At 36.9% G+C, this 492,170-nt stretch overlaps 1 protein-coding gene across 2 annotated transcripts; it reads left to right on the forward strand.

Annotated features, from left to right (window-relative positions):
• Positions 1-28,438: 28,438 nt before the first annotated feature.
• Positions 28,439-425,771, forward strand: LOC150095072 (intraflagellar transport protein 81 homolog). 2 transcript variants are annotated; one of them, XM_090411322.1, is made up of 15 exons: positions 28,439-28,641; positions 58,927-59,086; positions 95,296-95,396; positions 140,604-140,784; positions 162,153-162,308; positions 191,038-191,148; positions 208,940-209,024; positions 240,364-240,527; positions 282,975-283,070; positions 304,716-304,862; positions 319,726-319,875; positions 335,748-335,966; positions 355,337-355,423; positions 391,515-391,672; positions 424,708-425,771. In XM_090411322.1, the coding sequence occupies exons 2-15, from the start codon at positions 58,943-58,945 to the stop codon at positions 424,931-424,933; spliced, it is 2,025 nt and encodes a 674-aa protein (XP_090267448.1). In that variant the 5' UTR covers positions 28,439-28,641; positions 58,927-58,942; the 3' UTR covers positions 424,934-425,771. The 2 variants fall into 2 exon arrangements, with proteins under 2 accessions (XP_090267448.1, XP_090267447.1); XM_090411321.1 differs by lacking the exon at positions 28,439-28,641 and adding an exon at positions 28,677-28,814.
• Positions 425,772-492,170: the final 66,399 nt, after the last annotated feature.

A 492,170-nucleotide genomic window follows, 5' to 3' on the forward strand; every position in this document is an offset into this window, starting at 1 on the left:
GACTGTCTGAGGCGACTTGGCAGTGAAAATCAAACAATGAACGTGATGAGTGGGTTTGTCCCCAGTGTAGAGAAAACACTGGGGACATTTTGCCTTCAACTGCCTTTAAACAACCAGTGCTGAAAACAACCGCAGCTGGTAAACAGATAACTCAGCAACGAACAGCAGATAGAACGAAAAACAAAGAAAACAACAACGGAAACCCAGGCGAGCCAACTTTGAATGCATTACTTGAAAATAGATTACAAAATCTAAAAGACTGTTAAATCGATTTTGTGGGAGAACTATTTGAAAAACATACCATACAGATTACCGAAAAATTCAGCATATATGAGTAATTTTTTAAATTTAATAATAATTCGGTAGAAGGTGTATTACAGACCGTCAGAGAAATTAAAAACTGCATTAAAGAGCTAACAGAAAGACAGCATAATCTAATTAAAGAGACAACGGAACTACGACATGAACTAAACTCTTTAAAGCAACAGTAGGAACTCTTAACCAACAGCAGTATAAAATTGATCTCCTAATAGATGGTCTCCCGGAAATTGCGACGGAACATCAAAGACATTGTAATACAACTAAGCCAAAAAATTGGCGCTCCCATTGAATCAAAAGATATTCAGTCAGTACATCGGTTACCACAAAAAAAAAGAAAAGAGAAAATAATTCCTGACTTCCTCCCGTCATGGTGCGACTCACCAACAGCCCAATAAAAATTACACTTATAAAAGTTAGCAGGAATAAAAACCGGTAGTCAAGGATCTGAAATCAGCCCGCGACAATACCCCAATATACTTGTCTGAACACCTTACGCCTTATTAACAGAAACTATTCTACCAAACAAGTAAAGTAAAAACAGAAAAAAATTACCAGTTTATATGGATAAGAGACAGCAAAATATTCTTTAAAAAGACACATGACACAAAACCAATCCAAATAAAATCCGTAGAAGACCTCAACAGACTGCCATATTAAAAGATATTGACGACTCGTAAAGAAGGGAACAGCACACCAACCTACATGATTGAAGACCATCAAGCAGATGTAATCACCCCGGAACATGATAATTGCCACATTCTGAAATCAATAACAGAATGGAAACAAATGACTATCCCCAAAAAAAGGATTATCTATTCTCCAAGTCAGCATCAGAAGCATTCAAAAATACTGGCTGACCCTGCTAGCTTATCTGAAGGAAGATGTAGACAACATAGACATTTTAATACTGATTGAAGTATCTACGACAAACGAAGAAGCAACCATCAACCAAATGCCACATTTACAACAATACAAACGCTGCAGACAAACTAAACAAGGAAGTTGTATAATAATATTTACAAAACATAAACTAGAAGTAACAGAATAGAATACGCAGAAAACATATGCATCGAAATTAAAAACATCAAACAAGAAAACTCCTTGATATTAAAATCAATATACAAACCACCCAACTTAAGCACCACAAATTTCCTAGATGAACTAGACAGATGGCTCTCAGCTACGAAAGAAGGAGCCTCGGAATACTTGATAATAATAGGAGACATGAATATAAACATTAGGAACAAAAATAACAACACAGAACAATAGCTAGACCTCTTATCAGCATATAACATAATCCCATCCATTGTATTCCAGACTATCTCTTCTGACTTTGTTGTTGTATTTCAGACTATCTAGTCTGAAATACAACAACCTCATCCTGTATTGACCATATAAATATACGGGCCCCTCCAAACAGCCACATAGCAAACGTCATAGCATGCAAACTGGCAGACCACTATTTCACAGCATTACAGTTACACACTGAACCAGAACTCATATAACTCACTGAGACTATAAAACAGTATTATAGCATTCTAAACGAAATAATAGTAAACACAACGAAATTAGAAAACAGACTGGATGCAGATAGCATCTTCAGACTCTGCCTAACCTGTGTATAATAATCTTAAACTTGCATTTAAATTTTTTAACAAAGCATTAACAAAAATAAAAATACGCTCCCAAACAAAACAGAATCCATGGATAACAGACAACATATTAACAGGCATAAAAAGAAAATATTACCTATGGAAACAACTTAAGAAGTCGCCAAACATCATTGCATTACAAGCTGAATACAAAAGAAAACGGAATCTCCTAACAACACAGATTAGAACAGCAAAAAGAAACTACTACAGCAACAAATTCACAACAGCTCAGAACTACATAAAGGAAACCTGGCACCTGATTAATGAAATGCTGGACAATACACAGAACCACTGCCTCAGAAACAATAAAACACCACTTTTCTTGTGACCCAAATCCCCCAAACAGTTGGCAAACAACTTTAATCAGCTTCGTGAACTCTGTCCAAAAACTACAAGAAACAACCTTTCCTCACACAAACGAATATTCTCCACTAGGTCCACGAGCAACCCAGTCGATGTGGTTCCTCACAGTAACAAAAGAAGAACTATCACTCGCAATTCAACAAATTAACCCTAACAAGGACCTGAGATAGATGGAATCAGACCAAAAGACATCAAGAAACACTCAACCAACCTATGTCCAGTAATGCAAAAACTTTTAAATAAAATCTTCGAAACGGAACACATACCTGAAACACTAAACACTGCATCAATCACACTCATACACAAACATGGAAAAAGAAACAATAATTACAGACCCATCGCCACGTTGTCTGTAATCAACCAAATCATGGAGTGCATCGTGCACTGCAAACTCTCCACATATGTTAAAAAATTTCAAATCATACCCAAAATATGGCTTTCACAAAAATAAACGAACAGCAACACTCCTGGAAGATTTCGCAGACCTAATAAACGCTGCATTGGATAAAAACAGAATAATATTAGTCTTATTCTTTTAACTAACAAAAGCATTTGACACACTAACACACAAAACCTTATTAAAGAAACTAACGCATATCGAACCAAAGGTCATCTACTCTCCAGTTGTTTAAAGCATACATGAAAAACAGGAAGCACATCACACGTATAGGATCAGCGTACAGCAAAGAGTTACCAGTAACCTGTGGAGCACTGCAAGGAGCTGTACTATCTCCCAATCTATTTAACATATACACACACGACATAAGCCATCTTCCCTTAAAAAGTAAAATCTTCCAGTATGCAGACGACACGGCTATAGTATCCATTCACAACAATGCAAATATCGCTTACACAGATATGCAACACGACATCAATCAAATCATTAACTGGTTAACCGAAAATGGCATATATATAAACCCCGGAAAATCAAAGTTAATGATATTCAAAAACCCCAAAGTCTGCTCATAGAAACAAAATATCTCACTATCCGACATTCACCCACCTATACACAAAGCGCTGAACCTAAAACCACATCCATCACACAGGTGAAAAAAACACAGGCTATCTCGGATTTCACTTCGATGCTAATCAAAGTTGGAACAGCCATATAAACTACCTACACACCAAGCTTAGGATAATAGCAAGCAAATTATACCTATTAAAAGACAGCCCCTACACACATAAAAATACTAATGTATAAAGGATTATGTGAAAACATTTTAATCACATCATATGCATTCTGCGCAGACTACAGACTTAAGAGGTTACAACAGTTGCAAGATAAAATCGTAAAACTGATATTCTGGGAACAACCGACTCTTATTCAGGCAGCACGGACAGAACACAAAATATTTAAGGTGAAACACTTATGCCACTACACAGTCATGTTAAAACATTCCTACAGCCCAACCTATAGACTAACCAGAACAACATATCAGATAAAAAGATCAGAGTCAACTAACTACATAACATATAAGTACTAGTACAACAATCATCATGGCAAAGCTACCCAAAACTTCTCTGTACCTGACATGATAAACAAACTGCCATTCGACGACAGAAACCTAGGGACATACAAAAAGCTGAAACAGGAGTTATATAAATATTATAGCGAGAATTAAAATTAGAGAAATTCCTGTTTCTCTCTCTCTCTCCCCCCCCCACACACATATACACACAAAACCAATGGCAAACCCCTTTTAAAAAAAACACCACTACAAGGACACAAACAAACACACCATGTCCAAATCCAACCCTACTGCAATAAAAAAAGTTAAACCGTGTAATAGCAGTTGAAGCCTTCTAAGCACGTACCAACAAATAGTAAACTCAACATATGGCTTGCGACCAGTACAGAAACATAACCACGAAATCACCACCATCTATTATCTTCCTCAAATAACCTCTGCAAAGCTTCGAGGAAGAAATCAGAAATGCCTCCCAAACTATTATTATTATATTAGTTATTCACTCAAAAAAAATGTATAATCATCACTGTTAATATTAGAACATGTATTGTAAATGCACAATACAGAGGCAAAGAAGAAAAAAAAATCAGCTAACGCCTTTTTATTCCCGTATGCGGGAGTAGGCGATGCCATTTAGCCCTATCTAACTTTTGGAGACTGAGTGGGCAGTTCAATCTCCACTGGTATCAATCAGAGATAGATGGCCAAAGGCTATCACTAATTAAGCAGTACACAGTGAAGAGAGACGGCTCAAATGTGCCGCCTTCTCGTGGTCCCTAGCCCTAACACAATATATTTAATGTCTGAAAATAATGTGGGTTCTACGGTCGATTTTCTTGAGTTTACGGGACGAAAAACCCGAGTTTCCGGGAGGAAAAACGCTTGCCCGTGCCAAAGATCTAACTCGGGAACCAGTCGAAAAAAGGCTTACAAAAATTTCCTGTAGTTGCCGACTAGACTCGAAACCAAGTCTTCCTTCGTGCGGTCAAGCGCCGTGGTATGCAAACGCCACATCCATTGAGCTACACAGGCTTCCAGAGGCAAAGAGTGTAATTAAAATTCTTAACTGAAATCGAATGTAGAAAAATTTTGTAAAATTATACTCAAGATAACTATTGTGTATATATATATAAAAACAGAATCAGCTAACGCCATTTTATTCCCATATAGAGAGTAGGTGAGGCCGTTTTTTAACCCTATCTAACTTTTGGAGACTGAGTGGGCAGTTCAATCTCCACTGGTAGCCAATCAGAGATAGCTGGTCCAAGGCTATCACTAATTAATCGGTATGCAGTAAAGAAGGCGGCTAGTAAGTGCCGCCATCAGGTGGCCCCTAACCCTAACGCATTATTACAAGGTTTAATTGAAAAGAACTTACATACCTTCAAAAAATTTTTTTAATGTCTAAAAATAGTATGGGTTCGACTGCGGATTTTCTTGAGTTCACGGGACGAAAAACCCGAGTTTCAGGGGAAAAAACCCGCTAGCCCGTGCCAGAGATCGACTAAATTTGGAACCGGTCGACAAAAGGCTTAGGGAAAGTTTTCTAATTGGCGACTAGATTCGAACGCCTTTCGTCGTGCGGTCAACTGCTGTAGAGTGCAAACGCCACATCTACTGAGATATATATATTTTATTAACAACAAAACATCTATGTACAATCTGAATAGGAATAAATATATATACATCTGTTTACAATTATATACATTTTGTACATAGTATGCTCATTTTAATTGGCATTTTCTTTGACATTTCTTTATAGTTTCTTTTGTACATTGTGTCTATTATCTGTGTTCATACAATCTTTTTTTACATGATAATCTGGTCAGTGCCTTGCTTTTCCTAAAGTTCTTATACTTCATCTGAACATTTTGTTTTTTCATCAATGTGCCATGCATTGATATCATTCTATCTTAATTTAATCACTTATATTAACATTTAAATTACTATTTCATACATCCTATTTTTCATCTATTTACAATTATATACATGCTGTACATAATATGCTCATTCTAATTGGCATATTTCTTTGGCATTTCTTTATGGTTTCACATTGTGTATATTATCTGTGTTTATACAGTCTTTTTTTTTTTTTTTGATGATAATCTGCTCAGTGCTTTCTGTTTCCTGAAGTCCTTATACTTCATCCGAGCATTTTTTTTTTCAATGTGCAATGCATTGATATCATTCTATCTTAATCACTTATATTAACATTCAAAATACTATTTCATACATCCTCAACACTAAATTACGAGCTTTTTGACGACCCAGCTTTATATCCAAACTTGTCCAATTCAATAGTTGATATATTAGTAAAACGTATTTTAGTAAAGTATGAATAAAGCATAGCTTGAAGTTTTGCACCCCTTCATGGCTTTCCCCCTAGGCGTTTGCCTAGTTTGCCTAAATGGTAGCATCGGCAGTGTGTATCAAATGTATGTAATGTATGTATCATATGTAATCAAATGTATGTAATGTATGTATCATATGTAATCAAATGCATGTATGTACACAATGTATGTATCATATTGTAATCAAATGTATGTACACAATGTATGTATCATATTGTAATCAAATGTATGTATCACATGTAATTTAAATATGTAATCATAAACTTTAATTAAAAATGATTATTATTATTATTATTATTATTATTATTATTATTATTATTATTATTATTATTATTATTATTATTATTATTATTCCTCAGATAAGCTTAATAAAAAAAGCTTCGAGGATGCAAGCTGAGAAATTACATCTCAACCGAGACCAACCAAAAAAAAGGGGGGGAGGATCCATATATTACATGTAAGTGCTGTAGATGCAGCGATTAAATACATTAAAACAAAAATTGTAAATATAGAAAACTTATTGTTATTGTATATATGGTGTAAAAATGCAATGCATTTAACTGCAAGTATAAATTACAAACTATAGTAACTATTATTAACACATTATACAGAAAAAATTGTGCAGAATTTTTATGATGATTTCTATGCAACTATGTGCCAAGTTTCAGAACCTATCATTCCAAAACCAAGCAATATACCAGATGTACTTCCAGAAGAAATAGAACATACCCTTAAGAAAATGAGTAAAGGTAAACCACTCAGGACTTGATCATGTTAAGGCTGAAGAAATCCAACAAGGCGGACCAATTATTTTCAAAGCGTTGGCTGCCAGATTCACGTGGTACTTCAAAGAAAGAAAGAAAGATTCCAGAGGAATGGAAGCCCTCGAAAACCATACTTCTATTCAAAAAAGGGAACAAGGAAGACATAAAAAACTATCGTCCAATCTGTCTACTCTCTCACATATATAAAATCATGAACAGAGTAATACTGAACAAAATCCAAAACACTCTCGAAGACAACTCCAGTAGAGAGCAAGCAGGATTCAGAAGAGGCTTCTCCACAACAGATCATATCCAGGTCATTTCACATCTAACAGAAAAATGCAGAGAATACCAAATCCCTCTATGTTTCCTCTTTATTGATTTTAGAAAAGCATTTGATACTTACTGAAAATAAATGTGGATCCTACATACACCCACATGATAAAAGAAATTAACAAAAATCAGACCACACAAATAACACTATTTGATCAACCTATAAATATAGATATAAAGAGAGGGGGTCCGTCAAGGCGATGTGATCTCCCCAAATCTATTTACCAGCACTTTAGAATATATTCTGAAAAAAAAATAGACCTAAACAGAGGAATAACCATAGATGGTAAAAAAAACTACAAATCCTTGTGTTTGCCGATGATCTGGTACTGATATCCCGCAACCCAAAAGACCTAGATGAAATGGGTGAAAAAATATACATAAATAGCAGTAAGAAAGGCTTAGAAATGAATCTAGAAAAAACAAAATGGATCAAAAACATCTACAGAAGTGACAGTCACCTATGTATTGATAACATCCCTATAGAACAAGTTGACTCCTACAATTACTTAGGACAAACAATACAAATGAAAAATGATTTATCTGAAGAACTAGCAAAAAGAAAGAAAACTGCATGACTATCGTTCAACAGAATAAAAGAAACACTTACTGATCCAAATCTTTACATCTCCGCGAAGGCAAAACCATTTAATAGTAACATACTTTCATCACTCACATACGGATCAGAAACATGGAACATGACAAGAAAAGAAGCAGAAACTCTCAGAATAACTCAGCGTGCAATAGAACGCAGGATTTGTAACATCAGCAAAATGGAACATGTTAGAAACACGGAACTAAGAAAGCGATCAGGCATAAAAGATGTGGTAACTGCAGTATATGAAAGCAAGATGAGATGGGAAGGTCACATAGCCAGACTCAGGGATAACAGATGGACATATAGAATACTCAACTGGAAACCAAGAATAAAGAGAAAAGCAGGATGACCACCTACAAGATGGGGAGACCCACTAGTGAAATCTATGGGTATAACATGGAAGAGAGAGGCTCAAGATCGAGATCATTGTAGGCATCTTTGTGACCTGCACTCATGGGGAAATCCTGAGTGAAACATAGGTCCATCAAGGTAATCAAGGTAATACATAAAAAAAAGAGAAAATTTGTATGATTTCGTTGTTATAAAAAAAATAATTAAAAAAAAAACAGAACTATATGTGTTGTAAACTCATAATATATAATCATAATTTTAATAATAAAAAAGAACTGAATTTTTTTTTCCTATAGAAATCTAATGTGAAAAAATGAACCATAAACTGTAGCCCCTAGTTGCTGTACTTTGTATATTATGTCGCAAAATGAAAATCTGATCCTGACAGCCTCTATTTATCCTGAATCCAGCTTGTTCTTCACCAAACTTCTCTTCCACAATCCTTCTCAACCGTTTCTCAAGTATACTTGAATATATCTTACCAGGAACACTGTATTCCTCATAAGATGAAATGTCACTTAAGACGATTATTGTATATATACGGGGTGGCCATAAAATAACTTCCCCTCTTTGGACGCATCGGTAGATAAAACCAATAAACGAAATGAGACCAAATTTTATATTGAGACTTTTGAAGGCATAGGGAGATGATTTCCGCGAAAAAAAGATTTAGTATCGAAACTCGCCGATAGCGGAAATTTTGGCGCTGACGGAGCCGAAAACAAGCGGATAATTACATTAAAGGCAGATAAAATGGAATAATAAGCGACAGCCGCGTCACTCATTCCAGCTGGATATGTGGCGCGTTACAATGATAATAATAATAATAATTAAACTAAAACAAAAACTTGTGAGAGACACAGAAATTAATGTAGTGATTGAACTCACAGGAAATAATGTTTTATTCACCAGAACCAGGGTCCCCTGGACCACATACACGATTTTCAATGTGCTGACCTTTCTTGTGTACAACAAATTGCATCCGGCGTGCGACATGTTCTACAGCTGAGCGTAAGGAGTTGGATTGGATGTTCATAACAGATCGTTTTATGTTCTCTTTCAAGACATGCAAGTTGGGAATGCCACCAACATACACAACGGATTTCAAATACCCCCACAGCCAAAAGTCACATGGAGTGATGTCCGTGGATGCATAAACCTTTTTACCTGCGTTTACTGCAAATATTTGACTGTTTTCGATAACGCCGGAGCCGAAATTTCTCCTATCGGTGTCTTTTGGTACTAAATCATTTTTTTCGCGGAAATCATCTCCCTATGCCTTCAAAAGTCTCAATATAAAATTTGGTCTCATTCCGTTTATTGGTTTTAGCTACAGTCGCCTCCAAATAGGGAAAGTTATTTTATGGCCACCCTGTATTGAAATATTTTTGAGATCAATAAAAATATTATTATTATTATTATTATTATTATTATTATTATTATTATTATTATTATTATTATTATTATTCGCGAATATGAGGTTGGATAGTGAGATGTTTAATTTCTATGCGTAGGGCTGGGAGTGTTTTTGAATATCATTAGATTTGTTTTTTCAGGGTTTATATACATTTTTTGTATGCCGTTTTCAGTTAGCCAGTTAGTGATCAGATTGATGTCGTGTTTCACATTTGTGTAAGCCATATTTGCGATGTTGTGAATGGATACTATTGCAGTATGGTTTGCTTATTGGAAGATATTACTTTTTTAGAGAAAGATGGCTAATATCATGTGTATACATGATAAACAGAATGGGCGATAGAACATCTCCTTTTGGTACTCAGCAGGCAACTTACCGGCAACTCTTTGCTGTGCGCTTATCCTATACGTGTGATGTGCTTTCTGTATGCTTGAACCGTTGTGTGTGGTAGACGACTTTCGATTCTGATATGTGTTAGTTTATTAAACAAGGTTTTGTGTGTTAGTGTGTCAAACGCTTTTGGTAGGTCAATAAAAACGACTAAACGCAGCTTTTATTAGGTCTATGAAATCTTCCAGGAGCGTTGCTGGTCCTTTATTTTTTTGAAAGCCATATTGTGTTTTTTCGAATGATTTGAAATTTTTCAATGTGTGAGTGGAGAATTTGCGATACACAATATGCTCTATGATTTGATTGATTACAGACAATGCGGAGATGGGTGTGAATTATTTATAAGTTTCTTTTTCCATGTTTATGTATGGGAGCGATTAATGCAGTCTTCAGTGTTTCTGATATGTGTCCCCATTTCGAAGATTTTATTTAACAGTTTTAGAAAAGCATATGCTAGCTGAGCGGTTATTTTTTAATGTGTTTTGGTCTGATTTCTTCTATTCCTGGACTGTTGACTGTGTGTTAAGGTTAATTTGATGAATTGCAAGTGACAGTTCTTCTGTTGTTACTGTGGGGAACTGCAGTAATTGGGTTGGTGTGAGAATATTTCTTTGTGTGAGGAGAGTATGTTTCCCACAGTTTTTGGACAGAGTTCGCGAAGTGCTGATTAAAGTTGTTTGTCAACTGTTTGAAGGATTTGCGCTCGTAAGCAAAGATGTGTTTTATTGTTTCTGAGGGAGTGATTTTATGTGTATTGTCAGCATTTCATTGATCTGTTGCCAGGTTTCCTTTATGTCGTTTTGAGCTGTTGTTAATTTGTTTCTATAATAGTTTCTTTTTATCGTTCTAATCTCTGTTGTTAAGAGATTCCATTTCTTTTGTATTCTGTTTGTAAAACTGTATTATTGACCTCTTAAGTTATTTCCATAGGGTGTCTTTACTTTCTATGTATATTAATACGTTGTCTGGATAACAGATTCCGTCTGGCTCATGATTTGTCATATATTTTATTAAATGTAAGTTTCAGATTGGTATATACATCATCAGCGGAGTCTGGAAATGCCATCTGCATCCAGTCTGTTTTTCTGATTTCGTCTTTTACTATAGTTTCGTTTACGGTGCTATTATACTGTGTTTGTAGTCTCAGTGAGTTTTATGGTTTCTGATCAGTATGCAACTGTAATGGAGTGACATAATGGTCTGCCAATTCACACGTTGCGACGGCTGCTGTAGAGCTGGTTGGAGGGGGCCCGTATATTTATGAGTAATATAGGATGAGTCGATTATATTTTCGACTATCTCGTCTCATGTATACGACTGTATGGATGGTGTTATGTTATATGCTGATAATAGGTCTAGGTATTGTGTTGTGTTGTGTTGTGTTGTATTGTTATTTATGTTTATATTTATGTCATCTATTATTATGAGGTATCCAGAGGTGTCTGATGCATTATACGTAATAATACATGTTGTAGTTCACTTTTTTCTTCAGATTTTGAGATTGTGTGATTATATACAGAATTTACATTTACAATTAAAATATTATTTTTCCTTATATTTCGTGCAACCATACAGTACAAAGTAAATTCATTATTTACAAACATTTTAGTAATATTAATGTTTTATTATATTGTATTTTCATATATTACATAGTAATATCATTACATCATGCATTGTAATATTGATGTATTATATAATAAGATTATTACATTATTTCAGTATATATAGTAATAGTCATATTTTATCTAATAATATTATTATATTACATTTCCTAATTTTTAGTATTAGTATTAATTTAATTATTTTTTATGTAATATATATTCGTTTTTTGGTAATAATAATAATACTAGTAATGAAATAGTAATAATAATATACGCCGATCTTCTGATACTCACTTTCTAAAGCCTTCGTGCAAAGTCTCTTACTACGTACTATGGCTTTCAAAAAATTTTCCACTCTTCTTTGGTAATGAGTACATTTCTCAGATACTACTTCACACCAAATATTTCAAGGTTAACTCCTTGAACAAAGAGACTTTGGGTGACCTCAGAACTCATGATGTGATGTGCTATTCCTCTGTTAAGCATACACTAATAAACAAACTAATTATATCTATGTTAAATAAAATATAGAAAAAAAAAATCAGCTAACGCCTTTTATTCCCTAATTGACAATTGACATTTATGTCTTTAGGGGTGAAGCAAGATGCTTTTCATATTCCCCACTATCTGTTGTGGTTACAGTGAGAGTAACATTTATGAGAAATTTGCTCGCCCTGAATGGGCATGGAGTTTATGCATCGCTATGGGATGCTAATATAGGTTTTTGTCTTCTATATTTGAATATGTCCGTTGCCTCGTATACTGCAGCTCGCTTATGTTTGGAAATTACGTCAGCCAGTTTCCAAGTAGAAGGAAAATAGTGAAATCTTAAAATTGCATTTATTATACTGGTCAGGTGCACTACTGCTTTTCGGGGACAGAAGTTTGATCAACCGATTAGTAATGCCCAGAAGCTTTTTTGTTCTTTAATTTTTTAATAATGTCATATATCTTAGCAGGTGATGTTGGCGCAATATGATCAGTGCTGGTGATAGGAAGTTTGAGTGAGTGTCTGACCTTGCTGTGAATCTCATATATGTGATCAAAGTCAAGGTTTCCATATGAAGGTCTGCATTGCTTCTCTAAATTGTATGCTATAACTTCTGCTTTGTCTGCATCTGTGTGAGCAAGGCCCTGGTCAGAGAATATTGGGGAAAGGGATCTGTCTTTGTTTTTGATATTTTTCAGTAATCCCCAGATGGAGTGATCAGTAGGTTAAATGCAGGATAACTTTTCAACCCATATTTGGTCTCTATGAGCTTTGAGTGCATCTCTTCCTGCCCTATTTAATCTGTTTAGATTTGTTTTATCTTGTGGTGCACACGTGTTATGGAATCTTTTCCTAGCTCTGTTTTTGTCTCTGATCAAGTCCATGATGTCATTAGGCAAACGATTTGGCTTGCAGGCAGATTTGTAGGAGGAAGCTACCTTTTACCATTAGCTAAGTAATTGGAAAGGATGAAACCATTCTTGTTGGTGGTTGAGCAATTCCATGAAGGGTGCTTGGAGTTCAGATCCCTGGCTATAATGGTCGGCTCTCTGACGTATAATATGGCATTCAGATCAGAGTGTAGTAGAGATTTTTTGGGGAGGGTTGTAAGCTGAGTAGATTTTCAGTTTGCCAGTGGAGCTGGTGACTACTTCCACGCCAGTGATCTCAAGGTTAGTTGTTGAAGGGTTGCTTACAGAGTGGTGCTTAATGTAGTTTTTAATGAAGATGGCAGTGCCGCCTCCTGTGTAGAGTAATCTGTCATTTCTGTATAGGCAATAACCCCTTATTTTAGGATTGACTGAGGGTCTTAAATGAGTTTCACTGATTAATATAACATCTGGTTGATATCTATGTGTGAAATCTCGGAGTTCCAGAATTTTGTTTTTGAGGCGATTTGCATTCCAAGCAACTATTTGAAGAGATGCTGGAATGAGTTTGTTTCTATTCATTTATGAGAGCTGTGAGGATGACCTGTGTTTCACGAAGAAATCTTTTAGTGGAGGTTTCAGTAGGGTTTGATAAGCTGAAATTTTGTAGCATGTTTGCTAGTGAGGCCATAATAGCAGCTGTTATGTTTTTAGGTGCTGCTGTTGGTTGATTTTGTTCTGGAATTGGTCTAATTGTACGGGTCACATTGGCATAACTTCTTGTTTGCTTTTGGGTGTCTCTATTATTGGAGGTCTCCGACTGTGGCCGCTGAATCTCCGGTTTTGATGCCTGTGCCTCTGGTGTTCTTGTACTGTAGGAGGAGGGCTGATTGACTGCCTCCATCTGTCTGTTCTTTGGATGCTGAGAACGTCCTTTGTAGTTTGCAGGATGAGGGCCACTGTAGTTGGCACATTTGGTCGAGGTGGTCCTCTGCTTTGTGCAGGTATTGGTTGGGTGGTTGTCTCCACACTTTAAACATCTATATTCCGCTCTGCATAGATTCTGGGCATGGCCAAACTTCTGGCACCTGTGACACTGCCGAGAAGATGATCTTTTCCGGAGTGGTTCTGGTGTGACGATGAGACCACAGACTGTTTTTAAGTTGTAGATATCCTTGTATATTTTATGAATCTCAACAAGGACTAATGGCATGGGAGTCTTGTCTGCTTTGTACATTCTGCTGACTTTGACTCGAGGCAGATCCTGAGAATTTAGGTCAGCAGCTATTTCTGCTGTGTCAATGTCTTCACAGACACCACGAAGGACCATTTTTAAGTTTAATTCGGAGCTGAGCGCAAAGGTATGATACTGGATGCCTCTGTCGTCCAGTTCTTTGGTCAACCTTCTATAGTCTGTCACCGTTGCTGGCTGGATCTTTATGCCTTCATCCATGTTTTTGGCCTTAATGAAGCCAATATGCAGATTGGACATTGTGGATCTGAAAGCTGTCCAGTTCTGCCTTTCTCTAAGGATGCTCGGAGGCACCTTTTCTTTGGGAGAAACAGCGGCGTCCGAACCCTGAGAAGCTCGTTCCATTTCAGTATTGTCATTGTACAGTTCTTCTGTTGTTCTTCCCTTTTTGCGTGCGCGCACTTCTACAAAGTCTAAAGGAGTAGAAAGCACTGAATCTAAATGATCTTCAGTGACAACGTCTGAGACACATTCGGGGGGAAACGTGTCATACAATTTCACTTTTCCCGGCCAATTATCACTCAGCAGCTTTCCTAGTCTGAGGAATTCCATGTATACTTCCTTGAATTTGGTCTCATTCAGAAGTTTTGCCATTACAATAATTTAAAATGTGTTAAGACACAGATGGAGAAAGAGTAGAGATTTCTCAGGTGTTCCGAGCAGGTAAAGATAATCCTGTGTACTTTTGAGGGTCCACTAGCAAATCCCGTAGACACTCTTAGGTGTCTACCAGCAGTAAAATGTCACTGTAAAATGAAACAATAGCGATACTAGCGGCAGTAGGCCTAGAGTATCGCCCTTGTAATTACAAATGACTTACTTGGATAAAGCACTATGGAAAATAAAGTGACTGTTTATGGTGGCAAGTAATTAACTACTATTACTAATGAATAAGCATAAATAAATCGCTAAAAACATATCAATCAAATTCACAATTCATCATCAGTAATACATGACACGAAACAATAACACACGAGCCGCCATCTTTTCCATCCCTCCTAATTAACAACACAATGACTACCTTATTCCCTTATAGGTAGTAGGCGAGGCCTTTATACCCTATCTAGCTTTTGGAGACTGAATGGGTACTTCAATCTCCACCAGTAGCCAACCAGAGATAGCTTGCCCATGTCTATCACTAATTATAGCAGCCACCGATGAAGAGGCTGGCAAACAAATGCTGTCATCATTTGGTACCTAACCCTAACAAGATATGTTACTGTCTGAAATAATGTGAGTGCTACGGGCGATTTTATTGAGTTTACGGGACGAAAAACACGAGTTTTCGGGAGGAAAAACCCGCTTGCCTGTGCCAGAGATCGACTAACTGGTACAGGCAAGAAAGATTTTCCTCCTGGAAACTCGGGTTTTTTGTCCCATAAACTCAAGAAAATACAATGGAATTTATATCGAACTAAATTTAATACATATTAAAAACAGTATTTTTTGAGAATTCTGTTATCTTACTAGGGCTCCTATCTATCGCCTCTTATTGGCAACCCCTTAATGACTGTAATGAAGGTAATTCTTCTCGGGCATTAGCGAATATTTTATCTTGTTTTGATTGCCCTCGTATCAGAGTATTTGACATTACAGCGTACTTGAAATATCAGTTCTGTTAATTTGATTACATAGCTTCTGGTTACTTCCATGATGCTAAATTGCGGAAGAAAGATTTTTGTGTTCGATGCTAGTCGACGACTCGAGAATATTCGATTACAATTGTCAGAGATAAGATTTTTTTTTCCTTTCTCGAAAACTCGGATTTTTTCTTTCTAGAACTTAATAAAAGTGAACGCATCAAATACTTACACACACACACACACACACACACACACACACACACACACACACACACACACACACACACACACACACACACACACACACACACACACACACACACACATATACATATACATATAACTATAATAGACAAAATCCAAGAAAGAAGACTGCGATTGTTTGGCCATGTGACCAGAATGGGAACAGAAAGACTACCATGTAAAGCCCTGAACAACGATGTAAGGTAAAAGATCCAAAGAACAGCCCAGAATTAAATGGATAGCAAAATAAAAGAGAACCTGAACCGACACCAAACTGGACAGAATTGTTCGGAATCTCCAGGGATAGACAGAAGTGGAAAGAGTTCATTCGGCATCATGATCATCCACATAGATGATGAAAGAGAGAAGGAGATATATATATATATATATATATATATACATACAAAGTTCAAATAAATACTAGTCAGGATTAGGAACATCGTCTGATATTTAGCACGTTACGAGAATTACATAGAGTGCAGTGCCTTCCTCCGATGAGTATAGGGACTACTTGGAGGTGTCATGTAATAATAATAATAATAATAATAATAATAATAATAATAATAATAATAATAATAATAATAATAATAATAATAAAAATGCAGATTATGCGATCAGAAAGATGAGACTGTAGAACATCTAATCGGTGCCTGCAGCGAGATATCTCAAAATGATTAAAAATACCACTATGATCAAGTGGCTAAAATAACTATTGGCATGCATGCAAAAATTATAGTTTTCCTACTTCTGATAACTGGTGACAAAATAAAATAGAGACAGTACTGGAAAATGAAACAGCAAAAATTTTTTGGGACTTCAGAATACAAACTGATCGGCATTTGGAACACAATAGACCTGACATCACAATTATCGAACATCGACAGGTTTGGATAATTGGTATCGCAGTACCCAGTGATAACAACGTCAGCAACAAAGAACTGGAAAATATGACTAAATATCAAGATCTGGTCATCGAAGTTGGTCGTCTGTGTCCTATACACACCAAAGTCATCCCAATAGTATAGGTGCAATTTCAAAGAAGCTATCCAACTATCCACAACAACTGGAGTAGGTCTGTCTATCAACGAAGTGAACCTATATGATCTACAAAAAGCAGCATTACTTAGAACAGTCCAAATTTTACGACGCTACCTGACAGATAATTCTTAGACTCTTGGGTAGAATCTGAACTACTCTAACACCAGTCAGATTGTTGGTTATATTAAATTTAGTAAAATCCTTTATCCAAGTGCAAGCAAACAAAGTTTGCGCATGAAGTATTCTTCAGGACTGAGGCAACTAGTGGTAAAAGTGAACCTAGCTCTCATCACTCCTTGTCATAGTTTCTCCCATAATACAAAGCACATCTCCTTGCAAACATAATGCTATGCATTAAGGGAAGGGCCACTACCCAGACCCGTTTCGACTTTTTTGAGGTCTCGTCAGTAGGAGCCAGACCCAGAGGTGGTGATACCAAGATGGGAGCAATGGCGAAGTCATATTTACCTATACGAGTTGCCAAAAGGTATCTCACCTTATTATTAAATTACTCTGGATTTAGAGAAAGATGTTGGAAGTTTTTTTAACTTGGTTAGATTATCATAAATGTAGTTTAATCCTCAGTCGTGAAGATACTTTATTTCACACAAAAGTTCTTTGCTTACACTTGGATAAAGGATTAAGCTAAATTCATAATAGTCTAACCAGATGGGAAAAAACTTCCAACATCTTTCTACAATCCAGAGTAATTTAATAATAAGGTGAGATACCTTTTGGCAACTCGTATAGGTAAATATAACTTCTCCATTGCTCCCACCTTGGTATCACCACCTCTGAGTCTGGCTCCCACTGACGAGACCTCGATTACGGTCTAAACCGGTCAGGACAGTGGCCCTTCCCTAAATGCATAGTATTATACACGTCTGCAAGGAGATAATAAGACAAGGAGTGATGAGAGCTTGGTCCTGCTTTACCACGAGTTGCCTCAGTACTGAAGATATTTCAGATGCAAACTTTGTTTGCTTACACTTGAATGAAGGATTAAACTAAATTTATTATTTTCTGACCAAGTGGAAAAAAATTTTCCAAGATTGTTGATTGAAAGATATCTTGTTTTGATTGTGTATCAATTATGTGAATAATAATAATAATAATAATAATAATAATTTTTTTAAACATTTTATTTGTCATAAATTACATACAGTATATGCATATAATAATAATAATAATAATAATAATAATAATAATAATAATAATTTTTTTTTTTTACATTGCATACATTTGTTACAGTTATTATATACATTACATACATTTGTTTACATATGATACATTACTTATATTTGTTTTCATGTGATATTTACATTACGTACATTGGTTTACATATAACACATAGATTACATACATTGGTTTTCATGTGATACATACATTACATGCATTTGGTTACATATGATACATCTTGGATGAGAACTAATTTCTTTGCTTTCATCTTCGAAGCTTATATGTAAGCTTATCTGAGGATGACACCAGTTAGTTATTATGTATTGGTTTTTTTTTTTTTTTTGCTGTGTTGGGAAGCTACGAAATCTATGACTGAGAAATTCGCGCGCGCGCACAACACACACACACACACACACACACACACACACACACACACACACACACACACACACACACACACACACACACACACACACACACACACACACACACACACACACACACACACACACACACACACACACACACACACACACACACACACACACACACACACACACACACACACACACACACACACACACACACACACACACACACACACACACACACACACACACACACACACACACACACACACACACACACACACACACACACACACACACACACACACACACACACACACACACACACACACACACACACACACACACACACACACACACACACACACACACACACACACACACACACACACACACACACACACACACACACACACACACACACACACACACACACACACACAATAACTTGGAATGTATTGATGCATCACTGAACTGGAAGCCCGAGAGAATATATTGCGTTTCATTAAGTTTGTATGGTATTTTTCTTGTTCGTAGCATGTCCTTAGAGCTCTTTTCAGGGTATTGTAGTTTGTAAGGTTTCTGTATTCAAAAGGTAATTTGTTTATCATGTCTGGGATGTAGAAGTTTCACGTGGCCTTTCCGTAGTGATTATTGTATTTATATGTGATATAATTAGTAGTCTGAGGTCTTGTTATACGGTATGTATTTCTAACTGTCCTGTAGTTGGTATCGAAATAATGTTTTAGCAAGGCTGCATAGTGACATAAATGTTTTGCTGTCAGTATTTTGTGTTCTGACATTGCAATGTTTATAAGGTCGTGATTTTCTCTTTGTTCCCAAATGATCAGTTTTGTCATTTTGTACTGTAGCGACATTAACCTATTTAATTTGTAGGGTGCGCAGAAAGCATACGTTGTTATAGCGTATCTTAGTATATTTTGGCATAGTGCTTTGTATATTAGTGTTTTTAGGCGTATGTTGACCTATGTTTTTTAACCTGTAGAGTTTGCCACTTATTGTTCGGAGTTTGTTGTGTAGATGGTTTTTATGGCTATTCCAGTTCATATCTGCATCGAAATAAATTCCAAGGTATCGTATTGTTTCAACCTGAGTGACTGTAGTGGTTTTGCTGTTCTGTGTGCTTTTTATGTTGGAAACTAGATGTTGGATGGTTATATATTTGTTATCAACTGGTCGAGTCAGTGGATTTCTGAATATCATTAATTTTGTCTTTTCTGAGTTTAGGTCTATGGAGTTTTTCGTGAGCCAGTCTATGATAAGATTTATATCATGTTGCATATTTGTTTCGGCTATGCTTGCGTTATTATGGATGGATATTACTGCTGTATCGTCTGCGTATTGGAATATCTCACCTTTGAGTGGTAACTGATTAATATCGTGCGTGTAAATGTTGAATAGAGTTGGGGAGAGTACAGCTCCATGTGGCACTCCACAGGTTATTGGTAACTCTCTGCCTCGGTTTGATCCCATACGTGTGATATGCTTTCTATTTTGGAGGTAGTTTGTAAACCACCTGTGAAGAGGCCCGTCTATTCCAACATGCCTCAGCTTTTCTAACAGGGTTTGATGTGTAAGTGTATCGAATGCTTTAGTTAGATCAATAAAGACTACCATGGCAGTTTTGTTTTTGTCTAAGGCGGTATTAATTACGTCTGTAAAGTCTTCCAAGAGAGATGTTGTTCCCTTATTTTTCTGAAAACCATATTGTGTTTTGGGGAAAATATGAAAGATCACAGTGTATGCTGTAAGTTTCTTCAGTATGATCCGCTCCATAATTTGATTGATAATTGGTAATGTTGCTATGGGTCTGTAATTGCTGATTAAATTTCTTTTTCCTTGTTTGTATATGGGTGTGATAATGGCGGTCTTTAGCATACGTGGTATCTGTCCTGTTTTAAATATTTTATTTATTAGTTTTAGTGGGATAGGACTTAAACTAGTTGCATGTTGCTTTATATCTTTAGGTCTGATACCATCTATCCTGGGCCTTTGTTTGGTTTGATTTGATGTATTGCTGAGAGAAGTTCTGCTTCTTTTATGGTTGGGAACCATAATGTCTGTTTTGATTGCGGTCCAAGTGGAGGGTCTCTTTTGTGATTGGGGGAATATTTCTGTGCAGTTGTTGAATGGAGTCTGCAAAATATTGGTTAAAGTCATTTGCTAGTTGTTGGTTGTTGGATGGTTTGTTTCATGTTAGTTTGTAGCTTCTTTTTGCATTTCTGATTTGTGTTGTAAGGCGATTCCTTGTTATCTTATATTCAGTTTTTAAAGCTGTGTTATTTGTATATCGCTTTAATTCTTTCCATAATGCGTACTTTCTGTGTATTTCTAGGATTAAGTTTTGTGTTATCCAAGGATTTTGTGTTGTTTTTGATCGAATTCGGACTTTCTTTGTAGCTTTCTTATATATTTCCTCCAGTGTGAGTTTAATGTTATTGTATAAGATATCTGCTCAATCTGATGCCAGGTGTTCCCAGTCTGTTTTTCTTATTTCGTGGTTGACTATTTCTTCGTCTATTATTGTTTTCTGTCGCTTTTATTCTGTGGGACATTGCATGGGTATTGTCTTGGTGTGCAGGCTTAGAGCGGTGAAGTAATGGTCTGCTACTTTGCACTTTATGACTGATGCAGTGTAACTATTTGGTGGTGCTCGGACGTTTTTATGATCTAGACAGGAGGCAGTGATGATATTTCCGAATATTTTTTCTCTAGTACATGATGTTATTGTTGGTATTAGAATATACATGGATAGTGTGTCTAGGTATTGTACAGTGTTGTTCTGGTTTTCATTTGCAATATTTATGTTTATGTCACCAATTATCATTAGGTTGAGCATATTTCTTGGCTTGAAAGCCAGCAATTGTGTTCGTGTAAGAATTTTATCATGTTTAGGTTTGGTTGCCTGTAAATAGCATTTAGTATTATGGGATGCTGTGTATTCGTGGTATTAATGATTTCGAGGCAGAGGGTTTCAGCATGCTCAAACTTATAGGCCGTTTCTTTTGCTATTAATTTTTGTTTGATAAATATTAATATTCCACCCCCTCTATTTGTTTGGCGGCATGATCTATGTTGTTGGAAGCCTGGGATTTGGAAAGCAGTCGCTTCGTCATTAGTTATGGATATTTCTGTAAGAATCATATATATCAATAATATCAGTGTAATTCCTCAGATAAGCCTGTAATAATAACCAATGTTTTCGGATGCGTCTGATGTTAATATGCAAGATTGAGAGACCTCTTGCTTGTACTGTGTTTTGTTTCCATGCATGAAGAGATTCGAAAGTACAATTACTTATGTATTCGTATTCTGGTGTAATTACATCTATCTGATGGTTCGCATTCATTTTTGTTGTGTTGAAATCTTCCTATTGAACTAAGTTGGAGTATTTTGTTTCACTCTGGCAACCTGTCTATATCTTCCGAGCTTTTTATTTGTATAGACTTTGAAGTTTGTGACTTTCTCAGGAATATTTTGCCGTCTTTGATCCATAAAAATTGATACTTTATTCTGTTTTTTTCTTTTCTTGCTTGGTACAAAAGTTTCTGATAGAAAGGTGTTATATACTCAGATAGAAAGATTGGAGTATTGTCTTGCGATGCATTTAAATGCTTGACTACTGGTTTTATCAGTCTGCTGGCTTTCATGAGATTGTCTCTTGTAGCCTTGCTTGTCAGACGAACTATGACTGGTGCGGGTCGTGGCGAGTCTTGTTTTCTGTTCTTCCTGGGAAAACGATTTATGGTCTGATTATCATTATGCTGTTCAGTAATAATAATAATAATAATAATAATAATAATAATAATAAACTAGGGAATCTGACCCGGGCCAGCTCTACCGTGTAAAAGATGCGCATTTGCCAGTGGCGTGGCTAGATGGGGCGGGGGACGAAAACTCAGTTCCAAATATTGTAACTGCTACAAATTTTCTTCACGATTGCTGTAAGTGTTGCTATTTGTGAGAAGAGTTTTTCTAAATAAAACTGACTAGGAATTACCTACGTTACTATGAAATAGATTTCGCCAATGTCATTGATGATTTTGCTAACAGAAAAGCAAGAAATATAACATTTTAGAATGTTGAAATTAAAGTTATACTTCAAAAATCGATTCAACAGAAGACCCTGTGTAGCTCAGTGGACATGACGTTTGTACACCACGGCGCTTGACCGCATGAAGGAAGACTTGGTTTCGGGTCTAGTCGCGACAAAAGGAAATTTTTCTAAGCAATTTTTTCGACCGGTTCCCGAGTTAGTCGATCTCTGACACGGGCAAGCGGGTTTTTTCTCTCGTAGACTCAAGAAAATGGACCGTAGAACCCACACTATTTCAGACATTAAATATATTGTGTTAGGGTTAGGGACCACGAGATGGCAGCACTTGTTGAGCCGCCTCTCTTCACTGCGTGCCACTTAGTGATAACTTTGGGCCAGCTAATTCTGATTCGGCACTAGTGGAGATTGAACTGCCCACTCAGTCTCCAAAAGTTAGATAGGGCTAACTCGCCTGCTGCCTATACGGGAATAAAAAGGCGTTAAGTGATTTCTTTTACTTCAAAAATAAACATAGCTTTTTAATTTATTTTCATATACGTCGTTTTGACTTTTTTGTAGTAAAGCCAGAATGTGAGTGAAAATAGTGGCTTGATAGGGAATTGCGATGTTGTACAAGATGGCAATGACAGCGGTGATCAAAGAGAGAGTGAAAGCAATTATATATAGAGAGAAAATGGTTTAAATGATGAAAAAAAAATGAGGAATTGTTTGTAATCAGTGAGATCGCACGATTACTCGGAGTAATACATAGTGCGCAGCGGCAGTTGGAGTACCTGCAAAACTCTTTCCAGAGTGCATCGGCTAACGGAAATAAGCAAGTGCTTGAAAGGAAAAATAAGCTTAAGTGTAGGAGAGTTACAGAAATGAAGGAAAGAGTGTTGTATGGTGAATCGTTATTAAGAGGTGTGATAGATGAGACTATAACTAAATCGTACTTACCGGGTGCGAAATTTAAGGATGTAAGCGAGAGTATTAGAGCGCAAAAACAGAGGGTGAAAGAATTGATATTTGTGGCGGGTACGAATGAATTGAAAGGAGATAAATTTTTTATGAGAGAGGACTTGAGAGTATTGTTAAAGGTAGCGAAAGAAAAGAGTGACTGAGTTAGGATGGTGAGTCTCTTGCCGCTGTACGACAGAGAGGAGTTTAAAAGGAAGACCATAATCGCAAATGACGTTATACTCAGGAAATGCAGACGGTGGTGTGGAATTTGTGGACGTCTGGAATGAGTTTGATGGGCGAAAGGATTTATACAAGATGGATGGCCTGCATTTGAATCGGTTTGGTGTGTAAAGACTGGAAAGAGTGTTGTTGAATGAAGTGAAAATTGATCTGCAGAATCAGGGAAACTAGAACAACCAAGGAGGGGGGAAGTTTATATGCGGACATCAGTGAGACAGTTGAGTGTAAGAATGTATGTAATGTACCCGAGCTAGTACTAAAGACAAATAATCGGAATGGGATAGTTAGAATAATGCATCAAGATAGGGGTGGGAAAAAAGGGACCTCTGCATTTCATGTATGCTAATTAAAGGAGTATTAGGAACAAGAAGGAAGAATTTTGGGTCTTAGTTGGCTCTTCCTGTCCAAAGATTATTGGCATTAGTGAAACGGCTAACGGAAGAGGATATATTTAGTAGGATAGAATGTGCAGGTTATAGTGTGTTTAGGAGAGACAGAATGGAGAATAAAATGGGGGAGGAGTGTTATTGATGATAGCTGATGAACTGCAGCAAAGGAGAATTGATGTTGTATTGCAGGATAGTGAAAAGTGCTCATTTGAGACTTTTGGTGTGAGATTGTCACTAGCAGAACAAAAGATACAGTTGGATGCTGCTGTAGACCAGGTGATGGAATAGAATGTAGAGATAATATGCATAAACAAATTAATGAAATGAGCGGAAGGAGGGTAATTATTATGGGGGATTTCAACTATGGTAACATTGATTGGAAGGAGGAGAGGACACATGTGAGGAACGAACTGGATTTTATTCAATTATTAAGGGATAACTATCTGAGACAGCATGTAATACAAAACACTAGGGGTTTGAGAGTGCTTGACCTGGTAATAGCTTCGGAGAATTTGACTGTAATGAATATGACCATGTTGCCACCTACACACCTACATTCCACACCTATAGCCACCTTCCTTGACCTGGAATGTGGCTATAGGTGTGGAATTTTCGATTAAGATAGGGTATATGTTTAATTACCGTGCTGGCAAGTATGACAAGCTTAGGAGATTGCTTGATTCAGTGCCATGCATGTATAACTGCAAGGGCTGGATGTCAATAGACCATGGGAAGTGGTCAAGGAGCATTTACAGGAGGTTGTGGCTGATTGTATACCTAGGATTCGAATAGTAAAACAAGTAGGGATTAAATGGATGAATAACACCATTAAGCTTGAGTTGCAAAAAAAAAGAAACAACTGTGGAGGGAATTTAAAGAAAGGGATGACCTGCAGGCACACGAACGGAATAAAGCACGGACCAGAAGGGTAACGAGTGTAGTAAGAAAAGCAAAAGCGTATTATGAAAGGAAACTAGCTATGCAAGCTAAAGAGAATCCCGAACAGTTCTTTCAATATGCTGTAGCAAAAACAAAAAAAAAACTGTACACGGAAGAATGAATTTAAGGAATGCCAATGGTAAGGAGGTCACTGAATCAGTCGATATAGTGGAATTACTGAGTGAGCACTTTGCAAGAGTAAATCATCCAGGTGGTGACATTGAAAAAATGAAAGAACCATTAGTTTATACGGGAATTGTAATGAATGAAGTGAAGGTGAATAGCCTATTATAGACCCTTAATATGAATACATCTGTGGGATTGGATGGTATACCGGCACAGGTCTTACGTGAAGCGGCTAAAGAATTATCAGTGCCTTTGACAATGTTGTTTAATCTGATTGTTGGGTCTGATTTAGTCTCGAAGGTGTGGAAAGAGGGGAAAATAGTTTCACTGCATAAAGGAGGATCCAAGACTATGGTTGCAAATTACCGACCGATCAGCATATCAGGAGTCGTTGTCAAGGTCTTGGAGAAAGTAGTCAAGGGAAAAATACAGAAATGGATTGATGAAAATGATAGCATGGCTTTGTGAAGGGTAGATCATGCCTCAGTAACTTGCTCAAGTTTTATAACACAGTGACGGATTAAGTGAATAAGGTAATTGGTTTACAGTGATACAGCTAGACCATGCTAATGCCTTTGACAGGATACAACATGGAATTTTAATCCATAAACTGCAACATATGGGGGTGGATATGGGGTTGCTGAGATGGATGGGTGGGCGGTTGATGGAAAGATATCAGAGAGTAGTTTATTCAGGAGTAGAAACCATAAGATGGCCTACGGCTAGTGGTGTGCGCAGGGTTCTGTTATTGGACCACTGCTGTTTAATTTGTTCATCAACGATATAGGGAAGGATCTAAGAGGAACGGTTCATATTTGTTCGCTGATGATGTAAAGTTGGGTGGTGTAGTAGTGAATGCAGAAGATGTCAAAATCTTGCAGGGTGATTTGGATACATTGGAGTTCTGTGACAAAATGTAAGGTTATGCATTTTGGGGTGAAACGATTAGCAGCATTATACCACACTGGTGGAACTGTACTCCAGGAGATTGATTAGGCCAGGGACTTGGGAGTGCTGGTGGATAGGGAGATGAAGTTTAGGGGCGACACATTGCAAAAGTGGCTAAATCAGCTCATCAAACCACTTGGTTACTGAAAAATACCTTGACGAGCAGAGACAAGCAAGTTATTGTTCCTCTGTACCGAGCCTTGATAAGACCTCATCTCAACTACTGTGCCCAGATTTGGTCACCTAGGTTTCTTTTGAATGGGGAGGAGGTGGAGAGGATCCAGAGGTGGGTTACCGAGATGATAGCAGGTCTATGGAATGAACCTCATGAGAACAGGTTGAAGAATTGTTGGTTGCAGAAATTGGTTGATAGGCGGAAAAGGGGAGATATGATTGAGACATTCAAAATGCTGAAGGGTTTCTATAGAATTAATTCAAATGATATTTTTGAGATCAGGACTGGTGGTGGTGGGAGAACTATCGGACATCTATGGAAACTGGGCAAGAGTGTGGTTAGCAATGGTGTTAGAGCTGGGTTCTTTACTTTTAGAGTGATAAACGAGTGGATTAAGCTGCCAGAGTCTGTTGTGGGTGCTATGACAGTGAATGAGTTTAAGGCAAGGTATGATAAATACTGTAAGAATATCGAGTAGTTGTGTGGATATGATGTTTAGGGTCTCTTTGATGAGTCTGACTCCCTGGAGTCGCCCTTAATAATATTTTTTTAACACTTTATTATGTCTTGCATACATATAATAATTACATTATAAAATTATAGCAATTAAGAAAAATATAAAAATTAATTTTTTTTTTCAGATAAATTACATACAAATTATATGAACACAATTATGCATAACAAATATTTTCTCGTACATAAAGTTTTTTTAAATAATAATAAAAATAACTGTTTATAACGTATATTATTATAATATTCATAATGATGATTATTACAGATGTTTTTAATTATTAATTAACATTTTTTAAAAAAAAAATTTTAACATTTTATTATTTCTCATTTGTAATCATAACAATTAAAAATAGTAATAATTACAATTATTATTTCTCATTAATTTTTATTTGTATATATTTTTTATTTTTTATTTTTAAAGTTTGAGAAAGGGTGATTATTCATACGAATTTCTGCATCTGCTTATAAGGATTACTTGTAGATGAGTGAGGCAAGTTAATCCCACCTACTTCGAAGCTTGGGTTAGCTTTTATGAAAAGAGTGGGATTTAGCCTTCACCATTTGTGTTGTTGCTACTGTTTATGTATGGGGTGTAGGCATTGGATGCTAGTGATTTATAATGTGTATATTAGTGTTAATGGTTTCTTAACTTTGTTGGTATATTTTCCAGAGTTCGATTTTTAATGTTCTGTAGTTATCTACGTGTTTTAACTTTCTTGGTAGGTTGTTGAGTTGTATGGGTATCTGATGTGATCTCACAAAAGAACCGTATGAGTTGTTGAAGGGTGTGGGGATGTAGAGAGTTGTTGTACGTCGTGTTATACGATATGTGTCTCTGTTGTTTCGGTAGGTGATGTTGAAATAATTCCTTGTTAATGTCATGTAGTGTTTCAGGTTTTTAATGCTCAGAATTTTGTGTATCGCCATGTGCTTGTCGGATATTGGTTGTTGCATGTAAGGTGTCCAGATCACTGTTGACACGATTTTCCTGTGTAGTGTTTCTAATTTTGTTAGGTGGCTGTTTGATGTATTTGCAATAATAATAATAATAATAATAATAATAATAATAATAATAATAATAATAATAATAGTATTTTTGGTGTGTATTGAGAGGGGCGGCAAAAGCTCTAGCTACACCACTAATATTTGCACAGGACGACAAAGTTTTTTTGCCGCTGCAAAATAGGAATGAACTATACGAAAAATAAGGGGGGATGGGGCGGCAAAATATTCTACTTCATGGGGCAGCTCTGAGTCCGACTGCTCATCTATTAAAAAAAAAAAAGGCTTCAAGAGTGATGACGACAAGGAAAATATATTATTATTATTATTATTATTATTATTATTATTATTATTATTATTATTATTATTATTATTATTATTATTCCTGTTACCTCCAAGGAGTCTGAAGACTCATCGCTGGAGGACACCTACAACTGTATATTATATTAACGAATTCATTTATTTTAGTTGGAATATTTTTGTTATCCGTAGAGTATTTTTAGAAGAGTTTTTCGAAGCAAGTTTTTCAAATTTATGTTCATTTATTATTTAACACACGTTATGTTCATTTAGCTCACATCAAATTGTAATTGGCTGATATCGTAAATATTCGAAGAAAATCGTTGTTACCCTGGCGGATGACTTTAATGTTCAGCGGTAGGAATGCTGTTGATCAATTCTTAAACGCACGTTAGAAGTGTTCTCATTTAGTTATTGTTTTGCATTTGATGAGATAAGGAAATGATTCAGATTAATTCCATAGTCTATGCATAATAAAGAATACAGAATGTCGTATTTGTAACTTACTAGGATATTGCATAAATTAAATGGTAAGCATTAATGGCATCATTTATATGCATATTGCCGCAAAGATATGCATATATTTGCACAACCCGCGATTCACTGAAGATAGTTTGCACCCAACACTTGCTCTTTCTCATTAGATATTGCAGGCATCATAACTACATAAATATATATTATACTGATAATTTCACGACGTGTTTCTTGTTAATTATTTTTGAATTCAAAGACAAACATTAAATTTAATATGCCAAGAAATTATATTATTGTTTTAATCCTTTATCCAAGTGTAAGCAAACAGTTTGCACCTGAAGTATTTTCAGGACAGGAGATCTTGTATATAGAAGCTAGTGACTTCACATCACTTGCCTTAGTATCCCATAATGCAAAGCACATATCCTTACGGAAATATATAATGCTATGCATTATGGGAAGGGTTACTACCCAGACCGGTTTCGTGGGAGCCAGACCCAGAGGTGATACCAAAGTTGAAGTAATGCAGAAGTCATATCTCCATGTACGAGTAGCCAAAAGGTGTCACACTTTATTATATTCTGGATTAGAAATAGTAGTTGGCAGTTTTTCCGCTTGGTTATACTATAAATTAAAGATGCCATGAAATTATATCCAGAGTATTTCAATGATAAGGTGTGACACCTTTTGGCTACTTGTATATGGAAATGTGACTTCTGCATTACTTCATCCTTGGTATCACCTCTGGGTCTGGCTTCCACTGATGAGACCTCAATAAAGGTCGAAACCAGTCTGGATAATGACCCTTCCCATAATGCATAGCATTATACATGTCCATAAGGATATGTGCTTTGCATTATGGGATACTAAGGCAAGTGATGTGAAGTGACTAGCTTTTATATTTTATATGTATATATATATATACACAGGAGTTGCCCTGTCCTGAAAATGGTTCAGATGCAAACTTTGTTTGCTTACACTTAGATAAAGGATTAAACCAAGAATATAATTTCTTGGCATCTTTAATTTATAGTATAACCAAGTGGAAAAATTTTCAATGAGACAAACATTAAGTTGCAGCCCACATTGAATTTTTTAAATTGGTAATTTCATGGAGATATTGGTGAGACCAGCAGAAATAATTTATTTTATTTTTATATCTCCCAGACGATAGATCTGTCTATCTCAATGGCTTTAACAGGCCTTTAAGGCCCACAAACCTCCAAGCATGCTTGGATTTCATAACCGAAATACGAGGATAGAATGGTCACCCCTATGCCTCGAAGTATTCCTGGCTGTATCCCTGTGTGTGTTCACGGGGCCGGTTTGCCTGCTTGCAGAATGAAAAACGCCAGATAAACTGGCAGAAAAAACCCTGCTGTATACGCCGAAGACTGGCTAACTTGGCTATGGCTAAGGAAAATCCTTCAGCTTCTCATGTCGTCGACGAGAATCGAACCTAGGACGCTCCTTCCCCAGTCATATGGTTGCAAAGCGCAAAGCCACTAGGCTAACTGTGCAGACCCAGACAATAGATACATCAACATATTGCACATGAGTGCCCGTGCAAGGTGCTGAGAAAGAAGAAACCTATGGCATTCTTCTTAAAAAGCTGTAGGTTGACATTGTTGGGAAATATATCACGTGGAAGGCTGTTCCAGAAGATAGAGTTAGATGGAATAAATGAAGAGGAGAAGCAGGCTTGTTGAGTTTGTAGTTGTACTGTAAGGGAGTTGGACAGCTGCTGCTCTTGTTTTAAGAGGCCTGACTGCAAGTAGGAATGAGGCTTGCCAATTAACTGAAGCAGAGACCATTGAAGTACCTGCAGAAAAGAATATTGCTGAAAAAAGGTGAAATATTGCATCTGTGAGATGCAATGTTTCATTCAATGTTGAAGTGAGCCTGTGAGGGAAGGGTCGTCTACGAGTCGATTGCTCTCTGAACAGCATCAAGAATTTTTTAGGAGGTTTTAGGTGAACCACTCCAAATGTATAAACAGTATTCTAAGGATGGTTGGATTTGGGATTTATATAGGGTTAGTAGCTGGGTAGGTGTAAAATAGCTTCTTGAGCATAAAAGAATGCCTAGTTTTTTAGAAGCTGAGGAATCTATTGATATGATGTGCAGTAGAGGTTGGAGGTAAATGTCAGTCATCGTGTTTGGTGGTGGTTGTATTACTGAGGATGAGGGAAGATAAGATCCCTTTTGCAAGAGAAGAGGCAGGACTGCATTTTGGCAGCTTGAAGGTGATTAGGTTATCCTTACCTAACTGAAGGATGGTATGGAGATCAGTGTTTAAGGCATTGGTTGCAGATGATTAGAGTGTTTGGGAACTACATGTTTGTCAAAGGATTAGGATGAATGGAGAGTGCTATGGTCTGTAAAAGCATAGGATTGGTAGTGATTCGGAGCAGGTAATTTATGTATAAGGAAAAGAGGGTAGGTGAGATTGTTGGAAGTTTTTTCCCACTTGGCTATACTATAAATTAAATATACCAAGAAATTATATACTTGGTTTAATCCTTTATCCAAGTGTAGGCAAACAAGTTTGCACCTGAACTATTTTTAGGATTGGGACAACTTGTATATGGAAGCTCATAACAATACATCACTTTCCTTAGTATCCCATTGGCAACTCGTATATGAAAATACGACTTCTGCATTACTTCAACCTTGGTATCATCTCTGGGTCCGGCTCCCACTGACGAGACCTCAATAAAGGTTGAAACTGCTCTGGGTAGTGACCCTTTCCATAATGCATAGTGTTATACGTACCTATAAGGATATGTGCTTTGCATTATGGGATACTAAGGCAAGTGATGTGAAGTTATAAGCTTCCATATATGAGTTACCCTAGTCCTGAAAACAGTTTCAGGTGCAAACTTGTTTGCCTACACTTGGATAAAGGATTAAACCGAGTATATAATTTCTTGGTATCTTTAATTTAGGGTAAGTGAGAAATGGAGCCCTGAGGCACTCCTGCATTGATGGCAAAGCACGAAGAGAGGGTGCTTTCCATTATGACACAGTATATGACCAGAGAGAAAGCTTGCTATTTAGTTGTAGAGAGCGGCAGATAGACTGAAGGAAGGAGTTGACAAAGCAGGCATCAATGCCAAACATAATTGAATGCATTGGAAATGTCAAGAGAACAACGGAACACATTTCTCTGAATCTTTCCATGTCAAGTGGCCAGTGGTGAATGATGTAGGCTAAGATATCAGCCATGGATCTGGATTGATGGAATCGATGCTGGTGTTCACTGATTAACTGGTGAGCTTCTAGGTAGTGAGTTGACCATTGATAATTTTCTCCATAATTTTGGCATGGATTGAGTGATGATAATTGGTCAGTAGTTAGACAGTAGGATTTTTGACCCCTTTTTGGAATGTGTTGGATATATGTTACTTTCAATGCAATGGGATTAGTGTCAGCTGACTATAGAAGATTGAAGAGACAATAGAGAACAGGTGTTAGCCCTGGAGTACAGTGTTTGAGTATAATAGTAGGGATGCCTTCGGGACCAGATGACAGTTTGTCTAAATATTCTTGTGTTTTTCTGCTTATTAAGTTAAAGATGCCAAGAAATTATATTCTTGGTTTAATCCTTTATCCAAGTGTAAGCAAACAAAGTTTGCACATGAAATCACACAACTAGGCTAATTGTATATGAAAGCAGATGACTTCATATCAAGTTGTGAAGTGACTCCACATGAAGTCACTTCACAACTTTATCCAAGTGTAATCAAACTTTGCTTGCTTACACTTGGATAAAGTATTAAACCAAGAATATAATTTCTTGGTATCTTTACTTTATAGTATAACCAAGTGAAAAAGCTTTCAACATCTATCTCTAATCCAGAGTATTTTAGCAAGAAGGTGTGAAACCTTTTGGCTACTTGTATATGGAAATATGATTTCTCCATTTCAACCTTGGTATCATTTCTGGGTCCGACTCCTGATGATGAGACCTCAGTAAAAGTCAAAACTGGTCTTGGTAGTGGCCCTTCCTATAATGCATAGTATTATACATGTCCATAAAGATGTGTGCATTGCATTATGGGATACTAAGGCAATTGATGTGAAGTCATTGCCTCCATATATAAGCAGTCCAGTCGTGAAGTGACTTCATGTGCAAACTTTGTTTGCTTACACTTGGATGAAGGATTAAACAAAATATAATTTCTTGGTATCTTTAATTTATAGTATAACCAAGTGAAAAAACTTGCAACATTTTTCACTGGTCTTCTAATAACCTACTGATAAGGAAGAGCAGAGAGGAGGAGTAGGAATACATGCTGCTAGTCATATCAGTGGATGTAACAGTGTTTCACATATCAGCGAGTTTGAAGCTATCCAGTGTAAGGTAGTATCTAACAAGATGGAATACATGGTGGGGTGTTGTTAACTTAGCTGCTCACTTACTGGCAAAGATAAAATGCACTGCCTTAATTAGCCTGATGGGTATCAGAAGAGTAAATTTTAAGTTTAATTAAAATTAAGTACTCATTTAAGAATGATTTTAATTATTATTATTATTATGGGCAACTTTCAGGAGTCCTTAGACTCATCGAGGGAGGCCCTAAACATCATGTCAAGAGCAACTATTCAACATCCACACAGTATCTATCATACTTTGCCTTGAATTGTGCAATGTGCCCAGTTTCCATGGATGGCCCCTAGTCCTCCCACCACCAGTCCTGTTCTGAAAAATATCCTCTGAATTAATCTTATAGAAACCCTTCAGTAATTTGAATGTCTCAATCAAATCACCCCTTTTCCTCGTATTGACCAATTTCTGCAACACAAAAATCTTCAACCTGTTCTCATAAGGTTCATTCCATAGACCTGCTATCATCTTGGTCACTCGGCTCTGGATCCACTCCATCTCCTCCCCATCAAGAAGAAACCCTGGCACCTAGATCTGGGCACAGTAGTCACGATGGGGTCTTATCAAGGCTCAATACAGAGGAACAATAACTTGCTTGTCTCTGCTCATCAAAGTATTCTTCAGTAACCAAGTGATTTGATGAGCTGATTTAGCCACTTTTGCAATGTGTCGCCCCTAAACTTCATCTCCCTATCCACCAGCACTCCCAAGTCCCTGGCCTAATCAATCTCCTGGAGTACATTTCCACCAATGTGGTATACTGCTGGTAATCTTTTCACCCCAAAATGCATAACCTTACACTTTGCCACATTAAATTGACATCCATTCTCCTTAGCCCAGAACTCCAATCTATCCAAATCATCCTGCAAGATTTTGACATCTTCTGCATTCACTATTGCCCTACCCAACTTTGCATCATCAGCGAACAAATGAACCGTTCCTCTTAGATCCTTCCTTATATCGTTAATGAACAAATTAAACAGCAGTGGTCCAAGAACAGAACCCTGCGGCACTCCACTAGTCACAGGTCGTCTTTAGGACTCTACACCTGAATAAACTACTCTCTGATATCTCTCCATCAACCACCCACCTATCCATTTCACCAACCTTATATCCATCCCCATATGCTGCAGTTTACTGATTGGAATTCCATGTGGTGTCCTGTCAAAGGCCTTAGCAAGGTCCAGCAGTATCACTGTATAACCATTACCTTTATCCAGTTCTGCCATCACCCATTTCCATCTATCCATTCCTGTATTTTTCTCTTGACTACTTTCTCCAAAACCTTGACAACAACTCCTAATATGCTGATCGGTCGGCAGTTTGCAACAGCAGTCTTGGAACCTCCTTTATGCAGTGGAACTATTTTTGCCTCTTTCCCCCCCTCAGGACTAATCGAGATCCGAGACCCAAATTAAACAAAATGGTCAAGGGTACTGACAATTCTTTAGCCGCTTCATGTAAGACCCGAACTGGTATACCATCCAATCCCAAAGATGTATTCACATTAAGGTTTTGTAATATACTATTCACTTCTATTTCATTCACCTCAATTCCCATATAAGATATTGGTTCTTTCATTCCTGCAATATCACCACCTGGATGATATACTCTTGCAACGTGCTCGCTCAGTAATTCCACTATATCAACTGATTCAGTTACCTCCCTACCATCGACATTCCTTAAAATCATTTTGCCGTATACATTTTTTCTTTTACTTGCAGCATATCGAAAAAACTGTTTGGGATTCTCTTTAGCCTTGCGTGGCTAATTTCCTTTCATAATCCGCTTTTGCTTTTCTTACCACGCTCTTTACCCTTCTGGCCTGTGCTTTATACTGTTCATGGGCCTGCACCTTTCTCATTTCTCCTTAAATTCCCTCCACAATTGTTTCTTTTTTTGCAGCTCAAGCTTAATGGTGTTATTCATCCATTTAACCCCTATTTGATTTACTATCCGGACTAGGTATACAGTCAGACGCTTCTTTACTGCTTCCCATGCACTATCAACCTCCAGCCCTTGCAGTTTTCATGCCATGGCACTTAAACAAGCAATCTCCTAAGCTTGTCATAATTACCAGCCCAGTAATTCCACATGTACTTCTTAATTGAAAATTCCACACATTTAGCCAACTCCCAGGTCAAGACCTTATGATCACCCTCACCAATTGGTGACAACATAGTCATATTCATTACAGTCAAATTCTCAGATGGAATTACTAGGTTGAGCACTCTCGAATCCCTAGTATATTCTTACATGCTGTCTCAGGTAGTTATCTCTTAATAACTGCATAAAATCCAATTCCTTCCTCCCATGTGTCCTCTGCTCCTTCCAATCAGTGTTGACATAGTTGAAATCCCCCATAATAATTACCCTCCTTTCACTCATTGCATCTATTTGTCTATGCATACTATCTCCACTATCTATTCCATCACCTGGTCTATTGCAGCACCCAACTGTATATTTTGTTCCAGTAGTCTCAATCTCACACCAAATAGCCTCAAATGTGCTCTCTTCACTATCCTGCAGTTCATTATCCTGCATTATCATGAACATTGATTGGGTAATAGCAAGATATCACAAGAAAACGGTCACATTTATTGAACTATTAAGAGAGAACTTCCTCAAGTAGCGAGCAAGAGGGGAACTTGAGGTTAGAGAGTGTTGGACCCCATTTTAGTGTCAGAAAGTTTCGGTTAAAAACATCACAGTACAGCATGAATAGTGATCATGCTGTACTGACCTGAAAAGTGGCTAAGTATATAGATTCTTGCTCAGAAAAGATTACATGCTGAATTATGTAATTATTAAATCAGAAAATTATGACTAAGCGAAGACAAATACTAGACTTGGTCACATGGTATCTGTTGGATGGAAATGGGTAGCATTCAAAAAAAAAAAAAAATTAAATGAGTGCACTATTGGAATGAATTCCTTGGGTTTGAGGAATAATTAGGATTGGTATGAAATGAATGTGCATTCTTATTAAGCAAGAGATTCTCAAGATAAAGGCTGGCCTGGTTGGCCAAGTGGCTAGCATACCTGTTCTCTCCAACCAACAGGTCGTAGGCTCGAATCCTGCTGCGGGCATGGATGTTTGTGATTGTCTTACCTTGTATACTGCTATAACCTTTGATATGGTGCAGTATGACTTTTGTTGTCATTGCACCATTAAAACTGTAAATCATCATCATCTTGTCCATGCAGTTAGCCTAATGGCTTTGCGCTTCGAAACCATATGCCTGGGGAAGGAATGTCCTAGGTTCGATTCCCGTCAATGACGTGAGGAGTTCAAGGATCTTCCTCAGCCATAGCCAAGTTAGCCGGTCTTGGGTGTGGACAGCAGGGTTTTTTCTGCCAGTTTATCTGGTGTTTTTCATCCCGCAAGCAGGCAAACCGGTCCGAGGACATACACACACACGGATTACAGTCCGGAATACTGATCCAGTCATAGGTCTGATTCGTCAGCCTATGCCGGTTCTGGAGCCCGGATAAAATTTGGGGGGACTAGATGGTACCGTGAACTCCCTTAAAAAGGGGGAACACTGTATCATCACACGGAATTTATTTATCATCATCTCAAGGTAAAGATAATGTGAGAGGAACTTGTGTGTGTATAAGGATGACATCAGTTATGAAAATTACAGTGCTCAGGCTAGAAAAGTACTGTATATGGAAAGCTAAGTATGAATTCAAAAAGAAACTCGCTTTGCATGCTACAGATGTGTCCCAAAAGAATTCTATCTTATACTGCAAATAAAATCAAGAATGTGCAAAGTTAACCCTACTGAATATGCAGGTGCTAGACGTAGAAGAGATTGTTCAGTTAATGAGTGTCCCCTTTGCTAAGCACAATCAACTTGGAGTATGGGATATTATTATTATCATTGCACCTTCCATGGTGTTGGCAGGCTCGTCGTGGGAGGTTCATTCAATTGCCAACATATCGTACCAAATCTTAAAATCCTTAATGCTCCTTGCATTAACAACACATTCTGTTAATGCGTTCCATTCACTGACAGTTCTCCATGTAAAAAATCTACTCCTCACACCCCTCTTCACCACACTCTTACATAACTTCCAGGGATGCCCTCATGTTTTTCCCCTCTCACCTTGTACTCTTTTTATAATCCCATCTGGATTAATCTGATAAAATCCTATTATTATTATTATTATTCAGGCCTCCATAGAGTCAAAAGACTCATCGTGGGAGGTCCTTTCTAAAAAACACAAGTCTATCAAGACTCATCGTGGGAGGTCCCCCTCCTAGGAAACACACAGTCTATCATTCCACTCCTTAAACACATTGACCGTTCTCGCTCTCACCACTCTATCAGGCAATGCATTCCATGGCTCAACCACCCTCCATGCAAAGAAACCACTCCTCACCCTCTTTCTCACAGTTTCCTTTCATAACTTCCATGGATGGCCCCTTGTCATGACTCCTTCCTGCTGTACAACCAAGCGAAAGAACTCCCCAGTGTCAACCCTGTAACCACCTCTCAACAGTTTAAAAGTCTCAATCATATCACCCCTCCTTCTTCTATCCACCAAACTCTGCAGTCCACACTATTGCTAATTAAATATGGAGCTCAGTGCCACATCTGCACTAAATTATGTGACTTGAGTGTATGAAGAGGAGGAAGGCCAGCGTGGTTAGCATACCTGCTCTCCAAAACAGCTCGCAGGTTCAAATTCTACTGTGGGCATGGATTTTGGTGATTGTTTTACTTTGTGTACTGCTATAACCTTTAATATGGCACAGTATGACCTTTGCTGTCTTTGATAAGATGATGTGGAAGGAATCTGTGTAAAAGGATGACATCAGTTATGAAAATTGCAAAGCTTAGTCCAGAAAAGTTACAAATATTGTATATGGAAAGCTAGGTCTGAACATAAAAAGAAACTGGCTTCGCATGCCACAGGTAAAAGAAAATGTGAAAGTATAACCCTACTGAATGCAGTATGCAGGTGCTAGATGCAAAAGCGATTGTTTAGTTAATGAGTGTCCACTTTGCTAAGCACAATCAACTTGGAGTAAGTGATATGGACCTCAGTGCACATCTACACTAAATGATGTGACTTGAGTGTATGAAGAGCAGATAATAGAGCTGTTATGTAAACAAAATAATTCAGCTATAGGAGCATTTTACTACTTATGTTATAAATAAATAAATTATTCAGACCTCCATGGAGTCAAAAGACCCATCACTGGAGGTCCTTCCTAGGAAACACAGTCTATCATACCACTCCTTAAACTCATTGACTGTTCTCGCTCTCACCACTCTATCAGGCAATGTATTCCATGGCTCAACCACCCTCCATGCAAAAGAAACCACTCCTCACCCTCTTGCTCACAGTTTCCTTTCGTAACTTCCAGGGATGGCCCTTGTCATAGCAAAAGAACTCCCCAGTGTCAACCCTGTAACCACCTCTCAACAGCTTAAAAGTCTCAATCATATCACCTCTCCTCCTTCTATTCACCAAACTCTGCAGTCCACATTCCCTCAACCGATCCTCATAGCTAACATTGTACAGTCCTGAAACCATCTTTGTTATCCGCCTTTGTACCCTTCCCACAGTTCATTTATCCCCTTCAAATCCTGAGGACCAAATTTGTGAACAATAGTCTAAGTGTGGTCTGATCAGCATCTTATACAATGGAATGATAACTCTTTTATCTCTGCTGGTTAGTGTCCTTCTCATTATTGCAGCAATCCTCTGTGTTTTACCTTCACCACCTTTGTAATATGTCCCCTAAATTTCAGGTTTCTATCAATCATCAACCCCAGATCTCTTGTCTCCCCTACTTCCTCCAGTATAGCTCCTCCAATAGAGTATACAGCATCCCATCGATGTGTCCCAAACCTCAAGACCTTACATTTTGCTGCATTAAACCAACACTCCTATTCATTTTCCATCTGCCTTGCTTATTCAAATCCTCTTGCAGGGCTACCACATCTGTACTATTACTAATAACCCTTCCCAAATTCACCTCATCCACAAACAACTGATTATCCCTTGCAATCCACTGGCAATATCATTGATATAAAGGTTAAACAGTATAGGTCCCAGTACTGAGCCCTGTGGGACCCCACTTGTAACCCTCTGCCTCCTTGAAACTGCCCCACCATACGCAACTCTCTGATACCTATCGGACAGCCAATTCTGAATCCAGTTGACCAACCTGACATTCAGACCCATGTGCTGCAACTTAAATATCAGCTTATTATGTGGCACCATGTCAAATGCCTTCGCTAAATCCAAGAAAATGGTATGCCTTTCCCTCATTTACTGCTCTTGTAACTTTATTATAAAAGGCTAGCATATTACTAAAACAAGAGCTCCCCTTCACAAATCCATGTTGACTCTCACAGATAACATTACCCCTCATCTGCCCAACGTTGTATACGGTCGCTCACTAATTTCTCCAAGATCTTAACAACTACTGATGACACACAAACTGGCCTATAATTAAACATTTCCAGTCTGCTACCACCCTTATGCAATGGCACTATCTTACTTTCCTTCCATTCTATGGGCACCTTTCCCATAGCCAGACTTTCATTGAAAAGCCAGGTCAAAGGAGCTGTCAGTTCTTTAGCACATTCTCTCAAAATTCGTGGTGAAATACCATCCAGTCCCACAGCTTTATTGACATCCAGAGTACTCAGCATCTGGAACACACTTTCCTCGTGCACTTCTAAACCACAAACCTACCCTATCCCCTCTAGTATTAAAATTTCATTCTCCAGGATGAAATACTCCAATAAAGTGTTCATTGAACAATTCCACTATGTCCTCTGCATCAGTCACTCTATTCCTGTTTTTATCCTACAATGTCATTTCTCCTCCTACTGGCCACATAGCTAAAAAATTCCCTAGGATTTTCTTGGTATCTTAGGGCCAATCTCTTCTCATATTCCAGTTTTGCCTTCCTTACCATACTAGTTACTCTCCTGGCTTGTGTCTTATATTCTTCATGCATCTTCTCTTCACCTGTCTCCTTATATCTCTTCCATTGCCTCTTTTTCGCATGCAATTCCTGTTTAATATTGTTTGTCATCCACTTTACTCCAAATTGTGTCCTCTTTCACTCGTGGAATACAGCTTACTATTGCTGCTAACAAATATTCCTTCACAATTTCCCAAGCACTAACGATATCCCATTCCTCCCTCCATGAAACTTCCCTAAGTTGACGTCTAAGACTATTATAATGACCTGCCTTATAATTCCACATACGTTCCCATCTGTTTAATACTCCTGCATGTCTATTCATCTTCCAAGTCAAAACCACATAGTCACTCTCTCCAATGAGAGTGTTCCGCAGAATGGGCTCTGACTTTGACAGCGCTGCATAACCAGTCTCAGCACAGGGATGATTTCATAGGAGTAGAAAGAATCTGTGCTAAAAAGCCTACACAAAAAAAGTTTCTTCCTGACCTCCTGACATCACAAAAACACTCAAACTCTTCAATTGCCATTCCCCAGGAGATATACACTGATGTTCAAAAGCTAAGGACAAAGTACGATTTTTCCTGTATATAAAAAATTTTCATTACTACAGCCAAATATGGACATAAGTTTATTGCCAGCATACTAATAAATTATACTACACAAAAAGTGTCATAAATTTCATACACATTAAATTACAATACGTTTTTGGCAAAAGACAAAATTTCCTAAGGATGTAGTTAAGGAATTAATGTACAGCGCTTATGGAAAACTATGTGGAGAGACATTTCAGTATGGAATATGTCTGCCTCGAACTGTGATGCAGCTCTCATAATGTCTTACCATGCTTAACACCAAGTGATTCAGGAGTTCTTGATGCAAACTGGCCCACTCCTCCTTCAGAGTAAGGGTTAGGCCTTGTTTGTTTGCTGGAGGAGAATTTCAAGCAGCAATGCATCTCCCTATTGCATCCCAAACGTGTTCTGTGAGATGTGGAGAGCATGCTGGCCACTCAATTCAGTTAATATCGTCGGTCTCCACTGCTCGTGTATGATGTGGTGTGGCATTGTCATCCATAAACATGAATTCTTCGTCTACAGCACCACAGAACAATTGAATGTGACATTGAAGGACTTCATTGCAATATCATTCACCAGTCATCATAGTCCCTTTTTCCAGCACTTGTAGCTTGGTTTGTTCATTAAAGCATAATGCCTAAGCAGTACCATTTTCACACCAGATCACATGTCATCTAGAATTGGAGGAAAGACTAAAATGACTCTCATCTCTAAAGAGTACATTAGCCCATTGGTGTCTTGCCCAATTTTTATGGATAGAACACTACTGAAAACGTGCTCTACAATGCACTGTGGATAAAGGGATGCAGACTGCAGACCTTTGGGCTATGGGCCTTCTTGTTGCAGACATCTTGCCACGTACCTGTGCTTGAATGGAGCCAACTTGCAAGCTGACAGGCTGTGGTGTGTTGATTATGTTTTGCTGTTATAACCAAAAATCTGTCTTCGTGCTCTGTGGTAAAGCAAGGGTGACCTCTTAGCAGATATCTGGAACATATTCCATTGTTTGAAATGCTGCCCAAAGCCTGGATACAATGTCATGTGAGATTCCAAATTCTCTGGCAATATCAGTAATTCTGTGGCCTTCTACAAGCTTTCCAATAATTCTTCCCAATGTGAAATCATCTAGATGATGTAGTGGAGACATTACAAGACATCCAAGTTTGTAATTTTATTCTTTCACGGAAAGAGCTTCCTTCAAACACAATTCACTTAGCATGGCTTTTTGCCTTTTATCCTGTTGAGCTATCACATGACCTCTTTGTGTGTGATTTGAAAATTTGAATCTACTTTCTACTCAAAATCATTAGTTATGCAAATTGCCACAAGCTGATTTGTCTGAATATGCAGTTTTAAATAATTCAGAAATAGTGTTCTTCCTTTGGTTTTGGACAATTCCCACCTAAGACCCAAAGTAGATACTACTGATTCTCCCTGCTATAAATTATCCAAACAGTTAGTGAAATCTCTTCCCCCTTTCCCTACTGGTCATACCACATCATACATAAAAAATTCTTTCCATTTTAAAAGCTCCATTGAAAATATAATTGAAAATATAATCTCACCAATTGGTGAGAGTGACCAATGAGGTGATTATCTGGGTGGTTGCCAGCAGTGTGAGGACCCCTGTGAGAAAAGGGTATATGTGGAACTACAAGGGGGGGGGGATTATGAAGAGCTCAGGAGACAGCTTGCGGGTGTAGCGTGGAATGAGGAGTTAGCTGGAAAAGAGATCGATGCAGCTTGGGAGATTTTCAAAAACTATCTAGTAGATGCAATGTCTAAATGTATTCCAAGGGTTAGAAGGTTAAATAAGGTAGGTGTAAGATGAATGAATAAAGAGATTAAGCATGCGATACAGAGAAAGAGGGCAGCATAAGAGAAGTGGAAATAACCAATTTCATGAGGTCTACAAAGACCAGGCAAGGAGGGTGACTTGGTTGGTGAGGGTAGTTAAAGAGAGGTATGAACAGCAGTTAGCTAATGAAGCCAAAAATAATCCTAGGGAGTTCTTTCGATATGTAGCCAGCAAAAGAAAGAATGCTTATGGAAGGATGACATTGATTGGAGAAAATGGTCTAAAGACAGCTGTTGCAGAATGTGTGGTGGAGATACTTAATGAGCAATTCATAAAGATCTTTCAATCTTGTGAATGTGACTTCATGGAGAGATTGAGAGCAGCTGATGATGGTGAGGAGAGACTGACTGTAAGTGAGCAAGAGGTGTTTGGGGAGTTGAGTAAACTAGATGTAAATAAGGCTGTAGGACTTGATAATATATCACCATGTATTCTGAATGAATGTGCCAGGGAGATGACACCTGCCTTGACATATTTTTTTAATACGAGTCTTGCACTTGGTCAAGTTCCTAAGGAGTGGAAGGAGGGCAAGAATGTGCCACTTCATAAAGGAGGTAATTGAACTCAAGCATCAAACTATAGGCCTATCTGTGTGTCAGGTGTTGTGGTTAAGTTGTTGGAGAAGCTTGTGAGAACAAGGATCCAGAATTGGGTTGACAACAATGGTATTATCTTTGATGGACAGCATGGATTTGCTAAAGGGAGGTCATGTTTTAATAATCTACTTACTTATTAAAATAAAGTGACTGCTTCCTTGGACAGAGGAGAAGGATACACAGTAATATGCTTGGATTTCGCAAAGGCTTTTGATAGAGTACCTCATGATAAGTTGACAGTCAAAATAGAGCAGATGGGGTTGGATATTAGATTAGTGCATTGGATTGGAGACTGGCTATCTGATAGGTATCAACAAGTTGTGTATGAGGGTGTGATATCCAGGCAAAGGAAAGTCACTAGTGGAGTGCCTCAGGGGTCTGTTTTAGGGCCATTACTATTTAACTTGTATATTAATGATATTGGCAAAGATTTGGATGGAGATATTCAGTTGTTTGCAGATGATGCAAAGTTGGGACGAACCATAGAGAGTAGTGAAGATGTTGTGGCCTTACAAGAAGACGTGAATAAATTGAGTGATTGGGCAAAGAAATGGGAATGTGAGTTGAATGTTGCAAAATGTAAGGTTTTAAAATTTGGAAAACAAAGATGGGATGCAGAATTTATGCTTGGTGAGAATATATTGTTGGAGGTAGAGGAAATAAGAGATCTGGGGGTGATAGTGGATAAGGATCTAAAATTTAGGGAACACATTGCCAGAATTGTGAAGACAACACAAAGGCTTCTGGGAATGATGCAGAGGACACTGACGTGTAGAAGTAATCTCCCTGTTCTGTTGCATAAGGCTTTGATTAGGCCACACATGGACTATTGTGCCCAGATTTGGTCACCGGGTTTTCAGAAGGATGAAGAGATGTTGGAAAGAGTCCAAAGGCGACTGACTAAGGTAGTTTCTGACCTCTGGAATGTCAATTATGAGGAAAGATTCAGAAGACATAATTTGCAGAGTCTGGTGGACAGGAGGAAGAGGAAAGATATGATAGAGACCTACAAGTTGGTAAGGGGTTCTTATAGGATCAATGGGGGAGAAGTTCTACAGAGAATAGTGGGAGATCAGGGGAGAACCAGAGGTCATCCCTGGAAACTGTATAAAGAGGGTGTGAGTAGGGGAGTGAGAGGCAGGTTTTTTTCATGCAGAGTTGTGAATGATTGGAATGCCTTGCCTGAGAGTGTGGTGTATGCAAGGAGTTTAAGTGTGTTTAAGACATGGTATGATGAGATGTGTGTGATAAAGGGACCTCCCAGATGAGTCTTTGACTCCATGAGGTGTTGGGGTAATAATAATAATAATAATGATACTTGATATCCTGGTGAGCTTTGACATCACCTCATTGTTCACTAACATTCCCTTAAATGACACCCTATTGCTTTTAAAAAAGAAGTTTTTCCCTTGATATCATTGACCTCTTTTCCTTTGGTATCCATTCCATTTATTTCTCTTGGAAGAACAAAATTTATAAACAGATAGAGGGTACATCTGTGGGATCTCTTTTACCCCCCCCCCCCTTGCCAATTTTTTATGGAAGATTTTGAAAAACATGCTCGTGACCCAGCAGCTTCTCTCTGGTTAAGATATGTACTATGTAGATGATGTCTTTTCTATTTGGTCTCATGGCCCACACATTTCACACTTTCCTGTCACATGAATAGTCTTCAACCTAGAATCCAATTTACAGTGGAAAGGAAACTAATAATAGTCTGGCCTTTCTAGACACCTGTCCTGTACTTTTTTTTCACTATATAGGACATTTCAAAAAGTAGTGTAAGTGGGGTATGAGTGCTGTACTATATTTTAGGTGATCAGTTGTATACTCAGCGATTAGCCCTTGGTCCATTGTTATTCAGTCTGTACATGTAATGACATTGAGAGGAATTTGATGGGTGACATACAAGTGTTTGCTGATGATGCAACAATAGGCAAGGTAATTAGGGATGTGGGTGATGTGTGTGTTGTACTTGCAGAATGATTTGAATATAACCCTGAGGACAATAGCAATGCTAATGTGAATATTGACTTGTATGTATAAGGAAGTCATTTTGCCCTTTATAAGGCCTAGATTATGACTTAATAGAGTAATCTGTAAATCTGATCTCCTGGTGTTTGAAGTTTACAAGGATAGATTGAGAATGTGTGGACCATTGATACCAGTAAACAAGAGGAAGTGCAAGATGTGATAGAGACACACAAACTTCTGAATGGATATATAATATACAGAGTACTGTAGATGGAATTTTTTTATTTTATAGAAGTTGAGGAGCAGATGAGAAGGCATCCTTGAAAGTTGAGAATGGATGAAGTCGAGAATGGGATGAGAGTTAGATTTTTCTCTTATAGAGCAGTGCATGATTGAAATGGCTTACCTTTCGAGGTGGTAAGTGCAAATAATGTGAATGAATTCAAGAAAAAGTATGCTTGTGTGGGCAATGTATATTCTTTCTCTATCAGTTCCCTGTCTATTTAGACTCTATTAATAATAATAGTTAAGGTTGGTCGATTGGTAGAGCCACTGCTACTAATGGCTCACACAAAAAGTTAAGCAAGTTTGAGCGTGATTAGTAGTTGGAAGGGAACACACTCTTCCTTGATGAGTCTTTGGACTTCCTGGAGGTGTCACATAATAATAATAATAATAATAATAATAGTAATAAACTATAGTAGCATTTTTTTTTCTATCATTAATTTTTAATGCTACAAAAACTATCCTGTCTTATTTCTCACAAAAATGACCCTTTTCTTTCCCCTGACTTTTGGCAATGCTCATATCTCTTGACCAATGGAATACCTCTTTGGATAATTATAAACTGGCATAAGTGTATTATAAATATTACCTCTTCATAATCCCCCCCCCTGCTGCCCCATTTTTTATCTTTTGCTTGAGGTGTTACTTTACCTCTGAAAAGGTCTTAACAAAGAAAATTCACAGATTCATTCAGCCAGTGAATCTGCTCACATTTCTCTCAGTGCAGGAGAGAACAGTTAGGTTGTTTAATAACGATCTGTCATTAAATATGGCCTATTACATTTTCCTCTTCATTTGACAAACATTGCACTAAACAAATCAGCAAAACCCAGACTATCTACTTCTATAATTATTCTGATCCCCAATAATTAATTCAATTGCTACCAAAAAACTTGATTCTTTGTTACTTCTCACAAAAATAACCATTTTCTTTCAGTTTCATACTTTGGATAAATCTAAGTATGTAGACAAAATGAGATTACTTTTTGACAACTGTGACACCTAATCTCTCTCTCAACACGAACATAAATGTCTCTTTATATAAATCACAAATATTACCTCCTTAGCCTTCAAGAAATTGGGACTTATTTTTCTTTTGTTCCTCTAGGCAACAATTTATCTCTGAACAACTGTTAATGCTGTAGAAATCACAATCCATCTCACCAGTGCATTATATTCTCATATTTGGGAGTAGTACCTCTAGGAGATCCCTAATGATTCTTGACTTAGTGCAGAAGTACAATTAGATTGGACCCATCTTTCATCAGTTTACTCTGCTCTACATAGCAAAAAGTGCATGCAGTTTCTGCTGCACACCCTCCCTCCCCTCCCTTAAATCCTTCACATTTACATGTAAATGGAAGAATCAGACATCGTGGGATAATAATTAACTGAATTTTCTTAAATTAACTATTATTCCACGATGTCTGATTTTGGATCAACTAAGCATACCCACATGTATTAGTATATTTGTGGCAAATATGCATGAAGGGTCCATTTGATGCTCTTGTGCACAGTAAGAAGGTCTTGATTGTTTGACTGACATTCTCGTAATAATATATGCTTTCAGATTTTTGGTAGTTTGGAGCAGCCATATTGATGCAGAGGAGGCAGCATTCTCCCCAGCCTAAATAAAGGAAGGTATGTCATCTGCAGTATACTTGGAAGGAGAACAAAGGGTACTGGGACAGTGAGAGTTAGCCAGCAGTCTTGTTGGTATGGGTGATTTGATAATTTTCCTTCTATTTATGCTGTCATCCTTTATGTGTTTCCTAAAGACTACTGTCTTTAGTTCTTCAAATCTCATTTTAAAGTTTCTTCTTTATTTTGAGCGTCCCATCTATAGGACTAATGTGTTGGTTGAAATTTTTTTTGCATATGAAATTATCATGGATTGTTATAAATAGTGAAGGATAAGTCATTCCCAAATACAATGATGATAATACATCTTGTATCTGTTGCCAAAGAATTCCAAATTTATATAATCCTTTTTGATCCCTTCTGGTCCAAACATACCATCTCATTCTGTTCCTTCCTTGCCACCTTTATATCACTGGCTTTCTTCCTCCAATTGTACTCAGCGAGGCTAGAAGAAATGCCAGGCATATTTGGTAATAGTAATAGTCAAACACATTATCTGCCTACCAGAGCACCAGATAATCTTCATTATCTTCCTACTTTGGTCTTTTCTAAATCAGATCTTCCAGATGTACCACAGATATCAACTGATCTCTTCCATTTCCTTTTTCTGTAGACAATCCTTCACAAATCCATCATTCCCAGTTTCATGTGTTTGGCATTACAACAGTGTCAAAGGGGATGACCTACATGATTCTTCTCCTTCTTTCTATGGTGCATTTTCTACTCTTTGTATTAAAATTCTATCAAAGAATTAGGTATCTGTTTTTGATAATTCTTTGATAAGCATATCACAAATACTTAGCCTTCACAGAACATAATATTCTTGGTCTGTTGAATATGGGTTGTGCAATTTGGCGATAAATATACGGTAAAAATATTTTTCTTTCACAGCACTTTAGCTCTTTTGTGAACTGAACAGCTGCCAGAATAAAAAAAAATTGCAGTCTTCTAGTAGGTCAAAATAGGAGCTTGGACTTCAAGCACAAAAAAAGTTTCCAAACCATTCTAACATAACTTTGGTGGTAATCAAACCATTTCTATTATATAATAGATACTAGGGCATTTCATGTCACCTGCAGCTTATGTGTACCCCCAGCATTTGAGCAGTTACCATACAGCCAAGTGTCATCACCTGTGTCCTCTCCAGAATAATGAGATCTTGCTACCCTTTCCCTTATTAATACACAAATCACCAAGATCAGATCTCATTGCTTGGACTAGTGTTTATCTACACTCTTTCCTCAAAAGTCATCAACAGCCAAGTCATCCACTACTTAGAGGCCCACTAATCAATCAGTGACCATTCAAGATCCACAGCTGACCTCGTAACTTGTGTCACCCATCACTGGACACATACCATGGAAAGATTCGGAAAAACTCTTATGCTGTCATCCTTAACATTTCCAAAGCTTTAAACCATATGTGGCATTGAGGTCTACTAAACCCTTGTTCTTCAACCTCTGGCAGTCCGCCAAAAATTTCTTCATCTCTCAGAAACAACGCTCTAGTCATGTATATCAAATTTTCTAACCTCTAAGCAGCAGCAGATGTCACACTAGCTAAAAATCGTAATTTTATAATTGGATTTAATAAATAAAAATACTATCTATATTGGTTTATGTTTCTGTCTTAGTCGTCAGCCGGTCCGTGAAATATTTCTCCTGTTTTCCCCGGTCCGCAGGTAAAAAAAGGTTGAAGAACGCTGTACTAAACAAATTGTCATCCTTTGGTCTCCCTACTATCCACTGTAATTAGGTAGCCAGCTTTCTGGTTGTTCTCTGCGAGTCATGGTAGATGGCTTCCTATTTTTGAGCGTCATCATCAATGCTGGAGTGCCTAAAGGCTCTGTCCAATCACCTACTCTCTTTCTCTGGCATATAAATGACCTACTCACAATGCCATTAATCTTATCCACAGCTTTGCAGATGATAATACTCTCCACCCATTCTCATTTGACAAACCATGCAGTACTCGGACATCCCAGGTTACAAGATCATCTACAACTAGTGCTCTTTAAACATAGATTTACATACTATCCTTGAATGGGGTGAGGATAATCGTATTATGTTCTGTGTCAACAAAACGTAGTCTTGCCTCTTCTCTCGGAAAAAAAAAAAAAAAAACCAGCTCACCTACTCTTACCCTTAGTAATACACAAATTACCAGACAAGATCAGATCTCATACTTGGACTAACATTTACCTCCAGTCTTTTCTGGCATAAACACATCAATAGCCTGCTCAGTATCCTGGAAATTTGGCATTCTCTTTTGTTCAAGAGACTATTTTACACCCAACCAACTTCTAACTATATAGAAATCCCAAATCCACTCATGCCTAGAATACTCAAATGTTTGGGTGGTACACCTAAAACTCCCCTTAAAACCCTTGATACTCCAGAGGTGAGCAGTTAATCTCATTGATGATCTCTCTCTCTTACAGATTCACTTTAACCTCTATCTCACAGATGCAGTGTTTCAGCACTATGTCTATTCTAAAGGTACTTCCATGATCACTGCTTCCGCGAATTGGCAACTCTCATTCCTTCACTTTCAGTTGTGTTTGTTAATACAAGAGCAGCAGCTATCCAGCATCCCTTCACTGTGCAATGCCAAACACATCGAAGCTGCTTCTCCTCTTCTTCTTTTATTCCATCCACCTCTGAACTCTGAAACAGCCTTCCTCATGAAGTATTCTCAAACAGTTACAACTTGCAGCTATTAAAAAAAAAAAGAAAAGTCAATAAACTTCTATCTCAGTCCTGATTTGCACCCTACCCATGGCACTGATATGCTCATAGGTCTCTCGACCTCTTGTATATGGGATCAGTATAAAAAAATATAAGCAAATGATTTGTGTTTGAATGGATTCAGAATTATGTTTCTTGAAAAAAGTAGTGTTCAGTGAGAGTTCAGAAGTGTAAAGTTAAGGAAACTAGAATATGTAGGGTGGAGATGCAAGTGAGTGTGAGTCTATCACATAACCCTGAATGTAGTTTCAAACGTCTTAGTGGAATAATTAGCCCAAGGTGTAAGGGAGGTATTGAGATATATTGAGAGAGATATATATTGCAGTTTATGTATTCTAATGCCAGAAGTATTTTGAATAAGAGAGAGAGGAGTTTTTGTCATTGGTTAGCTCAGCTTGACCAAAATTTATAGGCATTAGTGAGATTTATCACCATTGGGATAGAATGCAAAGGGTATAGTAATTTCAGAGAGACAACAGAATGGAAGGAGGGGTTTTGATAATGATAGGAATAATCATAATCGAGATACACAGGGTGTCCACATTGAACTTCCCTAGTTTCAGTGTGTAACCACAACTTAAGTGTATGGACCATGGTGTCAAAATTGTACAAATGAGGAGAAATACTCACCAAGTTTTTGTAAAAAAAATCAATACACTTCCATATGTGCCCCTTTAGTAGTACACACAATGCCAAGTCAGTAGTCTATGTCTGACCACGTTCTCTGGCATGTGAAGGGGGTGATGGAGCACACGGCAGCAGAATTGCAATGTTTCGGGTTCTATAGGCTGTCCACTTTTGCGTAGATTGCATCCTTCACATGTCCTCACAAGAAAAAATTAAGTGGGGTAAGATCCAGCGATTGTGGTGGCCAGGGAATCAGTCCTCCATGTCTGATCCACTGCTGAGGGAAGACCCTGTTAAGAGTTGCACAGACCTCCAAATGCCAGTGTGGTGGGGCACCATCCTGTTGAAAGAGGATGTGTGGTTGCAAGTCTCCAAGTTGTGGAAGGATGAAATTTTCCAACATGTCGAGGTAAATCATTCTGTTGATATTGCTTTCCACAAAAAAAATGGGCAAGTGATAGCATTTCACATTAAACCACGCCAGATATTTACCTTGGGATTGTCACACGTGCTGCATGGCACAGTGAGGATTTTCACTCCCCTTATTCTGACATTGTGACTGTTCACTTTTCTGCTAACATGAAAAAGGGGCTGTGTCCTAAAAGAAAATATGGATTCTCGTCGACATGTTCCAGAATTTCAGCTACAAGCAACTGAAATTACCTTTTGTGGCATATCATGACAAAATTACGATAGCTCTGTCCAGCAGTGCTACCGCATCCCAACACAGAAAAAAATTCTGGATGAAACTTGTAGTCTCTGGAATGTTTGAACAACCCAAACCTTACATATTTTTGCATTTCAATATTTATTGTTCTTGAAACAAGGAGATCCAATGTGGACCCTGTATAGTTGGTTGTTGCTATTGGTCACACGGTATTATTAGGAAGAATGTAGATAGCTAAGGGGGAATGGTCACAGGGAGGGAAGGAAATGGAATTTATACAGCAGCTAAGAGATAAGTACCTGATAGTACGTAATAGACAGGACATGAGCTTTGAGAGTGCTGGATCTGGTCATGGCATCAGAGAACTTAATGGTAAATCTAGTCATGGCATCAGAGAACTTAACGGTAAATCTAGTCATGGCATCAGAGAACTTAACAGTAAATCTAGTCATGGCATCAGAGAACTTAGCAGTAAATCTAGTCATACTTCCTCACTTTGAGAAAGCAATCAGGTGGTCTTAACTTGAGAGATTGCCAGATATACAGGCATTTCTGTTAAAAAAAAAAAGAGTATATATGAAATTATAAACCAGGTGATTTTGACATCCTTCAGTCAGCTTGCACAGTACCATAACATACAAAGTTGCAGGACAAAGATGTTGACAGTGCATGCAAGATGGTAAAAGGGTGTTTGAAAAAAGCATAATCAGACTGTATACCCAGATTCGGGAGTTAAGAGCTATGTGGATGAATAGTATCATTAAGCAGGAGCTGCCATAATAAGAAAACATTACAGATGGAATATTGTAAAAAAAAAATGATCATCGTGCTTATGTTTAGTACAAGACTGGCAAGAAGATGATCTGTATGGTAAAGACAAGACCAAAGCTTATTATCAGGGGAAACTAGCTGATGAGGCAAAGAAAGATCCTATTGTTACCTACCAAATTTCAGAACCTTACACTCTGCAGCATTGAACTGACTGTTCCATACTGTTACCCACTCATTCAATCTATTGAAATTGTCCTGTAAGGCTACAACATCTGCTTGGTTCCTTATCACTCTCTTCAGTTTTGCATCATCTGCAAGCAGTTGCATATCACCAATTAAACCTATCCCAATATCATTAATTGTCCTAGAACAGACCCTTGTGGCACACCACTAGTGACTTTCCTCTTTCGAGATAGTGTTTTCCCCCATATACAACTTGCTGATACCTATCTGATAGCCTGTTACCTATCCAACTCACTAGTCTGGTATCCAATCCTCTGCTTCAGTTTAGTGATCAACTTGTGGTGTGTGTGTGTGTGTGGTAATCTATCAAAAGCCTTCGCAAAATCTAAGTATACTACTGTATGTACATCTCCCTTGTCTAATACATTCATTACCTTGTTATAGCACATAAGTAGAACAAGCCCTTTAACAAACCCATACTGACAAGCACAAAGAATACCATTGTTATCAACCCACTTTTGTATTCTGTCCATCACCAATCTCTCTGATAACTTAACTACAACTCCAGATATACAGATCGGCCTATACAGGGGGTGAGGTGGGGAGGCTGAAAAGTTCTGATAAACATCTAGAACAAAAATGATATTAAAGAAACTGATATAACCACATGAAAAAAAATCTTAAAACCCTTGTAACGTCTCTGTATTTTTTTATGTTTCCTTATTAGAGTACATATTTAAGTATGATCTACATTGATCCAGTCTTCTCTATATCCTTCTACCTAAATTTTATATCTTTCTCCTTAATATATAACCCGGTTTGACCCCTAGGGATATTTCCTCTTCAGAAACTGGCAAATTTATATTTTAACTGCACCAGCCAGCTTCCTATAACAAGAATATAATTCAGACCCAGGGAAATATTCCTAGGTTTTAGGCATATACGTTAATCTAAATTCACACGCGAGTATATAGATCTCGGTTCCTTGAAGTCATAACCTAAGATCTAATCTCTATTATATAATTTTCTAAACTCTTTCCCGCTATTTGGTTTGAATTTTATAAGTGGGAGGTTGACACCTCGAATTCAGGCAAGACTCAGTTTCAAGTAACAAAACATGTTTATTAATGCTACATGACAGGTACATTAAATGTTATATCAAGTTATCAAACCTTCTGAATTTCTAGCTAAGTTAATGTCTTATGCTTATCTATACAAACTGTTCAATACTAATCTGACTTTCTCACATAAACTGATATGCAAAATCATGTAATACAAATGGATAAATTAAACAATGTTACACTCGAGTCAAGTTCCTTCATTCACATTTACTTTAGATAGACACGTCTCAACTCATTTCTCTCTTAGTTAAGTTTACTCAGTTAACAAAGGGTTTTCACTATTTCAATCATATACACGTTAGAGATTTATGATATACAATTCTTTGTCTAATAGAATTGGCTGTATTAATTATTCTATCCTATCAAAGTTCTCTAAAATGTCCTCAGTCTTGCTTTATCATGACACAAATTCTACCTTCAAACAATCTCAAGATATAAAACAAAAGAATCTTTACTTTATCAAGTCCCTCCAAAGGTCTATTAGCTGCGACGTGTTGTTCGGGTCATCCTTCGTCTTGTGGCTGAGTTGTTCTATTCTCTGCTACCGGACACAAATCAAGAAATGGCTATTGCTACGAGCTTTCTCCGCTTGCTCGGGTGGGTCGTTCAGCATTTGGCACCATTCTGCATGAGCTGTTGATTCTCGTACGGATCTCCGTGGAATACCTCTCAGTGCAGGTCATGAATACGGCAGGCTGTTGTTGACATAGCACCCTCGGCTTGTCCTATCTCCGATCACTCATCGAGAGTCCTCGATCTCCAAAATCTCCGAAGAAAACAGGAAAAAAGCCTCGAGCTTGTCGCATATTGCCTTAAATACTTTTTCTCAGGCACCTTCTTTTCTGTATTGTTTTTTGCACAATCCATTGCTTACATCGCCCTTAGGTTGATCCCCTTTGCTTTCCCTCCTTGCTATTAGGTGTTGTTTTTGGGGGGAAAGCGCTTATGTCAGCCTTCCCCGTAAGCTACAGCCTTCGGCGTTACGACAGGTACTTGCGGCTTAGCCGTGACCGTTGATCCTATTAGTCATTTCTTACTTAGCAACTTATGATTTTATGATAGTTTGATAATACATAAATTAAGCCATTATTCCTTTACATGAAATGCTAATCTGACATTATTCTTGATTTTTAGCTTTCCGTTTTACAATAAATAAATCCCAATATATTACTCATACTGATACATTCATATACAACAACTTAAGTGTTTCTCACCTTCTGCTGGTAAGCAGGTATTATGCAAATTTCATTCATTCAAGATCTAACATGTAAGCTTTAGATCTTGAATGAATAACTTGTCAATAAGTTCTCCATTCAATATCTAACACCCTTTAGCCTCCATGTTTCATCAAATTGTAATAATTTGTTATTTTTCTTTTAGGATATATAAGAACGTATATCAGCGGTTTTGAAAAATTTCGAAAACAGAAGTGTGGGCTATCATCAGGTTTTTTGTGATGTGCATGAGACTTTAGGGGACTGTGCTCCAGCATATCCAATTGTTGCTAGATGGGTGGCCAAATTTAAAACTGAGCGTCCTGAGGCAACAGATGTCCCCAGGTCAGGAAGACCTTCCACAACAATCACACCTGAAATGATAGATGCAGTGCACCCCATGATCCTTGATGATAGATGAATACCAGCCAAAAACATTGCAAAGACTCTGGCGATATCCAGGAAATGAGTTGGGGTCATTATCCACCGACATCTGGACTTGCAGAATCCCTTAGCAAAGTCGATCCCCAAATGTTTGAATGCTAAACAAAGAGTGAATGTGTGCTGTCATCCCAAGTTATTTTGGGTCATTTTGAGAAATCAGGTGCAAATTTTTTGGCTGATATGGTGACTGTTAATGAAACATGTCTTTATCATTATGACCCAGAGACCAAACAACACTCATTGGAATGGAGTACTGAACCCAAAAGTCAACAGGGAAGGTTATTGCCATTGTCTTTTGGGATGTGGATGGTATAATTTCCCAGCAACAGTTTATTCAACAGTTCTGAAGGAAAAACGCCATTGGAAACTGAGTGGAGGCGTGTTGCTTTTGCAGGACAATGCACCTGCTCACACTGCTCATGAAACCCAACAGGCAATACACAATTGGGCTTTCAATGTCTGCCTCACCCACCCTATTCGCCAGACCTCACCCCCATCTGACTATTTCCTATTCCCAGATTTAAAGAAATACTTAAAAGGAACAAAATTACCACAGATGATGAAGTCATATCTGCAGCTCAGGACTGATTTGATCTGACCCCCCCCCCCCCTCAGGGGATTGCAAATGATGCACAGTGTTGTAACAAGTGTATAACACTTCATGGGGAATATGTAGAATAATGTGTAAGTTACGTGGCTCTACCTCAATTCCTTCATGGTAATTATCACAACTTTTCAGCATACCCTTTTTTACTTTCCTTCATTCTTTGGAACTTGTGCTGTTGAGTTATTTTGTATCTGGGAATCTCAATAACTCTACCATCATCATGTGAGTATTTGGCCTCCTAGATGTATCAGGACACACAATCTTACTTGTTACCATATAACGATTTACCCCACATTCAGCTTCATAGAATATTCACACATTTTACATTATTGCTATTCTCTCCTGTCTAGCTATCACCAGGTCAGTTATTGATTTCAGACCTCTAGTTGGTTTGGTTGGGTCTCTGTAAACTTATATATCTTCATGTTGATAATATCCATTTAGCATCTGACACTTTTCATTATCACACACCTTAATCAACTTGTATCCATTGTCATTAACATGATCTTCTCCATAATGTTCCATCACACAATGATTATCACTTTGTCGAACTCAGCTATTAAAGTCTCCTAACACTAATAATTTGTTGTGTTCGCTTTCTGATTTAATAATTTTTCTGAGATCTTCAAAATACTCATCATTTTCATCAAGTGAGAGAGAGAGTGTTAATAAGTATTCAACAGTTTCCTCATTTGGTATTCCATTCTTTGTATATGGTATAAGTTCCAGTAATTAAAAAAAATTCCAATCCATGTACTTCAAAATTACTTTTATAAACCTTTTATAAATTACTTCTTCCCAACTTTTTACTTCTTTCTTCCATCTGCATTTTAATTTTATGAGGGTAGATAATCTGGATTTAGCCCTTCTACTTTTATCTGCTCCACACTCTATATGTAAGTATTTACCCCATATTTCAAAATCCTTATATTTCTTCTTTTTCTGTTAGGACCATAATATCTTTTTTTTAAAATGCTTTCTGAATTACCTCATGATATGTAGTATTTAAACCCTAAATTCCGTGTCCCAAAAATTGTTGTCTGTTTCTTGCAAAGTTGTTGTTTTTTATTATTATTATTATTCAGGCCTCCATGGAGTCAAAAGACTCATCGTGGGAGGTCCTTCCTAAGAAATACAAAGTCTATCAAGACTGATCGAGGGGAGGTCGCCCCCCCCCTAAGAAACACAAAGTCTATCATACCACTCCTTGAACTCATTGACCGTTCTCGCTCTCACCACTCCATCAGGCAATGCATTCCATGGTTCAACCACCCTCCATGCAAAGAAACCACTCCTCACCCTCTTGCTCACAGTTTACTTTCGTAACTTCCAGGGATGGCCTCTTGTCATCACTCCTTCCCGTTGTTCAACCAAGCGAAAGAACTCCCCAGTGTCAACCCTGTAACCACCTTTATTTTATTTTATTTATTATTATTATTATCATTATTATTTTTCTTTTTTGAGATTCAGAGCAATATTATTTTTATCCAGACAACCTGTTGAACCAGATTTGATTTCATAGTTACCTTCACTTAAATATATTGCCAACCAAAACTAAAGAGTCACACTTACAATATCTAAGAATTAAGGCAGAAAAGAAAGACCTCCAGAAAAGAAATACCTTAAGCACATCACAGTTGGAAGAAAACAGGAGTTGATCAAGAGAGAGAAAAAATAGAACAGCTAAAAGAATAGAGTCTGACTCAAGGTAAGCAGAAGAAGAGACCAGACCCAGCCAGAGGATGATGAAGAGCCACTTCCTGTGCTATTTGGTCGATAGCCCTGAATGTCGCTGTTGGTCCATGTGTCCTTATTTAATATATTTGGACAACCTCACCATATGTGTTAGAATCACCACCATTTGGAGAATGTACCCTCGAGCGAGTTTAATTGGAATAAGAATATAAAAATACAGTTACTTGTTTAGTATCCCTCAGGATTTATCTTTAAATGATAATACCTTATGAGGGATAGAGAGCTTCGGAAAGTGCAACACTGTGACTAGGCTGTGAATTTGAATTCTACTGTGGCACAGATGTTTGTGAATGTCTTTCAGTGATAGAGGAGGTAAATGATTTTTATTGTCCAGTTCAAGAAAAGCAGTCCATTTTTTAGAGACTTTGAAGTGGCTTGAAAAAAAAAGTATCTTGTTTGGGTCTCTAGAGCAGGGTTTATAGTTTATCTAATCCTTAACCTTCCCTTGAATGTACCTTCCCTTGAATGTACCTTCTATGCCACAGTGGAATTCAAATTAATTATTTATAAGATTTTCTCTCATAAAAAAAATGAGTTAATGAAGAAATTTTTATATGATGGATACAGGAAACGTTTTTCAATGCATAAAATGCCTGAATAATAATAATAATATCCTTTCTTTTAGTGTTGCACGATGATCAGCATTCATTTTAGAAATTATGGACTTTACAACCATGTTATAAATAACTCTTTTAATTTCCCGACGTTTCTATCTTCATATTAAGATCATCATCTCGAGTATATACAAATATACAAAGACAAACTGAGTTACATTACACACAGTAAGCTAAAGAAACAATGATTTGATCACTGGTAATTCTACTGGCATGACCTCTAGTGAAAAAAAAAATACAAATTAATTATTTAGAAACTACATCAAAGCTAAATTCTATTTAAGATAACGTGGGAAAAATAACATGAGAAAATATTTTTTGATGCTATAATGAATTGAAAAGAAGAATTGTACAATCTAAAGAAATCGTCCTCAATCAAGTACATCTCAACACTAACCTCAGCTATAATCTCTCAGATTGTCATTGTGCCGCCATCCAACTTTGGTGTTCATGAGATGTTGAATGCATGTGCACACCCAACTATGAAGAGATATAGAGCAACTTCAAATGTTAATTTGATTATGTGTGTGTGTGTGTGTGTGTGTGTGTGTGTGTGTGTGTGTGTGTGTGTGTGTGTGTGTGTGTGTGTGTGTGTGTGTGTGTTATTTCCACAAAATACACTCATTGCAGGAGGCACACAAAATACTTATCATATCTCTCTCCTTAAACTCCACTGAGAAAGCATTCATGACTGCCTCTGGAAACCCATTCCTTGTAATCTTGGAGCCCTTGTGTTATGCAACTTCAGGGCTGAGCCCGTGTTTTCTCTCCCTCTCTCTCTCTCGCTTTCTCTTTGTCTTTTTTCTTGTCATTTGTTAAAAATTTCTTTTGCACCAATCTTATAAAACCTCTGTGGTAACTTATATGTTTCTGTTGTATCTTCTATTTTCTGCTTATCAACCAGATGTACAAATCTTCAATCTGTCCTCATAAGGAATATTCTACAGAGCTTTCACCATCTTGGTCACTCACCTCCAGATCTCCATCACTTTCTCAATTTCAATAATAAGTGATTATATAACGTATAATTATTGTATTAAGTATGTATACTCTATGTAATGTTTATTTTTGTAGTTAAATTTACTTTTAATTTAATTATTAACAGGAAATTTTACTGTATAAATTATATATATTTATTTAGTTATTTCCAGATAACAATGGGTGAGCAGATAAAATTTATTGTACGGGAGCTTAATAAAGAACCATTCAACAGGAAATTTAATCTTATCAGTTTTGATTCCCTAAGGAGTGAACAGCTTCTTCAACTTTTGAATGATGTTTTTGCTGAAATTGATCCAAAGGTAAGTTTCAGAAAGCATTAAAAATGTATATAAATGCCTGTAAACTTTAAATTAATTCAAATGCATTGTTATAACATTATTAATAATACAAGATCATCATGGAGAAAAAACTTATCATGGAAGGTGCCTGTTGTCACATACCAAGTTCATCAAACTGTGCCGTAAACTCGTTCATTGTTTCCACACTCACCACACTCTCAGGTAATATATTCCATTACCAACCACTCTTTATGCAAGGAAATCTGCTCTTAATTTCAGGGATGACAACTTGTTCTACTTGTCTCCTTCCTAATAACGACCCTCTAGTAATTTCTCAGCTTTTATATCTCAGTCGCATCCTCTTATTTACAAGGTTCTGCAGGTGGCATTCTCATTCTGCACGTTCCACAGACCAGAAATTACTTTAGTCTCTTTCCATTTTAACCTCATTTCATGAAAACAGATGACTAAATCTGTTTTCATGTCACAGCAATCCATATGAGGCCAGATTAAGACTTTGCACAATGGAACCATGACCTTATCTTTGCATGTCAAGGTTCTCTTCATGACTACAATAATCTGGTGTGATGATTTCACAATTTGAGTAATATGACTCCTAAACTTCATGTTCCACTTCTACTTCACTTCCTTCAAATTTTCTCCAGTTTTATACTTTGCATTCCATCTTTAAATACCAAATTTCAAAACCTTTCTCTTTGCAGGATACAAAGTAGAGATGCGATAGGGAAATAGTGCCAGTGGTTTTGAGGCAGTATGGTATGAGATAGACGTGAATGGAATCAAATACATGGTTGGATGTTGCTATAGACCAGGTAATGTGGATGGTGGTGATAATGAAATGTATAATCAAATTAGCCAAGCAAATAAGAAAAGGGTGATCATTATGGGCAATTTTAATTATGGCAATATAAACTGGAATGATGAGATAGCAATTGGAAGTAAAGAAAATGAGTTTTTTGAGTTTTTGAGGGATAACTACCTCAGACAGTATGTAACAGAGGGCACACGAGGATTAAGGGTCTTGGATTTGGTCATCTCATTGGAGGATGTAATTATAAATGAGGTGTCAAATCTTCCACCAATTGGTGAAAGTGACCATGAGGTGATTACCTGGGTGGTTGCCAGCAGTGCAAGGACCCCTGTGAAAAAAGGGTATATGTGGAACTACAAGGGAGGGGGGTGATTATGAAGAGCTCAGGAGACAGCTTGCAGGTGTAGCATGGAATGAGGAGTTAACTGGAAAAGAGATCAATGCAGCTTGGGGAATTTTAAAAAACTATCTAGTAGATGCAATGTCTAAGTGTATTCCAAGGGTGAGAAGGTTAAATAAGGTAGGTGTGAGATGGATGAATAAAGAGATTAAGCATGCGATACAGAGAAAGAGGGCAGCATAAGAGAAGTGGAAATAACCAATTTCATGAGGTCTACAAAGACCAGGCAAGGAGGGTGACTTGGTTGGTGAGGGTAGTTAAAGAGAGGTATGAACAGCAGTTAGCTAATGAAGCCAAAAATAATCCTAAGGAGTTCTTTCGATATGTAGCCAGCAAACGAAAGAATGATTATGGAAGGATGACATTGATAGGAGAAAATGGTCTAAAGACAGCTGTTGCAGAATGTGTGGTGGAGATACTTAATGAGCAATTCATAAAGATCTTTCAATCTTGTGAATGCGACTTCATGGAGAGATTGAGAGCAGTTGATGAGGGGGAGGAGAGACTGACTGTAAGTGAGCAAGAGGCGTATGGGGGAGTTCAGTAAACTAGATGTTAATATGGCTGTGGGACTTGATAATATATCACCATGTATTCTGAAGGAATATGCCAAGGAGATGACATATTCCTTCTCCAAGGAGGACCTGTCTTGACATGTTTTTTTAATACGAGTTGCACTCGGTCAAGTCCCTAAAGAGTGAAAGGAGGGTAAGATTGTGCCACTTCATAAAAGAGTAGATCGAACTCGCGCATCAAACTATAGGCCTATCTGTGTGTCAGGTGTTGTGGATAAGTTGTTGGAGAAGCTTGTGAGAACAAGGTTCCAGAGTTGGGTTGACAACAATGGTATTATCTTTGATGGTCAGCATGGATTTGCTAAAGGGTGGTCATATTTTATTAATCTACTTACTTATTACAATAAAGTGACTGCTTCCTTGGACAGAGGAGAAGGATACACAGTAATATACTTAGATTTCGCAAAGGCTTTTGATAGGGTACCTCATGATAAATTGATAGTCAAACTAGAGCAGATGGGATTGGATATTAGATTAGTGCATTGGATTGGAGACTGGCTATCTGATAGGTATCAACAGGTTGTGTATGAGGGTGTGATATCCAGGCAAAGGAAAGTCACTAGTGGAGTGCCTCAGGGGTCTGTTTTAGGGCCATTACTATTTAACTTGTATATTAATGATATTGGCAAAGATTTGGATGGAGATATTCAGTTGTTTGCAGATGATGCAAAGTTGGGACGAACCATAGAGAGTAGTGAAGATGTTGTGGCCTTACAAGAAGACGTGAATAAATTGAGTGATTGGGCAAAGAAATGGGAATGTGAGTTGAATGTTGCAAAATGTAAGGTTTTAAAATTTGGAAAACAAAGATGGGGATGTAGAATTTATGCTTGGTGAGGATATATTGTTGGAGTTGGAAGAAATAAGAGTTCTGGGGGGTGATAGTGGATAAGGATCTGAAATTTAGGAGACACATAGCCAGAATTGTGAAGACAACACAAAGGCTTCTGGGAATGATGCAGAGGACACTGACATGAAGAAGTAGGGAGATTCTTGTTCTGTAGTATAAGGCTTTGATTAGGTCACACATGAACTATTGTACCCAGGTTTGTTCACCTGGTTTTCAGAAGGATGAAGAAATGTTGGAAAGGGTCCAAAGGCTGTTGACTAAGGTAGTTTCTGACCTCTGGAATGTCGAGTATGAGGAAAGATTGAGAAGATGTAATTTGCAGAGTCTGGTGGACAGGAGGAAGAGGAGAGATATGATAGAGACCTACAAATTGATTAAGGGTTGTTATAGGATCAATGGTGGAGAGGTTCTACAGAGAATAGTGGAAGATCAGGGGAGAACCAGGACCCCCCCAGATTGTCTTTGACTCCATGAAGTCTTGGGGTAATAATAATAATAATATTGAAAAGAATAACATGTAAGAAAGTTTTAAAGCGAATAAAAGTTGAGCAGCTCTCAGATGTGAACTGTAGACTAAAATACACAAAGATTATTGAAGAAAAAAATGAAAAAGTTTCAGAACAGGAACCAAACCTTGGAGATTGAGTGGCAAGCCTTGAAGAGAACCCTGATTGATTCAGCTAGCGAGGCATCTGATGAAATTGTCTGCAAGGATAGAAAAAATTAGAACTCCATGGTGGACATAGGAAGTTAAAGAGGCAGTGAAGGAAAAGAAGAAAGCATATAAAAAGTTCCTGGCAAATTAGTCAGCTTGTGCCCTTAGAGAATATAGAGAGAAATGTAAGAAAGCTAAACACTGTGTAAAACTAGCTAAACAAAAGTCATGGGAGGACCTTGGCAAGAACATAGAAAAGAAATATCAAGACGGTGGCAAAATATTATGGAGGTTGTTAGGAATGGAGGAAAGAGTGCTGTAAAAGGAGTTAGAAATAATAAAGTTGGCATGAAAACGGGAGAAAAAGATATCCTTGAAGTATGGAGTAATTACTTCGAAAAATTGCTAAATGAAACAAGCAGTATTAGCCCAGTGATAAAAAAACACTCAACAGGCTTGAAATGTGGAAAGGCAGCAAGAGTAGATGATATTAATCAGAAATGCTGAAGTATGGTGGTATAAAAGTCTTACAGTGGCTGTACTGCATAGTTCAGAATGCCTGGACACAGGGCAAATTCCCGATGATTGGAGTAGAACTGTCATAGTACCCATATATAAAAAGGGAAATAAAACTGAATGTGAGAATTACAGAGGTATTTCCCTACTGAGTGTTCCTGGCAAGATTTATACAAGTATACTTGAGAAACTGTTGAGAAGAATTGTGGAAGAAAAGCTTGACGAAGAACAAGCTGAATTCAGGCCAAAACGAGGCTGTCACAATCAGGTCTTCACTTTATGACAAATAATGGAAAAATCATGGGAATATAACAAACATCTGTATGCAAGTTTTGTCGATTTGGAAAAGGCATATGACAAGGTGCCAAGAGAGAAGCTATTCAATACGCTACAGTTATATGGTGTCAATGGGGCATTATATCAAGCAATACTTAGTCCTTATTTGAGTTGTAAGTCAGTAATTAGAATTGAAAGAAGTACAGGAAGATGGTTTAATGTTAAATCTGGTGTGAGACAAGGATGTACATTATCCCGTCTGTCATTATCTATATGGATCACATAATGAAGGAAAGTGGTATTAAACATGATATCAAAATTGGAGATGTTAATGTCAGCTCTTTGCTTTATGCGGACGATGTTATACTTCTAAATAAATCCGCTACAAGTCTGCAAGATTCCCTGACTAAATCGAATAACTGTTGTAATAGATATGGTATGAAGGTCAGCAATAAAAAGAGAAAGACAATGAAAATAGGCAGAATCGTTGAAAATGTCAACTGCGTTGTGAACGGAGAACCTGTGGAACAAGTAAAACATTTCAACTACTTAGGCATGATTTTTAGTGAAGATGCTAAATTAAATGTGGAAATAGACAACAGAATCAACTAGCTGGTATGGTAGGAAGTCAATTGAATAAATTCATATGGAATAAGAGAGAAATTAGTCGGAACACTAAAGTAGCTGTATATAAGACAGTGTTCAAACCAGTTTTAACTTATGGATCTGAGAGCTGGGTCAGAAATAAAACACTTGACCGAAGAGTAGAGACTGCAGATATGAGAGTCCTGAGAAAGATTAGAGGCATGAACAGATGGCATCAATAGCAATATCATATTAAAAATGAGGATATTAGGAAAGAACTTGACATTGTCAGCATCTAGGAATGCATTAGCAGAACTAATCTCAGGTGGTATGGTCCCTTAAACAGAATGAGCGAAGAGAGATTAGCAAAACAAGTGTTCTCTGCCAGGTTGGCAGGGAAATGGCCCATAGGAAGACGAAAATATAGGTGGATTGATATGGTACAAAGTGCCTTAGACGATAAAAATATAAGATCTGATAATGTTGGAGTCTTGATAAGTAACAGACTGTTGAAAGTTTGTTTTTCACTTGGTTAGACTATAATAAATTTGGTTTAATCCTTTATCCAAAGTGTGCTGTTAGTATACTATAAAGGGCACACAGTTATCAGTTATGTTTTGCATTATGGGAGATACTGGGATAGGAGTGTTGTTAGCTTGGTCCACCATTGCTACGAGTTGCCCGGTGTTGTACTCCCTTACCCCTGTAAGGGAGTACAACACCATATTCAGTCCTGAAGATATTTTCAGGCGCAAACTTTGTTTGCTCATACTTGGATAAAGGATTAAACTAAATTTATTATAAGTAACAGACTGATTTGGAGGAAAATTGTAGATAAGAAGTTAGTAATGATGTAAAATTTTCATGTAGTACTATCATATCCTGTACACCCCTTGAGGGTACATGGCAGGAATTTGATGATGATGATGATTCTCTTTGCCTCAAACTAGATATGCCATTCATTTGCCTACTCACATAATCTATTTAGATCCTCTTGTAGGACCACGACATCTGCTTAACTCTTCATTGTTCTCTCACTTTTGCATCATACATAAACAGCTTCATATCTCCATTTAAACCTGTCCCAATATCACTAATATGCAAGTTGAACAATAATGGTCCCAATACAAAACCATTCAACACACCACTACTGGCTTTCCTCTTTAAGGATATGAACTCACTAATCTAATAAATAATTCACTCTATTCCAGTTTAGTTACCAACTTGTTGTGTGGCAGCTCAGAGGTCTCTCTCTTGTCCAATGCATTCATCTCCTTGTGTAAACTGATCCATATATGACTTCCCTCTAACAAACCCATACTGTCTATTACAAAGAACACTGTCAATATCTCATTCCTATTCTGTATCCTAGCTATGACAAACTTCTCCAATACCTTAACCACAACTCAAGATACAGCATTTGGTCTATAATTTATAGCCTTCTTATTATAACTCTTTGCAAAGTGGAATGGTTTTATCCTTTTTCCACTTACTGACATCTACTTAATTCCTCATATCGTCTTGCTCACTCACTATCATTTGATCCTTTCCTATTTCATCTATACTCATGCTTCTCACGATGTCACACTTATGAGGATGATATATGAATTGCTAACTACCTCAACTAGCAGGGATTCAAAGTCCACTACCTCCCCATGGTGCACCCTGGGGTGTTGGGAATCCTAGCCGTTATTGGATCTGAACCCAGTACCACTAACACAGCTCTGGTGAACACTTCAGAATCCTAGTCAGGAGAGGTGTATATCCACATACAGAAAGATGCCACCACTGCAACAACAGAAACAGCCCCAAGTCCTGCACGGTCCACACTCACCTTTCTACGGTAGCAGTAAGGCACTTAGTGGGGCCAGGAGTACTAAGAATCTCGCAGATGAAGGCAAGTCACCTATTAGATCTTTGAAAATGGCAGTCGGTATCCTCAATACCCGCACTTTAGCAAGAGACTAAAGAATAGATTTATTAATCACAGAACTAACCAATATCAACTTAGATATCCTCCTAGTGAATGAAACAAAAAGATTCAAAGAACTGACAGCAAGATGGAATGATGGCTCACAGATATTCCTGGGAGCATTGTCAGACAGTGGCAAATAAGGTAGAGTGGGCTTTATTGTTAAATCTAAGCTCACCAAGTTGATCCTTTCTTGTAACATAATATCTGAAAGAATAGGTGTACTCCTAATTGGAATAGAGAACAATATAACAATAAAATTAATATCCTGCTATCTCTAACATCCATAGCTGATAATCAAGAAATAGAAAATTTTTACATGAATCTTGAACAGTTATTTAATTGCAAGTCAGCATACACATTCATTGGTGGAGACTTTAATGCCAAAATAGGATGCAGAAAACAAAACAAAACGTTTATAGGTCCAAATGGTCTGGGAGATAGAAATAGAAGAGTAGAGAGAGAGAGAGATTAGTCAAATTTGCTACAGTTATCTAGGGTGTTTAGATATCTAGGGTGCTTAACAAACACCAATTATGCACAGTATTTAAACCTTATAAAAAATTAGCAACTCTCATCCATTCACCTAAGGACAAATGCACTCCTTTATCACATCCTGGTGTCTATGAAGTGCCCTGTTCTTGCCATCAAGCTTACTACGGACAGACAGGAAGAAATGTGGACATCCGCCTCAGTGAACACAAAAAATATATCCGACACTTTCGCTATGGTAAGTCGGGTCTGGCAGACCATGCTTTGGATACCCCTACACACAGGATCAATTGGAAAGAAACAAAAGTAATGCACAGAAGCTTCTACAAGTCAGAGAGGTTGTTCTTGGAATCAACAGAAGCCTTGAAACATACCCCAAACCTTAACAAGTATGGCTGTATAAATCTACCAAAGATCTGGGAGACAGTCATCCTAAGACCAAATTAATATTTATTACTTTTATTTTTTATCATTTAGACTACCATTTCAAAACTTTGATTTTTTTTTTTTTTTTAACCTAGATGGTGCCATATTAGGACTTTAGTCTTGTGTTGCACGCTGCAATCACTTATACTGTCCCCACTGTTACACCGGATTGTGGTTGTCTTGCCTTTGTAACAAATTTTGTGTTGTGTGCTCTGAAGATGCTAGATATATTACCAGCGAAATATTAGCTTTTAAGTTAATAAATAGTTATTTGCTTAACCATCTGTGTTCTTTTTATACCGTGAAACCTATCATAACATGTCTGACGAACACATAAGCCTATCCACGCGTATAAATATTCTTCACGGAGATAACATCGTACGTAAGACACGACAATACGGTAAGTGGAAAGTAAAATTGGCGCGACAACTGAACAGGTTAGCCTTCTTAAAAAGGTGCCGAGATACCAAATTGATACCAAACCGTATAAAAATTAGGGACAAGTTTCACTCGGCCAAAGCCCAACGTATTTATAAAAGAGCGAGTTTAGCACTATTACGGGAACAGGTATACGCTACTCGCCGAGAACTTTCAAAAATAAATTCCTCGATCAGTGTACTTCGTGACACATTATCTGACATTTTGAACCCGCAGCTATGGGAGATTTTGGATAGAATCTCCGACTCTACAGCCAATAAAGAATTTGCTAAAGTTAAAAACCGACACCAGAAAAAATTTGAAATCCTCCAGCAACGCAATGTTACACAGCGGCCGCATTTTCATCAAGATGGCGTCGTTGTGAACCTATCATCGACAACCTTATCTAAAGAGGCCACCAGTGCATTAAGTCTTGGACACAATTTTGCCGTTACTCCAAAAGATGTGCCTAAAACTAAAAAAATGGCTTCCGTTGAACGTGGGATTCACGACTTGCCACCAGCCATAGCCAATAATATCAGGTTAGACGTAGCCAATATCCTTATCCATTCTAAGCCTCCCAAAAATAATATCCTTCATAAAGAAATAATAGCCCTAAAAGAACTACGCAATAATAACCACATTACAATAACCAAATCAGACAAAGGAAACGCCATTGTAGTTATGGATACAACAGAATATGAAAGCAAAATGCATACACTGCTCCAAGACCGGTCTACATATCAAATCATAGATCGAGATCCCACCAACTCACAAAAGAATAAGGTGTGCAAGTTACTGAACAAAATCACTTCCTGGCCTAAAGAAATTGTCAAAAAACTTAAACCCATACACATTAAAGCACCCAGAATATATGGTGCTCCAAAAATACACAAACAAGGTACACCTTTACGTCCTATTGTAGATAGTATAAACAGTCCTACATATAAACTAGCCAAACATTTAGCAAAATCACTAACCACTTACACAAACAATTCTCCCTCCTTTGTTAAAAATTCTACCCACCTAAAAAGTATTTTAGAAAACCACACCTTAAATAGTTCAGACCTAATGGTGAGTTTTGATATCACCTCATTATTCACTAATGTACCACTGATTGAAACACTTAACTTACTAAATTCACAATTTCCCCCAGATATATACCAGCTATTTAAATTCACAGTACAGGCAGGTTATTTTACATGGAAAGGGAAAATATACAAACAGTTAGATGGGACAGCTATGGGTTCACCCCTTTCCCCCCCTTAGCCAACTTCTACATAGAACATCTGGAAAAATTAGCTATCAACACAGCCACTCTCAAACCTAGCCTCTGGCTACGCTATGTTGACGATGTGTTTGCCATTTGGCCACATGTCCCAGACACATTGAATACATTTTTAGCGCATCTAAATAGCCAGCATCCTAAAATCCACTTTACAATGGAACTAGAAGCCAATGACTGCCTGCCTTTCTTGGACACACTGATCACACGTCTTCCAGAAGGTTCCTTATCATTTTCTGTTTACAGAAAACCCACACATACAGGGAGATACTTACACAAACAATCACACCACCACCCTTCTCAACAATATGGTATCTTAAAAACACTAACCCATAGAGCTAGAGCAATCTGTTCCAATGACATTGCTCTCACTGCTGAACTTTCTCACCTACGTCAAACCTTCTTAAACAATGGTTATAATCCCCGTAAAATAGATAACATACTAAATGCTACCCATAAATCCCCTCTATCTACCACAGAAGACTACAACAAAACAATCACCATCCCATACATTAAAGGCACATCTGAAAAGATATCTAGGGTGCTTAACAAACATCAATTACGCACAGTATTTAAACCTTATAAAAAATTAGCAACTCTCATCCGTTCACCTAAGGACAAATGCACTCCTTTATCACATCCTGGTGTCTATGAAGTGCCCTGTTCTTGCCATCAAGCCTACTACGGACAGACAGGAAGAAATGTGGACATCCGCCTCAGTGAACACAAAAAATATATCTGACACTTTCACTATGGTAAATCGGGTCTGGCAGACCATGCTTTGGATACCCCTACACACAGGATCAATTGGAAAGAAACAAAAGTAATGCACAGAAGCTTCTAAAAGTCAGAGAGGTTGTTCCTGGAATCAACTGAAGCCTTGAAACATACCCCAAACCTTAACAAGTATGGCTGTATAAATCTACCAAAGATCTGGGAGACAGTCATCCTAAGACCAAATTAATATTTATTACTTTTATTTTTTATCATTTAGACTACCATTTCAAAACTTTGATTTTTTTTTTTTTTTTTAACCTAGATGGCGCCATATTAGGACTTTAGTCTTGTGTTGCACGCTGCAATCACTTATACTGTCCCCACTGTTACACCGGATTGTGGTTATCTTGCCTTTGTAACAAACTTTGTGTTGTGTGCTCTGAAGATGCTGGATATATTACCAGCGAAATATTAGCTTTTAAGTTAATAAATAGTTATTTGCTTAACCATCTGTGTTCTTTTTATACCGTGAAACCTATCATAACATGTCTGACGAACACATAAGCCTATCCACGCGTATTGCTACAGTTGAACAACTTTATGATGAACATTTTTTTCAACAAATGCCCAGGAAGAAGATGGACTTGGCAATCACTGAATGGAGACATAAAAAATGAAATTGACTACATTTTTACAGACTGTAAAAGACTGTTACAAAATGTTGGTACAAAAAGCGAAACATATTTCATTATAGGAATAAGCATAAGAAGAGCATATCAAGGCAACATCAAATCACAAAAGACAGCCCAAACAAATAGACTATCACAAGTTCAGGAAGTACATACAAGAGACTGAATGGACTCTTAAGAACGGCTACATAAATGATGACTATACTGAATTTATTAAAAAATTCAATGAATGCAAGAAAAAAATCAGAAATTCCTGTGAAACAAAATAAAAGAGAATGACTCTCATCTCAAACTATAGAACTACTGAAAAAGAGAAAAAAACTAAAGAAATCTCAAGGAAATTTCTAGAATACAAAAATATTTGTAAGTTACTTAGCAAAACATTTCCAGAAGACTACAAAGTTTTCAGGGTACAAAAACTAAGAAGCAGTACAGGCAAAAACCAATCTTAAAAAAATAGAGAAAGATTAAATTTTAAGCATTCAATTCCCTCTGCTCTATATGATAAAAATGGAGAAAAACATACTAACAGAAAAAAGAGAGAAGAAATTGTGCAGAATTTCTTTAATGCCCTTTATGGAACTAAATGCCAGGTCTCAGAACCTATTATTTCAAAACCAAGCAATATACAGAAGTACTTCCAGAAGAAAATAGAACAAATAACCCTATTTGATCAATATATAAATACAGATATTAGAGAGGGGTCTGCCAAGGCGATGTGATCTCTCCAAATCTATTTATCAGCACTTTAGAATATATTCTGAGAAAAATAGACCTAAACAGAGGAATAAGTATAGATGGTGAAAAATTACAAATTCTTATGTTTGCCAAAGAAAGTGAATAAAAGTAAAGCCTCAGGACTTGATCATGTTAAGGATGAAGAAAATCAACAAAGTGGACCAACTATATTCAAAGCCTTGGCTACGAAATTCATGTCATACTTCAAAGAAGGAAAGGTTCCAAAGGAATGGAAGATCTCAAAAACCATACTTGTATTCAAAAAAGGGAACAAGGAAGACAAAAAATATTATTGCCCAATCTGTTTACACTCTCTCACATGTATAAAATCATGAACAGAGTAATACTGAACAGAATTATTATTATTATTATTATCTGAGAACTCCAGGGAGTCAAGGACTGATCGAGGGAGGCTCTATATCACCCAAACCAGCTATCATACTTTCTTAAATTCATTCACACTAGATGCACTCACTACCCCTAAGGGCAAATTATTCCACTGTTCTCTGAGAGAAAAACCTATTTCTTACCCCTTTCTTGACTGCAAATAAATTTAACTTCCATGGATGCCCTCCTGTGTTCTCTCCCCACCTTCCACATAATGAAAAATTTCATCCGTTGATATCCTATAACACCCATTCAGAAGTTTATAGACCTCTATCATATCACCTCTCTTTCTCCTGTTAACCTGAGTCTGCAATCCACATACTTGCAATCTGTCCTCGTAATTTAAATCCCATAATCCAGATATAATCTTTGTAACTCTTCTTTGCACCCTTTCCACAGCTTCTTTATCCCCTTTTAACCCGGGAGACCAAATCTGTGCACAATAATCCAGGTGTGGTCTTATCAAAGCTTTATAAAGAGGCAAAATGACTTCCTTATCCTTACATGTCAAGGTTCGCTTCAATATCACAATTATTCTCTGAGTTGTATTTGCAACTTTTGCTATGTGACCTTTGAACTTTAAATTCCTATCCACGAATATGCCAAGATCCCTTGCCTCTTCAGTTTCTTGTAGCATAATCCTGCTAATATACTATGCCGCTGGAACTCTATACATGCCAAAGTGCATAACTTTACACTTACTAACATTAAACTGACATCCAAATTTCCACTCTATTCAAATCATTTTGTAATTGCTGAATATCAGTAGCATCCCTGATTGCCCTGCCTATCTTCGTATCATCAGCAAACAATTGCACATCTGATGTCAGATCCTTCCCAATGTCATTAATGTATAGAATAAACAATAATGGCCCAAGGACGAACCCTGAGGTACACCACTGGTCACCTTAAATCTGGCAGATTCACACCCACTGTATACCACTTTTTAATATCTGTCTGTCAACCATCACCTGATCCAAGTCAAGAGTTTATATTCCAATCGCATATTCTCCAGTTTATGCAACAGCCCTTTACGTGGTATCCTATCAAATGCCTTAGAAACATCCTACATTATCATAGTGTATCCATTCCCTTTATCCAACTCGGCTGTAACATTGTAATAAAATATAAGCAAATTGCTAAAACATGATCTTCCTTGAGTAAACATATGTTGTTCCTTGCAGAATATAGCATGCTTGTCTACCCATTTCTGCATGTGAGTTCTTACCAACCTCTCTAAAATCTTCACTACCACACCAGAGATATTGATATGTCAGTAGTTAGACACATCAGTTTTTGCACCACCCTTGTAAAATGGAACTATCATTCATTCTTTCCATTCCTGTGGTATCATTCCTGAACTGAGACTCAAGTTATACAAACATGTAAACGGCATAGTCACCTTGGCTGAACATTCCATTAGCAATCATCATAAAATTCCTGATATATACCCTCAAGGATATGATAGTACAGGATATAATAGTACTACATGAGCAATTACATCATTACTAACTTCCTATCTATAATTTTTCTCCAAATCAGTCTGTTACCTGTCAAAACTCCAATATTATCAGATGTTATATTTCTATCTTCTAAGACACTTTTTACTGTATCAATTCACCTATATCTTGTTCTTCCTCTTGGTCTTTTTCTTGCCAACCTGATAGAGAACACTTATTTTGCTAATCTTTCTTCTCCCATTCTGTTTAATTGACCATACCACCTGAGATTAGCTCTGCTGACACATTCCTGAATGCTGACAATGTCAAGTTCTTTCTTAATATCCTCATTTTTAATATGATATTGCGATGCCATCTGTTCATGTCTCCTAATCTTTCTCAGGACTCTCATATCTGCAGTCTCTAGTCTTTGGTCAAGTGTTTTACTTTTGAGCTCTCAGATCCATAAGTTAAAATTGGCTTGAATACTTACTGTCTTGTATACCGCTAATTTAGTGTTTTGGTTAATTTCTCTCTTATTCAATATAAATTTATTCAGTTGACTCCTACCAAAGGGTAGGAGTCAACTGAATAAATGTCATGTTGCTTTGTTGATTCTGCTGTCTATTTCGATATTTAATTTACCATCTTCACTAAAAATCATGCCTAAGTAGTTGAAATGTTTTACTTGTTCTATAGCTTCTGCATTCACAACACAGTTGATATTTTCAATGTTTCTGCCTATTTTCATTGTTTTTTAATGCTGACCTTCATACAACAGTTATTCACTTTAGTGAGGGAATCCAGCGGATTTATGAGTATACTCATAAATCTGCTCATAAAAATATATAGCAGAATTTTAAATAGCAAACTAATGAAATATTTCAAAAACTTTATTTTAGAAGTACAGAATGGATTTAGGAAAGGACGATCGTGTATAGACCCAGCCTTTTGCCTAAAATTAATAATAGAGAAAAGAAGAGAATACAATTTAGAAACACGTATTGCTTTTATTGACTTAAAGCATTTGTCAAAGTTAAAAGAAGCATTTTATTTAACATATTAAAAGAAAGACAAATACCAAATAATATCCTAAAAGTTATCATAAGTATATATGAAAATAATCAAATGCAAATAAGATTAAATCAAGAGCTATCATATACGAGAGAGATAAACCAAGGGGTCTTGACAGGGATGTCCTCTCTCAGCAACTCTTTTTAATATTTACCTAAATGAAATAATAATAAAATGGAATAAAAATTTCCATCAAGGTATTAAACTTTTTCCTACTGTGAACTTAAACACTCTACTTTTTGCCGATGACCAAATAATAATTACAAATTCTGAAGATAACCTGCAGAAAGCTATTTTAGATCTAAATGAGATATCCAAAGATTATGGTATGATAATATCAACAGAAAAAATCAAAAACTATGGCCTTTATAAAGGACAAGATCCAGCAAGAACTAGGATAGTAATAGATAACAAGATCTTAAAACAGGTGAATTCATTTAACTACCTAGGATGTATGATCACATATGAAAATGAAAAAGATATAAACGTAACAATTTCAAAATATTTAAAAATAACAGGTGTAATTAACTCTATATTTAAACCAAAAACAAACCAGACTAAAAGTATACAATACATCAGCCCTACCAATCTTATTGTATGGAAGTGAAATCTGGACAATAAAACGAAAAGACAAACAGAGATTAATAACAGCAGAAATTAAGTTTATGAGAAAAACTGCAAGGTATACTTTATTTGATCACAAAAGAAATGAAGAAATTATGAAAGAATTAAACGAAGTATAACATCATCTGCATAAAGCAAAGAGCTGAGAATAACATCTCCCATTTCGATATCAGGTTTAATACCACTTTCCTTCATAATGTGATCCATATAGATAATGAATAACAGAGGGGATAATATACATCGTTGTCTGAATCCAGATTTAGCATTAAACCACCTTCCTGTATTTCCTTCAATTTTAACTACTGACTTACAACTCAAATAAAGACTAAGTATTGCTTGATATAATGCCCCATTGACACCATATAACTGTAGTGTTTCGAATACCTTCTCTCAAAACTTAAATACAGATCTTTGTTATATTCCCATGATTTCTCAACTAATTGTCGTAAAGTGAAAATCTGATCCTGACATCCTCTATTTGGCCTCAATCCAGCTTGTTCTTCACCAAGTTTCTCTTCCACAATCCTTAACTGTTTCTCAAGTATACTTGCATATATCTTTCCAGGAATACTCAGCAGAGAAATACCTCTGTAATTCTCGCATTCAGTTTTTTTCCCTTTTTATATGTGGGTACTGTGAGAGCTCTATCATCTGAAATTTGTCCTTCTGTCCACGCCTTCTGAACTATGCAGTGCAGCTACTGTATGACTTTTATATCTCCATACTTGAGCATTTCTGGTCGAATATCATCTACTCCTGCTGCCTTTCCACATCTCAATCCTTTGATGGATTTTTCTACTTTAAGCATGGATATGTATTCTTGACTGTATGCCTGTTAAGTGTTTTTTATCACTGTGCTATCACTGCTTGTTTCATTTAGCAATTTTACGAAGTAATTACTCCATACTTCAAGGATATCTTTTTCTCAAAGATATGTTTGCATATCACCTTTATCATCTCTAATTCCTTTTACGGCACTCTTTCCTTCATTTCTGAGCTTCTTCAACGACCTCCAGAATATCTTGCCACCTTCTTGATATTTCTTTTCTATGTTCTTATCAAAGTCCTCCCATGACTTTTGCTTAGCTAGTTTTACACAGTGTTTAGCTTTCTTACATTTGTCTCTGTATTCTCTAAGAGCACAAGCTGACTTATTTTCCAGGAACTTTTGATATACTTTCTTCTTTTCCTTCACTGCATCTTTAACTTCCTGTGTCTACCATGGTTCTGATTTTTCTATCCTTGCAGACAACCTCACCACATGCCTCTCTGGATGAATCAATCAGGGTTTTCTTCAGGGCTTGCCATTGGATCTCCAAGGTTTGGTTCCTGTTCTCAAACTCTCTCATTTTTTCTTGAATAATATTTGTGTATTTTAGTCTGCAATTCACATCTGAGAGCTGCTCAACTTTTATTCGCTTTAAAACTTTCTTACATGTTCTTCTTTTCAATATGAAATTCAATTTTATCCTGCTCAAGACTAAATGGTGATCACTTCCAATTTCAAATCCTCTGTACACTCTGGTGTCCTGCACCAGGGATTGAACATCACTATCAACAATAACATAGTCAATGAGAGTTTTATTATTCTTTGCCTCTTCTCTCCATGTGAATTTGTGCATATTTTTATGTTTGAACATTGTGTTAGTAATAACCAGTCCATGTCCTGAGCAGAAACCCAACAGGTATTTGCTATTATTGTTAGCTTTGCTCTTTTCTCCAAATTTTCCCAATATATTTTTGTATGTCTGAAAATCTTTTCCTACTCTGCTATTTAGATCCCCAACAGGACTAACTTTTCCTTTTTCATTGTGTTAGTTGCTTTCTCTAAATCCTCAAAAACTTGGGACCATGGGTCTTTCTTTGGGACCATAGGCACAAATAAATCTCATTGTCCAGTTCCCCATTCTGATATTTGCCCACATCACTCTACTCTAGATTGCCTCCCATTCAAGAAGATTAGGCTCGTATTTAGTGTTGAATACTACGGCTACTCTTTCTTTTCCTTGATTGTCATTGTCTGAATATAACATTTTGAATTTATTGCTCAGAAAGATCTCACCAGTGTTTGCCTTTTTTGTTTTGGTCACCCCCATTTGATCTTGTACTTATCCACTTCCTCAGCTAGCTCCATTTCTTTGCCATTCAGGCTTCTTATGTTGATAGTACCGATCTTGAACTCTGGTGATGTTGATTTGGGATGGGTTTTAGGATTTGTTCCAGTAGCTGAGTTTTTGCTGTTTGGACTCCGTTGCTTTCGCTAGGGAACCAGGGCAAAAGCAACGGGAGCTTTGTTTAACCGGGCGACGCCTTAGCCAGAAATTCTGTCTTGTTGTACCATCATTCTGTATTTTGGTTTAAGCCAATAAGGGTGCAATTTGTTTGGGGAAATCCCAAATTGTGAGCCCATCCTTGTTCATTTAGTATCCAGGTAGATACCTAAAGAGTGCACCACGAAAAGGTGAGTATTGGACATTAGGTCAGAAGCCCTGGTCAGTTCTCCACATTCCTTTAAAGGCTATGTGGAGGTCTCCTCTCAGATATATAGCTTTGACCCTTATGCACCACTTTCATTAGCAAATGGGCTGATATTCCATCTGTCCCTATGGACAAATTCATATCCAGGTTATGTAACAGCTCTTCAACCTCATTTTCATGAACCTCTAACTTTTCATCCAATGTAGCAGTAGCACTGTGCACTATGTTACATACACCTGGTTGATAACACTTAGCAAAGTGAGCGCTCATTAACTGAACACTCTCATTCTTTATTTTAGCTTCTGACACTCAAGTACCATCTGTATTCAATAAAGTTATTCTTCCACATTCATTCTTTCTTTCTTTTACTTGCGGCATAATGATAAGATTCTTTCGGATTGTCTCTAGCTTGCATGACCAATTTCTTTTCATACTCCGATTTAGCTTTCCTCACAGTGCTTGTTACTTTTCTGACCTGTGCTTTATATATTTCATAACTCCTCTCACTGTTATTCTCACAATATTCTTTCCATGTCACCTTCTTCTTGTGGATTCCTTGCTTAATAAGGTTGGACATCCATTTCACTTCCAACCTATTTATTCTTCGACATTCAGATAATGCCTCATTTAAGCACTTTTTCAAAGATTTCCATGCATTACTGACATTTTTCCTATTCAGCAACTGATACCATGGGACCAAATATAGTATTCTCCTAAGTTGATCACAATTTCCAGCTTTGTAGTTCAGCACGTAACCCGTTTTAATCGGAGCATGAATACAGTTAGATACTTCCCAAGAAAGTATAGCATGATCACTGTCATCAATTAGTGGTAAAATAGCCATATTCTTGACAGAGACTGCTTCTGATGCTATGAGCAAATCCAACACTCTTTGACCTTGAGTTCCTTCTTTCACATGCTGCTTGAGAAAGTTGTCTTGCAACAATTCAATAAATTCCTTCTTTTTCTTATCATGAGATTTCTCTTCTACCCAATCAATGTTTGGAAAATTTAAGTCACCCATAATGATCATTCATTTGATACCCATAAGGCTAAATTGGCAATGCATTTCTTCATCCCCTTTAACTGAGCTGCCAGGTCTGTAGCAACACCCCACAACATATTCCATTCTGTTAACCTCCACTTTACACCAGATAGACTCAAACTCATTGCTATATGGAACATTATTGCCATCATTGTTTTCTTGTGTTTCTACCCTAACTGGACTTAAGTCATCGGATATCATTAGTAGCACTCCTCCTCCCCTCCTATCTCTTCTGTCATTCCTAAAAATAATATACTCATTACACTCGATCCCACTTACTATCTGATTCTGATAGCCAGGTTTCACTAATGCCAACAATCTTCAGCCACATCGTATTCAATAAAGCAATGAACTCAATACCTTTGTTTCTAATGCTCCTGGCATTTTTGTATAGACATAAAAAATTACCACCCAGCTTATTCTTATAATTAGATATGCAATCTATTTGGTCTTGTTCTTGAATTTTCTCTTTTCTCTCCGCAGTCATACTTAAAATGTCCGAACCTAAAGCATATTTTTCCATCCCTTTGCCACATATATAACCATGTTCAAAGATATTCTTTACCACGTTTGCATTTCATAGCTGAACTTGATGATCTAGTTTCCCCAACTCTGCATTAAGTCTCATAACAAGAAGTAATTTCTCCAGGTTTCTGATGCTAAATAAATTCGAGTGCAGGCCATCCTTCTTATACAAGTCTTTTCTGCTATCAAACACACCCCATTCACCTAAAAACTTGCATCCATATCTTCTACACAGCCTGCACTTGAAATTATTTGCTATCGTTGCCCTCTTTCTTAACTCAGTACTGTCATATCTGGGTAGTAATCCAACAATTTTTACTCTCTCACATTTCTTTCTCGCTTCTAACAGACCTTTCATATCTTCTCTCATACTGTATTTGTCACTTCCTAAATTATTTGTACCTACCAGAAATGCCATCTCTTTTTATCATCGTTTGTCTTATTTTTAATTTTTGCTCCTGGGAAAACAGAAGTGGTGACTCCTTTGGCAAGTGCAAATTTTAAAATTTAGTCACCATACCGTGTGACCTCTTTTTTCTTAAATTTTAACTGACTTACCTTATTGTTATTAATATTTTGACTACCAAGTTCAGTACTTTTCTGGCTGTTCTTGTTTTGATCCTTTTTCTTATCCTGCTTAAATTTAGTCAAACATTTTCCACCTTTTCCAATTCCCTGGTAGATTTTCTAATAATTTCTTTTAATTGAGATATTCCTAATGTCAACTTATTCTCAGATAAATTATCATCATCACTGCAGCAGTACTTTTGTTCATCAGAACAAATGCTCTCCTCAGTAGCAACAACTTGAACTTTAGACACTTCCTTGTTACAACGAGTTTTTGGTACCATTTTTAAGAGTAATAAAAACTAATAATATTTCTGCAATTATATTATAAAATGCTATAGTACAATAATTGCACTAAAAAACTACAGTAATATACTAAAATACACAATTAAATCTAAGAAAACACTTAATAAATCAACAAAATTCACAAATCTTTCAGGAACTTTCTATCAGCTTGTCTTTTCACCTGATATCCTCGACAGCAGAATCTGAAACACTCTCGAAGACATCTTCAGTAGAGAGCAGGCAGGATTCAGAAGAAGCTTCTCCACATTAAATTATATCCAGGTCATTTCACAATTAATAGAAAAATGCAGAGAATACCAAATCCCTCTATGCTTCCTCTTTATTGATTTTAAAAAAACATTTGATACCATAGAACACAATGCAGTCATCCATGCCTTGCTGGAAATAAATGTGGATCCTACTTACATCCACATGATAAAAGAAATTAAAAAATATCAGACCACACAAATAACCCTATTTGATCAGTCTATAAATATAGATATAAGAGAGGGGGTCTGCCAAGGCAATGTGATCTCTCCAAATCTATTTACCAGCACTTTAGATATATTCTGAGAAAAATAGCCTTAAACAGAGGAATAAGCATAGTTCGTGAAAAACTACAAATCCTTATGTTTGCCGATGATCTAGTACTAATATCTCAAAATCGAAAAGATAAAGAAGAATTGGATGAAAAAATATACACAAATTGCAGTGAGATAGTCTTAGAAATGAATCTAGAAAAAACAAAATGGATTAAAAACATCTACACAAGTGGCAGTCACCTATGTATTATTAACATCCCTATTGAACAAGTTGACTTTTACAATTACTTAGGACAAACAATAAAAATGAATAATGATTTATCTGAAGAACTAAAAGACACACTTACTGATCCAAATCTTGACATCTCTGCAAAGGCAAACTATTTAATAGTGACATTCTTCCATCAGTCACATACAGATCAGAAACAAGGAACACAACAAGACAAGAAGAAGAGCTCTCAGGATAACTCAGCATGCAATAGAATGTAGGATTTGTAACATGAGTAAAATGGAACATGTTAGAAATACAGAACTATAACTGCAGTATACGAAAGCAAGATTAGATTGGGGCACATTGCCAGAACTCAGGGATAACAGATGGACATAGAGAATACTTAATTGGCAACCAAGAATAAAGAGAAAACCAGGAAGACTACCTAGAAGATGGGAAGATCCATTAGTGAAATCTGTGAGTATAGATTTCACTAATGGGTCTCATAGAAGAGAGATGCTCAAGATCGAGATTGTTGGAGGCATCTTTGTGATCTGCACTCATGGAGAAATCCTGAATGAAGCACAGTCCATCAAGGTTAAAAACTATCTCAACTACATCTTCTGCAGCAGTTACCAATCTGCCATTTTCATCCATTAACATTATCTTTCGTAATATTTCTTTCTTCTACTTGCCACATATCAAAAAGAACTCTAGGATTTTTCTTCGCCTGGCTAATATCTGTTCTGCTGCACTTTTGCTGTCCTTATCCAACTGAATCAGTTTTTTATGTGCTTTTTTGTACTCTTGATGCCACTGATTATTACTAGTATTTAATGTGCTGCTTCTACAGTGTCTTCTTTTTCCAGAGTGCATGCTTAATATCTTCATTCATCTGTTTTACACCCACTTTATTTGGCCATTTCACCTCTGGAATGCATTTGCACCTTGAACCTGTTGAATAGCTCTTAATCAATGTCCAGGCAGCATTTATCTCCTTAATTATTCTTACTTGTTGATCATTATCTTTTTGATTATGACAGAAATTTCCTCATAGCCTTTACAACTTTTTTGTGTGCTTTCGGAACTTCAACTCCCTATCTACCAACACCCTGAGATCTGTCACCTCCTCTACCTCTTTCAGCAAAGTTACACCAATACAGTACATCTCATTCTATCTCCTCTAAGAAAAGGTGCATGTCTTCACACTTGATAGCACTGAACTAACATTGCCATTAACCTGGACATTTCCCCACCTATTTATTATTATAATTATTATGATGAATGAACCTCCAAGTAGTGTCTGAGGACTCATCCAAGGAAGGTTCCAGTTAGACATTCAAATATTTACATCTTCCAGATATTTACTCATCCAGGGAAGGTTCCAGTTAGACATTCACATATTTACATCTTTCCTTGAATATTTTCATCAAAGATGCACTCACATCTACTGATAACCCATTCTAAAAACCTGACCTCACATGCTTCCTAACTACATCCTAGCCAGCATCCAGTGATGATGATGAGCTCAACTTTCACTAGCCATAAGTTGCAAAATCTCACTGTAGAATCTCTTTGCTTACTTGTATCTGTCTGTCATATATTATTGTTATTATTGTGTGACACCTCAAAGAAGTCAAGAGTCATCGAGGGAGGGCACTACTCTACAATCTCTGTCTCCACCACTTAATCCACCAAATACAGTGAACTGCCGCCACCATCATCTACACCAATGCCATCTACTGACCACCACCACCACCAGTATTTTTTGATTGTAAATTGTGTGTATACTCAAGGCTGATTTATCTGTTTGTGGGATGAAAAACCTGAGATTCCTGGAGAAGAAACCCTGCTACCTCCATGAGATCAGCTAACTCACCTTCAATTGAAAAAAACCCATATAAAGATTCTTCTCGTCACTATGAGAATCGAAGGGTGCAACGTACAGTCATTCTTTCAATTGCACTACGGAGGTGCTTATGATGCTTATATCTCCCTTATTTCTCTCTCTCTCTTTCTCATCTTTGAACCTTGAAGACTACATTCCCTCAATTTGTCTTCATATGCACAATTCCATAAGTGAGTTGTCATCTTGGTTGCTTGCTCTTGAAATATGGTTACCTGGGTTCTATCTCATTGGAACCCAAGTGACCATTATCTAAGAACAATATTTCAAATGTGGTTTATAAAAACCTTGTAATGTGGGAAATTCCTTTTTCTATGTTCTATTTTACAGAACAGTTATCCATTGCAATTAACTCATCATCATCAAATTCCTGCCATGTACACTAAAGGGGTGTACAGGATATGATAATACTACATGAAAAATTTACATCATCAGTAACTTCCTATCTACAATTTTCCTCCAAATCGGTCTGTTAATTGTCAAGATTCCAACATTATCAGATCTTATATTTCTATCATCTAAGGCACTTTGTACAGTATCTATCCATATATATCTTGGTCTTCCTCTGGGTCGTTTTCCTGCCAACCTGGCAGAGAACACTTGTTTTGCTAATCTTTCCTCGCCCATTCTATTTAGTGACCATACCACCTGAGATTAGCCCTGCTAACACATTCCTGGATGGTGACAATGTCAAGTTCTTTCCTAATATCCTCGTTTTTAACATGATATTGCCATTGATGCCATCAGTTTACGCCTCTAATCTTTCTCAGGACTCTCATATGAGTTCTCTAGTCTTTGGTCAAGTGTTTTACTTCTGACCCAGCTCTCAGATCCATAAGTTTAAAACTGGTTTGAACACTGTCTTATATACAGCTACTTTAGTGTTCCGACTAATTTCTCTCTTATTCCATATGAATTTATTCAATTGACTTCCTACCATACCGGCTAGTTGATTCTGTTGTCTATTTCCATATTTAACTTACCATCTTCACTAAAAATAATGCCTAAGTAGTTGAAATGTTTTACTTGTTCCACAGGTTCTCCGTTCACAACACAGTTGACATTTTCAATGATTCTGCCTATTTTCATTGTCTTTTTATTGCTATCCTTCATACCATATCTATTACAACAATTATTCAATTTAGTCAGTGAATCTTGCAGACTTGCAGTGGATTTATTTAGAAGTATAACATCGTCAGCATAAAGCAAAGAGCTGACATTAACATCTCCAATTTTGATATCATGTTTAATACCACTTTACTTCATAATGTGATCCATATAGATAATGAATAACCGAGAGGGATAATGTACATCCTTGTTTCACAACAGATTTAACATTAAACCAACTTCCTGTGCTTCCTTCAGTTCTAACTGCAAACTTACAACTCAAATAAAGACTAAGGCAGAGAACACTTGTTCTCTGCCTTAGTCTTAGGAAAACGACCCAGAAGAAGTCCAAGATATAGGTGGATTGATACTGTACAAAGTGCCTTAGATGATAGAAATATAAGATCTGATAATTAGAGTGGTAAATGAGTGGAATAAGCTGCCAGAGTCTGCTGTGGGTGCTATGACGGAGAGGGAATTCAAAGCAAGGTATGATAAATACTGTGAGAATGTTGTATAGTTGTGTGGACATGATGTTTAGGGCCTCCCTCAATGAGTCTAAGGACTCCCTGGAGTCACCCATAATAATAATAATAATAATAATAATAATAATAATAAAAGTATTGCTTGATATAATGCCCCATTGACACCATATAAGTGTAGCGTATTAAATAGCTTCTCTTTTGGCAGTTTGTCATATGCCTTTTCCAGATCGACAAAACTTAAATATAGATCTTTGTTATATTCCCATGCTTTCTCAACTATTTGTCATAAAGTGAAGATCTGATCCTGACAGCCTCTATTTGGCCTGAATCCAGCTTGTTCTTCGCCAAGCTTTTCTTCCACAATTCTTTTCAACGGTTTCTCAAGTATACTTGTATAAATCTTGCCAGGAACACTCGGTAGGCAAATACCTCTGTAATTCACACATTCAGTTTTATTTTTCTTTTTATATATGGGTACTATGAGAGCTCTACTCCAATCATCGGGAATTCGTCCCTCTGTCCAGGCTTTCTGAACTATGCAGTGCATCCACTGTAAGACTTTTATACCACCATACTTCAGCATTTCTGGTCGAATTTCATCTACTCCTGCTGCCTTTCCACATTTCAAGCCTTTGATGGCATTTTCTACTTCAATTATGGATATGTATTCCTGACTGCATGCCTGGTCAGTGTTTTTTTATCACTGTGATGTCATCACTGCTTGTTTCATTTAGCAATTTTTCGTTCTCATTATTCCATACTTCAAGGATATCTTTTTCCCCTGTTTTCATGTTACCTTTATCATCTCTAACTCCTTTTCTAAGCTTCTTCAACAACCTCCAAAATATCTTACCACCTTCTTGATATTTATTTTCTATGTTGCTGCCAAAGTCCTCCCATGACTTTTGTTTAGCTAGTTTTACACAGTGTTTAGCTTTCTTACATTTGTCTCTGTATTCTCTAAGAGCAAAAGCTGACTTATTTGCCAGGAACTTTTGATATGCTTTCTTCTTTTCCTTCACTGCCTTTTTGACTTTCTGTGTCCACCATGGCATTCTGATTTTTCTATCCTTGCAGACGACATCACCACATGCCTCTCTGGTTAAATCAATCAGGGTTTTCTTCAAGGCTTGCCACTGAATCTCCAAGGTTTGGTTGCTGTTCTCAAACTCTTTCATTTTTTCTTCAATAATCTTTGTGTATTTTAGTCTACAGTTCACATCTGAGAGCTGCTCAACTTTTGTTCTCTTTAAAACTTTCTTACATGTTATTCTTTTCAATATGAAATTCAATTTTATCCTGCTCAAGACTAAATAGTGGTCACTTCCAATTTCAAATCCTCTGACACTCTGATGTCCTGCACCAGGGAGAAAACATCACTATCCACAATAACATAGTCAATGAAACTTTTCTTATTCCTTGCCTCTTCTCTCCATGTGAATTTGTACACATTTTTATGTTGGAACATGGTGTTAGTGATAACCAGTCCATGTCCTTAAGCAGCAATCCAACAGGTATTTGCCATTATTGTTAGCTTTGCTCTTTTCTCCAAATTTTCCCAATATATTTTTGTATGTCTGACAGTCATTTCCTACTTTGCTATTTACATCCCCAACAAGAACCAACTTTTCCTTTTTCATTGTGTCAGTTGCTTTCTCTAAAGCCTGAAAAAATTCCTCCACTTCTGCCTTAGTAGAACCTTATGTGGGACCATAGGCACAAATAAGTCTCGTTGTCTAGTTCCCCATTCTCATATTTGCCCACATGACTCTACTTGAGAATGCCTCCCATTCAAGAAGATTAACCTCGTATTTAGTGTTGAATACTATGGCTATTTCCTTCTTTTCCTTGATTGTTATTATCTGAATATAACATTTTGTATTTATTGTATTTATTGCTCAGAAAGATCTCACCAGTTTTTGTCTTTTTTGTTTCAGTCACCCGAAATATGTTGATCTGGTACTTATCTAATTCCTCAGCTAGCCTCATTTCTTTGCCATTCAGGCTTCTTATGTTGATAGTACTGATCTTTAATTCTGGTGATGTTGAACGGAAAGAGTGCTGTAAAAGGAGTTATAGATGATAAAGGTGACAGGAAAACGGGGGGAAAAGATATCCTTGAAGTACGAAGTAATTAATTTGAAAAACTGCTAAATGAAACAAGCAGTGATGACAGCACAGTGGTAAAAAACACTGACCAGGCATGCAGTCAAGAATACATATCCATACTTGAAGTAGAATAAGCCATCAAAGGCTTGAAATGTGGAAATGCAGCAGGAGTAGATGATATTCGACCAGAAATGCTGAAGTATGCTGGTATAAAAGTGTTATAGTGGCTGTACTGCATAGTTCAGAATGCCTGGAAACGGGCAAATTCCCGATGATTGGAGTGGAACTGTCATAGTACCCATATATAAAAACGGAAATAAAACTGAATGTGAAAATTACAGAGGTATTTCCCTACTGAGTGTTCCTGGCAAGATTTATTGGGCAAGCAAATGGGGATGTGAGTTCAATGTTGCAAAATGTAAGGTTTTAAAATTTGGAGAACAAAGATGGGATGCAGAATTTATGCTTGGTGAGAATATATTGTTGGAAGTAGACGAAATAAGAGATCTGGGAGTGATAGTGGATAAGGATCTAAAATTTAGGGGACACATCACCAAAATTGTGAAGACAACACAAAGACTTCTGGGAATGATGAGGAGGACACTGACGTGTAGAAGTAGGGAGATTCTTGTTCCATTGTATAAGGCTTTGATTAGGCCACACATGGACTATTGTGCCCAAATTTGGTCACCTGGTTTTCAGAACGATGAAGAGATGTTGGAAAGGGTCCAAAGGCGACTGACTAAGATAGTTTCTGACCTCTGGAATGTCGAGTATGAGGAAAGATTGAAAAGATGTCATTTGCAGAGTCTAGTGGAGAGAAGGAAGAGGGGAGATATGATAGAGACCTACAAGTTGGTAAGGGGTTGTTATAGGATCAATGGTGGAGAAGTTCTACAGAGAATAGTGGGAGATCAGGGGAGAACCAGAGGTCATGCCTGGAAACTGTATAAAGAGGGTGTGAGTAGGGGAGTGAGAGGCAGGTTTTTTTCGTGCAGAGTTGTGAATGATTGGAATGCCTTGCCTGAGAGTGTGGTGTCTGCAAGGAGTTTGAATGTGTTTAAGACCCGGTATGATGAGATGTGTGTGAGATAAAAGGACCTCCTAGATGAGTCTTTGACTCCATGAGGTCTTGTTTAATAATAATAATAATAATAATAATAATATGCAAGTATACTTGAGAAACGGTTGAGAAGAATTGTGGAAGAAAAGCTTGGTGAAGAACAAGCTGGATTCTGGTCAAATAGAGGCTGTCAGGATCAGATCTTCACTTTACAATGATTGGTGAAGAAATCATGAGAATATAACAAAGATCTGTGTTTAAGTTTTGTAGATTTGGAAAAAGCATATGACAAGGTGCCAAGAGAGAAGCTATTCAATATGCTACAGTTATATGGTGTCAATGGGGCATTATATATCAAGCAATACTTAGTCTATATTTGAGTTGTAAGTCAGCAGTTAGAATTGAAGGAAGTACAGGAAGTTGGTTTAATGTTAAATCTGGTGTGAGACAACGATGTACATTATCCCCTCTGTTATTCATTATCTATATGAATCACATTATGAAGGAAAATGGTATTAAACATGATATCAAAATTGGAGGTTAATATCAGCTCTTTGCTTTATGTGGACAATGTTATACTTCTAAATAAATCTGCTACAAGTCTGCAAGATTCAGTGACTAAATTGAATAACTGTTGTAATAGATATGGTATGAAGGTCAGCAATAAAAAGACCAAGACAATGAAAATAGGTAGATTCATTGAAAATGTCAACTGTGTTGTGAATGGAGAACCTGTGGAACAAGTTAAACATATCAGCTACTTAGGCACGATTTTTAGTGAAGATGGTTAATTAAATATAGAAATAGACAACAGAATCAACAAAGCTGGTATGGTACTAAGTCAATTGAATAAATTCATATGAAATAAGAGAGAAATTAGTCGGAACACTAAAGTAGCTGTATACAAGGCAGTGTTCAAACCAGTTTTAACTTATGGATCTGAGAGCTGGTCAGAAGTAAAATACTTCACCAAAGACTAGAGAACTCATATGAGAGTCTTGAGAAAGATTAGAAGTGTGAACAGATGGTATCAATGGCAATATCATATTAAAAATGAGGATATTAGGAAAGAACTTGCCATTGTCAGCATCCAGGAATGCGTTAGCAGAGCTAATCTGATGTGGTATGGTCACTTAAACAGAATAGATGAGGAAAGATTAGCAAAACAAGTATTCTCTGCCTGGTTGGCAGGAAAACGACCCAGAGGAAGACCAAGATATTGGTAAGGTACAAAGTGCCTTAGACGATAGAAATATAAGATCTGATAATGGTGGAGTCTTGACAAGTAACAGACTGATTTGGAGGAAAATTGTAGATAGGAAGTTAGTAATGATGTAGATTTTCATGTAGCACTGTCATATTCTGTACACCTCTTGAGGGTACATGGCAGGAATTTGATGATGACCCATATTCTCCAATTTCTGCAACAGTCTACCATACACTATTTTCTCAAAAGCCTTAGCAAAATCCAAAAGAGTCATGGTTTATCCATTACTCTTGTCTAGTTCTATGGTAACATTATTATAGAATGTGAGCAAGTTGCTAAAACATAACCTTCCCTTAGTAAGCCCATGCTGTTTGTTACAAAAGTAGAGATTCTTTGTCAACTGATTTCTGAATGGAGCCCTAACCAGTTTTTCTAAAATCTTCACCACCACCACCACCACTCCTGAGATGCTTATAGGTCGATAGTTGGATACATCAATCTTTGCACCACCCTTGTGCAATAGGATTATCATACATTCTTTCCACTTCTGCAGAATCTTTCCTGGTCTGAGTCTCAAATTATATAGTTTGGTTAAAGGAATAGCCAGTTCAGCTGAACACTCTTTTAGTATGTTGATATCTCATCAGTACCTATTGCTGAATTCTTATACAGTTTTTGACAGCTCTAATACCTCATCCTCATACATCTGAGTTTCTTCATCCACTGAAGAGGTAGCTGTGTGCTCAGTGTTGCATATACTAAGTTGATAGCTTTTAACAAAATGGGCACTCATTAGTTGAACATCCTCTTCTGCATCTGTCATGCTCACACCATCTGCGATCAATAGAATTCTTGTGTTTTATTGCAGAGCCAGTTTCTTTTCATACTTAGACTTAGCTTTCCGTACCTCAGTTGTGACTCTTCTAGCCTGCTGCTTATAATTTTCATACTAGACACCATCCTTATACACATTGTACTCCTTCCACATCATCCTTTTCTAACATATCTCTTGCTTGATAAGATTACACATTCATTTGACTCCTACGTGATTTATTATTTGAACTTCATATACCCCATCCTTCTCTTTTACCCTTTGTCTTCTTGATGAATATACCGTCTTGTGTCATTCATTCTTACTGATACCATTTTGTCCAAAGCCTTTACAAAATTCTTTATTTACCCCAGCTCTGTACAATAATAGAAAAAGTAAAAACTTTGGATGCACTAATGGTATGTACAGAGCATTTTATTATGTTTTCCCAAGGTCTTCTCTTTTTGACCAGTCCTTTACAGCATAATGGCATGTTATTTGTTTAATTATCTTCTAAACAACAGAAATAGCAATATATGCAATAGTAATCTGCTTTGTATTTGATTGCTTTCAACATGAAGGATCTGGTCTCATCACATGAACAAAATGGTTGGTCGATTGTTAGAGCCTCTGCCACTAATGGCTCGCAAAAAGTTAATCAAGTTTGAGCACAGTTAGTAGTTGGAAGGAGCTTAATCATTCGATGCTGTTGGCACACTCTCCCTCGATGAGTCTTTGGACTCCATAATAATAATAATAATAAAATGAGCCATAAGAACTTAATGCTTTTGTTCCTTTGTACAGCAAAACCTTTCTAACCAGATTTAGAGAAATCAGTAAATATCCTGCATTTTTCAGGTGTTTAAATTCTCTTTTATTAGTCATTTATGTCTTCTTATCTTAGACATAAATGACTAAGATAATTTTATATCTGTATTGATCAAATTAAGTTGAATATATGAATATTTTTGCACCTTTATCTAGCAAATGATATTTTTGTAGGCTGGATCCCAAAACATCTTGTTTTGATCATTTAGATCATATATTAGATCATGAAGCTGATTTTGACAAATCAGGAATTTTTCTTGGCTACCCTGCAAAATAATTTGAACCAAAATCTGATTCTTCTACTTAGTGCTGGTGTTTTTAGTTCATTATCATTAGTTTAAACCATCCATGGTATAAAAACATTGCCAGAATCAGACTATATAAGATTTTGTCTAAACTAATTTTATTATATGAAATGAAATGTGAACCATAAAAAAAAAAAAGAATGAAAAATGGATTCAAACAGCAGAAATGAAATTTTTGAGAAAAGCAGCTGATATACCAAGTGGGACCATAAAACAAATGAAGAAAGTTTACAATCCCTGAACATAAAACCAGTGGACTACTATAGTAGTCAAAATAAATATAAACAAAAATGGTTAGAACTTCTAAATCAAATGGATAGTAGCAGACTGCTAAAAATACTATATAGATATAAAATAATTGAAAAAAGAAGAATCAGAAGACCAAGAAAGCAATAGCACGGGACTGGAACAGGCGACTTGGCCTAAAATCCATGTCAGGAAGAAGAAGAAGATCCTCAGCAATAGTATCCCCCCCCCCCTTATTCTCCCCAGTTAAATGGCAGAGGAGGATATTTATTCTTTGGAGAGTAAGAATAAATTTAATTTGTGAATTAGGCTGCTAATTGATACATAGAAATATACTGGGCATAATATTTTCTTTTCCATCTTTTTGTTATTTTTTTGCTATTTCTTGAAATGGCATCAACTTTTGTAAGATAGAAATAGCAGTCTTCAGGGTGACTGGTTGATTCATGTTAGATAATGTTTTTTTTTTTGTTTTTGTTATTTGTTTTTTTTTCATTCATTTTGCATAGCACATTATATAGCATGTATTCAGCACCTGAATACATGCTGTAACTTAACTATAAGTAAATAAAATATGGAATTCACTTTCATTGTAATTTAATATTTATTATGAGCATAAGCCTGCCAGGCAGTGTCGGTGAATAAGCTACTTCAAATTTGTGCTCTCTTTACCGTTATTCCGAGTGTTTTTCCATTGAAATTAACCATCAAACGGAAACCCAACAGCGGTTACTAAACAGCGGAATACTTCAGTACAAACTGTAAGTACCTATAGTGTATTAATCCAACTATTCTTCCAATTCTAAATCAGCCACGTGTAAGTGCACACGATGCCTACCATACGCAGCAAAGATGGCGGCATCAAAAGCCAACGGAGAACGAGCACCACGTGCCTTGCCAGCTCAGTACTTTCGACCACCACTGACATACCTACTACGTGCCGCAGCTGCAAAACTGGTGTCACAGACAGAAAAAAGGGCATATTCTGCGAGTTCTGTTGCCACTGGTTGCACGCTTCCTGCACGAAAATTGACGAAGCTGTGCAAAAGCTACTTATCGAACTTAACCAGCCATTCTTCTGTTCGCTGTGCCTCCCTTCGGTAAAACAACTACTGAACATGGGTAAATGTGTCGAAAACCTCGAACAGCACATCAATGCTTTAAATGAAACTTTTACCTCCAAAATACGGGCAGTTGAAACTAAGCTAGAACAAATTGAAAACCAGTGCAACGCAAGCTCCACTCTGCCAGCGAAAGAACTTCGCGATCTGATCGCAGCAATGGTAAACTACTTGATGGAGGCTAAACAAAAAAAACTCAACGCCATCATTTTGAATTTCTCGACGGAACACGGAAAATCATTACAAGAGGACATCAACAAACTCGCTGAAGAATACGACATTGATCCTAAGAATATCGTCAGGTGCTACTGTTTCGGGCCTATAAATAAAAGGAAGAATGATATGAACCTCTCGCGCCTAGTAAAAGTGACTTGCGACATGCTGACAACCTCATCAAAAATAATATCAGCGATCAACAACAAGTTCAAAGACACCTGCCCCCAATCGTGCATATGTGCACAACCAGACCTATCATTTGCACCAAGGGAACAAAGACGCCAGCTTCGAAGACAACTTGAAGAAAAACATCAAAACGGTGACAACAACTGGACTATCAACTACAGACAAGATAAACTGGTGAAAAAACCAAGTGATGCCACTAGTAGCCACCAAGGGGAGCAGCATACACCAAGGGGAGCAGCATAGGAAATATGCAAGACCCATGCGGTCCAACATATATGACACACAAAACCCTACACATCCACTTCACCAACATCCGTGGCCTAAACTCCAACCTGAATAGTGTCTACTACCACCTGCAGTCTACCCCCCCCCACCTACTCTTCCTGGCAGAAACACAAATCTCACCTCCCCACAACGGCACGTATCTCAACCTTCCAAACTACTAGCTCTTCAACAACTTTTGTCCCAAGGATGGTGTCGGCGCATACATCCGCTCTGACATACCTTGCCAGAGATCACCCAACTTTGACCTCCTTTGGTTGAAAATATCCCTTCCTCACTCAGTCCAATTCACCTGCTGTTTCTATCGCTCCCCCAACACAGCCAACCACCCTGAGCTCTTTAATTTTCTCTCCTTAAAAATCGACTTTCTCCAATCCCACTTTCCCAACAGCAAAATCATCCTCATAGGAGATTTTAACGTCCACAACACTATCTGGCTTTTCTCCTCCAGCTGTACAGATCTTGCAGGCAGAGATGCCAAAACATTTGCCATCACTAACGACCTTACACAACTTGTCCAGATGCCAACCAGAATACCAGATAACCCAAATACCCTAGATCTCTTCCTCACCAATGACCCCCTCCAAATATACAGTGAAAATAGTGAGCCCCTTGGGCAATTCTGACCACAACCTAGTGCTCATCTCCTCCCCCATGCAACAATGTTTACACAGACATTCCCACACAAGAGTAGTTTGGCACTATAACAGTGCTAAGCGGGACAGCCTCTGCAACTTTTATGCCACATTCCCATGTTTGGACTATTGCTTCCGAGCTTCCAACACAAACATATGCACCGAGCTTATTACCAAAGTAATCCTCACCGGCATGAATACATACATTCGATACAGCACCCTGAACTGCCATTCCCTAATGAAACCCTGGTTCTTGAAAAGATGTGCCAAGGCTGTAGAGATGAAACACCAGACATACCACAACGCTGAAATCAAGAACCCCATCCTCCTTCAAAGCTTACACCGAAGCCCGTAATAAATGTAAAAAAACAATCAACACTTCCAAAACAGAGTTCAAAAGGCAAAAAGCAGGAAACTAGCAGCCTGTCCGAACAGCAGCTGAGCCTTTTGGTCCCTCACCAAAGCAGTTGGCCGTAATTTCTGCCCAACAATATTCCCACCCCTATCTTCTTGCCTCATACTTTGCTTCAAATGCATGCATAACTGACAATGGCAAATGTCCCCCAACCATTCCAGACACCCAGCATACAATGTCCCCCATATCCTTTTGCCAGGATGAGATCAGAAAAATACTGTCCAAATTAGACACAAAAAAGTCTCCTGGCCCCGATGGCATTCCCCCCAATTGTTCTGAAAGTTTGCACTCCAGAAATGACCCCTATCCTATGTCACCTATATATACTCTCTTACTCCACTGGAATCTATCCCAAACTGGAAATTGGCCTATATTCAACCCATCCCCAAGAAGGGTGACAAGTCACTGCCATCCAATTACCATCCTATCTCGCTTACCTCAGTTCTGTCGAAGGTAATGGAAAAAATCATCAATTCCCAACTCCTACACTATCTTGAAGACACTCACCAAATAAATGACCACCAGTATGGATTCCACCACTGCTGATCAACAGGAGATCTACTCACATACGTCACCCATCTCTAGATGAAGGCTATGGAGAGGTTTGGCGAATATCAAGTGGTTGCACTAGATATCTCCAAAGCCTTTGACTGGGTCTGGCACAAAGGCCTACTAGGCAAACTACCATCATTCGGTCTGACTCAGGGCTTCTGTAGGTGGATCGCCAGTTTTCTGTCTGGACGCATGCTCTGTGTGATGGTGGACTTCTCCCTACCTCTCATCACTCAATTAATGCTGTGGTCCCATCTCACCAACCCTCTTTTTGCTATATATCAATGACCTACTGCAGTTGACCACCTCCAACCCAATACGCAGTTTTGCAGATGACAGCACACTACACTCTTCGCTTGCATTTGATAAGCCTTACCCTACACAACTCACTTCAACCTACAGAACATCAACCACCATGACCCTCAACTCCGATCTCCAAGCCATCCTCCAATGGGGTTCAGATAACCTCATAAATTTCAATGCCAATAAAACCCACTTCTGTACTATTTCCCATAAAAAAGAACCATTTTTTCCCAATATCCTTTTTAATGATACCCAAATCTCCAGACAGTTTGAGATCTCACTCCTTGGAATCACCCTCACATCAAACCTCTCCTGGCATAAACATATCTCAAACATTGCATCCTCAGCCTCAAAAAAACTAGGATTTCTCTTTCGCTCAAGACGTTACTTCACCTCCAAACAGCTATTAACATTATACAAGTCATAAATCCTCCCAACTATTGAATACTGCTCTTACATATGGGGTGAGGCCCCAAAAAGCTCTCTCAAAATGCTCGACTCAATACAGAGGAGAGCAATTAGACTTATCTAATGATCCATCCCTTACCAACTCCCTCTCCCCTCTTTCACACTGACATATACTACACAGACGTATAGTACAAATATTTCCATGGGAAATGCTCATCAATAATTCCTCCGCTCAGTACTAAACTCATTGGAACACGTACAGCTGCTACACAACATCCCTTCACAGTTCACCTAGAAACAAACAGAACAAGTTTCTTTTCCTCTTCCTTCATCCCTGCGACTTCTGCGCTATGGAACAGTCTCCCACCTGTTGTGTTTTCCTCCTTTCCCAACCCACCACCCATATACGATACTAATGTACTATAGGTTGACCAACCAACCTCCTGTGTATAGGCTCAACATTAAAAAAAAAAAAAAATGAGCAGAATTTTTGGTCTTCTTTCAAGACAGTTTTCAGTGTGCACATTGAAAGAGACAAAATAAAATAGAGTAACAGTTCAAAATTATAATGCATGTTATAATACATATAAAATACAAATTAAGTGGATATTGAATCCAACATTATTTCAAAGCCGAATAGAGAAGCTACAAGAGTTTCAGAGAAACTGCAAGAGTTTCATGCCAAATATAGATAGAAACTATAAAAGTTTCAGGCGTAAGCAAACCTTTCATGACGGGCAACTCGTAGTAAAGATGGGTTAAGCTCTGATTACTATCCTTAGTATTTTCCCATAATGTAAAACACATCTCCTAGGAGATGTATGATGTTATACATTATGAGGGGGGGGGGAGGTCACTACCTAGACCGGTTTCAACCTTTGTTGAGGCCCATTTCCACAAAAGGTGGTTCTGGCACATGCAGTGAGCATTCTTGGTGCACAAGGATATCTTCCTAGTTGGAGGACTTGCTAACTAGACCACTAAGTGGTAGAACTTCATTGCCTGGTGAAATACCACCACCTTGTTTATTGGGAATCTGAAGACTATGCTTGGCCTCAAGAACAGTGTTTCTGTTCCTGCTCTGGGGGGACAGCATATAAAATGCATTATATGTTATAACTTCAAAAATAGTCGTGAAAAATTTTCCAAAAAAAAGTTTTTACCCTATGTAGTTTTTTCCACAATAATATGATGAATACCTGTGTCTATTCCATTGAACTACCAATAAAATCTAAAAAAATTTATATGTGTAATATTGATGTAAGTTTATATTAAATCACTTACCTGGTTGTATTTGATGCAGTACCACAATGATTGTTAGAAGTTTTCAGTGATGTACATGAATTCACAAAAAGAATACTACTTAATTTTGTTTTAGTAATTGAAAAACTAAATAAGCCAGTATATTTTCATTTCTCTATATATAATGTATATCACTTTCAGATGAAAACTGATGTTCGGGCAGAGGATCCTGAACAGTTAGCAGTTCGAATTTTAGGATTTCTTCGAGTTCTAAAATATAAACCTCCTGCTGATGTTGATTTGTAAGTGCAGTAATTAAATCACTTTACTTTGTTTCTATCCCATTTTGAAAAAAAAAAAAAAAAAATCTAAAATATTCTTCCTGAAATCCTGGAGTTTTTCATTGATATTTGGCTGAATTCATTCTCTAAAATATAATTCAGCTGTACTGTTGACTCACTACAGCAGACTGCTAGGGATGACAGAAATATATATATTTTTTTGATAGTTTGATGTGAATTGTGTATGGAATTGATCAAAGCTTCGTAAGTGCATTGCAATTACAAAGCTTTGGTCCACTAATGGGCAGTGATGTCCAATATATACAGCCTCTCCCTGTCAAGTCAACCTGCACCTTCCAGTGGTGTGTGGCCTATTTCCACAAAAGGTGGCTTTGGCACATGCAGTGAGCATTTTTGGTGCAAAAGGATATCTTCCTAGTTGGAGGACTTGCCAACTAGACCACTAAGTAGTAGAAGACCTTCATCGCCTGGTGAAATACCGCCACAAGGTGGCGGTATTTCACCAGGCGATGAAGGTCTTCTGGTTTGACGTTTGGTTTGACGAATTGGTTGTCAAGAGAGATTTAATTTTATCATGGTGTTTCCAACATTGTTCGTCTGTTTCAATTTTGGGTTATTGTCAGATGAAAGGAAAGAATGAGCACATAATGTGGGAGGATGGGAGGAGATAGACTCGTGAACACGACAGCCATACAGGTGCCTCCCACATACCACTACTCAGACTACCTCACCAGAGAGAGATGCAGACTCTCCTCATTTTGAGGTTACATTGGTTAAAACTTGTAAATAAGGTAACATTCATTGTAGCCATTCATGTCAGTAGCCAGATAGTATATGGGTCAACTGGCACATGATCCTGCTGCCACATACTCTGCCAGGTAGTACCTGGTGAGGAAGTCTGAGTAGTGGTATGTGGGAGGCACCTGTATGGCTGTCATGTTCACGAGTCTATCTCCTCCCATCCTCCCACATTATGTGCTCATTCTTTCCTTTCATCTGACAATAACCCAAAATTGAAACAGACAAACAATGTTGGAAACACCATGATAAAATTAAATCTCTCTTGACAACCAATTTGTCAAACCAAACACAATATGTTCAACATACCATGATCCCTCCCCTACAAAAAAAAAAAAAAAAAAAAAAAAAAAAAAAAAAAAAAACATATTTGCTTTACAAACAATCATGGCATAAATTCTAACAACCTCCAAACTGCCTTTTCTTAACAGAAATCCAAATTGCAGCTATATCAACCATAATTTGCCTTCAATGCCCCAATTATACTTTTTATAGTTTATTTCATTGCACTGCTAGAGAATGCTAGATTTAGAATTTCCTGCTTTTGACCTCCTCATGCTGATGGTTTCCTTATCCCACTTAGTAACATTCATCTGCTGCATTTACTTGTCTCCTAAACTCCTCTGAAAATCACAAAGACCTGTTCACCTTCCTCTCCATGAAGCTCGACCATCTTCAATCCAGTTATTGAAACAGTGAAGTCATCTTCCTGGATGACCTGAATGTTCTCAACTCCAACTGGCTCCACTTCTTCAGAACTACAATCAAGCTGGATGCGATGCGTAAGTTTTTGCTATAAGCTTTTTCCAATGCAAATTGGATACCTACCTACATGAATTCTTAATAATCCCCTCCACTTTTGCATTACCCTTGATCTTTTTTTTAAACTAGTTCTTCTAGATGTACAGTAGAGTTATCTCTCCTCTCAGCAACTTGAACCACAAACTTGTTCAAGTTCCAGTCTCACAGAATGACCCTCTTGCAACTACACTCAGTTTTGTCTTGAGATGACCTCTGGAACTAACTACTCTTCCTTTCCATGGCATGACTATTGCTTCTGCTCTTCTGACAGTCATAGAAATCATCCACGCTGGCATGAGGTCTTTCATCTCACTCAAAACTCCCATCCCCCTTTCCAATCCCTGGTTCAATAGATGTATGAAAGTAGTTCAAGGAAAAAAACCTCAGTTTACTGTAGGTGATTTTCATCAAGAACTCCAGCTTAATACTCAGCCTATGCTGAAACATGCATTAAATGTAAAATAACTATCAGCAAATCCAACTTCATAAAGACCAATAGTCCAAATGGAGCCATCCCTCACAAAAGCCAATGGATGCAGCTTACCTGCACTTCAACCTCTCTCTCTCTATCTTTTTCTCTCTCTCATTGAGATAGCACTACTGTTACAACACCCAAAGATAAAGCTGACCTCTTGGCATCACTCCTTTCCTTTAACTTCTGCATAGATGACAAAGGCAAATCAACTCCTTCCATGCCAGCAACTGAGTACTGTATGCCTTCTGTGGTCTTTCTGCAATAAGACATAAGAAGAATATTAGACAACCTGAACACTACAAAGCTGTCTAGTCTCAACTGTATTTCTTCTGTTGTACTCAAACGTTGTGCTCCAGAGCAAAACATTTGAATACAATAGGGAGAACACCTGCCCTCTATTTGTCTCTTCAATTTTCTATACTCAGCTGGTTCTTATCCCATTCCATGTTCCTAAATTCATAAATATGTATTCCATTCCATGGAAGCAAACATAATAATATCCAACCCATTCCAAAAAAAAGGGAGACAAAAATGAACTGACATTCGACTATCAACCAGTTGCCATCACCTCAGTCCTCTTTAAAATAATGGAGAAAGTTATAAATAGTCAATTACTTCTTCACTACCTAGAAGTGCACCAGTTAATCAGCAACCACTAATATGGCCAATCACGATTCAAGACTGATCTCTTATCCTACATTACCCACAACTGGACACGTGCTATGAAAAAGGTTCAGATACTGGTGCTCTTGGAAATGTCAAGATGCAAGTCTTGGCATCAAGCTTGTTTTGCAAATTGCCTTTCTTCTTTCTACCTGCCATCCTCTGTGACTGGATAGCCAGCTTTCTCTCTGGTTGTTAACTGCATGTCATGGAAGATGACATCCTCTCTTTGAGCTTTTCCACCAATGCAGAAGTGCCTCAGGTCTCTATTCTATCATGTATTTTCTTTCTCTTATACATAAATGACCTATTCTTAATCACTACAAATCCTATCCCTGGCTTTGCTGATGATAGCACTCTCCATTCATCCTATTCCTTTGACAAACCAAGTTCCCAGACATTCCTTACTTCAAGATCTCTTCATTTCATTTGATATTCAATATTATTCACTTCTTTCCTTGTGTTATTGTGTGAATTGAAGAAAGCTTACAGCACAAATATCTCTTAAAGAACGGTTACACCAACATCATTTGCAACCAGTACCTTAAACACCAATCTTCATACCATCCTTCAGTGGAGCATGGATGGCCTCTTCACCTTCAATGCCACCAAAACACAGTCCTGCCTTTTCTCTCACAAAAGGAATCTCAGCTCACTTTCTCTTATCTTCAGTAATAAACACATCACCAGACAGGATGAACTATTTCTCCTTGGACTGATATTTACCAACAGCCTCTTTTGGCATAAACACATCAGTAGCGTTCTCAACCTCTAAAAAACTAGGCATTCTTTTCCACTCAAGAAGCTATGTTACACCCACCCAACTACTAACCTTATACAGGGTGTCCCAAAATTCACGCAGGAAGTAATTTTGATAGAAAACACAGGTTTTTAATTAAAAATTGTAATTTCTTATTGATTCATAAAGTATACAGTATAGGGTTATGCATGGAATAGCATATCGGGTAAATGGCCTCCACGGCTTTGCTGGCACATACGCACTCTTTTGTCGAAATTTTCCATGACCGTTTTGCATAAATGTAGTTGAATTTCGTTGATACAGCATTCAATTTCCTCCTTCAAGGTGTGGGTGGTTGTGGGCTTGTTGGCATAAACCTTAGACTTCAAAAAACCCCAAAGAAAAAAGTCCAGCGGCGTTAAGTCACATGATCTGGGCAGCCAATTCTGATCACCAAAACGGGAAATTACATGACCAGGAAATGACTCATGCAGTAATTGAATTGTTTCTCGGGCTGTATGGCATGTGGCACTGTCTTGTTGAAACCACGTCTTCCACATCCATATCTTGCAATTTTGGCACAAAAAACTGAATTATCATGTCGCGATAGTGAGCACCATTAACTGTTATTGCCTTACCAGCTGCATTTTCAAAGAAGAATGGACCGATGATGCCTCCAGCCCAAAATCCGCACCAAACAGTGACACGTTGTGGATGCATTTGTTTCTCAACAATCACTCGTGGATTTTCTGAACCCCAAATGCGACAATTTTGTCGATTAACGAAGCCATCAAGATGAAAATGAGCCTCATCGCTGAAGATGATTTTGTTCGAAAAATAAGCATCCACTTGTTGTTGTTGTTCCATAATCCATTCAACGAACTCTCTTCGCTGTGTGTGGTCAGTAGGCTTCAGTTCTTGAGTCAATTGAACTTTGTAAGCATAAAGATGCAAATCTTTCGTGAGAATACGCTTACGAGCTTCTCGAAATGCCCAATTCAAGACCACGGTGCCGAATTGATGTTCCTCGACTCTCAGCAATACTCTCACGAACTGCTTCGATGTTTTCTGTTGAACGACTTGTTGAAGGACGGCCAGAGTGTATAAGATCACTAATTGATCCAGTTTCTGTGAATTTTTTAATTAATATTTTCACAGTTGATGAAGTTAAATCACTATTCCCACCATATTTTGTACAAAAATTGCGAACTGTAGCTGCCAAACCTTCATTATTTTTAAAATATTGCTCAACAATGAAAATGCGTTGTTCTTTCGTGTAGCGCTCCATTTTTAATAACCCTGAACTGTCAGCTGTCACGCTGTCTTTTTTTCTCATTGGCAACACTTTATCGCACAAATGGCGCTAAATTTAAATCTTGTGTGAATTTTGGGACACCTTATATAAATCCCCAAATCAGCCATACTTAGAATACTGTTCATACATTTGCAGTGGTTCACCTAAAACCTCCTTAACAATTCTTGATGTTGTCCAGAGGAGAGCAGTTCAGCCCATAGCTAACCCTTCCGTAACAGGCTCAGTTCAACCTATATATCTCACAGACTGAACTGGCAAATGTCATTCTTTCACCTTCTGTTGAGACTGTTAAAGCAACGCAGCAGCTGTCCAACATTCCTTTACATACAGTATAACTGCAAAACGTTGAACCTGCTTCTCTACTTCCTTATTTATTCACCTACCCTTGTTCTCTGGAACAGCCTCCCTCATAAAATGTTTCCCAGCAACTTCAGTTTCCAGCTCTTTAAGAAAAATGTCAATAAATTTCTTCTTTCTCAGTACTTATCTGCTCCTTACACACATCACTGCTGTGTGATAGGTTCTTGTACATCTTGTGTAGGATAAATATAAAAAAAATCAGGAATATAATTTGAAGAAATTATATTCTTGTTTGCATGTTATTTTAACTAAGCATATGCTATCAAATGTTTGCATGTGAAGTATCTTCACAGCTTGGCTATTTGTACAAAGAGTAGTCGAGCAGGTTGCTCTGTATTTCATATTGTACATATGCTTACGTTATAGTGACAGTCACTATTAAGACCAGTTTCATCCTTTATTAAGATGGAAAATTTATTCAAAAAACCTGCTACTATTAGGATTTAGTACAACTCAAATAGTCTTTTTGGTTTTAAAAATCTAAGTTAATTTTAATTTTAAAATCTAAAGTTATTCAGATATCTCATTACTATATTTGAAGTGCATTTTTCTTTCTATATTATGTCATTAGATAAATCTTGTCCTTCAAGCTGTATTTTCTCTTCTAAGTGATCAATATTTACATATGTATTGAAGGCAAAATGTTTATTAAATTCTTCTACAGCTGCATTTGGATCATTCAAAAGTGTTCTAGGTGAACTGGTTATACTTAATTTGTTTATTATTATTATTAAGAGACACCTCCAGAGGTTCAGGGACTCATCGAGAGAGACCACATACTACATGTACCGGCCACTTATTCTTGAATTCATTCACACAGCTTGCACACACAACATCTAATAGCAGCCCATTCCAATCACACATCACTCTATGAGAGAAAAATCTAGCCCTCACCCCTTCTTAGCTGCACTCATTCTCAGCTTCCAAGGATGCCCTCTTGTCCTTTCCACTACCCTCCATAAAAGCAAAAATTCTATCAATTGAAATCCTGTATGACTCTTTCAGAAGTTTTTAAGTCTCAATCATATCACTCCTCTTTCTCTTCTTTGCTAGTCTATATGCAGTCTACAAATTCTCAATCTGTCTTCATATCAGTATTCCACAATCCTGATATCGTTTTTAACATTTTCCTTTACACTCTCTCCACTGTATCAGAATCAGAATGAAAACCAGGAGACTAGATTCATGCACAATAGTCCAAGTGAGGTCTTATCAAGGCCTTGTAAAGAGGCAAAATGACATCCTTATCTTTACATGTTAAAGTTTGTTTTAGCATTGCAATTATCATTTGAGTTGTATTTGTAATCTTTGCTACATCGCCCCCGAACTTCAACCTCCTATTTACTAACACTCCAAGATCCCTAGTCTGACCAATTTCTTCTAGCATAATCCCACAATATAGTACTACATTGGATATCTAATCACATTTACTGACATTCAACTGACATCCATTTTCCCATGTCCACAATTCCAGCCTATTCAAATCATTCTGCAAGTACTGCAAATCAACTGCATTTCTGATTGCCCTACCTATCTTTGCATCATCAGCAAATAGCTGTATGTTTCCCGTCAAATCCTTCCCAATGTCATTAATGTACAGATTGAATAACAGTGGACCATGGACTGGTCCTTGTTGTATACCACTGGTTACCTTAAATTTTGCAGACTCGCATCCCCCATATGTCACTTTTTGATATCTGTCTGTCAGCCATCCTATTTACAAACACTCGAAGATCTCTAGCCTGATAAGTTTCTTTTAGACGAGGAAATAATCCCACCAATATAATATGCCATTAGATATCTAATCACTCCAAAGTGCATGACTTTACTGACTTTGAACTGACACCCATTTTCCCATGCCAGCCGATTCAAATCATTCTGCATATCAGCAGCATTCTTAATTACCCTACCTATCTCATCATTGGCAAATTGTTGTATATCATATGTCAAAACCTTCCCAACATCATTAATGTACAGATCGAATAACAGTGAATCAAGCACTAATCCTTATGGTACACAACTGGTTACCTTCAATTTTGTAGACTCGCATCTCCCGTATACCACTTTTTGATATTTGTCAGTCAGCCATCATCTTATCTGTGCTAATATTTTATAATCCAAACCCATATTCTCCAATTTATGCAACAGTGTACCATGGCATATTCTGTCAAAAGCCTTAGCAAAATCCAAAAGTATCATGATATATCCGTCTATTTCAATGGTAACATTATTATAGAATGTAATCAAGTTGCTAAAACATGACCTTACCTTAGCAAACCCATGCTGTTCATTGCAAAGTAGGAATCACTGTCAACTGATTTCTGAATGCAAGCCCTAACCAGTTTTTCCAAAATCTTCACCACCACTCCTGAGATACTAAATGGTCAATAGTCGGAAACATCAGTCTTTGCACCACACTTGTGGAATGGAATTGCCATATATTCCTTCCATTCCTGTGGAATCTACCCTGTGCTGAGACTCATATTGCATAGCCTGATAAAAGGAATTGCCAGTTCAGTTGAACACTCTTTTAGCATCCTTGTTGATATCCCATTTGTCCTCATACACTAGAGTTTCTTCAACCAGTGATGAGGTAGCAGTGGGCTCAGTGTTGCATATACCAGGTTGATAGCTTTCAACAAAATGGACACTCATTAATCGAACAGCCTCTTCTGTATATGTCACCCTCACACAATCTGCATTTAGAAGTTATTTTTTCATATTCATTCTTTGGGTTATCTTTAGCTTGCAGAACCAGTTTCTTTTCATACTCAGACTTAGCTTTCCGTACAACAGTTGTGACTCTTCTAGCTTATAATTTTCATATTGGACATCATTCTTATGCACGTGGTATTCCTTCCACAGCATCCTCTTTTTATGAATTTCTTGTTTAATAAGATTACACATCCATTTGACTCCTACCCTATTTATTCTACAAATTCTCAAGACACATTCTGATATTGCATCATTTAAGTATTTTTTAAATGCTTCCCATGCACTGTTGATATTCTTCTCATCCAGAAATCGATCCCATTCCACTGAATTCGGTGTATTCATTAGTTGGTCATACTTTCCTGCTTTGCAGTTCAGCACATACTACTTGAGGCAGAATAGTTTTATCTTTAACTAAAACTCCCTCTGACACTATAATCAAATCTAACACTCTTTGACCTTGAGTTCTTTCTGTCACATGCTGCTTGAGATAATTAAAGTTCAGATAATTAGTCACCCATTGTGATTACTCTTTTTACACTATCGTATTTAATTGTTGATGCATTTCTTTATCACTAGCAACCGATCCACCAGGTCTGTAACAACATCCCACTATGTAATTGATCTTGTTAGATTCCACCTCACACACCAGATAGCTTCAAACTCACAGCCACATGAAATATTGTTATTAGTACTACATCATAGGACTCAACTCTAACTGGATTCAAGTCATCTGATATCATGAGCAGCATGCCTCCTCCTCTCCTATCCTGTCTGTCCTTTCTAAAAATACTGTACCCTTTACACTCGATACCAATTAGTATGTCTGATTCTGATATCCAGGTCTCACTAATGCCTACAACCTGAGGTCCCAACATATTGACCAAGGCAACCAACTGTACCCGTTTGTTTCTGATACTCCTAGCATTCGTGTATGGATATAATAATCTACCTGCATGTTCTTTTGTATACTCTTGCCTGCAGTCTGCATGACACAGTTGGAAAACTTGCAGATCTCTATTTTTCTCTAGTGCCTTTTGATGTGTCCAAACCGGACAAACTCAAAGTCGAAATCTTTCTGTTCTCATAATACACATTCCCATCATTAGCACAATTATATAACATTGTTGCTCTTACACTCATATTCTCACCATTCCTCCCATTATAATTTAATTTGCCTGACTCTCTATGTTAGGTCTCATACCAGTTAATTTTTCAAGACTCCTGATACCAAATTGCATTCAAGTGTAGGCTGTCCCTCTTATACAAATCCAATATTCCTTCAAACTCACTCCACACATCCAAAACTTACATCCATTCCTTCTACACAGCTTATGCATTGCATCGTTTGCCATCATAGCCCCTCTTCTTAATTCCTTCTTAATTCATGTCCTCTCTCATACTGAACTTATTGCTTTTTAAGTCATTAGTACCTACTACAGTTACATTATCATTTACTTTTCTTTTCTGTCTTTGAATTGTTTATGTTATATTTTTGCATTGGGAAAACTTGAAGTTATAACCTGATCAACAGCATGTTTTATGACTAAATAAAATCCTTCTTTTTACAAACAATATTACTTACTGACCAATCTGATTTGTTGTTTCTTATTTTGCTGCTTTATTTTCTTTTTCTCCTGATGTTAATTTAAACGCCCTTAACTTTCTGTAATTCCTGCATTGCCTCTCTGATAATTCGCTTAACTTCGCAATTTTGGAAGTTAATTCATTTTCAACATCCTCCTCGATAATTTCAATAATCTCCTTAGTGTGGCAAGCTTTCTTGTTCTTGACTTCGTTTTTGGCAGCATTTTAAACTATACTTATTGAAATATCTTAACAAAAATATGTTATAAAACACTAAAATCTACACTAATATACTATAAAACACTAATTTTCTAAGGGAAAAGCACAATAAAACAGACAAAAATCACCAATTTTACTTGTGTGCTAAATTCACCTACCAATCACAATGTAGCCTTGAACCCAAAAATAGTGGTTCTTCCATTAAATGATGTCTCCCTGTTAATACTGTTTAATTTTTTTTACATACTATTAAAGTTAGATTTCTTTAGATTAAACCCTTGATGCTTTCTAATTATCATTTATCCCCCTTTGTCTTATCTTTTCAAGGTCAGATGATTACTGTTACAAAGGGATTCCAATAATTACTAATTCCCTTGTATGTTAGGCTCAAGTAACTTGGCTTGTTTGAAACCTGATTAATGCTTTGATAGCATGGTTAATCCTATCTTCATGTGTATTGTGTGTATCCTTCTGTCCAGTTTGCCTGTTTTGCAGGATGAAAACTGAGTTTCTGAGCAGAAAAATCTTGTTATCTCTTTATGAGACCAGCTAACTGACCTCCAGTTGAAAATCCCTGGTCAAGGTTCTTCATGTTTTATACTGACTGAGCTATAGTGGTGACCCCTCAGCACCAGATTAACACGTTCGCTGCCACGCTCCTCTGGCATAGTTTTTTACCGCACCCCAAGCAATTTCACTTCTTCAAGGTGAGTATGAATAATCTCGTTGCCGGCAGTAAGCGTCATACGAGTATATTCGTATTTGGCTTGTGAGGCTCATATACCAACTACGAGTATACACACTTTTGCTGCTACGCTCCGCACGCCAAGCACTTTCACTTCTTCAAGATCAGTACGAGTAATCTCATTGCCGGCGGTAAGCGTCATACGAGTATACTCGTAGTTGGCAGCGAACATGTTAATGTGGAAGAGGTTTTTCATAGAATGTTGGGAGGAGATAGTATTTGCATGGAGCTGTGGCTGGTTGGAATACATTGCCAAAAAGGATGGTGTATACAGAGACAGTGAATGCATTTAAGTAATGGTGTGATAAACTAAGTGTAACAATGGGAGGTCCCACTTTCAAACACACAGCCAATCAAATTGATGAGGCTTTGAGTCCATGGAGGTCTGATTATAATATTATTATTAATAATAATAATAATTGCCACCATTTCCAATTTTTAACAGTCTCATCTCACAAATTAGAGTGTGTAGGTGCAGTGATCTGGGTTATGCATTGCACATGATTATGCAGTGCATAACTCAGTTCATTGGATTTTAAGTGAGTTATGCACTGCACATGGATTCTTTGTTATCAAATCTAGGCTAAAATAATTACCTTTTTAACTCCCAACTTAGCACTTAATATAAGTAAAAAAAATTCTCCTGCAGTCTTTATAAGTAAGTGACCTAGTTTTAGATCATCTGTTCCCACTAACATGGTATCTCAAAATTTTTTCATTTCCTTATAACTTTATTTAAATCACTTACCCCAAGTTTATATTAAAAAATATAAACATAAATGGATGGAACACGTTCAAAGAATGAAAACAGAAAGATTACCAAAACAAGCCTTAAAGTACAAGCCATTAGGAAAAAGAAAACCAGGACGTCTTCTTAAACGATTCAACGATGACTTCTAAGGCTGGAACAGGCCATGCTAGGCCTAAATCCTTGATATGCATGATGATGATGACTTACCCAAGCAAACATACTGAAGTGATATTTTTGTGATATAGCTTCTCTTTCTATGTTACAGGAAGAAATATAAAAATGCAAACTTTTTGTTTATAATGTTATAAAAAATGGATACTTAGGCTTTTTAAGATATTTCTTTAATATTGGTAGTTTCACAAATTGATTATTTTATGGACATATCCAAAGTCAGAAAATGCATCATTGAAAGTCCACACTAACCATTATTCACTCAATAACTATTATACTGTTCCTTAAACTTATTTGTGGTCAGAGCACTTGTGACCACTTTTGCTAATTCATTTCACTCATTCTACACTTTCTAAAAAAAACAAAAAAACATTGATATTGCAATCTTTAACTGATCCCAAATCAAGTTCTGTGCATTACTAATTTCTCTCCCCTTCAACTGATCGTTTCAGATTTGTGTACTAATCTGTTTCTTTAGTTTGTCTAGTCCTCATGCCTTTGCTAACTACACTTTACACAGCTTCCAGAATTGAGATCTTGTTCTTCCTTTTCTTGTTAGGCATTGAAATACCTTCAATGAAAAATTTCATCTTATAAAAATCAGTCCTGACAGTTTTCATCGATCCTATAAAATCTCTTTAGTAACTGGATACCAAAATAATCTGCAGGTGCTTAAGACTTTTTTCTTATAAAAAAATAATAAATGAAATAAAATAAATAAATCCTCAATGTCTTTTATTCTCAACAGGAGTATATGGGTAACTAGAGCTAACTTTTTGCACATTGGTGAGCAGCTGATCCTTCAACCATACTGATAGTGAGCTCAAGGCTATCAATGAATCAAAGCTTTCTGAAGAGAGAGAGAGAGAGAGAGATTGCAGGTGCCTGTGATGCCAGCAGACTTGTTTACCAGAGAACAAGTAAAGAACAGCAGACTTGTTTTATGTCATATTTTATGTCTGGTATCCTGCAGCTTGGAAATTAGTCCAAATTCAGCCTGAAATAGGGCAGACAACAAATCTTGATTATCAGATTGCTGTTGAATTTCTTACACTTTAGTTTTCTAAAATAATGGAAGAAAACGTTAATACTAAATTGGCAACTATCTTAATGCTCTCAACAAATCAATTATATAGATTCCATCACTGATATTGCAATCTTTAACTGATCCCAAATCAAGTTCTGTGCATTACTAATTCTTCCCTTCAACTGATCGTTTCAGATTTGTGTACTAATCTGTTTCTTTAGTTTGTTAGGCTTTTCTGCTCTGTTAATTCCTGCATTACCTTTGTTCAGCGAAGCTCAGACCTGCATAGTCACAAATTCAAAATCAAATGATTGCTCTTGTCAGCTATGGCATCAAGGTGACTTTGATGATCACCTTATCAATGAGACTTCTTCCTATCATGGATTTTAGGCCATGTGGCCGGTTCCGGTCTCATGCCATTGCTTTCTTGGTTTTCCAATTCTTCTTTTTCCATTTATTTATATCTGTATGGTACTTTTGGCAGTCTGCTATTCTCCATTTGATTTAGATGTTCTAACTGTTTTTGTTTATATTTACTTATATAGTAGTTAATTGGTTTTACATTTAGGGATTGTAAGATTTCTTCATTTGTTTTTTGGTTCCACTTAGTATATCCTTCTGTTTGAATCAGTTTTTCATTCTTCTTTTTTATGGTCGTGTTTCACTTTCTAATAATGAAGTTGATTTAAATAGGACATTGTATAGTCTGTTCTGGTGTGTTTTGTACCAGGGATGGCTTAAATATGTTATTTATTATTGTTGTTGAAAGTTTTTCTACTTGGTTATACTATAAATTAAAGATACCAAGAAATTATATACTTGGTTTAATCCTTTATCCAAGTGTAAACAAACAAAGTTTGTGCCTGAAGTATTTTCAGGACTGGGGCAACTCATAGCAAAGGTGGTATGATTTACCATCACTTAACTTAGTATCCCATAATCCAAAGCACATCTCCTTATGGACATGTATAATGCTATGCATTATGGGAAGGGTCGCTACCTAGACCTGAAAATACTTCAGGTGCAAACTTTGTTTGCTTACACTTGGATAAAGGTTTAAACCAAGTATATAATTTCTTGGTATCTTTAATTTATTATTATTATTATGGGTATCTCCATGGAGTCAGTAGACTCATCACAAGAGACCCAAACTATCAAAACAATATCTATCATATCTCTTCTCGAATTCATTTACAGACGAAGAACTCACAAATGAGTCAGGCAATCCATTCCACTCATTCACCACCCTCCAGGCGAAAAACCTTGTTCTCACACCCTTATTAACTACACTTTTCCTTAATTTCCATGGATGACCTCTAGTTCTTCCATTACTATCAGACAGCTGAAATATTTCCCCTGAATCAATCTTATAAAAACCTTTTAGTCATTTAAATGTTTTTATCATATCCCCTCTTCTCCGCCTATCAACCAACCTCTGCAATCCACAAGCTCTCAATCTATCAATCTTGGGAACATTTTTTACATCACTCACCAACTTAGTCACTCTCCTCTGAACCCTCTCCACAATCTCCTCATCTCCAAGGAATCCAGGTGACCAGACTTGAGCACAGTAATCCAAATGAGGAAGTATCAACACCTTATAAAAGGGAATAATAACCTCTTTATCTCTGTATGTTAGTGTGTTCTTCAATCACCAAGTAATCCTATGTGCAATCTTGGACACCTTAGCAATGTGTCCTCTGAACTTCATCTCCTTATCCACCAACACCCCCAAGTCCCTAGCCTCATCAATCTCTTGGAGTACCGTTCCATCAATGTAGTACACAGCTGGTAATCTTTTAATCCCAAAATGCATAACTTTACACTTTTCCACATGAATTGACATCCATTACCTTTTGCCCATTTTGCTAGCTTATTTAAATTATCCTGCAAAACTGTCAACATCAGCTTGATTTTTTATTGCACTTCCCAACTTTGCATCATCAGCAAACAATTGCATATCTCCCTTTAAGCCATTTCCTATATCATTTATGTACAAATTAAACAACAATGGCCCAAGCAAAGCACTGAGGCACACCACTGGTCACCTGCCTCATCCTGGACTCTGCTCCTCCATACACCACCTTCTGGTATCTCTCCCTGAGCCATTCTCCTATCAATATCACCAGTCTAGTATCCATCCCCATCTGCTCCAATTTTTGCAACAGTATTCCACAGGGTATCCTGTCAAAAGCCTTAGCAAAATCCAGAAGTACCACTGTGTAGCCATTTCCTTTGTCCAACTCAGATATCATTCTATTATAAAAAGTTGATAAATTGCTAAGGAAGGATCGACTGTTAACAAAAGAATGTTGGCCCCTATAGAGTATCATATTCTGATCCACCCATTCTTGAATTCTGTCTTTAACCAACTTTTCCAATACTTTTACCACCACTCCCAAAATGGTGATTGGTCTGTAATTAACTACCGCAGTTTTAGAGCCACCCTTATGCAAAGGAATTACTTTGCCTTCCTCCCACTCCCTGGGGACCATCCTGAGTTCAAACTTAGTTAAGTAACCAAGTAAGAGGTGTCGACAATTCCTTTGCACATTCATGCAACACCAGAGCTGACATTCCATCCAAACCTACAGCAGTGTTTGCATTTAAATTCTGCAATATACTAAGTACCTCTGATTTATTAACTTCAATTCTCACATTAGTTATTGCTACAGGTACAAAGATATCCTCACTTGGGTGATAGACTTTTGAAAAGTGATCACTCAGTAACTCTACTATTATATCGGAATTGGTCACCTCAATACCATCAACACCCACTAAAGTTATCCTTCCGAAGTCATTCTTTCTTTTACTTGCCACATAGCGGAAGAACACTTTTTGCGATTATCCTTGATCTCCTTGGCTAAGGTCTTCTCATAATCTGATTTAGCTTTTCTTACTATGCTGGTAACCTTCCTAGCTTGAGCCTTGTACTGCTCATGGGTGTACTGATCACCTTTCTCCTTGTAAATTCTCTATAACATTTTCTTTTTTTGCAGATCAAGCTTAATACTACTACTAATCCATCTAACGCCTACCTTGTTTGTGTTCCTGACCATGGGGATACATTCTGATATTACCTTTCTCAGATACCTACTGATTTTATCCCATGCACTGCTAACATCTTTCCCCTGTAATATGTTCTGCCATGGGACTGCTGTGAGCTCACTCTGAAGCTTGTTATAATTACCTAACTTGTAGTTCTGTATATACCCTTTGTTAAGAGAGAAATCCACAAATTTTGCAACCTCCCAAGTCAATACCACATGATCGCTCTTACCAATTGGAGGTAACGAGGACAACTTACTTGTGTATATGTCCTCTGAACGAATGACCCGGTCCAACACTCACACCACGAGTCCCTTCAGTTATGTGCTGTTTCAAGTAATTATCTCTAGAAGGTGTATGAATTCCATTTCCTTTTTGCCACATGATATTTTCTCCTTCCAAATGATATTACCATAATTAAAAAGCCCCATAATAATCACTAATCCTGCACTTATTGCACTAATTTGCTGATGCATGAATTCACTATCATCCCCTGTACTCCCTGGCCTATAGTAGCAACCAACTGTATATTTGGTTTCGTTGGTCACTATTTCACACCAGACCATCTTGAATGAACTATCATTCACAACATGTCTATCCTCTTGATATACTACTTTATTTGGCTGTAACTCATCAGCTATCATCAGCAGTACTCCCCCCGTTCTATCTTCTCTATCTGTCCTGAAAATACTGTACCTATCACATTCAATTCCAGTAACCACATCTTCTGCTGACAACCAAGTTTCACTAATGCCTACAACTTTTGGTGAGATTGCACTGACTAATGCCAAAAATTCTTCCCTCTTATTTCGAATGCTTCTTGCATTAGTATACAAAAATTGCAGATTCTCTCTAGTTCTTATACCAGCTTTAGAACTGATATATATGTCACTAATTTCAGTAGTCCCATGCTGATTTTTATCCACTCTATTCTGCAATTTATTCTGCGAATAAGGATCAACAAATATACAATCACTGAATAAGTTTCTCCCTCTTACACTCAACCTTTTCAATTTTAGTTTTCCTGCCCAATTACTTAAACTTGTTCAGAAAACAGTAATCTTCAATCGCTTATGACCTTCCATGTTCAGATGCAACCCATCTCTCACGTACAGCTGTCTTTTGCCTTCAAACACACTCCGGACATCAACAAATTTCAGACCTCTTTTTTGCACATTCATGCAATCATATCATTCATTATCATTGCTCGTCTACTTAACTCATAATTGTCAAAATGATTGTCATATTTGTCATAATTGTCAAATTTATGGTATAACCAAGTGGAAAAACTTTCAGCAACTACCTATCTCTAATCCAGAGTATTATAATAATAAGGTGTGACACTTTTTGGCAACTCGTATATAAGAATATGACTTCTGCATTACTTCAACTTTGGTATCATTTCTGGGTCTGGCTCCTACTGATGATACCTCAATGAAGGCCGAAACCGGTTGGTGACTTAATTCCAGGTGAGCAGAGTTTTTGCTCCTTTAAGTTTTTGCCTTAGAGAGCTTTTGAGTATCCAGGAATTTGGATCCATTGGGGTGGCCTGTATTAGGGCTTCCTTGGCTGATGCTTTTCCTGGAATATGACCAGTTCTACTTGGTGGTAGGGGAGCCTGTCAGTGAGCAGGGCCACTGACAGGCTCCCTGAGTTAAATGATTTAATTTAAAGCTGAGTTAAATGATCACTCAGGTCGCTCCTTGTTGGGTGATCTGAGCGATCGCACGAGTTTTTGGAGAGTTAATCCCACATTTAAACAGGGAAACCGGTCTGGGTAGTGATCCTTCCCATAATGCATAGCATTATACATGTCCACAAGGAGATGTGCTTTGCATTATGGGATACTAAGGCAAGTGATGTGAAGTCATACCACCCTTGCCACGAGTTGCCCAGTCCTGAAAATACTTCAGGTGCAAACTTGTTTGCTTACACTTGGATAAAGGATTAAACCAAGTATATAATTTCTTGGTATCTTTAATTTATATTATTTATTATGTTGTTCTCTTTAACAATATTTGATATTTTAATGTCTTTATCTTTTTCATCTTCATATGATAAGTTCACATCCCAGGTATTTGAAAGTATTTACTTACTCTCTTAATTTATTATCTGTCACTATTTTACTTTTTATTAGATTTTCTCCTTTGAAAGCCATTATTAACCAGTGATGTGCCCCCAGGGTTCTGTTCTGTCCACTTGATATAATCTTCAGTTATATGCTGATGCAAATTATGCAAAGTTGGGAAGAATTATAAGTAGCACTGCTGATGTTAATAACCTTCAGGAAGATTCGAACAGGCTTTTTATTTGGACAAAAGAATGGGGTTGTAGTTTTAATATCAATAAGTGCAAAGTGTTGCATTTTGGATTATAGAAATATAAAGCTGTGTACTATAGCTATGGTGGCATACTGCAGGAAGTGGACAAGATTAGAGATTTAGGAGTGATGATTGACAGTAGACTATAGTTAAGAGAAAGTTGCCAAGTGTTTTTTGCTAGTGTTGCAAAGGCTGCTCATTGTAGTGCTGCTATGATAAGTAGTACTCTAATATGTAAGGATAAGGAAGTGGTCGTACCACTGTATAAGGCACTGGTCAGACCACACTTGGACTTTTGTTGGAAGTTTTTTCCCACTTGGTTAGACTATAATAAATTTAGTTTAATTCTTTATCCAAGTGTAAGCAAACAAAGTTTGCACCTGAAGTATCCAGGACTGAGGCAACTCGTGGTAAAGTCTCCTGAGTCCTGAAGATACTTCAGGTGCAAACTTTGTTTGCTTACACTTGGATAAAGGATTAAACTAAATTTATTATAGTCTAACCAAGTGGGAAAAAAAACTTCCAACATCTTTCTCTAAATCCAGAGCAATTTAATAATAAAGTGAGACACCTTTTGGCAACTCGTATAGGTAAATATGACTTCTCCATTGCTTCCACCTTGGTATCACCACCTCTGAGTCTGGCTCCCACTGACGAGACCTCAGTAAAGGTCGAAACCGGTCTGGGTAGTGGCCCTTCCCTTAATGCATAGCATTATACATGTCTGCAAGGAGATGTGCTTTGCATTATGGGAGATACTAAGACAAGGATTGATGAGAGCTTGGTCCAACTTTACCACGAGTTGCCTCAGTCCTGAAGATACTTCAAGCAAACTTTGTTTGCTTACACTTGGATAAAGGATTAAACTAAATTTATTATACATACTTGGACTATTGTGCTCAGATCTTGTCACCTGGTTTTCACTGTGATGTGGAGACTTTGTAGTGGGTTCAGAAGCGAGTGACTAAGACCACGCTTCCCAAACTGTGCGCTGGTCTTAGTCACTTTTGTTGAGGGGGCCGTGAAATAATGAAAACAAATTTAAAATCTTTTAAGACTAAGTAGATTTTTTTTTTTTATCTTTAAAGAAATGTATTTAATTTTTATTATTTATTTTTTATTTTTTATATTTTAATAGAAAAAAAATCACACATTGGTGCTGGTTCGCAAATTTGCTTCCTGCATATTTTGGCACTTAATGAATATTAGTAAATATATGGTTATCCATATAAGTTTCATTTCAAATCAGAAATCTAAGAATTTCAGTTTCAAATATTTCACCTGATATTGTCTTTTTGTGTAGCAGTATTGAAACACATCCATCACATTAAATTGTTATTAAACTTCTTTTATGTTTTTAATTCTTTCTTTATTGCTAATCGTTTTATGTTCCATGTGCTTGTACTGCAAATGTACAATAACAATATATCTATCTATATAAAAATATGAGATAATGTGCCATGAAAGATGCTAAAAATGTAATATTTGCATTTGACTTTTGCAATATTTGCTATGTATATTTTGTATTGAATATAAATACAATAAATATTATAATAATATATGTCTATGTTACAATTTTTTTTCGAGGGGGGGGGCATGAAATATTTTAGTTTTTCCAAAGGGGGCCCTGACATCCAGATGTTTGGGAAGCACTGACTAAGACAATGTCAGGACTTTGGAATGCTGGCTATGGAAAGAGAGGGAGAGGTTGAAGAAATGTGGATTGCAGAGTTTATTATTTATATAGAGACATTTAAGTTAGTGAGAGAATTTTATCAGATTAATCCAGAGGGGATTATAAAAAGAGTAAAAAGTGAGAGGAGAGAGGAAGAACCAAAGGTCATTCCTGGAAGTTATGTAAAAGTGTGGTGAAGGAGGGTGTGATGAGTAGATTTTTTACATGGAGAATTGTCATTGAATGGAAAGCATTACGAGAATGTGTTGTTTATGCAAGGACTGTTAAGGACTTTAAGATTCTATATGATAAATATGTTGTCAGTTGAATGAATCTCCTACAATGAATCTGTTGACTCCCTGCATGGAGTATAGATAATAATAATACTTTTTTCTCTTTACTTTTTAATATTCTCATATTGCATTGTTCTGACATTTTTTTAATGATTTTTCTGATCTCTGTAGATCATCTTCTGATGTAGCTAATACAATTTAATCATCTGCAAATAATAGTGTATCTAACTTTATTTGTGGGCTTATTTTTATACCAACTGGGTTATGCAGTTTCCAGATTGTTATATATATATATATATATATATATATATATATATATATATATTAAAAAGTAAAGATGATAAGGCACATTCTTACTGAACTCCTCCTGATATGTCTTTTCATTCTGATATTTGTTCAAATTTGACTGCTATTTTATTTTCTGTATATATTTCTTGAATTAGTTTGGTATATTTCAATCATTTAATATTTTAAATAATTTTTGTTTATTAACAGATGATTAACAATTCTTGGGGTAATAATAAAAATAATAATTTATCAAAGGTTTTTCATAATCAATGAAGGCCATATGTATTTCTTCTTGAAATTCTCTTTTCTTTTTGATTATGATATTGATACTGCTATAACATGTGGTTAGACTATTTAAGGCAAGTGATAGAGTAATTTTAAGTCAATTGAAACTACTTTATCACTTGCCTTAAATAGTCTAACCACATGTTATAGCAGTAATCAATTAAAACCAAACCCCCTTGAAAACTCACACTGGCCTCTTCTACCTTAACTTTTCCACCTTTTCTACCATAAATAAGGAAGCCAATAAGAAGCTAAGCTACAGATTTCTTGGGGAGGTTCTAATATAGAACACTCATGGAATCCAGTACCTCTCGATCATACTCTTTCATATAAAACACACAGAAAAAACAAAGGCAAAAAAGTTAATACAAGAAACAATATACTAAAAAAGATTACTTCCTCCAAATGGGATGCAGACCTTAGCACACTGAGATCTTCCTTGGTCTTTTGCAGTTCTTCTGCTGAATATGCCTGCCCTGTATGGGCCAGATATGCTGAAAAATTTGAAAAATTTTAAAAGTTGCTACTTAATTACAGGATGTCTGACACTAACACCATTAAGAGACCTATATGCTTTGGCTGGTTTTGCACCCCCCCCTTCCCCTTCAGTTTGAAGATCTACATTCTCGGTTGACGAAAGAAGCAGACAAATGAATGATGAGTGCCACCCACTATTTTGCCAGATTACAGTGCCCCAAAGACTAAGATCCCGACATAGCTTTATAGCAACCAGTGAACCACATAAAAACCTCCAGAGACAAGATTTCAACAATGGTTTGTACTATACCCTGAGAATAATACTGGTGTTCCAACAGCTGAACATGGTGTTGAAATACTTCGAAAAGCCTCAACAGACTACGAATGATAGGACACTGCAAACAAAACCTTATCAAATGGGGCTACCTAACTGGACCAGATAATTGTGAGTGTGGGACAACCCAGTCCATGGAACACCTTCTTTCTTGTCCCCTTCTTCAATTACCTTGCATAAAAGAGAACCTTATATCCTTCACAGAAAGGCAGTTGATTGCACAAGATACTGGAGGAACATCTGACCATATTTATTGTATGTAACTTATGTATAGTTTCTTTTTCCTTTACAATTTTACTTATTATTTACTGTATCATTTACCTATTAAATTTAAGCTGTTCTCATTTGTAATGTATCCTAATTTGTTTTAAATAATGTTCTACCAATTACTACTATACTACTTGTGTTTATACAGAATATATAAGTAGTTTGTTCTCTATAATACTGTTTATTTTGTCTTTCAGTATTCCTGTTTATGTTTTGTATAAAGATTTCAACATGGTTTGCACTTAGTAGACTCTGCATTTAGTAGACTAATTCCCCTATAGTTATTGTGGTCATTTTTATTTCCTTTTTCATAAATTGGAATAACCACTGCTTTTTTGCAAGGGTTTAGTTTTTCTAGAAATCCAGACCATGTTAAAGAATTCCAGAAGTCTTTTGTTAAATTTTTCACTGGCATTTTTGTACAGTTCCATCTTTATCTAGTCTTCTCCTGGTGTTTTCCTATTTTTCATCTTATTTATTGTATTTTTTTAGTTCCGATGTAATATTTTCTGTTAATTCATTCTATGTTATATAAAATTTCACTTCTTTATTATCATCAGTCCAGAATTTTTTTCCAGAAATGACAATAGTAATTAAAAAACTTTAATCAATACCTTCCAATATTTCGGCAATGTTACATTGCCATCTTCTGGGAACATAAAACTATGCTATGAGCATGCAGGCACTAACAACGAGCAAATGAGACTGAAGACAACTGAAGTTGGTCCCAGAGTCCTAAAGGTGCCCCTTAGGGGGGCTAAATTGGATTTTCTTGGCTATTGGGCTGATGTTCTTAGGATACAAGGTTCCCAAATTTGAGGCAGTCTCATGCACCCAAATTTGTTGAGGTTTGGGAAGTTTTTTAGAGCTGAGGCTGATCGCAGGAATAATCTTTCATTCAAATTAAGTGGATATTACATCCATCATTATTTCTTAGCTGAATAAGATCCATCCACTTTCATACTTACATTTGCTGCAGTGTAATAAAGTGGCTTTCTTTACTACCACCCAATTTCTTATATGGTTTGTAATAGGTAGTCAGGTCATATTTTTTTAGGATTTTTGTTAGCATTTCAGACATGCCCCAGATATAAGGAATGGTGATAGATTTAGTGTAATTTCTGCTATGAAAGAGGGGGGGGGGGTTGTGGTTAACTGGTTTTAATATTTTCTGGATTTTTCAGTGGTTGTAGCCATCGGCTAAGAAGGTGTTAATGATATGGTTTAGTTCAGTAGTTAGGGCATTGTTATCTGAACAGATTAATTTAGCTGTGTTATATAGGTTTTTATAATCCCATATTATTGTGAGGGGGAGGTGATTGCTGGTGAATGTATCTACCTGTATGGGTTGGTTTTTTCTGTAAATAGAGAAAGCCAGGGATCCATCAGACTGGTATATAATCAGAGTGTCTAGGAAAGGGAGGTTGTTGTTTTCCTTTTCCAAGGTGAACTGGATTCTGGGGTGTTGATTGTTTAAGTGTGTTAAAAAGTTGTGGAGTGTATCTAAGCCATGTGACCAAACAGCGAACACATCATCCACGTAGCATAGCCAAACAGTGGATTTTTGTTGGTCTGAATTTAAGGCTTTTTTTCTTCAAAGGTCTCCATAAAGAAGTTGACCAGGGGTGGAGAGAGTGGAGAACCCATGGCTGTCCCCGCTGTCTGTTTGTATAATTTTCTTTGCCAAACGAAATAGCCTGAGTTCATGGTGAACTGAAATAGGACTGAAATATCAGGAGGAAATTTGGCTGAGATGAATCTAAGGTGTCTTTGAGTGGGACATCTGAGAATAAGAAGGAGACATCAAAACTGACCATTATGTCAGTGTATTGGAGTGAGAGGTTTTCTATACTGGCTTTAAAGTGGGCTAAGTTTTTTATGTGTGAAGGTGTGTTGTTAGTATAATGTGTGGCACTTTGGCTAAATCTTTGGCTAATTTGTATGTGGGGGAATCAGTGCCATCCACAATGGGACATAATGGCACATTCTGCTCGTGGATTTTTGGTAGTCCACGTATTCTGGGGAGGGGGGTTGAAAGTTGAAAGGTTTTAGTCTGCTAGTCACTTCCACAGGTCAAGAAGTAACCTTCTCAAGGAGCCTTTGGAGTGTTCTGATTTGGGAGCTTGTGGGATTCATATTCAATAGGAAGCTAGGTAGACTGATCTAACAGTAAAGAGGTAAGCGTATATGTGTAGTCAGTTTGGTTGAAAATCACAGTGGCATTTCCCATCTGCTTTGGTGATTATTATTTTGCTGTTGTTCTTCATTTCTTGTAGAGCTTTTAATTCTTCTTTCCTAGACACTTCGATTACATGCCAGCCTGATGGATCCCTGGCTTTCTCTGTTTACAGAAAACCAATCCATACCGGTAGATACATTCACCAGCAATCATTCCCCCCCCCCCACACACAATAATATGGGATTATAAAAACCTATATAACACGGCTAAATTAATCTGTTCAGATAACAATGCCCTAACTACTGAACTTAACCATATCCTTAAAACCTTCTTAGCCAATAGCTAAGAAGATTTTAAGGATATGGTCAGTAGTTAGGGACCCTTTCATAACACAGATTATACTAAATCTATCACTATTCCTTATATCTGGGGCATGTCTGAAAAGCTAACAAAAATCCTAAAAAAATATGACCTGACTACCTGCTACAAACCATATAAGAAATTGGCATCCCTTATCTGCTCCACCAAAGGCCAGCCACTTCCCCTAGACCTACCTGGAGTATACCAGGTCTTTTGCAGTTGTAAACTGTCCTACTATGGCCAAACAGGCAGGACAGCTAATATCAGGATATTTGAAACACAAAAACTACATCTGATTTCACCAATACAGCCACTCAGGACTTGCTGACCATGCACTAGATACCCACCATAGAATACATTGGAAGAAAGCCACTTTACTACACCCCCTCAAATATAAGTATGAAAGATTATTTCTGCAATCAGCTTCAGCTCTAAAAAAACCAACCCTTAACAAATTTGGGTGTATAATACTGCCCCAAATTTTGGAAGCTTGCATCCTAAGAACATCAGCCCAACAGCCAAGACAACCCAATTTAGCCGCTAGGACTCTAGGACCAACTTCAGTTGCCTTCTTCAGCCTCATTTGCTCGTTGTTAGTACCTGCATGCACATAGTTTTATGTTCTCGGAAGATTATTATTATTATTATCAACACCTGACCTCCATGGAGTCAGAGACTCATCGTGGGAGGTACTCACTATTGCATACAATGCTCATCCAACTTCTTAAACTGATTCAATATGTCCACATCCACAACACACTCAGGCAATGCATTCAACTCACCAACAACCCTCCATGCAAAGAACCTGCTTCTCACTCCTTTGCTCACGCCCTCCTTATACAGAGTCCAGCAATGGCCTCTTGTTCTACTTCCCTCTCCAGTTCTACGAAAAATCTCTTCCATGTCTACCTGATAACAACCCCTGACCAGATGGCAATGTAACATTGCCGAAATATTGGAAGGTATTGATTAAAGTTTTTTAATTAATATTTTAGTGTACATTACATATCCTGAAAAATTTAAAGTTGTGTAACCAACATATAAGTGTATCTACAAGAATTACCATCCATCCAAAGATTTTGAAAATGTTACCCATTTTCCGGCCGGGTTGGCCAAGTGGTTAGCGTATCTGCTATCCAGCCAAAAAGCTGCAGGTTCGAATCTCGCCATGGGCATGGATGTTTGTGATTGTCTGTGAAAATAATAGTGATGGTGGTGGACAGTAGATGGCATTGGTGTAGATGATGAGGTTGAGTGATGTAGATGGAGAGTTGTAGAGTAGGTGCCCTCCCTCGATGAGTCTTCGGACTCCCTGGAGTTGTCCAATAATAGTAATAGTAATTTTTCTAAATATATTGTTTGTATTTTTACCTTTTCTTTTATTTTTCAGTTCATGTATTTTATTATTTTATAGGTTTTTAGTTGTGGCTTAGATATATCCTTTTCTAGTTTACAAAATTGTAACATCTCTCTCTCTCTCTGTTTTTTTTTTCCTTCTTGTTTTGCAATTGCTATTTCTTTTGTTCTATATTTTTGCTTCTACTATCTTAGAATTTAACCATTTCTGATAATTCTCTTTTTTTTGTTTTTATGTGGCCAGTAGGAGGAGAAATGATTGTGGAAGAATGACATTGTGGGATAAAAATGAGAATAGAGTGACTGGTGCAGAGGACATAGTGGAGTTGTTCAATGAGCATTTTATTGGAGTATTTCATCCTGGAGAAGAAGGTTTTAATACTAGAGGGGTAGGGCAACTTTGAAGTAGTATTTGTTTCAAATACTGAGTACTCTGGATGTCAGTAAAGCAGTGGGAGTATATGGTATTTCACAACGGGTTTTGAGAGAATCTGCTGAAGAACTGACAGCTCCTTTGACCTGACTATGGGAAAGATAACCAAGGAATGGAAGGAAGGTAAGATAGTGCCATTTCATAAGAGTGGTAGCAGACTGGAAATGTCTAATTATAGACCAGTTTTTGTGTCATCAGTAGTTGTTAAGGTCTTGGAGAAATTAGTGAGGGATTATATACAGCGTTGGGCAGATGAGGGTAATGTTATCTGTGAGAATCAACATGGATTTGTTATGGGGCGCTCTTGCTTAATTAATATGATTGCATTTTATAATAAAGTGACAAGAGCAGTTGATGAGGGAAAGACATACACTGCGATTTTTTTTTTATTTTATTTATTTATTTATTTTTTTTTTTGATTTTGCAAAGGCATTTAACAGGTTGCCACATGAAGTCGATATGCAGACCTTAGGGAGGCAGTTGAGTGTATGAATGAGTATAATATACCCAAGCCGATAAGAAGGACAACAAATCAGAATGGGATGGTTAGTATAAGGCATCAAGGTAGGGATGGGGCTAATGGGGGTCTGCAGTTCATGTATACTAATGCTAGGAGTGTTAGGAACAAGAATGAAGAATTTTTGACCTTGGTTGGCACTTCCAGATCACAGGTTTTTGGCATTAGTGAAACATGGCTGAAAGAAGATGACACAACTAGTGGGATTGAATGTGAGGGGTATAATGTGTTCAGGAGTGACAGGGAGAATAAAATGGGAGGAGGAGTATTATTGATGATAGCTGATGAGCTGCAACCAAGGAGAATAAAAGTTGAATTGCAGGATAGAGAAAAGAGCACATTTGAGGCCATTTGGTGTGAGATTGAGGCTACCAGAACAAAATATCCAATTGGGTGCTGCTATAGACCAGGTGATGGAATAGATGGTGGAGATAGTATGCATAAGCAAATATAAGAAATGAGTGGAAGGAGGGTAATTATTATGGGAGATTTCAACTATGGTAACATTGATTGGAAGGAGGAGAGGACTCATGGGAGGAAGGAATTGGATTTTATGTGGTTATTAAGGGATAACTATCTTGTAATTGAAAATACTAGGGATCAGAGAGTGCTTGACCTAGTAATTGCATCTGAGGATTTGACTGTAATCAGTATGACACATTGCCACCAATTGGTGAGAGTGATCATAGGGTCTTGATTTGGGAGATGGCTAAAGGTGTGGAATTTACAATTAAGACAGGGTACATGTGGAATTATCGGGCTGGTAAGTATGACAAGCTTAGGAGTTTGATTGGTTCAGTGCCATGGCATGTAAAACTGCAAGGGCTGGATGTTGATAGTGCATGGGAGGCAGTTAAGAAGTGTTTGCAGGAGGCAATGGCTAACTGTATACCTAGAGTCCGAATAATAAATCAAGTAGGGATTAAATGGATGAATAACACCATTAAGCTTGAGCTGCAAAAAAAAAGAAACAACTGTGGAGAGAATTTAAGGAGAAAGGTGACCTGCAGGCAGATGAATGGTATAAAGCCCAGGCCAGAAGGATAACAAGTGTGCTAAGAAAAGCAAAAGTGGATTATGAAAGAACATTAACCATGCAGGCTAAAGAGAATCCCAAATAGTTTTTTCGATATGTTGCAAATAAAAGAAAAAATGTATATGGTAGAATGATTTTAAAGAATGCCGATGATAGGGAGGTAACCGAATCAGTTGATATAGTAGAATTACTGAGTGAGCACTTTGTAAGAGTATATCATCCAGGTGGTGACATTGCAGAAATGGAAAGACCAACAGCTTATACAGGAATTGTGGTGAATGAAGTGGAGGTGAATAGTCTATTACAAAACCTCAGTGTCAATTCATCTGCCTGATTGGATGGTATACCAGCTCATGCCATACTACGAGAAGCGGCTAAAGAATTATCAGTGCCTTTGACCATTTTGTTTAATTCGAGTCTCAGGTCTGGGTTAGTCCCAAGGGGGTGGAAAGAGGGGAAAATAGTTCCACTGCATAAAGGAGGTTCCAAGACTGCTGTTGAAAATTACCGGCCGATCAGTATATCAGGTATTGTTGTCAAGGTCTTGGAGAAAATAGTCAAGAGGAAAATACAACATTGGATAGATGAAAATGGGATACTGTATGGGGGACAGCGCCTCAGTAACTTGCTCACGTTCTATAACACATTGACGGCTGAACTGGATAAGGGTAACGGGTTTACAGTGATTCTACTGGACCTTGCTAAAGCCTTTGATAGGATACCACATGGAATTCTAATCAGTAAACTACAGCGTATGAGAATGGATATAGAGCTGGTGAGATGGATAGGAGGATGGTTGATGGAGAGATATCAGAGAGTGGTTTATTCAGGAGTAGAGTCCAAAAGACAGACTGTGACTAATGGTATGCTGCAGGGTTCTATTCTTGGACCACTACTGTTTGATTTGTTCATTATCTATATAGGAAAAGATCTGAGAGGAACTCTGCATCTGTTTGTGGATGATGCAAAGTTGGGTAGAGCAATAGTGAATACTCAGGATGTCAAAATTTTGCAGGATGATTTGAATAGTTTGGAGGACTGGGCTAAGGAGAATGGATGTCAATTTATTGTGGTAAAATATAAGGTTTTGCATTTTGGGGCGAAAAGATTAGCAGCAGTATATCACATTGGTGGAACTGTACTCCAGGAGATTTACGAGGCTAGGGATTTGGGAGTGTTGGTGGATTGGGAGTTGAAGTTTAGGGGACACATCGCAAATCAGCTCATCAAATCACTTGGTTGCTGAAAAACACTTTAACGAGCAAAGACAAACAGGTTATTGTTCCTCTGTATCGAGTCTTGATAAGACCCCATCTAGACTACTGTGCCCAGATATAGGTGCCAGGGTTTCTTCTCGATGGGGAGGAGGTGGAGAGGATCCAGAGACGAGTGACCAAGATAATAGCAGGACTACAGAATGAACCTTATGAGAACAGGTTGAAGATTTGTGGGCTGCAGAAATTGGTTGATAGGCAGAGAAGGGGTGATATAATTGAGACATTCAAATTACTGAAGGGTTTCTATAAGATTAATTCAGAAAATATTTTTGAGAATAGGACTGGTAGTGGGAGGACTTGGGGGCCATACATAGAAGCAATGATTTGATCAATCGTTATTCTACTGGCCTGACCTCTAGTGGGAAAAAATCCTACATCAAAGCTATATTCTATTTATAACATCATCAGAGAACAAATTCATAATAATAATAAGCTAATGCCTTTATTCCCCTTATAGGGAGTAGGCGAGGCCTTTTAACTCTATCTAACTTTTGGAGACTGAGTAGGCAGTTCAATCCCCACCAGTTGCCAGTCAGAGATAACTGACCCATAACCATCACTCATTATAGGCAGCAACCAATGAAGAGACCGGCAAACAAATGCTGCCATCTCTTAGTACCTAATCCTAACAGAATATATTACTGTCTGAAATAATGTAGGTTTTACAGTTGATTTTATTCAGTTTACGGGATGAAAAACCCAAGTTTCTGGGAGAAAAAACCGACTTGCCCATGCCAGAAATTGACTATCTTGGGAACTGTTTGAAGAAAGGCTTAAAAAAACTTCCTCCAGTAGGCAACTAGACTTGAGTATATTTACATATGCTTTAACCTCCTTAAGGATATTACTATTTGTTACTAGTAATTCATTTTGTGAATTTACTTCGCTTAGTCATTAACAGTGAATAGTTACATGACACTAATTACATTATTAGTTACATCAGATTTTAACTCTTAATACCTTTGTTCCACTGAGCTACACAGGCCTTTTAACAAATTCATATAGATAGTTTTATTGTAGCACAAGTGGTGTCCTAATTTAACATGAGAGTTCTTATATTAGAGTTAAGATCCTCTATTACTTACAGTCCTATTTATAAGTAACTCTTAGACAAAAAGGTTATTTGGGTAGAATATGTGCCTTCCATATTCTTGGGATTTTTAGACCATCATTATTGTTGAGATTAGGGTGGTTGATAAGAATTTCAAATGCTTCCTTAAATTTACATTTATACCATGTTTTGGTGTGATGTGAACAACAGGTGCCTTTCCAGTCAATTCTATGTAGCATATTCAGGGCATGATCAGTAAGGCCAGATTTACCATAGTTATTAAACTTAATGTGCCGTTCATGTTCTTTTTTTTGGATAGGAATTGTTACAGGTGCACTGAATACAGTATACTCCAGGGTGGGCCAGCAGAGAAAGTGGAACCTTTAGATGAGTTGAATAAGTTCTTTAATTTTGCAGGAGGCTTAAAGATAGCATTAAGATTGTATTTCTGTGGTATTCTGCTTATTTTATCTGATACACCTTTAATGTGTGGAATGGTTACAGTTTTATTGTAATCTAGTTTATTTTTGTTTTTAAGTGGGATCTTGTGAAGAATTTTGTTGATAGTATTTTGGCTGTAGCCATTTTTCAGGAAGGTATTGCTGATAACTTTTAATTCATCTTTAAGTGCTTGTTCACTGGAGCAAATCTTCAAAGCCATGTTTATTACAGCTAGTTTTTTTGTTTGGTGGTGGCAAGAGTTGATGTGTATATATTGGCCAGTATGTGTAGGCTTCCAGTAAACAGTGAAGGAAAGACTGTTGGAAGAAAGAGGCATGACGAGTGTATCTAGAAAAGGAAGTGTGTTCTGACTTTCATTCTTAATTGTGAATTGTATGCATTGTAGTCGCCATAATTTCTCTGAAATGAATTCCATTCCAGTAGTTATAATATACAATATTTTTCTTCATAGATTTATGTATCATCATCATCATCATCATTATACCTGCCTTTGCTGTTATTTCTTTTTGTTTTTCACTCTGCTATAGATTTGGATAATTTTTTTTGGTAATTTTTGTACCAAAAAAAAAAAAAAATTTCTTGCATACTTTTTTGGCATTTTCTTTGTTTCTGTTACTATACATATCTTTGCATTGGCTTGGTTTAGTTGTTCATCAAGTTCCTCTTCTTTGTTCACTCCACTTCCAAAAATCCGCTCCTTAATAAGCCACCCAAAACCTTGTCATCATCATCTTAAATATTCTGGTGTGTACAAAATATGGTGCGATTGTGATATTCCTTATTTTGGCCAGATGGACAAATCTATTGAATTATGTATGGAGGAACACATGAGGGACGTTGCTTACAAGAGACAGTGAGCCAGTGCCTTATCAAGCCATATCTTTTTCTCGGCTGATCCTAATGATGAAAACCCAAGTCATACAGTCTGCTGGGACAGATCTACTAACATCTTTCATTGCCATGATGAACTGGAGAAAAAAATCGTAAAATCTAGGGAAATCATCCTCAACACTGAACATCTAAATAATAACTTGAGCTACAACCTCCCAGATAGTCATTCAGCTGTAATCATGTACTGGCATTCACGTGATGCTGCAAGCATGCACTCTCCCAACAACGCAACAAACGAAAGAACAACTTTAAATACAACTACAACGTTTTCATGCTAATTATGTATAGAGACTCTCTATGTTGTTCATAAATTTTTTAACTTCAGTATTTAGTGTTTTGTCACCTGATGAAGGCTGTTATAAGCCGAAACTAGTCATTTTACTATTAAACCCTCCTTTTTTTTTTTACCTAACTCTCGGTTTAAGTCATTCAACTCTATTTTACAATATGTATTTCAACTGAGTCAATGAATCGTCATACATACATACATACATACATACATATATACACACACACACACACACACTAGGGGGGATCCCCCCCCCCCGAGTTCCAGGTTGGTAAGTCAGTTCTCCCTCAATTCTGATGACTTGAGACAACAATGTGTTTGTCTCATGAAGGCAAACACATTGTTGGACGTTTCAAAACAATGAAGAGACAAAAAACGTGACATAAAAATGTTTCGAATTTTGGCTTATCTTTTTATATATATAGAATATATATATATATATGTTATGTTCTTCTTCTTCCAGTTTCATTTACCTTTTCCTGAATCATGGTCATTTTCATGATAGTACATCCAGCTTTTTTATTATTATTATTATTATTATTATTATTATTATTATTATTCATGCCTCAATGGAGTCGAAAGACTCATCGCGGCAGGTCCTTCCTAGGAAACATGAAGTCTATCAAGACTCATTGCAGGAGGTCCCCCCTAGGAAACTCAAAGTCTATCATACCACTCCTTAAACTCATTGACCGTTCCTGCTCTCACCACTCTATCAGGCAATGCATTCCATGGTTCAACCACCCTCCATGCAAAGAAACCACTCCTCATCCTCTTGCTCACAGTTTCCTTTCGTAACTTCCAGGGATGGCCTGTTGCCATCACTCCTTCCCACTGTTCAACCAAGCGAAAGAACTCCCCAGTGTCAACCCTATTAAAAGTCTCAATCATATTACCTCTCCTTCTATTCACCAAACTCTGCAGTCCACATTTCCTCAGCCGATCCTCATAATTAACATTGTACAGTCCTGAAACCATCTTTGTTATCCGCCTTTGTACCTTTCCCACAGTTAATTTATCCCCTTCAAATCCTGGGCACCAAACCTGTGAACAATAGTCTAAGTGTGGTCTGATCAGAGTCTTATACAACGGAATGATAACTCTTTTATCTCTGCTGGTCAGTGTCCTTCTCATTATTGCAGCAATCCTCTGTGTTTTACCTTCACCACCTTTGCAATATGTCCCCTAAATTTCAGGTTTCTATCAATCGTCAACCCCAGATCTCTTGTCTCCCCTACTTCCTCCAGTACAGCTCCTCCAATCGAGTATGCGGCCTCCCATCGATGTATCCCAAACTTCAAGACTTTACATTTTATGCATTAAACATATAATCCCATTCATTTGCCCATCTGTTTAGCTTATTCAAATCCTTTTGCAGCGCTATCACATCTGCACTACTACTAATAACTCTTCCCAGCTTCACATCGTCCACAAACAACTGAATATCCCCATGCAATCCACTGACAATGTCATTGATATAAATGTTAAACAATATAGGTCAGCACTGAGCCCTGTGGGACCACATTGTAACCCTCTGCTTCCTTGAAACTGTCCCACCATACACAACTCTGATACCTATCAGACAGCCAATCCTGAAACCAGTTGACCAATCTGACATCCAGACCCATGTGCTGCAACTTAAATATCAGCTTATCATGTGGCATGCTGTCAAATGCCTTCACTAAGTCCAAGAAAATGGCAGTATATGCCTTTCCCTCATCTACTGCTCTTATAACTTTATTATAAAAGGCTAGCATATTACTAAAACAAGAGTGCACCTTCACAAATCCATGTTGATTCTCACAGATAACATTACTCTCATCTACCCAGTGCTGTATATGGTACCTCACTAATTGCTCCAAGATCTTAACAACTACTGATGACACACAAACTGGCTATAATTAGACAGGCTATAAAAGGCTAGCATATTACTAAAATAAGAGCGCCCATTCACAGATCCATGTTGATTCTCACAGATAACATTACCCTCATCTGCCCAGTGCTGTATATGGTCCCTCACTAATTTCTCCAAGATCTTAACAACTACTGATGACACACAAACTGGCCTATAATTCGACACTTCCAGTCCGCTCCCACCCTTATGCAACGGCACTATCTTACCTTCCTTCCATTCCCTGGGCACCTTTCCCGTAGTCAGACTTTCATTGAAAAGCTAGGTCAAAGGAGCTGTCAGTTCTACGGATCATTGAGTCCCTATACATTACACCTCTTACCAACCTGTTTCTCGATTGCTCACATGCATCCCTCACTCTCCTCTAACACTTTCTCTGTATGTTCCCTTACTTACCTGCCTTCCTGATATCATTCTATCCCTGGTTCCAGTGCTTTCTCGTATTCCTCTCATTCCCTCTCTCCTACTGTTTCCATTCTCTGTTCTTCTATCATTCCCATAACTCTCTCTCATTCCCTCTCTTCCACTTATCCTATTCTCTCCTCTTCTATCATTCCCGTAACTCTCTCTCTCACTCCTACTCTGATTCACATTGCATTCGTCTCTTCCATTCGCCTAATCTCATACTTTCCCGTAGTCAGACTTTCATTGAAAAGCCAGGTCAAAGGAGCTGTCAGTTCTACGGATCATTGAGTCCCCATACATTACACCTCTTACCACCCTGTTCCTCGATTTCTCACATGCATCCCTCACACTCTCTCTCCTCTAACACTTTCTCTCTGTGTTCCCCTACTTACCTGCCTTCCTGACATCACTCTATCCTTGGTTCCAGTGCTCCCTCACATTCCTCTCATTCCCTCTCTCCTACTGTTTCCATTCTCTGTTCTTCTATCATTCCCATAACTCTCTCTCATTCCCTCTCTTCCACTTATCCTATTCTTTCCTCTTCTATCATTCCCATAACTCTCTCTCACTCCTACTCTGATTTGCCTTGCATTTGTCTCTTCCATTCACCTAATCTCATATTTCACACTTCTCATCTCATTCCCTAGACATTCCACCTGCTCTTTCAGCTCATCTCTCTCTCTCTCTCTCTCTCTCTCTCTCTCTCTCTCTCTATCTCTCTGCAAGTCAGCCATTCTTATTTGCCATTCATCTTCCCAGTTGAGACCATCTCCGAAAACCTCACAATCATTCAACCTTTCCATACTCCCCACTCTCATTATTTTATTCATATTTCTCTCACCCTCTATCATACCACTCATCTCTCTACATGGAGAATCTCCCTTCTCTGACTCAATGAGATCAGTTATAGTCTCAACGAGGTCAGTTATAGTCATTTTCTTTGGCTGAGACTTGAAAGCATAATATCAAAATTTTCCCAGCACAGGTTACTACAAGTTTGCTGGGTAAGTCCAATGGTAGGGGTGCTATCTAACACCCTTTAAAAGGCATTTGCTCTGTTAGAGTTATATCATCCATATCTGGTTGCCATTACCACATTTGTACTTTTAGAACAGGGAGGACCACAAAATAGGCGAGGTTGGCATTTGAGTTGAAGAAGCTATATATTGTGCTTCCCCACTTGTTCACGCTCCATTATAAGACATTATTATTAAATCCAACTGGTATCATATTGGCTGTTCCACGTGTTGCATAATAGTTATCATCAAGAAGCTCAAGGAGTTAATTTTTCATACTCATGCTTGTTATCTTATCAGTCTCAACTACCATAGTATTTCAGATTCACTTTCCTTTATAGTTCCTGGCTTATTGCAACACCCCAATAAATATATAAAATTTCTTCTCACACCCAGCAGTCCTGAAGCCATTATTACTATTTGCTGTTTTGGAGATGTACCTGAAAGGAACACACAGATCTACTGAGATCATCAGTAGTACACTTCCCATTCTCACTGTTTATCTTTTGTATGGTTTCAAAAAATGCCATATTTTATTCCCATCAATATACCATCCTCTGTCAAGTGTGAATGGTTATAACTATTTTTTTAAGGCAATTACTAAATTTAATTAATATCACAATATTTTGGCAAGATCTAGTTGCCAAATCATCAGGGAACAAAATATAATGAGATGTGTGCATGCAGGCACTACACTAAGTAATGAAGATGAAACATGTCAACTGAGAGTAGGCCTAAAGGCCTAAATAATACCCCCAAGTTGGCTAAATTGGGCATCCTTTGCTTGGATAACAGTGGAGATTCCATACACTGTTATCCTGGTGTTTATGTTTTGATATTTATGTTCCTCTTAACCAAGAGGAACATAAATCAGTAACATAAAACATAATATCAAATTAAATAATGAGAGAATCCATAAGGTCTGCTATGCAGGATAATTCAGGTGTTGAACATGAGGAGGAAATGAGTAAGAAACCTAGTAGTAGTTTTGGGAACAAATGTCAGGAATATCAGGAAGTTTAGAATGAAATGAAAAATGAAAAGAGTGAAAGAAAACAGTGTCTTTGGAAAGATTGTCAGTATGTTGCCAAGGTATGACAGTGATGAATTGAAACGGAGAGCTAGAATCATAGTATGCTAGTGGAGCTGTGTGGAGAAGGGAGTACAGTTTGTGGATGTATGGCATGTGTTTGAGAGAAGAATGGAATTATACAGGCATGATGGGTTGTATTTAAATGGCTTTGGAGTGAATGTACTGGGGAAAGTGTTGCTAGATGGAAGTACAGTGTGTGCTGCATGCAAGAGATCAAAAGTAAGAGATGAAGTGAAAGATCAGGAGAGTGGCATTGAAAGAGACAGAAGTGCTTGGCAGTGGAAACAATGGTATTGTGAGAGAAGAAGAGAGAATGGGGAGAATGGATGTTGAAAGTAGTAGTAGTGAATGGAGATGGAGTATATTGCGATATGGGTGGGTAAGTTGAGACTAAGCAGATATGTGTGGTAAGTGGTGATAAAGATGATTGGGCAAGGGGAAATTGTGGTGGGGAAATCACAACCAACCAGTGGCTTGGATAGAACTGGTTGTAGACGTAAAAATGAATTGCTGCCTTTGTTTATACATGTCAGAAGTATCAGAAATAAGGTGGATGAAATGGTTTCGGTGATTGAGTTTATTCGCCCCAAAATCATTGAAATACGTGAAACATATTTTACTAATACTAATATTTTACTTCACACTGAAAGAAGATGATATTATAATGGGAATTGAAATGAAAGGATACAGTATTTTTTGTGAAGATAGAAAGGGCAAGAAGGAAGGGTAAAGTGCTGCTGGTGATAACAGGGGAATCAAGTACACATAAGGTAGATATGAAAGAGGGAAATAGTGGCACTGGTTATGAGGCAGTGTGGTGTAATGTGGAAGTTGAAAGAAAGATATATTTAGTTGGATGTTGCTATAGGCTAGGGAATGTGAAGAGTGGCGATGAAGAAATGTATAAACAATTTGAATTAGTGAACAGAGGAAGGGTAATTATTATGGATGATTTTAGTTATGGCAGTATAGATTGGAATGAAGAAATAGCATTTGAGAATAAGGAAAATGAATTTCTTGAGTTCTTGAGAGATAACTGTCTCAGGCAGCATGTAAAGGAGGACATGCAAGGATCGTGAGTTTTAGATCTGATCATATCATCAGAGAAATTAATTGTGAGTGTTGTTTCACACTTTCCTCCAGTTGGTGAGAGTGATCATGAAGTGATCACTCTCACACACTGGAGACTAGCCATATGCAGACTTCTGTGAGGAAAGGATATATGTGCAATTAAAAGCTGTGATTATGACAAGCTTAGATGACAGCTTGGAGCTATAGCATGGAATGAGGAGTTCAGTGGTAATGTTGGATCGTACATACTGGCTTTGAATCCGCCATCTTGTTGGAACGTTATTCTTATTTAAATTATCCGTTTTTATTTGTTAGATGCTGAATGATACTGATCTGAATATAGAGAAATTTATATTATCCTGTGCCACCCTATATTCAGACTAGCCTATATAATATAGAGGAATCGATCATCAATTAACTTTTTCAATCTCACTTTATACAGGCCGAGGTTAATATTATCGTTTAAGGCTTCCGCAAAGTCCGTTATTTTTTTATGAGCAGTGCACTGAAGGAGAATCAGGCAAACACCAAATTAGAATCAATAAAACAAAACATTTAATGCAGGGTTATATAACATGTACATTAAGTATAACTTTGAAAACAAGATAATGCAAATCAACTTAGTTCAGGGATTCATAACAAACATAAAACATTAGGCATCAGACATCCAGCTGTCAATTCTATATTCTTCTGAATAATTAAAATGGTTCACACAGTTCAATGTTACAGAATCTTACAGTAAATACTCTTATAGTAGAACTCTCTAATTCTCTCTTAGTCATCAAACACTTAATTCAATTATGAGGCAATTATCACTTCAAGGGGGGGAAACACTTTGAAGCTCCATACTTCGGCTAATTTTAGTAGAATGCCAGAGTTAATGCTAAGATATATCAGGTGGAGCTAACTCTTATTTCTTCACGCTGAAATATAAAAAAAAATGGACTGCTCTTACCGGGTTACATCCTTTGCACATCGGATTCACTATAGTCACACTTAAAACTGAAGTTAACTATCACTTTGAAGTAACACTATTCAAAGGGAATCTTCACTATATAACTGAAATATTAAATATAGAGCTTCACAAGTCTTGATGCACTCGTTTTAGGTAATCTACTTATTCCTTGTTTTCTTCTGTGCATTAAATTCAGCCTTACACTATTCTTCCTCAAAACAATTGGAATTCGTTGAAATTTTAGAATTCCGTATACATATTCCTAATTGCCTGTTAATTTCTCAGTTCCTTCTTAATTTATTTATGGCATATCCAAATCCCTTTGCTGCCACCTGTTACTTTACTCCTTGCTGTCCTGAATGCTTCTCCACTGTTTACTTTCGTTTTCCAATAAAATACCTTCATTCTTCCTGCTAAAATCCGGTTCTAGCCAGTTCAGCTCATATCAACTCCTTCTCCCTTCGAATACCATAGCTCACGTTCCACGCATGCGCTATCTAAAATTAACTCCGTTTCCTTGACAACAGCTAATCATATGCATTCAGAAGAATTACATAAAATTACTTTCTCTTTCAGTAATGTTAATTAAAAAAAATATATCACAGTTCATATAATATACATTTAAATTTACTTACACACAGTTTCTTACAACATTTACACAGGAATTAATAAAATAAACTGAATGATATTTTAATACAGAGTCCTATCAATATCAATACATATTTTAGATTAATTAATTAAACAGTAATAAACAGACTCCAAGTAATTATATGAATAATAATTTACAAGCAAGAGACTAATAACAAATAATATTTACAAGTCTTGCTTATAACATGTTGGATTATGTTAAATGTGAATGAAGTATTAAAACATACAAAATATCTTCATTCACAGTTTAACAGTAAGGAAATAAATGCTGCTTGGGAACATACAAAGAAATACATAACAGCATCAATGTGTGAATGTATTCTGAAGGCCAAATGCTGAATAAGGTAGGTATAAAATGTATGAATGAGGGACTTGAGCATGAAATCTGGAAGAAGACAGTATTTTGGAGGCAGTACAAGATGAATAATTGTAATAATCAATTTCATGACGAGTATAAAGAACAAGTAAGGAGAGCGACACAGTTAGAAAGGAAAACCAAAGTGCAATATGAGCAAAAATTGGCAAATCAGGCGAAGAAAAAGCCTAAAGAGTTTTTAGGCATGTGGTAAGTAGTAGGATGAATGATCATGGTAAGATGGTATTAATGATGAAAATGGTCGATTGGTAACTGTTGCAAAAGACATTGTTGAGGTATTCAGTAATCAATTTATAAGGGTTTTCATTCTGATCAGGGTGGAATCATGAGGAACTTAAGTGTAGAGGACATAGGAAAGGATGGCTTAATTGTTCCTTTCTTTTAGTGTTCATTTTAGAAATTATGGACTTTACAATCATGTTATAAATAACTCTTTTAATTTCCTGATGTTTCTATCTTCATATTAAGATCATCATCTGGAGTATATACAAATATACAAAGACAAGCTGAGTTACATTACACACAGTAAGCTAAAGAAACAATGATTTGATCACCGGTTAATCTACTGGCATGATCTCTAGTAAAAAAAAAAAAAAAAAATATTAATTATTTAGAAACTACATGAAAACTAAATTCTATTTAAGGTAACATAGGAAAAATTCTTGCTTATTTTGCTTAGTCTTCTTTCAGTAATAATGATGTCCTATTTTTAGCATTACAATTGTTATTTTAGATTTAGGATTCTGGATTATCTACAGTCCTGTTTATAGTTAACTCTTAGAGAGAAAGGTTCTGTGGGTAGAACCTTTCTCTCTAAGAGAAAGGTTCTACCAAGCATATGTTCCTTCCATATGCTTGGGATTTTTTGGCCATCATTATTGTTCAGATTGGGCTGGTTGATAAGAATCTCACAGGCTTCCTTAAATTTGCATTCATACCATGTTTTGGTGTGATGTAAACAACTGGTGCTTTTCCAGTTGTCAATTCTATGTAAACTGTTCAGGGCATAGTCAGAAAGGCTAGCTTCACCATAGTTATTATATTTAATGTGTCATTTATGTTCCTTTTGTCTGATAGGAATTGTACGTCCTGTTTCCCCTATATATGGCATATTACAGGTGCAATAAATACGGTATACTCCAGGGTGGCCCAGCAGAGGGAGTGGGCCTTTGGATGAGTTGAGTAAGCTTTTTAGTTTTGCAGGAGGTTTAAAGGTGGCTTTGAGGTTGTATTTTTGTAGTATTCTGTTTATTTTATCTGATGTCCCTTTAATATAAGGAATGGTTATAGTTTTATTGTAGTCTGGTTCATCTTTGTTTTTTATTGAGGTCTTGTAGAGAATTTTCGACATGGCTTGAAGATATAAGATCATGGACAGTATCACATGGCTATGCAGAAACAAAAAAAGCCACCAACAGAGAGAACTGAAAGGACATGGTGCTGCACCCTCTCACTGAGGAAGCTACATGAAGAAGAAGAAGAGAATTTTGTTAATGGTGTTATGGCTGTAACCATTTTTTAGAAAAGTATTGCTGATAACTTTAAATTCATCTTTTCGAAAATGAATGGCTTAATTGTGAGTGAGCAGGAGACATTTGAGGAAATAAATAACTTTGATGTCAATACGCAATAGGATTTGATGCCATATCACCACACTTCTTAAGGGAATGTTCCAGGGAATTGGCAGTAGCATTGGCATGCTTGTTTAATAAGAGTCTTACAGCGCAAGTTCAGAGGGAGTGGAAAGAAGGTAAAATTGTTCCACTGCATAAAGGTGGTGATAAGGCTGTGACTTCAATTTATAGGGCAATCTGTATATCTGGAGTTGTTGTGAAGGTACTAGAGTGATTAGTGAGAAGTAGGATACAGAACTTATTTGAAAGCAGCAGTATTCAGCATGTGTTTGTTTGTAAGGAGAGATCATGTTTTACCTACTTACTTCTGTACTATAACAAGGTGACAAATACCTTTGAACAGAGGAAATGCATATGCAGTGGTGTACTTGGATTTTGCCAAAGCTTTTGATAAGTTCCCACACAACAAACTTTTAAATAAACTGAAACATATGGGATTGGATAACAGACTTCTGAGTTGGATCAGTGACTGGCTGTCAAATAGGTATCAGAAAGTTGCATATGGGGATGCAGTATCCCATAAGAGGAAGGTCACTAGTGGTATGCTGCAGGAGTTAGGACCACTGTTGTTCACTTTGTATATTAATGATATTGGGATGCAGCTGTTTGCAGATGATTCAAAATTGGGGAGAGCAATGTAGAGTCAGGAAGATGTTATGGCCTTCCAGGAGGACTTGAATAGATTGCAAGAATGGGGGTAAGTGGAACTGTCAGTTCAATGTTGCAAAGTGTAAGGTTTTGAAATTTGGTAAGCAATGATGAGATGCAAAGTATACACTTGATGGGGAAACTTTAAAGGAGGTAGAAGAAATGATAGATCTGGCAGTGGTGGTGGACAAGGACCTGAAATTGAGCGGCCACATTGCACAAGTTGTGAAGACATCACATCGGATAATGGCATTGATGCGGAGGCCCGTGACATGCAGAAATAAAGAAGTTATGTGCACAATAATCCATATGAGGTCTTGATCAGACCTCATATGAATTATTGTGCACAGATCTGGTCACCAGGTTTTCATGGTGATGAGGATATGTTGGAAGGGTCCAAAGAAGATTCACGAAGGTTGTCAGTGATCTTTGGAATGTGAAGTATGAGGACAGATTCAGAGAATGTAAATTGCAAAGCCTCGTGAATAGCAGGAAGAGGGAGGAAGGGAATATGATTGAGACATATAAGCTAGTCAGAGGTTGTTATGAGGTTGACATGTAAGAGATTTTTCATAGAATCAGAGAGGGGTAGAACATGATGCTTTCACTGGAAACTGTATAAAAATGATGTGAGCAGAGGAGTGAGGAGAAGGTTCTTTGCATGGAGAATGGTTGGTGAGTGGAATATATTGCCTGAGTGTGTTGTGAATGTAGACACATTGAATCATCTTAAGGCACATTTGGATGAGCTTTGTGTGCAATAGTGTGTACCTCCCATGATGAGTCTCTGACTCCATGGAGGTCAGATGTTAATAATAATAATAATAAAAGACTTTTCCTTGAATATGCTTCTGCCTTAAAACCACCCTAATCCCAACAAATTTGGTTGCATGAAACTGCCCCAAATTTTGGAAGTTCTCATCTTCCATGCTTCAGCCTAACAGCCAATGACACCCAATTTAGCCTAAATAAATTGGGACTTTATTTATAAAGTCCTAAATAATGTTTAGGACTTTAGATCTACTTTCAGTTGATATTGTGATTGTCTGTGGAAAATAATAGTGGTGGTGGCAGGTGATAGATGCCATTAGTGTAGTTATGGTTAGTTGTAGTTGGTGGATTGAGTGGTGGAGACAGAGAGATGTAGAGTAGGTGTCCTTCTCGATGAGTCTCTGGACTCCCTGGAGGTGTCACATAATAATAATAATAATAATAATATGCTTCAGCTTCTTTGCTTCAGTGTAGTGCCTGCATGTGTCCTATTATATGTTGTTCCCTGATGATGGCTATTGGACTTTGTCGAAATATTGGAATATTAATTAAATTTATTTTAGTTAATCTTGGCCTGCGTTCTAATTTCCTTAAAAATCCAGTTATGAATAGCCAACATACCAGCCTTACCACCAGACTTGTGAATGGTTATGTTTCACAGGCACCAACGATTTGCAGACCAACTAATTTTATCAGCCAATAAACTTCTTTATGAGGGTGGTCTGAAAAATTTCAAAATTATAATTTTGAAATTTATAATTTCAAAATTATTTTTATTTTTCAACATAATCTCCCTTAAGACTAGTTTAAGGGAGATTTATTCCAGCAATGCTCCAGTGCCATTATCCAGTCCCTGTAGTGGTTCTCAGTAAGATCTGCAAAATACCCCTCTACAGCTGCAATCACCTCTTAATAAAAGAAAAATGCTGACCAGCAAGGAAGAGTTTTAGTTTTGGGAAGAGATAGAAGTCAGAGGAGGCCAAATCTGGGGAATAGGGTGGATGTTCCAACAATTCATAGTGCAGATCCCTTAATTTTCCCATTGTCAAAACACCTTTGTGGGCAGGTGCATTGTCCTGATGAAAGATAATTTTTTTCTTCTGCAAACCTGGTCTTTTCTCATGAATTTTTTTGAGAAAGTCTGGTTAAAAGATCAGAATAATATTCCCCAGTTATTGTTTTACCCTTTTCAAGATAATTAATAAACAAAATGCCTTTAGCAGCCCAAAACTCCGATGCCATGACATTTCCTCTGATGGAACTGACTTTGTCTTCTTTAGCGCTGAACAACCGGCTTCTGTCCACTTTTGACTGCTGTTTGGATTCTGGTGTGTAATGGTGAATCCAAGTCTCATCCATAGTAATAAATTGATGCACAAAATCAGTTTTATTCTTGTTAACCTCCAAGCACTGTTCAGAGATTTTCATACGAGTGTGTTTTTGATGTGCTGTGAGCAATTGCAGCACCCATCTTGTGCAAACCTTTTTCATTTGCTTCATGTAAAATATAACCTGGACGTTCTTTTGAAATGCATGTAGTCTCAGCAATTTCACGCACTTTGACTCGCCGGTCATCCCATTCGATATCGTGCATATCAATGATTTCTGGTGGTGTTACACTATTTGCACATCCCTCACGTGGATTATCTTCAAGGCTGGTACAGCCACGTTTAAACTTGGCAGCCCATTTCTTAATTGTTGAAAACGAAGGAGAACAGTGCTCATTAACTTTTATGAACTTCGAATGAATTTCTTTTGGCATTAAACCTGCTTTTACAAAGAATTTTATAACTGCACAATACTCAGTTTTATCCATTTCAAGGGATACAGACAACACTTTTGCTTCAGACAGCTGTATAAAACAAACTACTAGATAGAATGATTTGCAATTTCACATGGATGCTTATGACAGATGTACCAGCTTAGAAAAAAAAATCTTGCCGATAGTGTTGCCATCTATGGTTAAGGTCGAGAACATTTCAGACCACCCTTGTATTTCTAGTACTGTTTGCATTGGTGTATATATAAACACAATCACTTGTCCCTTGTTCCCATTTCCTTTCTAGAATTTCTCACTCTTTCATTACACAAGACAGTTGATTTCACTGCTTCCATTGAGCCATCATCACTGTCTATAGACACTCCTCTGAGTTGCAAGCTACTTGCTTCAAATTGTTGCTCTTACTCAAATGTAGACCATCTCAACCAGATAGCTTGTTTCTACCTTCAAATTTATCTTATCTTCCTAGACATTCTCTTCTTCCAAGTTCTCTGCTATGTACCTCAGCAACATGCTCTCTGCTCTCCCTCTCAAATTCTTCCATTTCACTATCTCTGATGGGGCCATCGGATTCTCCCCTCAAATCATTCTCATTATCACGAATGTACAAATTGAGCATCAGCAACTCAACAGAGCTTATGGTACACCATTGATTACTTGCCTACTCCTTGATTCAAGTTCACCACAGACTCTGTACTTGATATTTGGAATAATATTGGGAATGATCCGAGGGAAAGTATTCATTTGTTTTTTGATGATACTAATCTTGGGAGTAATGTAGTAAATAAAGAGATGTGAGCTCATGTTTGTTGGGTAAAGGATAATGGTTGCCAGTTTAATGTGTCAAAGAGTAAGGTTATACACTTTGGGCTGAAAAGATTGAGCTGTGTGTTACATTAATGGGACTGTTACTGCAGGAAATTGATGAGACTAGAGATGGTAGCAGATAAGGAGTTAATGTTCAGGGGACATATTGCAGAATTTGGCAAGAATCAGTCATTAGAACGTTGATAAACATATTGATGAGAAGGAATGATGAAGTTTTATCTCTCTTTATAAGGTTTTGTAGACATATGGATTATTATCCATAAATTGGTCACCTCTGTTTTTTTTTTATATGAAGAATTAGTGAAGAAGATTCAGTGACAGACGACATTGTCTACTCATGATGAGAAATAGATTGAAGGTTTGTGGGTTGCAAAATTTATGAAATTTCATTTCACAATGCTATGTGAAATGAAATTCAATACCAATCTATCCACTATAACAAACTGATCCTGTGGTCCTACAAATTTGCTATAATGAAAGTCGATTATATCAGTTAATCAGGTTAAAAAGAGGTAATGTACAAATCATGGTTAGTGTGAGCTTTCAATGATCAGATTTTAGACCCATGAATATGTGTAGATAATAATAATCTCAGAAACTTCTTGTAATAGTTGAATGATGGTCACATAAAATGCATTGGTCATGTATTAGCTTAGCATTGTTCAGGTAATGTTTCTGTAAAGGTTTATGAAAACAAATTTTATTTATTTATTTATTTTTTCTCAATAAAAAAAAAAACTTCTACTGAATTTTGAGAGAATCAGAATTACTCAGGTTAACTGAGTAATTGCTTTTATATACTTTAATCATACTGTTTAAATTTTTTATTTATTTTGTTTAAAATCTGTATTTTTGAATTATTTTGAAGGAGCACTTTTCGTCAAGGCATTGTATCTGGAGAAAAGAGCGTGATCCATCATATCTTAGAATGGTTATTGCATCGGATTCCTGAACTTAAAAAACGAGCTTATTTGGCCCAATTCTTAGTGAAAGTAGAATTGTCACCTGATATTGAAGGAGATTCTGATATAATGGATCTGTATGAAAATGTGAGTGTCGTTAACTGAGTTACAAGAAAAATATGTATAGAATTGCAAAAATGAGATAAAATAAACAAGACAAGATAAAATAATTCCAATAATTCTGTACTTCCATTATAGTTTTTTAATAATGCAAGCCATTAAAGCTTTGATAATGACTTTTGTTTGCCATAGAAAGGACTTAATATCCTTTGCTGATAACTGAATGAACTTTTCTTTACTTTTTTTTTTTATCTGCCAGATGGAGAGGTTATATTGTTACGAGATAGCAGTAAAAAAAAAAAAAAATGTTTCATTATTATTTATTAGAGTGTTTACTTTAAATTATACAGAATTAAGCCAGATGCAATGTATAATCTGTGGGTAATTTTCACTTGGGGATTTTGTACAAACATAATATTTCAGTATAGTTGGTAGTGTTTTTTGTGCAGTGTTTAAGTAATGGTTGCAGCCACATCTCAGTTTGCCAATGGCTTATTACCATCTATGGGATTTTGTAGTATGCAGTGCTTGTAGCATGTGTGCATCCCAGTAGTTAGGAATGTGGCAGATGAGAGATTGGAGAGCATATATGCAGAAAATGGAAAGAACTTTGTGATTTAGAAAATAGCATAATGGACCTCAGCAGCGTTACATCAGAAACATCAGAATACTGACCAAGAGAGATGAGTAGCGTGATTGCAAGTGAGTAACACAAGTTCAATATGAATGAAAAAATAAAAGTAGAGAGCATAATAGGTTTGAAATATCGTGAAGTTTTCGAAGATGGTGTTAATTGGAAGGATGAACGTCTGCATGCTACCTACAAGTAAGAGTAGGTAGCTTGCAGAGAGAGAGAGAGATGGATGTACTGAAAGAAGAAGTGGAATGTATCAGAAACAAGTTCAGAAGCATGAAAGATAAGATTAGACAACTGGAAACAATGAATGCAAAACGAATCAGAGTAGGGGTGAGAAAGAGTTATGGGAATGATAGAAGGAGAGAGAATAGGAGAATCAGTAAAAGAGAGAGAATGAGAGAAAGGTGAGACAGTGCTGCAACCAGGAATGGAGAAATTACAAGACAACAGGTAAGTGGGAGGAACAAATAAAGAAAAGAATGAAAGAAAGAAAAGAGTGGTAAGAGGTGTGATGTATGGAGACTCGATGGGCCATGGTGCATAAGATAGAATGCTAGAGGAGCGTTTGCCTGGAGGAATGATAGAGTGTGACTATGGCAATTAAGCAAGGTGAAAGGGTGGATGAGATGATGCTGATGGTGGACACGAATGACAGGAAGAAGTGTGAATCGAGAGTAGCAAGAGATCTAAGGTTCATGCTTCAAGTTGTATGGAAGAAGACTGAGAGAGGGAAGATAGTGAGTGTGTTGCCCAGGTATGATAATGCAGAGCTGTGGAGAAGAGCATCAATAATGAATAATATAATGGCCAGAATATGTCGAAGGGAGGCTTGGATTATGTGGATGCTTGGAGGCCATTTGAAGAGAGAAAGGAACTGTATGTAACAGATGGCTTACATTTGAAAGAGGAAGAATGTGGGCATCTGGTGAGAATGTTATTCTCTGAACCAGTCAGCGTATCAATGCAGGGAAACGAAACTAGAATTGTCAGGGTGAATGGTAGCAAGGATGGCCTTTTGTGAAATAGGTGTTGGGAGAAAGGGGAATACTGAATGCTGTATTCAATAATGCTGAATTCAGTGGAGTCTGGAGGGGATAATGATAGGTATAGAAACAGTGACAATGCCTTGATTCTTTATAATAATGCCAGGAGTATCCAGAATAAAGGAAATGAATTGGTGCCACTGATAGCATCTGCTGTCCAAAAATTATTGTAATCTCTGACACATGGTTTGTGGAAGATGATATACTGACAAGAATAGAAGTAGCAAGGTATAGCATTTTTTGACAATCTAGGATGGACAAATGCAGTGGTGGAGTACTGCTTATGGTAAGTGATGACTTATGTACTCAGGATTTAGAGAGTAATTACACTAATGATTTTGAAACATGTGGTGTGAGGAAGAGTTCAGCAGGACAGGATATTTAGGAGGAGCATTGCTAAAAGCCAGGGAAAAAAAGAGAGTGAAGAGCAAGATGTGAATGATTTGAGGCCATTTGAAGACAAAAAGGAACTGTGTGTAAGAGATGTTTAGGTAGTTGAGCTTGATGAGTGCAAAAAATAATGATTGTTATGGGTGATTTTAACTACAGCACTATAAATTAGGAAGAGGAAACTGCATGTAGCAGTGGAATGGAATTTTTGGTCTGCTGAGGGACAAACATCTTAGGCATCAGTAGAAGGAACACATGGTTCCTTCTACATGTCATCTCAGTTATAATTAGATCTTCTGATGCTATGACCAAATCCAAAACTCAGATGACATCTCTGCCCATAGTTGGAGAGAGGGAATGACCATGTGGTTTTGACTTGGAAGATGAATAGACATGCAGGAGTATCAAAGAAAAATGAATGTATGCAAAATTATAAGACAGGTGATTATAATAGTCTTAGATACCAACTTGGGGAAGTTCCATGGAGGGAGGAATTGGAAGGGTGGGATATCATCAGTGATTGGGAACTTGTGAAGGAATATTTATTAGCAGCAATAACAATAGCAAGTTGCATACTGCGAGTGAAGAAGAGGGCAAAATTTGATGTAAAGTGAATGGCAAACAATATCAAATGAGAACTGCAGGTAAAAAATGGGTTATGGAAGAGATACGTGGAGAGCATATGCATGATGAATATAAGAACTCAGGCCAGGAAAGTGACTGGTATGGTAAAGAAAACAAAACTGGAATATGAGAAGAGATTGGCCTTGAGATCCAATGAAAATCCTAAGAAATTATTTTGTTATATGACCAGTAGGAGGAGAAATGATTGTGGAAGAATGACATTGTTGGATAAAAATGGCACATAGAGTGACTGATGCAAAGGACATAGTTGAGGTGTTCAATAAACACTTTATTGGGGAATTTCATCCTGGAGAAGTAGGTTTTAATACTAGATGGATAGGGCAGGTTCGAGGTTTAGAAGTGTACGAAGAGAGTGTGTTTCAAATACTGAGTACTCTGAATGTCAATAAAGCAATGGTACATGGGATTTTGCCATGGATTTTGAGAGAATGCGCTAAAGAACTGACAGCTCTGTTGATTGGCTTTTCACTGAAAGTCTGGCCATGGGAAAGGTTCCAAGAAGTGGAAAGAGGGTAAAATAGTGCCATTGCATAAGAATGGTAACAGATTGGAAGTGTCAAACTATAGATCAGCTTGTATTTCATCAGTAGTTGTTAAGATTTTGGAGAAGTTAATGAGGGATCATTTACAGGACTGGGTTCTTTGAATTTAACCTTTAAGGGATCATTTACAGGACTGGGCAGATGAGGGTATTGTTATCTGTGAGAGTCAGCATGTATTTGTTAAGGGGCACTTTCGTTTTAGTAATATGATTGCCTTTTATAATAAAGTGACAAGAGTGGTTGATGAGGGAAAGGCATATTCTACCTCTTTTTGGATTTTACAAAGACATTTGACAGGGCACCACATGATAAGCTGATGTTTAAGTTGCAGCACATAGGTTTAAGATGTCAGGTTAGTGAACTGGATTTCGAATTGGTTATTTGAAATGCATTGCTTGATGAGGGAAAGGCATATTCTGCCTTTTTTTTTTTTTTTTTTTTTTTTTTTTTTACAAAGGCATTTGACAGGGTACCACATAGAGTGACTGATGCAAAGGACATAGTTGAGGTGTTCAATAAACACTTTATTGGGGAATTTCATCCTGGAGAAGTAGGTTTTAATACTAGATGGATAGGGCAGGTTCGAGGTTTAGAAGTGTACGAAGAGAGTGTGTTTCAAATACTGAGTACTCTGAATGTCAATAAAGCCTTTGTAAAAAAAAAAAAAAAAGGCAGAATATGCCTTTCCCTCATCAAGCAATGCATTTCAAATAACCAATTCGAAATCCAGTTCACTAACCTGACATCTTAAACCTATGTGCTGCAACTTAAGCATTGCTTGATGAGGGAAAGGCATATTCTGCCTTTTTTTTTTTTTTTTTTTTTTTTTTTTTTTTTTACAAAGGCATTTGACAGGGTACCACATAATAAACTGATATTTAAGTTGCAGCACATACGTTTAGATGTCAGTTTAGTGAACTGGATTTGGGATTGGCTATCTGATAGGTATCAAGGAAGCAGAAGGTTACAAGTGGGTCCCACAGGGCTCAGTACTAGGACCTGTATTGTTTAACCTTTATATCAGTGACATTATCAATGGATTGCAGGATATTCAATTGTTTGCAGAGATGAGGTGAAGCTGGGAAGGGTTATTAGTAATAGTGCAGATGTGGTAGCCCTGCAAGAGGATTTGTGTAAAGTAGGTAGATGTGCAAATCAATGGGGATATCAGTTTGATTCAGCTAAACGTAAAGTCTTGAAGTTTTGGATACATCGACAGGAGGCATACTTTGTTGGAGGAACTGTACTGGAGGAAGTGGGCGAGGCAAGGGATCTGGTGATGATTGATGGAAACCTGAAATTCAGGGAACATATTGCAAAGGTGGTGGAGGTAACCCAGAGAATTGCTGCAATACTGAGAAGGATGCTGACCTGCATAGATAAAAGAGTTGTCATTCCATTATATAAATCCCTGATCAGACCACACCTGGACTATTATGCTTGGTCCCCCATGATTTGAAGTGGATAAATTAACTGTGAAAAAGTGCAGAAACAGATAACAAAGATGATATCAAGACTATACAATGTTAGTTATGAGGATCGGCTGACGAAATGTGGACTACAGAGTTTGGTAGATAGAAGAAGGAGAGGTGATATGAATGAGACTTTTAAACTATGGAGAGGTAGTTACAGGATTTGCACTGGTGAGTTCTCTTGTTTGGTGGAACAGGGTAAGGAGCAGGGACAAGTAGCCATCCCTGGAAGTTATAAAAGAAAGTTGTGAGCAAGAGAGTAAGCAGTGGTTTCTTTGCATTGAGGGTGGTTGAACTGTGGAATGCATTGCCTGATAGAATGGTGAGAGCACGAATGGTCAATGGATTCAAGGAGTGGTATGACAGACTTTGTGTTTTCTAAGGTGGGCTTTCCATGGTGAATCTTGTGACTCCATGGAGGCCTGAATCATAATCATAATAATAGTAATAATAATTATTATTATTATGATAATAATATAAATTATATTTATCTATAAATAAATTATAATTTTTCTAAGTTATTTGGTCTCAGGGAAGTCAGTAGGGTTTGTTTCACCCTACAAAATAGTTAAATGCTCTTCAAATGACATGCATTATTTGGTCACAATCATAACTTTAGTTGCTTTTTCACTGCTCTGATATATGAGGAGTACAAAAGATTTGAGATCCCAAATATCTTAATATATAGATGAGCAAGGGAGGATGCATTTGCTTGTCAGTCAATGAATATATCCACATGCCATGGAAAGATAAGTTTTTTTTGATTTTATTTCAAAGTTTGCTTATTTTTGGTTTCTGTCTAGTCTGATTGTGAGAAATTAAATATGAGAGTATGTATATATTTTGGTGTATCTGTAAATAAATCTCATACAGCTGAATGTAAAATATAACAGTGTAATGTCAGTCTAGTCATCGGTGTTCAATAAGTTTAAAATAAGCAGCTTTTGTTAGATATAGTATATGTGTCATGGGTTCAAAATTATGAAAGGTCATGCCAAAAATGCTTCAATAGCAAGATAATCTAATTGTGAATAACAGAGCCCAAAAATATGTATTGGAGAGCATAAAAGTAGGAATAGAATCTGCAGAGTGATGCAGCATCTTGAGAAGTTAAAAAAAAAAAAAGGGAATAACTATGCAAGACGGAAAAAAAAGGACGATATGAAAGAGCTTAAAATATACAGAAAGGAGATAAACATACCAAGAAATTATATACTTGGTTTTAATCCTTTACCCAAGGAAGCAAAACAATGTTTTGCACATGAAATATATATTCATGTCTGAGCTACTTCTATTTAAAGGCTAATTATTTCACATTACTTGCCTTCTCTCATCCAGAAATTTTTATTAATAAGATATAGCACCTTTTGACTACTTGTATATGAGTTATATGTCACTTCTGCATTACTTCAACCTTGGTATCTCTCTCATATTTGGCTCCCACTGATGTGACCTCAATAAAGGTCGAAACCAGTCTGGGCAGTGACCCATTCCATTACCCATAGCATTTTACGTCTGAAAGAGTGTGTGTGTGCACGCTTTGCATTGTGGGATACATACCATGGCAAGTTATGTGAAGTAATTAGCATCTATGTACAAGTAGCTCAGATGTGAATATATTTCACATGCAAAACATTGTTTTGCTTCCTTGGGTAAGGATTAAAACCAAGTATATAATTTCTTGGTATCTTTAATGCATAGGAGATAGTGTTGTATGGCAAGTTCATGATTATAATAAAATTAGTTTAATCCTTTATCCAAGTGTGAGCAAACAAAGTTTGCGCCTGAAAGTATCTTCAGGACTGGGGTAAGGTGGTACAACACCAGGGCAACTCGTTGCAAAGGTGGAGCAAGTTACCAACACTCCTAACTCAGTATCTCCTATAATGCAAAACACATCTCCTTGCGGATATGTCTGATGTTATGCATTAAGGGAAGGGCCACTACCCAGACTAGTTTCGACCTTTATTGAGGTAGAATGGGAGTTCATGTCTCTCATCATTGGCCTTTGGAGAATAAAGCATGCTGAGGATCAGCAGACAGTGAGAGAGGACGATAATTATTATTATTATTATTATTATTATTATTATTATTATTATTATTACCACGGGCTACTCCAGGAGTCCTTAGACTCATCGAGGGAGGCCCTAAACATCATGTTCACGCAGCTGTTCAACATTCTCACAGTATCTATCATACCTTGCCTTGAACTCGCTCACTGTCATAGCACCCGCAACAGACTCTGGCAGCTTATTCCACTCATTTACCACTCTAAAAGTAAAGAACCCAGCTCTAACACCCCTGCTAACCACGCTCTTGCCTAGCTTCCATGGGTGTCCCCTAGTTCTCCCACCACCAGTCCTGATCTCAAAAATATCATCTGAATTAATCCTATAGAATCCTTTTAGCAATTTGAATGTCTCAATCATGTCTCCCCTTTTCCGCCTATCAACTAGTTTCTGCAACCCACAAATCTTCAACCTGTTCTCATATGGTTCATTCCATAGACCTGCTATCATCTTAGTCACTCGCCTCTGGATCCTCTCAACCTCCTCCCCATCAAGAAGGAACCGAGGTGACCAAATCTGGGCACAGTAGTCGAGATGAGGTCTTATCAGGGCTCGGTACAGAGGTACAATAACTTGTTTTTCTCTGCTCGTCAAGGTATTTTTCAACAACCAAGTGAGTTGATGAGCTGATTTAGCTACTTTCGCAATGTGCCCCCTAAACTTCATCTCCCTATCCACCAACACTCCCAAGTCCCTGGCCTCATCAATCTCTTGGAGTACAGTTCCTCCAATATGGTATACTGCTGCTAATCTTTTCACTCCGAAATGCATAACCTTACATTTTGTCACATTAAATTGCCATCCATTCTCCTTAGTCCAGAACTCCAATCTATCTAAGTCATCTTGCAAGACTTTGACATCTTCTGCATTCACTATCGCCCTACCCAACTTTGCATCATCAGCGAACAAATGAACTGTCCCACTTAGACCCTTCCCTATATCGTTAACGAACAGATTAAACAGCAGTGGTCCAAGAACAGAACCCTGTGGCACACCACTAGTCACAGGCCGTTTTTTGGACTCTACTCCTGAATAAACTACTCTTTGATATCTCTCCATCAACCACCCAGCTATCCATCTCACCAACCCTATATCCATTCCCATATGTTGTAGTTTACGGATTAGAATTCCATGTGGTATCCTGTCAAACACCTTTGCCAGGTCCAGCAGTATCACAGTAAACCCATTTCCCTTATCCAGTTCAGCCGTCACCTTGTTATAAAACTTGAGCAAGTTACTGAGGCATGATCTACCCTTCACAAAGCCATGCTGTTCTCTGTACAGTATCTCATTTTCATCAATCCATTCCTGTATTTTTCCCTTGACTACTTTCTCCAAGACCTTGACAACGACTCCTGATATGCTGATCGGTCGGTAATTTGCAACCATAGTCTTGGATCCTCCTTTATGCAGTGAAACTATTTTCCCCTCTTTCCACGCCTTCGGGACTAAGCCAGACCTGAGACTCAGATTAAACAACATGGTCAAGGGCACTGATAATTCATTAGCCGCTTCATGCAAGACCCGTGCCGGTATACCATCCAATCCCACAGATGTATTCACATTAAGGTTCTGTAATAGACTATTCACCTCCACTTCATTCATCACAATTCCCATATAAACTAATGGTTCCTTCATTTTTTCAACGTCACCACCTGGATGATATACTTTTGCAAAGTGCGCGCTCAGTAACTCCACTATATCGACTGGTTCAGTGAACTCTTTACCATCGTCATTCCTTAAAATCATTTTGCCATGTACAGTTTTTTCTTGCTTGCAGCATATTGAAAGAACTATTTGGGATTCTCTTTTGCTTGCATAGCTAGTTTCCTTTCATAATCGGCTTTTGCTGTTTTTACCACACTCGTTACCCTTCTGGCCTGTACTTTATACCGTTCGTGTGCCTGCAGGTCACCCCTTTCTTTAAATTCCCTCCATAGTTGTTTCTTTTTTTGCAGCTCAAGCTTAATGGTGTTATTCATCCATTTAACCCCTCCTTGTTTCACTATTCGGACCTTAGGTATACAATCAGCCATAACCTCCTGTAAATGCTCTTTGATCACTTCCCATGCTCTATCAACGTCCAGCCCTTGCAGTTGTACATGCCATGGTACTGATCCAAGCAATCTCCTAAGCTTGTCATACTTGCCAGCACGGTAATTCCACATACACCCTGTCTTAATCACAAATTTCACACCTTTAGCCACCTCCCAGGTCAAGACCTTATGATCACTCTCACCAATAGGTGGCAACATGGTCATATTCATTACAGTCAAATTCTCAGATACTATTACCAGGTCAAGCACTCTCACACCCCTAGTATTTTCAATTACATGCTGTTTCAGATAGTTATCCCTTAATAATTGAATAAAATCCATTTCCTTCCTCACATGTGTCCTCTCCTCCTTCCAATCAATGTTACCATAGTTGAAATCCCCCATAATAATTACCCTCCTTCCACTCATTTCATCAATTTGTTTATGCATACCATCTCCACCATCTATTCCATCACCTGGTCTATAGCAGCACCCAACTGTATATTTTATTCTGCCAGTATCAATCTCACACCAAATAGCCTCAAATGAGCTCCTTTCACTATCCTGCAATACTTCAATTCTCCTTGGCTGCAGTTCATCAGCTATCATCAATAACACCCCTACCCCAATTTTATTCTCTCTGTCCCTCCTAAACATACTATAACCTACACATTCTATCCCACTAACTATATCATCTTCCGTCAGCCATGTTTCACTAATGCCAATAACCTGTGGCCAGGAAGAGCCAATCAAGGCCAAAAATTCTTCCTTCTTGTTCCTAATACTCCTGGCATTAGTATACATGAATTGCAGTGTTCCCTTTGTCCCACCCCTATCTTGATGCGTTATTCTAAATATCCCATTCCCATTTTTTGTCCTTATTGCTGTCTCAGGTACATTATATACATTTTTACACTCAACTGTCTCACTGATGTCTGGATATCCACTTCCCCCCCTCCTTGGTAGTTCTAGTTTCCCTGGTTCTGCACATCCATTTTCACTTCATTCACAACACTTTTTCCAGTCTCCGCACACCAAGTCCATTCAAATGCAGGCCATCCATCTTGTATAAGTCCTTTCGCCCATCAAACTCATTCCACACGTCCACAAATTCCACACCACACCGTCCACATAACCTGCGCATAATATCATTTGCGATTATGGCCCTCCTTCTAAACTCCTCTCTGTCATACTGCGGTAACAGACTCACCATTCTAACTCTGTCACTCTTTTCTTTCGCTACCTTTAACAATACTTTCAAGTCCTCTCTCATAAAAAATTTATCACCTTTCATTTCATTCGTACTAGCCACAATTGTTATTTCTTTCACCCTCTGTTTTTGCACGCCTCAGTCAACCTGTTTAGCCATTTTAGGCTAATTTCTCTGTAACACAATCTCAATTTATCTGTTCAAAAAAGGTTAACTTAACCATAAAATTTTGTCTAAAGTTCGCATATAAATTTATCCAATTTAATGATTTAATCAGGTGTCTATGGAGGATATCCGTTGAGGGCTCTTCAGTGGGAGCCAGGCCCAAGTGGAGATACCAGGCAGAAGCATTAGCAGGTCATCTCCACCTATAGGAGTTGCCAAATGGTGTGCCACCCTTTTTTAATAAATTACTCTGGATTTAGAGAAAGATGTTGAAAGTTTATTTTTCACTTGGTTAGAGTATAATAAAATTAGTTTAATTAGTTTATGGAAAATACCTAAGAGTAGCAATCGGAACTTCCCCCACCTTTGCAACGAGTCGTCCGGTATTGTACTACGTACTAGGATCACTTGCATTTGCTAACGCTAGTGTCGCCGATACTTTATAGTTTACTATATTCGGCAAGAAACTCTCTGATTCCAATCTTTGAGTTTCTTATTCGGTTTTAAAACTATGTGGGATTTAATATCCCCATAATTTAAGTAATGTTTTCATTGCCGAAATGAAGCTTATTAGCTCTTTATAGTTAAGTAACTTAATGGTTGCACCTGTCTGGAAAACTCGTTCGCAGAGTATATAAGTTCTTTTCGCTATACACTTCGGTATTAGGTCTAACTACTCACTGATGAAGCCTCAAAAAAGGCTGAAACCGGTCTGGGTAGTGACCTCCCTCCATAATGTAATAACAGCATACATTTCCTAGGAAATGTGTTTTTACATTATGGAAAATACCTAAGAGTAGCGATCTGAACTTCCCCCACCTTTGCAACGAGTCGTCCGGTATTGTACTACATACTAGGATCACTTGCATTTGCTAACGCTAGTGTCGCCGATACTTTATAGTTTACTATATTCGGCAAGAAACTCTCTGATTCCAATCTTTGAGTTTCTTATTTGGTTTTAAAACTATGTGGGATTTAATATCCCCTTAATTTAAGTAATGTTTTCATTGCCGAAATGAAGCTTATTAGCTCTTTATACTTAAGTTAGTTTAATCCTTTTTCCAAGTGTGAGCAAACAAACTCCTATAATGCAAAACACATCTCCTTGCAGATATGTGGTACAACACCAGGGCAACTCGTTGCAAGGTGTTGTACCACCTTACCCCAGTCCTGAAGATACTTTCAGGCGCAAACTTTGTTTGCTCACACTTGGAAAAAGGATTAAACTAATTTTATTATACTCTAACCAAGTGAAAAATAAACTTTCAACATCTTTCTCTAAATCCAGAGTAATTTATTAAAAAAGGGTGGCACACCATTTGGCAACTCCTATAGGTGGAGATGACCTGCTAATGCTTCTGCCTGGTATCTCCACTTGGGCCTGGCTCCCACTGAAGAGACCTCAATAAAGGTCGAAACTAGTCTGGGTAGTGGCCCTTCCCTTAATGCATAACATCAGACATATCCACAAGGAGATGTGTTTTGCATTATAGGAGATACTGAGTTAGGAGTGTTGGTATCTTGCTCCACCTTTGCAACGAGTTGCCCTGGTGTTGTACCACCTTACCCCAGTCCTGAAGATACTTTCAGGCGCAAACTTTGTTTGCTCACACTTGGATAAAGGATTAAACTAATTTTATTATACTCTAACCAAGTGAAAAATAAACTTTCAAAAAAAAAAAAAGTTCATGATTAGAAGTGTATTTGATACAGATATAATGATATCAAGTTTTCTGTGAGGAAGATTCAAAGTGTAAATGATGTTAGAATGTAAAGAGAGAAAGTGAAAGAGTCAATTAAAGATAGGTAATGATGACAAGACACATTCATTAATTGACAGAGGTGCTCATATTTATTTATTTTTTTTTTTTTTATTCCTGTATTCTTATAGAAATAGAAAGTAAAGATTTTTTTTGTTTCTCCCACCCATGAAAGGTTATTTGCAAACCTATAGTACATTTGGTACTGGGCAAAGAATTTTTTTTTTCTATTTTTTTTATCAATTTTATATATTTTCCTCCCATGTCCAGTAAAAAAACTTACTCAACTCTAATTCATAGTATTGTAATAATATAGTGATATACCAATTTACCTATGGAGATACTGAAAGCCTTTCAATATGAGGCCTTGATCAGGCCTCATATGGATTATTGTACACAGATTTGGTCGCCGGGTTTTCATGGTGATGAGGATATGTTGGAAAGGATCTGGAGAAGATTCACAAAGATAGTCGGTGGTCTTTGGAATGTGGAGTACAAGGACAGATTGACAGAAAGTATAAGTTCCAAAGTTTCATGAATAGGAGGATGAAGGGGGTGGGAACATGATTGAGACATATAGGCTTCTTTTCTTCTTCTTTTCAACCATTTTCTGTTCACTGGTGGACGAAGGCCACCTCCAGTTCTTTCAACCTTTCTCTGTGGCAGTGGTTGACCAATTTTTCCCAACAAATTTTGACAGTTCATCACTCCACCTTCTTTTAGGACGTCCTCGGCCTCGTTTCCCTTCTTTTGGAATCCAGTTCATTACTATAGTGGTCCATCGCACATCTTCTTTCCTGGTTAGATGTCTGGCCCATTTCCATTTTAGCTGCTTATGATGAAGAATGATGTCAGTGATGTGAGTCCGGCTTCTTATCCAGGTGTTATGCTTCTTGTCTTTTAATGTGATGCTAGGCATCACATTAAAAGACAAGAAGCTTTAAAAGACATCAACCTCTCCATTTTTCTTTGAGTTGTTGTTAGTTTATTTACCAGTGCTTTTGTTAGCGACCAAGTTTCACAACCATATGTGATGACTGGAAGTACACACTGGTTAAATGTCTTCCTTTTTAAACAGAGTGGGACATCATTGTTTTGAAAAATGCTTTTCAATTTTCTGAATTCACCCCAGGCAAGTTGAACTGTCCTATTTATTTCTTTTTGGAGTCCACAGTTTAGATCAATGAGATGACCTAAGTATGTATATGAAGAGACTCTTTCCAAGAAATTGTTTTCTATTATTATGTTTTTTGGTGTTACAAAATGATTAAACATGATTTTAGTTTTTTCTCTGTTTATTTTTAGACCAACTTTTCTGCTTTCATGATATAGGTCTTCTATTATTCTATTAAAGTCTTCCGGAATGTTTGTAAAAATTATGATATCATCTGCATATCTTAGGTGTGTTAAGTTTCTGTTATTAATTTTTATACCAAGGTTTGTCCAGTTTATATTATCAAATATTTCTTGAAGAATTGCTGCAAAGATTTTGGGTGATAGAGAGTCTCCTTGTCAGACACCTTTTTCAATTGATATTTTATTGCTACTTGTGTGACGTTGGATTGTTGCTGTTGCAGTGTGGTATATTTCCTGGAGGAGGAGGTCCATATATTCTCCAGAAATTCCTGATTCTGGAGTGCTTTGATTATTGCATTAGTTTTGATGGAATCGAATGCTTTTTCATAATCAATAAAGGCTAAATAGAGAAGCAATTGGTTTTCCTTCAGCTTTTTCTATTATTTGTTTTACTGCATGAATATGTTAAATTGTGTTAAAGCCTTTACGGAACCCTGCTTGTTCTACTGGTTGATTTGAGTCTAGACACAGGGGACAAAGAAGAAGTAAAGAACTATACACCAATTAGTATTCTCTCCAGTATGTACAAAATTCTCACAAAAGTAATAACAAACAGGTTCTAGACATATAATATAATCAGGAGTTATTATCAGGTTGACATGGAAGAGATTTTTCATAGAATGGAAGAGGGAGATAGAGCAAGAGGCCATTGCTGGAAACTGTATAAGGAGGGTGTGAGCAGAGGAATGAAGAGTGGTTGGTGAGTGAAATACATTGCCTGAGTGTGTTGTGAATGTAGTTACATTGAATCAGTTTAAGGCATGGTTGGATGAGCAGTGTGTGTGTGTGTGTGTGCAATAGTGTTTACCTCCCACAATAAGTCTCTGACTCCATGGAGGTCAGATGATAATAGTAATGATAATAATAAAATAATCTGGGCAGATTGATAGAGCAAGATATGTCTTAGAAGACCAGAATATAAGATCCAATAATATCAAGGTCAACAGATTAATTTTGAGGGTAGAGTCCATAATTTGTGTAAAATGAATGGAAACCAATGATGTTACCTTTCATGTATTATTGTCATAATATCCTGTATACCTGAGAGTACATATCAGTAATTTGATTATGATAATGTCATTACTTTCATTTTCTTTAGCCTAATCTCAGGTTAGAACTTTCTTTAACCCAAGGATGAATTTCATTCCTCATTTTCCATTCACGAAGTAGTGGCATTATCTGAGTTTCTTAGATAGTTGATATGCTAACCGCCCAATGGCAGGAAGCACTGGCAAGCAAATGACATGAATTAAGCCTGAAATTTAGCATTGGCAGTCTATTCAAGGTAGAAACAGAAGAGATGAAGGTGTTCTAGGTTCAGCATTGGCCACAGTCATCTTAAACATTCTTATTTACTGAGAACTGATGATCTACCTGTGTGTGAAAAATGCAACACACATCTTACCATTTGTTACATTCTGGTGGAGTGCTAACACTTCACATGAGAGAGGAATGAAATTTTTACCTATGTAGCCAAGCCATATACAGGGTGATTATAAAGTTCACATTTCGAAAGGCTTTAACTGGTTAAATACTCAGAGGAACGATTTAATATTTAACATGATGATGTGTGCGCCAATGAAATTTTATTTTGTGCAAAAATCAATGTTAGTGCTAAACGTTGCCGCTAGGGTGATACATGGCGCTGCAATACCGTAATGGGTAATTCAAAATGTCATAACTGTAGGGTACACATGGCATTTTGTGTAGTTACACAGCAACTTGTTTGATATGCTGTCCTCTGTTATCGGCATTCTGCTGAAATTGTAAAATCGCATGCTTAACCACATAATGTAGAGTTTCACTTCACATGTGGATATGGCATGTAAGGCTGGTCTTGGGATCCACTAAGTTGGCCATGTGTCCATGATAGACAACCTCTTTGAGAAATCTCTGCAGCAAAAAGTCTCAGGGGTTGAGATCTGGGGATCATGCTAGCCACATTGTATGAAAATGGTGGCCGATTATTCTATCCTCATTAAAATGTGTCTGAAGCACCTGCTTGACAGGGATGGTGATGTAAGGAGAGGCACCATCCTGCATAAAAACTGTTGAATCCAGGCACTGATGATGAAGTGTTGGAATCATCTGTTTGGCTATGAGAGATGCACATCACTGGAATGAAGCAGAATCTGTCACATGCCATGTGGATTTGCAGTTGTGCATATTCACAGCACTGTCCAGATGGCAGTGAGCTTTGACAGTCCAGAAAATGTTCCATGGCCAGTTGTTCTCCAGTTCAGTCCAAGCAAGAAACTGCAGGGCAAATGTTTCTCATGTACTTCAATCAGGATTAAGCAATTGTTGAATGTGGGAAATCTTGTAAGGATAACAATGCAGAATTTGCCTTACGACTTTGTGAACCATGTTATGGATTTTGTTTAAAGACTGTGTAATACGGCAATAATGGTTAGGTAACCTTTCCAAGATTGTGGAGGACCCATTTGCAACCTTGATAGCAACCAGAACAAGCCAAAGAAAATCCCACTTTTCTTTGGCTTGTTATGGTTGCTATGATGATGCTAAAGACTAGGGTCTCTGAGTCTCTGCTATTTTTCTGTTCTTAGAATTCAAGGCTTTTTTTTTTTTCAAGTCCTGGGAATTTCTGGGATTATATGATTTTGCTCATGAAAATTATTTTTAAGTATATATGTTATTTATTATTTATTATATTTTTATAAAATGCTCCACTTTCACCATACTTATTTAATATATATATCAGTAATGTCGTTAGAGAAGCTCTAGAAGAATTTACTGGCTTCTCAGTAAATGGAACCAACAGCATCCATATCAGATACGCAGATGATATAGTCCTTACTAACAGCGAAGAAGATCTGAAATCCATGATCAGCAAAATAAACCAAATTAGCAATAAATATAATATGAATATAAATTTTACTTAAACTAAAATAATAACAATAGGGAAAGAAAATAAACTAGTTAACATTGATATTGATAATAAATATATTGAACAAGTAACTCAATTTAACTATTTGGGATCACTTATCACTGAAGATCTAAATTACATGAAAATTTAATAATGGTATTACCTGTGGTCCTCTACAGATCTGAAAGTTGGATAACAAAGAGAAAAGAAGAAATAAAATTGCAAGCATTTGAATTCAAATACTTACAAAAAATAAACCAAACTAAATGGACTGAGAAAAAGACTGATCACATAGTGAGGGATGAACTAAATTACAAAGAACTAATATTACACAAACAAAATGAAAAGAGATTAAAATGGTATGGACATGTAAACAGAATGAATCAACAGAGATTACCTTACATCGCCCTACAAGGACGGAAAACCATCAAATGGACAGGGGGCAGACCAAGGATAAGCTGGATCACTAATATTAAGAAAGCTGCTAAGATCAACAGCCTTCAAGATCTTTCAAGAAAGACTTCATTAAGAGAAGTGTAGAGAAGATGGACTCGTGAAGTATTCAAACCCTTCTTGGTGGAAGAGAATCAATTAATCAAAATGCATCGGTAACCGCTAAATGAATGGCATGATTAAGGCAGAGTAAATTATAAACTGAGCTTTCATATCCGAATTTTTTTTTTCTAAAATTGATTCCAAATTGCATTTGTGAGTCCTCAAACATTTCCAATATATACAAACTAATCCTAAGTTAAAATTTTTACATAATCTGAATGAGCAGTAATAATAAAATATCTAATACTGGTCCACTCATCCAAAGCAAGATCAGAATGGGGATCCGTTTCTGTTAATTCTTTAATTTTGATATTTTCTCTGCTTTTTTTATGTTCATAGAAATCAAAAAGTACTGGTGATACATAATTCGTTTTTGATTTGTGTATAAAAGAACTATTGGCAGTTGTTCGATTTGAGATTTCATCTTTGGTAGCCAATCTAGGTACAATCTCACTTAACTTTCTTGTTTTACAAAAGCTTAAAATTGATTTATCAGTCTTACTTGAAGGTTGAAGGTTCAATATTTTCCTCAGCACCTCTTTTAAAATATGATTCTCACATACATGTTAAATGGCTCATCACTCCACTAGTGTTCAATCCCTTAGATGAAATTTGCCTTGGACAATAATTGCACCAAGTTTCTTCTCCTTTTTACATTTCTAAGTGTTTCTGAACTTTGGATTGATTTATTTTTATTTTGAAACTCAATTGGAAATATTAAATTTATAAAATTAATAAAAATTTAAATTATAAATATTTTTTTAATTATTAGGTTATGAAATGTGATCCAAATTTAAAAGTGAAAATGAAATATAACTTCAGCAAGGGTATGAAAGTCCATTAGCTAATGGACAGTCCATTTTACTAAAATTTAAAATTATAATAAATACTACATTTTTCTGATTTGAATTTGTAAATTTAAATTTATGAAATGCCTCAAGTCTTAAGCTGCTTTTCCTGGGATTTGAGACAGGATTAAAAAATTTTCTGAGAATTTCTTCTCGGGAATTTCCAGGACAGAAACTATACAAAAAATTCTTAATGTAATAGTTGACAAGTTGATGTTCAGAAGACACATGTTATGAAAATTTTAAAAGATCACAGCAATATTAAGGAGGATAATCCTGAAAAGAGTAGGTGCTACTATTTTTCTTTATTAGACCTTGATATGAGCACATCTGTACTACTCTGTTTAGATTTGGCCTTTTTTATTTTATTTTATTTTATTTATTATTATTATTATTATTTTATATACCAAGGGGCCATCCCTTGAAGTTACGAAAGGAAGCTGATAGCAAGAGGATGAGGAGTGGTTTCTTTGCGTGGAGGGTGGTTGAACCATGGAATGCATTGCCTGAAAGAGTGGTGAGAGCAAGAACGGTCAGTGAATTCAAGGAGTGGTATGATAGACTTTGTGTTTCCTAAGGAGGACCTCCCATGATGAGTCTCTTGACTCCATGGAGGCCTGAATAATAATAATAATAATATTTTTGAAAAGGGAGATGGGAAATTATGAAGAGAATATAGGCTGCAAAGTTTAGTCGGCAGGCAGAAAAGACATGATGGAGACAGGTTAATAAAGATTTTATAACATACATGGAGTAGAGATATTTCAATATGTGTCAGGACAGGAGAATGCAAAGGGTCATTTTTGAAGTAGAGCAAGTGTGGTTAATTAGCTTGTCTCTATAAATCTGTTTTATTCATGATTAGTGAATGAAATGGATTTCCATAGACTGTGGCAAGAACATTATTGGTAATTTAAGATGAGGTAATAATAAACATTATGTGGATTGAAGTTGTTACCCGATTAGGTGTCATAGAACTCCATGAAGACACCCAAATAATAATAATAATAAATGTGCATTCCCACACCTTTTTTTTACAATACATCACTAATTATATTGATATACAGATAATGGACAAAAAAATGGAAACACTGAGCTATTGGGTTGGGTTTTATTGGTATTGCAATTCAGCGTGTATGATGCACCAAACACGGATGCAGTCGATATGCAGATATATACTCCCAACCTTCCTAGAGATATGTGTATAATGGCAAATGGAGGCCTGCCGCTGTTTATTGCATGTTAAAAATCACTGAGGTCCTAATTAGACTTTGAAAGGGGTTTGATTGTTGGAGCCAGACTGGCAGGTGCATCTGTGACCAGAACAGCTGAAATTACACATTAGTTGAGGAACAGTCTTTAAGGTGCTAGCATTGCAGTCGACAGGACAAACATCATCAGTGAAATGCAATAGTGGATGAGAGAGCACTTACTGCAGAAAGAGCGACTTTCGAGCATTAGTGCACTGTACTACCACGGAAAATAGACGAGCTACTCATAGTGAAGAATTTATGGGACACAACACACGTGTTAGAATAATTACTTTACTTAACATTACGCAAGTAACAATCGACATTTCGATTTCTGTATTGAGGTCATCATCAGGAAAACACATATGTGCAGGATACAAACTATATAACACTGCACTATACAAAAGTAAGATGAATCTAAATGTTTGTAAATCATTTATCCTAGCCTGATCTCTGGAGAGAAAATAAAAATTAAAAAAAAAAAAAAAACGAACTACATTAAACAATTTCTAAAGTTCTCTCATATTGAGATTTTCTTCTGTTTGGGGTTGTTCTGGTTGCTATATGGGTTGAAGATTGGAATAATTAATCCATCATTTTTGTTCAGATTTGGATGATGTTTCAGCATTTCCCAAGCTTCTTACATAGGGATGCACCATCCTAATCAGAAAAGACGAGCACAAGCATCACATTAAATATCTCCACTATGGTAAAACAGGCCTATCAGACCATGCACTCCAAACATGCCACAGAATTGACTGGAAAGGCACCAAGTCCCTAGCACCAAAACCTGGTTTGAAAGAAAATTCAAAGAAGCTTGTGAAATGCTGAAATATCATCCAAATCTGAACAAAAATGATGGATTAATTATTCCAATCTTCAACCCATATAGAACAACCCTAAACAGAAGAAAATCTCAATATGAGAGAACTTTAGAAATTGTTTAATGTAGTTCCGTTTTTTATTTATTATTATTATTTTTTTTAATTTTCTCACCAGAGGTCAGGCTAGGATAAATGATTAACAAACATTTAGATTCATCTTACTTTTGTATAGTGCAACGTCATGTAACTTGTATCCTGTACATACGCATGTTTTGCTGATGATGACCTCAATACATAGGTTGAAATGTCAATTGTTACTTGCGTAATCTTAAGTAAAGTAATTATTCTAACAGGTGTGTTGTTTCTCCGTAAATTCTTCGCTATGAATGCTGACCACCATGTAACCTTAAAAGAAAGAATATTATTATTATTATTTGACACCTCTAGGGAGTCTAAGACTCATCGAGGGAGGGCACCTACTCTACAACTGTCCGTTTCCATCATTCAACCTCATCATCTACACCAACGGCATCTACTGTCCACCACCACTAGTATTGTCACAGATAATCACAAACATCCATGCCCACGGTGGGATTCGAACTCGCGGCCTTTTGACTGGAGAGTGTATACGCTAACCACTCGGCCAACCAGGCCAGCAGTAGTATGAACAAATGTATGAAAAATTCAACATCGGTCATGAGAAACCCATTTCAACAAAAACTCTGTGCTGGGAACTACTCAGAGTTGGATATCATGTCAGGTTACCTTACACAAGCCTTTGATCACTCCCATCACTGCACACCTTTGCATCCAATGGTGCAAAGATCACAGGGAGTGAACTACCACAACAATGGAAGGATATGAAATAGCCCGACGAATCCACATTTACACTTTTTGCTGCAAACAGGCAAATACATGTGTGGTGTCAGCTGAAAGAAGCTTTCCAGCTGGAATGCGTGTTTCCAACTGTGAAAACTTTTGGTGGTTTTGTAATGGTCTGGGGCACATTCTCATGGCATAATTGGGGTCCAGTTGTTGCATTGGAAGGCAAAGTGGATGCTGCACATTATCTTTCAATCATCAGTGATCATCTTCATTCCATGTTGACACACTTTTCTCCTATTCTGCTAGTCACGTTTCAACAGGATAATGTTCCCATTCATTGAACAAATGTGGTCACCCAGTGGTTTGCAGAACGTGATGGTGAAGTATCCTGTCTGCTGTGGCAATCCCAATTGCCAGACTTAAATCCTACAGAACATTTATGAGACATTTTGGAGTGAGCTGTCAAGCAATGTTTCCCATCTGCAAAGAACAAAGGCAAATTGATTGAGTTTCTGTCAGATGAATGGTATAAAATTATTCCTGTTCAGTTCCAAGCACTGACAGAGGCTCTCTCTCTCGAATACAAGCTGTACTAGATGCCCACAACATACCAATGCCATATTAATAGAAATGTGTCACTGGTTCCATTTTTTTTTTTTTGTCCATTACCTATATGTAATTTTTAAAATATTGAAGTATTGTGATTTCCTTATAACTTAAGTTGCATTCGTAAGATGCAACTTATCTATTATCAATAGATAAGTTGCATCTTATCTATTGATAATATGTTTGAATGTATAGGAGTGCAATATTTAATAATCATAATGTGTTGTATAAAAGTGTGTTGTATTTATGTGCATATTTTTATATATGTATTTTAGTATGAGCAGCATATTGAAGAATTTAAAGAGGTTCACAAGCAATATGAGGCACTTAAAAATAGTGGTTTTTCTACTGTTGAGATTCGTAAGGATTTGGAGCATATGGAAGAGGAGCGAGATCAGTTATCTAAAAAGATAGATAGATTAAAAATGAAGGTAAACATATATTTCATGTTCAATTAATATAATTTTCATTTCTTTTACTCTTCCTCCTATCTTTGCATGCATGCACTTGATCATGGTAATTGCTTTAGCATTATTTTAGAGAGCAAGTTTGTATGCAAAATTTACTTAATTAAATCAAGCCATTCAGTGAATAATGTTTAATAGTCTTTTTTTATAAAAAAAAAAAAAAAAAAAAAAAAACTTGGATGTTAAATGAGCTTTTCCAACATGTGTATTTATTATATAAATCAAGTGGATATTAAATCCAGCATTATTTCATAGCCGAATACAGAAACTATAAAAGTTTCGTCCGAGATTTAAGGCAAGTGTATTCCCAGAGAGCTTACGGGAATACACTCGCCAGCATTTACGAGTTGCCCTAGCGCGGACCTTATAGGAAACATGATCGCTGCCCAAACATCCATATATTTGCTCCTATTGATCCATTTTGATTTCACTGGCCTGACAGCTGTTTCAAACTGATTGGTTCTCCTCAGAGACCAGGCAGAAACCTTAAGAGAGCAAAAACTCTCGTTCAGTGCTAAGGAACTCGAAGTGTCGGAGAGATGTATTTTCCATAAGTGAACTCTGGGTAGATGCGTAAAGTATTTATTATGTTGTAATGATATATATAATATGTGCATTTATAACTTCTATTTATAAGTCTTTCTTTATAATATGATTCCTTGATTATAATATGAAACTTTCAAATATTTTTAATTTTGCAGTGCATAATTAATCTTAATAAGAGTATAAAATTAAGTGTTGCATAATAATCAAAGTTAGATAATTGGGAGGAGTCCTACATATAGCTTAGAAGAAATTGTGCAGAACTGACTGGAACACATGGTCTGATATCTGATCATTACATTCTTGTAGTGTGTTCACTTGGTAGGCTGGCAATTTGGAACTTACTATCTAAACTGTGTTCTATAGTAAATTAAACTACAGTGTTTTTCAAGCTATAGGTCAGAAGTTTCAGAGTTTGTTTTAAAAAATCCATCTTTTTGGAAGTAGTTTTCAATAGTCTTCTCTGACACTTGCTTCATGACATTATTACCAAATGCAATGTATTGAGAAGGGAAATCTTTTTTGTAATTGCACGTGCATCAGATTGGTCTCTATATAATCAAGTTCAGCTATAATTCTCACAAACTTTCCTGTGATAATAATCTTTAAAAGCTTGTATGATGCATTGGTCACATGGTTGAATTAACAATGTACTGTTCGAAGGCAAGAAGATTACTTTGATGTTCTTTAATAATAAATTGTTTGTGTGTGCAGTGCAGTTGTCTACTAACAAGACAATTGTTTGCTTTAATTTTAAGATCCCACTTAATTAACCAATTGTTGAAAATGGCATTAGTCATCCAAGCATTTGCACTAGAACAGTAGTCAACAGGCAAACTTTTGACAACTTTAAAACACCAAGGATTTTTACTTTTTCCAATCACTAGGTGTTCTTGTTTTTCATCTTTCATATTAGTGCAGCAAAGAACTGTCACTTGCTCTTTTGAAGATTTAAATCATTCAGTACTTTTATTGTTAAACAAATAAATATACTCAGGCTTTGCACAAAAATAGAGTCCTTTTCCTGTTTTATCTGCATTGTAAATATCCTCAGGAGAATATTCAGTAATAATTTTTGGCCACTCAAACTTAATCCACACATCAGCTGATAAAAAATCAGCACTTTTTTCTTCACCATGAATATGCTTGTACACAATATTCTTTCGCTTTTTTTCACCTGTTAAACCATCCATCGCATTCGGTGAAATATTCTTTGCCCATCAAGTTCTGCTTTTTGATGCATCAAAGGCCCATTAGTTGAAGCATTCTTTTCATGAACATTACTAAACCAAATTTTTAATGCTGATTCAACTTGAGTATCCTTACCAGATGGGGTTCTCTTCTGATCCATGTTCTCATTAGTAAGAACTGAAGTTTCAATGTTTGATCTGTTTTTTAAATCTTACACAAGAGTGGTTGTGAAGTTTTTAAATGCAGCACTATGCTGACTCATTTTGGGCAACTTACCATAGCACTCAAAATTCTTTGCTTTTCTTGAAAAGATAAATCTTTACATTTTTTACTTGCTTCTTCCATAATGCTAAGGGCTGTTTTAATGAGCACTTAAATTCAAATTCACTTACTGAAAGAGAGTGCAAAAATAAACTCGAAAAATCATACTTCGACGGTTTATATCCACCTGCATTTGCATGGAGGATTTAAGATTTATGGAAGAATAAGATTAAAAGAAGATTAATACAAAAGTCAGATTTCGACAAATGTTCTTTGTCAAATTTTTTCCTGATTAACCCTTAAAGTTCTCAATTCTGAAATGCAAAAGGCTAAACATTCAAGGATTTTGATAACAATAACCAGAACTTTGATTATAATAGATGGAATTATTTTCATCTATTATAATCAAATAATATACGAAAATTAAATTCATTTTAAATGGTATATTTTGGGACTGACTGATTTTGATAACAATAGTCGATAATATTATCCACGATCACAATAAGTGGATTCTACTGTATAAACATTCATGTTTATATATAGATCTGTGTAACAGCTTAGCATTATTCCATTACATCCTGTGGTTAGCGTTTTAAATTCCATGTTGTGCATGGCCAGATTTATGAGGTTTGATGTGGTCTAAATGTTCAGAGATACGTTTAGTTATAGATCTTCCTTACAAAATGGATAACGGAAAACTCGCGTACAAAGATTATTTAATAGTATAATTTTGGCTTGTGTATCACAGGCATCTTCAGTACATTTTAAGCTCAAATTAAATGACTGACAATTCCAAAAAGCACCACCTAAGTAGCTGGTGTAAGATAACTAAAAAGGTCAATAAATATCCTAACAAAAAAAAAAAAAATTATACAATAAAAAGTTAGGAAAGATTAGCTGCTTTATAAAGTAATAAAGGGGATAGACGTAAGCCTTCGGATCTGTTTAAGTTAGGAGAATGAAGTAAAGTTTCACATGTTTCTTTATAAAGGTGTTCCATGAGGAACCGACTTTTGTGAAGGACTCTTGTCTTTCTCCAATGAACTCTATGTCTAGTGAAGATGGCATGTTCTACAAGCATTGAATTACTGCAACAGGAATTTCCTTCAGACATTGTAAAATTATTTGATTTTGTAATACATTCTGGTTATTTTTCCTTTAAAAATAAGTTGCATCAACAAATTGAAGGAACAGCAATGGGCAATCCTGCTATCTCCAATTTCTTTATGGAACATTTTGAACAACGTATCTTTGACAACATTTCTCCCAGACCTACTCATTGGTTCAGATATGTCGATGACATTTTTGCTGTATGGAATAGCTCTTCTGATGAACTTCAACAGTTTCTCACTAGGTTAAACGCACTTCATCCTAGGATCCAGTTTACCCTAGAAGTAGAATCAAATAAGCAGTTAGCCTTTTTAGATCTTCTAATTCAAATTTCTCAGTCTATAGAAAGAAGACTCATACAGGCCATTATATCCATGCTGAATCTCGTCACCATCTCAGTCAAAAGGCAGGAACTATTAAAACACTGGTTCATCGCGCCCACTCCTTTTGTTCTTCAGACGATCTTTTACAGAAAGAACTGCAATATATATCTTCTTCCTTTCTATCTAATGGTTATAAGAATTGCTTCATTAAAAGAGCTTTGAGTAGTTTTAATACGTCTTAATTAGTATTCTTAATTAGTATTTCTTCTGTTTCTTCAAATACAGAAGAAATAACGCGCATTCCTATCCTTTATGTACAAGGCATTAGTGAACATATAGCAAAAGTTTTAAAATCACTGAATATTTTTGTTGTCTTTCGGCTATTTAGAAAAATCTCCACCTTTCTCACTTCTCCTAAGGACAGGCTTCCACACCTTAATTATCCAGGTGTCTACCAGATTCCGTGCTCTTGTGGATTATCTTATTTCAGACAAACAGGAAGATCTGCCTCTATTCGGCTAGAAGAACACCAATCTTATATTGAATACTTTAAACCTGAAAAGTCTGGACTTGCAGAACATACCATCTTCACTAGACATAGAGTTCATTGGGGAAAGACAAGAGTCCTTCACAAAAGTCGGTTCCTCATGGAATGCCTTTATAAAGAAACATGTGAAACTTTACTTCATTCTCCTAACTTAAACAGATCCGACGGCTTATGTCTATCCCCTTTATGGGAGATAGTACTTTATAAATCAGCTAATCTTTCCTAACTTTTTATTGTATACATTTTTTTTTTTTTTTTTTTTTTTTTTTTGTTAGGAAATTTATTGACCTTTTCAGTTATCTTACACCAGCAACTTAGGTGGCGCTTTTTGGAATTGTCAGTTATTGTTTAATTTGAGCTTAAAATGTACTGGAGATGCCTTTGACACACAGGTGAAAATTATACTATTAAATAATCTTTGTACGTGAGTTTTCCGTTATTAATTTTGTATCGATATGTCTACTCACGGTATATCTCTTTTAAAACTTATAGATCTTCCTGTTTATCCATAGTAAGACAATTTACACGAACATGGCACTTCGTATATGCCAGGTAGCATCATTGGTGAGAGTTTGTCTTTTGGAGAAGGTAGCAAGTTGTGAATTTGGTTGATGGGTTTATAGGTATCAGTAAGTTGATATTTTTTCATAATTTTTGTCACATGTTCAGACATGCTTTTAATAAATGGTATAGGAGTCCTGTGGGCTTCTAGTCTGGGTCAATTTATAGGAAAGTGGTTGATTATTTTTTGGGTTATTATTGGATTATATCCATTTAGTAAGGCTGCTTCTTTGACAGTTTTCAATTCCTGTTTTAGATATTCTTCCGAAGAACAAATCTTATGTGCTCTGGATACTAAAGATTTCATGATGACATATTTTTGAGATGGATGGTGAGCTGATGTATTGTGGACATAGTGACCTGAAAAAGTTGGTTTTTGGTAGACAGAAGTGGAAATGGATCCATCTTACTTACATAATAAATTTAGTTTAATCCTTTATCCAAGTGTGAGCAAACAAAGTTTGTGCCTGAAAGCATCTTCAGGACTGGGGTAAGGTGGTACAACACCAGGGCACTCCTTGCAAAGGTGGAGCAAGCTACCAACACTCCTATCTCAGTATCTCCCATAATGCAAAACACATCTCATTGTGGATATGTCTAATGTTATGCATTAAGGGAAGGGCCACAACCCAGACTAGTTTCGACCTTTATTGAGGTCTCTTCAGTGGGAGCCAGGCCCAAGTGGAGACCAGGCAGAAGCATTAGCAGGTCATCTCTACCTATAGGAGTTGCCAAATGGTGTGCCACCCTTTTTTAATAAATTACTCTGGATTTAGAGAAAGATGTTGAAAGTTTATTTTTCACTTGGTTAGAGTATAATAAATTTAGTTTAATCTTTTATCCAAGTGTGAGCAAACAAAGTTTGCGCCTGAAAGTATCTTCAGGATTGGGGTAAGAATAGGTAGAGATGACCTGCTAATGCTTCTGCCTGGTATCTCCACTTGGGCCTGGCTCCCACTGAAGAGACCTCAATAAAGGTCGAAACTAGTCTGGGTTGTGGCCCTTCCCTTAATGCATAACATTAGACATATCCGCAAGGAGATGTGTTTTGCATTATGGGAGATACTGAGATAGGAGTGTTGGTAGCTTGCTCCACCTTTGCAAGGAGTGCCTGGTGTTGTACCACCTTACCCCAATCCTGAAGATACTTTCAGGCGCAAACTTTGTTTGCTCACACTTGGATAAAGGATAAAACTAAATTTATTATACTCTAACCAAGCGAAAAATAAACTTTCAACATCTTACTTACATTGGATGAGTACATCAAAAAAGGAAATATTATTTGATGATTCTTTTCCTAGTGTGAAGTTGATATGAGGATATAAGGTGTTGATTTTTTGTAGAAATGCATAGAGTTCTGGTTCTGTGTGGCTCCAAACTGCAAGCAACTGTATGTTGATGACATTTTTGGAGCCACACATATATTATAGAGATGATGCAAGACAGATATTATCTCTAGAGCAAATGCCTGAGAACAACTGGAGAGATGCCATAGCATCAGATGACTTTTTAGTGTCCAAGTTATTTAGTGTTCTCTGATGACTTGTTGTCGAAAACTATAGGAGGCATATGGTGTTTAGAGTTAGGTATGGTAGAAGGTGATTTCCCTTGGTCATCTGTGCAGGAATTTGAGGAAAAGAGTGATGCCAGAGTCAGCTTTATGCTTGGGTGAAGTAACAGTGTGCTATCAGGATGAGAGAGAGTGGGGTGGAAGTGCAGGACAGCAGAAGTTGCATCCAATGGCCTTAGCAAGCAACCAGAAGGCACTGCTTCCATTTGGACAGGAGGTGAGTTTTCTGCCAGTGGCCTTTATGAAATTGGATCTCCTGATAACTGACTTGCATATGTTGCATGCTTCATACTCTGGTGTAGGCAGAGTATGAAGCTGGAGTTCTTGATGCAAGCCACATGTGGCAAGCTGATTTTTTTTTATTTTTTATTTGACTGTTTTAAACACATTTTTGGTTGAACCAGGGCTTGGGCTTGGAAAGCAGATGGGTTGAATGGGGGATTAAGGCTTACATACCAGTAAGAACAATTTCTGCAACTCATTCACAGCAGGTGTTAGGGTCAGGCGAGTGGAAGCAACAGTCAAACCATGATAAGGAAATTATCCCATTGGTTCATTCGTAGTGCCAGAGGATGTGAGATTGGGAGTGGTTGGAGGAGGGGCATTCTGTGAGTGAAGAGTGTTAGAGGAGGGGCATTCTGTGAGTGCAAGAATGTTGTCTGATTTGCCGAGAGGAGCTGTGATTTCTACGATGTATCTGGAAGAATTGCTTATAAAGAGATCCAGAATATTAACTAGTGTGGCACTTTCACTTGACTAAGAACTTTATTTTTTACAAATGTAACAACAGTAGTGCAAGGCATATTATTATAATTATTGTTATTATTAGATGGGTATCTCCATGGAGTATGAAGACTCATCATGGGAGACCCAATCTATCCTAACAATGTATCATACCTATCCTTGAACTCATTAACAAACAAGGTACTCACAACTGACTCAGGCAACCCATTCCATTCGTTCACAACTCTCCATGCAAAAAATCTAGTCCTCAGACCCCTACCGACCACACCCGTTATTCAGCTTCCAGAGATGACTCCTTGTTCTGGTCCCTCTAGCCAAGTGCTGAAACACCTCCTTGCATCTCTCCTGTAAAACCCCTTAAGCAACTTAAATGTTTCTATCATATCCCCTCTTTTTTTTTGTCAGCCAACTTCTGCAATCCACACATCTTCAATCTACCCTCATAGGGAACATTTCACAGGTCACTCACTATCTTGGTACTCACCTCTGAATCCTGTCCACAGCTTCCTCATTCCCACGAAACCCAGGGGACCAGACTTGATGACACAAATCCAGATGTGGGCATATCAAGGCCTTATAAAGAGGAATAAGTAATACTTACAGTAAGCACCTTATATGTTGCTTACTGTAAGTATTACTTACAGTAAGTAATCTTGGGGTCAATAAATGCTTTTTTCATTGTTAAATCAGTGAAGCTTTTTTCTTACACCAGTTTGATAAGGAAAAGAAAAAAGAAGTAGTAAATATCATTTTTAGCATAATGTCTTTCTCACAAGCACACAAAGGAAGTTTGCCATTAGAAGATTCCTGAAGCAGGAAGAAATATTTATCACAACTGTTTATAACTCTCTATTCTTTTCAGTTTTAGAATCTCCATCTATAATTGAAAATATGATAGTTTTAAACAGCTAAGGAAAACGTCTTTCCATTAGAAACAGACTAAATGCAGTAAGTGAAACTACCGTTTTTGTTTACAGTTTGTTGTGCTAAATATTTCTTCCTGCTTCGGGAATTTTCTAATGCCTAACTTCTTTCATTTGCTTGTGAGAAAGACATTATGCTAAACATGATATTTACTACTTTTTCTTTTTCAAACTGGTGTAACAAAAAAGCTTCCGTGATTTAACAATGCAAAAAGCATTTATTGTCTCCAAGACTAGTACTTCCAAGAAGCGTTCCGTCAAGTTGTTATTATTATTATTACAGTAAGCACTATATAAGGAAGTTGTTATTCCTCTTTATAAGGCCTTGATATGCCCACATCTGGATTACTGTGATCAAATCTGGTCCCCAGGGTTTCTTGGGAATGAGGAAGCAGTGGAGAGGATTCAGAGGTGTGACCAAGATGGTGAGTGGCCTGTGGAATGTACCCTATGAGGATAGATTGAAGGTGTGTGTATTGCAGAAGTTGGTTGATAGGAAAAAAAGAGGGGATATGATAGAAACATTTAAGTTGCTTAAGGGGTTTTACAGGAGAGATGCAAGGAGGTGTTTCAGCACTTGGCTAGAGGGACCAGAACAAGAAGTCATCCCTTTAAGTTGAATAAGGTTGTCGTCAGTAGAGGTGTGAGGACTAGATTTTTTGCACGGAGAGTTGTGAATGAGTGGATTGGGTTGCTAGAGATTCTAACTCCCCTCCCATCAAAAAAAAAAAAAAAAAATTAACATTTATTGGCATCAAGACTAGTACTTCCAAGAAGCGTTCCTTCAAGTTGTTATCATCATCATCAAAATCCTAATATATACCCTCAAGGGGTGTACAGGATATGATAGTCCTACTACATGAAAAATTTACATCATTACTAACTTCCTATCTACAATTTTCCTCCAAATCAGTCTGTTACCTGTCAAGACTCCAATATTATCAGATCTTATATTTCTGTCTTCTAATGCTCTTTTCACTGTATCAATCCACCTATACTTGGTATTCCTCTGGGTCTTTTCCCTGCCAACCTGGCAGAGAACACTTGTTTTGCTAATCTTTCCTCTCCCATTCTGTTTAAGTGACCATACCACCTGAGATTAGCTCTACTAATGCATTCTTGGATGCTGACAATGTCAAGTTCTTTCCTAATATCCTCATTTTTAATATGATATTGCCATTGATGCCATCTGTTCATGCCCCTAATCTTTCTTAGGACTCTAATTTCTGCAATCTCTAGTCTTTGGTTAAGTGTTTAACTTCTGACCCAGCTATCTGATCCATAAGTTAAAATTGGATCACTGTCTTGTATACAGCTAATTTAGTGTTTTGGTTATTTTCTCTCTTATTCCATATAAATTTATTCAGTGGACTTCCTACCATACCAGCTTTGTTGATTCTGTTGTCTGTATCCATATTTTATTTACCATCTTCACTAAAAATTGTGCCTAAGTAGCTGAAATGTTTTACTCGTTCTATAGGTTCTCCATTCACAATACAGTTGATATTATTTTATTATTAGACGCTTCCAGGGAGTTCAAAGACTCATCGACGGAGGGCACCTGCTCTACAACTCTGTCTCTGCCACTCAATCCACCAATTGACCTGCAACGACACCAATGCCATCCACTGCCACCCACCACCACCAGTATTTCCAAGGGCAATCACAAACATCCATGCCCACAGCGGGATTCGAACCCGTAGCCTTTTGGCTGGAGAGCAGATACGCTAACCACTTGGCCAGCCAGGCTGGCATATATTTTCAATGTTTCTGCCTATTTTCATTGTCTTTGTCTTTTTGATGCGGGCCTTCATACCATATCTATTACAACAGTAATTCAATTTAATCAGGGAATCTTGCAGACTTGTAGTGGATTTATTTAGAAGTATAACATAATATTTAGAAGTATCTTCATAAAGCAAAGAACTGAGATTAACATCTCCAATTTTCATATCAGGTTTAATACCACTTTCCTTCATAATGTGAAACATATTCATATATATATATATGAATATATATATATTCATAACTACAACTACAACTAATAATAATAAAAACAATATATAATTAAAACCAATATATAATTAAAAATAATATATAATTAAAAAAAAAATGGCGGCGGTATTGTCATTCCATGATTTTAATTTGGATTTCAGTTGTTTTGTTAAGTGTGAGGTCTGTTATATGTATTCCTTCGATTACATAAATGATTTGTGGATGCTTAGCGCGGATGGAAGAAGGGTGTGTGCGAAGTGTGACCTGAATGAGGAACTGATGAATGCAAATATGAAATTGATGACAGAAAGTGTTAGTAACGATTGTGTCGCGAGTGCACGTTTGAAAGAGAAAGATGGTGAGAAAGAGAGGCGAAAAAATGTTAAAAAATCAGGGAAAAAAAAAGAAAAAGAGTGATTTGAAAACCGTAACGGATGTTAAAAGGGACCAAAGTGAGGCGAGAGTGGCGGAAAGAAACGAAATGGAGAGAACAAATGAAAGTAGAAATGGCGTGACACAGAAATCGCAAGTGAAAAAAATCGAAAGAATAAATGATAGCGAAAAAAGAATGAATGATGGCGAAAGTTGGACGCATGTTGGACTGAAAGTACTGAAACAAAGAAAGATGAATAAGAGTAAAAGTGAGAAGAATGATAGCAAAAGTTGGACGCATGTTAGTCCAAAAGTATGGAAACAAAGAAAGATAAATGAGAGTGAAAGTGAGAAGAATGATAGTGAAAGTTGGACATATGTTGGACCGAAAGTACGGAAACAAAGAAGGATGAATGAGAGGGAAAGTGAGAAGAGGGGGGGTCGAGAGTTAGATTGTTAGAAAGATTTAATGATAGAGAGAATGTGTCGCAAGATTCGGAAAGTGAATTGGATTGGATGAGGCAAGAAATAAAATGGATGTGGAATGAAATTAAGAGAATTCAGGTCAAAACTATTAAAATAAATCATGATGGCATGAAAGAGTTAACGAAAGATGAGCGAGTGGTGTTGTATGGCGACTCCTTTATTAAAGGTGTGCTAGAGAATAAAATGCACAAGGTAGGTTTTCCAGGTGGTAAAATGAGTAGAGTGATTGAAGCATTGGATATGAGGCAGGAGCGAGCAAAAGAGTTAATTGTATTAATTGGTACAAATGATTTGAGAGAGAACAAAGAGCATGTCAGAATGAATGTCAGGAGGCTGCTTGGAAAGATAAAAGAGAATAGTGTGACAGGAAGGGTAGTCAGTGTGTTGCCTAGGTATCATTGTGGTGAAATGAGGCGGAGAGCAAGGATTATGAATGATATTCTGGCTGAAATGTGTGAGGAGATGGGAGTACAGTTTGTTAATGTGTGGAATGAGTTTGAGGGACGAAGTGAGCTGTATGGGAGCGATGGACTGCATTTGAGTGGTTATGGTGTGAGTCGCTTGGAGAGACTGCTGCTGGAAGGTAGAGAAGTGAATAGAGAGAATGAATCAGATCGAGAGGGGGAGTGATGTGGAAGAGCAGGAGAGTAAGACAGGAGAGATTGAAGAAGTGGAAATGAATGGGGAAGTGAGTGGTATGAGTATAGAAAATGTGAGAATGGGTGTGCAAGAGGAGCAGGGAAACGGGAAGGCTCAGGGTGGACAGGGGTACACAGCATGAGAAAGGTGGATGCTCCAAGAGGAGGTGAGAGCATGTGTAGGCAGGAAAGGATTGGGATGACCAGGGATCAAGAGGAAACAGATGAAATTGAAAAGGGTTCTAAAATGAAGAAGCAGAAAGGGAAATGGCCCCAGTCCAGCATGGAGAGATCACATCGAGTGAGTGGTATCAGTGGAACTAGCTGTAGATACAGAAATGAGCTGTCGTGTTTGTATACCAATGCTAGAAGTATAAGAAACAAGGCGGATGAAATGGTTGCACTAATTGCGTCTGTTCACCCAAAGATTGTCGGAATAAGTGAGACATAGTCAGATGAGGACGACATCCTGACAGGAATAGAGATGGAAGGGTATGATATGTTTCGTGAGGATAGAAAGGGTAAAAAGGGAGTGGGGGGGAGTGCTATTGATGATAGAGAAAGAGTTATGTCCTTACAAGGTAGAGATGCAAGAGGGAAATAGGGCCAGTGGTTTTGAGGCAGTATGGTGTGAGATAGAGGTGAATAGAATCAAATACTTGGTTTGATGTTGTTATAGACCTGGTAATGTGGATGGTGATGATAGTGAAATGTATAGTCAAATAAGCCAAGCAAATAAGAAAAGGGTGATTATTATGGGTGATTTTAATTATGGCAATATAGACTGGAATGAAGATATAGCAACTGGAAGTAAAGAAAATGAGTTTCTTGAGTTTTTGAGGGATAACTACCTCAGACAGTAACAGAGGGCACACGAGGATTAAGGGTCTTGGATTTGGTCATCTCATCAGAGGATGTAATTATAAATGAGGTGTCGAATCATCCACAAATTGGTGAAAGTGACCATGAGGTGATTACCTGGGTGGTCAGCAGTGCAAGAACCTCTGTGAAAAAAGGGTATATGTGGAACTACAAGGGGGGGGGGTGATTATGAAGAGCTCAGGAGACAGCTTGTGGGTGTAGCATGGAATGAGGAGTTAGCTGGAAAAAGAGATCAATGCAGCTTGGGGGATTTTCAAAAACTATTTAGTAGATGCAATGTCTAAATGTATTCCAAGGGTGAGAAGGTTAAATAAAGTAGGTGTGAGATGAATGAATAAAGAGATTAAGCATGCGATACAGAGAAAAAGGACATTGTGGAGGCAGCATAAGAGAAGTGGAAATAACCAATTTCATGAGGTCTACAAAGACCAGGCAAGGAGAGTGACTTGGTTGGTGAGGGTAGCTAAAGAGAGGTATGAACAGCAGTTAGCTAATGAAGCCAAAAATAATCCTAGGGAGTTCTTTCGATATGTAGTCAGCAAAAGAAAGAATGATTATGGAAGGATGACATTGATTGGAGGAAATGGTATAAAACCAGCTGTTGCAGAATGTGTGGTGGAGATACTTAATGAGCAGTTCATAAAGATCTTACAATCTTGTGAATGTGACTTCATGGAGAGATTGAGAGCAATTGATGATGGGGAGGAGAGACTGACTGTAAGTGAGCAACATGTGTTTGGGGAGTTGAGTAAACTAGATGTAAATAAGGGTGTGGGACTTGATAATATATCACCGTATATTCTGAAGGAATGTGCCAGAGAGTTGACACCTGCCTTGACATATTTTTTTAATACGAGTCTTGCACTTGGTCAAGTTCCTAAAGAGTGGAAGGAGGGCAAGATTGTGCAACTTCATAAAGGAGGTGATCGAACTCAAGCATCAAACTATAGGCCTATCTCTGTGTCAGGTGTTGTGGTTAAGTTGTTGGAGAAGCTTGTGAAAATTAGGATCCAGAGTTGGGTTGACAACAATGGTATTATCTTTGATGGACAGCATGGATTTGCTAAAGGGAGGTCATGTTTTAGTAATCTACTTACTTATTACAATAAAGTGACTGCTTCCTTGATCAGAGGAGAAGGATACACAGTAATATACTTGGAATTCACAAAGGCTTTTGATAGAGTACCTCATGATAAGTTGACAGTCAAACTACAGCAGATGGGGGTTGGATATTAGACTAGTGCATTGGATTGGAGACTGGCTATCTGATAGGTATCAACAAGTTGTGTATGGGGGTGCGATATCCAGGAAAAGGAAAGTCACTAGTGGAGTGCCTCAGAGGTCTGTTTTAGGGCCATTACTATTTAACTTGTATATTAATGATATTGGCAAAGATTTGGATGGAGATATTCTGTTGTTTGCAGGTGATGCAAAGTTGGGCCGAACCATAAAGAGTAGTGAAGATGTTGTGGCCTTGCAAGAAGACTTGAATAAATTGAGTGATTGGGCACAGAAATGGGGATGTGAGTTCAATGTTGCAAAATGTAAGGTTTTAAAATTTGGAAAACAAAGATGGGATGCAGAATTTATGCTTGGTGAGAATAAATTGTTGGAGGTAGAGGAAATAAGAGATCTGGGGATGATAGTGGATAAGGATCTAAAATTTAGGGGACACATCACCAAAATTGTGAAGACAACACAAAGACTTCTGAGAATGATGCGGAGGACACTGACGTTTAGAAGTAGGGAGATTCTTGTTTCATTGTAGAAGGCTTTGATTAGGCCATGCATGGCCTATTGTGCCCAGATTTGGTCACCTGGTTTTCAGAAGGATGAAGAGATGTTGGAAAGGGTCCAAAGGCGACTGACTAAGGTAGTTTCTGACCTCTAGCATGAGGAAAGATTGAGAAGATGTAATTTGCAGAGTCTGGTGGAGAGAAGGAAGAGGCGAGATATGATAGAGACCTACAAGTTGGTAAGGGGTTGTTATAAGATCAGTGGTGGAGAAGTTCTACAGAGAATAGTGGGAGATCAGGGGAGAACCAGAGGTCATCCCTGGAAACTGTATAAAGAGGATGTGAGTAGGGGAGTGAGAGGCAGGTTTTTTTCGTGCAGAGTTGTGAATGATTGGAATGCCTTGCCTGAGAGTGTGGTGTCTGCAAGGAGTTTGAGTGTGTTTAAGACACGGTATGATGAGATGTGTGTGTGTGTAAAAGGACCTCCCAAAATGAGTCTTTGACTCCATGAAGTCTTTGGAAATAATAATAATAATAATAATAATATAAATACAACTACAACGTTTTCATGCTAATTATGTATAGAGACTGTCTATATTTTTCATAGTCTTTTAACCTTCAATGTTTAGTGTTTTTTCTTTCTTTTATAATGTCACCTGAAGAAGGCTGTTAGGCTGAAACTAGTAGTGTTTTTATATTAAACCTTTTTACTTAAATCTCGGTTCTAGTAATTCAATTCTTCATAAAACTGTGTATGTTAACCGAGTTAATGATGATTTTGTCATATATGAATATATATATATATTCCCTCTGTTATTCATGTATATATATATATATATATATATATACATATATATACACATACATACATACATACATATGAATAACAGAAGGAATAATGTACATCCTTGTCTGACACCAGATTTAACATTAAGCCACCTTCCTGTACATCCTTCAATTTTAACTGCTGACCTACAACTGATATAAAGACTAGGTATTGCTTGATATAATGCCCCACTGACACCATATAACTGTAGCGTTTTGAGTAGCTTCTCTCTTAACACCTTGTCATATACCTTTTCCTGATCTACAAAACTTAAATACAGATCTTTGTTATATTATTATTAGTATTATTATTTGTCACCTTCAGGGAGTCCCACTCTACAACTCTGCTTACACTACTCACAATCCACCAACGTCATCTATCGCCGATCACCACCACTAGTATTTCCGCAGACAATCACAAACATCCATGTCCACGGCGAGATATTCCCATGATTTCTCAACTATCTGTCGTAAATTGAAAACCTGATCCAGACAATCTCTATTTGGCTTGAATCCAGCTTGTTCTTCACCAAGCTTCTCTTCCACAATTCTTCTTAACCGTTTCTCAAGTATACTTTCACATATCTACCAGGAACAGCCAGTAATGAAATACCTCGGTAATTCTCACATTCAGTTTTATTTCCCTTTTTATGTAGGGGGTACTAAGAGCGCTACTCCAATCATCTGGAATTTGTCCCTCTGTGCAGGCCTTCTGAACTATGCAGTGCAGCCACGGTACGACTTTCATACTTCCATACTTGAGCATTTCTGGTCGAATATCATCTACTCCTGCTGCCTTTCCACATTTCAGGCTTTTGATGGATTTTTCAACTTCAAATATGGGTATGTATTCCTGACTGCATGCCTGGTCAGTGTTTTTTTACCACTGTGCTGTCATCACTGCTTGTTTCGTTTAGCAATTTTTCGAAGTAATTACTCCATACTCCAAAGATATCTTTTTCTCCAGTTTTCATGTCACCTTTATTATCTTTAATTCCTTTTACAGCACTTTTTCCTCCATTTCTGAGCTTCTTCAATGACCTCCAGAATATCTTGCCATCTTCTTGATATTTATTTTCTATGTTTTTACTGAAGTCCTCCCATAACTTTTGTTTAACTAGTTTTACACAGTGTTTATCTTTCTTACATTTGTCTCTGTATTCTGTAAGAGCACAAGCTGACTTATTTGCCAGGAACTTTTGATACACTTTCTTCTTTTCCTTCATTGCCTCTTTAACTTCCTGTGAGTTCTGATTTTTCTATCCTTGCAGACAACCTCACCACATGCCTCTCTGGCTGAATCAGTCGGTGTTTTCTTCAGTGCTTGCTACTGAATATCCAAGGTTTGGTTCCAGTTCTCAAACTCTTTCATTTTTTCTTGAATAATATTTGTTTATTTTAGTCTACAGTTCACATCACTCCCAATTTCAAATCCTCTGTACACTCTGGTGTCCTGCACCAGGGAGAAAACATCATTATCAACAATAACATAGTCAATGAGACTTTTTTTATTCCTTGACTCTTCTCTCCATGTGAATTTGTGCACATTTTTATGTTGGAACATTGTGTTAGTAATAACCTGTCCATGTCCTGAGCAGAAATCCAACATGTATTTGTCATTATTATTAGCTTTTCCCTTTTCTCCAAATTTTTCCAAAATATTTTTGTATTTCTGATAATCCTTTCCTACTCTGCTATTTAGATCCCCAAGAAGGACCATCTTTTCCTTTTTCAATGTGTCAGTTGCTTTCTCTAAAGCCTCAAAAAATTCCTTCATATTTGTGTCTATGGTCCCACAAATGGTTTTTGATGGCCCATAGGCACAAATAAGTCTCATTGTCCAGTTTCCCCATTCTCATATTTGCCCACATCACTCTACTTGAGACTGCCTGCCATTCAAGAAGATTAGCCTCGTATTTAGTGTTGAATACTATGGCTACTCCTTCTTTTCCTTGATTGTCATTGCCTGAATATAACATTTTGTATTCATTGCTCAGAAAGATCTCACCAGTTTTTGCCTTTTTTGTTTCAGTCGCCCCTATTATGTCGATCTGGTAGTTATCTAATTCCTCAGCTAACTCCAGTTCTTTGCCATTCAGGCTTCTTATGTTGATAGTACTGATCTTGAGCTCTGGTGATGTTGAGTTGTGTGGGTTTTAGGATTTGTTCTGGTAGTTGACGTTTCGCTGTTTGCTCTGGTTGCCCTGGCAAAAACAACGGGTCCTTGTTTAACCGGGCGACTTCCCAGCCGGCATGAAATTCTGTCATGTTGTACCATCATTTTTTATTTTGGTTTAAGCCAATAAGAATACAATTTGGTTGGCTAAATCCCAAATTGCTATCCCATCCTCGTTCTTTCAGTGTCCAGATAGATACTGAACGAATTACCCTGTTAGGTGGATACCTAACTGGGTGCACCACGAGAAGGTGAGGATTGGACATTAGGCCAGAAGCTCTGGTCAGTTCTCCTCATTCCTTTAAAGGCTATGTGGATGTCTTCTCTCAGTTATATAGCTTTGACACTTAAGCACACCTCAAGTTGTTATTATTATTACAGTAAGCACCATATAAGGAAGTCATTATTCCTCTTTATAAGGCCGAATTTCTTATGCACTATTTCAGAAAAAAAAAACATGAAATAAATTTTTTTTAAAAAAATTCATTCCAAATTTTAAAATACAGTACAATTTAAAATGCCAATAATTTAAAAAAAAAAAAAAATGCTAAGCAGATATTGGTATCCACTTTGATATGAAAATTTCCCTAAACTCATCTGTCAGCTTCTCAATTGGAGAAAAAAATAATAAGATTACTGATAATTTTAAAAATAACTAAAATGATGAATTATTGTCAGTGAATTGCAGAAGTTTCTGTAAAGTGTGACATGACAGCTACCTGACTTCTTGTTCACTTTATTTCTGTGAAGTTTTTTGTTATCACATCAAGATAGCAAAAATAACCCTCCCCAAGATTATTATTATTATTATTATGAATATTATTATATGGGCATTCCATGTTTTTAGAGAAACGTGTGCCATAGTTCTATATAATATATTATCTATATATACGAAAACACAAGGTAAGAGTATTATTTATTAAACATACTGCCATATATTTCAGTCTGAAATTAACAAACCCTCGTCAGTGGCTCAAAGTACAGTTGTTGCAAGGTAGAATGCAAACAGTTGCTTTCTTCGAAATAGAATGAGCCGCTTGATGTTAAATCGGTAATAGTGTTATGCTTTAACTGAAGAAAAGGCTAATTATGACAGTGTAAATATAAATTGCATATGTGTGTGTGTGTACATATATATAATGTTAAAGATACCAAGAAATTTTATACTTGGTTTTAATCCTTTTCCCAAGTAAGCAAAACAAAGTTTTGTGCTTGAAATATATTCACGTTTGAGCTACTTGTATATAGAGGCTAATGACTACATACTAAGGCCAGTGGTATGAAGTCATTGAAACTGCTCTTTGTAGTGACCCTTTCCATAATTCAAAGCATACCCTCTTTTGGGTGTGTATAATACAATGCATAATGGCAAGGGTCACTACCAGACCAGTTTCGTCCTTTATTGAGGTTTCATCAGTGGTAGCCAGACCCAGGAAAGATACCAAAGTTGAAGTAATGCAGAAGTCATATATCTCATATACAAGTAGACAAAAGGTGATTGATCTTATTAAAATCTCTGGATGAGAGAAAGATGTAGAAAATTTTTTACCTTGGTTTCTACATCATAGAAAGTTTTTTACCTTGGTATCTACATCTTTCTCTCTCTCTCTCTCTCTCTCTCTCTCTCTCTCTCTCTCTCTCTCTCACACACACACACACACACACACACACACACACACACACACACACACACACACACACACACACACACACACACACACACACACACACACACAAATTAAATTAGGAAAGATTAGATGATTTAAAAAGTACCATCTCCCACAAAGGGGATAGACATAGCCTTTCAGATCTGTTTAAGTTAGGAGAGTGAAGTAAAGTTTCATGTTTCTTTATAAAGCTGTTCAGTGAGGAACCAACTTTTGTGAAGGACTCTTGTTTTGTTCCATTGAACTCTATGTCTAGTGTTGATAGCATGCTCTGCAAGTCCAGACTGTTCAGGCTCAAGGTATTGAATATAAGACTTAAATGATGATTTTATACTCATGCATAGATCCACACTTCATCATGTAGGCATTTGAAACCAAAATCCTACAGAATAGGTTGGTTAATCCTTATTCCAGACTTATAAGTCTTAATTTTATTCTTAATAAGAATAAAAGCAGATATTTGTGTTTCTCTGAAATAAGATAACCCACAAGAGCAAGGCATCTTGTCAACACCTGAATAATTGAGTTGTGGAAGCTTGTCCTTTGAAGAAGTGAGAAAGGCAGAATTCTTGTGTAAAGGCTTAAGTGCTGTGAGGACATTATGTTGGTGGTTTAATGGATTTTTAAACAACACTCAAAAAGAATTAAAATAAAATTTAATACTTCCTATATTTCGTCCTAGTCACTAGGACATCTACGGGGATTACAAAAACAATTAATGTGACATGCACACAAAAACTTACGATACTAATCCCAACCACGTGGGTGACACTAAAGTCCTATCTAGGTGGAGCGCCCTCTAAGGGCGGTCGTAGGTGGCCTGGAATGTAAGGTGGGACCTCTGGTGATGAGTGTTTCCCAAATCTTCGGAAGCTTAATGCAACCGTATTTATTTAGATTTGGTTGGTTTCTGAGAGCTGCTGCTGCTTCTAAGAAAAGTCTCTCTTTCTTGAATTTGCTGTGGTGGAGCATGGTGGTTTTCTTCCATGATACTCTGTGGGTGGTGTCCAACACATGGTCAGCCAAGCCTGAATGGAAATAGTTGTGTTTAACGATGTACGACTTGTGTTCCTCCAGGCGGATGGATGCTGATCTGCCTGTCTGTCCAAAGTACGCAAGCTTACAGGAACAGGGTACTTTGTAAACTCCAGGCAGAGAGAGAGAGAGGAGGGAGCTGATCTTTCGTAGAACGGATAAGGGTAGCAAGTTTGCGGTAGGGCTTATATGCTGTGTGTAGGTTATACTTTTTTAGTATCTTGGCTATTTTTTCCGAAGTGCCACGGATGTAGGGTATGGTGATGGCATTTTTAAATTCTTGTTGACGAGAGGGATGTGGAATGGGGGAGGAATTGATTATTTTTTTGATACTGTGTTCGCTGTAGCCATTGGAGAAGAAAGTTCTGTGTATGTGGTTAAGCTCAGTAGTGAGAGCGGTTCCACTGGAACAAAGATTGTGGGCTCTCTTGGTAAGAGTTTTAATGATGCCATATTGTTGTGGGGGGTGGTGGTGGGAGAGTTTGTGAATGTATCTGCCTGTGTGTGTGGGTTTTCTGTATACAGTGAAGGCAAGTGTATCATTAGGCAGGCGTGTGACTAAGGTGTCTAGGAAGGGTAAACAATTGTTCTTTTCCTTTTCCATAGTAAACTAGATTCTTGGATGTAGGCTATTGAGATGACTGAGGAAGGAGTCTAACGTGTCTGGGCCATGAGGCCAAATAGAGAACACATCATCTACATATCTTAGCCAGATAGACGGTTTGAGTGGGGCTGAGTCTAAGGCTTGTTTTTCGAAATCTTCCATATAGAAATTGGCAAGGGGGGTGAGAGGGGGGGGAACCCATGGCAGTTCCCTCTATCTGCTTGTAGATTTTTTTTCTTCCAAGAGAAATACCCAGAGTTGATGGCAAAGGAAAAGAGATCTAAGATGTCAGAGGGAAAAACGTTTTCTAAGAGAGATAAAGTGTCAGTTAAGGGAATATTGGTAAACAATGAGGAGATATCAAAGCTTACTAATATGTCTGTATTATTCAAGGTTAAATTTTCTGTGAGGGCTTTAAAGTGGGTCGAATTTTTTATATAGGATGCGGAATTTCCGGTGAGGGGGGACAGAGAGTTGGCCAGCTGTTTAGACAGTCTGTAACAAGGTGCATTGGTGGCATCTACTATAGGCCTGAGTGGGGAATTGGGTTTGTGGATTTTTGGTAAACTGTATATTCGGGGGGGGGACGGAAGCGGAAAGGTTTACGTTTTTTCGTGACATCAGGGGGCCAGGAGGTTACTTTTTTAAGTAAGATTTTTAATTTCTTAACTTGTGTTTTTGTGGGGTCGTGTTCTAGCGGGATGTAGGTAGCGCGATCGCGGAGGATAATGTTCAGTTTACGATTGTATTTGCTGGTATTAAGAACGACTGTGGCATTACCCTTATCCGCTCTAGTGATGACGATACTTTTTTTCTTTGCGTAGTTTCAGGAGAGCCATGCGTTGGGCATACGATAAGTTACTTTTTGGAGGCAAAGAGTGTGCGAGGATGTTGGCTACGTCGAGTCTGATGTTGTTGGCTACCTCCGACATCTCTCTGACATTTCGGAAACTTCCGCACAAAGAGAATTTCAAAAAATAAAAAACAAACACGTCAAGAAATACAGCAACCTGGTTAAAGACAAACCACAACCACAAATTCAACCGCTCCAGACAGTAATAAACCTGTCTTCCAAAAGGCTCAACGATGATGCCGTCAGCGCCCTTTGCCTCGACCGTAATTTTGCCGTCGCCCCGAAAGAAGTGCCGGTGCTCGATGTGATGGTTAACGTCGAACGGGGGATCGGTCGCTTACCGTCGGAGGTAGCCATCAACATCAGACTCGACGTAGCCAACATCCTCGCTCACTCACTGATGTTGTTGGCTACCTTCTCATGGAACACCTTTATAAAGAAACACGTGAAACTCCACTTCATTCTCCTAACTTAAACAGATCCAACGGCTTACATCTATCTCCTTTATGGGAGATAGTACTTTACAAATCAGCTAATCTTTCCTAACTTTTTTTTTATTTTTTTTATTTTTTTTTTTAGGAAAGTTATTGACCTTTTTAGTTATCTTACACCAGCTACTTAGGTGGCGCTTTTTGGAATTGTCAGTTAGTGTTTAATTTTGAGCTTAATGTACTGAAGATGCCTGTGACACACAGGCGAAAATTATACTAATAAATAATCTTTCTACGTGAGTTTTTCCCGTTATTTATTGTGTACCAAGTATATCCTACACACAGCATATAAGTCCTACCGCAAACTTGCTACCCTTATCCAGTCTACGAAAGATCAGCTCCCTCCTCTCTCTCTGCCTGGAGTTTACAAAGTACCCTGTTCCTGTAAGCTTGCGTACTTTGGACAGACAGGCAGATCAGCATCCATCCGCCTGGAGGAACACAAGTCGTACATCGTTAAACACAACTATTTCCATTCAGGCTTGGCTGACCATGTGTTGGACACCACCCACAGAGTATCATGGAAGAAAACCACCATGCTCCACCACAGCAAATTCAAGAAAGAGAGGCTTTTCTTAGAAGCAGCAGCAGCTCTCAGAAACCAACCAAATCTAAATAAATACGGTTGCATTAAGCTTCCGAAGAATTCGGAAACACTCATCACCAGAGGTCCCACCTTACATTCCAGGCCATCTACGACCGCCCTTAGAGGGCGCTCCACCTAGATAGGACTTTAGTGTCACCCACGTGGTTGGGATTAGTATCGTAAGTTTTTGTGTGCATGTTACATTAATTGTTTTTGTAATCCCCGTAGATGTCCTAGTGACTAGGACGAAATATAGGAAGTATTAAATTTTATTTTAATTCTTTTTGAGTGTTGTAAAAAATCCATTAAACCTCCAACATAATGAGAAAGGCAGAGATTTTTCTGATGGAGCAAAAGCAACAAAAATATTTAGTGGTTTTAAAACTTTTTGGCTATGCATTCATTAGCACCTTCGTAAAGAATTCTTATAACCATTAGATAAAAAAGTGGAAATAATATGTTGTAATTCTTTCTGTAATAGTTCATCTGAAGAACATAAGGAGGGCCCAATGAACTTTTTTATCTAATGGTTATAAGAATTCTTTCATCAGAAGAGCTTTGAACAGTTTGGTATCTCTGCTTCTTCAAATACAGAATAAATAACTCCTATTCTTATCCCTTATGTTCAAGGCATTAGTGAATGCATAGTGAAAGCTTTAAAACCACTAAATATTTTTGTTGCCTTTCGCCCCATAAGAAAAATCTCCAGCTTTCTCGCTTCTCCAAAGGACAAGCTCCCACATCTCAGTTATACAGGTGTTCACCAGATTCCTTGCTCTTGTGGGTTATCTTATTTCAAACAAACAGGAAGATCTGCTTTTATTTGGCTAGAAGAACACAAGTCTTATATTTAGTACCTTTAGCCTGAACAGTCTAAACTTGCAGAGTATGCTATCAACACTAGGCATAGAGTTCAATTGAACAAGACAAGAGTCCTTCACAAAAGTCGGTTCCTCATGGGACAGCTTTATAAAGAAACGTGTGAAACTTTACTTCACTCTCCAGCTTAAATAGATCCAATGGTCTACATCTATTCCCTTTGTGGGAGATAGTACTTTTTAAATCTGGTAATTTTTCTTAACTTTATTTTATTTAATTGTGTGTGTGTGTGTGTGTGTGTGTGTGTGTGTGTGTGTGTGTGTGTGTGTGTGTGTGTGTGTGTGTGTGTGTGTGTGTGTGTGTGTGCGCGTGCGTGCGTGCGTGCAGTAAACCCTCGATTAATGCACCTAATGCGTTCTTTAAAATGGGCATATTAATCGAAAACGCACTAATCAAATATAATAATCTATGGGAAAAAGTATAATTCATTCCTCGAATTTCTTTTTTCATTGTTAATTTTTTTATAAAAGAATTAGGGTATGTTTCGGTGCCTAGTTAAAAGAAAACCATGAAGCTGAAAGACAATAAAACATATTCAAGCTATAAATTTATTATTCTACTTCTTAACAAAGAATTGAGCTAACGTAGTTTGGCGGGCATTCTGTTTCTTTTTTTCGTACAACTGATGGTATGGCCCTGTTGCCTTTTCTACTCTTCTGCAAATTTTACTGCTTCTCTCTTCATCAGAGTCAGCCTCTTAGCATTGCTGCTTAAAAACTATGATTGTGTGAAAAATATTTTCAAATTGTTTCTGTGAAATCTCTTTTGGCTGACTGTCAGTGGTTAAATTTTCTTCATATTCTTCAGGATCTTCCCGATGTGCATCTAAATTTAGCAGGTCGGAATCACTAAATTCCTAAGAATGAGATTTAATTAATTCTTGGACATTATCATTGTCAATCCTATCAAAACCCAGTTCATGTCTGATGTTGACAATTTCCTCAACAAGATTATCCATTTCATTTGAAAAGCCTCAAAAATCATTTGCACAATGTGGAAGAATGTGCTTCCAAACAGCTTGCATATTACTAGCAGTAATTTCATTCCAAGATTGATGAATATTTTCAAAAGCAGATTTAACATTGAATTTCTTCTAGAATTCTACTAATGTCATACAAGTCTCTCCAGATATTGCTTCTATTGCCTGTTTAGATGTTCTTTTCAGGTAGTATGGCTTAAATGTTGCAATAATCCCCTGGTCCATAAGTTATATGACATAAGTGGTATTTGGTGGTAAAAATATCACTTTAATGTTCTCACACAATGAATCAAGAGAGGTAGGATGACCAGGTGGATTGTCTAAAATAAGCAGAGCTTTAAAATCAAGATTATTTCATTTATTCACAAAATTCTCAACTGTTGGATGAAAATAACTTATGAACCATCTTTCGAATAAATCTTTAGTAATTCATGCTTTCTTGTTAGACTTTGAAATAACTGGGAGGGAAGCTTGATTAATGTCTTTGAGGACCCTAGGATTTTGTACCCTATAAACTATCATGGATTTTAACTTTAGATCACCTTCAGTATTGCCACCTAATAGAAGAGTCATTCTATTCTTTGCAACTTTATAACAAGGCTGAGATTTCTCTGATTTGGCCAAAACAATCTTGGAAGGTTTGCTTCCAAAAAAAAAGGCCAGTTTCAACATCGATATTAAATATTTGTTGATCATAATAGCCCCCACCCCCTTCTTCCACAGTTTTCTTCGAAATCTCTGGATAATTTGCGGCCACCTCCTTATCTGCACTTGCAGCTTCACCCGTGATTCAAACATTATGTAGGCTATTTCTCTTTTTGAAACACTCAAACCACCCAGCACTACCTTGGAATTCTTTTCCATCATTGATAGCCCTTTCTTTCAGGTTGCAAAGAGATGATGCTTTTGATTTAATAAGGTCAGTGATCCATTTTTGGTTACAATTTTCGATCCATTACTTAAACTCTCTAATTTAGTCATTATAATACTTTGATTTCGAGTGGTCTGTGTGCATGATGAACTTGAAGCAGCCTTACCTTTCTCTTTTTATTCAGCAGATTTGCTTAAAATTGCTCTAATAGTTGATTCATCCATTTTGTGTTCTTGTCCTATCTTTGCTTTGGACTGACTCGCCTTGTTCATTTTTCTTTATTATTTCAAGTTTTTCTTCAATGAGATTACTTTTCGAATTTTGTTCACACTACCACTTTTTTCTCACTAATTCTTTTAGTCATGATTAAGGGTTGGGAAAATACTTTAAAATAAAAAGTCATCATCATCAAATTCCTGACATGTATCCTCAAGGGGTGTACATGATATGATAGTACTATATGAAAAATTTACATCATTACTAACTTCCTATCTACAATTTTCCTCCAAATCAGTCTTTACTTGTCAAGACTCCAATATTATCATTATCAGATCTTATATTTCTATCGTCTAATAATTGGATTGATATGGTACAAGGTGCCTTAGGACACCTTGCACCATATCAATCCACCTATATCTTGGTCTTCCTCTGGGTCGTTTTCCTGCCACCCTGGCAGAGAACACTTATTTTGCTAATCTTTCCTCGCCCATTCTGTTTAAGTGACCATACCACCTGAGATTAGCTCTGCTAACGCATTCCTGGATGCCGACAATGTCAAGTTCTTTCCTAATATCCTCGTTTTTAATATGATATTGCCATTGATGCCATCTGTTCATGCCTCTAATCTTTCTCAGGATTCTCATATCTGCGGTCTCTAGTCTTTGGTCAAGTGTTTTACTTCTTACCCAGCTCTCAGATCCATAAGTTAAAACTGGTTTGAACACTGTCTTGTATACAGCTAATTTAGTGTTCCGACTAATTTCTCTCTTATTCCATATGAATTTATTCAGTTGACTTCCCAGCTTTGCTAATTCTGTTGTCTATTTCTATATTTAATTTACCATCTTCAGTAAAAATTGTACCTAAGTAGCTGAAATGTTTTACTTGTTCCACAGGTTCCCCGTTCACAACACAGATGACATTTTCAACAATTCTACCTATTTTGATTGTCTTTGTCTTTTTAATGCTGACCTTCATACCATATCTATTACAACAGTTATTCAATTTAGTCAGGGAATCTTGCAAACTTGTAGTGGATTTATTTAGAAGTATAACATCGTCCGCATAAAGCAAAGAGCTGACATTAACATCTCCATTTCTGATATCATGTTTAATATCACTTTCCTTCATAATGTGATCCATATAGATAATGAATAAGAGACGGGATAATGTACATCTGTCTGACACCAGATTTAACATTAAATCATCTTCCGGTACTTCCTTCAATTCTAACTGCCGACTTACAACTCAAATACAGACTAAGTATTGCTTGATATAATGCCCCATTGACACCACATACCTGTATGGTATTGAATAGTTTCTCTCTTGGCACCTTCTCATATTCCTTTTCCAGATCGACAAAACTTAAATACAGATCTTTGATATATATTCCCATGCTTTCTCAACTATCTGTCGTAAAGTGAAAATCTGATCCCGACAGCCTCTATTTGGCCTGAATCCAGCTTGTTCTTCACCATGCTTTTCTTCCACAATTCTTCTCAACCGTTTCTCAAATATACTTGCATAGATCTTGCCAGGAACACTCAGTAGGAAAATACCTCTGTAATTCTCTCATTCAGTTTTATTTCCCTTTTTATATATGGGTATTATTAGAGCTCTACTCCAATCATCTGGAATTCGTCCCTCTGTCCAGGCTTTCTGAACTATGCAGTGCAGCCGCTGTAAGACTTTTATACCACCATACTTCAGCATTTCTGGTCGAATATCATCTACTCCTACTGCCTTTCCACATTTCAAGCTTCGATGGCTTCAAGCATGGATATGTATTCCTGACTGTATGCCTGTTGAGTGTTTTTTACCACTGTACTATTACTGCTTGTTTCATTTAGCAATTTTTTGAAGTAATTACTCCATACTTCAAGGATATCTTTTTCTCCTATTTTCATGTCACCTTTATCATCTCTAACTCCTTTTACAGCACTCTTTCCTCCATTTCTAAGCTTCTTCAACAACCTCCAGAATATCTTACCACCTTCTTGATATTTATTTTCTATGTTCTTGCCAAAATCCTCCCATGACTTTTGTTTAGCTAGTTTTACACAGTCTTTAGCTTTCTTACATTTGTCTCTGTATTCTCGAAGAGCACAAGCTGACTTATTTGACAGGAACTTTTGATATGCTTTCTTCTTTTCCTTCACTGCCTCTTTAACTTGCTGTGTCCACCATGGGGTTCTGATTTTTCTATCCTTGCAGACAACCTCACCACATGCCTCTCTGGCTGAATCAATCAGGATTTTCTTCAAGGCTTGCCACTGAATCTCCAAGGTTTGGTTCCTGTTCTCAAACTCTTTCATTTTTTCTTCAATAATCTTTGTGTATTTTAGTCTACAGTTCAAATCTGAGAGCTGCTCAACTTTTATTTGCTTTAAAACTTTCTTACATGTTATTCTTTTCAATATGAAATTCAATTTTATCCTGCTCAATACTAAATAGTGATCACTTCCAATTTCAAATCCTCTGTACACCCTGGTGTTCTGCACCAGGGAGAAAACATCACTATCAACAATAACATAGTCAATGAGACTTTTCTTATTTCTTGCCTCTTCTCTCCATGTGAATTTGTGCACATTTTATGTTGGAACATGGTGTTAGTAATAACTAGTCCATGTCCTGAGGAAAAATCCCACAGGTATTTGCCATTATTATTGGCTTTGCTCTTTTCTCCAAATTTTCCCAAAATATTTTTGTATGTCTGACAATCATTTCCTATTCTGCTATTTAGATCCCCAACAAGGACCAACTTTCCCTTTTTCATTGTGTTAGTTGCTTTTTCTAAAGCATCAAAAAATTCCTCCACTTCTACCTTAGTAGAAAACCTTCTGTGGGACCATAGGCACAAATAAGTCTCATTGTCCAGTTTCCCCATTCTGATATTTGCCCACATCACTCTACTTGAGACTGCCTGCCATTCAATGAGATTAGCCTCGTATTTTGTGTTGAATACTATGGCTACTCCTTCTTTTCCTTGATTGTTATTTCCTGAATATAACATTTTGTATTTATTGTTCAGAAAGATGTCACCAGTTTTTGTCTTTTTTGTTTCAGTCACTCCTATTATGTCGATCTGGTACTTATCAAATTCCTCAGCTAGCTCCATTTCTTTGCCTTTCGGGCTTCTTATGTTGATAGTATCGATCTTTAACTCTGCTGATGTTGAGTTGGGGTGTGCTTTCAGATTTGTTCCAGTAGCTGACTTTTCGCTGTTCACCCTAGTTCGCTGGCGAAAACAACGGGGGCCTTGTTTAACCGGACGATTCCCCAGCCGGCATGAAATTTTGTCATGTTGTACCATCATTTTCTATATTGGTTTAATCCGATAAGAATACAATTTGATTGGCTAAATTGCCAAATTGCCAGCCCATCTTCGTTCGTTCAGTATCCTATATTTCAATAAATAACATTTATTGAAATATAGGATTTTTTTTTCATTCCTTGCAAAATTACAGTAAGCCTTTCATCATGCTTATATAGGTCATTTATATAGATCATTAAAAAAAAGTCCTAGAACTGAGCCTTATGTCATGTAATAGTAATAATATCAATGTAGTTTTATTTTCAATTTATCTTGTTCATCATTAAATTGCTTATGTATTTGTAATTTTCAGGTTGAGTCACATCCAACCAAAGATGCGATGCTGAATGTTGCACGAAATCTGCGAGAGGAACAAGATCGAGCGGATAACCTTTCCAGACAAAAAATAGAGCAAAAGAATGCTGTAATTTAATTTTAGCATTTATTAATTATGTTACATTAAAGTTGGCTTGATTACTAATTCATTAAAATGATATAATAGCAATAACAGAATGCAGTGATTATCAATTATGGTTTGTCTCCTATAATGAGGCTTAATACTTAATGGATGACTAATAATAATGACAATTCTTTAGATAAATTTTTAACATATTTGATGCTTATAAGAAATCCTGTATATTTGTAGATGGGATTTCTTACAATCTAAAGCAGTTTTATAATTTCCTATTAAAGATAAAGCCTCATGCTCGAATAAATAGCATAGTACAGTTGGTTCTCACTATAGCAAACACTGTTATAACAAACTGATTCACTCACTATAACAGACTATTGAAAAGTCCCAACTTTAGTGAATTTCTTGCTAAAAGAAATTCCCTGAAACAAACTATCCACTATAATAAACTATTTCTGTAGTTCCAATGAGCTTGCTATAGTGAGAGTTAACTGTATATGATCTCTCTCTCTCTCTCTCTCTCTATATATATATATATGTGTGTGTGTGTGTGTGTGTGTGTGTGCGTGTGAGTGCATGTCCAGCATTTTATTTTAAATGCAAAAGTGTTATGCAAAATCTTGAATATTCAACTGTGTACTCAAAAATATTGAACTGTCTACTCATCACATTGCTTGCAAATCTCAGCATATACATTTACAACACATGAATAACCAACACCTAAACCTGTCATTACAGTTTTTCTCATACATAGTCATAACACTGAATTAATAGAAGATTACTAGTGTCATATTATCATAATTATTATTATTAACACCAGATCTCCTTGGAGTCAAAAGACTGATCATGGAAGGCCTACTGTTACAAACAAACAAAGCTTATCAAACCATGCTTTAAGCTTATTCAATGTGTCTTCATTCACAACACTGTCAGGCACTGCATTCCACTCACCATGCAAAGAACCTGTCATGCCTGCTCCTTATTCTCCTGCTCACACCCTCCTTATACAGCTTCCAGAGATGCCCCCCCTTGTTCTACTCCCATTCTGTGAAAAATTTCTTACATGATAACCTGCTAACATCCCTTTCCCAAATTAAATGACTTGATCATATTCCCTCTGGTCTTTCTATTCACAAGGCTTTGCAAACTTCATTCCCTCAGTGTCTTTGTACCCCACATCCCAAAGAACAGTTGCCATTTAAGTAGGTCTTCTGTGGACTCTTTCTAATATATCTTTATCACCATGAAATCCAGCTGACCAAATCTGAGCAATCAAGACCTTAAAATGGAGCCATAACCTCTTTATTTCTGCACAGTAAAGTCCTCCACATCATTGCCATAATCTGATGTGATGACTTCATAACTTGTGCCATATGATTCCTGAACTTAAGGTCCTTGTACACAACTATTCCAGATCTTTTGTTTCCTCAACCTTCCCGCTAAGTGTATACTTTTCATTCCATTGTTATCTACCAAATTTCAGAACCTTACACTTAGCAACATTGAACTAACAGTTCCACTTGCCCACTCATAAAATATATTCAAGTCCTCCTGTAAAGCTGCAACATCTACTGGACTCCTCATTGTTCTTCCCAATCTGGGATCACCTTCAAAACAGTTGCATATTTCCAATTAAACCCATCCCAATATCATTAATATAAAGTTAAACAACAATCCCCAAAACAGACCCTTTGCAGTAATCCACTCAAGGGCCTTTACAAAATATAAGTATACCACTGTATATGCATCTCCCTTGTCAAATACATTCATCACTTTGTTATAGTACATAAGCAAATTTGTAAAACATGACCTTCCTTTAACAAACTCATGCTGACAATCACAGAGAATACTGCTGTTATCAATCCACTTCTGTATCCTAGCCCTCACCAATCTTGACCACAACTTCAGATATAGAAATTGGCTTATAATTTGTAGCCTTATCAACATTTTTGTGAAGAGAAATATCTTGTAACAGCTCAACTCCCAAAATATTTGGGAGTTGTGCTGTTGCAAGACTGTTATTAAACAGGCCAAAGATGATTGTAACTCCCTAGAATATTTCCTTAAGACAAGTGGTGATAGGTCATCAAGTCCTATTGCATTATTAATATCAAGCTTACCTGTCTCCTCATATACCTCTTGCTTGCTCACCAGTAAGTCTTCTGTTGAAAGTTTTTTTTTTTTTTTTTTCACTTGGTTAGAATATAATAAATTTTGTTTAATCCTTTATCCAAGTGTAAGCAAACAAAGTTTGCGCCTGAACGTATCTTCAGGACTGGGGTAAGCTGGTGCAACACCAGGGTGACTCCTTGCAAAGGTGGAGCAAGCTACTGGCATGCCTATCTCAGTATCTCCCATAATGCAAAACACATCTCCTTGCGGATATGTCTAATGTTATGCATTAAGGGAAGGGCCACTACCCAGACTAGTTTCGACCTTTATTGAGGTCTCTTCAGTGGGAGCCAGGCCCAAGTGGAGATACCAGCCAGAAGCATTAGCAAGGTCATCTCTACCTATAGGAGTTGCCAAATGGTGTGCCACCTTTTTAATAAATTACTCTTAGGCATGCCAGTATCTTGCTCCACCTTTGCAAGGAGTCGCCCTGGTGTTGCACCAGCTTACCCCAGTCCTGAAGATACGTTCAGGTGCAAACTTTGTTTGCTCACACTTGGATAAAGGATTAAACTAAATTTATTATATTCTAACCAAGTGAAAAAAAAAAACAAAAAAAAAAAACTTTCAACATCTTTCTCTAAATCCAGAGTAATTTATTAAAAAGGTGGCACACCATTTGGCAACTCCTATAGGTAGAGATGACCTTGCTAATGCTTCTGGCTGGTATCTCCACTTGGGCATGGCTCCCACTGAAGAGACCTCAATAAAGGTCGAAACTAGTCTGGGTAGTGGCCCTTCCCTTAATGCATAACATTAGACATATCCGCAAGGAGATGTGTTTTGCATTATGGGAGATACTGAGATAGGCATGCCAGTAGCTTGCTCCACCTTTGCAAGGAGTCGCCCTGGTGTTGCACCAGCTTACCCCAGTCCTGAAGATACGTTCAGGCGCAAACTTTGTTTGCTCACACTTTGATAAAGGATTAAACTAAATTTATTACAGTAAGTCTTCTCCCATTTCCTCTACACTTCAGCTTCTCATGATTTCACACTGAGGATCAAACACTTTGATGAATTGCTCACTGAATATCTTGACTGTGTTCTCTGCAGCAGAGAACATAGTTACTGGTTACTAATCTATCATTATCATCCATTAACATCATCTTACTATAATCATTCTTCTTTCTGCTTGTCATATGTTGAAAAAACTCACTAGGATTTTTTTTTTTTTTGCTTTATTTGCTTGTTTCTGTTCATACTACACTTGAGTAAAAATTTCTGTAGAATTCAGCAAAAAAACCTACAAGAGCTCCACGATCACACCGTTATGCTAAGCTAGCAGAAATAACCAAGATTCTTCTAAAATTCTATTGAGATTCTTTTATGTTTGGATATGGATATTGTTAGAGAAATAATAAACAAACCTGAACTCACAAAAGATTGTAATGTAAACCTATGGTATATTAGTACCCTGGGTAGGCCTTTTTAATTGTAATTTTTTTATGTAATCTGGAAACTGCTCTAGGGATAAAATGTTGAACTTGTTTTCAAGCCACTTCAGGCTTCCAGTAAGCAGTGTGGTACAGTGGTCCCACATATATTCATCTCCTACTAAAGACTGCCACAAGTATCCATATCCACAGTGGGATTTTAACCACTCAGCCAACCAGTCCAGTAAAATAAACTTGATTTCATTTTAAAACTTTCAGCTTCCATATCAAGGTATCAATGTTACATCAGAAACATTAATATACACTAACTACATGCCCGCCCACCCACCATTGAAGTCTAATTTTAGAAATCAGACTTTGATTCAGAATATCTTTTATTATTTTATTATATTTAAGGGAAAGTAAGATAAAAACTACCTCAAGGGCTGACTTTAGTGAGTAGGGGAACAATGAATCTAAAGTACCTGATGCTGGACCATGCCTTACTTCATGGTACTATAGATTCATTGTTCCCCTACTCACTAAAGTCAGCCCTTTAAACTCTTCTTTCTCTCTTTTCTTTTCTTCTTGCTCCTTCCTTCTGATTCTGTTCGGTATTCGAGGACTAGAGGTGAATCATTCTTGATTTACTTTTTTTTTTGTCTCCTAGTGGAAGTCTGCCTTCTCTTCCAAGTATTTGTTTACCTAGTAGGCTGATGCTGCGACAGGCCCAACAACTTGGCAGTGGATTTATTTCAGCTAAAAGAAATAAAGGAATCAAAGCTTGGACAGGTATAAATGGTAAATTGACTTGGACTGGAAATGAAATGAGAATAGGAATAGTGAACATATTTACGCTTAGTGGATGTTATGATGGGAGGAAATTAGATGTTTTGGATTTGAGCTAGACAAAATTAAAAAAAAAAAAAAAAAACAGGAAAGAAGAATTTAAGAGAAAACTATGTTTTGCTTTGGAAAAAAGCAGATAACCAATCAAAAGTTGGTGCCAGGTTTTATCATTAGTAAAGAAGTAAATGACAAACTCATGAAGTATGATGGAATTAGTGATAGGATAATGAGACTTGGATTTGAATCCAATGGAAAACAAATTGCACTCATCCAGATATATGCACCACATTTAGATTTTGAGAAAAAGGCATATTTGAGGAACATTTGGAAGGTATTATTCAAAATACAAGTGTAATCATCTTAGGAAATTTTTTGGGCCCATTTGGTTTTGGTCTAAGAAATGAGGAAGGGCAAAGGTTATTAGATTTTTGCATCAGAAATGATCTCAAAATTGGAGAGAATTGGTTTCAAAAAAGACAAAGCCACAGAATTTCAGGGTGTAATTGAGATGGTGAGCAAAAATCACTAATAGTTTATTTTATCCTGATAAAGAATAGAGTAAGATAGTCACAGACAACATAGGCTTCTTATAGCCACCTTTAAGGTTGTGTGTGTGTGTGTGTGTGCGCGCGTGCATGCATGCATGTGGCAAATAAATGCAGCAAGAAGAAAAAGATAAAAATCTGAAGCTATGAACTTTGAAATGCACTGAAGTAAAGCAAGAATTTGAGTCTCAAATCAGATCCAATGCCCACGAGTTAACTACAGATAATGTAGACAAAGCATAGGGAAAAATTTTGAGATATAATTAATGGTGTGCCAAAGAGATGTATGGAAGAATAAGTGAAAGCAGAAAAGGGCAAGAAACATACTGGTAGGATGAGAGAGAAAGTTAAAGAAGAAGCAGTCAAATTAAAAAATAAAGCTTTTTGGAAGTTGATGGAGACTGGATCAAAGATGATAGAATTGTTTATGATTAGAGAAAGAGCCATGCATAAAAAAATAAAATAATAATAATAATTAAAGAGGAAAATATACAAAGTTGGATGAATTTGCACATAAGTTGGAAGAATAAGATATTAATTGGGACAAAAAAATGTTATGTGAACTAATGAAGAAGAGAAGAAGCAGGTTACCAGTTTTAATAAATGGAAATCTTGTGACTGCTGAAAGAGATAATGATAGAGATGAAAGCCATAATGAAATAAATAATGAATACCGTGATGGGAGAGCAATAACAAGGAAATAAGTCTGGCTTGAAAAAGCATTAAGGAAGATGAAGAATGGAAAATCCCCTGAGACATGATAAGCCAGTTGAACTGATCAGAACTTCTGGTAGCATAGGATTGAAATGATTATGTGATATTTTTAGACTGATTTATAGAAATAAGATATATTATGATTGCACCAAGGGGATTATTTTTCAATATGCGTAATTCCTAAGCCTCATATAAAAGAGGCTTAGGATGGTAGTGTAGTAACTATAGAGTAATAACATTATTGTTCCACTATGCAAGGATTTATGAAAAGATAATAGTAACAAGAATAAGAGATAAAATTGAATGAAATCTATGAGATGGGTAATTTGGTTTTAGAAAGGGTGATCAACTGCTGATCACCCTTTTCTAAAGCCTGTTTTCATTTTGATTTTGATGTAAGAGAAATGATGGAAAGAAACCCTAGGAATTTGGAAAAATCCTATTTATAGCATTTCATGATTATGGAGAAAGTATCTGAGTTCAGCAAGAAAAAGTCTGGGAAAGTTAGGAAAAGATGAGCATAGAAAATGAAGAAATAGTCATGATAAAGAATATGTATATTAAGTCTAAGAGCTCTGTGAAGACTAAATTTGGTAATTCAGAGTGCTTTGCCCTTAATAATGGACTGCAATAAGAAAATGTATTTTCTCCATTGCTGTTTGTGATGCATAGTGTCCTATATGTGGTTATTGACAGAAGGGAGAAATGGCTGTTGTGATTTGGATATATTCAGAAGAAGAGATACAAAAGGTACTGAACAAATGGAACAGTGTGAAACAGAACTATTACCTCTAAGGTTGCCTCTAAGGTTCCAAGTATATTTAGATTGGAAGAATCAATACTGGTGGTGACCAATTAACTGTTGATGACTTTTCTATTATTTTGGAGAGGATTGAGGTGATGGTAATGAATGCAAGCAGGTATCCATAGGTTGGATACCTGCTTGCTTCCATCCGTTGAGATAAGAGTCAGCAAAGTATAGAAGATTGTAGAGATGACAAAGGACAGGAGTGTTAGCTCTGGAGCACTATGTTTGAGTACAGTTGGAGAGATGTTCAGTTTCTGTTATGTTAAGAGGCAATTTGTCTTGGTCATCTGTGCAGGATTTTGAGGGAAAGAGTGATGCCAGGAGATCAGCTTTATCTTTATGTGCAGTAACATGATACCATCTGGATGAGAGAGAGAGAGAGAGAGAGAGAGGTTGAAGCTCACGTGAGCAAAAGTTGTGCTTCGGCATAGGCCTGAGATGAATCTAGGGTACTTGTACGCGTGGATAGGCTTATGTGTTCGTCAGACATGTTATGATAGGTTTCACGGTATAAAAAGAACACAGATGGTTAAGCAAATAACTATTTATTAACTTAACAGCTAATATTTCGCTGGTAATATATCCAGCATCTTCAGAGCAGACAACACAAAGTTTGTTACAAAGGCAAGACAACCACAATCCTGTGTAACAGTGGGGACAGTATAAGTGATTGCAGCGTGCAACACAAGACTAAAGTCCTAATATGGTGCTATCTAGGTTAAACAAAAAAAAAAAAAATCAAAATTTTGAAATGGTAGTCTAAATGATAAAAAATAAAAGTAATAAATATTAATTTGGTCTTAGGATGACTGTCTCCCAGATCTTTGGTAGATTTATACAACCATACTTGTTAAGGTTTGGGGTATGTTTCAAGGCTTCTGTTGATTCCAGGAACAACCTCTCTGACTTGTAGAAGCTTCTGTGCATTACTTTTGTTTCTTTCCAATTGATCCTGTGTGTAGGGGAATCCAAAGCATGGTCTGCCAGACCCGACTTACCATAGCGAAAGTGTCGGATATATTTTTTGTGTTCACTGAGGCGGATGTCCACATTTCTTCCTGTCTGTCCGTAGTAGGCTTGATGGCAAGAACAGGGCACTTCATAGACACCAGGATGTGATAAAGGAGTGCATTTGTCCTTAGGTGAACGGATGAGCGTTGCTAATTTTTTATAAGGTGCGTAATTGGTGTTTGTTAAGCACCCTAGATATCTTTTCAGATGTGCCTTTAATGTATGGGATGGTGATCGTTTTGTTGTAGTCTTCTGTGGTAGATAGAGGGGATTTATGGGTAGCATTTAGTATGTTATCTATTTTACGGGGATTATAACCATTGTTTAAGAAGGTTTGACGTAGGTGAGAAAGTTCAGCAGTGAGAGCAATGTGATTGGAACAGATTGCTCTAGCTCTATGGGTTAGTGTTTTTAAGATACCATATTGTTGAGAAGGGTGGTGATGTGATTGTTTGTGTAAATATCTCCCTGTATGTGTGGGTGTTCTGTAAACAGAAAATGATAAGGAACCTACTGGAAGACGTGTGATCAGTGTGTCCAAGAAAGGCAGGCAGTCATTGGCTTCTAGTTCCATTGTAAAGTGGATTTTAGGATGCTGGCTATTTAGATGCGCTAAAAATGTATTCAATGTGTCTGGGCCATGTGGCCAAATGGCAAACACATCGTTAACATAGCGTAGCCAGATGCTAGGTTTGAGAGTGGCTGTGTTGATAGCTAATTTTTCCAGATGTTCTATGTAGAAGTTGGCTAAGGGGGGGGGGGAATTGTTAAAAATTCTACCCACCTAAAAAGTATTTTAGAAAACCACACCTTAAATAGTTCAGACCTAATGGTGAGTTTTGATATCACCTCATTATTCACTAATGTACCACTGATTGAAACACTTAACTTACTAAATTCACAATTTCCCCCAGATATATACCAGCTATTTAAATTCACAGTACAGGCAGGTTATTTTACATGGAAAGGGAAAATATACAAACAGTTAGATGGGACACCTATGGGTTTACCCCTTTCCCCCCCTTTAGCCAACTTATACATAGAACATCTGGAAAAATTTGCTATCAACACAGCCACTCTCAAACCTAGCATCTGGCTACGCTATGTTAACGATGTGTTTGCCATTTGGCCACATGGCCCAGACACATTGAATACATTTTTAGCGCATCTAAATAGCCAGCATCCTAAAATCCACTTTACAATGGAACTAGAAGCCAGTGACTGCCTGCCTTTCTTGGACACACTGATCACACGTCTTCCAGTAGGTTCCTTATCATTTTCTGTTTACAGAACACCCACACATACAGGGAGATATTTACACAAACAATCACATCACCACCCTTCTCAACAATATGGTATCTTAAAAACACTAACCCATAGAGCTAGAGCAATCTGTTCCAATCACATTGCTCTCACTGCTGAACTTTCTCACCTACGTCAAACCTTCTTAAACAATGGTTATAATCCCCGTAAAATAGATAACATACTAAATGCTACCCATAAATCCCCTCTATCTACCACAGAAGACTACAACAAAACAATCACCATCCCATACATTAAAGGCACATCTGAAAAGATATCTAGGGTGCTTAACAAACACCAATTACGCACCTTATAAAAAATTAGCAACGCTCATCCGTTCACCTAAGGACAAATGCACTCCTTTATCACATCCTGGTGTCTATGAAGTGCCCTGTTCTTGCCATCAAGCCTACTACGGACAGACAGGAAGAAATGTGGACATCCGCCTCAGTGAACACAAAAAATATATCCGACACTTTCGCTATGGTAAGTCGGGTCTGGCAGACCATGCTTTGGATTCCCCTACACACAGGATCAATTGGAAAGAAACAAAAGTAATGCACAGAAGCTTCTACAAGTCAGAGAGGTTGTTCCTGGAATCAACAGAAGCCTTGAAACATACCCCAAACCTTAACAAGTATGGTTGTATAAATCTACCAAAGATCTGGGAGACAGTCATCCTAAGACCAAATTAATATTTATTACTTTTATTTTTTATCATTTAGACTACCATTTCAAAACTTTGATTTTTTTTTTTTTTTTTTTTTAACCTAGATAGCGCCATATTAGGACTTTAGTCTTGTGTTGCACGCTGCAATCACTTATACTGTCCCCACTGTTACACCGGATTGTGGTTGTCTTGCCTTTGTAACAAACTTTGTGTTGTGTGCTCTGAAGATGCTGGATATATTACCAGCGAAATATTAGCTTTTAAGTTAATAAATAGTTATTTGCTTAACCATCTGTGTTCTTTTTATACCGTGAAACCTATCATAACTAGGGTACTTGTTACAAGCCTCCTGCAGTTAGCTGATTTTTTTTATTCAACTACTTTGGTACCATCATCTGTCAAACCAGGGATTGTATGAATGAAAATGTTGAATAGATTGAAGGCCTTCCTTCATGCTTGTGAGATAATTTCTGTGACTCACTCAGAGCAGGTGTTTGGGTGAAAATTTTGAATGGAAGCAATATGCTTCCCATGGAAAGGAAGAGTAGAAATTTTAGAGGTCATCTCTCTTGGTACTGTTGTAGTGCCAAACGACACAAGTTTGAGTGGAGAGGGTTATCAGGGATTGGGGTAGATAAGTGTACAATTTTTATACATCATACAAGTACAACTTCTGCATCACATCCTACTTGGTTAGTGGTGTTTTAAAAGGGGACCCAGTTGGAGTTGAGAATATAAAGTCACCTGGGAAGATGAGTTCACTATAATGGTATCTGGAATTTAAAAGGTCAAGATTCATTCATGGGTAGTAAGGTGAACCAGTCAGAGTGATTTTCAGAATTTAGAGTGTTAAATAGTGCAGATGAATTGTTATTGAATTGGGCAAGGAAACCTTGAGCCAGAGGGGGTCAAAAGCAGGCAGTGTCAGATTTTACAAAGGCACAGTTGCCACCCTTAATGCAAAAGGAATCAAGAGTGTGTGTAATTTGGATATTTACGATGGAATGTGGTTGATGTTATTATTGTTTATTATTATTACGGGCAACTCCAGGGTGTCCTTAGACTCATCGAGGGAGGCCCCAAATCATATTCATCACAACTATTCAACATTCATACAGTATCTATCATACCTCGCCTTAAACTCATTCACTGTCACAGCATCCACCACAGACTCTGGCAGCCCATTCCACTCATTCACCACTCTAAAAGTAAAGAAACCATCTCTAACACCCTTACTAACCACACTTTTGCCCAGTTTCCATGGATGTCCCCTAGTCCTCCCACAACCAGCCCTGTTCTCAAAAATTTCTTCTGAATTAATTTTATAGAAACCCTTTAGTAATTTGAATGTCTCAATCATATCTCCCCTCCTCTGCCTATCAACCAATTTTTGCAACCCACAAATCCTCAACCTGTTCTCATAAGGTTCATTCCACAGACCTGCTATCATCTTGGTCACTCGCCTTTGGATCCTCTCAACCTCCTCCCCATCAAGAAGAAACCTAGGTGACCAAATCTGGGCACAGTAGTCGAGATGGGGTCTTATCAAGGTCTTATCAGGTTATTGTTCCTACAGAGGAACAATAACCTGCTTGTCTCTGCTTGTCAACGTATTCTTCAGCAACCAAGTAATTTGATGAGCTGATTTGGCCACTTTTGCAATGTGCCCCCCTAAACTTCAACTCCTTATCCACCAACACTCCTAAATCTCGTGCCTCATCAATTTCCTGGAGTACAGTTCCACCAATGTAGTAAACTGCTGCTAATCTTTTCACCCCAAAATGCATAACTTTACATTTTGCCACATTAAATTGACATCCATTCTCCTTAGCCCAGACCTCCAATCTATCCAAATCATCTTACAAAATTTTGACATCATCTGCATTCACTATTGCCCTACCCAACTTTGCATCATCTGCAAACAAATGAACTGTTCCTCTCAGATCCTTTCCTATATCATTAACGAACAAATTAAACAGCAGTGGTCCAAGAACAGATCCTTGTGGCGCACCTCTAGTCACAGGCCGTCTTGTGGACTCTACTCCTGAATAAACCACTCTCTGATATCTCTCCGTCAACCACCCTCCTATCCATCTCACCAACCCTATATCCATCCCCATATGCTGCAATTTACTGATTTGAATTCCATGTGGTATCCTGTCAAAGGCCTTAGCAAGGTCCAGTAGAATCACTGTAAACCCATTACCCTTATCTAGTTCAGCCGTCACTGTGTTATAATACGTGAGCAAGTTACTGAGGCATGACCTACCTTTCACAAAACCATGCTGTCCCGATACAGTATCCCATTTTCATCTATCCAATCTTGTATTTTCCTCTTGACTATTTTCTCCAAGACCTTGATAATGATTCCTGTTATGCTGATTGGCCGGTAATTTTCAACAGCAGCCTTGGAACCACTTTTATGCAGCGGAACTATTTTCCCCTCTTTCCACCCCTTGGGACTGACCCAGAACCGAGGCTCAAATTAAACAAAATGGTCAAGGGCACTGACAATTCTTTAGCCGCTTCACATACGACACGAGCTGGTATACCATCCAATCCCACATATGTATTGACATTGAGGTTCTGTAATAGACTAGTTACCTCTACTTCATTCATCACAATTCCAGTATAAGCTGTTGGTTCTTCCATTCCTGCAATGTCACCACCTGGATGATATACTCTTGCAAAGTGCTCGCTCAGTAATTCCATTATATCGACTGATTCGGTTACCTCCCTACTCTCAGCATTTTTTAAAATCATTCTGCCATGAGCATTTTTCCTTTTACTTGCAACATATTGAAAAAACTGTTTGGGATTCTCTTTAGCCTGCATGGCCAATTTTCTTTTGTAATCCGCTTTTGCTTTTCTTACCACCCTTGTTACCATCCTGGCCTGAGCTTTATACTGTTCCTGCGCCTTCTGGTCACCTTTCTCCTTAAATTCCCTCCACAATTGTTTCTTTTTTTGCAGCTCAAGCTTAATAGTGTTATTCATCCATTTAACCCCTACTTGATTTATTATTCAGACTCTTGGTATACAGTCAACCATTACCTCCTGCAAACACTTCTTAACCACCTCCCATGCACTATCAACATCCAGCCCTTGCGGTTTTACATGCCATAGCACTGAGCCAAGCACACTCCTAAGCTTGTCATACTTACCAGCCCAGTAATTCCACATGTACCCTGTCTTAATTGTAAATCCCACTCCTTTAGCCATCTCCCAAGTCATGACCTTATGGTCACTCTCACCAATCGGTGGCAACATGGTCATGTACGTTACAGCCACATTCTCAGTTGCAATTACTAGGTCATGCACTCTCTGCCCCCTGGTATTTTCCACTACATGCTGTCGCAGATAGTTGTCCCTTAATAACCGCATAAAATCCAATTCCTTGCTCCCATGTGCCCTCTCCTCTTTCCAATCAATGTTACCATAATTGAAATCACCCATAATAATTACCCTCCTTCCACTCATTTCTTCTATTTGCCTATGCATACTATCCCCACCATCTATTCCATCAGCTGGTCTATAGCAGCACCCAATTGTATATTTTGTTCTGCTAGATTCTATCTCACACCAAACAGCCTCAAATGTGCTCTTTTCTCTATCCTGCAGTTCAGCTTCTATACTCCTTGGCTGCAACTCATCAGCTATCATCAATAACACTCCTCCCCCTTTTTTATTCTTCCTGTCACTCCTGAACACGCTATTCCCGTCGCATTCAATCCCACTAGCCTTATCATCTTCTGTCAGTATAGTTTAGGTTTCTTTTAAGTATAGTTTAGGTTTCTTTTAAGAGCAAGAGATCTGGTCTGCATGTCTGTAAGTGATGATGTATCCATTTATATTGGCCTTTTGGCATGGTTTGTATATTGTCCTTGCTTTGGCTTATTTGTTGAAATTAGTTTTTGAGGGAGATTTATTTTGATCATAGTGTCACTGTCATTGTTTGTACATTTCATTCACTTCAACATTCTTACTTTCACGAACTTTCACTTCTACATTCTTGCTTTCGCTATCTTTCTCTTCTACATTCTTGCATTCTTTCACTCCCTCAGTTTCACTAGTTTTTGGTTCATTTCCTTTTCTTTCATTTATGCTATCTTTCTTTTATCTTTTCAGTCTGTTTTGCATTCTTTGCCTCGTGGTCTAATAATATAATAATTGCACTTCCTACAAATCCATATGTTCCCTCGTTCCCTGTCCATTCTCTCCACAAACACATCCCTTACGCTCTGCCATGCATACATATTACACTCATGACATCGAATCAATTTCATAAAGTCAATTTCATTAATGCCACTTGATTTTTGTGGTGCTTGCCTAGTTGGACCGGTCGATGCTTGTATAGTTGACCTCGTGAGTACTGCCATTGTGTTCTGTTTAATAAATAATAAATCTAACAATTTAATAAATCACACCAAAAATCACTCATACACACTTCATTTTCAAAAATAAATAGTACAAAACTAAAATTGAAGAAATATTGCCGATTATTACTCACAATACACTTATCTTTTTTGGAGCTACTAACCAACACTTCACATCATATGCCCCTCTAGTTACCAAATTCACTTGTGTGAATTGTGAATGAATAATGGCTAGTATGTGAGTAATGGGTTTCCTGTGATGAGTCTTCTCACTCCCTGGAGATACCTGTATAATAATAATATTTTTTTTTATACATAATAGGTTTAACCTATTATTATCTTACAGAGTATTTACATATGTACAGGTAAAACTTTATGATTACATTTACTGTTGGTACAAGATACTGAGAACATTCGTTTTTGATAAATATCCATGATTGTTTTCTCACTACTGCATTGCACTTTTCCTTCCTGTTTGTTCTACTAAATTTCTGCTATCTTCCTTGGAGCTTGTGCTAAGCTTATTAGAGGAAGATATTAGATTGTGGTAGTTTCATGGTTTTGATTCAGTATCAGTTTAACTGTTTATGTGTGTGTGTGTGTGTGTGTGTAAGCAAGTGTATTTTTTTTTATGTAGAAATTAGTGCACACATACACAGACACACACTTGCATGTGTGCAGTTAACTGTTTTCAAGGACGGATGCTAGACAGGGTGTGTTTGTGTATTTGTATTGCTACTTGAAAGAACTTCATTATGGTTTGTTTTTTTTTGAGTAATTTTGCTATAATATTTATAGAGCACCCATTTCAGTTCTCTGTAGGTTCCTAGATTTCTCTTATTGAATGTCAGTTTTTGATCATGTCATGTATGTAGTAGCTCTGAAATACAGTAATATTTCAGAGCTACTACATACATCCACATCCAGATATACTACATCCACATACAATAATATGATCCATAGTGATCATATTACTGTATGTGGTTTGTTGACTGTTGTCTTGTTATCTGATGTGTTGTTCTGGTTATTCTGTAGTTTGGAAAATACCGACTTGTCATATCAGTCCTCAGTCTTTCTTCTATTGGTTAAATACCTACACATTGGTATACCTTTGTATAGTTTTCATCTTATTAGAATTTGTAGTCAATAAATTAATTCCTGTCATCTGGGCGAGTCTGTAACTCATTTGCAACCTTGGTGTCGTTTACTTGGAAAGACTAGGCTTCATTCCCATTGAGAATGGAAAGAATCTTTATAAACACTTTTTCACTGGAGATGAATTAATCTCATGCAAAGTTGACAGCTCGCCCTCCTGGAAGTGTGGGTTTTCATTCTGCATAACAGGTAGACAGGTAAAAACATAACATATTAGCCTTATAGCCTTAGTTGCTTCAGCTGTAATTCACCTGAAGAATCTGGTTAGATTCCTCAGGTGAATTATTATAGCATTATAGCAGGCCCACTAGAAAGAATCAGCAAGCAGTTTTATTATTTTTGAATGAGGGGACAAAATGCTGCACACTTTTGAATATTTGAATAGCTTTGAATTAACTATCAATTTCATTTGAATTTTGGAATTGTGACCAAGAGCCTGGAATAGATATAGGATACGAACATGCCTTGCCTTTTTTTCCTGAATTTTTTATTATTATTTATAATAAAAAATTCTGTAGCAATATCTGTGACATGAAAAATAGTATTATTTTTCATGCCACAGATATTATCATTATTAAGAGAGACCTCCAGGGAGTCAGGAACTCATCGAGGGGGACCACCTACTACATGCACCAGCTATCATTCTTATTCTTGAATTCATTCACTGCTTGCACACACAGCATCTGAACAGCAATCCATTCCAATCATGCACCACTCTATGAGAGAAAAACCTACCCCCCCCCCTTCTTAGCAGCATTCATTCTCAGCTTCCAAGGATGCTCTCTTGTCCTTTCCCCACCCTCCGTAAAATGAAAACTTCCAACTAAAATTCTGTATGATCCTTCCAGAAGTTTGTAAGTCTTGATCATATCACCCTCTTTTTCTCCTGTTTGCTAGTGTCTGCAGTCTACAAATTCTCAGTCTGTCTTCATAATCAGTATTCCACAATCCTGATGTCATTTTTAGCATTCTACTTTGCACTCTCTCCACTGTATCAGAATCATAACAGAAACTAGGAGACAAAACCTGCACACAATAGTCAAAATGAGGTCTTATTTAGGCCTTGTAAAGAGGCAAAACCTTCATTTGCTAAATGGCCATGAACTTCAACTTTCTATCTACTAACACTCAAAGATCCCTAGCCTGGTCAGTTTCTTCTAGCATAATCCAACCAATATAATACAACATTGTATATCTAATCATGCCGAAGTGCTTGACTTGACATTTATTGACATTGAACTGACATCCATTTTCCAATGCCCACAATTCAAGCCTATTCAAATCATTCTGCAAGTACTGCATATCAGGTGCATTCCTGGTTATCCTACCTATCTTTGCATCATCAGCAAATAGCTATATGTTGTCTGTCAAATCCTTCCCAATGTCACTAATGTAGAGATTGAATAACAGTAGACCAAGAACTGATCCTTCTGGTACACTGCTGGTTACCTTAAATTTTGCACACTCACCATATCCCCCCCCCCATATACTACATTTTGATATCTGTCAACCAGCCATCCTCTTATCCATGCTAATATTTTATAGTCCAAACCCATATTCTTCAATTTATGCAACAGTCCATTCCCCTTGTCTAGTTCAATGGTAACATTATTATAGAATGTGAGAGCAAGTTGCTAAAACATGACCTTTCCTTAGTAAATCCATGCTGTTCATTGCAAAGTAGAGATTCTCTGTCAACCTATTTCTGAATGCAAGCCCTAACCAACTTTTTCAAAATCTTCACCACCACTCCTGAGATACTGATTGGTCGATAGATGGATACATCGGTCTTGTACAGTGGGATTACCATACATTCTTTCTGCTCCTGTGGAATCTTTCCTGTTCCTAAGACGCAAATTATATAGCCTTGTTAAAAGAATAGCCAATTCACCTGAACACTTGTTTAGTATCTATGCTGATATCCCATCAGCTCCTATTGCTGAATTCTTATTCAGTTTGTGCAACATCTCTAATCATCCTCATACACCTGAGTTTCTTCATCTAGTGAAGAGGTTGCAGTGAGCTCAATGTTGCATACACCAGGTTGATAGCTTTTAGCAAAATGGACACATTAGTTGAACAACCCCTTCTGCATCTGTCAACCTCATACCATCTGCATTTAGTAGAATTATTGTTTCATATTCATTCTTTCTTTTACTTTCAGCATATCGAATAGAATTCTTTGAGGTTACTTTTTGCTTGCAGAGCCAGTTTCTTTTCATACTCAGACTTAGCTTTCTGTACAACAGTTGTGACTCTTCTGACCTTCTACTTATAATTTTCATAACAGACATCATCCTTCCACGTCATCCTTTTCTTACTAATCTCTTGCTTGATAAGACTACACATCCATTTGACTCCTACCCTATTTATTTTTTGAACTCTTGGAACACATTCTGATATTTCATCATTTAAGTATTTTTTAAATGCTTCCATGCAATGTTGATGTTCTTCCCATTCAGCAACCAATATTACTGAAATAAATTTGGATGGCTGGAGGGTGGGGGGGACAGAGAGAGAGAGAGAGAGATTTGATATTCATATATTATTCATATATAAGCTGTTCATCGATTCATTAAGATAAAAATTGAGAGAGTTATGAAGTGAAATTTTTATTTCTACCATACACATGGATTACTATACCCAACTCTTCAATAAACCATGGCCTCAAAATTGACCTCCCATTGTTTTATAGTCATTCAAGATTTATTTATGTATGTTTTTGCAAGCCATGTCTCTTGTTTTCTTTTCTTTTATGTTATTTGCATGTTCTGGTTTAGCATTATAATGTTTATTGTAATAATGTTGTATTTTCAAAACAATTTTAGTTGACACATGCAGACCAGAAAATTCAAAGATTAAGTCAGCAGTTGAAGGAAATGAGACATTCAAGTCTTGGGGCAACTCCAGAAGGTAAAGAATAATTATCAATATGTTAAATTATGGTGTGAGATTAGTAGTTTTTTTTTAATGCACTGTGTTAAACTAAATGTATGTCAATTTATTTTGTGGAGAGTTTGAATTTTTTAACTTTCATAACTATAGATTATGTTTCTTCTTCTTAAGCTTGATGAACCTCTAAGGTTCTTTCCCCTCAAGTACCAACTTCCACTCTTTTCTGCCTTGAGTTCTTCCACTCCAGTCCAGTCCAGAATTCATATGTGCTAAATCATTTTGGATGTTATCCTCTTAGTGTTGCTGTCGTCTTATTCTAGACTGATTTCCATTAGGCTTTGTCTCGGACACTTGTTTAGCAATTCTTTCCATATGTCCCAGCCACTCAGTTTACAAACTTTGATTTCATCATACAGAGCTGAAGACCTGTACAGTTCATATAATTCTTGATTATGTCTTCTTTTCCATTCACTTGTTATCTTTTACAGGTCCAGATTTTTTCTGATGATTTTATCTTTGAAGATCTGCATAACTTTTGCATCTTGGTCTATTATGTCCAAGGTTTCTGCTTCATATAAAACAATAGGTCTAATGATTGTCTTGTATATTTCTGTTTTAACTCTGCTTGATAGAATTTTGGAAGATAATAAATGATGTAGTGAATGATAAGATATACCAGAGGCATGTATTACAGCACTCTGAAACATCAACTCCATGTCTGCTATCCTCTTCCCCTCCCACCATCCCTGATCTCATTAATTTCCTAGTCCAATTCGAGATGGTTTGAGGTTATTATTATTATTATTACATAGCACCTCCAGGGAGTCCAAAGACTCATCGAGGGAGGGTACCTACTCTACAGCTCTCTGTCTCCACCACTCCACCAACCTCAACTACCTTCATCATCTATACCAACGGCATCTACCGCCGACCACCACCACTAGTATTTTCACAGACAATCACAAACATCCATGCCCACAGCAGAATTCGAACCCACAGCCTTTTGGCTGGAGAGCGGATATGCTAACCACTCAGCCAACCAGGCCGACAGTTTTGGAAGATAATGTCGCATTATCTTCCAAATTATATTATTATATTATATTATATTGTCGCATAATTTAGCACTTGTGTGAAATTAGCGATTTTTATCTGTTTTGTTGTTTTTTCATCAGAAAATTAAAGTATTATAGTGTATTAGTGTAGATTTTCGTGTTTTTAGAGTATTAGTATAGTTATAACATTTTTATTGTGATATTTTCAGCATGGCACCAATGAACAATGGCAGCAAAGACCATGTTGTGTGGCAACTTGAATTTGCAGGATATTATTCAGTGCAGTGTATGCGAAATGTATGCGTCGAGAAAATTAAAGAATATGTGGAAGGAAATTGAAACTGGAGAGAGAATATGTATTAAGTATTTTAAAAGTAAGTGTCTGTTAGGTGACAAAACCCAACAAATGCTGATGATAAGATGGAAAATGATGTTAATAATATCAAACATGCGGCCATGGAAATAAATGAGAACGAAATGGATATCAATAAAGAAATAGCATGCTTAAATGTTATCTTTCATAGGACAAAGTACAAAATAGAAAAACTGCACCAGCAAGAGTTAAGCAGGGCTGAAAAAAGAAAGAATGTTGGGTGACAAAACCCAACAAATGCTGATGATAAGATGGAAAATGATGTTAATAATATCAAACGTGCGGCCATGGAAATAGATGAGAATGAAATGGATATCAATAAAGAAATAGCATGCTTAAATGTTATCCTTCATAGGACAAAGTACAAAATAGAAAAACTGCACCAGCAAGAGTTAAGCAGGGCTGAAAAAAGAAAGAAGCAGGTAATACGAAAGAATAATAAAGACCGACTGAACAAACAAGAAAAACAAGTAAAGGAGAAAATTATATATGGAGACTCAATAATCAGGGGGAGTACTCAACGAAAGTATGACAAAATCGTGTTTCCAGGGTGTAAAAATTCATGATATTAGTCATGCCATCTGGATGCAAAAAGGTAAGTCGAAGCAAATGATTGTCTTGATTGGTACCAATGATTTGAGAGGTGAGAAGTATTCTATAAGAGAGAATGTAAAGGAGTTGTTAGAAGAGGAAAAACTGAAGAGTGAGAAAGTGAAGATTGTGAGTAAACACGCTATGATAGAAGCGAACTGAGGAGGAGGGCATTGATAGCCAATGAGTCTATAAGTAGATTGTGCAAAAGAAATGATGTAGAATTTGTGGATCTGTGGTCCCTGTTTGACGGAAAGAAGGATTTGTACAATGCAGATGGACTACATCTAAATGGTTTTGGTGTTAGATGTCTGGAGAGAGCTTTGTTCACCGAGCATGCTGACATCCAAATTCCTATGATCTTCTGGTCATAGGATCAGAAGAGCTATCCATAACCAAGTTGACAACATTGCCTCCAATTGGTGAAAGTGACCATGTGGTCTTGACTTGGGAAATTATGAAACATGAGGAATATTCTTTCAAGAAGGGGTATTTGTGGAACTACAAGGCAGTTGATTATGACATGCTTAGGAAGAAGCTTAAATCTGTACCATGGCATAAAACACTGCAGGGTAAGGATGTTAGTAGTGCATGGGATATAGTTAAGTGTCATCTAGACGAAGCAATAGTAAATTGTATACCTCAGGTAAATAGGTTTAATAGGGTAGGAGTTAGATGGATGAGTAATATCATTAAGCATAAGCTGCAGAAGAAGAAAATGCTGTGGAAGGTATATAAAGAAAAAGACGACCAGCAAACTCATGAACAGTATATCAGCTTTACCTGGTCCAATTCCACTTTAACATTTCTCATGTGTTTCTTAACAGCAAGTGTTCTAGAGAGATTAATTATATAGTTTGCTATTTGGTTCAGGTATATTCAGCTTTTCTTGATGGGTTGAAGGATCTTCAGGGTTGAAGCATCTTCTAGGTTTTGTAGGTCCAGGCTTAATGACTGGAGTGTCTAAAATCCATGTCCTGTACTGTTGGTTGCCATCTTTCTCTTCTTGCTGCATTCAAGCTCTCATGGAGCTCTCCAGTCATGTCTTGTGAGTGATTCATTTAGAATTCTTCGTCTTTCGTATATCCATATTAGAATTGCACATAACAATAGTAACAAGTGGGAAACATAAATGCAAAATGGTTAATTCAAAAGTCATCATGCATAATTTAATGTCTATGTCATTTCACTAAGTAAATTTCATAATAATCTCAAGTCAGCTAGTAGATATGGTAGATATAAGTGACATGATAGTTAATAAATCAACATGTAATTCAACATGTAGCCTGATTTAATCAGATCTTCAATACGAGTCGATACTTCCCAAGAAAGAACAGCATGATCACTGTCACCAATTGGTGGTAAAATAGCCATATTCTTGACAAAGATCCGTTCTGACGCTATGAGCAAATCCAACACTCTTTGACCTCGAGTTCCTTCTTTCACATGCTGCTTGAGAAAGTTATCTCACAACAAGTCAATAAATTCCTGTTCTTTCTGATCATGAGATTTCTCTTCTACCCAATCAATATTGGGAAAATGTGGACACCCATAATGATCATTCGCTTGGTACCCATAAGGCTAAATTGGCGATGCATTTCTTCGTCCCCTACAACTGAGCTGCCAGGTCTGTAGCAACACCCACCATATATTTCATTCTGTTAATCTCCACTTCACACCAAATTATTATTAGAATTTAATCTCTGCTAAGAGAAGATCTCTGTTCGACTGCACCATTTGTTTAGATAAGATAATATTATTAATTTTTATCCTCAGTTTTATGAGATTTTCCCTATAATGATTATTTCTATTTCCAAGTGTATTTATATATGCACAAGAGTTCACTCCGATTGGTGCAATGACCTTTTTACTGTTTCTTTCAGAATCCAAAAATATCACTGACTCAAGACCAAATACAAAAATTAGACATTTAATAAAACAAAAACAATATATAAACTCCAAACAAAATTACATAACTAACTACAAAATTAATTGGATCCAAGGCCTTTTAAAATAAACTTACACTTATGAGATCACCAATTTTCTAACTCATTCTATTACTGATTTGTTTAACATATACTTCATCACTTCCACTCTAAATACTTTGTTTACACAATAATAAAATATTCATAGTCGATTTCTTTGTTAAGGCCCTTTTCCAAAGATATAAGACTCTCTTCTTCTTTTTCTTAGGATCCTTCCTCATCACCCTCATGTAGCACACATTAATTCTTCTTGACTCTGAAGTGTAGACATTCTGAATTCACTGAAGTATAATTACTCTCACTTCATGCAATTCAATTTTGCTAATTCTTGTACCAGCAAAAGGTTTCTTCTACTGCTTTATCTAAGTTGCTAAATTCTGTCTCCTTCTCCAGTAGAAATAACAGTTAGCTCTGGTGTCCTTAAGACATGAAATTTTCAATCGTTTCCTCGAACAGATATTGCGATTGACATTTCTATAGAACATCAATCGCAATAACTTCTTTTATTTACCAGTACTTATTGACAGCCTCCCACTTTAAAAACTCACAGTTCTACGATTCCTTTTTTGGAATGTACTATTAATTTTCCTCAGACTGTCATATAAAAAAAACTTAATTTCCTCAGAACCCAAATATCTACTGGCCTGCATTCTCTTTTTTTCCAAACACTCTCTTGTTGCTCCCTGTTACCTCGATACTGAATGCCCTCTCTGTCAGCTGTCAATCACCCATCAAACTCCTCGACGAGCATGCGCACTCTGTGAAAGTGGCAAGCAAGAAGTTAGGCATAATGGCTGAATCGTTGTCTCCGTTAACGACAAGAGAATGTCTTCATAAAACACAACACAATATTTTAAACTACAATAAAATTTTCGAAAGTAACACAGCTATCCAAATCCAGTAAGTACAACAATTTTTTAGATACTTTACATTTCATTTTGACAAAATAACATCAATAACAGGCACATCGCAAGTAATGACAATGTGTGTTATGAAACCAAAACTAATAAACGTACTAATATAAACAATTTGTAAAAATATTCAGAATTTTAAATTATGATTATTTTTACATCAGGTTCATCTTTCTCTGAAAATTTAAAAAAAAAAAATTTTAAATATTTAACCTATATCTAACAAAACTTTTAATGCTTATTCCTAGATCTTAAATAATAATGTGATTCTTGCTTATCATTATTTACAATCTCTGAATCAGTAATTTCAGAATCATCTGATGCTAAAGATAATTCGGAATTTACATCTTCCAATTTATTATACTTACCAATTTCATTTCTATACTTCTCAAATATTTCATTTAAACTACTTGAACTATGTTCTAAATCTACAGAATCATCACTATCAGAATCAAATTCTACAGGTTTCTGAGATTCTTTATCCTTATTAACTAAATTAGAAGTATTTTCACATTCCTCTAGTTTAACTCTAAGCTAACTAACTTATGATATTCTGCTATTATTTCATCCATGTTAGAGTCTTTTTGATTATCATCACTCTTACATTGTACATTATCTGAATTATGTACTCTGAGATTTCTGGAATTTCTTGTATTAGGTTTTGTTTTACCCAAATTTAATTTTCTCCATTGCTGTGTATTTGAATTATGAGCTTTAAAACTATTCCCTTTCCTACTATTTAATTGTGAATGAGATGCACAATTAGTATCAGGAAAACAACCCTCATCTTTCAGTATTTTATTCATATTTCTCCTAATGTAATTAAATTTCTAATCCCTAAAAAAGTACCTTTTTTAACCTATCAGAGTGTACATTTATAATTTTACTAGGATTTTCGACATCTTGAATCCTAAAATTCACAGGAGAAAATTGGGCTAGAATTCTGTATGGACCTAAAGCTTTCCTTCCTAATTTTCCAACCCTTTTCATACTAGATTTATCATCTAACAATACTAAATCTCCTAATGCAAATGACTTTACTTTCTAAAACAATTTATATACTGTCTAGTTTTCTGCAAACTTAATTTACTTATTTCTTTTAATTTAAGGTTACACGGTGATCAGCACTCATATTTGTAAATTTAGGGACACAAAAACACACGTGATTAACAAATTATTTTATTAATTACTAATAAAATAAAACTTGATGTTTCGACCCCTGTATTGAGGTCATCATCGGAAGAATACAAATGTATAAGGAACCAAGCTACATGCTCATGCCCTGTATACCAGTAAACTAAATCTACGTAGTTAATTAATCCTTTTCCCTAGCCTGACCTCTAGTGATAAAAAAAAAAAAAAATAATAAATAAATAAATAAAAAATTAATAAATAAATAAATACAACTACAAAAAACTGCTAAAGTCCTCATGTATTAATATTCTTCTGGATAGTTCTGATTGTTATAATATGATTTCCTTCAGTTGCTGTTGAATGTTACAAACACTTCACCAGGTTGTCTTCTTGTAGTGGGATTTTTCTATGGCTAGTTTAGGTTGTTATACAGGTTGTAGATGGGTCCTCCACTTTCTTGAAATGGTTAGGCCATCATTTTTGTTGAGATTTGGGTTGTGTTTGAGCATTTCACATGACTCTTTAAATTTTCTCTCAAACCAGGTTTTGGTGCAGTGTAGGGACTTGGTATTTTTTCAATCAATCCTGTAGTATGTTTGGAGTGCGTGGTCAGAAAGGCCAGTTTTTCCAAAATGGAGATATTTAATGTGTCGTTTGTGTTCGTCTTGTCTGATTGGGATAGTTCGCCCTGTTTCCCCTATGTATGGTATGTTACATGTGCATTGTATTTTGTGTACCCCTGGGTGGGCTAGGTGTGGAAGAGGATCTTTAGAAGAACTGAGTAGGTGTCTTAACTTATTTGTGGGTTTAAAGGTGGTTTTAATGTTGTATTTGCATAGTGTTCCGTCTATTTTTTCAGAAATGCCTCTAACATAAGGAATGGCAATAGCATTCCTGAAATCTTTTTTGTTCTTACTGGTATCTTTATGGAGGATCTTATGAATAGTTTTTTTACTGTATCCATTTTTTATAAATGTTTGGTTGATGATCTTGTATTCCTGGTTTAGAACCTGTTCATTAGAACAAATAGTTAGAGCTCTGTGTTTAAGGGTGCTTATGACACTTAGTTTTTGTATTGGGTGGTGGTAAGAATTTTTGTGTATGTAGGTTTGCAGTAAACTGAGAAGGAGAGACAACCAGAGGGAAGACGTGTGACAAGTGTGTCTAGGAAAGGAAGAGAGTTGTTTTTTTCGATTTCAATGGTGAATTGGATACGTTTATGTTGTTTCTTTAGGTGGCTAAGGAATGTATTTAGAGCTTCGTGGCCGTGGGGCCAAACGGCGAAAATATCGTCGACGTATATGAGCCAAATTTTGGGCTTTAGACATGCTGTCTCTAGAGCACATTGCTCAAAGTCTTCCATATAAAAGTTAGCTATTGGGGGGGGGGAGAGGTGAGCCCATGGCTGTACCTTCTTTTTGAAGGTAAAAATTGTTTTGCCACACAAAATATCCAGAGCGGAGTACGTGGGCAAAGAGGGCCGTGATGTCGTGTGGAAATATGTTCTGTAGGAGCAAGATAGTGTCATTGATTGGGACATTAGTGAAAAGGGAAGTTATGTCAAAGCTGACTAATAAATCTTGGTCGTTGAGTGTAATGTTTTTAATTTTATTAATGAAATGTTGTGTATTTTTTATGTAGGAAGGGGACTGACCTACCAATTCCTTGAGTGTAGCTGCTAATTTTTTGGCTAAGTGATAATTTGGGCTGTCAATTCCTTCAACCATCGGACGTAGAGGTGTGCCTGGTTTGTGTATTTTTGGCAGGCCATAAATTCTGGGGCCACGGGCATAATGAGGTATTAATTTTTTTGTTGTTTCTTCGGACCATGTGTGGACGGATTTGATTAATTCAGTTGTTTTCTTTTTGTTACCTTTTGTGGGGTTGTAGTTTACCATTTGGTAGGTGTTGTGGTCCAATATTAAATGGTTCATTTTTCAATGTATGTTGTACGGTCTAAAAGGACAGTGGCATTGCCTTTATCTGCTTTCGTGATTATAATGTCTTGGTTATTTTTTAAGGATTTAAGGGCTAGGTTTTCGGTTTTGTTTAAGTTGTTGCTTAGTTTTTTGTTTGAATTTAGTATACACTATGTTTCCATTCGTATTTTATCAGCCAAAATGGTGGGGAGGGATCTTAAATCTCTCTGATATGATACACGATATCAAGTTTGTTCACTGACCTCGGAGCAGTGGTGTAGTTCAAACCTTTCTTTAGCAGCGAGAGTTCACCTTGGGTAAGATTGTGGTTTGATTGGTTGATAACCAAGCAGTGGTCCGATGGTGGTTGGTTGCTCCTAACTTTGTTTGTGGGCGATTGGTGCTAAATAGTTAGATCTGGCGTCCTTAAGACAGATGGAATTTTCAATCAGCGTTGTCACGAACATTTCTATAGAACGTCAATCGCAATATCTTCTTTTATTTACCAGTACTTATTGACAGTCTCCCACTTTAAAAACTCACAGTTCTATGATTCCTTTTTCGGAATGTACTACTAATTTTCCTCAGACTGTCACATAAAAAAAACTTAATTTCCTCAGAACCCAAATATCTGCTGGCCTATGTTCTCTTTTCTTTCCGTATCTTTCTTGTTACTTTCCATTACCTCGATACTGAATGCTCTCTCTGTCACCTGCCAATCACCCATCAAACTCCTTGACGAGCATGCGCACTCTGTGAAAGTGGCAAGCAAGAAGTTAGGCATAATGGCTGAATCATTGTCTCTGTTAACGACAAGAGAATGTCTTCATAAAACACAACACTTAATATTTTAAACTACAATAAAATTTCTGAAAGTAACACAGCTATCCAAATCCAGTAAGTACAACAATTTTTTAAATGCTTTACATTTCATTTTGACAAAATAACATCAATAACGGGCACATCGCACTGACAATGCAACCAAAACTAATAAAACAATTTGTAAAAATATTCAGAATTTTAAATTATGATTATTTTTACACTATCCTACAATTTTTACTCTTTCACATTTCTTTCTATCTTCTTCCAACAGTTCCTACCTGCTTCATAGTTTTTGTCATTTTATTGCTAATTTTTGTGCCAAATTTGTTAAAGCTGTTATTCAATTAAATTAGAGAATCCTGGAAACTTCTAAACACTGGATGTGTTTTAGGAGTACATCATCTGCATAAAAAAAAAAAAGTTTGATATTTCTGATTCTAATATTAGGTTTAATGCCAGTTTTTTTCATAATGATATCCATATATATGATGAATAAGAATGGAGATAGTGTGCATTCCTGTCTTGCACCTGATTTTACATCAAACCATCTTCTTGTATTCCTTCAATTCTAACTGTAATAATAACTAACTTACAATTTAAATATAGACTATGTTTTGCTCGTTATAATCTTCCATTTACTCCATATAAATGTACCTTTTTGAAAAGCATTTATCTGGGTACCTTATTGTCTCCCTTTTCCAGATTTACAAAACTTTGGTACAGATCCTTGTTATATTCCTGATTTCTCAACTATTTGTCATAAAGTGAAATCTTGATCTCGACAAGAGAAAGAGGGATGCCAGTATAAGGGAAATGATTGAGGCTGTGAGGATTGCAATGTGTGATGATTCAGGGTGTCCAGAATGAGAAAAAGACTATGGCACTGAAGAGAGAAACTGAGGCCAAAATGGGGATGATAATGATAGTTGATTCAAATGACCTGAGAGGCAGTGTGGCATTGTTAACAAAAGATTTGACAGCAGTGTTAAGAGATTTTGCAACGAAAAAAAAGTGTGCAATAGTAAGTATATACTATTATTATTACCCCAAGACCCCATGGAGTCAAAGACTCATCTAGGAGGTCCTTTTATCATACACACAGCTCATCTTACTGCACCTTAAACACACTCAAATTCTCTGCAGACACTACACTCTCAGGCAAGGCATTAAAATCATTCACAACTCTGCATGCAAAATGCCTTCTTCTCACTCCTCTGCTCACACCTTCCTTATACAACTTTCAGGGATGACCCCTGGTTCTAACTGATCTCCCACTGTTTTCTGTAGAACCTCTCCAACGTTGATCCTCTAACAACTCCTTACTAACTTGTAGGTGTCTATCATATCTTCCCTCTTCCTCCTATATACTATACTCTGTAAATTGCATCTTCTCAACCTTTCCTCATATTCGACATTCCAGAGGTAAGAAACTACCTTAGTCAGTCACCTCTGGACCCTTTCCAACATCTCTTTGTCCTTTTGAAATCCAGGTGATCATATTCGTGCACAGTAGTCCATGTGTGTGGCCTAATCAAATCCTTATACAAGTTGAAGTAGGAATTGTGTTGTCCTCACAATTTTGGCAGTGTGTCCCTTAAATTTCAGATCCTTATCCACTATCACCCCAAGATCTCTTATTTTCTCCATCTCCAAAAATATACCCACCAAGCATAAATTCTACATCCATCTTTGTTTCCCAAATTTTAAAACCTTACATTTTGCAGCATTGAACTCGCATTCCTGTGCCCATTCACTCAATTTATTCAAGTCTTCTTGTAAGGCCACAACATCTTCTCTACTCATCATAGTTCGTCCTTTGAATCATCTGCAAACAACTGAATGTGTCCATCCAAATCTTCGCCAATATCATTAACATACAAGTTAAACAGTAATGGCCCTAAAACAGCTCCCTGAGGTACACCACTTGTGACTCTCCTCTTCCGGGATATTGCTCCCCCCCCCCATACACAACTTTGTGATGCCTATCAGATAGCCAGTCTCCAATCCAATGCACTAATCTAGTATCCAATCCCATCCACTCTAGTTTGACTATCAACTTATCATACGGTAATCTATCAAAAGCCTTTGTGAAATCTAAGTATATTACTGTGTATCCCTCTCCTCTGTCCAAGGAAGCTGTCACCTTATTGTAATAAGTAAGTAGATTACTAAAAACATGATTTTCCTTTACAAATCCTTGCTGTCCATCAAAGATTATACCATTGTTGTCAACCCAATTCTGGATCCTAGTTGATACCAGCTTATCCAACAAATTAACCACAAAACCTGACACACAGATAGGCCTATAATTTGATGCTTAAGTTCTATCACCTCCCTTATGAAGTGGCATAATCTTGCCCTCCTTCCACTCGTTTGGAACTTGATCCACTGCAAGATTCATATTAAAAAAATATGACAAGGCAGATGTCAACTCCTTGGCAAATTCCTTCAGAATATGTGATGATATATTTTCAAGTCCCACAGCCTTATTAACATCAAGTTTGCTCAACTCCCCCATACACCTTTTGCTCACTTATAATCAGTCTGTCTTTCCCATCATCAACTGCTCTGAATCTCTCCATGAAGTCACATTCACAAGAATGAAAGACCTATATGAACTGCTCATTAAGTATCTCAACTATATCTTCCGCAACAGTTGTCCTTATACCATTTTCTCCAATCATTGTCATCCTTCCATAATTATTCTTTTTTTTGCTGGCTGTGTATCGAAAGAAAGGATTCTTTTTGGCTTCATTAGCTAACTGCTGCTCATGCCTCACTTTTGCTACTCTTACCACCCAAGTCACCTGCCTTGCCTGGTCTTTGTAATCCTCATGGAATTGGTTATTACCACTTCTCTTATACTGCCACCATAATGCTCTTTTTCTCTGTATCACATGCTTAATCTCTTCATTCATCCATTTCACACCTGCCTTATTTAACCTTCTAATCCTTGGAATACATTTAGACATTGCTTCTGCTAGTTAGTTCTTGAATGTCCCCTGAGCTGCATTGTTCTCTTTTCCAGCTAACTCCTCATTCCATGCTACACCTACAAGCTGTCTCGCAATCTCTTCATAAACACCACCCTTGTAGTTCCACATATACCCTTTTCTCACAGAGGTCCTCGCACTGCTGGCAACCACCCAGGTAATCACTTCATGGTCACTCTCACCAATTGGTGGATGATTTGACACCTCATTTATAATTACATCCTCTGATGAGATGACCAAATCCAAGACCCTCAATCCTCACGTGCCCTCTGTTACATACTGTCTGAGGTAGTTATCCCTCAAAAACTCAAGAGACTCATTTTCTTTACTTCCAGTTGCTATCTCATCATTCTAGTCTATATTGCCATAATTAAAATCGCCCATAATGATCACCCTTTTCTTATTTGCATGGCTAATTTGATTATACATTTCATTATCACCACCATCCACATTACCTGTCTATAGCAACATCCAACCTAGTATTTGATTCTATTCACCTCTATCTCACACCATACTGCCTCAAAACCACTGGCCCTATTTCCCTCTTGCATCTCTACCTTGTATGGACATAACACTTCCTCTGTCATCAATGGCACCCCCCCTCCATTTTTACCCTTTCTATCTTCACAAAACACATCATACCCTTCCATCTCTATTCCTGTCAGGTTGTCATCCTCATCCAACAATGTCTCACTTATTCCAAGAATATTTGGGCAAATAGACTCAATTAGTGCAATCATTTCATTTGCCTTGTGGTCTTACACTTGTAGCATTTGTATACAAACATAGCAGCTCATTCATGGATCTATAGGTAGTTCCACTTATACCACTCATTCGATGTGATTTCTCCATGCTCAACTCAAGCCATTTCCTTTTTTCCATATTCATCTTAGAACCCTCTTCAAATCCAGTTGTTTCCTCTTGATCCCAGGTTATATCCTTCCTTTCCTGCCATATTGCTTCGGTGCAATGCTGCACAGATGAATGGCATGATAGTAGGAATAGATGTTGATGATTGGGACATTTGATGACAGAAAATAGCTGATTTCATCTAAACAGGGAAGGTACAGGCATTTGGTTAGGTTGCTGTTTTCTGAGCAGGTGTCACCAACCATTCTGAACTTTTTGATTTCCTTCCTTTAAATGTTGATTTTTCTCCAGTCTAACAGTCTCTAACTTTCCTACTTGTGAAGTTATCTTCCTTGGAGATTTTAATTAAAATATTTATAACTCAACTGCCTTTATTTTTCCAACTATACTTAGCCAGCAGATAAAGATGCCAAGGCAATTGCTGTTAGTATTGATTTTACACAAATTGTTCACAACACTTGTCAGAATACCAGATAAGCCTAACCACTCTCCAACACTTCCTCTCTTTTTCACTAATAATTCTTTCAAGTAACCTGTGGATGTTCTCTAGGCAGTTCAGACCACAGTCTAGTGTTGATTTCTTCTCCTATGGAGTAACACTAACATAGCCATTCTCATCCATGTGTTGCCTGGCATTACAGAATGCCATTTGGGACAATAATGTTTTGTTTATTTTAATGGTTTTAATTCACAATGCAGGAATAATAAGAAAATCATTAATATGTATTTAACTTACTTGCTGATAAGTCACTGATGTTATATCCATCTTCCGAGCACAAAGAACAGTTTGTCACAGTGTATGTACAGCAATTAGTTAACAGCGGGACCAGTATAAAATTGTAATGGAAACACAGGGAACTAAAATCCTAATTGGCACCGTCTATTGATTAATAAGGAGAGAGTCAACAAGTATTAGTTTGATCTTAAAATGACTGTTTCCCAGATTTTTGGTAAATTGATACAGCCATACTTGTCGAGGTTTGGGGTATGTTTTAAAGCAGCTGATGATCCCAAAAACAGTCTTCTCACTTGTTTATTGGGAAATTGTGAAGGAATATTTGTTAGCAGCAATAGTAAGCTGTATTCCACAAGTGAAGAAGAGGACACAATTTGGTGTAAAGTGGATGACAAACAATATTAAAAAGGAACTGTAATAAGGAGACAGGTGAAGAGCAGGTGCATGAAGAATATAAGACACAGGCCAGGAGAGTGACTAGTATGGTAAGGAAGGCGAAACTGGAATATGAGAAGAGATTGACCCTAAGATCCAAAGAAAATCCTAGGGAATTTTTTAGCTATGTGGCCAGTAGGAGGAGAAATGATTGGAAGAATGACATCGTTGGATAAAAATGGGAATAAAGTGACTGATGCAGAGAGTTCTTTTGCTTGGTTGAACAGTGGGAAGGAGTGATGACAAGGGGCCATCCCTGGAAGTTACGAAAAGAAACTGTGAGCAAGAGGGTGAGGAGTGATTTCTTTGCATGGAGGGTGCTTGAACTGTGGAATGCATTGCCTGATAGAGTGGTGAGAGCGAGAACGGTCAATGAGTTTGAGTGGTATGATAGGCTTTGTGTTTCCTAGGAGGGACCTCCCACGATGAGTCTTGATAGACTTTGTGTTTCCTAGGAAGGACCTCCCGCGACGAGTCTTTTGACTCCATGGAGGTTTAAATAATAATAATAATAATTGTTTATAATGTCGTGTAGCACTTTTTTTTTTTTTCATTTGATCCCATGTGAAGGGGTATCCAAGGCATGGTATGCTAATCCTGACTTGCCATAATGATGGTGCCAAATGTATTTTTTATGTTCTCTGAGGCAATGTCAACTGTTGGTCCATAGTATGCCCAGTCACAAGTATGAATTTTGAAAATATATATATATTTTCAAAATTCATTTTTACTCGGTTGGAATATTATAAAAAAAAAGGTTTAATGACTATTACCACGAGAAAAGATGACAAGATATATTTAACAAGATACTACTAGTTTACTCTTTTTTATATATATATATATATATATATATATATCAGGGTTACCAATTAATTTTATAAGCTTGGTTATTTAACTCCTAATCCCAAGTATGCAAACAATTAAGTTTGTCATCATCATCATCATCATCAAATTCCTGCCATGTACCCTCAAGGGGTGTACAGGATATGACAGTACTACATGAAAAAATTACATCATTACTAACTTCCTATCCACAATTTTCCTCCAAATCAGTCTGTTACTTGTCAAGACTCCAACATTATCAGATCTTATATTTCTATCGTCTAAGGCACTTTGTACCGTATCAATCCACCTATATCTTGGTCTTCCTCTGGGTCGTTTTCCTGCCAACCTGGCAGAGAACACTTGTTTTGCTAATCTTTCCTCTCCCATTCTATTTAAGTGACCATACCATCTGAGATTAGCTCTGCTAACGCATTCCTGGATGCTGACAATGTCAAGTTCTTTCCTAATATCCTCATTTTTAATATGATATTGCCATTGATGCCATCTGTTCACGCCTCTAATCTTTCTCAGGACTCTCATATCTGCGGTCTCTAGTCTTTGGTCAAGTGTTTTACTTCTGACCCAGCTTTCAGATCCATAAGTTAAAATTGGTTTGAACACAGTCTTGTATACAGCTAATTTAGTGTTCCGACTAATTTCTTTCTTATTCCATATGAATTTATTCAATTGACTTCCCACCATACCAGCTTTGCTGATTCTGTTGTCTATTTCTATATTTAGTTTACCATCTTCAGTAAAAATTGTGCCTAAGTAGCTGAAATGTTTTACTTGTTCCACCGGTTCTCCATTCACAACACAGTTGACATTTTCAATGATTCTGCCTATTTTCATTGTCTTTGTCTTTTTATTGCTGACCTTCATACCATATCTATTACAACAGCTATTCAATTTAGTCAGAGAATCTTGCAGACTTGTAGCGGATTTATTTAGAAGTATAACATCATCCGCATAAAGCAAAGAGCTGACATTAACATCTCCAATTTTGATATCAGGTTTAATGCCACATTCCTTCATAATGTGATCCATATATATAATGAATAACAGAGGGGATAACGTACATCCTTGTCTCACACCAGATTTAACATTAAACCATCTTCCTGTACTTCCTTCAATTCTAACTGCTGACTCACAACTCAAATAAAGACCAAGTATTGCTTGATATAATGCCCCATTGACACCATATAACTGCAGTGTATTGAATAGCTTCTCTCTTGGCACCTTGTCATATGCCTTTTCCAAATCGACAAAACTTAAATACAGATCTTTGTTATATTCCCATGCTTTCTCGACTATTTGTCGTAAAGTGAAGATCTGATCCTGACAGCCTCTATTTGGCCTGAATCCAGCTTGTTCTTCACCAAGCTTTTCTTCCACAATTCCTCTCAACCGTTTCTCAAGTATACTTGCATAGATCTTGCCAGGAACACTCAGTAGGGAAATGCCTCTGTAATTCTCACATTCAGTTTTATTTCCCTTTTTATATATGGGTACTATGAGAGCTCTACTCCAATCATCGGGAATTCGTCCCTCTGTCCAGGCTTTCTGAACTATGCAGTGCAGCCACTGTAAGACTCTTATACCACCATACTTCAGCATTTCTGGTCGAATATCATCTACTCCTGCTGCCTTTCCACATTTCAAACCTTTGATGGCTTTTTCTACTTCAAGTATGGATATGTATTCCTGACTGCATGCCTGGTCAGTGTTTTTTATTTTGGTTTGTGCCTGAAACATAGTTCAAGTCTAAAGATGGTACAACACTAGGGCAACTCATTGTAAAGGTGGGTAAAGCTCTGATCACTATTCTTAGTATTTTCCCATAATGTAAAGCACATCTCACTAAAAGATCTATACTGCAATACATTATGGGTGGGGTCACTACCCAGACCGGTTTCAACCTTTTTTGAGGTCTCCTCAGTGAGTAGCTATATCTATATCTCCTCCAACATTATATATACAGGGTGTTCGGGATAAATTTGACATATTTATAATTAATTATATTTTTCCGTAAGTTACATGTATTAACACACACTTCTCTTCATTTAAAAGTTTGGACCCTTCTTCATTCATATACAAGATGTCAGAAAGGATGGATAGCTGGAACCCACCTGAATCATGGAAGAGAATAACTTGTATCATGATGATTCGTGCCCGCCATCAAAATAAGGATATTACGACTGCTGCCCAATGCTCCCTGAATACAGTAAAAACAATCAGGCATGAACTAGAGACTTGCAATGGTGACTACGAGGATGTAGCAAGAAGAAAGATCCCTAGCAGACGATCTGATTGCGTTCGTACAGCAGAATTCCTCGCAAATCTGCAGGAACAGGTGTTGAAGAACCCTGGCATTGGAATTCGGGCTTTGTTCGTGGAGTTGCTAACTGTAGTCAAGCCCTGGATAACAAGGGTAGCCAATGGTAGGCCGTATGTATGGCAGCAGGATTCGGCCCCTTGCCACACCTCTGGGAAAAGTCAAAAATGGTTGTCTGAAAATTTCTACGACTTCACCAGTCCAAATGTTTGGCCTCCAAACTCCCCAGACCTTAACCCCATGGATTATTTTGTATGGGGCGCAGTTGAAAAAGACACCAATCGCACTTCCAGTAATACAAAAGCCCAGTTAATGGATAAAATTAAAACAGTTTTTGCGGCCCTTCCCAGGGAGACTGTAGCATCAGCTTGTTCGAGGTTCCGAAGCAGAATTGAAGCTGTGATCGATGCTAATGGTGGTTATTTTGAGTAAATCTTGTTGATAGTATTGTAATTAACTCTGCCTGTAATGTTTTTTTGTCAATTCATTAAATTTAATAGATACAAAGAAGATTTTCTTTTTCCTTACGAAACTGTCAAATTTATCCCGAACACCCTGTATATATATATATGACAGAATGATCATTGACTCGGTTAACATACATAGTTTTATGAAAAAAATTGAATGACTAGAACCGAGATTTAATTAAAAAGGTGTTAATATAAACACACTACTAGTTTTGGCCTGTAACAGCCTTCTTCAGGTGACATTATAAAAGAAAAAACACTAAACATTGAGGGTTAAAAGACTATGAACAACATAGACAGTCTTTATACATAATTAGCATGAAAACGTTGTAGTTGTATTTGAAGCTGTTCTTTCATTTGTTGCATTGTTGGGAGAGTGCGTGCTTGCTGCATCACGTGAACGCCAGTACATGATTACAGCTGAATGACTATCTGGGAGGTTGTAGCTTAAGTTGTTATTTAGATGAATAGGATGGAAGATGATTTCTCTCGATTCCACAATTTTTCTCTCTATTTCGTCACTGCAACGGAAGATGTTTCTAGATTTTTCCCAGCAGACTTTGTGACTTTGGTTATCATCATTAGGATTAGCCGAGAAAAGGATATGACTTGATAATGCACTTGCTCGCTGTCTCTTGTAAGTAATGTCTCTCATGTGTTCTTCCATACGCATTTCGACAGATTTGTCTGTCTGCCCGAAATAAGGAATATCGCAGTCACATAATATCTTGTATACGCCAGGGTATTTGAGTTGATGATGACAAGGTTTTGGGTGGCTAATTAAGGAACGGATCTTTGGAAGTGGAGTGAACAAGGTTCTGATATTGTATTTTTTTAGAACTTTTGCTAATTTTTGTGAAACAGTACTTATGTAAGGAATAGATATATTGCTTTTGAATCTATTTGTTTCTTCTGAGTGATGTCTAGGAGGATTAAGAAGGAATTTGTTAATGATTTTCTTGGAATATCCATTAACTTCGAAAGAAGTTTTCAGATGGTTTATATCTTTATCTAGTTTATCCAAAATGCTGGGATGTTCTTCTTATGTAGTAAGTTTTGAAAGTAGCAATCACACACTGGTCTAGTGGTTGTATTAAGGATGTTGTATTAGGTGGAAGAAAACAAAATTCCACATTCGGGTGTTCTAAAACAGGATGGATAGGCACATTTTCTATAATCAATAAAACTTTATAAAGTCCAGATTTTTTTTCATCAAATAGCTTTTAACTTCTGGAACAAAACATTGATTAAACCATTCATTAAAAATTTCTTTTGTAACCTGATCTTTCATTTGCCTTCCAGTGCACTGGTAATGTGTTAAAATCCACACCTTTCATTGCCCATGATCTTAGGGATTGATTAATGAGTAATGGTTTAATATACGATTTCCTGAAGCATTGCTGCAAAATAATAGTCACACAATCCTTAGTTGCTTTAAAACCACCAACACTTTTTTGTGATTTTGCTATATAAGTTCTTCTTGGCATTTGTCTATATTCTGTAGTAATCCCTGATAGTTAAAACATTAAGGGGCTTCCCCAAAATTCAAGTACCGTACTAGGAAATGATAATTATAATGGAAATACTCTTTTTAATAGAACTGAATTCAAACAGAAATTTTAAAAATAAGTGCCATTTGAACCATGTAATCAAAATATCCAGTATAAAAATAGAATTGCTTTTGTTTTCTAAACCGTGTCATTTTGAAATCGTGTAAAAAAAGCCATGTAAAAAGAGAATTAGCTGTATATATGTGTGTGTGTGTGGAAAAATGATCACAAACCCATGATCATTTTACAACACCAGTTGTAAGTATGAAGCCCATGCCAAAGTGGGTTTCATACTTACAACTGGTGTGGCACTGGTAATCAAAGATATAGAAAGTATTACACAATTAAACTATTATATAATGACTGAGATTATTATATTAACACAAGTTCAACTCAGTGCTAGACTGCAGAGTATAATGTAGTGAGTCACTTAAGGTTGTTGAGGTTTGGAATTATCATGACGTATTGCTGAGACACCAAATTATTCAAATTTTCATCTCTGCTATTTCTGTATAAAGAGAAAATGGTTTCATCACTTTCACTTATTATAGAGTAAAATCTGTAGCTTACATATGGAATGGAAGGAAAAAAAATTCATTTTTACAACGTACTAGGATATACATTAAAATAAATTTTAATATATTTCTATATTTTGGCAACGTCACGTTGCCATTTTCAAGAACTTAAGTACAAGATACGTGCACGCAGGCACAACAAAACAGTAAGTGAGGAAGAAGTAGGAAGCTATTATTTCTCCTAAAGTCCTGATTGTGCCCTCTAGTGGGCAATGTTGGTATTCTTGGGCGATTGGGCTGAAGGTCTTCTGATGTAGGTTTCCCAAATTTGAGGAAGTCTCATGCAGCCAAATTTGTTGAGGTTTGGATCGTTTCTTAGGGCTGAAGCTGATTCCATGAAAAGCCTTTCATATCTGTATTTGCTACGGTGTATTATCCTGGCTTTCTTCCTTAAATTTCCTTAAATTAAATTATATAGTGAAAATTTTTTATATTAATTCTGCACACAAAAGGTGCATGGATTAATACAAAAACTTGCAGTACCTCCAAATTTCTGAGAGTGATCGTGCAGATTTTGCTTTGCAGGTGTGTGAACCATGTGAATCATCTGAGAATTTTCATTTACAGTATGTGGAAATATAAGGCAGGTGATTATAATAAACTGAGAAGTCAACTTGAAATGATGGCTCTTGTATGAGATACTGCATGACCAAAGAATCAGAAACACAGAGAAAGTGATCAAAAAGTAACTGATAGAAGCCATATCTGACTGCATAAACCTCCATAAATTACATGGAAGTTGAATGGCTGAGTGAAACTTTAAGGGAAGAGTTGTATAAAAAGAAAATGTTGTAAGTCTAATATAGAAGAGGGGTAGCAGTCATTCTCAGGAGCAATATAAACAACAGAATAAGATAGTTACAGTCATGGGGGGGGGTAAAATCGGACTATGAAAACAAGTTAGATGAACAGACCAAGGAAAATCCAAGTAAATTAGTGAATGCAGACTATAGTAAAATGTCAGATGTACTAAAAATACTTGAGTAATTATGTAATTACTTTTGCAAGGTATTCATCCCAGGCATATCCATTAGCTCTGTGGATGCTGAGGAAAAACTGGAAGACAGAGTAGAGGCAAATAACTTAGAGATATTGCAGAGAGTGATTCAAACATAATGGAATATCAGAATGGGAACTAGAAATGTCTCTGACTTGATTGTTAAATTGAAGGTCCTTTTTTTCACACACACACACACACACACACAGCTCATCTTACCGTGTTTTAAACACATTCAAACTCTTTGCAGACACCACATTCTCAGGCAAGGCATTCCAATCATTCACAACTCTGCACAAAAAAAAGCCTGCCTCTCACTCCCCTACTCACAAACTCTTTATACAGTTAACAGGGATGACCTCTGGTTCTCCCCTGATCTCCCACTATTCTCTGTAAAACTTCTCCAGCACTTCCCCTTACCAACTTGTAGGTCTCTATCATATCTTCCTTCTCTCCACCAGACTCTGCAAATTACATCTTCTCAATCTTTCCTCATACTTGACATTCCAGAGGTCAGAAACTACCTTAGTCAGTCTCCTTTGGACCCTTTCCAACATCTCTTCATCCTTTTGAAAACCCGGTGACCAAATTTGGGCACAATAGTCCATGTGTGGCCTAATCAAAGCCTTATACAACGGAACAAGAATCTCCCTACTTCTACACGTCAGTGTCATCTGCATCATTCCCAGAAGCCTTTGTGTTGTCTTCACAATTTTGGCAATGTGTCCCTAAATTTTAGATCCTTATCCACTATCACCTCCAGATCTCTTATTTCCTCTACCTCCAACAATATATTCTCACCAAGCATAAATTCTGCATCCCATCTATGTTTTCCAAATTTTAAAACCTTACATTTTGCAACATTGAATTCACATCCCCATTCCATGCCCAATCACTCAATCTATTCAAGTCTTCCTGTAAGGCCACAACATCTTCACTACACTTTATGGTTCATCCCAACTTTGCATCATCTGCAAACTACTGAATATCTCCATCCAAATCTTCACCTATATCATTAATATACAAGTTAAACAATAATGGACCTAAAACAGACCCCTGAGGCACTGCACTAGTGACTCTCCTTTTCCTAGACATCGCTCCCCCATACACAACTTGTTGATACCTATCAGATAGCCAGTCTCCAATCCAATGCACCAATCTAATATCCAACCTCATCTGCTCTAGTTTGACTGTCAACCTATCATGAGGTACTCTATCAAAAGCCTTTGCGAAATCCAAGTATATTACTATGTATCCTTTTCCTCTGTCCAAGGAAGCAGTCACTTTATTGTAATAATTAAGTAGATTACTAAAACATGACCTCCCTTTAGCAAATCCATCAAAGATGATACCATTATTATCAACCCAACTCTGGATCCTAGTTCTCACAAGCTTCTCCAACAACTTAACCACAACACCTGACACACAGATAGGTCTATAGTTTGATGCTTGAGTTCGATCACCTCCTTTATATTTTGTGTAATATAATTTATTAGTATGCTGACAATAAATTTATGTCTGCATTTGTAATGAAAATTTTTTCATATACAAGTAAAAATGTAGTTTGTCTTTAGCTTTCGAATGTACCTCTGCAAACAGGGTAAAACAAACGACAAACAAAACTTTAGAGGCATTGTCAATTTACCTTATCTCAAAAATTCCAGAAAAACTAATATGCACCATATTAGAAAACTTTTTATATCTGTTGAAAGTTTTTCCATTTGGTTATACTATAAATTAAAGATACCGAGAAATTATATTCTTAGTTTAATCCTTTATCCAAGTGTAAGCAAACAAAGTTTGCGCATGAAGTAACTTCACAACTGGGCAACTCATATATAGGCTAAAGATTTCACAACACTTGCCTTAGTAGGCAAGTGATGTGAAATCCCATAATGCAAAGCACAAATCCTGACAGACATGTATAATGCTATGCATTATGGGAAGGGTCACTACCCAGACCAGTTTCGACCTTTAATTAGATCTCATCAGTGTGAGCCAGACCCATAAGTGATACCAAGGTTGAAAGAATGCCGAAGTCATATTTCTATATACGAGTAGCCAAAAGGTATCACAACTTATTTCTAAAATACTCTTGATTAGAAATAGATGTTGAAAGCTTTGTCACTTGGTTATACTATAAATTAAAGATGCCAAGAAATTATATTCTTAGTTTAATCCTTTATCCAACTGTAAGCAAACAATGTTTGCGCATGAAGTAACTTCATCTGGCATGACAGCTCTTGGCTACTTATATATTGAAATATGACTTTGGCATTACTTTAACCTTGGTATCACCTCTAGGTCTGGCTCTTGCTGATGAGACCTCAGTAAAGGTCGAAACCAGTCTGGGTAGTGACCCTTTCCATAATTCATAGCATACATGTCCATAAGGATATGTGCTTTGCATTATGGGATACTTAAGCAAGTGATATGAAGTCCTTAGCCTCTGTATACGAGTTTCCCACTTGTGAAGTTACTTCACGTGCAAACTTTGTTTGCTTACACTTGGATAAAGGATTAAACCAAGAGTATAATTTCTTGGCATCTTTAATTTATTTAAATTTTTTTATATCATCTACACACACAAAAATCCCAGTCTGACACGACAGCACCATGTGTGGGCAAGTGCTTACAAAGAATAAAGGCATTAGTTGATGTGCTTCAGAAAGTTGTGAGGTTGTAATAATTTGGAAAAACAGTGATTGTTTTCCTGAGATCAGAGGTGTAGGGAATGAAGAAGACAGGATGAGAAGTTGGTTCAATAAGTTTGGAACTGAATTATATACAGATATGGATCAGTAAGTGCTCACATTTGTATGTGGTTTAAAAAAAAAAAAAAAACTAGAAGAAAGATAATGTCCAAGTCATTTAAAGTTGAATGGATAATGTGGATAATGAATGTTTCCATATCACTACTAGGAATTGTTTCTGTGATATGTTCAGTAGAAATGTTTGGATGAGAAGACTAAACTGATAATCTAGCCAAGGAAAGAAGGCAGAATCACAAAGATTGTTCCATATGGGTAGAAAGGATTTTGGCAGTTCAGGTTTTGTTTATTTTAATGGTTTTAATTCACAACATTAGAATAATAAGAAAATACTTAATATTTATTTAGCTTTCAGGCAGTACATTCCACTCACCAACCATCACTCTTTCCATGCAAAGAACCTATTCCTCACTCCCTTACTTACACGCTTCTTATATACAGCCTCAGATGGCCTTTTCTACTCTTGTTTCCCTCTGCTGTATGAAAATTCTCCTCCACATTAATCTGGTAACAACCTCTCTCCAACTGATACATCTCAATAATGTTCCCTCTCCTTTTCACAAAGCTCCTCTGCATGTTGCATTCCCTCAATCTGTCTTCATATTCCATTCCACAGATGGCACTTACATAGTGAACCTTTTTATTATTATTATTATTAATAATAATAAATAGTCAGTGAAATAGTGAACCTTCTCTGGACCCTTCCTATTACATCCTCATTCCTTCAACTAAGTGACAAAATCTGCACATAGTAGTCCATATGTGGCCTGATCAAACCTTATACACAACCACAACCTCTGCTTATGCATGTTAAGGTCCTCACTCCCTTCATCATTGACATAATCCATTATGATATTCATACAAATTTAGCAATATGATCCCTAAACTTCAAATCTCTGTACGTTACTTCTAGATATCTCACTCTTCTTCAGTTTCCCCATTAAATTGTACGTTCTGCATCCCCAATCTTGCTTAAAAATTTTTAAAACTTACACTTCGCAACATTAAACTGATAGTTTCACTCAATTGCACACTCACATAGTTTATTGAGATCCTCTTGGAAGTCTGTATCTACTCTGCTCCTCATAGTTCTTCTCAACTTTACATCATTGGCAAACAGCAGCATATGTCTAGTAAAGCCTCTCCTAATATCATTAATATACAAGTTAAGCAATAATGGCCCCAAAACAGACCTCTGTGACACTCCACTAGTGACCTTATTTTTTGGGATACTACTTTTCCATACACAACCCACCGATACTAGTCTGACAGCCAATTACCTATCCAACTTGCTAGTCTCTTATCCAATCCCATCTGTTTCAATTTAGTTCCAACTTGTCATGTGGCAGTCAATCAAAGTCCTTTTAAAAATCTGAGTTTATCATTGTATATGCATCATCCTTATCCTGTGAATTTGTCACCTTGTACATAACTAGATTGCCAAAACATAACTTATCCTTAACAAATCCATGCTGATCATCATAGAGAATACTGATATTATCAAACCAATTCTGAATCCTAGTCCTTACCAGCCTCTCTGACACATTAATAAAAATTCCAGACTGCCAGATTGGCCTATAATTTATAGTCTCAATCTTTCCCCTCTTGTAGTTCCACATATATCTCTTCTTCACAGAAATTCTCATATGACTGTCTACAACTCACATGATCACCTCATGGTCACTCTCACCATCTGGGAGAAGATTAGACACTCCATCTACAATCACATCCTCTGATGATACAATCAGATCTAAGACTCAATCCTTATATGCTCTCCATTACATATTGTCCTTTAAGAACTCAAGAAATTCATTCTCCTTATTCTCTTGTGCTGTCTTTTCATTCCAATGAATATTGCCATAATTGAAATCACCCATAATGATCACCTTTCTCTTGCTCACTAAGCCAAGTGGCTGAAATATATTTCTTTATTTTCATCCTCCACATTTCCTGGCCTATAGCAACACCCAACTAAATCTCTCATCTTATCAATCTCACCTTATAATGCTTCAAAACCACTGCCAATATTTCCCCATCATATTTCAACCTTTTGCAGACATAATTCCTGAGTTGTTATCAACAGCACTCCCCTTCTCTCTTGCCCTTCCTATCATTACAAAAATATCATATTCTGCCATTTCTATTCCCATCAGGATATCATTCTCATCCAACCACTTCACACGTTCCAACTATTTTCAGGTCTTTAAATTCAACCAGCAACATTTAATCACTCATTTCTGATACTCCTGGCATTCATAAATAAGCATAGCAATTCATTTCTTGGTCTATAACCAGTTTTAGCCATGCCACTCCCTCATCTATGAATTCTTCATACCTGCTCCTGTTTGCTTAACTTTATCCTTTGTCCCACATATCTCTCCAAACACAACTACTCTGTGCAATCCAGGTAATTCCATTCCTGTACTGACCATTCCCATTCATGCATTCATTATTGCTTCTAAAATCTCCTCCCCTTATTCTGTATCTTCTTGGTTTCCTCTCTATTTTTGTCCAGTTGGCATTCTTGTTCTCACATTCTCATCTCTCACACTATCATATCCATTCATAATTACTTTGGTCTCACTTGGGCTGCTCTCTCTCTCGCTCTCATTTATATCACCTCTTACTTCTGCTGATACCTTGTTCACATCATTCATTACACTTTTTTCTAGCAGCAGTCTTTTTCAGTTGATTCACACCAAATCTATTTAAATGTAATCCATCTGTTTTATGCAGTTCCATTCATCAACAAACTAAACCTCTCTTTCTCACACATCTCTGCTAGCATACCATTCATGATTTTTGCTTGCTTCCTCAGCTCATCATTGTCATACCTGGGCAACACTCCAACTACTCTTCCTCCCACGCTACTGTCTGTTACTCTCTTCGGTAATCTTCTGATGTCTATCCTCACATTCTTCCTATGCCTATCCAAATCATTCATCCTGTACCACCACCAACTCCCTTGCATTCTTATATCTAGAGCAATAATCACTCGTTCAGCCTCCCTCCTGGAAAACAGATCTTGTACACACTCTCTTCTACTGTACATATTTTATCTTGAGCTAGGTTTCTGTATTATTTAATCCTTAACTCACTTGCTCATGCTGATGCACTGTAGACCCTACCATTCATTTGTCACAAACTCTATAAATGAGGACAAAAGTAAAATGATAAACCTTCTTTAGAAATTTTAGTGTAGTTTACCATTATACTACAGTAGCACATTAATTGCACTATAGAAGCATAAACAAATTGGAATAAAGGCATAAGTTCGATTCTCATCATGATGGGAGGAATTTTTATGTTTTTTTTTTTTTTTTTCAATTGAAGGTGAGTTAGCTGATCTCATATGGAGATAGCAGGGCTTTTTCTCCCAGAAATCGGGTTTTTCATTCCACATACAGACAAATCAGCCTTCAGAACACATAATTTACAGACAAAAAATACTAGTGGTGGTAGGCATTAGATGCCATTGGTGTAGATCATGTTGGTAGTAGTGGTTGGTGAATACAGAGATTTCTAGAGTATGTGCCATCCCTCAGTGAGTCTTTGTACTCCTTGGAGGTGTCATGAAATAATAATGATAATATCTTGGTGCTCAATTTTTTTTATGCAACTTCCATGCACAAAAGGTTGTAAACCTATAGTACTGCAGATGATCAAGTATTGTTTTATTTTATTTATTTATTTATTATTATTTCTACAGTCATTTTTATGATTTTGAAAAATCAGGTTTATAATTAGCTCAAAATGCATAAAAATATATTACTAAAGGTTTTAACCAGTTTTGATGGTAGTTTGTAATTCCCCCTCCCTCCACACATACATGCACAGGTTTTAAAAATTAAACTACAGACATAGTTGAATTCTGCTTTAGAAAATAAAAGAAAGTTTATGTAGGAAACCTGTTTTTTTTCTTCCTATTAGTGACTTTAAAAATAATGTTTGTTGTTTAACTAATAAATAACATAAAACAGATTACTTACATATATATTTTTATTAGTATAAAATTTTTGCTGTAGTATCAAGGACATCATCAGTATGACTTCTAAATTAAGCAACAAGAACAAAAACCAGTATATTCAACAATGACGTGTGTACTGCACATACATGATGTAGAGCATCATGGTTTAATTATATGAACGTTCTAGTAAAAATAACTTTAACAAGATTTAATAACAAAAAAATATAATTAAATATTAAAATTTTAAAAAGTAACAAATCATTAAATTTAAGTTATTCTGGAATTTGTAAAGAACTATTTCCCATAAGAGATATATAAGAGCAAGATATCATCAGTGCTTGGGAAATTGTTAAGGAATATTTATTAGAAGCAATAGTAAGCTGTATACCATGAGTGAAGAAGAGGACACAATTTGGTGTAAAGATGGGAACAATATCAAACAGGAACTGCAGGTTAAAAAGAGGTTATGGAAGAGATATAAGGAGAGGGGTGGAGGGCAGATGCATGAAGAATATAAGACTCAGGCCAGGAGAGTGACTAGTATGGTAAGGAAGGCAAAACTGGAATATGAGAAGAGATTGGTCCTAAAATCCAAAGAAAATCCTAGGGAATTTTTTAGCTATGTGGCCAGTAGGAGGAGAAATGATTGTGGAAGAATGACATCGTTGGATAAAAATGCGAATAGAGTGACTGATGCAGAGGACATAGTGGAGTTGTTCAATAACACTTTATTGGAGTATTTCATCCTGGAGCAGTAGGTTTTAAACGATAGAGCAGGTTTGAGGTTTAGAGGTGAGTGTGTTTCAAATACTGAGTACCCTGGATGTCAATAAAGCTATGGGACTGGATGAAATTTCACCACAGGTTTTTGAGAGAATATGCTAAATAACTAACAACACTGACCTGGATTTTCAATGAAAGTCTTGCTATAGGAAAGGTATTCAAGGAATGGAAGGAAGATAAGATAGTGCCATTGCATAAGAATGGCAGCTGAATGGATGTGTCTAACTATAGGCCAGTTTGAGTTTCATCAATAGTTATTAAGATCTTGGAGAAATTAGTGAGGGACCACATACAGCATTGGGCAGATGAGGGTAATGTTAACTGTGAGAGTCAACATGGATTTGTTAAGGGGCACTCTTTCTTTAGTAATATGATTGCCTTTTATAATAAAGTGACAAGAGCGGTTGAGGGAAAGGCATATACTGCCATTTTTTTTTTTATTTTGCAAAGGCATTTGACAGGGTGCCACATGATAAGCTGATATTTAAGTCAGCACATGGGGTTTAGATGTCGGGATAGTCAAATAGATTCAGGATTGGCTATCTGATAGGTATCAGAGAGTTCTGCATGGTGGTGCAATATCAAGGTTACAAGTGAGGTCCCACAGGGCTCAGGTGGAACCTGTATTGTTTAACCTTTATATCAATAACATTGTCAGTGGATTGTAGGGGGATATTCAGTTGTTTGCAGATGATGTGAAGCTTGGAAGGGTTATTAATAATAGTGCAGATGTGGCAGTCCTAAAAGAGGATTTGAATAAACTGGACAGATGGACAAATGAATAGGGATGTCAGTTTAATGCAGCAAAATGTAAAGTCTTGATGTTTGGGATACATCGATGAGCAGCAGCATACTCTGTTGGAGGAGCTGTACTGGAGGAAGTAGGGAGAGAAGAGATCTGGGGGTGATGATTGATAAAAACGTGAAATTCAGGGAACATGTTGCAAAGGTAGTGAAGGTAACCCAAAGGATTGCTGCAATACTGAGAAGAACACTGACCTGCAGAGATAAAAGAGTTGTCATTCCATTTTATAAAGCCCTGTTCAGACCACACTTGGACTATTGTTCTCAAATTTGGTCTCCAGGATTTGACGGGAATAAATTAACTGTGGAAAGGATACTGAGGCAAATAACAAAGATAGTTTCAGGACTATACAATGTTGATTATGAGGATCGGTTGAGGGAATGTAGACAGCAGAGTTTGGTAGATAGAAGAAGGAGAGGTAATATGATTGAGACTTTTAAACTGTTGAGAGATAGTTACAGTGTTAACACTAGGGAGTTATTTCACTTGGTGGAACAGGGAGAAGGAGCAAGGACAAGGGGCCATCCCTGTAAGTTACAAAAGGAAGCTGTGAGCAAGAGGATGAGGAGTTGTTTCTTTGCACGGAAGGTGGTTTAATCGTTTAATGCATTGCCTGATAGAGTGGTGAGAGCATGATTGCTCAATGAGTTCAAGGAGTAGTATGATAGACTTTGTGGTTTCTGGGAAGCACCTCTCATGATGAGTGTTTTGATTCCATGGAGGTCTGAATCATCATCATAATAATAATAATTAAGTGCATCATTTCTATTTAGATTTGGTTGATGTAACAATGTCTCTCAACTCTCTTTGCATAAAGATCTCAGGGCATTATTACTTTTATGGAAAACCTTAATTTTCTTCCAAAGAATGTGATGTCTGGTGGTAATAATGGCTCTGCAAGTACCAATTCCTCTGGCTTGTGGAACTTAATATAATCTAAATGTTCAGCATGACACACAGCTGCTCATCTACCCATTTGGCCAAAATACAATAATCTACATCAGCAAGGAATTTGATACACTCCAGGGTGGACTAAAGGCAAAAGTTTATCTTAAGTTGAGCCTAGTAAAATAGAGATCTTGTTGATAGGATGAAGGGACATTTGTAGGCCAACAGATCTAAGTAGTTTTGTTATACCTTCTGAGATGCCTATAACATAGAGAATGGTGACGTGAAGGACCATGTCTGTATTACTATTGTGATTAGAGGGCAGTTGACAAGGGAACTCTGTAATTATTAGTTATCTTGTTGACATATAATTCAGTAAAGTAATTAGTACAGAAGGTGGACTTGATGTGATTTATTTTTTGGGAGAGCAGTAATTCAGCAGCAAAGAGGGAGTGCTCACTGTACTAAATTCTTAATCATGCTAGATTTTTGATAATTATGATAGTGTGAAAGAGGATGAATGTAAAGTCCAGTATGTGTTTTCTTTCTGAATACGGAGAAGTGAAGGCTACCAGCTGGTTGACAAAGTAATAGGAGATCTAAAAAGGCAATCCATTTGTTCTCTGTTAACTCAAGTGAACTGGATACAATGACGAAAAGTGTTGATCTTATTGATGAACTGTTGCAGCTTTGTATGGGACCAAAATTGCAAAAACATCATCAGCATATCTTTACCATAAGAACAGCTTATGAAGGATGCTATTCAGTATATATTGTTCAAACCTTTCCATGAAATAGTTAGTTAGTGTGGAAAAAAGAGGACTACTCATTGATGTGCTTTCAGTTTTTTGTTAAAGGTAAAATTGGTTCAGCTATTGATAAACTGCTGCCCTTATTTAATACACTCCAGCCCACCCTGGAGTGTATCAAATTCCTTGCTAGTATGGATTATTGTATTTTGGTCAAAGAGGTTAGTAGCATTGTGCTGAACACTTACAATACATTAAATTCCATGAGCCAGAGCAATCAGGACATGTGGAGTATGCTGTTACCACCAGACAACACGTTCTTTGGAAGAAAATTATGATTATAATTAAGATTATAATCATGAAAGTAATAATGTCCTGGAATGTCTAAGAGAATGTGAGACCATTGGCTGAATTAAATAGAAACAATGGTCTTAAATTCTCTCTCTGATGGGAAGTAGTTCTTGTTTACAAATTCCAGAATTAACTTAAATTTAATTATTTGTTATTTTTTTATAATTTTAATATTTAATTATATTTTTTTATTTGTTATTAAATCTTGTTAAAGTTATTTTTACTAGAAAACCTTAACATAATTAGACCATGGCGCTCTACATCATGTACGCGCTGAATATACCAGTTTCTGTTTGTATAGCTGAATTTAGAAGTCATACTTAAGATGCCCTTGATATTATGCTAATAAAAATATATACATAAGTACTCCATTTTATGTTATTTTTTAATTATCACATTTTAAGTTACTATATATGTCAAGTTACTGTTGTTTAATGTTTTCCTTTCTGTTTATTTGTTTTTAACAATATCAGGACTGCTTCAGAAACTTGAGGAAGAAGTAAAGGTTAACACATATCTAGTCAAAGAAAAATTGCCAAAAGAGCTATGTTCACGCCAGAATTATGTAAAAGATCTTCAAAGAGTGGTTTCTGAACCTGCTATGGGACAGTCTGATTTAGATCAGTTAAACTCAAAAGTAAGATTCAAAAAATTACTAATTATTATAATATGATGAAACAAACATCACATTTTTTTATTAGATCCATTAATTCCTGACAAACTTTTATGAATTAGCTGTAGTTTACTTGTCACACGCTACCAAATTGTTTAATTTCAAAAGATGTGGCAGGAGGAGGGGGGGTACATAAGGAATTTTTCAAGTTACAAGAAACATAATGGTAATTTAAAAATCATCATGTCAACCTTGGTAGATTCCTATTATGTACATATGTGTGTACCGTTATTTCCCCCCCCTTAATATGTTAGTTTCAGTGGCAGTCACTGCAGTATAACAGATCTTCATATTTATCTTATTACTTCTGATACTTTTCATGTTAGCATTCAAGAATGTATGAGCTGAACTATAATCACATAAACACAATGTGACAGGAAAGGCTTGAAAAATAGGATAACAGGAAAAAGTTGCAGAAGATCGAGATCTAGGTAGCTTGATTCAGTTAGTAGGGCCTTAGAAGACAGAAATGCCAAATCCGACATTTCTGTCTTTGACAGAAATGTCAGCTTTGACAACATAAGAGTCTTGACAAATAGATTAATTTGAAAGAAAATTGTTGACATATGAGAAGCTATAATAATAGCTTCATTATATGGTTTCTTCAACTTTAATCATGTATTGCTATCGTAGTATTTTGTATACTCATTGGGTACATATTAATTTCAAAAGATGTGGCAGGAGGAGGGGGGGTACATAAGGAATTTTTCAAGTTACAAGAAACATAATGGTAATTTAAAAATCATCATGTCAACCTTGGTAGATTCCTATTATGTACATATGTGTGTACCGTTATTTCCCCCCCTTAATATGTTAGTTTCAAATGGATGGCAATAATGATGATGATGATAATGTTCTAATAGTCAACTCTGTCTGTTAATTGTACATATTCTTTGGCTGATTTGCCTGTTTTGTGCAAAGAAAAAAGAAAAGTCTGTATTCTGGAGGACAAATCTTACCTGTTAATTTTTATTTATGCACATATGCACAAGAATCTGTATTTATGTTATGTACATCTGAAAAAAGACATATGGTAAGGTGCCAAGAGAAAAGCCATTCAAAAAAGATACAATTACATGGGATGAAAGGGGGAATTAAACAGAACAGTACATTCCATATTTAAGTTCTAAGCCAGCAGTTAGAATGGAAGTAGATATGGGAAGATGGATTGATGTAAAAATTAGGTAAGAAGAATGCATACTATCTCCACTCTAGTTCATCATTTATATGGATTACATTATGAACGAAATGGAATTAAACCTAATATCAAAACTGAAAATATTCGACTTAGCTCTTTATATTATGGAGATGATTTTCTACTCCTAAAAAAACTCCTCCATAGTGCAATTGGATGAACAATGGTATGTTGCACTCTTCAATTGGAAAAGGCCTAAGTTTGATTCCTATCATGACAAGAAGAATCTTTATATGTTTTTTTTTTTTTCAATTGAAGGCGAGTTAGCCAATCTCATATGAAGGTAGCAGGGTTTTTTCTCCCAGAAACTCAGGTTTTTCACCCCACATAAAGACAAATCAGCCTTGAGAACACTACACTTGCAATTTACTGACAAAATCTACTAGTGGTGGTGGTGGTGGGCAGTAGATGATGATGGTAGTAGTGGTTCACTCTAGTTGATAGATTAAGTGGTGGAGATGGAGAGTTGTAGAGTAGGTGTCCTCCCTCGATGAGTCTTTGGACTCCTTTGACAAGTCACCTAATAAATAAATCCAGTACATGTCTTTGAGATGAGATGAATTGAATAACTGCTGTAACAAATTTTATTGGGGAAAAAAAAAAGGAAGGGAAGGAGTAATAAGACTAACAAGAAGGAAGGACTATAGAAAACGTTAACTGGATTATTAATGGACTAACTTCAGAACAAGTAAAATATTTCAGCTATTTAGGTACAGTTTTTAGTGAAGATGGCAAAATTAAATATGGAAAACACAACTGAATGAGCAGAGCTGGAATGGTGGCGAGCCAGTTGAATAAATTATAAATTTTTCCATGTAAATTCATAAATTTATATGGAATAAGAGAGAAAGGAGGGGCTCATTCTATGATCTAATATGCTTATCAGATGATTTGTGTGGAAATGTGGCAGGAATACATGTAGGTTAGGTTGATGGAGGAGCAAATCATCTTGTACAATTTATTGTTCCTGTTATGCGTATTTCTTTTTTTTTATATATTTCACTTTATTTCTGATAATTCTTTTGTTTACTGATGATCAGTCTTTTTTTTACATAGTATAATATATATCCCCCGAGTCCTGCTATGCTGCCTCACCATGGCAGGGGGGGGTGCCTCTGGGCAGGATGGGTGAAGCACGTCGGGAATATCATTACTTTGGTAGGGCCTCCCAGGCGTGAAGGCCATCCCAGTATGCCCAACTAAATGCTAGTAGGCGAAGACAGAAGAGGAGATTGGCACCATCTGTCTTAATTTACTGCCCATTAGACAGCACACCATGCCGGCTCGGACGTCATCAAGTTCAACAAGGTCCACGTTGCCATTTGGTAGCAGCTCCAGGGGTGGCAATGAGAAGTTAGCGACTGGTGCTACAGTCACCACTATTACTGACAAAAAAAAATAATGGGAAAACTAGATTCAGACTCTGCAACCATTTAATGACCGGAACTTGGAATATTAGGACTCTACTACAATCAGGCCAACTCAGATTACTACGGCACGAATTAAAAAGATATGAATGGACTGTTATGGGAATTTTTGAAATTTGATGGCCCAAAACAGGAGAGCTAACAATAGATGAAGGACATTTGCTTCTTTACTCTGGATGTGATTGCAGCAGGTAAAGAAGGTGTCGGGTTTTTGATACACAAATCATCACGAAATTCTGTCATGGAATTCAATCCTGTTAATAGCAGATTTGCTCTAATTCGCATAAGAGGAAAACCACTCGATATCACCATCATACAGGTCTATGCCCCAACCACAGGCCACGAGGACTCCGAAGTAGAAGAGTTTTATGGTCAACTTAATGCAACAATCACCAGAGTGAATAGAAAAGACCTTTTGACTGTACAGGGCGATTGGAATGCCAAAATTGGAACAGACATCAGCAAGGATTATCTCCCATTTGTCGGACCGTATGGGGAGACAAACTAAAGAGGTTTTGAATTAATCAATTTTGCCTCACAAAATGAACTTACGATTACTAACACTCTATTTCCCCATAAACCTTCCAGAAGATAGACATGGACTTCCCCTGATGGTAAAACACACAACCAAATTGACTTTATCCTTGTAAGCACAAGATTTAAAAACTCCATCAACCTCACAAGAACCAGATCATTTCCTGGGGCCGACATTGGCAGCGACTACAACATGGTCATCACAACTGTAAATATGAAAATGAGAGAAATATTACCTACAAAATCAACTCGTAAAAGATATAATATAGAAAAATTAAAAGATCCCCAAATAAATATACTATATAAATACAAATTAAAACAAATTTTTGACACAAGCTTCAAGAAATATAATAATATCGAATCTAAAACCAAATACTTCTCACAAAAGATAACTGAGACAGCAGAAGAAATCCTTGGATACAAAAGGAAAATAAATAAACCATGGATAACCAAAAATATTTTGGACCTATGCGATGAAAGAAGATATTTGAAATCTCATATTAATAGCGGTAATAATAGAGAACAGTATAAAAATATTACTAAGATTGTTAAAAAAGAAATCAAACATGCTAGAAACTTATGGATATTAGATGAATGCAAAAATATAGAAGAGGACTTAAATAAAAATAATTCTAAAAGTGCTTTTCAAATTATTAATAAGTTAACCAAACCTTTTACTGCAATTAATTGGAGCAAAGAAGATGAAGATGGAACTTCTATCACGGACAACCAGAAAATAGTTGATAGATGGAAATGTTACACAACCAAGCTTTTTCAAAAGGACCCTCAGACCCTCAACTGACTGACGATATTTTGGATGAAATTTTGCCAGGAGGTTTGGAGGAAGGAGATTACCTGATATTAAAAGAAGAAGTCATTAAAGCAGTTAGTGCCTCAAAAGGAGATTACCTGATATTAAAAGAAGTTATTGCAGCAGTTAGCACCTCAAAAATAGGAAAATCACCGGGAATTGGTGGTGTTACAATTTAACTGATACACGAAGGCGGTGACATCATCATAGACACCTTGCTAAATTTATTCCAGGACGTATGGAACACAGAGACTTTGCCTTCTGATTGGCAGACTTCTGTCCTTGGACCTATTCCTAAAAAGGGAAACAACAATAAATGTAGCAACTACAGAACAATAAGCCATATTAGTCATCCAAGCGAAATCCTGTTAAAAATACTATTGTCAAGAATTGAAAAGAAAATAGAAAGCAGACTATCAGATGAACAAGCAGGTTTTCGGAAGTCCAGAAGTACAATCGACCATATTTTTACAATACACATACTAGGGGAAAAATACATAGAACATAACAAAATAATCTGTCACAACTTTTTAGACCTTCAAAAAGCTCTTGACTCAATATGGCATGAGGCATTATGGAAAATTTTAGAACATTATGTTATTGACAACAAAATCATTAGGATTATTAAATCTCTTTATTCCTCATCTGATATGAGAATTGAAATTAAAAATTACAGCAGTGAACCGTTCCAGGCAGAATGGGGGGGGGGTGATGCATCTTGTCCCCTCTTCTTTTTAATTGTTTTCTGGAATATGTCATAGATGAAGCTCTCATGAATATGACACTGGAATAGTAGTTGGTGGACTAAGAATAAATAACTTACGTTTTGCAGACGATATCGATCTTCTGGCAGAAAGTGAAGAAGAATTACAAGAGATAACCAGCCACGTTTTTGGAACATTCAAAAAATATGGATTATACATAAACCTACAAAAAACAAAACAATGATAACCTCAAAATCAGACATTGAATTCTTAAAGATACAAATTGAGAATGTAAACAAATTCACTTATCTAGGAAGCACGTTGAGTCAAGATGGTCGTTCAAAAACCGACATTAAATACCGAATTGCTAAGGCAACTGTGGCCCTGCAGAAGTTAAAGCCATTGTGGGGAGATAACAGAATAGCAATATTCTGTTATCTCCCAGACTAAGACTAATTGACACCTTGGTGAAGTCTATCCTCTTGTATGGTTGTGAGGCCTGGACTTTATTGAGGGAAGATGAGAGGAGACCCCTGTCTTTTGAAATGAAAACTTACAGAAGACTTTTGAGAATTCCCTATACTGCTCACGAAACCAATGAAAATGTCTGAAAACTGACTGATTCAATAGACGGGAGAAGAAGGGAAAATATTCTGACAGTTATCAGAAGAAGACAGATGAAATGGTTTGGACATGTGGAGAGGGCTAATGGCATTCCAAAGCAAACACTAGAAGGAATTGTTCCGGGACCAAGGGTTAGGAGCCGACCTCGATTAAAATGGACAGATTCCTCCCTTTCTCAACTGACATCAAGAACAAGAGACTGAGATGATTGGAGGAGGCTAACAAAGAATATCATCACCTACCAGCCATGAATGACCCAACGGTCCATTTAGGACTACGGGAGAGAAGAAGTATAATATATATACATAAATAATTTTGTTCCTTATACAGTTCCTTATTTATTTTATCACTGAATAAGGTACAGAGACATTTGCAGTCTGTGTAATATATTTGTCAACAAATAGTGCAAGTAGAGACAACTGGGATAAAAACAGCACTACCTAATGAAACACATGTCCTCTCCCACAGAAACTATGCTGCATAGACTCAAGCGCAACTGCTTGTTGTACCACCAAACACAATATCTAACTAAAATCAATTGCCCTAACATTTGTCCAAATTTTCGATTACATAAAATAATTATTTGTCCGATTGTATTTGAAATTTTCAATGTCATTAAGACAGATCACAAATGCTAACTTCAAATAAAATTCTACCGAAAGAGTTGCAACTAACATGGAGCATAAACTTTGTATCAGTGAGCCTGCCTAGCATAGACTAATACAAGTTTATTGTGCCCTACTCCATGGGCACAATAAACTTGAAGAACACTTCCCAACGTGAACGTGTTAAAGAATAATGTCCCTAGTACAGAGCCCTGAGGCACTCCACTAGTCACCCTCATTCACATTGGTTCCTCTCCACCACATACTACTCTCTGGTGTCTGTCTGTCTGTTAGTTCTCCCATCTATGCCACTAACTTCAAATCCATTCCCATTTGTTCCAACTTATGCAATAGTTTTGCATGCAATATTTCATCAGTTGCCTTTGCCAAGTTCAGCAGTATCATTGTTTAACCATTTCCTTTATCCATTTCCACTGTCATTTTATTATAAAATGTGGATAAATTACCAAGGCAGGACCATCTTTTACAAAGCTGTGCTGTCTACTATAGAGTATCATATTCATATTCACCCATTCTTGAATTTTATCTTTAACCAACTGTTCCAATACTTTTACCACCACTCCTGAGATATTAATTTGCTACTTCTGTCTTGGGCTACCTTTATGTAATGGAACTAACTTACCCTCTTTACACTCCTTTGGAACTTTTTTTGCCAGAGCTAAGACTCAGATTAAATAATTTCATCAGAGACACTGCTATTTCTCTTTCACATTATAGCACATGTGCCAACATGCCGTCTAGTCCCACTGTTGTATTCAATATTGATATTTTTCAATATACTGAGCACCTCGAATTCATCTACCATAGTTCTCACATCAGTAACTGCAAAGTCTCCACCTGGATGATATATTTTTGCAAAGTGATTGCTTAGTAGTTCAACTATTTCATTCTGTTTCTGTTACTTTCCTACTCTTGGCACTGAGTAATAATATTATCCTTCCATAATCATTAATCTCATTAATCATTAATCATTAAAAAACAAAAAAAACTGTTTTTGATTAACTTTGGTCTTCTAATTGTCTCATATAATCCGATTTAGACTTCCTCACCATTCTAGTTACTCTTCTTGCTTGCACTTTGTATTGTTCATGAGCATGCTGATCATCTTTTTGCTTATATTCCCTCCACAATGTTTTCTTTTTTTGCAGTTCCTGCTTTCATCTCTAATAATCCATTTTAACTCCTACTCAGTTTATCATCCTGTTCCTAGGTATGCAGTAATATTGCCTCTCTAAAACAATCCCTGACCACTTCCATGCATTACTGACATTACTTCCTTGTATCTTCTCAAGCAATGACATTGCTCCAATTTGCCCCCTAAACCTGTCATAAATACCATCTTTATAGTTCAACATGAACCCTTTCTTGACAGAGAATTCCACATGTGCCAGCCTCATTGGCCAAGTGGTTAGCATATCCGCTCTCCAGCCAAAAGGCTGCAGGTTCGAATCCCACCATGGGAATGATGTTTGTGATTGTTTGTGAAAATACTAGTGGTAGTGCTGGGCAGTAGATGCTGTTGGTGTAGATGATGCAGTTTACTGTCATTGGCAGATTGAGTGGTGGAGACAGAGAGTAGATAGAGTAGGTGACCTCCTTCAATGAGTCTTTGGACTTCTTGGAGGTGTCACATAATAATAATAATAATAATAATGTTTAGCTCCTTCCAGAATAAGACTACCTGGTCACTTTCCCCTGTTAAAGGCAGAGTGTGTCTACCTTAGTTATAGATACATGATGATATTAAGAAAACACTTGACATTGTCTCTGATGAGCAAATCTGATCTAAGGTCGTATAGTTACTTAAACAAATGAGAGAGGAAAGGTGTTTAATACTAGGCTGTAAGACCCAGATCTAGGTGCATTGATGTAGTTTGAATATCAAAATATAAGATCTGACAATATTGGAGTCCTGTCAAATAACAGACTGATTTGGAGAAAAATTATTGATAGTTAGCTAGTAATAATGTAAACTTAATCATGTAATACTGTCATTGTATTCTGTTCCCCTGCCCCAAAAGTACATGCCAGGAATTTGATGATGATGATGTATTCATAAATATATGTGTGTGTGTGTTTGTGTGTTGTCATTGTTTTATCTTCCCCTTAAAGCATTAGTCTGAATGGTCTGTCACTATTAAGTAACTTGGTTCCTTATTAACCTAATTAGTGATATGGCAGGGCAGTTAATTTCATCTTATAGAGATTGCTCTGTTTGCTAATTGAATTTGTTCTCTGGTTATTTGGCCAGTGTCAAATCTCAAATGAGTTAGAAGCTGATTTGCCAGCCTGAAACTCATTTGACAAATTTAACCTTTGCATGTTGGAAAATCTCAGTTTTGGAATGTAAACCCCACCACTTTCTTATGTAATGGGCTTACTCACTTTCAGATGGAAGAGTGAAAGTTCCTTGCATCCTAGACAAAATTCATCTCCAGGTCTTTCTAGCTAGAGGATATGTGCTACTGGCTAAGTTATGGAGAATAATTTGAGAATTTTTATTTCTTTATTTTTTATGCAGTTTGAAAACCAATGTTGTGTTTGAAAAACAATTTTGAATGCTAATATTCTTGGCCTTGGAAAAATATTGATGAATAAGTGCAATACTGTGTGATTACTCACTAACTGGGTGCAAGGATGAGTAATGACAGGGTCTTACATCTACTCCTCTGACTCTACAACCAAATCCCAAACTCTTGATCCACCATGCCATGCAACCTGAGATCAGTCTCAGAAGAATTCCAGAAATTCAGTTTCCATACCACCACATGTTTCTCTCATAATTATCACCTACTTTGTGATAATTCTACTGTCAACCACTTAGTGTATTGACAGTAGAATTGAGAACTGGTAAAAGATAAATTTATTATTTTTTCATGAGTACTTTGTTTGTGATAGTATTATTTTGTGTTTAGGGTTGGGTGTAATTCCTATGTATTTACTGAAGTTTGACCTGTATCTTGGTAACATTTCTTTATCGTTTGTACATAAAAAAAGGAAATAACTGAGTTTAAGATGGTAACTGTTAATTGTTCATTTTTTGTAGTTGTTGTGAGACATTTCATTGGATTGCAGAATGCATATTGGAATCTTATAAAGAGCATCTATAAGTGAACATTGATTTTTGAGATGAGAGAACAAATGTCAGAAAGTGGCTTTGAGTACAACATTATGGAAGAGTGAGACTGAACAAGAATGTAAGTACTGAGAAAGGACAACAAAATGGTGAACTTGGCAGTACAAATTTTGAAAAGGAGAACAATAATCAAGAAAATGTCAGTGGAAGTGAGAGGAGAGTGAACAAAAGTCAGAGGAGAGAGGATGAGGAAGTTTTTTGAATATCAATCCCACACATTCTCAGTTGCAAAACCTATAGAATATTAGTACTGAGTGTGGGAAAGGGTTAAGGGAGGAGAAACCTTGATACTTTTCTTAAGTGCTAAAAATTACAGTTGCTTGAGAACACTTTGTGAGGAAGGCTGTTTCAGAGGATGGAGGTAGATGGAATGAAAGATGAAGAAAAGAAGCAGATTCAGTGGATTTGCAGTTGGACTGTAAAAAGAATGTTACCTGCTGCTGCTTGTGTTTTAACAGGATTAGCAGCAAGTGGAAAAATGATGTGTGCTGTTCTACTGAACGGCACCCATGGAAGTAACTGTAGAATAGATATAAAGCTGAAACAGACATCTGTGAAATTGAGGTTGAAGTGAGTCTCTCTTTGAGGGAAGAATTATCTATCAGTCAGCCAAACTGCCCTCTTCTGGAAAGAATCAAGAATTTTAATTTTTAGGGAGAAGTTTGTCATGTGGATTTGGGATCTGCATGGTAGATTGAATAGGTGAAAAGTTATTGATGTGGTGTGTTTGCTAGGGGTGTTGGATGAATAGATGCCAGCAAATCAAATAGTTTTCACCCTCCGTGCTCAGTCAATTGCTATTATACATCCTTCTGCATCTCTTTGCACATTAGAGAACGTGCTGACGATTAGGGGATGAATTAAAATCTCAGTGCCTCTTGCTCTGATTTCACAAATGTCCAAGGAAGTTACTGGAAATTTTACTGAAAACTTAGAGAAGGTATTTCATCTTGATAATTAAATTCATCCCAACAGAATTTAATACTTGAATCTAAGTCAATTAAAGCTTTCTGTGCACAGTCTCAACTCAAAAAAAAAAAAAAATCTTTCAAACATGAAAGATTTTTTGAGTTGAGATTGAAAGCATGAAAACTGTTCCATCCAAGTCTTTGAATCTAATTGTAAGCCAGTCTTTGCCAATCTCTTCTACACTATATTATTATTTTTTATCATCACCAGTCTTCCATGGAGTCAAAAAACTCATCTCGGGGGGGGGGGACTGACTATTACAAAGTTTATCAAAATGTGCTTTAAACTCATTCAGTGTATCCCAATTCTCCACACTATCAGTCAATGCATTCCCCCCCCCCCAGCCAATCTCTGTGCTAACAATCTGTTAGCACAGAGATTGGCTGGGGGGGTATATCCTCCTTATACAGTTTACAGAGATGGACCCTTGTTCTACCTCCCTTTATTCTATGACAAATTTCTTCCACATTAATCTGATAACAACTCCTTATCAAGTTGAATATCTCAGTCATATTCCTTCTCCTATTCATGAGGCTTTGTGAATTGCATTCTCTCAATCTGTCTTCATAACCCACATTCTAAAGACTCACCACAATCTTCTCAGGACCACCCTTTCTAATATATCCTCATCATGAGAACCAGGATATCAAATCTGTGGACAATAATCCATATGAGGCCTGATCAAGGCTTTATACAGTGAAACAACTGTAATCTCTTTATTTCTGCATGTTAAGGTACTTTGCATCATTGCCATAATTTGATTGTGATGACTTCACAACATGTGCATTGTGGCCCCCTTAACGTCCTTGTCCAACACCACTCTCATATCTCTTGGCTTCTCAACCTCCTTCAAAATATCCCCACCAGTTGTATTCTTATCATACCATTGTTGCCTACTAAATTGTAGAACCTTACACTTTGTAACACTGATGATAGATTCTCTCACTTGTCCACTCATACAATCTATTCTTAAGTCCAGCTGTAATGTTACAATATCTGCTTGATTCCTCATCGTTTTCTCCCCAGTTTTGCATCATCTGCAAACATTTGTGTATCTGCAATTAATCCATTCCAATATCATTAATATGCAAATTAAAAACTATGGTCCCAAAACAGACCCCCCCCCTTTAGCACACCACTAATGACTTTCCTCTTTCAGGTACTGCACCCTCAACCCTCATACAGAACTTGCTGATACCTGTCACACACCTAGTCACCTATCCAACTCACTAATCTATTATCCAATCCCATTTCCTCCAATTTAATTCCTTAATTCCTCCAATTAAGGGTCAAAGCTGTATAACTGAGAGGAGACCTCCACATAGCCTTTAAAGGAATGCGGAGAACCGACCAGGGCTTCTGACCTAATGTCCAATCCTCACCTTCTCGTGGTGCACCCTGTTGGGTATCTACTTTGATACTGAACAAACGAGGATGGGCTGGCAATTTGGGATTTAGCCGACCAAATTGCATTCTTATTGGTTAAACCAAAATAAAAAATGATGGTACAACATGACAAAATTTCATGCCGGCTGGGGCGTCGCCCGGTTAAACAAGGCCCCCGTTGTTTTCGCCAGGGAACCAGGGCGAACAGCGAAAAGTCAGCTACTGGAACAAATCTGAAAACAAACCCCAACTCAACATCACCAGAGTTAAAGATTGGTACTATCAACGTAAGAAGCCTGAATGGCAAAGAAATGGAGCTAGCTGAGGAATTAGATAAGTACCAGATCGACATAATAGGGGTGCTGAAACAAAAAAGACCAAAACTGGTGAGATCTTTCTGAGCAATAAATACAAAATGTTATATTCAGGCAATAACAATCAAGGAAAAGAAGGAGTAGCCATAGTATTCAACACAAAATACGAGGCTAATCTTCTTGAATGGCAGTCAGTCTCAAGTAGAGTAATGTGGGCAAATATGAGAATGGGGAACTGGACAATGAGACTTATTTGTGCCTATGGTCCCACAGAAGGTTCTACTAAGGTAGAAGTGGAGGAATTTTTTGAGGCTTTAGAAAAAGCAACTGACACAATGAAAAAGGAAAAGTTGGTCCTTGTTGGGGATCTAAATAGTAGAGTAGGAAATGATTGTGAGACATACAAAAATATTTTGGGAAAATTTGGAGAAAAGAGCAAAGCTAATAATAATGGCAAATATCTGTTGGATTTCTGCTCAGGACATGGACTGGTTATTACTAATACCATGTTCCAACATAAAAATGTGCACAAATTCACATGGAGAGAAGAGGCTAGGAATAAGAAAAGTCTCATTGACTATGTTATTGTTGATAGTGATGTTTTCTCCCTGGTGCAGGACACCAGAGTGTACAGAGGATTTGAAATTGGAAGTGATCACTATTTAGTCTTGAGCAGGATAAAATTGAATTTCATATTGAAAAGAATAACATGTAAGAAAGTTTTAAAGCGAATAAAAGTTGAGCAGCTCTCAGATGTAAACTGTAGACTAAAATACAGAAATATTATTGAAAAGAAAATGAAAGAGTTTGAGAACAGGAATCAAACCTTGGAGATTCAGTGGCAAACTCTGAAGGAAACATTGATTGATTCTGCCAGAGAGGCATGTGGTGAGGTTGTGTGCAAAGATAAAAAAATCAGAACTCCCTGGTGGACACAGGAAGTTAAAGAGGCAGTGAAGGAAAAGAAGAAAGCATATCAAAAGTTCCTGACAAATAAGTCAGCTTTTACTCTTACAGAATACAGAGACAAATGTAAGAAAGCTAAACAGTGTGTAAAACTAGCTAAACAAAAGTCATGGGAGGACTTTGGCAAGAATATAGAAAATAAATATCAAGAAGGTGGCAAAATATTCTGTAGGTTGTTGAAGAAGCTTAGGAATGGAGGAAAGAGTGCTGTAAAAGGAATTAGAGATGATAAAGGTGAAATGAAAACAGGAGAAAAAGATATCCTTGAAGTATGGAGTAATTACTTTGAAAAACTGCTAAATGAAACAAACAGTGATGACAGCACAGTGATAAAAAAACACTGACCAGGCATGCAGTCAGGAATACATATCCATACTTGAAGTAGAAAAAGCCATCAAAGGCTTGAAATGTGGAAAGGCAGCAGGAGTAGATGATATTCGACCAGAAATGCTGAATTATGGTGGTATAAGAGTCTTACAGTGGCTGCACTGCATAGTTCAGAAAGCCTGGACAGAGGGACAAATTCCAGACAATTGGAGTAGAGCTCTCATAGTACCCATATATAAAAAGGGAAATAAAACTGAATGTGAGAATTACAGAGGTATTTCCCTACTGAGTGTTCCTGGCAAGATCTATGCAAGTATACTTGAGAAACGGTTGAGAAGAATTGTGGAAGAAAAGCTTGGTGAAGAACAAGCTGGATTCAGGCCAAATAGAGGCTGTCAGGATCAGATCTTCACTTTACGACAAATAGTCGAGAAAGCATGGGAATATAACAAAGATCTGTATTTAAGTTTTGTCGATTTGGAAAAGGCATATGACAAGGTGCAAAGAGAGAAGCTATTCAATACGCTGCAGTTATATGGTGTCAATGGGGCATTATATCAAGCAATACTTAGTCTTTATTTGAGTTGTGAGTCAGCAGTTAGAATTGAAGGAAGTACAGGAAGATGGTTTAATGTTAAATCTGGTGTGAGACAAGGATGTACATTATCCCCTCTGTTATTCATTATCTATATGGATCACATTATGAAGGAATGTGGTATTAAACCTGATATCAAAATTGGAGATGTTAATGTCAGCTCTTTGCTTTATGCGGATGATGTTATACTTCTAAATAAATCCGCTACAAGTCTGCAAGATTCTCTGACTAAATTGAATAGCTGTTGTAATAGATATGGTATGAAGGTCAGCAATAAAAAGACAAAGGCAATGAAAATAGGCAGAATCATTGAAAATGTCAACTGTGTTGTGAATGGAGAACCTGTGGAACAAGTAAAACATTTCAGCTACTTTGGCACAATTTTTACTGAAGATGGTAAACTAAATATAGAAATAGACAACAGAATCAGCAAAGCTGGTATCGTGGGAAGTCAATTGAATAAATTCATATGGAATAAGAAAGAAATTAGTCGGAACACTAAATTAGCTGTATACAAGACTGTGTTCAAACCAGTTTTAACTTATGGATCTGAGAGCTGGGTCAGAAGTAAAACACTTGACCAAAGACTAGAGACCGCAGATATGAGAGTCCTGAGAAAGATTAGAGGCGTGAACAGATGGCATCAATGGCAATATCATATTAAAAACGAGGATGTTAGGAAAGAACTTGACATTGTCAGCATCCAGGAATGCGTTAGCAGAGCTAATCTCAGATGGTATGGTCACTTAAATAGAATGGGAGAGGAAAGATTAGCAAAACAAGTGTTCTCTGCCAGGTTGGCAGGAAAACGACCCAGAGGAAGACCAAGATATAGGTGGATTGATACGGTACAAAGTGCCTTAGACGATAGAAATATAAGATCTGATAATGTTGGAGTCTTGACAAGTAACAGACTGATTTGGAGGAAAATTGTAGATAGGAAGTTAGTAATGATGTAATTTTTTCATGTAGTACTGTCATATCCTGTACACCCCTTGAGGGTACATGGCAGGAATTTGATGATGATGATGATGATGATGATTTCCTCCAATTTAGTTACCAAATTGTTATGTGGGAGTTTATCAAAAGTCTTTGTGAAATCTGAGTATACTACTGTATATGCATCTCTCTTGTTGAATACATTCATGACCTTTTTATAGTACCTAAGTAAGTTGGTAAAACATTACTTGCCTTTTAACAAACCCATGTTGACATTCACAGATAATGCTGATGTTATCAACACATCTGTACCCTAGCTGTCACCATCTTAACCACAACTCCAGATATACAAATCAGCCTGTAATGTAGCTTAAGCCTTACCTTTGGGTAGAACAATTTTACTTTCCTTTCACACTTTGAGATGTGCTGTTGCAAGACTCTTGTTAAACATGTAAACCAATGCTGACACAAACTTCCTGGAACATTCCTGTAAGACAGATGGTGGTGATAAGTCATCAAGTTCTATTGCCTTATTGACATCAAGCTTACTTAACTCCTCACGTACATCTTGCTTGCTCAGCAGTAAGTCTTCTACCATTTCCTCTACACTTGAGCTTATGATTTCACACTGATATGCTGATGCAGATGAAACACCCTGATAAATTGCTCACTGAATACCTCAAGTATGTCCTCTGCAACAATTAGCAATCTACTGTTTCATCCATTAACATCATCTTGCCATAATCATTCTTCTTTCTACTTGCTGATACATATCAAAAAACTCCCTAGGATTTTCTTACCCTGATTTGCTAATTTCTGCTCATGCTGCACCTTTGCTATCCTTACCAACTTTGTCACTTTCCTGCCCTACCCCCCCCTCTTTATATTCCTTACACATTTGATTATTACCATTATTCATCTTTTTTGCTTCCACAGTGCCTTCTCCATTTTGATTTTCGAAATACATTCATACGTTGATGCCATTAAATCTCTTTTTCAATGCAGAAGCAGTATTTATCTCTTTCCTATTTAATTTCTCATTCCATGCTATAGCTGTCTCCTAAGCTTTTCATAATCACTGGCCTTGTGGTTCCACATACATCCTTCCTTCCTCACAGAAGTTTTCATATTGCTACCCACCACCCAGGTGATCACTTCATGATCATTCTCACCAACTGGAGGGTAGTGTGACATCTGACTACCTCACTCACAGTCATATTCTGAGATGAAATGATAAGTTCTATGAATCTCGATCCTCGATTGTCCTCTACATGCTAGTTAAGATAGTTATCTCTTAACCACAAGAAATTCATTTTTCTTATTCCCAAATTCTATGTCTTCATTCTGTTCTATGTTACCGTGATTAAAATCGCCCATAATGATCACCCTTCTCTTGTTCATTAGCCCAAGTTGCTTATACATTTCTTCTATGTATGTTTTTTTAACAACATCCAACTGAGCAAAGTAAATTTCCTCATTCATGTCTACTAAATAAAAATTTTCAACAAACTTATCAGTTATGAGTTACTCACCACTGAAGAAAGCAGCCATAATACTCTTGGAGCACTTTTGGAGCAAATTTATTTTATAATAATGTAAATTAGTATTATAGTTTCAACATTAGTACTGTCTCTCAGGAGAATTTTATTTGTCCCCCCCTCCCGTATACACACACATACACACACACACACACACACACACACACACACACACACACACACACACACACACACACACACACATACATGTCCATCTCTCCTAATTCTTCCTGATCATTACATAATAGGAATATTACTGAGATGAGGTAGATGAAAAAACCACCATTCTGATTTAAGTAGGTTCTTCAACCATATCAATGATTGAACAAACTACTCAAATAATTGTGATAATTTTTAACTGTTGATGATGTTGACATGCCATTTTCCATTAAATACTGTTTCTCTTTCAGTTTCTTGCTTATGTGGGTGATCAAAATATTTGGTTTAGCGTTTATACTTCCACAAATTTTTCCATGGCTAGATATGATATAACTAAAATCTGCATGAACAGATAAACTTCTTGTCACATAACATATGCTTTCTTATTCTTGACCATTTAGCCATCATTAATCAAAGAATGTTAAGTTTATAGAAAAAAAGATAAAATAACTCTTTTGTCTTCCACTGAAGAAATTTTATATGATCTCTCTTCATCCACTGAGAAAAGTTTATCAGGTATCTGTACAAAATGAGAAAAATCCCTTTTTTATGGTATTTTTTCAAAAAATCTGTTATGCCATTATTATCTGACATGACTTTATCTCCATTTAAAATGACTTAAGTTTTAGAAAAATTTTGCCAATAGAACAGTCAATTTTATATAATTAGGTTAAAAAGATAATAATTAAATGGGATTATATTAAAGAAGGATTATTAATTTGATATCTATGTTCATTTGTTAAAAGCATGACATAGTGCTTGGAAAAAGGACTTGATCAGAGCTGAAATGGTATATAATTAATGGATGTTGACAATGAAGAGCTGCTAATTGGGCATAGAAATACTTATCAGATAGCTGATACATTAATCTGAACTCTTGTACATCTGTTTTTTTAATAAATATGTACTTTATTGCTGGTGGTGAAGACAATCTTATAATTTGAATATTTGAAAATTTTATGGTTTTATAAATATTATGAATGTATGGGAATTTTAAGACTATATGAGATTTTGATAAACTTCTTGATTGGAAGGTAATTTCAAGTAGAGTTATGCAGGGAAACTTCAAAATGGGGAAATGGATAATGAAACTTATTTGTGCCTATGGTCCCACAGAGGATTCCTCTAAGGAAGAAGGGGAGGAATTTTTTAAGTTATTAGAGCAAGCAGTTGACAAAAAAAAAAAACAGGAAAAGTGATCCTTGTTGGAGAACTAAACAGCAGAGTAAAAATGAATCCCATGGACTAGTTATTACTAACACCACGTTCCAACATAAAAGTATGCAGAATTTCACGTAGAGAGAAGAGAGAAGAATTTGTTGACAATGACATAGTCAACAAAGCCTTGTTGACTATGTTATTGTTGATAATAATATCTTCATTCTGATTTAGGATACAAATATATACAGAAAATTTGAAGTGACCACTTAGTTTTAAGTAGGATAAAAGTGAATGAGAAAATAACAGTATGTGAGAAAGTATTTAAAAAGAATTAAATATGAGCATCTTTTACAGGTAAACTGAAGACAATGAAACAGTTCAAAAACATGAAGCAACTATGGAGTTTCGGTGGCAAACTATGAATGTATGGGAAAAAACATTAATTCCTTCAGCTAGAGAGGCATATGGTGAAGTTGTCTGGAAGTACAGAAAAATAAGAATACCCTGTCAGACACAAGAAGTTAAAGAAGCAGTCTTGGAAAAGAAGAAAGCATACTAAAAGTTCTTAGCAAATAACTCAGCAGATGCCCTAAAAGAATAGAAAAATTTATTCTAGGAGTGATGGTGGACAAGGACCTGAAATTCAGAGGTCACATTGCACAAGTTGTGAAGACGTCACATTGGATAATTGCAATGATGCGAAGGACTCAGACATGCAGAAATAGAGAGGTTATGATACCATTGTATGAGGCCTTAATCAAGCCTCATATGGATTATTGTGCACAGATTTGGTTGCTGGGTTTTCATGGTGACGATGATATGTTGGAAGGAGTCCAGAGAAGATTCATAATGGTGGTCAGTGGGCTTTAGAATGTGGAATATGAGGACAGATTGAGAGAATATAAGTTTCAAAGCCTCATGAATAGGAGGAAGAAGGAGTGGATATGAATGAGACATATAAGCTAGTCAGAGGTAGGTATCAGGTTGACATGGAAGAGGGGGGGGGTAGAACATGATGTCATTAGAAACTGTATAAAAATGGTGTGAGCAGAGGAGTGAGGAGAAAGTTCTTTGCATGGAGAATGGTTGGTGAGTGGAATACATTGCCTGAGTGTGTTGTGAATATAGACACATTGAATCATTTTAAGGTGATGAGTCTCCGACTTCATGGAGGTCAGATGATAATAATACACAGAAAAATGCAAGAGAGCTGTAAAAGTAGCTAAACAAAGGTCATGGGAAGACTTTAATAAGAATATAGAAGATGAAGATCAGGATGGTAGCACAATGTTATGTAGGCTATTGAAAAAGCTTAGAAATGGAGAAAAGAATATTGTAAAAGATGATTATGGTGACATGAAAACTGAAGTTATGGATATCCTAAATGTCTAGAATAATTACTTTGAAAAACTGTTAAACAAAACCAGCAGTGATAAGCAGTAATAGAAAATTTTCAAGAGGAATGCAATCAAAGTAATATCAATACTTGAGGTAGAAAAACTATCAAAAACTTGAAATGTAAAAAGACCGCTGGAGAAGATGATATTTGATCAGAAATTCTCAAATATGGAGGTATAAATGTTAGTTTATTTTAATGGTATTGATTACAACACAGAATGATAAGAAAATAATTAATATTTATTAACTGATATTTTGTATTACATCCAGCATCTTCAGAGCACAAGAACAGTTTGTCACAGCGCATGAAACAACAACAATTTTTTATATAACAGTGGGACTAGTTTAAAAAAAATGTAATGGACAACACAAGCAAACTAAAGTCATAATTGGCACCATCTGTTTTGGAAAAGGAGAGAAAACAAGTATTAATAATTAATACTTGTTTTCATTTAAGATCTAATTATTAGATCTTAAATGACTGTCTCTCTGATTTTTGGTAAATTTATACAGCCATACTTGTTAAGGTTTGGAGTATGTTTTAAAGCTGTCATTTATTCCAAAAACAAAAGCATTCGAGTGATTTGACTATGCTATGTTGATGATGTGTTTGCTATTAGCCACATGGTCCAGACACATTGGATACATTTTAGTGCATTTAAAAACCCAACACCCTAAAATCCACTTTATATTGGAACAGGAAGGTAATGGCGGTCTGCCTTTCCTAGATACACTAATTGCATGGCTTCCTGGTGGTTCATTATCTCTTTTCTGTTTATAGAAAACCCCCACGTACAGGGAAACATTTGCACAAACATTCACGCCATCATCCAGCTCAATAGTATGGTATCCTAAAAACAGCAAATCACAGAGCTAGAGTTATCTGTTCCAATGACAATGCACTTACCACTGAACTCACTCACATGTATCACACTTTCTTAGTCAATGGCTATAATCCCCATAGGATAGAAAAAAATGCTAAATGCTCCCTAGAAAGGGAGCATTTAGCATTTTTTATCAAACAAGACTACAGCAAAACTGTTACCATCCCATACATTCAAGGCACATCTGAAAAGATATCTAGAGTGAATAATAAATATCAGCTACTTACCATATTTAAACTATATGTCAAATTGGCAACTCTCATCTGTTCACCCAAGGACTTTATCACATCCAGGAGTTTATGATGCGCTCTGTTCATGTGACCTAGCATACTATAGACAGACAAGAACTGTGTTGACATCTGCCTGGGTGAATATTAAAAAAAAAAAAAAAAAAAAAAAACATTCGGCACTATCATTATGACATGTCAGGTCTAACAGATCATGCCTTAGATACCTGCTCACACAGGATCAAATAGAAGAAAACAAATGTGCTACACAGAAGTCATTATATGTCAGAGAGATTGTTTTGGAATCAACAGCAGCTTTAAAACATACTCCAAACTTCAACAAGTATGGCTGTATAAATTTATCAAAAATCTGGGACACAGTCATTTTAAGATCTAATTAATACTTGTTTTCCTCTCCTTTTCCAACATAGATGGCACTAATTAGGGTTTCAGTTCCTGATGTCTGTTACAATTTTTTTTAAACTAGTGCAACTGTTATACCAAATTGTTATTGTTTCGTCTACTGACAAACTGTTCTTGTGCTCTGAAAATGCTGGATATAATACCATCAAAATATCAGCTGATAAGATAAGATAATAAATATTAATTATTTTCTTATCATTCTGTGTTGTAATCAGTATCGCTAAAATTAACTAACATATACTGCCAAAACATAAGCCTTTCCACTTGATGGAGGTATAAAAGCTTTGTAATGTCTACACTGCATGATGCAGAGGGCCTGATCAGGTCAAATTCCAGGTGATTGAAGTAGAACTTTCATAGTTCCCACCTATGGAATTAAAAGGAATAAAAAGGAATTAAAGCTGAATGCAAGAATTGGAGGAATTTTTCTACTAAGTGTTCCAGGTAAGATTTATGCAAGCATACTTGAAAAGTGGCTGAGAAAAATTGTACAAGGGAAACTTGGAGAAAAACAAGCTGGGTTCAGGCCAAATAGAGGCTGTCAGGATCAGATTTTCACTTTAAGACAAATAGTTGAGAAATTAGAAATATAACAAGGATCTCTTAAGTTGCTGTTAAAATCTAGAAAAGTCATATGACAAGGTTCCCAGAGAAAAGCCTTACAAAACACCACAGTTATATGAAGTAATTGTAACATTATACAGAGCAACATATTATTATTATTATTATTATTATATGGACATCTCCATGGAGTCCGAAGACCCATTGCAGCAGACCCAATCTATTCACATAATCTATCATACCTCTCCTTGAACCCATTAAAAGATAAAGCACTCACAACTGGCTCTAGAAACCTATTCCACTCATTCACAACTTTCCAAGCAAAAAACTCTAGTCTTCATGCCCCTATTTCACCACACCTTTATTCAACTTCCAGGAATGACCCCTTGTTCTGGCCCCTCCAGCCAAGCGCTGAAACATTTCCCTGCATCAATCATATAAAACCCTTTAAACAACTGAAATGTTTCTATCATATCTCCCCTCTTTTTTCTCCTATCAACCAACTTCTGCAATCCACACACCTTCAATCTATCTATCTTCATAGGGAACATTCCACAGACCACTCACCATCTTGGTCACTCATTCTGAATTTTCTCCACCACTTCCTCATTCCCAAGAAACCCAGGAGACCAGACTTGAGCACAGTAATCCAGATATGGATGTATCAAGGAGAATAACAACTTCCATATCTCTACTTGTAATCTGTTTATCCTAAAATCTATAAACTTATATTTCTCCACATTAAATTGACACCGATTATCTTTTGCCCATACTGAAAGCCTAATTAAAGGCCTTTAGTATGGGCAAAATCTCTCCACATCACCTTGATTAACTGCTCTACTAATTCCACATCATCAGCAAACAACTGAATATTTCCTTTCAGGTTATTTCCTGTATAATTTATGTACAAATTAAACAGTAATGGTCCCAACACCGAATCTTGTGGTACTAGTCACCTGTTTTCACCTCAATTCTGCACCTCCACATACCACTTTTTGATATCTGTCCAGCAGCCTCCCTCTTATCCACTTAACCAGCATCATATCCATTCTCATTTGTTCTAATTTGCATAACAGAGTTCTATGTGGTATTTTGTCAAATGTCTTTGCAAAATCCAGCAGAATCATTATGTAGCTTTTCCTTTATTCAACTCTACTGTTACCCTATTATAAAAAGACAGTAAATTACTAATGCATGACCAACCCTTCACAAAGCCATGTGGAATTGCTCCTCATACAGTATCATAGTTTTATCCACCCATTCTTTAATTCTCTTTTCGACCAATTTTTCCAGTAATTTTACCATTATGACTGAGATACCGATTGTTCTATAATTTTCTATTGCAGTCTTAGAACCTCTCTTATGCAAGTGAATTATTTTGCTCTCTTTCCACTCCCTTGAAACTCTACCAGAGCTGAGACTTAAATTAAACAGCTTAGTCATAGGCATTGCTATTTCCCTTGCACATTCTCGCAAAAGCCTAGCTGATATCCCATCTCATCCCACAGCTGTATTTAGATTGAGATTCTTCAATATCCTAAAAACCTGCAATTCATCCACCTCCATTCCTGCATTAGTGTCTGTCACATATGTAAAAACAGTAACTTAACTAGGATGATATACCCTTGCAAAGCAGTCACTCAGTAACTCAACTATTTTATCTGCTTCTGTCACCCCGTGACCATCATCACTCATTAAGGTTAATCTTCCATAGTTATTCTTCCTCTTACTTTCCACATAATGAAAGAACTCTTTGGAATTTCCTTTGGCCTGCTCAGCTAGATTCTTCTCATAATCTGATTTTGCTTCCTTGCCTGAGCCTTGTACTATTCGTGAGTTTGCTAGTCATCTTTCTCTTTATATACCCTCCACAGTGTTTTCTTATTCTGCAGCTTCTGCTTAATGATATTACTCATCTATCTAGCACCTACCTCATTAACCCTCCTTACCTGAGGTATACAATTTAATATTGCTTCCTCTAGATGACCCTTAACTATATCCCACGAAATACTAACATCCTTTCATTGCAGTCTTTTATGCCATGGCACAAATTTAAACTTCTTCATAAGATTGTCATTCTTGACAAAATATTCCTCATGTTGTAGAATCGCCCAAGTCAAGACTGCATGGTCACTTTCACCCAATTGGGTACAATGCGGTCACCTCGGTTATGGATAGCTCTTCTGATCCTATGATCAGATTCAATACTCTCCCACTCCCAGTCCTCTCCATCACATGCTGCCTCAAGTAATTATCTCTCAGTAGGTATATAAATTCCATTTCCTTCCTGCCATCTCATCTTTCTTCCTTCCAGTCTATATATCCATAGTTAAAGTAACTTCATAATAATCACTTGACCTGTACTCGTGCTAAATTGCCAATGCATTTCTTCCAGATCATCCATGGAACTCCCTGGCATATAGCAACAACCAGCTGTATATTTTGTCTTACTGGCTTAATCTCACACCAGACTGCACAAATGAACAGCCACCCTCCTGCCTATCTCCTCTCTTTTTGGCTGCGGTTCATCTGCTATCATCAGCATTATCCCTCCTCTTATCCTATCTTTTCTGAAAATACTAAACCCTTTACATTCTATCTCTTTAATTACATCATCTGCTGTTAGCCTAGTCTCACTAATGCCTATAACGTTTGGCATTAGTATATAGAAACTCCCTTTAGGCTCCCACCCACCTTTCCTTCTGGAATTGACTACCCTATTCAATATTTTTGCTTGAGAGACTAGATTCTGCATTTGGTCATTCTCACACTCATTTATCGGATGTGTGTCTTCACACAAACTCACTTGCTTCCACCCTAATTGCTTAAGTTTTTTCTGAATTTGTGCTTAAGAATGCTTGGTGAACAAAGCTCTCTCTAAACATCTGACACCAAAACCATTTAGATGCAGTCCATCTCAGCATTGTACAAATCCTTTTTTCTGTCAATATCATCCACAAATCCTACATCATTCCTTCTGCGCAGCCTATGGGTAGACTCATTAGCTAGCAACGCTCTCCTCCTTACTTCGCTTCTATCATAGCGTGGTAGTTGACTTACAGTCTTCGCCTTCTTGCTCTTCAGTTTTGTCTCTTCTGACAACTCCTTTACATCCTCCCTCATAGAGTACTTCTCATCTCTCAAATCATTTGTGCCAACCAAGATAATAATTTCTTTCGACATATCTTTTTGCATCCAGATGGCAAGATTAATATTGTGAATTTTTGCTCCAGGGAAACATGATTTTGTCACACTTTCATTAAGTACTCCTCTGATCATTGTGTCTCCATATATAATTTACCCCTTAACTAATGTTTATATTTAAGTTCAAAATCAACTGTTAGAATTGAAGGAAATACAGGAAGATGGTTTGATGTAAATTTAATGTAAGACAATAATAATAAATTTAGTTTAATCCTTTATCCCAGTGAGAGCAAACAAAGTTTGCGCCTGAAAATATCTTCAGGACTGAATATAGTGTTGTATTATCTTACCTGGGTAAGTAGTACAACACCAGGCAACTCGTAGCAAAGATGGAGCAAGCTACCAACACTCCTATCCCAGTATCTCCCATAATGCAAAACACATCTCTTTGTGGATATGTATACTGTTATGCATTAAGGGATTGGCCACTACCCAGACTAGTTTCGACCTTTATTGAGGTCTCTTCAGTGGGAGCCAGGCCCAGAGTTGGAAATACCAGGCAGAAGCAGTAGCAAGGTCATCTTTACCTATAGGAGTTGCCAAAAGGTTTGCCACCTTTTTTTTATTAAATTACTCTGGATTTAGAGAAAGATGTTGAAAGTTTATTTTTCACTAGGTTAGACTATAATAAATTTAGTTTAATCCTTTATCCCAGTGAGAGCAAACAAAGTTTGCGCCTGAAAATATCTTCAGGACTGAATATAGTGTTGTACTATCTTACCTGGGTAAGTAGTACAACACCAGGCAACTCGTAGCAAAGATGGAGCAAGCTACCAACACTCCTATCCCAGTATCTCCCATAATGCAAAACACGTCTCTTTGTGGATATGTATACTGTTATGCATTAAGGGATTGGCCACTACCCAGACTAGTTTCGACCTTTATTGAGGTCTCTTCAGTGGGAGCCAGGCCCAGAGTTATAGATACTAGGCAGAAGCAGTAGCAAGGTCATCTTTACCTATAGGAGTTGCCAAAAAGTTTGCCACCTATTTTTTTATTAAATTACTCTGGATTTAGAGAAAAGATAGTACAACACTATATTCAGTCTTGAAGATATTTTCAGGCACAAACCTTGTTTGCTCTCACTGGGATAAAGGATTAAACTAAATTTATTATAGTCTAACCTAGTGAAAAATAAACTTTCAACATAACGTAAGCCAAATATGCACATTATCTTCACTCTTATTCATCGGTTGCATTATGAAAAAAAGCACCATTAAAATATTAGAATTGGAAATATCTAACTGAGCTCTTTTCTTTATGCAGATAATGCTGTATATTTTGTTGTGAAGCAGCATTAAACCTGATATTAGAACTGGAGATATAAACTTAGCTCTTTTCTTTATGCAGATGATGTTGGATATTTAAATACATTCAGTTCAAGTCTCCAGGATTCTCTGACTGAAGAGCTGAACAAATTTGGCATGAAAATGAGCAATAAAAAGAATAAAACTATGAAAATAGGCAATCTCCATGATTCTCTAACTAAATTGAATAGCAGTGGTAACAAATTTGGCATGAAAATCAGCAATGAACAGGACAAAACCATGAAGATAGACAGGGACACATTGAGAATGTCATCCTTCAGCTGTATTCTTGATGGAAAACTTATAGATAAAGTAAACTATTTTTAACTATTTATTCACAGTTTTTAGTGAAGATGACAAATTAAATATTGAAATAGACAGTAAAATAAGCAAAGCTGGTATCTTGGGGAGCCAGCTGAATAAATTTATATGGAATAAGAGAGAAATTAGCCAAAATGCTAAACTTGCAGTATACAAGACAGTGTTCAAATCAATTTTAAGTTATGGATCTGAGAGTTGGGTTAGAAATAAAGCACTTGATCAAAGATTAGAGACCAGATTTGAGAGCACTAAGAAAAATTAGGGGCCTGAACAAATGACATTCAGTGACAGAATCATATTAATAATGAAGACATTAGGAAGGGCTTGACGTTTTTAGCATTCAAGAATGTAGGTATTATTTATGGAAAAACTCCCATGTTACTCCTCTTAAAAACTAATATTTTTATAGCTATTTTACCTGCTTTTGTTTAGGAGTGCCCCTGTTTTAATGTCATTGGCTTTTTACTCAAGAATTCTTAGGGCATTGCAGATGTATTTCAGAGACAAATATATGTAACATAATAGAAGAAAATTTGCACATACCTTTTCTTGGATGTTGTTGCCTGTCTTCTTTCTGCAGTGTGCATACTTCTGCTGTTATGGTGTTGAAAGGGGAGTGGGGGGGGGGGGCTTAGGCAATGTCGGAGAATTAATTTCAAAAAATCTGGTTTTTTTTGTATAATATATACATATTGTTGGAACGTCCCACTTAACTGACTGTTCCGTTTTTGTTGGTTTGTTAATCTTATCTTTACCTCTTTAAATTCCGTTTTTATTCATTAGTTGTTGATTGAAGTTCATCTGAATATAAAGAAATTTATATTATACTGTGCCACCCTATATTCAGATTAGTCTAAATAATATAGAGGAATCAATCATAAACTAAACTTATATTATCACTTTATCTTCAGTCCGAGGTTATTACTAGTATTTAAGGCTTCCGCAAAGGTTCGAATAATTTATGAGCGGTGCAATGAAAGAAAATCAGGCAAACACCGAGTTTAACTCAACAAAAGAAAACATATAATGTGGAAAAGTACAATATATACATTTAAGTGTAACTATCTGCAAAAGGTTATCCAATTAAAATATTATAAGAATTCACATTCATACATTAATAACTTCTCAATTAGGTTTGAGGATCATGACTAATGTTAACAATTGTTAATTCACATAGCATTAGTATTTCTCTGACATATTTCACTCTAACCAATTGGATGAGTCATATCATAAATATATTAGCTCAGTTTAAAGTATTCAGAATAATTACAATCCATAAATTATCAATCATTCCTTTATCAGTTCTTTATGTTCAGTCAATCAAGTTGAAAATAGTTCTTAAAAGTTCGACCTTCCAGATGTTACAATAATTAATCTTATGACAGGCTACACTTTATTCTTTCTCAGTCAGCTAACATTTAATAGAACAGCATGACACTTATTATTTTGAGGGGAAAGTACTTCAGTACATCTAACATTCGACCATTAATCGACATAACACCACAACTAAGGTTAAAATATATCCAACGGAGTTAACAGTTATAGGTTACAGAAAGGACAACTCTTACTGGGTTACTGCTTCTACACATCGAATTTGCAAAGGCACATGTGAAATTCTTGCAGACTTTTACTTTATGGCTACACAATTCTAAAGAAATCTTCCACTATAATAACTGAAATATAGACACAGAAATATACAAGTCTTGATGCACTAGGTTTCAGTTATGTACTAATTCCTTATTTTCTTCTATGTATTAACTTCGGTTCTGCACTATTCTTCCACAAACCACTTGGAAAATATTGTAGTATCAGAATTCCCATAGAAGTAATTCACAATGCCTATTAATTCCCGGTCCTTTCGTAGTCGATTACAGTATATATATATATACCTTCCCCTTTTGTTACACACAACTGGTCTGTATACTGTCTCTAAAGCTTCTCCCCTACTTACTTTCGTTTTCCAATCAACTACGTTCCTTCTTCCCACCAAAATCTGGTTCTAACCAGTTCAGCTTATTGATGAAAGTTTATTTTTCACTTGGTTAGAGTATAATAAATTTAGTTTAATCCTTTATCCAAGTGTGAGCAAACAAAGTTTGCGCCTGAGAGTATCTTCAGGACTGGGGTAAGGTGGTACAACACCAGGCCAACTCGTTGCAAAGGTGGAGCAAGCTACCAACACTCCTATCTCAGTATCTCCCATAATGCAAAACACATCTCCTTGCAGATATGTCTAATGTTATGCATTAAGGGAAGGGCCACAACCCAGACTAGTTTCGACCTTTATTGAGGTCTCTTCAGTGGGAGCCAGGCCCAAGCTGAGATACCAGGCAGAAGCATTCGCAGGTCATCTCTACCTATTGGAGTTGCCAAATGGTGTGCCACCCTTTTTTAATAAATTACTCTGGATTTAGAGAAAGATGTTGAAAGTTTATTTTTCACTTGGTTAGAGTATAATAAATTTAGTTTAATCCTTTATCCAAGTGTGAGCAAACAAAGTTTGTGCCTGAGAGTATCTTCAGGACTGGGGTAAGGTGGTACAACACCAGGGCAACTCGTTGCAAAGGTGGAGCAAGATACCAACACTCCTGTCTCAGTATCTCCTATAATGCAAAACAAATCTCCTTGCGGATATGTCTAATGTTATGCATTAAGGGAAGGGCCACTACCCAGACTAGTTTCGACCTTTATTGAGGTCTCTTCAGTGGGAGATGACCTGTGAATGCTTCTGCCTGGTATCTCAGCTTGGGCCTGGCTCCCACTGAAGAGACCTCAATAAAGGTCGAAACTAGTCTGGGTAGTGGCCCTTCCCTTAATGCATAACATTAGACATATCCGCAAGGAGATGTGTTTTGCATTATAGGAGATACTGAGACAGGAGTGTTGGTAGCTTGCTCCACCTTTGCAACGAGTTGCCTGGTGTTGTACCACCAGGGCAACTACCCAGTCCTGAAGATCCTCTCAGGCGCAAACTTTGTTTGCTCACACTTGGATAAAGGATTAAACTAAATTTATTATACAGTTCAGCTTATGTCCACTGGCTTCTCTGTTTATATACAGTAGCTCACGTTCTCTGCACGAGCTAACTAAAATAAACTCCGTTTCTCCTTCAGCAGCCAATCGAATCCAATCAGAAGAATTACATAAAATCACTCTTACATACAGAAATAAAAGGATATATCACAATTCATATAATATACATTTAAATTTACATACACACAGTTTCTTATAATAAATTTTACAGAATAAACTAAATAAAATGAATGACATATTTATATAGTCTTTTCATTATTATTACATATGCTAAGATTAAACAATTAATTAATAACAAACAAAACTCAAAACATTTATATGAATAATATATTACAAGCAAGAGACTAACAACAAGTAATATTTACAAGTCTTGCTTATGACATGGTGGATTATGTTAAATGTGAATGAAGTATTAAAACATAAAATATCTTCATATTATTTTATTATTTTTAAGGCTGAGAAGAGCACTTTTTTTGTAGGGTGGTAAAAAGATGAAAAAGGATGCTGAAAACAGCAACTGTTTTTTAGAGGAAGGGTTTATGGGAAAAGCTGACCAAGCTTGGGGTTGATGGGGTGCGAGCCATTTCAGCCGTGTGGGTCGTCATGTGAATTCATGGAGGAAGTGGATGCTATGTTGTGTTGGCTTGGTGTTTCTGCCTTTGAAGTATTTGTGTTATCGCCTATTGGTTGGAGTTGTGACCGAATTTTTATGCTGTGAAGCTTCCAACACTCAGAGATTATGTAGGGTCAGCGGACGTTGATTGAGTTCTCATCAGATTTTATGGCTATTGTTTCCGATATTCTAAGCATTGTTTCGTTGTCTTGTCTGTCTATTATGATGACCTTGTTGACTTGCAGGGTATGTTTTTGTTCAAGGGCATGAACTGCTATTTCTGTTTTCCCCTGTACTTGGTATTCTATTTTTCTTTTTGATGTTGTGTTTTTTAGTGTTTAAATGTTCTGGAATAGGGATGTTACAGACATGGAAGTGTTCTAGTAGTCTTGCCCATAAAGACCTGATGGTAGAACCTGTGTAGGTGATATCACAGTCTTTTTGGCAGGGAAATTTGTAGACTACGCTGTGGTGTTCTAATATTTCTTTGTATGTGTGAGATTTAGTGGGTTTTAGAAGATTTGCCAATTTTTGATTTGTGGTGAATACCAGTTTGTAGTCAGTATGTTTGAAGATGTATATGTAGACTTTGTATGTGTTCTGGATGTATGGCAGTTTGATAACTTTTTGTGTTGGGAAGTTGTTTGGGTTGTTTTGACAGGTTTTGCTGTCCTGTTTGCATAATTAATTAGTTGTGTGGGATAGTTGCGATTTTTAAAAATCTGTGTTAGTTTTTTTATTCATGTGTTGAGATAATTATGGTTTGTTGAAAACTTGTAAGCATAAATGAACTGTGATAAGATGACCGATTTTTTAACAGAATATGGATGGTATAAGTAGAAATGGGCGTAGTTTCCGATATGCATGGGTTTGTGGTATATTTCCGTGGCTATTTTGTTGTTTTTTCTGATTAATGTCAAGTTTAAGAAATTGATGGATTTGTTCTGTTCGGTTTCTATGGTGAATTTTAGTCTGTTGCTGTAACTGTTTAGGGACGCTTGTAAGGTGGTGATGTGTGTAGGTTCTCCAGTGCACAGAATATCGTTCACGTATCTGCCATAAAAGGTGATGCTGGGGGGGGGGGAGTAGGAGTGATTCTCTATGTGTGCTAGGAATAATTCTGCTAGTTGTCTCTGATGTTTTGGTCCATAGGGAGTCCAAAAATTTGAATATACATGTTGTTCTTGAACTTGAAGAAGTTTGCCAAGATTATTAGTTTGATTAAGTTTATAATCATTAGGTGTTAATTTTGTATGAGAGTGTAGTCTTCTATGAGTATGTATGTGACTTTGTATGTGTTTTGGATGTATGGCAGTTTGATAACTTTTTGTGTTGGGAAGTTTGTTTTGGTTGTTGGGTTGTTTTGACAGGTTTTACTGTCCTGTTTGCATAATTTATTAGTTGTATGGGATAGTTGCGATTTTTAAAAATCTGTGTTAGTTATTTTTATTTCTGTGTTGAGATGATTATGGTTTGTTGAAAACTTGTAAGCATTTATGAACTGTGATAGGATGACCAATTTTTTAACAGAATATGGCACGACACATCACACGACATACATTCAATGAGTGCATAAAGTTTACAAAAGATACATACCAGAAAACCATCCTAACATACATCACACAAAAAATACACATAACATTCCTTAAAAAATGCCTCAGTCACAACGTCACACCAAAATTCGCAGTGCTATGCGGCAACAACAGAATTCCTGGAAACAAAAAAAGTTGCTACCGGGCATCCCAAGCACTAATAAAACAAGCCAAAAATTATAGATTTAAAAAGCATCAAGTATATTCATACATTCACAAAACAAAAAACAATTGAAATCTTTACTGATCCCAAACGAATGGGAAGTTTTTTCGGAAAGTACCCAATTGCACATCAATGACTACATGCAATTAATAGAAGCTCGACACATCAAAAAAATGGTATGCACTAACAGACACCCAATACAACAAACACCCAGCTTCCAACCCTTCGGATATTATCGCCTCGCAACCCACACAAAACAATTCCATCATCAATCTATCACTTCATAACCTCACACCCAATGAAATCACCATCCTGAACAAAGGATTAAACTTCGCTGTATCCCCAAAATACATACAAAAGAAAGACATTATTATCGAAATCCAAGCAAAATTAGAGAATGACCCTAACAAAGAAACAATATTCCACAAAGTAAACAACATCATAAATAGTAAAATAATAATAAAACCCAACATTACTCCCAACTTACAAAAAGCCCTATTATCATTAAAAAGGAACCTGAACATAATGATCACAATAGCTGAAAAAGGGAGATACAGTAGTCATCACAAACCAAACCGATTACCACAACAAAACAACAGCTATCTTAAACGACAACACACCTACCGAAAAATCCAAATTGACCCCACCCCAACCTCATAAAATAAATCAACAGCACCCTACATGCCCTGCAAAATCAAAACAAGATAGACAAAAACCACAATGAAAAACATAACATCCCGCACCACATGTACTCCTTGTATGTTCGGACGAATCAAAACCCACAAAGACGGTTACCCGATATGGCCAATAGTCTCCTACAAAAACACCACCACAGCACCTTTTTCGAAATTCGTAGCCAAACTTTTCAAACCATTAATTCCAACATCTAACTCCATGATAAAAAATACGGACGACCTTTTCAAATAAATAAATTAATTGACCCTATCCCAGGAAGACGTCCTCACTTCATTGGATGCAGCTTCATTATACACCAACATAGATGTTCCCCGAACATTAGACATCGTATACACACACTACTCACACCCTACACTCTCATACAAAATTAACACCTAATGATATTATAAACTTAATCAAATCAGGGCTAATCCAAGGTCACGTAAACGGAATGGGAGAGGAAAGGTTAGCAAACCTGTGTTTTACATCAAGATAGCAAGGAAAATACCTTGTTTACAACCAAGGTCTAGGTCAGGGGTGGCCAACCTTTTATAGTTCATGCGTCGATTTTTTTCATTTTTAAGTTAAGATGCGCCGTGCAAACTTATACCACTTTTCAGCCCTTTTAAAATATGGTAATATGGATATATTTAAAAGTTATGCATAAATGATTTGTTATATATATGGTAATATAGACACTTTTAGCAGTTTTAAATAAAAGTTTTAAATAAATCAACGAAATTTCTGGAAAACTGAGGAAAAAGCAAATAGTGTCTCTAAGAGATGAAAATGGAAAAATAGTTCTAGAAGAAGAGAATAAAGCACAAATTTGGATAAAATATGTAACAGAACTTTTCAATGATACTAGACAGAAGCCTATAAATATAAAAGATAACATTCAAGGACCAGCAATCATGAAATGCGAAATAGAGAATGCTATACGAACAAGTAAAACAGGAAAAGCCAGTGGACGAGATGGTGTGCAAACAGAATTTTTAAAATTAATAGAACCAGATAACATCAAACTTCTTGAAAAACTATTTAATAATATATATGAAAGTGATGAATTTCCATCAGATTGGCTCAGATCTACATTTATCACTGTCCCAAAGAAACCCAAAGCGAATTCCTGTGGTGACTTCCGACTTATTAGTCTAATGAGCCAAACATTAAAAATATTTTTGAAAGTAATTCAGAATCGTATTTATAGAAAAAGTGAAGAAACTCTAAGTGAAACACAATTCGGCTTTCGGAATGGATTTGGTACTAGAGAGGCCCTTTTCTGTACCCAAATATTGATACAAAAATGCATAGTAAAACAGAAATCTGTCTTTATGTGTTTCATAGATTTTGAAAAAGCATTCGACACAGTCAGACACACTAACTTAAAACGGAATCAAATAAGGCTAGACGAACAAGACATAAGACTAATAACAAATCTGTATTGGAATCAGTCAGCTACCATTCAATTAGACAACATTACCACCAGTGATATTAACATCAAAAGAGGAGTGAGACAAGGATGTGTGCTCGCACCACTCCTGTTCAACATATATGCAGAGGTAATCTTTAAAAAAGCATTGGAAGAATGTCCAGAGGGAATCACAATAAATGGAAAGATTGTTAACAACCTACGATATGCAGATGACACTGTGCTAATTGCAAATAATATTATGGATCTCCAAAAACTCATTGACAGAGTATACATAGAAAGCCAAAGAATGGGAATAAATATAAACATCAACAAGACAAAATACATGATCATCAGCAAACATCCAGCCTCATCAATGAAACTGACATTCAATGGGAAAAATATTGATCAAGTGTCAAGATATAAATATCTTGGTTGCGGGCTTAATGAACGGTGGGATCCAGAAATAGATATAAAGACAAGGATTGAAGTTGCACGGCAGTCCTTCATGAAAATGAGAACACTATTCTGCAATAAAGACCTAAACATGGAAGTCAGATGCCGAATGCTGAAATGCTACGTGTGGTCTATTCTGCTCTATGGAGTTGAAACATGGACATTGAAGGCGACAACCATCAAGAAAATCGAAGCCTTTGAGATGTGGCTACACAGAAGAATGCTAAAGATATCATGGACAGAAAAAATTACCAATGAAGATGTCTTAAAATCCATTGGCAAAGCTAAACATCTTGTACAAATAATCAAGAAACGAAAAACATCATATCTTGGCCACATCATGAGAAACAGCAAATACCAACTTCTACAAACTATTTTGATAGGAAGAATTGATGGCAAAGGAACTAGAGGAAGAAAAAGAATATCATGGTTTGACAACATCAAGACGTGGACAGGAAAGAGCAGTGCACAACTGCTCAGATTAGCACAAGAGCAGTTTGTTCGCCAAGATGGTCACTGACCTTCGATAGAAGATAGCACAATAAGAAGAAGAAATAAAAGGATTTCATATAAAGACAAGATAAACATTAATTATTTTATTGAGACTTTTGAAATTGCTTTGCCTTTGCTAAGCTTGTAATGTTTGGAGTTAAATCAGTTACAGAAAGCATCAAACTGTTTTTCAAATTTGAAGTCAGTTGCGATCGTAGTTTGTTCTTAATCATTTTCAGATGAAAATGCTTGTTCACATCTGTATGTAGTTCCAAAACGACAGATATAACTCTGAGCAAATTTTCTCAGGTCTGGAAGATGTTCACAGGGCAACGATCGCCAGAAATCAATTATATCAGAAGCTTCTGGGGGTGATGGAAGTTCATTAAATTTCATTTTCAATAAAGAATTGGTTCTGAGATCAATAAGTTCCATTTGTATGTTACTAGACATCGTCAAGATTTTTTGTTCAGTAAGTGAAAAGGGATTTATAAATGCAAGTATGCAGTCTTCTTCTTTGGCAAAATCGCTAAAACGACTGTTAAAGAACTCTTGCAATAATCTGAGTTTCTCAGTATATTCTGTAAAGTTGCCATTATCTTCAACTATGTTCTTTTAAATGTGGAAATTGACTTAAATCCCCGTTTTCTAACTGGGAGATGAGCAGTTTTAATTTCATTTTGAATGCACTGATGTCATTTACTAAGCTAGGAAACAATTTGTTCTTGCCCTGCAGTTTCAAATTTAGATTTGTGAAGTGGCTGGTAACATCAACAAAAAATGCTAAATCAAATAGCCATTTCTTATCACACAAACAGGGCTTTTTCCTCATGCAGCTCATCCTTCTCTTCCAGAAAATTATGAACACTTTCTTTCAGCTTCCAAAATCTACTAAGAACTTGTCCTTTAGAAAGCTAGTGCACCTCACAATGAAGGATGAGTTCACCATATTCCATATCTAGCAGTTCACAATATTCTCTGAATTCTCTTCTGTTTAACCCTCTTGCTCTAATTTTAATCATACACTTTACAACTGGTATCATAACATGCTTCAAATTTAAAGTTTTCCCACATAGAGATTCTTCATGTATAATACAATGATACTTTAGTAGAGAACGACCTGAAAACCTTTCAAGTAAAGTTAAAGTCCCAGAAACTCTACCTACCATTGACGGTGCTCCATCTGTGCAAACACTGATGAGCTTACTAGAATCTAGTTGTTGATTTTCTAGACATGACTTTACTTTGTCAAATATGTCTGACCCTCTTGTTTTTCCATGAAGTGACTCAAGACTGATAAGTTCTTCAAAGATGTTAAAATTACCATCATTTCCTCTTATAAAAATGCTTAATTGGGCTACATCACTTATGTCAGCTGATTCGTCCAAGGCTAAAGAAAAGAAAGAACAAGCATGAACATGGACTTTCAATTGCTCATTAACATCAAGGGAAAGTTCTTTGATGCGTCTTGTAATTGTTTGCTTGGACAGAGCAATTTGGTTTACTTTTCTTTCAACATTCTTATCACCATGACATTTTGCAAATTTTTCAAGACAGGGCTTAACAACTTCCTCTCCATCAGAGATAGGCTTGTGTTTTTTAGCCAACACAAAGGAAATGTCATAAGACGTCTCCAGCATTGCCACACTTTCACAACTTCATTTCACAAATATATTTTGTCTCTTTTTTTTATTTCTTCCTTTTTCTTAACCACATATTCTTTCCGCAGCTCAGACCCAGGAACTAACTTCAGTTTTTCTTCTAATTCAGCTTGATGTTTTCTATAGTGTCTGTTAAGATCATGTCTTCTATTATCTGAGAGAGTACTTTCACAAACAATGCACAATGGTTTTCCCGAAGGACCCGCAATAAATAAGAACTCATTTCCCCACAGTTCATTAAACTGGTGCTTGCTATCACCTTCTGCTCATTTTCTTTTGCAAAGTAATGGGTAACTGACTGTAAAAAAAAATTATCCCAAAAAGTAAAGCTTATTATTAAATAATTTATTTAAATTATTAAATTATTTAATAATAATTTAAATAATTTATTTAAATTATTTTATCGTTTTTAACATTATGAACATTCAAAAACAGTTCTACAAGTTTAAGATAAAATTCCTGTTTTCATGAAGGCCAACAGTTCTATAAGTTTAAAAATCATATATATATTTTTTTTTTCATAGAGAGTTTTCGTCTCTCTCTCATAATATATTATGTCCAATGAAATACGAGATCGTGTCCTGCCATAAAACAGTCGATCAGCTGGCAGTCGCGTCCGCGCGGTTAGCCTAGTGGCTTTGCGCTTCGCAACCATATGCCTGGGGAAGGAGTGTCCTAGGTTCGATTCCCGTCGGAGACGTGAAGAGCTGAAGGATCTTCCTCAGCCATAGCCAAGTTAGCCGGTCTTGGGCGCGGGCAGTAGGGTTTTTTCCGCCAGTTTATCTGGTGTTTTTCATCCCGCAAGCAGGCAAACCGGACCATTGAACACACAGGGATACAGCCAAGAATACCTTGAGGCATAGGAGTGACCATTCTATCCTCGTATTTCGGTTACGAAATCCAAGCATGCTTGGAAGGTTGTGGGCCTTAAAGGCCTGTTAAAGCCATTGGGATAGATAGCTGGCAGTCACACACACACACAACCCAAACATCCTCATTACGAAAGCTTTGTTGATGATCAGTTAAATTTTAGGAATAAACCTACTATACGTAAATAAAAAGGAAAGATATTGTATTAAAAAAAACATAAAAACACACACATACAAATGCACTGAATAATTGCAGGTTTCAGTAATCAGCAAATTAGTTGAGCGGGAAAGAACTTGACATATGCGTTCAAAATGAAAAAATTTATTTTTAAATTTACAGAACTATATTAAGCCTTCATGAAAACAGAAATCTTATCTTAAACTTAAAGAACTGCTAATAAAAACATATAAGTTCGAAAACACGGGATTGTTCAGTCACATCGAATCAGAAGTTCATCGAACGTTATGACACGAGAGTCAGCTCTAAACTGATTGAGTAACTGGTGACGTATGTCAGCATTTGCCGGTGCCTGTTGCTTCAAGATCAAACAAGTATAATAAGTGCACACTCTAGAATTCAATGGTAGGTTAATTGTGTGTTTATATATATATTATATATATATATAAATCGTATAGAAAATTTTTTTAAATTTTTATCTGGGGTTCAGCGTGCCACTTCTAATCATGCGATGCGCCACTTTTGGCACATGTGCCATAGGTTGGCCACTCCTGGTCTAGGTAGATTGATTCAGTCAGAACTGCCTTAGAAGATTGAAATGTTAGATATGACAACATAGGAGTGTTGACAAGTAATAGACTTGGAGTAAAATTGTTGATAGGAGATAAATAATAATATAAATTTAATCATGTAGTGCTGTCATGACAGCCTGCCTCACCACCCCTTGAGGATACATATCAGAAATTGATGATGATGATAAGGATGTAGATTTGGATGAAGGTACACGGTTTGGGGCTGAGTGAATAGCGAAATGTATTAGTTGTTGGAGGGATTCAGTCAAGAACGCAAGATCTCTTTTAGATGTGTGACCTTTTGGTTTAAATCAGTGACAGAAGATGAGTATTAGTAGGCATTAATGAACTGTGTTAATGCAATATAATTTGATATGAACAGGGTGATAGGAGGTGAAATGCAAATAATTTGATGAACACTAGATCATCACATTAGGCTGGAGACATCCACTAGCAATGCATTTTAAAAACAAGCACCTGCTATTAAGTTTTCTTTGGCATTGAAAAAGAATATGACACAGCTTGGAGATTTAGCATACTAGAAGTCTCATACTACTTTGGCCATATAAGGAACTCTCTGTTTTCATCAGAAACTTTTTGCTTAATTGAATCTTTCAAGTCTGAATGGGAACTCTTGTGAGACTCCCTCCTCTTGGAAGATCCAGGGACAATATAACAATTGTCTCTAAATATATGCCACAGCTGGCGCAACTGGGTTCCGCAATACATCATCATCATCAAATTCCTGTATACACCCTCAAGAGGTGTACAGGATATGATAGTACTACATGAAAAATTTACATCATTACTAACTTCCTATCTACAATTTTCCTCCAAATCAGTCTATTAAATGTCAAGACTCCAATATTATCACGTCTTATATTTCTGTCTTCTAAGGCACTTTTTACTGTATTAATCCACCTATATCTTGGTTTTCCTCTGGGTCTTTTTCCTGCCAACCTAGCAGAGAACACTTGTTTTGCTACTCTTTCCTCTCCCATTCTGCTTAAGTGACCATACCGCCTGAGATCAGCTCTGCTAATGCATTCCTGGATGCTGACAATATCAAGTTCTTTTCTAATATCCTCGTTTTTAATATGATATTGCCACTGATGCCATCTTTTCAGGCCCCTAATCTTTCTCAGGTCTCTCATATTTGCGGTTTCTAGTCTTTGGTCAAGTGTTTTACTTCTAACCCAGCTCTCAGACCCATAAGTTAAAATTGGTTTAAACACTGTCTTGTATACAGCTAATTTAGTGTTTTGGCTAATTTCTCTCTTATTCCATATAAATTTATTCAGTTGACTTTCTACAATACCAGCTTTGATTCTGTTATCTATTTCCATATTTAACTTACCATCTTCACTAAAAAATCGTGCTTAAGTAGCTGAAATGTTTTACTTCTTCTATAAGTTCTCCATTCATTAATGAACTGTGTTAATGCAATATAATTTGATATGAACAGGTGATAGGAGGTGAAATGCAAATAATTTGATGAACACTAGATCATCCCATTAGGCTGCAGACATCCACTAGCAATGCATTTTAAAAACAAGCACCTGGTATCAAGTTTTCTTTGGCATTGAAAATATGGATACTATGAGAGCTCTACTCCAATCATCTGGAATTTGTCCCTCTGTCCAGGCTTTCTGAACTATGCAGTTTAGCCACTGTACAACTTTCATACCTCCATACTTGAGCATTTCTGGTCGAATATCTACTCCTGCTGCCTTTCCACATTTCAGGCTTTTGATGGCTTTTTCAACTTCAAGTATGGATATGTATTCCTGACTGCATGCCTGGTCAGTGTTTTTTACTATTGTGCTGTCGTCACTGCTTGTTTAATTTATCAGTTTTTCAAAGTAATTACACCATACTTCAAGGTTTTCTCCTGTTTTCATGTCACCTTTATGATCTCTAATTCCTTTTACAGCACTCTTTCCTCCATTTCTGAGATTCTTCAACAACCTCGAGAATATATTGCCACCTTCTTGATATTTATTTTCTATGTTCTTGCCTAAGTCCTCCCATGAACTTTTGTTTAGCCAGTTTTACACAGTGTTTAGCTTTCTTACATTTGTCTCTGTATTCTCTAAGAGCAAAAGCTGACTTATTTGCCAGTTTTGATATGCTTTCTTCTTTTCCTTCACTACCTCTTTAAGTTCCTGTGTCCACCATGGAGTTCTTATTTTTCTATCCTTGCACACAACCTCACCACTGAATCAACACCTCTCTGGCTGAATCAATCAGTGTTTTCTTCAGGGCTTGCCACTGAATCTCCAAGGTTTGGTTCCTGCTCTCAAACTCTTTCATTTTTTCTTGAATAATATTTGTTTATTTTAGTTTGCAGTTTACATCTGAGAGCTGCTCAACTTTTTTTCTCTTTAAAACTTTCTTATATGTTCTTCTTTTCAATGTGAAATTCAATTTTATCCTGCTCAAGTCTAAATGATGATCACTTCCAATTTCAAATCCTCTCAATACTCTGGTGTCCTGCACCGGTGGGAAAACATCACTATCAACAATGACATAGTCAATGAGACTTTTCTTATTCCTTGCCTCTCTTCTCTCCATGTGAATTTGTGCACATTTTTGTGTTGGAACATTGTGTTACTAATAACCAGTCCATGTCCTGAGCAGAAATCCAACAGGTATTTACTGTTATTCACAATACATCTTCTCTTTATGCAAATTAGGGAAAAACATTCCTCTCCTGCATCTATCAGTAGCTCTTTCAGACATAGTGGGAAGACTACTCTGATTTTCTGCTCTTTTATGTTGACATCAGCAGCAGATCCCACTAGGCTCTGATATTGAACTAAACAATCGGAGTCTAATGAGGTCGGCTGCTGCTGCTGTTTTCGTTAATATCTAATTAGGTGCTGCATTCTATAGAATTTGCAGTACATTATGTAAAATCAGCCACTACCAAGAGTAGTGGCAGATTCATTAAGTTCTCTAAAGACCTCGAGATATCTGTGACACATTCAGATCTAACACCTCTTACATTAAATTTGTAAGCTTCACTTCTATATTTGCATGTATTTGGATTTTGAGGAACATTGGGATCATGGGAAACAAAGTTACAGACACCACAGCTAGGTCAGCTCTCTATTCCCTTCACAGATTACAGACAGAAATTAATATCTCAATGACACATATTGCAGAATAGAGAGAACTACAACAAGCCATACCAGAAAAAGCCTGAAACTGTGCTGTGCAGTTTTTTACAAACCCTGCACAGTCCAGTCTGCACAGGGTTTATTATAGAGAGGAATTCATTCTTGCATTGGATCTGCATAAGTCAGTCATCTTACACACTCTTTCCTGTTGAGAGGTGATGATATACTTGTGAGTTCTGTGGTTCTGCTTTAACCATCACACATGTTTAATTGACTGCCCTCATTTTGTCAATGAGCGCAATCATTGCTTTAGCACTTTTAATAATTATTTCTATGTACTCAGCTTGATATATAATTTACTCCATGGTTTTATATTATATTTGAACCTGACATGGCATATCATTGCCTTAGTTACTGATGTCCCAAACAAAATAAATTAAAAAATACAACAACATCTCCAGTTCATCAGAGATGGATGGGTAGTTAAGTCTCTCAATATATTTGTGCCAGGACATGCTGTATTTTGCAGTACATAGCACCAGACACTTCCTAGCATGAACTTGTTAATTACATAACAAACACCTAGAAAAAACTATCTTATTTGGTCATGGATAACTACCAAATAATAAAATGTACTAGTTTTGTCATTAACACTTGTAGCTTCTTCTGGATAAAAAATACATAACAATAAATGCAATAATGGCAAACATAAACTATAATTGCTATAACATTACTAAAATAAGGTAAGTAGGAACTATTAGAATATAAACTCATAGCTTGTTCTACTTTCTATTGTGATATCCATCATGAATGCATAGTTGCCCATGTAATACAGTGGATATCTGAGAAAATACGTTCACGTATCAGTTTCCTCTCTTTTTTTTCCACTCTCTGCCTATATATTCTTCATTGTTGAGTAAAGGCCTCTCCCATTGCAGGAGGGTTGGATCTGCTGCTCCCATGGTGACCTAATTTTTTATTATTATTATTATTTAAACACCTCCAGTGAGTCCAAAGATTCATCGAGGGAGGGCACCTACTCTAGACCTTTCTGTCTCCACCACTCAATCCACCAACGAACCCCATGGTGACCTAATTTTTTATTATTATTATTATTTAAACACCTCCAGTGAGTCCAAAGATTCATCGAGGGAGGGCACCTACTCTAGACCTTTCTGTCTCCACCACTCAATCCACCAACGAACCGCAAACGACATTAACGCCATCTACCGCCCATCCCCACCAGTAGTATTTTCACAGACAATCACAAACATCCATATCGGGATTCAAACCCACAGCCTTTTGGCTGGAGAGCAGATACGCTAAGCACTCCGCCAGCCAAGCCGGCATTTCCCCACTTAAGCAGTAGGATGATGGTACTCAATATTAGCTGAAATTTCTGAATTTTTATTTATTCATATTTTAAGATTATATGGAGTTAACAGATTAGTTTAAGTGCTATACAGAAAAAAAAAAAATTTTGTTGTGGTACAGAAATGATCTTGGGAGAGTGTTTATATATACCCTTGTATGAATGAATGTATGAAGGCGAGAGACAATTACATACATTCATGCTCACGGCAGGATTTGATCCTGCAGCCTTTTGGCTATAGAGCAGATATGGTAACCACTCAGCCAACCAGGTCGGTATTTCCCCACTTAAGCAGTAGGATGATGGCACTCAATATTAGCTGAAATTTCTGAATTTTTATTTATTAATTTTTTAAGATTATATGGAGTTAACAGATTGGTTTAAGTGCTATACAGAAAAAAAGAGTTTTTGTTGTTGTACAGAAATTATGGGTTTGTTATCTAACTATTGTTTTTTATTTTTATAGATTCAGAATGTTAATTCAGAAATCAATCAGCTCATAGAAAAAAGAATGATGAATAGTGATCCTATTGATGATAAGCTTTCTCTCTTCAGACAACAGGTGTGAATGCAGCAATTTTTAATTTTGTCACAGTTGGAAATTAAAAGTATATGCTACAGTTAATTTGAAAATTGGATAAAAAATTGGTGTAATGGCAGCATAATGTATATATATTATCCTTTTCAGATGATTGTTTTTGATTGTATAATGAGATAATTATGACAAGTCACAATGTACAAATACATATTAAAATTATTACAAATAGCAAGCTAATTTGTACCTGTTAATTATTTTCTGTTATCTTATTAATATTATTTATTTTACTGATTAAGGGATTACTAATGCTTAGGATAATATAATTCTGGATTATTCTTGTGTATTTTCAGAAAAAAATGACAGTGTATATGATATATAATAAGTAAATAACTATCACGACGTTTCCAAAATATGTGGTGGTTTCATAAAGCTAGAGTTGTGATTTGAGCAATTTTTCACTGCAAATGCCAAAAGTGTGTCATAATTTATATTATTTAGTCTCATTATTATTATTTTTTTTTACAGTGAAACCTGTGGTGGGTATCTTTGTCCAAAAATCTAAGTGCCCTTCGGAGTATTCTGCAATTCAGATCCTGATTGTTCTGTGAATTTGGCCATAATAAAGAGATCTGCAACTGCAGAGTAACTGATAAAAAAAAAAATGCTGGAAAGCTCTGAGGGCAGATCTCATCTTTTAGAAAACAAATTAGAGAAGCCACTTTGTGTCCATGTAATTATTGACGTGTATACATATTTTGGGTGGTTAGGCCACCTTTTCAGATATTCTTTGGGCATAGGTTTTGAGCTTTCTGAAGTCTTACAATAGCAAGAGTGGAGGGGGTGGAGGGAGAGAGAGAGAGGGGCGGTGAATGGCATGCATAGGATTGGTATTTTGTTAATTTGGTGGGAATTGTCACTTTTGCTAAGAGGATGTTGTTTATTTACAGAGCTTAGCAATGAAGACCTTATCATCACAGGATTTTTGCCATGTTTACTAATGTATTTAAAATGCCATACTGTTGTACAGATTACCATTAGTGGATGAAGGTGTGTATATATAGATATTTCCTGTATTATTCTTAAATGTATCCTTAAATGTATTATGTACATTTAAGGATCCATTGGATTGATGTGTGATTGAGGGGGCTAAGGCTAACTGCTTTGTTCTCTTCTTTTTTCAGTACTAGGTAAATTCCAAAATGATGGCTGTTTACATATGTTGAAAACATTGTGTCTAGGTCAAGTGTGCCAGTTAGAGAACGCATCATCCATGTAAGTTAGACAGATGTCTAACTTATGTAGATGTAGCTGACTTGCCATTTCTCTGCTGCATCCCCTAAGAAGTATTATATATATATGTAGATATGTGGTTCATGAGATTGTTGATATGAGGATGTAGATACATGGTTCATGCTTGCTTGTAGAATGAAAACCTAAGTATTTGGGTTTAGCACCATCTTCTATGAAGATGGTAACTCACCTTAGTTGAAAAACCCTTATAAAGGTTTTGCATTCTAGACAGGATGTGAACCTGGACTTTGGGCAGTGTTAAGAGCATTATTTTGAAATGTCTCCAAGAATAAGATGGCAAGATGGAAAAAAGTATGGGACTCCAAGGCTGTACAATATTTTGTAACTTTTTTTTGGGAGGGGGAGGGACAGAATAATCAAAATTTGTGGTGAACTGAAATGGGGCCATGGTACTTTTGAGAAAAAATGAGCTTGAATTAATTTTAAAGTGTTGGTAAATAAGCAGTAATAAGAATTACCAATAATAAGGCTGAATCTGTTCATTGTTTAGGTTATATTCAAACATATAATTAAAATGAAATATATATTGATCTTTACAACTCCAGACCGAGCCTCTCTCTCTCTCTGATGAAAAAGTGATTTTTAACCTTTCGGACCATATATTGACACAACCAGAAACTGAAATACTTAAGAAAAGATTCAATTTCGCCATCACCTCAGATCATATTCCTAAGGTCGACATCATCAGTAACATAGAGAAAGCACTCTCATCCTTTCCAGAAACAACCACAAATGATCTGAGGTTAAAAAGTGTTATTATCCTTTCAACTTCAAAGTCACTTAACCTAAACATAATACCCCAAGAAAAAAGAGCTCTCAAACTTGAAAAAGGATTAACAAATAACTATCTTAAAAGCAGAGAAAGGTAATGCCACAGTTCATTTTAAACACTAAGGACTACATAGTCACGATTGCAGAATTACTATCAGATTCATCAACGTATCACATATTAGAGTTGGACCCAATATGGAAAAACCACAAGGACACTAATAACTTATTACCGAGCATGAATAGTTGGTCCACAGACTTGCAACGGAATCTGAAGTCACTACACCCATTGATGCCACGATTGTATGGAGCGTTCTGCTACGCCCAATCATTGACGGAAGAAATGCTCCCACATATTTATTGTCCAAACACCTCTCCAGCCTCCTAAAAGGACATATCAGAAAATCGGACACTTACATTAAGAATTCAAAGCACTTTATTGAAAAATTGAAAAACATCTATCTTAAAGACAGACATTCTTGCTAGCTTGGACGTGGTATCTTTATTTACCAACATCCCAGTAGAAGAAGTTATACAATCTCTTCCATGAAGATACGGCTCACCTTTTTCGTCATTGCCTTAAATCTAATTATTTTAAATGGAATGAAACAATATATGCGCAACTAGATGGCTTAACTATGGGCAGTCCCCTTTCACTTCCCTGTGCAGATCTGTTCATGGAAAAGCTAGAAACAGACATCCTCTCAAAATTAGACCCAAAACTTTTAGTGTGTTGGAGGTATGTAGATGATGTCTTCATAATTTGGAGGGACACAAAAACAGCTTTTTTGGACTTTTTAACCAAAATTAATTCTTTTCATCAAAAAATACAATTCACTTTGGAAAACTGTAAAAAAGATAATCAACTATCATTTTTGGAACCCTAATCAAGAAACTAGCAGATGGACATATCAAACTAACAGTCTACCACAAACCAACACACACTGGACGCTACCTTTATTTCAAATCAACTCACCATATTTCCCAGAAGCTCAACATAATAGATATGCTCAAAAATAGAGCCACGAACATCATCTCAGAAGAAAAAGAACTCTATGATGAAATTACTCATATATCAGAGACATTAATAAAATGGCATTCCAAGGAATTTAATCGTGCTTACTAAATAACTTAAGGAATTCACAATGTACAATAGAATATAAATTAAATTAAACTTTAATAAATATTTCCAATATTTTGGCAACATCACATTGACATCTTCACAGGAACTTAAAATAAAGACGTGCATGCAGGCACTACACACAGTAAATGAGGAAGAAGCGAGGAAGCTATTGTTTTTCCTAAAAGTCCTGATGGTGCCCCCTAGCGGACTATGTAGATATTCTTGGCTGTTGGGCTGAAGGTCTGATATATGTCTCCCAAATTTGGGGCAGTCTCATGCAACCAAATTTGTTGAGGTTAGGCATGTTTCTTAGGGCTGAGGCTGATTCCATGAAAAGTCTTTCAAATTTGAATTTGCTATGGTGTATTACTGTAGTTTTTTCCCACCGTATTCTGTGGCGTGTATCCAGAGCATGGTCTGCAAGACCAGAGGTGGCTGTACTGGTGAAAACAGATGTAGTCCTTGTGTTCTGAAATTCTGATATTTGTTGTCCTGCCTGTTTGGCCAAAGTAGGACAGCTTAAAGTGGTTGGTCTTTAGCGGAGCAGATAAGGGATGCCAATTTTTTATATTGTCTGTAACAAGAGTTCAAGTCATGTTTTTTTAAGATTTTGGTAATTTTTTCCGAGGTGCCTCGGATGTAGGGAATGGTGATGGATTTGGAGTAATCCTTGTTGTGGAGGGGGGGTTATGGTTTATTGGTTTCAATATTTTTTTTTGGGGGGGGGGTAGCCATTGGGCGAGAAAGTGTTCAGGATGTGATTTATTTCAGTGGTTAGGGCATTGTCATTTGAACAGATTAGTTTAACCCTGTTGTATACTGTCTTAATAACTCCATATTGTTATGAGGGGGGATTGTTGGTGGATGTATCTGCCTGTATGGGTGGGTTTTCTATAAACTGAGAAAACCAAGGAATTTAATCAACGAGATTCTTCATAGAAACCTCCCACAACAACAACAACAACAACAACCTACCATCACTCAATACAGTTCATCCATAGTTATTCCTTATGCAGGTACAGTGTCCGAAAAGATTGCAAAACCGTTTAAACCTTTCAACATTAGAGTTGTTTTCAAACCAGTTAAGACTGTCCGTCATGTTTTAAGATCGCCAAGAGACATTAATGCTTTTTTCAAACACGCTGGAGTGTACAACATCCAATGTGCTTGTGGTCTAAACTATATAGGACAGACATCGAGAAGCCTTGAAATTCGAAAAAAGAACATATAGGCGATGTCAATAACAACAGAACAGACAACTCAGATCTAGCCCATCGTTTTGTGATTACTAACCATACGATTGATTGGGATAGCAGCTCGATGCCTTACCTTAAAGAAGATTTCGAAAGTCTAGCCCATCATTTCGTGATTACTAACCATACCATTGATTGGGATAGCAGCTCCATGCTTTACCTAGAAGAAGATTTCCATTGTAGAAATTTTAAGGAAGCCATTGTAGTCCTCCGTTCTGGAGAAAATCTTAACAGAAACCAGGGAATGATAATAGCTGACATATGGAAAACCTTAATAAGATCACCCAGTCTGCCAGAATTTAATTTTGCTCAAAACTACAGAACATGCTCTCATAACAGTGACTAACACAACACGCTCCATGCGTGTAATGTTACGCATTCTGTTTTAATCTTTAATTTATACGATAGTGTTACTCCATTTTCTCTGTACTAGCCACTTTGAGTTTTTTTCTCTTACCGTTATAAGCAGCGAAGAAGCTGGACAGCCCCATCGGCGAAACTTGTTGGTATTAGATGTTTATAAATCATGGTCATTTACAGATCAATATATATATCATTTTAATAAGGATGAGTATTTTTTAAAGATTTGTGTTGTAGCATACAGCAGTCTGTATGCTTTAACACCTTGGTTAGGTTTAATAATTCGAGATAATCCATATAAGTTACAAGCAGGCAGTCTGGAATTGTTGCATTTTAATTTTCTGTCTCTTCTGTTTCACCAATCTCATTTAATGATTTTTAAAGCAATTAATCCAGGCTTAAAAGAATAAAGATTTATTCTTTATTTAAAAGAATTTTTTTTTAATTTAAAAAATACAAAAAATATATAAAGTTAATGAAAAATAGAAAAAATTCTTATCCCACCCATGTTACTAATGTACTACAGATGTATAAAAATCTTTCATGGGTTAGAGTTACATAAAACAATGTCTGCTGGATTTCTGTTCAGCACTGAGATGAGTCAGTACTAAAACCATGTTCTAATATAAATATGTACATAAATTTACATGGAAAATCACATAAATTCCCAAGAAATATTATTATTATTATTATTATTATTATTCAGGCCTCCATGGAGTCAAAAGACTCATCGTGGAAGGTCCTTTCTAAGAAACACGAGTCTATCAAGACTCATCGAGGGGAGGTTCCTCCTAGGAAACACAAAGTCTATCATACCACTCCTTAAATGCATTGACCGTTCTCGCTTTCACCACTCCATCAGGCAATGCATTACATGGTTCAACCACCCTCCATGCAAAGAAACCACTCCTCACCCTCTTTCTCGCAGTTTCCTTTCGTAACTTCCAGGGATGGCCCCTTGTCATGACTCCTTCCCGCTGTTCAACCAAGCGAAAGAACTCCAGAACTCCCCAGTGTCAACCCTGTAACCACCTTTCAGCAGTTTAAAAGTCTCAATCATATCACCTCTCCTTCTTCTACCCACCAAACTCTGCAGTCCACATTCCTTCAGCCGATCCTCATAACTATCATTGTACAGCCCTGAAATCATCTTTGTTATCCACCTTTATACCCTTTCCACAGTTAACTTATCCCCTTCAAATCCTGGGAACCAAATCTGAGAACAATAGTTCAAGTGTGGTCTTATACAACGGAATGGTAACTGTTTTATCTCTGCAGGTCAGTGTCTTTCTCATTATTGCAGCAATCCTCTGCGTTACCTTCACTACCTTTGCAATATGTCCCCTAAATTTTAGGTTTCTATCAATCATCAAACCCAGATCTCTTGTCTCTCCTGCTTCCTCCAGTTTAACTCCTCCCATAGAGTATGCAGCGTGCCATCGATGTGTCCGAAACCTCAGGACCTTACATTTTGCTGCATTAAACCAATACCCCCATTCATTTACCCATCTATCTTGCTTATTCAAATCCTCTTACAGGGCTACCACAACTGCACTATTACTAATAACTCTTCCCAGCTTCGCATCATCTGTAAACAACCGAATATCCCCTTGCAATCCACGGACAATGTCATTGATATAAAGGTTAAACAATATAGGTCCCCAGTACTGAGCCCTGTGGAACCCCACTTTTAACCTTCTGCTCTTTGATATTGCTCCACCATACATAACTCTCTGATACCTATCGAACAGCTAATCTTGAATCCAGTTGACCAATCTGACATCCAGACCCATGTGCTACAACTTGAATATCAGCTTATCATGTGGCACCCTGTCAAATGCCTTTGCTAAGTCTAGGAAAATGGAAGTATATGCCTTTCCTTCATCTACTGTTCTTGTAACTTTATCATAAAAGGCTAGCATATTGCTAGAACAAGAGCGCCCCTTAACAAATCCATGCTGACTCTCACTGATAACATTACCCTCATCTGCCCAATGCTGTATATGGTCCCTCACTACTTTCTTTCTCCAAGATCTTACTAACTACTGATGACACACAAACTGGCCTATAATTAGACACTTCCAGTCTGCTACCGCCCTTATGCAATGGCACTATCTTACCTTCCTTCCATTCCATGGGCACCTTTCCCGCAGCCAGACTTTTATTGAAAAGCAGGTCAAAGGCATTGTCAGTTCCTTAGCACATTCTCTCAAAACTCGTGGTGAAATCCCATCCAGTTCCACAGTTTTACTAACATCCAGAGTACTCAGTATTTGGAACACACTCTCCTCCTGCACCTCTAAACCTCGAACCTGCTCTATCCCTCTAGTATTCAAATTGACTCCTCCAGGATGAAATACCCCAATAAAGTGTTCATTGAATAATTCCACTATGTCCTCTGCATCAGTCACTCTATTCTCATTTTTATCTCACAATGTCATTTTTTCACAGTCATTTCTCCTCCTACTGGCCACATAACTAAAAAATTCCCTAGGATTTTTCTTGGATCTATGGGCCAATCTTTTCTCAAATTCCAGTTCAGCCTTCCTTACCATACTAGTCACTCTTCTAGCTGTCTCTTTTTTCTTCTAACCATAGCCTGTTTTTCATATGTAGCTTCTGTTTAATATTGTTTGTCATCCACTTTACTCCAAATTGTGTCCTCTTCTTCACTCGTGGAATACAGCTTACCATTGCTGCTAACAAATATTCCTTCACAATTTGCACTAATGATATCCCAGCCTTCCAATTTCGCCCTCCACGAAACTTCCCCAAGTTGACATCTAAGACTATTATAATCACCTGCTTTATAATTCCACATACGTTTCCATCTCTTTGATATTCCTTCATGTCTATTCATTTTCCAAGTCAAAACCATATGGTCACTCTCTCCAACTAGTGGGGGAGAGATGTCATCTCAGTTATTATCAGCTCTTTTGATGCTATAACCAAATTCTAAACTCTCGAACCTCTTGTTCCCTCTGTTACATGTTGCCTAAGAAATTTCTCCCTCAAGAATTCTAGAAATTTCATTCCCTTATTGTTACATGCATTTTCCTTTCCCCCTGCTGTAGTTAAAATCTCCTATAACAATCGTTCTTCTTGCACTTGCCACTGTCAACTGTCTCAACATCTCCTGGTCCCCACCCTCTGTACTCCTTGGTCTGTAGCAACACTCCACTAAATATCCTGTCTTGCCCACCTCCACCTCACACCATATGCTTTCAAAATCATTAGTGCCACAGCCTTCCAAAGCCTCCACTCTTACAGGACACAGGTCGTCACTTATCATAAGCAGTACTCCACCACCACGCTTTCCCTTCTTATCCTGCTGAAAAATGCTGTACCCAGCAACTTCTATTCCTATTATTATATCTTCTTCTGTCAACCACGTCTCTGTGATCTCAATAATCTTTGGCCAGGCTGATGCTATCAGTGCCACCAATTCCTCTCCCTTATTCTACTCCTAACATTGGTATAAAGCATAAAAATGCCATTGTTTTTATACCAAGCATTATCCCCTCTAGACTCCACTGGGTTCGGCATTACCTGATGTCGTCCCCCCTTCACCCAAGTACCCATTCCCACAAGAGGCCACCCCTGCTACCATCCACACTGGGACACACTGACTCGTTCAGAACAGCGATCTCTCCAGATACCTACATCCTTCCTCATTCAAATGCAGGCGGTCTCTCGCATACAATTCCTCTCTGCTCTCAAACGCACTCCAAGCATCCACATATTCGAATCCTCTCTTCTGACACATTCTCGCTATTATGCCATTCAATATCACCGCTCTTCTGCTCAGCTCGAGATTATCATACCTAGGCAACACACACACTATCTTTCCTCTCTGTGTCTTTTTCGTACATCCTCAAGCAAGAATCTGATATCTCTTGCTGCCCTATTTACACCACCGCTCAAGTCATTTGTTCCCACCATCACAATCATCTCATTCAACCTTTCACCTCTCTTAATTGCCATAGCCACACTTTCTATCATTCCTCCTGGCAAACACTCCTCACGCATCCTATCTTGCACACCAAGGATCATTAAGTCCCCATACATTACACCTCTTACCCTCACTCTCTCTCTTGTAACAGTTTCTTTCTGTGCTCCCCTACTTACCTGTCTTCCTGACATCACTCTATCTCTAGTCCCTGTGCCCCCTTGCATTCCTCTCATTCCTTCTCTCCTGCTGTTTCCATTCTTTCCTCTTCTATCATTCCTATATCTGACACTCGTTCCCTCTCTTCCACTTATCATATTCTCACCTCTTCTATCATTCATACAACTCTCTATCATTCCCTCTCTTATACTATTCCTATTCTCTCTTCTTCTGCCATTCCAATAACTCTCTCTCAATCCCTCTCCTCTACTATTGTTCCTGTTCTCTCATTCCCATAACTCTCTCTCACACCTCCTCTGATTCACCTTGCATTCGTCTCTTCCATTCGCTTAATTTCATCTTTCACACTTCTCATCTTAATTCACTAGACATTCCACCTGCTCTTTCAGCTCATCTATCTCTCTGTAAGTTAGCCATTCTTGTTTGCCATTCATTCTCCCAATTGAGACTATCTCCTAAAACTTCAGAATCATTCAACCTTTCCATACTCTCCACTCGTATTATTTTATTCTTACTTCTCTCACCCCTTATCGTACCCTTCATCTCTCTACGTGGAAAATCTCCCGTCTCTGACTCAACGAGGTCAGTTATGGGCATTTTTAAATCACCAATTTCTTCCCATTGCCTGCATTTTGCGCATATATGTTTTCCTCTTTCTTTCTCCTGCCACATATACAATCGCTGGGACACATGTCCTGCATGCTACAAATATGATATCACGCAAAATGGAGTCCTTAAATGGGGGAGGGGACTTGGCGATACGTCATTTGTAATTTTAATTGCCGCTGCTGCCATTATTTAAAATAGTGTTGCTAATTAGTGTCAAAAAATAAACGCTAAATAAGTGCAAACAATTTCAAAAAATAAATGCTAAATAAGTACAAACAATTTCAAAAAATAAATACTAAATAAGTACAAACCATTTCAAACAGAACATTTAAGTACACTAGATATAAATAAATAAATAAAATGAATAACTAAATAATGAAAACTTATCCTTTGTCTTGTCTTCCACCGTTATGCATTCGATTCCGACCCCATCTTCTCGGTAACCAAAATACACAAGATCATGACAACTAACTTCAAAAAACAACAACTGATGGACACTCGTATTCCAGAAAACAACTTAGCACTACAAAAACGTAGAAAAACGGACTATTCACCAATTAAAAGCACAGCTTCTTCAGCACAGCTCACATTCCCCGCCACGTGCTACGGTGACTCTAGCGCCACTCTAGAATATGAAAAGTCTTACTGAATGTTACTATTGATAGGGGAATTTTAAAACTGGTTTTAGATACAGATGCAATAGGAAGTGATCACCATTGAGTTTTGAACAAGATGACAATGAATTTTATAATGAAAAAAAAAATGTATGTGATTTGTAAAAAAAAAAGAATCAAAGTTGAACAGATTTCCAAGGTATAAAGTGAACTCATGGCTACAAATGTTACTGATTTAAAAAAAAAAATGAAAGAGTTTGAAAACAAAAACTGAAAACAACCTTTGAAGATTCAATGGCAAAATCTGAAGAAAGCATTGATTGGTTCAGCCAAGGATGGAAGCATGTGGTGAGATTGTTTGCCAAGATAGAAAAATTTAAAATTCATAGGAGACTCAAGAGTTGAAAGAGGCAATCCTGGAAAGGATATTATTATTATTATTATTATTACCCAAGACCCCATGGAGTCAAAGACTCGTCTAGCGTGCTTTAAACACACTCAAATTCTCTGCAGATACCACACTCTCAGGCAAAGCATTCCAATCATTCACATCTCTGCATGAAAAAGACCTACTTCTCACTCACCTACTCACCCTCTTTATACAGTTTCCAGGGATGACTTCTGGCTCTCCCCTGATCTCCCACTATTTTCTGTAGAACCTCTCCAGCATTGATTCTATAACAACCCTTTAATAACTTGTAGGTCTCTATCATATCTCCCCTCTTACTCCTGTCCACCAGACTCTGCAAGTTGCATCTTCTCAATTGCATCTTTCCTCATACTCGACATTCCAGAGGTTAGAAACTACCTTTCCAACATCTCTTTATCCTTCTGAAAACCAGGTGACCAAATCTGGACACAATAGTCCATGTGTGGCCTAATCAAAGCCTTATACAATGGAACAAGAATCTCCCTACTTCTGCAAGTCAGTGTCCTCCGCATCATTCCCAGAAGCATTTCGGTTGTCTTCACAATTTTGGCTATATGTCCCCTAAATTTCAGATCCTTATCCACTATCATCCCCAGATCTCTTATTTCCTCCACCTCTGATGATATATCCTCACCAAGCATAAATTCTGCATCCCATTTTTGTTTTCCAAATTTTAAAACCTTACATTTTGCAACATTGAACTCACATCCCCATTTGCTTGCCCAATCACTCAATTTATTCGAGTCTTCTTGTAAGGCCACAACATCTTCTCTACTCTTCATGGTTCATCCCAAAAAAAATTGTTGCAAGTTCCTCACAACTTAATCATCAGGTATGCTTAGGGAATACACAGAAAAATATACGAAATAAATTACGTGTAAAAGTAGCAAAACAAGATATATGGTAAGAATATAGAAAATAATATTATGGAAGATGATATTATGGAGTGGAAAGAAAGTAAGATAGTTTCATTGCATAAAGGTGGCTCCAAGACAGAATAGCAAACTACAGACCAATCAGTATATTAGGAGTGATTGTTAAAGTACTGGAAAAAGTATTGGTTAAAGGGAAAATCTAGCAGTGGGAAGATAGGGATGCTATGCTCTAAGTGGGCAGCATGGCTTTGTAAATGGTAGTGCTACTTTAGTAATTTATAATAAAGTGACAGTAGAATTAGATAAAAGAAATGGCTACCATGATACATCTGGACTTTGCAAAGGCATTTGACAGAATACGACATGGAAAACTATTAACAAAAATTGAAGCAAATTGGAAATGGATATGAAACGCACCATGGATCAGGGGGTGGCTTGCAGACAGACACCAGAGAGAAGTATATGGTGGAGTGGAATCTAAGAGAGTGAGGGTGACTAGTGGAGTACCTCAGGGTTCTGTACCAGGGCCACTACTCTTTTATTTGTATATCAGTGATATAGGAAAAGATTTAAGAGGAGATTTTCAGTTGTTTGCTAATGACACAAAACTGGGAAGAGCAATAGGTGATGATCATATTAATGGTAGTAGATTGCAGGAAATTGATGAGGTTAGGACTTGTTCAGAGGGCATATTGCAAATGTTGGTAAAATGGCTCAAAGGATTACTTGGATGTGAAAAACATGCTAACGAGTAGAGATAGGGAAGTTATTATCTCTCTTTATAAGGTATGATTTGGAACATGAATTCCGCATGATTAATAGGGTCACTACCCAGACTGGTTTTGACCTTTATGGATTTTTAATTTTTATTAACAGATTTTTATTAAGAAGGTCAAGCACCTTTTGTCTACTTGTATATGAGATATACACCCTCTGTCTAAAAAGAAACCGAACTTTTCGAAAATAGAAGTAACTAGTGGCATCACCCATTGTATCTTTTTGTTGTCGAAAGTGGCAACCTTTGTTAGTGTTGTGTCAACTGTTTATGACATTTGTTTCATTAGAAGCTGAGTTATAGTGCCAAGAGTAACAGTGTGTTTTGATGAACGGTCAGAAAATGAGTTTCAAACAGAGAGCTGCGATTGACTTTTGTGTTAAACTTGTTAAAGGTTTTACCGAAATGCATCAGATGCTTCAAAAAGCATACGGTGATGAATACTTATCCCATACTCAAGTTTATTAGTGGTTTAAACAATTTCAAAGTGGTCATGAGACGCTTGAGGATGACGGAAAGCCAGGCCATCCAAAAACTGAACTGAACGAAGTTAACATCCAAAAAAGTGCGTGATTTCATCAAGGAAAACCTGAAATCGTCTGTGAGATTGATTGAAGATGAATTGGGGATTCCAAAATCAACTGTTCACAACATTTTGACTGAGAGTTTGGGCCTTTATAAATTGAATTTGCGATTTGTTCCCCACAAATTGACTGCCGACTAAAAATATATCGAATTGAATACTGCAAGGACCTCATTAAAACTGCTCGTAAAGACTCAAATTTCCTTGAAACAATCATTACTGGTGATGAAATATGGTTTTTTGAGTATGAGCCCGAAACAAAGCGCCAGAGTGCTGAGTGGAGACCATCAGAAGAGGGGCATCTGAAAAAAAAGTCGCTTGGAGAGGTCAAAAGTAAAGACAATGCTGATTTGTTTCTACGATTCCAAGGGCATTATCCACAAAGAATTCGCTCTGCCTGGCCAAACGGTCAATGGTGAGTTTTATCTCGAAGTTTTTGAAGTGATTGATAGTGAGAATTCATCGAGTACGGCATGAATATCATGACAGCCGACCGTTCGTCAGAACACACTGTCATTCTTGGCACTATAACTCAGCTTCTAATGAAACAAATGTCATAAACAGTTGACACAACACTAACAAAGGTTGCCACTTTCGACAACAAAAAGATACAATGGGTGATGCCACTAGTTACTTCTATTTTCGAAAAGTTCGGTTTCTTTTTAGACAGAGGGTGTATACGACTTCTGCATTACTTCAACCTATTTATCTCTCCCGGGTCTGGCTCCCACTGAATGGACCTCGATAAAGGTCGAAACTGGTCTGGGTAGTGGCCCTTCCCATTATGCATTGCATTATACATGCCCGAAAGGGAGTGTGTTTTGCATTATGGGATACATATTAAGGCAAGTGATATGAAGTCATTAGCTTCTACATACAAATAGCTCAGACGTGAATATATTTCATACACAAAACTTTGTTTTGCTTTCTTGGGAAAAGGATTAAAACCAAGTATAAAATTTCTTGGTATCTTTAACGTATATTACACCAAAGGTAAAAAAACTTTCTAGATAGTATGTTTGTTTAGAGCACTGTGAAAAATAAGTATCAGTCAAGCATTACAGTTTTGTGTGTGTGTGTGATGTGCATATACTGCCTGCTGTTCTTTTATTTATTTATTTATTTATTTTTAAAAAGATTTTAATATAAACTTATTCCTCTCATGACATTAAAAATATTGACATTTCAAGGACGTGTACCTGTAGAAAATATATGATAGGAATAAAATGTATATATGTAATAAACAACCTCAGTATCATTAATATAATTATTAACATCATTGTAATAAAGTTTTGGTTTAAAAATAAAATTTGCTAATGTTCCATTTTCAGAGGCATTACTTTGACTGTAAATCATAGTATCCTGAAAAGTATTTGAAAAACAACCAGTGCAACTTCAAAATGCCAAAAGTTATAGGCATTAGTGAGACGTCGTTAATGGCAGATGATGTAGTTACAAGGAATAGAATGTGAAAGGTTTAGTATTTTCAGGGAAGGTAGGATGGGGGGGGGTACTTCTGATGATAGTGGGTGAATTGCAGCCAAAAAGAATAGGAGATAAGTGGGAGGGTGGCTGTTCATTTGAAGCAGTCTGGTGTGAGATTAAAGCCAGTAAGACAAAATATACAGTTGGTTATTGCCATACGCAAGGGAGTTCCACAGATGGTATACAAAACATGCTTTGCCAAATTAGTACAGTGAGTACAGGTCGAATGATTATTATGGGGGACTTCAACTATGACAGATGATGTAGTTACAGGGAAGGATATAGAATGGAAGGAAGAAAGATCACATGGCAGGAAGGAAATGGAAATATATATACGTACTGAGAGATAATTACTTGATCCACGTGTGATGGAGAGGACTGGGGTTGTGGGAGTATTGAACCTGGTCATAGGATCAGAAGAGCTATTTCATAACCAAGGTGATCACATTTTCTCTGATTGGTGAAAATGACCATGCAGTCTTGACTTGGGAGATTATATAACGAGGAATATTCTGTCAAGAAGGGTATATTATGGAACCACAAGGCAGGTGAATATGACAAGCTTAGGAAGAAGCTTAAATCTGTGCCATGGCATAAAATACTGCAGGGTAAGAATGTTAGTAGTGCATGGGAGGTAGTTAAGGGTCATCTAGAGCAGCGTTTCTCAAACTTTTTTTACGACGGAACACTTCACAAATCCTGAAATTTTCACGGAACACCTTGGTTATTTTGTAATGTATTAATTAATTGTTAATTTAGAAGTACTTATGAGTGAACGCAGACTTTTTCTCCTGTGTACTGGTAGTTTTCCCCCTCCTTTTGTACATCCTGGAGATCGCTTTGTAGGCTGGTGGTGGACGACTCACTATTTGTTGCATCACAAACACCTTCAATAAGAGATTTCTTAATACCAAAATTAAACAAAGTCCCTTGTCTCTTATTCATATTAAAATTTAAATCTGCAGGCCTATTACTTTTAAAGAATCACAGCACTATGGTTTCGAAACTTTCATCATACAATACGAACTTCCGAAGAAAGTATTAAGTATTACTAGATTTGAGAACCGGATACAGACTACCTTGATCTTCAATTTTAGTGGAAAAATTGTTTTAATTGGCTTACAGGCAATTTTTATGACCATCATAAACAGCGGTATTCCATTTCCCAAATGTTGAAAGGTTTCGATGTGTGAAAATTAATGATAATTCATGAATACTTCCACAATTAAAAATACACAGCTTGGTCACTAATATTTGCTACACATACGTTATTAGGCGTTCTGGGTCTGAGCTTTTCGACATATTCACGAATATTATTCTCCTCGGAATATTTCCACTATAAAATATTTATTCATGAAAAATGCTTAGAAAACTAAAATGACAAATTCCAGGAGAACTTCTCGTGGAACACTTATTCACCTTCTGCTGAACACAGTTTGGGAAACCCTGATCTAGAGGAAGCAATATTAAATCGTATACCTCAGGTAAGGAGGGTTAATCAGGTAGGTGTTAGATAGATGAGTAATATCATTAAGCAGAAGCTGCAGAATAAGAAATTGCTGTGGAGAGTATATAAAGAGAAAGATGACTAGCAAACTCACGAACAGTACAAGGCTCAGACAAGAAAGGTGACCAGCATAGGAAGGAAGGCAAAATCAGATTATAAGAAGAATCTAGCTGAGCAGGCCAAAGGAAATTCCAAAGAGTTCTTTCATTATGTGGCAAGTAAGAGGAAGAATAACTATGGAAGATTAACCTTAATGAGTGATGATGGTCACGAGGTGACCGGAGCAGATAAAATAGTCAAGTTACTGAGTGACGACTTTGCAAGGGTACATCATTCTAGTAAGTACATCATCCTAATTGCAAAGCTACTTAAGAAGAAAGAAGACTTCACATAAATTGCTTTAGCCTCCAATAATGCAAAGGACGCTAATTTTCAGACATGTATATTTCTATGCATTATGGGAAGGGTCACTATTCAGATAATTTTGACCTTTGTTGTAGTTGAGGATTTAATCATTTTATGATATACACATTACAACTCCGGTATCTAGTAGTAAACCATCCTATTGTCATTATGATCTATTATTCTTTATAACCTCAAGCCTCATTTTGCAGGAGTTTATCCCGCTTCCTTACCAATTGACGGACAAAAAGTAAAAATCTAAGAACTTCAGCTTGTACTCAGAAAAAGAAGGCTTATAGAATCATACTAGAGAAAGAACCACAGTTTTATATGAGTCTCTCTTACATTACAAAGAACATGTGGTTGGCACCAGAGCTACTAATAGCAGTCATCTCCCAAAAGACTTGGTTCAAGATGTAAAAACCTGATAATCGAGGCAAACATGTACTCTGTTACACTTCTGTAGATATTATTGATGTTGATTTCTTTTATTCTCTCTTCCAAGTGTTGTATTTGGTTCTACTGATCAGGAAGATGTAGATTCTCTGTTTTACTCAGACTGAATGTAGAGGACCTCATCCAGTGTAAAGGCCGTAATTTGTATCTTATTTGCCACTTTTAACCATAACAAATAGGCTGCCAGACAGGAGCAAAAAGGTGTTGAATTCTTTCAGTACATTCGCATATGCTTCAGAGAAGGTTGTCACAGTTGCTGTGTACATACTTGATCCATTTCACTGGTAGGACACTATGCATGGGCCCTCTAAGCCAAGTCACAACAGGCTGGTTATTCTTTACTGTTGTTGAGACTTTTGAAGACAATTCAATGTTTATTTTTATGTTTGGAAAAATTTTGAAAGAGGCTAAACAAATATTTGTATATTTGGGTTATGAATATTCCAGTATTGTGTAGTTGGCTCATGGCATTGCACAGTAGATTGTAATAAGCTAGCACGACTTCTTTAACAGGTGCCTCTGAATAATGGTAGAGAGACCCCTAGAATGTACCTGATTAATATTATTATTATTACCCAAGATCCCATGTAGTCAAAGACTCATCTAATGTGTACCTTTTTATCATATACACACACACACAGCTCATCATACCATACTCTAAACACATTCAAATTCTCTGCAGACACCACACTCTCAGGCAAGGCATTTCAATCATTCACAACTCTGCATGAAAAAAACATGCTTCCCACTATTTTCTGTGGGAGATCAGGGAAGAACCTCTCCAGCATAGATATTAGTGCTTTACAGATAACTTGCAGAGTATTAACCAGCACTTAACTTTCAAATAGGCAAGGTGAAACCTCCCTGAGCTGTGGATAGAAATGAGATCTTTATCAATTGTCTTTGAAAGTTCCAAAACTAGATTCGGAATCTCCTATTGATTACAGTTTCCTCTTCTTTGTTGAGGTCTGTAATGTTGATAATGAGTGAAGAATTATTGTTTTTAGAAATATCGCTCTGCTCTTGAAATGGGTAGGTTCCACTTTCCATAGCCTGAGAGATTCCCAACTTTCAATAATGAAATATATTTGCAGCACAATGTTTTCTTTAATGAGCACTCCTAGATTTTATGCAGCCTTTTGTCATTGTAAGGCAAAGAACAGATTTATAGGATCAAATGTCCCAAACATTCCAAGTTTAGTCTTTTCTAAGTTAATGCACAGGCCACTGATGTTACTAAATTCTTCTTCTAGTTTGAAGCAACAGTATATAGAGTCTGGATCCCTTAATGTTAAAAAAAATGTCAACTGCATATATAGTGATTTTAATAGGGTATAACACAAGTGAGAGAGAGAGAGAGAGAGAGAGAGAGAGATGGCAGTGCCTCTAATAGTAGAGCATTGCTGAGCCTACTCCACTAAGGTGTTCTACTACAATGTAAAGAGCAGGGGGACTTAGAGAATAACTCTGTCTGACTTCTCTGCACACTGGAATGGAATCAGACAAGAATATGTTGACTAAAACTTTTTTTGTGCTTTTGTAGATCTTGGGTATGACCTCAGTAACTAAGGGACCGATATTACGATATTACGATATACTTGTGTCACACATTGTTAAATGCTTTGCTAAACTCTATTGACAGTAGTGCATAAGGGAGCTGTTGCAGTTTACTAGATGCATTTTGTCTCTGATAAGAAATAGCAGAAGTCAATGTTCTTACTGGAAAACTATAGATTTGCATATGTCAAATATGTTCTTTTAATGGGTTTTTGATTCTGGTATTTATTTTAAGAATTCTATGGTCTGTGCTGGTTAGGGCTATGGGGTCTCCATTTTGTAATATTTGGTAAATCTTTGGGGATAAGTACGATGCAGCTTTCTGCAAACTTTTATGGAATCTCCATGCATTAGGATGTTATTAAAGAATGTGACTAGGACTTAAATGCTTTCAGATAACTTTAGACTTTAATTCCCAGCCTGTCAAAACCAGAGGCCTTAATTTTTTTACAACTTTTATAAATGTAGTTGTTATTTCTTGCAGGATAAATTCATAACAATCCTGCAAAGTAGAATAATGCTCTCTGAGAGCTTGAGTAGCCCATTTGTTGAAATTGCTGTTTTGTGGAGGATTGGAAAAAAAGCTGTTTGTAGTGCACATGAAAGGCATTTAAGATGTTTCAGTGTGTGTAAGGTCACGATTATTCATGGTAATTTTCCTTATTGTAAAAAGCAGCAGAATGGGTGTCTGCAGCTCTCAAATGCAGTCTGATTTTAAAGTTGGTTTCTTTAGCTTTCCTTTTTCTTTCTATTTCTGTAGTGATCTCCCTTTTTTTTTTTTTTTTTTTTGCTCCCATTTAAGCAGTCTCATTTAATGATGCACTGCTCAAATGCTGTTTTTAAAGAAAACCAATTTTTTAATCCCAGCTAGTGGAATTCCATCCAGGTAATTTCCCACTCAGGGAAATTACCTGGATGGAGTTGCCATCTCATTTTTAATATCCTAATTAATTAGGATAAGTTTGTGGTTGGTGGTGTTGGTTTCTTGTATTAAATCAATATGTTGAATGTAATCACCAGGTGAGTAGATATATAAACCTGGTCAAGGCAAGTTTGTGCTAGAGTTCTCTTACTAGAGTTTTTCTTTCTTCATATATCTACTAAATTCATTATTTAAATTAAGGGGATATTAAATCCAACATTGTTTCAAAACCGAATAAGAAACTCAAAGATCGGAATCAAAGAGTTTCATGCCAAATATAGTAAACTATAAAAGTATCGGTGGATACTAGCGTAAGCCAAAGCACGTAGTACAAACTACGGCAACTCATAGCAAAGGTGGGTAAAGATCTGATCACTATTCTTAGTATTTCCCATAATGTAAAAACACATCTCCTAGGAGATGTATGATGTTATACATTATGGTGGAAGGTCACTACCCAGACCGGTTTCGACCTTTATTGAGGTCTCATCAGTGAGTAGGTAGACCAAATTAATACTGAGGGTATAGCGAAAAGAACTTATATATTCTGCATACGAGTTGTCAAACAGGTGCACCCATTAAATTACTTAAATAAAGAGCCAATAGGCTTCATTTCAGTGATAAAGTTTATAGTTTACTATGAGTGACTCGTAGTAAACTATAAAAGTTTACTGCGAGTTGCCCTAGTTTGTACTACATGCTTTGACTTACGCTAGTATCTGCTAATACTTTTATAGTTTACTATATTCGGCATGAAACTCTTTGATTCTGATCTTTGAGTTTCTTATTTGGTTTTGAAACAATGTGGGATTTAATATCCCCTTAATTTAAATAATGTTACATCACCAAAATGAAGCCTATTGGCTCTTTATTTAAGTAACTAAATTCATATTTCTGCAGAAGGATTTTTAGCTTACTGATGCCACTCTTTCCTTACAAGAATTTCCTCTGATCTCATCATACTGAAACTGTATAATTCCAGTCCCCCTGCCATAATAATACTTGAGGCACCATATGGGTAGGTAGGCAGGCAGGGCTCTGTAATTGAGAGGAAAGTTATTTGATCTTTTGTGCTATTGGATGAGTAAATGCCCATGCGGTGAATAGTCCTCCCTCTTATGTCTTCAGTCATTGGCAATAATATGTCCTTCTGCATCTCACTGTATGTTGTAGAAGGCACCTAGAAATAGGGGGACAAAGTAAGATGGTAAGACTCCTTGCTCTGTTCTGTCCAAAGAACCAAAACGAAGTTAGTGGAAATGTTTTTGAATAAGTGTTGAAATTTTGGTAGAAGAAGAAAGGGATCTTTTCATTTAAAAGGAAGTTAATGTTATAAAGGAGCATTAGCTTCATTGAAATATCGTTTTAAACTAGATTTAAAACCTCTGATATTAGATGCAATGTTGACCATTATAAATTGGTTTTTACTAGCAATTTCCTATATAATTTTATGTACAGTAGTCATCTCTTCATTGGTCAGTGTTTCATTGATATTTTTAAAGACTAACTAAAAATCCATTGTGTTGGAGAAGTCTGCAGTCTACTCCACTCCTCCTCCAAATTGACTCCTTAGACTTTTGAATTATATTCGTAATAGGGAAATATGCAGTTTTCAGGAACTTTGTGCTGTTTCATCTTCAGTGCTTATTACCTTCTTGATCTTTTTTATGTTTGATGACTTTGCCATTTTTTTTTTTTTTTCAGAATCACTTATTAATTCTATAACTTCTGTTTCTTCTATGTTTGTTTCGTTTTACTTTAATTCTGACTTGATTTTAATTAGATCACACAAAGCTACCAATGTTTGTATTATTTCTTGTTCTTCTATGTCATTTAGGAAAGGTACTCTCTGTATTCAAAATGCAGAGAGTCCCTTTGCAGAAAATACTCTCTGTATTGTACTGTTTGATATTTTTGTATGCAGGGGTTTTCTTGATGTTGCATAAGAAAGTCATCTGGAAGTCATTCTTTTTCTATGGTTATCTTTCTGACTCTGGAAACTCACTGCAATGAGGATTCTGTTTTCATTGGGTATAGATTAGTTCAATAGAACCTACAGCCTTTTCTGCATAATCCCCATGTGAACTGGAGTTGATTATATACATTCTTGATCTACATTTCCTACAATCTAGGGGATTAGGACATATTTCCTGAGATATGTACTAATCCCCTAGAAATTAACACATTTAGCTCTTGAACAGTTTTCAAATGCACAGACTATGTTGTGGTGCTTTCAAAATCTTCAAGGATGTATGCAATGATTTTGAACCTGGATTTGATTATTCATTATTAGCACTTAAATTTTTGTCATGTGAGGTATGGAATGAGTTGAAGTAATAATTATCCTTTGGTGTTGTATAATAATTTTTAGGTTGCTTGGTATTAGGTATTTTTGTTTAAATATAAAATGTTTTGAGACTTATTACATGTATATTATGAGAATCTGAATTCTTTTGCCAAACTTTTTTTGTTAATAAAATTGTTTATTTTATGTACAATTACTTTTATAGGCAGCCATCATATCTAGAAAGAAAGAAACAGCAGCAGAGCAGTTGAATGAAAGTAGAGGAGAATTAAGTCAACTGCTTGAAGATATACAAGAGAAAAAAACTCAGACTCGAGGATTTGATGGTGAAGAAGTACTTAAAGGAGAAGAGGTAACAGTTTTTTTTTTTCTTTTGAAAACTGCATTGTGTTATTTTGTTTTGAAGAAAAAATCGTGTTAAGTGATTTAAAACTTCAAAATATATAATGTCACAACTTAAGTGAATTAAAAAATATTCATTTATTACACACATATATTCACAAGAATATAATAATTTTAGAATTTTATTACTGCAAACATTTTGACCAGAAACTAACTGGTCATCATCAGTGCATCAACCTAATGGATAGTGAGTCTGTTGCAGTGGTATGACAAAGTAGAGCTGAGAAGGATGACCATAATGCTTAGCTTAGAAGGATAAAAGAGAATAGTGTGACAGGAAGGGTGGTCAGCGTGTTGCCTAGGTATGACTGATGAGATGAGGTGGAGAGCAAGGATTATGAATTATATGCTGGCTGAAATGTGTGAGGAGATGGGAGTGCAGTTTGTTAATGTGTGGAATGAGTTTGAGGGACGAAGTGAGCTGTATGGGAGCGATGGGTTGCATTTGAGTGGTTATGGTGTGAGTCGTTTGGAGAGACTGCTGCTGGAAGGTAGAAAAGTGAGTAGAGTGAGAGAGAATAAATCAGATCAAGCGGGAAGTGATGTGGAAGAGCAGGAGAGTAAGTTAGGAGAGATTGAAGAGGTGGTTATGAATGAGGAAGTGAGTGGTATGAGTATAGAAAATGTGAGAATGGGTGTGCAAGAGGAACTGGAAAACAGGGAGGCTCAGGGTGGACAGGGGTACACAGCATGAGAAAGGTGGATGCTCCAAGAGGAGGTGAACATGTGTAGGCAGGAAAGGAATGGGATGACCAGGGATCAAGAGGAAACAGTTGGAATTTAAAAGGGTTTTTAAATGAAGAAGCAGAAAGGGAAATGGCCCAAGTCAAGAATGGAGAGATCACATCGAGGGAGTGGTAGTATCAGTGAAACTAGCTGTAGATCCAGAAATGAGCTGTTGTGTTTGTATACAAATTCTAGAAGTATGAGAAACAAGGCAGATGAAATGGTTGCACTAATTGTGTCTGTTCACCCAAAGATTATCGGAATAAGTGAGACATAGTTGGAAGAGGATGACATCCTGTCAGGAATAGAGATGGAAGGGTATGATGTGTTTCATGAGGATAGAAGGGGTAAAAAGGGAGGGGGGAGTGCTATTGATAATAGAGAAAAAGTTATGTCCATACAAAGTAGAGATGCAAGACGGAAATAGTACCAGTGGTTATGAGGCAGTATGGTGTGAGATAGAGGTGAATGGACTTAAATACTTGGTGGTATGTTGTTATAGACCAGGTAATATGGATGGTGGTGATAGTGAAATGTATAGTAAAATTAGCCAAGCAAATAAGAAAAGGGTGATCATTATGGGTGATTTTAATTATGGCAATATAGACTGGAATGATGAGATAGCAACTGGAAGTAAAGAAAATGAGTTTCTTGAGTTTTTGAGGGATAACTACCTCAGACAGTATGTAACAGAGGGCATGCGCTAGGATTGAGGGTCTTGGATTTGGTCATCTCATCAGAGGATGTAATTATAAATGAGGTGTCAAATCATCCACCAATTGGTGAGAGTTACCATGAAGTGATTACCTGGGTGGTTGCCAGCAGTGTGAGGACCTCTGTGAAAAAAGGGTATATGTGGAACTACAAGGGGGGGGGGGGTGATTATGAAGAGCTCAGGAGACAACTTGTGGGTGTAACATGGAATGAGCTGTTAGCTGGAAAAGAGATCAATGCAGCTTGGAGGATTTTCAAAAACTATCTAGTAGATGCAATGTCTAAATATATTCCAAGGGTGAGAAGGTTAAATAAAGTAGATGTGAGATGGATGAATAAAGAGATTAAGCATGTGATACAGAGAAAGAAGGCATTGTGGAGGCAGCATAAGCGAAGTGGAAATAACCAATTCCATGAGGTCTACAAAGACCAGGCAAAGAGGGTGACTTGGTTGGTGAGGGTAGCTAAAGAGAGGTATGAACAGCAGTTAGCTAATGAAGCCAAAAAGAACCCTAAGGAGTTCTTTTGATATGTAGCCAGCAAAAGAAAGAATGATTATGGAAGGATGACATCGATTGGAGAAAATGGTATAAAGACAGCTGTTGCGGAATGTGTGGTGGAGATACTTAATGAGTAGTTCATAGAGGTCTTTCAATCTTATGGATGTGATTTCATGGAGAGATTGAGAGCAGTAGATGATGGAGAGGAGAGACTGACTGTAAGTGAGCAAGAGGTGTATGGGGAGTTGAGTAAACTAGATGTTAATAAGGCTGTGGGACTTGATAATATATCGCCACATATTCTGAAGGAATGTGCCAGGGAGTTGACACCTGTCATGACATATTTTTTTAGTATGAGTCTTGCACTCAGTCAAGTCCGTAAGGAGTAGAAGGAGGGCAAGATTGTGCCACTTCATAAAGGTGGTGATCGAACTCAAGCATTAAACTATAGGCCTATCTGTGTGTCAGGCATTGTGGTTAAGTTGTTGGAGAAGCTTGTGAGAACTAGGATCCAGAGTTGGGTTGACAACAATAGTATCATCTTTGATGGACAGCATGGATTTGCTAAAGGGAGGTCATGTTTTAGTAATCTACTTACTTATTACAATAAAGTGACTGCTTCCTTGATCAGAGGAGAAGGATGCACAGTGATATACTTGGATTTTGCAAAGGTTTTTGATAAAGTACCTCGTGATAAATTGATAGTCAAACTGGAGCGGATGGGGTTGGATATTAGATTGGTGCATTGGATTGGAGATTGGCTGTCTGATAGGTATCAACAAGTTGTGTATGGGGGAACGATGTCTAGGAAAAGGAAAGTCACTAGCAGAGTGCCTCAAATATCTCTTTTAGGGCAATTACTCTTTAACTTGTATGTTAATGATTCAGGTGAAGATTTGGATGGAGATATTCGGTTGTTTGCAGATGATGCAAAGTTGGGATGAACCATGAAGAGTAGTGAGGATGTTGTGAACTTGCAGGAAGACTTGAATAAATTGAGTGATTGGGCACGGAAATGGGGATGTGAATTCAGTGTTGCAAAATGTAAGGTTTTAAAATTTAGAAAACAAAGATGGGATGCAGAATTTATGCTTGGTGAGGATACATTGTTGGAGGTGGAAGAAATAAGAGATCTGGTGGTGATAGTGGATAAGGATCTGAAATTTAGGGGACACATAGCCAAAATTGTGAAGACGGCACAAAGGCTTCTGGGAATGATGCAGAGGACGTTGACGTGTAGAAGTAGGGACATTCTTATTCTGTTGTATAAGGCTTTGATTAGGCCACACATGGACTATTGTGCCTAGATTTGGTCACCTGGTTTTCAGAAGGATGAAGAGATGTTGGAAAAGATCCAAAGGTGACTGACTAAGGTAAGTTTCTGACCTCTGGAATGTCGCGTATGAGGAAAGATTGAGGAGATGCAATTTGCAGAGTCTGGTGGACAGGAGGAAGAGGGGGAGATATGATAGAGACCTACAAGTTGGTAAGGGGTTGTTATAGGATCAATGCTGGAGAAGTTCTACAGAATATAGTGGGAGATCGGAGGAGAACCAGAGGTCATCCCTGGAAACTATATAAAGAAGGTGTGAGTAGGGGAGTAAGAGGCAGGTTTTTTTCATGCAGAGTTGTAAATGATTGGAATGCCTTGCCTGAGAGTGTGGTGTCTGCAGGGAGTTTGAATGTGTTCAAGGCACAGTATGATGAGCTGTATGTGTGATAAAAGGACCTTCCAGATGAGTCTTTGACTCTGTGAAGTCTTGGGTAGTAATAATAATAATAGTGAATGACTCGATGCGTAGGTTATGTAGGAGGACTGGTGTGGAGTTTGATGGGTGAAAGGACTTATACAAGAAGAAAAAGAATGGTTTACATCTGAATGGATTTGGTGTTCTGAGACTGGAAAAGTGCTGTTGAATGAAGTGAAAGTGGATGTGTAGAATCAGGGAAACTAGATCTTTTTTGGGGGGGGGGGGTAAGCTGTTGAGTGGATATGCAGACATCAGTGAGGCTGTTGAGTGCAAGAATGTGTATAATATGCCTAAGTTAGTACCATTGATAACAAACCAGAATAGGATAGTTAGTATAAAGCATCAGGATAGCAGTGGACCTAAGGGGGTTTTTGCACATTATGTACACTATGCCAGGAGCATTCGGAACAAGCATGAGGAAATTTTGGCATTGGTTGGCTTATCCTGGCCAAAGGTTATTGGCATTAGTGAGACATGACTAACAGAAGATGATAAAGTTAGTGGGATAGAATGTGAAGGCTATAGTGTGTTCAGGGAGCATAGAGAGATAAGAATGGGGGGGGGGAGTGTTATTGATGATAGCTGATGAATTGCAGCCAAAAAGAATAAAAGTAGTTCAACTGCAGGACAGTGAAAATAGCAGATTTGAGGCTCCCTGGTGTGAGATTGAGGTCAACAGAACAAAATATACAGTTGGATGCTTCTATAGACCAGGGGATGGAAAACATGATGGAGATAGTATGCATCGATGAATAGACTCAATGAATAGAGGACAGGACAGGTAATTATTGTAGAGGATTTTAAATATTGGGAACATAGATTGAAAGAGGAAGGAAATGGATTTTATGCAGTTACTGAGGATAATTACCTGAGACAGCATGTAATGGAATATACTAGGGGTTTGAGTGCTTGATCTAGTAATTGCATCTGGGAATTTGTCTGTAACAAATATGACTATGTTGCCACCAATTTTTGAAAGTGACCATATGGTCTTGACCTGGGAGGTGGCTAAATGTGTGGAATTTTCAGTTAAGATGGGGTATATGTGGAATTACATGAAAAACTTAGGAGATTGCTTGGATTGGTACCGTACCATGCCATGTAAAACTCCGATGTTGATAGTGCACCGGAAGGGTAAAGGAGTGTTTGAGAGAGGTAATGGCAGACTGCATACCTAGAGTCAGGAGAGTAAATCAAGTGGGAGTTAAATGGATGAATATCATCAAGCTGGAGCTGCAAAAAAAAAAAAAAAAAAGAAAACAATTGTGGAGGGAATTTAAGGAGAAAGGTGACCTGCAGGCACATGAACAGCACAAGGTACAGGCTAGAAGAGTAACTGGTGTGGTAAAAAAAGGCAAAAGCAGATTATGAAAGGAAGTAAGCAGTGCAGGCTAAAGAGAATCCCAAACAGTTCTTTCGATATGCTTCAAATAAAAGAAAGAATGTAAATGGCAGAATGATTTTAAGGAATGCCAGCGGTAGGGGAGGTAACTGAATCAGTCTAAATAGTAGAATTACCAAGTGAACACTTTGTAAGAGTATATCATCTAGGTGGTGATATTGCAGAAATGAGAGAGAGCCAAAGACTTATACGGGAACTGAGGTAAATGAAAGGGAAGTGCATAGCATATTAGAGAACCTTAATGTGAAATACAACTGTGGGATTAGATACCAGCTTGAGGTTTATGTGAAGCGCTGATGGAATTGTCAGTGCCCTTGAACATGTTGTTTAATCTAAGTCTTAGCTCTGGGTTAGTGCGGGGGTGGAAAGAGGGGAAATAGTTCCATTGCATAAAGGATGCTCAGAGACTGATGTAGCAAATTACCAATTGATCAGAATATCAGGAGTTGTTGTCCAAGTATTGAAGAAGTTGGTCAAAAACAGAATACAGGAATGGATAGGTGGAAATGGGATACTGTATGCGGTATGGGGAGCATGGTTTTGTGATAGGTAGGTCATCCCTCAGTAACTTGCTCATGTTGTATAATATAGTGACAGCTGAGTTGGATAAAGGTAATGGGTTTACAGGATACTGCTATACTTTGTAAATCAGTAAACTGCAGCAAATGGCGGATGGATATAGAGTTGGTGAGATGGATAGGAGGGTGGTTGAGTAGTTTATTCAGGAGTAGAGTCCAGAAGAAGGCCTGTGAACTAGTGGCATGCTGCAAGGTTCTGTTCTTGGACTGCCACTGTTTACTTTGTTCATTAATGATACAGGAAAGAATCTGAGAGGAATTGTTCAGTTATTTGCTGAGGATGCAAAGTTGGGTAGAGCAATAGTGAATACAGATGATGTCAAAATTTTGCAGGGTGATTTGGATAGATTGGCAGACTGGGCATAGGACAGTGGATTCCAGTTTAATGTGGCAAAGTGTATGGTTATGCATTTTGGGGTGAAAAGATTACCACATTGATGAAACTGTATTCTAGGAAATTGATGAAGGCAGAGACTTGGTAGTGTTAGTGGATCTGGAGTTAAAGTTTAGGGGGGGGGGGGCACATAGCAAAAGTGGCTAAAGCAACTCATCAGATCACTTGGTTACTGAAGAATACTTTGATGAGCAGAGACAAATAGGTTATTGTTCCGCTTTATTTAGCCTTGATAAGACTCCCATCCTGACTACTGGTGCAGATCTGGGTGCCAGGGTTTCTCGGTGATGAGGAAGAGGTGGAGAAGATCCAGAGGCAAGTGACCAAGATGGTAGTAGGTCTATGGAATGAACCTTATGAGAACAGGTTGAAGATTTGTGGGTTATAGAAGCTGGTTGATAGGTAGAAAAGGAGTGATATGATTGAGACATAAAGTTACTGAGGGGTTTATAAGATTAATTCAGAGGAAAATTTTCAGAACATGTGTGTGTGGTGGTAGGAGAACTAGGGATCATCCATGGAAACCGAATAAGAGTGTGGTTAGCAAGGCTGTTAGAACTAGGTGTTTTTGCTTGGAGAATAGTGAATGAGTGGAATAGGTTGCCAGAGTCTGTTGTGGATTCCATGACTGTGAATGAGTTCAAAGCAAAGTGATAGCTACTGTTAAAATGTTGGATACTTCTTGACATGATGTTTAGGGCCTCTCTCAATGAGTCTCAGGACTCCTTGGAGTTACCTATCTATAATAATAATAATAATTACAAGGTGGTGGTGCTAGAACAGAAAATAATCTTTAAAGGTATTTATGGCGTTACTACAAACAACAAATTACATGATAACCACAGTAATTAACTTTCATGAAAGTACATACGTTTTGTACTGAAAATAACAGTACATCATCAGTGTGTAAAAACAAGCAAACCAAAGAACAGGAATACAGGGTTTTTACAACAATTAGTTTACCATTTAAAAATGGTTGCTGTAAGCCTAGATATTAATATATTAATAATATTAAAACTATTTTTTAATTTAATGAAAACTATTTTTAATTTATAAAATGAGTATCTCCTGGACTTTTGGGAGACAGAGAGATAGAATCCTTCTGGTTCAGGCTAGACTGATGTAAAAGGGCTTTGCAACTTTCTTTGAAAAGATGTTTGTATTTAAAACTTCTTCTATGGAGAAGACAAGCTTCATCCCTGATAGCTTGTTTAGTGTCAATACTAAATAGACACTAAACTGTTTAGTGTCAATACTATGCTTTGCCAGACCAGCCCAGACTTTTGATGTTTCACATATTCAATGTAATATCGATGTTCATTAATTCTTTTTTCCATAGAATGGTCTGTCTGCCCAAAGGATGTTAAATTACATTCACAAAGAATCTAGTAAACACAAGATTTTGTTGATAGAAAAATATGTGGGAATAAGCTGATACTACTTCAGAATTCTACCAATAGGTTCAGAAATACCAGAAATGTAAGGGATTGGAACCCTTCAGTCTTTTGAAGATTCCTTAGATGTTTGAATTTAGGAGTCAGTTTTCTGCTGATGGAGAGGAGCATATATTATGTGCTCTATTAATTAAAGATTTGATAACACCAAGTCTGCTCTGGCAAAGCATAGTATTGACATTAAACACAGTATTTGGTGGGATGAAGCTTGTCTTCTCCATAGACAATAAATATCAAGCAGGTGGCAAGATATTCTGGTGGTTGTTGAAGAAGCACAGAAATGGAGGAAAGAGTGCTGTAAAAGGAATTAGAGATGATAAAGGTGACATGAAAACTGGAGAAAAAGATATCCTTGATGTATGGAGTAATTACTTTGAAAATTTGCTAAATAAAACAATCAGTGACAGCACAGTGGTAAAAAACACTGACCAGGCATGCAATCAGGAATACATATCCATACTTGAAGTAGAAAAAGCCATCAAAAGCCTGAAATGTGGAAAGGTAGCTGAAGTAGATGATGTTCGACCAGAAATACTCAAGTATAGAGGTATATAAGTCGTACAGTGGCTTCACTGCAAAGTTAAAAAGGCCTGGACAGAGGGACGAATTCCAGATCATTGGAGTAGAGCTCTCGTAGTATCCATATATAAAAAGGGAAATTAAACTGAATGTGAGAATTACAGAAGTATTTCTCTGCTGAGTGTTCCTGGCAAGATATATGCAAGTATACCTGAGAAACAGTTGAGAATAATTGTGGAAGGGAAGCTTGGTGAAGAACAAGCTGGATTCAGGCCAAATAGAGGCTGTCAGTATTAGATTTTCACTTTTTGACAAATAGTTGAGAAATCATGGGAATATAACAAAGATCTATATTTAAGATCTGGAGATCTAATATTTGTAGATTTGGAAAAGGAATATGAAAAGGTGCCAAGAGAGAAGCTATTCAAAACACTACAGTTATATGGTGTAAATGTGACATTATATCAAATGACATTATATTATTATATGAACTTCATTTATTAGTAACTGCCATTAAAATTCACACCATTTTAAAATGTTCCAGACATTGTATGTGCAGTTATTTTTACTTTGAGGAAGCTAACCCAAAAGCTGTAGCAGCATTATTAAGAGATGTGCCATGAGGACACATGAAAGAAGAGTATCCTTTGTTAGAAAAGGAGGTAGAGCTTCCTAATATATTTTCTTTGCTTGGCTGAAAAAATAAAATAAAATAATAAAATAACAGCTCTGGAAGCTGTTCAGTTGTCATTAGATGTCCATTCGTTACTCTTTATTAAATATGTCTGTTGATTGTCTCTAATTTAGATGCAAATTACATATATATAGTTCTTTATCTTGAGAGAGAGAGAGATTAGTCATTTAGGGAGGCAGATGTCTTTCTGTGAGATGCAAATTGCTCTTAGGTCAATTTTATGTTTACCAAATATTTTCTTAACATACTAAAATGTATCTGCGATTGTCTGCAAACCATGAAATCTACTAGTGTATTTGCCATTTGGGTTTGTTATTTTTAATAGTTTTTATATATATGTATATATGTATACTTTCTGTATGCTTGTCATCATCTTATAGCTTTAGATGCAGTTCTGTTTTTATAAACAATGTTATTAAACTATATTAATTGCTTTCTGATTTTGGTACTTTTTTTTTTTTTTTTTTAATATTGCAAATGTATTTCAGAACCTCCTGGCTTTTACCTTTTTTTCAAAATGCAACATATGATTTTTTTTAAAATATTCATTTTGTGATAATATCTGGTTGTGAAAACATTATTATTATTGTGATTCAGGCCTCCATGGAGTTACAAGACTCATTGTGGGAGGCCTGCCCTATAAAAAAAAATTCCTCCCTCCTTCTCAGTGGTATGATAGACTTCATAGAGTCTATCATACCACTCCTTGAATCCACCATTGACTGTTCGTGCTCTCACCATTTTATCAGGCAATGCATTTCATAGTTCAACCACCCTCAATGCAAAGAAATTACTCCTCTCCTTACCCTCTTGCTCACAATTTCCTATTGTAACTTCCAGGCTTGGCCACTTGTCCTTGCTCCTTTCCCCTGTTCCACCAAATGAAAGAACTCCCTAGTGTAACTACCTCTCAATAGTTTAAAAGTCCCAATCATATCACCTCTCCTTCTTCTATCTACCAAACTCTGCAGTCCACATTTCCTCAGCCTATCCTCATAACTAACATTGTACAGTCCTGATGTCACCTTTGTTATCTGCCTTTGCACTCTTTCCACAGTTAATTTATCCTGTTCAAGTCCTGGGGACAAAATTTGAGCACAATAGTCCAGGTGTTGTCTGATCAGGACTTTATACATGGAATAACAACTCTTACCTCTGCAGGTCAGCATCCTTCTCAGTATTGCAGCAATCCAGTCTCTGACTCCATGGGATCTTAGGCTAATAATAATAATTTTTATATGTCTGGTAATAATTTCCTGTTGTTTTGTTTAGATCTCCAGCCAATAATAATTTTGCCTTTGTCTTTGTATTGGTTGCCTTTTCTAATACCTCAAAAAATTCCTCCACTTCTTCCTTAGTAGTACCTTCTTCTGGGCCCATAGGCACAAATAAGTGTCAGTGTCCAGTTCCCCCCATTCTGATATTAGCCCATGTCACTCTAATTGTTTTTGCCTGCCATTGAAGAAGATTATCCTCATATTTAGCTGGAATATAATATCTTGTATTTGTTGCTTTTCCCTTCTTTGTTTTGGTAAAACTTATTATGTCAGTCTGGTACTTATCCAATTCTGCTTGTTCCATTTTTTTCCATATATATATATAAATTTCTTTCTAGAGCCTTCATAGCTCAGTCAGTGTAGACGAAGTCCTTTGTTCAGAAAGACCTGGATTCAATTCCTCTCAGTGACATGAGGAACTTTTATCCGGTCGCTTTCGACTAAAGGTGAGTTAGACGATCTCATACGGAGGTGGAGGGTTTTTCTCCCAGAAACTCTGGTTTTTTGTCCCACAGAAGAGGCAAACTCTATGACAAAAAAACATCTCCTCCCCCCAAAGTCAGGCTGTGCAATAAGTTGGTTGGGATCGTGTGTAAGGTTGGCATCATGTAAAAAGGCCAATCCCAAATAAGGCATCAGAGGAAGAATATAAATTTCTTTCTATATAAAAACGTTTCAAATTTCGACTTATCTTTTTATATATAGAGAGTAGATAGATAGATAGATATATATATATATATATATTTCAAAAAATAGATTTAATGACTCCAAGACCGAGATAACATTTTACAAGATTTTAATGATAAATACTACTAGTTTCGGCATATAGCAGCCTTCTTCAGGTATTTATAAAGGAAAGGAATACTAATAAACATTGAATTATTTAAATAAACAAACTGGAAATTACAGGTACAAATTGCCTCACATAATCGATACATAAAAACGTTGTATTTTTCAAGTTGTTCCAACTGGCGTGCCATTGTTTGTTGCAATTGTGCGTGCAAGTTCACGTGAACGCCAATATTGAATAACTGCAGCATGGCTATCTGGGATGTTATAACTTAAATTATTATTTAAGTGGACCGGGTTCAGTAGGATTTCCCTTGATTCTACGATTTTTCTTTCAAACTCATCTTCACAGCGAAAAATATTTTCTGATCTATTCCAGCATACAGAGTGGCTTTGTTGGTCATCATTAGGATTATTTGAAAAAAGAACATGACTGGATAACGCAGTTGCATGAGATCTTTTGTATGAGATGTCTCTCTTATGCTCTTCTATGCGTTGTTCAATAGATTTGTTAGTTTGACCAAAGTATGGGATATTGCAATCACACCACAATTTATATACTCCAGGGTACTTAAGGTTGTGATGAGTAGGTTTTGGATGGCTGATTAGAGAGCGGATTTTTGGAAGTGTGGTGAAGAAGGTCCTGATATTATATTTTTTAAGGACTTTAGCTATTTTCTTAGAGACTGTGCTAATGTATGGAATAGAGATGCTACCTTTAAAATTAATAGTCTCTGTTGTGCACTGCTTAGGAGGGTTCAGAAGAAGTTTCTTAATTGTTTTTTCAGAGTATCCATTTTGTTTAAAAATAAGAGTGAGGTGATTCATTTCTTTTTGTAGTTCATCTTGTTCATTTAAGAGAGAACGTGCTCTGTGTCCTAAGGTAGATATAATTCCAAGTTTTTGTGGTGGAAAATGATGAGAAAGATTATGCAGATATCTATTGGTATGCGTAGGTTTTCTGTACATAGAGATTTTTAATCTTTCAGAGTATCGTGTAAGCATAACATCCAAAAAAGGTAAAGAGTTATTATTTTCTATATCAGCAGTAAATTTTATATTAGGATGTTGGATGTTTAGATGACGAAGAAAATCTGTGAGAGCTGTGTGCCCGTGATTCCAAATAATGAATATATCATCAACATATCTTTTCCAAACTTTTGGTTTAAATGAGAAGGAAGATATGGCTTTCTTTTCAAAGTCTTCAAGGAAGATGTTAGCTAGCACAGGGGACAAAGGGTTGCCCATTGCCAGGCCTTGTTTTTGTTGGTAAATGGAGTCCTTATATCTGAAGTAACCAGAATGAATGCAATGCTTTAATAAAGTGAACATTTTTTTGGATAATTTATCCTGTAGTAATGTAAGTACCTCGTCCTTTCGCTGAGGAGATCCATTTTAGCATTACGATAGATTCTTTTAGTTTTTCCCAATTTCATCTCTTTTAAAGAAAAGATAACAACGGAACGCGCTAAAAGAATCTATCGTAATGCTAAAATGGATCTCCTCAGCGAAAGAATTACAGACACAAAACGTAGTTTAGCTTTTTTGTTCAGCACTAAAAGATGTTTAACTCAAAAACTTGAAGAAATTATGGATAATGTTAACTTACATGATTTTATCATTAACAGTGAAGCACAAGCCACACGAATACAAAACAAGAATAAATACACCCTTATCAAGAAATTTGATAATCTATTAAGGATACAAAACAGATCTGGTCATAGTGATGCCCGTATTAATCCTGAAAAGGTTGTAGTGAATAAATCTTCTCATATGTTAAAGGATGCAGAAACGAATATTCTTAGCAAAGGTCTCAATTTTATTCCCTCACCAAAATTTATCCCTAAAGAATCTCTTCTTACAAAAATAGAAAAAGCATGTTCACTCATTCCTAATCATTTGGCGAAACTTCTTCGTATTGAATCGATTTTCATTATAAATAATGCCAAACCTCCAACAGATAATATTTCAGTGGCTGAAAGAAAAGCCCTAAAAAATCTAAAACAGAACAGTAACATTATTATTTTACCTGCAGATAAAGGCAACTCTACGGTCATCCTCAACTCTGAAGATTACCACAACAAAATGCTTCAATTACTTGAAGATAGTTCAATATATTCAATTCTTCAGGAAGATCCTACAAGAGAATTACAAAACCGTACAAACAACTTGTTAAAGACTGCGAGTGAACTTCCTCATAATATTCGCCTCTCATTACGCTCTCTACATCCTCTTATCCCACGCATCTATGGAGTTCCAAAAATTCATAAAGAAAACATCCCTCTTCGCCCAATTGTGGAAGGAATTGATTCACCTACATATAAACTTTCAAAATATTTAGCAAAGTACCTCAAGTGTTTCTCCAATAAATCTTCATCTTTCATCAAAAACACCACAGATTTTGTTTCTCATATTAAAGATATTCCCATCGATGATAATGATATTCTAGCTAGTTTGGACATTATATCTTTATTTACTAACGTTCCTACGGACGAGGTACTTACATTACTACAGGATAAATTATCCAAAAAAATGTTCACTTTATTAAAGCATTGCATTCATTCTGGTTACTTCAGATATAAGGACTCCATTTACCAACAAAAACAAGGCCTGGCAATGGGCAACCCTTTGTCCCCTGTGCTAGCTAACATCTTCCTTGAAGACTGAAAAGAAAGCCATATCTTCCTTCTCATTTAAACCAAAAGTTTGGAAAAGATATGTTGATGATATATTCATTATTTGGAATCACGGGCACACAGCTCTCACAGATTTTCTTTGTCATCTAAACATCCAACATCCTAATATAAAATTAGGATGATATAGAAAATAATAACTCTTTACCTTTTTTGGATGTTATGCTTACACGATACTCTGAAAGATTAAAAATCTCTATGTACAGAAAACCTACGCATACCAATAGATATCTGCATAATCTTTCTCATCATTTTCCACCACAAAAACTTGGAATTATATCTACCTTAGGACACAGAGCACGTTCTCTCTTAAATGAACAAGATGAACTACAAAAAGAAATGAATCACCTCACTCTTATTTTTAAACAAAATGGATACTCTGAAAAAACAATTAAGAAACTTCTTCTGAACCCTCCTAAGCAGTGCACAACAGAGACTATTAATTTTAAAGGTAGCATCTCTATTCCATACATTAGCACAGTCTCTAAGAAAATAGCTAAAGTCCTTAAAAAATATAATATCAGGACCTTCTTCACCACACTTCCAAAAATCCGCTCTCTAATCAGCCATCCAAAACCTACTCATCACAACCTTAAGTACCCTGGAGTATATAAATTGTGGTGTGATTGCAATATCCCATACTTTGGTCAAACTAACAAATCTATTGAACAACGCATAGAAGAGCATAAGAGAGACATCTCATACAAAAGATCTCATGCAACTGCGTTATCCAGTCATGTTCTTTTTTCAAATAATCCTAATGATGACCAACAAAGCCACTCTGTATGCTGGAATAGATCAGAAAATATTTTTCGCTGTGAAGATGAGTTTGAAAGAAAAATCGTAGAATCAAGGGAAATCCTACTGAACCCGGTCCACTTAAATAATAATTTAAGTTATAACATCCCAGATAGCCATGCTGCAGTTATTCAATATTGGCGTTCACGTGAACTTGCACGCACAATTGCAACAAACAATGGCACGCCAGTTGGAACAACTTGAAAAATACAACGTTTTTATGTATCGATTATGTGAGGCAATTTGTACCTGTAATTTCCAGTTTGTTTATTTAAATAATTCAATGTTTATTAGTATTCCTTTCCTTTATAAATACCTGAAGAAGGCTGCTATATGCCGAAACTAGTAGTATTTATCATTAAAATCTTGTAAAATGTTATCTCGGTCTTGGAGTCATTAAATCTATTTTTTGAAATGTATAACAACCGAGTAAAAACTAATCGCCACATATATATATATATATATATATATATATATATATATATATATTTTTTTTTTTTTTTTTTTTTTTTTTTTTTTTGCAGTTTAAGAGATATGTGAACAAATTAAGAAGTAAAAGTACTGTGTATAAGAAGAAACGACAAGAGATGGCAGAGCTGAAAGCAGAATGCGGAGTTTTAACTAGAACAATAGAAATTCTACAACAGAAGGATACTTCAGTGTCGGATAATCTGGTACATATTTTTGTGCATATAATTTCATTATTCATACTCTTTGCTTGAAGTCAATTAAAGTTAATAAAAATGCATTCTTCTTTTATTATAATCTCTGACTTGGTATCTGGCTATATGCATCCCAGCATTAAATTAACTAATTTAATATATTCTGTTAACTAATTCATTATTTATAGAATTGTTTTAGCAAAGATAACCTACATCAAGCTGGGTTTTAAAAAGTATTATTGTTAGAAATTAAGCGGATAAAAATCCTATGTTGTTATATAGCCAGTAAGTGAAACTCAAGATCGAGAACTACGATCTATATGAGTTTCAATGCCGAAAAACTATCGGCGAAGGCAATTCGAAGCAAAGGTGGAGGAAGCTCCCTCACTATTCTTGATATTCTCTCATAATGTAAAACACAGCTCCTAGGAGATGTAATACTGTCATTACATTATGAGGAGAGGTCACTACCCAGACCGGTTTCAACCTTTTTTGAGGTCTCATCAGTGAGCAGGTAGACCTGGAAGATATCAAAGCTTAGTGAAAAGAACTTACATACCTTCACTATACAAATGCCATAAAGGTGTGCTTATATTTTGTAATTAAAATGAAAAGCCAAACGGCTAGTTTTCTGGCAATTTAATAGAAATTAAGCGGATAAAAATCCTATGTTGTTATATAGCCAGTAAGTGAAACTCAAGATCGAGAACTACGATCTATATGAGTTTCAATGCCAAAAAACTATCGGCGAAGGCAATTCAAAGCAAAGGTATAACAACATAGGATTTTTATCTGCTTAATTTCTATTAAATTGCCAGAAAACTAGCCATTTGGCTTTTCATTTTAATTACAAAATATAAGCACACCTTTATGGCATTCGTATAGTGAAGGTATGTAAGTTCTTTTCACTAAGCTTTGATATCTTCCAGGTCTACCTACTCACTGATGAGACCTCAAAAAAGGTTGAAACCGGTCTGGGTAGTGACCTCTCCTCATAATGTAATGACAGTATTACATCTCCTAGGAGCTGTGTTTTACATTATGAGAGAATATCAAGAATAGTGAGGGAGCTTGCTCCACCTTTGCTTCGAATTGCCTTCACCGATAGTTTTTTGGCATTGAAACTCATATAAATCGTAGTTCTCGATCTTGAGTTTCACTTACTGGCTATATAACAACATAGGATTTTTATCCGCTTAATTTCTATTAACTTGCCAGAAAACTAGCCGTTTGGCTTTTCATTGCAATTACAAAGTATTATTGTTAGTTTATAAAATAGTAGAAACTTGTTTAGCATTTGATCTTTTTGTCTTGTGGACATAATCAGTATCAAGGAATAAAATTAACCTTGGGATAATTAATTAAAATTCAATTAATATAGTTAATTAAATGTTGGAGATGAATTTCATTCTCAGTCTGAGACCATTGTTCCCTTATTGGAGGTCTGAAATAGCTTGAAAATTTCCATGTTTGGTCTCTAGAGCAGGGTTTCCCGACTGTGTAAAAAAAAAAAAAAGGAAAAAATATCTGAAATTAATAAAGTAGGGGGAAAAAATCCTTAGTCCACCCATGGCATGAATGTACTATAAGTTTCCAAAACCCTTTCATGGGTAGGAGTCACATGAAATATATCCTAAGTGTGTCAGACTGTTAAGTGTGGGTGATATACTCACCATCAAGTAAGAGCATTACTAGAAATAAATGATTATCAGAAAATTATTTGCTTAATAGATTAAAATTTCTATCAAACAGTAAATTACACACAAAAAAAAACAGTAAAATGCTGGCATGGTTGGCCAAGTGGATAGCATACCCACTCTCCAACCAACAGATTGTGGGGTTTGAATCCCACCATGGGCATGGATGTTTGTAAACGCTTGCTCTGGATGAGCTCCTGGAGTTTATGAAGGTTTGTCTATTAAAAGTACAACCATTTTAAACCATTGATAAAATTTATTACTTTAGCTCTTAGCTTGAATATTATGTCAGCTTAATATTCAGGATATTAAATTATTATGCATTTTCCTATTAATATTGCAGAGATAATAATTTAGTTATTAACTAAAGTTAATGAGTTTAGCTATTGTTCTTCACAAAGCGTTAATGATACCAGGCTTATTATTACTAAAGTACAACTTAAGGTGACATCCTTCCTGAAGCATGATGGAAGATTCACTGTGCAAGAGTAATAACATCTAAGAATCAATCTGTAAATGAGTTAATATTATGTCACCATTTGGTTGATTGTTTGGACAAAATTCCATATGATGTGCTTCCATCTATGTTAAAACTGCATGATCATATGGAATTTTGTCCAAAAATTGGTATATGCTGAACTATAAGACAGGATGTGTGACTAATAAATCAAGACAGCAGCTTCTTAAAGCATTGCTTTGGTATGAAAAAAACTTCATATCTTTTATAGGAATCTGCAGTACATGAGAAGTTATCAAGTAGATGAAACAGTTTACTTCCTCAAGCAAGATTTTCCTGCAGATATTGTCATCCTATTTGACTACTTCATGTACCAAAACAAACTTTACCAACAAACTGAGGGACATCAATGGGTAGTCCTCTTTCTCCTACAGTAGTTAACTACTTCATTGAAAGATTTGAACATCATATACTTAATAGCATCCTTCCTAAGCCATCCTTATGTTACAGATATGTTGATGATATGTTTGGGACTCGTACAGACATACAAGAGTTTGTCTATTAGATCAACACTTTTCACCATCATATCCAGTTCACTCTTGAGTTAGAAGAAAACAATCATATTGCCTTTTAAAATCTCCTGTTACTTAGTCAACCAGATGTTAATCTTTACTTTTCATTATTCAGAAAGAAAATACATACTGGACTTTATATTTACTCTGTTTCACACCATCATAATTGTCAAAAATCTAGCACTGTTAAGACTTTAGTACATACTCTCTTTGCTCAACTGAATTGCTACTCTCCCAAAAAATAATTCACATCAAGTCCACATTCCTTACTAATGGCTTTACTGAATTGTGTGTTAACAAGATAATTAATATAATAAATTTAGTTTAATCCTTTATCCAAGCATAAGTAAACAAAGTTTGCGCCTGAATTATCTTCAGGACTGAGGCAACTCGTGGTAAAGGTGGACCAAGTTCTCATCACTCCTAGTCTTCGTATCTCCCATAATGCTATGCATTAAGGGAAGGGCCACTACCCAGACCGGTTTCGACCTTTATTGAGGTCTTGTCAGTGGAAGCCAGACCCAGAGGTGGTGATACTAAGGTGGAAGCAATGGAGAAGTCATATTTACCTATATGAGTTGAGGAGTGATGAGAGCTTGGTCCACCTTTACAACGAGTTGCCACAGTCCTGAAGATACTTCAGGTGCAAACTTTGTTTGCTTACACTTGGATAAAGGATTAAACTAAATTTATTATAGTCTAACCAAGTGGGAAAGAACTTCCAACATCTTTCTACGATCCAGAGTAATTTAATAATAAAGTGAGACACCTTTTGGCAACTCGTATAGGTAAATATGGCTTCTCCATTGCTTCCACCTTAGTATCACCACCTCTGGATCTGGCTCCCACTGACGAGACCTCAATAAAGGTCGAAACGGGTCTAGGTAGTGGCCCTTCCCTTAATGCATAGCATTATACATGTCTGCAAGGTGATGTGTTTTGCATTATGGGAGATACTAAAACTAGGAGTGATGAGAGCTTGATCCACCTTTACCATGAGTTGCCTCAATCCTGAAGATACTTCAGGTGCAAACTTTGTTTGCTTACACTTAGATAAAGGATTAAACTAAATTTATTATAGTCTAACCAAGATAATTAATAATTACAGAGGTGGTCCATCGTGTCACCATTCCCTATGTTAAAGGCACCTCAGAAGGTACAGCCAGACTACTTAGATCCATTGGCCTACACATGTCCTTCCATCCTATCAACAAGATGTTTACTTTTCTAGGCTCAGCTAAAGATAAACTTCTGTCCTTAGCTCACCCTGGGGTGTATCAAATTCCTTGCCAGTGTGGATTATCATATTTTGTCCAAACAGATAGATCAGCAGCCATACATCATGCTGAACATTTAGATTACATTAAGTTCCATGAGCCAGAGCAGTCGGGACTTGCAGAGCACACCATCCCTAAAAGACAGACATCGCATTCTTTGGAAGAAAATTGAGGTGCTACATAAAAGTTATAATCTACTGGAACGTATATACAAAGAGAATTGTGAGACCTTGCTACATCGACTGAAATTAAACTTAATTGAACTTAAATTATCTCTCTTATGGGAAATAGTTATTCGCAAATTCCAGAATTAACTTTGTAATTATTTTTTTTAATTTTTATATTTCATTGTATTGTTTTATTTGCTATTAAATCAGTTAAAGTCATTTTTATTAGAACCTTAATAGAATTGCACCATGATGCTCTACATCATGTATATATAGTTCGGAGGTTTCATTGTTGAATATAGCAGTTTCTGTTCTTTGTTTAATTTAGAAGTCATACTGAAGATGTCCTTGATACTAGGGTGAAAATTTTATACTAATAAAAATATATATGTAAGTAATCTGTTTTATTTTATATATTACTTTGCTAATTGTGTTGTTCTACTTGCCAGTTTGCCTGGTTTGTGGGATGAAAAACCAGATTTCTGGATGCCATGAAAAAAATGCCTCTGTTTGAGATGTTTGGAAAGTGAAATTGTTTATGAAAAGAAGTTCATTGAACAGGCCAAAGGAAATGGAAGAGAATTATTTCATTAAATCACAATTTGCTATAGTTGACTCTCACTGCAGCAAAATCATGGGGAATACAGGAATAGTTTGTTATAATGGATAGTTTACAATAGTGAACTTCTTTCAGCATAGCATTGTGTCTGTGGAACTTTGTTCAGAACTCAGTTGTGTGTTACACAATAAATTTGGTATGGCAATATTTGCTATAACAAGAGTTGACTGTATTACATAATCAATTTTGTAAGGTGTGTACATTCTAGACAGAACCACTAATTAGTTCTTTGGAAGCTGAGGTGAAACTAGATGAAAAGACAAAGATTGATGAGATATAGGTATTAAAGATTTTGCAAGAACTTGATGCAAACTCAGCAGCAGGATTAGATGGGATATTAGCTCTGGTGCTAAATGAATATGCAACAGAATTAGCATTGTCCCCCTATTTGGTTGTTTGTGTCTCAACACATGCATAATAACCAATAAGTGGAAGGAGGACAAGATAATGTGTGGAGTTTAGGAGATGCAACAAATTATAGACCATTTATCTCTGGACAAGTCATTAAGATCTTGTGAAGGCTAATTAGGATCTCTGCTTAATATTGGTCTTGCTTAGCAACCTGCTCACATTTTACAATACAGAGTAGAATTGAATAAAGGGAATGGATTTACTACAGTATTGCTATACTTTGCCATGGCATTTGACAGGATTCTGATATAGGAGTTTATTACACAAACTGAAAGGGATATGTTGTATCATACTTCTTACTTATTCATTGTTTTTACTTTTATTAGTTGTTGATTGATACTAGTCTGAATATAAAGAAATTTATATTATACTGCGCCACCCTATATTCAGATTAGTCTAAATAATATAGAGGAATCAATCATCAACTAAACTTATATTATCACATTATCTTCATTTACAGGCCGAGGTTACTAATATCATATAAGGCTTCCGCAAGGTTCGAATAAATTTTATGAGTGGTGCAATGAAGAAAAACCAGGCAAACAACAAATTGAATTCATTAAAATAAACATTTAATACAGGGTTATGAAACATGTACATTTAAGCATAATTTTCTAAGCAAGATAATCTTATTGAACAATATTCAAAATATCTCTGAGACACTAGTAGCCACTCGGTTTGGTTTAAAGATTAAAGTTAAAATTTACAGATCTTATTCTTCAACACTTTTATCACAACTTGTCTCTATTCAATGAGATAATTCACTTCTTTTATACATCATCTTAGTTCAAATACTCATAACAAACATTCAGCTGTCAATTCTATATTCTTCTGAATAATTGAAAATGGTTCACACAGTTCAATGTTCCAGAATTTTACAGTAATTATTCTTAAAGTAGAATTCTCTAATTCACTCTTAGTCAACAATCACTTAATTTAATTATGAGGCAGTTATCATTTCAAGGGGGAAACACTTTAAAGCTCCATACTTTGGCTATTTTTAGTAGAACACCACAGTTAATGTTAAGATATATCAGGCGGAGCTAACTTTTATTTCTTCACGCTGAAATGTAAAAAGGACTACTCTTACCGGGTTACACCTTTTACACACTGGATTCACTATAGGCACACTTAAAACTGTAGTTAACTATTACTTTGAAGTAACACTATTCAAAAGAAATTTTCGCTATAATAACTGAATTTATAGACACAGAGTTATACAAGTCTTGACGCACTCGTTTTTAGTAATCTACTAATTCCTTATTTTCTTCTATGCATTAAATTCAGCTTTGCACTATTCTTCCTCAAAACATTTGGAATTCGTCGTTATATTAGAATTCCGTAGAAATATTCCGAATTGCCTATTAATTCCTGGCCCTTTCTTAATCGATTTACGGCATTTCCAAATCCCCTTACTGCCACTAATTACTTCACTCCTTGCTGTCCTAAACGCTTCTCCCCTTTACTTTCGTTTTCCAATCAAATATGCTTATTCTTTCCCACCCAAAATCCAGTTCTAACCAGTTCAGCTTACATCCTACTGGCCTCTCTCCATATACATAGCCGTTCACGTTCTAAGCACACGCTAACTAAAAACAACTCAGTTCTCCAACTGTAACCAATCAAATCACATCAGCAGAATTCCACACATTTACATTTTCTTTCAGAAATAACAAATAAAAAAATTAATCCGTAGTTCACATAAAATACATTTAAATATGATAAATACAAATTCTTATAATATATATGCACAGCTTCTTATAATATTAACACAGGAATAAATAAAATAAATTGAATGACATTTTAACACAGAGTCCTTTCATTACTAATACATATCCCAAAATTATATAATTAAACAATAATAAACAAACTCAAAGTAATTATATGAATGATAATTTATAAGCAAGAGACTAACAACAAATGATATTTACAAGTCTTGCTTAAGTTATGGCAGATTATGTTAAATGTGAATGAAGTATTATAATTCCCAAATATCTTCATTCAAAATTTAACAGATAAATATACTTTGGATGAAACTTCCTGATAGAATGATCACTGAATATCTCAACTATGTCTTCTGCAACAGTTACCAATCTACTACTGTCATATCCATTAACATCATCTTGCCATAATTATTCTTCTCTCTACTTGATTACTGAATATCTTGATTATGTCTTGTGCAGCAGTTACCAATCTACTACTGTCATATACATTGACATCATCTTGCCATAATCATTCTTCTTTCTACTTGCCATATTTTAAAAAAAATTCCTGATGATATTTCTTGCTCTGATTTGCTAATTTCTGCTTGTACTGCACTTTTGCTGTGCTTACCAACTGAGTCACTCCTGGTCTGATCTTTATACTCTTTATACAACTGATTATTATTATTATTATTATTATTATTGTTCCGGGAAACTCCAAGGAGTCGACAGACTCATCGAGGGAGGCCCTAACATCATGTCAAGAACAACTATTCAACATTCACACAGTATCTATCATACCTTGCCTTGAACTCATTCACAGTCGTAGCACCCACAACAGACTCTGGAAGCTTATTCCACTCATTTACCACTCTCCAAGTAAAGAACCTAGCTCTAACACCCTTGTCAACCACGCTCTTGCCCAGCTTCCATGCATGGCCCCTAGTCCTCCCACCACCAGTCATATTTTCAAAAATATCTTCTGGATCAATCTTATAAAAACCCTTCAGTAATTTGAATGTCTCGATCATATCACCCCTCCTTTGCCTATCGTCCAATTTCTGCAACCCACAAATCTTCAACCTATTCTCATAAGGTTCATTCCACAGACCTGCTATCATCTTGGTCACTCATCTCTGGACCCTCTCCACTTCCTCCCCATCACGAAGAAACCCTGGTGCCCATAGCTGGGCACAGAAGTCCAGATGGGGTCTTATCAAGGCTCGATACAGAGGAACAACAACTTGTTCGTCTCTGCATGTTAAAGTATTTTTCAGAAGCCAAGTGATTTGGTGAGCTGTTTTAGTTACTTTTGCAATGTGCCCCCTAAACTTCAACTCCCTATCCACCAACACTCCCAGATTTCATGCTTAAACTCTTCAGTCATCCATTTGACACCTACTTTATTCAGTCTTTTGATCTTTGGAAGACATTCACACATTAATGATGTTATGCATTTATCAGTTCCCAAGCAGCATTTATTTCTTTTCCGTTCAACTCTTCATTCCATGCTATAATTCCACATGTATCCTTTCCTTGTGGAATACTTCATAATGTTATGATCACTCTCACCAACTGGAGCAAGTGTGAAACCCCCACTCAAAATCACATCCTCTGATGAATTGATCAGAACTAAAACCCTTGATCCTTGCGTGCCATCCTTTACATACTGACTAAGATAGTTCTCTCAAGAAATTCATTTTCCTTATTCCCAAAGGCTATCTCTTCATTCCAATCTATACTGCCATAATTAAAACCATCCATAATAATCAGTCTTCTTTTGTTCACTAAAGCAAGTTAGGGGTATTGGTAGATAAGGAGATGAAGTTCAGAGGACACATTGCTAAGGTGTCCAAGATTGCACATAGGATTACTTGGTTGTTGAGGAACACACTGACATCCAGAGATAAAGAGGTTATTATTCCCCTTTATAAAGCATTGATACTTCCACATTTGGATTACTGTGCTCAGGTCTGGTCACCTGGATTCCTTGGAGATGAGGAGGCTGTGGAGAGGGTTCAGAGAAGAGTGACCAAGTTGGTGAGTGATGTAAAAAATGCTCCCTACATTGATAGATTGAGAGCTTGTGGATTGCAGAGATTGGTTGATAGGCGAAGAAGAGGGGATATGATAGAAACATTCAAATTACTAAAAGGTTTTTATAGGATTGATGCAGGGGAAATGTTTCAGCTGTGTGATAGTGATGGAAGAACAAGAGGTCATCTCTGGAAATTAAAGAAGAGTGTGGTTAACAAAGGTGTCAGAACAAGGTTTTTTGCCTGGAGGGTGGTGAATGAGTGGAATTCATTGCCTGACTTTGTTGTGAGCTCTTCATCTGTAAATGAATTCAAGAAGAGATATGACAGATATTGTTTTGCTAGCTTGGGTCTCCCGCGATGAGTCTACTGACTCCATGGAGATACCCGTAATAATAATAATAAAGTTGCTTATACATTTCTTCACTACACTTCCTCAGAACCATTGCCATTATTTCCCTCTTTCATGTCTAAATTATGTGGACATAATTCTTCTGCTATCATCAATAGCACTCTCCCTCCTTTTGATATCATCTTCATTTAACCATGTTTCACTTATTCCAAAAATTTTTGGATGAATAAACTCAATCGGTGAAACAATTTCATCCTCTCTTATTTTTGATATTCCTGGCATTTGTAAATAAATGCAACAGTTCACTTTTAGGGTTATAACCAGTCCTATCCAAGTCATCTGTTAGTTGCGATTTTCCCACCACACCTGCTCTTGCCCAGTCATCTTTATTACTGCTTACTCCACATATCTCCTCAGTCTCAACTACCCCCCACCACACACACACACACACACACACATCCTGATCTATTCCATTCCTATACTGATATCATCTCTCATACACCCATTTACTACTACTACTACTTCTAATATCCACTCTTCCTATGCTATGTCTCCCCCCACCCTATTTTCCTGTATCTCTTGCATTCCTATTCTCTCTTCATCTTTCACACTACTATTTCCATTGTCAAGCACTTCAGTCTCTTCTGTTCCACTCTCCTGATCTTTAACTTCACCTTCTACTAATTCTGATTTCCTGTTTGCATCACACCCTACACTTCCTTCTGGCAACATCACAACAGTTTCACCGGTTCACTCACTCCATTCAAGTGCAGTCCATTGCTTTTATAGTTCTCTGCATTCTTCCCTGAAATATATCCCTCACATTTACAGACTGCACTTCCTTTTCCTCGCAAAGCTCTGCTAGCATACCATTCATGATTATCACTCTCCATCTCAACTCATCATTGTCATACCTTGGCAAACACACTAATAACCTTTCCCATTATGCTGTTATGTTTCATTCTCCTCATTAACCTCCTGATATCCATCCTTACATTCTCCTTAATAATGGCAAATACCTGTTGGATTTCTACTCAGGATATGGACTTATTGATAGTGATGTTTTCTCATTGGTGCAGGACACTAGAGTGTACAGAGGATTTGAAATTGGAAGTGATCACCATTTAGTCTTGAGCAGGATAAAATTGAATTTCATATTGAAAAGAAGAACATGTAAGAAAGTTTTAAAGAATAAAAGTTGAGCAGCTCTCATATGTGAACTGTAGACTAAAATACACAAACATTATTCAAGTATTCTCTGCCAGTTTGGCAAGAAAAAGACCCAGAGGAAGACCAAGATATAAGCAGATTGATACAGTAAAAAGTGTCTTAGAAGGCAGAAATATAAGATCTGATAATGTTGGAGTCTTGACAAGTAACAGATTAATTTGGAGGAAAATTGCAGATAGGAAGTTAGTGGTGATGTACGTTTTTCATGTAATACTATCATATCCTGTATGAATTGGAAAATGAGCATGAATTATCTTGTTTATTCTCCCTCCTGGAAATCATGTCTTATGGCCTCTCTCATTAACCAATCCTGTAATAATGGAATCTCCATACAATGATATTCTGAAGTCATTCGTCACTTTTTTTTCTTTCAATCTATCCTTTTGCACTCTCATTTGTTTCCACTAAACATCTAATATCACTCTGCATATTCCTCATTTCATTTATCATTTTCAACAGCTCTTTCTTCAAATCATGAATTCTAGTAATCTCACTTCTTGTTCTGCCACACCTTTCATCTGTTTCTCATTCCTACTTCCTTTCACTTCCACATCACTCACTTTCCTTTCTACATTCTTACATTCTTTCATTCCCTCAGTCTCACTAGCTTTTGTTTCTTTATTCACACAGTTTTTTTGCACCCACATGTATGCTTTCATTACTTCAGTGTGTTTGCACTCACTGATAACTCATGGTCTAACAGAATATCACACTTTCTACAAATCTCTCATCACCTGTTCAGTCTCTCCACAAACATATCTTTCATATTTTGGCATGCATACATGTTGCACTCACAACATTGAATAATTTTCAAAATGTCTGTGTCATTAACAGCATTTGATCTTTACTTTGCACGGTGTGCATATGTTGTTCATACTGCCATTATGTTCTGCTCAAGGCAAGATTCAAAATTTCAATTGAAAAAAGTCAGTAACAAATCCACTAAGCCCAACAATCATGTAGGGTCATTAAGCTATCAAAAATAAACAATATTATACTGAAATGTGAGCAGTTTTGTTAATTATTATGCAAAGCACTTACATTTTGTGGAAACTTACTGATGTTTCAAACTCATTTCGTTCAGAATCTGTGGCCTGTTGAGCTTTCTGTTACATGTTTTGCTTTGTCTTGTAATTATAAGAAAGATTGAACTGCCCATTGCTAGATCCTTGATCATTTCACAATACTACTAAGCATTTCTTATGATCATCTATTTTCCCTTAGGAATTATTATTATTATTATTATTATTATTATTATTATTATTATTATTATTATTACGGGCGACTCCGGGGAGTCCTTAGACTCATCGAGGGGGGGCCCTAAACAGCATGTCCACACAACTATATGACATTCTCACAGTGTCTCTCATACCTTGCCTTGAACTCGCTCACCATCATAGCACCCACAACAGACTCTGGCAGCTTATTCCACTCATTTACCACTCTAAAAGTAAAGAACCCAGTTCTAACATCCTTGCTAACCACACTCTTTCCCAGCTTCCATAGGTGTCCCCTAGTTCTCCCACTACCAGTCCTGTTCTCAAAAATATCCTCTGAATTAATCCTATAGAAACCCTTTAGCAATTTGTATGCCTCACATATCTCCCCTTTTCTGTCTATCAACTAATATCTGCAACCCACAAATCTTCAACCTGTTCTCATAAGGTTCATTCCATAGACCTGCTATCATCTTGGTCACTCGCCTCTGGATCCTCTCCACCTCCTCCCCATCAAGAAGAAACCTAGGTGACCAAATCTGGGCACAGTAGTCAAGATGAAGTCTTATCAAGGCTTGGTACAGAGGTACAAAAACTTACTTGTCTCTGCTCGTCAAAGTATATTTCAACAACCAAGTGAGTCGATGAGCTGATTTAGCCACTTTTGCAATGTGCCCTCTAAACTTCAACTCCCTATCCATCAACACTCCCAAGTCCCTGGCCTCATCAATCTTCTGGAGTACAGTTCCACCAATGTGATATACTGCTGCTAATCTTTTCACCCCAAAATGCATAACCTTACATTTTGTCACATTAAATTGACATCTGTTCTCCTTAGCCCAGAACTCCAATCTATTCAAGTCGTTCTGCAAGATTTTGTTATCTTCTGCATTCACTATTGCCCTACCCAACTTTGCATCATCAGCGAACAAATGAACTGTTCCTCTTAGATCCTTCCCTGTATCGTTAGTGAACAAATTAAACAGCAATGGTCCAAGAACAGAACCTTGCAGCACACCACTAGTCACAGGCCGTCTTTTGGACTCTACTCCTGAATAAACTACTCTCTGATATCTCTCCATCAACCACCCACCTATCCATCTCACCAACCCTATATCCATTCCCATATGTTGTAGTTTACGGATTAGAATTCCATGTTGTATCCTGTCAAACGCCTTTGCCAGGTCCAGCAGTATCACTGTAAACCCATTACCCTTATCCAGTTCAGCCGTCACTGTGTTATAAAACTTGAGCAAGTTACTGAGGCATGATCTATCCTTCACAAAGCCATGCTGTCCCCCATACAGTATCTCATTTTCATCAATCCATTCCTGTATTTTTCCCTTGACTACTTTCTCCAAGACCTTGACAATGACTCCTGATATGCTGATCGGTCAGTAATTTGCAACAGCTGGATCCTCCTTTATGCAGTGGAACTATTTTCCCCTCTTTCCACGCCTTCGGGACTAAATCAGACCCGAGACTCAGATTAAACAACATGGTCAAGGGCACTGATAATTCTTTAGCCGCTTCACGTAAGACCCGTACTGGTATACCATCGAATCCCACAGATGTATTCACATTAAGGTTCTGTAATAGACTATTCACTTCCACTTCATTCATTACAATTCCCGTATAAACTAATGGTTCTTTCATTTTTTCAATGTCACCACCTGGATGATATACTCTTGCAAAGTGCTCACTCAGTAATTCCACTATATCGACTGATTCAATGACCTCCTTACCATCGTCATTCCTTAAAATCATTTTGCCGTGTACAGTTTTTTTTTTTGGCTTGCAGCATATTGAAAGAACTGTTTGGGATTCTCTTTAGCTTGCATAGCTAGTTTCCTTTCATAATCCACTTTTGCTTTTTTTACCGCACTCGATACTCTTCTGGCCTGCAGGTCACCTCTTTCTTTAAATTCCCTCCACAGTTGTTTCTTTTTTTGCAGCTCAAGCTGAATGGTGTTATTCATCCATTAAACCCCTACTTGTTTTACTATTCGGACCCTAGGTATACAATCAGCCATAACCTCCTGTAAATGCTCCTTGACCACTTCCCATGCTCTATCGACATCCAGCCCTTGCAGTTGTACATGCCATGGCACTGATCCAAGCAATCGCCTAAGCTTGTCATACTTGCCAGCACAGTAATTCCACATATACCCTGTCTTAATCGAAAATTCCACATCTTTAGCCATCTCCCAGGTCAAGACCTTATTATCACTCTCACCAATAGGTGGCAACATTGTCATATTCATTACAATCAAATTCTCAGATGCTGTTACCAGGTCAAGCACTCTCACACCCATAGTATTTTCAATTACATGCTGTCTCAGATAGTTATCCCTTAATAATTGAATAAAATCCATTTCCTTCCTCACATATGTCCTCTCCTCCTTCCAATCAATGTTAGCATAGTTGAAATCCCTATAACCTACACATTCTATCCCACTAACTATATCATCTTCTGTCAGCCATGTTTCACTAAATGCCAATAACCTGTGGCCAGGAAGAGCCAATCAAGGCCAAAAATTCTTCATTCTTGTTCCTAATACTCCTGGCATTAGTATACATGAAATGCAGAGGTCCCTTTGTCCCACCCCTATCTTGATGCGTTATTCTAACTATCCCATTCCGATTTCTTTTCCTTAGTACTAGCTCAGGTACATTATATACATTCTTACACTCAACTGTCTCACTGATGTCCGCATATCCACTTCCCTCCCCTCCTTGGTAGTTCTAGTTTCCCTGGTTCTGCACATCCATTTTTACTTCATTCAGCAACACTTTTTTCCAGTCTCCACACAACAAATCCATTCAAATGCAGGCCATCCATCTTGTATAAATCCTTTTGCCCATCAAACTCATTCCACATGTCCATGAATTCCACACCACACCGTCTGCATAACCTGCACATAAAGTCATTTATGATTATGGCCCTCCTTCTCCTCTCTGTCATACCGCAGCAACAGACTCACCATCCTAACTCTGTCACTCTTTTCTTTCACTAACTTTAACAATACTTTCAAGTCCTCTCTCTCTCTTAAAAAATTTATCTCCTTTCAATTCATTCGTACCCGCCACAACTATCAATTCTTTCACCCTCTGTTTTTGCGCTCTAATACTTACATCCTTAAACTTCGCACCCGGTAAGTACAATTTAGTTAAACTCCCATCTATCACTCCTCTTAATAACGAGTCACCATACATCACTCTTTCCTTCATTTCAGAAACTCTCCCACTCTTACACTTATTTTCCTTTCAAAGACTTGTTTATTTCCATTAGCTGAGGCACTCGGGAAAGAGTTTTGCAGGTGCTCTAATTGCCGCTGCGCATTTTGTATCACTGCATGCAACCTAGCGATCTCACTCCCTACAAATAATTCCTCATTTTTTAAATCATTTAAACCATTTTCTCTCTCTTGTATAGTTTCTGCATAGTTGCTTTCACTCTCTCTTTGATCACCGCTTTCATTGCCATCTTGTATAACATCACAATTCCCTCAAGCCACTATTTTCACTCACATTTGTTTTGGCTTTCTTCAACCATAACTATCTCACGATCTGACACATACTTCAATTCTTCACTTTGCTTACACTTTCTGCACATTCTCCCACCACTATCACTTTCTCCATATCACCAAGCTCCAGCCTCATTCGGGAATGCATACATCCCACACACATCACATTGGACAAACTCACTCACATTACAGTTTTTGAACAAAGGCGTCGTATTTTTGGACGCCGTTATCTTACGTCGCATTGGTGCCATGTGCTATTCTATGAAACGTATATCGTTAAAATACTAAATTAAATAAAACGGGATTCACACCAAAATCACACAGACACAACAAGCTACCAAAATTAGACAATATTACGTTGTGATTTAAACCAATATTCCAATTTTCACTCAAAATTATACTTAGGTTTTGGGAGCTCTCTGAAAACACTACACAACTACATGTGTAGCCCTCTTTTTCAAAATCTGGATGGAATTATTGAATTCTGTTTACATGAATGCTTTCTGTATTGATTTGATTAATGGTCTTTAAGCATTTAATTATGTCCAGTTATTTATCACAATCTGTAAAAAATATTATTTAATTATTTATAATGAAATTATTTAATTTTTTACTTTAGGCTACTCTTGAAGAACAAAAGGGAATTGGCGGCTTTCATTCCACACAGGAAGAACTAGAAAAAGTATCAAGTATGAAAGCAGAATTAGATGAACAGAAAGGTCATACACTTGAAGAAATGTCATCTATGGTTAGGAGACTTAATGCCCGAATAGCTGAAAAGAAAGCAAGACTCGCACCCATTATTAAAGAGCTTCGACCACTACGGCAACATTGTCAGGTAATAATTAGCATTGCATGAGCAATAAATTTGAATGATAAAGCTATACTTAATTGGCCATGGTATGCTGAAAGCTTATAATAATAATAATAATATTTCATTGTCTTTATTGTTACAACCCTATATAGTGGAATTCAAATCAGTGACCTATTGTTGGAAAGAGGAATATATGAACTTGACCAACCAGACCAGAAAGTGAAGTGAGAGTAGATCATTATTTGATGTTTGAATAGATTGTTATTATAGATATTAATTAGATCTTTTACACTTGTATCATTGGAACCATTACAGAAGCAGAAATATGTTCTGTAGATCATTAAATCAACCCAAGCAGAGGTCTTAGTATCAGCAGCATCAAACTCTAAGATATTAAATGATGCTCAGATATCCTAGGTCTGATCATAAAAAAAACTAATAAAAAAAACCTTTCAAACTGGATGTATGCCATTTATATAAATTCCATGCACCATAGCATACTGGGGCTGTGGGTAGACAAGAGTTAAGAAAGAAAAACGTATTTTGTTATTTTATTTTATTATTTTCTTTTTTTGAAAAGATGGAGGTTTCTGTTATTATTATTACCCCCAAGACCTCATGGAGTCAAAGACTCATCTGGGAGGACCTTTTATCACACACACATCTCATCATACCGTGCCTTAAACACACTCAAACTCCTTGCAGACACCACACTCTCAGGCAAGGCATTCCAATCATTCACAACTCTGTACGAAAAAACCTGCCTCTGACTCCCCTATTCAAACCCTCTTTATACAGTTTCCAGGAATGACCTCTGATTCTCCCCTGATCTCCCACTATTCTCTGTAGAACTTCTCCAGTTGCTGGGAATGCTTCCTTAGGAAGCAAGAATGAAGAGGTAAAGAAAAAACTTCATGATAAGAAGCTTCTTTTCAAGCAATGGTAGCAAATTAAACCCAAAGATCACATTGTATACCATGTTGCAAAGAAGTATGTGAGAAGAACAAAGCACAAGCAAAACCCAGTAACATGGATGATTTTTAAACATTGCTGAAAATGGCCAAAAATGATAAGGAAATCTTCAAGGTTGCAAAATGAAGACACCATAGTTCAAAAGACCAGACAATCAAATACATAAAGATTGAACAGGGTATTTTACTGACAAAGAAGATGGTACTAATGTTATTATCACCTGCTAAATGAAACCTGTCCGCAAAGTTTTGCCCAATCTTCAACAGAAGGTCCTATTCTGAAGATCATAGAATCAGAAGTAAAGAGAGTAATTCATAAAATGGTAAACAACAAAGCAACAGGACCTGATTATATTCTGGCTGAAATGTAGAAAAGATTGGGTGTAACCTTCCTGGCAAATCTTTTCAATAGGATCCTTGTAGAGACAATATCAGTGAATGGTGGAAAAAGCTATCTGATACTGTTCTATAAAAGTAAAGATGTAAGGCTCCTGCAAGAATTATAGAGCCATAAAACTCATCCCCCATGCATCAGAATATGGAAGCAAGTACTTAATTAGAGGTTTCAGGAGTTAATAAATGTCACTCAAAATCATTGTGGTTTTATTTTGGGAAAATCTTCAATCGATGCCACACACACACACTTGATCAAAAATCTACTAGAAAGGCACAAAGATAACAAAAAGACAATGCACCTAGTATTTATTGACCTTGAAAAAGCTTTTGATCTGGTTCCACAGAAATTAATATGGCAAGCACTGAGATCACAGAAGGTTTCAGAATATTATATTAACCAAGTGAAAAGACGCACTAGAATATCACCAAATTGAGAGGCCCAGCAAAACCAGCAAAGAAGTTGAAATCAAGGTAGGAGTACATCAAGGATTGATGCTCAGTCCACTCCAATTCAACCTGGTCATGAACTTTCTAACAGCAGAAATTTAGTGACCTTCCCCATAGAATATTTTATTTACTGATGAGTGATGAACAAGACTTGCAGTCGATGCTAGATTAATGGAAGGTAGCTCTGAAAACAGCTGACTTGTGAATTATCAGACAGAAGACCAAATACATGTGTTGTGATTTTTCATACAGCTCTAACAATGACATCATATATCTTCAAGATACCTCACTCAAGAAGGTTGACATCTTCAAGAACTTAAGCTCGATCCTCGCAAGGGATGGCACCATCGATGCAGATATGGAATATTGCATAAAAACCAGCTGGATGAAATGGAGAGCACTGTCCAGTGTATTATGCAACAGAAAGAGGCCACCACAAGTAAAGGAAAAGATATGCGCAGCCAACATTCACTTGTTTATCAGTAGAGAGTCATCTAGCTGTATGGGTTAGTATGCAGTGGAGAGATTATGAAAAACATGTAGCTATAATAGCACTTTACAAGGTTGGAATGCAGCGACCTATTATTTTCAACACTAAAAAAACTTGGGATCAGTAGGACGTTTGTCTATCAGATTATTATCCATTATAGTGATACAAAAGACACCTGAACGCCAAAGAACAGGTTGACCATTGCATTAGGACAGAAGCTTGTGAGGGCTGTGAAGGCATGCCTCTGCCATAATCCTGTGAGAATGCAGAAAATAATGTCGTGAGTGATGAACATTTCTTAGAGAACGATGTTGCATGTACTAACTGATGACCTGGAGGGTGAGAGCCTATTATTGTTCTATTGGACACTTCCTAACACCACAACATATGTGGCAGAAGGTGATAAAATCAAAGGCTCTTCACTGACAGTAAATGAACCACAGACACAGAGATATCCTCTTTACAGATGAGCAGATTTTCATCATTGAAGATTTATTGAACCACCAAAATGATTGAGCATATCTCCAGATGGTTGCCATGTGCCATAGTACCCAGAGAGGTCATTTCCCCACTTCATTAATGGTTTGGTAGGGGAGGGATGACGTATCGGGGGGGGGGGGGATATCCACGTTGCATTTCTGCAAGAAAGGGGTCAAAACTTCTGCCAAAGTGTATCAAGACACTGTACTGGAACCTGCGGTACAGCCCATCAACAACTTGTTTCACAGTAGGCATGGACCTTTCAACAGGACTCAGCCCCTGCGCACAAGGCAAGGACTACACAACAAGTGGTTGGAGATGAATGTGCCTGACCACATATCACCATCTGATTGACCATCTGGTAGTCCTGATCTGAATCTGTTGGACTTGAAATTGTGGTTGGAGCTTGAGAGCGTAGCCTGCAAGAAACAATACCCCACCATTGCCATGCTGAAGGTGGATTTGGAGTGAGCAGTGGCAGTGTTTCCTTTTTTTTTCCCTTCCACGATGAATATATGGTTGACAGACTCTGGGTGTGCTTGAAGGCAAAAGAAGGGTACATTTTGAATGTTGAATGCTGTTATTTGCACATTATACATGTGATTTGTATGTGCTGAAAGCTATAAATGATTTACTGATAGATTAAAGGTTTATAGGCTGTTCTAGTTGTAACAGTATTTATGGCTAGACTAGTTATATGATGCCTAATGTTGGATTCTTTAGAAACAATGAGAACAAAAGTTACATGTCACCAATGTGAAGATGCAGAGGTGGGTAGATGTTACCATGCTGGGCAAAGCATATAACGAACAAACCTTTGTGAGCTTCAGAGTTAGATCTATTGCTGCAACAGCTTAGATAGTTTGGACAGGTCATGGTCATGAGATGCCCTGTAGATCAACGTGATGTGGAAGGTAATGGCAATGTGTATAGAACTGAGAAGACATGGTAAACTGTTTAACATGGATGTCCCTTTAAAAAAAAAAAAAATCCAAACTGTCTAGTTGGAGAGAGAGTGACGACTCAGGACAAAATATCATGTTGATTATGGACCAGGAGATGACCCCAAGTGAAATAGATTAGGATCATGGCTAGGATAAAGAAGAAAATGTTGTGTAGAGTGTGTAAAGATAAAGGTGATCAGCACACTCATGATCAGAACAAAGCGCAGGCATGATTGTTGAACAACATGAAAAAGTGAGCAAAACAATGATAGGAAATTAGCTATGTATGAGATTTTTTGCTATACAGTGTTGGATTCTGAATGAAGAGAAATTAGAATTATTAATACTCCCTTCAGAATCCAACATAATCCACCATATCAAAGGCTACATTTGTAGATAATATTTAATGTAAATCTCTTGTTATAAACTATTATTCATATAATTATCTTTGAGTTTTTTTTTATTTAATTATTTAATCTAAGATATGTATTAATAATAGAAAGGACTCTATATAAAAATAATGTTCAGATTGTTTTAATTATTCCTATATTGATAGTAGAAGAATTTGTGTTCATCATAATTAATTATATATTAATTGAGTTGAAAAATATCCTTTTATTTAGTTTCTGTATATAAAGGTATAATGTTATGTAATGCTTATGCACTGCTTTAATTGTTGTCATGGAGACGGAGTTAAAAATAGAAGGCGCGAGCGTGTAGTGTGTGAGTTATGGATGTGAGATGGAATTGATATGAGCTAGACAGTGAGAACAAGTTTTGGCAGGAAAAAGGAGTGAAAGTATATAAACGGAAAGCGAGAGTAAACAAGAGAGTGAGTAGCAGTTGGTTGTCAGTCATAGCATTAGAACTAAGGAACCAGGGACTGAGTACAATTGGAGCACTCAGCACAGTAATGGCACTGAGAACAGTACAATAGAGATGAGGAAATATTTTTTTTGGCAGCACGGAGTTAAGTAAGAGGCTGTAGTATAAAGAATTAAGTGCTGTGATCAGATTACAAAGGATCGAAATGTAAATTGACAACTCAGAATATTGATATGGAATTCTGAAGTTAATGTTGTATTTCAGAGCTTTCAAGGAAGATTAGTAGAAAGCTGATTCTATTGTAAAATAGTATATGGGGAATAAGTAGATTTTCTAGTGCAAGTGTGTCTGCATTTGCGATATGCTGAAGTTAAAGATTAAGTTAATTTAAAGAAGATTACTTTTGAAATGTGTAGCTCCAGTGTGTTAATTATCCAAAGTTTTAAGTGTACCTCAGTGAATAATATGTGCAAAGATTTATTCTGGTAAGAACAGTAGTATTTTATAGCATTTTAGAGTGAAGTTATAAGAGTTATCTCTTTCTGTTAAATCCTAATATTAACATAATGTTTATGCTGAAGCTAGAAGATTAATAATCTTCCCCCCCCCCCTTAAGATAATAGCTATCTCTAGACTGGACTATGTGATTTCTAACCAAGGGATAGATAAAGAATACAATTGTTAAAATAAATGCTGTGAATTTCAGTGGTAATGAACTTTGGAACTATTTTTGCCTATTTGAGAGAAATTAGATTTTGAAGTTCAGTGTTTAATACCAAAAGTTAAATGAATGTTATGTGTAGTTGAACTGAGTTAATTTTGCATTATCTTGTATCCAAAGTATGCTTATGTATATATTATATAACCTTGCATTAAATTTTTTGATTTATTGATTTTAATTTGTTGTTAGCCTGATTCTTTTCCACTGCACCGTTCATAAAATTATCGGACCTAGCGGGAACCTAAATTGTTAAATGTAAAATTCGGCCTATATGTAAACATTAGACTGCTAAAGTTAATTAATATTTGATTACACTATTTTTCATAGACTAATCTGAATATAGGGTGGCGCAGTATAATAGAAATTTCCCTATATTCGGATTAGTAATCAACATACAATTAATTAACCTTAATAAGAACAACGTTAAGGCAAGATGGCGGATCAAAAGCCAGGAAGGACGATCCAACAATAGCAAGTAAAAAAGAAGAATGATTATTAAAGGAGGTGACAGAAGTGAAAAAAAATTGAATTGTTGATTCTCTGCAAGGTGGAAATAACTCTTCCTTTAAAAGTATATCATCAGTGGAGATATTGCAATGAGTGATGTGACAGGACTGATGCCTGTTAGGATTATTGTCATCATCAGATCTCGATGAAGTCATTGTGGTATCATTTTCCACACTTTCCAGCAATGCATTCCAATCGCCTACTGCTCTCCAGTCAAAAAGTCCCCCTCCCAGCTTCCTTATTTCCAGGGATGGCCCCTTGTTCTCTTGGTATCCACATTAATCTAGTAATAACCCCTTACCAACTTATATATATCTCAATCAGATCTCTCCCCCCCCCTTCCTCTGCTTCTGTCCACTAAACTTTGGAAATTGCATTTCTGCAGTTTGTCTTCATATTCAATATTTCAGAGACCAGAAATCACCATAGTCAATTATCTCTGGACCTTTTCCAATATCTCTTCATCCTTTCAAAAACCAAGTCACCCATCTTCACAGTACAGCAATTTCCCACTTTATGATGCTTTATAATGATCTGCTGATAAAATGCTTTCTCGATTATGACCATTGCCCATTTATGCTATGCTGCATTCATTCATACAACGGTTTTAGTGACACGATGCTCCCACCCAAAGACTTTTTTTTTTGAAAAAAAGAAAAGCTTTATTAAATAAAAAGTCAGCATTACATACATAACAAAGATAAAATCATGACATTTTAAAATACAAATCTAAAGTTGATTGTTTATGTTTTTTTCTCTTTCATTTAACAATTGCCTATACAGATTTATTACATTTAACACTGATCACTTACCAATAACACTTCTTCCTAAATCAGGATCATTTTCACTGAAAAAATTTAAAACATTTTCAATGTCATTCAAGCACCTTTTTAAATCTTTGGTTGCTAACACTTTTTTCGGTAGGAACTTCTTTAATTTCGTCTTCATTTTCTCTGGCTTTGTTGTTAAAAAGTTTTTCTAAATCTTCCACTGAAAAACCATCATCTTCTGCATTTAATAAATTTTTTACATCCTCTTTGTCGACATTTTTGAAACTTATTGATTGAGCCACCTGGATAACTTCATTTCTAATCTCTTGAATGTTATTTTCTTCTTCTAGTACAACTTCTGGCCATAATTTGCACCAAACTCCATTTAAGCATTTCTGAGTGACTTCTTTCCAAGAGCTATTAATGTTTTCAATTGCGTTATTAATGGTTTCAATTTTCAACCATGAGAAGCAGCGATTTCTTCAGTTTGTTTAGATTTCAGGTGATTAAACAAAAATGATGGTTTTTCTTGAATCACCATTTGAGTTAAAGGCATATGACATTGTGACATATCATCTATCCATGAACTTAACATTTATTTTCTCTATTTTTTTCTAAAATTAGACTCTGTAAGCGAGTTAATTTTACTTCTTTAACATCTGTACAATTCTGAGCAGACTGTTTTATTTTTTCTGATTGACTAAGTATGGTTGTTAAAGTTGACTTTGCTAATCCTAAAGAATATGCCACATCGGATTTTCTTTCACCCCTTTCAATACGTTGTACGATATTTAATTTAGTTATTAAAGAAATTTCTTTTCTTTTCCTTGATTCTGACATTTTAACTAAATATTAATATTTACAAAATCTACAATAATGCTATCAGGGAGTATACATCATTTATTACAATGCACCACACTGAAACACACCCTACGGAATGTAAGCAACAACTAAATTATGTGGATGATGTGCGAAACTGTTAAAACAGACACACCCACCGCTTGGGAATACGTGATGAGTCAGTGTCATTTGCCAATCAGATGATTGCCAGGCATTGACCTTAAAATTTTTATATTTTTATGTAAAATGGGGCATGAAATTGCAGATTTTGTTATATCAAGGCTTCGTTATCAGAGGTAATATTAACCAAGGTATGACTGTATATGATGCTTAAAAATGTTATTAAACCATTACATGCATCCACAAGTAGGGAGGGAGGGGGAAGCCGTGATTCAGTCTATGACAGTGATCTGGAACCTAACGTGTTGTATAACCAGAGTATGCCCATAATCAATCGATATGTTACAGCCTGATCAAAGTGTTATACACTAGAACTATAACATCCTTATCATCTGCACATCATTGCCCTTCATACCATTGCCATAATCTGCTGAACTGTCCCCACACTTTTAGCAGTATCCCCCCCCCTCCATCCTAATTTTAGGTCCTTTCTCCACCACCGATTCTACGGCTCCTCTAAGATATATTCACCAATCTTATACCCTACATCTCATCCCATCACACAACCCTACATTGAACTGGGAATCTACATGCTTGCCCATTCACCCAGTTTATTCAAGTCCTCTTGTAAAGCAACATCTGCTCTACCTCTCGTAGTGGTTCTCAACTTTGCATCATCAAAGAACTGCATAACACCATTCAAACCTTTCCCAGTTTCTCGTAGCCAGGCTTATACATTGGTTATGCATTACTAAATCACTTAAGGAATTGAACAACGTAGATACGAATATAAATTAAATTACACTTTAATAAATATTTCCGATATTTCGGCAACGTCACGTTGCCATTTTCAAAAGGAACTTATAAAAAAAGGCACATGCATGTATGCAATATAACACAGTAACTGAGAATGAAGAGATGAAGCTATTATTCTCCTAAAAGTCCTCATGGTGCCCTCTAGCGGGCTAAGTAGATGTTCTTGGCCGTTGGGCTGAAGGTCTGCTGAGGTAAGCCTCCCAAATTTGGGACAGTCGCATACAACCAAATTTGTTGAGGTTTGGAGAGTGTCTTGGACTGAGGCTGATTCCATAAATAGTCTTTCGAATTTGTATTTGCTACAGTGTATTACTGTAGCTTTCTTCCACCATATTTTGTGGTGTGTATCCAGAGCATGGTCTGCAAGACCAGAATGGCTGTACTTGTGAAAGCGGATGTAGTCCTTCTGTTCAGAAATTCTGATATTCGCTGTCCTGCCTGTTTGGCCAAAGTAAGACAGTTTACAACTGCAAGGGACCTGGTATACACCAGGTAAGTCTAGGGGAAGTGGTTGGTCTTTGGTGAAGCGGATAAGGGATGCCAATTTTTTGTAAGGCCTATAACAGGAGGTCAGGTCATGCTTTTTTAAGATTTTGGTAATTTTTTCCGAGGTGCCTCGGATGTAGGGAATGGTGATGGATTTGGAGTAATCCTTGTTGTGGAGGTGGCGGGGAGGGGGATGTGGTTTGTAGGTTTTAATATTTTTTGGATTTTTGGGGGGGGGGGGTAGCCATTGGTTGAGAAAGTGTTGAAGATGTGATTTAGTTCAGTGTTTATGGCCATGTCATTAGAACAGATTAGTTTAGCCCTGTTGTATAGTGTTTTCACCACTCCATATTGTTGTGAGGGGAGGGGGGAGATTGTTGGTGTATGTATCTGCCTGTATGGGTGGTTTTTCTATAAACTGGGAAAACCAAGGTTCCATCAGGCTGGTGGGTGATTAGTGTGTCTAGGAAAGGGAGGCTGTTGTTTTCCTCTTTTTCCAGGGTGAACTTGATTCTGGGGTGTTGGTTGTTTAAGTGTGTTAAGAAGGAGAGCAGTGTTTCAGAGCCATGTGGCCGAATAGCAAACACATCATCAATGTAGCAAAGCCATATGATTGGTTTTTGTGGGGCAGAGGCTAAGGCTTTTTCTTCAGAGGCTAAGGCTTTTTCTTCAAAGGTCTCCATAAAGAAATTGGCCAAGGGTGGGGAGAGTGGTGAACCCATGGCTGTCCCCTCTATTTGTTTATAGAATTTTCCCTGCCAAACGAAATAGCCTGAGTTCATTGTGAACTGAAATAGGGCTGAGATATTGGGAGAAAATTTAGTTTGGATTAGCTCTAAAGTTTCCTCGAGTGGGATATTTGTGAATAAGGAGGAGACATCAAAGCTGACCATTATGTCAGTATGTTGGAATGTAAGGTTTACTATGCTGGCTTTGAAGTGGGCTGAGTTTTTTATGTGTGATGGTGTGTTGCCAGTATAGTGTATGAGCTCTTTGGCCAAATGTTTAGCTAATTTGTATGTGGGGGAATCAATGCCACTATGGGACGTAATGACACATTTTCTTTATGCATTTTTGGGAGTCAGTAAAAGGGGGGGGGTATAAAGTTAAACGGCTTTAATCTGTTGGTAACTTCTACAGGCCAAGAAGTAACTTTCTTAAGGAGCCTGTGAAGTTTTCTAATTTGTGAGTTGGTGGGATTGCATTCGATAGGGAGGTGAGTAGCCCGATCTAATAGAAGAGCATTAAGCTTACCTGTGTAGTCCTTTTGGTTAAGTACTACAGTTGCATTTCCCTTATCTGCTTTGGTGATACCTAATTGTTTATTATTCCTCATTTCCTGTAGAGCTTTATATTCCTTGTTGGATATGTTGGTTTTTGGTGGTCTTGCTTTGGAGAGGACACGAGCTACATCCAGTCTTACACTGTTGGCGATTTGATGTGGAAGTTGACGGATTCTGCGTTCGATCTGGATCATATCCTCACTAGGTATTTTTCTGGGAGCAATAACGAAGTTGTGGCCACGTGAAAGCGCATTGAGTGCTTCAGGGTGACTGAAGAAAGGTTGATTACAGTGTTGGTAGCAAGTTTTGGATTGACGGTAGAGTTCTTTTTTAATTTTTCGAATTTTTTCATCTGTCGGCTTCGACTCTAGTCTTGCAGACCATGCTCTGGATGCACGCCACAAAATACGGTGGAAGAACGCTACAATAATACACCGTAGCAAATACAAATTCAAAAGACTATTTATGGAATCAGCCTCAGCCCTAAGAAACTCTCCAAACCACAACAAATTTGGTTGTATGCGACTGCCCCAAATTTGGGAGGCTTACATCAGCAGACCTTCAGCCCAATATCCAAGAACATGTACTTAGCCCACTAGAGGGCACCATCAGGACTTTTAGGAGAACAATAGCTTCATCTCTTCATTCTCAGTTACTGTGTTGTATTGCATACGTGCACATGCCTTTTTTTGTAAGTTCCTTTTGAAAATGGCAACGTGATGTTGCCGAAATATCGGAAATATTTATTAAAGTGTAATTTAATTTATATTCGTATTCACGTTGTTCAATTCCTTAAATGATTTAGTAATGCATAACCAACGTATAAGCCTGTCTACAAGAATCAACATCATTCACGGAGATACGATCGCACGGAAGGCCCGCCAATACGGTAAAATGAAGTTGAAGTTGTCTAGACAATTAAATCTTCTAACTTTCCTGAAACGCTGCCGGGATAATAAGGTAATCCCGAACTGTGTAAAATTCAAGCACCATTTTGTTTTACAAAATGCGCTCCGTATATATAACCGTGCTAGCTATGCGTTGCTTCGCGAACAAATCACCACCACGTGGTTTCTCTTAGCGGACATTAACGAAGCTGTTCATGCCTTCGAAGATGAGCTTTCGTGCACTTTAAATCACGAACTTTGGTCTATTTTACATGACGTCTCGTGTCCACTGCAGACAAAGAATTTGAAAAAATACGAAGCCTACAAATGAAAAAATTCGAAAAATTAAAAAAGAACTCTACCGTCAATCCAAAACTTGCTACCATCACCATAATCAACCTTTCTTCAGTCACCCTGAAGCACTCAACGCACTTTCATGTGGCCACAACTTCACCATTGCTCCCAGAAAAATACCTAGTGAGGATATTATGATCCAGATCGAACGCGGAATCTGCCAACTTCCACATCAAATCGCCAACAATGTAAGACTGGATGTAGCTTGTGTCCTCTCCAAAGCAAGACCTCCAAAAACCAACATATCCAACAAGGAATATAAAGCTCTACAGGAAATGAGGAATAATAAAGAATTAGTTATCACCAAAGGGAAATGCAACTGTAGTACTTAACTAAAAGGACTACACAGGTAAGCTTAATGCTCTTCTGTTATATCGGGCTACTTACCTCCCTATCGAATACAATCCCACCAACTCACAAATTAGAACACTTCACAGGCTCCTTAAGAAAGTTACTTCTTGGCCTGTAGAAGTTACCAAGAGATTAAAGCCGTTTAACTCTATAACCCCCCCCCCCCCGTATTTACGGACTCCCAAAAATACATAAAGAAAATATGCCATTATGTCCCATAGTGGATGGCATTGATTCCCTCACATACAAATTCGCTAAACATTTGGCCAAAGAGCTCATACGCTATACTGGCAACACATCATCACACATAAAAAACTCAGCCCACTTCAAAGCCAGCATAGAAAACCCTTACACTCCAACATACTGACATAATGGTCAACTTTGACATCTCCTCCTTATTCATAAATGTCCCACTCAAGGAAACTTTAGAGCTAATCCAAACTAAATTTTCTCCCGATATCTCAGCCCTATTTCAGTTCACAATGAACTCAGGCTTTTTCATTTGGCAGGGAAAATTCTATAAACAAATAGAGGGGACAGTCATGGGTTCACCACTCTCCCCACCCTTGGCCAATTTCTTTATGGAGATCTTTGAAGAAAAAGCCTTAGCCTCTGCCCCACAAAAACCAACCATATGGCTTCGCTACGTTGTTGATGTGTTCGCTATTTGGCCACATGGCTCTGAAACAATCCTCTCCTTCTTAACACACTTAAACAACCAACACCCCAGAATCAAGTTCACCCTTGAAAAAGAGGAAAACAACAGCCTCCCTTTCCTAGACACACTAGTCACCTGCCAGCCTGATGGAACCTTTGTTTTCTCGGTTTATAGAAAACTCACCCATACAGGCAGATACATTCACCAACAATTCCCCCCCCACACACACAACAATATGGAGTGGTGAAAACACTATTCAACAGGGCTAAACTAATCTGTTCTAACGACATGGCCCTAAACACTGAACTAAATCACATCCTCCTGGTGTATACCAGGTCCCTTGTAGTTGTAAACTGTCTTACTTTGGCCAAATAGGCAGGACAGCAAATATCAGAATTTCTGAACAGAAGGACTACATCCGCTTTCACAAGTACAGCCATTCTGGTCTTGCAGACCATGCTCTGGATACACGCCACAAAATACGGTGGAAGAAAGCTGCATAATACACTATAGCAAATACAAATTTGAAAGACTATTTATGGAATCAGCCTCAGCCCTAAGAAACTCTCCAAACCTCAACAAAAATTTGGTTGTATGTGACTGCCCCAAATTTGGGAGGCTTACCTCATCAGACCTGCAGCCCAACGGCCAAGAACACCTACTTAGCATACTAGATGGCACCATGAGGACTTTTAGGAGAACAATAGCTTCATCTCTTCATTCTCAGTTACTGTGTTGTATTGCGTACGTGCACGTACCTTTTTTTGTAAGTTCCTTTTGAAAATGGCAACATGACGTTGCCGAAATATCGGAAATATTTATTAAAGTGTAATTTAATTTATATTCGTATCTACGTTGTTCAATTCCTTAAGTGATTTAGTAAAACCTTTCCCAGTATTGTTAATATTCAAATTAAGCAGCAACTGGCCAAAACACACAGACCCTTTGGGGTACACCACTAGTGACCTTCTTCTTTGGGATATCACTCCCTCATACATGACTCTCTGATAGGTATCAGACAGCCAATTGAAATCCAGCGCACTCATCCACTACCCAACCCCATCTATTTAGTTAACAGCTTATGACGTGGCAATCTATTAAAGGCCTTTGGTAAAGCTAAATATACCACTGTATACATCTTCTTTATCCAGTGCTTTTGTCATCTTAAAAAATAAGTATTATCTTCCTTTAGCAAACCCATGCTGTTACCAAAGAGAATGCTGCTGTTCTCAACCGAATTCTGTATCTTGGTCCTCCCTACCCTCTCTTGCCACTTTAACAACAACTCCAGGTACACAGTTTGGCATATAATTCGAAGTCTTAGTCTTATCAACCATGTTATGAAGTGGAATAGTTTTGTCCATTGTATCACTCATGTTGAAAAAAGTGTCAAAGGTGTTAACTCCCTGGAACATTCCCTCAAAACATACAGTGATATATTCAAGTCCTACAACTTTATTAATATCAAGTTTACTCTAATCCTCATATACCTCCTGCTCCCTCACCATCAGTGACTCCTCCACTCTTTCCACTGTACTTAAGTTCTGCGTGATGTTACTTTCACAAGGATGATATACATTTAGGAATTGCTCATTTAATATCTCAAATATGTCCTCCACAGTGGTTATCATTCTACCATTTTATACACTGTCATCTTTCCATAATTGTTCTTTCTTGTATTGGCTACATATTGAAAGAACACCTTGGGATTTAGTTAAATGCCTTACAATATTATATCCCACCAAACCATTAGCAGTGGGATTTGATGGAATATTGGCATAGTTTCTGAAGGAATGTGCGAGAGAATTATCACTGCTTGACCTGGCTGTTCAACTTGAGTCTCAACATGAGCAGGATTCCTAATGAGTGGAAAATGGGCTGAGATAAATCCATTATAAAATGGTAGTGCTGGGACTGATGTAATCAGTTATAGTTCACTCATTATTTCTGGAATATTCATCAATGTGTTGGCAAGGCTGGTTAAGAGACACATCCAGAAGCAAGAAGATAGTGCCACAATTCTTATCCAACACTATTGCAACTAGCCACAGGTGGCAAAAAAGGCCAGGTTTCTGATGAATATTTTTAGTGTTGCAAATGTCTGTTTGTAAATATATTATTATTATTATTATTAACATCTGATCTCCATGGAGTCAAAGGACTTATCACAGGAGGTCCATAGTCTTTCATGCAAAAAGATCATCAAATCATCCCTTAAACCCATTCACAGTTTCTGCATTCACCACACTTTCAGGAAATGTATTGTGCTCACCAATCACTCTCCAATGCAAACAACCAGGTTCTCTCTTCACACTCTCCTTATACAACTTATAGGGATGGCCTCTAGTTATACCCAGTACTCGCTATGCTATGAAAAATGTCCACATTAATCTGTTAACAACTCCTCACCAACCTATATCTCAGTCATATCCCTCTTCTTCTATTCAAATGGCTCTGCAAATTGCATTCCATCAAACTTGCCTTATATCTGATACTCAATGGACCTGCCACGGACTTAGTAAACCTTCTCTGAATCCCCTAAAGTATATCCCCTTCAAAACCAGGTGATCAAATATGTACATAGTAGTCTATATGTTACCTCATCAAAGCCTTATAAAAGGGAATGATAACCTCTTCACTTATGCATATCAATGTCCTCCTCATTATTGTTCTATAATCTGTTCTGATGTTCTTACAATTTTAGCAATATTATCCCTAAACTTCAAGTCTATGTCCACCATCACTCCCAGATCTCTCATCTCTTTTGCCTCCTTCAAAATTTTTCCATTAATTGTACATTCTGCATGCCAACCTTCCATACCAAATTTCAAGACTTTTTGCTTTGCAACATTAAATTGATTGCTCTACTTATTTACCCACTCAGAGTCTGTTGAGATCCTCCTGCAAGGCCACAACATCTGCTCTACTTCTTATAGTTTTTCCCAACTTTACATCCTTGGCAAAAGCTGCATATCTAGTTAATCCGATCCTAATATCATTAACATACAGATTAAACGTTAATGGTCCAAAACAGATCCCTGGTGTCTCCACTAGTGATCTTCTTCTTTTGGGCTACCACTCCTCCATACACAACCTACTCATACCTGTCTGTTAGCCAATCAGTAATCCAGCTCACAAGTATGTTATTTAATCCCATCTCTTTTAACTTAGCTACTAGCATGTCATGTGGCAGTCTAAAAGGCCTTTAAAAAATCCAAATACATCATCTCCTTTATCCCGTGAATTTGTCACTTTGTTGTAATGTGTAAGCAAATTGCTCAAGCATGACCTGACCATCATAAAGAATACTGCTGTTATCAACCCACTTCTGAATCCTAGTCATCAACTTCGCTAACATCTTAACAACAATTCCAGATACACAGATTGGCCAATAATTTGTATCCTCAGCATTATCCACCACCCCCCCACCTTTGTGAAATGGAACAATTTTTTACACCTTCCATTCCTTTGGGACTCCCTCTGTTGCAACTCATATTAAACAGGTGTGTCAAAGGTGCCATTAATTATCTAGAGCATTCCTTCAAAACAAGTGGCAATATACTGTCACATCCTACTGCATAATCAACATTGAGTTTACTTAATTCCTCATATACCTTCTGTTCATGCACGTTCACCATCAGTACCTCTGCCATACCCTCTACACTACAGCTTCTAATGAAATTATATTTGCGGGGCTGAAATACACTGATAAACTGCTCAATGAATACTTCAGCTACATCTGCTGCTTTGGTGAACAATCTGCTAATGTCATCAACTAACACCATCCTCCCATAGTCATTTTTCTTCAACTTGCCACATAACAAAAGAATCCATTAGGATTTTTCTTAGCTTGATTGGCTAATTTCTTCTCATACTGCACTTCTGCTGTTTTTACCAAATGAGTCACCTTCGTGGTCTGCTCTTTGTACTCTTCATGCAACTGATTATTACCAATATTCATCTTGTGTTGCCTCCTCAGTGCATTCTTCTTCTTCTAGATTTCATGCTTAATCCCTTCATTCATCTGTTTTACTCCTACCTTGTTTAGCCTTTTCACCTTTGGAATGCACTCAGGTATTGCTGCTGTTAAGATTGCCATTGCCCTTAAGAACTCAAGAAATTCATTCTCCTTAATCCTGACACTATCACTTTCATCCAATCAAAATTGCTGGAATTGAAATCATCCATAATGATCACCCTTCACTTGCTCAATAAACCAAGTTGCTATACATTCTTTGTCTCCACCCTCCACATTTCTTGGCTTGTAGCAACACCTAACCAAATATATCATTTTATCAACTTCTACATTACACTATACCGCTTCAAAATTCTGCCACTTTTCCTCCCCTTGTATCTCGACCTAATGTAGACATAATTCTCCTGCTATCATGAGCTGCACTCTTTCTCTCTTCTTGTCTTTTCTATCTTCTTGAAACACATCATATCCCTCCATTTCTATTCCTGTCAAGACGTGATTCTCATCCAACCATTTTTCACTTATTACAACTGTTTTGGGGCAAATAAACTAAATCAGCACAACAATTTTATCTTCCTTATTTCTGATATGCCTGGCATTTGTAAGTGAGCATAACAATTCATTTTTTGGTCTATAACCAGTCCTGTCTGTGCTTCCCCTCATTTGTGATGTCTTTATAGTTGTGACTGTTTACTTACCCTTGCCCTGTGTTCCATATACCCCACCCACAGACTTAACCACTGTCCATTATGGCATGAATGTGATCAAAAGGTCAGTCTTAATTGTTCCTTTTCAACCTAATGTGTATAACCTTACATTCTGCAACATTAAACTGGTAACCATTATCCTTTGCCCATAATGCCAATTTATTTAAAGCATCCTGCAAGATATCTACATCAGTTTTATGAATTATTGTCCTCCTTAGTTTTGCATCATTAGCAAACAATTGAATATCCCCTTTAATCTTTTCCTATATCATTAATATACAAATTAAAGAGTTAGTGACTCTAGTACAGAATCCTGAGCCACTTCACTAGTTACCCTCATTCTCCTAGTTTCTATGTGTTTCTTCACAATATACTACAGATTGTTCATCCTTGCCCTCTTACTGCATTGCTTTTCTATAGATTTTTTTCAGTCTGTTATGTGTGGAAGCAATGATTAGAAAAAGAAAGAGAGGGGGAAAGAACTTATTAGAAATCACTCTTTGATGTGAGAGTTGTCTTGGTGTTGAAATAATTCAAAGATATGTAATTTTCCTAGTAAGACTCATTGTTCTGTCACAACCAAGTTACTTGGCTTTACAGAAACACAATTAATTCTGTGATTAGGAAAGTTATCTTGTTTACTTAGTTAATTGTATATGTCATTTGTATGAAATCTTTAGCAGATTTATTTGTTGTAGAATAAAAACCCAAGTTTCTGGAAGGAGAAATTTGGATTTTTATTCTACAACAAATAAATCTACAAGGTAAAACACCTCTGTATCAGACTGCTGAGTCACCTTTATTTGCAAGCCACAGTTGGTTATGCCCTTGACCTGGTTATTTAATGAAAGTCTTGCAGTGGGTAGGGTTCGTAAGGAGTGGAAAGAAGGCAAAATAGTACCACTCTACAAGCATGGTTCTAGGACAGAAGTCTCTAACTATAGACCAGTTTGTATAACTGCAATTGTGGTCAAGGTGTTGGAGAGATTGGTAAAGAATAGAATACAGGATTGAGCTGATGGACACAGCATTCTTTATGATGGTCAGCATGGATTTGTAAAAGGTGGGTCCTGTCTTAGCAATTTACTTGCATTTTATGATAAAGTAACAAGTGTGTTAGATAAGGGAGAATCACATACAGTGATATTCTTGGACTTTGCAAAAGCATTTGATAGATAACCACATAATAATTTGGTGTACAAGCTGCAGAGGATGAGAATAGATAGTATATGGGTTATTTGGATCAGAGATTGTCTATCTGAATGCATTTCAAAAAAAGAGGGTAACTCGTGGTGTGTTCCAGGGTTCTGTTCTTGGGCCCCTGCTGTTTAACTTGTTTGTAAATGATATATTATGTGGATTGACTGAGAATCTTCAGTTGTTAGATGATGATGATGATGATGCAAAGTTGGAAAGAATCGTAAGTAGCACTGCTTATGTTAATTCCCTTCAGGAAGATTTGAATGGACTTTTTACTGGGCAAAGGAGTGGGGTTGTAGTTTTAATATCAATAAGTGCAAGGTGTTGCATTTTGGAGTGCAGAAATATAAGGCTGTGTACTATATCGTTGGTGCCATACTGCAGGAAGTGGATGAGATTAGAGATTTGGGAGTGATGGTTGACAGTAAACTGAAGTTTAGAGGGCATATTGCTGGTGTTGCAAAGGATGCACATCATACTGCAACCTTTAGAAGTATTCTAACATGTAGGGATAAAGAAGTGGTTGTGCAGCTGTATAAAGCACTGGTCAGACCACACTGGTTTTCAATGTGATGTGGAGACATTGGAGAGGGTTCAGAGGCAAGTGACTAAGACTGTCATGACTTTGGAATGCTGGCTATGAGGAGAGGTTGAAGAGATGTGGATTACAGAGTTTGGTGGATAGGAGGTTGAGAGGTGATATGATGGACATTTAAATTAGTGAGAGGATTTTGTAGTATTAATCCAGAGGGGATCATAAAAAAGAGTAGAAGGTGAGAGGGGAAGCTAGATGTCATCCCTGGAAGTTATGTAAAAGTGTGGTGAAGAGGGGTATGAAGAGTAGATTTTTTACATGAAGAATTGTCATTGATTGAAACGCACTACCAAAATATGTTGTTAATGAAAGGAGTGTTAAGGATTTTAAGATTCAATATGATAAATATGTTGTCTGTTGAATGAATCTCCCATGATGAGTCTGCCAACTCCATGGATGGTATAATAATAATTATAATAATTCTTTTATCTTTGATGGGATTTAAAATTCCAAAGGACATCATCATTACCAACTTAGTTATGGAGTCTCTCATAGAGAGCGAATTATAAATAAAGATTTACTTGTTATCTGTAAGCTAAAATTACTAAGATTCTTTGTTTCATTATATAGGATATAACATTTGAATATGAACAGAAGAAATCAGCCTATGATTCCTGTGCAGCTGGCTTAGAAAGCAATCTGTCAAAGTTAGAACAAGTAAGAACTCAATTTCAAATAGTAATTTTAAATTAAACTTTTAGTGTAAAGTTTAATAACAGTAACATTCATAACAAGTTACACCATTCCTCATGTTCTGTAACATCTGACATTTCACAAATCTGCAAATACTTCAAACCCAATAAAAAAAAAATAAATTCTGAGTTATGCAGATTGTTTACATCTTAGTAAATTATATGCTACTTTGACAGTGTTTAAATTTAGTTAAATGGATTGAACTGGATTTCTTGCTCTTCTGCTAATATAATATACATCATGCTATGTGTTTTGATAGCTTAAAAAAAAAAAAAGACGAGAATCCCACCCTTGAATTTGAAAGATTTGCAAACCTGTAATATATCTAGAACTGTGGATGAGCTAATGGTTTGATAATCTCATTCTCACTCTCAACAGATTAAATAGGCTACTTTATCAATCACTTCAGTAAGCAGCGAGATGATACTTTCATGGTAGGTGGCAAAAATTGTCTACCATCTAAATCTTCCAAACATAAGAGTTAATATCCTATAGTACAGTATTTCTTGAAGCCAACATTCTCTTAAGGAATGTACATATTTGTTTAACTTCTTAAACAAACAATAGTCTAATAAACAGATAAATGAAATGTTAATGTTTCATTTATCTGTTTATTAGACTATTGTTGGAAAAATAGAGAGAGTGGCTTTAGCAATAAAGAGAGGGCATGATGCAGAAAAGATGATAGTTATGGTGGGTACAAATGACCTGAGTAGTAGTATAAATTGGGTAGCAAAAGATTTAAGAACATTGTTAGATATCGTGAAGAAGAAAAGTGTCAATGGGAGGATAGTGTGTGTGTGTGTGTGTGTGCTTGTGTGTGTGTGTGTGTGTGTGCTGCCTCGTTTTGACAATTATGAGTTAAGTAGATGAGCGATGATAATTTTTAGCTTTTACCTCTATCCTAGTGCCTCTATTATAATGATGAGCGATGATAATTTTTAGCTTTTACCTCTATCCTTTGTGTCTCTTTAATTGTTGCTGGTCTCTATTCCAATAATTATTCACAGCTTTTTCTTATATATTGCCTGACTAGAAACCATTTATAAACAGACATAGTTTATGTTATTGCTTAAAGGGAAGGTCGCTAGTAAACGTGGCAATCGTGTTGAGTTATGCTAGAAAATGTGATTTTAAATTAAAGTATAGTGTGGCTTTTTTGTCTAAAATTGTACTGCAGTTGTGCTTCGGTTGGGTACGAGTATCCTTCAGTGGTGTTATTGTTTGAAACTCTGTTGTATATATTGTGTTTTTGCTGCTGTTTATTTCACTACTTCAGTGTCTAAAGATGGTGTCCAACAAGTGATGTACATCAGCAGCTCGGAGGACTTCTATACGAAAGTCTGGTTCTGCATTGGATTTTTTGCAATGGATGAGTTGCAGAAACTACTATATATATGCGGCGAAGAATGTGAAGGATCTGTGAACTGTTTGGCTAAATGAGAAGAATGAAAATGTCCATGTATGTGATAAGTGTCAGGATAGGCAGGAGCGATTAGGAATGAAAGCAGACATCGGGAACGTATGGGAAGAACTTTGGCAGGAGTTCGTGAAAATGAAAAGTGACCTTCATCTTCTGCAAGAGGAATTGGAAGTGCTCAGTAAGGAGGTTCTGGAAATTAAAATTGAGTTCAATATGTTGAATAGAGAAATTAGGATGATGGAGATTACTTTAGCTGAAGTAACTAGAACAGGATTAAGTATGGGAGATTCTTTGGTGATTGATGAATAAATAGTATGGGAGTGATTGGGAGTCAACAGAATGAAGGGACAAGAGGTCTAGAAGACACAAGATGTCGTGAGAGTGAGGGAGTAAGTAAAAGAGCATTGAGTAATGAAACTGGGAGAGTCATGCTGAATAGCGTAGAAAATGAGGCCATGAGTGATGCTTGTTTGGACTTGAATGAAGTTATGAGTGGTAAAATATATGGTGATTCTATGATCAAGGGTATAAAGAGCAGTATGCCTGAGGAGTGCTCGCCTGGTGGAAAAATGGAGAGAGAGTGGCTTTAGCAATAAAGAGAGGCATGATGCAAAAAAGATGATAGTTATGGTGGGTACAAATGACCTGAATAGTAGTATAAATCGGGTAGCAAAAGATTTAAGAACATTGTTAGATATCATGAAGAAGAAACGTGTCAATGAGAGGATAGTGTGTGTGCTGCCTTGTTTTGACAATTATGAGTTAAGTAGATGAGCGATGATAATGATTGATATGATTGCAAGAATGTGCAAAAAGAAGTCTGGAATTTGTTGATGTCTGCAGTGTGTTTGAAGGCAACAGACAGCTATATGCAACAGATGGGTTGCATCTGAATTTGGAAGGTCATAAGCGATTGAAGAAGTTACTGTTTTCTGAACAAGTTGAAGTAATTGGGCAGGGAAACTAAAATTGAAAAGGTTGAGTGTAAGAGGGAGAAACTTATCAGTGATTGTATATTTGTTGATCCTTATTCACCTAATAAATTGAAGAATAGAGTGGATAAAAATTGGCATGGGAATACTGAAATTAGTGATATGTACATCGGTTCTAAAGCTGGTACAAGAACTAAAGGGAATCTGCAATTTTTGTATACTAATGCAAGAAGCATTCGAAATAAGAGGGAAAAATTGTTGGCATTAGTCAGTACAATCTCACCAAAAGTTGTAGGCATTAGTGAAACTTGGCTGTCAGCAGAAGATGTGGTCACTGCAATTGAATGTGATGGGTACGGTATTTTCAGGGAGGATAGAGAAAATAGAATGAGGGGAGGAGTACTGTTGATGATAGCTGATGAGTTTTGCAAAGAAAGTAGTACATCAAGATGATAGATATGTGAATGATATTTCATTTGAGGCAGTCTGGTGTGAAATAGTGACCAACGCAACCAAATATACAGTTGGTTGCTGCTATAGATCACAGGGTACAGGGAGTGATATTGAATTCATGCATCAGCAAATTAGTGCAATGATTGCAGGGTTAGTGAATATTTTGGGGTATTTTAATTATGGTGCTATAAATTGGAAGGAGGAAATATCACATGGCAAAAAGGAAATGGAATTCATACATCTTTTATGAGATAATTATGTGAATCAGCACATAACCGAAGGGACGTGGTGTGAGAGTGTTGGACCTAGTCATTGGTTCAGGGGATATATGCATAAGTAAGGTGTCCTCGTTACCTCCAATTGGTGAGAGTGATCATGTGGTATTGACTTGGGAGGTTGCAACATTTGTGGATTTCTCTCTTAAGAAGGGGTATATACGGAACTACAGGTTAGGCACTTATAACAAGCTTCGGAGTGAGCTTGCAGCCGTCCCATGGCAGAACGTATTGCAATAACACAAATGCTAGTGAACGTGGCGGTCGTGTTGAGTTATGCTAGAAAATGTGATTTTAAATTAAAGTATAGTGTGGCTTTTTGTCTTTTCAAGGGAAAGATGTTAGCAGTGAATGGGATAAAATCAGCAGGTATCTGAGGAAGGCAGTATCAGATTGTGTCCCCATAGTCAGGAAGACAAACAAGATAGGCGTTAGATGGATGAGTAGTAATATCAAGCTTGATCTGCAAAAAAAGAAAATGTTATGGAGAATTTACAAGGATAAAGGCAATCAGTTCATCACTTAAGCTAGGAAGGTTACCAGCATAGTAAGAAAAGCTAAATCAGATTATGAGAAGACCTTAGCTGAGGGGATCAAGGATAATCCCAAAGAGTTCTTTCGCTATGTGGCAAGTAAAAGGAAGAATGTCTTTGGAAGGATGACTTTAGTGGGTACTGATGGTATTGAGGTGACAAATTCAGATGTAATAGTAGAGTTACTGAGTGATCAATTTTCAAAAGTCTATCACCCAAGTGAGGATATCTCTGTACCTGTAGCAATAACTAATGTGAGAATTGAAGTTAATAAATCAGAGGTACTTAGTATATTGCAGAATTTAAATGAAAACAGTGCTGTAGGTCTAGATGGAATGTTAGCTCGAGTGTTGTGTGAATGTGCAAAGGAATTGTCGGTGCCTCTTACTTGGTTATTTAACTTAAGTTTGAACTCTGGTGGTATGGTTCCTAGGGAGTGGAAGGAAGGCAAAGTAGTTTAGTTCCTTTGCATAAAGGTGACTCTAAAACTGCAGTAGTTAATTACAGACCAATCACCATCTCGGGAGTGGTGGTGGTAAAAGTATTGGTAAAAGAATTTAAGAATGGGTGGATCAGGATATGGTACTGTATAGGGCCAACATGGTTTTGTTAACAGTCGATCCTGCCTTAGCAATTTATTAACTTTTTATAATAGAATGACATCTGAGTTGGACAAAGGAAATGGCTACACAGTGGTACTTCTGGATTTTGCTAAGGCTTTTGACAGGATACCCAATGGAATACTGTTGCGCAAATTGGAGCAGATGGGGATGGATACTAGACTGGTGATATTGATAGGAGAATGGCTCAGGGAGAGATACCAGAAGGTGGTGTATGGAGGAGTAGAGTCCAGGATGAGACAGGTGACCAGTGGTATGCCTTAGGGCTCTGTGCTTAGGCCATTGTTGTTTAATTTGTACATAAATGATATAGGAAATGGCTTAAAGGGAGATATTCGGCTGTTTGCTAATGATGCAAAGTTGGGTGGAGCAATAATAAATCATGCTGATGTTGAGAGTTTGCAGGATGATTTAAATAAGCTGGCAAAATGGGAAAAGGGTAATGGATGTCAGTTGAATGTGGAAAAGTGGAAAGTTATAAATTTATTATTATTATTATTATTATTATTATTATTTTGACACCTCCAGGGAGTCCAAAGACTCATCGAGGGAGAGTGTGCCGACAGCATCGAACGATTGGTCCCCTTCCAACTAATTTAGGAATTAAAAGATTACCAGCTGTGTACTACATCGATGGAACAGTACTCCAAGAGATTGATGAGGCTAGGGACTTAGGGGTGTTGGTGGATAGGGAGATGAAGTTCAGGGCACACATTGCTAAGGTGTCCAAGATTGCACATAGGATTACTTGATTATTAAGGAACACACTAACAACCAGAGATAAAGAGGTTATTATTCCCCTTTATAAAGCCATTGATACTTTCACATTTGGATTACTGTACTCAGGTCTGGTCAGGTGGATTCCTTGGAGATGAGGAGGTTGTGGAGAGGGTTCAGAGGAGAGTGACTAAGTTGGTGAGTGATGTAAAAAATGCTCCCTATATTGATAGATTGAGAGCTTGTGGATTGCAGAGGTTGGTTGATAGGAGGAGAAGAGGGGATATGATAGAAATATTTAAATTACTAAAAGGTTTTGATAAGATTGATGCAGGGGAAATGTTTCAGCTGTGTGATAGTGATAGAAGAACAAGAGGACATCCCTGGAAATGAAGGAAAAGTGTGGTTAACAAGGGTGTGAGAATGAGGCGTTTTGCCCGAGGGTGGTGAATGAGTGGAATGCATTGCCTGACTCAGTTGTGAGTTCTTCATCTGTAAATGAATTCGAGAAGAGATATGATAGATATTGTTTTGATAGTTTGGGTCTCCCACAATGAGTTTACTGACTCCATGGAGATTCCTGTAATGATAATAATAATAAAGTCTGACTTATGTCAAATTAGATTTTTTTAAAAGCTCTAAGGATGCAGTTTTTATATAAGTGCCTAAAAGATGAATTACCATTTCATCGTACTTTAGATGAAAGTACAATGAAATGGTAATTTCTTTTTTCTTCTTCTCAAGATACATTAGTATACTGAGAAAAAAAAAAGAGAGAAAGAAATTAATTAAATAAACAGTTGGTAATTTGTTTCCTCTGAAAAGAAAGCATTATTGCAAGCATGGGCATTCGTAGAAAATTTTCCAGAAAAAATTAGGGGACAAAGCTTGGAGACAAATAATTACATCAATAAATTTTTATATAATTATTTATTTATTTATTTATGTTTCACAAGTAGATTGTAGAATACAGTATTGCATCAATACAAAAACACACACATAATGTATATAAATTTACAATATAAAAGAAACAAGAATTAATATTTATATATATGTATATATGTTGGAGAAAGTGACCATATGGTTTTGACTTGGAAAATAAATAGACATGCAGGAGTATCAAAGAGACAGGAACGTATGTGGAATTATAAGGCAGATGATTATAATAGTCTAAGACGTCAACTTGGGGAAGTTACATGGAGGGAGGAATTGGATGGCTGGGATATCATTATTGCATGGGAAATTATGAAAGAATATTTGTTAGCAGCAATGGTAAGTTGTATACCACGAGTGAACAAGAGAACACAATTTGGAGTAAAGTGGATGACAAACAATATTAAACAGGAATTGCATGCGAAAAAGAGGCTATGGAAGAGATATAAGGAGACAGGTGTGAAGAGAAGATGCCTGAAGAGTATAAGACACAGGCCAGAAGAGTGAAAAGTATGGTAACGAAGATGAAACTGGAATATGAGAGGAGATTGGCCCTAAGATCCAAAGAAAATCCTAGGGAATTTTTTTAGATATGTGGACAGTAGGAGGAGAAATTACTGTGGAAGAATGATATAGTGGGATAAAAATGGGAATAGAGTGACTGATGCAGAGGACATAATGGAATTGTTCAATTGAACACTTTATTGGAGTATTTCATCCTGGAGGAGTCAGTTTTAATGCTAGAGGGAATGGGCAGGTTCGAGGTTTAGAGGTACAGGAGAAGAGTGTGTTTCAAATACTGAGTACTCTGGATGTCGGTAAAGCTGTGGGACTGGATGGTATTTCACCACGAGTTTTGAGAGAATGTGCTAGGGAACTGACAGTGCCTTTGACCTGGCTTTTCAATGAAATTCTGGTTGTGGGAAAGGTGCCCAGGCAATGGAAGGAAGGTAAGATAGTGCCATTGCATAAGGGCGGTAGCAGACTGGAAGTGTCTAATTATAGGCCAGTTTGTGTGTCATCAGTAGTTAGTAAGATCTTGGAGAAAGTAGTGAAAGACTGTATACAGCATTGGGCAGATGAGGGTAATGTAATCTGTGAGAGTCAACATGGATTTGTGAATTGGTGCTCTTGTTTAGCAATATGCTAGCCTTTTATAATAAAGTTTCAAGAGCATTAGATGAGGGAAAGGCATATACTGCCATTTTCTTAGACTTTGTGAACACATTTGACAGGGTGCCACATGATAAGCTGATATTTAGGTTTCAGCACACATGGGTCTGGATGTCAGATTGGTCAACTGGATTCAGGATTGGCTGTCCGATAGGTATCAGAGAGTTGTGTATGGTGTGGCAGTTTCAAGGAAGCAGAGGATTACAAGTGGGGTCCCACAGGGCTCAGTACTGGGACCTATATTGTTTAACCTTTATATCAATGACATTGTCAGAGGATTGCAAGTGGATATTCAGTTGTTTGCGGATGATGCGAAGCTGGGAAGGATTATTAGTAATAGTGCAGATGCAGCAGTCCCTGCAAGGGGATTTGAATAAGCTACATAGATGGGCAAATGAATGGGCGTATCGTTTTAATGCAGCAAAATGTAAGGTCTTGAGGTTTGGGAAACATCGATGGGACACTACATACTCTATGGGAGGAGTTATACTGGAGGAAGTAGGGGAGACAAGAGATCTGGGGTTGGTGATTGATAGAAACCTGAAATTTAGGGGACATATTGCAAAGGTGGTTAAGGTAACACAGAGGATTGCTGCAATAATGAGAAGGACGCTGACCTGCAGAGATAAAACAGTTAACATTCCGTTGTATAAGACCCTAATCATACCACACTTGGACTATTGTTCTCAGATTTGGTTCCCAGGATTTGAAGGGGATAAATTAACTTTGGAAAGGGTACAAAGTCAGATAACAAAGATGATTTCATGGCTGTACAATGATAGTTATGAGGATCGGCTGAAGGAATGTGGATTGCAGAGTTTGGTGGATAGAAGAAGGAGAGGTAATGTGATTGAGACTTTTAAACTGTTGAAAGGTGCTTACAGGGTTGACACTGGGGAGTTCTGGAGTTCTTTCGCTTGGTTAAACAGCAGGAAGGAGTGATGACAAGAAGTCATCCCTGGAAGTTACAAAAGGAAACTGTGAACAAGAGGGTGAGGAATGGTTTCTTTGCATGGAGGGTGGTTGAACCATGGAATGCATTGCCTGATGGAGTGGTGAGAGTGAGAACAGTCAATGAGTTTAAGTAGTGGTATGATAGACTTTGTGTTTCTTACGGGGTGACCTTCCCTCGATGAATCTTGATAGACTTTGGGTTTCTTAGGAAGGACCTGCCAGGATGAGTCTTTTGACTCCATGGAAGCCTGAATAATAATAATAATAATATATAGATAATAATAATTTCAATATTCACGTATCATGCTTAAGGGGTGTGCTTAAGGGGGTGCTTAAAGGTCAAAGCTGTATAACTGAGAGGAGACCTCCACATAGCCTTTAAAGGAATGCGGAGAACCGACCAGGGCTTCTGACCTAATGTCCAATCCTCACCTTCTCGTGGTGCACCCTGTTGGGTATCTACTTGGATACTGAACGGACAAGGATGGGCTGGCAATTTGGGATTTAGCCGACCAAATTGTATTCTTATTGGTTAAACCAAAATATAGAATGATGGTACAACGTGACAAAATTTCATGCCGGCTGGGGCGTCGCCCAGTTAAACAAGGCCCCCGTTGTTTTCGCCAGGGAACTAGGGCGAACAGCGAAAAGTCAGCTACTGGAACAAATCTGAAAATAAACCCCAACTCAACATCACCAGAGTTAAAGATCGGTACTATCAACATAAGAAGCCTGAATGGCAAAGAAATGGAGCTAGCTGAGGAATTAGATAAGTACCAGATCGACATAATAGGGGTGACTGAAACAAAAAAGATCAAAACTGGTGAGATCTTTCTGAGCAATAAATACAAAATGTTATATTCAGACAATGACAATCAAGGAAAAGAAGGAGTAGTCATAGTATTCAACACAAAATGCGAGGCTAATCTTCTTGAATGGCAGTCAGTCTCAAGTAGAGTAATGTGGGCAAATATGAGAATGGCGAACTGGACAATGAGACTTATTTGTGCCTATGGTCCCACAGAAGGTTCTACTAAGGTAGAAGTGGAGGAATTTTTTGAGGCTTTAGAAAAAGCAACTGACACAATGAAAAAGGAAAAGTTGGAGATCTAAACAGCAGAGTAGGAAATGATTGTGAGACATACAAAAATATTTTGGGAAAATTTGGAGAAAAGAGCAAAGCTAATAATAATGGCAAATACCTATTGGATTTCTGCTCAGGACATGGACTGGTTATTACTAACACCATGTTCCAACATAAAAATGTGCACAAATTCACATGGAGAGAAGAGGCTAGGAATAAGAAAAGTCTCATTGACTATGTTATTGTTGATAGTGATGTTTTCTCCCTGTATATATGTGTATAAATCCTCTGTACACTCTGGTGTCCTGCACCAGAGTGTACAGAGGATTTGAAATTGGAAGTGATCACTATTTAGTCTTGAGCAGAATAAAATTGAATTTCATATTGAAAAGAATAACATGTAAGAAAGTTTTAAAGCGAATAAAAGCTGAGCAGCTCTCAGATGTGAGCTGTAGACTAAAATACACAAAGATTATTGAAGAAAAAATGAAAGAGTTTGAGAACAGGAATCAAACCTTGGAGATTCAGTGGCAAACTCTGAAGAAAACATTGATTGATTCTGCCGAAGAGGCATGTGGTGAGGTTGTCTGTAAGGATAAAAAAATCAGAACTCCCTGGTGGACACAGGAAGTTAAAGAGGCAGTGAAGGAAAAGAAGAAAGCATACGAAAAGTTCCTGTCAAATAAGTCAGCTTGTGCTCTTAGAGAATATAGAGACAAATGCAAGAATGCTAAACACTGTGTAAAACTAGCCAAACAAAAGTCATGGGAGGACTTTGACAAGAATATAGAAAATTAATATCAAGAAGGTGGCAAAATATTCTGGAGGTTGTTGAAGAAGCTTAAGAATGGAGGAAAGAGTGCTGTAAAAGGAATTAGAGATGATAAAGGTGACATGAAAACGGGAGAAAAAGATATCCTTGAAGTATGGAGTAATTACTTTTCAAAACTGCTAAATGAAACAAGCAGTGATGACAGCACAGTGGTAAAAAAACACTGACCAGGCATGCAGTCAGGAATACATATCCATACTTGAAGTAGAAAAAGCCATCAAAGGCTTGAAATGTGGAAAGGCAGCTGGAGTAGATGATATTCTACCAGAAATGCTGAAGTATGGTGGTATAACAGTCTTACAGTGGCTGCACTGCATAGTTCAGAAAGCCTGGACAGAGGGACGAATTCCCGATGATCAGAGTAGAGCTCTCATAGTACCCATATATAAAAAGGGAAATAAAACTGCATGAGAGAATTACAGAGGTATTTCCCTACTGAGTGTTCCTGGCAAGATCTATGCAAGTATACTTGAGAAACGGTTGAGAAGAATTGTGGAAGAAAAGCTTGGTGAAGAACAAGCTGGATTCAAGCCAAATAGAGGCTGTCAGGATCAGATCTTCACTTTACGACAAATAGTCGAGAAAGCATGGGAATATAACAAAGATCTGTATTTAAGTTTTTTCGATTTGCAAAAGGCTAATGACAAGGTGCCAAGAGAGAAGCTATTCAATACGCTGCAGTTATATGGTGTCAATGGGGCATTATATCAAGCAATACTTAGTCTTTACTTGAGTTGTAAGTCAGCAGTTAGAATTGAAGGAAGAACAAGAAGGTGGTTTAATGTTAAATCTGGTGTGAGACAAGGATATACATTATCCCCTCTGTTATTCATTATCTATATGGATCACATTATGAAGGAAAGTGGTATTAAACATGATATCAAAATTGGAGATGTTAATGTCAGCTCTTTGCTTTATGCAGATGATGTTATACTTCTAAATAAACCGCTACAAGTCTGCAAGATTCTCTGACTAAATTGAATAGCTGTTGTAATAGATATGGTATGAAGGTCAGCAATAAAAAGACAAAGACAATGAAAATAGGCAGAATCATTGAAAATGTCAACTGTGTTGTGAATGGAGAACCTGTGGAACAAGTAAAACATTTCAGCTATTTAGGCACGATTTTTACTGAAGATGGTAAATTAAATATAGAAATAGACAACAGAATCAACAAAGCTGGTATGGTGGGAAGTCAGTTGAATAAATTCATATGGAATAAGAGGGAAATTAGTCGGAACACTAAATTAGCTGTATAGAAGACAGTGTTCAAACCAGTTTTAACTTATGGATCTGAGAGCTGGGTCAGAAGTAAAACACTTGACCAAAGACTAGAGACCACAGATATGAGAGTCCTGAGAAAGATTATAGGCGTGAACAGTTGGGATCAATGGCAGTATCATATTAAAAACGAGGATATTAGGAAAGAACTTGACATTGTCAGAATCCGGAATGCATTAGCAGAGCTAATCTCAGGTGGTATGGTCACTTAAACAGAATAGGCGAGGAAAGATTAGCAAAACAAGTGTTCTCTGCCAGGTTGGCAGCAAAACGACCCATGGTCGTTTTGCTGCCAACCTGGCAGAGAACACTTGTTTTGCAACTTGTAATCTAAACTATGAAGCTTAGATTACAAATCAATACATAACTGAAAAATGGAAATCTAATTCATAGAAACCGTTACTCAATACAAATACGTGGAGCATAGATGTTAGTACTTGGACAGTCATTGTTGAGCAGGTGTGGATGTTTGTGATTGTCTGTGAAAATACTAGTGGTGGTGGTGGTGGTGGGTGGTAGATGGCGTTGGTGTAGACAGAGAGAGATGTAGAGTAGGTGTCTTCCCTCAATGAGGCTTGGACTCCCTGGAAAAGTCACGTAATAATAATAATTAGCTGTAAAATTAAACTATGATGTGTGGAGAGATCTTATGAGTGATTTCCGGATATCACAAAGGATTATCCCTTGGTTTCTGTTCAGGATGCCTTGTGAGCAGATTACTACTGCAGCTTCTTTTATGTTGTTGGAGCTGTAGTCATCTTCTATGTATGGTATAGTACTTTTATCCCATTCAATGTTATGGTTGGTGTTGGAAAAGTGGAATGGTAAACAGAACTGTCCTCTCTGTTTTTGTTTGTGTCTCCAGTGTGCTCTTTTTGTCTTATTTCTAGACTTCTTGAAGTTTGTTCGATGTAATTCAGGCCACAAGAACAAGGAATGTTGTAAACTCCAGGATGTTTATTGAAAGCATTGTGGTCTTTAGGTGAGTGTAACATTTCCCTACTGTCCTAATCGGTTTTAAGGCTACCAAAATTCGTGAGACCTTTGGAGGGTGGCAATTTTTTGTGAAAGCATGCTAACAAAAGGAATGGAAATTGAAGTCCTGTAATGAGTGTCCTGGATTTGCTGTGGAGAGGGGTTGGAAAAAAAGTATTCTTTTTGTAATTTTTTTTTTTGGATATCCATTTTTAGTTAACATTTGAGAATAAAATCTAATTCTTCTGTTAATATTCTTTCATCTCTTATAATAGAGATTGCCCTTGATTCTTCAGCATATGTATAATCATTGGTGAACTATAGTGGGCTCGCCCAAGCCCTTTGTTAAATTTTTCTCAAATTTACGAGTCCCTCTTCTTATTTACTTTTTTATTTTTTCAAAAAAAAAACAAAAAAAAAAAACATAATTTTTTGAAATATATTAAATGACAAACTCATACAGTAACCGAACAAAGTGATTTGATTAAATAAAATATTATAGTTACTGTTACCACCATTTTAACCAATTATCAAAAGTATTCACTTTTGATAATTGCATATAAATAAATAGGACTATAAAATAATGCCCCTTGATTGGTACCGTTGATTATCACTTGAAGTATAAAAACAAAAGATAAATATAACGTGCTTCAATATTATTGTGTTTAGATAATATTTATTTATTCTTTATAGATTGTTTGCCATACAAACTTCTATCACAAACAAAAGAAATTTATTTAAGTTAAGGGATATTACATCCCATATTGTTTCATAGCCGAATAAGAAACTCAAAGAGTTGCATGCTGAATATAGAAACTATATAAAGTTCACCGAGTCCAAGCGTAAGCAAATACCTGGATAGTGCAACATCTGACCCATTTGGTAGTGCTACACTGAGGCAACTCATCATAAGGGTGGAGACAAGCTCCGATCACTATTCTTAGTATTTACCTATAATGTGAAACCTAGCTCCTAGGAGCTGTATTACTGTTCTACATTATAAGAGAAGGTCACTACCCAGACCGGTTTCAACCTTTATTGAGGTCTCATCAGTGAGTAGGTAGACCTAGTAATACCAAGTTTGTAGCAAACAGAACTTACATACCCTACTATGAGAATGGCCAAGAAGGCATCCTAATAAATTATTAATTATATGAAGAGCAAAAGGCTGCAATTTCGGCAACATGAACTTATTTAAGTTAAGGGATATTACATCCCATATTGTTTCATAGCCGAATAAGAAACTCAAAGAGTTTTTTGACTACCTACTCACTGATGAGACTTCAATAAAGGTTGAAACCGGTCTGGGTAGTGATCTTCTCTCATAATGTAGAACAGTAATACAGCTCCTAGGAGCTAGGTTTCACATTATGGGTAAATACCAAGAATAGTGATTGGAGCTTACCCCACCCTTACTATGAGTTGCCTCAGTTTAGCACTACCAAATGGGTCAGATGTTGCACTATCCAGGTATTTGCTTATGCTCAGACTCGCTGAACTTTATATAGTTTTTGTATTCGGCTATGAAATAATATGGGATGTAATATCCCTTAACTTAAATAAGTTCATGTCGCCGAATTGAAGCCTTTGGCTCTTCATATAATTAATAAAAGAAATTTATTTTGTTTATAAAAAATGCAGACTATTTCATATGTGCGATTATAAAAGATTTTATTATTATTATATTTTGATAGTTAAATAATGTTTTTCTTATGTAAGATAAATTAACACAGATGATTGTGTGCAAATCTTTCATGTTTAGATCATGAAATATTTGTTTAAAAATGATAGCTTTTACAGGTTGATTGTCCCCTCATACTTTTTGATTGGCATTTGTACACAAGCTGTATTAATAAAAGTTTTTGTGTGAAATACGGCTTTTTTTTTTGCTCGACGATGCGAACCCTTTGTTAAAATTTCCATAGCTCACCACTGTGTATAATGCTTAATTTAATAAGACAAAAAGAGCACATTTGAGATTTAAACAACAACAGAGAGGACAGTTCTGGTTTAGTATTCCATTTTTCCAACACATTGAATAACATTGAATGGGATAAAAGTACTATGCCATACATAGAAGATGACTACTGCTACTGCAACATAAAAATTACCACAGTAGTAATCCGCTCACAAGGCACCCTGAACAGGAACCTAGGGATGATCCTTTGTGATATCTGGAAATTGCTCATAAGATCTCTCCACATATCAGAGTTTAATTTTGCAGCTAATTATAGGACACAGCTGCTTAACAATGATTGACCAAGTGCTAGCATCTATTCTCCAAATATTTGTATTGTGTAACGGTTCCTATGAATTTGATATTTTTTAGTTATGTATTGATTCATAATCTAAGCTCATTTGTTTTCAGCTGTTATATGTATATTCATCTAACCCAGAAGAAGCCACCAGTTAATGTGGCAAAACTAGTTGGTTACTAGTTGTATCAAATTTCTGACCAATAAAAACCAATTTTCAGTTATCCAAGTATTTAGTGATTGAAAATAACATTGATCAAGAACGGACTTGATGGGAAATCAAATGAAAGGTACGTAAACTAGAACAGCTTAAATGCAAGAAAGCACAACTTCTGAATCAACTTACATTTCTGAAAAAATGTAGAAACAACAATATAATTCCGTAGTTTTTTATTTATCAAAGAATGCCTCCATTCTAGAAGAGACAAATAAATCTTGGAAATGTCTTTAGCATTATTATGTGAGAGGATACAATACACAAGTTTGCCCTAAGCCAGATTGATTCGTTATTATGCCTTGATTTACACTGCATTATTTCTAGCAGCATAGATGCTCACCTGTGGTCCCGTCTGGACAATATGATAAATGATATGTACAATAGAACATTCCTAAATAGCAAGAACAGACATATCAAAAAATTTAATGCCCTATATGAAAAGAGTTTTAATTCAAGAGCTACCCTTCCTGATAATAAGGTTTCAACCTTTCAGATCACAATTTAACACCTGCAGAAGTTAGGTTTCAATTTTGCAGTCACTCCAGAGTACATACCTAAAATAGACATGTGTAATATCGAGAAGGCCCTTCACTTTTTACCTGAACCTATTGCAAATGATATTAAATTAAAGACTGCAGTTCTTCTCTCATCTTCTTGTCCTCCAAAAAAGAAAATTAGCCCCTTAGAAAAAAGAGCACTGGCTGATTTAAAGAAGAACAAAGAGATAATAATACTTAAGGCTGACAAAGGTAATTCTACCATCATCTTAAATACAAGAGATTATGCATCAAAAATCGCAATTTTACTCTCTGACACATCTACCTACTGTCAATTAAATTCCGACCCTACTTGGTCGAACCATATAGAAACTAACAACCTTCTGCGTAACATGAACACATGGCCCACAGATCTTAAGAGGAAACTGAAATCCATGCATCTGTTAACTCCACATTTATATGGATCGCCAAAAGACCGATATACCTCTTCATCCGATTATAGATGGAATAAATTCTTCAACTTATTTATTATCCAAACATCTCGCATATCTTCTAAAAGCACACATTAGAAATACAGATGCATATATCAAAAATACACAGCACTTTGTTGAAAAGCTAAGAAAAATCTCCATATCAAGAACAGACATTCTAGCAAGTTTAGATGTTGTGTATTTATTTACAAATGTCCCAGTGAATGAAGTTATGATTCTCATAAAAAATCTGTTTCTTTAAGACATCTCTCAACTTTATAAACATTGTCTCAATTCAAATTTCTTCAGGTGGAATGGAAAAATCTACAGACGACTTGCAGGCCTTGCGATGGAAAGTCCTCTATCTCCCTCATGTGCAGACTTATTCATGGAAAAGTTTGAAAATGGCATCTTATTACGTATGGATCCTAAACTGTCAATGTGGTGGAGATATGTCCACGACATATTTATAATATGGAAACACAGTGTGGCAGAACTATACGATTTTCTAACTCCCATAAACTCTTTTCACCATAAAATCAAGTTCACCTTAGAACTTGAAAATGAAGGGAAATTACCTTTTCTGGACATATTAATTACAAAACAAATGGACAAAAGCATTTGTCTTAATGTGAACCGCAAGCCAATCCACACAGGTCGTTACCTGCATTTCGACTCATTACACCATATTTCACAGAAATTAAGCATGATACATATGCTGAAGAACAGGGCGATCTCTATTATAAGAGATGAAAGAATATTAACAGAAGAACTAGATTTTATTCTCCAAATATTAACCAACAATGGATATCTGAAAAAAATAACAAAATAATACTTTTCTCCAACCTCCTCTCCACAGCAAATCCAGGACACTCATTACAGGACTTCAATTTCCATTCCTTTTGCTAGCATACTTTCACAAAAAATTGCCACCCTCCTAAGGTCTTGCAACATTTGGGTAGCCTTTAAACCGTTTAGGACAGTACGGAAATGTTACACTCACCTAAAGACCACAATGCTTTCAATAAACATCCTGGAGTTTACAACATTCCTTGTTCTTGTGGCCTGAATTACATCAAACAAACTTCAAGAAGTCTAGAAATAAGACAAAAAGAGCACACTGGAGACACAAACAAAAATAGAGAGGACAGTTCTGTTTAGCATTCCATTTTTCCAACACTAACCATAACATTGAATGGGATAAAAGTACTATACCATACATAGAAGATGACTACAGCTCCAACAACATAAAAGAAGCCGCAGTAGTAATCCGCTCACAAGGCACCCTGAACAGAAACCAAGGGATAATCCTTTGTGATATCTGGAAATCACTCATAAGATCTCTCCACACATCACAGTTTAATTTTGCAGCTAATTATAGGATGCACCTGCTTAACAATGACTGACCAAGATTACTAAATAACTTAAGGAATTCACAACATATACTGGAATATAAATTAAAATAAACTTTAATGTATTCTTCCTATATTTCGGCAACGTCACGTTGCCATCTTCATGGGAACATAAGATTAAGACACGTCATGCAGTCACTAAAAACAGCAAATGAGGTCGAAGTGAGGAAACTACTATTTTTCCTGAAGTCCTGATGGTGCCCCTTAGCGGGCTATATTAGGTATTCTTGGCTGTTGGGCTGAAGTTCTCAAGATGTACGTCTCCCAAATTTGGGGCAGTCTCATGTATCCAAATTTGTTGAGGCTTGGCATATTTCTTAGGGCTGAGGCTGAATCTATGAATAGTCTTTCAAATTTATACTTGCTGCGGTGTATTACTGTGGCTTTCTTCCACCGTATTCTGTGGCATTTGTCCAGAGCATGGTCTGCAAGCCCAGAGTGGCTGTACTGGTGAAACCAGATGTAGTCCTTGTGTTCCGAAATTCTGATATTCACTTCCTGCCTGTTTGGCCAAAATAGGACAGCTTACAGCTACAAGGGACCTGGTATACACCAGGTTGGTCTACCAGAAGTGGTTGGTCTTTAGTGGAGCGGATAACGGATGCCAATTTTCTATATGGTCTGTAACAAGAGGTCAGGTCATGGTTATTCAAGATTTTGGTAATTTTTTCCGAGGTGTCCCGGATGTAGGGAATGATGATGGATTTAGAGTAATCTTTTTTGTGAAGGGGGGAGGGGGCTGTGGTTTACTGTTTATTACGTCCTAAAACTCTGCCGGGATAATCAGGTAATTCCAAATTGTGTGAAATTTTAGCACCGTTTGTTTTTACAGAAGGCTCTCTGAATTTATAACTGCGTTAGCTTCGCTTTGCTACGAGAACAAATTACTGCCACACACGTTCTCCTAGCTGACGCAAAGAAAGCTATTTGGGTGCTAGAGGAAGAGCTTTCCAACACGCTGAATCACGATCTTTGGTCAATTCTATATGACGTCTCGTGCACTTCGACAGAAAAATAATTTGAGAAAATACGGAGTCAACATATCAAGAAATTTGATAATTTAAAAAAGAACTCTACCTCAGAACCAAAACTATCTCTCAACACAGTAGTCAACCTTTCTTCCGTTATTTTGAAGACTGAAGAACTCACGCTCTTGCACATGGCCACAATTTCGCCATTGCTCCTGTCAAAATACTGGCCAAAGAAATTATGATCCAGATTGAACGCGATATCTGCCACCTTCCAAACCACATCGCCAACAATATTAGACTGGATGTAGCCTGTGTTCTCACCAAAGCAAGACCACCAAAAACCAACACATCCAATAGTGAATATAAGGCTCTACAGGAAATGAAGAAAGACAAAGAAATAGTAATCACCAATGCAAATAAGGGGAATGCCACCGTGGTGCTCAACCATACTGACTACACAGGTAAGCTTAATGCTTTATTATTAAATCAGGCTACTTACCTCCCCATTGAATACAATCCCACCAACTCACAAATTAGAAAACTCTATAGGCTTCTTAAGAAGGTCACTTCTTGGCCTGTGGAAGTTACTAACAAATTAAAACCTTTTAACGCTAGACCTCCCCCCCCCCCCCGTATATATGTACTCCCAAAAATACATAAACAAAATGTGGCATTACGTCCCAAAGTGGATGGCATTGATTCCCCCACATCATGGGTGTCAAACTCGCAGGCTGCATGTGGCCGTGGCGAATATTTTTGCAGCCCAGCCAAACCTTTGCCAATGAAAGTGATTACTACATATAGCCATTGTAATCACTTTCATGCATTTCCTTTACACGCAGACAAACCATTTCCCTCACTATTTCTACCAGCTGATTATATACCTACTATCACGTGCAAGTCCCACACCCATGTCTAGTCGTCAGTCTTGTTTGGTGTGCGTAATAGGAAATATTTCGCTTTTTGTGAACAAGAAAAATAAGTTTATTTATGTTACGCTTATTAATTTGTGCAGTTATTTAGTGTCTGGTAAGTTGATGTTCAAGAAAAAATATCAGTTTTTATTAAAATATTCAGCATGTCTCTATCGAAACCAAGTGATAGTAATAAACAAAAAATTGCTGACGAACATCGAAATTTCCAAGAAAAGTGGGAATTGGAGTATTTTTGCTGTGAAGTAAAAAATAAAATAATCTGCTTAATATGTAATAATGTTATCAGTGTTCATAGTGACGATTAATGTTATACAACATTAATCGTCACTATGAACAACATAAATCAAAATATGATAATTATGAGGGATTAATGAGACAAGAAAAGTTGAAAGAGCTCAAGTCGGGACTGAAAAAACAACAGCTCATGTTTACTAAAGTATCACCAGAAAGTGAAGTGGCGGTGCATGCAAGCTATGTCTTGTCGGAGTTGATAGCTAAACACTCAAAACCTTTTACTGAAGGTGATTTCATTAAGGAATATCTAATTAAAGCTGCAGAAATTATTTGTCCTGAAAATATGAAGGCTTTTCAAACAATCTCTTTGTCTCAAAATACAGTTGCAGAAAGAATTACTGGTTTGGCCGACAATTTAAGTGTTCAGATCAAAGCAAAATCATCTAGTTTCGAAGCTTTTTTCATTGCCTGTGATGATGGGGGGGCATAGCTCAATTAGCTGTGTTTCTTCGTGCTTGCGACACGGATTTCAACATTTTTGAGGAATTATTGGAACTAGTACCAATGCATAACACTAGTACAGGACAAGATATATTTAATTATGTTTTTGAACTTCTGCAAAAATACAATCTACCTCTGTCAAAATTAACTTCTGTAGCTACAGATGGAGCTCCTTCTATGACCGGAAAAAACAATGGTTTCGTGGCATTACTGCAAAAAAAACGTGAAATTTATGATGGATCCAAGATTCATCATACACATTGCATTATACATCAAGAAGTATTATGTGCGAAAGTAATAAACATGAAAAATGTGTTGACATCTATCAAAAAAATCATTAATTTCATAAAATCTCGAGGCTTAAAATCAGTGACAGTTCTCTGCTTTCTTAAGTGAATTAGCGAATATTCCGTTTTATCCTACTATACCGAGGTATGTTGGCTATCCTGCTCCAAGATTCTTAAACAATTCTGGAACTTGAAAGAAGAAATATGTCAGTTCTTAATAACTAAAAATCAAGACACAAGCCTGTTTTTTGACACAGTGTGGTTGCAAGATTTATCCTTCATGGTTGATATAACAAAACACTTATGTGATTTAAATTTAAAACTGAAAGGAAAAGATCAGATCATTACGAATATGTGTGACCAAGTTAAGGCATTCAAATATAAACAATTCTTTGGGAAAAGCAGTTTAAAAATGAAGATTTAACGCACTTTCCGACATGCAACATGAACAAATCAAGTTTAAGTGAAACTGCGTTGTATCAAAAATATGCAGAAAAAATTGTAAACCTTAGAAATGAATTTTAAACAAGGTTTGCAGATTTTAATTTTTTGGAAGACAAGTTTTCTTTGTTTTCTTCGATTTTTTCAATAAATATTGAATCAGTACCTAATCAAATGCAAATGGAGGTAATTGAGCCAGTGCGATTCAGATTTGAAGGCAAAATTCAGTGAAGTTGTCATGCCTGGAGTTTACAACTATTTACCTGCCAGGTTTAAAAATACTCGAAAATTCGCATATGAAATTATATTCATGTTTGGAAGTACTTATTGATGTGAGCAGTTATTTACAAGTCTCCTGTCAGATCCAGAATTGCTGACATCCACATCAGTTTTGAAAGTAATCACTGTGAACAAGATTTCCCCCGAAATAGGAAAGATAGTAGCAGAGAAGAGATGCCAAGCGTCAGGGAGAAAACATTAATTTTATTGTTGTTCTTGTTCTTTTTGTATACTGTACTTTTCAAAATAAACCTGCGTTTTTATGAAAATTGAAGTTTTTGTTTTTTGCAGTCCACATAAACTTAAACCTCATTTATTTGGCCCGTGTTAGCCTTTGAGTTTGACATGCTTGCCCCACATACAAATTAGCCAAACATTTAGCCAAAGCGCTCACACACTATACTGGCAACACACATCACACATAAAAAACCTCAGCCCACTTCAAAGCCAGTATAGAAAACCTTACACTCCAACATACTGACATACCGAAATCAAAGAAGCTCTTCGCTTTACTTATGCATTGTGTTGACTCAGGCTACTTCAGATTCGAAGACAAGATCTACAAACAAAACACCGGTCTAGCCATGGGTAGTCCGCTTTCCCCGTTGCTAGCAAACATATTTCTCGAAGACTTGGAAGTAAAAGCAATTTGTTCAGTCACACTGAAACCTAAAATCTGGGTCCATTATATCGACGGTGTTTTTCTTATATGGGAACACGGCCCAGACAACCTCAAAGTCTTAGATCATCTAAATAGCTTTCATTACCACATCAAATTCACTTCTGAACTAGAAGTTAACAACTGTCTTTCTTTTTTTAGACATAAAGCTAACCAGGAGTACTGATAATATTAAAATTTCAATCTTCAGGAAACCAACACATACAGATAGATAACTTCACGCATTCTCTCACCACTACCCTCCATAGAAATACGGCATTATATCTAATCTTGCACATCTGGCCAGATCCTTATTATCAGACGACGAAGAGTTTTAAAATGAACTTAATTTCCTCAAAAAGACCCTTGTCAATAATGGTTTCGCTCCAAAAAGTATTGAGAAACTCCTTTTTTACCATCGTCAATAAACTAATGAAGATTCTACTACCTCCAGAGCTTACATCTCCTTGCCTTACATTAGTTCCCTCTCCCCCAAACTGGCTAGAATTTTAAAAAAGTTTGACATCAAAATGTGCTTCTCTGCTTTACCTAAACTCCGATCTCTCCTTAGTCAGCCAAATCTTCAGCTCCCAGGAGTATACAGAATTATTTGTAGTTGTGGTAAACCTTACAACAGACAAACTGATAAATCAATCTTTCTCAGGTCTTGAAGAGCACAAAAGAGACATCTCTTATAATAGAATCTGAACCAGCACCCTAGCCAGTCACGTCTTGTTCTCTGTAAACTCTGATGAAGGCCGCCAACACCAAATAGACTGGAATCAAACTTCTAATATTCACAAATGTTACGATGAACTTGAAAGACGTATCCTGGAGTCAAAAGAAATCACCCTCGATTCTACCCACATGAATAACAACCTTAGCTACAATTTGCCAGATTCGCATAGCTCTGCTTTTCATTGCTGGCGTTCTCGCGAGATCATATGCACGCATATAAATGTAGCTAGAACTAAAGCGCGGACTCCGATTTGAACTCAACTGTAGTTTTTTTTTATATCTTTGTTGTTGTTAGTGTGTAATGTTTCTGTCGGTCTTTTTTGTATATATCTTTGTACTTTGACACCTGACGAAGTTGGCGTACCAACGAAACTAGTTTTGTCTGTATTAAACTTTTATTCTTAATTATCTTGGTGGTTTAAGTCATTAAAATTATTGAACATATATACACACTCGGGTCTCTTTTTATGTGGATTTGAAGTTATTATTATTATTATTATTATTATTATTCATGACACCTCCAAGGAGTCCGAAGACTTATCGCGGGAGGACACCTATTGTAAAACTCTCCGTCTCCACCATTACACCGAACCTCTACCACCAATCATCAACATCAGCGGTATCTACTGGCCACTACCACCACCACAGCTAGTATTTTTTTGTCTGTAAATTGCATGTGTTCTGAAGGGCCGATTTGTCTGTATGCAGGATGAAAAACCCGAGTTTCTGCGAGAAAAAACGCTGCTACCTCCCTACTTATGCTGTGCATAACTTCAAGATACCTTTCGACACTTCTGCGCATGTCAACAGAAGGAGAATCCATTCCGATAATAGGGTAATCCAGCATTTCCCAAACTTTTTCTATGACAGAACACTTCACAAATCCTGAAATTTTTCATGGAACACCTTGGTTATTTTGTAATGTATTAATTAATAATTAATTGTTAATTTTAGCTGATTTTTTATTATTAATTAAGCATAAACGTCATTAAATTAATTTGTGCTGATTTTCATTGACATATCCCATTCTGATCACCAGAAATTTATAATATTATTATAAGTACTTATGAGGGAATGCAGACTTTTTTCTCCTGTGTGCTGGTAGTCTTCCCCTCCTTTTGTACATCCTGGAGATCGCTTTCTAGGCTGGAGGTGGATGAATCACTATCTGTCACAAACACCTTCAGTCAGAGATTTCTTAACACCAAAATTAAACAAAGTCCCTTGTCTCTTATTCATATTAAAATTTAAATCTGTAGGCCTATTACTTTTAAAAAATCACAGCACTACGGTTTCGAAACAAGCACTTTCACCCTACAATGTGAACTTGTGAAGAAAGTATTCAGTATTAATAGATCTGAGAACTGGATACAGACTACCTTGATCTTCAATTTCAGTGGAAAAATTTTCTTTATACTTTCTTGCTGATTGGTCACTAACATTTGCAACACAGATGTTGTTTCGTTCAGTTTTGAGAACAGAGGATATGCCACCCATTGTTGTAATCGGCTTGCAGGCAATTTTTATGACTGGTCATAAACAGTGGTATTCCCTTTCCCAAATGTTGAAAGGTTTCGATGTGTGAAAATTAACAATAATTCATGAATACTTCCACGTTTTAAAAATACATGGCACGAAAATTATGGAACACATCCCTAATTTTTCAATGTAAGTTACGCCTTTTTTTGCGATTTTTTATATGTGATTTTCTGTGGAACATATCTACTGCTTAAAAAGAGACCCGACTATATATATGTATATGTGTGTGTGTTCAGCACATCATCCAGTCCAGAAGAGAGGTATTGTCAAAAACTTTTCTCACCAGAGTGAACCTTGTCTCTATTATTCTATCTCTTTCTTATAACTCATGGAGGATTCAATGTGTTATAGATTCCTACAATTTAATCTTTGATCTCCCATAACTCTAATGAATGTGTGGGATTTGTATCTCTTATAACTTCTACTGTATCTGTATCTATATAACTGTATCCTAAAAACTAATCACTAGAATCCTGAAGAAATGTAACCTTACTCTTATGTGTTTTCCTATCAACAAAATGTCAACATTTTTCATTCACCAAAGATAAACTTTAGCTATTGTCTCTGCTGGGGTACTTACTAAGAGTCTTGCAAATGCCATCTTTTGTACAGGCATCCCTCGATTAACATGGTTAATTAATCCCTTGATGTTACTGTGTATATCAAAACCTCGTTAATCAAATCTAATATGATTAACTAATAATCTAATCAATGGTAAAAAGTTCAATTCGTCCCTGATCAATTACTATACTAATAGTTGTTTTATATGGTACTCTTTTAGAAAAGATAAAAAATGAATGCAAAGTAATTGTTTAATAAATACTTGTACCTACATTAGTTACTGCAATTTTTTTTAATCAAAAGAAGTTATAAAGAGTCGTTTGAATGGTTTTAGTTTTTTATTATCAGCATAAATTCTACGATAACAAGTAAAATGACTCTCCAGACCTCGGCAAACAAGCATTCTTCGATTAACATCTGGATCCATATCCATTACTTGCTGCTTAAGCGATTCTAAACTGCAAAATATTCCATCCATTTTTTTGACTGTTATTTCCTTTGGAACCTCATCTTCACATTTGATTTGTTCGTTGTCTTCATATGTGTGTTGTTCAATTTCAAGAAGCTTGTTGGCACTGAAATATTTTGAATTTGAATCCCATAATTCTTTAACGTCTTCTGCATCAACACCATCAAAACCGAGTTCAAATCAAAACCAATTGCAACGATTTCTTTGACCACGTTGTTCACAGGATTTTGAAAACAACCCTTTCATTAGCGCATTCTGGCAGAAGGTTTTTCCAAACAGCTTTAATGCAACTAGAAGACACTTGCTCCCACGAGTCACGAATGTTCTCAATTGTGTGTTTAATGTTAAAATTTTTCCAAAATTTGTGGAGCATAATCACATTTTCTCCCGTTGTTGTTTCTACTTTCTTTAAGAATGTCTTTTTAAGAAAATAGGCTTTGAAAGTTGCAATGACGCCCATGTCCATAGGTTGTAACAATGATGTTGTATTTGGTGGGAAAAATAAAACTTTCGCATTCTCACACAGATCATTAAGAGAATTTGGATGACCACGAGGCTAGCAGCCTCGTGGCATGAGCATGATTTTGCGTGGTAAATTTAAAGGCATGTATATGAAGGAATTGCCGCAATTAATTTCTCTGTAATAATCAAAACTGCATTAAGCAAGGGATACCTGTATGTTGGACAGACTGTCTGTTCTGTAGATCTCATAAGTCTGATCTTGTGCAGCACTGAGCCAATTTGGAACATAGCCCTTTGGTCAGACACCTGCCAAATCCATAGATGTTGCATTTTAAATATGAATATTTAAAGAAAGTAATGAATTGGGTTGATGCAATGAATATCTGACTCCTTAAGAAACTACAATCAACTCTCATTGTAACAAACACTGTGATAACAACTTAATATGTTAACTGTGGCCACTAATGGACAGGTGAAGTACTCTCTTGATCAGAAGTCAACTCTGCCTTCCTGTGCTCTGGTCTGTATCTACCAAAGGAGGAAAACTAAAATAATTCCTGTTGCAAAAGGAATTAGAGAACGAATGAAAGTAGAAATGGCGTGGTGCAGAAATCGCAAGTAAAAAAAATCGAAAGAATGAATGATAGCGAAAAAAGAATGACTGATGGCGAAAGTTGGACGCATGTTGGAACGAAAGTACTGAACCAAAGAAAGATGAATGACAGTAAAAGTGAGAAGAATGATAGCGAAAGTTGGACGCATGTTAGTCCGAAAGTACGGAAACAAAGAAAGATATGTGAGAGTGAAAGTGAGAAGAATGACAGTGAAAGTTGGACGTATGTTGGACCGAAAGTACGGAAACAAAGAAGGATGAATGAGAGGGAAAGTGAGAAGAGAAGGTCGAGAGTTAGAAAGTTAGAAAGATTTAATGATAGAGTGAATGTGTCGCGAGGTTCAGAAGGTGAATTGGATTGGATGAAGCAAGAAATGAAATGGATGCGGAATGAAATTAAGAGAATGCAGGTCAAAACTATTAAAATAAATCATGATGGCATGAAAGAGTTAACAAAAGATGAGCGAGTGGCATTGTATGGCGACTCCATTATTAAAGGTGTGCTAGAGGATAAAATGCACAAGGTATGTTTTCCAGGCGGTAAAATGAGTAGAGTGATTGAGGCATTGAATATGAGGCGGGAACGAGCAAAAGAGTTAATTGTATTAATTGGTACGAATGATTTGAGAGAGAACAAAGAGCATGTCAAAATGAATGTCAGGAGACTGCTTGGAAAGATAAAGGAGAATAGTGTGACAGGAAGGGTGGTCAGTGTGTTGCCTAGGTATGATTGTGGTGAAATGAGGCGGAGAGCAAGGATTATGAATGATATTCTGGCTGAAATGTGTGAGGAGATGGGAGTACAGTTTGTTAATGTGTGGAATGAGTTTGAGGGACGAAGTGAGCTGTATGGGAGCGATGGACTGCATTTGAGTGGTTATGGTGTGAGTCGCTTGGAGAGACTGCTGCTGGAAGGTAGAGAAGTGAATAGAGAGAATGAATCAGATCGAGAGGGGAGTGATGTGGAAGAGCAGGAGAGTAAGACAGGAGAGATTGAAGGAGTGGAAATGAATGTGGAAGTGAGTGGTATGAGTATAGATAATGAGAGAATGGGTGTGCAAGTGGAGCAGGGAAACGGGGAGGCTCAGGGTGGACAGGGATACACAGCGTGAGAAAGGTGGATGCTCTAAGAGGAGGTGAGAGAATGTGTGGGCAGGAAAGTAATGGGATGATCAGGGATCAAAAGGAAACAGATGGAATTGCAAAGGGTTCTAAAATGAAGAAGCAGAAAGGGAAATGGCCCCAGTCCAGCATGGAGAGATCACATCGAGTGAGTGGTATCAGTGGAACTAGCTGTAGATCCAGAAATGAGTTGTTCTGTTTGTATACCAATGCTAGAAGTATAAGAAACAAGGCGTATGAAATGGTTGCACTAATTGCGTCTGTGCACCCAGAGATTGTCGGAATAAGTGAGACATGGTTAGATGAGGATGACATCCTGACAGGAATAGAGATGGAAAGGTATGATGTGTTTCGTGAGGATAGAAGGGGTAAAAAGGGAGGGGGAGTGCTATTGATGATAGAGAAAGAGTTATGTCCATACAAGGTAGAGATGCAAGGGGGAAATGGGGCCAGTGGTTTTGAGGCAGTATGGTGTGAGATAGAGGTGAATAGAATCAAATACTTGGTGGGATGTTGTTATAGACCTGGTAATGTGGATGGTGGTGATAGTGAAATGTATGGTCAAATAAGCCAAGCAAATAAGAAAAGGGTGATCATTATGGGTGATTTTAATTATGGCAATATAGACTGGAATGAAGAGATAGCAACTGGAAGTAAAGAAAATGAGTTTCTTGAGTTTTTGAGGGATAACTACCTCAGACAGTATGTAACAGAGGGCACAAGAGGATTAAGGGTCTTGGATTTGGTCATCTCATCGGAGGATGTAATTATCAATGAGGTATCAAATCATCCACCAATTGGTGAAAGTGACCATGAGGTGATTACTTGGGTGGTTGCCAGCAGTGCAAGGACCCCTGTGAAAAAAGGGTATATGTGGAACTACAAGGGGGGTGATTATGAAGAGCTCAGGAGACAGCTTGCAGGTGTAGCATGGAATGAGGAGTTAGCTGGAAAAGAGATCAATGCAGCTTGGGGGATTTTCAAAAAATATTTAGTGGATGCAATGTCTAAATGTATACCACGGGTGAGAAGGTTAAATAAGTTAGGTGTGAGATGGATGAATAAAGAGATTAAGCATGCAATACAGAGAAAAAGGGCATTGTGGAGGCAGCATAAGAGAAGTGGAAGTAACCAATTTCATGAGTTCTACAAAGACCAGGCAAGGAGAGTGACTTGGTTAGTGAGAGTAGCTAAAGAGAGGTATGAACAGCAGTTAGCTAATGAAGCTAAAAAGAATCCTAGGGAGTTTTTTCGATATGTAGCCAGCAAAAGAAAGAATGATTATGGAAGGATGACATTGATTGGAGGAAATGGTATAAAGACAGCTGTTGCAGAATGTGTGGTGGAGATACTTAATGAGCAGTTCATAAAGATCTTTCAAACTTGTGAATGTGACTTCATGGATAGATTAAGAGCACTTGATGATGGGGAGGAGAGACTGACTGTAAGTGAGCAAGAGGTGTTTGGGGAGTTGAGTAAACTAGATGTAAATAAGGCTGTGGGACTTGATAATATATCACCGCGTATTCTGAAGGAATGTGCCAGAGAGTTGACACCTGCCTTGACATATTTTTTTAATACGAGTCTTGCACTTGGTCAAGTCCCTAAAGAGTGGAAGGAGGGCAAGATTGTGCCACTTCATAAAGGAGGTGATCGAACTCAAGCATCAAACTATAGGCCTATCTGTGTGTCAGGTGTTGTGGTTAAGTTGTTGGAGAAGCTTGTGAGAACTAGGATCCAGAGTTGGGTTGACAACAATGGTATAATCTTTGATGGACAGCATGGATTTGCTAAAGGGAGGTCGTGTTTTAGTAATCTACTTACTTATTACAATAAAGTGACTGCTTCCTTGGACAGAGGAGAAGGATACACAGTAATATACTTGGATTTCGCAAAAGCTTTTGATAGAGTACCTCATGATAAGTTGACAGTCAAACTAGAGCAGATGGGGTTGGATATTAGATTAGTGCATTGGATTGGAGACTGGCTATCTGATAGGTATCAACAAGTTGTGTATGGGGGTGCAATATCCAGGAAAAGGAAAGTCACTAGTGGAGTGCCTCAGGGATCTGTTATAGGGCCATTACTATTTAACTTGTATATTAATGATATTGGCAAAGATTTGGATGGAGATATTCAGTTGTTTGCAGATGATGCAAAGTTGGGACGAACCATAAAGAGTAGTGAAGATGTTGTGGCCTTGCAAGAAGACTTGAATAAATTGAGTGATTGGGCAAGCAAATGGGGATGTGAGTTCAATGTTGCAAAATGTAAGGTTTTAAAATTTGGAAAACAAAGATGGGATGCAGAATTTATGCTTGGTGAGAATATATTGTTGGAAGTAGAGGAAATAAGAGATCTGGGAGTGATAGTGGATAAGGATCTAAAATTTAGGGGTCACATCGCCAAAATTGTGAAGACAACACAAAGACTTCTGGGAATGATGAGGAGGACACTGACGTGTAGAAGTAGGGAGATTCTTGTTCCATTGTATAAGGCTTTGATTAGGCCACACATGGACTATTGTGCCCAGATTTGGTCACCTGGTTTTCAGAAGGATGAAGAGATGTTGGAAAGGGTCCAAAGGCGACTGACTAAGGTAGTTTCTGACCTCTGGAATGTCGAGTATGAGGAAAGATTGAAAAGATGTAATTTGCAGAGACTAGTGGAGAGAAGGAAGAGGGGAGATATGATAGAGACCTACAAGTTGGTAAGGGGTTGCTATAGGATCAATGGTGGAGAAGTTCTGCAGCGAATAGTGGGAGATCAGGGGAGAACCAGAGGTCATCCCTGGAAACTGTATAAAGAGGGTGTGAGTAGGGGAGTGAGAGGCAGGTTTTTTTTCGTGCAGAGTTGTGAATGATTGGAATGCCTTGCCTGAGAGTGTGGTGTCTGCAAGGAGTTTGAATGTGTTTAAGACCCGGTATGATGAGATGTGTGTGAGATAAAAGGACCTCCTAGATGAGTCTTTGACTCCATGAGGTCTTGTTTAATAATAATAATAATAATAAAAAGGCTATCTTCCTAGTTAGAAGAAAATTGATGATATCAACTAGGTGGTAGATATCCTTCATTGATCAATGAAACTTCACTATCTTGCTTATTGCATGCCGTACACTGTTTAGTCTGCTAAATAGGGCTCTTACTTTTCTTCCCCCTTCCCCTTCCTCTTCTTACATATAGTATGAGGCATATCCTTTAAGGGCATACTAAATATAATATGGAAAATTCAGAACCTTCTCCATTTGATGGAACAATGAACTGGTTCTGCAAACTAGCCACTATATAGTATACAGGACTTGAACCTGATGAAAGTAGTTATCTGGTGCCCAATCATGGTCACCACATACTCTGCCTGACAATGGCTGGAAGTAATCTTAATTGGTACATGGAGACACTGGTGAAGTTACAATATATCAAGAAGACTTGATGTCATATAAAAATATAACATGTCCAAGTATCTATTTCCTCTCACTTCATACTGTACTCTAATTAACTCTTCTTCACCACCAACCGTGAAAAAAATTTAAATAATTATAGTATCACTGTGGTTTAAAAAAATAAATAAATAAAATAATCCTAACAACAACAATGAAAAAAAAAAATTTTTTTTTTCATTGGTGCTTATGCACGAACATAAATGATGTGCTTACACATTGCTTACAGATGCCCAGAACTTTCATCACACAAGGGTAGCACCAATCATTCATCTGTTCTGATATTTTGCCAGTGAATGCAAAACCTATAATCCTAAATTGTTGAAACTTCTCTCACTACATATTTTCTTTCCTCATTCTGAAATATTCCTTGGCTGCTTTTGCCACTCTCCAAATTCTGAAAATCATTCCCACCATCATCCTAATCTCTGAAATTAAGGTGATTTTCACAGTTTTTTCTTCTTATCCCTGAAGCTTGACTTCCCATAGACCAACTATCCAAACAGTGAAATTATCTTATCTTCCTCAGTGACTTTGTCTGCTACTCCAAGTGGCTTCCCTTTCCATTCCACTGATTAAGCTGAAAGAAATGCCAAGATTTTTTGTTGTAAGCATTATTCTAAAGCCACTCCTCCATTTACTTGCAAGAATGTTATCTAACCCTCTCCACTCTTGGTGTTTTCTTAACCAATTTTCCTTTTAAGTATATAAGAGAGGGAGAGAGAGATCATTTCTTAGTAACTCAGACCATAATCCTTTGCAAGTTTGTTTCTTACAGAATGCCTTTACTTCATCTACTCTCAACCTTGTGTCATTTGATATTAATTATAGTTAATATCAAATGATATTAACTATAATTTCCTTCCTTCCTTTCCACACCTGGCTATTTCCTTTCTCTAAATCCAACCAATTGCTCTGATCAAGTTATAGAAATTATCTTCCTGAATAAAGGTCCTCATTCCCCAGTCCATTCAAAATTCCTGCCTGCAGTCATTAAGTCACAGTTTTTCATTAAGTGTGCAAAGACAGTCTGAGAAAAAAAAAATTAGCCTATCATAATCAGAACAGAAACTCCTACTTCACTCTGAATCTTCATTGAGGAAAATCACACAACTAATACAACTAACACATCTAACACACATTTCAATGGGAAAAAAGCCATCAGCCAATTCAAATCTGACTTTGAAAGGCTAATTGAAAAAAAAACTTTTCTCAATTACAATTGGCAGTTTCTGCATTCTGATTCATGGAAAGAAAAAAAAAACATTGGATGTAATTAATTGGATGTAATAAAATAACAAGGTAGAGATGCATGAGGGAAATGGGACCAGTGGTTTTGAGGCAGTATGGTGTGAGATAGAGGTGAATAGAATCAAATACTTGGTGGGATGTTGTTATAGACCTGGTAATGTGGATGGTGGTGATAGTGAAATGTATAGTCAAATAAGCCAAGCAAATAAGAAAAGGGTGATCATTATGGGTGATTTTAATTATGGCAATATAGACTGGAATGAAGAGATAGCAACTGGAAGTAAAGAAAATGAGTTTCTTGAGTTTTTGAGGGATAACTACCTCAGACAGTATGTAACAGAGGGCACAAGAGGATTAAGGGTCTTGGATTTGGTCATCTCATCGGAGGATGTAATTATCAATGAGGTATCAAATCATCCACCAATTGGTGAAAGTGACCATGAGGTGATTACTTGGGTGGTTGCCAGCAGTGCAAAGGCCCCTGTGAAAAAAGGGTATATGTGGAACTACAAGGGGGGTGATTATGAAGAGCTCAGGAGACAGCTTGCAAGGGTAGCATGGAATGAGGAGTTAGCTGGAAAAGAGATCAATGCAGCTTGGGGGATTTTCAAAAAATATGGTAGATGTGAGATGGATGAATAAAGAGATTAAGCATGCAATACAGAGAAAAAGGGCATTGTGGAGGCAGCATAAGAGAAGTGGAAGTAACCAATTTCATGAGGTCTACAAAGACCAGGCAAGGAGGGTTACTTGGTTGGTGAGAGTAGCTAAAGAGAGGTATGAAGAGCAGTTAGCTAATGAAGCTAAAAAGAATCCTAGGGAGTTCTTTCGATATGTAGCCAGCAAAAGAAAGAATGATTATGGAAGGATGACATTGATTGGAGGAAATGGTATAAAGACAGCTGTTGCAGAATGTGTGGTGGAGATACTTAATGAGCAGTTCATAAAGATCTTTCAAACTTGTGAATGTGACTTCATGGAGAGATTAAGAGCAGTTGATGATGGGAGGAGAAACTGACTGTAAGTGAGCAAGAGGTGTTTGGGGAGTTGAGTAAACTAGATGTAAATAAGGCTGTGGGACTTGATAATATATCACCCCGTATTCTGAAGGAATGTGCCAGAGAGTTGACACCTGCCTTGACATATTTTTTTAATACGAGTCTTGCACTCGGTCAAGTCCCTATAGAGTGGAAGGAGGGCAAGATTGTGCCACTTCATAAAGGAGGTGATCGAACTCAAGCATCAAACTATAGGCCTATCTGTGTGTCAGGTGTTGTGGTTAAGTTGTTGGAGAAGCTTGTGAGAACTAGGATCCAGAGTTGGGTTGACAACAATGGTATAATCTTTGATGGACAGCATGGATTTGCTAAAGGGAGGTCGTGTTTTAGTAATCTACTTACTTATTACAATAAAGTGACTGCTTCCTTGGACAGAGGAGAAGGATACACAGTAATATACTTGGATTTCGCAAAAGCTTTTGATAGAGTACCTCATGATAAGTTGACAGTCAAACTAGAGCAGATGGGGTTGGATATTAGATTAGTGCATTGGATTGGAGACTGGCTATCTGATAGGTATCAACAAGTTGTGTATGGGGGTGCAATATCCAGGAAAAGGAAAGTCACTAGTGGAGTGCCTCAGGGATCTGTTTTAGGGCCATTACTATTTAACTTGTATATTAATGATATTGGCGAAGATTTGGATGGAGATATTCAGTTGTTTGCAGATGATGCAAAGTTGGGACGAATCATAAAGAGTAGTGAAGATGTTGTGGCCCTGCAAGAAGACTTGAATAAATTGAGTGATTGGGCAAGCAAATGGGGATGTGAGTTCAATGTTGCAAAATGTAAGGTTTTAAAATTTGGATGGGATGCAGAATTTATGCTTGGTGAGAATATATTGTTGGAAGTAGAGGAAATAAGAGATCTTGGGGTGATAGTGGATAAGGATCTGAAATTTAGGGGACACATCGCCAAAATTGTGAAGACAAAACAAAGACTTCTGGGAATGATGCGGAGGACACTGACATGTAGAAGTAGGGAGATTCTTGTTCCATTGTATAAGGCTTTGATTAGGCCACATATGGACTATTGTGCCCAGATTTGGTCACCTGGTTTTCAGAAGGATGAAGAGATGTTGGAAAGGGTCCAAAGGCGACTGACTAAGGTAGTTTCTGACCTCTGGAATGTCGAGTATGAGGAAAGATTGAAAAGATGTAATTTGCAGAGTCTAGTGGAGAGAAGGAAGAGGGGAGATATGATAGAGACCTACAAGTTGGTAAGGGGTTATTATAGGATCAATGGTGGAGAAATTCTACAGAGAATAGTGTGAGATCAGGGGAGAACCAGAGGTCATCCCTGGAAACTGTATAAAGAGGGTGTGAGTATGGGAGTGAGAGGCAGGTTTTTTTCGTGCAGAGTTGTGAGTGATTGGAATGCCTTGCCTGAGAGTGTGGTGTCTGCAAGGAGTTTGAATGTGTTTAAGACACGGTATGATGAGATGTGTGTGAGATAAAAGGATCTCCTAGATGAGTCTTTGACTCCATGAGGTCTTGTTTAATAATAATAATAATAATAATAATAATAATAATTTCTACCTTGGAATTTTTCATCCTACATAACAGGTTAACTGGCCAGAAGAATATATACACACAATGAATGAACATAATACATAGGCTGTTCAATAAGTAATAAGACTATATTTATACAGAAAACAGATTACCTTTAATCGTCATCATTTACATGGTCTTTTTCGAAGTAACTACCGTGAGACACAATGCATTTGTCCCAACGTTGCATCCACTTCTTACACATGTGAAAGTCTGTTTTTTGAGAGTTCTTTCAAAACCGCCTACGCAGCTTTTACACATGCTTTGTTGCTTTCGAAATGGCGCCTCTTAGTGGTTTCTTGAGCTGAGGAAACAGCCAGAAATTGCACGGTGTGAGATCAGGACTGTATGGAGGGTGTGGTAGGATATCTGTGTTGCTCTTCTGCAAAACGTCCACTACACAACCAGCAATATGTGGCCTTGCATTATGGTGGTGCCATAAGAAGCCATTCTTCAGCAATGGACGCTTCCTTTTGACGTGCTTGATGATAATCGCTGCTGTGTTGATCATTGTCTCTGTGATGGACGTTGAAGGTCTTCCCTCACGTTCAAGATCTTCCACATTTTGCCTTCCTTCCTTAAAAGTTTTATGCCAGCGAAAAACACTTGCCCTCGACATTGCTTCATCATGAAAAGCTTCGTGTATCATGTTAAAAGTGTCCAATGCCGATTTTTGCAAGCGCACACAAAATTTAATCACATAGCACTGTTCCAGGGACGCTTCCATTTCAACAACTGGTCGTGCCTCGTAGGCGTGCCGAAACAAGCTTGCGTTTAGTCACATGACACTCTGGCACATCAGCCCGTATATGCCATCTATCAACCTCTTTTGTTAATACAGACAGCAACATTTCTTTATTCCACAGAAATTAATATTGTGATGAGTGATTTCGCCACAGTAAAATTAGTCTTATTACTTATTGAACAGCCCACGTATATTGTCTTCATCGCTTTGGCTGTAAGTCAAACCAAATCAATGCAACTTCTCTATATTTCTCTCTTTCATATCTAGATGGTACCACAGCACCTAAAGCAAAGGATAACTTAAAGATAAATTCTTTGCTGATATCCTCATTCTTCCTGTACAGCTACTATATAGATGACTTAAGGCATATCACACCAAAAACAGTGTGCAACATACATCAGGTCTTTCATCAGAAAGACCTGAGAAGAATCTTAAGTAACCTAGGCATCATCTTGTCTAGATAGAATCCTTCCAATAGTACTTGGGAAGTGTGTTCTAATACTAGCACATCATATAGGATAGAGAAATAATGAGTTATTAATAATCACCCTACTTCTTCACCACTCAGAGGCCCACCAGTTAATCAGTGACTATCATCACTGAGAATTATGGGATTCTAGATCCACTGCAGATCTCATCTCTTTATTTATATTACACATCTCTGAACACATGTGAAGAGAGAGAGAGATTTGGAGAAACTGTATGGTTGTTAATGATGATATCTTGAGAATATTTGATCAGTTCTAGTAGTAGAAGTCTGCTCAGAAAAATTCCATTATGTCTGTCTTCCATCCTTTGTAACTTGTAGCCAGTTTTTTTCTTCTGGCCTTCTCTTACCAACTTTAAATCCAGCAATAGTTTTTCTGAAATTGACACACACTGTTCTTCCTCCCATTTCAGATGGACCAGTGTTTATGATCTGTCATCCAATAGGTGTTCAATGTTCAACCATTAGTTTGAAAGGAAGTGAACCTAGGACTTTTCAATTAAAGGGCATCATTGCCTTTTAATCGAATTGACTGAATTTCAGAGATACATTGATTTCTGCTATTTTACTTTTCAAAAATTCTCACATATATATATAGGTTATCATAGAATTTTTTGCCTCTTATTTCTTATCATACACATGTAATGTCATTGCATTGAGAAAATTGTTATTTTATTTTAGGAAGTAAACAACTATAAAGAAGAAATCGCAGGTTCGGAATCCCGTTGTCATTACCTGAATTGTATAGTGGAAACTCTTGAAGTTCAGAATCAAAGGGTAATTGATGAAATGAAATCATATGTATCTAGTGATTCACAAGAAAAGAAGAAATCACTGCGGTATGTTCTATTATTAATCAGTTATGGCACAGAACATATCTCACTCAACAAAAGGGATATATATTCCCCAAAACACTTTAAATATTTTAAATAATGAAATCTACTTTGACACTGAACATTTTCCCAAATTTCAACTAGTTGAAAAAAAAAAAAGGAATATAGCAAATGCCTAGTGCATATATACAGGAATACTTTGTATAGTGCGGTTAATTGATTCCAAGAAGCTTTCGCGCTATGCAAAACCACGTTGTTCGAGGTCTGTTTATAAAGGTTTTCAATATAATTTGTTTATTACAAAAATTTAGGATAATAAAAATGTTTAAAAATGAAAAAAAATTTTATTTCTATTAACTAAATAACAAATAAAATCCTTTTAAACTGATATAAAAGTTGTAGAAAACAAAACAAATATTGCTTCAATTTTAGCATACAGTAATTTACTTTTTGCTAAAGTAGTCTTTTAGTTCATTGAACCATCCTTGTCTTCTTTGTCTCTTCAAGTACCTCTGTAGTATTTGATGGCATTATTGAGACTTTGTCTCACTTTGATGCTTCTTTCCAGATTCGGGTCGGCATTTATGAGAAAGTCGGAAGCTTTGTCGATTTTTCTCACAAAAGTTGAAAGGTTAGCAAAGGAAAATTCTTTAACCATGACATCAATGGGGTCATCTTCGTCTTCTTCATAGGCTCGTTGTTGTTCCAACTCTAAAAGGGTTTCATCATCCAGATCATTCGAATGAGAATCAATACATTCGTTCACATTGTTACAATCTAAACTTGTAAAACCAAGATCTTTGCCCATCTGCACAATTTCTGTTGAGATTCCCTCTTTCTGTGTTGCAAAGGCAACAAAGTCCTTTGAACAATGCGGCAAGATATTATGCCATATGGCTCTCATGTTGCTTTGAGTCACCTCTTGCCAAGATTCATAAATATTTTGAATGGCATCTTTTATGTTAAATTTCTTCCAACATTCACTCAAAGTCCAAGAATCTTCTTCTGCTGCAGCTTTAATAGCTTGAGCAAAAGTTCATCTTAAATAGTAAGCCTTGATCCATCGGCTGCAGAATTGATGTTGTGTTTGGAGGGAAAAAATGAATCTTGACATTTTCATTTAAATCAGTCAATAGAGTTGGATGGCCTGGCACATTGTCTAATAAAAGAAAAATTTTGAAACGAATATCATTCTTTTTACAATAGCTTTTAACTTCAGGGCAAAAACAAGTTCTAAACCAGTCTTCGAAAGAACGAGTCACCCATGCTTTTTTATTCGAACGCCAATGAACAGGTAAATTGTTCTTCGTAAAGCCCTAAAGAGCTCTTGGGTTTTCCGCTCTCTACACTAACAGTGGCCTTAATTTTAAATCACCTGATGCATTACCTCCTAGTAAAAAGTGTCAATCAGTCTTTTGACACTTTATACCCAGATTGTGTTTTTTCCTTCTCTGTTAGAAATGTGCGCGATAGCATTCTTTTCCAGAATAAGAGTCTCATCAGCACTAAAAATTTGATCATCTGTGTAGTCTTCCTTCTCAATAAGCTTCTTCAATTCACTGGGAAATAATTCTGCAGTTTTAGTCTCAGCACTTTCGCTTTCACCTTCGATTCTTACATTATGGAATCCCATATGCTTTTTGAAATTGTAGAACTATTCGCGACTTGCTATAAAAGTTTCACTGGTACTTCCTTCATTTTCTTTTATTTTGTCATATAGACTTGTTACTTTTGCCTGGATTATCATTTGACTCAAAGGAATCTTTTTCTGATTACAATCTTCAATCCAGATCATTAGAAGGCGTTCCATATTTTCCATTGTAGAAGATCGATTTCTCGTGATCACTTTTGACATATAAGAAGAGGTGCTCATTCCATGTTGTTTAATCTTTTCTTTGCTCTGAATAATTGCTCATACAGATGACTCATTCATTGAATTCTCATGTGCTATTTTTGCAAATGAAGTGCCATTCTCGTGACATTTTATAATTTCAAGTTCCTTCTCTAATATCAACCACTCGCGTGTTTTTGTTACTCCAACAGTGTCTTCTTTGTTTGTCTCTTTTCACTCATACTTAATAAAAAAATATTAAATACTAATATTAACGTAAATAATAAAATGCCGCGGGGAAGAACGTGTCTACGTGAGAGCCAATCGAATAACTACTGCATAAACGTGGCTCTCGACTGTCACCTGCAGCGCCTGGGAGTCGCCAGTCAGTGTTGACAATGTTAGTGTAATAATGATAAGTGTAATAATAAAACCTGCGTTGTTCAAAACCGCGCTATACAAGGTATTCCTGTATAGTGTTTCATAAAATATAATGTATCCACAGCACCATAATATTACTCCCAAGTCATCATCATCAAATTCCTGCCATGTACCCTCAAGGGGTGTACAGGATATGACAGTACTACATGAAAATATTATATCATTACTAACTTCCTATCTACAATTTTCCTCCAAATCAGTCTGTTACTTGTCAAGACTCCAACATTATCAGATCTTATATTTCTATCGTCTAAGGCACTTTGTACCGTATCAATCCAGCTATATCTTAGTCTTCCTCTGGGTCGTTTTCCTGCCAACCTGGCAGAGAACACTTGTTTTGCCAATTTTCCTCTCCCATTCTATTTAAGTGACCATACCACCTGAGACCAGCTCTGCTAACACATTCCTGGATGCTGACAATGTCAAGTTCTTTCCTAATATCCTCATTTTTAATATGATATTGCCATTGATGCCGTCTGATCACACCTCTAATCTTTCTCAGGACTCTCATATCTGCGGTCTCTAGTCTTTGGTCAAGTGTTTTACTTCTGACCCAGCTCTCAGATCCATAAGTTAAAACTGGTTTGAACACTGTCTTGTATACAGCTAATTTAGTGTTCCGACTAATTTCTCTCTTATTCCATACGAATTTATTCAATTGACTTCCCACCATACCAGCTTTGCTGATTCTGTTGTCTATTTCTATATTTAATTTACCATCTTCAGTAAAAATCGTGCCTAAGTAGCTGAAATGTTTTACTTGTTCCAGAGGTTCTCCATTCACAACACAGTTGACATTTTCAATGATTCTGCCTATTTTCATTGTCTTTGTCTTTTTATTGCTGACCTTCATACCATATCTATTACAACAGCTATTCAATTTAGTCAGAGAATCTTGCAGACTTGTAGCGGATTTATTTAGAAGTATAACATCATCCGCATAAAGCAAAGAGCTGACATTAACATCTCCAATTTTGATATCAGGTTTAATACCACTTTCCTTCATAATGTGATCCATATAGATAATGAATAACAGAGGGGATAATGTACATCCTTGTCTCACACCAGATTTAACATTAAACCATCTTCCTGTTCTTCCTTCAATTCTAACTGCTGACTTACAACTCAAATAAAGACTAAGTATTGCTTGATATAATGCCCCATCGACACCATATAACTGAAGCGTATTGAATAGCTTCTCTCTTGGCACCTTGTCATATGCCTTTTCCAGATCAACAAAACTTAAATACAGATCTTTGTTATATTCCCATGCTTTCTTGACTATTTGTCGTAAAGTGAAGATCTGATCCTGACAGCCTCTATTTGGCCTGAATCCAGCTTGTTCTTTACCAAGCTTTTCTTCCACAATTCTTCTCATCCTTTTCTCAAGTATACTTGCATAGATCTTGCCAGGAACACTCAGTAGGGAAATACCTCTGTAATTCTCACATTCAGTTTTATTTCCCTTTTTATATATGGGTACTATGAGAGCTCTACTCCAATCATCGGGAATTCGTCCCTCTGTCCAGGCTTTCTGAACTATGCAGTGCAGCCACTGTAAGACTCTTATACCACCATACTTCAGCATTTCTGGTCGAATAATATCTACTCCTGCTGCCTTTCCACATTTCAAGCCTTTGATGGCTTTTTCTACTTGAAGTATGGATATGTATTCCTGACTGCATGGCTGGTCAGTGTTTTTTATCACTGTGCTGTCATCACTGCTTGTTTCATTTAGCAGTTTTTCAAAGTAATTACTCCATACTTCAAGGATATCTTTTTCTCCCGTTTTCATGTCACCTTTATCATCTCTAACTCCTTTTACAGCACTCTTTCCTCCATTCCTAAGCTTCTTCAACAACCTCCAGAATATTTTGCCACCTTCTTGATATTTATTTTCTATATTCTTACCAAAGTCCTCCCATGACTTTTGTTTAGCTAATTTTACACACTGTTTAGCTTTCTTACATTTGTCTCTGTATTCTGTAAGAGTAAAAGCTGACTTATTTGCCAGGAACTTTTGATATGCTTTCTTCTTTTCCTTCACTGCCTCTTTAACTTCCTGTGTCCACCAGGGAGTTCTGATTTTTTTATCCTTGTATACAACCTCACCACATGCCTCTCGGGCAGAATCAATCAATGTTTTCTTCAGAGTCTGCCACTGAATCTCCAAGGTTTGATTCCTGTTCTCAAACTCTTTCATTTTCTTTTCAATAATCTTTCTGTATTTTAATCTACAGTTCACATCTGAGAGCTGCTCAAAACTGTTATGGATACCATACTATATAATAGGTACATATCAGCATTAAAAATAAATTTAAAATTTTTGAGCATTCCACAATGTAAAATGGGACAAATCATCAACAGAATAGAATGTGAAGGGTTTAGTATTTTCAGGGAAGATAGAGAAGATATAATGGGGGAAGGGGTACTGCTGATGTTAGCAGATGAATTGCAGCCAAAAAGAATAGGAGATATGTGGGAAGGTGGCTGTTCATGTAAAGTAGTCTGGTATGAGATCAAGGCCAGTTATTTGCTATAAACCAGGGAATTCCCAGGATGATCTGGAAGACATGCATCACCAAATTAGTACAGTGAATAGATCGGGTGATTATTGTAGGGTCTTCAACTATTTAGATATAGACTGGAAGGAAGAAGGATCACATGGAAAGAAAGAAACAGAATTTATACACCTGCTGAGGGGTAATTACTTAATGCAGCATGTAACGAAGGAGACTAGGAGTGGGAAAGTGTTGGTCATAGAATCAGAAGAGCTATCGATAACCAAGATGACAACATTGCCTCCAATTGGTGAAAGTGACCATGCAGTTTTGACTTCGAAGATTGTAAAACATGAAGAATATTCTATCAAGAAGGGGCATTTGTGAAACTACAAGGCAGGTGATTATGACATGCTCAGGAAAAAGTTTAAAATCTGTACGACAGCATAAAACACTGCAGGGTAAGAATGTCAGTAGTGCATGGAACATAGTTAAGGGTCATCTAGACAAAGCAGTATTAAATTATATACCTAGGATAAGGAGGGTTAATCTGGTAGTAGATAGATGGATAAATAATATCATTAAGCATGAGCTGCAGAAGAAGAAAATGCTGTGGAAGGTATATAAAGAAAAAGGTGACCAGCAAACTCATAAACAGTACAAGGATCAGGCAAGAACGGTTACCAGCATGGCAAGGAAGGCAAAATCAGATTATGAGAAGAATTTAGCTGAGCAGGCCAAAGTAAATCCCAAAGAGTTCTTTCGTTATGTGGCAAGTAAGAGGAAGGCTAAGTGTGGAAGAGTAACCTTAATGAGTGATGATGGTCACGAGTACATGTAAGCAGATAAAATAGTTGATTTACTGTGTGACCATTTTGCAGGCATATGTCTTCCTGGTGAGGTTACTGTTTTAACATATGTGACAGACACTAATGTGGGAACAGAGGTGGATGAATTCGAGGTTCTTAAGATATTGCAGAATCTCAATGTAAATACAGCTCTGGGATTATATGGCATATCAGCTAGGGTTTTGTGAGAATGTGCAAGGGAACTGGCAGTGCCTTTGACAAAGTTGTTTAATTTAAGTCTCAGCTCTGGTGGAGTTCCAAGGTAGTGGAAAGAGTGCAAAATTATTCCTTTGCATTAGGGAGGTTCTAAGATTATAGTAACAAATTTTAGACCAATCAGTATCTCAGGCATGGTGGTAAAAGTACTTGAAAAATTGGTAAAAAAGAAAAATCAAGAATGGGTAGATAAAAATGTGATACTGTATAATGGTCAATTATTATTATTATGATTATTATTATTATTATTATTCAGGCCTCCATGGAGTCAAAAGACTCTTTGTGGGAGGTCCTTCCTAAGAAACACAGTCTATCAAGACTCATCGAGGGGAGGGCCCCCCCCCCCTAAGAAACACAAAGTCTATCATACCACTCCTTAAACTCATTGACCATTCTTGCTCTCACCACTCCATCAGGCAATGCATTCCATGTTTCAACCACCCTCCATGCAAAGAAACCACTCCTCACTCTCTTGCTCACAGTTTTCTTTTGTAACTTCCAGGGATGACCTCTTGTCATCACTCCTTCCTGCTGTTCAACCAAGCGAAAGAACTCCCCAGTGTCAACCCTGTAACCACCTTTCAAGAGTTTAAAAGTTTCAATCATATCACCTCTCCTTCTTTTATCCACCAAATTCTGCAGTCCACACTCGCTCAGCTGATCCTCATAACTAACATTGTACAATCCTGACATCATCTTTGTAATCTGCCTTTGCACCCTTTCCACAGTTAATTTATCCCCTTCAAATCCTGGGGACCAGATCTGAGAATGATAGTCTAAGTGTGGTCTGATCAGAGTCTTATACAACGGAATGATAACTGTTTTATCTCTGCAGGTCAGCGTCCTTCTCATTATTGCAGCAATCCTCTGTGTTACCTTCACCACCTTTGCAATATGTCTCCTAAATTTCAGGTTTCTATTAATCATCAACCCCAGATCTCTTGTCTCCCCTACTTCCTCCAGTGTAACTCCTCCCATAGAGTATGCAGTGTCACATCGATGTTTCCCAAACCTCAAGACCTTACATTTTGCTGCATTAAGCCGATACGCCCATTCATTTGTCCATATATGTAGCTTATTCAAATCCTCTTGCAGGGCAGCCGCATCTGCACTATTACTAATAATCCTTCTCAGCTTCGCATCATCTGCAAACAACTGAATATCCCCTTGCAATCCACTGGCTATGTCATTGATATAAAGGTTAAACAATATAGGTCACAGTACTGAGCCCTGTGGGACCCCACTTGTAACCCTCTGCTTCCTTGAAACTGCCCCACCATACACAACTCTCTGATACCTATCGGACAGCCAATCCTGAATCCAATTGACCAAATTGACATCCAGACCCATGTGTGCTGCAACTTAAATATCAGCTTATCATGTGGCACCCTGTCAAATGCTTTCGCTCGGTCTAAGAAAATGGCAGTATATGCCTTTCCCTCATCTAATGCTCTTGTAACTTTATCATAAAAGGCTAGCATATTGCTAAAACAAGAGCTCCCCTTCACAAATCCATGTTGACTCTCACGGATAACATTACCCTCATTTTCCCAATACTGTATATGGTCCTTCACTACTTTCTCCAAGGTCTTACTAACTACTGATGAGACTTGACACAAAACTGGCCTATTATTAGACACTTCCAGTCTGCTACCACCCTTATGCAATGGCACTATCTTACCTTCCTTCCATTCCATGGGCACCTTTCCCACCAGACTTTCATTGAAAAGCAGGTCAAAGGCACTGTCAGTTCCTTATAGCACATTCTCTCAAAACTCGTGGTGAAATACCATCCAGTCCCACAGCTTTACTGACATCCAGAGTACTCAGTATTTGAAACACACTCTCCTCCTGTACCTCTAAACCTCGAACCTGTCCAATCCCTCTAGCATTAAAACTGACTCCTCCAGGATGACATACTCCAATAAAGTGTTCATTGAACAATTCCACTATGTCCTCTGCATCAGTCACTCTATTCCCATTTTTATCCAACAATATCATTCTTCCACAGTAATTTCTCCTCCTACTGTCCACATATCTAAAAAAAACTCCCTAGGATTTTCTTTGGAACTTAGGGCCAATCTCCTCTCATATTCCAGTTTCATCTTTCTTACCATACTAGTCACTCTTCTGACCTGTGTCTTATACTCTTCATGCATCTTCTCTTCACCTGTTTCCTTATATCTCTTCCATAGCCTCTTTTTCGCATGCAATTCCTGTTTAATATTGTTTGTCATCCACTTTACTCCAAATTGTGTCCTCTTGTTCGCTCGTGGTATACAACTTACCATTACTGCTAACAAATATTCTTTCATAATTTCCCACGCACTAATGATATCCCGGCCATCCAATTCCTCCCTCCATGTAACTTCCCCAAGTTGACGTCTTAGACTATTATAATCACCTGTCCTATAATTCCACTTACGTTCTGGTCTCTTTGATACTCCTGCATGTCTATTCATTTTCCAAGTCAAAACCATATGGTCACTCTCTCCAACTGGTGGGAGAGATGTCATATCAGTTATTATCAACTTTTCTGATGCTATAACCAAATCCAAAACTCTTGAGCCTCTTGTTCCCTCTATTACATGTTGCCTAAGACATTTGACCCTCAAGAATTCTAGAAATTCCATTCCCTTATTGCTACATCTTCCTCTCCCCAATTTATACTACTGTGTTAAAATCTCCCATAACAATCATTCTTCTTGCACTTGCCAAACTCAACTGTCTAAACATTTCCTAGTCCCCACCCTCCGTGATCCTGGGTCTGTAGCAACATCCCACTAAATATCCTGTCTTGCCCACCTCTATCTCACACCATATGCTTTCAAAATCATTAGTGCCGCTGCCTTCCAAAGTCTCCACTCTTAGAGGGTATAGGTCGTCACTTATCATAAGCAGTACTCCACCACCACACTTTCCCTTCCTATCCTGCCGAAAAATGCTGTACCCAGCGATTTCTGTTCCTGTTATTATAGCCTCTTCTGTCAACCACATCTGAGTGATCCCAATAATTTTTGGCCAGCCTGATGCTATCTGCACCACCAATTCCTCTCCCTTATTCTGGATACTCCTGGCATTAGTATAAAACATATAAATGCCATTGTTTCTATACCCTGCATTAACCCCCTCTAGACTCCACTGGGCTCAGTGTTACCTGATGTTGTTATGTCCCAATTTATGAATTTGGTTCTAACTAGTAATTTCCTCTCATCTATGTTCCACTATTATCTATGCTCGAGATATCACCAAAATTTTTACTAATATCTAAGTTATTTCTCCCCTTAGTATCCCTAATATTTGTATTATGCTGTGCCTTTTGGGACATTTAGTTTAAGATATTATATGCAAAAACAAGGAGAAAGAACTAAAATATGTCAGAAAGTGTAATTATGTTGCAGTCGTGACACTTTATCTCGTTTCTTAACACATTCATTTCCTGTGTGATTAGGTTCGTAATTTTTTAAGAGGTGCATTGGACAGCAATTTCAGACAACTGTTTTATCATTGGACAAAAGGTTTATTAAATTCCTTAACATGGTACAATTCAAATTTTAATTATTACTGAATTCAATGCTATACTAAATATTTACAAACTGACATTAGCTTATCATAAATAATTTAGCTATGATCCTATAATGGGTATTATGATCATGCCGCCATACACATTCAACACATAACTTCATATGACATGGACATATAAGATTAATTCACACTGTTTAACTATCCAAACTTAAGTAGCTTAACTAAACCATTTACTGCACTAACACATAACTATGACATTTAAACTTTCTTATACAATATAATAGACATGCAAAATTCTCAGGACACTTAATTACTCATATAACATTAACACTAGCCAGCTTACTTTCAATATATTCTGTCAGGACTTTAGTATCTGACAGAATATATTGAAAGTAACTGACTAGTATTGTTTTCTTGGTCACTTCAACAGTTCAGTATTAGAATAATGATAACTAATACAGACGAATCTTAGTTAACACGAGATATAATTTACAGTACCTTTCTTTCCTGAGTTTTCCATATGGGCCTCTATCTTTTTCTGATTGAAGTATCCTGGTATAACCTCTCCGATAATCTGCTTCTCCTATGTTCCCTTTGAATTGAACTATGCCTACGTGGTCTTTACCTTTCGTTGTTCAGGACACACTTTGAATCGTCTAAATAACAGCTGTGCAACTCGCGACGTGGATATCGATTTCTTTACAGCTTTCCCTTTTTCGTGGTTGTCACTGAAGTTGAAACAAAGTATATGCTTTCTTTTCCTCAACTATATGGCATTCTTCGCTTCTTACATAGGAAATACGGAACTGAAATTCCGCTCACTTTTGTTTCCGTGTTGTGACGACGGAGATATAACTCCAATCTCGCCACTCAGGAAAACACCGTGAAACCCATACGAAGGAGCTCGCGAAGAACTCTCCTGGAACAGAACCAAAAAACCAAAAGCCCAAAAGGTCTAAAAGCCTAAAAGTCTAAAAAAGCCCTGTGTGTGTGTGGGGGGGGGTTCCAACCCTTTTATATCTTGCTCTCCTAACGGCATCTTCTATAACTTCTTTTCTCCGCCCCCCCCCCTACTTGATTTTACTTCACTGACCAATTAGGGTGGCATTTTTCGACCAAACGTCCTTTGGTCGGCGAGCCCGTAACGATGTCTCAATTCGGGAATCGGTTTTGTTTTTCTTTTGCTAGCCTCTAACTTAATCCCCTTTCCAAAATTTCTCTATGAACTTAATATTTTAATCTCTAGCCTCTCACATACCATCTCTTATGACTAATCCTTTTCTGTCTTATTTAGTTAAATTTTCTCTTTTATATCATATTACAACATTAATATATTCTTTCTTTTTGTTAGTTAGTTCAACAAACACCTTTATATTTTATATATTTTATTGGATGCAAGAATATTTCTTTTTCTTTTAATTAATTCATCTGTTATCTTTTATGCAGGGTTCTTAATTTATTTGCTCCTCATGTTACACCATAATAGCTTGGAATTCTACATTCTTAAGGTATCAGGGTGCAACAATGTCGTCCCCCTTCTTCCAAGTATCCATTCCCACAAGAGGCCACCCCTGCTACCATCCTCCCTGGGACACACTGACTTGTTCAGAACAGCAATCTCTCCAGATGCCTACGTCCTTCCTCATTCAAATGTAAGTGGTCTCTCGCATACACTACCTCTCTGTCCTCAAATGCACTCCAAGCATCCACATATTCCAGTCCTCTCTTGTCACACATTCCAGCTATTATGTCATTCAATATTATTGCTCTTCTGCTCAGCTCGTCATTATCATACCTAGGCGACACACACACTATCTCTCCTCTCTGTGTCTTCTTTCTACCACCTCAAGCATATCTCATATCGCATATCTCATATCTCTCGCTGCCCTATTTACACCACAACTCAAGTCATTTGTTCCCACCATCACAATCATCTCATCCACCCTTTCACCTCTCTTAACTGCCAAAGCCACACTTTCTATCGTTCCTCCTGGCAAATACTCCTCACGCATCCTATCTTGAACACCGTAGATCATTGAGTCCCCATACATTATACCTCTGACCATTCCCTCTCTCCTATTGTTTCCATTTTCTCCTTTTCTTTCATTCCCAGACCTCTCTCTCATTCCCTCTCTCCTACTGTTTCCATTTTCTCCTCTTCTAGCACTCCCATATCTCTCTCTCATTCCGTCTCTCCTACTGTTTCCATTCTCTCCTCTTCTAGCACTCCTATGTCTCTCTCATTCCGTCTCTCATACTGTTTCCATTCTCTTCTCTTCTAGTACTCCCATGCCTCTCTCTCTCTCTCATTCCTACTGTTTCCATTCTCTCCTCTTCTAGCATTCCCATACCTCTCTCATTCCGTCTCTCCTACTGTTTCCATTCTCTCCTCTTCTAGCAATCCCATACATCTCTCTCATTCCCTCTCTTCTGCTGTTTCCATTCTCCTCTCTTCTAGTACTCCCATGCCTCTCTCCCCTACTGTTTCCATTCTCCTCTTCTAGCACTTCCATACCTCTCTCCCCTACTGTTTCCATTCTCTCCTCTTCTAGTACTCCCATACCTCTCTCTCATTCCCTCTCTCCTACTGTTTCCATTCTCTCCATTTCCACATCCAGTTCCATTCTCTCCTCTCCTATCATTCCCAAAACACTCTCTCTCTCTCTCTCCCCCTACTCCAATTTGCCTTGCATTTATCTTTTCCATTCTCCTAATCTCATCTTTCATACTTCTCCCAAGACATTCCATCTCCTCTTTCAGCTCCTCTATCTCCCTCTGCAGGTCAGTCACTCTTAATCGAAATTCACTCTCCCAAACAAAACCATCTCCTAAACTTTCACAGTCACTCACGCCTTCTACACTTTCAACTATTATTTTCTCATTCATATTTTTTTCTTCATTCTCTCCTATCACACTACTCGTCTTCCGGTATTCATTTCCCTTTCCTGGAGCAACAAGGTCGGTAATTGAGATATCTATTGCATTTATTTTCTCCCACTGCCTGCACTTTATGCATACACGCGCCACCCCTCTCTCACAAGCCAGATATCCAATTCCAGAGACGCATGCATGCTGCAAGTACTGCATGCCACAAACTCCCTTATTATATTGCTTATAATAGAGTTCTTAAATGGCGGAGGACTTGGCGACACGCCATTTGCGACTGCAGCTGAATCCGCCATCATTCGTTACTGCCGAGGGACTACTAGCATAATCGTTAATTATTCAAAATAGTATCATTAATTAGTGTCAAAAATAAACGCTAAATAAGTATTACAGACTATAAATAAATAAGACAAGCACAAACAATTACAAGCAAAAACACATTAAGTACACTAAATAAAATGAAATACAACTAAATACAGTAATAAAAACTTAGCTTCTTCTTGTCTTCCACCGACCCTGTCTTCTCGGTAACCAAAATACACAATATCACGACAACAACTAACTTCAAAAAACAACCACTTAAGTACACTCGTATTCCAGAGAAACAATTTAGCACTCAGAATATAAAAACGGCCTATTCACTGATTAAAAGTCACTTTCTTCAGTACAGCTCAAATTCATCGCCACGTGCTATGGCAACACTAGTGCCAATTTGTTTTAACATGGCTTTATGAAGGGTCGGTCATGCCTTAGTAATTTATTAACTTTTTATAATAGAGTAACAGCTGAGTTGGATGAAGAAAATTATTACACGATGATTTTGCTGGATTTTGCAAAGGCATATGACAGAATACCACTTGGAACACTGTTACGCAAATTAGAACAAATAGTGATGGTTATGACACTGGTCTGGAGATATTAAAAAGTGCTATATGGAGGGGCAGAATCAAGGCAAAAACAGGTGACTAGTAGTGTGTGCCACAAGGTTCATTGTTGGGACTGTTGCTGTTTAATTTTTACATAAATGATATAGGAAATAACCTGAAAGGAAATATTCAGTTGCTTGCTGATGATGCAAAATTAGGTAGCGTAATAGTTAATCAAGGCAATGTGGGAAGCTTGCAGGAAGATTTAAATAGGCTGTCAGTATGGGCAAAAGTTAATGGGTGTCAGTTTAATGTCGGGAAATGTAAAGTTATGTAGTTTGGAATAAGTAGATTACAAGCTGTGAATCACATTGATGGCACTGTACTCCAGGAAACAGATGAAGCTAGAGATTTAGGGATGGTATACAGAGAGTTATTAAAGGACATATTGCTAAGGTAGTGTAATATTCGCTGCAGTCTCCAAATGAGTAATTTAGTTCTCTTAACCTTGCTAACCACTTTCTTACTCAGTTTCCAGTTTCCCTTACTCTTCCTCCTTTATAGCCGTTGAAATATTTCTGCTGCATCAATCCTTATAAAACCCTTCTTAGTAACTTCAATGTTTCCATCATATCCCCTATCTTCTGCCTAACCACCCAGCCATCTTGGTTACTTGCCTCTGGATCCTCCCCACCCATTATGCCATTTGTAATTTATTTATTTGCGCCATTTGTAATAACTGTGATGTTATAATTATTGTTTAATTTGTCGAACTGCCGAACTGCTACCTTTGTTATATTCTATGATTTAATTTTCTTATCTTATTCTCTTTCTTATGTCTACCTTACTTCTACTCATTTAAATTTTTCTGTTAAGTTCTCTTTACCTTTTTTCTATCTTAAGCCTATTTATTTAATCCCCGCTTGTAATCCTTTATACTTCCTACAAGTGTTAGCGCTGTTAGTAAAAGACCTCTAGAATAGGCAATTCACGGATACAGTGTTAACTATTTCCCACGTGATATAATTCAGGGAAAATTTATTTGTTTTTTTCGACTGCATCACCCTGAATTAGAGTTATGGCACAGGAAGAATAGTTATAACGCTTATAGAATAGATCACTTTCAAAAATAATACCTTAAATAGTCAGTCGTAGCAATTTCTTTAATTTAAGCACACAGGTTTGGTTATTTTTGTGAGACAGTGCATTAGTCAAAAATCAGTGTAAAACAAACAAAACATGTTTATTTTACTTTAAGCACAAATACAATATAAACAAATTCTCTCTAATTCCTGCTTTAAACTTAAAGTCATAACCTTACAATATAGACCTGCAATTCACAATGCTAAGAAAAACTTGCTTTGCCAACTCTAGACAATTTCTGGCTGTTACAATCAATATCACTGGCTAACATTGCTCTCAATAAATTTATTAGCTAAATTTCAGCCTCAATTACTTCCTATAGCGACTTAGCAACTAATTTTAGCAAAGCTACGTTCAGCGGACATACAATTCTTGTTCACAATCTCGGTGTTAACATATTAAAATCTACTCACAAATTCTTAGAAACAAATACAGTCCTACCAGTGTGGATGACTTTTGGTGATTCTGCTGACTGCTTTCCTTGGTTCTATATACTGGCCTTTGCTGAATGGCTTTTGACGGTCATTCTGGTGTAGTCCTCATCTGGGATCTGTAGCATAGCTCACCATCGATTTTGGATCTACTGTCGATGCCACATATCTGGTCGCACGTGCCACTTTCCACTACTGGAAATACATCTCCATAGAATGACCTTCTTCTCCTGGGTTTTCTACTTCTGTAACAAACTCCTCGAACTCCTAGAACAGCCTCCAACCTAAACTTCCGAACAGCCAGCCTTTTCCTGGGCTTTCTACTTCCGAACAGCCATCCTCCTCAGATAGCCTCTTTTATATGATTCAGAAGCTCCTTGTTTTTAGTGTTGGAGACTCCTGAATCTTCCGTAAATAAATGACGTCACTGATGTTTTGACCTTCAGAGTTGGCGGCAAAAATCTCTACATCTTAACGACCTACAATATTTTTGTTTACTTTTAAGTCACCACCATAATCCGGTCTAATCCCTTTAACTTAAAGAATTACTTCTAACATTCTGTTACATCAAACCAATATAATTCACAATTTTAACCTTTACAATATTTTTATAATTTGTGAACAATTTCTATATCATTCTTTTTGTTAGTTAGCTTTACAAGTTAACAATCAGCACATCTTTAAAATATAGTAATTTACAATTTTTCTCTTTCCTCATGGTTTGTGACCCCGCTAGCTGAAAAATCACTATATAATATTTCATCGCATCGAATTTTACAGTAGCACTTAAGATTGCTTGGCTAGTGAAGCCAATAGAAACTTCATTAGTATTTATATAATGCACGTAGGCCATTAAAGTTGTCTCATCGAGTTACAAAGAAAATTCTATGGTTTTTAAATCATCACAATGTTTTTTTAAATGTTTTGCCATTTCATAAATTCTTGTTGATACTGAGCTATTGCTGAAAATCATCATATCTAAAACTTAATTTATAGTTGATAAGATGAGAATTTCGCCAATAGCATGTGGCTTTCCACATTTGGCAATTAATTTTGAAAGTTTGTAAGACACAACAAGTCCCTTCTTTTGTTTGTTACTTTGTTTTGCAACCAACCCTTTAAGTCTAGGATGATTTTTAAATTTAATCTTTAATTTGCAAAAGTACTCCTCATTCTTTTTTGCTTTATTTGGATGCTTTGTTCTTAAATGCTCAATCATTCTTGAAGGCTTCATTTAAGAAAGTTTTTTCACATATTGAGCACATTGGTAACTGCTCATTATTTATAGATGGAATAACTCCATATTTTAAATATTCATTTGAATATTGATGACTTTTTTTCACTTATTTTAATGGGCTACAGTGCTACATAATATCAACAAAGTGCGGCACACGATACCACAGACTAGATGTAAACCACAAACCAGGGTTGTCAGATAGGCATTAGGAAAAGTAGCACATAAAGCTTATAAAAGTAGTGGATTCTTCTAAAAATAGCTCAAATTAATTACTTTCACTGTAGAAAATTCAGACCAAAAAGTAGCCCAATTACTTAACTTTCATTGTAAAAATTCTAAAAAAAAGTATCGAATAAATTTGAATAGTATTTCCAGACATGTTGTATTCTGAACAGTGTTGCCAAACATACAATATAAATAGGGATGCTAGATTAAATATGAAATTTTTTGCTTTTATTATATTAGTAGTATTATAATGCTTCCCCCCCCCCTCAGCACCCCTTAATGTTTACTGCCTCCCCTGAGCATTCAGAGCAATGCCAGAGGGATGTTACTGCCCAGGTTAAGAACCACTGGATCACATTATGAGAGAAAGTGGCATTAGGCCTGATATTAGAATTGGAGATGTCATACATAGCTATCGCTTTGCTGTATGCAGACGATATTGTACTCCTAAACACATCTAGTGCAAGTCTCCAGGATTCTCTAACTAAATTGAATAACAGCAGTAACATATTTAGCATGAAAAACAGCAATAAAGAGATCGAAACTACGAAAATAGGTAGGCAGAAACGTTGAACACATCAATTGCATTCTGAATGGAGAGTGTATAGAACAAGTAAAATATTTCAGCTATTTAGGCACAATTTTTAGTGAGGATGGCAAGCTAAATCTGGAAATAGACAGCAGAATAAGCAATGCTGATTTTGTGAGTAGCCAGCTGACTAAATTTAGCTAGCTATGGAATAAGAGAGAAATTAGCCAAAACTTAAAACTAGCAGTATACAAGACAGTGTTCAAATCAGTTTTAAGTTATGGATTGAGAGTTGGGTTAGAAATAACCCAATCCCTGGAAGTTACAAAAGGAAACTGTGAGCAAGAGTGTGAGGAGTGGTTTCTTTGCATGGAGGATGGTTGAACAGTGGAATGCATTGCCTGATGGAGTGGTGAGAGTGAGAACGGTCAATGAGTTTAAGGAGTGGTATGATAGACTTTGTGTTTCTTGGGGGGGAGGGGACCTCCCCTCAATGAGTCTTGACAGACTAAATGTTCTTAGGAAGGACCTACCACAATGAGTCTTTTGACTCCATGGAGGCCTGAATAATAATAATAATAAGTACTTGATCAAAGACTAGAGACCACAGATATGAGAATTCTGAGAAAAAAACTAGGAGAGCAAACAGGTGGCATCAATGGCAGAATCATATTAATAATGAAGATATTAGAAAGGAATTTGATATTATTAGCATTCAAGAATGTATAAGCAGAGCTAATCTAATGTGGTATGGGCACTTAAATAGAATGGATGAAGAAAGGTTTGCAAAACAGATGTTTGATGGCAGGAAAGAGACCTGGAGGAAGACCAAGGTGTAGGTGGATTGATTCAGTCAGAAGTGCCTTAGAAGCATGAAATGTCAGAAATAACAATATTGGAGTGTTGACAAGTAATAGACTAAAATTGTGGCTAGGAGATTAATAATAATGTGAACTTAATCATGTAGTGCTGTAATTGTAGCTTGAACAACCCTTGAGGATATATATCAGGAAATTGATAAATAAACTGTGAGATACACTGTTGTGTTGTGAGGTGGTGTGAAGTAAGCAGATTACAATTATTATTATTATGTAACACCTCCAAGGAGTCCAAAGACTCATCAAGGGAGGGCACCCACTCCACAACTTGCAGTCTCCACCACTCAATCCACCAACTACAGTGAACCACAATTACCATCATAATCATCTACACCAATGCCATCTACTGACCACCACCACCACCACTAGTATTTTCACAGACAATCACAAACATCCATGCCCACAGTGGGATTCGAAACACAGCCTTTTGGCTGGAGAGCGGATATGCTAACTACTCGCCCAACCAGGCCGGATTATTAAGAGGTTTTTTTTATTCAGTTACTTAGCTATCTAGGTCTAGATTTTGTCCTATATAACTAAGTTATTGGGGTTTGCAAAGAACAGATGCACTGCAGTTTGAAGTGTTTATAGAATTTTGTTATTTTTTTAACTAATTTTAATGGCAATTCTCTAGAAAGTCAGTTTTAATTTTAATAGTTACCATAATAAACACCACAGACTTAATCATTTAGTCGTCATCATCATCATCAAATTCCTGCCATGTACCCTCAAGGGGTGTACAGGATATGATAGTACTACATGAAAAAATTACTTCATTACTAACTTCCTATCTACAATTTTCCTCCAAATCAGTCTGTTACTTGTCAAGACTCCAACATTATCAGATCTTATATTTCTATCGTCTAAGGCACTTGTACCGTATCAATCCACCTATATCTTGGTCTTCCTCTGGGTCGTTTTCCTGCCAACCTGGCAGAGAACACTTGTTTTGCTAATCTTTTCTCTCCCATTCTATTTAAGTGACCATACCACCTAAGATTAGCTCTGCTAACGCATTCCTGGATGCTGACAATGTCATGTTCTTTCCTAATATCCTCGTTTTTAATATGATATTGCCATTGATGCCATCTGTTCACGCCTCTAATCTTTCTCAAGACTCTCATATCTGCGGTCTCTAGTCTTTGGTCAAGTGTTTTACTTCTGACCCAGCTCTCAGATCCATAAGTTAAAACTGGTTTGAACACTGTCTTCTATACAGCTAATTTAGTGTTCCGACTAATTTCTCTCTTATTCGATATGAATTTATTCAGTTGACTTCCCACCATACCAGCTTTGCTGATTCTGTTGTGTATTTCTATATTGAATTTACCATCTTCACCAAAAATCATGCCTAAGTAGCTGAAATATTTTACTTGTTCCACAGGTTCTCCATTCACAACACAGTTGACATTTTCAATGATTCTGCCTATTTTCATTGTCTTTGTCTTTTTATTGCTGACCTTCATACCATATCTATTACAACAGTTATTCAATTTAGTCAGAGTATCTTGCAGACTTGTAACGGATTTATTTAGAAGTATAACATCATCTGCATAAAGCAAAGAGCTGACATTAACATCTCCAATTTTGATATCGTGTTTAATATCTATATGGATCATAATGTGATCCATATAGATAATGAATAACAGAGGGGATAATGTACATCCTTGTCTCACACCAGATTTAACATTAAACCATCTTCCTGTACTTCCTTCAATTCTAACTGCTGACTTACAACTCAAATAAAGACTAACTATTGCTTGATATAATGCCCCATTGACACCATATAACTGTACTGTATTGAATGGCTTCTCTCTTGGCACCTTGTCATATGCCTTTTCCAAATCGACAAAACTTAAATACAGATCTTTGTTATATTCCCATGCTTTCTCGACTATTTGTCATAAAGTGAAGATCTGATCCTGACAGCCTCTATTTGGCCTGAATCCAGCTTGTTCTTCACCCAGCTTTTCTCCACAATTCTTCTCAATCGTTTCTCAAGTATACTTGCATAGATCTTGCCAGGAACACTTAGTAGTGAAATACCTCTGTAATTCTCGCATTCAGTTTTATTTCCCTTTTTATATATGGGTACTATGAGAGCTCTACTCCAATCATCGGGAATTCGTCCCTCTGTCCAGGCTTTCTGAACTATGCAGTGCAGCCACTGTAAGACTTTTATACCACCATACTTCAGCATTTCTGGTCGAATATCATCCACTCCTGCTGCCTTTCCACATTTTAAGCCTTTGATGGCTTTTCTACTTCAAGTATGGATATGTATTCCTGACTGCATGGCTGGTCAGTGTTTTTTATCACTGTGCTGTCATCACTGCTTGTTTCATTTAGCAGTTTTTCAAAGTAATTACTCCATACTTCAAGGATATCTTTTTCTCCCGTTTTCATGTCACCTTTATCATCTCTAACTCCTTTTACAGCACTCTTTCTTCCATTCCTAAGCTTCTTCAACAACCTCCAGAATATTTTGCCACCTTCTTGATATTTATGTTCTATATTCTTGCCAAAGTCCTCCCACGACTATTGTTTAGCTAGTTTTACATAGTGTTTAGCATTCTTGCATTTGTCTCTGTATTCTCTAAGAGCACAAGCTGACTTATTTTCAAAGAACTTTTGATATGCTTTCTTCTTTTCCTTCACTGCCTCTTTAACTTCCTGTGTCCACCATGGAGTTCTAATTTTTCTATACTTGCAGACAACTTCACCACATGCCTCTCTAGCTGAGTCAATCAGGGCTTTCTTCAAGTCTTGCCACTGAATCTCCAAGGTTTGATTCCTGTTCTCAAACTCTTTCATTTTTTCTTCAATAATCTTTCTGTATTTTAGTCTACAGTTCACATCTGAGAGCTGCTCAACTTTTATCCGCTTTAAAACTTTCTTACATGTTATTATTTTCAATATGAAATTCAGTTTTATCCTGCTCAAGACTAAATAGTGATCACTTCCAATTTCAAATCCTCTGTACACTCTGGTGTCCTGCACCAGGGAGAAAACATCACTATCAACAATAACATAGTCAATGAGAAGATCTGGGAGACAGTCATATTAAGAAAAAACTAGCACTTTTCTAGGACTCTAGTAATATATGATAGCGTTTTTTTTTTTTTTTTTTTTTTTTTTTTTTCAGATAGAGGGTGCCAAAATCAGGACTCTAGTCTTTGTGTTGCTGCTACAATTTTGTTGAAATACACCATGTTGTTTTAGTCTCGCGTATTGTGACAGTGTTTTTGTGCTCTGAAGATGCTGGTTATAATACCAGCGAAATATCAGCATCAAGTTAATAAATTAATTATTTACTTAGTTTCTGTGTTCTATTATACCGTTAAAATAATAAACAACATAGTCAATGAGACTTTTCTTATTCCTTGCTTCTTCTCTCCATGTGAATTTGTGCACATTTTTATGTTGGAACATGGTGTTAGTAATAACCAGTCCATGTCCTGAGCAGAAATCCAACAGATATTTGCCATTATTATTAGCTTTGCTCTTTTCTCCAAATTTTCCCAAAATATTTTTGTATGTCTCACAATTATTTCCTACTTTGCTATTTAGATCCCCAACAAGGACCAACTTTTCCTTTTTCATTGTGTCAGTTGCTTTTTCCTAAAGCCTCAAAAAATTCCTCCACTTCTACCTTAGTAGAACCTTCTGTGGGACCATAGGCACAAATAAGTCTCATTGTCCAGTTTGCCATTCTCATATTTGCCCACATTACTCTACTTGAGACTGCCTGCCATTCAATAAGATTAGGCTCGTATTTAGTGTTGAATACTATGGCTACTACTTCTTTTCCTTGATTGTCATTGCCTGAATATAACATTTTGTATTTATTGTTCAGAAAGGTCTCACCAGTTTTTGTCTTTTTTGTTTCAGTCAGCCCTATTATGTCGATCTGGTACTTATCTAATTCCTCAGCTAGCTCCATTTCTTTGCCATTCAGGCTTCTTATGTTGATAGTACCGATCTGTAACTCTGGTGATGTTGATTTGGGGTGTGTTTTCAGATTTGTTCCAGTAGCTGACTTTTCGCTGTTCGCCCTGGTTCCCTGGTGAAAACAATGGAGGCCTTGTTTAACCGGGCGATGCCCCAGCTGGCATGAAATTTTGTCATGTTGTACCATCATTTTTTATTTTGGTTTAACCAATAAGAATACAATTTGGTCGGCTAAATTCCAAATTGCCTAATCATTTAGTTATAGTAAAATAACCTTTGATATCAAGCAACTTCAGAGCTGTCTGAAGAAGAAGAAGAAAAGGAAGTTATGTCCCTCATCATTTGGGACATAACTGAGATACATTGTTGTGTCTCATTTTTTGCTGCTTTTTCAAATCTTTCTTCCTTCATGTTCAATTTATTTACTGGATTTTTTTTTTTTTTGTTTGTTTTTTTTAAATAGACCATAATGTTACTAGAACAGAAGTCAAATGTGGTTTTCTGTGATAATCACAAACACATCATAATTGGTATTACTAATTGGTATGGCAACAGGTATTACTAATATTCACTCTAATTACAATATATTACAATTATCCTTTGCATGTTTGCCATTGTGATAACCATTTAATGGCATTTCAGCACCATCACTTGGGCTCTTTCCATTCAACTTAGCAAAACATTGCCACACTGCAATTAAACCCAGATCATCTTTGAGGTTAATAATATAGAGTTCTTTCTCTTCTTATACTGAGTAGATGAGCTAACACTAAAATATTATTATTATTATTATTATTACGTGACACCTCCAGGGAATCCATAGACTCATCGCAGGAGGGCAGTTACTCTACAAATCTTTGTCTCCGCCACTCAATCCACCAATTACAATGAACCACAACTACACAAATGCCATCTACCGCCCACCACCACCACAAATATTTTCACAGACAATTACAAGCATCCATTCCCACGGCAGGATTCAAACCTGCAGCCTTTTGACTGGAGTGCAAATATGCTAACCACTCAGCCAACCCAAGCTGGCATTTTTATATATTTTTAAAGTACAAAACCCTTCTTTCAAATGGTTTACTAAAACTCTCTGAAAATCATGAACTGTTATTGCTTTATGTTTAGACAGTTCACTTAACACAAAGTGTTTCAGCTTTTAAAACATTATTATTTTTTTAAAAATACACCACAAAAATGGAAGCATTATTTTAAGCATTTACTTACTTAAATGTCTGTACCTCATCTTGCATCACAAAAAAAAATTGTAGTTTCTGAAAAATCCTCTAAAACTATGCATTCAGAAGTCTTCCTTTTTAGTTTTTTTAAAACTGAAACTTTTTTTTTTTTTTGCAGTGAAATAACAGGCCTTTAATTAATCGAATTTTCTTAAAAATCATCCAGAACTCCTTCATGGTTTTCACCAGAAGAAGTTCATGCAGTCAGTTAACACCAACTGGTCATATTTAATTTCAGTCAATCAATGTCCCATCCTCATCACAAATTTCTCTATCCATGCCATCAGCATACAACTTTTCTTAGAATCATAACAAATACCGTATATTCCAGCGTATAAGTCGTCTTTTCAGCATTGAAAAAAAGTACTAATTTTTTTAGGTCGACTTATACGCCGAGACAAAAATTAATTACTTTCCAAGAAAACTAGTATGTATCATACTCTGTTAAATTTATTAGCAATATACAAAAAGGGTAAATAAGTAAAAATATTTCAATTTATATCAAATTTATTTACAGAAAAAATTATTTACATGTTATATAATTATTTATTTACAAAAGAAAATAGGTAGATAACTGCATAATTAAAATTTAATTTTCACTGTCTGAATGTATGAAAAGTTCATTGCACTCTGGTTCTGTCATTTCTTCTGGTATATCATCATATAAATTGTATTCATTTTCTCCATCAGATTTAGCATCAATTTCGTCATCATTGTAAACAAAATCATCTTCCGAGCCATCTAATTTGTTAGATATAGCACATTTTTTAAAAGATTTTATTACTGTATCTGGTTTTATTTCATCCCATGCTTTCGCTACCCATTCACACATAGTTACCAAAGACGCATATCGCATTTGTCCTCCTTTTGTATAAATTTTCTCTCCTTCTTGCATCCACGCATTCCACTGTTTTCGTAAACTGTCTTTAAATGGTTTATTTACACAAACATCCAACGATTGCACTTGTGAAGTTAACCCACTCTTGGAATCACTGCCATATTGGTTTTATTCTCTCTTAATAAAGATTTTGTGCTCTCCGTTAAATGGGATTTGAACATGTCCCACACTAAAAGACTGTTTGGATTTTTTAATACACCTTGTCATGTATTCCAAATATTTTTTATCCACAGCTTAACTCCTGTTTCGTCCATCCAACCATTCTCATGAACATGGGCAAAAAACATTTCTTGGAATTTTGATCTTTGGCATTGTTTTTCTTTTAAAAATTATCATACATTTTAATTTAGTACCATCAGCCATACAAGCAAGTACAACTGCGAAACGGCTTTTTTCATGTCCAGTTGTTTTTAAAGAAATAGTTTTACTTCCTTTCAATTCTACTGTTCTATTCCCAATCATGTCAAACATAACTGGAGTTTCATCCATATTTCCGATTTGAGACAATAAATAATTTTTTTGCTTTCTTTTAGCAAATATAAATCTTAAAAAACTTAATAACTTATCATCCAAATCCTTTGGCAGCTTCTGTGCGATTTTCGTTTTTAGTCGAAGCACTAAATTTTTCCTTTCCAAACCGGCTACACCAACTCTCACTGTAGCTTTGAAGTTTTTGCTGTCCTTTTTATTTGCTTTGCCCCACTTCAAAGCAAATAAACGAATATTATTTTACATTATGATGAGTCCATTTTGGCGATTTTCTCGAACCCAATCCGCAACATTATTTTCTAGAATAGGCCACTTATAAATTCATTTCCAAAATGCACACTTATTTTTTGACATTTTCATTATTAAAGTTTCATTTTTTCTTCAATCGCGAACTAGTTTTTTGTTTACTCTGAACTGACGTGCAGCAACACAGTATTTTCTTTTTCAAAATTAATCACTTTGCACTTAAAACTCGCGTCATATTTCATTCTTTTAAAAGGAGCCATTGCACTTTAGTTCACTATTGGTCAATACGAAATAAAATTTCTTTTGTCAACTAGGTATTTTATATCTTTTGCTAAAACAAAGAATGGAAGGACTAAAAAGGCAGTTATGATCCTAGTGGTTGACGCCTGTTTAAAAATTTTACTTAAAAATTGTCATAATTTTTATTTTTAAAGAAATTTTTCGAGTCGACTTATATGATGAGTATACTATTAAAACTCAAATAAACTCAAAAAATTCCAATATTGACTTATATGCCAGGTCAACTTGTACACCGGAATATACGGTAATCATCTTAATAAAAGATTTGTAAGACATTTTACTATTGATAGCTGCCAACATTCATTTCACATTCTGATGGAATGAGCACACACATACAGAGCAATGTTCACTCTAAGATGTGCATGTGCACACAAGTGAAAAAGGGAGCACATGTGCCTAATAACTGCATACACAAAATTTTGCTTTCAGAACTTCTAATTTACAATCAATAATTTTTGATCATACTATAAAATTGAATTATATGATAAATCATACTGGTCACGTATTTTTTTTAATAATTTATCCAATGTCTCCACTCCGATATTACTGTAATAACCCATTCCAATTTAATATGCTCTAATTAGTTACTTCTAGCCTGTGCTGTTTAGCAAACTAATGCTAGCATCAGCAAGTTGCAGAGGCATATTTGTTTATTGCCTACTGTTTAGAAATTTACAGCCCCTTTAACTCATAAATTTTATTGGATTTATGTAGCTATGCAGGTTTAAGCAAATTAATTTAGTACTTGGAAATTTTACAAGTTATAGGTAAATTTTTGAACATACTAATAAAAGAGCAACATTAATATAATAAATATTACATTAGTGGTTTAAGTTCATTAAACCCTCAAAATGTCCATGTGTTGAAGCTTAAGTGCTGGGAAGAACATCATGTTGAAGGTTTAATGGAATATTTACAGCACTAGGAAAGGATTAAAAACTTGACTGAAAATCTAACTTTAAATAATATAGATATATTGGTAAGCTTTGACATCACTTCACTTTTTACTAATATTCCCTTAAATGACATCTTAACACTTAAGAAACGTTTTTCCTTCTGATATCTTAGATCTCTTTTCCTTTGCCATCAATTCTGGTTATTTTTTTTAGAAGAACAAAATATAAAAACAAATAGAACTGCTATGGGTTCCCTCATCCCCTCTTGCCAATTTTTACATGGAAAATTTTGAAAAACGAGCCATAGACTCAGTCTCTCTCAAACCTTCCATCTGGCTAAGATATGTAGATGATGTGTTCTCTATTTGGACTCATGGCCCAGACACATTAGACTCCTTCTTCAGTCACCTCAATAGCCTACATCCAAGAATCCAGTTTACAATGGCAGAGGAAAATAACAATAGTTTACCCTTCCTAGACATGCCTTCCTAATGGTAACCTTTCCTTCACTGTATATAGAAAACCCATTCACACAGGCATTTGATACATTCACAAAGTCTCCCACCACCACCCCTCTCAACAATATGGCATTATTAAAACTCTAACCAATAGAGCTCACAATCTTTGTTCCAGTGGAACCTCCCTTTCAACTGAACTCAACCACATACACAACACCTTCCTTTCCAATGACTACAGCAATTACAGAATTTAAAAAAATAACTAGTTCCTCCCCCATTTCCTGGCCATCTCTTCAAAAGGATTTCAGAAATGCCTTCACCATCCCCTACATCTGTGGCACATCAGAAAAAATAGCCAAGTCCTTAAAAAAGTACGCCTCTATGCAGCTTTTAAATCCCACCGTAAACTTGCTACCCTTATCTGTTCTATCAAAGATCAGCTCTTTCCTCTCTCAGTGCCTGAAGTACTCTGTTCCTGCATTGGACAGACAGGTAGATCAGCAGCTATCTGTTTAGAAGAACACAAATCATACATCTGCAATCACTACTATGGTCAATCTGGCCTTACAGACCATGTTTTGGATACAACTCACAGGATCTCCTGGAGCAAAAAAAAAAAAAAAAAACCACCATGCTCCACCATAGTAAATTCAAAAAAGAAAGACTGTTTTTAGAATCTGCGGCTGCACTCAGATCAACTGCATTTAAATACGGTTGCATAAAACTTCTCAAAATTTAGGAAACATTAATTATCAGTGGTCCCACTTTACATCCTAGGCCACTTACAAATGCCCATAGAGGGCATACCACCTAAATAGGACTTTAGAGTCACCCACGTGTTTTACTTAGTATTGTGTTGTATTTGAGTGTGTGTTGCAAGAATTATTTGTAATCCCTGAAGATGTCTCAGTGACTGAGACGAAATATTGGAAGCATTAAAATTAGTTTTGAATTCTTTCCTAGTGCTGTAAATATTCCAGTAAACCTCCAACATTACCTCAAAATGTCACTGTCAAAAATTAAGCAGAAAAGAACTGGAAATTCATTTAAATTTGAGTTGCTGAATAAATGTCACATAATTTGTTTATAAACTGCACACCCACACACATATATAAATATATATGCAGTATTTATGTAGCTGAAGGAGTCAGCATTTAGGTTGCTCTCAAATAAATATTAAGCCTGCATTGTACAAGATCTTTTAACAAAGATGTGATGCTGCACACACATTGAGCTTGAATCTGAAAACTTGCACACAAAATGTTTTTCATGCACACATGGGCTGGCACATGCAAATTAATTATTTAATATGTTCTCACACTTTGCAGATGTTGATGTTATCTTGAAGAAGTTCAAGATAACAATAATGCCTTCACAACTGTAACTTTTTTTCCGCTCCAAATACTTTTGCAGACTGTTCTGTGTCTAGATCCCAGGCCTAAATTTAAACCAGCCAGTCCTTCATTAATCATTTTAAAGCATTCTGCTATCTACTTGGTCTCAAATCATTTTGATGATTCAGCTTTCTGAACAACCAAAACTTCCTTTGAAATCTCATCTTCATTCCTATGGTCTTCAAGTCCCATTAAAGCTTTGTTGCTCAGTTCTTTGTATGACTTTGCAACAATTCAATAAAGTAATTTTTCTCTAAATATTATTTTAATTCTTTAGTAATTTCCAGAATCCTTGGTTTGAGATCAGTAAGAACAGACAGCTTTATCTCAGTCCTAGCTAGACAAAGATTATAGTTCTCAAAGGAAATACAGATGGGTAAGCTCAGGAGAAACAAATGTACCTTAATGGAGAAAGAATTGAGGAAGTTGGTAAGTTCAAGTACCTGGGGTCCATTATTAATGTAAAGAATTGCTTTGGAAGACATCAGAAGAAGATTAGGAATGGTTAAAACAACAGTTAGAGACTTGTCTATGTCCACAAGAACAAAGTTGAGGATTCTGGATGTGACTATTTTTCCAACAGCGACTAATGGATGTGAAACTTAGAACCTAAAGAAGTCTGATAGGAAAAGGGTAGCTGTTTTTGAAATGTGGTTTCAGAAGGCTGTTGAGGATATCATATACTGAAAGGCGGACCAATGAATGAGTGCTAGAAAGGATCAGCAGAACTTTAAGGCTTCTTATTGACAGAAGAAAGCCAAAATACCATTGAAAGGATGGAAGGAGGAATTCTCAAAACAGTAGTAGAAGGTAAAGTTCCTGAAAAAGAAGAGGTAGACTGTCAATGGGATGAATGGATGGTGCATCTGGAGTGACTGATTTTCAGAGAATTGAAACCTCCAGAAAAGCATACAAAATAAGACCAGCTAGCAACGACTGGTGTGGTACATAACTGAGCAGAGTGACCACATAGCATCTGATGATGTTTAATGAATAGATGGATGGATGGTAATTTCCATGAGGTCTCTAATTACATCTTCACATTCTTCAGATCCTGAAGGATCTTGAACAAATTGGGAGCAGGAGGAAGTTTCTTCCAGATGGCATTCATGATAGAGGATGTAATTTCACTCCAGGCAGCATTGACATTTTTAATGATTTGGTATTCTGTCCTTCAAAGGCCCTTACAGTCACACATAGTTGTTGGGATCACCAGGTGCATTATCCATCAGCAGATGGATACTGCATCTGGTGATAAGGCCCTTGGGTTTTTGCTTAAGTAGTTCAGTTGGTATAGACAAAGCCTTTTGGTCATTCTGACCAAAGGGTTTGATTCCTGCCCATGACATGAGGAACCTTTATCTGGTCTCTTTTGACTAAAGATGAGATAGTCGGTCTCATATGGGGGGGGGTCACTGAGAAGCTTGGGTTTTTTGTACCTCAGAACAAGCAAACCTGCACCGTGAACACACACGGATTTACAGCTGTGAATACTTATGACAATATATAGAAGAGGTAGGGTCCTCACCATATGTTGTTACACCTATAGTCAACCATGAGTCACATCATGGCAGTCAACCTCGTAGACAGGAGACAACACATGAATGGGATGGGAAACTAACAATGATTTTATTTTGCAGTCTTCAGCAACATTTCCACCAAAAAGAATTGTCAACTTGTCCTTAAATCTTAGCATAGTTTTTTCTTTTGATATGTAAGAATGACCTGGTTTTTTTTTCCAAAATACCCTGGTCTTGACCATAATAAAAACCTGTTATGGTAGCTAATCCTTCTTTTTGATAACTTCTGCTAGCATCTTAAGGAATTTTGTAACTTGCTACTGTGTCTTTTGATCTTATGTAGTTTAGCAAACCCTGTAAATCTTTGAAACTATTTATGATTTGCAATGAATATATCACCAACAACATTCTCATCATATGTATGCTTTAGTTCTTCAAAAAGACTCTTTTTCTTGTATAAGCATAAACCCAATCAGTATTCAGTGTTGTTGTTGCATATCTTTATCTAAATCACAAATAATCACTAAATCACTAATTATTTTGACATTTCCTGTGCTGCATAATTTGAACTTTATCTCTTCTATAATAGTTCTAACAGCCATTCCTTCATAAGCATGTGCCATGTCTATGATTTTATTACTCTTTTTTTCATGTTGCTTAATAATTTCTACTTTAGTTTCCATAATTATAATGCACCTCATTTTACCACTGTGAATACATTTATTGTCATCAGTTTTACATTTCTTAGACATGTTTAAATTTTATATTTTTTATGAGAAGAAGAAATATATTAGTGTGTCAGAGGTGTGATAGAAGGTTAGGGCATTCCAAAAATGAGAACAGTGTCACCAGGAGTAATCAGAAAATGGATATATGGGCTGGGGATGATAGTATAGAAGTAATGTGGAAGAGCTTAGGCAAGAATTAATGAAAATGAAGAGTGAGGTCAAACGTATGGAGGAGGAAAATTAACATTTAAAGAAGAAATTAACTGATGTAAATGAGAAGTAGGTTAATAGGAAGAAGAAGCAAGTATCTTAAGATGATTCAATCATTAAAGATGTGGTAAATAATAAGGTATATGGAGACGTGTTTTCCAGGCAGTTCAAAGAAACATTATTATTATTATTATTTGACATCCCCCAGGGAGTCCAAAGACTCATTGAGGGAGGGTACCTGCTCTACAACTCTGTCTCCAGTTTAAGCATCCACCAACTGACTGCAACTACCCAAACGCCATCTACCACCGACCACCACCACCACTAGTATTTCAAAAGACAATCACGAACATCTATGCCCACGGCAGGATTCGAACCCGCAGCCTTTTGGCTGGAGAGCAGATATGCTAACCACTTGACCATGCAAAGCATCCAAACATCTGATGCTTTGCACGAAAGGAAGGAATGGGCATCAGTATTAATGTTAGTGGTGAGCATAAACAACATTGGAAAAGTGGTTAGTTTGTTGCCCAGATATTGATAGTAGTGAACTGAGAAGGAGAGCAATGATACTGAATGACAAAATGGCTGACTTGTGTCAGGCAAAGAGTGTTCAAGTTGTGAATGTATGGAGTGAATTTGAAGGGAAGTTAGAATGGTTTAAAGATGATGGATTGCATTTGAATGGGTTTGGTGTTGGACATATGGAGTGATTATTATTTGCTAAGAGTACAGGGTTCATACAAAATTAGTATCACTAAGGGTCAGAGAGAGAGAGAGGTTGAGAAGCAGGTTGTAGGACTGGAAGAGATATTTCGTTGGATGTTGCTATAGGCCAAGGAATGTGGAGGAAGGTAATAAAGAAATGTATAAGCAAATTGGGTCAGTGAACAAGGGAAAGGTGATTATTATAGGTGGTTTTAATTATGGCAGTATAGATTGGATTGAAGAGACAGCATTTGGGAATAAGGACAATGAATTTTCTGAATTCTTGAGAGAATAGAGAACTATCTCAGGCAGTATGTAAAGGAGGACACTCGAGGATCGAGAGTTTTACAATCTAATCATTTCATCAGAGGATGTGATTGTGAGTGAGGTGTTACACTTCTCTCCAGTTGGTGAGAGTAATCATGAAGTGATCACCTGGATTGCGACTTTCCATATGAAAACTTCTGTGAGGAAAGGACATATATGGAATTAGAAGACGGTGATTACAAAAAGCTTAGGAGACAGCTTGGAGCTATAGCATAAAATTGAGGTGTTAGTGGTAGGAAAATAAATGCTGTGCAGGAAAAATTTAACAGCATTCAGGTATGAATGTATTCTGAAGGCCAAAAGACTAATAAAGTAAGTTATTAGATGAATGAATAATGAGATTAAGCATGAAATTTGGAAGAAAAGGATACTGTGTAGGCAGCACATGGTAGCACTCAAAGGCATGTGGAATATAAACAGCAGGCCAGGAAGATGACTCAGTTGGTAAGAACTGCAGAACTACAGTACTAGCAGAAATTAGCAAATCAGTCAAAGAAAAACCCTAGAATTTTTTTTTTTATTTTTTTTTTCCCAGATATGTAGCAAGAAAGAATGATTATGGTAAGATGATGTTAATGGATGAAAATGGTAGAATGGTAACTGCTGCAGAAGACATCATTGAGGTATTCAGTGAACAATTTATAAGGATGCTTCATTTTCATCAGGGTTAAATCATGGAAAACTAAAGTGTAGAGAACATAGGAGAGGATGGCTTAATTGTGAGTGAGCAGGAGATATATGAGGAAATAAGCTTAATGTCAATAAGGCAATAGGATTTGATGACATATCACCACTTGTCTTAAGAGAATTCCAGGAAATTTGCAGAAGCATTGGTATGCCTGATGATGAAATCATCTTGTTTAATAAGTCTTACAACAGCACAGGTTCCAAGAGAGTGGAAAGAAGGTAAAGTTGTTCCACTGCATAAAGGTGGTGATAAGGCTGTGGCTACAAATTATAGGCCAATCTGTATATCTGGAGTTGTGATGAAGGTACTAGAGAGAGATTGGTGAGAAGTAGGATACAGAAATGGGTTGATAACAGCAGTATTCTCTGTGGTTACCAGTATGGGTTTGTTATAGGGAGATCATGTTTTTACTAACTTACTTATGTACTATAACAAGGTGAGTGCAGTATCTCAAATGTATGTGGGTGCAGTATCTCAAAAGAGGAAAGTCACTAGTGATGTGCTGCAGGGGTCTGTATTGCGGTCATTGTTCAGTTAATGATATTGGGATGGGTTTAAATGGTAAAATGCAGCTGTTTGCAGATGATTCAAAATTAGTGAGAGCAATGCAGAGTCAAGCAGATGTTATGGCCTTACAGGAAAACTTGAATAGATTGTACGAATGGGTAGGTAAGTGGAACTGTCAGTTCAGTGTTTCAGAGTGTAAGGTTTGAAATTTGGTGAACAATGATAGAATGCAAAATTACACTTGGTAGAGAAACTTTGAAGGAGGTAGAGGAGATGAGAGATCTGGGAGTAGTGGTTGACAAGGACTTGAAATTCAGGGGACACGTTGCACAAGTTGTGAAGTCATCACATTGGATAATGGCATAGTGTGGAGGACCCTGATGTGCAGAAATAAAGAGGTTATGACTACACTGTATAAGGCCTTGATCAGGCCTCGGGGATTATTGTGCACATATTTGGTCATTGGTTTTCATGATGACAAGGATATGTTTGAAAGGCTCCACAGAAGATTGCAAAGCCTCGTGAATAAAGGGAGGTGGAGGGAGAAATGTGATTGAGACATGTAAGTTAGGGTTTGTTATCTGGTTGACATAGAAGAAATTGTTAACAGAATGGGGTGGCAGGGGGGGGGTGTAGAACAAGAGGCCATCCCTGGAAACTGTATAAGGAGGGTGTGAGCACAGGATTGAGAAGAAGGTTATTTGCATACAGAGTGGTTGATGAGTGGAATGCATTGCTTGAGTGTGTTGGAAGAAATTGTTCCAACACACTCAGAAAAAATTGAATCGGTTTAAGGCAAGGTCGTATGAGCTTTTGTGTGTGATAGTGTGCACCTCTCATGATGAGTCTTTGACCCCACAGAGGTCATTTCTTAATAATAATAATAATTACAACATTATCTTTGTCTTCTCTTTTTATAGAGATCAGTTTAACAAGAGAATTCAAGAGCAAGAAAGCTATGCTAAGGTACTTCGTGAACAACAGAAGGAAGCAAAAGAGAATCATGTGTCTAACCAACATCAGATGAAGATGTGGAGTGATCTGCAGCAGCTTCTTGACTGTAAATGGCACTGCTGGCAACAGCAGCATTCAAATAATAGAAATGTACCAAATTCCTCATCCAGTACTGAAAGACTTGTTCTTTAATATACAATCTGTGATTTATTAGTACTTATGGATATTAGCACATCTTAAACATAAATAATTTATGAAACTATGTTATAGCTTTTAGCAAAGAGCATATATCTATATTTTTACAAATTCAGGTTGGATATTGTTCTGAAGCTCTTTACTGTTTAGTCATCACTACTAAATTCAGGTTGGATATTGTTCTGAAGCTCTTTACTGTTTAGTCATCACTACTAAGGAGTGAAAATATCTCTGCTTTCTTCTAAATGGAAAAGAGATATCTGTGGAAGACAGATATTTTTACTTAGTTCCATTAATGCACAAGGCCTTTTATTAGGCTGTATGATTGACTGAAACTATGAATGGTTACTAAGAAATTTTTAGATCATATTTTGGGACTAAACTAGTTGGAGGGGATTGTTTTTTTAAACTAACTTGAATATGGAATAATTTAAGTAAGCAAAAATAAATTTGGACTAACTTAAATCTTGAAAGTAGTCCATCTGTTTAGGAATTCTGTGAATTCCATGATTTAATTTGACATAAAAATGGTTTATCCTTTGTTATATGTAGAAATAATAGTAATTAAATTAATCTTTTTTTTTGGTCGGGGGGGGGGGGGGTATAATCATTAAAATATATCTTATGTTATGATAATAAGTCATAGTTTGTGTAAAATTATTACGTCACCATCAACTGCTGTTGATTAAACTCCCCCAGCTTAAATTTAGTCATGTCTACTTTTCTTATTTGGAACTTTCTGTAGTAGTCTGTGTACTACTAAATTGATCGGATGTGTATGGCTCATATACAATAAATGCTAACCCAATATCTAAAAAATAAAATAAAATGTATAAAAAAAATAGCTATTTACTTTCGTTTCTTTTCTTTTTCCCCTTTTTTATAATATACAGGGTGTCTCAAAAAATGTATACACACTTTGAACGATCATGAAGTTGGTATTTATCATATTACAGTTAACTTTCACATTGTAAAGTACACTACATAAATGTACTTTTCATCCCTCAACGTCTGTATTCAAACTGATGACTGTCCTGGTCCAGGCACCGCTGATAACGTGCAGCAATGGAATCGCAATGGAATCATTTCGTCTTTTAGCTGGGCGCATTCTCTTTCGATTGCTGCTTTCAAGTAGTCAACTGTTGCCAGTTTTGAAGTGTAAACTTTATCCTTGATAAATCGCCATAAGAAGAAGTCCATTGGCATGAGGTCTGGTGAACACGGGGGGGGGGGTATTCTACAGAACCTCTTCTTCCAATCCATCTGTTGGGTAGAGTCTCATCAAGATAGGCCCTCACATCTCAATGGTAGTGTGAGGGTGTCCCCATCTTGTTGAAAATAAAAGTCCTCTTGAATACGTGGCATGACAGCTTCATGCAGCAAGTTCAAGTAATTGGCACCAGTTATAGTACCGTTGAAAAAGAATGTTCCAATTAATCCGTGTGCTGATAAGCCGCACCACACCGTCACTCCTGGTAAATTTACATGATGTTCCTCCATAACATGCAGATTTTCAGGTGCCCAGTAAGTGCAATTCTGCCGGTTAATTGACCCATTTAATTTAAATGTGGCCTCATCACTCCACACAAATCGTCTTGGAAATTGTGCATCCTCTTCACATTTTTCCAAGTACCACTCACAAAACTGCATTCTCTTATCCAGATCATCTTTATTGAGAGCATGTACTCATCTTGGAATGTAACTTTTCCAATGACTGCGCTTCAACATGCGATGGACACTTGATTTTGATGCTCCTATCTCACAAGACGCTTGTCGCACAGATTTTCTTGAACTTCAACGAAACATTTCAATCAACCTTTCTTCTGTTGCGGGCCTCATAGCTTATCGTGGTCTTCCTGAACGTTGCTTATGGACATTTTGAACAGTTCCATCTTCTTCAAATTTATCTCTAATTTGAATGATAGTAAGTCTCGTAGGTGGATCTCGTTGAAATTCTCTTCTAAACTGTCTTAGCACTTCCACTACGTTTTCATAGTTCCAGTAGCATTTTAGGATAAATTTTCTTTCCTCAAAGCTTAGTCTGGTTTCAACCATTATTTCAAATCCGTTAGACCTGCAAAATAACGAAAATTAAGTGAGTTATCAGCTGTTGAAGTGTGTATACATTTTTTTGAGATACCCTGTATCTCAAAAAAATCAACAAGAGGCATCACCAAAGGAAGTTACTAACTTAATAAGTATAATCACTCAAAATTAAGTAGATATTGACTACCACATTATTTCTTAGCCAAATAAGAAACTCAAAGATAGTAAATCTAATCTAAGAGTTTCATGCTGAATATAGAAAACTATATAAAAGATTCCAAGCGTAAGCCAACACCTGGTAGTGCAATGCAGGGCGACTCGTAGTAAAGGTGGAGTAAGCTCCGATCACTGTTCTTAGTATTTTCCCATAATGTAAAACACAGCTCCTAAGAGGTGTATTACTGTTCTACATTATGAGAAAAGGTCACTACCCAGACCGGTTTCGACCTTTTTTGAGGTCTCATCAGTGAGTAGGCACCTAGATGTAATACTAAGGTTTCAATGGTCAGAACTTATATCTTTACTGTATGAGTGGCCAAAAAAGGTGCACAAATACAATTACTGAAAATAGAGCCAACAGACTTCACTTCGGCGAAGTGAAGTGACAACTCGTACAGTAAAGATATACGTTCTGATCATTGAAACCTTAGTATTACATCTAGGTCTACCTACTCACTGATGAGACCTCAAAAAAAGGTCGAAACCAGTCTGGGTAGTGACCTTCTCTCATAATGTAGAACAGTAATACATCTCCTAGGATTTATGGGAAAATACTAAGAACAGTGATCAGATCTTACTCCACCTTTACTACGAGTCACCCTGCATTGCACTACCAGGTGTTGGCTTACGCTTGGACTCGCCAATCTTTATATAGTTTTCTATATTCAGCATGAAACTCTTAGATTAGATTTCCTATCTTTGAATTTCTTATTCTGCTAAGAAATAATGTGGTATTCAATATCCACTTAATTTTGAATAATTTTACTTTGCCAAAGTGAAGACTGTTGGCTCTATTTTCAGTAAGTATAATCACTTTAGTAACTCATTTACTAAAGTGATTATACAATTCACACTAAAATCTCATTCACTGGAAAATATTGTATATAATGATAATAACAATAATAATAAAGAGAATAGGTTTCATTTTTGACTCTGGAAAGTTCTGGAACTTTTTAATATGGTCATAAGAAGAGAAGGTTGGAAATTACTCCCCACACAGACAGATACTTCAAAACCAAAAAAACACCTACAGTGAGTAATTATTGCATAATGCACGAACATGTAATGGGTGATGTTCTCAAAAAGGCACACTCATGCATGCACGCACGCACACAAAGTGAATAGTGCCTTTCCTTCATATATTCTCATGATATTTTATTTGGTATTAAGTAGTTCATTAACTAATTTTAATTTACTTAAAACAGTGTTGTATCCAGGGCATTTATTATTATAAGATTACCAAAAAAGACAGCTGAAGAGACAGAGTGAAAAACAAAATAAATTCGAACCAATCTTTTTCTTTACAAATAAATTACATTAGTGTAATTACCAGGACTGCCTTATCCATTAGGCACTGCTTAGGACCTACAAAAATTTTAGGGCCTATGAAAACAGGATTAACAAATAATTTTACAAGAATTGGGAAGAAAATCAAAATTTCAAAATAAAGATATTTTATATTTTCATCCACAAAAATTATAAATAGAAATTTTTAAAAATTGAAATAGGTTTATTAAACAACAATTCTTGAAAACAAGCAATCATGAATCACATTTTCTAAAAAAACACAAAAAAAAGAAACAATCATATTTGTTACATAAAAATCACATTCAACTTATAAGATTGGTTATTAAGGTATATTTACTTTGCGGTATTTTTTATTCGCAAATTCTCTTATAATTTTGTCAACGGGCAGTTGTTTTAATATTTCACTTTCTATAGAAAGTACTGATAAAGATGATAATTTTGACTGAGATAATATTTATTGCAAATGATTTTTTTATATGATTTAATGTTGAAAATGCTCATTCACCTTCTACATTTGTCCCCAAAATTGATAAGTGCAATATTTGTATTTGAGAAATTTGTCACCAGATTTTGTTCAATTTCTGCTGACCTGATACTGTTTTGCACTCTGGAAATGATTTTGAAAATAATAAAAATTCATCTCCACAAAAGAAAATCTTTTAAATCTTGAATATATATGTGGACTAGAGTCTTTGCTTTGGAAACAGTTTTGCTTTCTGACATTGATTTTTCAATAAGAAAGTCAAATCTATCATAAAGAGAAAACAGAATTTTTGGTAACGTACAATAATGTGATTGACTTTTGATTGTTGTCTGGCTACAGTGATCCCTTTGATTATCACAGAAGATAACCAATGCCGTAATGCACTACACAGTACATCTGACCCAAACTGATTGGATTGGCATGGCACAGTATGATTGGCTATTTTTCAAAAATCACCAGCATACATTATTAAATTAGATTAATAATTTTAAACATTAATTTTTTTTAAATCGTGATTTTCTCATCTACAATACATTATTCTTTTTTTGCTTTGTACCTTTCCCACCTTACCATATTAAAGTATGAGGAGGGAAGGATGCACAAGAGCTGAGGAATCAGAAAAATTTTCAACTTCCAGTTTTTACTGGATATACACATTTTTAGATCCATAGAGGTCAATAGGACAGTTTTGGAATGATGTTTGTCTGTCCCTAGTGGTATATTGTGATGAGAAGGGGAATCAAATACCAGAGTGCCTAGGGCTACAAAAACCTTAATGTGACCCTGGTAATTACAGTATGTGCATAAAACGTTTGTGTCTTACAAGTACTATATATAGTGCTATATTCAGCCTTATGAAATAAACTTATTATCTAAAAGGGACTAACACATATCACAGCAAAAAATTCAAATAAATCTTATGAAAATAACTTTTATCTTCTTGCAGAATCACAGAATTTTACTTCTTCAGCTTCATGGACCATTTAGATCTAATGCTTCCATCAATAGGTTTTACGATCAGTCTCTATCATAAGCTACATCTGTTGTAAAGTGTTCATCCAGCTGTCTTAAGTTTCTCATTACCACATCCATCCATCCATCCAATCATGTTCAGGATCATCCTTGGGATCTTTCCTTGTCAATTTAATTTTATGTACTTGTTTGATTAACTAGTCATTTGCTCTCCAAACATGACCAAACTGTTCAATTCTCTTGCTTCTTATAAGTGATAGGATGTTGGGTCTTTGAAACAGGTTTCATAGTTCCTCATTATGTCTTCATTCATACAGTCCAGTATTTTGATTATAAGATGGTCCAAAATTTTTCTCAGTACTTTTCTTTCAAATTCGATGTTTTCTATTATCTCCTTTTGTTGGTGACCATATTTCACAACCATAGGTTGTGAAAGGTGGGAGGAATGTGTGTTGACTGATTCCTCCCGGCGTGTTGATGGGAGGAATCTTTATGTGGACTTTTTCAATTGAAGGTGAGTTAGCCGATCTCATACGGAGGTAGCAGGGTTTTTCAATCCGCATACAGACAAATCGGCCCTTCAGAACGCATGCATTTTACAGGCAAAAAATATTAGTTGTGGTGGTGGTGGTGGTGGGCGGTAGATGGTATTGATGGAGATGATTGGTAGTACAGGTTCAGTGTAGTGGTAGAGACAGTTGTATAGTAGGTGTCCTCCCGCAATGAGTCTTTGGACTCCTTGGAGGTGTCACGAATAATAATAATAATAGGTTAATATCAGTCATAGATTACTTAAATAGAATTTTGCTTTGAATTTTCTTGATAATATTCTAGACTTCAGGAGATGTAAAATTGCCAAATATCCACAATTGTCTTCTCAGTTCTCTCCTCTATCTCTTGATGCATATCATTGTAGCTGTTAATGTTGACTCCTAGATAGTTAAAGTTATCCATTTGTTCTAAGATATAATTGATCATGATGGTTCGAAGATGAAGTTGAATTGATTGTGATGGTTCCTTGAAATGCACATATATTTAGTCTTTACCTTGTTTATGACAAGACCTGTAGGTATATTTGCCTTGATTAAATTAGATGTAGGGTGTGTATAACATCCTCACAAGAGTCTCCCCCATTTATTTCCATCCTTCATTGTTCATTTAGATCTCTAATGACTTTTTCCAGTTCTAGATTGAACAAGGTTGGTGAGAGAGCATCTACTTGTCATAGTCCAGATTTTATTTCAAAACTTGACCAAAGTTCTTGGAGGAAACATACCTTATAAGAGGGTGTAGTATTATAAAGTCTTATCATATTTATGTACTTTTATGGTATTTTAAAAAGTCTCATTGCATCCCATAGTGTGTCTCGATGCATACTGTCATATGCTTGTTTATAGTTCACAAATACTAAATGTAATTCTTTATCAAATTCATAATGTTTTTCTAGCATCTGTCATCAACTTTCCCTTGCAGAAGGCACACTGATGTATGAAGCATATACATTAATTATTTTCTAGATAAGTGTAGACAATATCTTTTAGCAAGTGTCCAAAAGAGAGAAAGATACCTCTATAGTTATTGGTTATGGTTATCAGATTTTTTTATATAAATGAGCACTGTTTATTCCTTCCATAGCATTGAAGCAAGGGTAATTGAAATCAAACCAGGTAACTCATACTCAGTTTTTCTTCTCAATAAAAAAAGTTGTGCGCAATACTGAAATTCTGTCTGCTTCCTGCATATCTTGAACATGAATATGTTTCTCCTTTAATGTCTCTTTTACATATACACCCAATTCTCCATTTACATGGTAGATTGGTTCCAGAAGAATCCCCATAAATGAAAACTGTGTAAAAAAGAATACAGCGCATATGGAAAAATAGAAGAATGGCTGAAAATAAAGAGCCAAAAGGCTTCACTTCGGTGATGTAAAATTATTCAAATTATTACTCAAATTATAATTTGAATAATTTTATATCGTCGAAGTGAAGCCTTTTGGCTCTTTATTTCAGTAATTCTTGGTGCCTTTCATAATGTGACACCTTTTTTGACAACTCGTATGGTAAAATATAAGTTCTACATCACTCCAACCTGAGTATTTACATTCTGGGTCTGGCTCCCACTGACGAGATCTCAAATAAGGTCGAAACTGATCTGGGTAGTGACCCCCTCCCCATAATTATAACATCATACATCTCCTAGGAGATGTGTTTTACATTATGGGAAATACCAAAGATAGTGATCAGAGCTTACTCCATCTTTACTACGAGTTGCCCCTGTCATGAAAGTTTTGCTTATGCTTGTATCCGTCGAAACGTTTATAGTTTCTATATTCGGCAGGAAACTCTTGTAGTTTCTCTACTCGGCTATGAAGCGATGTTGGATTCAATATCCACTTAATTTGAATAATAGAAGAATGGTTCTAGATGTGAAAACCCGATATGAACAGTAAGTTATTTTCAAACAAAACATACGAAAATCATTGAATAAAACTCTGTTTAATATTAATGGAATATTTTTTATTTTATGTTAAGTACTTATTTAAAGTATATACGTATATATCTTTCTTAAAGAAAATAAGTGTGTCACTAACAAAACAGAAATTCGAAAAGGCCCAAATGCACTTGCGCATATGGTTATTAGTTGTTAAATTTTATTCACCATCACTTTCTGATAGTAGCTGCATTGTTTTGTGAGACTGGAATTAAATCACTTCCATCACTTGAAACACTTTGGTGGTCCTGTTCATACTGCAATGACTGAAATATTTTCTTCAGTTAAAAGGAACTAAATTAGCACTGATTTTCAGTAATTCTGAAGGTTGTTGTTTTTTTTTTGTTTTTTTTTACCACGAACTCTGCAATTAATTCTTGATATCCTGTTTTGACTAGATCTTTGTATAATTCTTCATATCTCCCCACATGACTTTAGTTCACGTTTAAACTGTTCAGCTCGTTCAGTATTTGGATCATGTGTAAGAAAATGACTTTGCAATTTACTAGCCATCTGAAGCCCTTCTTTAATTAACCTTGCAGTGATGGAATCTCTTCATCATCATCATCACTTTTTTCTTTTTCACACATTTTGGCCAAGTAGCTTTCCAGCATACATTTAAAGTTGATGGTTTCAATTCTGATAATGCCAGCTTAGCAAGTTTGATTCAATCCAAAATAGAAAATTTCTTCTGCACATCAATAACTGTCAGTAGATTATTCTTATCTAGTTTATCCAAAATGTATTGGAATGTTCTTATTTAGTAAGTTTTTAAGGTAGTGATCACACCCTGGTCTAGTGGTTGTATTAAGGATGTTGTATTAGGTGGCAGAAAACAAAATTCCACATTTGAGTGTTCTAAAACAGGATTGCCAGGTGCATTGTCTATAATCAATAAAACTTTAAAGTTCAGATTTTTTTCCCCATCAAATAGTGTTTAACTTTTGGAACAAAACACTGAACCATTTTTTAAAAATTTCTTTTGTAACCCATCCTTTTTTGTTTGCCTTCCAGTGCACGAGTAAAGTGTTAAAATCCACACCTTTCATTGCCTTTCCTGTTATCTTAGACACAAACTCTATTGTACGAACAAACCTTTCATGAACAAAACACAAGATGTGTAACCATTTTGAATTGTAAACACAAAATGATTGTTTAGCAAACAGCTTAACTCCTTCCAAGCAGCTTTATTTAGGCAGGCCTCCCGTAATGGACCAACTTAACTTCGAGGAATCAGCATAGCGCCCTTCTGCTTCCAGTAACCAATGGCAAGTGAATATAAAGGATCATCTATTGGCTTAACTTCGGGGATATCCAAAGATAAAGAGGTTATTATCCTCCTTTATAAAGCGTTGATACTTCCACATTTGGATTACTGTGCTCAGTTCTGGTCACCTGGATTTCTTCGACATGAGGAGGTTGTGGAGAAGGTTCAGAGGAGAGTGACTAAGTTGGTGAGTGATTTAAAAAATGCTCCCTACATTGATAGATTGAGAGCTTATGGATTGCAGAGGTTGGATGATAGGTGGAGAAAAGGGGATATGATAGAAACATTTAAATTACTAAAAGGTTTTTATAAGATTGATGCAGGGGAAATATGTCAGCTGTATGATAGTGATGGAAGAACAAGAGGTCATCCCTGGAAATGAAGGAAAAGTGTGGTTAACAAGGGTGTGAGAATGAGGTTTTTTGCCTGGAGGGTGGTGAATGAGTGGAATGCATTGCCTGACTCAGTTGTGAGTTCTTCGTCTGTAAATGAATTTGAGAAGCGATATGATAGATTTTGTTTTGATACTTTGGGTCTCCCACGATGAGTCTACTGACTCCATGGAGATTCCCGTAATAATAATAATAATAATCTTTTTCTTACTGAGAATCCTTGAAGTGTATTTTTTTGCAAGTCCAGTTTTGTCCATCAGCTGATTAGAAAAACCATATCTTGATAAACTGATATCTTTAGGGCCTACTTTTTATCCTTCTTCCACTAATGATTAAAACAATCATCTTCCATCTGTGTTTGATTTTAAACACCAGCTAGATTAGCTATTTTTTTAACCAATTCCAGAGGTAGTTGATATTTAGTGTTGGTAACTACAGTTTTTTCTCCTTGAAAATTGAATTTGTGATCCTGCAACTCATCAAAACTGACTATTTGTACATATTCATGTGGAAAATGAGGATATACAAATAAACACAAATTAATTTTAAAAATATTGTCTTTCATTAAGCTTGCTGTAGAAATTCCTTTGAGTTAGAAAGAGGAATTAGAGGATTTGATTTGTTTATATATTATTTCACACCAAGCCTCCATTGCTCAATTGTCTTCAGCAGTCCCCTTTGGTTGGAAACAACTGAATTTGAATCCGATCTAGAATGCATAGAACCTTTATCACGGTTTTTCAATTAAAGATGAAAGCCAGTTAGCCAGTCTCATTCACAAGTGGCAGGGTTTTACCTCCTAGAAAGGGTTTTTTCTCCTGCAAACCAGCCATAGGGTGGGGGGGGAGGAATTAACACCACCCTATTCTGTTAAATTTGGTTTTGAAAGCCTGTATGGTCTATGCATAAGCATAAAATAGGTACGAAGGATATGTTACTTCACATTTTTAACTTAACATATAATCAGAGACCTAAGAGATCCTTTATACCCCTTTCAGTTCTTTTGAATCATCAGGAAAAAAAAAAGTGCAAAGTTACTTGCATCTTCAACTTTGGCCTCAAAGCATGAATTACATTTTAATGGCTTTTGTTAGACCCTGAATGGAGAACTTCTTGACAAGTTATTCATTCAGGAATCTAACATGAAAGTTTAACAAAAATATAAAATGCATTAATATCTGCTTACCAGCAGAAGGTGAGAAACACCTAGTTTATTGTATGTGAAAGTGTATATCAATATGTGTAATGTATTGGAAATTTTTATTGTCAGGGGGAAATCTAAGATCGGGAATTATGTCAGATGGGCATTATATGTAAAGGAAATAATAGCTTATTTTATGTCTTATTAAGCTACTAAAATATCGTAAGTTGCCAGACAGGCAATAACTAACAGATCAAAGATCACGTCTGGGCTGCACGTGCCTACCATAACGCCGAAGGCTGAAGCTTATGGGGAAGCTGACGTAAGCGCACTTTCCTCGAAAACAACACCTAGTAGCAAGGGGAAAAGCAAAGGATCACCTAAAGGCGATGTACGTTAAGGATCGTGCGGAAAAAGAATACAGAGAAAGAGGGCAGTGAAAAGGAATATATAAGGCAATACCCACCAAGTTGCAGGCCTCTCTTATTTTTGTCTTTCCGGGATTTTGATATCGAGGACTCTCGACAAGTGATTGGAGATAGGAAGAGCCCGGGCGCTATGTCGTCGGACAGTGGGCCGTATTTCTGATAGAGCTGAGAAGTATTCCGCGGAGAGCCGTACGAGAATCAATAGCTCATGCAGAATCGTGCCAACCACTGGATGACCCACCCGAGGGAGTGGAGAGAACCTGTAGTTCCAGCCATAAACCAGATTGTATCCAGTAACAGTGAGAGGAACAACTTAGTTATGAGGCCTGACCCAGAGATAGCAAAGACGAAGGATGACCCAAGCAACATGGTCGTTAATAGACCTTCGGAAGGACTTGGTAATGTAGAGATCCTTTTTGTTTTATGTCTTGGAATTGTTACTTGATAAAGCAAATGAGGACATTTTAGAGAACTTTGATATGATAAAGTAATTAATACAGCCAATTCTATTAAACAAAGAATCATATAGGATGAATCTCTAATTTGTATATGATTGAAGTAGTGAGAACCTTTTGTTAAGTTGAACAAATTTAACTAAGAAGAAAATGAGTTGTGAATTATCTGTTTTAGAGTAACAGGATGAAAGGATTTAATTTGAATATGACACTGTTTTGTTTTCCATTAGTATTATATGATTTAGCATGTCAGCTTATGTAAGAGAGTTTGATTAGTATTGAACTGTTTGTCTAGCTCAGCATAAGATATTCACTTAGCTAGGAACTTAGAAGTCTTAATAATTTGATGCATAATTTATGTACTTGTCTTTTAGTATTAATAAACATGTTTTGTTACTTAAACCTGAGTCATGCCTGATTTCGAGGTGTCAAGCTACCACTTGTGAAAATAGAACCAATAGCAGGAAGGAGTTTAGATAAATATATGTTTGAGATTAGATCTTAGGTCACGACTGCAAGGTACCAAGATCTATCCTTTCTTTTAGGCCAAGATCTATATACTCGAGTGTGAATTCTATATTAAGGTATATGCCTGTAGACCTAGGAATATTTCCCTGAACTTGAATTATATTCTTGTTATAGTCACAAATCCCCATTTCCGTGCCCAATCACTCAATTTATTCAAGTCTTCTTAAGCCACAACATCTTCACTACTCTTTATGGTTCGTCCCAACTTTGCATCATCTGCAAACTTTTTTAGAAACTGGCTGGTGCAGTAAAAATATAAATTTGCCAGTTTCTAAAAAGGAAATATCCCTGGGAGCCAAAGAAGGTTATAAAAAGGGTAAAATATGAAGATAGAAACATCTCATAACACTTTGGAATGCATGCATTCCAATGATTTTACCCCAATGTTAACTCCACTGATTTGCCCCAAAATCATTGGAATAAGCAGAAATAAACTCAGAGTATCCCTTTCATCTCTCTTATTTCTGATAATTCTGGCATGTGTAAACAAACAGCAGTTCATTTTTAGTCTATAATCAGTCCTATCCAAGCCACTTGTTGATTGTGATTTTTCCACAACACCTGCCCTTGCCCAATCACCTTTATCAACGCCCACATATATCCACTCAGTCTCAACTTCCCCACTCACATTGCAATATACTCCATCCCCATGCACATATTCACTGCTACTTTCAACATCCACTCTCCTTATGCCATGTCTGCCTGTCCACCTGGGCTCCCGCCTCATTTCCCTGTTCCCTCTTGCATTCTGTTCTTTCTTCATCTCTCACACTACTACTCTTTCCACTGCCAAGAATTTCTGCTTCTTCAGCACCACTCTCTCTCTTGATTCTTCACTTAATCTATTACTTGCATCGCTTGCTTGCATTACACACTGCACTTCCATCTAGCAACACTTTCTCCCAGTGGCATAGCCAAGGGGGGGGGGGGAGGTCCGTCCCAGGCAGCACTTTGAACCTTTTTTGAACTTTTGCAGTTAATTCTAAAATACAGTCTCGAGAACACAGTTCCAAATATTGTAATACTACTGCAAATTTTCCTCACAATTGCTGTAAGTGTTGCTAGTTGTGAGAGGAGTTTTTCTAAATAAAATAGTTTAAGAATTATTATTACCCCAAGACCTCATGGAGTCAAAGACTCATCTGGGAGGATGTGTGTGTGTAAAAGGACCTCCCAGATCCTTTTACACACACACATCTCATCATACCGTGTCTTAAACACACTCAAACTCCTTGCAGACACCACACTCTCAGGCAAGGCATTCCAATCATTCACAACTCTGCACGAAAAAAACCTGCCTCTCACTCCCCTACTCACACCCTCTTTATACAGTTTCCAGGGATGACCTCTGGTTCTCCCCTGATCTCCCACTATTCTCTGTAGAACTTCTCCACCATTGATCTTATAACAACCCCTTACCAACTTGTAGGTCTCTATCATATCTCCCCTCTTCCTCCTCTCCACCACACACTGAAATTACATCTTCTCAATCTTTCCTCACACTCGACATTCCAGAGGTCAGAAACTACCTTAGTCAGTCTTTGGACCCTTTCCAACATCTCTTCATCCTTCTGAAAACTCGGTGACCAAATCTGGGCACAATAGTCCATGTGTGGCCTAATCAAAGCCTTATACAATGGAACAAGAATCTCCCTACTTCTACACGTCAGTGTCCTCCTCATCATTCCCAGAAGTCTTTGTGTTGTCTTCACAATTTTGGCGATGTGACCCCTAAATTTTAGATCCTTATCCACTATCACCCCCCCCCCAGATCTCCTATTTCCTCTACCTCCAACAATATATTCTCATCAAGCATAAATTCTGCATCCCATCTTTGTTTTCCAAATTTTAAAACCTTACATTTTGCAACATTGAACTCAAATCCCCATTTCCGTGCCCAATCACTCAATTTATTCAAGTCTTCTTAAGGCCACAACATCTTCACTACTCTTTATGGTTCGTCCCAACTTTGCATCATCTGCAAACAACTGAATATATCCATCCAAATCTTCTCCAATATCATTCATATGCAAGTTAAACAATAATGGCCCTAAAACAGACCCCTGAGGCACTCCACTAGTGACTTTCCTTTTCTGGATATCGTTCTCCCATACAAAACTTGTTGATACCTATCAGATAGCCAGTCTCCAATCCAATGCACTAATCTAATATCCAACCTGATCTGCTCTAGTTTGACTGTCAACTTATCATGAGGTACTCTATCAAAAGCCTTTGCAAAATCCAAGTATACGTTTATTACTGTCTATCCTTCTCCTCTGTCCAAGGAAGCAGTCACATTATTGTAATAAGTAAGTAGATTACTAAAACATGACTTCCCTTTAGCAAATCCATGCTGTCCATCAAAGATAATACCATTGTTGTCAACCCAACTCTGGATCCTAGTTCTCACAAGCTTCTCCAACAACTTAACCACAACACCTGACACACAGATAGGCCTATAGTTTGATGCTTGAGTTCGGTAATCTCCTTTATGAAGTGGCACAATCTTGCCCTCCTTCCACTCCTTAGGAACTTGACCAAGTGCAAGACTCATATTAAAAAATATGTCAAGGGGTGTCAACTCCTTGGCACATTCCTTCAGAATATGCAGTGATATATTATCAAGTCCCACAGCCTTATTTACATCTAGTTTACTCAACTCCCCAAACACCTCATGCGCACTTACAGTCAGTCTCTTCTCCCCATCATCAACTGCTCTCCTCTCCATGAAGTCACATTCACAAGATTGAAAGATCTTTATGAACTGCTCATTAAGTATCTCCACCACACATTCTGCAACAGCTGTCTTTATACCATTTTCTCCAATCAATGTCATCCTTCCAAAATCATTCTTTCTTTTGCTGGCTACATATCGAAAGAACTCCCTAGGATTCTTTTTGGCTTCATTAGATAATTGCTGTTCATACCTCTCTTTAGCTACTCTTACCAACCAAGTCACCCTCCTTGCCTGGTCTTTGTAGACCTCATGAAATTGGTTATTTCCACTTCTCTTATGCTGCCTCCACAATGCCCTTTTTCTCTATATCGCATGATTAATCTCTTTATTCATCCATCTCACACCTACCTTATTTAACCTTCTCACCCTTGGAATACATTTAGACATTGCATCTACTAGATAGTTTTTGAAAATCCCCCAAGCTGCATTGATCTCTTTTCCAGCTAACTCCTCATTCCATGCTACACCCGCAAGCTGTCTCCTGAGCTCTTCATAATCACCCAACTTGTAGTTCCACATGTACCCTTTTCTCACAGTGGTCCTCGCACTGCTGGCAACTACCCAGCTAATCATCTCATGGTCACTCTCATCAATTGGTGGATGATTTGACACCTCATTTATAATTACGTCCTCTCATGAGATGACCAAATCCAAGACCCTTAATCCTCCTGTGCCCTTTGTTACATACTGTCTGAGGTGGTTATTCCTCAAAAACTCAAGAAACTCATTTTCTTTACTTCCAGTTGCTATCTCATCATTCCAGTCTATATTGCCATAATTAAAATCACCCATAATGATCACCCTTTTCTTATTTGCTTGGCTAATTTGACTATACATTTCACTATCACCACCATCCATATTACCTGGTCTATAACAACATACCACCAAGTATTTAAGTCCATTCACCTCTATCTCACACCATACTGCCTCATAACCACTGGCTCCATTTCCCCCTTGCATCTCTACCTTGTATGGACATAACTCTTTCTCTATCATCAATAGCACTCCCCCTCCCTTTTTACCCCTTCTATCCTCACGAAACACATCATACCCTTCCATCTCTATTCCTGTCAGGATGTCATCCTCTTCCAACCATGTCTCACTTATTCCAACAATCTTTGGGGGAACAGACACGATTAGTGCAACCATTTCATCTGCCTTGTTTCTTATACTTCTAGCATTTGTATACAAAAACAACAGCTCATTTCTGGATCTATAGCTAGTTCTACTGATACCACTCACTCGATGTGATCTCTCGATGCTCGACTGGGGCCATTTCCCTTTCTGCTTCTTCATTTTTGAACCCTTTTCAGTTCCAACTGTTTCCTCTTGATCCCTGGTCGTCCCAATCCTTTCCTGCCTACAAATGCTCTCACCTCCTCTTGGAGCATCCACCTTTCTCGCGCTGTGTACCCCTGTCCACCCTGAGCCTCCCCGTTTCCCTGCTCCTCTTGCACACCCCATTCTCTCATTTTGTATACTCATACCACTCACTTCCCCATTCATATCCACCTCTTCAATCTCTCCTGCTGTTCCACATCACTCCCCCTCTCGATCTGATTCATTCTCTCTATTCACTTCTCTACCTTCCAGCAGCAGTCTCTCCAAGCGACTCACACGATAACCACTCAAATGCAATCCATCGCTCCCATACAGCTCACTTCGTCCCCCAAACTCATTCCACACATTAACAAATTGTACTCCCATCTCCTCACACATTTCAGCCAGCATATCATTCATAATCTTTGCTCTCCACATTACCTACATTACTATCAAATAGACTTTGCCAATGTCATCAACGATTTTGCTAACAGAAGAGCAAGAAAAATAACATTTTAGAATGTTGAAATTAAAGTTTTACTTCAAAAATAAACATACTGTTTTAATTTATTTCCCTATACATTGTTTTGACTTTTTGTAGTATTTCTGGTGTGTATTGAGAGGGGCGGCAAACCCAGGGACCGCCCCAGGACGCAACAGCTCTAGCTATGCCACTGCTTTCTCCACTGCACACATTCCAGAGCCATTAAAATGTAATTCGTGCTTTGAGGCCAAAGTTGAAGATGAAAGTAACTTTGCACTTTTTTTTTTTTCCTAATGATTCAAAAGAACTGAAAGGGGTATACAAGGATCTCTTGGGTCTCTGATTATATCTGTTAAGTTAAAAATGTGAAGTAACATATCCCTCCTTCCATATTCCTATCAATGGAATATGGAAGGAGACGATGAAGAAATATATAAATAACTTGGATTAGAGAACAAAGGAAGGGTAATTATTATAGGCAATTTTAATTACTATGGTATAGATTGGAATGAAGAGAATGATATAGCATTTGGAAATAAACATTTGGAAACAAGGTGGTGATAAGGTTGTGGCTGCAAATTATAGGCCAATCTGTATACCTGGAGTTGTGGTGAAGGTAGTAGAGAGAGAGAGAGATTGATGAGAAGTAAGATACAGAAATGGGTTAGCAGTATTCTCTGTTGTTACCAGCTTGAGTTTGTTATAGGGTGATCATGTTTTTACTAACTTATGTACAATAACAAGGTGACAAATGTCTTGAACAAGGAAGATGCATATACAGTGGGATACTTAGATTTTGCAAAAGCTTTTGATAGACTGCGACATGACAAGCTGTTAAATAAATCAAAATAGATAGGAATAAATAACAGACTTTTGAGTTGGATCAGTGACTGGCTATCAGAAAGGTAGAAAGTTGTATATGTGAGTGCAGTATCTTGAAAGAGGAAGGTCACTAGTGGTGTGTCACAGGGGTCAGTTTTGGGACTATTGTTCAATTTGTATATACTAATATTGGAATGAGTTTAACTAGTGATATGCAGCTGTTTGCAGATGCAAAATTGGGTAGAGCAATGCAGAGTGAAGCAGATGTTATGGCCTTACTGGAGAACCTGAATAAATTGCATGAATGGGCAAGTAAATGGAACTGTCATTTCATAATAAATTTAATTTAATTCTTTATCCAAGTGTAAACAAACAAAGTTTGTGCCTGAAGTATCTTCAGGACTGAGGCAATTCATGGTAAAGGTGGACCAAGCTCTCATCATACCTTGTCTTAGTATCTCCCATAATGCAAAACACATCTCCTTGCAGACTATGCATTAAGGGAAGGGCCACTACCCTCAATAAAGGTTGAAACTGGTCTGGTAGTGGCCATTCCCTTAATGCATAGTATTATACATGTCTGCAAGGATTGATGAGAGCTTGGTCCACCTTTACCATGAGTTGCCTCAGTCCTGAAGATACTTCCGGCACAAACTTTGTTTGCTTATACTTGGATAAAGAATTAAACTAAATTTATTATGAACTGATAGTTCCATTTACCTGCCCATTCATGCAATTTATTCAAGTTCTCCAGTAACTTGAAGCTAACCTCAGTGAGATTAGCTTTAAGCTAATCTCACTGCCCTTCCAGGGCAAGCTTAAAGCTCAATAACTCTCCACTCAAAGAACTTCCCTCTCAGACAAAGGGGAATATGAAAAGCATATATGCTTCACCCATCAAGCCAGTAATGTTCTGCTTAACGTTTCTGCCTTTGTATCACCACCTCTGGGTCTGGCTCCCACTGACGAGACTCAAAGGTTGAAACCGGTCTGAGTAGTGGACCTTCCCCTAATGCATAGCATTATACATGTCCACAAGGAGATGTGCTTGGCATTATGGGAGATACTAAAACAAGGATTGATGAGAGCTTGGTCCACCTTTACCATGAGTTGCCTCAGTCCTGAAGATACTTCAGCCTCAAACTTTGTTTGCTTACACTTGGATAAAGGATTAAACTAAATTTATTATAGTCTAACCAAGTTGGGAAAAAACTTCCAAGAACTTTGAAATTTGGTAAGCAGTGATTGGAATGCAAAGTTTATACATGATGGGGAAACTTGAATGGAGTTAGTGATGGTTGACAATGACCTGAAATTCAGGGTCCACATTGCACAAGTTGTGAAGACATCACATTGGATAATGGCAATGATGTGGCAGACCCTGACATGCAGAAATAAAGAGTTTATGATGGAATTGTATAAGGCCTTTATTAGACCTCATTTGGATTATTGTGCATGGAGTTGGTTGCCAGGTTTTCATGGTGATGAGGATATGTTATAAAAGTCCAGAGAAGATTGACAAAGGTGGTCAGTGGTGTTTGGAATGTGGAGCAACGACAGATTGAGAAAATATGAATTACAAAGACTTGTGAGTATGAGAACATGATTTGTGACATATAAGCTAGTCAGGGGTTGTTATCAAGCTCCATGGGAGTGGAAACAAGGTAAAATTGTTCTACTGTATAAGGCTGTGGCTGAAAATGATATTGAAGAGATTCTTCATAGAATAGGAGATAGGGGTAGAACAAGAGACCATTGCTGGAAATTGTATATGGAGGGTGTGAGGAGAGGTTCTTTGCATGGAGAGTGGTTGTGGAGTGAAATTTATTGCCTAAGTGTGTTGGGAACATAGACACATTGAATCAGTTTGAGGCACGGTTGTATGAGCATGGTGTGCAATAGTGTGTACCTCCCACGATGAATCTTTGACTCCATGGAGGTTAGATGTTAATAATAATAAGAAGAAACATTTTACTCAGGCATTTTTTGGCCGCTTTCTCCCTAATTCAGGTATTATCACTGATGACGTTAGCCTTTGCATAGAGATACTACCTCAATCACAGTTTTTAACTAATGGGGGTATGCACTTGAACTCCAAACAGCTATATTTGCATTTCTTTCTTTGAATGTTTTTGTCAGAACATATCAGAACTGAATTCTTCAGTATTGGTGACAGTTGGTAATCACAGCCATTCTATTCCACTTGCTTGGAAAAACTTTCAACATCTACCTCTAATCCAGAGTATGTTAGTAATAAGGTGTGACACCTTTTGGCTACTTGTATATGGAAATATGACTTCTGCATCACTTCAATCTTGGTATCACCTCTGGGTCTGACTCCCACTGATCAGACTTGAATAAAGGTCGAAACCAGTCTGGGTAGTGACTTTTCCCATGATCATAGCATTATACATGTGTGTAAGGATGTGTGTTTTGCATCATTGAATACTAAGGCAAGTGATGTGAAGTCATCAGCCTCTTTGTTGTGGGAGATTTTAACTACAGCAGTATAAGCTGGGAGTAGGAAAATGCAAGTAGTAAGAAGGGGGATAGAATTTCTGGAATTCTTGAGGGACAAATGTCTTCGGCAGCATGTAATAGAGGGAACAAGAGGTTCAAGAGTTTTGGATTTGGTCATAGCATCAGAAGAGCTGATAATAAGTGAGATAACATCTCTCCCACCAGTTGGAGTGAGTGACCATGTGGTTTTGACTTGGAAGATGAACAGACATGCAGGTGTATCAAAGAAAAGGGAATGTATGTGGAATTATAAAGCGGATGATTATAATAGTCTTAGCTATCAACTAGGGCAGTTCCATGGAGGGCAGGATATCATTAGTGCTTGGGAAATTGTGAAAGAATATTTGTTAGCGGCAATAGTAAGCTGTATTCCATGGGTGAAGAAGTGGACACAATTTGGTGTAAAGTGGATATCAAACAGGAACAGCAGTTGAAAAATAGATTATGGAAGACATATAAAGAGAGGGGTGGAGAACAGCTGCATGAAGAATATAAGATGCAGGCCAGGAGAGTGACCAGAATGATGAGGAAGCCAAACAGGTATATGAGAAGAGATTGGCACTAAGAACCAAAGAAAATCCTAGGGAATTTTTTAACTGTGTGGCTAGTAGGCGGAGAAACGATTGTGGAAGAATGACATTGCGGGATAAAAATGGGAATAGGGTGACCGATGTAGAGGACATTGTGGAGTTGTTCAATGAGCACTTTATTGGAGTATTTCATCCTGGAAGAGGTTTTAATACTAGAGGGACAGGACAGGTTCAGGGTTTAGAGGTGCAAGAGGAGAGTGTGTTCCAAATACTGAGTACTCTGGATATCAGTAAAACTGTTGGACTGGATGGTATTTCACCATGGGTTTTGAGAGAATGTGCTAAAGAAGTGACAGCTCCGTTGACCTGGCTTTTCAATAAAAGTCTGGCTGTGGAAAGGTACCAAGGAATGGAAGGAAGGTAAGATAGGGTGGTAGCAGACTGGAAGTGTCTAATTATAGGCCTGTTTGTGAGTCATCGGTAGTGGTTAAGGTCTTGGAGAAATTAGTGAGGGACTATATAGAGCATTGGGCAGATGAGGGTAATGTTATCTGTGAGAATCAACATGGATTTGTTAAGGGAAGCTCTTGCTTTAGTAATATGATTGCCTTTTATAATAAAGTGACAAGTGCAGTTGATGAGGGAAAGGCATATATTGCCATTTTTTTGGATTTTGTAAAGGCGTTTGACAGGGTGCCACATGATAAGCTGATATTTAAGTTGCAGCACATGGGTTTAAATGTTAAATTAGTCAAATGGATTCAGGATTGGCTGACTGATAGGTATCAGAGAGTTGTGTATGGTGGGGCAATATCAAGGAAGCAGAAGGTTACAAGTGGGGGTTCCACAGGGATCAGTACTGGGACCTGTATTGTTCAACCTTTATATCAATGATATTGTCAATGGATTGCATGGGGACATTCAGTTGTTTGCGGATGATGTGAAGCTGGGAAGGGTTATCAGTAATAGTGCAGATGTGGCAGCCCTGCAAGAGGATTTGAATAAACTAGACAGATGGGCAAATGAATGGGGGTGTCGGTTTAATGTCACAAAATGTAAAGTCTTGAAGTTTGGGATCCATCGATGGGAGGATGCATACTCGATTGGAGGATGTAGGGGAGACGAGATCTGGAAGTGATGATTGATAGAAAACTGAAATTCAGGGAGCATATTGCAAAGGTGGTGAGGGTAACTCAGAGGATTGTTGCAATACTGAGAAGGACGCTGACCTGCAGAGATAAAAGGGTTATCACTCCGTTTTATAAGGCCCTGATTAGACCACACTTAGGCTATTGTTCTCAGATTTGGTCCCCAGGATTTGAAGGGGATAAATTGACTGTAGGTACAGAGGCAGTTAACAAAGATGGTTTGAGGACTGTACAATATGAGTTATGAGAATCAACTGAGGGAATGTAGACTGCAGAGTTTGGTGGATAGAAGAAGGAGAGGTGATATGATCGAGACTTTTAAACTGTTGAGAGGCAGTTACAGGGTAGACATTGGAGAGTTCTTTCACTTGTTGTGGAAGGGTTGGAAGGAGCGATGACAAGGGGCCATCCCTGGAAGTTACGAAAGGAGGCTGTGCACAAGAGGGTGAGGAGTGGTTTCTTTGTGTGGAGGGTGGTTGAACCTTGGAATGTATTGCCTGAGAGAGTGGTTGGAGCAGGAACTGTCAATGGGTTCAAGGAGTGGTATGATAAACTTTGTGTTTCCTAAAAACGACCTCCCACGAAGAGTCTTTTGACTCCATGGAGGCCTGGATAACAATAATAATAATAATATATACAAGTTGCCACAAGTAATAATAATATATACAAATGCACAGTCGTGAAGTTACTTTACATGCAAACCTTGTTTGCTTACACTTGGATACAGGATTAAACCAAGACTATAATTTATTGGCATCTTTAATTTATAATATAACCAAGTGGAAAAACTTTCAACAGTCATTCTATTTAGATTTAGCATGGTCAAGTGCATATTTACCTTCCAGCAAAACAAGTAAAATATAATCAACACATTAGATGTCATCACTCTTGTAATGAAGGAAATTAGATTAAAAATTAGGCAATGAAAGAAACAGTGCATCAAACTTCTTTTTTTTTCCCCTCTCTATTCCTCCATACATCATATCTGATGCAGATTGTACTTATGCTCTAAATCCTATTTCTGACCTCGGGAGGTTGTCTTACTGCAATTCCCATTTTCTTTTAGAAAAAGAAGTTTCTAACTTTCCTTGTTAACATTCTAAAGTATCATAGTTGAAAGATACGCACATCAGGAAAACAATCAGAATAGAATATAAACAGGAGTTTAGGGATTCTTTTTTTTTTTTTTAATTTTGTATCTGAAGACAATCATCTTTAATGAGAGGTGTTGTTCCTATATAGATGTGAAGGTAACCTGTGCTTTGAACATTGTATTCAGGGATGAATAAAATTTTATTTCCTTTTAGAGAAGTTAAAATAGAAGCTATTTTTATAGAAGTTTCATATGGAAGATGATTTATTTTCATTGTATTATGACAGATGCCATCCTGGAGTCCCTTTTAGTGTAGTACAGTAGAAGCGGAAGTTATCCTGTAAGAATAAGGCCTACATCAAGACTACCATCAGCCCCTAGAATAGCGCTTCCCAAACTGTGGGGCCGTAGGTTTTATTGAGGGGGGGGGCATGAAATAATGAAAACAAATTGAAAATGTTTTAAGACTAAGTAGATTTATGATTTTTTTATCTTAAAAGAAACATATTTAATTTTTATTATTTCTTTTTTGTTATTTTTTATATTTTAATGGAAAAAAATCCCACATTGGTGCGGGTTCACAAATTTTGCTTCCTGCATATTTTGGTGCATAATGAATATTAGTAATATTCATTATGCGCCATAATGAATTCATTATGGAAATTCATTACGTAATCTTAGTAATTCATTAGTAATCTTAATTACTAATCGTTTTACGTTTCATGTGCAATAATGATATATCTATCTATATAAAAATATGAGATAATGTGGCATGTCAAATATGTATGTAAGATGCTAAAAATGTAATATTTGCATGTGATTTTTGGAATATTCGCTGTGTATGTTTTGTATTGAATATAAATATACAATAAATATTATAATAATATATGTCTATATTATGATTTTTTTTCGAGGTGGGGCCGTCAAATATTTTAATTTTTCCAAAGAGGGCCGTGATATCCAGAAGTTTGGGAAGCACTGCCCTAGAAGATCACACAGTCTAGGTCTTTCTTCTTCTTCTGATTTTTTTATGTTCTTTTACTATTTGTAATATAATATCTTTTTAAGTTTTTATTCTGTTTTAGTTTGTCTTGTGTTGCAGCAGTACTGCTAGGTTCGGTGTTTTAGATTTAGTATTCTCATATTGAATAGTCTGCAAACAGTTTAATTAAGCCTTTTGAATCAGATGGTAAAATGATTAATGGAGGTCTTTTTTCTGCTAATATAGTTTTTCTCCCCCCCAGTGTGATCTTTTCTGTTGATTCTCAGTACTCTTTGTATACTATGATATGAGATAACATCTGATCTCATAAAATAGCTCAATAAAGGTTGAAAGCAGCTTGAGAAGTAACTCTCATGCTCTGTGAAGAGAATATGTTGTACGCTATGAGATCCAAAAACAACTTTTTGTGAACTCAGTTTGATCTTTGTATATGTGTAGCTTGGGTTTGAAAATATATTATTACTGCCATACAGGCATATCTCCATGGAGTCCAAAGACTAATACTTTTCATACTTCTCCTAAAACTTTTTAACTGATAAAATACTCATGACTGTCTTTGGAAACATGTCTCCAAGCATAGGATGTGGCGATGGGGGGTTTTTCATGCACCTGTTTACACATATTCCAGTAGAGTATGATCCCTTCTTTCACATACTGAAAAATTTATTGATACTCTAAAATGCTTTTAATAACTTATGTGTTTCTATCATATCCTCTATTTCAGCGTTTCCCAGTTTCCCAGATTTTACCTACCACGGAACACTTCACAAATCTTGAAATTTTCACGGAACACCTTGGTTATTTTGTAATGTATTAATAATTAATTATTTAAAAAAAAAAAAAATCAGCTAACACCTTTTGTTCCAGTATAGGGGAGTAGGCGAGGCTGTTTAATTATTAATTAATTATTAATACATTACAATATTAATAATTAATTATGGCATAATTAATTATTAATGTTGTACCTGGTGTTGTACCACCTAATAGTGTAATAGTATAATAATGTAACACCAAAAGAAAAGATTATAATAGTATTATTAACACCAAACCTCCATGGAATCAAAAGATGCATCGTGAGAGGTGCCCACTCTCACATACAAAACTAATCAAACTGTGCTTTAAACTTGATGTGTCTGCATTCACCAAACTGTCAGGCAATGCATTCCACCCATCAACCACTCTCCTTTCGAACAACCTGCTTCTTACTCCCTTCCTCACACCTTTCTTATAGTTTCTAGGTATAGCCTCTTGTTCTATACCTCCACCTCCTTCCTCTCTCCCATTCTATGAAAAATTTTCTTCTACATTAACCCAGTAACAACCCCTTATGAAATTAAACACATCAATCATACCTCTCTTTCTCTCTCTGGAATTTAAAGGACACCTTTTCTAGAAGTGATGCAAAATTTTTATTGGTCCATAGGAGAGTTCTTGTGATTGCATATTAAACGATACTGGAAAAAAAGAAAAAAAATACAATAAACAGAAGATTACCATCAATGATATTTATGACAACTACATTATTCTTGTACATGACCAGCCACTAAATTAGATTTATGCAGATGTTTGTAAACATCATGCAGTTATATGTAAAATACATGGTCCCTGTGCATCACTATGTGTTCTAGGCAAAATTATTTAAGAATGCTGCTGGTTATTAATTATCAATAGTATTGATCACAATGGGAAAACCAAAGGATCTTTCAGAGTTCAATAAATGGCTTATTGTGGGTCATCTGACTGGAGCCATGAATTTGAAAACAGCAGAACTCACTGGTTTCTCAGATATCCTGGGTGTTTAATCAGTGGAAAAATAACCCACATTGCTTGCTAAGGCATAGCTGTGGTCCTAACAGCTACGGAGGTCCAACACAGTATTAAATAGAAGGCTTGTACAGACAAACAGAACTTCCTGTTTTGCAATTCAAGCAATTGACTGAAGCATTTTATGAGAGTTGTTCCTGAACCATCTCCTCAAACGATGTGCAAGGAATTGAAGAGGATTGGTATTGGCAGTCGCATGCCTACACAGAAACCACTGATTTCTGTGAAGAACTCGAAAGTTTCTATAGTGGTGTCAGGAACATCATGACTGTCCACTGAATGACTGGAAAAAAAAGTCATGGTCCAACGAGTCATGGTACACCTTGTTCTGTACCAATGGTAGGCAGAGAGCTTGGCAATTGCTCCATGAAGCAATGAAACCCAGCTTGCTATGTAAACAGAACTCAAGGTTCTGGAGGTGTCACGATGTGGAGCATGTTCTGTTGGTATGGAATGGGTCTGCTGATATTGCTGGAAGGTCAGGCATCCTTCATGGAATATCTGAACATTATTGCCAATCAGGTGCATTCCTCAATGTTGACTTTTTATCCATCAGGTAATGGTTGTTTTATGGACGACAGTGGTACTGTCCATTGCACAATTGTTCAGCAAGAATGACGGTGATGTTTGCGATTTTCCCTGGCCACTACAAACCCTAGTTCTGAACTGCATTGAGAATGTATAGAGCATGTTTGAAAACCAGATTTTGGAACAAAGTCCTCTTCTGTCAAATCTGAGCTAGTTAAAGGACTGTCTGGTAAACGCTTGGTATATTGTAGATGTAGATGCAATCCGACACCTTGTGGAATCTATGCAAAACTACTTTTGTGCTGTAATTCAGGCCATAGGGAGATCCAACACAGTATTAAATAAACGGTTCTAGTTCAGTGGCTGGTATGTGTAGAAGATATGCTATAAAACTTATCCTTAATGATCTGCTTTCTGTATTTACATTTTGATTGGGTTTTCCCCCCCCTTTAACTTGGGTACTATTAGTGTTGGATGCAGCAAACACTTCCGTTGGGATGTTTCTTTATGAAACAACACTATTCAGGCCCAGTATGCATAACGATTTTTGCTGTAAATAGAAGACATTTTAAATTGTAAGTAAATCTGCATATATGTTTACATATATGTTATAGGTTGATATGAAATGCATTTAGGATGTCAATATGTAATTTTGATTCTTGAAAAACTGGAGGATGGTAGGACAGTTTCAACTTACAATGATATTCAGCATGTCAAAATTAATCACGCATTTTCTCTTCAGTGCAAACTAAAAATTTTCAGTAAGGGAAATAGAAAAGGTTATTGGGTGAAATTGCATTAGTAGGCACTGTATATTTTTAACTACCCGTAATATAATCTAAATGTCATATTAAATGTAAATTTCCCTTTGGTTGTAAAGTGGGGTAGCTCCATCATCCAATAAGCTTTGCTGTTTCCATTACTGTTATTTTTACAAGTGCAACATTAAACAGTTTCAGAAAATTTCTGTATTAAAAATTTTTCTACTCAGTGCAATTAAGCTCATATATATGTTTCACCTCAGCATTTCTGAGATGTCATCAGAAAGGAACTAATAACATCTTAGAAACAAAAACAATCATACGAGTCTTGCACTCGGTCAAATTCTTAAGGAGTGGAAGGAGGGCAAGATTGTGCCACTTCATCTTTATGAAGTGGCACAATCTTGCCCTCCTTGAGGTGATCGAATTCAAGCATCAAACTATAGGCCTATCTGTATGTCAGGTGTTGTGGTTAAGTTGTTGGAGAAGCTTGTGTGAACTAGGATCCAGAATTGGGTTGACAACAATGGTATTATCTTTGATGGACAGCATGGATTTTCTAAAGGGAGGTCATGTTTTAGTAATCTACTTATTACAAAAAAGTGACCGCTTCCTTGGACAGAGGAGAAGGATATACAGTAATGTACTTGGATTTCGCTAAGGCTTTTGATAGAGTACATCATGATAAGTTCACAGTCAAACTAGAGCAGATGGGGTTGGATATTAGATTAGTGCATTGGATTGGAGACTGGCTATCTGATAGATATCAGCAAGTTGTGTGTCGGGAAGCAATATCCCAGAAGAGGAAAGTCACTAGTTGTGTGCCTCAGAGGTCTTTTTTTTAGAGCCATTGCTGTTTAACCTGCATGTTAGTAAAACTGGCAAAGATTTGGAGGGGGATATTCAGTTATTTGCAGATGATGCAAAGTTGGCACAAACTATGAAGAGTAGAGATGTTGTGGCCTTACAAGAAGACTTGAATAAATTGAGTGATTGGGCACGGAAATGGGGATGTGAGTTCAATGTTGCAAAATGTAAGGTTTTAAAATTTGGAAAACAAAGATGGGATGCAGAATTTATGCTTGGTGAGAATATATTGTTGGAGGTAGAGGAAATAAGAGATCTGGGGGGTGACAGTGGATAAGGATCTAAAATTTAGGGGACACATCGCCAAAATTGTGAAGACAACACAAAGGCTTCTGGGAATGATGTGGAGGACTAGGGAGATTCTTGTTCCATTGTATAAGGCTTTGATTAGGCCACATATGGACTATTGAGCCTAGATTTGGTCACCGTGTTTTCAGAAGGATGAAGAGATGTTGGAAAGGGTCAAAATGCGACTGACTAAGGTAGTTTCTGACCTCTGGAATGTCGAATATAAGGAAAGATTGAGAAGATGTAATTTGCAGAGTCTGGTGGACAAGAGAAAGAGGGGAGATATGATAGAGACTACAAGTTGGTAAGGGGTTGTTATAGGACAGTGCTGGAGAAGTTCTACAGAAAATAGTGGGAGATCAGGGGAGAACCAGAGGTTATCCCTGGAAACTGTATAAAAAAGGTGTGAGTAGGGGAGTGAGAGGCAGGTTTCTTTCGTGTAGAGTTGTAAATGATTGGAATGCCTTGCCTGAGAGTGTGGTGTCTGCAAGGAGTTTGAGTGTGTTTAAGACACGGTATGATGAGCTGTGTGTGTGAGATAAAAGGACCTCCCAGATGAGTCTTTGACTCCATGAGGTCTTGGGGTAGTAATAATAGTAATAATTTAAAACTGATGTAATGTTACACACACATTATATAAGCATTATTGGTTTCGTGGCAGCATGGGAGAATCTATTAGAGTATGGTGCAAATCAAATATTACTAAAAATACAGTAACAAGCATTAGTGAAAATTCGTATCAACAATTCAAGTGTTGACTGTTATGGAGTAGTTCACAAGTTTCCAAGAAAATTTTCCAAACTTAAATCAACCACTGTGACACACCGGTTCTTATCAGACCCTATAACTAACAAAGACATCATGGAAAAAAGTCCCAATGCTCCTGCAACTGTAACCTGAATGTAAACTTATTTAATACCATATCTATTTCAAATGCAGCATGCATTGTGGTTCACTAGAGTAACTCTCTAATGATATGTTGAGAATTGAGATGAAATACACTCAATGGACAAAACATTAGAGCTAGGGGGGTGATGGGAAGTTGACACTGGCATCGCCCTGTGCAGAGTGAAATGTACCCAAACTGAACGCAAATGGTAAATAGACAGACATCAGGGCTTCCCAACAATGTATCGCAATCGATGAACATTGGTAAATGTGGTGATGTTAGCAACTTTGATCATTGATGTATTATCGGCACAAGATGGATCATTCTGTCACCTAAGTGGTTAAAACCTTAGGGTTCTCGATGGCAACCAATCAAGGGTCTGCCATGAGTATGCCATCAATGGATGTACCAGCACCCAGAGAGCAAGTGGTAGCTAACCACACACACCATTGATTGACCAATATTACCATTGATGACCAGGATCGATATAGACTGTCCAGGTTTGTATGCTGGCCAATTGCAGACAATGGTGGCACAAATCATATCCAGTTTGAATGCTGGAGGTTCATTCAGCATCAGTGAGCAAACGGAACAGCACACCCTTCATATCACGGTTATGGGAGCCAACACCCTAATCGTGTACCGCTGTTGACAGCTTGTCATTGTGCGTTGAACCTCATATGGTGTCAGAACCATCAAAACTATACTTCTGCAGAGTGAACCAGAGTCATGTAGTTTGATGACTCCTTTTACCAGATGTTGAGCTGATGGGAGGGTGTAGGTGTGACATTGACAGCATGAGGCTACAGCCCCGTTGTGAAAAGTCAGCTCTGTTCAAGGAGGTGGTGGCTCTGTGATGGTTTGGGGAGCCTTCTCATGTGACACATTAGGTCGCTTAGTGTATCTGGAGAGGTCCTTAAATGCTGCAAGCTACTGGAATGTGCTGGGTGATCACCTACACACTTTCATGGCTTTCATGCATCCTGCAAGACAATGCATTGCCCCACTGGGCTACAACCACCCAGGCATGGCTTGAGAAACATTATTCTGAGTGTGGGCCATCCAGTGGCCCTAATAAATCCAATTGAATCTCAATCTCACAGGGATGCCACAACGCGAGATATCAGATCCATGTATCTGGGACCGACATCTAAAGATACAGTTGTGGACAATGCTGCAATAGGCATGGCTGAAATTCCCTCTGGCATCTGGTGGAGTCAATGCCTCTGGCCGTACAGGCTGTTATTCATGCTAGAGGAGGATCGACACGCTATTAGTTAGATATCTCTAATATTTTGTCCATTGAGTGTATATAAAAGCTCTTAATCACAAATCAGCCTTGATGTTTTACACATTGGTAATTACATCAATGCAAAGTGTCCACTGAAGTTAATATAACTTTTGAATATTACTGAAATAAGACTGATATGAAGCTTATATTTTAAATATATTTTACTGATATGGCCATTAGGTTGTTAAAGATCTTTACTCTGTTCACATTTTTAATGATACCTTCAGTTCAGTCCTGATGTGATATGTACATGAGTATGTACACGTTATATTGTATCATAACGCTATTTGTTTATCACTAAATGTAAAACATGAAATATTTTGGAATGGATAACCTATTCCATCCTTGATTATACACAAATTTAAATTGTTTGTGTGACAAAAGACACAAATATACAACAAAAATCAGCCAGCCATTCAAGGCAAGTGTGGCATGCCAAAGTTAATGTACTTCACATCTTTCCAAATGAATCAAACTGATGTTGTGTCAAATACATAACACTTGTGAACTTTAAAAAAAAAAAATAATAATTCATATAATTTGAGATCAGAATTTCCTACACTTTTTAACCAATATAATTAAGTTTACACTCACATACCACTTGATACACATCATATAAATAAAAAGGAGCTACCTATTTAGGCTTTGTATCGGTGAGGATGGAATAACTATTCATTCTGAAATATATGATGATTTAAGTTTAAAAATAAAATTTTTGATTTTACTAACATTCTGAGGCATATTTAAAATATGCTCAATAAACTGTTCATTAATAGTAAGTGACCACACTGCTATATCGGTAGGATAAGAGATAGCTTGCTTGCTGGTAAATACAGACATTGATTGAAAATTTTCTTCAGAACCCTCTTGATTTGTTGCATTTACTTCTTTCTCTCCGTCTATGTTTTCCACATCATTTTGATATTCTTCATTGTCACTTTCATCTCTTCCTACCAATTTATTTATTTATTTATTCTTATGGCTACATGAAACTGGTAAGTGAAAAATACAATCACAATTTCCAGAAACAAATGATAAAAATCTTAACATATAAAAGTTCATTACATAAAAGGCACAACCTGCTTACTAAGTCTTTCTTTTTTTTAAAAAAAAAATATAAAGCAAAAGTAACTTGTGCCTTTTATGTAATGAAACAATTAGCAGGGACAATTATCGTCCTGCTGCACCAAGTATGACAAGACTGCATGTTCTCACACCTAAAAGTGGCTTTATCCAAGGTTTAAGTAGAGAGCAGTTGTGTCTTGTGTGAGAAAACTTGATCCATTAGAGGAGGCCCATTTCACACTGTATCATCATCTTCAAACATGAGGGGTTCTGCTGATACTATGATGAGGACTATGAGAGTGACTACTAGAATAACGTCTTCGTGGTGAGATGGGACCGTGATCTTCTGTTTCCTCCATAACCACCGCCACCACCATACCAACTACAGGTCAAGGTCCAGGCTGGAAAGCCAATTCAAGGCCTCATCCGTCACCTTGTGGATGTCCTGTAGGCCACCACTGTGAAATTGGCACCTTGGGCAGTCGTACACAATATGAGTAATCGTCTGAGCCACGGGAGAACAATCACAATAAGGGTGATCTGACAGCCTCCATTTATGTAGAAGATAGCCACATCTGCCTTGACTAGTTCTGATCCTGTTTATGGATGACCAAATCTTCCTAGGAAGACCAAAACCAGGCTGCAGAGCACAGGGATCTTCTACCAGGAAGCCGTTTGTTGGGAGATTGTTGGACCAGTATTCTCCCCATATGTCAGATATTGATGGCAGCGCAGCTGAAGAGAGTTCATCCATGGACCAGAGAGGCTTTCTAGATTTTAGGCGACTAGGTGGATTTATGAGAGTCTGGTGCAGGGGTAGGAGTGGGTTGCTCATTGCATTATTAAATTCCTTAATCGAGGCTTGTCTTCTCCGTATGTATGGTGGAGCAATGTTAGATAGAACAGACAGCCAGGAGAGAGGGGTGCTTCTCACTGTCCCACTAATTGTGCACATAGTAGAGTTCAGCTGAGTGTCAATAATGTTAGTGTGTGTACTTCTTTCCCAGATAGAACGGGCACAATATTCTGCTGCAGAGAATGCGAGGGCTAGTGCAGATGACCTTAGGACACTTCTGCACCACAACCCCAGGTTGTTCCAGCAAGCCTTGAAATGATGTTATTTCTGGTTTTAATTTTATTGGAGAGGTTGATGATGTGCCTTTTATAGGTTAGGCTTCTGTCCAGGCTCACTCCAAGGTATTTTGGATGAGGCTCGTGTTCTACCATTTTTCCACAGAAAGAAAGGTTGAGTTGTCGATTTGCCTCTACATTGTACAGGTGAAATACTGAGGACACTGTTTTTGTTGGATTTGGCTAAGTACCACTGCTTGAAGTACTCTTCCAGAGTGTTCAGGTCTATATTCAAGGTTGATTCTAAGTTGGTAAAGGAGGTGGATTGATGTAAGATCGCTAGGTCATCAGCATACATAAACTTGCTTGATCTGGTATGAGGTAGATCATACACATAGATGTTAAAAAGTATAGGGGATAACACAGAGCCCTGAGGAAGACCGTTGTGAAGGAATCTTGGCCTGCTCTTTTTTCCGCCAATATGGACCCAGATGTTTGTTGAAGAGAATAGATTCAAAAAGTTGTAGAGTTTTTTACATTTCATAATATTTCCGAGTTTTAGGAGGACGACCCTGATCCAGACAGTGTCATAAGCAGATGTTAGGTCAATGAAAGTGGCTCCAGATTTAAGTTTCTTCTGGAAGCCTTCTTCAATTTGAGTTGTTAGGGTCATGGTCACAGCAACTTCTTCCTGGCCTGAAGCCAGCTTGTTCAGTCGGGAGTGCTCTTTCAATGAGTGGTGAAATTCTTTTAAGGAGAATTCTTTCAAAGAGCTTAAAGGTGGATAGGTCGCAAAGCAAGGAGATGGGTCACAGGTTTTACACATCATTTGGATCTTTCCCTTGTTTGGGCACGGCAATCATTTTGGCTTCCCATCACAGTTTTGGTAGTTTACCAGTCATGATGATTTCTGAGACAAGGGCAGCCAGCCATGTTTGGCCATGTTGACCAAAATGTTTTAGGAACTCAGGGAGTATACCATCCACTCCTGCAGCTTTGCCATTCTTGGTAAGTTTTAAGGCTCTTTGTACCTCTTCCCGAGATATTGGGTGTATGAGTTCAGGAAGCTCGGGTTCCATCTTCAAGTTTTGTCTGATGGAAGCTTGTACAGCAATTTTCCTGGTAGAGCTGGGATGAATCTTGGAGGTTTTCAATAAATGATTAGCCATTTGATCAGGAGTTATCTCTGTTGTTTTGTGTGTCATTGGCTCTGATCCACCTAGTTTTCTCAGAAGTGAACAGCTTCTCCGACTAGATGTGATCAAATCGAGTTCATTGATGGTTGAGATCCATCTTTCCTTTCTGTTTTTATCCAGGGTTGATATGAGCTACTTAGCAATAGCTGGATCTTCAGTTTCCTCATATTTGGCTAGGAGTTCCTCACTTTCTTTACTCCAACATGGAATATATTGTTTTCTGCAGCCTCTAGGGATAGAGGCTTTTGCTGCAGATTTGAGTAGTTTAACAAATCTAGGATAGCAATTAGGAGTAGGTGGAATTGCTCTAATGGTTTGCTCGATTTGTTTCTGAAATGCAGACCAGTTGGATCTGCGGAGACTCCATCTAACGATTGGTGTTCTGCTGATGACTGGGATTGATGTTCCTATCTCTGTTAATGTAGGACGATGTTGACTATTAGGGAATCTATTAAGGATGGTTCTGGTTGATGGAAGAGGGTGGTCTTCGGTGTCTTTAGTGACTATGCACAGATCTGGGGTGTAGGTTCTGTTCCATCTGGCTGAGTAAAAAGTGCCATCCTGCTTGGCATCATAATTCAAATACAAATTATATGTGTCCATCCAGTTAGCTAGATTATTACCATCTCGGTTGTTAGAGGAATAGCCCCACATGGTTTGATGGGAATTGAAGTTACCAACATAGATAGCAGGGTGAGGAGGAGGTCGGTCCATCTGATCAGGCTAGGATTGCGATGGGGGTTTGTAGACATTGTAGATGGTGATATTTTGAACTTTAATGGAGTATTCTGTATCAGGAACACTTTGAGTTATATCCTTGAGACCAGGCTGGATATAGGTTGCTAGGCCATGCTTCAGGTGGCAGTTATAAGACACTAGAATGAGTCCTGGAATCTTTAGTCTATTGAGGACTGTGTCAGGCACTTGTGTTTCCTGGAGAGTCAAGATATCAATTCCTTTATATTTGGCTATTTTTCCGATGACTTCGGCCTTGGATTTAGATAACCCTTCTATGTTTAGGGAACATATCTTGAGGTAGTGTTGATTGGGGGACTGTAACATATTTTTCGAAGCTTGCCCTCCACCTAAACAAGCGACGTGATCCTTGTTTTTCCGGGAGACGATCGAGCCGACATGGAACTTTTTAACTTTTGTATTCATCATAATGTAAGTTAGCTGTATAGATAAACACTAAATTAGCTGTATACAAGACAGTGTTCAAACCAGTTTTAACTTATGGATCTGAGAGCTGGGTCAGAAGTAAAACACTTGACCAAAGACTAGAGACCGCAGATATGAGAGTCCTGAGAAAGATTATACGCGTGAACAGATGGCATCAATGGCAGTATCATATTAAAAATGAGGATATTAAGAAAGAACTTGGAGGAAAATTGTAGATAGGAAGTTAGTAATGATGTAATTTTTTTCATGTAGTACTATCATATCCTGTACACTCCTTGAGGGTACATGGCAGGAATTTGATGATGATGATGATGTGATGATCATAATGTAAATAGTCCAGGAGGTATGGAAACCTTTGGACGCCTTGTTTGAGACATTAGCTTCATGTTGCCTGTGAGTCATCTCTGGGGTTTCTTTTGTCTGAAGCACCAACAATGTACCACAAGGCAACACTACTGCCAGGGGGGGGGGAACGGGAAGGCTGTCTCAATCCCATCCCCCCCATGATACCAATGTTTCGTTTTCATTCCGAGAAGTGTGAAGTACAACTTCCGTTCTACGAAATTCTTCATTTTCAGAACGCAAGAACGACAAAATTGCCCCTTTTTGACTATTTAGCTGATTTTTCATTTTCTCTGATGCTTTTTATTTTACTAGCTCCGGATTCAAATTTTTTTGGCATTATTATGTGTATTAATCTATAAAAAGCGAAATAAATATTTCTTAAATCCAAAATAAACATAATTAAAATAAAAAATTACGTTAAAAGCTAAAAAAAAATACAAAAATAGAAACAGTAGTATCTTTGTTTTGTTAAAATAAACAAGTAAGAGTAAAATAAGAATAATAAATTAATTGAAAATATATGTGGGTTCTACGGTGGATTTTCTCGGATTTTTCGTCCCGTAAACTCAAGAAAATCGACCGCAGAACCCACACTAGTTCAGACATTAAATACAAGTGTTAAGGTTAGAGACCACGAGATGGCGGCACTATTGAGCCGCCTCTTTTCACTGCGTGCCGCTTAATTAGTGATAGCCTTGGGCCAGCTATCTCTGATAGGGTACTAGTGGAGATTGAACTGCCCACTCAGTCTCCAATAGTTAGATAGGATTAAACGGCCTCGCCTACTCCCTATATACGGGAATAAAAGGGCATTAGGTGATTTTTTTTTTTTTTGAAAAATATATTCTTACCGACTGCGACAACTACTTTAACCATATAATTAGGTATATACACTTGTATACAGTATACTGCTTTACAAATACTAGCCAAATAACGGTAACTAAAATATCAGTTTAATTAGCGTTATTTGGAATTTCCTTTACTGTACTACGATATTTGACCCTTTTTAGTGCACATTTTATTTATTGTGTCTCTTCCCAAAAATAAAAACGAAATTCACATGTATACAATAAATACTAATATTAAAAAAATCTTGGTAATATTAAACCAGCAAAGTTGTAAGTCATTTTATATAAATAAATGACTAATTTATATCGATGGATTATAAATAATTATGCAACTTCTACGATACTTTATATTTAATATTAAATTTTCTAAATAGTTTAAAATCTTTTAATATAATTCTAAATATATATATTATTTACACTTTTAAATATTCCATGTAATTGAATCATAATTAATTTAATCTAGTTCAAATAACTTCCACCTTGACAACTCAGAAAGGAAATCAACCTGAAACCTGGATCAAAACATATGCCAAGGCTGCACGATCCAAGAATACTTCCTCCAACGAATTTACAAGCTCCAACCTTACATCAGTTCTAACTGCCTCACTAGCTACCATGCTTCAGGAATTCAGCAAAACAAATCCTACACCATTCTCCATGAAGAAATTCCTTCAAGGAACCCATTCCATCCTAACAGCACTCAACAATGAATAAAACTAAAGTAAAACCCAATTCGCTCCTGATAGCCGCCTGGACTGCCAATGACCTCACCAGCAAGATGCTAGAACTACAAGAATTTGTACTCAGACACAACCCTGACATAATGCTGATCAAAGACCCACCTGAGACCTGCTAACAACCCAAAAGTGAGAGAATACACAATGTACCGAACGGACAGACTCAGCATCAGAGGGGGGGGGCACTGCCATCTATATAAAACCTCCATCTCCACGACAACGCCATATCCAACCCACAGACCACCAACCTGGAGATTACAGGAATCCAAGTCCACACAAACAATGCAGGAAGCCCCAAGATATATGCCTCCTACAACTCACCAAGCAACCCTCTACTGATAGCAGACCTGGATGCCATCCTTGGCACCACAGACCCCACCATCATAGCAGGAGACTTAAATGCCAAGCACACAGCCTGGTTCAGCACCAACAACAACAGAAGTGGCTGCACACTACACAACACTCAACTCAGTTGTGGTAGCAGGACCCATCGAGCACACTCATTACAGCTCTCATGGCAGATCAGATGTACTTGACATAGCTATCCTTAGAAACATCAGTTACCAGTGCCAAGTAGAGACGATCAATGAAGTATCATCTGACCACAACCCAATCCTGATCAAACTTGGCACGCAAGACCAACTGGCTCCCTTGTACACCATATCATGGGACAAGCTAGCCAAAATTCTACCAGAATACATTGATCCTGCACCCATCATCCACAAAAAAGAAGAAATAGATGAAGCAGTAAGCAATCTAACAAACCAAATTAAAAACGCACTAGATGCAGTCACCAAAACTACACCCGACCAGACGGCTCCCAGAAAACATCATGGACCTAATCAGAACAAAAAACAAAGCCAGGAAAATATACCCCAACACAAGAGCCCCACAGGACAAGAAAACTCTGAACAACTTGAACAACCAAGTCAGAAAAGCACTTCAAAACCACAGAAATCAGAACTGGGAAAATAAACTGTCATCATCCAACCCAGAAGATCACACAATATGGAAATTTCTGAAGTCCCTACGCACCAAACACAACCCACTACCCCCCATGCAAACTGCAAACGGAACTGCACACACTGATACAGAAAAAGCAGAAGCAATAGCAGACAACCTAGAAAAACAATGCAGCCCATCATATGACAACATAAACATCACCCACATTTATTAAATCCACCAGCAGGCCAAGCACACCTTAAGACTGACCACGGACAAGCCAGACAGCATCACTCCCATTACTCCAATGGAAATAACCAACATCATAAAACATCTAAACAACAAAAAAGCTCCAAGTCCAAATGAAATTACAAACAGAATCATCAAACTGCTTCCTCGAAAGGCTATTGTGCACCTGGTTAACATAACCAATGCAATACTAAGGATACAACACTTTCCCACTGCATTGAAAGCTGCCGACATCGTACCAATAAAAAAGCCAGGAAACAATCCACAACTTCTTCAAAGCTACAATCCCATCAGCCTCCCATCCAACCTAGGAAAGATTGCTGAAAAAATCATCCTCTCAACACTACAAGAAAAATCAGACAAATTAGGAATAATACCAGACGAACAATTTGGCTTCCGCCGTGTACACAGCACGACGCAACAAATACACTGACTAGTGGAACACATCACACAGGGATACAACTGGAACCTGCACACAGCTGCGGTCTTTCTGAATGTTGCCAAGGCCTTTGACAAGATTTGCCATCAAGGCCTATTCTACAAACTCATCAGGCTAACATACCAACAAACCTCATCTGGCTAATAAAATCATACCTCACTAACATATCCATGCAGATAAAAATAAATGGCACCATCTCAACTAGGTGCAAAATCCTAGCAGGTATACCACAGTGATCCCTGCTGGCTCCCCCTACTTTTCACAATCCATGTGACCGACATCCCACAAAACCCGAGGACTACCATCACAGCCCTATACGCGGATGACACAGCCATAATGACAAGATCTCTCCGCTCACACTTGGCGATCAGTCGTCTCCAGGACACCATCACAAAGCAAGAGAAATGGTTCTCGGACTGGAGGATACAAGTAAGCAAAACCCCACAAAAGCCCAGCTATACTATTCACTAGACACAAAGCCTTTATCCAAGATGACATTCAACTCCTCCGAAAAAAGATACCATGGCAGACAGAAACCACATCAAGCTCATAGGCACAAAGACATCCAGAGCCATAGCCCAACTGTACCTCCTGATCAACCGCAACAGCAAATTGGATACACGCAACAAGCTGCTACTATATCAGACGATAATACGACCAGTAATCACATATGCATCCCCATCATGGAGTCACACATCCAAATCCAACACCTTGAAACTACAGAGGATACAAAAGAGGATATCCATTCCCTCCTTCACGACAACGTGGAAAAGTTCTACAGCAAGGCACACTCTCCTTCCAACTCACTAATTAGACAAGCTTCCAGTTATAGTGAACACGACTATCACAAACATAAAAGACCCAAGGCAATCCTGCTCTCAGCAGAGCAGAGCTAATCCCATAGTTCACAATGTGTGAGCATAAGACTCACAACCCCCACCCCCATCAAGCTTCTCGACACAGACAAAGGGGAAACAAAAGCATTTTATGCTTCACCCAGCAAGCCAGTAGCGTTATTATTGTTGTTGAATTAAAATCTTTCTGTGAAAGATTTCAATTGCAGTGTTTATTGTTGATTTTGAGAACGTTGATTTTGTTTGATAAGCTTCGGTGACAATCATCATAGTTGCTACAAAAATTTTGAATACCGAAAAAATATTAAAAGGTGTGGTAATAATTTATTATAGCGATAAAAGTTTTAAAAAAAATTAAATACAATCAAATTAAGCTTGCTAATCAAGGTAAAAATAGGAACTTCATCAACTGTAAAGTTCAGATATTCTCACTAAAAATAAAAATTTTGAATTTACGGTAATAAAAATTGTAGCAAAAATCGTCATATTTATGGAATTACAACATGGATCTGAATATAAATATAAAACGTTTCAGTTTGCAGTAAGATGCATAGTATGCCTCCCTGGTTGACAGAATGGTTAACATATCTGCTTTCCAACCATCCAACTTTAGGTGAAAGGTAAATTTTGTTGCCTGGTGTGAGACCACCTTATTTACTGGAGGCCTGGGATTCACATAAAAAACACACATATATATATATTAGATATATGAAGAGCGAAAGGCTTCAATTCGGCAACATATACAGTATATATATATTTAAAGAATCCATTAACACCGCTAGAGCTGAAAGAATTTAAAGGAGAGCAAAACTAGATCTTTTATCGGAACGCATTTGTGATACCAAAGGTTGTCTTGCTGCTTATTTTTCCAAGAAGACCTATCACAAAACACGTTTTTCTCATTCTCTAGATAGTTCATCTTGGAACCATTTAAAAGAAATTAGCACTCTTAAGGCTTCTAAAATACAGAATTTAAATAAAATAAAACTCATTAGAAAATATGATTCTCTTAAATATAATCAGGATAGCAAAACTTCTCATTTTGACTCTACCTATCTAAAAAAAGTTGTCATCAATAAGTCTTCCCATCAATTATCTTTGGCAGAAGAAAGTATACTTGCTAAAGGTCTCAACTTTGTCACTGCTCCTACATCCATTCCTAGAGACCATCTCTTAACAAAGATAGAAAAGGCAGCTTCTTTATTACCAAACAAAGACGCTAACCTCCTCCGTATGGAAGCAATTTTCTGTATAAATAAAGCTAGACCTCCACCTGACAACATTTCTTACTCTGAAAGGAAAGCTATCAAGTCCTTAAAAGATAAACATAGTTATCCTTCCGGCAGACAAAGGGAATGCAACTGTCATCTTAAACAAGTCTGATTACCATAATAAAATCTTGGAACTTTTAAATAGTGATACCTACTCAGAAATTGCTAATGACCCTACGATGGAACTACACAATAGAACTAATAATTTATTAAAAACCACCTTAGAGTTACAAAGAAACATTCGGCTTTCTCTTAGGTCACTTCATCCCTTGATACCTCGACTGTATGGTCTCCCCAAGATTCACAAAAATAACTGCCCACTCAGACCTATAGTTGAGCGCATACACTCTCCCACTTATAATCTCTCCAAATTTCTAGCGAGTTTTCTAAGAAATCTTTCTGGAATTTGCTCTTCACATATTAAAAACTCTGCAGATTTTGTTTCTAAAATCAAGGACATCAAACTTAAAAAAACAGATTTAATGGCCAGTTTTGATATTGTTTCTCTCTTTACAAATGTACCTGCTCAAGAAGTCCTCGATCTTCTCAAGAACAAATTATCAAAAAAACTTTGCTCTTCTCTCCCATTGCATAAAGTCAGGATACTTCAAATATGATAACAAGATCTACTTACAAAACTCAGGTCTGGCTATGGGCAGCCCACTCTCTCCGATTCTTGCGGATATATTTCTCAACGATTTTGAAGAAAAAGCTATTAACTCCTTTCACTTTAAACCAACAGTCTGGTACCGCTATATTGATGATATTTTCCTCATCTGGGAAGACGGCGTCAATAACCTCTATTTATTTTTAGACCACCTAAACAAGTGCCATGAAAAAATCTCTTTCACCTTCGAACTGGAATCAGATGACTGCCTTCCCTTTTTAGACCTCAAACTTACCAGATGTGCTGAGAGCATTAAAATCTCAATTTTTAGAAAGCCTACTCATACTGACAGATACCTTCATGCTTCCTCCCATCACTATCCCCCACAAAAATGTGGTATTATTTCCACTTTAGCCCACCGAGCCAAATCATTACTTTTATTATTTATTATTATTGTTCCGGGAAACTCCAAGGATTTGACAGACTCATCGAGGGAGGCCCTAACATCATGTCTGGAATAACTATTCAATATTCACACAGTATCTATCATATCTTGCCTTGACTCATTTATGGTCGTAGCACCCACAACAGACTCTGGAAGCTTATTTCACTCATTCACCACTCTCCAAGTAAAAAACCTAGCTCTAACACCCTTGTCAACCACGTTCTTTCCCAGCTTCCATGCATAGCCCCTAGTCCTCCCACCACCAGTCATATTTTCAAAAATATCTTCTGGATCAATCTTATAAAACCCTTCAGTAATTTGAATGTCTCAATCATATCACCCCTCCTTCGCCTATCGACCAATTTCTGCAACCCACAAATCTTCAACCTATTCTCATAAGGTTCATTCCACAGACCTGCTATCATCTTGGTCACTCGTCTCTGGACCCTCTCCACTTCCTCCCCATCATGAAGAAACCCTGGTGCCCATAACTGGGCACAGAAGTCCAGATGGGGTCTTATCAAGGCTCGATACAGAGGAACAACAACTTGTTTGTCTCTGCATGTTAAAGTATTTTTCATAAGCCAAGTGATTTGGTGAGCTGTTTTAGTCACTTTTGCAATGTGCCCCCTAAACTTCAACTCCCTATCCACCAGCACTCCCAAATCCCTGGCCTCATCAATCTCCTGGAGTACGATTCCACCAATGCGATATACTGCTGCTATTCTTTTCACCCCAAAGTGCATAACCTTACACTTTGCCACATTAAACTGACATCCATTTTTCCTAGCCCAGTTCTCCAAACTATCCAAATCATCCTGTAAAATTTTGACATCCTGTGCACTCACAATTGCTCTACCCAACTTTGCATCATCAGCAAACAAGTGAACACTTCCTCTCAAATCCTTTCCAATATCATTGATGAACAAATTGAAAAGCAGTGGTCCAAGAACAGAGCCCTGCGGCACTCCACTGGTCACAAGACGTCTTTTTGACTCCACTCCCGAATAAACCACTCTCTGGTATCTCTCCTTCAACCACCCTCCTATCCATCTTACCAACCCTATATCTATCCCCATCTGCTCCAGTTTACTGATTAGGGTTCCATGTGGTATCCTGTCAAAGGCCTTGGCAAGGTCCAGTAGTATCACTGTAAACCCATTACCCCTGTCCAGTTCAGCCGTCACTGTGTTATAAAACGTGAGCAAGTTACTGAGGCATGATCTACCTTCACAAAACCATGTTGTCCCCCATACAATATCCCATTTTCATCTATCCAATCCTGTATTCTTTTCTTGACTAATTTCTCTAAGACCTTGACAATGATTCCTGATATGCTAATCGGTCGGTAATTTACAACAGCAGTCTTGGAACCACCTTTATGCAGTGGAACTATTTTCCCCTCCTTCCACCCGCTCGGGACAAACCCAGACCCGAGACTCAAATTAAACAAAATGGTCAAGGGTACTGATAATTCTTTAGCTGCTTCTCGTACTACACGAGCTGGTATACCATCCACTCCCACAGATGTATTGACATTGAGGTTATGCAATAGACTACTCACCTCCACTTCATTCACCACAATTCCCGTATAATCTACTGGTTTATTAGTTTCTGCAATGTCACCACCTGGATGATATATTCTTGCAAAGTGCTCACTCAGTAACTCAGCTATTTCAACTGATTCAGTTACCTCCCTACCATCGGCATTCTTTAAAATCATTCTGCCATGTATATTTTTCCTTTTACTTGCTACATATCTAAAAAACTGTTTAGGATTCTCTTTAGCCTGCATGGCCAATGTTCTTTCGTAATCCTTTTTTGCTTTTCTTACCACGCTCGTCACCCTTCTGGCCTGCGCTTTATACCGTTCATGTGCCTGCCGGTCACCTTTCTCCTTAAATTCCCTCCATAGTTGTTTCTTTTTTTGCAGCTCAAGCTTAATGGTGTTATTCATCCATTTAACCCCTACTTGATTTATTATTCGGACTCTAGGTATACAGTCAGCCATTGCTTCATGCAAGCACTTCTTAACTACCTCCCATGCACTATCAACTTCTAGTCCTTGCAGTTGTACATGCCATGGCACTGAGCCAATCAAACTCCTAAGCTTGTCATACTTTCCAGCCCGATAATTCCACATGTACCCTGTCTTAATTGAAAATTCTACACCTTTAGCCACCTCCCAAGTCAAGACCCTGTGATCACTCTCACCGATTGGTGGCAATGTGGTCATATTCGTTACAGCCAAATCCTCAGATGTAACTACTAGGTCAAGCACTCTCTGACCCCTAGTATTTTTTTTTCATTACATGCTGTCGCAGATAGTTATCCCTTAATAACCGCATAAAATCCAATTCCTTCATAAAATCCAACTACTTACAGAAGAAACAGAAATTGAAAATGAACTCTGTTTTCTTAAAAAACACGTTTATTACAATGGTTTCTCTCCAAAGAAAATTGACAAATTTCTTTCCCCCAGGCACTCAACTACTTCTGAAGATCCCTCTTCCCCAAGAGCCTTCATCTCCTTGCCTTACATCAGCTCTCTTTCACCAAAACTGGCCAAGATTCTCAAGAAATTCAACTTCAAAACGTGCTTCACTACGCTTCCAAAACTTCGTTCATTACTTAGCAAACATAAACAGAAACATCCTCCTACTCAGTTTCCAGGAGTGTACAAGATTTTGTGTGATTGCGGAAAGCATTACTATGGACAGACTGCTAAATCCATCCTTCTACCTTTGGATGAACACCGTAGAGATATCTCCTATAACAGGACTAGAGCTAGCGCTCTCTCTAGCCACGTTCTCTTTTCAGCTAACTCAGACGAAGGCCGCCAGCACATTGTAAACTGGACTCAAACTGCTTACATCCATGTGTGCTACGATGAACTCGAAAGAAAGATTGTCGAATCTAGGGAAATTTCTCTAGATTCCTCTCATATCAACAACAGCCTGAGTTACAAACTCTCTGATGCACACATTGCTTCTGTTCAGTACTGGCGCACTCGCGACAGCGCGTAGTATTCGTTTGTTTGGAACTCATACTTGCATTTTTTTCAAACACGCTACTGTTTTTTTATACTTGTTCTGTTAGTACAACTTTAAGTCTCTGTAATTTTTTATATACTTCTTTGATTGTGATACCTGAGGATGTTCATGTAACGAAACTAGTAAACTAGTAGTATCTTTTTAAATATAAATATATCTTGTCATCTTTTCTCTTGGTAATAGTCATTAAACTTTTTTTTTTATTATATATATATATATATATACAAAATTAAGAAAGCAAAATTTAATAAAAAAATTCATAAACACATATCAGAAATGGTGCATTTTTGAAATTCCTTTAAATATTAGTTAACATTAACCAAAAAACTTATTAACGATGCACAGATGTAACTCATTTGGACGATATGGTTATTTCTCGCGATCGGGAGTAGCTTTTTTAATCAGAAAATTGGTTAATGTTGTCTGTTGGTTTTTTTTTGTTTTTTTTTTCTTCTTCATGTATTTCGCGATAATATCTGACTGCTTCTCGAATTTGCTTTTCGACTTTGGCGAAGCGATCAGTGTCTTGATCCGTATTTTCGAGTAGCTGAAGTCTTTGATTTCGTTTAGAAAATATTTCAGCTAATCCTTTTATAGTAAAATTTTTTAACGATTTCTCTTCTTCATCTTCCTCATTATTCCTTCCTTCTTCTACAACTCTTTCATTTCGTAAAATCAAGTCTTGATCAGTCAGTTCACCTTCTATATCGGTAATATTGATTTCTAGATCCAGTTTTCTTGCAATTTCAACAATTTCTTCACCAATTTGCTCTAACATACTATGCTCATTGTACTCTTCGAGTGTCTCCTGCAGTAATAACGTCATCCAAATTCCTCTTCCTCGCATACATTGTTCCGATACTTCCTTCCATGAAGTTCCAATGTTTTGGATACATTGGTTAATATCGCAATTTTTCCAATAATCGCGTAATGTTGTAGCATCGTTGTCCATTGCTGTTATTGCTTGAGAAAATGTAGTTTTCAGATAATATGTCTTGAATGTAGCAATCAAACCTTTGATCCATAGGTTGAATCACAGCTGTTGTATTGGGCTGTGGATACATCACATTGATATTTTCATTCAAATCGCTGATGTGAAAAGGATGTCCTGGAGCTAGTACCGGATTTGCGTATAAGCTAAAAAAGCTACAGCTTAGGGTCTCGCAATCTGCCGGAGGCCTCAAATAAAAAAACAAAAAATATATATAAAAATTGATAAAAAAAAATATTCGTAGAAAAATCACTCAAATGAAGTCAGACATATGACGATGATAATTTCTAAATAATTTTAAATATACAAAATATAACATTAAAATAATTTTGGCGCATTGTAAAAATGATTGAGATATTTTGTCTTCTTTTTTTTTTTAAAGCATTTATTTGAGAGTTTTTAAAATGTCGGCTAACTTCAAAGGGTATCTATGCAATAATTTTTGACCACTCTTAATCTTAAATAGTCCTTCCAAGGTCATTGTCTTTCGGCTTTCCTTACTTTAACTGAGAAAAGGCCCCCAGGGGAAAATAGAACAATACAAAAGAATTAAAGATTACACTCTTTTTAAAATTAAAACTACAAAGTTCCAAAATAGAAAAATAAATATGACACATTTTAAAAGTTTAAAATGTTAATTTCTGTTGTGAACGGCAACCAATTCGTTTGCTCTCTGTTTCTCTGTCTTCTCAAGTGAAGTTAAAATTTATTAAAAAACAAATTGAAAAAGAAAAATACATTTTGAAAAGGTAAGTGTATGTGTATGTAATATTATTTTACTCCCTCCCCCACCCCAAGAATGAAACATCATTAAAATCGATATAAAATAAAAATATGTATTTATAATTACTAACGAAGGTTCAGCGTGCTCTCCCCTAGTCAGGGGGTGACCCCAATCTTGGGGCTGAGACATGTTGTAGAGTTGATTGATAAATTCTGGCTGATTGCACGGAAGAGATCTTGTTCAGGAAGTTTTTTTTTCCTCTGAAAAACGCATTAATTAAAATTTTTATCTTTAATACCTAAATAAATTTTAATTAATTTTTAAAATCATTATTTAGAAATGTTTGTAATCTTTAATTTTCTAGCATTTACTTTTGCTATTCCATTTCCAACCATACAATGAAGCGAACATTTGTAAGCGGATACCAGAAAAGAAAAAGAAAGCAGCAGCTTGAAGACGAATTCAAAAAAGCAACAAAATTTGATATATATTTCACCGCAGCAACGAAAGATGATCCACAGACCCAGGGAGAGCAGCCAATTCCAAAACAACAGCCTATTGTCTCTGAGATCATAGAGTCTGGAATCTCAGCTGATGGAAATATTGTAACTGATCCCAGTGTGAGCGTTGCTGCTGTTGGAGAACCGACATCTACAGTTGAAACAAAAAAATTCACGAAACTCAGTGATATTGGTGAATGGGGTGTCCTCCCACAGGATGAACTCTCATACTGAATCTTAAAAGGTCCATCAGAGTGTCAGCACTGGAACGGCCCATTTGAAAACTCTAAGCGTTCATTCAAAAATCAGGTTAGATATTGTTCAAAAGGTCTTTTTCAGAAGAGGAAGGTTAATGGTGAAGTATTTTCGGGAATGAATTGTGTACTCACCAACAACAGGTTGTATTGATTGCTTTGTCTGCAAACTGTTTTCAACATCAACTGCAGCACTAGCTTCTGATGGATTTTCTGACTGGCAAAATCTCATTGCAATTCCAAGTCATGAACACTCTGAAGATCATAGACGAGCTTTGCTTACATACTTGACAAGAAAGCGTGGTCAAACCTTAGACTCGGGACTAGCAAAACAAATAAAAGAAGAACAGCTTTATTGGAGGAATGTACTTGAGCGTGTTGTTGCAGTGATATGCACATTAGCAGAACGTGGTCTGGATTTTAGGGGAGACAATGAAACTTTTGAATCGCGAAATAATGGCAACTACTTTGGTTTGTTAGAATTGATTGCTAAGTTTGATCCATTTCTTTCCAATCACATAAAACAACATGGAAACAGAGGATCTGGGTCTCCTTCATATTTGTCAAAGACAGTATGTGATGAATTGATCCAGCTTATGTCTAATAAAGTAAGAAAATCAATTTTGGATGATCTGAGAAAGGCAGATTACTTAAGTTTGTCTGTGGACTCTATGCAAGATCTTTCCCATGTTGAACAACTAACTGTTATAGTGAGGTATGTATCACCTGGTGATGGGTTACCTGTTGAACGTTTTCTGACTTTCCTAGAGTTGGAAAATCACATTGGTGAATGTAAAGCAGGTATGGTGGTGGATTATCTAAGTAAGGACTGCAAAGTTGATTTTAGAAAATGCCGAGGACAGTCATATGATAATGCAGCGAATACGGCTGGCAAATACAAGGGAATGCAACAAAAAATCCTTGAGTTAAACAAGCATGCTATATATATCGTGTGCCGGTCATTCACTAAATCTTGTCGGCCGTGCTGCTGTAGATTGCTGTTTAGATGCAGTAAACCTTTTTGCTGTTGTTCAAGAAATATGCACTTTCTTTACATCTTCTACAAAGAAGTGGTCTGTGATGTTATCTTTCTTGAAAGCAGACTCAGATACCAGAGTACTAAAAAGACTGTCTGACACTAGGTGGGAAGCAAATGTCAAAGCAGTGTCTGCCATAAATGTGAGTTATAAACCCATCATAGATGCTCTAAGTCACATTTATGATGATAAGAATGAAAAGAGAGCTACAAGACTAAAAGCTCTTCTGGAAAAAATGGAGGAACTAGAGTTTGTTTTTATGCTACATTTATGGAATCATTTGTTGCCAGTTTCACAAAACCAGTATGGCTCTCCAGGATCCAAAGATTGCACTTACCACATGTGCAAATCTGTACAAATCACTTTCTCATTATGTTAAAAACATTCGAGAAAATTTTGATGATTTTGAAGAAGAAGTTAAATCTAGATTGCCTGGTGTAGAATATGTCTACAGTAAAAACAAAGAGGATGAGAAACAAACAAGCCAATGATGGAGCTGCACCTGATGCTAATGAACAGCTTTCTCCAAGAGACAAATTTCGAGTGAAATCCGTCATTCATATCATAGACATCCTTGAGGCAAATTTAACGAGAAAAGCAACAATCTACAATTATGTTGCAAATAAATTTTCATTTTTAGTTGATTTAGAAGTTTCAGTCCACACGATGTTGATATTAATCTCACGAGTGAACTGAGGCACTTCCATAAGTATGTCATGCAGAATTATCCTGAAAAAGAACATTTTCAACACAAAGATTTGTATCAAATCATCTTTCACGACAAGATTGAGTTAGTTTTCCCTAATGTGGAAGCAATATGACGACTATTCTTGTGTTTAATGGTAACAAATTGTTCAGGAGTAAGATCATTTTCGCAGTTAAAGAGAATAAAAAATGAACTGAGAACAACTATGTGTCAAGAAATATTGTCTGCACTTAGCATCATGTGTATAGAAAGCGATAAGTTATGTAGCATATCTTTTGATGACATAATTAATGATTTTGCTTTTGGGAAATCAAGAAAGAAAATGTTTTAAGTTATATCTTAGAGCCTTTTAGAGGATTATATAATATAATTATTTCTATTAAATATTGTTGTATTATAACAATTTATCCACTCCATATTTTCAATGTTAATTTATTACACACACACACACACACACACACACACACACACACACACACACACACACACACATGTGTGTGTACCTGTATTATTTGGAATTTTGGGTACCCAATTTTATGTGATGTCTACTGTCAAATTTTCACCTGAGTAAAAGATTAATTTTTTATATACTACCAATTATATTGTTATATTAATTTTATTTTATTTTATTTTTATTTTCCTATTTTAATTTAAAACTTTCTGTTCTATGAGCCTTATTTGTCGTTTTTAAACCCCTTTAATTATATAATTATTTCGTGATTTTGTAAACGCATACTTTATTATTTTTTTAATAAAAATTAAAAGACAATATATTTTCATATATTAAAAAGGCGTATATATTTTGAATTTTTCTGAGACCAGTTGATGTAATTTAAAACAGTAGGGAGCCTCTGGGTTTTGTATAGCTTAGGGCCTCAGCAAGTCTAAATTCGGCCCTGCCTGGAGCATTGTCAAGCAGCAATAGAATTTTAAAAAGGAATGTTTTTCAAGACAGTAGGCACGTACTTCTGGAATTAAACAATTAAGAACTAGTCTTCGAATAAAACAATTGTCATCCAAGCCTTAGGATTACTGCTGTAGTAAACCGGCAATTTATTCTTGTCACTGTCAATTTTCAAAGCTCTGGGGTTTTGTGAACAGTAAACAAGAAATGGTTTTAATTTAAAACTAGCAGCATTTCCTCCAAGAAGAAGCGTAACCCTATCTTTAAATGCCTTAAAACCAGGCGCCGATGTAGCTTCTCTGTGAATGTAAATTCGTTCTGGCATTCTTTTCCAGAACAGTCCGGTTTCATCTACGTTAAAAATCTGCGCTAGCAAATAGCCATCATCTTTTATCATCTTTTGCAGATTTTTCTTGAAAATTTCGGCAGTTTCAAAATTGGAACTAGCAGCTTCTGCCGTTATTCGTATGTTATGTAAGTAAAATCGGTTTTGAATCGATAAAACCAACTTTTACTAGCGTTAAATGTCTGCTCGCCGTGTTTATCTTCTTGATGTTTCCTAAAATTGTCAAATACTGCGATGCGTATACAAAAGCAATGTGATATATGTATGTATATGATGGCGGTAAAGTTAAATTAGAGAATTTTTAATAATAATTTTTGGCCGTCGTAAGTACGAATCGTCGTAAGTCGATGACTACCTGTATTTAATCTCTGGATTAAACTACTAAGTCACTCAGTGGTTAGTCAACACAAGTCAAATATTTGCTATGAGAAAATTTCCAGAGAAGGAGATTGGAATTTAGTAATATTGATAAGAACAATAGTCTAAAAGTCCAGAAGCTAAAAAAATCTGTGACAAAATGAAACTAGTTTATTTAAGTAAAAAAAAAAAAAATCAGCTAACGCCTTTTTATTCCTGTATACGGGGAGAAGGCGAGGTCATTTAGCCCTATCTAACTTTTGGAGACTGAGTGGGCAGTTCAATCTCCACTGGTACCAATCAGAGATAGATGGCCCAAGGATATCACTAATTAAGCGGTACACAGTGAAGAGAGACGGCTCAAATGTGTCGCCATCTCCCTAACCCTAACACAATATATTTAATGTCTGAAAATAATGTGGGTTCTACGGTCGATTTTGTTGAGTTTACGGGACGAAAAACCCGCTTGCCCGTGCCAGAGATCGACTAACTCGGGAACCGGTCGAAAAGAGGCTTAGAAAAATTTCCTCTAGTCGCCGACTAGACTCGAAACCAAGTCTTGGTTTGCAAACGCCACATCCACTGAGCTACAACACAAAAATACAACCAATTTATTAAGTATATCTTTTAGTGATGAGCTCTATAGAGTTCATAATTAAAAGGACTCTAATAATAATAATAATAATAGATTTCTACAGATGTGTCTCATCTTATTTTGGTATTATCAAAATTATCAAATTATTCTGAAGCATTACGAATTTTGCTGTTTTATTCTTATGCCGCTAATATTTCTTCAAATGCGGCACAAAATTGGCTAAGTTATGTTCAATATATCTGTTTGCAAATATACTCAAAATCCCTTTGACCTAATAAAAAGGTAGAATGCTGATGAAACTTCATCAGCGTTCTATCTGTTAAAATGCAATTACCCCCCCCCCTCCATGCCGTTAACGGGTTATTGTCTTTATGTGCACTGTATTACTTGGAATTTCCTTTACTGTCCTACGATATTTGACCCTTTTTTGCTGCACAATTTATTTATTGTATCTCTTCCCAAAATAAAAACGAATTTCACATGTGCGAAAATAACTAATCAAAATGTTTGTTTGCATTGGAAAAATTATGTCAAATATTTATATTTTTTAAATAATATTTATTGAAATAAATATGACATTTTGCTTTCTTTCCTTGCAAAATAAGATTATATGGGTCGGACATTTCAATTTTAGGAACGATTTTTTTTTATGAACAACAAATGATGTTAAACTGCATTACTTGGGGTTTCCGATTGTGAGTTTTTAATATCAAAAATAAATATCCAATGGTATTTTATCAGAGACTAAGCTTCGCCTTTGTCTTTTGCTTAAAACTGCAACGGATTTTATTTTATTTTTTTTAATTTTTTATTTTTAGGAACCGCATTACTATAATATCCAGTGTAACCACTGTAGATATACAGAAAATATAATATGAAGGATATCCTATACGAAATAATTCAAAATTTATGTCATTTTGAAGGTTTTCTACTGCATCTACTTCCCTTCTCCTCTAGTGGAACTCAATTACATAACTACTTTAAATTTCTACTGGTCTGAAAGCTTTCAGACAGTATTCAAAATCTATTACTTCAGTTTACCGTTTTGACAAAAAAATAAAAAATAAATAAATAAAATAAAATAAAGCAATAATATTGTTGTGCCGTCGAAGTTTCTAATTCTGTACTATTTCTTTGCAATATGAAATCAGTTGTTCAGCGGTCTGCTGAAATTTCAGTAGTGTTATTTTTGTTATTTATTTTTTAATTCTAAATATTACTACGTCTTCGAAATACTCCTAATAATAATCCTTTTAGCTGGAGGAAAAGCTAAACTTAGATTACAAACACTGACATATCTTTTAGGCTGATACAACAGTTATACCAAAATGATTTCTTAATTTATAGTGATCAGTTTCATTTTTATTATCGAAAAATTATAAATAATTTGATACAATTATCTTGAAAAAAAAAAGATTTGAATTATTTAAAAGAAAAGGCGCATATCTATTACATAATCATTTATGTTTTTTTTTTGGGGGGGGGGGTTATAGACCTATTCTTTTCTGCTCGAGTAGCAGTCCGTAAGTTAACGAAAATTATTGAGAAAGTGAGAAACGAACACGTCCAGTAGACGCACTAAAGAGTCCCTAACAATAGCCGAATACACACAGAAATTTATTTTATTTTATTATTACATTTTTCACCTTTCTGATTGCTTTACAGATGTTCAAAACATTTTATTCTGATATTGCTTTTGTAGGATGAAACTGTTTTTTAAACATTAATTTCCCCAATATTACATAATAATTTAATGATTTATACTTATCAGGAAATAATATAAATTAATATATAATATAAATGAAACAATATACAGTATTTTTTTCTGTCGGCCACACCTCATTACTAAAAAGCTTCAAGAATTTACTTGTTTACTTACAAGAAGGATTTACTTGTATTCTCCAAATGGAGGCTACAAGTAAATCCTTCACGAAAAGATCGATATCTCCTGCAGATGTCTTACTATTCAATACTAAAATTCCCTGGCAGACAGAAACAAAATACCTTGGCGTCGTGCTCGACAAAAAATTAACTTTTAATAGTACATCAAGACTACGTGTGCAAAGGCATCTAAAGCCCCAGATCTACCCCCTCCCCCTAACCAACAGGAACAGCAAGCTAAACATCAGAATCAAATTGCTTTTATACCAGCTGATGATTCGTCCCATAGTCACTTGTGTGTTGCAAGATCAAGCTGATCGCTTTTCTGTTCGTGAAACAATCAACTTCATCGATATACTGTTGGATTCTGAATATATAGAGATTGGAGTAATTATTATTTGATTCAGAATCCAACATGATCTTCCATCACAAAGGCTAGACTTGTAAATATTATTTAATGTAAACAACTTATTTTACAATTTAATATTCATATAACTAGGATCCAACAACAATTTTGTTGGATCCTACTTCTTAATTTATACCTTGGATCCGACATGTTAGTCACTATGATGTTCTTAAACAAAATTATAAGTTGCTAGTTGATTTCTAATTCAATATAGAGAAAATTTATATTTATAGACTGCGCCACTCTATATCTGAATTAGTTCAAGAATTGAAGAAAAACCAACTCACAACTATCCTCTTTTATATGATGTTATTATATATACTGGCCGAGTATATTTAACTTACTTAATTTTCCCGCTTTGGTTCGAATATTTTATGAATGGTGCAGTAAAAGAGATTCAGGCAAAATACAACTTTTCATTAACAAAAACAAACATTTAATTTTAAAATCATAAATTTTACACTTAACTTCAAATCAGTAATTAAGAAATCACAATCACTTCAGCTTCTCCGATAAGTACAATCAAACTCTGACAAGATAAATCTGTTATCTCTGTTATCACAGTCTTTTCATAGTTCCTTAAGTTCCAAATACAATAAAAATTGCAGTAATACCTCTTCATAAACAGACACTTTTAATTTTACGCTTCTTTTAATTCTCCGCGATAGTTACTGTTAACATCAGGGAATTCTAAGATGAAACTCACACACTTCTCTGAACAGAAATATTAAAGTTGGAATAATCTTACCGTTAATCTTCTTCCTTCATCAACATACACACACAAACACGTTTTATAACTGTAAACACTTTTAACAATAAACAGCACTCATTAAAATAAATCTTCTAGCATTAACTGAATTAATTTACGGGCACAATACATATAATCAGATGTTCTTGTATGAAGCACTACTGATTACTCTTGAATTAAGGCAATACACAATAATTCTTTAACTTGGGGTTTTATATGTACAGATGTTCATTCTTCCGGCATTCAAATAATTCTTTAGGCACTATAATTCTAAACACCGCTATCATTAAACACAACCCTGTTGTCTCTATTTATTCTCTAGTTACTTCTTACTATACTTCACGTTTCAGTGTGTCCTTGAAGGGTCGGCCCTGAAATAAATCTCAACTAAAATATCGCTAGTCATTCAGTAGTCACTCAGCTATTTTCCGTTGCTTTATTTGTTATTCAGAAACTTATTAGCTAACTGCTTCTCAACTTGTAGACTTTATTTAGTTGCCTGAGTGACTTGCCGACTCGCTATTATCGCACTGTGATTGCCGAATGCCCGATTCCAACCTAATGCCAATCCTTCTCTCTCTAATAAATCTCTAATGCTCTAATCTCCTAATAATAATTGACTGACAAATGACATTTATGTCTTTAGGGGTGAAGCAAGATGCTTTTCATATTCCCCGCTATCTGTTGTGGTTGCAGTGAAGGTAAAATTTATGAGCAGAATGCTCGTCCTGATTGGGCATGGAGATTATGCATCACTAAAGGAGGCCAATATAGCTTTTGGTCTTCTATATTTGAATATGTCCGTTGGATCGTATGCTGTAGCTTGTTGAACCAAATCGTTGGGATGTGTGGACGTCTTCAGGAAAAACTTGGTGGCTAAGGATCGTAGAAAAGAGAAAATATAGGGAATATTTGTGTCTCTGTGGAGTTGAATGTTTCTAACATACCACGGGGCGTTCAAAATCATTCTCAGGCACTTGTTCTGCACTTGCTGTATTTTGATGATGTTAGCATTAGAGGTGTGGCTCCAGGCCGGAGAGGCATAGGTGATTATAGGACGAATTGTCATCTGGTATAGTTGTAATTTGATTCTGTTGCTGAGCTTGCTATTTCTATTAATTAGCGGATAGATCTGTGCTATGGCTTTAGATGCCTTTGTGCATGCAGACTTGGTGTGCTGATTGAAAGATAGCTTTTTGTCGAGAATTACACCCAGGTAATTTGTTTCTGACTGCCAGGGAATTTTAGTATTGAATAGTAACAAATCTCCTACAGGAGACATTGGCCTTTTTGAGAAAAGAACGGCTGAGCTTTTCTGGGGGTTGACTTCCAATCTCCACTTAGAGAACCAACCCTCCAGCTTTAGAATGTTTTCTTGAAGCTTTCTGGTAATGAAAAGGAGTCTGAGAGATCTGGTTAGAATTGCCGTATCGTCCGCATATAGGGCCAAAATGGAAGTCATCGAATTGTGAGGGATGTCTGACATGTATATAGAGAACAGTAATGGAGCCAGTAGAGATCCCTGCGGCACTCCAGCAAAGATGTGGCGCTGGGAGGATGTAGAACCGTTGATTTTTACTTGCATTGATCTATTTTGAAGATATGAGTGGATTAAATGAACCATTTTAGGTGAGATGCCGGCTGAGATAAGCTTGTGCAGGAGTCCAAAATGCCAGATTTTGTCAAATGCTTTGGATAAGTCTAGGAAAACAGCGCCTGTGCACTGGCGCCAGTTGTAGCTGGTTGTGATGTATTCAACAATTCTGTGGATTTGCTGGGTAGTACTATGGTGTTGCCTAAAACAAACTGTTCTTTTGGAAGGATGCTTAGGTCATTTATTGTGGTCTGAAGTCGTGAGAGGATGACCTTCTCTGCAACCTTACCCAGATTTGAGATGAGACTGATTGGACGATAATTTTGGGGTAGGTGTGAGTCTTTGCCTGGCTTATGTATGGGAATTACGTCAGCCAGTTTCCAGGTGGAAGGAAAATAGTGAAATCTTAAAATTGCATTTATTATACTGGTCAGGTACACTACTGCCCTCCGGGGCAGAAGTTTAATCACACGATTAGTAATGCCGTCTGGTCCAGGAGCTTTTTTGTTCTTTAAATTTTTGATAATGTCATATATCTCAGCAGGTGATGTTGATGTAATATGGTCAGTGCTGGTGATAGGAAGTTTGAGTGAGTGTCTGACCTTGCTGTGAATCTTATGTGGTCAGTCAAGGTTTCCATACGAAGGCCTGCATTGCTCTTCCAAGCTGAGCGCTATAACCTCTGCTTTGTCCACATCTGTGTGAGCAAGGCCCTGATCAGTTAATATTGGGGGAAGGGATCTGCCTTTGTTTTTGGTATTTTTCAGTAGTCCCCAGATGGAGTGATCACTAGGTGAAATGGAGGATAACTTTTCATCCCATACATAGTCTCTATGAGCTTTCAGTGCATCTCTTACTGCCCCATTTAGTCTGTTTAGATTTGTTTTGTCTTGTGGTGCACACGTGTTATGGAATCTTTTTCGAGCTCTGTTTTTATCTCTAATTAAGTTCATGATGTCTTCAGGCAAACGATCTGGCTTGCGGGCAGATTTGTAGGAGGAAGCTACCTTTATAGTAGAATTAATTTGTTGTGTGAGATTTGTAACTGCAGTTTCTACTTCCTCTTTTGTGCGTATGTGAGGAACAGGTCCAATATAATCCTTGAGTGCGGCTGACAGTCTTTCCCATACAACGTAGGAGTGAGGAGGAGGACACAGGAATTCATGATTTCCCAGCTGTAGTAGAATTGGATTGTGATCGGATGATAGTTCATCCATAGATATGATACTGTACTGAAGTTTAATATCCTGCAGGATAGCTATATCCAGGATGTCAGCAGTGCCGAACGTACTGAGATGAGTTGGTTCGGTGGGGCCTGCCACAACAGCGTTGCTTGATCCTAAGTAATTGAAAAGGATGCAACCATTCTTGTTTGTGGTTGAACAATTCCACGCAGGATGCTTGGAATTCAGATCCCCGGCAATAATGGTGGGCCCTCTGATGCCTAAGATGGCATTTAGATCAGAGTGAAGTAGAGATTTTTGGGGAGGGTTGTAAGCTGAGTAGATTTTCAGTTTGCCAGTGGAGCTGGTGACTACTTCCACTCCTGTGATCTCAAGGTTAGTGGTTGAAGGAATGCTCACAGAGTGGTGCTTAATGTAGTTTTTAATGAAGATGGCAGTGCCACCGCCTCTGTAGAGTAGTCTGTCATTTCTGTATAGGCGATAGCCCCTTATTGTGGGATTGTCTGAGGGTCTTAGATGAGTTTCGCTAATTAGAATAACATCTGGCTGATACCTAGATGTGAAGGCACGGAGTTCCAGGATTTTGTTTTTGAGGCCATTTGCGTTCCAAGCAACTATTTGAAGAGATGCTGGAATGAGTTTGTTTCTATTCATTTATGAGAGCTGTGAGGATGACCTGTGTTTCACGAAGAAATCTTTTAGTGGAGGTTTCAGTAGGGTTTGATAGGCTAAAAGTTTGTAGCATGTTTGCTAGTGAGGTCGTGATAATAGCTGTTAGGTTTTTAGGTGCTCTTGGTTGATTTTGTTCTGGAATTGGCCTAATTGTACGGGTCACATCGGCATAACTTCTTGTTTGCTTTTTGTTGGAGGTCTCCGACTGTGGCCGCAGAGTCTCCGGTTTTGATGTCTGGGCCGCTGGTGTTCTTGTACTGTAGGAGGAGGGCTGACTGATTGCCTCCATCCGTCTGTTCTTTGGGTGTTGAGTACATCCTTTGTAGTTCGCCGGATGAGGGCCACTGCAGTTGGCACATTTGGCCGAGGTGGTCCTTGGCTTAGTGCAGGTATTGGTTGGGTGGCTGTCTCCACATTTTAAACATCTATATTCTGCTCTGCATAGATTCTGGGCATGGCCAAACTTTTGGCACCTGTGGCACTGCCCAGAAGGTGATCTTTTACGGAGTGGTTCCGGTGTGACGATGAGACCACAGACTGTTTTTAAGTTGTAGATATCCTTATATATTTTGTGAATCTCAACAAGGACTAATGGCATGGGAGTTTTGTCTGTTTTGTACATTCTGCTCACCTTGACAGGTGGCAGATCCTGAGAATTTAGGTCAGCAGCGATTTCTGCTGTGTCAATGTCTTCACAGACACCACGGACTACTTTTAAATTTTTTTTGGAACTGAGCGCAAAGGTATGATACTGGATGCCTCTGTCGTCCAGTTCCTTGGTCAACCTTCTATAGTCTGTCACTGTTGCTGGCTGAATTTTTATGCCTTCATCCATGTTTTTGGCCTTAATGAAGCCAATATGCAGATTGGACATTGTGGATCGTAAAGCTGCCCACTTTTGTTTTTCTCTAAGGATGACCGGAGGCACCTTTTCTTTGGGAGAAGTAGCGGCGTCCGAACCCTGAGAATCCTGTTCCATTACAGTATTGTCATTGTGCGGTTCTTCTGTTGTTCTTCGCTTTTTGCGAGCACGCACTTCTACGAAGTCTGAAGGAGTAGAAGGCATCGACTCTAAATGATCTTCAGCGACAACTTTGCGAGCACGCACTTCCACAAAGTCTGAAGGAGTAGAAGGCATCGACTCTAAATGATCTTCAGCGACAGCGTCTGAGACACATTCGGGGGGAAACGTGTCATACAGTTTAACTTTTCCCGGCCAATTATCACTCAGTAGCTTTCCCAGTCTGAGGAATTCCCTGTAAACTTCTTCGAATTTGGTCTCATTTAGAAGTTTTATCATTTCAAGAATTTAAAATGTGTTGAGACACAGATGGAGAATGAGTAGAGATCCCTCAGGTGCCCCGAACAGGCAAAGACAATCCTGTGGACTTTTGAGGGTCCACTAGCAGATCCCGTAGACACTCTTAGGTGTCTACCAGCAATAAAATGTTACTCTATATATATATATATCCCGTAGATCAAATCGATCTACCAGCATCGGTAGCAAATATTTCACCTTAAAAAAACCTCAGAAAATGAAGAACACTTACCTCTGTATATATCATTTATCATTCAAAACTATCGCCACTAATTGACAACACAATGACTCATCTGACTCTTAATTCCATCATCAATAATACACGACACAAAACACTAACATACGGGACGCCATTTTTTTTCACACTCAATCCTGAATCCCCTAATAATAATTTCAGCGTTCATCGCTTTTTATATCCGTTGTTCCCGCCTAAATTGTTCTCGTGATCTAAAACTCTTTTCAATAAGCCTTCTCTTCACGTGGTGTTCCAAAACGTGCTCGCTCACTTACATACGTTTCCATGACAACCAAACAGAATATAATAAAATTGAGGTATTGCATAACGCTAAACTTCTACAACCAGGAACAAAATAAGAATATTTAGATTTCAATTAATGCGCAGTTAAATTATCAAATACAAATTCTTATAATATTAACATAGTAATAATTAAAATAGCTTAATAATATTTAATACAGTCTTATCACTATTAATACATATATCTTTCATTAAATAATTAGATATTAGACAAAATTAAAGTAGTTATATGAATATTAAATTGTAAAATAAGTTGTTTACATTAAATAATATTTACAAGTCTAGCCTTGGTGATGGAAGATCATGTTGGATTCTGAATCAAATAATAATCACTCCAATCTCTATATATTCAGAATCCAACAATACAAATATTCCTTATATCTTCTCTTTCCTACAATCTTTAGCAACAAAGTTTTTCCTAAAAACGTCCATACACCCCAACGATCTAGTTCAGCAAGCTGTAGCCAACGAGGCAACGGATATATTTAAACATAAAAGACCAAAAGCCATTTTAATTTCCTGTAGTGATACATAACCTCCATGCCCATTCAGGGCGAGCAAACCTCTCATAAAATTTTTCCTCATTGTAACCGTAACAGATAGCTGGGAATATGAAAAGCACCTTGCTTCACCCCTAAAGCCATTAATGTGTATTGTCAAAACTCGCCGTAAACATTTACGTCGTAAAACATTTTCGCCGTAAGACATTTTGAATTAATTTTTGTAAATAATCAATGCATGATAAAGGTTATTATAAAATAATTAAAAGGGCAAATCTTTATTAAGGTGAATGTCAGAGATGCATAACATAATGAAATCATTTAAAAAATGTGCAAATTAAAAGAGATGCTGCGTAAATAATTAACTTTTTGCTGCGGATCGTCAATTCAACAAATCCATCAGTAACTTTGCTCATTGTAAAAAATGCTAATGCTATGAAGCATTTAATTTTCGTGTTGAAATCAGCATCTGTTTGATAGCGTAATTTCAAACCAATGGCAACAATTTTGTGATAAAGATTTTGTGGCATATGAAATAAACAACTTGTTATAGTTGTTGATGTAAATATGTTAGAAAAAGTGTTGACAGGTGCTTTCTGGAAGTCAACCATTAATGTTTCGGAATCTAATGATGAACGTAAGCCCTTTAAGGCAATGAATAATCTGCTGTAAGTTAATTCTGACTTGCCAAGAAGCAAAGCAAAAAGCTGCCATGGAATTCTTAGGGGGTTTCCTGTCAGTCCTAAGCCTGGTAGAGGAGTAGGGTCGGTCAGATGAGTGTCGATGCTCTGACCGTAAAGAAAAAAAAGCGATTGTTGTCTGATGCCTATACGATCAACAGCTACAGCATGCCGGCTCGGACGTTGCCCGGATCAACAAGGTCCGCGATATCAATCGAGCGATCGGGGTTGGATCGAAAAGTGGGATACCGAAAGGAAGCAGAAACTGAAACCAACACAACTATTATCAATAGGAACATGGAATGTACGGACACGTTGGATGGCAGGAAAACTAGACTTACTTTAGGAGGAAATGAAGAGATATTGGTGTAATATATACGAGGACTGGCGGAGTTGCGATGGACATCAGCAGAAAGATACACGTAAATAGATGCGAAGTCATATGGTCAGGGAATGACACCAACCATGAAGCAGGAGTTGGTTTCCTTCTTAACAAAAAAAAAAGTTAAAGGCACTCTTACGCTACAAACCAGTCAATGAACGAATCAAAGCAGCAAAATTTCAAGCAAAACCATTTAATATATCAAGTCCAGATATATGCGCTCACATCTGACAGTACAGATGAGGATATTGACTTATTCTACAAAGATCTGACAGAGACAATAGAAACAATACCAAAGCAAGATATACTAATTATTGAAGGAGATTGGAATGCCAAAGTCGGAATATATAATGATGGTTAGGAAAGTCATGGGAAAATATGGTTTCGGAGAAAGAAATGAACGAGGTGAAAAAATGTTAGAATTTGATGTGGACCTCGAGATGATGATCTGTAAAACAAAATTCCAGCAAAAGAAGTATAGACATGGATGTGGCGATCAAATAATAGGAACATGATTGACATGATTATGATTAAAAGAAGATGTCGAACTTTTCAAGGAGCGGATATAGACTAGAATCATAGTTTAGTGATTGCAAGCATCGTTGAAATTAAAAAGAAAATATAAACCGCATCATTAGAAACGAAGAGAGCAAGAATAAGTGAAGCACAAATAGGAAGAAGGTATAGAACAGTGTTAGAGGAGAAACTTGGAACTGTGGACAAAGAAAAAAATTCGAATCTAAGAGTGAAAGGAGTAATGAAGGCGATAGAAGATGCAGTTGAAGAAACAGTACCAGAAGCAGAGAAGATCAAGAAGAAATGGATTAGACAAAAAACACTGAAGTTAATATAGGAGAAAAGAATGTTGATGATAAGAAGGGATTCATCAGAACAAATAGAGGAGCAATATAGAAGAAAGTGTAATGGGGTGAAAAAAAGCAGTCAGCCAGATAAGATGAAATGTTTAAAAGCCCAATGCAATAATATGGAACAGTACTATGGAGAGCATAAAACTAGAGAGGTGTACATAATGATTAGAACCATTAAGAGAAAGTGGCAACAAAAACAACCACAGTTAAAAGATGAAAAAGGCAAAATATTGATGAATAAAAATAAAATTGTACAGCGATGGACATGATACTGATAGTGAGTTATATGAAAGGAAACTAGATTTAGATAGCGTTGGGAAACTGAAGAACTGAAGCAGATATCACCACCACGTAATAAATATGATATGGAATCGCGGACCTTGTTGATCTGGGCCACGTCCGAGCCAGCATGTTGTAGCTGTTGATCGTATAGGCATTAGACAACAATCGCGTTTTTTCTTTATGGTCAGCGCATCGACACTAATCTGACCGACCTTCCTCCTATATCCAGGCTTGGGATTGACACGAGACCCCTTAGGATTCCATTGCGGCTTTTTGCTTTGTTTCCTGGCAAATCAGAATTAACTCACAGCAGATTATTCAGTGCCTTAAAGGGCTTACGTTCATCATTAGATTCCGAAACATTAATAGTTGACTTGCAGAAAGCATCTGTCAACACTTTTTTCTAACATATTTACATCAACAATTATAGCAGGTTGTTTATTTCATATGCCACAAAATCTTTATCGCAAAATTGTTGCTATTTGTTTGAAGTTACGCTATCAAACAGATGCTGACTTCAACACGAAAATTAAATGCTTCATAGCATTAGCATTTTTTCCAATAAGCGAAGTTACTGATGGCTTTGTTGAATTGACGATCCGCAGCAAAAAGTTAATTATTTACATAGCAAAAAAAAAAAAAAAAAAAAATCAGCTACCGCCTTTTTATTCCTGTATATAGGGAGTAGGCGAGGCCATTTAACCCTAACTTTTGGAGACTGAGTGGGCAGTTCAATCTCCACGTTCCTAATCAGAGATAGCTGGCCCAAGGCTATCACTAATTAAGCAGCATGCAGTGAAGAGAGACGGCTCAACGAGTGATGCCATCTTGTGGTCCCTGACGCTAACACTCGTATTTAATGTCTGAAATAATGTGGGTTCTACGGTCGATTTTCTTGAGTTTACAGGACGAAAAATCCGCGTTGCGGGAGAAAAAACCTGTTTTCCCGTGCCAGAGATCGACTAACTCGGAAACCGGTCGAAAAAAGGCTTAGAAAAATTTCTTCTAGTCACTGACTAGATTTGAATCCAAGAAGTCTTCCTTTGTGCTCTCAAGCGCTGTGGTGTGCAAACGCCACTGAGCTACGCAGGCTCTTTATCTCTTTTAATTTGCCCAATTTTTAAATGATTTCAGTATGTTATGTACCTCTGACATTTACCTTAATAAAGATTTGCCTTTTTAATGATTTTATAATACCTTTTATCATCCATTGATTATTTACAAAAATTAATGCAAAATGTGTTACTGTAAAAATGTTTGCGGCGAATTTTCCTAGAACCATAAGTATTATATGTAATTAACTACATAATGTATAAGAAAGTATATACTCATAGTTTCCTATATAAACTATGTGAGGCTCAATAGTTGTTGGTACAGACAAGCCCTCTGGGCTCAAATCCCGTTTATGATGTGAGGAACCATTATTAGTGTTCACTTACGGAAAAAAAAACCTTAATAGAGTTTCTGCTCTCTTAATGTTTCTGCCTGGTCTCTGAGTATGAACCAATAAGTTTGAAACAGCTGTCAGGCCAGTGAAACCTTATCAAAATGGACCAATAGGAGGCGAATATATGGACGCTAATGGTCGTGCTCCCCATTAGGTCCGGCTAGGGCAACTTGTAAATGCCGGCGAGTGTATTCTCATAAGCTCTCTAGTCAAATTCCACACGAAACTTTTATAGTTTTTCAAATATGAAATAATGCTAGATTTAATATCCACTTAATTTTTGTAATTTTTACAATACTGAACTGAAGTCTTTTGTCTCTTTATTTTAGGAAATACGATCATAGAAATGACCATTTTCATCATAAAAATATACATAAATTCACATGAAGAGAACATACCATAAAATAGGAAAAGTCTCATATTTGTTCAAGGCCGTGCAGTTAGCCTAGTGGCTGTGCGCTTCGCAACCATATGCCTGGGGAAGGAGTGTCCTAGGTTCGATTCCTGGTGGAGATGTGAGAACCTGAAGGATCTTCCTCAGCCATAGCCAAGTTAGCCAGTCTTGGGCATAGACAATAGGGTTTTCTCCCAGTTTATCCTGGGGTTTTTCATCCTGCAAAGCAGGCAAACCAGCCTTGAGAACTCAACACTATGGACACAGGATACACTGGGGGTGTAGGGCTGACCACCTTATTCTGTGAACGGTTTGAGGTCCGATGATTAATAAACTCTTAACACCATAAGGTAAAAGAGGGTAAAAAAAGGATTAGATGATGAGAGATAATTTGAAATAATCATCACTTAGTATTAAAATTGTGGGTAAAGATAATATAAGAACTCGATAGTGGAAGGAGATCAAAGAAGCAGTCTGCTGTAAAAAGAGATTTATCAAATATCACACAGGAAGCAAAAATTTTGGACTGTGCTAAGAAAAATTAAAAACAGAGGAAAGTTTGTAATTGAAGAAATTAAAGATAGGACAGTGGTCTGGATTAGATGATATTCAACCTGATCTATGCAAGTACAGGAGTTTTATAATGGCTGCACTAATATTCAGAAGGTCAAATCTCAGATGACTAGAATAGAGTTCTCACATTTGAAATAGACAGGTTTAGGTGTTAGCAACTATTCTTTTATGCCTGATGGTATTAAATATTAGAATTTTAATATTAGAAAAACTGGATGGAAAAAGAGAAAAGGTAGACCTGGGAGAATGTGGTTTGAAGACATTAAGGACTGGACTGGCTTGAATTACCATAAATGTTCCAGAGTAGCAAAAGAAAGAAAAAAAGTTCCATGACACGATTGCTTCTAGGGGATGACACTTGAAGTATTATACACATACAAGAGCAAAATAAATACAATATTAAGAATATTAATTATTTATAGTTAAATATAAGTATTATATATAATTAACTACATAATATATAAGGAAGTATATACTCATAGTTTCTTATATAAATTATATGAGCCTCAGTAGTTCAGTTGGTATAGACAGGCCCTCTGAGTTCAAATCCTGTCTATGATGAGGAACCATTATTAGGTCTTTTCAATCAAATGGTGAGTCATATTAGCCAGTCTCATATTGAGATGGAAAGTTTTTGTCCCTCAAAGCAGACAAATAGGCACTGTGAACACACTGATCTACAGGATAAATACTTGCTCTTAGAAAAATGCAGTAGATGAGTGGCATGCCAGCTGCATTAATTTCTTGTGACCACTAATCAGGGGACTCTACCAGTCCTAAGGGGGCTGATGGGTTGAAGAAGGTGGTATAAAATATAAGGTATTAGTATACTAATAACAAATGATTTAAATGCAAGAATAGGTAATGAATCAATACAATTTGTGATGGGAAAATGTAGAGAAAAATGTCTTAATGAAAAAATGGAAAAGATTAATACACTATGCACTTCACAACAGCTTAAAAATAATTAATAGCTTTTTTTTTTTTTTTTAGACATAAAGATGCCCATAAATTTAACTGGGCAGGTAGAGATTAACAACTGATTTCCTAACAGCTAATAATAAGTGTGCAAAATGAATAAATAACATCAAAGTGTAGTAGTGTTAGATTGATTCCGATCATTTACTAACAGAAAATATTACAATGCTGCCAAGCTAGGTAAAGAAAGAAAATCAAACGATCATGAACACTTATATAAAAGAAATCAATTACTACAAACAGAAAAATAATATATATCATGAAAACATAAAACATATTTAAAAGAAACAGAATGGCAAGAAGAGATAGAAGTGAGGAAGAAATTGGAAAAATCAGATAGTAATTATATACTGCTTGGAAAGAAGTTGATGGACACCCCCACGGGCAAGGTGAATTGTGCCATGTAATGAATCACATGTTTGTAGCTGATATAAATTGGAGGAATATGATGCTCCCAAGTCAGTGTAACTGTGTCAGGCTGAAATGGCTGCAAGAAGGGAACTGACAGAGTTTGAAAGAGGCATTGTGAAGGATACATGTTGCAGGCCTATCTGTTCGGCAAAGTGGGATATCCCAGCTCAACAATCAGTGATACCATACTGCTTAGAATGAATTCAACAGAAACCATAGTTTGTCAACAATTTGCCAAACAGATAGGCCTGCAACATGGCATTATATCATAATGCCTCTTTTAAGCTCCATCAGTTCCCTTCTTGCAGTCATTTCATCCGAACACAGTCTCACTGACTTGGGAGCATAATATTTCTCCAATTTATATTGGCTATATAACACGTGACTCGTTACATGGCACTATTCACTTTGCCCATGGGAGTGTCCATTCACTTCTTTCCAAGCAGTGTATTTTGTTCCTTGATCAAAGGCAATTTGACTTTGCTGAAAATATTGGAAGTATTAATTATTATTATTATGGGCGACTCCAAGGAGTCCTTAGACTCATTGAGGGAAGCCCTAAACATCATATCCATCACAACTATTCGACATTCACACAGCATCTATCAAACTTTGCCTTGAACTCATTCACGTCATAGCACCCACAACAGACTTTGGCAGCTTATTCCACTCATTCACCACTCTAAAAGTAAAAAAACTCACCTCTAACACCCTTACCAACCACACTCTTGTCCAGCTTCCATGGATGTCCCCTAGTCCTCCCACTACCAGTCCTGTTCTCAAAAATATCCTCTGAATTAATCCTATAGAAACCCTTCAGCAATTTGAATGTCTCAATCATATCTCCCCTTTTCCGCCTATCAACCAATTTCTGCAATCCACAAATCTTCAACCTGTTTTCATAAGGTTCATTCCATAGACCATCTATCATTTTGGTCATTTGCCTCTGGATCATCTCAACCTCCTCCCCATCAAGAAGAAACCTAGGTGACCAAATCTGGGCACAGTAGTTGAGATGGGGTCTTATCAAGGCTCGATATAGAGGAACAATAACTTGCTTATCTCTGCTCGTCAAAGTATTCTTCAGCATCCAAGCGATTTGATAAGCTGATTTAGCCACTTTTGCAATGTGCCACATAAACTTCAACTCCCTATCCACCAACACTCTCAAGTCCCTGGCCTCTTCAATCTCCTGGAGTACAGTTCCACTAATGTGATATACTGCTGCTGATCTTTTCACTCCAAAATGCATAACCTTACATTTTGCCACATTAAATTGACATCCATTCTCCTTAGCCCAGACCTCCAATCTATCCAAATCATCCTGCAAAATTTTGACATCTTCAGCATTTACTATTGCCATACCCAACTTTGCATCATCAGCGAACAAACGAATCGTTCCTCTCAGATCCTTCCCTATATCGTTAATGAACAAATTAAACAGCAGTGGTCCAAGAACAGAATCCTGCGGCACACCACTAGTCACAGGCCGTCTTTTGGACTCTACTTCTGAGTAAACTACTCTCTGGTATCTCTCCATCAACCACCCTCATATCCATCTCACCAACCCTATATCCATTCCCATATGTTGCAGTTTAAGGATTAGAATTCCATGTGGTATCCTGTAAAAGGCCTTAGCCAGGTCCAGGAGTATCACTGTAAACCCATTACCCTTATCCAGTTCAGCCATCACTGTGTTATAAAACCTGAGTAAGTTACTGAGGCATGACCTACCCTTCACAAAGCCATGCTGTCCCCCATACAGTATCTCATTTTCATCAATCCATTCCTGTATTTTTCCCTTGACTACTTTCTCCAAGATCT

Source organism: Typopeltis vanoorti, chromosome 21, assembly GCF_054136105.1.
Source record: "Typopeltis vanoorti isolate ZY-2024b chromosome 21, IOZ_Tvanoo_1.0, whole genome shotgun sequence".
NCBI classification, from domain to species: Eukaryota; Metazoa; Arthropoda; class Arachnida; order Uropygi; family Thelyphonidae; genus Typopeltis; species Typopeltis vanoorti.

What these genes read in the sequence shown, in the direction of transcription:
- LOC150095072 (XM_090411322.1), top strand. Translation starts at nt 58,943, where the DNA reads ATGGGTGAGCAGATAAAATTTATTGTACGGGAGCTTAATAAAGAACCA. An exon ending in TTGCTGAAATTGATCCAAAG is followed by an intron (nt 59,087 to 95,295) that starts GTAAGTTTCAGA and finishes TATCACTTTCAG; the next exon opens with ATGAAAACTGATGTTCGGGC. An exon ending in TCTTGGGGCAACTCCAGAAG is followed by an intron (nt 209,025 to 240,363) that starts GTAAAGAATAAT and finishes TAACAATATCAG; the next exon opens with GACTGCTTCAGAAACTTGAG.